We start from the raw sequence: 576,716 nt of genomic DNA on the forward strand, positions 1-576,716 counted from the left end.
GAGAGACCAGTGAACGACCCTCTGGACCGTAAGCCCGAGTGTTGGCTGAGAAAAAACGTGCTTTTCTGCCGGGTTTTCCAAAGAGCGAGTGCAGGACTCGTACTCTTCTGCAGTCGCGCGAGGACCCTCTCCACTCCTCAGCCCCAGGCTGAATGGCAGGCATCCGCCAGGCCCTGCTTCCCCAGCTCCGATGCGCGAGTACCGGGAGGAGGAGGGTCCCCAGAAGGCTGACTCTGGCCGGCCCGCAAGGGCTGCCCCCTCCCCAGTCACGTGGCCTAGTGGGTGGGGACCGATCTGAAGTTGGAGAAATCCAGAGCTATCCCAACTTCAGAGTGCGGCGCCCGTTCCTCCGGATCCCGGGCTCAATTTGAGCGCTGGGGCTCCAGGAGGAGCGCGGAGGTGGGAATTGGTGAAGCCGAGCAGCGGCGCAGACGGCGGGATTCCGGGCATGGCCCAGCTGTCTGTGATCCCGGGGTCGGCCACGTCGTGGACAGGTGAGCTGTACCCAGGTGGTGGCGGCGGCCGGCGTGGGCGAGGCTGCTCGGAAACTGCCCACCCCCCCAACGCCCCCCCGCCCCCCACCCCACACCTCATCTCGGTCCAGGGGATGCTGGGCACCTACAACGGGAGGGACCGGTTGGGTAAAGTGGCCGCAGTAGACTCTTGGCTCTCCGGGTCACTCCCGCTAGGGCCACTCCTCCTCGCCCCCACTGTCCCCGCAGCCGGCTGACGCGGCGGTGGGCAGCTGCGGGAAACGCTGGGGAGCCGCGCGCAGGCTGGGGGCGCTGTGCCGGCCCCGCCCCCCGGCGCGTACACAGACTGCTCCGCGTGACGTCACGCTCGGGTATAAAAACTGAGGCGCGCGGCTCTCGCTGCGCTGGAGGAGCTCGAGGCTGAGGGCGACCGTGGAGCGGGGAGAGACGGGGCCGCTGGGCCGCGGGCGCCTCAGCGATGTTTTACTCAGGGCTCCTCACCGAGGGCGGCCGCAAGGAGACAGACATGCGGGAGGCGGCGTCGCTGAGGCAGCAGCGCCGAATGAAGCAGGCCGTGCAGTTCATCCACAAGGACTCGGCCGACCTGCTGCCCTTGGACGGCCTCAAGAAGCTGGGTTCGTCCAAGGACACGGTGAGCCCCCGCGGCCGCACCCGCCTCGGGGACCCCGCGCGAGGTGGCCTGTCACCTTTGCGCTGTAAGGTCTCCTGGGGCCCGCCCTTCGCCGCTTTCACTGAGTCACCGGCCCGGCCCCCTCCGTCTCCAGCGCTGTCCGCTGTCTCTGGAGCTCTGTTGGGGTTTCCGCTCCATCCAGCATCCCCCTGCTTCAGTTTCTCTCAGGATTCCAGAGTAGCTTTTCCAGCTCGCTCTCCCTTCAGCGCACCCTCCTCCCTTCTTTCTCCTCTGGAGTAGAAGAGACCCTGCCTTCTTGCCCTCAGCTCCCCTTTCCTTTATTCGTAGTGCCCAGTTTGGTTGCCCGGGCCTTGAGCCTCGCGGCCAGGGTAGCTCCAGCTGCCTCCTAGGCTGCTTGGCCCGTCTTATGACTCCTAGTGGGTGTGAGGAGGAGAGAACGAAGTGGGAAGGGGGCTTCCTGGGCAGTCACCATATCCAGATCGCTTTTGTTGAATCCATTTCCCCTCTGTGCAAAATCTACTTCTCCGTTTGATTTTGGTCTCATCTACCCTTGACCTTCCAACGGGAGGGGGCGGGGAGAGAAAAGGGTGACCATGAAGGTTTCCTGAGCCCCAGACCTCTCTTCATCATTTTCCTCTCCTGCTGCTCCATCCCCAAAGACTGGATAGAGGGAGAAAGCCAGGCTGCTCCCTCTCTTCAACGGCTAATGTGTGGAGCTAGATCTGTGCTGGGGCTCCCGCAGTTCTTTCTTTCTTTTCCTAGCAAGGTTGTTCTTGGCATTAAGAAGGAGAAACTCCAGAACTGGAGTCTGAGTTCAAAGACCATACTGTCCTCTATCTATAGGGGGGATCTTATAGGGGGATAAAGGTTACTAGTTTAGAGAACTGTATCAAACTCCCCTCCTTAATTCACTGTAGTGGTGCTGCGCCAAATTGATGTTGAGTTTTGTACTTTCATCTGGAATTTTCTTGTAGTTTAACTTGTTTTCTTGAAGTTCATAATAACTTTATTCATCTAGGCAATAATTTATGAAGCATTACTTAAATGTCTTTTAAATGAAGTGGATGCTTTGTATAATTTTGCCAGTATTTTTGAGCTTTTGGAATGTTTAATTTGTCAGGGAAGAGGGTATCAGCCTGGACCACTGAAACTGCCATTTCCAGCCACATGTTGGGGATGGAGGGCAGAGCTGCTGAATCCATTTCTCTTTTTTAAAAATTTTATCAACTCTAATGAGACATAGATATCAAGATCAGATTTGCCCTCCCCCATTGTGATAGAGAATTATTTTTAGCTATTTATATGCAGGGGGTGTCTACTCAGTTATCCCGCTATGTTTTTTAAAGGATGTTTTACTTGAACAAGCCACAGGATAGGTAATCTGATTCATGCTAACTTAGAGTGGTGGATAAATGAAATGTATTCTTAGAAAAGAGATGACTGTTTTTCTTCCTTCCTTCCATTTTACAGCAGTCGAAATTCATTTAGCAAATCTGGTACAAATCTTCTTACTTTCAGGCCAAAATAATCCTAGTTCTTGGAAGCCTCAGGAGCCAATAAACAGTAATAGAAAAATAAGTCAAGTGTGGAATTTTCCCCCCTTCATGCTGAATTTAAGATGTTTCACATTTGGTTGTCCTGGGATGTCGAGGAGTTTCCTAGCCCTGAGGAACTGCCTCTCCATTCTTCTGCCAAGCATTCTTTATACTGCTTCATCCTTGTGTAGGAAGAATTCCATCTGCTTTTCTGACTCCAGTCTGTCTCAGTTGAGCCACACAGGAGCTGCTAATATGGAACAGGCAGTAGGCCGGAAGGAAGAAACATCCTCAAAGCAGGTTATTGCCATGGATGTGACACACTGCAGTTTACTGTGAGACCCTAACCCATGGTTCACAGTTTCTCTCCCCACTGCCCTCCACTGCCAGGGAGCTGATACTCTCTCACTGTTCTCACACCTGGAGTATGCAAGTGATTGCACAGAAGAGTTAGAACCAGTCACAGATGCTGAGGCAGACTGAGATAGGGCTAGGAGAGCTCTGAGTACTGGGGTGAAGTGGCATGCTTAAGCTTTCTTGGACCTTATGCTGCTGCCTCTGAATAATCTTAGAAATAATCTTAGAAGTACTGTGTCACTTGTCTTTATGGATATAGCTGGTAGTATAGACCAGTGTTGACTCAATGTTCTGTCACCGAAGTGAAATTTGGAGGATACCAAAATTGATTAGACAAGTCTATAGTACAAAACAGGCAGATTCTTTACCACCTGAGCCACTACTGAAGCCCAAAATTGATGATATAAGTCTATAGTACAAACTCAATAGAAGTGGGACAAGAAAAGGAAGGGGCGGCACCAGAGGAAGATAGGAGGGAAAGGATGAATTAGTTCTCACTGACTTTGGGGTTTGTGCTAGTGAGAAGATAGGTTGTTTTCTTCATACTGGTGACCTATATTAGAATTATATTGTTGAGTAGTCTGAATTATCTACCTTTTACCATGCTGTTTCTATAATATTCACTATTTGAATCCAGCCTGCCAACTTTTTGTTTTCTATTGGCAAAGAGCATCCATAGACAGTCAAACGTGGTCTTGTTCTCTTGGCCCCAGGGAAGTGCCTTTGCCCTATTCCTGTTTGTGTGTAGTTGGCTGCTACAAAGTCTACTGTGGAAATTAATCTTATTTCTTATGTTTGTGTGTGCGTGTATTAGATTAAGAACTAAAATCAGAGATATAAGTGAGTAATATTTTATTTCACTTATTATTATTATTCAAGTTGATGAAGCTAGAAAAAAATCACTCTTGGAACTTTGTGTATTCTAATTTCTTTTCTTTTAGCTACCAGATTAATAAATATTCTTCTCATTGAGGTGAAGACTTTTCAACTTTTAAAAATAGTCATGTCATGGTATAATATGCTGTCTTTCCTATATGATAATAGTACTGACCATCAGGGTATATCCTTACGTATTCAGGAATAAAAAGAGAGTTTGCTTTTTTATCTGTGATTGCTTCTGCGTATAGCCAAGTGCTTTAAGAAAACTCACTAGAATTAAAAGGCTGGGGAAGGAAATAAAGCAAAGCCAACCGACTGTGAAATAACCAGCCCTGTACTCTGAGTACGGATTTACCTGGTGGCTCAGTGGTAAAGAAACTGTCTGCTAATGCAGGAGATGCAGGTTTGATCATTGGTTGGGAAGATCCCCTGAAAAAGGAAATACTGCAGCCCACTCCAGTATTCTTGCCTGGGAAATCACATGGACAGAGGAGCCTGGTGGGGTGCAGTCCATGGGGTCAAAAAAGAGTCAGACACAGCAGCCACAAGGAATACACTGAGTATCTGATCCTCCTGATCAGAATCTCTGTCAATGAGGGCAGCCTTGGGTGTTACTCTATAGATTAATTTTTCATAATGCCACAAGACATCCATAATGCTGTAGATTTTGATCCAGAGGACTTTGGAGTTTTAGAAGAGGAGCATGAAATAGCAGTATAAATCAGTATCTAAGGCAAACTGAAGATTTCCAGAGCCATGATCAAATCCTAATTGTAGTAAACATTATTTGAACACTAGCTGTGTTCAGGACACAGTACTAGGAGCACACAGAAGAAAACAACAAAGTTTACCTATACAAGGAGTTTATAGATAGGGGGAAGGATAGGACCAATTGATTTATTTATTCCCCAAATATTTATTGAGCACTTTTTACATGTCAGGCATAATCTAGGTATTGAAGGTATAATAGTGAACCAAAACGGGTTTCCTGCCCTCACAGAACTTGCATTCTTGTGGGCGAGAAGGTAGAAAATAAATCAAGTAAATATATACTATATCGGGTTGTAATCAGCGCTATAGAGAAAATAAACCAGGATAAGGGAATAGAGAGTATAATGGCCAGGTAGAATGAAGTAGAGCCTTGCTGTTTTATCTAGGGTGATCAAGGAAGGCATCTCTGGTAAGATGTCACTATAGGAGATATTGAAGGAAATGAGAGAGCAAAATATCTTGGGGAAAAATGTTATAGGCAGAAGGAACAGCCAGTGCAGAGGCTCAAACATCATTGTGCTCGATGTGATTGAAGAATTATAAGAAGGCCATTGTGGCCAGAGCAAAATGAGCAAGAGGAAGTGATAGGAGACAACATCAGAGAGATAGTGGGAGTCCAAAGTACTTAGAGCCTTATAGGTCACTGTATAGATATTTAATCTGATAAGGGAAATGGGTGGAAAACTTTTTGCAAAAGGGTGAGATGATGTGACATTTCACAAACCAGACTATTGTGTGGATTAGGCTGTAGGCGGTAAGCGTGTAAGCAGGCAGACTAGTTAGGAAGCTGGTTAGTTAGCATTTAGATAGTAATCTAGGTAAAGATGATGGTACCTCAGAGTAGTGTGCTAGCAGTGAAGAGGACAAGAAAAGACCAGATTCTGGGTTCTTTTGAAGACAGAGCTGACAAGTTTAGTTGAGAGTTGGATTAAAGATCTGAAATAAGGAGTAGTCAAGAATGACGCTAATGTTTTTGATCTAGTCATTGGAAGAATAAAGTTTGTCATACACTGAAATGGCTAAGAAGTGCAAGTTAAGGATAGGAAATAAGAATCAGGAATTTGATTCTTGAACAAGTTAAGTTTGGGACATCTATTAGTTATTCAAGTGTAGATGTTGAATAGATAGTTCCATAAGAAGATGAATAATACCACCAAGAAGCTTATGCCATGTCAAGATATTACAGTCAATCAACACTAGAGATGTTCAGTGGAAGCAGTGACTACTCTGGCCTGGTATGACAATCGTGATGGAGAACAACATCTGATTAGAGTTTTATCATCCCCTGGAGAGTCAGCTGACTGTGATATATAGAGAGGAGGCTGCTTCCAGAGCATGCCCTAAAGAACCTCAGAATAAGAACTTTATAGGTTATCTGGTTGAATTCCCTGCCCCTGTATAAATCCTTTCCTACAATAATGCAGCCCACCAAGGGTAACTGAGAAACCACCGTCTCAGGAATAAGGCTGTTCTCTTTGAAAAAGCATGACTATTGGGTCATAAGGCAAAAGTAGAGACAGAACACAGAAGGCCTGGGGCAATGTGAGAGATTGCCTTAGGTGATCCCATGTGATTTTGAGCAGCTGTAATCCCAAGGATAATCTGTGTTTCTGTGGTGTAGAAAGGGTCACGTGTTGTATATTCAGCTTGTAAATAAAGAGAAAGCACAGAAATTAGTGCCCCTTTAGATTTCCAAGACCAGATAGAGACATGTATATTGGGCTTGAAGTGAGAGTCAGTCAGGAGTCCATGTCTGTCTACAAACTATACATGAGGATGAAAACGGAGTAAGCTGATTTCATGCCCTTTTAATAAAAAAAAAAAAGTGATCAGCTTCAATTTTAAGTTGAACATGAGGGTTTAAAATACATATATACACATACATATAATTATTAACATTTGCATGCTTACTCTATACCTGACACAACGTTAAATGCTTCATATGGACCATCTCATTTCATCCTCACAAGAGCTCTGCAGGGTACTTACTAACTTGAACCCAGCTTTGTCTGACTCCAAAGTGCATATATATTAAACAATATTCTAAGTCAAGAGTCGGCAAACTTTTTCTGTAAAGGACCAGATAGTAATTGTTTTTGGCTTTGCAGGCCAGTCTCTGTCTCAGCTACTCAACTGTGTTGTTATAATGCAGAAGCAGCCATAGACAGTAAACAAATGGGGTTGACTGTGTTCTAATAAAACTATTTACAAAAGTACACAACAGGCTGATTTGACTTGTGGGCCATATTTGCTGACCCCTATTTCTGAGTGTTCTATTGCTAAGCTAGAAATCTTGGGTTTCTCCTTTGAGAGTAAATACTACAAAGAAGGCAGACTTCTGTAATTTCTTCTATTTTCCAGTCTGGTCCATCCTATAAAGTGAAGTCACTCAGTTGTGTCCAACTGTTTGTGGCCCCATGGACTGTAGCCTACCAGGCTCGTTGGTCCATGGAATTTTCCAGGCAAGAGTACTAGAGTGGGTTGCCATTTCTTTCTCCAGGGGATCTTCCCGACCCAGGGATCGAACCCAGGTCTCCTGCATTGCAGGCAGACGCTTTACCTTCTGAGTCACCAGGGAAGCCCCATCCTATGGACCACAAAGATCTATTAGACTGATTCTGTGTGGATTCAGTGCAGCATAGGTAAGTGATTGAGAAGGTGACCTTAGAAGTTCTTGTTTAAATCATGATCCCATGGTATCCTGCAGTACAGCCTGCTTCCTCTCAACTCACTTTTCTTCCCACTCTACAGACTGGTTAGAAGAAATATTTAATATTTAACCTCAGCTGTGCTACCTAGAATACAAAGACCTCACATTTGAGCTTGCCTGCTTAGGATTTAGATGCCTAAATGCTGGTTAAGGTTTAGCAGCCACATTAGCGGAAACAGTAGAGAACCTGGGACTACTTAGGTTAGTAGTGGCCTTGTTGAACTAAAACATAAAGCAGGATCCACATCAGGAAGGTGACTTGATAGTTATGTCCAAAAGACCACCATAGTATCTGCAGCAGCTATCTGACTAGTGCGGTGCATCTTGAAGGATATCTGGAAAGTAGAAGATAGCCCTTGGAAAGCCAATATTTCAATAGACATAAAATAAACCACTTAAGCAAATTTACAAAGCAACACTCAAGGAGTGGGAATGCAAGTAGTACAAACTATGTAATGTATGAGTATTGAAGGGATTCTGAAAGAAAGAACTAGATGATGTTGATCAAGAAAACTTTCTGAAAAGTGAAGTGTAGAGATTTGTTCATTCAGTATTAATTCTGAAAGTAAGAACTAGATGATGTTGATCAAGAAAAGTTTTTTGAAAAAGTGAAGTATAGAGATTTGTCCATCCAGTATTATATCAAGACCTGGAGATATAGCTGTGATCAACACAATCAAGGCCCTTGCCCTTGTGAAGTTAATACTCTAGTGGGGGGAGTGAAATAAGAAACAACTAAATAAGCAAAATAATTCTGAACTTACAATTACTACAAAAGAAATAGTGGGATATGTTAGTAAGAGGTGGAGTACCTCTTTTAAATAGTATGGTCAGGGAAGATATTTTTGAGGAAGTAATGTTTGAACTGAGACTTGAATGATGAGAGCAAGCTAACTATTTGAAGTATTAGGGGGAGGACATTTCAGACAGAGGGAATGGCAGGTGCAAAGGCATTAGAATGGAAAAGGGATTTTGAGTGTGTATATAAAATGTATGAAAAGTTGGCAAGACTACAGAAAAGAACTGTGCAAAAAAAGCTCCTAATGACCCAGATAACCACATTAGTGTGGTCACTCACCTGGAGCCAGACATCCTGGAGTGTGAGGTCAAGTGGGCCTTAGGAAGCAGCACTATGAACAAAGCTAGTGGAGGTGATGGAATTCCAGCTGAGTTATTTCAAATCCTAAAAGATAATGCTATTAAAGTACACTCATTATGCCAGCAAATTTGAAAAACTCAGCAGTGGCCACAGAACTGGAAAAGGTCAGTTTTCATTCCAATCCCAAAGAAAGGCAATGCCAAAAAATGTTCAAATTACCACACAATTGCACTCATTTCACACGCTAGCAAGATTATGCTCAAAATTCTTCAAGATAGGCTTCAGCAGTATGTGAACTGAGGACGTCCAGAAGTACAAGCTGGATTTAGAAAAGGCAGAGGAACCAGAGATCAAATTGCCAACATATGCTGGATCATAGGAAAAGCAAGAGAATTAAAAAAAATCTACTTCTGCTTCATTGACTATGTTAAAGCCTTTGACTGTGTGGATCACAACAAACTGTGGAATATTCTTAATGAAATGGGAATACCAGACCACCTTACCTGTCTTTTGAGAAACCTGTATGCAGAACAAGAAACAACAGTTAGAACTGGACATGGAACTACAACCTGGTTCCAAATTGGGAAAGGAGTAAATCAAGGCTGTATACTTTCACCCTGCTTGTTTAATTTATATGCAGAGTAAATCATGCGAAATGTCCAGCTAGATGAATCACAAGCTGAAATCAAGATTGCCAGGAGAAGTATCAGCAACCTCAGATATGCAGATGATACCACTCTAATTGCAGAAAGTGAAGAGGAACTAAAGAGCCTCTTGATAAAGGGGAAAGAACAGAGTGAAGAAGTTGGCTTAAAACTCAGCATTCAGAAAACGAAGATCATGGCTTCCGGTCCTATCACTTCATGGCAAATAGATGGGGGAAATGTGGAAACTGTCAGATTTCAGGGAAAATACAGAAACTGTCAGATTTCATTTTCGTGGGCTCCAAAATCAATGCCTATGGTGACTGCAGCCGTGAAATTAAAAGTTGCTTGCTCCTTGGAAGAATAGCTATGACAAACCTAGACAGTGTATTAAAAAGCAGAGAGATCACTTTGCCAACAAAGTGTATTAAAAAGCAGAGACATCACTTTGCCAACAAAGGTCTGTCCAGTCAAAGCTATGGTTTTTCCAGTAGTCGTTTATGGATGTGAAAGTTGGACCATAAGAAGGCTGAGGACCTAAGAATTGATGCTTTTGAACTGGAGTACTGGAGAAGACTTTTGAGAGTCCCTTGGACAGCCAGGAAATCAAACCAGTCAATCCTAAAGGAAATCAACCCTGAATATTCATTGAAAGGACTGATGCTGAAGCTCCAATACTTTGGCCACCTGATGTGAAGAGCTGACTCATTGGAAAAGACCCTGATGCTGGGAAAGATTGAGGGCAAAAGGAGAAGGGAGCAACAGAGGACGAGATGTTGGATGGCATCACTGACTCAGTGGACATGAGTTTGAGCAAACTGTGGGAGATAGTGAAGGCCGGGGAAGCCTGGCATGCTGCAGTTCATGGGGTCACAAAGAGTTGGACACGACTTAGTGACTGAACAACAATAATGGTATGTATGTGGAGGTTGGAGAAATAGACAAGGACCAGATGATGCTGAGCCCTATAGACCATGGTAAGAAGTTTGAATTTTGTCTGAAGAACAATGGAAAGTCATTGAAGGTCTTTGAAGTAGGGGAATATATTATCTCACATATTTTTAAAAGCTTGCTCTGGTTGCTGTGTAGAGAATGATTTGGAGAAGAGTGAAGGAAGAGGTGGAAGACAAGCCAGGGGGGCTGTTATAGCACAGATAAGAGATGACAGTGGCTTGGATTAGATTGGAGGTAGTAAAGATGGGGAGAAGTAGATCGATGCCAAATAAATTTCAGAGGAAGCAGCAATACTACAGATCGTCCTCAACCTACGATGAGGTTACATCCTTATAAACACATCATAAGATGAAAATATTGTTAAGTCAAAAATTCATTTAATATACCTAGCCTATTGGACATCATATTTTAGCCTAGCCTTCCTTAAACGTGCTCAGAACACATTACCCTGAAATTGGGCAAAATCATCTAACACAAATCCTATTTTATAATAAAGTATCAGATATCTCATGTAATTTATTGACTATCACACAGAAAGTGAAAAAAGAGAATGGTTGTATGGGTCCAAAAGAGTTGTAAGTGTATCAGTTGTTTGCCCTTATGATCATGAGGCTAACTGGGAACTTCAGCTTACTGCCTCTGCCCAGTGTCATGAGAGAGTGTTGTGCTGTGTAGCAGTAGCCCGGAAAAGATCCGGATTCAAAGTATGTTTTTTACTGAATGTGTATTACTTTGGCACCATCACAAAGTTGAAAAATCAGAAGTTTAACCATTGTAAGTTGGGGACCAACTCGGGATATACTTCGGATGGAAAGTTAGGAAGTTTGATTCTCTTCTGAGAATCAAAAGAATCAAAATGGGTAGGTGGGTAATGGTGCCATTTTACCAGGTTAGTGGAAAGGAAGTAATCCAGAACATTAAAATGGAACAGGACTTTGAAGCTCATACCTCTTTTATTACTGATGAAGAATATGAGACTGATAAAAAAAAAGTAATACTTAGAGAGATTAGTGATTTACTCAAGGTAGTATGTGACAAGTGGTCATTTTGCTGAAATAGAAAACCTTCATGGAGGAAATAAAGGTAAGATTGGGAAGCAGGATGAGTTAGTGGAAGGTCTTAAATGCTAAATTGCATATTTTGTGTTTAATACAGCTGGCAAGAGAACCATTGCAGGAGAAGGAGACCATGATATAATGTCTTAGATTATTTGAACTTAGCTATAACAGCAGAAATGGGGAGAAATCTGTGAGGTGTTAAAACAGCAGAATTTCACTCACCAAGATGAAGATTATGGGAGAAAGCACAAGTTTTGTGGGAAAGATCAGTGGGACAAGTTAAGTTTGAAAGTGCCTGTGAGGTGTCTAAGTGGAGAAGTTCAAAGAGACAATTGGTTCTATGGATCTGAAACTCAGAAACAAAGGCTGGGCATGAGACAGAGTCATCATCATAAAGGCAGTTATTTACACAATGAAAGTAGGTAAGATTGCCCTTAAAGGTTTTGTCAAGTGAGAAGGGGACCCAAGGAGAGCAATGAGGAACACTAACATTTAGGAAATGAGCAGAGGCAAAAGAACCAATAAATGATATAGATGTAGAATAGATAGAAAAGTGGTTTCAGAAGCCAGTGGAGGAGAGTTTCAAGAAAAATGGAAAGTTGTTTATTAAAGCATTGTTTCTAATGGCAGATATGTAGAAACAATCTAAATGTCCATTAGTAGTTATGTAAATTGAGGTGTGTTTGTACCACAGACTCATATGTTTACAGATGATGTACTGTTTTAAAATGCAGAAAGTAGGGCATATGTAAAAAAAAAAATAGGTGCTAAGGTTTTTGGATAATCTGACATTACATCTGCATTGGACTGCAAGGAGATCAAACTAGTCAATCCTAAAGGAAATCAGTCCTGAATGTTCATTGGAAGGACTGATGCTGAAGCTGAAGCTCCAATACTTTGGCCACTTGATGTGAATAACTGACTCATTAGAGAAAACCCTGATGCTGTGAAAGACTGAAGGCAGGAGGAGAAGGGGACGACAGAGGATAAGATGGTTGGATGGTTGGATGGTGTCACCGACTTGATGGACATGAGTTTGAGTAAGCTCTGGGAGTTGGTGATGGACAGGGCAGCCTGGCATGCTGCGGCCTACAGGGTCACAAAGAATTGCACACAAATGAGCGACTGGATTGAAGTGAACTGAAGTTACATTATTGGGGTGTGTGTGGGGGTATCAGCATGCATATATGTGTGTGCATATGTACACATGTACATGCACTTCAGTTTTTGCACAATTTGGCAGACAGAGTTAGTTGGCTAAATTAGAAGTGGCCATGTGAATTCTGACCAAGAAGATACAGGCAGAAAACTGCTGAGGGAACTTCTGGGAAAGCTTTTGCTTTCCTGATAAAAAGGATAGATGACAGAGAGTCCCCTCTTCCTTCCTCCTTTTTTGGATGTGGATGAAATGCCTGGAGCTGGGGCACCCATTATAAGACCATGAGGGAATATCCATGAAAATTACAGAAACAATAGCCCTGAAATTGTTAATCAGCTGAATTAATGCCTGCAGCTACCTACCTCCATCTTCTTGTTATATGAGAAGAAAATATACCTCCATTCAAGCCCCATAAAGTTGGTTTTTCTTGTGGCTATATGCTTTCTTAATGTATAGGGTATATTTTTAAAATTTATATTTTATCAAAAATATACATGTATATAATTTAAAACTTCAAAAAATTTTTGAACTGTTCCTTAATTCTCTTATTACTCTCCATCATGTCCCCTCTCCTACTATGCTAATATTGTAATATGTTCAGTTCAGTTCAGTTGCTCAGTCGTATCTGACTCTTTGCGACTGCATGAACCGCAGCACACCAGGCCTCCCTGTCCATCACCAACTCCCAGAGTTTACCCAAACTCATGTCCATTGAGTCGGTGATGCCATCCAACCATCTCATTCTCTGTTGTCCCCTTCTCCTCCTGCCTTCAATCTTTCCCTACATCAGGGTCTTTTCAACATCAGGGTCTTTTCAGCTCTTCTCATCAGGTGGCCAAAATATTGGAGTTTCAGCTTCAACATCAGTTCTTCCAATGAACACCCAGAACTCATCTCCTTTAGGAGGGAGTGGTTGGATCTCCTTGCAGTCCAAGGGACTCTCAAGAGTCTTCTCCAACACCACAGTTCAAAAGCATCAATTCTTCAGCACTCAGCTTTCTTTATAGTCCAACTCTCACATCCATACATGACCACTGGAGAAAAACATAGCCTTGACTAGATGGACCATTGTTGGCAAAGTAATGTCTCTGCTTTTTAATACGCTATCTAGGTCAGTCATAACTTTCCTTCCAAGGAGTAAGCATCTTTTAATTTCATGGCTGCAATCACCATCTGCAGTGATTTTGGAGCCCAAAAAAACAGTCTGTCACTGTTTCCCCATCTATTTGCCATGAAGTGATGGGACCAGATGCCATGATCTTAGTTTTCTGAATGTTGAGCTTTAAGCAAACTTTTTCACTCTCCTCTTTCACTTTCTTCAAGAGACTCTAGTTCTTCACTTTCTGCCATAAGGGTGGTGTCATCTGCATATCTGAGGTTATTGATATTTCTCCCGGCAATCTTGATTCCAACTTGTGCTTCTTCCAGCCCAGCGTTTCTCATGATGTACTCTGCATAGAAGTTAAATAAGTAGGGTGACAATATACAACCTTGACGTACTCCTTTTCCTATTTGGAACCAGTCTGTTGTTCCATGTCCAGTTCTAACTGTTGCTTCCTGACCTGCATATAGGTTTCTCAAGAGGCAGGTCAGGTGGTCTGGTATTCCCATCTCCTTCAGGATTTTCCACAGTTTATTGTGGCCCACACAGTCAAAGGCTTTGGCATAGTCAATACAGCCGAAATAGATGTTTTTCTGGAACTCTCTTGCTTTTTCCATGATCCAGCGGACGTTGGCAATTTGATCTCTGGTTCCTCTGCTTTTTCTAAAACCAGCTTGAACATCTGGAAGTTCACGGTTCACGTGTTGCTGAAGCCTGGTTTGGAGAATTTTGAGCATTACTTTACTGGTGTGTGAGATGAGTACAATTGTGCGGTAGTTTCAGCATTCTTTGGCATTTCCTTTGTTAGGGATTGGAATGAAAACTGACCTTTTCCAGTCCTGTGGCCACTGCTGAGTTTTCCAAATTTGCTGGCATATTGAGTGCAGCACTTTCACAGCATCATCTTTCAGGATTTGAAATAGCCCAAATGGAATTCCATCACCTCCACTAGCTTTGTTCATAGTGATGCTTTCTAAGACCCACTTGACTTCACATTCCAGGATGTCTGGCTCTAGGTGAGTGATCACACCATTGTGATTATCTGGGTCTTTTTTGTACAGTTCTTCTGTGTATTCTTGCCACCTCTTCTTAATATCTTCTGCTTCTGTTAGGTCCCTACCATTTCTGTCCTTTATTGTGCCCATCTTTGCATGAAATATTCCCTTGATATCTCTAATTTTCTTGAAGAGATCTTTAGTCTTTCCCATTCTATTGTTTTATTTCTTTGCACTGATTGCTGAGGAAGGCTTTCTTATCTCTCCTTGCTATTCTTTGGAACTCTACATTCAAATGGGTATATCGTTCCTTTTTCCTTTGCTTTTTGCTTCTCTTCTTTTCACAGCTATTTGTAAGGCCTCCTCAGACAGCCATTTTGCTTTTTTGCATTTCTTTTTCTTGGGGATGGTCTTGATCCCTGTCTCTTTTACAATGTCACAAACCTCCCTCCATAGTTCATCAGGCACTCTGTCTATCAGATCTAGTCCCTTAAATCTATTTGTCACTTCCACTGTATAATCATAAGGGATTTGATTTAGGTCATACCTGAATGTTCTAATGGTTTTCCCTACTTTCTTCAATTTCAGTCTGAATTTGGCAATAAGGAGTTCATGATCTGAGCCCCAGTCAGCGCCTGGGGCGCTGTTTTTGTTGGCTGTATAGAGCCTCTCCATCTTTGGCTGCAAAGAATATAATCAATCTGATTTTGGTATTGACCATCTGGTGATGTCCATGTGTAGAGTCTTCTCTTGTGTTGTTGGAAGAGGGTGTTTACTATGAACAGTGCATTCTGTTGGCAGAACTCTATTAGCCTTTGCCCTGCTTCATTCTGTACTCCAAGGCCAATTTTGCCTGTTACTCCAGGTGTTTGTTGACTTCCTACTTTTGCCTTCCAGGCCCCTATAATGAAAAGGACATTTTTTTGGGGTGTCAATTCTAGAAGGTCTTGTAGGTCTTCATAGAACTGTTCAACTTCAGCTTCTTCAGCATTACTGGTTGGGGCATAGACTTGGATTACCGAGATATTGAATGGTTTGCTTTGGAAATGAACAGAGATCATTCTGTTGTTTTTGAGACTGCATCCAAGTACTGCATTTTAGACTCTTTTGTTGACTATGATGGCTACTCCATTTCTTCTAAGGGATTCTTGCCCACAGTATTAGATATAATGATCATCTGAGTTAAATTCACCCATTCCAGTCCATTTTAGTTCGCTGATTCCTAAAGTTCAACGTTTACTCTTGCCATCTCCTGTTTGATCACTTCCAATTTGCCTTGATTCATGGACCTAACATTCCAGGTTCCTATGCAATATTTCTCTTTACAGCATTGGACCTTGCTTCCATCACTGTCTTTAAGCTTCCATTATTACCATTGAGTAGTTGTATGTAATTCTGATTCCTAATCCTTTGTGTTTGAATCTTCTTTTTCTCTCTAAAAACTTTTGGAATCTTTGTCATCCATGATATTCCAAAAATTCTTAATTGTGTGAAATCTTGGTGTGGATCTTTTATCTTTCATTATGCAAGGCTCCATGTGAACTCTTTCAATCTGTAAGCTCATATCCTTCAGTTCTGGTGTAGTAGGGTGCTCCACCCTCATCCTCAGCTGTTGTAGGAATCTGTTCTAAGCCTAGCCAAACTATCAACCAACCAAAATCTTTTGATTTACTCTTACAAAAAAGAATAAAGTATTGGCATTCTTCCCAGTTGTCTGAGTCAAGTAGGAGTCCCATGCAGGCTTTATATTAATCTCTTTCCAGCTCTAATTGTACCCTCCAACTGTAGTTTCTAATATCTCTAAGATTCATCAGCTTTCCCAGGGTTTTTAAGTAGGAAAACTGCTTTTACAGCTAGACCCCCAAGTATCAGTTCAGTTCAGTTGCTCAGTCATATCTGACTCTTTGCAACCCCATGGACTGCAGCACGCCAGGCTTCCCTGTCCATCACCAACTCCTGGAGCTTACTCACACTGATGTCTATCGAGTCGGTGATGCCATTCAACCATCTCATCCTCTGTCATCCCTTTCTCCTCCTGCCTTCAATCTTTCCCAGCATCAGGGTCTTTCCAATGAGTCAGTTCTTCGCATCAGGTAGCCAAAGTATTGGAGTTTCAGCATCAGTCCTTCCAATGAATATTCAGGACTGATTTCCTTTAGGATTTACTGATTTATCTCCTTGCAGTCCAAGGGACTCTCAAGAGTGTTCCCCAACACCACAGTTCAAAAGCATCAATTCTTTGGTGCTTGGCTTTCTTTATAGTCCAACTCTCAAATCCATACATGACTACTGGAAAAATCCTAGCTTTGACTAGGCAGACCTTTGTTGGCAAAGTAATGTCTCTGCTTTTTAATATGCGTATATATGCTTTATACCCCCAAGTATAAAATAGTTCAAATATAATAATTTATTGTTTTAAAAGTAACAGTTCTAGTGGAAAGGTCAACAAGATAGCCCTCTTCCATGTAGTCATTTGGGGAACTCAGGCTGATGGTGGCTTTTTATCTTAAACATGTTACCTCCAGGAAGGTTACCCTAGGGGTCATCTCCATTTCAGCCAGTCAGAATAGGAGAAGAGTATGGAGGAGTTGTGCACAGGAGAGTTTTATGAGCCAAGCCTAGAAGAGGTGTGTGTCACTTTTCCTCACATTCTGCTTGCCAGACTCAGTCATATGGCCTTATCTAACAACAGGAAAGACTGGGAAACATAATCTACATATCTGTCCAGAAAGAAGAGGAAATCATGGATAGCTGGTGGCCTCTACTACTCTAGTGTTCCATGAAGTAGAATGGTGTGAAGAATTTAGCTTTCTCTAGTCTAGTCATTTACCAGTTTTTGGTCTGTTTTTTAGATTCCAAGATTTTGTCAATGTCTCTTTTGTTGTTGTTGTTGTTGTTTACTATTCTTTTTGTGAAAGGTTTAGGCCTTTCTAACTCCTTGACTATCATTTTAGTGAAATTTTGGTTGGGAGCAGAGGTAAATGTGCTGTTACATTGTCATTTAAAACATGAGGCCATAATTAATTGACTACAGAGAAGCATCTCTGAGATTCATATGAGTTTATTGGCTGTGAATTTTCAACTCCTGAACTGTACTGTGAATACTTTTAGTTATAAAAATAAATGAAAATAATTATATGTACTGACATGGAAAAATGCCTTTCATATATTAAAAATTTTTTTTTTAATTTAGAAGAGTATTATGATGTGATCCTATTTTTATTTATGTTTGTAAATGCATTAAAATTTGGGGGGACTTCCCTGGTGGTGGTTGAAATTGTGCATTCTCAATTCAAGGGGCACAGTTCAATCTCTGGTTTGGGAACTAAGATCTCACATGGAACTAAGCAAAAAAAAGGAAGGGTATTCTTCTAAATTTGATGGTTGTCATTTGTAGGGAGTGAAACTAAGAAGGGTGAGGTGCTGAGGAAGCTTTCCCTTTTAATTGTATGTGCTTTAGTGATATTTGAATATTTTACATTGAACATGTGTTATGCTTAAACCTTTTTTGGTTACTAGACAAAGGAATAGTCACCAGGGCCAAATGCCCTAGAGAATGAAGGCTGAAAAATGTCTATCAGATTTGGAAATTAGGAGATCATTATTGGTATTGTGGGATCATAAGTGATTTCAGTGAAAAAATATAGAATGTCAGGAAATAGAATAGTGATTTCAACCTTTATTAAAGGCCAATTAAGACAAGGGTGTGATTAGATTGGGCTTCCCAGGTGGTGCTAGTGGTAAAAACCTGACTGCCAATGCAGGTTCAATCCCTGGGTTGGGAAGACCCCCTGGAGGAGGGCATGACAGCTCACTCCAGTATTCTTGACTAGAGAATCCCATGGACAGAGGAGACTGGCGGGATACAGTCTATAGGGTCGCAAAGAGTTGGACAGGACTGAATGACTTAGCACATGATTAAGTTAGGATGTGGCATTGAAGAGACAGGGTCTGGAGTTCTGTGGAGTTTTCTCCCCAGTATATGAGAACTTGGAGTGTGTATTAATATATAGGCTGTGGAGAAGGGGTCTAGGAGGAATAATCAGAAGAGAGATAACTCAAGGGAAATGATTTCAGAACCTTCCTCATTTGCCTCATCTGTCCGATGATTAGACTCCTCTCAAGATTTAGAGTATCCAGGTAAAGTGGTATTCAGCAAGACCACTGTAGAAGGAAAGCCACAAACTTTAGGTTAGGAGGGCCTAGGTTAGACAGCCTTTGAAGTCCCTTCCAGTCTTCAGTTCTACAAATCCAGCTTATCTGAGTTGGTTCTGCTAAGCATAAATCTGACAGAAACAAACACCTGCTTTCATATAAATCTAGGCTTATGAGTGAAAGAGATAAGAATGAAAAATTTCTGTTTCTTTTGCAGAGCAAAGCATTCTCCCAGGGTCAAATTGGGAAATCTGACAAAGTTAGCACTTCCTGTAGCTCCTTATCAAGTTAAGAATCCCTCATTTTCATTTAATTGCACCCCCCTCCTTTTCCCAAGGATGCTAATTTAGAATCTGCCTTGCCAAGAATCAGTGTATTTTGGGAATCTATTTCTTCACCTCACCAGGGTTACAGTGAGTCACGGCTCTGACTCCTTTCTTCCTCAGAAATTTGTGAGATGGTGGATAATGAAGACTTCTCCAATTCTCCCCCCTTGCTGGGGAATGTTCTAGGCTCTGGGCTTCTAGGAGTGACTCTCTTCCCTTTAGAATTGAAATGCCGTCTAGAATGTGTCACGGAGATACTTGGGATAAGGCTTTATCCTCTGAGGGATTTTAAGTATTATTGTAAACTGGAAATAATGTGCTCCTGTAGAGATTTTGCAGGTCAAATGACTTCAAGAAGTGGCTTACACTTTCTGGAGGCCACTTGGAGTAGAAAGAGTAGAACGTAGTTCTATCTACCCTAGTAACTCCTAAACGCTATCAAAGAGCACACTTGAATTCACATTCCTTATTCTGCTTCCTAACATTATGTATCCTGGCATGGATATAAGGTCTAATTAAGCCCCCTGCTTCTTGGTCAGTTTCTGCCCCCTTTATACTCCACTTAAGAGTGGCCCATTAAGAGAGAGAATGGATAACAAGCATATAGCAGGAGGAGCCTAATGCTTCTTGAAGTCCAGGAGGTAATGGTAAGGATGATTCTCATGGCTTCTGCCAGGTTCTAATGTGTATCTCCTAAGAGGGTTATTCAGCAGGTATAACTTGTCTTCCCACCTCATCCACCCCATTGGATGACTCAACCAACAGGAGAGAGCCAAGTCACTAAGGCATATGCATTTGAGTCCAAAAGATAAAGACTGTGAGGAAGTGAGACTTGAAATAGAAGTATACAGAACTCCTGAAAACCAGTGCTAAGAAGGTTTCTTTGGCCTGTGAGAATTAGCTGCCCTTACTTATAAGTTCTCTGGAAAGATACATTTATCCCACATAGACTAAAGCCACTTTTCTCCTGAAATGTCCTTGTAAGGGAAGGGAAGGCAGCAAGCCCAGGTAGTACAAATCACAAGAGTCTCTTACTTTTCTTTAGCCATGGAATACTGGCCGTGTTCACATTTCCCAGAATCCCATAATGCTTTTTCATTTGAGGAACTACTGTTCTGATAGTTCCTGCTCTGATAATACTCATGAAATCCGTACTTGAGGGAAGAATAAATAAGAGGCAAAGGTGGAGCTCAGTTATGTGAGGCTCCTTCATTATTTCCATGGCACCTGGGAGACAATAGGGGAGGGGGAACATGGCCTGTCACTAAGAAGCCTCTGCTTTCTGTTCCCCAAGCAACCTCATAACATTCTGCAGAGGCGCCTCATGGAAACCAACCTATCTAAGCTCCGAAGCAGTCGTGTCCCTTGGGCCTCCAAGACCAACAAATTCAATCAGGCCAAGTCTGAGGGGCTGAAGAAGTCTGAGGATGATGACATGATTTTGGTTTCTTGCCAGGTAAAGTTCTGATAATAACTTTTCCAGGTTTTCTGCAGAGTAGGATTCAGGTCTAATAAGATCCCAATAATGGGGCCCTTTCCTCCAAATTGTATAGAATGTGGATGTTATCATGGAATTCTTAAATGAGTTTTAAGGGGGCACTCTGTGCATCACTGGAAGTGTATGCAGTATTTTGTATGCATGTTCCTCCTTTATGAGGAAAAGGACTAAATGTTTCATCAGATTTGCAAAGGGATATGTGATACACACACACACAGTTAAAAGCCACTTTGTGTATACAAGGAAACATCCCAAAGTCCTTTGGGATCCTCTGTCAGCTCTACAATCAGCAGGAAAAAGAACCCCTCAAAGGAGACACCACAATGGATACAGATGGGACACTATCCTCCATAAATGTGAAGATGCTCTCCAACCCTGCCTTTCATGTGACATCTGCTGCTTGCTCTTTGGATTTCTCTTCCTTTTTGCATCTCTGGCTTCCGTTGAACAGTATATTTTCTCTCCACAGTGTGCTGGAAAGGATGTGAAAGCCTTGGTTGACACAGGCTGTCAATATAATCTCATCTCTTCAGCCTGTGTGGACAGACTGGGGTAAGTAGCCACTTGTACTAGAAGTCAGATGCTATATGCTCTTTGCTTGAATTTATTTTGAAGTTCAGGCTTTCCATTAAAACAAACTGTTACTCACTCAGTCATGTCTGACTCTTAGCAACCCCATGAACTGTAGCCAACCAGGCTCCTCTGTTCATGGGATTCTCCAGGCAAGAATATTGGAGTGGTTTGCCATGCCCCCCTCCAGGGGACCTTCCCTACCTACCCAGCGATCGAACCCGGGTCTTCCACATTGCAGGCAGATTCTTTACCATCTGAGCCACCAGGGAAGCATTATCTCCCATCAATTAAGTTTTGAACAAAGACCTTTGGGCTCTGGAATGAGAAAATATGAGATCCTTGACTCATTGCATGCCATGCCCTGATCCTGATTTGTGCCCTTCCCAGACAGCAAATTAAAAAGAGCTGCCCTGTAGGTATAGCCCAGAGAAGTAAAATCAGGGATGTGGTTGACCTTGGCTTACTTGGAGTTCTGGAGGTCACCCTGGCTGTCCCAAGAAGCATCAGTGAGACCGTGGAATAGAGCTATTGGGCCTGAACCATCACAGGTGTGATTAGTGTCTTTCCTTTCTGCAAATAACATGTAAAATCAGATCTTACTGATGTCCCTGCTGTGGACTGGATGTGAGGCAGACACCTCATATATTGAATATATTAAGTTCTCTAAAAGCTGGAATTGGGTTCTCCCTCTTTTTTAGTCAGAGAAAGGCATTTTGTATCTTCCCTCCTTTTCACTCAATCCGTCCTTTCATTCTCTTTCTTCTTCCTTTTCTTCTCTCCAGAATACCAGGTGGGCCCTGAGGTCTAGCCCAGAATTGGGAGGATCAATCCAATATCTTTTTCCACTTCTCTAGCTCTAAGTACAACAAAGCATCCCCCAGCCCAGATCTCTGTATTGAAATAATGACTAGAGTAGATGTAATGGCCCATTTTAAGCTACTTTAAAAAATATTCTTGTTCTTAGGCAGGACTTGCACAAATCTTGATTTGTAGATCAGTGACTTCTGCCCACAGGACCTGTTCCTTCTTGTTTCTACCTTCTCACCCCTCACCACTGACTCTTTGCAGCTGGCTCTATGGGTTTTGTGCATTGCTATTTAGGGTGGTGGGGGAGTCCAAAGACACAAGTGCTCCTGTGGGAAGAATCCTGAGCCTTTTTATGCAGTGAAGAGATGACCTATAGTGCAACATGATGTTTCCAGAAAGACTAATAATGTCCTGGTGCATAATTAGGCAGTAGACTGCCATGATTCCAGAGGAGTTAATAACCATCTATAAAACTGCAATTATTTTCCTTTTGCATAGGCTGTAACACCAAAAGAGAGAAAATGGAGTAAAGCAGAAGTATCGGCACAGAGAGTCCATAATTAAGTATTTATCCACCAACTCATAGTAGCTCGGATGCTGGCTCTTCCAACCAGCTTACATAACTGTGTGAAACCTTGGTGCTGTTCTTTCCTTTCTCTTCTAGACAGACAAGTTAAATTAACTAGGAATTAACCAATATCAATGCACTCAGCAAGTAAGTACCTACCTCTACCAACCTTATAGCCTAAGACTAAGTGAAGAAGATAGACTAAAACAAAGACAAAATTAGACATTGAACAAAACATCTTCTAAAATTAGGACTAATCTGCCCAGTCTGAGATCTTTACCCACAGATGTGTAAAAGGCTCTGCTAAGTCACTACAGTCGTGTCCGACTCTGTGTGACCCCATAGACGGCAGCCCACCAGGCTCCCCCGTCCCTGGGATTCTCCAGGCAAGAACACTGGAGTGGGTTGCCATTTCCTTCTCCAATGCATGAAAGTGAAAAGTGAAAGGGAAGTCACTCAGTCCTGTCCGACTCTTCGCGACCCCATGGACTGCAGCCTACCAGGCTCCTCCGTCCATGGGATTTTCCAGGCAAGAGTACTGGAGTGGGGTACCGTTGCCTTCTCCGTGTAAAAGGCTATGTTAACTAAACTGCCTTGCACATAGGTGGGGATGTTGGAATGCAGAAAAGGATTCTCTGAGTGTGTCCCACGAGTTCAGATAGTGACATAGCTTTCTAGAACAGGAGCTAAATCTTTATATATTTTTTTATATACCCCCTGGCATGTTTAGGATAAAGTGCTCAAACAAGAAATGTAGGCTAACATTTTCTTTTGATAAATTAACCCAGGAAATCCCTGGAATATTCCAGCTGTGTGTCAGAAGGTAGGCATTGCCAGATTCCATCAGAAACCTCTGCCAAGGGGATTCTGGTATTTGCTCTCTGGTGCAGACTCAAGGAGCATGTCAGATCTCACAAGCATGAAGGAGAGAGGCTTTCTCTACCCCGGCATCTGAAAGTTGTGGGCCAGATTGAGCACCTGGTGATCACACTGGGCTCCCTCCGCCTGGACTGCCCAGCAGCTGTGGTTGGTGAGTTGAATTGGGGACTGGGCCTGTGGACCCCTAAGGTAAACCCTCTCCCTCCTTCCACCAAACCCTCATGGGATCTCAGGCCTGTAAGTACTGACTTCTTTAAAACCCCAGGTTTCTACTTTTTTGTACTATAAACCTTTTCCCAGTTTTTGCCTTCCAAAGTACTAGATGGGCCTTGAGCTACATTCAAGACATGTTGAAAATCACTCAGAGAATAAAAAATTTCAAGGGGTAAGAAAACAAAAATTTCTGTGTGCCAGTAAAAGTGGCTCCTGAGAACTTTCCATGGGCTAGTTAGAGGTAGAGGGCAAGATCCTCTTACTCCTTTGCCATAAATCCCATCATAACTTCTCACCAATTCCTATACTTTCTCTCATGTACTCTATTTCCCACTACTCTAAGTTCCTGGTTTTTGTCCAAAGGCCTTGCTCTGTCCTTTAAAGTAAAAAGACCTGGGTTTGAATCTTGATTCTACCACCTTTTGTCATTCAATCGTGTCCAACTCTTTGAGACCCTATGGACTGTAGCCCACCAGACTCCTCTGTCGGATTTTCCAGGCAAGAATACTGGAGTAGGTCGCCATTTCCTTCTCCAGGATATCTTCTCAGCCCAAGGATTGGACCTGGGTCTCCTGCATTGCAGGTGGATTCTTTACCACCTGATCCACCAGGGAAGCTCAAACTATAATGATCTGGGGCAAATTACTTAATATAAGAAACTCAAGTCTGCGGACTTCTCCAGCAGGCGAGAGGCAGTCCACGCAGACCTGTGGCAGGAAGCAGGTTGCTTGGCCTGCAGAGGGGCACCTCGACGGTACTTGGACCCTGGTGGCTCCAAGTGCGGTGGGCAGGGTAATAGCAGCTTCTCATAGGATTCAGAAGCAAGCCATGTATTTTGATGCGGCTTGTTGCTGCTTTGAAGGGTTTCTGAACAATTTATGAGCAAAAATGGTGTTTTAAAGTTTGCCATTTTAGTGAATTATGGGATGTAAGATGGAAATACTTGTGATGAGGCAAGGGGAGTGACAAAAATGTGGCCATGAGTAGGAAGTGAGTGGCGTTCATGGATGCAGCAGCGGCTTATGGTAGGAGACTAAGACTGTGCTTTCAGGAATCATCTTTATAGTTCATTGCTAGAGAATTTTTCTTGAGTGGGTATTGTACTCTTATTGTACCCAAAAGCCACGAGGGAGAGGTACAGTGTTCCTTACTGAGTGTGAAGCCAATTCTTGGTAGTGTGTTTTTTCTTTGTAACTGCCATTGGTTATTGATGATCTATTTTCTAATTATCTGGGAGAGTAAAAAAGGTCATGTGAGTGGCTTTGTATGAAAAAAAAAAAAAAAGAGAGAAATGCTTGCTGCTAAGTCGCTTCAGTCATGTCCGACTGTGCGACCACACTGACGGCAGCCCACCAGGCTCCCCCGCCCCTGGGATTCTCCAGGCAAGAACACTGGAGTGGGTTGCCATTTCCTTCTCCAGTGCATGAAAGTGAAAAGTGAAAGTGAAGTCGCTCAGTCATGTCCGACTCTTCGAGACCCCTTGGACTGCAGCCTACCAGGCTCCTCTGTCCGTGGGATTTTGCAGGCAAAAGTACTGGAGTGGGGTGCCATTGCCTTCTCCTAGAGGAATGCTTAGTAGATGTTTATTAGATGGATGGGAGAGAGGGAAGTTGTATAGAACCTAAAGGTGATTAGGCTGATTTCTAAACAACATGGGAATGGTTAAATCCTAGGTGTTTTTTTTTTTTTTTTCTTATTAGAGGATAATGAGAAGAATTTGTCTCTTGGTCTGCAGACTCTCCGATCCTTGAAGGTATGATTGTTTCTACTAACCCATTGGTACCTTTTGCCTGAGGTAAGTGTTCTCTTACACAGTGAAATCATTGACAGTAACCAGTGATCCTGTTTTGTTTTCAGTGCATCATAAACTTGGATAAGCACCGGCTGATCATGGGAAAGACAGACAAGGAAGAAATCCCTTTTGTGGAGACAATTTCCTTGAATGAAGATAAGTGAGTGCCAGAATGGGTCAGGTCAAGTCAAATCCATTTGTCATTAACTGGAGGGGTTCTCACACAGGATATTGGATTGTATCCTGCTTTTGACTTTCAATCACATAACAATGACACCCCTCCTCACCCCCAGAGTTCACAATCCCACACAATTCTGTAGCCTGTGTTTCATAATGAGTAGTGATTGATACTGCATAGTGTGGTGGAGGAAGTGAGTAGCTTTTAAACTAATATTGTACGTGCCTTCAGCCTAATTTCTTTGAATTTGGTATCATTTCTTCCATTTCTTTCTCATTTCAGCACTTCAGAAGCCTAACTGCAGCCTACAGCATGTCTACACGTGTGCACACACACCAGGTTGACAGACTGAAAAAACTGGGTTTGAACCAAATGCAGCAGCAACTTGCTGTGGACCAAGTCCTACCCTCTAGTAGAAGCTCCAGGGGCTCATTCCCTCCCAGACCTCTCTAGACTTTAGTCTGTGCTTAGAGATCTTGTCTGGTTATAGCCATTGTTTTTTACTCCTTTGACCACTTAATTTATAGATCTTTTTGACACTGCCAGGTCTCACTTATGGCCTATTTCTCTGCTTCTTAAAGGAATTTGCTTTTATTAGTCAAATATAGGGGCTGCCGGGTTCTATTTCTCCTCAGATAACTTGCTGCTTCTCCTAGAGTTAACATATGTAATAAACAGGAACCTGACCTTTACTTCTTATGCAGAATACCTATGGCTCTGAATTAGAATCTCTTCTAATTCATTTGTTGATTTCTCAAGTACAAATTGAACTGAAAGAACTCAGAGAGATGGGCTAGTCCAACCCTTTCATTTAAAGGACCAGAAAGGCAAGTGAATTGTCTAAGCTCATATACTGTCAGTGGCAGAGGGCACCTAGAACTCAGACCAGACAAGCCAAAGCCAGGGCCATGTTCATTTTCATTTGTGGCTTCAAGCCTTGAGAGGAGGATGAAGAGGTAAGGGTTTGTGAAAAGGCAGGGTAGGGGAAGGATGTGCTTTGGGGATGGATGCCAGAGGACCTGGATAGCCCTCCCTCCTGAGTGCTACGCCCACTAAAAGTTCCCTGACCCGAGCTGTCACATTGAGGTGCTTATCTTTGTGCCCAAAAGCCACAGGTATAAAGGTGAATGAGGCAGCTCCTCACCTTGAACTTCTTGGAGGGGAGAAGGAGGAAGGAATCACAGACAGAAGCACATTAACCACTCTCAGAGATGGAATTGAAGGCTTCAATAAATAACCTGGGCATTGTTGTCGGATGTTGATACCCCCAAGATCCAGTCAGTATTTCTGTCTAGCCTGTTATTTGTCTGCCTTGGACTCAAGTAGCTGGGAGCAGGAGTAGGGGAAGAAGAGGAGAAGACCTTGAGCAGGTCCAAAACAGAAGGATAGAGTCAGTTGGTGGGAATGCCTACCCAAGGAAACGTTTCTGGGATGGCGGTCTGGGAATGAAACCTGCTGGTAGCGAATTGAGGGTTGGGGAGTTCTTCACTTCTGTCCTGGTGTAAGGAAAGAGGCATGGTAGGAGCTGGTAGTGTTAAGGACAACTGTTTCTGACTCCTCAGTACTTCCTGACCCCTTTCAAAGAGGTCACAGCCTTCCGTTGGGTGTCAGTTGGATGTATAGATACCTGTAATGGAATCTCCCTTTTCAGTTTGGTCAGAGATGTGCTCAGAGAAGTCAGAAAAATAGCCAGCTGTGGGTATCCCTATAGGAGATTCCCAAGTCTACCCTTGGTTCATAGCAGTAGTTCCTCAAGTATTCACTGATCGTTCTTCAGACTTTGCCACATCCCCGCCAACTATTTCATCCAGTGTTCAGCTACTGTTTCTACCAGACTGCTCTTTGGAACTCTGAATGTTGTTAGCTTTTCAGGAGATCCCTAAAGACTATGAGCTTGGTGACATGACCCCCATTTGAACAGGTAGGCAGCCATACTGCAGCCAGTTGTCACTGGGTCACCCCCCGGCCCCATTCTTATCAGCCTCTACAGAGAAAGCAAGATGGAAAACTAAGCACAGCCACAGCAGGGGAGGCCACATCTGATGCTCCACAGGGGTGACCCCATATTACCAGTCTTCAGTGCCCGCTCAATTCACCCTTGTTTTCTTAACACAGGGAGCATCTGTACTTTTCCACTGAGGCCTCTGCACTCTCCTCCCTCACCTTTCATGGTACCACTTTGGCCTACTTCTTACCCTAGGACTGAGTTGAAATACTTTCACCTCTTCCTTCCCAAGTTGGAAGTCCCAGTCTGAGCCTCGACTCTTGGCCACAAGAGAGGCATGTTAGAAGTTCCTTGGCTTGGTTTATCCTGAATTCCCTGTGGACCAAGTAAGGCCAGGAATTCTCAGATACTAGAAAGATGCCGCTGAATCTGACCCTTTGAGTTCAGGATTATATGGCATCAGGGGGATGATCAGATGGCCCTTAATGATCTTTCTGGCCTCTGAGAATCAGTCCGTGATTTTCCAATTTTGGAATAGAAACAGTTGGGGTGATCTGAGCTTAGGGTATCATAATCCCAGTCCATGCAGTCAGATCATTTGAATTCATTAACCAAGTAATTGTGCTTTAAACCTTAGGTTTGATAGTGGTACCTAAAGATGTCTAAAGATAACTGTAGAAAGTCTTGAGCTTCATTAATCTTCTTTAAATGCTGCCAGGTTGATTAATCTGATAGCACCTGTCTTACCTTGATTTTCCTGAGGAAACACTGAATCCACATTTCTTGGGCTGGCTAGGTAAGCAGGTAAGGTTGGTTCTTCCCAGAATTCTAGAAAATTCTCACTAGTACCTCTGATTGAAGGTGTGGGAAGAGAGTGACTACCTGGGTCACAGCGCAGAAGACAGGCAGTAGCAAGAAGAAACCATGTACAACTGTAACCCTCTCATTCCTTATTAGATGTCCAAATAAAATACAGGGAGCTTGAAAACAGTATTGTTTTTGTCGTTTGGTATTTCTATGCCTGGCTTATTTGAGGAACAAATGTTTTCTGACTTTTCTATTTCCTTGCCCTGCACAGACCCCACCTGGTAAGAGTTTCTGTTCCTTAGCTCTAAGTGTCTATTGATGGATTGCTTAGTATGTCAGCTTCCCTTACTCTCGTATAGTAGAAATATCTTTCCAGGCTGGGCATGTGGAGGAGATGAACTGGATTCCTCCCTCCTCCTGTTGGCAGACCTTTCTGCATTGGCATTTTATCTGCTCAGTGTTTCTGGCTGTGTTGGGTTTATTTGTGAGATTAATGTAACAATAAAGTGAAATTTTGCCCTCCATGTATTTGTCTGACAAAGTCTCTTGTGTCAGGGCCCCTGGAAGGTGGGGGAGTGTAGGTAAAGCCCAGTTGCATCAGTGTTTCACTTATAGGATCTTCTGAACACAAGGCTTTGTGTCCTCATTTCCTCCATTGCTACTAGTCCTTCAGCTTTCTCTTACCAGCTATATGTTCTTGGGCAAATTAGTGAACCTCTGTGAGCTTGGCTTTGTAATCTATAAAACAGAAGTGATAATAGTACTTACTTCACAGCATCAAATGAGATAACCCATGTAAAGTGGTTGGCATATGAGTCCCTCAAAGATTTCACTGTATGTGAGAACAGTCTTTTATGGTGGATTCTCAGTGTGAAAGAACATTTGCTTCTAGAAATTTTATTTAGAAATTTACTTTTTATAAATTATTTAGAAAGGAAATATTTATTTAGTTCAAGCAAATAGGTTTGTGGAGGGGAAGTGTTGGATGAACCTTAATATATAGTAAAATGTCTAAATGATATTCCAAATAGCTGCATTTTACAGATGATAGATACTTACCTTGTATTAATATTTCAGTACTTAAACAGTTTAGTTATGCGGAGAAGATAATGGCAACCCACTCCAGTACTCTTGCCTGGAAAATCCAATGGATGGAGGAGCCTGGTGGGCTGCAGTCCATGGGGTTGCTAAGAGTCGGACACAACTGAGAGACTTCACTTTCCTGCATTGGAGAAGGAAATGGCAACCCACTCCAGTGTTCTTGCCTGGAGAATCCCAGGGACGGGGAGCCTGGTAGGCTCCCATCTATGGGGTCACACAGTGTTGGACACGACTGAAGCTTCTTAGCAGCAGCAGCAGCAGTGTAGTTATGAAATAGTCAACAAGAAACATTCTATACCTTTGACAGTGGTTATCACAATCTAGAATTATGTTTCTACCACTCCTCAGAAAATACTACCATTCCACCTCAAAAGGTTTTCTGCTTTACTTTTGTCCATTTATTCTAAATATAAATGTAAAAAGACTTAACCAATCTGACTCTTAAACAATGAGCCACAGAATCAAGATTCATAATCACCTTAATAGAATGAAACCAACAAAATTAAGTATAGAATTTAAAAAATACATCCTGACTTTCACTTTTAAATTTACACAGTCGGGGGAGAACTTTGATAACAAATTCATGTGAAGATGATATTGTTGTTTAGTTGACTGCACATTCTATATGTAGAAGGATCAAGGACTCTGTGTGTAGGAGATGTCACTTGTATTAATAAGACAGGGATGTGTATATAATTTGTGGAGCATTTAGAAAAGGGCACGGGTAACCTTCAGAGCTGTCATGTGGAAAGTGTTCTTCCTGGCGCCAGAGGACAAACATTTCCAGTAGGTGGAGGTTGTAGAGAGGCATTTCCTGATACAGTTGCAGGGAAGCATCTACTTTAAACCAGAGACTACCAACTCCTGCAAGGAAACTAGTATTGTTCACAGTTTTGCAGAAGGAAAAGCTTAGCTGTACAGAGACATAACTGTTTAGCACAATTAAATGAACTGCCTGTAAATTCTTTTTCACTGGAAGTGAAAGGTGGGGTGATCATTTCCTAGCAATATTAGAAAGAGACTTATGTTAAATTAGGAGACTTCCAAAGTCATTTCTAATGGCTAATGGCAGAATTTTCTTTGATTCTAGGACATCTTTGTTAAATGGCATTGTGAATCAAATGTAGCTTCTTTTTGACTCATTGCCATCACTACAAACGTAGACTCATTAATTTGGACTGAAATTATTAGCTTTTTAGCCAGTTTTGAAGAGTTGCAGGCTACTACTGTTCTCAAGAAATCAGAAAACAGAGCCATACTACTCTGTGTGTTATACTAGTCTGGTCTGTGTGCTATTAGCTTGGACTCCTCTGTTAGCTTCTACTTCTTTCCATTATCACTGTATCCTGAGCTAAGCTAGTGTCTTATTTTATCCTTACTTGTCTGGTCAGTGACCTACTGGCAGCTATTTTTAAAATGGTGTCAAGCACGTGGGCATTGTGACAACTGTTTTCTCAGAGACCTTTTTACTCAAGGGTTGTGGTATGTTTCAGAAGACTGGGGCTGCCAGATGCCTGACCAGAATGGAGAAAAATCTGGGTCTTTACCTGCTTTTAGGTAGACTTGTCTAAAGGTTCTAGTAGCCTGGTAACTGTTCTTTCTTTCCAGCAAATACTAGCCACCAAAATCAGAGAGGGGAATTCAATCCTAGCATTGTTTTTGCTAGAGGCAAAGTAGCCTCCCAATTTGTGGTTAATATGAAAACATAACTTTTCAGGAAACCTACATACTCCAGTGCTGAAATACTCAACCCCTCCAGTTGCCCTGAACAGGAGAAATAGGTTGGGAAGAGGGAGTATGGCTGGTCTAGTAGACCTGTTTCCTGGAGGAGAGACTTTGAGGACAAAGGGAATGGAGATATAAAATCTTCTGCACTGTGAGCCTGGATGACAGGAATTTAACTTTGCTTTCATCATTTGGCAAACTAATATGGGATATATTGGGATTCTGTTATGAAATGCTGAACTCCTTGGATACATTGGATGACCTTGTACTTGGTGGGGATGCTACAGTGGTTTTCGTCTTATTTTGAAAATGGGTAAAGACATGAGAATGTCATGGTTTCTGGGGCTGACTGTATGAAGAATCAATTATTCTGTTTTGAAAGTTCTACAGAAACTATCCCACAAGTGTCTGAGTTCATAATAGTTTCTCTGTAATACACAGAAACCAGTTGGGGAATAGAAAGTACAGTAAAGTGAACAGGTTTCACAAAGATCAATTCAGTCACAGGGGTGTGTGAAGAGGGCCTGTTCTGAGGAAGGGCAGCCAGGAGGAAGATCCAGCTTGGTATGCCCCACGGAGGGTAGAATTTCATAAATAGAGGCTCAGTATCAGCAGGTAAGGCCTAAGAGGAAGGCCAGGAATTGAAAAGAGTAATAATTAAAGGAAAGGGAAAATGGGTGGGAATCCCAGCATCAGTTAATAAGGGACACCAATACTGAAGTATACCTATATGCACCATGTACCTAAATTAACAAGGTATACTATATAACTAATATCTGATGTATAACATCTCATAAAATTTTTAATTTGCTCTCTTTTATAGTGGTAAAATATCTATCACCAAAGATTGCATGAGCCACTAAAAAACAAGATGATTACTTAAAAGACTATAAAGTTAGACCTGAGACCCTCACCCCTTAGTCATTCCATTCATTTGTTTATTCTCTGGAGAAACTGAACTAGTTGGAGCCACCAAGAACAACTGGTTTAGTTCAGTTCAGTTCAGTCGCTCAGTCATGTCCGACTCTTTTCGACCCCATGAATCGCAGCACGCCAGGCCTCCCTGTGTATCACCAACTCCCGGAATTCACTCAAACTCACATCCATCGAGTCAGTGATGCCATCCAGCCATCTCATCCTCTGTCGTCCCCTTCTCCTCCTGCCCCCAATCCCTCCCAGTATCAGAGTCTTTTCCAATGAGTCAACTCTTCGCATGCGGTGGCCAAAGTATTGGAGTTTCAGCTTTAGCATCATTCCTTCCAAAGAAATCCCAGGGCGGATCTCCTTCAGAATGGACTGGGTGGATCTCCTTGCAGTCCAAGGGACTCTCAAGAGTCTTCTCCAACACCACAGTTCAAAAGCATCAATTCTTTGGCGCTCAGCTTTCTTCACAGTCTAACTCTCACATCCATACATGACTACTGGAAAAACCATAGCCTTGACTAGATGGACCTTTGTTGGCCAAGTAATGTCTCTGCTTTTCAATATGCTATCTAGGTTGATCATAACTTTCCTTCCAAGGAGTAAGTGTCTTTTAATTTCATGGCTGCAATCACCATCTGCAGTGATTTTGAAACTCCCAAAAATAAAGTCCGACACTGTTTACACTGTTTCCCCATCTATTTCTCATGAAGTGATGGGACCAGATGCCATGATCTTTGTTTTCTGAATGTTGAGCTTTAAGCCAACTTTTCCACTCCTCTCTCACTTTCATCAAGAGGCTTTTTAGTTCCTCTTCACTTTCTGCCATAAGGGTGGTATCATCTGCATATCTGAGGTTATTGATATTTCTCCTGGCAATCTTGATTCCAGCTTGTGCTTCTTCCGGCCCAGCGTTTCTCATGATGTACTCTGCATATAAGTTAAATAAGCAGGACTGGTATTCTACACCAAAAAAGAAAAAAGAACAACTGGTAGCTGATAGGAGAGGCATCCTACTGAAAATGGAGGTTTAAGGTTCAGCGTTGTGGAGCATCAGATTCCCCTTTCCTTTACTTGGGTCCCCAAACCCTGAAATGTGGTTGTTCTCTTAGGCCAGTGCTTTTGCTGCAGCCCTCTCAAGGTAGTTTTTTCTCCCACAGTTCTATTAGTGGCCATAAAAATGGGGTAGATGGTCTCTTTGTACCCTATTCTTGCAAACACTTCTTCCTATGCTTTCCCTTAAAACTCCCCAGCTTTGAGTCTCATGCCATCAAATTATATCACTTAGGTCCCTTCATTGTTGTTAATCATCCACAAAGTCTACAAGCCCCTGGGTCATTGCCCCTCCTTTTTCAGTAAGTTCAGCTCTTGGTTCATTTCACTCCCCCCAACACTACTCCAGATTTAATTCTTGGTGATTTAATTACATATATGGATGATTTTTTCAACACTCTGATATACTGGTTCCTTGAATAAAGTCTTCCACTGATTTATCCTCCACTATTCCTTGCCATTCATTTTCATGGTCATACCTAGATCTTGTTTATTATCCCAGACTGTAACCCCTCTGTGATCTTAGGCTCATGTATCCGACTCTCTGACCACTAACTCTATCTTCCAGACTTCTTCTAGCAGCTTGATTGCAATACTCCCTTGATTATCACCTTTCATTGTCCCTAACTTCCCTGAGTTTCTCTCCTCTGTTCATAAGCAACTTAAATCCCTGAGTCACTGGTTACGATTCATTTAAATATGCCTTTTTTTTTTTTTTAAGGAACTGACTATTCTTGATTAAAAGAGAGGCATTCTCTATTTTTAAATTAATTTGGTTGGTTTGGAGGTGATTTCTTTGTGATAATATGAGAAAAATATTACAGACTTTGTAGACCAGGCTAAAAATGTGACCTAATCAGAAAACAAAGACCAATGAGAATTTTGCAAAACCTTTGTTTAAATATTTGCTATTGAATAAGAAAATTCTTATCTGACATTAACTCAAAACTGTTTGTCGTGTTTTAACCATACAGAATGTTTAATATTGTACAATGTTTGGGGATTAAACATACATTTTTTTAGAACAAGTATTAAAAGCATGATCAATTATATTCAGTTTTTAAGTATATCCATTTTGCATTGCATAGATGAAAAGATAATTTTTATGATTTCTCTACTAGTTAACAGTAAGAGGAAGAATGGTGTTCAGTTTGAAAGCCACTGTTTTGAGAAGTAGAATTTGAATATAATGACATATGTGGCTGTATCGGATGCACTACTGGACCTATAACTAGCCTCTTTATGAAATTCCTTTTTTTCCCCCCACTTGCAAATACTTTAAACTCGGTTTACCCTCTTTTTGTTACACTTACTTCGCAAAACTACAATTTTAGTCAGAGCCAGCTCTTTGCCTAGTTTTATGCAGCAGCCATGCTGACTGGCCTCATTTTGAATTCATGTCCATAACTCTCAGGCCCTTAACACTGCCCAACAATCGTATTTTGCTAGTCATTCTTTCTTATGCTAGATGCAACCTTTTTCCGCAAGAGGCCAGATAAGTATTTTAGGCTTTTCGAGTCATACAATCTCTTTTACAACTACTCTACTTTGCCGTTGTAACAAGAAAGTAGCCAAAGGCAATATGTAAGTAAATGAAATCTGAATTTTATGTAATTTTTACATGTCACAATTTAGTATTCATCTTTAGTTTTTTTTCCCCCAGCCATTTAAAGTATAAAAATTATTCTTAGCTAGGAGACTGTACAAAAACAGGATTTGGCCATGGGCTCTAGTTTGATGGGTTGGGAAGATTCCCTGGAGAAGGAAATGGCAACCCCCTCCAGAATTCTTGCCTGGAGAATCCCATGGACGGAGGAGCCTGGTGGGCTACAGTCCACGGGGGTCGCAAAGAGTCGGACACGACTGGGCAACTTCACTCTAGTTTGATGGGCTATGTTCCTGAGTTATTTCACACCTTCTCCTTTCTTCTCGTCTCTAACATTGCCTTCTCAGACGATGGCCTTGCTTTCATACTTCATTCACGACATAATCAGAACATTCACCACTCCTACCACATCTAGCCTCTTTCAGTTTCCCCTTGTTACTGTCTTTTCATAGCATGACACCTAAATACTGTATAACTTAACTGTTTTTATTGTTTGTTCCCCTGACTAGAATGTTAGTTTCCAGGAGGGCAGAAAGTTTTATGTTTTACACATCGTTATATACCAAGCACCTAGAAGAGCATTTAGCAGATAGAAAGTGCTCAACAAATACTTGATTGAACATTGGCTACCAGACCAGCAGCCAGGAGTTTAGAGAATTTTTCTCCAGAGAAACTTACCTCTTTCCAAGTAAAAGAATGCATCTTAGCAGCTGGAGATCTCCTTGACCAGCTTAAGTGGTATTTTTTCCAACTTCTTTGAAAAAACACCCACAATAAGAAATTCCCATTCTATGGAATTGACTCAGTACATTATATGTGTATATGATGTATATATGTGTATGTGTTTGAAACCAAAGTTTCACAAAACAATTTTTTTCCTATGATGTATTCTGATATAGTATTTTCTACTCTAATCTGTCATTTGGGGAAAAAAATTTGGTTGCAAGTGATTAAGTGGATTTTACAAACCATTAATGGGTTTGCAACCAGAAGTCTGAGAAATACTGTAGTGTGTTCTACTAATTACAAGCCTTGTCTGTGTACACAGAGCTTCCAACCCGTTTTCTAATGTCTCACTCTTCATAGGAATGGATAGACAAAGTTCTCCAAACATTTAAGAAAAGCTTCTGGAAGTTCCCCGGCAGTCCAGTGGTTAGGACTCTGCTTTCACTGCCAGGGACCTGGGTTCAATCCTTGGTCAGGGAACTAAAAGCCTGCAAGCTGCACACCGTGGCCAAAGAAAAAAGCTTCTAACAGGAAAAAACAAACCAGAAACAAAGACTGACAAACTCAAAACATTAGAAATATCCTCAGAGAAGTAAGGTATATTCCCAGATGGAACAGATTGCTATTTAGAAGGGGAATGGGTGGTCAAGAAAGTAGTAAATTTAAAACACAGTAACAGAAATGTGAAAATTCCAAGGAAGAGTTGGAAGATAGAAATCTTTCAGAAGAATAAAAAGGGGTAGAAATTGAGAAGAAATGATTAAATTATTCTAGAGCAAAACATGGGTGGTAGGCTTAAAGAATAACTAGTCCAGTATGAAAAAGGATGATGGACCCCTGGATGGTTGTCTTCAATTAAAAAAATATAAACTGATAGGCAATATGATGTGTTTGAAAGTGTTGAGAGTTTGGGATAAATTGGGAAAAGAGGCAATGGCTAACTTCAATCAAAAAAAGTAAATGAAATTATGTTATGCTAATTGGATCAACTATGAATAAATATGTACACAGTCATAATAATATAAGGAATTGTTATTTTACCTAAGTAAGATAACATAGATATTGAGGCATGATGGAGGATGAAGAAATAATACATGTGTTTATGAGAGGGAATTGGAGTGTAAATACATAGCTTATTTCCTATATCAAGAAGCAAAATAATAGTCCAAACTGAAGAATTGAGAACTAGTAGTATAGGGATGCTATTAAGAAATGGAGATAAATCCCAAAAGAGCATTATAAAAGATAAGGTTACCTCTGGGGAGTAGAAATTCAGCGTGCAGAGGGCTGGGGTAGGGTCAGCTGTGAAGTACCATTTGGTTTTTTAAAATGTACTATACTGGGAACTTCCCTGGATGACCAGTGGTTAGGACTTTGTGCTTCCACTGCAGGGGGCATAGGATGGATCCCTGGTCAAAGTTCTGCATGGCCAAAAAAATTAATGTATTGGTAAAAATAAAAATGAATACAATAGTGTTTCATTTATTTGAAAATACTAGTAGTCAGAAAGGAGGAACTATTTTCCTCAGGTATTGTTAAGATGTAAGATACTGGGAGGAGAAGGCAATAGCACCCCACTCCAGTACTCTTGCCTGGAAAATCCCATGGATGGAGGAGCCTGGTGGGCTGCAGTCCATGGGGTCGCTAAGAGTCAGACACGACTGAGCGACTTCACTTTCACTTTTCACTTTCATGCATTGGAGAAGGAAATGGCAACCCACTCCAGTGTTCTTGCCTGGAGAATCCCAGGGTCGGGGGAGCCTGGTGGGCTGCCATCAGTGTGGTCGCACAGTCGGACATGACTGAAGCGACTTAGCAGCAGCAGCAGCAGCAAGATACTGAGAAACCAGGAATACTGATTTAGCACCCTTCTCAAAGAAACTTTAAAAATTCTCCTTACTTTGGTACTAAACCTTCTGTTGCTGTGTTATTATTTCAGACCCAAGTAACTTGTCAACTGTTGCTGATAACAGCATCTCTGCTGAGTCACTTCAGTCGTGTCCGACTCTGTGTGACCCCATAGATGGCAGCCCACCAGGCTCCCCCGTCCCTGGGATTCTCCAGGCAAGAACACTGGAGTGGGTTGCCATTTCCCTCTCCAATGCATGAAAGTGAAAAGTGAAAGTGAAGTCGCTCAGTCGTGTCTGACCCTTAGCAACCCCATGGACTGCAGCCTACCAGGCTCCTCCGTCCATGGGATTTTCCAGGCAAGAGTACTGGAGTGGGGTGCCATCGCCTTAGGAACAGACATAATCCTGGCCTCATATATTGTTGTTACAGTGGTGGGAGCCAGCAAATGACAGCATGGTACACTTATGTGGCTTTACACATGGCAGGCAGCAGACAATCTCACTAAAGGGGGCTTAAGTGGGAGGCAGCACCCTGGTGATGCACATGGTAAAGGAGAGGGCTCATATAAGACATTCCTAAGGTACGTTCAGAACTTCTGGGGGTGTGTGTGTGTCCTGCTATAACCACTGGAGACAGTCCATGGAAACCATCATATTGACTCTGCATGACTCCATTTGTTCTGTGCTGCACAGCCTGGGAGAGTGCTGAGTAGATCAGAAAGGATGATGTGGAGAAATAAGACTGGGGTGGCCAGAGAGCTGTTGAGCACTGGAGGGGAAAGGGGGTGAGGGGACTGCAGACAGAGCTAGCAAAACCTTAGTCCCAGATCCATCTGTCCCAGATCCATAAATTGTCATGTCTGCTTCCTAACCTTCTGACTTCCACACTTAAAATTTAGAGAAGACTCTTCTTACTCTTCTGACTATCCCCCACCAGGGCATTTTTTAGGTTTTACAAAGTGAGAGGGCCCATGCCTGGTAGGAAGGTGAACTTGGACTTTTCACTCCTTAAATGGATTAGAGTAAGAAAGTGAAAGTGGAGAGTGAAAAAGTTGGCTTAAAGCTCAACATTCAGAAAACAAAGATCATGGCATCCGGTCCCATCACTTCGTGGGAAATAGATGGGGAAACAGTGTAAACAGTATCAGACTTTATTTTTTGGGGCTCCAAAATCACTGCAGATGGTGACTGCAGCCATGAAATTAAAAGATGCTTACTCCTTGGAAGAAAAGTTATGACCAACCTAGATAGCATATTGAAAAGCAGAGACATTACTTTGCCAATAAAGGTCTGTCTAGTCAAGGCTATGGTTTTTCCAGTGGTCATGTATGGATGTGAGAGTTGGACTGTGAAGAAAGCTGAGCACCAAAGAATTGATGCTTTTGAACTGCGGTATTGGAGAAGACTCTTGAGATTCCCTTGGACTGCAAGATCCAACCAGTCCATTCTAAAGGAGATCAGCCCTGGGATTTCTTTGGAAGGACTGATGCTGAAGCTGAAACTCCAGTACTTTGGCACCGCATGTGAAGAGTTGACTCATTGGAAAAAGACTCTGATGCTGGGAGGGATTGGGGGCAGGAGGAGAAGGGGATGACAGAGGATGAGATGGCTGGATGGCATCACTGACTCGATGGACGTGAGTCTGCGTGAACTCCGGGAGTTGGTGATGGACAGGGACGCCTGGCGTGCTGCGATACATGGGGTCGCAAAAAGTCGGACATGACTGAGCGACTGAACTGAAGGAAACCTAGTCACACGGAAGCAGGAAAAAGAGTGCGTACTCACTGAGGCCAGTCTTGTCTGTAAACAGAACAACCCTGATGTGACTTGAAGGTCTAGGAAGATCCTAGGTCAGAAATCTTCCCTCTCCTACCTCCCATGGGTTGCAAAGAGTCGGGCACGAATGAGCGACAGAACTGACTGACTGACCTACTATGGTGCCCAGATCCCACATGCACTTCTTAGGGCATCTCAGCATCACCCTCTCATGGTCACAAAGGAAGTAGGGATTCAAGTACTGTAGGCACCTAGTTCTTGGAGACTGACCAGAGGAGCCTCTTCTATTCCTTTTTCCCTTTTCCAGGTCCCCACAAACATTTATTGGTTTTTACTCTATCCCAGTCTCCAGGTAGGCTGCAGTCCATGGGGTCACTAAGAGTCAGACACGACTGAGTGACTTCACTTTACTTTTCACTTTCATGCATTGGAGAAGGAAATGGCAACCCACTCCAGTGTTCTTGCCTGGAGAATCCCAGGGACAGGGGAGCCTGGTGGGCTGCCGTCTATGGGGTTGCACAGAGTCGGACACAACTGAAGCGACTTAGCAACAGCAGCAGCAGTCTCCAGGTACAAAGATAATGAAAAGCCTTGCCCTCAAAGACTGCCAAGTTTGGGTGGAGGTTGGGAGTTCAGAGGTAGATATGAAAACAGATTCATAACAGATTAGGTTAGGAAACAAATCTGCACAAATACAGATGGAAATGCATGTAAGTTAGGGAAGGCTTTCTAGTTGAGAAGACCTCTGACCTAAGGGGAAAGCAGGAGTTATCTAGGTATGAGCAGGGCAGAATAAGAACCAACTCCTTCACTTCCACTGGATCACTGGAATCCTATGTTTCGTGCCATATACGCCCCCACCCCCACCCCACCCCGGCCAGTCCTGGGCTCTCGCTGTGCCAGTTCAGCTGTCGCCCTTCTCCTTACCCAGGTCTGAGCCTTCCTTCAGACTCTAGCCAGGCAACCAATCATTGTACAGTCACTCTACTCTGGGCAGCCACATCTTACATTCTAGAACAGGTATGTCTAATATAAACATTAAATTTCCTAGTAGCTACATTTAAGAAGTAAAAATAAAAAGTGAAATTGTTTTAATGTTTTATTTAACCTAATGCATCTAAAATATTTCAACCTAAATATAAAAACATTGGCTTTATGGTTAACATGAGATATTTTAATATGGTTTTTATGTTAAATCTTTGAAATTCAGTACATTTTTACACTTATAGTGTATCCCAATTCCAGTCAGTCACACTTCAGGTGCTCAGTCGCCACCTGGGGCTAGTGGCTACAATGTCAGTCACTGTAACTCTAAAATTCTGCCCAGACTGAGTGTACTTGCTGAGGCAGTACTATATATTCCTCTAGATCTCTGTGCCCCTAGTCAGGGCCCTGAGAACAAATTTGAAGAAGGGAAGGCCTCTGAGGTTTCAGAAAAGAGTAAAAGCACTCCTTCAGATCCAGACCTAGACAGCTAACCCTAAACTGATCCCAAACTTGCTGATGAGATTGCTTTTAGCAATCACGAATCCACAAGTGCATTACAGTCAGACACATTTGACACTGGCCAGTAGGCTACCCACTAAGAAAATCTGACAACGAAACTGACAGGGCAGCCTGGAGGGGCCTTGGTGAAAGGTCATCTAGTCCTGCCATTTGGGACTGAAAGGGTCTAAAAATACTTGGCATAATATCAGACACCTTCTTGTGTTAGTCTAGCAGCAACAAGAATCACATGTGAGAAAAAATACTGAGAAAATTCAATCTATTAAAGCATTTCCACAAACTAGGAAAAGACCACTTTTAAGTTTTGCTTAGAGAAAGAAACACGGGTATTCCATGAAAGCAAAATTTGAAATCAACATATAAGAGTTCAATCCCCTCATACTAAGCCCAGAAAAAGGAAGTGTTTGGCCCAAGATCTTTACTATGCCCTTTCCACTACTAACTGAAAAATATTTTAATTGGAGAGACTGTACCATCTCCAGGGTTCTCCCAAATAATCCTTCAGGATGACCCGCTCTGGGAAAGATCATCAGCGGTCCCCCGATTGTAGTACCGTGATCCCCTATCTTCTGAAATCTTGGGCGGAGGCGGCTACTAGGGTAATTCTTTCGCCAACTCCACACCTTCCGGAGCCTGGCCTGGCCCGGCCCAGCCCCTCTACTGTTGCCCAGTTCCTGGCGGCAGGCCGGGCCTAAGCGGTCAACCCCCAGCGGAAGGGCAGCGAGGAGCCCCCAACGGAGGCCACACCCACGAAGGCAGCTCACAGATTGTTAGCAGCCCCCGGGAGGCGAGTGGGCCACAGGTCAGTACCAAAGTGCAGGAGAGGACCCCTCGACCCTCTAACTGCGGGTGGGCTTCTGGGGAAGGGATGGCTCGGTCGGTATCATACCTGTTCTCAAGCTTAGCACCCACCCCGCCTGCGCCGGCCGGGACGGGCCGCCTCTCAGCAATTTCTGAGGCTGGGGCTCACTCCGTCCTCCTAAGGCTGGCAACGAACGGCTCCGGCCTCGCAGGGGTCACTCCGGTGAACCCCGGGCTTGCTAGGGGATCTGACAGCCCGGGCTTTCTGCGGGGGGTGGGCGCGAGAGGGGGGGTCTCCCTGGATGGGAGGACCTCCCAGCTCACTGGTGGTCCGCGGCCCGGCTGCCTCTGTGCCGGGGAAAGACATCCTAGCGCCTCGAAGCTCCGCCGAGCGCAGGTTGTGCCCGCGACAGGCCGCCTAAGCTTCTAGGGCACGCTGCAGCCTCCCGGCCTCCGCACCAGGAACCGTTTCCGGGTCGAATGCTTTTTGTAGCTGACCCGGCGCGGCCCGTGACGCGAGGGCCTAGACGGAAGTGCGGGCGGAGGAGCCCGAGCCGGAGCCCGGCCGGGAGCTGGTCTCGGGGGCTCCGGCTGTGGCGACTGCTGGGCCTGGCCGCGATGGCGACTCTGTGGGCCGGCCTCCTTCGTCTCGCCTCCATGCTCAGCTTGTCCTGCCTGGCGCTCTCGGTGCTGCTGCTGGTGCAGTTGTCAGACGCCGCCAAGGTGAGTCCCTCCCAGCCTTTGCTTCAGACTGGCGCTCCTCCGCTGCCTCCGGCCTTGTCCACCTGAGCCCCACCCCAGTCCTCCGCCAGCCCTGCCAGCCCGATCCCTGGCGTCACAGCCCTGGCAGACCCCCGCCCGAAACACTCCGGACAGCCGGATGGCATTCCCGCCCTCCAGCCCTGACAGCCGGACAGCCCCCGCCCCCACCCCCTCCCACCTCCGGCGCTGACACCCGACCCCGCCCCATTGGTCCAGACGGGGCCCGGACAGCATGTCCGGCTCCTTAAATTTCCCTTCCCAGCCCCGACAGGACCCACCTCCAACTTTACAGCCTTTCCAACTCTGAGAGCTTTTAACTTGAGCTTTACACTTAAGCTCTGACAGTCTACTGTCCCCCTTCACCAGCCTCACGGACCACCCTCCGAAATTCCCCAAGCCCGTATAGGAAGCCCCCAGCTCACAGGTGTCTTACCTCTTAGGAACTAACTCCTCTCAACTCATCCCTGAACAGATTCCCTTCCCACTGTAGGAACTTGCCTCTCCTGGCAGCCTTCTTTCTCAAAAGGAAGGACCTACAGAGTCTCTCACCGGCCTCATATCCTCACCTCACTCCCTCCAGGATCTCCTAGCCCCTTTTTTGCCTTCTCTTTTCTTGATAATTTAGTGGGTAAGGGAGGATCCAAACTATAGGAGAGGTGAAGTTGTGGCCTTCTTCTCTGCTCCATTTCTTGGCCCTTCTCATCCCCTTGGTTTCTGACGCTCATAGCAGTAAGCGGCAGCAGCAGTGGCTGGAAGCCAGATCTTAGTTTCACAGATGGGGAGTCCTAACCACTGGACCACAGGAGCCAACAGTTAGGGCTAGGGTCCCTAGTCATACCTGTCTAGTCAAGAACGAAAGCAGGCAAGGAGGCAGAAGGTAAAGAGTAAAGTAAAAAGTTTATTGAAAAGAAAAGTACATGCGGAAAGGCTCAGTGGCAAGCTCAGAGAGTCGAGCTTTTGGGAAATTTAAATCCTTTGTAAAGGGGCAGTTTTCCGGGTCTTCTTCCCTCGGCCAGCCACCTTGCTTTGTTGGCCCACCCCCACCCCCGGTTAATTTGTCTCAGGACCCTCCCTGGGGGTGTGCACGCATACCATAGCCAAGATGGATCTGAAAGTGACGGCTTCTGGGAGGAGCAAGACTGATTATGGCCTGAAATTATCCTCTGACTTTTGATTCCAAGGAGCCTTTTTGTGCATGTGTATTATCTCCCTTATCAGACAGGATTTTTTCCTTACTTTGTCCTTGCCATGATTAGTCCCTTCAGGTAAGAGACAAAGACTGGCTATTTACCCTGTTTTTGTTGGCTGTAAATTCCTCAACTGGAGCCCACCTGTATCTTATCTCAAAAAATGCAAAGAGGACGGTTGTTGTTGAGTCGCTCAGTCATGTCTGACTCTGCCACCTCATGGACTACAGCACACCAGGCTTCCTTGTCCTTCACCATCTCCCGGAGCTTACTCAAACTCTTATCCATTGATGCCATCCAACCATCTCATCCTCTGTCCTCCCCTTCATTTCCTGCCTTCAATCTTTCCCAGCATCAGGGTCTTTTCTAATGAGTCAGTTCTTTGCATCAGGTGGCCAAAGTATTAGAGCTTCAGCTTCAGCATCAGTCTTTCCAATGAATATTCAGGATTTATTTCCTTTAGGATTAACTAGTTTGATCTCCTTACAGTCCAAAGGACTCTCAAGAGTCTTCTCCAACACCACAGTTCAGAAGCATCAATTCTTCAGCATTCAGCCTTCTCTATGGTCCAACTCTCACATCCATACATGACTACTGGAAAAACCATAGCCTTGACTAGACAGACCTTTGTTGGCAAAGTTATGTCTCTGCTTTTTAATACGCTATTTAGGTTTGTCATAGCTTTTCTTCCAAGGAGCAAGTGTCTTTTAGTTTCATGGCTGCAGTCACCATCTGAGGAGGTGACTAATAGTAAATTTCCAACCTGGAACCCATCTATCTCTTACTTTACCCTCATGCTGCTCTCTAGTCCCCTTCATGCCCATACCCTCCAGACCTGCCCTGTGCTTCCTCCTTGATGAGATGGCTCATTACTGGAGGAAACAGAAGGCATTCACATTAATATGATGGGAAAAGAGAATGATATTTGCATTTTTTAAATTGGAGCTTTACTCTATAATACCTTTAAATACAGGGGCTAGGAAAGATGAGTGACAGGCATACAGATGGGGAGGTTTGGTCAGGGATTCTGTTTTTTTATTGAAATATTTATAATGCTGTGTTAGTTTCAAGTGTACAGAAAATAACTCAGGTTCGTTTTCATTATAGGTTATTATAGCAGATTCTTGTTCTTTATGTCAAGGTTTCTTTTTGAAATCTTCCCCAGTTCCCTTCAGAAAAAGGGACAGCATCAAGTCTCCTGATTTTCAAAACACTGATGGCACCTTCTGCATATCTGCAGTCATCGCTTTAAGTGGTATATTACTGTAACCATGTATTTGTCAGTCTTCTTTACTTGGGTGTGTCCTAATTGTGGGCAGGAACCATGTCTTAGACTTACCTGAATCCACCTCATTTCGCTCAAGTTCTGGCATAGGACAAATGCTAAGTAGCTGCTGAATGAGTAAATGACTTAACAACTCTGCCAGACATACCACTATATATAGGAGTTCTGGGCTGGGGCCTCTGGAGACTAATGAGCCACTGCCTTCCTTCTGAGATTAGTTCCCCTTTGCTGAGAAAGCATCTCCTACTCCTTCTATTCATAAATGTAGTCACCTCTTCTTCACTTCTTCAAACTTGCTTTTTCAGTAGTTGTCCTCTGTCTCCCAGGGATTAGAAGCAAAGTTTCCTGGGAAGAGTATACCAAACTGGTCTCAGCTACATTCAAGCTACTTCCTTTATGTACTTCCTTTTTTGTTGTAGCTGAGTGCCTCTAAAACTTCATCCCTTCTTTAGAAGTCTGGCCCAACTCACTTTATGCATATCAGTGCCTTTATACCAAAGGGTGGAAGGATGATGGGTAGAATTGTGACTTGTTCTGCAATTTTTAGTTTGATATTTCCTAATTCTTCGGTAATCAACATTCTTATTTGCAGGCACAGCTGTCCATCTACTGTGTCTTCCTACTGGCAGATAGATGATGATAATGTTAGCACAATTTTGTCACGTGACTGAAAAATGTGATTAAACCACAGATACTAGGTATTATTTCAAAATAATTTTATGTATTATATAATTATTCATGAGCATTGCCAATGGTTTTTAAAAAATTTGTATCTCTTAAAGTTATTGAAAAATTTAAATGAATAGTTTTAGAATACTTGACAGGGGATGCTTAACAAAATGTGTAAGTTGCAGTTTCTAAAAATATTGATGATAAACTGTCAACAAGCTATACTAAGTTTCTATTTTGTTACAGAATTCTGAGGATGTCCGATGTAAATGTATCTGTCCTCCCTATAAAGATAATTCTGGGCATATTTATAATAAGAATATATCCCAAAAAGACTGGTAAGTATTCTGTGTTACTGAATTACCTGTTGCATTTCTTTCTTTGGTTGTCACTGTTAGCACTGGATATTCATCCAATGTATTGTTTTCTTTTTAAGTATTTATTTTTAAGCAAAAGTGTTGAATTCCATTTCCATTTGAAAAAATGAGAGTAAGACCCTGAGTGTATCAAGTAAGTCTAAACGAATGTAGCCAAAAGCCCCAGGCAGGGAGGGTTTTACATTGGGTGGGGCTGAGTTTGTGGCACCTGAACTCCCCATAGCTATCCTTCTTCTGTGTGCCCTTAAATTTAGGCCCTTCTTGCTTCTCAGTTGAATGTAAGCAAGCCTCATTTATCTGGGTTATAATACAGATATATACAAGATATAATATAATATAATATAAGTTTTTATAACTTGTAGGTTTTGATGCTATATTGTCAGATATAGGAGACTATGTTTAAAAGTGTCAGAAGGCTCAGGAAGGAGTGGGAATGAGCCATAGATACCAGAGTTTACCAATTGGTGGGCCAATAGGTTATAGACATGCCAAGTCATTGATCCCTTCAACCCTTGGTATATAATCTGGCAAGGACTGGGATCCTGACTGGTTTGTCACCAGCAGTCTTCTCTGTTTATCCCAGTGAACCTTACAAATGATAGCTTTTTCTACACGTGCTGTAAAATGATTGGGAAGCAATCATTTAAGGATAGGTGGGCTCCTTACCCTGGACTGGGACATTTTATGGTTTGCAATGGAAGACTGCCAGGATAGGCATAGAAGAAAAATAGCTCCAGATGTTACAATACTGGTAACATGTACCTGATTTCACAGTGAAATAGACCAAAAAGTTTGAAAGCAGAATTAAATTCATTCGGTTACAATATTCCAAGCTGACTTTGAATAAGAAAATGCAGACTTTGAACATGTTTAGCTTTTTTGATACCGTTGTCTATTTTTCCCATGAAATTCAGTCCGTAAGTTCCCATTTAAGTTTAATCTGACATTTGGTAAGTGTGTTCTTGAGAACTTCTGTGTTCCACTTTAAACTGTCTTGTATTACAAAGTGATGATGGCTGTTCTTTTAAGTTTTATATCCGCAAGTTATTTTATATGAAAAGAAAACTCACATAAGTTATTCCTGTAAATTTCCCAAATGTATTGAGCACTTACAATCAGTTTACTCTGTTATCAGTAATAGAGTATGACACTTGTTACTTGAGCGGCAAATGAACTCACTGTTCAAGTGTTTAGCTCTAATCTTTTCACGGACTTTTTGTTACTCCAGGTTTACAGAGAGTAAAGCGTCTGCCTGCGATGCGGGAGAACCGGGTTCGATCCCCGGGTCGGGAAGATTCCCCTGGAGAAGGAAATGGCAACCCACTCCAGTACTCTTGCCTAGAAAATTCCATGGATGGAGAAGCCTAGTGGGCTACAGTCCATGGGGTCGCAAAGAGTTGGACACGACTGAGTGACTTCACTCACTCACTCTCACATGTCATTTATCCCTGGTTACTGGTGAAAACCAGTTCCCTGGTGGCTCAGAGGTTAAAGTGTCTGCCTGGAATGCAGGAGACCCGGGTTCGATCCCTGGATCAGGAAGATCCCCTGGGGAAGGAAATGGCAACCCACTCCAATACTCTTGCCTGGAGAATCCCATGGAGGGAGGAGCCTGGTAGGCTGCAGTCCATGGGGTCTCAAAGAGTCGGACATGACTGAGCGACTTCACTTCACTGGTGAAAATAGGGAGCTTTGAAAATAAACAGCTAAAAACAAGGCTTGCTTTGGAATTTTTCTTCCTTCTCACTCTTGTTTCCTGTCTGCAGCTTAGCCTTTTACTCTGATTGGGTTCACAGATGTCACTGAAAGTTTTTAACTGGCTTTAGAAGGGTACACAAGTTATGATTAATCAAGATGTTATAGTCTTCCGAGGCTTCCAGTATTTTATGTGACTTTATATGTATGTATGTGTGTGTATGTATGTGTATGTGTGTGTATATATATGTGTATGTATATATATATATATATATGGGCATCTTATCTGACACTATATATATATATACACACACACACACACACACATATATATATATAGGTGAAAGTGTTAATAGCTCAGTCATGCCTGACTCTTTGTGACCCCATGGACTGTAGCCTGCCAGGCTCCTCTGTCCATGGAATTCTCCAGGCAAGAATACTGGAGTGCCTTGCCATTCCCTTCTTCAGGGTATCTTCCCAACCCAGGGATCGAACCCAGGTCTCCTGCATTGCAAGCAGTTAGGTTTACCACTGAGCCACCAGGAAATACCAGTATTTCCCTCCTGGTAAATGTAATGTATTTACTTCCTGGTAAATATACCTATATATATTTACCTCCTGGCCTCCATTTTGTCCAGTTGTCAGCTTTAATTTTTCATTGACCTATGCTGCTGCTGCTGCTAAGTCGCTTCAGTCGTGTCTGACTTTGTGCGACCCTATAGACGGCAGCCCACCAGGCTCCGCCATCCCTGGGATTCTCCAGGCAAGAACACTGGAGTGGGTTGCCATTTCCTTCTCCAATGCATGAAAGTGAAGTTGATCAGTCGTGTCCGACTGTTAGCGACCCCATGGACTGCAGCCTACCAGCCTCCCCCACCCATGGGATTTTCCAGGCAAGAGTACTGGAGTGGGTTGACATTGCCTTCTCCATCACTGACCTACACTGTCTAGCTTAAGAAAAGTTTGAGATCCCTGGTTTATGTTGGGGTGTGATTCGAAGCTGATAATGTCCTCCTTTTGGCACTAGGGGGAGGTGTTGCCTAGTTCCTAAAGTGGCTGTAGTTAAGAGTAATAAGAGTTATGTATTTGGGTTCTGTGTTTACAATGACTGGCTAGACAGAACCAAACTTCCTGTTTCCTTTCCCATCCTCCACAGCACTCAGAATCTCTTTGTTATTAACTGTATTTGTACTTCCAAAGAAATACTCAATACTTAGATTCCCAAGTAATTCTTAAGTATTGTGACTAAGGCTTCTGAAGCTGATCTAGGAAACTAAATAGGAGATAAATCTCATTTTCCTGAGGTTCAAAGAAATATGGGTGGGGTGAGGTGGGGGGAACTGTTAGGTGTAATTAGCTATTCATATACCACACTGTGGCAGTTTATTATTGTTGGTTAATTCATAAAAGAATTAATCTCGTATGCAAGAATACTGGAGTGGGCTGCCATTTCCTTCTCCAGGGGATCTTCCCAACCCAGGGATCGAACCCAGGTGTCCTGCATTGCAGACAGATGCTTTACCATCTGAGCCACCAGGGAAGCCTGAATAATAGTCCAGGTCACCTTAAATCATTTAAAGCAAGACAGAAATATAGCTGTCCTAGGAGGCAGGAGCCTTTTATTCCAGTCCTTTTAGCTGTTCATGTAGTCTGACCTCATGCAGGTGAGCCCTCTGAGAGTTCTGGGCTACGTGCCCTCCGTGGTTCTGAGCTAGATACCCCTGCAGTGGGATTTAGCTTCCTCTGTCTGTTTTATGCCTGCATCCAGCTGGATGCATTTCTGGTCTTCAGTACGTTTGGAACAGATACGACACACCTGTATGGTATAAGTTTGGGACCTTACTCTTGTTTGAAATTCTGCCAGTTGAGACTTACTTTTTCATTACTACCTTTGTTAAAATTAAATTACCTGTTAAGGAAAACTGACGGAACTTTTATCAGTTATGCCGTTTTGAGTTTTCTTTCTTCTACCACAGTTCACAGGGAACAGAACACAAAAAAGTATGTTCTGATAGGGCAAAAGGAAAGAATCAGCCTGGAGCATTGGGTGCTGCCAAGAAGGTGGGTAGAGTGAGACAGACAGGAAGCCTGAATGAGACAGGATGCTGTAGTGGTTCTTAAGGCAGCCAAAATTGCCTAAGGGACAGATGACGAGAGGGGCCGGCAGGAGGACGGGAGAGCTTTGCCTACCTTTGCTGAAGGGGATCAGAGTAGTGGGCTCTTAATAGCTGTGAAGAGTAAGAATTTAATTATTTCCTAGAATTGACAGACTTCTAGAAAATAAGATTTTCTGAGTAGAATTGCTTTTTCATAAGCCATAAAGGCAAATGGGGAGAAGATAAACAACATCCAACAACAAAAACACTCAGCCTTTTATGATTATTTATGTACTGTTGCCAGGTAATGTTTTCATTTTTAAATATTTTTGTTGTCCTAAACCTACTTCTTCATGCTTTTTAAATAGACTCCTTAAGAAAAGTAATTGTTTCTTACTCTAGTGTTCAGTTTTCAGAGTTTCATAATTTACCATCTGTTAGGTGTGATTAGCCATTCATATACCATATGTGGCAGTTCAAATAATGTTAGTTAATTCGTAAAAGAGGTAATCGTGTTTGAATAATGCTCCAGATCACCTTAAATCAGTTTAGCAGTTTTACTTGCTAAATGAACAAGTCTAAATATGACTTTATCTGCTAAGTAGCTTTCAGTCCCATTTGGGATTTTTAAGTGCATTTTTTTAACTGTGAATAGCACTTTTGAAAAATAGCTGCTACATATGTGTCTTTATGGTTGATGGCACGCAACTCCAGTACTCTTGCCTGGAAAATCCCATGGACGGAGGAGCCTGGTAGGCTGCAGTCCTTGGGGTTGCTGAGCGTCAGACACGACTGAGCGACTTCACTTTCACTTTTCACTTTCATGCATTGGAGAAGGAAATGGCAACCCACTCCAGTGTTCTTGCCTGGAGAATCCCAGGGACAGGGGAGCCTGGTGGGCTGCTGTCTATGGGGTCGCACAGAATCAGACACAACTGAAGTGACTTAGCATAGCATAGCATGGTTGGATCATTGAAAAAGCAAGAGAGTTCCAGAAAAACATCTACTTCTGCTTTATTGACTATGTCAAAGCCTCTGACTGTGTGATCACAACAAACTGTGGAAAAATTCTTCAAGAGATGGGAATACCAGAAGACCTGACCTGCCTCCTGAGAAATATGTGTGCAGATCAGGAAGCAACAGTTAGAACTGGACATGGAACAACAGTTCCAAATTGGTAAAGGAGTACGTCAAGGCTGTATATTGTCACCCTGCTTATTTAACTTCTGTGCAGAGTACATCGTGCAAAATGGCGGGCTGGATGAAGCACAAGCCGGAATCAAGATTGCCAGGAGAAATATCAATAACCTCAGATATGCAGATGACACCACCCTTATGGCAGAAAGCAAAGAAGAGCCTCTCTGCTTTGCTAAAGAGCCTCTTGATGAAAGTGAAAGAGGAGAGTGAAATAGTTGGCTTAAAACTCACATTCAGAAAACTTAAATTCAAGGCATCTGGTACCATCACTTCATGGCAAATAAATGGGGAGACAATGGAAACAGTGACAGACTTTGTTTTGGGGGGGCTCCAAAATCACTACAGATGGTGACTGCAGCCATGAAATTAAAAGATGCTTGCTCCTTGGAAGAAAAGCTATGACCAATCTAAAAAGCATAGTAAAAAACAGAGACGTTACTTTGCCAACAAAGATCCATCTAGTCAAAGCTTTGGTTTTTCAGTAGTCAGTATGGACGTGAGAGTTGGACCATAAAGCTGAGCACCAAAGGATTGATGCTTTTGAACTGTGGTGTTGGAGAAGACTCTTGAGAGTCCCTTGGACTGTAAGGAGATCCAACCAGTTCATCCTAAAGGAAATCAGTCCTGAATATTCATTGGAAGGACTGATGTTGAAGCTGAAACTCTTAATACTTTGGTCACCTGTTGTGAAGAACTGACTCATTGGAAAAGACCCTGATGCTGGGAAAGATTGAAGGTGGGAGGAGAAGGGGATGACAGAGGATGAGATGGTTGGATGGCACCACCGACTCAATGGACATGAGTTTGAGTAAGCTCCAGGAATTGGTGATGGACAGGGAGGCCTGCAGTGCTGCAGTCCATGGGGTCACAAAGAGTCAGACACGACTGAGCAACTGAACCGAACGGTTTATTCGACTGTTGTGTGCTCAGTCATGTCTGACTCTTTGTGACCCCATAGACCAGAGCCTGCCGGGCTTCTCTGTCCATGGGATTCTCCAGGCAAGAATACTAGAGTGGATTGCCATTTCCTTCTCCATCTTGGACTGTTAGATCTTACCAAATTGCTAATATTGAGAGGAAATTATTTCACTTCCCTTACCGATTATGTGTTCCTTATTTATTTCATTGGGTAAGCTCAGTGATTATCCTGGATTTCAGGAAAGTTTTGATCAGTGTGAGTAGAAAATCCAGTTAGATTTAGACCGTATTTTATCTTTCTTTTTTTTCAGTGATTGCCTTCATGTTGTGGATCCCATGCCTGTGCGGGGTCCTGACGTAGAAGCATACTGTCTACGCTGTGAATGCAAATATGAAGAAAGAAGTTCTGTTACGATCAAGGTAAGAAAAGAAAAAAATCCATCTTTTCTGCTTCTGAAACAGTTTTTGATGGTATCTAAACAGGAAAGAAAATGCTGGACATTGGAATTCTATTTAGTTATCTAAACTATTGCTCTTCCATCCTCTTCTCCAATACCCTCTTACCTACTTCTTCCTTATCCCCAGCCCCCACTTTGAAAGGAGTAATAAGCCTACTCTCTACCTGTCTCATTGAGATGCTTTGTAGATTAATTAAGACACCTTAGATGGTTGTGATAATGTGAAATGGCACAAAGAAGCCCTGTGTGTAATTAGCATTTCCCAAAAAGACATTCCAGCTTCTCCTTGGTCCACGAATGCCAAAGATTAGTGAGAAAGCAGCATAATTAGACCTTCTTCCTGCCCTCTCAACTCTTAGAAAAAGTTACATATTTTAATGACTACACTATCCTAGAAACATCATGGCTGGATTTTAAGATTTTCTTTCTCTGTCTTTTATAGGAAATGGAATGTAGATCACTTTTACCTCAATTTGGACCTCTAATGAGTTCAATTACTCTATTATGGTAGCTAGTAGTTCTTTTCCCCAGTTTTAATATGGGGTCCCCATTTCTGTTCCACAAAAAAGGCTTCAGGGGAGTCTGGAGTGGCCAGCTGTGCCAGTTACAGAATTCCTGTTGTGGTTGACCATGCCATATGGTGCCAGTAGACCATCCAGCTTCTACTCCAGCAGGATGCCTCCCTGTAGAGAAATCATCATAAACTTTTTTATTTTTTAACAAAATTTTAATGTATAATTTGCATCCTCAAATGTCACTCATATTAAGTGTACAGTTTTATAAATTTTAGGAAATTTAAATCCATTTTTTAAAATCCAGTTTTAGAACATTCCCATTACCCCCAAAAGATCCCTGATGCCCATTTATCATTGATCCCATGCCTACCTCCAGCCCTGAAATTGAAGTGAAAGTGTTAGTCCCTCAGTTGTGTCTGACTCTGCGTCTCTGTGGACTGTAGCCCGCCAGGCTCCTCAGTCCACGTGATTCTCTAGGCAGGAATACTGGAGCGGGTTCCCTTCTCCAGGAGATCTTCCCGACCTAAGGATTCAACCTGGGTCTCTTGCATTGCCGGTTGATTCTTTACCGTCTGAGCCACCAGAGAAGCCCACCCTCAGCCCTGGATAATTACTGTTCTGCTTTGTATGTCTAGATCTGGACATTTCATATAAATAGAATCAGAAAATGTGTGCTTTTCTACGACTGGTTTCTTTCACACGGCATAATGTTTTTGAGGTTTATTCATGCTATAGCATGTATCAGTACTTAATTACTTCTTATTACTGAATAGCATTCTGCTACATGAATATACCACATTTTCTTTTTCTTTTTCCATTCATCAGTTGATGGACATTTAGATTATTTCCAGGTTTTTATTCTTAGGAATAATGCTGTTATGAATATCAGTGTATATGCTTTGGATATATGTTTTCCTTTCCCTCAGGTAGATTCCTAAAAGAGGTAAGTTTATATTTAACTTTTTAAGAGTCTGCCAGATTGTATTCTAAAATAGCTGTACCATTTTACATTCTTAACCAGCGATGTATGAGGGTTCAGTTTCTGTACATCCTCACTAACATTTGGTATTGTCTGTCTTTAACTGTAGCCGTTCTAGTGGGAGGTGTCACACTCTGCTGCTTGACACCCCACAAATTAAGATCGCAAGAAAATCTTGTGCCTAAAATGTACTTTTGTATGTCTGAATTGATCTAAAACAGTATGCTGGTATGCTGTTGAAATTCATCCAAGTTGCATTTTCTGTTAGGGTTCCTAATGCAATGGTCTGTACTGCAGTGCTGTTGGATCTAGGACACTGTATTCAGGTGAAAAAGGAAAACTGCTTTGCTGGCGGTGGTAGCAGTGATTAGTAGTAGGTGAAGATGGAGAGGCCTCAAAGACAAAAAAATGCTTTTTCCCTCTTTTTCTATAAAGAATACTTTGGTGAAGAGTTGAGTTTGTTTCTTATGTTGGAATCTGGTCTGTATAGAAATCCTGTGTGCTTAACAGATGGGTCAGTCTTGACTATGGCTTTAGTAGTATTATACAAAATTCTGATTTCTTGGCTTGAATAGAGATGCAACTTATTTTGAATTTCCTTTAGGTTACCATTATAATTTATCTCTCCATTTTGGGCCTTCTACTTCTGTACATGGTATATCTTACTCTGGTTGAGCCCATACTGAAGAGACGCCTGTTTGGACACTCACAGTTGATACAGAGCGATGATGATGTTGGGGTAAGTTCTTAGCGTGCCCTCACTGTTAAGTCTCTGTCATCTGTTAAGTCTCATGCCAGGCTCTGTCATCACCTGATGTAAAGTGCAGGTGAAGAGTAGTTCCGTATAAACGTCCATGTGCTGGAGCACATCCTCAACCAGAGAAACCAAAGGTGGGTCTAATATGAATGTGTCTCTACGAGGAAATTGTTCTGTAAAGCCGTAAATATGGTGGCTTGGACAGATGATGCTTGGTGAGTGCACTGTACAAGGCTTTGTTTTCTGTATCAGGGGCACAGTTTTCATCACCTTTTCCTGTTTATGTTGAGGAAAGCATCTGAGATAGTTTTCTCCCCAGGCTCCAACCTAAACTACCACCTTTCCTGTCAACATCACCAAATATTTTGAAAGGCAAAGAAGCTTTAGTTTAGGGAAGCATGAAAACCATGATGTTCTTTACTTAATGAAGAGCAGCTTGATAACTTGCTGATGTTTTGTATTTCCTATTTTACTCGTTCTTTAAATAATCTGTGGTCTTGAACTCTAGAGAAAAATAAAACCATCACTCCTGATTCTCTTCCTATCTTTAAAGCACATTCAGATTTGTATATATAATTAATATTATATCACTCAAAACTACTGAGAAATTGACATAGTCCATAATTTGTTATTTAGTATGTCTTTATCATTATTTGGGTTTGTTTCCAAATTTTCCACTATTCCATCATTATATTTATATATGTAATATTTTTTAGAAAATTATGTTGTATTTTGGATTACTTTATTAAACTATGTTTCTTAAAGTGGATAAAATTTAGTAGAGTTTCAGGAATCAATTTCAAAAGCCAAAGCCAGAGTGAACCCTTGCCAACCACAGTCAAAAGTCCTTTTACTCTGAAACAGCTTGTGGGCCCATTGGTAAAAGATGAGAAAGGAGATCCCAACTGAATGGCTCAAGTTATAACTACAAACAGAGCCTGCTTGTTTCATGAATATCAATCATGAATACTCAATTTATTTGAGCAAGATTTCATTTTTGTTTTGTGAAGAGCTTTCATAGAAACACCTCTGTTTGCCTCTTTTCCCCCTTGCATCCTTTATTAATTCAGCCAATACATAATGAGTAACTTTTCCGTATCAGGAAGCATTAGAGTCTCAAATACTGTTCTCATATAATTTTCATTCACATATGATGTTTCCCATTGACATTTTGGGTCAGATGAATGTTGTATTCACTGTATGATATCTAATGGCATCGCTGACCTCTACCCACTAGAAACAAGTATCACCCCTTATCCCAATCCTGACAATCAAAAATGTTCACAGACAGTGCCAGATGTTCCTGGGGGTCAAAATCACCCTCAGTTGAGAACTAACATATAAAAATGTTATGTCCAAGACCACACAAACCACTTCATTATAGGTGCATAGATAAAAGCTCTGACTTATATACATTGCTTATAGCATTAAATATCAGGTTCCTGATTTTAGGAATAGACAATATTAGGGCTTCCTTGGTGGCTTAGATGGTAAAGAGTCTGTCTGCAATGCAGGAGACCTAGGTTTGATCCCTGGGTCGGGAAGATCCCCTGGAGAAGGGAATGGCAACCCACTCCAGTATTCTTGCCTGGAGAATTCCATGGACAGAGGAGTCTGGCAAGGTATATAGTTCATGGAGTTGCAAAGAGCTGGACATGACTGAGTGACTAACACTGTCACTGTCAATATTAATTTAATACACAGAACATAAAATAAATGGACACACAAATGTGTAGATGAAAACATGTAGGAAAGGCATTTGATTGATGGGGCCTTATGCTTAGTAACCATTTTGTTCACCGGGGATTGATCCTACGTACATGTCAACCATATAAGAACATTGTCTTTAGAGGCCTGGCTGACTTTTGGATATCTGTTAAATTGATTCTGCATAGAGAGAGGTTTTCTAAACAGAGCAATGAATGTATGATAACAACTCTGTACAATAAGAAGTTGAATTTAAATTCCTACAATTGTTGCTAATCCAAGATGAGAGTTCTTCACTCTTGCTGTGCCTTTAAACATGCTTTTGTTAAATCCTCAGTTAAATTCTGTTTTATTTTTTTCCATGTTTGTTGGGTGTAGAGCACTTTGAATCAGAGAGCACAAATAGTTAAGACGTTCACTGCAAGTCGTCACAATATTTACTGTATCATATATCCATGACACACCATTACTGTTATCAAAGCATTACGTTAAAACATGTTTTGAATTTATTGTAATTTTATCCGGTGTAAAAAGAGCAAATATATATAAAGGGTAAACCTCTGTGTGTGTTCTCCCGGCATACATGAGCACGAGCAGCTAGTTCAATCTTGTTCTGATGGAGAATAGACCAAAAGGATTAACTGGTTTGTTTAGTCCTTTAATTTGTTTCTTAAGAAGATGTTTCTCCCCTTACCTTGAAGAGTAGATAAAAAGACTATGAAATTGAGAAGTACTCTGCTGGTAAAGCACATCCCTCTTCCCAGTCCTGTTTATGCCAAAACAAACCAACAGTAACGGTAATAATGTTTTATATACAAGTTCATTAAAGCACTGTGTTCATATAGTATAGTGCCATTTTAATCTCCCTGAACAAACTCTGTATGTTGACAAGATATGACACCAGGTCAAGGTTAAGGGAGCTAAGACTTGTGTTTGTGCTTATTTATTAGATGACCTTGGATTGGTTTACTTTTTCATGGGAAATACAATAATCCAACAACAGAATAAAGTAATCCGTCTTCCTTTTTCCTAACCTCTTTTCTTACATCTTTGAAACAGTTGAACTTTATGGAATTGTTTTTGTTATTTTCATTTGTAAGGTTAAAAAAAAGAATGGGGTTTGTACAAGATATTACTTAAATGAAGCGATAAGTTGAAGCAATTTTGGTAAAGAAGGCAGGGGTAGATTCTTTATAGAAAGCTCTTTGCTGTCTTTGAAATGTTGACATTATATAAATATCTTGCTATAGAAAGAAGACCAAGTGTTAAAACACTGTTTATATATAGTTATATATGTAGTTCTATATATAGTTTTATATATAGTGTTATATATATGTATAGTTATCCAGTTATCTATAGCTTTCCATAGACATGCTGTCTCCTGCCCTGGGTATATAATAGAGCTTTGGCAAACATGCACAAGCAAAACAATATTCTTTTCGAGAGGCCAAGTTTAACAGCACTGACTTGTGACTTATCTCCTGTGTTGGAACATTTAGAAGCTTTGCTTATTCAAGTTCAGGAAAAAGAGATCAAGGAAAAGACAAACAAAAGCAATAAATTAGTACTGAATGCCTTTTGTCATTTGGGCAGCTGTGTTTATATCTTATTCATAGATAGATTAGCATGGTGGTTTCCTGTGTAATGACGACAAACATCAGTGGTATTGGCTCATTTTGACCAGGATAGGTTGGTTTTCTACCCGATACCTGGGTGACCCTGCAGTAGTCTCTCTTCTCAGGCAGCAGCCAACATGGAAGCTACTACGTGTTCAGCAATGAAAGATTCAAGACTTTATCAAACAGAAATGCTGAAGTAATAATCCTTTACTGTCCTTAGCAATCGAGGGTAATTGTAGCACTTGACTTGAGCTATCTCTCTGTCCATTACAGATTGGGGAAGGGGATGGGGAGAATGAAAAAGTTTTAAGTGTATGTGTTGAGAGCATAAGAAGAAATTAAAACCACCCCAGTTGGGACTTCCTGGTGGTCCAGTGGCTAAGACTGCACTCCCAATGCAGGGTATCTGAGTTCAATCCCTGATCAAGGAATTAGATCCCACAGGCTGCAACTAAAGATCTTGCATGCTGCAAATAAGACCTGGGACAGACAAATAATAAAACAAAGTAAGTAAATATATATATAAAAAAAAAAACCAACCAAGATAGGATCCAGTCAACTCATCTCCCGGGATGAATGTGGTCCCAAGCTGGCAAGTAACAATTCTAATATATATGAGAGTCAGGATAGGATATTAAAAAGACAGGTCTTTCCTCAGTCACAGATTAGCTGGATGGTATTGAATAAAGCAAGGCAAAGCCCTACTCTGTCTATCTGTAACTTGTGGATATTAACATGCAAATAGATTTTCTTTCCATAGCTCATCAAGAAAGGCTTCTCTAACATAAATGACCACTGTCTTTATATTGGTTCCTCTTTCTTAAGGGAAATGTCTTTGGAAATGGTGACTCATGGGAACATTGCACAGATACCTCCTCATTGCTTGTTTTATTTGAATCACCTATTTCTGTAGTTGAGTTCATCTTGCTTCTGGTATTGAGTGCCTAAGAAGGCTTGGCTAAATTAGATGGTCTGTGTAACAGTCCAGCTGCTCCAGTCTCTGTGGCTGATAACTGCAATTGTACGTGTGTGTTTTACATGGATCATGCCGTCTGATGTTCTCCATTCCTGCACTTTCAGGATCACCAGCCTTTTGCAAATGCCCATGATGTGCTGGCCCGCTCCCGCAGTCGAGCCAACGTACTAAATAAGGTCGAATATGCCCAGCAGCGTTGGAAGCTTCAAGTTCAAGAGCAGCGAAAATCCGTCTTTGACCGTCATGTTGTCCTCAGCTAATTGGGAATTGAATTCACGGTGACTAGAAAGAAATGAGGCAGACAATGGGAAAAAGATTGACTGAGTTTTCCTGGGTTTTGTTTTAATACCCTGTTGATTTTGCCAACTCTTGCTAGAAAATTCAAAACTGGAAACAAAAACACGCTTGTTGTTTTCTTTTCTCATTTATGTATTAATCAAGGCATTTTTTTTTTAAGCACACACCTCAGACAGTGTCAGCCAATAAATCTTTTCCTATTTGTGACTTTTACTAATAAAAATATGTCTGCCTGTAAATTATCTTGAAGTCCTTTACCTGGAAAAAGCACTCTCTTTTTTTACCACACATTTTTTGACTTGGTTTTCAAGATAATTTTCAGGTAGGGTTTTTGTGTGGTATTTTTTGTTTTTGGCAGAGGAGGGGAGGGATGTGTGGGAAGTGCTTAACAAAACTTTTCTCAAGTCACCTTACTAAACAAACTTTTGGAGATAGACTTTGCTTTTTATTTTCAAGATTCATTTATATTTTGCAGTATGCCAGCCTCATCCGGGAGTTGGTGATAGATAGGGAGGCCTGGCGTGCTGCAGTCCATGGGGTCGCAAAGAGTCGGACACGACTGAGCGACTGAACTGAACTGAGCCTCATCAAAGCGCTAACTTACCTATTTGAATTTTTGCACTGACTGTATTATCTAGACATCTGGTTGGCCTGTGGCTGCACTTTATGGTAAATTAGATCTGAAAATGCACAGTGGCCCTTCACAAAAAACAGATTTTCTTTATGTACTGTGATGTCTGATGCAATGCATCCTAGAACAGACTGGCTGCTCGCTAGTCTAATGACTAAACATGGTCTTGGCGTGTGATCTTTCTCATCTTCTAGTATCTTTAAGGATAAACCCTAAGGACTTGGACACTTGGATGAAGAAAGTTTCTTTTAAACCCAAGCCTCCCTGGATTGATGACATACACATATTTGTCGGCACCTCCAGTCAGGTTGAGAGGCAGCTGTTTGGGCTCTGGTGTGTGCGGCTTTGAACTAGGACTGGAGTTCCGGTTGCCTCCCTCTGAAAGGTGTAGCAGTTATTGGATAACTGGCTCTTTTCTTCCTATATCCTCTTTGAAATGTAACAATAAAAATAATTTTTGAAACATCTACCAGTGTATCTATCCCAACTTTTCTCTCCTCCCTCTTTTGCTGTATGATGAACTTGAAGATATAAAGACAAATTATACCCTGTTGAAAGACTTGTTTTATACAGTCTAATCATAAAACAGTGGTACTAAATTATCTCTATGTGCGTGTGTCTGTGGGGAGAGAGAGAACATATGGGTACTTAGATGGGTCTCTGAAAGTACACATATTATTTGGATAAATTGAGGGATTTAAGATGCATGAAGGAGTGCTTGTTTTAAGAAATTCTTGGCAAAGATTAGTATTTACTATTAGAACATTAATTTCATAAGGGTGAGATTTTAGGAGCTATATATGGGGTTTTTGGTTAGTGAAAAACTTTTTAAACTCCAAAATTGAACCTAAAATTATTGATTTTATTGTTAATATTAAAAGATGTAAGTTTAACTACAACCAAATGAAATTTATTCCAGTTTTGCAAGACTTTGAACATTTGAAAATTAATGAAATCCACCACATCAACAGACTAAAGAAGAAAAATGACATGTCTTATCAATAGATTCAGAAATAGCATTTGACAAAATCCAACACCCATTCATGACAAAAACTCTCAGTAAACTAGAAATAGAGGAGAACAAGATAAGGATGTTCTTTCTTACTACTCATTTTCAACATCATACTGTAAACCCTAGCTAATGCAGTAAGACAAAAGATACATAGGGAAAGAAGATGAAGGACTACCATTGTTTAGAGATGACATGATTGTAAACATGTAGGAGATCCAAAAGAATTTGTTAAAAAGCAAAAAAACACTTCTGATACTAATAACTGATTTGATTTATAGCAAGGTTTTGGGATAGAAGGTTAATTTACAAAAGTCAATTGCTATCCTTCGGTTCAGTTCACTTCAGTTGCTCAGTCGTGTCTGACTTTGCGACCCCGTGGACTGCAGCACGCCAGGTCTCCCTGTCCATCATCAACTCCCGGAGTTTACTCAGACCCATGTCCATTGAGTTGGTGATGCCATCCAACCATCTCATCCTCTGTCATCCCCTTCTCCTCCCACCTTCAGTCTTTCCTAGTATCAGGGTCTTTTCAAATGTGTCAGTTCTTCACATCAGGTGGCCAAAGTATTGGAATTTCAGCTTCAGCATCAGTCCTTCCAATGAATATTCAGGAGTGATTTCCTTTATGATGGACTGGATAGATCTCCTTGCTGTCCAAGGAACTCTTAAGAGTCTTCTTCAACACCACAGTTCAAAAGCATCAATTCTTCGGCACTCAGCTTTCTTTATGGTCCAACTCTCACATCCATACATGACTACTGGAAAAACCATAGCTTTGACTAGGTGGACCTTTGTTGGCTTTGTTGGCAAAGTAATGTCTCTGCTTTTTTTTAATAAGCTGTCTAGGTTGGTCATAACTTTCCTTCCAAGGAGTAAGCATCTTTTTATTTCATGGCTGCAGTCACCATCTGCAGTGATTTTGGAGCACCAAAAAGTATAGTCTGCCACTGTTTCCACTGTTTACCCATCTATTTGCCATTAAGTGATGGGATCAGATGCCATGATCTTAGTTTTCTGAATGTTGAGTTTTAAGCCAACTTTATCACTCGCCTCTTTCGCTTTCATCAAGATGCTCTTTAGTTCTTCATTGCTTTCTGCCATAAGGGTGATGTCATCTGCATATCTGAGGTTATTGATATTTTTCCCGGCAATCTTGATTCCAGCTTGTGCTTCATCCAGTCCAGAATTTATCATAATGTACTCTGCATATAAGTTAAATAAGCAGGGTGACAATATACAGCCTTGACGTACTCCTTTCCCGATTTGGAATCAGTCTATTGTTCCATGTCCAGTTCTAAATGTTGCTTCTACTAATAATGAACAAATGACATTAAAAGCACAATTACCATTTACATTGGTATCCCTCCAAATGAAATATGTATAAATCTTAACAAAATACGGATAAAATGTATATGAGGACAACTACAAAACTGATTAAAGAAATCAAAGAACTAGAACTAAATAGGAGAGATATTCCATGTTCATGGATTAGAAGACAATATTATCAAGATGTCAGTCTTTTCAACTTGATTCAATACAATCCCAAAGTCCCAGCAAATTATAAGCAAAAGTCCCAGAAAGTAAGCACAATGCTAATTAAGAAGAACAAAGTGGAAAGACTGACACAACCTATTTTCAAGACTTACTGTACAGCTACAGTAATAAAGTCAGTATCAGTGTGGATTGGCAAAAGAATAGACAAACAGATCAATAGAACAGAATAGAGAGCCCAGAAACAGACTCAATAAATATAGTTAACTGACCTTTGACAAAGCAACAATAGGAACACCGTGAAGCCAAGTCTTTTCAAAGAATGGTTTTAGAGCAACTGGACAGTCGCATGCAAAAAAAGTTAAGCTAGACACAAGCCTTACAACCTTCAAAAAATTAATTAAAAATGGATCATAGACCTAAATGTAAAACAAAAACCTACACTACTCGAAGACAACATAGGAGGAAATCTAGTTTACTTTTGGTTGGTAATGACTTACTAGATACAATATCAAAAGCACAAATTAAGAAAGAAATCACCGAGACGCTGGACTTTATTAAAATGAAAAACTTCTGGTGAAAGACTCTGTCGAGAAAAAGAATACAAGCCACCAACTGGGAGAAAATATTTGTAAAAGACATACCTGACAAAGTACTATCTTCCAAAGCATATAAAGAATTCTTAAAACTCAACAATAAGACAAAAAATTCGATTTTAAAATGGGCCAAAGACCTGAACAGACACCTCATCAAAGAAGATATACAGATGGCAGATAAGTAGTCAAAAAAATGCTCCATAACACATGTCCACCAGTGAAGTTGCTCAGTCATGTCCGACTTTTGCAATCCCATGGACTATAGCCTACCAGGCTCCTCCATCCATGGAATTTTCCAGGCAAGAGTACTGGAGTAGGTTGCCATTTCCTTCTCCAGGGGATCTTCCCGACCCAGGGATCAAACCCAGGTCTCCCACACTGCAGGCAGATGCTTTACCGTCTGAGCCACCAGGGAAGCCTGCCCCTAGCCTGTCCACAGGGAAATGCAAAGTAAAACGATGAGATAGGGGAGAGCGGCGGGCCAAGAGCATGAGTCGCTCACCCGTCCCGCTGCCCTCCGAGTGCAGCCATGTCCGAGGAGAAGCCCAAGGAGGGAGTGAAGACAGAGAATGACCACATCAACCTGAAGGTGGCCGGGCAGGACGGCTCCGTGGTCCAGTTCAAGATCAAGAGACATACACCGCTCAGCAAGCTGATGAAGGCCTACTGCGAGCGCCAGGGCTTGTCAATGAGACAGATTCGATTCAGGTTTGATGGACAACCAATTAATGAAACAGACACCCCAGCCCAGCTGGAGATGGAAAACGAGGACACCATCGACATGTTTCAGCAGCAGACGGGGGGCTCCAGGGTGGCCAGCTGCCTCTTGGGGAGCGGCCTCTAGAGCCCCCATCCCCTCGTGGCACCGTGCTGTGTTTGCTATTGAACAGTGGACGTGTGGCCAAACCCATCAGCAGGGAGGCTTGGACACCGAGGACATTCCCCAGAAGGACTTTGCTCTGGTGCACTTGAGTGCCACCTCCTGAGGCCCATCACCTGGTACCTGTGTTTGGGTAAAATGCGTGGTGAGGGACTTGGGCTTTGTTTTTACTTTTTCATTTTTTTCTCCCTCCTATGACATTTCTCCAAGCTTGTGGCCTGAATGCCTGCTTTCTGTCTAGACTGGGATCTCACTCCAGGTGTTGACCCCCCTCATTCCAATCATGGAGAGAAATGTCACTACTCTGGGGGTGCTTCTGTGGGGCGAGTTTTGGGGTCATGGTTGGTATGAGAGATACACTTTCACTTACTGTTTCTTGCAGGCACAGGTTTTTTAATGCTAAATATTAGAAATGTAAGCTTTGCCAGAACATAGTAAAGTTGAAGGGAAAATACTGGAATGTTTCTTAAAACGTAAGAAATTCTTCAGTAACACAGCCCTGGGCAGGGTCTTGGGCCCTGGACCCATTGCCACCAACTGCAGGTGATGCTGCTCTGACACAACAGAAATGGGCTTTTTCCCTTTTCTTAACAGAGAAGAAAGTAAGTCCCACACGTCTGCTGTGGTCACAGTGCCAGGGCCTCAGATTTCCTCCAGTATTTGCTTCTGATGACTAACAATGGTCTGTATGTAAACAAGGAAGATAGAATATTGCTGATTTTGCTGGTTTGTTTTTGTGTAAAAGAGCTGCTTCAGAGTGTGGCTACAAGTGAGAGATGCCCCCAGGTTCTCCCCGAGGACCGTGCTCTGCTCCCCAAGTTGGTATGGAGCTTACACGTTATGTGTGATTTCAGTTCTGTGCATTTTGGGGTCTGTTTTGGTTAACCTCCAATGGTTGTCCTGTTGCCATTCCGTGTGGACTCACTCTTGTCTGATGGCCCCTAGCTGCCTGCTTTGGTCACCTGGGCAGGATAACCACCATCATCTCCTGCTCGCCTGAGACCTTGCTGGAGAAGTCTGCACTTCCTTTGTACCTTGCTGTTCGGGCACAGGTGGGAGGTCTGTGGCTCTGCTGTGTTTATTCCCCAATTTGTACATTATTTGTTGTCCTTTACTACTGTCAACAGTAAATATAGTTTGGTATTCTGTCAAAAAAAAAAAAAATAAAACGATGAGATACCACTACACACCTATTAGAATGGCCAAAATTCAGCGCACTGACACCAAATCTTGGTGTGGATGTGCAGCAACAGGAACGCTCATTCATTGCTGATGAGGACATAAAAACGGTATGGCCACTTTAGAAAACAGTTTGATAGTTACCTATAAAACTAAACATACACTTACTATGTGACCCAGCAGTTATACTTCAGTATTTAATATCTGCAACCCCATGGACTATAGCCTGCCAGGCTCCTCTGTCCATGGAATTCTCTAGGCAAGAATACTGGAGTGGGTAGCCTTTCCCTTCTCCAAGGGATCTTCCCAACCCAGGGACTGAACCAAGGTCTTCTGCACTGAGGGTGGATTCTTTACAGTCTGAGCCACCAGGGAAGCCCATTTAATATGTAAGTTAGTTAAAATATTATATGCATATGAAAACTTTGATTGTGGGTTTTTATAGCAGCTTTAGTCTTAATTGCCAAAACTTGGAAGCAATCAAGAAGTCCTCTAGTAGGTGAATAGACAGTAAACTGTGGTGCATTCAATGGAATATTTTTAAAATTTATTTTATTGAAATATAGTTGATTTACAATGTTGTGTTAATTTCTACTGTATAACAAAGTGATTCAGATATGTGTGTGTCTATATTAATATATACTTTTTCACATTCTCTTCTATTATGGCTTATCACAGGATATTGAATATAGTTCCCGCTGCTGTACAGTAGGACCTTGTTGTTTATCTATTCTAAATATATTAGTTTGCATCTGCTAATCCTCAAATCCCAATCCATTCTTCCCCCACCCTCCTCTCCCTTGGCAACAGTAAGTCTGTTCTCTATGTCTGTGTGTCTGTGTCTGTTTCATGGATAAGTTCCTTTGTGTCATAATTTAGATTCTACATATGCTGCTGCTAAGTCGCTTCAGTTGTTTCCGACTCTGTGCGACCCCATAGACGGCAGCCCACCAGGCTCCCCCATCCCTGGGATTCTCCAGGCAAGAACACTGGAGTGGGTTGCCATTTCCTTCTCCAATGCATGAAAGTGAAAAGTGAAAGTGAAGTTGCTCAGTCGTGTCCGACTCTTCGCGACCCCATGGACTGCAGCCTACCAGGCTCCTCCACCCATGGGGTTTTCCAGGCAAGAGTACTGGAGTGGGTTGCCATTGCCTTCTCCATATAAATGATATATGTTATTCAGACAATGGAATATTGTTCAATGCTAAAAAGAAAGGAGCTATCAAGTCAAAAATATGTGGAGGAGACTTAAATGAATATTACTAATTGAAAGAAGCCAATTTGGAAAAGCTGTATACTATATGAGTCCAAGTATACAACATTCTGGAAAAGGAAAAACTATGGAGTAAAACAAAAAATCAGGTATTGTCAGGTTCTGGGGGGAGGGAGGAATGAATAGGTGTACCAGACACTTTAGAGCAGTGAAACTATTCCATATGACGCTATCATGGTAGATATGTATCTTTATACATTTGTAAAGTTGCATAGGATGTACAACGCAAGAGTGAACCCTGGGGACTTCCCTGGTGGTCCAGTGCCTAAGACTCTGCCCATGCTCCCAATGCAGGGGGCTCAGGTTCGATCCCTGGACAGGGAACTAGATCCTACATACAGAAACTAAAAAAAAGTGAGAAATGATTTAAGGGACTAGATCTGATAGACACAGTGCCTGATGAACTATGGACGGAGGTTCGTGACATTGTACAGGAGACAGGGATCAAGCCCATCCCCATGGAAAAGAAATGCAAAAAAGAAAAATGGCTGTCTGGGGAGGCCTTACAAATAGCTGTGAAAAGAAGAAAAGCAAAAAGCAAAGGAGAAAATGAAAGATATAAGCATCTGAATGCAGAGTTCCAAAGAATAGCAAGGAGAGATAAGAAAGCCTTCCTCAGCAATCAATGCAAAGAAATAGAGGAAAACAACAGAATGGGAAAGACTAGAGATCTCTTCAAGAAAATTAGAGATACCAAGAGAATATTTCATGCAAAGATGGGCTCGATAAAGGACAGAAATGGTATGGACCTAACAGAAGCAGAAGATATTAAGAAGAGGTGGCAAGAATACACAGCAGAACTGTACAAAAAAGACCTTCACAACCAAGATAATCATGATGGTATGATCATTCACCTAGAGCCAGACATCCTGGAATGTGAAGTCAAGTGGGTCTTAGAAAGCATCACTATGAATGAAGCTAGTGGAGGTGATGGAATTCCAGCTGAGCTATTTCAAATCCTGAAAGATGATGCCGTGAAAGTGCTGCACTCAATATGCCAGCAAATTTGGAAAACTCAGCAGTGGCCACAGGACTGGAAAAGGTCAGTTTTCATTCCAATCCCAAAGAAAGGCAATGCCAAAGAATGCTCAAACTACCACACAATTGCACTCATCTCACATGCTAGTAAAGTAATGCTCAAAATTCTCCAAGCCAGGCTTCAGCAACACGTGAACCACGAACTTACAGATGTTCAGGCTGGTTTTAGAAAAGGCAGAGGAACCAGAGATCAAATTGCCAACATCCACTGGATCATCGAAAAAGCAAGAGAGTTCCGGAAAAACATCTATTTCTGCTTTATTGACTATGCCAAAGCCTTTGTGTGGATTACAATAAACTGTGGAAAATTCTGAAAGAGATGGGAATACCAGACCACCTGACCTGCCTCTTGAGAAACCTATATGCAGGTCAGGAAGCAACAGTTATAACTGGACATGGAACAACAGACTGGTTCCAAATAGGAAAAGGAGTACGTCAAGGCTGTATATTGTCACCCTGCTTATTTAACTTCTATGCAGAGTACATCATGAGAAACGCTGGGCTGGAAGAAGCACAAGCTGGAATCAAGATTGCTGGGAGAAATATCAATAACCTCAGATATGCAGATGACACCAATCTTATGGCAGAAAGTGAACAGGAACTAAAAAGCCTCTTGATGAAAGTGAAAGAGGAGACTGAAAAAGTTGGCTTAAAACTCAACATTCAGAAAACGAAGATCATGGCATCTGGTCCCATCACTTCATGGCAAATAGATGGGGAAACAGTGGAAACAGTGACAGACTTTATTTTTGGGGGCTCCAAAATCACTGCAATGGTGATTGCAGCCATGAAATTAAAAGATGCTTACTCCTTGGAAGGAAAGTTATGACCAACCTAGATAGCATATTCAAAAGCAGAGACATTACTTTGCCAACAAAGGTCCGTCTAGTCAAGGCTATGGTTTTTCCAGTGGTCATGTATGGATGTGAGAGTTGGACTGTGAAGAAAGCTGAGTGCTGAAGAATTGATGCTTTTGAACTGTGGTGTTGGAGACGACTCTTGAGAGTCCCTTGGACTGCAAGGAGATCCAACCAGTCCATCCCAAAGGAAATCAGTCCTGGGTGTTCATTGGAAGGACTGATGCTAAAGCTGAAATTCCAATACTTTGGCCACCTCATGCGAAGAGTTGACTTATTGGAAAAGACCCTGATGCTGGGAGGGATTGGGGGCAGGAGGAGAAGGGGATGACAGAGGATGAGATGGCTGGATGGCATCACCAACTCTATGGACATGAGTTTGAGTGAACTCCGGGAGTTGGTGATGGACAAGGAGGCCTGGCGTGCTGTGATTCATGGGGTTGCAAAGAGCCAGACACGACTGAGCGACTGAACTGAACTGAACTGAACTGAAGGTTCATATTGACCTTCGTGGTTAGCATCTTAATCTCTATTTTAAAAATATTGACAATATTTTCACATTATAAGATTATTACGTAAAGATATTTTCCATAAGCAATTTTGATATAAAATTATATAAGCCAGGTGAGTGGAGGAAACATTCTTCTTGAAAAGAATTTGTTACAAGAGTCCAGTTTTGTAAGCAAACTTTCTATTTAGTATTGTTGCATGTTATCTTAACTACATATTAGGTAGAGAAAATCGCTAAACCAGCCTGAGCAGTTCTGTTTAACTGTAAGCTATTTTGCATGTTGTTACTAAATGATCACATATAAATCAGGTTAAGTCTAACTCAGCCCCAAATACAGAATCTTGGCAACAAAATTCAGGTAAGAGACTCTTCTCCAGAGTGGCCCATGGGAGAGAATAAGAACATGGTTTTTAAGAAAATCCCTAGGCACAGTTGAAAAATGATGATTATTTTCAGCTGATTATTCCATTATCTTAAGCTAACAATATGCTTCTGTGTTGAAAGATTCAGTTTTGCTGTTGATTAAATCATCTGGAGGAGTGGAAAGGATTTAGGGGTTTGAAAATCAGGAGACCTAGGTTCTGACCTCTGACCTCATAACTGCAACAATTTATGAGGGATTGGATAAGAGGCTTTCCTAAGGTTTCTCCATCCCTAACATTCCATATGTTATGAATATAACATAATTCATAATTCCATAATTCATAATGTACAGTAGTAGCTTTTTGTTTTCTACATGCTAGATATTTATAACGTATCAGAAAGTTGAAACTTTAATGCTAAGCAGAGCAATCCAGAATTTCTTAGGATTTTATCAAGACCTTACCCTTTATTTCCCAGAATAGCTCTAAGTCAGAAACCTGAGACTTTCACTAAAAGATAGGTGCATTTGTTTTTAGCTATGTGTATATTTGGCTTCAGAGTCCCAGCACTTACAGTTTGTGTTGTTCCCTCTTTCTCTCTCTCCTTTCTAAGACTTTTTTTTTAATATGGACTATTTGCAAAGTCATTATTGAATTTGTTACAATATTGCTTCTGTTTTTTGGCCATGAGGCACGTGGGATATTACCTCCACGACCAGGGATCAAACCCCCAGGGCCCTACATCTGAAGGCAAAGTCTTAACCACTGGACCACCAGGGAAGTCCCTGTGTTCCTCTCTTTTAAAAACTTTACTCAGTTTCTACAAATGTGTCCGTTTTCCATGAGCCTTCTTATCTTGATCCTCACTGCTGCATTTTTCATTCTGTTGGTGTTGTGGTTAATTTTTTTTTTTTCTTTGAATAAAAGATAATGCTACTACATTAATTGGTTAACCTTTTGGAAATGCTCAATAGAAAAAGCTCCCCCCTCAGTGTGTCTCTAAAGATACCAGGCTCATTTCCCAAGAATTATGCAAGGTTTTGTTAAAATCTAGAAAGTGTATGTCTCTGGATATATTCCAGGGTCTCCTGGTTTATAGTCTATGGGAACTTGAATAGAATTGTGTCCTGCTGTGGTGTGAAATCTTAATTATGTTGAACAGATTCATAGTGCTTTTAAGGTCTAAGATATCCTTCTACTTTTCTGTCCATTCATTCTACTAATATTTGAGAGTTTGATATTAAAACTCCAACTAAAAATCTTAATTCATCTACTTAAAAAATAATTGTGACATATAATGGAACTATATGTAAGTTTGTTCTGTATCTTCTGTCTCCTGTAAATGCATTATCATACTTTCATAACTTAAAAAATAAAAAAAGAAAGGAAAAAACCTAGAGACTTTTAACTACTTGTATACAAACTACTCAGATTTCATCTGGATCAAGGCTTAAGATATTATGAAAATTATCAGTCAAGATGACTATACCCAAAGAATTCTTGTGAATTAGCTTTGATGACAGTTGTTCTACTTTTTGGTACCCTATTGGAGCAGTTCTGGCTTGTTAGCTACAGGTAGAAAGAAGGTTCTGATGCTCTCAGGAATGTAGAAATGGGGGCTCCACACTCACTGTGCCATAATTTCATAGTTTCTACCATGCACATTTTTTACCTCTTACCCTCTAGAATTCCTAGCTCAGGAATTTCCTAACTCTTTTTCTTTCAGCAAATTTTTCTTTTTGACAGGATCCTGGCTAGTTTGTAATCCAGAAATTTTTATTGTATGTTAGTTATTTTAGGCCATTGGATCAGTAATTTGGCATCTTTCATTTTCTGTTCCTCTGTTTTGCTTTTTAATTGAACCTAAGGCACTTATCTGGAGAAGGCAATGGCAACCCACTCCAGTACTCTTGGCCTGGAAAATGCCATGGATGGAGGAGCCTGGTAGGCTGTAGTCTATGGGGTCGTGAAGGGTCGGACACGACTTCACTTTCACTTTTCACTTTCATGCATTGGAGAAGGAAATGGCAACCCACTCCAGTGTTCTTGCCTGGAGAATCCCAGGGATGGGGGAGCCTGGTGGGCTGCCGTCTATGGGGTCGCACAGAGTCGGACACGACTGAAGCGACTTAGCAGCAGCAGCAGCATGGCACTTATCTCATTCCTTCATCCCCATCCCTCTATTAGGAAGAGCTCTTCCTGACATTCCTTTTCCAGCCTGTTTCACCATGACTTATTAAACTCTCCCCACCACTCACACTCCCCACCTCTCATCCCCCAATCCCCATCCCTTCTTGCCCTTTCTGGTTCGAGAGTCATTTGTCTTTTCAGTAGCCATACATGATAGGATAGGTTTTCTTCACAAGAGTTGTAATATCCTGTATTGCACGTGAATTCTGGTGCTTAGAGGTTGCTCCTGCCATTACATAGTGCAGCCTGCAGTTTCATTATACTCAGGTAGAGAAACAAGTGCCAGTGTTACCTACTCTTGCCCATAAACATTAGGGCTGGTTTTTTTAGGAGAAAGAAAGCCAGATTTCCTTCTCTTCTGAAAGCCACAGTTAAATTTCACGTGGCTTTTCATTTTCCACTTTGGGTACATTCTCCATCTCTCAACAAATGTGCTTCAGACAAACTTGCCAAAGGACACACAGCTAAGAAGATGCAAAGCCAAGATTGAACTTGAGAAAGTTAATGACTGAAAGAAAAATGTTCTTTTTCAGCACTTCCCTGATTTCCCATCAACTAAAGTGTAATGTCTATGTGAAATCTGTTATGACCACATTACTACAGTTAAGGGTGAAAAGTAATGGTAGTGTAATAAATGAGCTGGATACAGATCTATTCAGAAAGGGGGAATATGTTGATATGGGACCTTTTGGAATATAATACTTCAAGTTTCATGAAAAAAAATCTTAAATAGAGTTGCACTTTACTCAATATGTTTGAAGTTCTAAGTAAATATGTAAACTGACTATGTTATAAATGAGTTAGGGGAGTTTCTCATTTAGGCCATCTTACAGTGAATTTTTAAGAGCAAATCATCCCTTCTTATTTTGATTTCAGTTTTGCCTCTGGCATACCAGTTATCATTTAAGAAGGCTATGCCTGTGAGGTTGCATGATCATTAACTAGTTTGTAATTTCTCCAACATATATTTGAATATTGGGGTGTTTCATTGTTTCCCAAATGTTAGTATTTGCATACACTTTCACAATCTTCATTACATTACTGCTCTACAGCACCTGTATTGCTGTTTACTTACTCTTTTTCTGTGAATTGGTTCATATTTTTAACTCAAGTAGATTTATTTTTAAAAGAGACTTTGTATCACTACTGTAAATGTGAAATCAGCATAATTCACAATAAATAGAAATTAGTAGTAAAATACCATTAGATTCTAGCCAGATACCATTCCTGTTGCAGGCTTCCACCGGAGGAGGATTAGAAAGCATTTTGATAGTGTGGAAGACATGTTCTCACCAGACTAAAGATATAACCTTGTAATCATAAGGACTGACAGAGAATTGAAATGACTTTCTCACAAGGCAAGTCAATGTTATTTCAGGCTGTTTCTGTGTACCATCAAAAATCCTCTTACTACCCACAAAATATTGTAATCCCATCAAGTTTTCAGAATGAGCTCAAAAACTATTCATGAAAGCAGCAAAGTCTCTGATCTCTGAGAAAGTCGGTATCTGCTCTCTTTTGATCTGGCCAAATTCATAAACTTGGTTCTGTTTCCAGGCTAAAGAGGAAATGATGGACGGTAGAAGCTACTCTAACATGCCAGACCAACTGCCTGTCTTCACTGATTCCTCCCACTTGCCACTGACCAGGTCCTTCTATCTGGACCCCATGGTCACGTTCCACCTCTACCCAGAGGGCCCAGTGCCATCCCCTTACTCGGAAAACTTGCCATTGCTGCCTTTTTCCAGTGACTCCCTGATTATGGAAAATTATGGTGAACCCTGCGCCTTCTCCTTCCCAATGCCTTATCCAAATTACAGAAGGTGCGAATATTCCTACGGGCCAGCCTTTATCCGGAAAAGGAATGAGCGGGAAAGGCAGCGGGTGAAATGTGTCAATGAAGGCTATGCCCAGCTCCGACATCATCTGCCAGAGGAGTACTTGGAGAAACGCCTCAGCAAAGTGGAAACCCTCAGAGCCGCCATCAAGTACATTAATTATCTCCAGTCCCTGCTGTATCCTGATGAGGCTGAGACCAAGAACAGCCCCAGCAAAGTTTCCTCCATAATGGCAACCACCACCCACCACTCTGACTCCATTTTTAGAATCATTTGATTCCATGTTTCCAAATAGAAACAGTTTCACAAAATGTGGTCCCCTACATCATTCAGTAGTTTTCCTAATGTCATTTTTGTGTGGGCAGATAATAGTTTAAATGCTAACAGATGCTGGATATGTCTTACTTGGATTTCAGATGTATGCTGCGATTCATGGGGTCGCAAAGAGTCGGACACGACAGAGCGCCTGACCTGAACTGAATTGAAACATTATATTATATAGATTGAGAAAATGCTTCTTAAGCTTTGGTGATTTATTTCAAGAACATTAGGGAATCGGAAGTCCTAAAAATTCTCTATGCCTCTCAACTTGCCCTTCTCCCACACTTGGCCAGAGTCTCAGGTGTGAGAAACTCACAAAAGTAATGTAAAGCATAATTAATGCCTAGTCAATACCTCTACTGCACTTTGCAGATGTTTCATGCTAAGCAGCACAATGAGCCTTCCTTGATTTGTCAAAATTTGATGGGTTTTATTATTTGGGGTTAGCAAGAAATTTACACCTTACCCTTAACATGATGGGGAAGTATATGGGGGCTAAAGCAAAAGTAATTAACAAAACCTTGTTGTCATTTGAAATTAATTCAGAGTCATCTTTGTCCTGCATGAGGCAGACATCCTCTGGTAGCTTAGTGTAGGGCCTAAGCGGGCAGGCTCTGCAGTCATATTGCTCCGTTTACATTCTGACTTTGCTGCCTCTCCCTGTGTCTTTTCAGTTCTTCATCCACAGAATAAGAATAAGAGTAATAGCAACCACCCCATATGTTTATTACGAGGATCACCAGCACCTGACACATAATGTTTTAATAATCATTATTTTTAAAAATTATTATTATCCTTTTTTTGTCCATAGCATCATCATGCTTCAGGTTCTCTAGGCCAGATAATGTGGGAAGGACAGTGATCCCACCTGTTTTGGAGTCTTCCTTCAAAATGTCTATTTCTCTTCCCATGATGAGCTTCAACTCTTCGGTCTTCCTTAACCCCCAGGTCCCGTCTCACCAAGCCCAGGCAGGGCTTCCAACACACTGTCACATTCATTTCTACTGTCAACTCTTTTATGAAGTCTTTCCATCGCAGCCATTACTTGTTCCTTTATTTTGCACACATATTTCCTTGCCATTCCCATCCTGCTATTTTGACTCTGCTTGCACACTTGTCTCTGTCTTCAGTAGACTGTGAGCTCCTTGAAGATAAGGACAAGTCTTAGTCAATCCTGTATGTCCAGCACCCAGAGAAGAGCTCACATCAGGTAGGTGTCAAGAAATATTTGGTGATATTATTTTCCTATTTCTATTCTGTCACTTTGTGTCTGGATCACTGTTAACTCCCTGGCCTCTCAGGCTCTGTCCTCAACTGGTTCTATTTTCACTTTAATACTCTTTCTTAAAGTATTGTGTTGGCCAAAAAGTTTGTCTGACTTTTCTCATACGATGCTACAGAAAAAAACAAACGAATTTTTTTGCCAAACTAATATGTCATGTCACTTCACTGCTCAAACCTCATGACAACTTCCTTTTGACTGTGACCTTGTTGGACATTCATCTGCTTGATTTTCAAAGCTCCCACCAGTTTGGCCCCTTCCCATTGATTTTCCTATGACACTCCATTCCCCCACTCCAAAAAGAAAATCAGGTGTTGCAAATGCATCCTTCTCTCTTAGCTCTTGCTTCCTACCAAGAGGGAATGGAATAATCTCCTTTTTCCTTTCACCATTGAAATCCCACCTATCTTCAGAAATCCTTTTCTCATAGCCAGAGATCTAACTAGTCTTTCTTAGACTCTAGCTTTGTGCACCAAATCACTCAGCCTTTTGGGCAACAGTCATTCTCCTGGCTGCAGTTAAGCTCTGTGAGGGTAGACATCAGTTAGGATGCTTTTGGCTGTGAGCAATACAAAAATCTAACAAAAATTGGTATAATCAAAAAAGGGAGGATTTCCCTGGTGGTCCAGAAGTTAAGACTTTGCACTTACTCCCACTGCAAGGGGTACAGGTTCAGGCAGGGCTCAACACTGTCACCAAAAATCTGTGTTCTTTAGATCTATCCTCTCTGGGAACAGCTTCAGTGTCCCAGAAAGACTGTCGGGAGCTCCCAGAATTATAAGCTTTCTTATTTCTGTATAGGAGGAAATATAAATTCTATAACCAAGATTTCTAACAAAAGTCTTGAGATTCACGCTGACTGGAGAGGCACGGGACATGCCGATGCCTTAGAGGACAGGGGATGGAATGTGCTGATGGACACACAGCAACCAGGGGTACAGCCAGCCTCTCCCTGCCACTCAGATTCACAACAGAAACAGGAACTGGTGGAAGGGGGGAGTAGATGTGGTAGAGACACTCACAGATCTGCAAAATGGCTGTCAGATGCCTCGAATACCATCCTCTGGATGTTCAAATGAGAGCGAACTCTGGACTTCTGTTCCTTTGGTCCCACTGTCCACTCCCACCACCCAAAGTTATCACCACACACCTGTTTCTCAGCAGTCCTGTCTCCTTCAGACAAACGTGCTCACAGTTTTGGTTATTTCATTTTAAACTACAAATTCTATCTTAGAGTCCTTAAGCCAACCGGTGGGTTCCCTCCACTCCAGCCTCCTGCCCACAGTGGAGAAAGGCAGATCAACAGCCTTGAGACTCTGTGGGGTCAGACCCCTCCTTCCCAAGACTCTCCTAGATCCAGGAGGGTGTCCCACCGCCACTGACTCTTTCAGCAGTGGAGAAGCATAGCTTTTGGGAACTGATGCTACACTGGCCCTTCTCCTCAACACCACCTGTCAACACCACTCCCCAGAAAGGCAGTGAATAACCAACTCCCTACCCTCTCTTCCCGCCCATGCTGCCCAGGGCCCCAGTCACCCCTCCGCACATGCTCAGTACACTCCCTCTGGCCCAGCTGGCTGTATCCATGGCAACATGCTTGGCAACCAGGAGTCGGTTGGGCTGAGGCCGTGAACTCCTAACCGTCTGAAGGGACAGAGGCTGAGGTGGAGGAGTCTGGCTGGGGCTGTGGTGAGTACTCTTGGGGTCAGAAGCATGGGCTTGGGCAGGAGCACACCCAACAGGGCCAAGCTGGGCTGGGCCAGCCGAGTGTGATCTCGGGCCCTGGGTAGCAGCTGTCGCCTCTGAGCACATCTTCGGAGGCCACCGCCCTGGGCTCTCAGCTCGGTCGAGTTAGTCCCCCAGGTGACCAGGTTAGGAGGAGGGAAGTCTGTGGCTTGGGTTAGGGGTCAGTTTGTCATCAAGGGCTGGGATTTGTAAAAGGAAGTATGTAAACCCCCGAAGTCCCAACAACTGGGGTGGAGGTGGGGGGTGGGTAAACAAAACTAACGTATATTGATTGAGCTACTTAAAGATGCCAGGTGCTTTCCACAGATAATCTCCAGGGCGTTAACTGACGCACCCAGGTGAAGTGAGCACGCAGCCAGCAGGCGGTGAAGGACTTCCAGCTGGGTTTCTCTGAAGTCACAGCTCTTGCTCTTTCAACCCTCCCCTATTTCCTGGGCGGAGTCTCCCCGGGCAGGTGATGATTCTGGGGACACCCTGCGCGTGGTGGGAGCGGTGGGGCCGCGGAGAGGCGGCCGCGAGCCAGGCGGCCTCTGCTGGGCTGTGGGCTGCAATTCAGGTAATAGAGCCGCTGGTTCTCAGGTGTTTTCGCGAGGTCTATGGACTCCTCCGCGCGGCCTGGGACGCCTTTGCCCAAATACTGCAGCGTGGCCACGACCCTGAAGGCCCCTGCCTGGGCCGGCACTGCTCCTCCCTGGGACCTCTCCTTCACCTGCCCCCTCGCCTGCAGAGCACCCTGGCTGACCCGGCACAGCCTCCTCACCAGGTACCCATCTGTGCTTCCTTTTTCCTCTCTGTTCTTGGCTCAAAATGGTGGGAGACACGATGGCCCAGGATGGAGAGGACTTGCTTCCTGGGAAGGCCGAAAGACTTCCTTACTGGTGTGGGCTGAGTTCCTTGGGTTATTATAATCCCCCCAACTCTACTCACAATAAATAAATAAGTAAATACATAGAGACTTGCCTGGAGGTCCAGTGTTTAGGACTCCAGGATTCTACTGCAGGGAACACAGGTTCGATCCGTGGTTGGGGAACTAAGATCCTGCATGCCTCCATGTGCAGCCAAAATATAAATAAACTCTAACCCCAGTGACAAGGGCTGACCTGGCTTTTGTCCTGCCTTGTAGTGGAGGGGCTGATGTCAGAGTTGATATGTGTGGGAGAAGGCAGGCATCACCAGTTATAAAAGTGCTGGCTCATTTTATCATCTTCTCTGCAACTTGCCCTGGCACTATATGAGGGAATTAGGTGAGGTCGCCCGATCCCTCCTCAGGTTCCCTCAGTTGTCCTAGCTTTTTGTGAATGGTACCCAAAGTTAGCTATCTACAGTGTGAATACTAGAGGGGAAGGGAACCTCAGCCGATAAGCACATACAAATCGTGTATAAGTCCCATGCTATTCAAGTCAGTCTGCCCAGGTCTGAGCCCTATAGCCCCCTTTCTTGTTTCACCCATGTGGACCATTTCCCTTCAAAGCCAGAGTTTGAACAGTCCTGTATCCTGGCTTGCCCACAAAATAAATATGTTTTTGTTTTTTTTTTTCGGAAAACCAAAACCTGACTCAACAATTCCCTATGGCTTGGTTTTGTCTACCAGAGTTCCCAGAACCAGCTTCTCCTTTTTTCTGTCCCTCAGCCTCTTACTCAGCCCCTGTGCTTCCCCCGCTCAGACACTTCCTCCTCTCTTCCGACTCCATGGTGCTCAGCCTCTTTGCAGTTTTGCTCCTTTGTCATCACCATCCAAGCCTCCACACCTTATCCTGGAATCCCGCACACCACCTCAGGATCTCCCTTCCTGGAAGAACACTTTCCTGGCCTGCTATCTAGTCTCAGAACCAGTTAATCTGGCCGTCCCGTTATATATCAAGGCTGATCCCATTCTGATTACCTTGAAACAATTCCCAGGCCTTAAACAGTGATTCCCTTCACTCTCCTCTCCTTCCTCTTCCAGCAATTTACCTTATCGGAAGTCACAGATTGCCACTCTTAACACGGGCTTCTGTTCCATATTGCCTTAACTGTCAAGTTCACCCCATGGTTCTGCTCAGACCTAACTTTGAAATGTGTTTCTTGATGGTTTTAGGGCTTGCTTTTCTCTGCTTCCCTAATTCCATTTGTTTTCCCCCAGATATGCATCTTACTACCCTTGTCTCCACATTGCTGACCCAGCATGGCAGGGGCCTGGCTGGCTGGGAAGAGTTGGAGAGGCTGCTGACACATGGGTCCTGGCAAGAAGGGAACCAGATGGCTTTTATTACAGGGCTCAGATAAAGGCTGCTCCAGAGGCAAGTCCCTCAGTCCCCATGTATCCCCATATGCTCCTCTGGGTGGCCCTGTCATACCTGATATGCCTCAGCTGTTCAGTGTCTTAAATAAGCACAGATCTTCCATGGCCAGGATGTGGAGGTGAAAATGTCATGTCAGTGAGTGCATCAGTTTGCTGCTGCTGCTGAATCACTTCAGTCGTGTCCGACTCTGTGCGACCCCATAGACGGCAGCCCACCAGACTCCCCCATCCCTGGGATTCTCCAGGCAAGAACACTGGAGTGGGTTGCCATTTCCTTCTCCAGTGCATGAAAGTGGAAAGTGAAAGTGAAGTTGCTCAGTCGTGTCTGATCCTCTGCGACCCCATGGACTGCAGCCTTCCAGGCTCCTCCATCCATGGGATTTTCCAGGCAAGAGTACTGGAGTGGGGTGCCATTGCCTTCTCCAATCAGTTTGCTAGGGCTACATAACAAAGTGGCACAAACTGAGTGGCTTTAACAATAGAAATTGATTCTTTCAGTTCTGGAGAGAACCAGGTGTGGGCAGGGGTGGTGATTCTGAGGGCTCTGGGGGAGGATCTGTTCCGTGCACCTCTCCCAGCTTCTGGTGGTTTGCTGGCAATCTTTGAAGTCCCTTGGCTTGTAGAAGCATCCCCCCGCACTTGGTCTTCATCTTCACTTGCTGTTCTCCCTGGGCTCATGTCTGTGTTCAAATTTCCCCTTTTTATAAGGACACCAGTCATTGGGTTAGGGGCCCACTCTACTCAGTCATCCTCAGTGTGACTTTGTCTTAAGTCATTTAGACTAAAGTATGACACATTTTGAGGTCCTAGGGGCTAGGACATCAACATGAATTTTGGGGGGACATAATTCAACCCGTAACCGTGAAGAAAATGTACAGTAAAAGCACTTTGTTCAGGAAGATTCGGTGTGTGGAGTTATGAGCACCAGCCTAAGGGAAAGAGGAACCAACCCTGTATACCTCATGTGCGCCTGTGTCCTTCCACATGGGAGCACAGTCCCTGTGTGCTGGGGCCAGGCCTGGGCTTTACTTTGCTGACTGCTTGCTTCATTGGGATTTTCCTCTTTCTTTTCAGAGTCAGACTTTGCGGGTCCATAGAGGGAAAACTGTTGTGATTTATAAAAAAAAGTGTTATAGAATTTCCAATCAAAAGTCATTTTGTCATTTTCCAGTAACTAATATGTGAGTTCAAATGAAATATCAGCAGGAGTTTGCTCAAATATAGATTCTATCTGCTGCTGCTGCTGCTGCTGCTAAGTTGCTTCAGTCGTGTCCGACTCTGTGCGACCCCATAGACGGCAGCCCACCAGGCTCCCCCGTCCCTGGGATTCTCCAGGCAAGAACACTGGAGTCTAGTGACTAGATAAAAGTTAATTTGTAACCACACTTTATCGCTCTTCAAAAATCATACTGAGTTCTCCAAACAGCTTGTTCTTTTAATTAGCTCAGTATTCCTCCTGCCCTCCCTGTCAGGCCGCTGGTTCCTTCCTCGGCCCCGGCCCCGCCTCCCCTCATGGACATGCAGGCAGTGCACAGGGCTGCCTTTGCCTGGCAGGGCCTGTGATTGATACCCTACCCGCGGCTGGTCCAGGACACGGGGACAACGCTTCCTGGGAGGGCTGGGAGAACTCTTCCTGGGGTGCTTTGGGAAAGATGGAGAGGACCCAGTTTACTCCTGTGAATTGCAGACCAAAAATAAAGATAGGAGAAAAGAAAAACAGGAAAAGAAAGAGCACGGGAAGGGAAAGGCAGGAAGTGATAAACAAGAGTTGCCACAGCAAGAAGCAGAGGGAGAGCCTCTGCCTCATAGCCGGCCTGTCCCTGCGGTAATGGGCTCCAGCAGCACCTGGCCTGGCCCCTTCCCTAGCTGGCCCCTGCTGTGTGGGAGGGAGCCCCTCAGCCTGGCTTTGGGCATTGTAGGGAACCATGAAGCTCCCTGTAGTACTTCCTAAGGCCAGGTATTATTCTGAATATTTTCCTTCCCACAGCTGGAGAGGCAAGGGGTCCTGCTGGTGGAATTTGAGGCTCCCCTTGCGACAGGCCCAGAGCTGCCAGCCCAGCGGCAGAGCGTGGTCTTAGAGGAAGATGTCATTCAGTTCTCGCCAACCATGGAATTCTCACTGCGACCTGGGGACAAGGTGCTGGCACCCTGGGGCCCTGACCAACAACGCTATGGCCCTGGCACTGTTCTGTTGGGCTTGGAGGCGGGAGACCTCCAGAGAGGTAAGGGAGCTGCTCTGGGGCTCCCCGGGAGCCAGGCTGGTGATCAGGCTGAGGAAAGAGCAAAGCGGCTGTCTCTACAGCTTAGGGGTCTTAGGGGCTTGAGGAAATCCTTACCCTTTCACTTGCAGCTTCATCCTGAGGGTGGCCACAGATAGACAAATCATATTTTTCCAATTATAAAATATTTGTTATCAGGGCAAAATCACCCAAGGCTACTATGTCTATGTTGGTTACCTGACCTATGGTGTGGTGAGGTTGTCCAGAGGTCACACCTGTACTCGGTCCCCCACCATGTCATCCAGGCACGGATACAGTGTCCCCTTGTGTGGGGCCCGCCAGGCAGCATCATTGTAATTCAAACCACAAAGGAGGCTTCTCCTCCCCTCCCCCTACCTGAGGAGGCATTGGGTTTTGATGAGAAAACTGAGACATGGAGGCACAGGACGGGGAGGTAAACATGGGGCAGGTGAGGGACGTCCCTGGCAGGCTTTGCAGGGAGAGGTGTATGTGAGACAGCAGGCAAAGCTGAGGGGCTGTGCTGAGGCTTTGCTTCTGGGGAGAGGAGAACCTTTACCCTTGATGTAGAAGAGGCGGTTGTAACAAAATGTTGCCCTTCTCTGTTACATAGCATCCCGGAAAGAAGAAGAAATTACTGTTCATTTCTGGAATGGCAGGACAGCTCCAGTGCCTCTCAGAGGGGTCCAGTGGGTGCCCCCAGCTGTCTGGAAGAAGGCTGTGGACGGGCTGCATAAGCCTTTCGCCAGGCAGCACCCCAGGCCCCTCCTCTGGGCCCCTTGCTGCTCTCTGGTGGGGCCGGTCACTGGATTTGTCACCAGCGGGCTTCCTTTGAGCCCTCCATTCCTGTGTGCTCCCTGCTACCCACATGCCGGCTGCCGGCTGCCGGTCCAGGGCTGCCTCTGCTGCTGCCCCCTGGCTGGACCCACATGGTGGCCTCCAATCAGGACCTCGGGGGTTGCAGCCAGAGAACCTCCAGAAGCGGAGCTGAAGCCCACAGCCCAGCTTTTGCCCCTGGAGAATCCTGAGGAGGAAGAAGTGGCAGTGCAGGCTCCCGCGGCTGTTTCCTCCTCCTCCACCTCCTCCTCTTCTGAAGACGAGGATTTGGAGAATGAGCTGGAGATGGGCCCCCCTCAGAGGCTGCTGGTGGACAGCACAGTCAACACGGACCCCATCCTTCTCGAGAAGTCTCCGAGGAAGCAGGGTGGCCTCTGCCAGCCCGAGTGGAGGTACTGGAGGAGAAATGGGCCTGAGCCGTACCCAGGGAAGCCAGGTAGGCCTTTTCCTAGGGTGGGGCTGAGGCCCCTGCTCCCTTCCCCTCTGCAACCCCCTCCTTGGGTGGGGGTGGTCTCTCAGGAATCCGATACACTTGTCTGCTGTGATGGAACTGGAAGTAACACTGGGGGGTGTGGTCATGTTGAAGGGGGGCTGTGATAAGAGGGAAGTAGTGGGCTTTATTGATTAAATGGAAACCTAACAAGAAAGGATGAGCCGATCTTGGTGCTAAGCTTTGCATCCCTATTTGACAACTGTCCTTTCTTTCTTCACTAGTCTACTGGGAGGACACTGCCATTGTCCGTTTCTACCCTCCCCTCCTTCACTTTCCTTGGAGGCTGTGATTTTTCTCTACACGTGCAGTCAGAATGCCTCCACGTATTGATTAGAGTCTTCAAGACCCTGAGAACTCAGAAACGTCTTTAAACATTGGTCATCAGACCCTACTCTTCATATGAGCCCCTGAGGAAGTCAGAGTGGGAAGAACCGGGCGCAGCCTTAATCATCTCACTCTGCCATGGAAAGGGGAGGCAGGGTCACTGTTGGCAATCTGCAGCCACTCCCGAACTTCTTTACCCCAGCAAAGACCTGTGTGACATGCCCTCGTAGGCTTAGGGTAGCGTGTCACTGATAATGCCTCGTGCCATGTGATCTAAATTCCCAATGTGGCCCAGAAAGAGCAGATACCTAAGGCAGCTGGCAGAGCTTTATGAAGGAGATGGCTTGCCCTAGCCAGCCCTCGGAGAAGGCAATGGCACCCCACTCCAGTACTCTTGCCTGGAAAATCCTATGGACAGAGGAGCCTGATGGGCTGCAGTCCATGGGGTTGCTAAGAGTTGGATACAACTGAGCCACTTCACTTTTACTTTTCACTTTCATGCACTGGAGAAGGAAATGGCAACCCACTCCAGTGTTCTTTTCTGGAGAATCCCAGGGACAGAGGAGCCTGGTGGGCTGCCATCTATGGGGTCACACAGAGTCAGACACGACTGAAGCGACTTAGCAGCAGCAGCAGCCAGCCCTAGACTAGTCTAACCCTAATTCAACCTTCAGTGAACTAAATGAACATTGAACCTGGGGCAGGGATACTGAAGGTTAAAGAATACCACTGCTAAGGGTATAAGGATCTGTAGACACTGCCCACTCGGGGACTCACTGAGTCCCCATTTGAAGCCATTGCCAGGATATCTGCTTAGTCAGGACCTCTCAACCCACAGGGATTTCAGTCTTGCTCCAGGCATAAGGACTTTATTAGTCTTTCATTCCAGGAAGCTGAGAAATTGTTTCCACAGTGAGAAACTTTCTTGGTGACTCCTCTGGGTCCCTGGCCTTTGGAGTGGGCAGGGATAGACATATTAGTTGCTGATTTGTTTCTGTTTGGCTGTGTTGGGTCTTAGTTGTGGCACCCAGGGTCTTCATCGTGTCATGTAGGATCTTTCCTGGTGCAGCACATGGACTCTCTAGTTGTGGTACATGGGCACCCTGCAGCATGTGGGATCTTAGTTCCCCAACCAGGGATTGAACTCAGATCCCCTGCATTGCAAGATGGATTCTTAACCACTGGACCACCAGAGAAGTCCCAACTGCTGTTGTATTTTATATGATGGTTTCTTCCTTAGATTTCAAGGTGTGGGACCTTTCCCCCATGTCTGAGAGGGAATAACTAGAGGGACAGGAATCTAGCTATGACCAGTGGAGCTTTTCCTCCACTCTCTAAGAGGACACTTTGTATAGAAAATGTCAAGATAGGGCGGGGAGAGCTTCCTGGATGTCTTTCCTCGCAGTGAAAGGCCTTGGCAGAAGTGCTTGGAAACAGGTTTCTACAGGTGTGTCCTCTAACAAGTAATAATATAAACAAAATAGTGCCCAAATCTAGAGTTTTCAAGTTAAATTCTCCATGGCTTCCACTGCCTCCTGCTTCAGCACAGACTAGGGAAAGAAAAGCTTTATCTAGCCAGAGGGAGTAGCCTGTGGGGAGCGACTGAGATAGGATTAGGCCCTGCCTCATGGAGAGGCAGGCCAGTGGGGTAACCAGAGGGCCATGGTGCGCAGACCTGCCCTGGCTCCAGGCCTGCATTCCCATGGCCTGCTCCATGGCATTCTATCCAGACTGTTCCAAACCCAACTGAGTCCAGACCAATCTTTCCTGGCCCCAAGGTACACTGCTTTTATCTTCCACCCAACCGGCTACACCTACGTTCAGCCTCTCTCCCCATTACCATATTTAAACAGATCCTCTCTAAAGTACTCTGCGTCCCCAAATAAAGTCTAATGATTGGCCATAAAGAGAGTATCTTCAGGTACTTGGCCTGGCTTTCCTCTAGGTTATTGGACCATTTGTTATGCTCCAGGCAAAGGTTAATTCTTGGAGTGGAACCATGATAATCAGTGAGCCTGCCCTCTGCCAAGTCCCACACCTGCACTCAAAGCTATGGAGAATAAGCCTGGATGGGGTGTGGAGAAAGGGCCCGTCACCAGCCCTTGTCCCAGACAGACGCTGTGCCTCACTAACCAGTGAGATGAAGCGTGTAAAAGGACACGTGTGCCGGGCTGGAAACCATGGCAAACACCAGAGGTTTTCTTTTCTCCCTTCCAGATCTTGTTCCCTTCTAAGAAAATGTGCTGCTTTGCTTCTCCTAATTGTGCTTGAGTGCCACCAAGAACTGATGCTTGCCAGTCTGGTCTGAGGCTCTGCCCACTAAGGATCCTCTTGTATGGGTCCCCGCCTGCCACACTTTTCGCTCCTTTTAGTTACAGGCTGAGAGGTTACTGTCTGATCCTAACAAACCTGGGGGCAGGATTCCTGCCAGCAGACATGCTGCTCTCCACCCTTGCTTACAACTGAAACAGGGTTCAGAGTTAAGGGATTCTGTGATCCATGATTTAATCCTACCCAAGTCGTCAAGACTAACCCCATCAAAATGGTAGCATATTCAACTAACTGAATTTTGGGTTCAGGAATAAGACTTTGCAGCACCCAGAAAGATGAGAAGAGCAACAGACAACAGAGAGAGAAACCTGCTGCAGCGGGGAGTCCTAGAGAGCTGGCCCTGAACGTCACTGGCATGAAGCCGCTGCAGATCCTGCCCAAAGAAGCCGGACACAGAAAACTGAGTCAGGGTACTGCTGCACATCAGCGGGGCCAGAACTCCGAGACTAAAAGCCCCAAGGATCAAGGTAGAGCAGAATGGCTGCAAAGGGGCTTCTGAAGGGCTCTCTCCAGGGTTCTTTGATCTTTTGGAGTCACACCCACAATCTTGCATATGATTTCAGAAGGTTTGCAGAACCCACAGATTTCCTCACTGGCTTCTTGGGTGTGTAAGGATCCCTGTTTAAGTGACCCTCTACCTGGTGATGGTGGGTATGGGTCTGCTTTACTAGGCCTCTGTCCATGAGTCTGCTCTTCACTAGGAATGCTAAGACAGCTCTACTTAAAACTTTGTTTTCATCATATGAAATACTGGCCTTTTTTCTGAGGCAAAACTTACATTCAAAACGAGGTGAAGTCCTAGGCAGTTAAACTGAAATGCAACGATACTGTTGGCGTGCGAGCTTAAAGACACTTAGGACACAGCAGTGACTTCATAATTTTAAGGATCAAAAGTCACTGATTTTTAAAGTCAGCATAAGACTCTCAGTGTTGGTTTTTTTTTCGTCTTATAGGAAGCTAAAGAGTAGAGGTGGTAACCTGAGGAGGAGCTACAGAGTGGCTGACAAGGCACTCTTCAACGGAAATGGCACAGTGAGCCCACAGATCACAGTCCAGTAAGCAGCAGCATCTTCACCTGTCCTGAGGAGCACAGGAGTGAGGAGCCCAGGGCTCCCTGCCAGGGGCCGGGTAAGACCTGCTTAAGGATGCCTCTTCCACAGAAGCTACAGAACATGGTTGGCCTGCTTTGGGCAAACGTGTCCACAGCCTCTCTGTTATCTTTTCATAAAGCCTCAACTGTACAAGAGCGACGTTTTGTTTCCCTTCTTAATGCCAATAAAAAGGAATTTTCTTCATTTTCAAATCTCTCCCTTTATTGTCATAATTAACCTTTGCTTGGAAAGCAAGCTGTAAAAACTATTCAGACAGTATCATTACATTATTACTTTCAGGCAGAAGAGGGTGAAGGGACTTTCAAGTTAAAATAGGCACTGAAACAGACACAGTCCAGTTCCTAGGAAGGCTGACCCTCACAGTCAGCACTAAAGGCAGGATTAATGTGTACATATTAAGAATATACAGTAGCTTTATTCTTCTTGATACTCAGAAAAAGGTGATGTGATGCCTGTGACGGTCCACTTCATATGGGGAAGACCAAGTCCACACTTTGTCCGGAATCAACTGCTACGATGTGAGTCTTTTTGGTCAAGTCATCTGCACCCACAGTGACGGAATAGGTCCCTGGATAGACTTCTATGTAGAGGTCCTTAGAGATGTTCTCAGCCTGGAAGGAAAAGCAGATGTACCAGTTTAGAGGTTTTATGTCCTGCTGCTGTCAGAGCACCCTGTGTGTGATGCAGTGAGAGGCGCTAAGGTGGGAGACGGAGGTTCTGCTTTCTACACCTGACTTGGCCACATAACAGGACTGCCCTTCAGGCCAGTCTCACCCACTCTTTATGCTTTTATTTCTAAAATTAGCTCACAAGAATGTATGTGAAAATGCTGAGTTGTTGCAGGAACATGAAGAATCATAAAAGGACACACTGGCTAGAGTGTAAAGTTAAGAATCAGGTGGAGGGAAAGGCTAATGACCATTGCTTTGGGGCTCAAAAGTAGGCAGTGGCACCTGTTAGCACAGACCAGCAGCAATGGCGAGGCACTGCAGGATGATGCAAAGCATTCTTTTTAGGTGTGCTTTGCTAAATTCATTATTAGGATGAAACATTTCTCCTAAAGCTGAGACTATGAATAGATTCCATTTTGTCATGCAGCAAGTCAGCTGGCTGGCTAATGTCCTCCCTTGGAGGGCTGGTTCTCCCATACAGATGGTCCTTGACTTACAACAATCTGACTCATTCTTTTTTTTTTTTTTTTACCATAATGTGAATGTGATATGCATTCAGCAGAAACCGTACTTCCAATTTTGATCTTTTTGCAGGCTAGTGTGATGCTGTGCCAGCAGTGAGAGATCTCCCAGTCAGCTGTGCAATCCGAGAGTAAACAACTGATACACTTATAACCATTCTGTACCCATACAACCAGTCTCCTTTTCACTTTCAGTGCAGCATTTGATAAATTACATGAATTATTCAAAACTTAACTATAAAGTAGGTTTTGTGTTAGATGATTTTGCCCAACTGAGGGTATATAAGTTGGGTATATAAGTGTATATAAATGTATATACACTTATATACCAAGGGTATATAAGTGTTCTGTGCATGTTTAAGGAAGGCAAGGCGAAACTATGACTTTCAGCAGCTTAGGGATATTAAGTACACTTTCGATTATGGTATTTTCAACTTATGGATTTATCAAAACCAGCCAGTGTTGGAGGCATCTAAGCCTAACAACTTGTACTAGAAGCAGAATAGTCTTAGTTGCTACTAAGTCTAGTATATTCTGAATCCAGGCTAGGAGTACACTGTAGACCAACAAAAATTAAACTATTACTACAACATACAGGGGTTCCACTCCTCAGAATTCAGCCCTTCCAAGTTCCAGAAGATTCCCTGGGTTCATGAACAAATGAGTATTTTACCCTGAAAAACTCATCACTGTATGTTTTCACATAGAAACATTTGTGGAAAATAGGCACAAACTCCTTTAAATGTTTTGGAACCCGATCTAGCTGAATGTATATGTTTCAGAATTTCAGCCATGGTTTTCACTTCATAAGCAGGGGGCCAGGCCCCTCCCGCTGCTTAAACAGATGGTGACATTCCAGCAGGGCCCAGCTGAGCTGTAGGAATGGAGTTATGAATGCTCTGCATTCTTTCCAACCACAACTATGAGTTGAGGCACAAACGCTATCTCTGAAATTTCAAGGGAAGGAAGGATACCAAGAAAATATAATTTTACAGTGAACTAAAATGCTGCACACTTTCCCCTAAGATAAAAATATCCCAACTTAAAAATAATATGGATCTAACACAAAGAACCCTGTTGTAACCCAGTCAGCTGATTCATGGACGGCAGTGGTGGGGAAGCCGGTGCCCTGGAAGTTCGGTACTCACAGACTGGGGTGCCTTCAGCACACACTCTGACGCCCGATGCATGCCTCCAACACTAAGGCCTGCGTCTTTTCTCTGAAGAGAGAGGTAGAAACACTGATGAGGGCCCGAACTTCGACTTCTGGATGGTAGAAATTTTTTCCAGCTTAATGAGGAACTAACAATTGTGCTGTCACTGTTTTCCAAGTTGTCACTAAGATCTTAAGGCTTTTAGTGATTTCTGTCATGTACTTCTAGTCAGATGTTTACCATCATTACCTTTTATCCTTACATGGGCTTTGGAGAAAGACAGACCTGAGTTTGAATCCTATGCTGCTGCTGCTAAGTCGCTTCAGTCGTGTCCGACTCTGTGCGACCCCGTGCGACCCCATAGACGGCAGCCCACCAGGCTCCCCCGTCCCTGGGATTCTCCAGGCAAGAACACTGGAGTGGGTTGCCATTTCCTTCTCCAAGGCATGAAAGTGAAAAGTGAAAGTGAAGTCACTCAGTCGTGTCCGACTCTTATCGACCCCATGGACTGCAGCCTTCCAGGCTCCTCTGTCCATGGGATTTTCCAGGCGAGAGTACTGGAGTGGGTTGCCATTGCCTTCTCCTATACCTGCCATTTATTGAGAGGGACAGATTAATATCTCTTAAGTCTTGATTTCCAGCCTATAACCTGGGGACACTAGACTGTAGGAAGATTTAAAGTGCAAAAGTGATTGACGTTTAACAGGCTTTCAGAAAACAGAATTCTCTTCTGTGCTTCTCCCAGCAGTGGCAGTATTAGAGAGGAAGAGACTGAACTGAGAAAGTCAATTTCTCTTAGAGTCATCAACTTACATTTTATAGGAAGGGGAGGCTGCTGCTGCTGCTAAGTCGCTTCAGTCGTGTCTGATTCTGTGCGACCCCATAGACGGCAGCCCACCAGGCTCCCCCGTCCCTGGGATTCTCCAGGCAAGAACACTGGAGTGGGTTGCCATTTCCCTCTCCAATGCATGAAAGTGAAAAGTGAAAATGAAGTGGCTCAGTCGTGTCCGACTCTTAGCGACCCCATGGATTGTAGCCTACCAGGCGCCACCATCCATGGGGTTTTCCAGGCAAGAGTACTGGAGTGGGGTGCCATTTCCTGCTCCAGATAGGAAGGGAGGGGAGGGATACAAATGACTCTTGCCCATGTGTAAGCTCTTACAGGGGCCTGGGTGGGGCCAGAAATGGGAGCCCTGGATCCAGGCCTTGGTGCTGCCACTCGCACCCCAGGCCAGGGAAACGGGAGGGACTTCTGGCACGCAGCCAGTCCTTGCTCATATCCCTGTGGCCACTCTCTTGTCCCTTCTCAAAACAAGGGAGTCAGGAATCCAACCTGTGGATTAGACTCTGGACTTAAGTTTGCTACCTTTGAGTATAACTAGGGGAGCTGAAAAACAAAAACAAGAAAAACCTGCTCTTCTCAGAAACAATAACAAAGGACTTCTGTTGAATTAGTTCAACAAGTAGTCTTTTAGACTTCCCAGAGTGACATGTGGTAAGACAGAGAATTCATAGTGAGAAGCCTGTAACTGTTATCTTTAGGAAAAGGATGTTGTTAAGAGACCCCCTCCTCGCACTTCCTTTTTTATAATTACCAAAGACGTGATACTTATCACTACTTTAGAGTAAAATACATGATGATTAAAAGTCTCTTTCATATCCCTAGATGTAAAAGGATATTTGAAGTGCTTTTTGTTAAGCCTGCTCAAGAATCCCTTGGCCCAGGATTGTCACTGAAGATCCTACAGTGGCATCCATCTTGTATTTTGGACAAAAACTCCTATTTCATGTTCATTGCTGTAAGTTCTCTGAGGAGAAACATTTCCACAAAGTGCTGTAGAGTCACCCAGCCACTCAATAACATGATCCAGCAGAAGCCCCAGGATGTGGGGCCTCCCAGTTTGGGAGGCTGAGGGCACAGCACAGCTGAGGGTACATACCTGACCACTCCCCGCATCAGAGCACAGGTGCAGCTCCGATGTCCCTCTGTGATAGCGGTAGACGTGGGTTGCCCCTCCTTCCTCTGGTGCAGATGAGTAATATTTCTAAAGAAGTAACGTGGAAGACATTGGGTAACCCAAGAGTCTGGTCAGATTTTCAAAAAGCACCCTGTTACTTGGGAAAATTATGGTTAAGAAGAGAGGCAAGAGAGCAAAGGTAAATTAGCTGCCCTCTCAAGAAGCCTCTAAAGTCATGTAACAAATCTTAGCCCGTGTAAAGTGGTTGCAGAGAAGGAAACTGCAGTTGGCATTACTTTGCTGCCATCTGCTGCCTCTGCAGGGCAAGAACTCTGGCAACTCAAGCTAGGTAGGCCCATGCTCTCTGCCAGGTTAAATAGTTTTCACAACATCCTCACTCTGATTTAGGCAAAATCATCCAAAGGATCAGAAAGCAGTTTTTTCCTTGTCTACTTCCTTCCTCCCGCTCCAGGTTAACCTTAGACTTGCCCTTGATAGTTACTAATGTCGAGGACATCATAAGCTTGCCTGTTTGGAACAAAGGGTAGGTACAATGTTTAAGTCAAGAGACCAAAAGAATGAGAAGCTGGGAAAAGCACATCAGGACATGAAGCTAATGATGTAACTTAGGGGCTGCTTCAAAGTTCTGAAAATGAACTCAGAACACTGTTCTTGATTCTATCTCTAGAGAGCCAAGGAGTTCTGAGGCTCCATTCTTTAATGGAGACTTGAACTGAAGCATGAACTGAAAACCAAAGTGAAGAATACCAATTTGCTAAACCTCAAACCAAAGGCAAATATTATTCCTTTTACTGAACCATGAACCAAAGTGTTTAACTTCATCACTTTATTGTAGAGCCAAAGTTAGGGAGTTTTGTAAAACCATTTCACAGAATAAGAACATAAAAATACTCTCTGAACCGTATCTTGTTGGTTGGAATCCTATTCTTGGAGTCATAAGGATTTTATAAAAGATGTAGAAACAGAGGGTTTTTTTTAAATTTTAATATTCATTATGAAATTGAAAAGCAGGACAGAAATAAGGCATTTTCTTCCTTCTGCCATAGAGACCAGCACCCTTACACCCACATAAGAATCATAAAATGTTAGGCTGGACAAGACCACAGAGTCTGTTTTAAGTCCTAGAAGACACAGAGTACCTTCCACGCAGGTGATTTTCTTCAATGTTGGCTGGTCCACCTTCAACTTTCCCTTAAAGTACTTAGAGATGACCTTAGTGTATGCTTTTGAGAAGAGTATCTTTAAAACCTTTGTTCACCCATTTTAATGAATGGGACCGAAAAATCTCATGTAGGTCCTCTATGCTACAGTTTATAGCAATTTCCTGGTGTTCATCTCTCAGTGGAAACTGAAGAAACAGACTAAAAGGGCTGGAAAGGACTTGAACATTGTCAATTTACCATGGGGAAGGTAAGGCTGAGAGAAACTAACTGGCCTAAGGCATTAGAGCCAGGAAGTGGCAGAATACAGGTTGGATTCCTGGGAGGCCACCCCTGCCATTAAGCCACATTACCTCTGATGAGGGCACTGCGTCTGTGCCACAAAAATCGGCTTTGTGGCCAACAAGTGATATGGACCCAAAGGGACGTACTTAAAAACTACATTATCAGGGACTTGGAAAAGAGATTAAAATCTAATGGAGGGATTTTGCTTCAATTTTTGCTTTGAAAACAGACTAAGTTCCAATTTAGAGTGATTCTACAGATTAAAAAATTTTTAGTTTAGTTCAAAGTTTTAAAAACTCCTTATGTTTGGTCTTACTTTGGAATTCAGCAAATAAGCACCGACCTCCCCATCTAAAAATAGTGAGGGCAGAACTTTTCTGCCTTGTTCATTGCTGTAATCTCCTAACAGCTAAAGCTGCTGCTGCTGCGTCACTTCAGTCGTGTCCGACTCTGTGCGACCCCATAGACGGCAGCCCACCAGGCTCCCCCGTCCCTGGGATTCTCCAGGCAAGAACACTGGAGTGAGTTGCCATTTCCTTCTCCAATGCATGAAAGTGAAAAGTAAAAGTTTAGTCGCTCAGTCGTGTCTGACTCTTAGCGACCCCATGGACTGCAGCCTACCAGGATCCTCCATCCATGGGATTTTCCAGGCAAGAGTACTGGAGTGGGGTGCCATTGCCTTCTCCGACAGCTAAAGCTAGGCGGTCTGTATTTGTTGAATGAACTGTAACCTGGATTTATCACCTGTTGTAAACCCTTGGCTAATTACAACCTGCCCACGAAGGCAGGACCGGGTGAGCAGATAGTGTGCAGATTCTTCCTAAATTCCACAAAAATCCACTTTGTGATCCATCAGCAGGCAGATCAGGAGCATGCTTTGGCTTACACCAACTTACCCCACACTGACTTGAAGTATAGTTCATGTATTCAGCCATTGTTCTGAAGGAAGCACTGAGGGTCGGGTGTCTGTCTTCTCTCTATTTGAATAAACGGCAAATCACAGGTGAGATCTGTATTCCCTACTGGAGAAGGAAGTCATTTTGGAAATACCTTCCTTTTTACTTTTTGAAAGGCCTCTGCAAGTTTAAATTAGTAAAATGATCTTATTGAGAAAGAATTCCATCTCTAAAAGGAATACACAGACATGCAATTTTTCCAGGACAAACGTTTGTTGGCTTTCCTCGAGTATCAGATGATAGCCTCTAAGAATTGCGTTAAAAAGTAACCAATCAGGGCCGAGCACGAGCGGTACCTAGCGGTGTCCTAAAGCTACCCAGTAAGAATCTGTCAAATGTCAAGTTTTCAAGACTTTCCGGTTCACTGTCCGGATACACAGCAGCTTCCGCCAAGCACAGGATCCCTCGGGTCCCGGTGTGTGGCGTGCCCTGGTTCTCAGCAAGCCGCTGCTGAGGGAATGAATGGGCTGGTCCACAGCAGAGGCCCTCCTCACCTTTCCTGGCAGAAGGCGCTGGGGGCTGGCTGCCGGCCCTCTTTCTCCATAGTGCCGCACCCGGGAAACGATCCCCACGCTGCCTTTGGGAAGCTCCACCGAAGGCCAGTCCACCGCCCTCCTCTTGGCCCGCTCCAGCACTTCCTGACCCAGCCTAGCCGAACGCTGCAGGGAACGTCGGTCCACCCCGTTCAGCGCCGCGGCCACCAAACAGTTCTCCATGTCTCCCTGAGAGGGAACATACACACAAACACGGGCGAGTCAGCGGAGCGCCGGACCCCGCTCCATTTCGGTCGGACCCAGAGCCTCAACCTCCCTGCCGACCACTGCCCCCGGCTAGCCCAACGCGCTCTCCAGCCGGCGCCCAGTCAGGGCCTAAGGCGTGCGCTCTCAGCCCCTCCATTTCCGTGGCCCCCTCCCCTCGCTAGAGAGCCCTCACCCAGTCGGCCTCTCAAGGCGCATGCGCTCAGTCCGCGGGCGGACTGGTTCTGAAACACCCTGCGCCGGCGCAGCAGGCCATTGGCCGGGTGGTGGTGAGGGGCGTGGCCGGTGCGAAGGAGTGTGTAGCCTGCGACCCACATGCCTTCTTGCGACTGACTTGCAGCCTCTGCGAGCCGGTTGTCCGGTTAACTGCCTGAATGCAGGGGGAGGGGTCTGGCGGCGGGCGAGTCGAGGGGACCGGTGGCGGAAGCTGTCTGTCCACCTTGTTGCAGGAACCTCTGGGTCAGGGCCTGGCCCTTAGAAACTGTCTCCACCGATTAACGCGGGGAAAGTGTTAGTAGCTCTGTCGTGTCCCACTCTTTGCGACCCCATGGGCTGTAGCCCGCCATGCTCCTCCTTTCATGGGATTTTCCAGGCAAGAATATTGGAGTGGGTGCCATTTCCTTCTCCAGGGGATCTTCCTGACCCAGGGATCGAACCCAAGTCTCCTGCATTGCAGGCAGACTTTTTATCGTCTGAGCCAAATACGTTCTAGCGGGGAACCTGATGTAAAGCCAGGTGGTCCCTTGTTGGGCTAATAAATTGTGGGGAATAAGATGCGTGCTTCCAGGCACCGTGTCTATATTTTGGGATATCGCTACTCTGAAACCTCGTTTGGTTGAGGAGATGACCAGGATAGGCCAAACATTGCTGGTGCCACAGTGGCATTTGGAGAAGGGAATCCAGCAGGCTGTGGGCTCTGGGATGGACGGCCCACAGGGCCAGGGGCACCTGCATTGTGTGTTGTTGTTCAGTCGCCAAGTTGTGTCCAAGTCTTTGTGACCCATGGACTCCAGCACGCCATGCATTGTGTTTAGGGTATCGTGACGGGGGAGCCTGGTGGGCTGCCGTCTATGGGGTCGCACAGAGTCGGACACGACTGAAGTGACTTAGCAGCAGCAGCAATCCTCTCGTGGTAGCTTCCTCACTCCTCCGGTGAAAAGTACACACTCACACCATTTTCTTAAAATTTATTTATTTATTTTTGGCTTCGCTGGGTCTTTGTGGTTATGCACGAGCTTTTCTCTAGTTGTGGCCAGCGGGGGCTACTCTTCGTTGCCTATGGGGGCTTCTTATTGTGGTGGCTTCTCTTTGTTGCAGAGCTTGGGCTCTATGGCACGTGGGCTTAGTAGTGGTGGCTGGCTCCCAGGCTTAGCTGCCCCCAACTCACACGTTTTTGAAGGCCGTTTCTAGGCATGGGAATTCACCTTTCAAGAATATCCACCAGCCCCACCTCCTCCACCCCCACCTCCGCCCCGCCCGCCACGTTTAAGTAAGGAGCTATTCATCCTTACCTTCCACTCCACGCTGCCAGTTATCTGGTAGGAGATACAAGGTCTCATTGCTAATTAATGACTTGGCTACACCACCCTGGCACGCAGCAAATCGCTGCCTCTGAGGAGGGACCAATTTAAGAGACAGGACATTCTCAGTGCTGAGCAAAGCAGTGCTGAGCATCCTCAGCAGATGGCTAGTTTAGCAGTTCTGAGTTACCAGGTGTGTATGAGGCTTTTACTACAACCCCCATCCGCCCTTTTGTTCATTTCCTGGTTTCCTCTTCCAGAACAAAATTGAATGAAAATCTGCATTATCCATGGGATAGGTTTCATTGTGGGAGTTTTCTGAAACTTTATCTCAGTAAGTGTTTATCAGGTACCTCTTTTAGGACATAGTGGTTATATGCACAGAGTCTTTACTATCCAGTCTATAGAGCTGAGTTTGAATTCAGACTCTGCCACTTTTTTGTTGTGTGATTTGGGGCAAACAAATTATTGATAACTTCTTTGAGCTTCACTTTTCCTCATCTCTATACTAGAGAACAGCAACAGTACCAATTGCCATAGACTGTGAGCTTGAGGACAGGGAACGTATCTGTCTTGTTTACTAAGTTTATAGTGAATCTAGTATTTCTCCCTCACAGAAGAGGCTGAAAATAAGACTGAATGCATGAATAGGGCTGCTGTAAGGATTTTGTGAGAAAATTCCTATATAATGCTAAGCACAATGCCTTGTCAAGAATAAGTACTCCATCGATGTAGCATTATGTGCCAGGTGCCATCCTAGGAGTGGCTGAGAATACAAAATACAAAGGAGAATTAAAAAGAGATGCACATAAAATCTGTAAGGCTAGAAACAAAATATTAAGATTTTGTTCATAAGCTGTTTGCCAAAAGATTGATCCAGATAAAGTGAACGAATAAATATTGTTCAGCTGGAGGATCAAGAAAGGGTTCATAGGAAGGAAGCATTTGAGCTGAGCCTTGAAGGATGACCTAGGAATTAATGGGAAGGGGTAGTTAAGATACCTGTTATCTGTTCTCATAATGACTGTAGTTAGGGATGAGATACAATTCCCAGAAACAACCTATATTTTCATGATTTAAAAAAAAATATTGCGGTACTTAGTCCAATCTAAATTATATATCAGTTCAGTTCAGTCGCTCAGTTGTGTTTGACTCTTTGCAACCCCATGAACCATAGCACGCCCGGCCTCCCTGTCCATCACCAACTCCCGGAGTCCACACAAACCCATGTCTATCGAGTCGGTGATGCCATCCAACCATTTCATCTTCTGTCGTCCCCTTCTCCTCCTGCCCTCAGTCTTTCCCAGCATCAGGGTCTTTTCCAGTGAGTCAGCTCCTCACATCAGGTGGCCAAAGTATTGGAGTTTCAGCTTCAACATCAGTCCTTCCAATGAACACCCAGCACTGATCTTTAGGATGGACTGGTTGGATCTCCTTGCAGTCCAAGGGACTCTCAAGAGTCTTCTCCAACACCACAGTTCAAAAGCATCAATTCTTCTGTGCTCAGCTTTCTTTATAGTCCAACTCTCATGAATATATAAACATATATAGATATATTCTTCTTCCCTGGTGGCTCAGCAATAAAGAATCTGCCTTCCAGTGCAGGAGATGCAGGTTCAATCCTTGGGTCAGGAAGATCCCCTGGAGAAGGGAATGGCTACCCATTCTTGCCTGGGAAATCCCATGGACAGAGGAGCCTGGCATGCTACAGTCTGTGAGGTTGCAAAAGAGTTGGACATGACTTAGCAACTAAACAACACAATTATATATATATACTGTAGGCCACAGATTAAGAGAATCATTCTTCTCTTTTTTGAGATTGGATGGAAAAAAATTGTGGACCATGGCCTGCCTTCAGGACCCTTGTTGATCAAACACAGTCCAAGCCAGGTACTCCTGAAAGCCGCTGGTGGAGACGTGGAAATGGAACTAATCGGGGGAGCGTATATATGGTCATTGATGAAGAAAGAAACAGTTGGTATAAGTCATGATGTCTCCCTTCATAAAATAAATTCACTGCAGATAACACATAGAAGTTATTTGTCTAGGTTATATTTGGGGGAATAGACGAGTTGGAGGAAGCCTTTATTCCTGAGATCTGAGGAAAGAGATTGATGTTGTACTTGGGACCTTTTGAGAAAAAACAAATCTAGTGAAGAACAGTGTAAATTCTTTGTGTAAATTCCTTTTCTCTATGGGGAGGGGACAAAAAAGGGTTAAAAACAGGATGCAAAAGTGGGTAGCATGCCAGTTAGACAATGAGTTATACTGCACATACCAAAGAATGTATAAATCATTTTGTCTGACAGGTGGTATTTTTAATCCTTCAGCCGACTTAGAGAGCTTTAGAATCATTATAGCTTTGTAAAGTAGTATTAGTCATTAGATCATGACTGAGTGAGTCATTAGATCATTCATTTTGCCTGATTACATCAACTCATTGGGTTATTGGGGAATAAAAGAAACTCATTATCAAAATTGTCATCTTGATTATATAGATTAAAGAAAATGAATCCAACTTCTGAGAATTACCTTTCACAAAATGTTAAAAATTGACTGGAAGTTAAAAAACTTGGTTGCAGAGCAGGAATGACTAGTGAAAAGTTTTGTCATTTAAAAACTATCAGAGATTAAAGGAATAGTAATTTGGAAGATATAAATAGTTGGAATCCAGTTACAGTTTTTTAAAAACTACTTTGAGGCATAATTTACATGTTATAGAATTCACTTTATTGAACTATACAATGTAATACATTTTAGTTAACTTATGGAATTATGCTTCCCAGGTGGCTCAGTGGTAAATAATCTGCCTGCAATGTGGAAGATGTGGCAAGGAGAACTGGGTTCAATCCCTGGGTAGGGAAGATCCTCCTGGAGAAGGAAATGTCATCCCAGTCCACTACTCTTGCCTGGAGAATCCCATGGACAGAGGAGCCTGGTGGGCTATAATGCACGGAGTCACAGAAAATCAGACATGACTGAGCCACTAAACAACAACAACAACATGGAATTATGTAATCATCACCACAATCCAGTTTTGGAACATTTTTATGACCTGAAAAAGATCCCTAGTGCCCACCATAGGCAGGCAGTCTTAGCTCCCACCCCTAGACCCAGGCAAACACTATTCTGCTTGCCATTTCTATAAATTTGCCTTTTCAATCCAGTTCATATAAACCAATTACACAATATGTGACCTTTTTGTCTGGCTTTTTTCGTTTAGCATGATGTTTTTGAGGTTGATCCATATTGTAACATGTATTAGTATTTCATTCCTTTTTATGACTGAATATTTCACCACTATATTAATGTACTACATTTTATCCATTCTCCAGTTGTTTTCCAGTTTGGGGCTATTATGAATAATAGTGCTATGAAAGATTGGGTATAAGACTTTGTATGGGTACAGGTTTTCATTTCTGTTGGGGAGATACTTAGGAGTTAAATTGCTATAGAATATTAAAAAGAAGAGACATTACTTTGCCAACAAAGGTCCGTCTAATCAAAGCTATGGTTTTTCCAGCAGTCTTGTATGGATGTGATAGTTGGAGTATAAAGAAAGCTGAGCACCAAAGAATTGATGCTTTTGCACTGTGGTGTTGGAGAAGAGTCTTGAGAGTCCCTTGGACTGCAAGGAGATCAAACCAGTCAATCCTAAAGGAAATCAGTCCTGAATATTTACTGGAAAGACTGATGCTGAAACTCCAATACTTTGGCTACCTGATGCGAAGAACTGACTCATTGGAAATACCCTGATGCTGGGAAAGACTGAAGGCAGGAGGAGAAGGCGACAACAGGATGAGATGGTTGGATGGTATCGCCAACTGGATGGATATGAGTTTGAGCAGGCTCTGGAGCTGGTGATAGACAGAGAAGCTTGCCGTGCTTTGAGACGTCCATGGGATCTCAAAGAGTTAGACACGACTGAGCAACTGAACTTATGGTAAATTTCTGTTTTAACATTTTAAGGGATTGGAGAAGAAAATGGCAACCCACTCCAGTATTCTTGCCTGGAGAATCTCATGGAGTGTAGCCTGTCAGGCTCCTCTGTCCATAGGGTCGCAAGAGTTGGACACGACTTAGCGACTAAACCACCACCACCATCAATTGTTTTCCAGAGTGGCTGTACCATTTTACATTTCTACATATCATGTTTTAAGGTTCCAGTTTTTCTACATCTTCCTCAGTCTCATTATTGTCTTTTTGATTAGAGTCATTCTAATGTATGTGAAGTAGTATCTCACTGTGATTTTTACTTTGCATTTCCTTAATGGCTAATGATGTTGAACATATTTTCCTGTGGTTATTAGCCGTTCCTATTTCTTCTTTCATGAAATGTCTATTCAAAGTTCTCCATTAGAAAAAAATTTTTTTAAATCAAGTTATAAGGGTTCTTATTCTTAACAAGAATTCTTTATCAATTATTTGATTTATAAGTATTTTCTCCCAGTCTATGTCATGGCTTTCATTTTCATCACAGTGTCTTTTGAAGCACAAACAATTTAAATTTTGATGAAGCCCAGCTTATTAATTTTTTTCTTTTATAGATTGTACTTTTGGTATCATATCTAAGTATATTTTTGCCTAACACAAGGTCATGAAAAAATTTTCCCTATGTTTTCTTCTAAAAGTTTTATATTTTAGTTTTTACTTTTAGGTTTGTGCCATTTTGCATTCATTTGTATGTGTTACAAGTTACAGTCTTGTCTGATTATCTTAGTACCATTTGCTGAAAAGATTATCCTTTTCTCGTTAAGTTGCTTTGGCACTTTTGTCAAATATCAATTGACTGTAAATAAAAGAATCAGCTTATGGATTTTTAAATCTGTATCACAGTGTTTTGATTATTATAGCTTTCTAGTAAGTTTGGAAATTGGGAACTATAAATCCATTAACTATGTTCTTAATTTTCAAAATTATTTTGGTGTTCTAGGTCATTTTGTATTTCTATAAAATTTATGTTCAGTTTATCACCTTATGGAAAATGATTATTAGGATTTTGATAGAGATTGTATTGAATCTATAGATCAATTTGAGAAGAATTGTAATCTTACAACATTGAGTTTTTGAATTCATGAAAATGAAACATCTTTCTATTTAGTTGTTTTTTTTTTTTTCAGTTTTTCTCAGGAGTGTTGTATAGTTACTAGTGTACTCTTACACTTTTAACAAATGTATTAAATATTCAGTTTTTTATGTCATTGATTATAGAATTGTTTTCCTGGTTTTACTCGTACATTATGTGCTGTTGCTGCTGCGTCACTTCAGTCGTGTCCGACTCTGTGCGACCCCAGAGACGGCAGCCCACCAGGCTCCCCCGCCCCTGGGATTCTCCAGGCAAGCACACTGGAGTGGGTTGTGTGCTAGTATATAGAAATATAGTTGATTTTTGCATATTGATATTGTGTCCTGTGGGTTTGCTGAACTCATTTGCTGGTATTGGTAGGCTTTTTGTGGATTCTTGTGTTCATTGTACCTGGGATTCATTGAATATGTAGATTGTTTTTCCTCAAATTTGGAAAGTTTGGGGCCTTTGTTTCTACCCCTTTCTCCCTCTTTCCTCCTTCTGGGGCTCCCCTTACAATATGGTAGTCTGTGTTATTTTCCTTCATCCTTTCCCTTTCTTTTTCTTAAAAGGGAATAATCTCTATTGATCTAATCTGTAAGGTCATTAATTCTTTTTTTGTGCAATCTCAAATCTGCTGGTGAGTCCCTTAGTGAATTTTCTTTTCAGTTATGATGCTTTTCAACTCTGGTATTTGTTTTTTTGTTTTGTTTTATAATCACTATCTTTTACTGATATTTACTATTGAGTGTCGTACTTTAAAAACTTGTTTATTTTTTTCAGTTCTTTGAGCATATTTGTAACAGCTGCCTTGAAGTCTTTGTTTGCTAAGTCTAATATTTAGGTCCCCTCAGAGCTAGTTTCTATTAAGTGTGTTCTCTTTCTGTATTTGGGCTTCCTTTGCCATTGTATTTGTATGTCTCATAATTTTTTGTTGAAAACTGAACATTTCAGATCAGGGGCCAACAAATTTTTTTTCTGTAAAGGGCCATACAGTAAATATTTTCAGCTTTGCAAGCTATGTGGTCTCTGTTGTAACTACTTAACTCTGCTGTTGTAGTGGGAAAGCAGACATAGGCAATATGTAAATGAATGAGGGTAAATGTCTTCCCCCAAACCCTTTATGTCAAACAGGCAATGGGCCATCACTGGGCCATGGGCTATAATTTGCTGACCTCTGTTTTAGATAACATAGCAACTCCTGATTTGGATCTGCTACTGTTTTTCTTATACTTCTTATTTTTCTTTTTAAGTCTGAATTCTAGGGATTTTCAGCTAATTGATTGGCAACAGGTTGTACTTAAATATCTTGAGCCTAGTGTGAGGTTCCCTGGTGGCTCAGTGGTAAAGGATCTGCCCTGTAGGGCAGAAGATGCAGGTTTGATTCCTGGGTTGGGAAGATCCCCTGGAGAAGGAAATGACAACCCACTCCAGTATTCTTGCCTGGAAAATTCCATGGGGCAAGGAGCCTGATGGGCTACAGTCCAAGGGGTGGCAAAGAACCAGACATGACTTGAGCACACACACACATTATGGCTTTACCTTTGGCTGAGTATCTGTATATGACTTGGGGAACACATTTTAAGTTCAGTCAAGTCTGCTATGACTTTTATTTTCTGTATATGCAAGGCTTCCCATTCAGCCAGTGCATAACCTTGGACTCACCTTTCAGACCTCCAGTTATATGTGAGAGTTTATCAACATACAACTGTTGCCTGGATCTCACTTAAGTTTCTGGCTGGTCTGTTGCTTGCCCCAAACAGTACTACTGCAGTCTGTCAGCTGTAATATAAATTTTCTGTGATCATTTACCACTTATTTTCTAAGATCACTTGTTTCCGACAGTACTCTGGACATCAAATCAAGCCATCATCATAGCTTATCCTGTCCTGATAGAACCACCATGCTGGAGTTGAGGGTAGGGAATGGAGACCGGCCTCTGATGCCCCAGATTCCTACTTTCCTTACGGAGTTTTGGTAGTTGTTGTTTTAATTAATGCTTTTCAATTTGTTGTGTACCTCTGGTTGATTTCTCCCCCCATATCTTGAGATAATTGTGCTGATAATTTTTCTGTGGCTTTTTGGATAGATGGTTTGTCAATCTTCTCACTCATTCTGAGAGTGTTCCCAGTGTGGAGATTTCATGTCCTAAAGACTGACACAGTGTATATCTTCATAGTCCCAGCTGCTTTTTAAATAATTATTGATCTTCCTGTTCCCTTCCAATTTTGTAAACCTCCTAACTTTTAAAAATATAACTCTTAACTCTCTCTTTTTTAAAAATTGAAGTATAGTTGATTTACAAGGATGAGTTAGTTTCAGGTATACAGCAAAGTGGTTCAGTCACATATACACATATATATCTATTTCTTTTCCCTTATAGGTTATTTTAAAATTACAGTATAGTTCCCTGTGCTATACAGTAGGTCCTTGGTTATCTACTTGATATGTAGTAGTGTGTTTATGTTAATCCTAAACCCTTAACTCTCAAGATTTACATATTCTTGAAGATGAAATTTATATATATATTTTCATCAATATCTCTTTATTCAGTAGTCATTTATGAAGACTGTGTTTTGTATTGATGTTTGGATTTATTTCCATTCCCGGAATCTCTAAGAAGTGGAGTAGGAAACCAAATTTCTAGGGTTAGAAGTATACCAGTCCTGGAGAAAACTTGATTTATATTTCCTGGTCTGTACTAAGTTTACCTAATTATGATTATAGGTATACCCTATTTTAAGAAGTAGAAATAAATTAAAATTTTAAAGAAATAATAGGTGATTATATCATTTAAAATATACTATTTACACTCAAATATTTATATCTTTCAGTTTTGTAACTCTTTTTTTCCAGTCATATACCATCTCCTTCTTTTTTGTGGAGAGACCATAAAGTAGTCTACACACAAAGTTTTGCTTTTCTTTTTTTCCCCGTGAGATCCAATAGCAATTAAGGCAAAGATGTTTTGTTTGGGAAGGAAGGAGCAGACTGGGTGGATATTGGAAGTAACGGCTGGTGGCTGTGGAATATGGAGAGGACCCATCGTTGCAGTGGCTCAGACTGCTATCTGAAGTGCCATGAATAGAGGATGAGGCAGGCAGGTAGAGAAATATGCCGCATTTCATACTGCTTTGTTCCTTGGGCCAGGGAAACTTTGCTTTGCATTTTAAGATTGGGCATAAGATGAGTGGGGCAGAGGATGCTTTCAGTATGAGAAAAAGGGACGAGAAGATGGGTGATGAGATTATAGCAAAATAGAACAGGTAGGCTGGTGGAGAGAGGAGGTACACAAAAGTTGACTAGGCTGTACACAAGGTAGGAGTTTTCTCCAGCTGATATTAGGTGTTCTGAGTCAACACCTAGATCCTCATCATCCTTTTTTCCGTTTAAGAAAGTGAGGTGAGGTCGAAGGATTATTTTAGTAGATGTGATAGTAGGATTTTTGGATCAATTATCTGATACATAATGGGGACACAAGGAATTGTACTAGAAAATATTTCAGACAAATAGGTTTTAGGTCTGACTAACTTAATCTTTAATTTTTGTACTGACATCTCATGAGACTTTAGTTAGATGCTAAATGGTAGCTTAGCATCAATGCTAGCACATATAAAATGAAATGTTAAAACAAAAATTAAGATAATGGATGTAAAATATTATGAAAAATTGCTATGTAAATGCAAGAAAATAATATTGTATAATGCTAAAATATTAAGAGCCGTTGCTAAATGAAAATTTCTTATAAAACTTCACCAAAATCATGATGAAAATTAATGGAAAAAAAGAAAATTAATGAAAAGGTAAGATTTAATTTACCACAAAATTTCAACAACCACGTGTTGAGCATATGCTTGTTGAGCAATGAGGTTCACGTGTGTTAAAAGTGAAAGTCGGGGACGTCCCTCATTGTCCAGTAGTTCTGTCTCTGAGCTCCCAGTGCAGGGAGGGTCCAGGGTCCGATCCTGGGTCTGACAACTAGATCCTGTATGCCACAACTGAAGATCCTGCCCCCTGCAATGAGCGCTGCAACTAAGACCTGGCACCGCTAAATAAATGAATAAAAATAAATATTTTTTAAAAAGTTAATGACAAATCACTTGTTGGAGATCCTAAAGGTGTCATCATTTAAAAATCCTCTACGCCCTTTTCTGCTTATTGTATTCGTGATTCTAGACTCAGTACATTTGCTTTGTAAAAAGTCAAAGGAGAAGATTTTTCCAAAAAAAGATGATAGTCTGTTTATCTAGGCCCTCCAAAAGCATTTCCTGCCAGGCAGTTGACATGTAGCCTTGGCACAATTTCAGGAAACTATTCGCTTCTGTTTACCCTTTCCAGATACAGCATCTCCCAGGAATTGATATGAGGAATCTCCTTTAACTCTTTAACATTTTAGAAGCATACTTTTTAATGACACTTTAGAATCTACCCTTTATAAAACTAGCACAATGAGAATTCTTGTGCCTTAAAAAAAAAAAAAATGCATCTGTTTTAGTAATTCCCTAGTAGAAAAGTCAAAGTCTTAAACTGAATTAGCCCAATAAAATGTACTTAGAATGTTCCTTTCCTATAAGATCCTTAAGATAAATCTCTGTCAGAAAACTCAATGAAATTATGTCTGAATTCGTAAAGCTTATTAAATTATGGAAAAATTGTTAACATTTTCAAAATCTTTCTTCACTAAGAAAAACCCACCATTGAGTTTCTTCTGAAGAGTATGCTCTACTTAATTCATTTATAATATTTTTTTTTACATAACAGTTCAGAAATATTTTGTAAAGCTGGGTGTACTATATTTAAAATAAATTACCCGGCATTTTTTTCCTTTTAGGGAGCCAATTTGTTTCAGAATGTTTTAAATGCTCATTATACAGTTAGGAATGCAGGAGCGTATTATATACAGCTTTATTGTAACCCCAGAATGCATGTTATTTTAATTAAGTATAAATATATCTTTGAGGGAATGTGGTGGTAAATGTATTAATTTAAAGATGAGAAACTTGAGCTACAGAAAGGTATAATAACTTGATGTACATACTACAGTTAAATGTGAGCAAATTTAGGTCCGCTCTGTATACTGTTGTTAAACAAACTAACCATTACTTACTTCCTTTGTCCTGGCAGAAGGAGTTAGAAAGGATTCTAAAATTCTAGCCCCAAACTATAGGCAACAATGAATGAGGAAGTAGCACAAAAAGTGTAGTGAGACTGAAATAAACGGCACGAGCACAGGTGACCAGAAAATAGTTTGTGATTAGGCCTGGGCCAGGGGTCCATAGCAAGATATGCGTTTGAGACTGCAGCATATCCATGATCCAAGATCAGAACAAGGCCATGGGTCAGAATCAGATGGCTCAGGGCAGGCAACAGATCAGACTATAAGAGATTGACATACAAACACAATGGTATGGGGGCATGAGCACACGTCCAGGATCTGGAGTCTCAAACGTGAGGTCTGCCATTAGAATCTGACCCCTTAAAACTCCGCACAACATAGGTTTCTCACTTCCCACTCTCCCTTTCTCTCTGTCATTTACAAGGTTCTTTAGTTGGAAGTCATGACCCTGCTTTCGCACCCTGATACTGAAGGCTTAGGGGCTGAGATAAATGGCTTCCTGCTTTAAGGAAATCAGAAATCAACATTGCTTGCTGAGGTCCACACAGTTCTGCCTTAGAGGCTGAGGCTGTAAGGGCAAAAAGATTGAGCAAACCTAGAGTTACCACTGGTACCACGAACAAAGAGTTATCTTGGTCTTGTGAATTAGTGACCTTGGTCCCTTGCATGATTTCTTATCTCTGTCTTGAAATGATGTTGATTCCTGGACTGTGTGGCCCTATCTGATCACCAAGTGACTGACAACCCAATTCTGAGAATTTATACCACCTTAATTTTTAGGACTTGAAGCGATATACTCCATAGGAAATGAAGAGGAAATCCAAAATCAGGATGAAAGAGGCAAAATGACTGAGACATCCTTTCTATTAGTCAGGAAACTAGCATCGATATCCTCTTGTGGACTGAACTCATCCCCACCCTTACTGCATTGCCTGTCATGGAGTAAGTGTTTAATAAATAGCGGTTGAATATTGAATTATGGGGTCTGCGAGTGATGGAAGTAACTGAATCGAGAAGGGTGAGGGTGTAACTCCTGACACAGGCACAGAACCCAAAAGCAGCTTTCAGATGTGAGAAAGATGGAAATGTATTTCTATATACGAATGTCCTAGAAATAGCTAAATCACAAAGAAACTACTGACCTGCTCAAGGCTATAGAAGCACTCAGGGAAGAGCTGGAAAATAACAGTGTCTTCATTCCTAGATTTATGCTGTGCACACTAAACAAATGGGTTGTAAAGATTTAAAACAGTGCTTAGGAGAGCAAAAAAATTTTTAAAAATTAATATAAAGTTTGAGTAAGTGAAATTTTGAAGATGATGGAATCTAATTGATAACTTCCTTACTCTTTAACCTGTAAATAATCTCCTTTTCAAAGTGTTCATTACGCATAGTAGTGATTATGCAGAAAAAAAAAAAACCTGTGATGAAAATGTGGTATAAAATTGTGTTCTTTGTTCAGCAAGTTAAAACAAGCTGGTCTGTAAGCAATTATTATCTTCATCAAAATTCCTAGCTCTAATGTTTTGGCTTCTTTGGCCCAGCACGTATGCCTTCTCAAACAATTGGATGGATTTAAAACACTTATGAGATGTTTGTGCCTATATCTTAATGTAACATCAGTTCAACAGGAAAAAGAAAAAAAATGTAAGATTTGGCTTTATGGCATAGTTTTAAAAATAAAAATCAAGCCAAAGCTAAAGTAAACAAAAAGCCCTCAAATCTTAAGTCCCTGCATACTGAATGAACATTCTTTATTCAGCTCCTAGTAGCAGTATACAAATGTTAATGTGAGTAACCTTTTAATAATTTAGTATTTTAACAGAAATTCCCTGAACATTTATCATTCCATTTGTCAAGAAAAGTTATTTTATTATACTGTTTATTTGAATTCACTAAACATGTAAATATGGTCATCTCAGAGCTAAACACCTCATCCTTGATTCTTAATCTGTAGTCTCTAGTCTAGAATTTCTCATATAATATTTTTCAATTATAAGTGCTTAGACCTTACCTCTAGGGATTCTGGGTTTAGAATATCTAGAGATATCCTGGACCAAAGAATCGCATTTTGAAAAGCTCCTCAGATGATTTTTTTCCTCTAGAGGACAAATATTTTATTCTTTACAGACGTATAAAGAAATTAGGAAATGACTACAGTTCTCTCAGCTGATTTCTGATGTGCGCCAGAATGTGGGTCTGCTTTTGTTTCTGGAGTATTCAGCACATTGCATCCAGAGTTATTTTCCTCAAATGCTTCCCTCATAGCTCATTGGTAGAGAATCCGCCTGCGATGCAGGAGACCCCAGTTTAATTCCTGGGTCAGGAAGATCCACTGGAGAAGGAATAGGCTACACATTCCAGTATTCTTGGGCTTCCCTGGTGGCTCAGCTGGTAAAGAATCCTCCTGCAATGTGGGAGACCTGGGTTTGATCTCTGGGTTGGGAAGATCCACTGGAGAAGGGAACAGCTACCCACTCCAGTATTGTGGCCTGGAGACTCTCATGGACTGTACAGTCGGACATGACTGAGTGATTTTCACTATCTGCAGGTGATTTCTGATGTGTGCCAGAGACCGGGACTGCTTTTCTTTCTGGATTACTCAGCACATTGCATCTAGAATTATTTTCCCCAAATGCACTCTTGTCCTTGAAAATATTATCTCTCTACACCCTTCAGAATAAGCTTCAAATTTCTTAATATTGTTCTCATGGCCTTCCTGGATCTGACCCTATGTTAGTCAGAGTAGGATTAGCTTATGCTTCAGTACTTGCGCTTAGTCGCTCAGTTGTGTCCGACTCTTTGCGACCCCATGGACTATAGCCCACCAGGCTCCTCTGTCCATGGGGATTCTCCAGGTCAGAATACTGGAATGGGTTGCCATGCCCAAACCGTCCAGAGAATCTTCCCAACCCAGGGATCGAACCCAGGTCTCCTGTATTGCAGGCCCTAAAATTTCAGTGACTTAAGATAACAATGGCACCCCACTCCAGTACTCTTGCCTGGAAGCTTCTATGGACGGAGGAGCCTGGTAGGCTGCAGTCCTTGGGGTCACTAAGAGTCGGACACAACTGAGTGACTTCACTTTCACTTTTCACTTTCATGCATTGGAGAAGGAAATGGCAACCCACTCCAGTGTTCTTGCCTGGAGAATCCCAGGGACGGGGGAGCCTGGTGGGCTGCTATCTACGGGGTCACACAGAGTCGGACACAACTGAAGCGACTTAGCAGCAGCAAGATAGCAAAACCGTATTTCTTACTAAGACGACATGTCCAACATGGGTCAGTAGGGCTGGAATTCTCCAGGCAAGTTTACTCAGGGCACAGTCTTCTCCATTGTCTTACATGGTTTTTGGGTCCATGTGGCAGAGAAGGGAAGCATGGCATCTTTTGCCCATTCTTCAATACTTTGGCCAGGAAGTGACATGTACTGCTTCTGCTCACAGCCTGTTTACTGAAACAGTAATATGGCTCTGCCAAACTTCAGGGTGAGTGGATGTTATAAACTTCTGGGGACAGGGAGCTGTATTAGTAATCACTGGAGTATGTACCACGGACACTTAACCTACCTTTTAAAAAAATTGAGGTGAAATTCATGCAACATAAAATTTAATCATTTTAAAATGTGCAATTCAGTTCAGTTCAGTTGCTCAGTTGTGTCCAACTCTTTGTGACCCCATGAATTGCAGAACGCCAGGCTTTCCTGTCCATCACCAACTCCTGGAGCTTGCTCAAACTCATGTCCGTCGAGTTGGTGATGCCAAAAAACCATCTCATCGTCTGTTGTCCCCTTCTCTTCCTGCCTTCAATCCTTCCCAGCATCAGAGTCTTTTCCAAGGAGTCAGTTCAAAGTATTTCAGTGGCATTAATTATATAGATTGACAGTGTCGTAAGACCATCACTTCTATCTAGTTCCAAAACATTTTCAGCACCCCTAAAGGAGTCCTTTTGCTCATTTCTCCCTCACTCTGGCCTCTGGCGACATCTAGTCTTCTTTCTGTCTTTATAGATTTACCTATTTTGGATAGTTCATATAAATGGAATCACACACTATGGTGACCTTGGTGTCCGGCTTCTTTCACTTAAGCCAGGTTTTGAATGTTCACCCATATTGTAGCATGCATCAGAACCCATTCCTCTCTGTGGCCAAATAGTATTCCATTCTATAAGTAAACTACATTTTGTTTGTCCATTCTTCTGTTGATGGACACTTGGGCTATTTCTACCTTTTGATTACTGTGAATAGTGCTGCTGAGAACATTAGTGTACAAGTATTAAACATCTGTTTTCAATCTTTGGGGTGGAATTGCTGGGTCATATGGTAATTTTGTGTTTAACATTTTAAAACAATTAATTAATTAATTAATTTTAATTGGAGGCTAATTACTTTACACTATTGTAGCGGTTTTTGCCAATACATTGACATGAATCAGCCATGGGTTGTGTTTAAGTTTTTGAGGAACTGCCAAACTGTTTTCCACCAAGTCTACGTTTTCAGCCTGTGTGACTCTAGACAGAGGATGAGATGGCTGGATGGCATCACCGACTGGATGGACATGAGTCTGAGTGAACTCTGGGAGTTGGTGATGGACAGGGAGGCCTGGCGTGCTGCGATTCATGGGGTCGCAAAGAGTCAGACACGACTGAGCGACTGAACTGAACTGAACTGACTCTAGTCCAATGAGGACCAGTCATTGTTCCTAAAGCTACTATTTCACATCCACAGCTCAGGCAATTTCTTCGGTTTTGAATTATTTCCCCTTCTTTTCTCTTTATTGAAATAGAAATCCTAACAAACATTTAAGTTCCAGCCCTGTCTCCCTCAACTGTCAATAAGAATCTCAACTACTTCTGCAAATTCCTATATTTCCTCTTCTTTGTCTCTTTTATATCACTTATTTTATTCTAACTAGTTGTTTATATATATCTTCCTCACTAGATTATAAACTTGCTTGTACAGTTGTTTCTCTTTTATTCCCCATGATAAAAATCAGTTTATTATAGATATTTAATAAATGCTTGTTGAGTGAATAAATGAATAAATAGCTATATTTATATAATCATTTTTTCTCATTTACTATAGCTTTATTTTTTGCAAGTAATATGGACTAGAAGATATTATATTCTTACATTTCTTATTTCAGGGGTGCTTGTTGGGCAAAATTCAGTGAACTTAGTGAAAAGGGCAAATCATTCTTTAATCTAGAGGTATTTGCTTAGATCTGAGGCTGATACCATTGGAAGAAAGACTGATAACTAGCGTTTCAAATCACTAAGTTCTTAGACTTTGGTGGTAGTTTAGTCACTAATTCGTATCCAAATCTTGTGACCCCTGGACTGTAGCCCACCAGGCTTCTCTGTCCATGGGATTTTCCAGGCAAGAATACTGGAGTGGGTTGCCATTTCCTTCTCCAGGGGATCTTCCTGATCCAGGGATTGAACCCCATCTCCTGCACTGCAGGTGGATTCTTTACTGATTAAGCTACCAGGAAAGCCCCCTTAGACTTTAATATCTCCCAATCAAAAATTACCTTCAAGAACCCGAGAAAAGGAAAAAGAACCACTCAGTAAAGCAGACGAGTGTGGAGACCTTCTGGCTTAGTGAGCCTTTCTGAGCCTGCTCTTGTCTTTCATCCATCTAACGAGCACATGGCATCTCATCTTATTCTCTCTTAGCTCGAGCCCACCCAGCATCATCAGTCAAGCTGTCCTAATACTTTCTTTAAATAAATACTAAATAGCCTGGTATTTGGAATAAAACCCCAAACAACATTACAAAACAAGTAAAGACATGAACCGAGGTCTGAGTGCACCTATTTGTAAGCTGATTATAGAAAAAGAACCTTGCTTTTATGTACTATATCTTTCATGTACTATGGGAAGTGAGAGTGACAAGCATTATTCAGGCCAGGGAAATAGATTCTAGTATGAAAAAGGGGCTAAGTGAAGTGATAAGTGGAGTAGGTCAGTTCCATTATCCCTTAAATACTTTAACAAACTAGTAACTTGTAATTTTATGTTAAAATCCTAGTTAAAAAAAGAAAGTCATAATCACTGAAATCCAAATAAGCTTTACTATCTTGACAAAATTAATTTATATCTTAAAGGATAGGTTCTTAAGATCTTTATTAATAAATCAAAACATAACGTATGTTAATTATGAGTACTAAGTTAATTTTCCCCCTTAAATTCTATGTAGATTTAAATAAAACCTTTATTTTATCCCAGTTGAAAACTTTCAGGTTGTTAGAGAAAAATATCTATTGTCTTTGTGTATGTATCCCAGAAATTTCCTACAGATTTTCATTGTCAGTCATTCAACAGAAGAAACTATTTATTGGAGGGGTTGTTTGAAAAAAACATAAACATCAGGAGGTTATTTACAAACAGATGTGGTATTTTTAAACCACATCTGTATGTTAACCAACATTGCTTGCTGAAGCTGTTTTGTACTCTGGAATTGTGCATAGTAATAGTCACAAACAGACTGAAAGTTGAATTCTGCTAATCTTACCAACAGATTAGGATAGAGCTTAAACCCTTAGCCTTGTTGTAGAATGGTGATTTTTACCTTTTTTGAGATTATGAACCTCTTTGAAAATCTTAATACAGGATATCAAAATATTTTTGATACCTCTCCTATCAAAAATGTATTATGCACACATAAATAATTTTGCATTCCTTTTGAACATTTCTGAAAAAATATATAAGAAATTACAGTGATTGTCTGAAGAGAGAGTAACTAGAAGACAAGAGTGGGAAGGAAGACTTTTTTATATATTACTTTATACTGCTTTGAAGTTTTTAACTCTGGTATCTATCTTACCTATATATATATATATATTTTTTTTTTAATGTGCATTTTAAAGTCACAATGTTAAAAATTTTTGTACACAATTTTGGGATCTGTGATTCTTCTCCCCTACAATTTAAAAAATTAAAGCTTTTAATAGAATATGTATTTAGTCAGTTATTATTGTAGAATATTTTACTCTATTACAAAAAATTAGAAATGTAAATAAATAGTTTCAGTGGCCTAGTGGTGTTATAATGTTTCTATAATAAAACATTGTGAGTTTCTCAATTTTAAAATCTTCTTAAACTTTTAAAAACACTATATGGTAATAATAATTATTTAAAGCATTCAGTTTAAGGATTTTTTTTTTCTTTCAAAGGTAGGCAATAAAGGTAGTTCTGCCCAAGTAAGTTGTTTACTGTGAAGGAAAGAATTATATTCTATTTCAGTTCATACAATATTTTGCTTTATTCCTTTCTAAAAGTCTGTATGAATGTGTGGTGACAGAGGGGCTTTTCCTAAGAAAAATTGCCCTTAGAAGAAGTGATGAAGATAACTAGTTTAGCCTAGTGTCTCCTAACTTTGGAGGTTCTAATTCAGTAGATCTGGTACTGGAGCCAGAATCTCTATTTTGGACAAGCTTCTTCTATGATTCTGAGTGTTAGGAGATGTAGGAATTAGTGATCCTGGGACACACTATTATGCTTTACTGATTGCCGAGACTAGTCATGAGGATTTGTACTGCTGACTTAGTTACTTAGTGTGTGAATGTAAGTCCCGTTTGCCTTTTGAGGGCTTGGAAAAGAGGAAAGTAAAAAGCCAAAGGGAGTTACAAGCTCATCCCTTTGCATTCCCAATAGCTATTTCTGAGGTGTGCTGGGTCCCTGGAGATTACAAATCAGAGGTTGTTTTATGTCCAAATTGACCCAAAGTCTTAAAGCTTATGGAAAAACTTCCAGGGTGGATATGGGGTGCTTTATTTTTTAAAAAACTTTTTATTTTACATTGGATTACAGCCAATTAACCACGTAGTGGTAGACAGCAAAGGGACCTAGCCATACGTAGACATGTATCTGTTCTCCCCCAAACTGAATATGGGTTGCTTTAGAAATGAGGCTCTACTTAAATTTAGGGAGAATGGAAAGCAGGATGGGATTAAGTAGTATGTGTTGAGGTTATGGATTAGTGATTACTAATTATTTTCTTTAAAAATGTTTTAGGATGATTTCAATTTTTACCTTTTAAGTTTAGCTGTTTCAACAAAATGTACTATTTTTATTAAAAAAAAAAAAAATTGAAAAAGGAAGTGATATGTGGAAAAGCATGACCTAGAAAACTTAAAGGTCATCTGGGCCAACCATCTTTCCCAGTTGCCTGCCTTAGAGAAACCTGGTTATTTGGATCATGTGGCATGAATAAGCCCCCCTTGCCCTTTTAACGGCCACATAGAATATTATAGGCAGAATACCTAGGAAGAAATAACTGCTTCCTGAGCAGTAGACCTGTCTGTACACCTGAAAGACTTCCTTGAAAATCTTATCCATTTTGTTCCTCAAAAGAAAAACAAACAAACAAAAAAAAAACAAAAAACCACGCCAAGGCAAAATCCATGAACCAGAAAACCCAAATTATTCACCAGGCTCAAGTGGAGGATTTAAAATAGCAAAAGGAAGTAAAGCCCATCTCTGTGATGTCAAGCGCTATTTTGGTAGATAGCAAAAGAGTTGAATTATAAGTCCCTCAAAGTTAAAATATTAACCAGACCCTTAGCTATAAGATGTGTTGCCAGGCATCTGTATGGAATATAACTGTGTAATCAGACTGTATTGTACTTCTCCACACAAAGAGAACCAAAGCTACTGCTTCTAAAGATTAGGAAACTTTCAGTAGACTGACAGAAGACAGTACAGAGGAAATGGCTTGGGGGTGGAGGAGATGTATGAGAGAGGATGAAAGGAACAGCACTCATACTATCCAAATTAGAGCCAGGATGTTTATGCTCAAATCTTGTCTTGGCTCTGTGTCGAGGGGACTGAATAATGGGGACATGGGAAAGTGTATCTCTGAGATCCCTAAATGAGGCATGAAATACACCAAATTCCTCTTATAAATGCCTCTTATTTGCAGCATTCTCTGCACATTTTTGAATATTGTGATTAGAATCCAAAGCCAGCTAATGCTAATTATCCGTACCTTTTTGTTGTTGCTGGTATCCCTTCTGAAGCTGTTCTTTCATTCTGTTCTTTAGAAGTCACACGCCTCCACAAGACTGTAATCTTAGGAGGAGTGTTTTTACTTATCTTTCATTTGTTCAAACAGCATATATTTATTGTGCAGCTCTTTCATGCTGGGCACTGTGCTAGGCACGGAGGGTATAGTTTTTCACGAGATAGACAGTCCCTGTCCTCATAGAGCTTTTACCTCCCTTAGCATCTTATACACAGTTGGCCTTGTTTGTCAAGTGATGTGGACATTAGATTAACAGAAATCACTAAATTAACACCATTTAAGATAGCATTAAAACATTTCAGGTTCCAGTGTCTCTAATAAATATTTGGCTATTATTAGGACAGACTGAGTAACACTGACATCAGTGGAGTTTAGACTCAAGACTATATTTAGAAAAGTTAAAAGATGTTACTTTTCTTTCTGAAAGAGAATATCTGATTATGGTTTTTCTTTAGTAATTAAAAAAGTTTGATGCATAATTTGCAAAGTACTGGCAAAGGAAAAGAACAACTATTTGTATCTCATTATTGCTGTCTTTAGAACATGTAAGAGGCAGCAGCTGCAACTGCCACAGGTGAAAACAATTACTGTCCTGGGCCTGAATAGAGAAAATCTTGTTGCTTTCCATTGAGTTGGCTTTCTTTACAGGTGTCATACACAAGAAGAATAACACTTTAATAGGAGTTTTAATAGTTTGGGAATTAGGAAACTTAAGAACCTCTGTATAGAGCTTGGGAGCTACGGGTGGAATTTGCCTGGAGCATTGTTAAATTTTGTGACTTGTGTTCTCTGAGGATTCTTTTGCCCGATTTCTCTTGTTTGTGGAGAGCAGAACCACTCTAATTTGAAATTGGAGAAGCTTGGAGAAGGCTCTGTCCGCCCAGATAGCCTCAGTCTCCTGAAGAGTTCACGCATGGCAGTGAACTAGAGTGGAAACTCACTGTAAGATTTTGAATTTGGAGTTTTGATTTGCCTGATTTCATGTTGTAACCTGTGCTTTCCAGTAGAAAAATGAAAATCTTGGGTTTTCCTAATGTAGAACCAATTCATTTTACCAAAGACTGACACAATTTTCACACATGGACAACTGAGTCACACTGTATGTAAGGCTTTCTGCTGGAAAGACCAAACATACTCTGGCATCAATTTTATTGAGATAAAGTATAAATACTATTAGTTCATGTTAATATGTTTTCTAAGCAAAGGAACAACAGACTATCAGTTGGGTGCTTCTATTTTTTTCTATTCCATCAAGAACAAATTATTTCCAATTTGCATCTTAAACTCCCCATTATTTTTTATGCTTGCTCTACAGCTGAATAAAGACTTTTTTTGGGATTTGTGACAATTCTCTTGGCTTGAACTTTGAAGCATGTCTTGCCCTTAGAGACTGTTTATGGTCATTCATACACGTTTGTTCCTTCAAAATGTAACTAGGCTTGTGAGAGTCAATTTTGTGCATTTCAACATTAAGTTCTATTTATTGTGATTTATGGGATGAGAAATTGGGTTACATGGCATCCCAACATCCCGCTAAGTATGTATGGCTTTTGATTTTAAGTGATTTACATTATTCTTTCCCAAGTGGAACTGTCATACTGCATTAACAATTTCTTTCAGAATTCCACTAATAAATCACAGATTTTCACTGCTAGTATTCCATTGCTTATTCCTTAATGACACCCCTTTCTAGTTGGTTTTGCAAGCTCATGGAGTATTTAAAAACAAATTCTCAGAATGCCCTCAGAACATTCGGTTCAGACCAGATGCCTTGGAACTACAGCGCTTTCAGAGTTCTTCCGCCACTCCCGCAATACCAAATGTAGCTTCCTTTAGTGTCTTTTAGGGTTTTCCAGGGCTCCCCTGGCCTCGGGCTGGGAGAGCGGAAAGAGCTCATCGGTTAGTTTGAAGGCAGGCAGGCTGTACAGGCAGCTTTTCCCAGACTCTCCCAGCTCCGGTTTTTCATGCATACCAGCAGAGCCGCTTTTTTCCTCCAGTGATTGAAACCATCTGGACTGCAGGGGCGTCACGTGTGTGTGAGAAAATGACATAAAGTTTCAGACCCTCTTGTGTTTTGCTCCAGACCCAGACAATTCTTGGTCGGATGGTCCGAGGTGAGGGCCGGTCCAGTTTGAGGACCAACTCCTCATCCTGTTCTCCACCCCCATCTTCCCATCCGCAGCGCCCTCCCTCCCCCGCTTTGCGCGCACTCAGCGCGGTTTTCTTGTTCCCTCCAGAGCCTCCGAGCATACCCCTCCGCCGGGCTCCAGCAGCCCACCCTCCCAGTCTCGGGTGGAGGCACACCTCTTCCACGCCCCTCTCCACTCAAATCTGTGCTCCCTCCCTTCTCTCTCGCTTCAGCCCGGCCGCAGCCCCGGGCGCGGATGCCCGCCCGACGACCGCCCTCTCTCCCGGAGCGGCTCCTCCTCCGGGCTGCGCGGCTGCAGACAAGCCCCCATCCTTGCGAGCACCCAGCCCGGCTGGGGGGCTCAGAGGTAAGTGCGTCCCGGCCGCCGCCCAGGCTTTCCCTGCCCGTCTTCCCTCCAGGAGGTTGCTTGCTGGCCTCAGTGCTCTTGCTCCACAGGCCGGGTGGCGGGCAAAAGGGGCGCCGGTTCCGGCTCCGCCGCGCCCTGCCCTGCGGCTGCAGTCTGAGCCCTTTCCCCGCTAGTCACCACTCTGACCGGGAGGTGTTCCAGTTCGGTGAGTATTAGCGATCCCAGGCCTCGGAAAGCGCAGAGGAGTAGGGTTGGTGGGGGCTGCCCTCCGGGCGGTCCTGGCAAGCCTTGCTTCCCGGCTCCGCTGGGGCGCGCAGTTGGGGGTGGGGAACATGGAGCCGAGGGTCTGGGGAAGCGAAGAGCTGGTTGGTGTGCGAGGAGGAGCCCGAGGTCTGGGCGGTCCTGGTAGTGGGCTCTCTGTGAGCCCCTGGATGCGCCCTAGCTGCTCGGCAGCTCTTACCTGCAGCTGTGGTAGTTTGTGTGCACTTCTTCCAGAACACACACACACACACACACACACACACACGCACGCACACACACGGAACTCAAACAAAGGAAAATTAATTTTGCTCTCTATCACTTTATGATTACCTTTACTTTTTTTTTTTTGCTGTTCTTTTGAAGTGCACTAAGTATTGAAAGTGCATTTTTAAGTGACCCAAGACCAAAGGAACACACTTTAGCCAACGTTTCTGCTCCCTGATTAAAGAATTTAGTAGTTTGTAGAATTCAAGAGACTGAACGTTTTCAAGTGTTTATAAAGAGAGATTATTGCATTTTCCTGTGGTCTTTATGAGAATGTGGTTTACAATTGAACCTGTGTGAAACAGCTTCACTAAGAGAATTTCGCGAAATGCTGCCTCAGTCCACCTCTTGCCTTATCCTGATGCGGTTGTTTCTTCTGTTTGGACGGCAGGGTCTTGGGAATGGTGAAGGGGTCATTATTCCTTCTGCAGGGCTGTTTTGAGCTAGGGCTTATGTTCAAGTTCCTCAGTTGGCCATCTTAGGATAGGGTCACCAAGTTAAAACCCCAGTAACTGTATTACTGTTTGTTTGTTTGTTTTTCCTCCCAGGTAATATTTTCAGAAGGTGAATCCCTTCGTTGATGAGGTTTTTCAGAAATAGGGGTTTCTAAGGGATCAGAAATAGTCTAATTTCAGAAAGCTAATCAAAGATAGAGACCAGATTGCTCAGTCTGTCTCCCATGGTGAATTAGGGACAGCACAAAGCAAAAGCTAAAAAGAACCTATTGAATGCATGGAGTGAATTAAAGCTTCTTGGACTCTGCCGGCTTGGCTGAGGGTTCCCTTGTGACTACATAGATTAAGGCTTCATTTTCATTTACCCAATAAATATTACCCTTGGAAAAACTCCCCAAGATATGTGGGAGATTTTCTCAAGCGTATATGGAAAGTGGTATTATCCCCTCATTGGGCCAGAAAGGCTCCCATCATTGGTAGACAACCCCAAGGCAACTGTTTCTTCAAAGTATTTTTTATTGACCACTTAAATTGTTATTGGCTTGATGATTGATTAAAAACTTTGCTTTTGGGTTTGTGGACGTGTCCGGGAAAGAGGAGCAACACATAGAGAAGAACAAAAAGTTTAGATCCATTGGCCTAAAATGTAAGAAGCTCAGAGGAGAAAATGATCATGAGCCAGGGTAACTTTATAGAAAAGATTTCAGTTAGGCATTGAAGCAAAGCATGGTTCTGAAATCAGTGGAAAGTTGCTGGGGAGAATTTTCAAGAGGGAAGAGAGTAGACCTTTTGGATTGGAGCTAGGGAGAGAAGTGGTGCTTACTGAGCATCATCGCCTCTGTGCCGTATGCCATGTTCTGTCTTCCATCCTCTAGGGCTATGGCATAGGTATTGCTCTTCTTGTTTTAAAGAGAAGTGACCACACAGATAAGTAACCTGTTCAGGATCGCACAAGTGGTAAGTGGTGGAGCTGGAATTCCTGCTCCCTGTGATCTGACTCTGAAGGTTGTCCTTCCCCAGGGACAGTGGCAGGTTCAGCTGAAGCAGACGGGTCAGCTTGAATTCTGGCTTAGGAGTTGGAACTTCATCCTATTACTCTGTCTGGTTTTTAAAGATTTTTGAGAAAGGAAATGATGGGTAAAGCAGAGTTTTTAGAAGATTATTATGACATCTGTGTATAGGAATGTAACATGCTTATCTTAGGTAACCTGCAAGATGTAGTTCTTAATTGGCAGCCTAAAGAGAGTGAGTGTGGTCAGGATATCTCGGTGTGTAACTTCCTGCCCCGTTCCCCCTACCCTTTGATGGCTTCGTTCACTGGGTGAGAACCAGTTGATTGCACAGACCACAGGGCTGCCAGGGATCAGGGAAGCGCTGGATCTGAGCAGGTGAGCGTTGGCATGGAATGTGTATGTGGAGCTCCACGACTGCTGGTTTGTCCTTTATGTTCCCACGTGGTTCACAGTGCTCCGGTGAAAAGGTTTTCCTTTCCTGGCTACCCTGGGGTATAGATCAATGTTGTAATTTGTTTAAGAGCTTAGGTTGCAAAGTTGAACCCCCAAACTAGGGCCTCTGCCCTAAAATGTTGTTTAAGTTGAGATGCCCTTTCCTTTCAACATTCCCTTGCTTCTTAAAAATGCCAAAATTTAAAACTTGGCACCAGCAAGGTGAAAATGAATTGAAATTACCTTTCTTATTAATAAGACCAGTTAAGAAAAAATGTAGATTTATTTCACTTTTTTGTTATGGAGGAGCAATAGGTTGCATTTGGGTAGTTACTGTGTAGGAATTTAGAAGGGATTGGAAAGCCAGGATTTTGAGATGTGCAAAGCTCTTTCTACCCTGCCACATTTCCTACCAGTTAATTGTGTTGTTCACTTGTTCAGCTTGGGAGCTTGCAGGGCCATCCACTACCCAAGTTTATAACCAGGCCCTTTGATTCTCTGCAGATAATGGGCACAGGAAGGGCAGCAGTGGGTGGAGCCATTTTGCTAGAATTGTCTCCCACTTTGAATGCAATCTCGATTTCTTACTCTTCCTTGTCAACCTCTAGGCCTTTCCTCTGAATGTGTCAGGGCTCTGAAGACTTGGTTCTTAGGCCAAGGGAGATCAGGTAACAGGCGATGAGACAGAAAAGGGCAACTAACAGAAAAATCGCTTGTCAACTGGAGAAGTTTTGTTTTATTAATAAACTCATGTTAGAGTCAACCACGTTTTTTGGTAAAATAAAAAGATGCAAAATGGGCTTCCCTGGTGGCTCAGGGGTGAAGAATCTACCTGCAAATATAGGAGACATGGGTTCGATCCTCCATCTGGGAAGATCCCACTTGCCACAGAGCAACTAAGCCTGTGCATCACAACTGCTGAGCCTGTGCTCTAGAGCCCGGGAGTCACAACTACTGAGCCCACTCGCCGCAACTGCTAAAGGCCACACTCACTAGAGCCTGTGCTCCACAAGAGAGGCCACCGCAATGAGAGGCCCGTGTATTCCAAGTAGAGAGTAGTCCCTGCTCATTGCAACTAGAGAAAAGCCTTCGCAGCAACGAAGACCCAGTACAGCAAAAATTTTTTTAAAAAGTTGCAAAGCTAAAATTTCATCTCAGTTCTCCAAATTCATTTTTACCTTTAAGAGCCTCTAACTGGAGAGCTTGCCCTATTGAATGAGGCTTTGGTTTGTGAAATTCTCACCAGCAGCTCTAAATGTGTCAGGATATGACTCAGTTTGGGTTCGGACCTCCGAGGAATGTGCCCTCTTGAAGTAGGGAATTTAGAGTCCAAAGATATGGGTGAGGTTCCAGCTTTGCCATTTGTTCAGAAGTGTCTGGAATTCGATGTTTCTTAGCTCAGTTTATCTAGTTCTTCTAGATCAGAGTAATCTCCCAGGATGAACCCATAGTTCATGCCCTGAACTATGGGTCCTTGGCTCCTTCTCGCATTTTGTATCTTGTATCACTTGAAAGCCATTTTGTTTTATCTGTGGCCTGTGGTTATAGACGAGAAAGGAAAACTAGGATTTTTCTCCAGAATATGGCAGATCTTTTGGTATGGATTTCTGTGAGAATGCTCTTGAGGTTAGTTTTGACAGTTGGGGGTCTCAAAAAGAGACTTTGGCAGTGCTCTTGTTTAAATGTCAGAGATGTTTTGGTTGCATTTTTGGCTCATTGCTTACACAGTTGTTAGTGTTTTTATATTTGGTAAGCATCTATCATTTTTATAATTTATTAAAGGAATGATTTACATTTTCCAAGATAGCTAAAAGCTTAGAAAAAGAGGACTAGAATATCCTTTGGATAGTCAGATGTAATCTCCTAGAATAGTAGAACCATTTGACTGTTTTAACCCACTCCAACTCCACCTCCAATTATCCTTAAATCTCCACCTCCAAATATTCTTAAGTCTTTCTCAAGAGATTTGCTCTTTCTCAAGAGACTTCACAATCTCTCCAGGAAATGTTTCCTGAGCTTTCCAGACTGATGATCACAGATTATCTCTTTGTAGTTAGCCTGAGCTTTTTTTTTTTCTCTTAGTGTTTCTTGCTTTTACCCTTTTCTCATGCCTCTTAATGCACAATTGTTCACAGAGTGGGCATATTGTCTTTCTTGGACCCTAATGTCAGCTACCAGAAATGTAGATTGCTCCTTCTGTACCCATCTTTTCCTTCCCTTTCTCTGGCTAAACAAGCTGAGTTGCTTTTTAGACCTGTGCTTATATGTGTTGTTTTGTGTGTTGTTTTATGTAGTAAGTCAGTATCCAATATGTTGGCAATTAGAGCTTTCAAATTGAAGGATGCTTTTTGGAAATAAAATGTGCTTTTTTCCTCCCTTATCAGCATGAGTGGTTGTGGAACATATGTAAACACTGGAGAGGATCTTTAAAAAAAAAAAATTATCACCAAAAGAATTTTACCCAAGTCTTTTAAGGACTTAAAAAGAATCCAGCCTTTGTAAGATTGTAGTAAAAGTAACAGACTAACCCAATTAAGGCCTTTCTAGAAGTGTGGGAATCATTTGTTCAAACCAGAATCTAGGACCCCTGAGTAAATATGATAGAAAGAATCTGCTTAACCCTTTATAACAGCATAAGAAAGAAAACCTCTTCTCACGGGCCTCTTGTGATAGAGGGCCTTAGCGAGCGCACGCTGAGAGTCCTGGTTGTCAGTGTTGTGAAAACGGCTTTGAGTGGGCCAGTGTCACTGTTGGTGACTTTCTGTCTTCCTTTGATGTGAATTTTGAATCTTGGGTGTTAATTTGAATATAGTTTGAAGTTTGAATATAGAATATTTGTGAATTTTTTTATCCCCTCTCCCTATTCTTTCCTTTCTTGAAGGCTAGATTGGAGTAGATACAGCTTTTAATGAAGGAGTCAATGTCTGAGGATATTTTGTCAGACGCTAGTCTTCAGGACACCCCACTCCAGTACTCTTGCCTGGAAAATCCCATGGGCGGAGGAGCCTGGTAGGCAGCAGTCCATGGGGTCGCGAAGAGTCCGACGTGACTGAGCGATTTGACTTTCACTTTTCACTTTCATGCATTGGAGAAGGAAATGGCAACCCACTCCAGCGTTCTTGCCTGGAGAATCCCAGGGACGGGGGAGCCTGGTTGGCTGCCATCTATGGGGTCGCACAGAGTCGGACACGACTGAAGTGACTTAGCAGCAGCAGCAGCAGCAGCAGCATCTTCAGGAAGCATTATTCATCCACTCTGGTGTTCAACATTACTGAATATCTGCTATGGACATAGCACATTGGCTAGTGCTTTCAAGCATCTCTTTGTTCTCTTATTGCTTTTCTTCAGTAAACACGCTTGATACAAGGAGTTTGAATTGAGGACTGGGTAGAGTAAAGAAGTTAGATGGGAAGTAATTTTTGGATAACCCTGGTTGGAGTATTGCTATGGGGATCTGATCTAGATGCTGAGATTACTCCTGATAGAGTTTCAACACGTGAGCATATATTTTCTAGTAAGTGAACAGGGTTCAGTCAGTTATTTTTGCTGCTAGTCATGTTTGGTTACGTTTACAGTTGCTGGGAGCTCCACTTAAATGCAGTAGCTCCTGTATTAGGAGGTACCCAATGGGTTAGTAGCAAGGATTGCCTGGAGAAGTTTTTCCTAAAAGTCTGGTCTTGGCACTTGAGCCAGGGATGGATGCTAGGTGCTTAGACCCAAGGGGCTTGTACGCAACCAGAATGATCCTAACACTGGGATCCAAAGGGAATAGAAGCTCCCCTGAAACTTTGTACCACTATAGGAGGGGGATCAAAGCTTTTTGCTTCTCAGTAGATGTTAGAATCTATACACACTGATCTCGGGATGAAGAAAACCAACTTACAAATGACTATATAGACGGGGATTCTGGGAGGTGGGAAAAAAAAACAAAAAAACAAATGACTATATAGTGCTATATAGGCTTAGGAAGAGGATGGAAAAACAGGATTTAAGGTCAAAGTGTTCATTTGAGTCTTTAATGTCCAATTTATCAGAAATAAACCACTGTGAGGGTTTTGTTTTGCTGTTTTTTTTTTTTTTTTTTCCCCCTCTACATCTGTGTTTTGACAGATCACGGCCTTGAATTAGAATAGGATTTAGGACCAAAGTGTTTATACAGAAAGTGATAGCAGTCTTGGGAGATGGACAGAGGCCACTTTGTGTCTTATTTCAGGTGGACCATTTTTCAAACCCCCATAAGCAGCTCAGCAGTCCGCATTAGTTAGCAGTAGCTTTGCTGAAAGGTATTGGTAAAATAACATCTAGCAGCCTTTTGTCTGTTCCCGGTTTAGATATGAGTGAGAAAGCCAGTTTGGGAGCAATTTCATGTGCTCCGCTCTGCCCACATTCAAGTCGCCTACGTGGTTCCCATATCCTTGTCTCTGGTACTGGTCCCTGGGGGGCCAGGGGCAGATCTCAGGATCTGAGGCTCAGACGTGGTTGAAGCCACATCAACAGCTGGTCCTGGTGGGTCAGCCTTATTTTCTGTGGTTATCATCAGGGCTGAGGGTGTGGGGAGGAAGGTGGGTGGGACAGGGAGGACAAACAGAAGGGCATGTAGTTCCTTGGAAACTAAGCAAAGCAATAACCTCTTAGGACTTCTTTTCCCCCTCATTGACTTGTACTTTTGTTCTGTTGGAAACTCTTGTCACTTGAGGTCATTCTGTAAATACTCGTAGTCACTAGCCGAAAGCTCTGTGACGCCTACACAGTGTGGGAGGAGCCCTCCTAGATGGTTCTCTGGATGTGTGTTTGGTCCATTTTCTTTCCCTCTTTTTCACCTAAGTTTTGATGCTTCTGTTTTTGATTTGTTTTGTTTTTAAGGAATAAAATTTGGCTTCAATATCCAGGTTTTTGTTTTTTGTTTTTTTGGCTTATGGAGACTAGGGGCTGGGGGCCAGAGTGTGACATGTTGCCAGACAGGAGAGGCTTTTACACCTAGACAAATCTCCAGGAAAGAAGAGACAGAAAAGTTTCCACATAGAGCACAAGGATTGGAAGTCAGAAGGGAAAATGGCCTGGCAGGTGCTTTGGGTCATTGTGACTATCTCAGCTAAGGTGGGCCTGATGGTTGGATGATGGGATAGTGCTAAAGATATCGTGTGATCCACATCATTCCTTGAAGATTTTTTTTTTTCCTTAAGAGAAAGTACAGTTCATTGACTTTAAAATTTTTAGTTTATGTGATGTGTCCACAAATAAGTTTCCAACACCCTGGTCTGTGTCTGACTCTATGCCAGGCATGGTAGTGGGTATACAAGTATATGAAAAAAAAAAGAAACCAAACCAGTCCTGAACTTAGAACGTATAACTGTTGCCCAAAGATCTCTATAAAGTATTAAATTATCAAGCTTTAAATCGTGAGTCACAAACAGGGGGTTTGTGGCCCTGGATGAGGCTTAGGATATGCAGGTTTATGGAAAAGCCTTGGGTTGAATGGAGGACTTTGGAGATGTTGGAGAGCCCCAAGGGTCACTCCAGCCCCCTTTTCTTCTTTATCTGCCCTTTCCCCAGGTGATCCCATGGCTTTAAAGCACTGGCGTTCATAGAATGTTTACTTTGTGCCAGACTCTGTTCCAAGGGCTTTACACGCATTAGTGTAATCTTCAGATAGCTTTGTGATGTAGGTACTGTCATCCTCACTTAAAGGTGTGGAAACTGAGGTCAGAGAGATGAACTTCCTTGAGATCACACAGTTCATAAACCGAAGAGTCAAGATGTGAGCTTAGTTGGAGACTGGATGCCAAGCCCTTAACTGGTTCTGTTTAACCTTCTAATTGGTCGTGAACCCCTCTATCCCATCCCTTCTCCACATAGCAACCAAGCTGTTATGTTTGTCCCCTACTTTAGCCTTCATAAGGAATCCTGCCCGTTACACTCAGAATTCACGCTTGCAACCAAGTCCTTATGTGCTCTAGTCCCTGCCCTCCCACCTACTCTCTGCCTTCCTCTCTGCGTCTTCTGTCTCAGAGCCTTTGCCCTGCAGCTGACATGCTCTTCTTGAATACTGCCAGTTTGTACTCTCACTTCATTCAGGTGTTGGCTCAAACGTGCCACCTCTAGGAGACTTGACCTGATCATCCAAAGAAAGCTAATCTTAGTCAGTCTTGAATCTGTGCTTTGTTTTTATTCCTAAAATTGCATTACGTGTTTGTGTGTTTTTCCTGTCTGCTTTTACAAAAATAAACAGATGCCATGAGGTTAGGGAGTTGGTCCATCTGTTTACTGGTATCTTTACTTTTCAAAACAGGACATGGAAAGTTTTCTATAAATATTTGTTAAATGAATAAATGGTGTCATATGCATTTGATGTGCACGTTTAACATAACTTTACTTGGATAAAAAGTGAAGCAGAAAGGGGTGTACAGGTGATATACACAGGTCTGGGTCTTACTTGGGAAACCTGGCGTGCTGCAGTCCATAGGGTTACAAAGGGTTGGACACGACTGAGTGACTGAACTGACTGGGTCTTACTTGGCTTTATATTTATTGCCAAAGATTTGCCATAATATCTGGCCAAAAAAATGCTCAGAAAATCTTAGCTGAATGAATGCACTGTTTGATTTGTTTTGAATTCCAGACATAGGAGTTCATGAAGGGAGAGAGTAGTGTGGTCTGGAGTGCTTAGAAAGAATCCATGGAGGACTTACAGACTTTTGAGGAAGAGATGGATTTGGTTGGTCATATAGGAATCATAGAGTAATTTTTCTTAAACTAGGAGGATTGTTAAGATGATCTGGTTCAATCTTTCTGCTCATGGATAGGGAAACCGAGCCTACAGAAGCAAAGGACGTGTCCAAAGGTACACAGCTAATGTATGCCAAAAATGTATGGAATCCAGATATTTTGATTATTAGGTCAATTCTCTTTCCTCTACACAGTGATTTTGGCTTGTGTGGGATAGACATTAGGATGGAAATTAGGCCTAATTGAAGCAACAGGTTTGTACAAGAGATCCATGGGAGATATGATGAGCTGAATAAGGTGAAGACCAGGTCCTGGAGGATCTTGAACGTTATCTTGGAAGACTTTAAATTCAGAATGACAGGGAGGCATACAAAATGCTTTAAGTCTTGTTCTGTCTTTTCGCTCTAGTGAAGGTGATGTAGATATGTAGGTATGGAGAATAGATTGGAGTTGAGGAAGGAAGTGGAACCTTGAGGAGTTTGGAGGCCTTGTAACAGTCAGCTGTTAGTGCAGTTAGGGGCCTAGTTGCATTTCAGTTTGCTTTTAGAAATTTGTAGGGGGTTTTGAAGATGACACTCAATTCTTTGGTAAGATGAGTGTACCCAGAATTCTTAGAGCATGGGAGTAAAAAGCCTGGAGAACTGGCCTTTTCCCTTAATTCTGTATATGGTTGTAAATGACATTTTAGGATCTAAGTGATGATTCCTCTTCAGGCAGCCGAGCCTGGAACGTAGAGGTAGAAGATAACACTATACTAGTGTGAAATAGTGATGGAGGGAGGGGGAAGGGCAGAAGGAGCAGATGGACAGTGAATGGGATCAGCTTCCAAGGAGGGCCTGGACATCTGTGTCGGAGGAGCTATGTTGTGGCTGGGAGTCAGGCCTCCAGGGACCGCAGCCTCACACTGTCGTTTGAGGACTCAAGAGGCCAATGGAAGTAAGATCTGCCTGCTGGACCCACAAATGCTTTGGGTGAATGGGTTGTGCTAAACCCCGGGCCCATGCATGTATCCACATAGATTTTCAGCCAGGGCTGATGAGAATAGATTGATACAGTCCTTACCAGGCCAGTGAATTGGCACAGGGTATGATACTTTAAAAGTTTTTTCCATCCTCAGGAATCTTTTTCCATCTTTAAGGAAAAACTTTAAAAGTCAGCAAGAAAGTGAGAACACAGACCTTCAGATAATATCTCATACTGGATCTGAGAGTTTGGGTTGCAGAAAAAGATCTGGTCCTAGAGTATTCAACAAATACTTACTGAGCAGGACCTGTTAAGTACCAGATGCTATGCTAAGTGTTGGAGCTTTAATCTTTTGATCATATTGCATCAAATGTTGTTGATACAGAATATTAACATTTAGTTCTATTTTACATTAAGTTCTTTAAGCCCCATGGGGACTCTCCAGGCAAGAATACTGGAGTGGGTTGCCATGCCCACTTCCAGGGGATCTTCCCAGCCCAGGGATCAAACCCAGTTCTCCTGCATTGCGGGTGGATTCTTTGCCGTCTAAACTACCAGGGAAGCCCCAGAAGTTATAGAGCTCGGTCCATAAGCCCTCAGTTAGTTCAGACTACTCACTTAAGCTTGCATTCACTTGTTAAATGTGTACTGTGTAATAGGCAATATACTGAATACTGAGGCAGTTTTGAAGAAAACTAAGAATTGGTAAGGGTCCTGAACTGGTTGACTGGAATTTGTTGGGTAGATCTGGCACCTTCCAGTTTGCTGGGATTGCTGGCCAGGAGGAGAGTGCTCTCAGCAGCAGTGTACCCCTTCACTTGTTCTGCCCCCACTGGGCCCTCCCCTCTCTCCCTGCCCTCTGTCCCTGGCCTGACTTTAAATTTAAGAGCAATGAAAATTAGCTTCTTGCATGAAGTGTGGGAAGTTCCATTGGAGCAGCACTTCCTGATGAAACCCTCTAAGTTTGAAGTCTTTCCAGAAGAATTTCTCCTGCTTGTGTAAGCCCAGAGAAGAGCGTTCTCCACGGGGGCTTTGTCCCTTCCTCTGAAAGTTCCTTTGCCTGCAGTGTGGACACAGGGCACACGGCATGTGTTGTTTTTCAGGCTCTTTACTTCTGCCTGCTTCCATGGCTCTTTGGGGATGCTGAGAAGGGCATGGTGTGTTGTTTTCTGAGAACGAATGACAAAAATGAGAGGGAGGCAATCATGCTAATTTTTCCCATCGTTTGGAAAAAAGCAGCTGCTCAGAACAAAAGAAGACAGATGTAGAAGAGGAGTGTTTTTTGTTTTTTAAGAGGGGTGTTTTATTGAGCCCTTGGATTGCTCTCCAGAGTGAAGTTGTTTTCCCCTCTTTTTCTTGGCATCTGGAGCCAGCTTGTATACTGTATGAGGTTTGCTCTGCTTTCTTCATGTCTGTGGACTTCTTTAATAGAAAACTACAAAATATGAAATTACCTTCAACTTTAAATTGGTTCTTTAAAAAATGCAATGTGTGCATTGTAGTCACTGTAAAAAATTAAGTTTCACTTTCCCGACACCCAGAGATCACCACTATTAATATCTTTGTGCACCCTCTTCTAGATCCTTCTCTATGTATATCTATGTACATGTTTGTATTCTTTGCTTTTTACCAAAGCAAGATCATACTAGACATACTATAATTCATTGTTTTATGTTTTTAATATCTCTACTTTTCATGTTCTGTGGATTTGTATTTTAACTAACACCCCGTCCATGTTTCAGATCCCCCTGTTGACCCCCAAGTATCCTATCATTTTTTCCATACTGACATTGAACCTGTAACCTCACACTGTATCTGGTTGTTATATCCTTTAAGGTTCTTTTAATCTAACCCAGTCAGTCTTGTTGAAGAATTGTCCTTAATAGGTTCCTGACTCTGTGACTTGCGTATCGCCAAGAGGCTTGCAAATATCTTGTTTAATTCTTGTGACAACACTAAGAAGCATGTTTTGTTATTGCTTGTTTTTGCATACTCTCTTCCTGTGAGATCTCAGCTATTCCCCAGGGATTCGACTATTTCCTTTACGTCAGAGACTGTATCACCTATATCTCAGTGGTCACCTTAAGAGCCTGAACTCTTGAGCCAAATGGTCTGGGTTCATATCCTTTTTCTACTGCTTATTATATCTGGTCCTGGACAAGTCATTTAACTTCTTCATGCCTCAGTTTCCTCATCTGTAAAATGGGCTACTAATAGTGCCTACCTCATAAGGTTTTTGTGAAGTTAGATGCGTTAATATATGTAAAGTATTCAGAACTACCTGACATATAGTTAGTGTATATAATTATTGCTTTTGGACAGCTGGGTGACCCACAAGCACCTCAGACTTCATGTTTTGAGAAATGGAGTATTTCCTGCCATATCAGTAAACAAGGATGTCACAGTCATCAGAGATTGCAGCCCTCCAAAATGATCTGGTAAGCCCTAAGGGCACTCAGGAAGGAGAAGAATACCACAGATTTAGCCGCCATCCCCTATGGTGAGCCCTAGGTGAAAAACACCGGATTCTGGCCCAGGGTAGCTGAAATGCATACGAAAGGAATGATTTCAGTGAGTCCAGACTCGTGCGTCCTCCCATACAAAGAAAAGTGCTGAATTCCTTAATTTGGGATTTCTGGTTTTCTTTAATTAACAATAATCTTTTGATGTTCAGACTATCTTCACTGTGTTGCAAAACTTCTGTCTAACCTAGCTCCCCCCTCACCTCCTCAGAAGAGTTCTGTCAGGCTTACTTGAAATGCTGTCTCCCCGTCTCGAAAGTCCTAAAATTCCCACCAAATAAAACTCTTACTCTCAACTTTAAGGTTGTGACTGTTTTTTAAGCTGACATTTCAATACATATCTCCGGAAAGCTGCGCTTTGTTCTCCTGTTTTCACCAGCGCCTTCACAGAGTTGTCTCTTGATTTCTCCTCTCTCAGTAATCACACTCATAAAGTCTTGTCAGTCCATTTCCCAAAAGTCTTCCTTGCTCTCTTGCTGCCTCCAATCCATTTAAAGTCTTGACCATCTTTTTCCTGGAATGCAGTTTTAATGTCTCAGAATGCCTGCCCCTGGATGTTCTTCAGTCAATCTCCCAAGCTGCTCCCAGAGTGAGCTTTCTGAAATACAGGTCAATTACCATATTTCCTTGCTAAAAACTCTTCGTTTTTCATAAGAAATAACATACTGTAAAGTGCACAACGAATTTTAAGCCAGCTTTTTCACTCTCCTTTCTCACCGTCATCAAGAGGCTCTTTAGTTCCTCTTCACTTTCTGCCGTTAGGGTGGTATCCTCTGCATATCTGAGGTTGTTGATATTTCTCCTGGCAGTCTTGATTCCAGCTTGTGATTCATCCAGCCCAGCATTTCACATGATGTACTCTGCATAAATGTTAAATTAACAGGGTGACATGGCTTGCTCCTTGGAAGTAAAGCTATGACAAACCTAGATAGCGTTTTAAAAAGTGGGGACATCACTTTAACAACAGAGGTCTTTATAGTCAAGTTATGGTTTTTCCAGTCTTGTACAGATTGGACCATAAAGAAGGCTGAGAGCTGAAGAATTGATGCTTTCAAATTGTGGTGCTGGAGAAGACTCTTGAGAATCGTTGGACAGCAAGGAGATCAAGCCAGTCAATCCTAAAGGAAATCATTTGGAAGGAATATTCATTGGAAGGACTTACACTGAAGCTGAAGCTGCATTAATTTGGCCACCTGAAATTAAAAGACGCTTACTCCTTGGAAGGAAAGTTATGACCAACCTAGATAGCGTATTCAAAAGCAGAGACGTTACTTTGCCAACAAAGTTTCATCTAGTCAAGGCTATGGTTTTTCCAGTGGTCATGTATGGATGTGAGAGTTGGACTGTGAAGAAGGCTGAGTGCCGAAGAATTGATGCTTTGGAACTGTGGTGTTGGAGAAGAAACTCTTGAGAGTCCCTTGGACTGCAAGGAAATCCAACCAGTCCATTCTGAAGGAGATTAGCCCTGGGATTTCTTTGGAAGGAATGATGCTAAAGCTGAACCTCCAGTACTTTGGCCACCTCATGTGAAGAGTTGACTCATTGGAAAAGACTGTGATGCTGGGAGGGATTGGGGGCAGGAGGAGAAGGGGACGACAGAGGATGAGATGGCTGGATGGCATCACTGACTCGATGGACGTGAGTCTGGGTGAACTCCGGGAGTTGGTGATGGACAGGGAGGCCTGGTGTGCTGCGATTCATGGGGTCGAAAAGAGTCGGACATGACTGAGCGACTGAACTGAACTGAACTGATGTGAAGAGCAGACTCACTGGAAAGGCCTTGATACTGGGAAAGATTGAAGGCAAAAGGAGAAGAGTGTGGCAGAGATGAGATGGTTAGGTAGCATTACTGACTCAATGGATGTGAATTTGAGCAAACTCGAGGAGATAGTCAAGGACAGGTGTTCTGTAGTCCATGGGGTCGCAAAGAGTCAGACACAACTTAGTGAGCCAACAACAACAAAAAGTGCACAAATAAGAAGTGTGTAGCTTAATGATCTTTAACATTTGTGTTTGCTCAAGTAACTACTACTCAGATCAAGAACATTTTCAGGGAAGGTTGCTTTTTGTGTCTTCCCAGGGAATATCTGCATCCTTAGCCCTAACCATTCTTCTGTGACCATTTAAAAAAAATCTTTTCTTAATCTTCATGTAAGTGCATCACAAATGTTCTTTATTGAATCTTCTTTGACAGGATAATTCCAAACTCATTTAATGTGACATTAAAAAATCTTTGTCATCTGGCTTTTACTTCACGTCCTCCACACATGGCTTCCCCTTCCTGCCGCGCTGAAATGGCCTGTGGTTTGCCAACACAGGCTCTTGTTGCCCTTCATTTTTGCACTAGATATTCTTTTGGTCTTCTGGCTTCATTCCCTGGCAAATTCAGTTCTTACAAGTGTAGATATCCTTATTTACATTTTCCTAGGGTAGTAAAATGAGGCCCACCCAGGGTCTATTCCTCATACAAGTTTTGTACCTTAGTAGGAGAAGGAACGGAGAAGGCAATGGCACCCCACTCCAGTACTCTTGCCTGGAAAGTCCCATGGATGGAGGAGCCTGGTGGGCTGCAGTCCATGGGGTCGCTAAGAGTCAGACACGACTGAGTGACTTCACTTTCACTTTTCACTTTCATGAATTGGAGAAGGAAATGGCAACCCACTCCAGTGTTCTTGCCTGGAGAATCCCAGGGACAGGGGAGCCTGGTGGGCTGGCGTCTATGGGGTCCCACAGAGTCGGACACGACTGAAGCGACTTAGCAGCAGCAGCAGCAGCAGCAGCAGCAGCAATGGGCAGACTGAGATTAGTGCTGGGGTCCAAAGGTTCTTTTCCCCTCTTGAGAGGAAGTTCATTCACCTCCTTGGTTGAAGCCTTCAGCTTGTGACTTGAAAGGGTGACTCCAGTTTTGGAATTAAAATTTGAGATCCTTGGGCCAATAAACAATTTTTTTTTCTGGTTTGTGATTTGTTTATATGAAAAGCTTTTACAGGTTTTTGCAAATTATGTCAAACAACACATTTACACAATGACCCTTGTTATAAAGAATTCAACTGTGTAAAATTCTATGGTCCTGGAAAAAGTAGCATGTAAGGTCACTCTTCTGGCGCATCTGGTGCTGGGAATTCTTTTGCTTTCATGATGACAGGGCTTCTATTAATAGGGATCAAAATAGTACTATGAAATGAAACTGTATGTGGTCTTAAAAAAGTTGATTACAGTTTTTTGTTGCTTGTTTGGAGCATTTGTTCAGCAAAGTGCTATACTAGAGACCTGATTCAGCTTTTGCTTAGAGCAGATTGAACAAACTCCAAAAGGGTTGATTCGACCCTGTACAGAAACACGAGGCTGTGAGATGAGCGGTTTTTCCACATTTTAATATTTTCCAGGATGACACTGAATGCCTTGCCCTTAGAGAACCCTGAGCCAGTTAATAATTCTTCTAGGCTCTTGAGAAGGAGAAGTGGGAGATTTATACTATTAAATAGGTGCCCAGACCTTTCCAAAAGAGCCTGGAAAGGAATTGTGGAAGAGATGGAATGTAACTAGCAAGGGAAGATAGGGAAAGCCTCATGACTTTTGAGTTCTTGTGGGAAAAGATTGGACTTGTCTTCATTATTTCCAATTCAGAGTTTTCAAAAAACTCTCTGAAAAGCCTTGCTCTCGGGGGATATTAAGAGGGAATGTGTCAAGGAAGAACTGAGTCAGTGCGAAGACCTACTCTGTGCCAGTCACTACTGGATACTTTCATAAATTCTGCTAATTGTCACAAAGACAAGGAAATGATGATGCAGAGAAATTAAGGAACTTTCCCGGGGTCCCGAATTTGAACCCAGGTTCATTAGATTCCAAAGCCCTTTCCACTACATTGTGATGCTTCTTTGTGCTCAAATCATGGAAAATGAGCGATCTTCTGGACTGAATTGGGGAACTCATGGTATCCAGCTAACTGTTCTGAAAAACTCTGAGTGTGTTTTATTTAGAGGTGTTTGGGGAGAGGAGTAGTGCTGGTGAGGAGAGATGTATTGAAGGGGAAGATGCTAGGAGCTCTTCAGACTGTCTCTGTTTCATGTGATGGGATCTTGTGCTGTGCTGTGTGGCATCTCGTCCTTGGTGGTTGGAAAGAAATGGCTGCTAGATTCATTTGCAACCAGTTGTCTTTGTGGAGGAAAATGGGAAAAGACTAGCATACTATAGCTTATTGAACTTCATAAAACATGTTTTTGTTTTGTTTTCATGAGGCCAACATAGAATTCCTAGATTTTAAGATTTTTTTCCCAGGAAAGGAGGCCAAAAATAAACAAAGTCCCCAAGTCTGTCATCATCACGTCATATAAGAAGGGACATGTGAAATCTGGAATAATAAATAAATTTAAAAAAACAATAAAATAGGATAATAGAACAGCTCTTTGTAAGAAAGCACCTTATAATAGTTTGTTAGATTTAAACTATTTTGAGGGCTTTCCAGGTGGCGCTGGTGGTAAAGAACCCACCTGCCACTGCCGGAGACTTAAGAGACTTGATTCAATCCCTGGGTCAGGAAGATCGTCTGGAGAAGAGCATGGCAGCCCACTCCAGTATTCTTGCCTGGAGAATCCCGTGCACAGAGGAGCCTGGCAGGCTACAGTCCATAGGGTCGCACAGAATCAGACACAACTGAAGCAACTTAGCACTTACACAAACGATTTTGAATCAAGAAAAAATGACAACATAAACTTTATTGATATGTTTGTCAGTTTGGAAAGTTTTATTTGATAGCAACCTCAAGCTTGACAGTCCAGCTTGTTTCACACTTTATCACAGCTACAGTTGATAGTGCATTTCAGCAGGCTTGTTGATGAAAACAGCATCAGCTATCAATGGAATATTGAATATGGAATATTCTGGTGAATGGAGAGAAGGGGGTAAGTCGTTAGGCGTTTAATCCTGTGGCCAGGCCAAGGAGAAGCAGAAGTCATAGCTCTGGTGTCTGACTGGTGAGGGCTCCCGGAAGAGCGCTGCCAGCACCTGTCTGCCATGGCTCACGTACCAGGTACGGGACACGGTTGCACAGGAGCCTTGCTGCCCACTGTGGTTCAGGTATGAATTTGAGAGGGTTGCTGAACATGATAAAGACTTGCATCATGGCCTGGGCCAGTATTTAAGAGAACCACTCCTCTAAAGGAATAATCCTGTTTGGTTCTCCAAAATAATCTAAAGGCAGAGACACAGACAAAGGCCCATTGTTTTCTCCTGGGCAGCTGTTTATTGCATTGGTGCTAAGGAAGAGATGGGGAGCCCGCCGGCCTGCGGCCTAGGTGCTCAGACTTGGAAGTGGTTCTGCTGTTCCCTCTGGTTATTTTCTCCTTACTCTCTCCTGTGGGAACTTTGGGCAGGCTGCATTTTTCCTCCAAGCAGTTAAGTGTTAGCTTTACCTTCTGCTTGGTCCCTGTGCCCTAGGGGTTGGGGGGGTGGGGTGGGTGGTTTGTGAACTCTCTGAGTGCCTGGGAACTCAGAGGAAAAAAGCCTGAGTGCAGCCTGGGAATTCCCCAGTGCCCCTAGGCTGCCTCTCTCGTCCAAGGGAATACCTACCTTCTGCATTTCCAGGGCCATGCTGGGGAAGTGTGTGTTTTGGCCTCTCTGGAGAAGGGCACGTTAGCTTCCCTTGGCCTGTTTACATTAGTTTGGTCCTTTCTGCCTTTGATTTCACATGAAGCCTTGGGTGGGGGATTTCCCTGCTTCCGTGGAGCTCACTCCTTCCTTTTGTCTGCCTTGTCAATTTTTCCACATGGGGAAGAGCTGCCCTTGACTTAACTCCTTGTTTCATAGACTTTGCCTAATGAGTGAATCAGTTCATAATCAGGAAGCAATTCCTCTGACTCCTAAAATTCTCTTTTGCTGTATTCTGTGACAATCAGACTTTTTCTCATTTGCCCATCACTGCCTTAGTTGTCAGTACTGTCCTCTAAGAAAGGGAGTAATGGTCTTTCATACCCAGAGGCTCGGCTGCTTATTGGAGCTTGCTGAGCTAAAATGTTGATGCAGTATTTCTTAGTTCTTTGGAATGTGTGTCTTGGCTGCTCAAATAGAATGTAAACCTGTTAAGGTTAGGAGCTCTAGGTTCTTTCTCTTTCTTCCAGCAGGGAGGGTAACCACCAGTGACTAAATTTGCTGGTGAGATTACTTCATCCTTGCTCCGATGTCATCCTGCCTACTGAGCATGCCGGCACAGCCACAGCGTCTCTGAGGTGGACCTCACTCTGTGCTAAGATGACGGCTCACAGGACTTCCCTGGCGGTCCAGTGGTGAAGACTCATGCAGCCGCTTCAGGGGGCATAGGTTCAATCCCTGGTCCCCTGGCTGGAGAAGTTCCACATGCCTCACAGTGTGACCAAAATAGTAATAATAATAAAAAATAGGATAATAGCTCATAGAAAGAGTCCAACACTGTTAGTCAGTCGTGTTTGACTCTTTGTGACCCCATGGACTGTAGCCCGCCAGGTTTCTGTCTTTGAAATTCTCCAGGCAAGAATACTGGAGTGGGTTGCCATTCCCTTCTCCAGGGGATCTTCACAACCCAGAGATTGAAAGCAGGCCTCCTGCATTGCAGGTGGATTCTTTACTGACTGAGCCACCTGGGAAGCGCATGGCTCACAGAAGTGCTAGAGAAAACCTTTTTGCCCCAGGGGCAGTGGTAGAAAGCCTGAGTCAGCCCTCTTTATTCTTTTATGGAAGCTTCCCTTTTCTTTGTGTTCATTTGACACTGTCGAGTGATCCTGTCTGCCCTTTAAAGCCTTTTCTTTGTTAGAGGTTCCGGAAAGCTCACGTGACGTTTCCTTGGGTAAAAATGTTCCCATTCCACAGCTTTCACACTCTTTGGAGAATTTCTCTTTTGGATAATCAGGTAGATTTCTTTTCTTTCTTTTTATTTTAAACCAGTGGACCTAGTTCTGTATAGCAACTTCTTCAGTTCCTCCAGCCTTCCTTCAGCTGCTTGATCTTGGAAGAACCTTGCCTAGGTGCCTTGACCTCCCTTCCATGATAGGAGCATCACCTACCTGTCTGTCCTCCCCTTGAGTTTTGAGGTGCCCCCATGTCATTCCCCCAGATTCCTGTGTATCACAATATCCTTAGTTCTTAGATGACAGTCTATTTACATTCACATTTAGAACCCTACTTTTAAACCTCAACATTAAAGAAAAATAATCCGATTCCTTTGCTCCTAGCTTGTCCTCCGCTTAAGACTGCATTTTCCCTCCTTTGTCACCCATCTGCTGGCCTTTGCAGTGGTTTTCTCTTCAGCTTCCCTGTGTTCTGTGCCTACCTCACTCCCACAGTCTTCCCCTCCGGCACAGATCACAGAGGAAATATTTAGTTAGTCTCTGCCAAACATTCTGGCTGTGTTGTTTTGCTTAAGAAGACATGCAGATAAACTGTTTTGATTCTTGGTCTTGGTGCTCGGGGGCAGATGTTCCTCCTATAACGGAGGTATTGTGGTCAGTTGGAAAGAGTGCTGGACCAGAGTTTGGAGAATTGGATTCTAATCTCTGCTCTGCTACTAATTTGCGGTACAGACTTGCGCAAGCCACATTTCTATGTCTCAATTTCCTTTGTCAAAAGGGACTTGATGATGAAGAAGACACAGAAATCTATGGCGATCGGGACCCAGAGAGTCATCCCAGGGGAGCTAGTAAAGTAGACAGGCTAGAGGCAGAGAACCATGACCGTAACTGTCGTTAGTGGAACCAAGAGGAAACTCACGTCCAAACACAGATAAAATTAATATGTCTGGTTACTTTGAAAAAGTATAAACTGTGCTAAAGAAGTGGTGGAAATTCTGTGACAAGGATGACTTCAGGAGAGGCCTGTCTTGTCCACTGCTGGGCCTGCTGTAGGTGCATACCTGCTTGCTGTCACCCTTGGGACGTGGGAGGCTTGGCCTTTTGCGAGTTCCATTCCAGAATTCTGCCTCCCACCTTCCACCTCCTTCATAAACCCAGACATATTTGAAACTCAGCCCAGATCTTCACCTGGCTTTGATTTCCCCATCATGTGGAGAATGGGCCTTGGAAGTTGTAGTTTCCAGAAACCTGAAATGTTTGCTAACATGTCCAACTTCTGCATTTGTTGATCACTCCTTCTGTGCATGGCTGCGTTCCAGGTCTTGTGCCCTGAAGGTTTGGTTCCAGCAAGGAAAGCGGGGGATATTTGGGGGATCCTATCACCAGGAACTGGGAAATAAAAGTAGACTAAAGAACTCAGAGATACACCCTGCTGTCGTGAGAGACAACTCTTTGAAGAACAAAGTGGTTTAACATCTGCCTGTGTAAAGCATAGCCCTCACACACATACTCAAATAGGCAGAACTACATTTCTTCCTGATCTCTCCCTTCTGAAATGATTCTGGGGGTTTACTCAGGTCTTGCTTCGTTTATACTTTTTCTTTCTAGTTAAAGATTTGCATTGGTTTCCTCCAATGTGGATTTGGAAGGCAGTCTCCAAAGTCTTTTGCTGCCCTGTGGTCCTTTGTCAGGCATAGTCAGCAGAAAAGAAACTTTGGTAAAAGAGTGCAGAGGGATACCTGTCCCTGCAGGGTTAGTGATGAGGACCTGTACTCACTGTCACCACACCCAACTTCTGGAGGCTCTCCTGCTGCTGAAAATTGCTAGAGAAAGTAATGGAACCGAGACTAGTTCTGGGGAGAAGAGTTTCATAATTGACTCTGCATACTTTCAACTGGGCCTTCTTTATTATTCTGCAATCCTTTAGTTTATCTTAAGTCTCTGTGAAATACACCACAGTGCTTTTCTTCCTTCCTCCTTCCCTTCCTTCTTTCTCTCTCTCTCTTATTTTGTACTCTATAAGCTCTGACTCCGTTCTCACCCTATATCAGCAGTGAGCATGCCTTCTACTTTACTGGGACTCTTAGAGCTAGGTGACATGATACTCTGAGATAGTTCCTTTTCTTTCAAGAGCTGCTGCTGCTGCTAAGTTGCTTCAGTCGTGTCTGACTCTGTGCAACCCCACAGATGGCAGCCCACCAGGCTCCCCCATCCCTGGGATTCTCCAGGCAAGAACACTGGAGTGGGTTGCCATTTCCTTCTCCAATGCAGGAAAGTGAAAACTGAAAGTGAAGTCGCTCAGTTGTGTCTGACTCTAGCAACCCCATGGACTACAGCCTACCAGGCTCCTCCGTCTGTGGGATTTTCCAGGCAAGAGTACTGGAGTGGGGTTCGATTGCCTTCTCCATTCAAGAGTTAGGTACTGCTCCAAGAAAACTGCTCCAATTCATCCTGCTCCAAGAAGACAGGCATAAGCATTTCCTGTCGGTGCTATGAATGTGTTTCTTGTGGATGCCAGCATCAGCTGGGTGAAAGGATGGTTTGATTACGGACTCAGTAAGAGTTGTGAGCCCATGTCTGGCTATTTGGTACTTTCCCCCATCCCACTTGTTCTATTTATTTTTTTTTAAGTAAGTAAATGTTTATTTTAAAAAAGGTAAATGTCAAATGTTTATTGATTTCTTTTTTTTTAATTATGAAAGCATAACACATTTACAGGAGACTTGGAAAATATGGGTCAAAGTTACATGTAGTTCCACTATGTATTACAATTATTTTTGTAAGTAGATCAATTAAGATTTTTAGCACTGTGAACCAATTCAACGTAATTAAGATTTATACAATTTTCACACAACAGCAGGATACAAATTCTATTCAAGTTCCCATAGACTATAAATCCCTAGACACTGGAACATATCCAAGGACATAAAACAAGGTGCAAAAATTTCATGGTTTAGGGCTTCCCAGGTGGCTCAGTGGTAAAAGAATCTACCTGCCAGCACAAGAGACTCAGGTTTAATCCCTGGGTTGAGAAAATCCCTGGAGTAGGAAATGGCAACCCACTCCAGTATTCTTGCCTGGAAAATTCCATGGTAAGAGGAGCCTGGTGGGCTCCAGTCCATGGGGTCACAAAGAGTTGGACATGCCTGAGCATGCACACACAAAGGCATTGAAGTCATACAGAGTTTGTTCTCCTGTCACTGCCATCCCACTTGTTCTTAAACCAAGTTGTTCAGGAAGATGACCCAACTGGGAGCAGTCACGTAATGCCTGTCGTGTTCTCCCTCACACTCCAGCCCTGGATAGTAGCGAATGAGCTACCTTCTGTGTCTCTCGTGAGTTCTCCCGCAGGTAGGTGTCTATCAAATCCTACTCACATCCTCTTTAACCTTCTTTCTCTGTTATCATTCTCTTCTACCCACTTTTCTTACATGTCTCAAGAAATACCCACCCTGTCCCCATCCCTCTTTTGATTGTGGTGTGAAAGCTAGCGCCTGGCATAGCTGATGAGCGTGACACTATGAATACTTCACTCATTTGGGAGTGAAATGAGGTGATGTGACGAATCACTGCTATCTGTCTTTTCCTTGTTGAGTACCTTTTGAAATCCTTAAAAATACCTATCTTTGAACCAAGGACCACATTTTGGAATATGTAAAAATTATTTAATTTTACTTGTCTTATGTTTTGTTTTATTGCAAGTATTTGTTTACCCTGGTAATTTTTTCGGTGTCTTTATAGAAACACCAAATTTTAGCCATGTTGTTCAGTAATGAGCCCATTCGAACATACAGCTACCATATCTAGTATTGTTTCTTCAGGAAAACATCTTCAGCTTATAAAGGTGACTGACTGACAGAGGAGTGTTCAGTGCAAAAACAGTCTCGCCTTGCGGCCCGCAGTGGTGATGTTGCTGTAGAAGGCCTGACTTCATTCCTGTCATATGGCGAGGAAGAGGAGTGCTTCCCAGGGATGACTGGAGCTCAGTCGGGAAAGCTGGGTCCTTCCTTTTGTCTGAGTCTCTGAGTGGAGATGCTGGAGTGTGCCATGCCTGATTAAGCTTCTCTCCCTCCCTCTCCCTCTCCCCTCCCCCGCACCCCCATCCCGCTCTGTGTAACTTCAGGAAATACTTTAGCTTAAAGCCTGAAGACATCCTCCACTTGGAAACTCGTGATCCGATTATGACAGGACCTCATTCTTTAAGCATGTTGTGTAGTGGAGTTAATTGAATTATCTCCTAGTTTTGAGTAGGAAATAATACATTCTTGTTGTGATGCTGTGTCAGGTCTTAAATGGAAAGCTGCTAGTTTGAAGCCATGTCTGTTTCCAGTGGGAGCAGTCTGCTGCCAATTTACAAAAACTGATGCGATCTCTGTGCTGTGTGTGTAAACTGTAGCATCTTTTTGTGGAATGAACGATTCAGGAAAAATGGAACAATTTTTTTGAATAAAATTCCACTCTGTACTAGGTTCCAAGTGCCTGAGAATTTCCTGTTAGAGTAGGAAAGTTTATCCATATGTTTTTGCCTGGGGATAGTATGTGTCATGTAGTTTTGAAGAAGTACGTCCGTAGTGGATTATCTCTTTCTTTGTCTTTTCTTTCCATGGTGCCCAGAGATGGTTTGAGCTCATCTTTGGTCTCGTCTCTTTGCAAAAAAAGTAGCGTGTATTTTGATCAAGCTATGAGAGTAAATCCTATGGCCACAGGGCAGGGTGAAACTAATGGTTTGTGTAAGTGGCATACCTTTCACCTTTGTCTCTCTGGTACCAAGCTGTAAGTCACTGAACTAACTAGCTCCAGACGCTTATTGTGCAATTTTGAGGTGAGGATGGGCAAGATCCCAGAGGCCAGGAGGCAGACATGCGGCTACCAGAGTGGTGACGTCAGCTGGTTTACTGGTGCTGAGGAGGAAGGGGGGATTCCAGGTACTCAGCCTCCTTCCTACATGTGGGGATATCTGCAGCCACCCCCAGTCCTCCTGGCAGCCAGGATCTTCCCTTGGGAACAGCCATTGTCTAACTCTTGCCTCCTGCTGTCCCATGGGGACCTGAAATTGGAAAGGCTTTCGTAACCTTGGCTCTGGGAACAAAGCTTTGAGGAATGGGCAGGCATGTGTGTCTCTGTATATCTGTGTGTATTCTGTGTTAATGCTGAAAACTGATGAGGGTTTCCAAACTGGGGGTTTTATATGAGAGGAGAAGGGGGAGCGTTGTCTAGGTTTTGGGGAATCTGGATTAGGAATTGCCTTGGAATTTTCTTGGAAGGGAAAGCAGTTTATGATTTAACCCATTTTAAAAAAATCATTTGATTCTTTTCTTTTGATATATTTAATGTGGATGCTTAGTGTACAAAAGGAAATTATGGATAATTTCCTTTCTGTGTTCTGCTGCTTCCTCCATGCTTGTCCTAGAGCTGCTAGGTCGTTTCCGTCGTGTCCGACTCTGTGTGACCCCATAGACGGCAGCCCACCAGGCTCCCCCGTCCCTGGGGTTCTCCAGGTAAGAACACTAAAGTGGGTTGCCATTTCCTTCTCCAATGCATGAAAGTGAAAAGTGAAAGCGAAGTAGCTCAGTCGTGTCTGACAGTCATGTCTGACTCTTTGCGACCCCATGGACTGCAGCCTACCAGGCTCCTCCGTCCATGGGATTTGCCAGGCAAGAGTACTGGAGTGGGGTGCCATTGCCTTCTCCGATGAGAAGAGCAGAGCCTAGAGCAGAGCCTCCTAGAGCAGAGCCTCACAAAGCCGTAATATGTGACACATTGGAGACAGAGCCGTAATGTGTGACAGTTGGAGAAAGCACTTGTGTATGGAACAGCTTCATTTTTGCTCAGCTTTGCCTTTGTATGGGCTTCTGGGAACTGTGGTGGGGCTCCTTGGGAAGCCCACACCTCACAGTAGGAATGGAAAAAACTTTGTATCCTCCGTAGCATGACAAAGAGAACCAGAGCTGGGAGGCATTGGAGCCCACAGAGCCCATCTGCTTACAAGCTTTGTTTTCAGATGTTGGGGACCTGCTCTGGTTCACCCTCCTTCCCCAAGATGTGGAAAAAAATGAAGCCTCTGCATGGAAGGCAGGTGGTAAGGCCACCAGCAAAAGCTTATACTAAGTGGTTCAGACATTCCCCATCTTAGGCCTGCCTTGGGTTTCTTTGAGGCTATCAGTAGCTTCGGGTTTCTCTAAGACTCTTGCTCACATTCAGCAGAGCCACTGCTTACTGGAAGCCATCTGGGGCCTGCCCAGGCTTGTTCTGTCCAGGCGTCTTCCCACCATGGTGCTTTTCTCTCCTTTTGGGCTCTCAGATGCGAGGACCATCAGGCTCTCTGAGCTGCTGAGAGCCTCGTTCCTCCCCTCTGGACCCAGGAAACTGTGGGAAGCTCTGGGTTTCCTCCTCTGCTGGGCACTTCTGGGAAGCTGTCTGCATTCCTTTCTGCCCAGCTCTCTGCCTCTGGGGCTCTGTGGGGTGCGGTTGCATCGTGCCTCTGTAGTACAGAATGCTAGGGCAGTTCCATGGATACCAGCCCTTGGAGATAACCAGGAGCTTGAATGTGGAGTTGCCCTTTCTTGCAATCCTGGGACCAGGAGTTAGCTTTCCATGGGATGTGGTGTGTATTGATTCTTCTCAAAACCTTCTCTGACTCGCTTCCCTGTCTCCTTGCCACTCTGGAAGGAAGCGGGTGAGGAGGGAGATCAGGGCTCAGTTTCTTGTGATCTCTCTTTGGCTCTGGGGATGGATGCAGCCATTTGTGAAGAAGGAACTTAGAGGAGATCACCTGTCCTCTGGGTGTCTTTCTAGTCTGGCTGTGTTGACACTCTGGGTGGTGACAACGCATGTTAGCATCCCCTGGCAGGGATGGCCAGTCAGAGCTCCCACCTCCAGTTTGCTGGCTCCCTGAGGATGTTTGCAGTCCTCAGTGGCGTGGCCTGTAGAGGTGTCTCTGCCCGGCCAGGTTTCAGAGCCTTCCCATGATTGTCCTGCCTCTTGGGGGCTTGAGAACAGATGGGTCTTAGTTAGAAGCAGACCTCCCTCAAGGGCCCAAATCTGAAACGTATATTACAAAAATCACTGCTAGTTTTGGCTCTTCTTCCTCCTGCATTTCTTTCTTGCCTTTACATTCCCGCTGTCAGGGATTGTAAGCAGCTGCTGCTATCATACAGGCTAATCAAGATGGATCAGGGTTAAGGATGGAGCTAAATATAACTAAATATTACAGAACATACTGCTCTGATGTGTTCAGACTTGTCCTCAGGGAAGGAGGTTGATTTGAACCTGTGATAGAGAGAGCCTTTCCACCCCAAGCAGAATAGGTGAAAGTTGGGAGGAAAAGGTGGGAAGGTACTTTTGAAGTTGGGGGAGTATTGGTTCCACCTTTTCCCGTCTTCCCTTCCCCCACCATTTCCTGTGAATGGTCAAGAGCAAAAGATATTGCTTTTCAGCCATCAGTCAGTCCATAGTACTAGCTAACATTTTCAGTTTAACCAACATTGCGATTCAAATATTATGTAAAGCTTTTTTTTTCCCTCAGTGAGGGAATTTGATAATGGGAGACACAAATTTTGTTAAGCAAATAGAAAATGTGGAGAACTTAGCTGTGTTTGGTTACTAACTGTGAATGTGTTTAGAGTTCAGAAATAGAAGATTGTGTCTTAAAACTAGAGGAAAACTTTCTTGGGAGAGGCAGGATCTTTTCTGATCTCTGAAAGTTGGATGGACTTCATATAAGCACAGGAGAGGTGGGGAGTGTTCTGGTTGTGAGAACAGTAGGAACATAGAGAGAGTGTGAGTTTCCAGGGTCCCTGTGATGATTGGCCTCAGGAGTGGTGGGTCTGGATTCTGCAAGTTCTGCCTTGGTGCTCAGGAGATGAGAAATGAAGCAGTGAAAGTAGAATTTTGTGAAAAGAACTCTTAGAGAAGAGAGTAGGCTAAGTTTGAAAAGGACAGAGATGGGCAGTAAGGAAACCCACCAAAGAGATATGGGTCGTCTGTGACTGGAATAGAGAGGAAGGGGGTGAATCCTAGAGAAGATGCAAAAGTAGAATAAGCAGGACCTGGACATAGAATACTAAGAGTAAAGTTGAGGGGTACGACAGAGGATGCCGCATTTCTGCCCTGTGAGAGCTGACCATTACGATGCTTTGTGTTCATGAAGTGCTTTTCAAAGCACTTTTTCCCCCCATTCAGTAAGTATCTCAGAGTTGTCTGGGCTCTTAGAGTTCGTCTAAAGACTGGTTTAATTTTCCAGATGGGGAGATGAGGATCAAAAAAGGAGTGGGTACTATTCCCAGCTCACACAACTGTTTAATGTCGAGCAGGACCTCCCATCTTGGCCTTCTATCTCCAAGGGGAATTTTGAGACAAGAGAACCATGGAAGAAGGAGTGTGGGGTCAGAGAAAAGTCCTGTCTTGTTGGGTGACTTTAGGTGATTACCAGTCTCTCTCAGCAAAATGAGGCTTCAGTCAAGAAGATTCAGACTAGATCAGTGGTCCTACTACTAGAATTCTTTTAGAGAATCACTAGGCAAGGAAGATGGGTTTCTTTGGTTCTCCTAGTCTGAGATTCTTAAGAGTATACAAAAGTAATAGAGTTGAAAAGTATTGGGTTTCCTCAGAGACAGTGGCTGGTTTCCAGTGTGGTGCCTCTCTAAGGGAATTTCTAGAGTAATTTGATTCCACGTGATTTTCACCTTAAGTGCTGACCCCAGAGCCTAACCACCGAGGAGGACACACTCTGCCGTTAGTAGGCTGTGGCCAGTATTTGAACTCAGTATTTGCAGAGTCGTTACACTCAAGGCTGTTTGTGTCTTCCATGTTGTCTCCTCACCTCGTCTTAAAATACACACACTCACACATGCACGGACTTCTTCTTCCATACCCCTTCTTCTTTCTCCGACCTTTCATTTTTTATTGTCTCCTTCACTGTTTTTCTTGTCTCATTCACCTTCCTCCATCTCTGTTCTCTCCACTCTTGTCTGCCTTGTTGTCTAAATAGCTCCCTATGTTGGAGCAGCTTCCTTTCAGTTAAACTGAGACGTGACTGCAGCAAAGCACCTTGGGATATTCATTTTATCTGTATTCCCTGATGTGGTGGCAGGCGCTCAGGGGTCGAGCCAGAATCTGGGAGTCACTCTGGCCTGTCCTTCACTTCCACAGTCAAGTCACCCCTCAAGTTTTTACTTTCTATTCAAAGAGCTCTTGCTCTCCCTTCCAGTGTTCATTCTCACTGCCCCACACAGCAGGAGACAGAGCACAGAGAGAGAGAGAGATCATGGTTGAAAAAAGAAAAACAGAATTGAGGGTCACCTTCATTGTCCTCAAAAAGATTTTGTAAACCCTTAAAGCCCAATGTAGAGTCTCCGTCTCACAGCGCTCACAGCTGTCTCTGGGTCTCTGACCCTCGGTGATTAGCTGGTGACTCTGTTTCTGCTGGCTTGTTTGGAGAAATCCTTCTGCTGGCTTGTTTGGAGAAATCCCAAGTCTGAAGCGGAACACTGACTTAATAAGCAGTGGTTGCTCTCTTGGAAAGGGCTTCCCTGATAGCTCAGTTGGTAAAGAATCCGCCTGCAACGCAGGAGACCCCAGTTCGATTCCTGGGTCAGGAAGATCCGCTGGAGAAGGGATAGGCTACCCACTCCAGTATTCTTGGGCTTCCCTTGTGGCTCAGCTGGTAAAGAATCCACCTGCCATGCGGGAGACCTGGGTTTGATCCCTGGGTTGAGGAGAATTCCAAGGACTGTATAGTCCATGGGGTCGTAAAGAGTCAGACGCGACTGAGCGACTTTCACTTCGCTTTCACTCTCTTGGAAGCACACGGACGCAGCCATGCCTCATTTTCTTGGCGGATCTTCCCTAAGTAGACTTCCCCTCCTCACTCCTGTGGGCCTCTTCCTTGGAGGAGGTGTGTCCATGCGTTACTGACTGCAGATGTTATCTGCATCTATGAGAAGTGGTGCAGTCTGTCACCTTGAGGACGCTCACATGGTTGACTCCCAGTTATAGCTTGGGGAGTCCCACAGCTTGTGAGAAAGTCTCTTGCTGGTATCTGCTATTCTGGGAACAGTAATCCCTGACCTTTTGTGTGTTTTTGGGTTTCACTCTGCCTTCCTCTCCCTAACAATGCTGTCATTAGCAGTGTTAGCTAACCCTTTATCCAAGGGGTATAGGCAATCAGATTCACCCATGTAAGGAAAATAGGTTTTCTGAATTTTTTTCTTTCCTTCACAGGCTAAGTGATACTCAGATGTGTTCTTTGACATCCCAGCGAGTAATACTCAGGAATTCCCCAAAGATTTGCTATTCTCATACTTCCAAACAAGCTTCCTCCTGTTTCTGTCCTTTAGGATCTTAAACTGCACTCTCCTTTCCCTCCACATTCCTGTTTTTCCTCTCATCATCTCACCCGTCTTCCCTTTCTTGAAACCTGGGTCTGATTTTTTTCCCTATTGAGTAGGTTTCTCTATGTTGATCTCTAAGTCAATGAATGTTTATAAGCACCTCTTTTTATACAAAAGGCAAGCTAGCTCTGTCTGTTTTACATAAAAAATGGGATATACCTAGTGCATGCATCATTAAGGAAAGAGCTAATCATTGTATAAATTAGAAAACTTCTAGGTTCCTGTCCTTGGGGCAGAAGAGAAGGAAGGGTCCTTCTACTATAGGACACTGAAGTTTATTTAGTATGATACTCACCCATGGACCAGGGCCGCCATCCATGCATGTTTCTAGGATAAGAACTGAATTTTGCTCGTCTCTCCTCCTCATTCTTCTTCAGTCCTTAGAAGCATCGTAGTTTCTCGTTATGGGAGGTAACGCTGTTATGTATATACCCAGCAGTGCCTGATGGAGCTGAGCTGCTACAGTCCTCCTGTCTAATGTTTCAGTTACAACAATTAGAACCGAGTCCTTGCTCAACAACAGCTCACTATGGCAGGTTAAAGATTCACAAGAATTCACACTGATAGTTAAAAATATCACTTTGTAATTTTGATCATGGTGAACCTTGATTTGGGGAAATGACAGGTAAAAATTGGATTCCTGAGTTTCTCTGTGTCCTCACTAGAGCCTGGATGGTCAGAGACCCAGATGAGAGGCTCTGATACGAGTCGCGGAAGGGCCATAGGGCAGATGAGATAGACCTCAGCTATCTTTTCTTTCTGTGAGTTTTTTAAATCTCATCTCACCACTAGTTCCCAGAGATGACTCCATGACGATAAGTCATGGCATAGTTTTGTATCTTCCTGTAGGAGGACTTAACAGCTTCATAAACCAGACATGTTATCTTATTTTTCTATTTAAGAGGCTCCACAGACTTGATTTTCTTTGTTCCCTTCAGCATAATTAATTGCCTGTGATATTACTGCTGCTGCTGCTGCTGCTGCTGCATCGCTTCAGTCGTGTCTGACTCTGTGCGACCCCATAGACGGCAGCCCACCAGGCTGTGCTGTCCCTGGGATTTTCCAGGCAAGAAAACTGGAGTAGGTTGCCATTTCCTTCTCCAATGCATCAAAGTGAAAAGTGAAAGTGAAGTCGGTCAGTTGTGTCCGACTCTTAGCGACCCCATGGACTGCAGCCTACAGGGCTCCTCCATCCATGGGATTTTCCAGGCAAGAGTACTGACTCCATTTACCCATGGGCCTGCAAATATAGGGCTTCCCAGGTGACTCAGAGGTAAAGAATCTGCCTGCTAATGTAGGAGCCGCAGGATCCCCGAGTCAGGAAGATCCCCTGAAGAAGGGAATGGCAACCCACTCCAGTATTCTTACCTATAACATCCCATGGACAGAGGATTATAGTCCTCTGGCGGGCTATAGTCCATGAGGTTGCAAAGAGTCAGACACGACTGAGCAAGTGAGCACGAAGGTGCGCACTGCAAATACGTGTGTGTCCCCTAGATACACTACTTTTCTAACCAGAATGAAGCAAACGAAGACTTGGACCTTGTTTGACCTGAGGCTCTGTATTCCCGTCAGTAAACTCAAAATCACATTGACTCATTAGTTGACTCATACTGAACCATTCCTTAAGTATCTTTCACTTATACCATTTTCATCCTGTTGTCATGCAGGTGTTTTTTTATAAACTTGTGTAAACTTATATCTTTTGTCCTTTTAAAATTTCATCTTGTCATACTTAACCTATAGTTCTAAGTTTGTGGAGGCCTTTAAAAAATAATTAACCTCTAAATATTAATTTTCTCTCCCAATTAACTTGTTACATGCATTTTTTATTATTGTGCCTCGTCTGAGTCTTTTATAAAAAAAAAAGAGTGACCAAGAGAGCGTCTAGAACAGATGGGAATGTCCAGACTTCTAGAAGTTCCAGAACACTCCTTCTTCGTTGATACTGATCCATCTTGCACATCCATTTGGACCCAGCTCTCCTGAGTTACCAGATTGAGCTGCTGCCAGTGCCTATCTGTTTTATCCATCACATCAAGAGGGATTTTTCTGAAGTCCAAATAAATTGTGTCCCAGCATTCTTCCATATGTGTGCGGATTTGTATATGTTTATTTATGTGATACATAATATATATACCATATACAAATATTTATCATGTAAGTATGTGTGCATATTATTTTTTAAACTCCTAGCCTATTTTTATAGAGCACTTGCTTTCTATTGCTGAGAGTTTTACATACATTATCTCCATTATTCTCTATTATAAAGTGAAGTGAAAGTCGCTCAGTTCTGTCTGACTCTTTTCGACCCCATGAACTGTCGCCTGCCAGGCTCCTCTGTCCATGGAATTCTGCAGGCCAGAATACTGGAGTGGGTAGCCATTCTTTTCTCCAGGGGATCTTCCCAACCCATGGATTGAACCCAGGTCTCCCTCATTGCAGGCATATTCTTTACTGTTTGAGCCACCAGGGAAGCCCAAGAATACTGGAGTGGGTAGCCTATCCCTTCTCTAGTGGATCTTCCTGACCCATGGATGAAACCCGGGTCTCCTGCATTGCAGGTGGATTCTTTGCCATCTGAGCCGCCAGGCTCATAATTCTATGTTAACTCCACTTAGATAAAAAATACTTTTTTTTAGCATGACCTTATGTAATTCCCAGTGATCAGTGCTTCCATCTCTGTGTCCTTGCTACTTTTCATGTTTCGTATACTCTGTTCTGGAGTTTTGCATGTGATATTGCCTATTTATTAAATACTTATTAAGCATTTGCTGTGTGCAAAGAAAACACTGTATTACAGCCTGTTGGAAATTCAAAGATGAATAAGAAATGGCCCCTGGGCTCAGAAGAGCTTATATGTGATTAAAAATATGAAAGAATAAACAATGGCTTAGTGGGGGGGAAAGGGAAAGCAAAGAACATACCAAAAAAGAGTCCTGAGTGTGAATGGAACACTGAAACCAGCCCACCTACAAAGTTCTAAATGGAAATCTTTAGAAGCCAGGTTCTAACATGTTACAACTTGTTTACAAAAATCGAAGGTATCCATTTTAAATCCTAGCCCAACACTTTGAGGAATGTCTTCTTGAATTTGAGGGTGAGGAGAGGCAGACCTATAGAGAGGGTCCACTTTTGCAATCATTTATTTAAAAAATGCTATTAAAAATATAGAGTATATGATTTTTATGTGTACACTTTAAATGTGAATATTCATGTATCTACCACTCAGCTTAATAAAGAAAACAGTACCGTTAGCTTTGAAATCTCCTACGTGACCTTTCCAGTAGTTGCATTAATTTTAGAAAGTAAATTTTTGCCTTAAATTGTAGAATAGCAACAGTGTGGAGTATTTAGAACTTTGCTGTTGTTGTTTAGTCACTAAATCGTGTCTGACTCTTTTGCTACCCCATAGACTGTAGCCCATCAGGCTTCTCTGTCCATGGGATTTCCCAGGGCAAGAACACTGGAGTGGGTTGCCATTTCCTTCTCCAGGGGATCTTCCCGACCCAGGGATCAAACCTGCATCTCCTTCATTTGCAGGCTATTCTTTGCTAGTGAGCCACAAGGGAAGCCCACATTTAGAACTTTGTAAGGAGGAAAAAATTGCTAATATGTGATTATTGTTTTGGCATAATTTCCTTTTTTACTTGTATGTGTTTTTACATTTTAATGTGGTTATAGCTTTCTCATGCATAATTTGGAGAAGGCAATGGCACCCCACCCCAGTACTATTGCCTGGAAAATCCCATGGATGGAGGAGCCTGGTAGGCTGCAGTCCATGAGGTCGCTACGACTGAGCGACTTCACTTTCACTTTTCACTTTCATGCATTGTAGAAGGAAATGGCAACCCACTCCGGTGTTCTTGCCTGGAGAATCCCAGGGATAGGGGAGGCTGGTGGCCTGCCGTCTATGGGGTTGCACAGAGTCGGACACGACCGAAGTGACTTAGCAGCAGCAGCAGCATGCATAATTAGCATTATCTGATACTGTTAAAGTCTTCACAGTCTTTAAATAAGTAATACATGTATGTATTGCAAATTCAAAAGGTACAAAAAGGTATACAGTGAAAAGCAAATCTTCCTCCTACCTTCTTTTCTCTTTTCTTTCCCTTGACCTGCTTGTTTTTTATAGGTTTGTGGATTATAGTCTTTCTTTTAATGGCTGCACAACTGTCCATTTAGTGCAATGTTTTTCTGACTTCAGGTCATAATTGGTGAAATGCACAATTAATTTAGTGGGGCTCCACAAGCCTTGCTTGTTTTTTTAATGAAATAAATTAGGATAGAAAACAACAGAGAGCCTCACACATAGTAAAGATAAATATTGTTTGAAGAAACTTGGTTTGGTTTTGTATACATACACATGTGCGCCCACACTCTCATACATGCACATGCTGTTTTACCACGTAAAATGTAATTTTTTTTTTACTGTGGGTCATGGTCAAAAATGAAGCACGGCCACCTGATGTGGAGAGCCAACTCACTGGAGAAGACTGTGATGCTGGAAAAAATTGAGGGCAGGAGACGCCGGCAGCAGACACCAGCAGCAGAGAATGAGATGGTTAGATGGCTTCATTGAATCAACAGACATGTGTTTGAGCAAACTCCAGGAGATAGTGAAGAACAGGGAAGCCTGGTGTGCTGCAGTCCGTGGGATCACAGAGTTGGATACAACTTAGCCACTGAACAACAAATTGTCAAAAAACACTTGAAATTTACCAATCTAGTAATGGCTGAAGTGGAATTTGTTTCTCATTTTCATTATTATATATAATTTGGGAACATGCGTTTTTTTTCCCTCATACTTTGAAATTTTTTTAAGACAGCTTGGCAGAAGTGAGGCCACTGAGTCAAAGGATATGAAGATTTAATTGATCTAGCCAAGATGCTTTCCAAAAACCATATCCCATTTACTATTTAATAAATGCCTTCTTTACTTGGTTCAGGATAAGATATTTTTATTTCAGTACAGACATTTTTTTCCTGTGCAGCACATATGTGATATATGTATGTATTTTTTATAACAAAAATGGGATGATTACTTTTAATCTAATATAAACTGAACGCTTCCCAGTTTTACTAAATATTCTTCTGCAGCCCTGATTTTTATTCTGGGGCAGCCTTCCTTGGATGTAGGTGTAAAGAGTGACCACTCTTGCTTCTCAGACTTGAGTCATTCTTAACCATCTTTATGATTTGTACCATATAAACTTTTACTTATTTATCTTTAAATTGACTTTTAAAAAACTTTTAATTTAAAAATAATTTTAGATTTGCAGAAAAGCTGCAAAGATAATACAAGTTCCCTAACTTAACATAGTTCTGGTACAATTACCACCTAAGAAATTAACATTGGTATAATGTAAACTATAGACTTAATTTGGATTTCATTCGTCTTTCCCATTAAGGTCTATTTCTGTTCCGCGGTGGAACGTAGGATACCACGTTACATTTAGATGTTGTGTCTTAGTCTCCTCCAGTCTACGGCAGTCCTTCAGTTTGTCCTTATCTTTTATGACCTTGAAATTTTTGAGGAGTACTGGGCAGGTGTTTTGTAGACTGTCCCTCCAGATGGTTTGTTTAGTGTTTTCTCAGAATCAGATTAAGCTTATGGATTTGAGGGAAGAACACCACAGAGGTGCAATGCCCTTCTTAGTGCTTCATGTCAAGGATACGTGATGCTGATGTGTTTAATTACTAGTAATGTTAACTTTGATCACTTGGTTAGATATGTCTGCCAGGTTTCTCCATTGACAAGTTCTTTGTAATTGGTACATATTTCTGAGAGAGATACTTTGAAATTGTGCAAGTATCCCTTTCTCTTTTAAGTTGTTACCCACTAATTTTAGCAAGACAAAACTAAAAGCAAACAAAAAAACTATACTTTCATAAGCATTGGCCTAGTCAATGAGATCAGTGAAAAGGAGGTTAATAGCTGGCTATCTTTTTTTTTTTTTTAATACACATTATGATAAATATAAAAGCATTAAAATTTTTTAAAAAATACCACTTATACCACTTATAATCATCTTATAGACACAGCATAAAAACCTTGGACCGCTCTAAGGTGCTAATGAGTACGTGGTTTAGGTTCTATGGTGATATTGTTGATCCCTTATTAGGATCATGTAGTTATAGCATCGTCATTGGTTACTTTAGTTGGTTGGTTTCTTTAGTTCATATGTTAACAATTTATTAATTGTACAATGTACAGAACCCTAAACTAGGCTTAGGTTAAGACATAGGCTAGTAGGAGAAACGAGCTGAATGAACCTTGGTGCACTAAAATACAAGGCAGTGAACACAGCAGGCACTGGAGCTGTAGACTGTTCTAAGGAGTACAGTGGGTGGAGTAGAGAATCCAGTCGAATCTGGGAAAATCAGGGGAGACAGCCTGGAGGAGGTGATATGGTCTGGACCCACGTTTCCCACTGCTTTGCCCAGATCTTATTCTGAGGGATACTCCTTTCTGAGACTCAAAGGTTTTCCTTGGCTACATCGTGGAAAAGCCATTTGAGTCCACATTCTTCTTATTCCTCTATCTCTTTTTTCCTAACTTTGTACCCTGCCTCTCCCATCCTGACATTTCAGTCATGACAGATAAGATCTTGGTTGAGCTTGGAGTTCTGAGCCAAGTAAACACGGGAAGCCCATTCTGGAAGGGTAAATGTTTCTTCCAGAGTGGGTGAAGGATATTGCCTCCTTGGTCGTTCTTGGCCCCAAGACTGTGTTTATGTGGCCCAGTGTTAAAGTGCTGGGACTTAAGGGGCAGTGTTCAGGGGCCTGTGAATTTGAGAGATTCCAGAAATTAGCCCATGTATAGGCTCTCCAAGAGACTAAGAGATATTCCAAAAGACTGGATCAACGCACTTGAGTCCTTTGTGTCCTGGGGATCTGAACCTTGAGCTTCATGTTGAGGATTGTGAGCTGAGTGGAGATGGACGAGGGCTGGAAAGCTGGCGCGTGGACCTCAATCCAGCATGAAGAGGTCCAGTAGCCACTTCACCACAGGGTAGTGGAATCTAGGGTCACTATAGACTGCACCCACACTTTCCTAGTTCAGAGCCTTGGGGTTAGAGGGGTGTGGGTAGGCAATGGGTCAGAGGCTGGTGGGATTAGAGCAGGAATAAGGACCCTTATGGCAGAAAGTGAAGAGGAACTAAAAAGCCTCTTGATGAAAGTGAAAGAGGAGAGTGAAAAAGTTGGCTTAAAGCTCAACATTCAGAAAACTAAGATCATGGCATCTGGTCCCATCACTTCATGGGAAATAGATGGGGAAACAGTGGAAACAGTGTCAGACTTTATTTTTGGGGCTCCAAAATCACTGCAGATGGTGACTGCAGCCATGAAATTAAAAGATGCTTACTCCTTGGAAGGAAAGTTATGACCAACCTAGATAACATATTCAAAAGCAGAAGTATTACTTTGCCAACAAAGGTCCGTCTAGTCAAGGCTATGGTTTTTCCAGGGGTCACATATGGATGTGAGAATTGGACTGTGAAGAAAGCTGAGCACCAAAGAATTGATGCTTTTGAACTGTGGTGTTGGAGAAGACTCTTGAGAGTCCCTTGGACTGCAAGGAGATCCAACCAGTCCATCCTAAAGGAGATCAATCCTGGGTGTTCATTGGAAGGACTGATGTTGAAGCTGAAACTCCAGTATTTTGGCCACCTCATGCGAAGAGTTGAGTCATTGGAAAAGACTGTGATGCTGGGAGGGATTGGGGGCAGGAGGAGAAGGGGATGACAGAGGATGAGATGGCATCACCGACTCGATGGACATGAGTTTGAGTAAACTCTGGGAGTGCTGTGATTCATGGGGTTGCAAAGGGTCAGATATGACTGAGCGACTGAACTGAACTGAACTGAAGGACCTGGAAGAATTTCTTTACATAAAATGCAGGACTTGAGCAAAGAATGGATATTTCTGTTTCCCCAGGAAGGCTGTGAAGCAAAGTATGTGCAGCAGTGGCTTGCACACGAAACATCCTGCCAGCTATGGTTCTTAAGCAGAGGAGGGCTGGGGTTGCCGTCTGGAGGGAGACATTTGTTTTGTCAATTCAAAGCCCTGGTAGAGCTCATGAACAGACTGCTCGATTGGCAGTAAGCAGATTGCCTTCCAAGAGAAATTAGATATTGCCAGTTCTTCTGCTTTGTAAAGGCTGCTTTGTCTCAGACTGGTGGCTAGGAGTGAGTCCCTGGCAGAGCTACAGTTTTCCTCAAAGCATTTCCCAGGCCCTTTCCTAATTTCCCCATCGGATGTTTGGTGTCTTTCTTCTCTCTCCAGCTCTTCTTAGGGAGGAAGCCTGAATATCCCATCTTTCCCTCCAGGAAAGGTCGCCTTTTTTTGTTGGTGGTCTTCTGTCTGATCCCAGGCAGATGACTCTGCTAAAAGGATTAGATGAAGACTTTGTAGCCCCTGAAACAAGAAGTCTTTCTGCTGCTTTGGACTCATTCAGGAAGCGAGGGGACTGGGTGACTAGGATAGAACAACAGGTCTGGGTGACTGCCAAAGAACAATACGGTAGAACATTGACACTAGAAGGGCCCACTGGAGAAGCGCTAGTTCCAACAGCCCGACAGCCGTCTCACTATATGCAGGAAAAGGCAGAGGTCCTGTGGGGCACAAGGACTTGCTCACGGTCTCACCGCCCTGTAACCAGGACCTGATGACTCTCTCTGCTCCTGGATTTTTAGTTTTTCCCTTCTTAATCACATTGCCACTCAGAGTTAGAAAAGGATAATTGTAAAGGCTTGTGGAAACCTGCCTACTCACGTGGCAGCCACAGCCCAATGTCGGAGAATGGGTAGGACACGTGGGTAGAACGGGGTGTCCTCTGTGGACATGCTGCTGGAGCTGTCTGGTGGGCATTGGGAGCTAGGCTCCCTAGAGGCATCTGAAGTTATACTGCATCTCTTAGGCATTCTAGGATCCAACTAGTAATGTTGAGATTGTTGTTGTTTAGTTGCTAAGTCGTGTCTGACTCTTTTGTGACCCTGTGGATTATAGCCCGCCAGGCTCCTCTGTCCATGGGACTTCCTAGACAAGAATAACGGAGTGGGTTGCCATTCCCTTCTCCAGGGGATCTTCCCAACACAGTGATCGAACCCATGTCTCCTGCATTGGCAGGCAAGATTCTTTACTGTTGAGCCACCAAGGAAGACCAATATTGAGATAACAGCAGCTTTCTTTTCTTAAATTCCAATGCTCCCAAAGTAAAGACTGACTTTAAAAGATTTATTCTGCTCCTGTGTTTTCACATTTGGCGTTTCAGTTTATAAAGGGACAAGAATAGAATATCATCTCTTATAGTGACCAAATCTAGAATCTAATGCTCATATACATATATATATATATACTTTTTTTTTCTCCTCTCGAATTCTTCTCTCAAATTCTTTCATCTTATCGAGGGGACAGCTGTTTCTTCTTTTTGTTTCCCCAGGAGTCTTTTTAAATTATTTATTTGACACTTTAATTCATTGCCTACTCTGAATGAAATATGAAAGTGGGTAGATTTCAAGGGGCTCACGACTGTGGGGGAGACAGGAGTGCAAGTAACAGTGATAAAATTATATAAATACCATGATAAAGGCATCTTCAGACTGCGGTGGGCTTCCAGAGTAGACAAACAGATCCCGCCAGGAGATCAAGAACTGTTTCACAGAGGAGGTAGTAACTGAGTTGGGCCTTGAAGGTAGTTGGGCAATGAGAGGCACTCAGAAAAAAGGTAACAGTGTGAGCAGTCGGGGGAGGAAGAGAAAAAAAATACAGTTTTCAGAGCAGCAGGCAGTGTGCTGTGCTTACGCCTGTATTGGAGTGGTAGTGGTAGGGGAGTATGGCAGATGAAGCCAAAGGGATTTCAAGTTTTGGTGGTGACGTCTGTCATGGGAGGGGTTTGGACTTAGTCACACCGCTGTTGCCGTTAGTTAGGTCTTAATTATTTTTCCCCCAGAGAGTAGTTTTCAGTTTCTTTTTAGTAATGGAAAAACATTTTTTTTTTTCAAAACAGTATTTATACCCATCTCCAAATGATATAAAACATAGGATGGCTTTTTAAAGCAAATGTGTATTTTCAGTAAGCATAGTGAGCTGCACAGTGGAGGTGAGAGAAAGCATTTTTGGGCTTGAATGGAGCTGACCCGAGAGAACCTTCTCCTCTGTGGGCGCTGGGCCGTTCCCGAATCCTGCACGGTCTGGCAGTGACTGCGGTGGTGGAGTGCCTGTGAGTGGGCTCTCTGGGAATGGGAAAGACTGTAAAACCCTGGAGTGCGTCCCCAGAAGACTGACCTTACAAGAGAAGTTCTGGGAAACAAACCGCAGGGAGACTTTACAGGAATTTTTGGTTGAGCCCACAAGCAAGGCACATGAGGAAAAGAGATGTAATTATAGTTTGTAAGTCTATGAAAAGATGCAATGAGTGACATGAAATAGCCGTTCTAAGTTTCTTCTTCCTGTTGGACAGGGAGGAATGGGGTTTTATGCATTCATTCAGCAGATTTTTACTGCGCGCCAGCTGTAAGCTGGGCCCTATACTAAATGCAGAGAATAGGTGGCTAGCAAAACAGTCAAGGTTCCTGCTCCTAAGGAACCTGGGGGGAAGCACATGATGGCACAAGGGAGCAATTACAGATTATGGTGAGTGCCATGGAGGGTAAGTCCTCATTCAGACTGGAGGGTCGCAGACTTCTCTTAGGAAGTGAGAGGCAAGTTGAGCCAGGCAAAGACTATGGCGTAGGGGGGCATCCAAGGCAAAGGGGAACAGCCTGGAGAAACTCTGACACTTTGGGGAACTAAAAAGAGGCCCACGGAGCTGGCACCCAGAGGGGGAGGGCAGGAGAGGAGGCTGGAGAAGAGTCATACAGGGCCTTATAGGGACATGGGAAGATTTTAGATTTTACCCTGAATGTTGGGGAGCCATTGAAGTGTGTTAAGCAGGAAATGACATGATCTAGTGTAAAAGGGTGATTCAGACACCTCCGTGGAGAATGGAGCTGTGAGGGCAAGAGTGAAAGCTGGGGTGGTCAGGAGGTTTTCGTCACAGTTAAGGGGAGAGATTAGGGTGGCGATGAGGTGCAGAAAAATGAACAGATGAAAGATATATCTAGGAAGTAGCATTGTCTGGAGTCGGTAAGTGGATTGGCTGCGGGCCAGAAAGAGGTAGGGATGCACAAAGGTATCTCCTTGTCAGTACAAGCCTGCACGGGGACTCCCAGCAGACCACACAGGTTACAGGTTCCTGTCTTTCGGGAAAGGTCAGGTAGGATTGATCTGAATCCAGCCTTGCAGAGGCATCAGGATTCAGCTGACCTCTTGCTCTGCCCAGTTCAAGGAACTTACACACAATAGCAGCACCCAGCAGAGATTCCAGTTCTCCCAGGAGTAGGGCACTTACTGTGTCCCTATCTGGGCCCCTCCCCCGACTCAGGGCAAGGCTCTAAGGAACCAGTATAACCCCAGTGTGCCACTAGGGGGCGCATGGCCTGCATTCTGTGTCAGGTCTGGTCTGGAGGGCTTTTTGAAGTTTGCATTAGAGAGAGACTGAATTGTATCAGCTTTAGTAATCCACCTCCCCTGACCCTTCATGCTCCTTAGAAGAATGCCTGGTATATGGTATTTGTTGTTTAGTCGCTAAGTTGCGTCTGACTCTTTGCCACCTCATGGACTGTAGCCCGCCAGGCTCCTCTGTCCATAGGATTTCCCAGGCAAGAATACTGGAGTGGGTTGCCATTTCCTTCTCCACGGGATCTTCCTGACCCAGAGATCAAACCCAAGTCTGCTGCATTGCAGGTGGATTCTTTACTGCTGAGCCACCAAGGAAGCCCACTCAATAAACATGAGTTGGTATTATAACTGTGATTAGTGTCTTATTGTAGAAATGAATGGGTATTGCCTCTTGTTTCTCAGTATGGAGACTGGGCAGGTGGAATGTGCAATTTAGGGATCAGGAGAAGAACAGAAAACTGCCTGTTGGGAACGGGACAAGAGGGAAGGTGAGTGATTTGATGGTGTTGCCCTTGCTCTTTCATCCTGTCCTCCACGGACGGGGAACACTAGGGACACTAGGAATTCCTTTGAGGAATTCCTGAGTTGGTACTTGGGTCGGGGTGTTGGATTGGGTATTTTTAGTGGCTGGTTGAGTGTGCCCTCTTTGACACTCCGGTTGCTCCACTGAAGCAGCAGTGTCCCCCCCGTAGGGTTGGTGCCACCCTGTTATTTCCTGCTGGATTTTGTGATGCTCCTCCTACCTTATCTCCTGCATATATATACCTTTTAAACTAGAGTGAATTAAAATCTTGTTTTAAGAAATTTGCTATAATACTGAAGGTTAGTCAAAAACACAAAGATTCTGCATGGGGTCTCTGCATTAAAGATTCCATCAGGATCTCTCTAGCACTGCTTGAGGAAACAACATTGAAAAATACGGGGCTTCCTTGGTGGTTTAGATGGTGAAGAATTTCCTGCAAGACAGGAGACCCAGGTTCGATCTCTGGGTTGGGAAGATCCCCTGGAGAAGGAAATGGCAACCCACTCTAGTATTCTTGCCTGGAGAATTCCATGGACAGAGGAGACTGGCAAGTTACAGCCCATGGGGTCACAAAGAGTCGGACATGACTGAGCAGCTAACACATATTGAAAACTTTCTTACTTGAGGCTCTGTGTCCTTTTCTGGTGGGCATACCTACTGCCCCAGGTTTTTGTCTGTGATGAAGAGCAGCTGAGATGAATGACATTCTTAGCTCAGTGCCTGATTTAAGGAGAATGCCTTCACACACATCTTTTCATGCTTATCCCAGACCTGTCACTTGCTCAGGGGAGGGGTTTTATGGGTAAAAGCTGGAAGGCTTGGTGACTTCCCAAGGGCATATGGCTGCCACGGAGCCCAGCACTGCCTGGTCTTCTGACCCTGGCTTTGTCTGGTGCCCTTGGAACTGCTCTACTTAGTACACAAAGAGAGCTGAGAGGCTTGGGTATTATTTCTAGATCAGATATCTTCTGGTTCTGTGACCTGGGGCAAGTTATTTAACCTCTCTTTTAGATTAAAAAAAAAATCTGTTAAATTAGTATGATTACAGGAATCCTAACTCCAGGTCTTTTGGGTTTGAGAGATGAGCCAAGATTTGTGAGAGTTTTTTTTGAAAATTGTAAGGTAATCTGTGCACCAGTATGTTTCACATCTCATAGAGGTTATCTCCGAGTCTTCAAGGCTGAAAGGATGATAATTGAGCCTATCTTATCATGACTCAGAAGGAGTCTTTATCTTCCCCAGGGAATCCAGCCTTGTATCTCATGACTGGCTGTCAAAAAAGTTGTTTGTAAGATCAGATGGCAGTGTACTTTAGAGGAAAGTACCAGGCTAGGGGGCAGCAGATTGATCTCTACTGTTAGTACTTCGACTGCCAAACTAACTTTGTTACTGTGGTCTAAACATTTGATCCCCTCGAGCCTCAGTTTTCCCATCTATGAAATGGTGATAATAATGGTGGTTCAGATGATAAAGAATCTGCCCACAATGCGGGAGACCTGGCTTCAATCCTTGGATAGGGAAGATGCCTGGAGAATGGAATGGAACCCACTCTGGTATTCTTGCCTGGAGAATTCTGTGGACAGAGGAGCCTGGTGGGCTACAGTCCACAGGATCTCAAAAGAGTTGGACACGACTGAGCGACTAACACAATATGACAATATGTTTCAAAAGGTTTTGAGGATCAAACAAGATAGATCCTGTAAAAGAATATTACACAATAGAAATATGTACCAGGGAATTAAACTTTGAGGACTTGTGGTTCCAGGCACTGTGCTAGCTCTTGGTCAGGACCGATACCATTTCTGACTTTGACAGCAGCTTGCAGAAAGCCCGGGCTTTCTGGATCTGTGTCGCATCTGCTGCTCTCTGGATTGCCCAGGATGCTTCCTGGTGCTGACTGAGCCTTTCCTCTCCATCGCAGGGAGATGAGAGGCTGCTTTGGCACCGGCGCTAGCAGCATGTGTCCCTGCACTGGTTGAAGTCGTCGCCCCAACCTGGGCAGGCAGCAAGGTAAGCAGAGGGGCCCGTCCAGGCGAGCTCCTGAGACGTGAGTGCATTTCCGCCTCAGCCCGCTGCCCGGAAAACCCCAAGTGCACAAACAAGTCAAGGCAGGGCATCTGGGTCCTCCCTACCCTCGCTCCAGGACCCAGAGGAAGGGCTGGCTTCCCCTCCAAGCGTTCAAGCTGACTCCCTCCCCTCCTCACCCCCCTCCCCAGCCTGGACTCTTCCAAGTTATAAAAAATGAGACACTGGAGGGGAACAAAACAAGTCCACTCACTGTCTTCTCCCTTCTCCCTTCTGAGCTGCTGAAGCCAGTTCCCAGGAGCAGCCCAGAGCCCTTGTCTGGCTGGAAGGGAGGTAGGAGGAGTGGAATGCGTGCGGAGCCCGAGCTGATCAAAAGACAGTGCTGTTCCGTGAAAGCCTCCCAGAACTGAGGGAGAGAGGGGGAGACCGCGGGGTTGGGGTGGGGGGGGGGGTGGGGGGAGGAGAGGGAGGGAGGGAGAGAGGGAGGGAGGGAGGGAGGCAGAGAGGGAGGGAGGGAGGGAGGGAGATCGGAGCAAGCGCCGGCGAGAACAGGGTCTCCATGACGACTGGCCTGGCCGGCCAGCAGTGCTCCGCTTATTTGGCTGGAAGGAGCGCCACGAAAGGTCAGAGGAAGGAGCTGTGGGAAGCTCGCAGCAGGTATCGGAGCCGGAGCGAGTGGATTTGGGGGCCCTGGGCTCCCTAATAGACTGTGGTGTGAGCCAGACTCTGCCGAGAATGGAGTGGGCAGGAAAGCACCGGGACTTTCAGGTAAGTCAGCTCCCGGCTGGGATTGTTTTTCCTCCTTTCCTGGCCGTAGTCTCGGGCTGTTTTCTGGGAGGCCGGCGAGTGTCTGTATGCTCTGCTCTGCTCAGGGTTTGGGGCTCAGGAATGATGTCATGCTCCAACAGTTGGATTCTATTAGCTTACGGAGGAGGGAAGCAGCCGGTTTTCTTGACTTTGCAAATCTAGCTGATCTCACTCTTGCTGAACCTGAGGTGTTCAGACTTCACTACAGGAATCATCATCTTACTTTTATTTAGCACAAAGGCTCAGGAAATTTTACGGGAAGAGTCTTTCATGTAGGGGAAAAAAAAAAGAATTATCATCACTCCTGCAATGTGTTTGTAGTTCTTACATGGAAACTCCAGTGTCTTTTGAGTGGCTGGGTTTGTTCTAGGGAACACTGTTGTCTTTTGGTGCTGCTATGTCTGACCTAATGAAAAAAATAAAAGCTAATTAACTCAGCTGGGAGCTGCAGTGAGCTCCAAGTCTCTCTGGGGTAGTTATTAGGAGAGAGGGGCTGTCCTACGGATGTCTGAACCAGGGTCAGTCTCTCTTCTCTCTCTGTCCCCCAGGTAGCCTGGTAAGAAGCAAGCTGTCCTCCTTTATTATTAATAAAATCCATCGCAGGTTTTCCTAAACAAATGTATGGGGTGGAGGCAGGGGGCGTCTGGAGAAGGGTGGGACCTGTCAAGGTTCCTTATCCCGGTATCTCTGAGTAGATTGCTGCTAAGAGCTGGCTTACCTGAGGAGACCTGAAGTACTGTGGTTTGCTGAATGGATTCCCTGGTTAACGTTTGAATCAAGTCTCAGGGCATGCGGTGTCTATGCCATGTACTCCTACACTGTAGTCCTGTGTTTCGGTAAAACTTATCCTGACCTAGAGGACCGGTGTGTGGTGAACTCAGTATGGCCTTGGAGAGGAGATCATTCCAGAAAGGCACTTGTATAGGTGTTGAGATCGCTAAGGTTGTCAGTGATCTCAGCAGGAGGTTTCATGCGGTGGACACTCCCTGCAGTGGAGACCCCTCAGGAGATGTGCTTCCGCTTCAGCCATGTTATGTCTTAAACTTACTCCTGGGCCTCAGGAGGCTCGGTGGCTGCTTTTGGTTTCCCTGTGGGATGAGGGAACAGCTGCGGTCCTAGCTCTTTGGTTTTTCTTCTTGAACTTTCTGAACAGAATGTCTTTTGTACTCTGGCACACAATGAGGGGGCCTTCTGATTAACTTCGGGTCAGCTTGCCAATGAAAGCACTGGCCGTGTCTCGAATTGGGCTCCCTGAACGTGTACATGAGTGCATCAGTGTTGTGGCCTGAGGCTCCACAAGGGTGAACTCAATGGCCCCGGACCTTGGATGGGCCACTTATAAAGTAGTGTTTCCTTTTATTCCATTCTAGGGCTCTTCTGCTTGGTTGACACCTTGATTAACTGGGGGGATGTGGCTTGGTGCTGTTGGCTGGGACTCAAGTCAGGGGATATGAAGAGGAGTCAGTGGGCCCTTCTGTGGGCAACACAAATCCAGGATCTCAGTTCTCCTCTATTTGTGTGGATGTAGTTGGGCAGCTCCTTCAATTTTACGTCCCTTGCTCATGTGAAGCAGAGAAGGCACTGGCGACCCACTCCAGTACTCTTGCCTGGAAAATCCCATGGACGGAGGAGCCTGGTAGGCTGCCGTCTATGGGGTTGCTAAGAGTCGGACACGACTGATGTGGCTTAGCAGCAGCAGCAGCTCATGTGAAGAGGGTCAGCAGATGCTCTTTCTTCTGGTATAGCAGAATGATAATAGCTTGGGGTTTAGGAGACTTGAATTGTGGCTAGGTCATGCTACTCACCATTCAGGTAGCCATTGGCAAGACTCTCAACTTCTACAACCTTCAGATTTATTGGCTGGTGAGATGGAAGTAATGATAATAGTTCCTCCACAGTAGTGTTGGGAGGAGCAAATGAAACAACTTCCACAGAAGAAATTTAAACCAGTCAAGATCTATATAATGTAAGATGTTATGAGTTGACCCTTGAAGAATGGTCTCTCTCTGTTCTGGAAAGTCACTTTGCTCTCTGTTCTGGTTATCCCATTTATAAAGGCCCCTCTTCTTTTTTGCATTTATAAATAAAAATGAGAAAAACCTTTGAAAACTTCAAGATGTTAAAGGAAGCATACAGGCAAGTTTAGTAAGAGTGATGTTCACTGTAGGCTTGGAGCCTCGTAAATGATCCTTGAGAGATGAAGCTTTCCTGGTGTCCCCTGATTGACGTGTTTTCGTTCAGAGGAGAGGGATTTCAAGAGACCCCTTGGCTTTTCCAGTGTCCCACAGCTAGCTGCCTGGCATTTACAGAGTCAGGTTTTAGGAGCTGGAAGGGAAGCTACTGGTTGCTAGGGCCCATTCCTCATCCTGTTAGGTTGTGCTGGGAAAACTGTTTCGAGGGAGCCCAGAGGCCTTCCTCCTCTGTCCTGGGTTTTAAAGGCAGGGTTCTAACTGGCAGGAAGAGTTATTGCTCTGAAAAGTCCTTGGGGGCTGGGCAGCTCTCTTAGGAACCTGTGGCTACAGCTTAGAGGGAAACCAGAAAGAAAGAAAGAAATGAGGAAGTGGGAATTCCAAGGGCAGAGATACTCGATATGCCCTGGGACTGTGCCAGGGAGCAGAATCGCAGGGGAGCGGGAAGCCTCTGGGCGAGGGCGTGCCAGCTCTGTCCTCGGGGACACCGGGAGGCTCCTGGGTACCAGGCAGGAACACAGAGGGGGCGCTGGTACCCCACCTGCAGCCGCAGCTCTTGTTGTAGGGCAGGGGCACCCCTGGCAGCCAGGCCCTGGAGTGGTGCCTAGGAAGAAGCCCCTGAACAGATTAAAAAAATAACAACAAACAAACAAAAACAACAGAGCCTTTTTTTCCAGGTGAGTCTTGTCACAGCAGCCTCTCTAGCCTGGGGGAAGCTGTCCACAGCTTAGCGCGGGTCTGCAGCTGTTTCCCGCTCCTTCAGTCCAGCTTCCCAGAGCTGAGTCACAAATTGGACCCCTCCATGTTCCTTAAGGATTAAAAAGGAACATTTCTGTTCTCGCTCTCTCTCTCCCACTTCTTCTACTACTCTTCCTGCGCTCTCCGGCCCTGGGCTCCTTCTGTCTACAAAATTAGAATTATCAGTAACTCGGGGAAGTTGAAACTTTGAAATACCCTGGAAGACCGACCAAGGCCATCCTCAGTTCTGCTGGCTCTGCCCTGTCCCTGGAATGAAGGGCTTGGGGGTACCGTTTGGAGTGGTGCCCTGACTCCAGATATCATGGCCATTCTGCTGGCCAGGAACTAGGAGGGGTGTGCCCCACTCCCCACCTCATGGGATTCAATGAACTATTTCCGGGAGACCCACTGGTCACCGGAGTGAGGTGGAGGGTCTGAGTCCTGGGCCTTCCAAAGCGCCTCCCTGTGGGCTCGTGGGACTGAGAGGCTGAGAGCATGTGGTCTGTTGCTTCTCTTAGCTGTTACCTGTCAGTGCCCTGGAGGCTCCTGATGTTTTGTGTGGGGCCCAGGAGGGTTTGCTGAGACAGCCAAGCAGAGGGAAAGCGTGTGGAGCCTGGAGGAGGCGTGTGGAGCCTGGAGGAGGCAGAGGGCAGGCAGCAGCCCCCAGGGCTTTGGCTTGTCTGCCTTCTGTGCCTCCACCTTCACTGGGGAGAACGGGCTGCGGGTGGTGGGAGGGCACATCTGCTGACAGATGAGTGAGTTCTTTGATTTAGAGGAACCATGGAAAGTGGAGAAGGGGCCAGGAGGGCATGAGAGAAGGGGAAAAAAATGACCATCTGGCATGGTCTGCAGAGATCGCTCTCTCTGTGGGAAAATATGCTTTAGTGAGTGGCTTCTTCTAGGGGTGGGGAGGGAGACCCTGTGCTCTGCTGGGGCGGAGGTGCTCTGTGCACCTGTCCCGGTAGGTGTTGGGGGTGAAATGCTGGGTAAGTCTGTCTAGGGAAAACATGCCAAGTGATATTGTCTGATAGAAAATATCGAGGTTGGGATGGAGGTCCAAGAGGAAGGGGGTATATGCATACATATAGCTGATTCACTCCACTGTACAGCAGAAACTAACACAACATTGTAAAGCGACTCTATTCCCAAAAAAAAAAAAAATCCAAGGTCTCTGTTTTTAGCCATAGGCCCTAGAAAGACTGGCCTGGGTGTGTGTTGAGCAGAGAGGAGGATGCCAAATGAGTCGAGACTACCTTATTGAAGGATTTCTCCAAAGATCCATTGTCTTATTTTTTTTGACCCTGGTAAACTGGTATACTGTTGTTGAGGGGGTGTGGAAATGATCACAGTACTCTTCTCATCTGAAAGCTGCACTGTCTATATCAAGGGTGAATTATATGCAATCAGGATATGAAGCCTTCTTAACCAAAGCTGACTTGTCCCTGAGAGTTTGTCATGAAACTACTTGTTTCTCAAAGATCCAGACTATATTTCTGTGTGACTTGTCGTCACTGAAGGGGATTTGTGTGTGAGTTGGCGGTTGGCTAATAGGAAACATCACAGTGAATGAAGGACTGTTTGACCTGGGTAAAATGAGATGGACATAGGGTTATGGAGACAAGCTCTGAAGCAGTAGGAAGACTACTGGAAGGAAACAGGAGAGAGGCCCTGTGAAGCGGACTGGGGAAAAGGTAGTTCTCAGGTGGTAGAGGGGGGACCTGGACTAACCTAGAAGGCCCTCACGACTTAGCAGAAGGCTGGTTTGCCCCCGGGGGGTCAAGGAGACAGCTTTGTGTAGGTCCTAACAGGCACTGGGAGGGCAGGAGTGGGTGGGGGTGGCTGGCACTGGGGTCGACACCCCTGTTCATTTGCTCTTGGACTCGGAGACATCCCTGGTCTCCACATGTTCTCTTGGTCTGTTCACTCATTTAGTCAGTGAGTCTAGAGGGTCTGGGCCAAGACCTGGGAAAGATATAAAAAAAAAAATCAAGTGTGAGATTTATCATACACACACACACACACACACACACACACACTGTGTTACATGATTTATTATGCTTATTTCCTCCCCAGTGTGAGCCTCTGTCCATGTGACTGAGAAGGAACACTGACCTACTAAAGTTTTAGGTTTTGATGGTAGGATTAATGACTAGCTCATGCTTTAGACTGGGCAAAAGGAAGAGGGTCCAACTCTTAGACTCTGATTTGAAGCACTATTTGAGTGATGGAAGAGAGCCAACTAAGGACTGGAAATAGGAGGAGGGTGAGGGTTCTAGGCCTGGGTGGCACTCTGGGAGTGTCGGACGACGGGGTATGTGTGCAGGGGGTGGGGAATGGGAAGAGGGAAATGGGAAAATTGGAAAGAAAACTACAAAGTCAGCTAGTTTCTAGAACTCTTTAGCTTTGTGTGCTCATTTGTGTCTTGGAACAGAGGCTCCCTTATTGAGTTCTAACAACTGAGTTTTATAGATTGCTTTTAAGTGAGTCAACCTGTACTGTGTATGTTCAACTCTCAGTGACTATTACGCGCCCAGTGAGGGTATGGTGCTGCCTTTGAGCAGCTCTGATGGAGCTATTTACATATAATACGAGAGTATCTTATAGGCAGTCTGGTGAAGTGACTAAGGGTTGGAACCCAGGGATCGTAAATAAATCTAGATTTAGAACTTGATATTACTATTTGTTATCTGTGTGACCTTGGGTAATTTATCTAATCTCTCTGAGCCTCAGTTTTCTGTGAGGCATCTGTAAAATGGATATACAGTAAGTCCCCTGTATATGAATGAATTCCATTCTGAGAGTGCATTTGTAAGCCCGATTTGTTCAAAGTCCAACAAAGTTAGCCTAGGTACTCAACTAACATAATTGGCTGCATAGTACCGCATGCTGCTGCTGCTGCTAAGTCACTTCAGTCGTGTCCGACTCTGGGCAACCCCGTAGACGGCAGCCCACCAGGCTCCCCCGTCCCCGGGATTCTCCAGGCAAGAACACTGAAGTGAGTTGCCATTTCCTTCTCCAATGGATGAAAGTGAAAGTGAAGCTGCTCAGTCGTGTCCAACCCTCAGCAACCCCCTTGACTGCAGCCCACCAGGCTCCTCTGTCCATGGGATTTTCCAGGCAAGAGTACTGGAGTGGGGTGCCATTGCCTTCTCTGATAGTACCGCATAGGTTTATATATATATATAAACCTATATTTATATAGGTTTATAGTACTTTTCACACAAATAATACATGAAAGACAAACAGAAAGTAAACATTTTTAATCTTACTGTATAGTACCTTGAAAAGTACAGTACAGTAGCTGGAATCCAGGGGCTGGCCTACAATTCCATCAGGTCTTCACAAGGACTTCAGTGAAGTCATCCTCTTGTAGATCTAGCTTGAAATAAATATACTGTACTAAGATATAAGCATCTGAATGCAGAGTTCCAAAGAATAGCAAGAAGAGATAAGAAAGCCTTCTTCAGTGATCAATGCAAAGAAATAGAGGAAAACAACAGAATGGGAAAGACTAGAGATCTTTTCAAGAAAATTAGAGATACCAAGGGAACATTTCATGCAAAGATGGGCTCAATAAGGGACAGAAATGATATGGACCTAACAGAAGCAGAAGATATTAAGAAGAGGTGGCAAGAATACACAGAAGAACTGTACAAAAAAGATCTTCACGACCCAGATAATCACGATGGTGTGATCACTCACCTAGAGCCAGACATCCTGGAATGTGATGTCAAGTGGGTCTTAGAAAGCATCACTACGAACAAAGCTAGTGGAGGTGATGGAATTCCAGTTGAGCTCTTTCAAATTCTGAAAGATGATGCCGTGAAAGTGCTGCACTCAATATGCCAGCAAATTTGGAAAACTCAGCAGTGGCCTCAGGACTGGAAAAGCTCAGTTTTCATTCCAATCCCAAAGAAAGGCAATGCCAAAGAACGCTCAAACTACTACACAATTGCACTCATCTCACATGCTAGTAAAGTAATGCTCAAAATTCTCCAAGCCAGGCTTCAGCAATACGTGAACCATGAACTTCCTAATGTTCAAGCTGGTTTTCGAAAAGGCAGAGGAACCAGAGATCAAATTGCCAACATCCGCTGGATCATAGAAAAAGCAAGAGAGTTCCAGAAAAACATCTATTTCTGCTTTATTGACTATGCCGAAGCCTTTGACTGTGTGGATCACAATAAACTGTGGAAAATTCTGAAAGAGATGGGAATACCAGACCATCTGACTTGCCTCTTGAGAAATCTGTATGCAGGTCAGGAAGCAACAGTTAGAACTGGACATGGAACAACAGACTGGTTCCAAATAGGAAAAGGAGTATATTGTCACCCTGCTTATTTAACTTATATGCAGAGTACATCGTGAGAAACGCTGGACTGGAAGAAGCACAAGCTGGAATCAAGATTGCCAGGAGAAATATCAATAACCTCAGATATGCAAATGACACCACCCTTATGGCAGAAAGTGAGGAGGAACTAAAAAGCCTCTTGATGAAAGTGAAAGTGGAGAGTGAAAAAGTTGGCTTAAAGTTCAACATTCAGAAAACGAAGATCATGGCATCTGGTCCCATCACTTCATGGCAAATAGATGGGGAAACAGTGGAAACAGTGTCAGACTTTATTTTTCTGGGCTCCAAAATCACTGCAGATGGTGACTGCGGCCATGAAATTAAAAGACGCTTACTCCTTGGAAGGAAAGTTATGACCAACCTAGATGGCATATTCAAAAGCAGAGACATTACTTTGCCAACAAAGGTCCGTCTAGTCAAGGCTGTGGTTTTTCCTGTAGTCATGTATGGATGTGAGAGTTGGACTGTGAAGAAGGCTGAGCGCTGAAGAATTGATGCTTTTGAACTGTGGTGTTGGAGAAGAAACTCTTGAGAGTCCCTTGGACTGCAAGGAAATCCAACCAGTCCATTGTGAAGGAGATCAGCCCTGGGATTTCTTTGGAAGGACTGATGCTAAAGCTGAAACTCCAATACTTTGGCCACCTCATGTGAAGAGTTGACTCATTGGAAAAGACTCTGATGCTGGGAGGGATTGGGGGCAGGAGGTGAAGGGGATGACAGAAGATGAGATGGCTGGATGGCATCGCTGACTCGATGGACGTGAGTCTCAGTGAACTCCGGGAGTTGGTGATGGACAGGGAGGCCTGGCATGCTGCGATTCATGGGGTCGCAAAGAGTTGGACAAGACTCAGCGACTGAACTGAACTGTACTCTACACAGTACTGTAAAGTATACAGAAGTATAACCACTTGTAAAGGATGCACACATGTGACAGTGAACACCAGACACGTGAACAAACTTATATGACTGGACATGTGAACGCACATTCCCATCTTCGAAAGTTTGCACCTTGAAGGTTTGTACATAGGGGACTTCCTGTAATGATAGTTCTTAGCTGGTTAGCGTTGTGGTGAGGATTGAATGAAATGATGCATGTAAAGCTCTCAGCCCAGTGCCTGGCCCACAGTAAATGTTCAACGCTTTCCATTATTATCATCAGTTTAGAGCAGCACTTTGAAGAGACTGTGGCTGGCATCTCTTAATCAGGTTGGGGTTACTGTGTTAGGAAAGTCAAATCAGATCCTTTTTTTTTTAGAAGGAGTGTAGACTTTGCATTTTCTTCCTCTTTCTGTCAAGACCTCAGGAGAGTTGCTGAAGTGATCCTCTTGACCCAGCTTCACAGGCTCAGCTTTATCCTTCTGAAGGAGGCTTACCTTCACAGCCAGAGGAGTCTAGAACTGCTTTTTTGCCCGCCCCTCTCCTATAGGCCAGCCCAGGTGGGACCTTGAGGTCCTCTTTAACCCAGCCCTGGAGGCCCTGTCCTATCTGCTGCCTCCAGTGCTCTGGACACTGGCTACCCTGGCACTGCTCACCTCTCTTCCGTGAATTCTCTGTGTCCTTCAAAACTCAGCTTAGAACACGGGCTTTGAGGCTGCCTCTGGAGGTTCACAGTCTGGCACTTCCTCTTCCTACCTGTGGACCCCTGCAGTTAACCTCTATAAAACCTTAGTGTCTTCATCCGTGAATTGGGAGTAATATTACCCATCCCAACGATCTGTTGCAGGAGTTAATTTGTATAAAGCACTTAGTTTCTGGCACACACATGCTCTCAGTAAGTGCTAACTGCTGCTGTTATTGGAGATCTCTCCCTCCTAGGAGCGTCTCTGGCTGCATGCAGCAGAAGAAAGAGCCCTGGCCTCGTAGTAAGCAGATCTGAGTGTTAGTCCTAGGCTTCGAAACTTCTTCTAGCAAGGGGGGATTGGGATTGGGTGTTTTCGTTGACATTCTTGACACATTCATGACTTGACACTTGAAATGCATCTTATCTTTCCAACTGGAGATTCCCTAAAGTCTTATGAAACTGAGTATAGTAGTTGATATATTTTATTTCCTCAAATTGACCTACATATGTAGTTTATGCTTTAAAACATATTTGAGTTAACTTTTTAAAAAAACCCCATCAGCTGGATTCTGGGAAACATTCCGAGTTGGTTCTTTTAACTTGGAGACTGGGAACGTGTTCTCAGCTGCACAGGGCTTGGTTGCAACAACTTGCGAAGAGGCTCTAGCTGTCAGTCAGCTAGAAGGTCTCCCAGGTCAGTAAGAAATAGAGGTGGTGGTTTCACTTAGTGCCTCTGGAACAATTTTGGTCATTAGATGTTTGGGGTACTCCTGTGCTGCAAAGACTTAGACCAGCTCTGTGAATAAATTCTGTCCACGCTGTTTCCCTCTGTCAGTGGAGAAAACTGGCAAGTGTTTTCTGATGGATCCTCTCTCCTGTAGATCCTGGAGTGAGCCGCTTGTGCTCAGAGACAAACCTGAGTGTTAGGGGAAGAGCCCTCCAATGAAAGAGTGATGTCCAGAGCCAGGTCAGGCTGTTGTGGTTCACATTCAGGCTCTGCTGCATCCCAGCTCGGTCACCGTGGGTAAGGCACTCAGCCTCCTAGGACCCAGTCCCTTGTCTGTAGAATGGATGTGGTAATAGTACTATTTTCATAGGGTCATGGTGAGGTCTAAATGTCAAGGGCTGAGAATAGCACCTCGTATCTAGCACTTCATGCAGTGTGAGCAATGACTGTTATATTTATTATTCTCTCGTAAGTCAAGCAGAGTTTGATTCTGAGTGCCTAGTCTCTCTGGTTTGTTCTGCTGAGAAATGTGAGGTGCTACCCACTTCCTCTATGTCTTGGACAGATATCTAGTATCAGCAGGGCAGTGACACGTGTCCCCTATCAGTGCATGGACTTCCCAGGTGGCGGTAGTGGTAAAGAACCCGCCTGCCAATGCAGGAGGCTTAAGAGACGTGGGTTTGATCCCTGGGTCAGGAAGATCCCCAGAAGGAGGGCATGGCGACCCACTCCAGTATTCTTGCCTGGAGAATCCTATGGACAAAGTAGTCCATAGGGCTGCAAAGAATCAGACACGATGGAGGTGACTTAGCACATGCGCTCATATCAGTGCATGGGTCATAGCTCCTTTACCTTGCTTTTGTAAAGAAATATGTAAGCTAGAGGGGGAATCTGGCTAAACAAAGGAGCATCTAGGTTGAAAGGGCCCTCTCTGACGAGTCATGCGTGTTCTGTAGCAGAGCCCTGGGTGAAAGAGTAAGATGGGAAGTGGGCTGAGGGAGAATGTAAATTCAGGGGCAGAGAGAGCTTGTGAGTGGTGAATATCCCCAGGCAGGTGGTTGCGGTTGAGACACTGAGTTGTAGGAGAGGCTCTTGGCACTTTGTCTTCCAGGAGACAGGTTGCCTCCCCAGCCCCAAGGTGACACTTGTCCCCGCACTGGACTCTGAGACCAGTCTCAGAGGAGCGGTGGGTTGGGTCCAGGAGGTTCTAACCTGTTCCTCACAAGAATGAGTAGTTCCAGTAGCTTGGTGCATCTTATCTACAAGTGTAATTATAAAGAGATTGCCTTTTTCAACGGCAAGAAATGGGAACTTTTGCTGCCAAATTTAGCAGCATGTTTTAAGTCCCTCAAATCTCCTTTGAGTGCTACCAAAGCTCTCAGCTTTGTTGTTATCTCTTGTTGAAACAGTCTGGGAAGGTCACATCAACAGTGCCAATTTATGGGCCTGCTGAACCCAGGCTGGCCTGGGGCAGAATGGGGAGTTCCTGGGAGTAGGTGCTTCACAAATTTTCCCTTTGAGTGAGGCTGTTTATAATTTAAGGTTCCTTTTGCTTCAGAAGACCAAACTGCGGATTAGGGTCAAACATCTTATTTCTTCCGCAGTCTTACTTCTGTAGGCTCCCAGAGGCAGGAACTCAAACTCTGCAGTAGCTCCCTATATACACTCAGGGGAAGCTCAGTCTTGATAGTATTTTCAGCTGCCTACACTATGCCCGACTCTCCTTACCGGAGGTAAGTTTTCTTGGTGCAGATTTTGTGCCAGACTTCCCTACCTCTTTTAGTTTATTGGCAATTTTTGACCTCCCGTGTGTTATGAAGGAGTGATTAAAAGAAGTGAAGACCAGAGGGCGTAGAAACCACACGTGAGGTTTCATACTCATTTGTAGAGATCTGAGAATAAGAAAGTCAGATGCATGTGTGCCTAGACTTTGTCTCTTGGCAAATGGATGCAAATAGGGAAAGGAAGTGAAAGAACCTGACTGACCCTGGCAACTCTCAAGAAGTGTGGTGTTTGAATGCGAAAGGAAAATACCTGGGATAGCTGAGTTGAACTTGGCAATGGCAGTGGCCTTGGTTTGCAGTCTGTGACTTGACTCACTCAGAGAAATGAGACTTTGGAATCCAGAAAGAGAGCCCTGGAGTTTATTTTCTTTGTTCCTCTCTCACCTCCAGATTTATTCACCACTTTGGCTTCAGACATAAATGGAAATGCCAGATAAATTGCTGTTTTTGAGATGGCTTGAGCAGCACTGTCCTCTCTGGGTCCGGGCTCTTTGGGTGGATCATCACTGCTACTCAGGGTAGGGTCACTGCTCAGATGTGCTGGGAGAGCCGGCTGTGAGGGTGCTAGTGGTAAGAAGGACTGTGGGTTCTCTTAACGCTGAATAAGTGCCCAAAGGGAAGTGGCAGGGGCCAAGTTAAAAAGAAAACAGTGAGGCACAGCTAGAAAATTGTGTTGTATTTAGACCTCATTAAATACAAATAGACAAGTTTCTTCTTGAAACCCACATCTGTTTGGTAAACCCAGGTGGGTTTTATATGCAATGCTACCCAGACTCCTTTTCACCTGAAAAATACCCAAGGTCAGATGTCTACATAGCTCTGCTAGAAAAAGTTGAGCCCTGGGAAGCTGTAGAAACTAAAGGATAAGACCGTGGAGTTGTGTGCATTCTACCATGATAAGAAAAGTTAGTGGAGGGAGAAGGCAAGCTGTGAAGATTGCAATACCTGTGACATAGTCCTGGCCAGCCATAGCAGTTAATGTCAGTGGGGGAGCTGGGATGGCTTTATCTGTTTGTGTTCCCTTAGAGTTTATTTCTCCTCAGCCTTTTCTCTTTTTAATTTGCAGTCTTTCCCTGAGATCCCATGGAGGGCAGGAAGGGTGTCCAAATGTGCCTCTCTTGTTTAGAAATGTTATTTATTCATTCATTCATTCAATATGTCTTTATTAAGTGTCCATCCTGTTCTTCGTTTCTTGGGCTTCCCTGATAGCTCAGTTGGTAAAGAATCCGCCTGCATTGCAGGAGACCCCAGTTCGATTCCTGGGTTGGGAAGATCCGCTGGAGAAGGGATAGGCTACCCACTCCAGTATTCTTGGGCTTCCCTTGTGGCTCAGCTGGTAAAGAATTCTCCTGCAATGTCAGAGACCTGAGCTTGATACCTGGGTTGGAAAATAGGGAAATGCCAGATAAATTGCTGTTTTTGAGATGGCTTGAGCAGCACCCGGCTCCTGGAGATTTCCATGGACTATTCCATGGGATCGCAAAGAGTCAGAGGCCACTGAGTGACTTTCACTTTCACTTTTATCCCGTTCTAGGCACCATTCTCTATGCTGCAGAAAGTGAAAAGTGAAAGTGAAGTTGCTCAGTCGTGTTAGACTCTTTGCGACCCCGTGGACTGTAGTCTACCAGGCTCCTCCGTTCATGGGATTCTCCAGGCAAGAACACTGGAGTGGGTTGCCATTTCCTTCTCCAGGGGATCTTCCCAACCTAGGTATCAAACCCAGGGATCGAACCTGGGTCTCCCGCATTGCAGGCAGATGCTTTAACCTCTGAGCCACCAGGGAAGCCCCTGTCTATGCTGCAAACGTAGAGATAACTACTGACACATCAAAGTCCTTGTGTGGTGGAGCTTTAAGTAGAGCAGGGGTAGGGGCAGGCAGTAAATAAGCAAACAAATCACAAATAAGATAAAGATAGTGATATGAGCTATGAAGGAAATAATGGTGATGTAAAAGAGAGGCACAGGAACTTGAGAACTATTTTCAAAAAAGAAGTTCGAGAAGGCCTCTCGGAGAAGATGACATTGAAGCTTCAAGGACAAGAAAAAGCTGTGAATGTGCAGATTTGGGGAAGGTACCTTCCTGGACATCCCTGGTGGCTCAGAGGTTAAAGTGTTTGCCTGCAATTTGGGAGACCCGGGTTCCACCCCTGGGTCGGAAAGATCGCCTGGAGAAGGAAATGGCAACCCACTCCAGTATTCTTGCCTGGAGAATCCCGTAGACGGAGGAGCCTGGTGGGCTACAACGACTGAGCGACTTCACTTTCTTTCACCTTCCTGGAAGAGAGAACAGTAGAGCAAAGTCTTTGGGGGTAGAAAAGAGGTCGGCTTGTTGAAAGAACAGAAGGAAAGTCGTCATTGTTAGAATTCAGGGGGCAAGTAGATTGGAAGTAGATGGTGGAGGCTAGTTCAAGTGCAGCCTTTTGGCCATGGTAAGGAGCTTGGAAAACTAGTATGAGGTGTCCATATTCTAGGTCTGTGGCGCAACTAGGGCTAAGTTGTCAAAATTTGAGAGGGATGATTGGCTGAGAGGAAGATTGAATTTGAAAAGAATCAAGAAAAAAAAAAAAACAAGGGGAAAGAGAAGGGCTCTGGAGTGGGGGTTGGCACATAGCTAATTAACTAAAGGAAGTTGAATAAATGCAACTCAATTCTGCATAGTTCTTGGGATCAAGCAATATGTTTTAAAGATCCCTGTAGATTTTAGATTTGTGGTGCATCATTAGCAGAATGCATGCTTACTTTCTTCTACGTATTGTGTTTTACTAGGCATTTTCACTTGCATCATTTTAGCAAATTCTCACGACGACTGTGAGTGAATTTGTTGATGCTCTGGTGTCTCCAGTTGAGGAACGTAGACTGGCGAACTTGCTTAAAATCCAGATCTAAGTCTGTACCATTCCAAAGGATGTGCTCTTTCTATGCCCTCTTATCTAAAACAGTTAATGAGCATTTTCCCCCTGAATTGTTCTGTGTTGTTTCCCATCCTGTTCTCCTTTCTATCCACTGGAAATTAGGATAAGATTTTGGATATTTGTGGGTTTCATCTTTTTCTGAAAGGTGTATCTGGTTGAATGTTGAGAATACCAGTCCATATCAAAAATTGGGCAGGGTAAGGGTGTGTGGCAAGACTTGGAAACAGATAGTCTGAATCACCTCTCTTTATCTGGTTAGGAGGAGTGATCATCTTTCTCATTAAACTCATTAACTACTTGTGGAGACAAGTAGTTAATTAAATGTTATATTATGATTCCCTCTCATTTTACAGTAAGAAGATAGAATTTGTTTTTGGAAGATTTAAGTAATATGTCAGTAAATTAGCATTTGTAAGTAAATTCTGATTTTTTAGTCCACAGGTCTCTTTTGGAGTCTTCAAGTTTGTTGGCAATGTTTGAGGAAAGAAATTTATTAGGCCATAACTTTCACTCGCTGGAAATGGAACATTGGCTAGTTTCTGTTGATAGATACTTCTTTTTTGTGGGACTGATCCTGTTTGGATTCTGTAAGTCAGGGGTTAGGGTTCTGAAATGAAAATGTACAGGGTGTATCAACTTCCAGTCCTTGGTGTTCATGAGATCTGTGTTCAGCCTTGGTCCGCCGGCTAGATGGAATGGTCTGTGAAAGGCAGAGAAGGTGAGATTGAATTTCAGGTTTAACATAGATTCCTGACACACAGAGGAATTTCTTTGGTAAGTAATGGGACTCTACTTTTCTGCTTGCCCTACCACTGTCTGTTTTAGACTATTTGGCTTCTGAAGGAAAAGCTCTGTGATTAGGAAAGACTCCTTGAGAGGGTGCTTTCATCTCCAGGACCTCTTCACTGAGTTTGCACTAGATGGTCACCACCATGAGCTGGGACACACAGATGATCTAGTGGATAACAGGAAAGAGCTTGGTTGAGGTCAGAACTTGAAGTGCTTGAACCCTCTGGAAATTGTTCTTCTGAAAGCAGGAAAGGAACATACCTGGAATTAGTTGGTAAAAAAGAATAAAGTGGTAAAGAACCCGGCTGCTAATACAGGAGATGTAAGAGATGTGGGTTTGATCCCTGGGTTGGGAAGATCCCCTGGAGGAGGGCATGGCAACCCACTCCAGTATTCTTGCGTGGAGAATCTCATGGATAGAGGAGACCAGTGGGCTACAGTCCATAGGGTCGCAAAGAGTTGGACGTGACTGAAGTGACTTAGCATGCATGGATGCACACAGGCATGCAAAGAAACCTATGAGACCACATGGAAGATAGAATTAGAGGGGGAAGAAACATGTCTGTCTTATTGGGTGTAACTGGAGAGCCTGATGGGCTGCAGTCCATGGGCTGCAAAGAGTCAGACATGACTGAGCACAGCACAGAGAGGTAATATTTTGGTCCCTCAAAATTCATTTAAAGGAGACTATAAGGGAAGTCTGGGTGGTAGGGAGGGAGGGTCTGACCTCCAGATGACAGAGTTCTCTAGGGCCTTTAGCAGTGGTTTTCAGACTTGAGCTGCTCCCAAACTCACCAAGGAAGCTTGTTTCCAGTTCAGTAGGTCTGAAGTGGGGCCTGAGAATTTGCATTTTTAACAGGTTTCTAAATTGCTGCTGCCACCACTGCCTGGGAGGCATTGCTTCCCAGGTTCAGCAGCTGAGAGTCTGATGTCGGTGAGAGGGCCAGATCTAAATAGGTGTGCCTTCCTTTCTAAACTTGGGCTTCCCTGGTGGCTCAGACGACCTGGGTTCGAGGCTTGGATCAGGAAGATGCCCTGAAGAAATAAATTGGCTACCCATTCCAATATAAGTGCCTGGAGAATACCATGGACAGAGGAGCCTAGTGGGCTGCAGTCCATGGGGGTCGCAAAGAGTCAGACATGACTAAACGGCTAACACTTCCACACTTCCACTTCCTTCATTTACTTGGAATTTCATGTCTATACTTTACAGTCTCCTGGGTCGCTAACCCCATAACATCAGCAAAGCCTGGTCAAGGTTCCTGTCCCCAGTCTCTAGAATTCTTCTTGCAATATCCCTGTCACCTCCACATGAGGTTTCCAGCTGTGTGCTCGTCTGTAAACAACTGTTGACTGATTTTTGGAGAATGCCCTTCTCGGGCACTCTTTTTGGGCAGGTGACCTTTATGCCAGGGTAAAGTCTCCCCTGCCCTTCAGCACGGCCTGCTGGCTGGCAGGACTGTTTTCAGGGACTGCAGGCAGGCTCTACACTGCCTGTGTTCTGTTGATTAGCCAAGTTTACACAGGACATGCCTGGGAGATTATCTCTTTAGCCCAGGAGTTGAATTTCAAGGGCAAAGTCCACAGTTGGCACCTGATAGGCTGAGAACACCTGGACAGGAGGATTTTACGTGGCTTTCACTCAGCCAGCCCTCTGTGCCTCTTCTTACAGAGGTCAGGTTTTCTGCTTGTTTGCTGCCCAGGCAGGTGACTTCAGAATGCTTCTCCCAGAGCCTCATGGTTTCAGGCATTGCCCCTTGCTATCTCTTCAAGGGCCTGCAGCTCTAGGTGAGACACTCGACTTAGTAAATAAACACGAGCTGCCTTCTCTTCTGTGGAGTTCTGTTCCCCTGGATTCCTTGTCTGTGCTTGCCTCTCCCCTGGAGGGAGGATCTTCATCTCTCTTGCATGGTCAGTGACTCTTCGATTTTCCCAGGACTTTTCTTTGTTTAGCTTGCCTCGTTATTCCAGGATTCTGTTTCGGTGTGGGAAGGGATGTTTAAAGGTTACCTGATTTTCCTCTGCCCAACCTTTGTCATATCGCTATAGACATGGAAGATGATGAATTTTGTAAGACGCTTTGGGATAGAGGAAGAAGGCTGCTGGTAGCCCTGAGCCCTGGTGCTGCCCTGAGGGTTGAAGAGGTCTGCTGAGCTGTAACCCATCCTTGGCATACTGATCGGGAACTCTGATCCAGTCCCAGGTGCAATAGGGTAGAAGTGGGAAAACTGAGCGCCCGAGGTGGCCGAGCTAGGACTGGACTCAGATCTCCACTGCTGCTGATTCAGGGCATTGCTGTCTATACAAGACAAGAACTGTGAAGTGTTAACATTTCAGATTAGCAAGCATGCACGAAAGTCTCTCTCAGCCTAATTTTTGTGTAAGATTTGTTTCCCCCTCCTTTTTTTGGTAGCAAAAGTAATATATTTATTCTAAAAACTTTTACAAAACAGAAAAATATATAAATCTGAATAGGAACCCATCCTTTAAACCCATGCACCAAAAAATATAATCATTGTTAACAGTTGAGTAACAATGGATTTTTTTCTACATTTGCATATACACTTATTTCATCTTTCAAAAAACGATGATACTGTAATAAAAATAAAAAGCATTGATGACAGTGTGGAGAAAGTTAGAACCCTTATATATTACTGGTGAGAATGTAAATGGTGTAGTTGTCAAGGGACTGAATTCTTTTGGTTCCTCAAAAAGCAAAAACTTGCCTAATGACCTAGCAATTCCTCCCAGGTATAAACCCAACAGAAATGAAAACAGAAACTCAGGTACTTTATGCCAGTGTTTGTATCAGCATTATTCACTGCCTCAAAGGTAGAAACAACCATGTTCATCCACACATTAATGAATGAACAAAATGTGGTATATCCATACAGTGGAATATTAATCAGCCATGAGAGGCGTGGAATTCTGATACATGCTACAACATGGATGAACCTGTAAAACACTGTGCTGCTGCTGCTGCTGCCAAGTCACATCAGTGGTGTCCAACTCTGTGCGACCCCATAGACGGCAGCCCACCAGGCTCCTCTGTCCCTGGGATTCTCCAGGCAAGAACACTGGAGTGAGTTGCCATTTCCTTCTCCAATGCATGAAAGTGAAAGTGAAGTCGCTCAGTCGTGTCCCACTCTTAGCGACCCCATGGACTGCAGCCTACCAGGCTCCTCCGTCCATGGGATTTCCCAGGCAAGAGTACTGGAATGGGGTGCCATTGCCTTCTCTGAAACACCGTGCTAGGTGAAATAAATCAAGATATAATAGGACAGATATTGTATGAGTCTGTATATATAAAATACCTATAATAGGCAAATTAATAGAGACCAAAAGCAGATTGGAGGTGGAGAATTGGGAGGTGTTGCTTAGTGGTTACAGCGTTTCTGTTTGAGAGAGTTTTGAAAGAGTTTTGGAAATGGTGGTGATGGTTGCACAATGCTGTGGTTTAATTAATACCACTGAATTTTAAACTTCAAAAATGCTTAAAATGGCAAATGTTACATATATTTTAACCCAATAAAAATGGTTGAAATTTCCTCTCTTGATAATTTACCTAGGCTATTTTTTTCCATGTCTGTACATTAATTTTAATAGCAGTGCTGTGTTTCTTCAGGTGGATGTATCATAATTTATTTAACCAAACCTCTGTTGATGGACATTTGAGTTATTTCCAGTTTTTCCTATTATAAACAGTGCTGCAATAAACAGCTGAATATAGCTGACTTTGCCCCGGTGGGCTAGTATTTGTATTACCCTAAGCAAAATTCCTGGAAGGGAAGATTCACTGATCAAAGGTTATGCTCGTTTATACTGTTAATAAGTATTGCCAAACTGCTTTCCAGACAAGTTGTGTCAGTTTAGTTCTCATCAAAAGTATATCATGAAAAAAAAAAAAAGTATATCATGATGCCTGTTTCCACCATGCCTTTGCCAAGTGGGTGTTGTAGAGTATTTCAATCTTTGCCAATTTGATAGGTGAAAAAAGATTTCTTATTGTTGCTTTATTTAGGGTTTCTTTAATTTTTAGTGAAATTGAACACCTTTTATGCTCACTGGCAGTGGTACTTATTCTTATGTAAATTTTCTTTTCAAATACTTGGTTCACTTTTGTGTTTGGTCATTATTTTTTCCTTATAGATTTGTAAGAACTTTTACATACATATTACATTAGAACTACTTGCCGTATGTATTGCTGATATTTTTCACTCTCGGTTTGTTTTATTTTAATTTTTGACTTTGTGCTAATTTGTCTTTCACATGTTTTAAATTTTTGTGTAGGTCAATGTATGATCTTTTCCTTCATGATTTTTTTCCCCCCTTCATGGCTTTTGAGTTGAATTTTGTGTCATGCTTTGAAAATTTTTCTTCACTCATTAAAATTATAAACATAATTTATTAATTTTTTTCCTAGTGTTTTTATGGTTCCAGCTTTTACATTTAGATTGTAATTAAGTTTGTAGTATAATAAAAAACCTAAAATAAAATTTTTCCTATTATTTTTGTAGACTTCTGTTCACTTTAGTGTGTTTAGTGAGTGGGGCTACCTATATTCAAATCTTGTATTTCTTATTTATTATGTACCATAGCCATTGAAAACGTTTTTCTGCACCATTTATAGAGGAACGTTTCTGATTCAGTTTACCAAAAGAAAAGCCTTTAGTGGGAGACTCAGATCAATAACTTGTACCCAGGTCTTCTGATTCCCTGGTGACTCAGATGGTAAAGAATCCACCTGCAGTGCGGGAGACATGGGTTCGATCCCTGGGTTGGGAAGATCCCCTGGAGGAGGGTATGTCAACCCACGCCAGTATTCTTGCCTGGAGAATCCCCATGGACTAGAGGAGCCTGGTGGGCTATAGTCCATAAGGTCACAAAGAGTCTGATATGACTAAGCAATGAAGCACTTCTGATTCTCAATCCTGTCTGTTTGTTTTCTATTATCCTTATATAAAATATCCAGATTCCTTTTCATTATGTTTTGAAATAATTGCCTCACCCCACTTCTGAAAACTTGACAGTGAATCTTACATGCAATTGAATTTGACATGATAGACCAGGGTGGTATGGCGTGAAAGCCTCTCTCTTAAATTATAGCTGGTGTGATGAGCTTAGCCTGGCTCAGGTGGGGGCCGGGAGGCAATTGCCTGTTAAAGAAGTGCAGGTTGGCGCTGAGGAGATTCAGGGCCAAAGTCAGAAGGGATGTTGAGACCCAGGAACCATGCGACTGCTGGAGGGAAGCGATAAGAAGTAGTGTGAAGAAACTTGACTGCTTAGAAGACAGATTAAGGAAGAGTTTTGAAGTGAAAGAAGGAAGAGGAATAATGTTTATTCCTCAGTAAACTTATGTCCCAGATATTCAACTAGTAGTTCCCCCCAATTGTGTTTTAAAAGTCAGCTTTTAGCAGTTTAGGCTTGCTGCTCCTCAGGGTCGTGAACCCAGGAAAGAAAGCCTTATTCAAAGGAAAATCCTGGGAAGGGAAGTTAGAGTGCAAGACAGCGAGAGCAGCATTGAGCCGGCATCACCTCTGCTCTTGTCAGCCAGAAGCTTAGATGGAAATGTTTTTAGTGAAGTAGACTAATAAGGAAGCAGAAGGATAAACTACTTCAGACCAGCAAACACTCCTTAGCCCTGCAGGACCAGCTGCACACAGACATACACTCCCTACCCCTAAGAAACTTAATAGTTTACCACGTAAGACATATACAAGGTCCGAATACTACAGTGAGATTTACGCCACCAGCCAAGTGGCTCTGGGAAGAAAGGATTAATTCAGTCACTGGTGGGAAGACAGTGAGGAATATACAGGTAAAGTTTCACAAAGCTTCACATTTTGAAGTATGAATATACTTTTTTTTTTAAAGTTTGTTGCTTTTTGACACTATGAATAGTTATTATTTAACTGGCCAAGTCAAGGAGGGGCATTCCAGGTAAAGGGTTAGCATGTGCAAAGACAGAAGAGTGAAGCAGTATATGCAGAGTCTATGTGCCAAAGCTACTAATTGGTCATTTTTCTGTACACAGTAGGGAGAGTGAGCAGCGTTAAGATGAGGCTATAGGGCCAAAGAATGGATAAGTGAGCTAGAAGATAGAATGGTGGAAATAACTGCTGAAGAGCAGAATAAAGGGAAAAGAATTAAGGATAGTCTTAGAGACCTCTGGGACAATATTAAACACACCAACATTTGAATTTTAGGGGTCCCAGAAGAAGAAGAGAAAAAGGAATGGAGAAAAATTTTGAGGTGATTATAGTCGAAAACTTCCCCAACATGGGAAGGGAAATAGTCAATCAAGTCCAAGAAGTGCAGAGAGTCCCATACAGGATAAACCTAAGGAGAAACATGCCAAGACACATACTACTCAGACTAGCAAAGACTGAACACAAAGAATATTAAAAGCAGCAAGAGAAAAGCAACAAGTAATATACAAAGGAAACCCCATATGATCAACAGCTGATCTTTCCGCAGAAACTCTGCAGGCCAGAAGGGAATGGCTGGATATAGTTAATGTACTGAAAGGAGAAGATGAAACTATAGAGACATAAAGTACTGAAAGGAAAAGATGAGACTATGGAGATAGGCCTCGGGGAATAGCTCTTGGAAGGCTAGACCTACCTCTGTGCACCAGATCACCCCAAAACACTGTGAATGTTTAAGCAATAATTTTATTATTCTCTTTCATGTTTTTAAGGGTCTTGCTTGGGGTCTTCTCATGTAATTTTTTTTCAGAAGGTGGTTGGGCTGGACTTATTCAGAAGACTCAGTCACTCCTATGTGTGGTGTCTGAGAGGGGAAAACTAACAGCTGGGGCCACTCAGCTCTCTGGCTCCTACCACCCCATTTCCATTCCTGCTCTCTGTGGTCCCTCCAGCATGGTGGCTCAGGACTGGGAAGCCAGTGTCTTGAGAGACTGGTAGGGGTCACTGGCCCCATCCAAGCTAGCCTTGGAAGATCAGTACCTTCACATGGGCCCATTCTGTTCCTTGAGGTAGTTATTGAGGCCCTTCTGGTTCAAGGAGAGAAATAGCAAACAACTGGTTAGCTTCTTCTGAAGTCACCACAATCATACAGATTAATTTGAATTTTATGCTGTAGGGCAGTTTTCCCCAGATTTAATTCATTGCTTACCATCTTCACAGTATTATCATGACCTCTCCAAACTATTATTTACATATTTAAGTCAGCTAACTTTCAAACTTAAATTTAAGAGGAAAAGTTATCTCACTTTTGTAAAGTGGAAAATCAATATAACTTGCCATGCACAGCAGATAAGTTTTAAAGTAAATATACGGAAGCAAAAAACAACGTTGAAAAAATTTTGCCAGATACTGCTGGCTGTGAATGTCTCCTCTCCCTCCCCCCACCCCCCAACCCTGCTTGCTGTTAAAGAAGCAAGTGGAGACTTGCTTCTTAATCTAGTGAGCTCTGAAAGACTTACAGAGTGAACGACTCGATCACCTTGTGATTTCATGCCATTTACTTCTGCGTAATATGATGTTGAGTTCCTGCCATGTAGTTCCTTACCACATTTTGGGAAGCATTGCTGTGAACAGTGGAGCTGCTAAAAGAATTTGAGCACTGGAGCAATATAGCTGCTAAATTTGCATTTTAGCAAGGTCACTTTGGCTGAATCATAGAGAGGAGATTTGAAGAAAGTAAAGTTGGGAGCAGGGAGATGGTTTTTGGAAAATTATTGCAGTAAGTCAAACAATCAGTAGTAAAATCTGAGTCAGAGAATGGTGGGGGAATAGAGGAGGTGAATATAAGACATTAAGGAGATGGAATCTGGAGGACTTGGTGATAGATTGAACTAGAGTAAGAAGGAGAATGTAAAGTCAAGGATGACGTGTAGAAATGGGTGGCATTGTGGAAAAAAGTACAGGAGGGGGAAGTGTTTTTATTAGAGGTAGAGTGGGAAATGAGTCCAGTTTTAGGTATTCCTTTTTCTTAAGTATTTTTAACATGAATTTTCTTGCCACTTTATGGATTTGTTCCTCTTTCCCCTGTATTTTCTGTAAACTGTAAATTAGATATAGAGGTTTGGTTAGATTTAGGGTAAGCGTTTTTGGGGAAAAAACTATAAATGATGAAGCAAATCAGAGGCATATAACTTCTGGTTTCCTCACTATTATTGATTCTAAATTTGGTCACCGCTTAAGGTAGGGGCAGCCAAATTTCTCCATTGTAAAATTATAGCTTTTATTTTATAACTAGCGGATAGTCTGTGGGTGACCTTTGGCACTACTCCCCATCAATCTTCAACTTAAGTGGTTTTATTTTTGGAACTTTTATTATAGAAAATGTCAAACATACCAAAAGTGGAGAAAACAGAAGACAAACACCCATGTATCCATCATCCATCTTCAACTGTTATCAGCACTTGGGCTAACTTGTTTTTCCTCTGTCCTTGTCCACTACCCTTCTTTTTTCGCCTGTGGATTTTTGCAAGTGAATTCCAAGGATTATACCGTTTCATCCATAAACACTTCAGAACATACCTGTCTCAAGAGACCTTTCAGACATGTTTAGCTGTATTGATTTCTGGCCAGCAGTTTTTAGTTGCCTTCACAAAAGATCAAGGAATACCGATGATTGAATTGATCCAGAATTAGGCTTTAAACTCGGTCCTTTGTATTCATGGGTTCTGCATCCATGGATTCATTCAACCACAGATGGAAAATATTAGGAGAAAAATTCTAGAAAGTTTCAAAAAGCAAAACTTGAATTTGCCACACACAGGCAATTGTTTACATAGCATTCACATTGTATTTACAATTATTTACACATCATTAACATAGTACTGGGGTATTGTAAGTAATCTAGAGATGATTTAAAGTACATGGGAGGGTATGTATAGGTTATATGTAAGTACTACATCGGCCACATGAGAGACTTGAGCATCTGTGGATTTTGTATCTGTGGTGGGTCCCTCTCTCACTGGGGCCAGAGTTTGAGGGTGTGATGGATCATGGATTCTTGCCTGGAAGGACAGAAGGTAAATTCGGAAACAGGAGAAGGGCTCAAGGGAAGAAAGACCTGACCAAGGTCAAAGAGCAGTTGCTGAATAGTAGGAAGACTCAGAGATAGGCAGGAAGGGGAACTGTGGTCAGGGAGTAGGATTTTGGAGGACAAGATTGAGATGCGTTGTCTCAGACGATGCCAAGGTCTGAGGTTTGTCCCTAGGGATGGGTAACGAAAGTAAAATCAAAGTCAGGGGGTTGGTCATGAGACAGGGGTTTTGAGTGGCTCCATCCACATCAGTATTGATGTTGCCAGGGTGAAGAAAGTGCTGTTAGGGAGAGCCTGGTCTTTGTTAGGGCAGGAGATGGTGCATAGATCTATGAAGAGTTGGAGGTTATGGGATAGTTGTTAGCTGAACAGCAGTCTATAGAGCAGATTGGAGGCACAGTTAGCAGAAGGCAAAACCTCATTTTAAACAGTGTTTAAGTTTGTGTGATCTAGTACAGGGGTCCCCAGTCCTCAGGGCTGTGGACTGGTACCAGTCCACAGCCTGTTAGGAACCGGGCTGTACTGCTGGTGGTGAGTGGCTGGCCAGCGAGCAAAGCTTCATCTGCTGTTCCCCATCGCTCGCATTACTGCCTGAACTATCCTCCATCCCTCTTGACAAAGAGCCTGGGGCCTGCTGCTCTAGTAGACATTGCTGTCCACTGGTTGAGGTGGAAGGAAACCAATGGGGTGGGGAATTAATAACGAACAGGAAAAGAATTATGATATGTGGGTGGCGGTTGAAGCAGGAGCCCTCCAGAGGAGACACTCTTGATCACCAAAGCAGTGCTGATATTAGGGCAGTTGTCCACTGAGTCCCTGCTCTGGTTTATCCCTAACAGATCCCTTTGTGAAGTAGCCCTTGGTGCCTTTTGATTGAGTCTTACTTAGCTAGTCTTTGTGAAGATTTGTGTTGCATGCTTTCAGTTCAGTGCACTTGCTCAGTCGTGTCTGACTCTTTGCGACCCCATGGACTGCAGCACGCCAGACTTCCCTGTCCATCACCAACTCCCAGAGCTTGCTCAAACTCATGTCCAGTGTGTCAGTGATGCCGTCTGTTACATTTTGCTTGTAGAATTTGGGTGGGAGCAGGTAGAGGGGATGTGTTTTCTTGCTGCTGGTGACCACCAGTTTCTTAAACTTCTAGAAAGCCATTCATGCCTGAGGACTAGAGGTGGAGGGTCCTTTTTTCTGTCCTTGGCTATTCTGAACTTTGTCTCTGATATACCAGGGAGAGCACATTTATCTCCCCTAGGTCATGGCCATCAAGGTTATAGGAAAGAACCAAATTGTGAGTTTCAAGAGTTTTGAAGAACTTTGAGCTAAAGTCATGGACTTGTGGGGACCTCCCTGGCAGTACAGTGGTTAATATTTCGCCTTCCTTGCAGGGGTGTGGGTTTGGTCCCTGGTTGGGGAGCCTTGTGGCCAAAAATCCAAAACATAAAAAAGAAGCAGTATTGTAACAAATTCAATAAAGGCTTAAAAATAAAAAAGAGTCATGGATTTGCGGAGGAGTCAGAAATGAAAACTCAACACCATGATTCCTCCTGGCAAAGATAATGTATCTTGAAATTGTGCTTTTAGGAAGGTCATCACAGGAGAGAAGTTTGGGAGGAAATGGAAGAAAAGAAGGCCTGCTGCTGCTGCTGCTAAGTCACTTCAGTCGTGTCCGACTCTGTGTGACCCCAGAGACGGCAGCCCACCAGGCTCCCCCGTCCCTGGGATTCTCCAGGCAAGAACACTGGAGTGGGTTGCCATTTCCTTCTCTGAAAGAAGGCCTAGCTGACTTAATACCAGCATCTCCTTAATTCCAAAACAAGCCGAGTGTGTCCCCAGGGGAGGCTAAAAGTGGGATGACTTCTCACTATCTTGCCAAACACCTATGTTTAAGGGAGTAATTGGACCACATGCTTCCTTGGCTTAATGAGTTTTAATGTTGAAAGAAAAGTTTTCCTGTTGGAGTGTTCTTGGAGTTCACTTCCTGCTGACTACTGGTGTGCGTGTGTGTGCGTGTGTGCGCACATATCAGCAGAGATGTCAGCCTGGCTTTCTACATCTCCTGGAGGATAAGGATAGTTATTTACATTTAAATAATAACTTACAGCATATAAAATATTTTTATGTACTCTCTTTCATTGGTTTTATATTCTGTCTTTCACAAGAGGAATTGAGGTGGCTAGCTACAGAAGACATAATAAAAACAGCACTTGACTGTACTTTTCATGAGATAGTGGGAGAAACAGGAACTTTAGTTAGACCTAGTTTGAATTCTGGGTTTTCCTTTGACTAGCCGTATGACCCTGGGCTGTAGTTTTCTTGTTGGTAAAACAGAATTGATAACATTTACCTCCTAGGGTTGTTTTTGCACCTTAAATTAATGAACATAGTTAACACTTGGGGATGGTGCTTGGCACACAGTGGATGATGGATGAAGGGAGGTTTCTGTAACGTGGAAACAGATCATCAACATCAAAGAAAAGAAGAGCATCCTAATCTTGAAGGTCCTAATCTTGTTAATTAAGATCGTTGCTATGAATGGCCTTGCAGTTTGACTCCTCGTTCTTTGGCAGTCTGGGAAACTGACCTTTTGACATCTTACCATAAAGTAAGAGGCAGACAAAGTCTTACATTTTAGTGAAATGTTTTTTTTAATTTATAGAGAAATTTTGTATGTGGATGTATTTGTTGGAGATGCTGAATGATACAAAAGATAATGATCCTTACCATTTTTAAATTGAGAGGTATGTTTTTATTTTTTTTCCTTGTTTTTACAACCATAGGCAATTTTTTTTTTTTTACTGTTTGTATAACAAATACTTATGTGATTTCAGTTTCCAATAATTCTCATATAGTGACTGCTGATAAAATACAAATGGGTTACATGAGATTGCAGCTCAGTGAAAACCACCCTGTAAGGAGCTGAGCTAATTGTGTATGTATATAGCTTTCCAATGATTTGATAGAAACATGGAGCTTAAAATACCCAGGGGTGTGGCTATTCATCACACCTCCTTAGATGGTCTTTAAATATCACTTTTTAAGAGTTTCTAAGAGTTGGACAGGAATCAGTTCAAGCCCCTGACTTCTATATTCTTGACTTACTTCCAAATGGAAGCAGATGTGTGGTGTTTGGAAAACAGATGCAAGAGTTGACTTCCTATAAGACAGAGCCATACAACTTACACTTTTGCCTGTATTAAGATATTATTTCGTTTGACTTTTATAATAGCCCTGGGAGGGAATGGGACTGACCAAATGTTTAATTCCCTCTGAAGTACCAGGTCTTGGGCTTTTCCTCTATTTACAAATGAGAGGCTGACTCAAAGTCTTGAGAGATCAGGTGAACAAGCCCATTGTCTTTTTCCCTTCTCTTCCTCATCTCCTGAGTCATAAATGCTAGATAGGGGATTGTCCTTTGCTTTATCTCTGTGACTATTGCTGACCTGGAAATGACTGTCATCATTTTTAGATAGTACTGGGAAATTGCGGAATGAAGCTCACATCACAACAAATCATGGGGTTATCATGACCAGGGAGAGATTCTAGCTGGGAGTGGGTGACTTTTGCAGAAGCTGAAAAACACCACCAGGGCAGACAGGTGACTGCCTTCCGCATGCAGGAAGTACCCCTTACTCTGTGTCATCCTTGTTGGTTAGAGGTAGAAAGAGGGGAAATTGAACCACAGAAGATTTTGCGTGTGTGTTCTTTTATCCTTGTGTATCTTTTCCTCTTTGCAGCGGTGATCCTAGAAACCAGGAAAAACAGCTGTGATCACCATCAATTATTTATTTATATATTTATTTTTATTGAAGTGCAATTGATTTACAATGTTGTGTTAGTTTCTGGGGTACAGAAAAGTGAGTATATACCTACTGAAAAGTGGTTCAGAGTGATTGAGACTTCATATATTATGTCGTCTTTTTTGTGTTCTCTTCCTTATGGTTTATTATAGGATGTTGAATGTAGTTCCCTGTGCTGCACAGTAGAACCTTGTTGTTTATCCCTCCTGTGTATAGTAGTTTGCCTCTGCTGGTCCCAACGCGTGTCCTTCCCTCCCCAGCCTCTCATGCTCCTTGGCAAACACAAGCCTGTTCTCTGTATATCTGTGAGTTTGTTTTGTAGGTGTGTTGGTTTGTGCTGTATTTTAGATTCCACATGTCAGTGATACCATATGGTATTTGTCTTTCTCTGTCTGACTTACTTCACCTAGCATGATCATCTCTAGATCCATCCATATTGCAACAAATGGCATTATTTCATTGTTTTTTATGACTGAGTAATATTCCATTATATATACATGTATATGCCACATCTTCTTTATCCATTTGTCTGTTGATGGACCCTTAGGTTGTTTCTGTGTCTTCAGTTCAGTTCAGTCGCTCAGTTGTGTCCAATTCTTTGCGACCCCATGGATTGCAGCACATCAGGCCTCCCTGTCCATCACCAACTCCTGGAGTTCACTCAAACTCATGTCCATTGAGTCAGTGATGTCATCCAACCGTCTTATCCTCTGTCGTCCCCTTCTCCTCTCGCCTTCAATCTTTCCCTGCATCAGGGTCTTTTCAAATGAGTCAGCTCTTCGCATCAGGTGGCCAGAGCATTGGAGCTTCAGCCTCAGCGTCAGTCCTTCTTACCTATTGTGTATAGTGCTGCTGTGAACATTGGGATGCGTGTATCTTTTTGAATTATAGTTTTCTCTGAATATATGCCCAGGAGTGGGATTGCTGGATCATATGGCAACTCTATTTTTAGTTTTTTAAGGAACCTCTATACTGTTCTCCATAGTGGCTGCACTAATTTACATTCTCACCAATTGTATAGGAGGATTTCCTTTCCTCCACATCCTTTCCAGCATTTTAATTTGTAGACTTTTAAATGATAGCCATTCTGATCGGTGTGAGTTGGTACCTCATTGTAGTTGTATACAGTCAGTTCTTAATGGAAAGACATGCTGATGATGGTTTTTCATTGGCATAGCCCAAATTCAGGATTTGGGGACTGGGTGGAAAGCTTGACTGCTGTGGAAATGCAGGCAGCTGACTCCTTGAATGAAACCCACAGCGTGTGCCAGCGCAAAGAGTGGCTTTGTTTCACCATATACTCCTGGAGTCTCAGAGGTTGTACCTTGCCATGCCATGCTTTCTTAACAGTGACTTGACCCTCTGGGGGCTTATGTGACAGAGGTACTGCACCCAGAAGGAAGATACACATAGCAAGAGAACGTCTGTGTTGGTTTGTAGGTGCTCTGTGGCCAGTCCCTTTTTGGTTGGTTTAGGGTGTAGATGGTTCACGTTTACCTATATGCAAGCCTGGCTTGTGATTACCCACCTTGCCCACCAGCCCGCTTTTCTCATTCTGTTCCTTGAGGCTTCCTTGCCTTTCTCACTAATTTTAGAGAAATAGAATTCCTGGTTGTGCAGACAAGACCAAGGTCAGGCCACTGTGAGGCCATTGCTTTTGTTGCCTCAGTCAGCCTCCTCATCACAGATAATTCAGTCATGACTGGGTATGTCCTTAAAGCTGAGGGGGTATGAGGGGTGGGAGTGTGGGTGAGTTGAATAAAGGAAAGATAGTTTGGGCTGAAAACTCCACTCTTCAGGGATCTGTTCTTTTTTTTTTTTTAATTATTTATTTAGCTGTGCTGTGTCTTGGTTGTTGTATGTGGGATCTAGTTCTCTGACCAGGAATTGAACCCAGGCCCCCTGCATTCGGAGTGCAGAGTCTTAGCCACTGGATCATCAGGCAAGTCCCTGGGGATCTGTTCTTATGATGGACTTTATACACAGGAAGCTTAACCAAGAATCTTCTTTCCATTAATCGAGCTACACCAAAAGAAGCTAGTCTCCATACCAGATTCAGAAACTGTGAAATAGAGAATGAATAATTATCAACATTTTGTGTAGAATTTGGGAACTGTTAGTTTTCTGTGACACATACTCTCTGCCCTTTGGTTACAAAGAGCTATCCCCAGCTGCCCACCTCCCTCTTACCTTCTTCCTCTTCTTACTAAAGATTCTTACCCTGGATGAAAACATCTGAGGCCTGCTCTCTCAACACGTTCACTTTTGTAGAGCTTTTGTTACACTTCTGTCTTCAATATCTCCTTCTTTTTCTCCTAGCCTCTTGAATTATTCCAGGTAAAATCCCCCTTCTATTGACAGACCCAACTCCTTCCTCCTTTTTCTATTCTTTTGTGCAAAATTAATTAACTTTATTGATTTTTTAAAATAATAAAAGAAATGCATGTTCATTGCAGAATATTTTACATAACAAAAAATATTAGGAAGAAAGTAAAAATCACATATCATCCCTTTACCAGAGATAGCATAATTTAATTTTTTGGTATATATCCTTTTGGATCTTTTTTCTTACATGTTCTAGATACACTTTTTCAAAATATAAACATAGCATTGTTATTTGCTTCCTTCTTTGACTAATAATTGGAGAAGGAAATGGCATGCCACTCCAGTATTCTTGCCTGGAGAATCTCATGGACAGAGGAGCCTGGCAGGGGATCGCAAAGAGTCGGACACAACTGAGCAACTGACACTCGACTAATAATATCACGTGGGTATCTTCCAGGGACATAGATAGAGCTAGTTTGTAGTGTTTAATGCTCCATAGAGAATTCCATTGTATGGATGAATCAGTATTTATTTAATCTCCTGACAGTGGACTTTGGGGTTATTTCTTTTATTTTGCTGTTCAAAGCTACGCTGGGGCTTCCCCTGGGGCTCAGTGGTAAAGAATTTGCAGGAGGCATGGGTCAGTCCCTGGTTCGGGATGATCCCACACGTCTTGGAGCAACTGAGACTGTGCGCCCCAACTCCTGAGCCTGTGCTCTAGAGCCTGGGAACTGCAACTATTTGAGCCCACGTGCCGCAGCTACCGAAGCCTGAGCGCCCTACAGCCTGTGCTCTACAACAGCAGAAGCCACCACAATGAGGAGCCCATGTACTGCAACTAGAGAAGAGCCCGCGTAGCAGTGAAGACCCAGCACAGCCAAAAATAAGACATAAAGAAGTAGAATTATTTTTTAAAAAGCTATGTGGTAGTAAATGTCTAAATATCTATCCCTGTTTGTATAATTTCAGGATAAATTTCTAGAAATGGAATTGCTATATCAAATAGTATATAATGTACATGAACTATTTAATAACATCTTTAAAATTTTAAGTATATTTTAAGCAAAAGAAAAAAGTTGATATAATAAAAACCTGTGTGCACCCATCATCCAAATTTAATAGATTTAACATTTTATCATATTTGCTTCAGGTCTCTTATTTAAAAAATTTTAATATGACAGATACGATTAAGCTTTCCCCAGTCCTTTTCTCTCAGAAATTGATATGCCTCATTCCCATGTGCATCTTATCCTTTATATGTATATATATGTTCATAATTAATGTATAGTATGGCATGTTTTAACATTTTATACACATGACACCATTCCAGCATGCAGCCTTTGGCAGCCTGGTTTATTTCATTTACTATTGTTTTTGAAAAGTATGCATGTATAAAATGATTGTTTAATTGGTATATGATGTGCCATTGCATGATAGTGAGAGATGAGTAAAGTCTTTCCATTTTTTGTGTGTTACAAACAAGGCTGTGATGAGCAGCCTTATACAAAGAATGCACAAGAGTTTATGTATAGCAGCCACCTGTAGTGGGTATGTGATTCTTCAGCGTTGTTAGGTTGTACCAGATTGCTGTCGATAGTGATTGTATGCATTTCCAGCAATGTATACAGATTTTCATTTCCCTAAATTTTTGCTAACACTTGGAGATTCTGTACTTCTCAGTATTTTCCAGTTTAATTAATATGAAATAATATCACATTGCTTTAATATGCATTTTCCTGACTTCAGAGAGATTGAGCATTGTTCCATATTTTATTGGTTATTTAGGTTTCCTTTCCTTTGAATTGTCTATTCATATCTTTAATACCTGTTTTTCAGTTGGGTTATTTACCTTTTTCCTATTGATTTTCGAAGTTAATGTGTTCTCATTTTTAGTCTTTTGTATGCTTTTCAGTAATTTCTTCCTGGCTATGGCTTGTCTTTTAACTTTATGTAGGGTATCATTGTGAGCGTATATTTATCAGAGTTTATGTGATCCTAAATTGTCCTCCAGAAAGGTTGTGCTGGTTTCAGTACCTCCACCAGGTTCTGAGAGTGCTCCCGTTCGCCACCCTCTGCCTGACTCTGGGATTACTTTTATCATTTGATTGCCTGATCTGATAGGCAAAAAGTGGTATTGCCTCTTGTTTTCTACCTTTTCTTTGAGCCTTCCCACTTGAAACCTGGCTTTTCCCTGAAGATGTCACTTCCTTTGTGACCCTCTCTAATGAAGCAGCTTCCTCTCCTCCACTGACTTTCACTGTCTACTCCCTGACCTTGCTTCCAGCCCTGCCTGGCAACCTTTTCCACTGGAAGTCAGTCTCTCCCTTCACACATATCTCCTGTCCTCCTCCTTGGCGCTGACTGCCTCTTGCCTTCCACGTTAGTTGCTTACAACCTTCTTCACAGGTCTCCTGTCTGCTATAATAGGACTTGGGACTTCATGCTGAGAATCCTTCAGTGCTCTGGCCTCAGAGTCCCTCAGTCTTTTCAACTCTAAAGACTGTATTTTCATTCCTCTTAAGGTGCTCATAGCCCTGGCCTCATCACTTGGAGCTATTCCACTTTCAGGATCCTAAACTCTGAAATTCCTGTTCCTCCCCAAGCCCCTGAATACTTACAGCTCTTTCGGGGCTCCCTCTGGCCCTTGCCCCACCCTTAGGACTGCCCGCTTATTGTTCTGTCAGCCTGAACCTCAAAGACAAGAATTCCAGGCATGTAATTGATTACCTGAGCCTCCTCCCTCTTATCCTCACTACAGCCTTCAGTCCTGGTGGACTACAAAAACAGACTTCCTCTTGATTTCTTTCTTTTTTTTTTAACGTTTTATTTTATATTGGAGTATAATGGATTAGCAATATTGTGATAGTTTCAGGTTTATAGCAAAGTGATTAGTTGTACATTTTCCCATTCAGTTTGTTACATAACATTGAGCAGAGCTTCTTATGCTATTCAGTAGGTCCTTCTTGGTTATCCGTTTTAAATACACTGAGCCACAGGGGAAACCCCAACACAGCTCTGAACAGCAAAATTAAAGAAATAACTCAAAACTCTAGATCCATCCATGTTGCAGCAGATGCATAGCCCCTAGATTTCCGCATGTGGCTTCATCATTCAGAAGCAGTTCCTGACCCATTATTCCTTTCTCAGAATAGTTCCTTGATTTCCCAGAGAAAATACCCTTAATTTGGTTCTCAAAGGCCTCTAAGATCTGGGATTTCCCTCTTTCCAGCTCTCCTCCCTGGTATACTTGCCGGTAAGTTCCCATCAGACTGAACATCTTATTGTCCTTTGTATGTCTTCTACTTTGCTGCCTCTAAGACTTTGCTTATATAGTCCCATCTGCCCAGGGTCGCCCCTCTATCCTTTTGCTGTTTGATCTTCCAGGACCAGTGCAAGGGCAGCCTTCTCTATGAACCCTTTCGGCTTCTTTCACTGGAAACGAGCCCCCTTTACATTTCCGCAGCCTTTATGTCTCCACTGGCACTTAAAGTGGTCTTCCTGGCATTTGTTGGATTTATGTGTCTTTTGTATCCACCTTACTGGAATGTCAGCTCTATGTGGATGGCCCCATGCTTGATGGATTTTGGTGTCCCAGCCAGCACTAAGTACATTAGTTAACACGTGGTTAGTCTTCAGTATATATTAGTTGAATGTAGGAATGATTGTAAGTGTGAATGGAGAGAGGAGAGACTGTTGTCATGGCAAACCAGAGATTGTATTTAAAATTTCATCCCCCTTCTCCTGCTCTCGAGTGAAGAATCAGACTTAGCTTGACCTGGCCCAGAAGAACAGTAGACCCAGCTCCTGACCCATTGAAGTTTGTCCTGTTGTGGAGGCAGGATCCTTGAGTACCAAGAATTCCACCTAGGTGTTTTCAGTTTTAGGGAGTTGGGCTGGCTGTGTTCTGTGCACTCTAGGCAAGAGGATTTCAGAGGAGTGTAGAAAAAGGAAGCACCGAGCGTGCTCTTGGCAGAGGCAGGAGCAGAGGGACAACAGGGTATGACGACCCTGAGGGGAGCGTTTTATTTTTGTTGTCAGGCTATTCTCTTTCCTCCTTACCTCCCAGGGCTGCCATTCTTCCTGCCTTGGGACCTTGAGTCATAGTCTGACTCTAAATCTCAAACAACCTTTTGTCTCATTCTGTCCAACTACTCTTTGTCCTTTAAAATTTGTCTCTTTTTTCGTCTCCCACAGAAATCCTTTCATGAGCCCCTCCACTCCCACCCGCTGTGCTTTTGAGCACTTTTAGTCTGGAACTCACATTTGAATTATTTCCTATTATGTCTTGCTTCCCTGAGTTAGACTGTGAGCTCCTTGAGTTCAGGAATCACATCTCATGTTTATTTGCTCTCTGCTAAAAACAAAGCAGTGATCAGTGACCAGTGACTACTGTTGATTTTATTGAGGAGGTTGATACTAGAACTTGGAAGTTTATCAGTAGCAGAAAAACTGAAGATGGTAAAGGATATGAAGGTAAAACTTAGCCTTGGGTCACTTCTCTAGAGTCTGGATCAGGGGAGTCAATGCCTGTGCATCTTTACAGTCTCCTGGTGTACAAGGAAGGAGGGTGGGCTTCCTGAATTCTGGCTTTTGAAGGTCTGCCTGCCAGCAGTAGTCAGCATAGAGGCAGGTCAGGTGTTCAGGGTATGGCTTCCAGGGGAGAAGAGGGAGGGTGGGTGGTTGGGGCCCCACACTGCTGTGATTGACTTGGGGGTGAACAAGCTCCATGCCAGCCCCCCTGGTACGAGGGAGCTGTCAGCCCACATGGTCGATTGGAGCTCGAAGGATCCCTTACAGCCTCTTCCCTGAGCTGGAAGCAGGATGGGGAGCAGCAGGCCAGTTGGCTGGCTTGCCTTTTCTGCCTTAAAGTACTTTGTTTCTGTTGCTAACAACAGACATGGGTAGTGTAAATAAAGTGCAGACACATAGACACATATGTGGAGACTGAAAATTGGAGTTGTCAAGGACAGGGGAGGGGCTGAGTGAAGGGGGACTGGAAATGTGTAGCTAAGTCTCTAAAGATGTGTAGTGTGCCCTGGACCCTCCTCCCTTCAGCCTTTAGCAATGGACTGCCCTTAGAGGGCAGGCTGGGAGGTCAAGAACTATATAAGCAAAGTCTTAGAGGCAAGAAAGTAGAAGACATAATTCTGGATGCCACAGGTTTCAGAGACTTGCTTGTTTCAGTTGAATATAGCTTTGCTCAGGCACACACGCCTTTGAGCTAGGTGCTAGTGATCCTCGAGGGCTGACGACGGCAGCTTCTTCCTTCCGTCCTGCCTTTTCTGAAAGGCTTTGCTCGTTAATCCCTTGTTGCACCCACAAGTGGTGTACATGGATCAGCAGCAGCCATGGCCTTTCTGGCAGCCCTGACCTGTCAGAGCCCCCTGAGGTTTGCACACCCAAACACATGACTGGTGTTTTGAGTGAGCTTCCTTAGAATGGTTCCTGATGCCAGTTCAGCCTGGCTAGGAAGAGTGATCTTACTAGCTGGAGCCTGAATCGTTAGCTGTTACAAGAAGTAAAAGTTGAGTCTCATGTGAGAGGAGCTTCTTTGGAGACATGAGGTGTAGATGGACTGTGATGAGGATGGTTGAGGAGGAAGACTGTGAGTTTCTCCTGCTGGAACTGTAAATTGGGGCAGTTCGGTGTTCTCTCTTCCTTCCTCCTTGAGTCTAAGAGCATGTCTGGAGAGCCTCTCCTGTTTCTGATTCAGGTGGAAAGAGCTGCTGCGTTGATATGATATGTCATGTGGCGTTACTCCATTTGTTACTGCAGAAGTTAAAGGACCAGGGTACATGTGAATAAGTTACCTATTTTTATAATTGAGAAGGAATGTGGGATTATTCCTATAATGATAGCAATCTCACTCCCATTCAGTAACCTTTCTAGAACAGGAGAGAGAGGAGTGAAGTTATTATTAGGGTCTGAGAATCGCACACCACCCTGGAGTGCCTAAGGGGTTGCCCCCCACTGGCCCCCAGTAGCTATGCAGTCACAGTGATGCAAAGTCTGGGAACTCCCAAGGAAAGGGTTGGTTGCTTTCTTTCTTTTCCCTGACTTACGGTAGGGCTATGAAGCTGAGTATCTGGTCCTTGGGAGGAGTAGTTGACTAAGGTTTTTAACTGAATGAGATTGGACTCTGCTGGCCTCTGAAGCTGATAAAACTCCAAAGCAGGGCAGGAGACAGTGCTCCCCAAGGTGGGCAGAAAGAATGATGGTTCTTGTGCTAGCGTATGTTCTAAACACCATGCCCGGTGGAGGGGTAGGGGGAGCTCCTTAGAAAGGCTGAAGGAGAGGTAAGTCCACCTCACCCACCTGGAATTCTTTTCCCACCCCCACCTTTGCCCCTGCAAATGTTGCAACAAGCCGCCTCTGAGGTCTGGTTCTTGACTCCCCTACCTGCACAGTTCAGGTGAAAAGGGAGGTTCGTGGTGAGGCCCCTCCCACCAGTTAGGAGCATGGAGGGTTGTGTTGTTTTCTTTCCCCTGCCCTTAGTGAGTGGCCTAGTGCCTAACACATGGTTGCTCGTTGTTTGTGGATCTGATGGTCTCCCAAACTGAAGTTTGGGAGGGACCTTATACTGGGCTATGGAGCATGGGTAGGATCTGGATAACAGGGAGGAAGGAGAGAACTCCAGGCTGGAAATGGTTTGAGCATAAAAACACAGCTGCAGATGCAGAAATGGACATGTATGGAGCAGGGAGGTGTCCTACCTGGAGATAGAAGTGCATTTGTGTGTGTGTATGTGGAGGGGGTGTATGCAAGTCTGTGTGTCTTTGCATGGAGGGGAATGGAGGATGGTAGGGGAGTGGTGGTGGTAGGGAAAGAGGGTAGTTGAAAGAGCAACAGGGAAGGAAGAAGAGGGAAGCGAGATTGGTTGGTAGCATTTCACAAGGTTCTGGAGGACCCAGAGGAGTCTGGATTTGGTGTGATTGGCATTTGTGTGTGTGTGTGTGTGTGTGTGTGTGTGTGTGTGTGTGTCACTCAGTCATGTCCAACTCTTTGAGACTCCATAGACTGTAGCTCACCAGGCTGTTTGATCCGTGGAATTCTCCAGGTCAGAATACTGGAGTGTGTTGTGATTCCCTTCTCCAGGGCATCTTCCTGACCCAGGGATCGAACCTGGGTCTCCTGCATTGCAGGCAGATTCTTTACCATCTGAGCCAGCAGAGAAGCTTGTGATTGGCAGTTCAGTTCAGTTCAGTTCAGTCGCTCAGTCATGTCCGACTCTGTGATCCCATGAATCGCAGTACGCCAGGCCTCCCTGTCCATCACCAACTCCTGGAGTTCACTCAAACTCACGTCCATCGAGTCGGTGATGCCATCCAGCCATCTCATCCTCTGTCGTCCCCTTTTCCTCCTGACCCCAATCCCTCCCAGCATCAGAGTCTTTTCCAATGAGTCAACTCTTTGCATGAGGTGGCCAAAGTACTGGAGTTTCAGCTTTAGCATCAGTCCTTCCAGAGAATACCCAGGGCAGTTAAGGAGCCCCAAAGAGCAACATGATGATGATACTGAGATTCTAGAATTCTTAGTTGTTTATGAGCAGGAGGAGATGGAAGAAGAATGGGAACTAGTAATGATACTGGTAACACTTCACATTTATATATTGCATCCATGGCTGGCACTCGGTAAAGTGCTCTTTAGGTAATCAGAGACCATTGTAGTAAGCTTGGTATGAGGTGATTAGCTGGAGATAAATTGCACAGCAGATGACATAGTTAGCTCCTTCATATTTGGCTATATTTGGCTCTTATTTGGTTAAATAAGAAATAGCTCCAAGGACATCTTCTTCCTGAACTCTGCTTCCCAAAGTGTGTCCTTGAAGCCTCTGGAGCTGGGGCTGTTGTCTGGCTCAGCTGGGCTGCTCAGCGCTTGCACACTCGCTGCCAGGAACTAATGTCCTTGGGCCTCAGCTGGGGCGTGTCCCCAGTACAGCCATCTGGAAGGTCAGAGAAATTAGCCACTAGAATGTACCCATTAGTGTTTCAAGAGGTTACAACCTGTCAGTGGAATCCCAAGCCTGGGAACTGCTTCTCTCACAGGGCTTTTCAAAGTTGGAACAAGCTAACAGTTCTCTAGCACTGACTGCTCCCTTATTTGGACACTAAATTTTCAGGGTGAGATTAGACTTCTCCTTTGTTTTAGGAGAGTTTTTAAGGACCTGATATCCCTGTGAGTGATTTTCAGAGAGAGAATGTGACATCAGAGCCATACCTTTCCTCCCTTTTTTCTTTCCCTGGCCTCCAGCCCACCCATTTAGGAGAGTGGGAAGGGGCCCCTGTCCACTCACCTCAGTCTTGGAGGAGGAAAATGGACAGCACATCCTGGAACCAAGAGTCATGGAGTGGCCTGGCTGCAGGGCTGGGGGGCAACTTCAAGCCCCGCCTGAGGGCTTGTCTCTTGGCTTTGGGGAACTTACTATGGCCACTGACTTGGCAGAAATGTAGTTTATCAGTCCAGCTTCATGTGAGGGGCTGGGGATGGTGGTGCTGCTGAGGGGTGAAGAGTCTTCTGCGGCAACTTTGAGAGCATACTTCTTCCCCTGCCAGCCTCCTAACATGGACGGCTGATTGTACTGCAAGCCCAGCTCTGCCAACTTCTGCCTTTCCTTCTGGTTGACCCCCGTGAACCTCATAGAAGTAATTCAGCTCCTGGCAGTGACATTGGATCCTATTGGAGGAAGGGAAAGCAGGAAGGAGAACAACATGTTTCTGTCAACAAAGGTGTGCTCTCGCTAGTTGGAACGCGCTGTGAGGTGGCTTTCAGCCCTTGGGTGATTACTGTGGGCTTAAATTGTGATGCCGTGTGTGGAAAAGGCTGTAAATCATAGAGACTGTAGGGCTGTGGAGTGAAGGTAGGGCCTCCAACTGCAGTCGCCAAGAACCCAAGGTGAAAGCTGGCCAGAAGGCTGGCCAGACTGGAGAACTGCTACTGCCCAGAAAGAAAGCACTTTGGGCAGTTGTAAGTGCTTTGCTTGCAGTATCTTATTTAATCTGCCCAAGAATACTTCGTGCTTGGAGCTGTCATCCCCACCTCAGAGTTAAGGAAGCTCAAGCCTCGAAAGCTTATTCACAGCTTGGTAGCTAGTAGAAATAGAGTTGGAATTCATACCCCAGACTACTCTTTTCCCATTATTCCTTACAGAGGAAACAATGACTAACCACTAATTTTAATAAACATTCTATATCAGAAGAGTTACAGATTTGCAGAAAAGTTGCAAAGATAATATATAGAGTTTCTGTCGGCCCTGCAAGCCATTCATTTTTTTCTTCCTCTTCTGGTCCATTTTATGAGGATTCATGGGGGTGAAGTACAGATTTGGAATAAGGACATTTTTTCCCAAAGATTCCAGCTTAGTGATTTTTCAGCTAAAATTTTCGAAAGTCCATTCTAACATATTATTTCTTCTCCAGTTCTACTCTGTCTCAGTCCTGCTGGAAGGGACTAGCCCTGGCTTTGCCATCTGGTTTCAGAGTCAAACACCCTACTCTCTTGACTGTCTCAATAGAGGTGGATAGCAGCTGAGCTTCTCAGAGGTAGGGAAGGCAGGTGGGTGTGGGGAGCATTCGCACCAGCTTGGCTTCTGGACCTTCTGCCTGACAGGGTTGTGACGTGGGTGTTAGGAGTTTCAGCTGACGTTTCCTGGCCTGCAGCCAGAGCCCTCCCAAGGGACATGGGGAGAGTCTAGGCAGTGAGGCCTGTTTGCTTGGATGCTCTCCTGAAAATCTGTCCTTGTACGGTGCAGAATGGTTTGTGGTGGTCGCTGCTCTAGGCCCAGGCCTCAGGGTGCAGGCAGGAAGGCTGACTGTGGGCAGGGTAATACCCGTGGGCAGCTGGTGTGCTTTGCTGGGTCCCAGGCATGTTGTCCATTTAAGGGAAAGGGGTCTGCGATCTCCTTGGCTCTGGGTGTGAATGGGCTGGCCTGAAATTTGCTCATGGCCTTTGCTGGATGTGCTTTTTCAATGAGATCATTCCAGAGTTACATTCCTATGAAATTATATTTTGCTCAGGACGTGAAGCTGGATTTGTGTAAAAGCATTGGCACTAAAACTCCGGGCTCAGAGTGGGGCAGAAATGAGAATTGAGATAAACAGACCTTTAGAAGGAAGGGAAGACAGAAGGAAAGAGAAAACAGTTGTTAAAGGATTTTGCATTTAAAATTGGTGCACCGTAAGCATACCAAGGAGTCGGGATTGCCACTCAGACCATGGAAAGGCGGAGGTGACGTGTATTGTCCCAGCTGCCTGCTGCCCCCAGGCAGTGTGGGCTCAGCCTCCGACGTCTCATTTTTCGCTCTTTGCTTTTTCTCTTTTTCTTTGTCTCTGTCTGTCTCTCTTGCGCACACATATACAAATGTATACACATACAGCCCCTTCATGCTGGCAGCGTGAAATGACCGTATTCTGTATAATTTAGCCTTGAAATCCTGTCTAAATGCTGTTCTCTTGGCTCTGAATGTCCTTCTCTCCCTTTGCCCAGGTACGTCTAGTCACTCTCATTTGGACGTTGCTTTTCTAAAATCCATTGTGCTGCTCTCAGACAGTTATTTTCTGGTACCTCTGTGCTCTCACTCCCCTTGTGTGTCCCACTCTTCCCGTACTTCTCATTTGGTATTGGAGGGCAAGGAATATTACCCTCCCCGGTGCCTGCCAAAGAATCAGATACTCATTAACTGATTGTAGAAGAGAGGAACCAAATGAGTGAAAAGTTGGCAACTGCAGGGAAGGCAAGCCACAGAATGTTGGCTAACATAGCATACGTGACCTTGGAGGCTGAGAGACTAGAGAGTTAGACTTGCAAAAAGAGTAGTTATATGTGTGCATGCAAGTGTGCACAAAAGCACGGGGAAGTTTGTGGAATGGTAAGATGGAAAGCCCGGTAAGTTCCAGATTCCACAGGCAAACTGCGTGGTTTAGACTCACTCAGGTTAGATGAAGCTGCCCCCTGAGTAATCCTTGTGAAGTTGCACAAGGACAGAGAAGAAGGAGCTTTAGGTTTGAAATGGGAGGGTTCTGGGTGGTGATGGTAATAATATTCTTAATAATAACAACAACAGCACCAGTAATAACATAGTCCTCACACTGGACCAGACGTTATTCCAAGTACTTTTCGTATTTTAGCCCTTTGATCCTTACAGTAAGCCAGATGAGGTAGTTAATTATTAACATACGAAGAACTGCATAGTAGTTTTAGACCTGGTTCTGTACCTACGAGTTGAGTGACCTAGGGGGCAAGACAGCCTCCCTGAACTAGTCTCCTTTGTTAAATGGAGAAAATACCTTTTGCATTTAACCACTGGGGTTTGTTTGGCAGACTCAAATGAGCTAGCAATGAATGTTGTTTTGATAAGTCTAAAACTTTTTAGACTCTGAAGGACTTGGAACTAGAGTTGGGGAAGAAGGGTAACTTGCATAGTAATTGTGGTTGAGATATTGGGCTCATACGTAAAGTGCGTGCTGCTCTGAGTGCGGGCCATAGTTGTACTTCACGGCTGCTCTGTGCTGGCCAGTGGCGGCATCATTGATTATATTTAGAATCAAGACTTGAGCTTCCATTAAAGAATCAAGAAACTAGTTCTCAATGGAACTAAATATAAATGTGAAATATCATTAGGGGACAGATCTTAAGGGCTAACCAGGCCTTCCCTCCCAGCCAGGGAGGCAGAGAGGAAGCATGGTGGTGGGTGTTTGCAAGGGGGAGAATTATTCTGTTGAGCCCTTGGGAGCAGCGAGGCCTCTGCAACTAGTGGCAGAGAGGCTGGCTCAGAGAGGTGGCCCATGTCGGCTCCCACAGCCCAGCCCCACAGCAGTGGACTGCAAGGTTCTGTGGGCTGGTGGATGTGACCCATTTTTCCTCAGGCGAGAGATCTGTAGGGAGTTTGAGAAGTTGTTTAAATCACTACAGCCTTGGTAATGGAGAGTATGTCCAGCAAAGTGGTCCATATTTGCGGATACTGGGTCCACAGAGATGCCAACCCTTGGGCTTGCGATTGCACTGTGCTGAGCTGGGCAGTGGATGAGGAAGATTGGTGAAGGGAACAGAGGGGATAGCGTCTGCATGTGCAGCCCAGGAAAAGCAGTGTGGACCCCGGAGGCCTGTCACTAACTATAGAGCCGAGCAACCTCCTCCGTGAGGTCTGAGCTCAGAGTGCCTCTAGCCTGACAGTTGCCTGGATGGGCTGTGATGCCTGTGTGAATAATTATAGGTCACAAAACAGAACCATAGTCAGCTACATCCCTCAGAAATGCCTAATTGTAGGCTACAAATGTGAAAATATACAAGAGCTTAGACACATGTCATACCTCATTACAGAGAGCTCTGGCATGAGTCAGATGTGACTTGGGTGGCTCTTTGTGTGTCAAGAACTGCTTGGTGGGCATGCTGGCTGGCCCAGAAGAAGGGAGGAGGCATCTTCCCCATGCATCCCTTAGGGAGACTGGGAACTTAGGGAAGGGGGAGAAATATGTGCTGTGCCCACAGCTTGCTCTTCATTTGTGCACTTACATGGCTAAAAAGCTGCGGTTACTCAAGGTAGGTTTGATTCCTCTTTAGGAATTGTCTTCAGCACCAGTTCACAAACCACTTTAGAAAATGTCACATTTGAGTCTTGGGATCTTTGGCATTTGTGTCTGATGTTTTTGCATTCAACTATTCCTTTTTTTAAAAAAATTGGAGTGTAACTGCTTTACAGTGTTGTATTACTTTCTGCTGTACAAATCATGAATCAGCCATAAGTATACATGCATCCCCTGCCCTTGAGCCTCCCTCCCACCCCCCCACCACATTCCACCCCTCTAGGTCATCGCAGAGCACTGAGCCGAGCTCCCTGTGCTGTACAGCAGCTTCTGCTAGCCCTCTGTTTCACACAGGCTAGTGTATTTATGTCAGCGGCGCTCCCCAATCTGTCCCGCCCTCTCCTTCCTCCACTGTGACCTCAAGTCTCTTCTCTATGTCTGTGTTTCTATTCCTATTCCTGCAAATAGGTTTATCGGTGCCATTTTTCTAGATTCCATATATGGCAGGATATGACTGTTCTTTACTCCTGAAGGCCTGTGATGCATAGCAGTTTGTAAATTGCTGGCATCCAGGTTTGAAGCAGTTGTGCAAGGACTCAGGGAAGCAGGGCACCTTGTTGGCACACTCTCAGTGCCCAGTGTTGGCACACCTGCTGAGTTCTATAGGCCTGCATTCACAATTACCTGTGCACTTGCGGGGCAGGTAAAGTGGGTTAGCACAAAGATTCTTAGAGTGGGTGTGTGAGGAACTTTGGGCACTTGTGAACCTCCTAAACTGGCAGACAGAAGTTTCTGTTCTTAGAAATTTTCTTTGGAGGTTCTTGGTGTTTATTAGATACTTGGAGGGGTCTGGGACCTCAAACAGTTGTATTCTTAAAAAGTGGAGATTTCGGGAATTCCTTGGCTGTCCAGTGTCTAGGGAACGTCCATGCTTTCACTGCTGAGGGTGCGGGTTCAGTCCCTGGTCGGGGAATCTAAGATCCCACAAGCCATGTGGCATGGCCAAAAAAATTAATTAACCTAAATTAAATTATATTAAAAAATAGGAGTTTGGGGCAGTCTCAGTATGCACCCCTTTTGATATCAAGGCTCCACAGGTTACTTGACAGTTACTGCTGCTTCTGACCCGAGGTACTTTTCTCTGGTTTGCACCCTTTTTGTCCTATGGCTCTGAATGAGTTAGCATCCTTAATGGATGCAGATTTTCCTTCAGAGGAAATTCAGATAATGTTCCAAAGTTTCTGAGGGCAATTGCCAAATAGGAATTTTAGGAATGTTTTGAGAATGTATTGGAATAAACATTCAGACCTCGAAGGACTACCCTGGAGAGGAGAATGTCTGTGTATATTGTGTATCTGGTATATTGCATATCATAGTTGTTAAATCATGTTTTGTTACCTTTAGTTTCACTACCTTCAGTTCATACCCTCAGAAGTTGGAACCGAGTCTGTGTCCCCAGTACAACCTGGAAGATCTTGGGAATTCTTTCCTTGCAAGATAATAGTCTGAGGCTGATGGGGACATTTTAAGTTCCTTAGAGAAGTGAGGGTATCTGAAATACCCCAGGTTACCTAACTGGACTGTACTGACTTATTGCTGGGCTGAGGGAGCCCTGGTTTACATAGGAGCCTACTTTGTCTTGTCTGGGGTGCTTGGGGGTCTTTGATAAAATGCCCAGCTGGGTTGGGCTAGTCTGGTCCAGCACCGGGCTATTTCTGCATGGGGGCTCTCCCTGGCTGAAGGTAGCCTTAGCTTGGTCCAGATTTCCAGGCTTGTGAACAGTAGCAGTAGTGGTGGGTGGGGTTTATCTGTTAGGGTCCTGTTTCCTCTCAGTTTAAAATATCTTAGTCATCTCTGAAAATGAAGGAGTCTCAAGAGTGGAAGGGACCTTACATGGTATCTGTGCTAATCTACAAAGCAGGGGGAGGGGAAGACTAACCTTATCTACTTCTCTCACCCTTGTATCCCCAGCATCTTAACTGAGTGAGTGGCATGTGGTAGGGATTCAAAAATACTAATCGAGTGAATGAGTAAGCACCAACTTTGAGCAGACCATTGTCCTTGCTTCATTTGTTCATTTATTTCACAAATATTAATAAGCTCTTAGTATGTGCCACTTTAAATTCTGGGGTAAACCATAGTGACTCAGACCGTCTTTGTCCTCAGGAGCCTAGTCTGTAATTTAGAAGTGAGGAGTTAAACAGAACTTATTGTCTGTAATTGAAATTTAAGAATAAAATGTTCTCATTTTGGCCATTTTGGATCTTCTCCTTGTCTAAGGTCTCTTTGGGGGATCACAGATAACATATCTAATCCCTTTTTCACATGAGGGCCTTTCAGAATTCTCAAGGCAATTTTCAGCTTCGCCCATCCTCAGTCTTCTCTTCTCCAGGGTAAACATTCTCCGTTCTTTAGTCGTTTCTCCTGTGACATGCCTGTGAATGCCCTGTCCATCCTGGTCCTCAGGATGCGTCCAAACTGAGTTTGTCCCTCGGACAGTGTGGAGTCCAGAACCCAAGGCTTTTTCACAAACGTTAATTTCCAAGGAACGTTCCAGCCTGGAGCATTTCCTGCATTTCAGCTTTGCTCTGCTCACCCTGGGCTCAGACAACGGATAATGGAAAGAGAAAGTTCTAAACTTGGCCAGACTGAGAAGATCTTCATATTTGGCTAATCCTGGAATTAAAAACTTTTGTCTCTGTTCTGTCCTAGCCCCACTACCCCACCCCACTCCCCTTGGTGTAGATGAATCTGCACACAGCCTTGCTGCCAGTGGCTTGCTTGCCTTTCATTTTCTGAGCCAGTGCCCTTCATTACCAGGGAAATTAGCATGAAAAAGCAGATTCCAGTTCTATGACTTTATGCAGTACAAGCCCTTTATCACATTCTCTAACCCCACTCCCTACTGAAAATGATAAAAGTTGGAGTCTTGTGACATCACAACAGTTGGCTGTTGTATCAACAGCTGTGATGTCACCAACGGAGGATTATGACTTCAAGGAAGAATAGAGGGAGGGAATGTATCAGACCAGAGACCCCCAGGGTGGTGGTAGGGCTGGGGGAGACTAGCAGGACACAAAGACATAATTTTCATGTAAATCTTCACCCAAAAGCCCAGTTGGCCTTTCAGCGGCTGGGCTGCCCGTGGAATCCCTCTTCCAGATTCCCATCACTCCCTCCCTCTGTGGATTAATGGTTTGGTTTGTGGGCATTGCTCAAGTCTGAGCGTGTGTGGAAGTCCCCTGCTGGCCTGCTGGCTTCTGGGCTGGCTTGGGGTTTTATTCATGAGGTTCCTGTTGAATATAACTTTTCAAGGAGGGAGTTCAGAGGGGAGCCCGGGAGCCTGGGGTAAAGCTGATGCAGATGTAGGCAGCCTCTGAGCTGAGAGGTGTGCAGCCTCATCTCTCCAGGCAGAGGGGCAGCTGCTCTGTCAGCTGTGGGGGAAGCCTGAGCGTGCCGTCCACAGGCCTGAGTGCTAGCTGCCCACATGCTGCTGGGGCAGGTTGGGTCTGCCCTGAGCTCCTCCATGGCTCCTTGATGCAGAGACTTAAAAACACCTGCTACAGAGGTTCCCAAACTCCCTCAGTTTGTGGGAATTTTGAGCATTTTTCACAATGCTCAGAGGCGGAATATTTTTATGAAATATTTAAGTGTAAACAATGTAGTAAGTGCTTATACATCCTAATAACTGAGTAGCCATTTGAAAAACATTATAAATTGAAAGGAAAAATATTTTTAGAGGAGGGTTGGTGGGATTGGTGAAATAGGTGCAGGGGATTAAGAGGTGCAAATCTCCAGTTACCTGGTAAGTAAGTCATGAGGATGTAATATACAGGATAAGGCATATTGTCAATAATATTGTAATAACTTGTATAGGACTGGATTTATCATGGTGATCATAACATATACAAATATCGAATCACTACCTAGTACACCTGAACCTAGCATAATATTGTACTTCCATTTCAATTACAAATATTTGTATTTCATTCTCAAGTAGCCATAGGCACTAGCTAATGGGATGTACTGGCACTGCACCACATCTCACGTGTTGGAATTGCATTGGATATTGCCATCCCCATTTCCTGTTCCACATTGCTTTTCACACGGTTATTGCTTTTTAATCACAGCAGCTGCTGAAAACCCGGCTTCACAAAGAAATGACATCATCGAAAAGAATGTAGTGCGATCTCATGTTAAAACTCACGGCATGTCCAACAAATGTTGAATATTGCCCTTGTTTCCCTCAAAAATTTAAAATATCTTGCAGCACCCCCTTTGAGTTCCCTGTGGTACTCTCGGGCACCTCTGCACACAGTTTGAGAACCACAGAAGCCAAGTAGCACTTACTTCATTTAAAGGAGGAAAAAGGCCAGTTCTGTCCCCATCATAACCTTTAAAGCCGTTGGGTAGATGGATGGACAAATGCCCCTTATCTTCAGTCTCAGCTCCTGTTAGACTGTATAGGGGAAGGCTTTTCTTTTACCAGGGTCTGTGTTTGTGAGTGCCTCTGTCCCCTGGGTGGGGAAGAATGATAAGGAGAAAAGACTTGAAGAACAGCAAAAGAGGAGCATCTCTTTCATGTATTTACCATTGCCATGACACACAGCATGTGGGATTTTATTAGTTCCCTGACCAGGGGTCAAACCCACAGCCCTACATTGGGAGCGTGAAGTCTTAACCACTGGACCACCAGGAAAGTCCTTTTTATGTTTATGTTTTGTTGATTCAGGGCCCTCTGAACTAAATGGCTTAAAGAAAAATGGGATTTTAACACCAAGAATTTGGGGGCCGGGCATGAGACTACTGCCATTTCTAACTCTATCCAGATAGAGCTGGGCTGCAGGAGTGTACTCGGGATGGAGGATGGCTTCCTGCCACAAGATATGACAGAGACCAAGGGACTCACTGCTCTGGTTTCTGTTACAGAGCTCAGTGCCAACCTCTTCCGGACTCTGGGATCTACACTTACTCTAAAACCCTTGGCAAATTACTTAGCCTGAGCCTCGGTTTCTTCCTCCATAAAATAGAGATAATGACAGCTAGATTAAATGAGATAAATGCGTACTAAGAACAGCCGAGCCTGGCTGTGTACATACACTTTCTTCTACTCCCTTCTAAGACCGGGACTTTTATCCAAAGGGAGATTCAGCCCCAATGATCTGGCCAAGATCTGCAGTTTGAGAGTGACTTAACTTCTCCTAGATAACTTTGCTTTGTGTAACTAATGTTCCCACTCTGCCAAGTTCTATAATCTGTGTACCCATTCTGAAGGTTCCTTTTTCACTCTCTAAATGGCATTTTTTAATGAACAGATTTCTTATTTAGTGTAATCTGATTAATCAAGGTTTTCCATTATGGTAATCTGATCGATCAAGGTTTTCCATTATGGTTATTGCTTTTTGTCCTGTTCTTGCTCCAAGGTCTCCTTGGCTTTTGCTCATGGTTTTCCTTCTGCTAGCAGCAACATTCTTCCTCTGTTTTCTTTGTCTTCCACAAGTCCTACAAGACTCAGCCCAGCGTCACTTCCTGTCTCCTCCAGAACCTTCCCCTGCATCTGTCCTGTCCACCTGGTTAGGTGTCTTTCTTCTTGCTTTCAGAGCTCTGTGTCCATACCTCTGTCAGAGCTCTCGTTACATTGTACCAGCATCTTTCCTTTACTCGACAGTCTCAGGCAGGATGGAGGGCTGCTCAAGGGCAAGGACCAGGATATAGCACAGTGGCAAGGGGGGCCTGGCCAGAGAGATGCCTTGGAAGGGTTCGAGTGAGTAAACACACGAAAGTCTCAGATGCCACACCTGTCTCTCCTTCTACTTCTCTTATGATATTTCCCCAGCCTTTCATGACCTGTGCCCTCTTTTGATGAGCATGGAGATCTTCCAGGCAGATGGTAAAATGCTACCCCCAGAGAGCGTACTCCAGATTGAAGTTAACTACATGACAGTGCTTCAGAGAGGGCTGGTCAGTGTCCCAAGCAGCAGACATCAGGATAGGAAAGTCCTGTCATTCACTAAGCCCCAGAGTAAGGATCTTTGTGTTTTATAACAGGAAAATCATTGTAATCTTTGCAGAGAGCAACTTCAGTTCTGGGGCTGAAGCCATTCCTGGTCTGAATCTGTTCAGAGGTGTTCCGAGGACATGACCCCCTTCTGAATGTTTTGCGTGGACATGCTTGCTGCGGGTGGGTCAGGCTCTGAACTGGGAAGGCTGGTGGTGTTGGAAGATGGGCCTGGACAGATGGGCCTTCTTTCTAGAAGAAGGAAAACAGTGAGCAAAAGCCAAGGAGACCTTGGAGCAAGAACAGGGCAAAAAGCAATAACCATAATGGAAAACCTTGACCAAGCTGCTCACTCTGTCTGGTACAGCCACTCTGAGCTGGTGGCAAATATTTTTTGGTTAAGAATCTGCCTGCCATTGCAGGGTAGATGGGTTCAGTCCCTGGTCCACGAAGATTCCACATGCCACGAAGCAGCTAAGTCCATGTGCCACTGCTGAGGCCCTAGAGCCTGTGCTCTGCAACAAGAGAGGTCAGCACAATGAGAAACCTGTGCATGGCAACTGAAGAGTAGCCCCTGCGTGCTGCGCTAGAGAAAGCCTGCATGCAGCAATGAAGACCCAGCATAGCCATAAACAAATAATTTAAAAAGTATTTATTGAGGGCCTACTGTGTGCCAGGGTCTGTCCTAGGCACTAAGGGTACAGCTATAAACAAAACCCCCAAATCCCTAGCCTCATGGAGCTTATACAGACATAATAAATAAATGGAAAAGAAGAGTAGTTGTGTTGGATGGTGATGAATGTTATAGAGAAGGGTAAAACAGGAGAAGGGAGAATAGGAGGACTGAGGGGATAGTAGGGTGGAGGAAGGTTTTTTAATATAGTAATTTCTTAATACTAAATTTTATAGTGTGATCCAGAGGAATCTTCACTAAGAAGGTGATGTCCAAAGACCTGGGAGGTGAGGGAGGAACCTCTTTTGGGGGAGAATGTTGTAGTTACAGGGGACAGTGGGTGTGGAGGCCTGGAGTTGGAATGTGCCTGGTGTGTTTGAGGAAATAATAAGGAAGATATGGCTGGTGGGGAAAGAGTAGTTGAAATGAGATTGGAAGTATCATAGAGACCTAGATGATGAAGACCTTGTAGATCATTGTGAACATTTTGGCTCTTTCTTTGAGTGATTGGGATCCATGTTAGGGTTTTGCCAGAGAAGTGGCAAGATCTGCCCTGTTGCTGGTGATGGGTGCATCTGATGATGGTAGCTTATTGAGGGTCTGTTCTGATTGTTTCTGTTTTCTTGATGAAATGGGAAACAGAGTAAGAGCGAAGAGAGTGAGGACAAGGGAAGAGGCCTTGAGGCTGAGAGTTGGGGGAATGCCAGAGACTTCAAGTATGTTACCTCTTGGTTCTGAGTATTCTTTGTATTTTATATATGGCTTCTTGCTGGTTTTGATGTTCTCATGATAGAGGTAGAGTATTCTCCCTATACTACAGATAGGAAAATGAAGGTATTGAGACTTCCCCAGCCCCTTTAGCCCTTACCACTTCCTAGTCTCTTTCTGAGAAAGTTGACTTGTGGGTTTTGTGTTTTTCTGGAGCAGGGCAGGCATCTTGCCATCGGTCAGGTTGAGTTCAGTTAGGCTGGAGAGCATGGGAAGGGTGAGAATGAGGTCAAGATTTAGGATCAGGAAAGGCTTCAGAAAGAAGTTGACATTTGAACTGAATATTTAAGAAAGAATGGGGGTGGAGGACTTCACGATGGAAGGAATTGGTTGAATAAAAGCTTAGAGGCATAAACATTCCTGGCATGTGCAGGAAATGGCATTTAGTCTGCTATGACTGGCAGAGGGAAGGCTCTGGTATGAGCTAGCTCTGTGGCCTTGGAATCCCCAACATGTTTACAGGACCCACAAGGTTCTTTTTGCCAGGGAGGAAGAGGGAGGCCTTTGTGGGGCAGGCCTCCATTCTCTGGACGGAGCAGGCTCCATCGTCCTGGCAGAGCTGGGTTAAGGTCCTTGCTAAGAAGCTGAGTTTCCAGACTGGCAGAAATAGCTATGTCGAGGTTTATAAAACTGTCTTGGAAGCAACCAGATTTCCTTTGGCCTGGAATTGCCTAACAAGCCCTCAGCCCATTTTAGGCTTTCAGGAAACATTTAAACCCAGCTTCAAACCTCCACGAAATCAGTACTGAAGTGGAGAAGGACCATCTGGCAGGAAAAGAGACTGAAAATGGTTGAGGTTGAAAACCCCAACTTAAAAGCCTCTTTGAGGAGGAGAGTTGGGAAAGAGGATGTGGGAGTGATAAGTGGACAGTGAGGAGATGGATAGAGAGCTTGATTTTTTTTTTTTTTTTGGTTATTATTCAACAACAAAAATAATCTTTTTTGTGACTGGTTGAGGAGGATTTCAGCCTCACAGGGACCTGTAAAAACACTCGGCAATTCTTCTGATCTCCCAGCAAAACAAATCTTGGTCCCTCTCCACTTGACCAGGCTCATAATCCCCTTGACAATTTTGCTCGAAGGGCTTTCTGGACCTAGAACCCCAGAACCTGGGGCTGGAATGGAAAAGATCCAAGGTACCAGGTATGTAGAGGTACTGATGGAGAAAAAGGGTCTGGCGTTTCGGAGGGAATTAGGGGATCGGCTTGAGAAAAACCTCGCTGGCTCCCTTGTGATAGCTTTTGATGCCCAGCACCCAATCTCTGAGCCCACTGTCTCCCCTTTCCCTTGTAGCTGCTTGGTTTTAGGTACAACAGAGCCGAAAACAAGATTGTGGGCAGATAACCAGTCAGAAATGAGTCAGGAAAGAAAGGGAGGAAAAGAGGGGTGGAGGAGGAGAAAGACAGCGTGAGTGAGATGAAGGCAGGTTTCCCAGGAACAGTCTCTCTTCCTGGGTGTGTTGAATGAACTGTTACCGCAGGAACATCCCGGAAGGTACCAGGGGCACTTGTGAGGAGACTGAAACTCCTGCGGGAGAGGGGACTGGCTGAAGGGTGGAGGGGGAAGGCCTGTTGGTGACAGCCCAACTGGGTGACAGCTACAGTTGGAAAACTCCCTTTCACTGGTTGTACAGCCACCAGGACTGTGGGGAGTGAAGGAGTGTACCCTACAGGATAATGGTCAGTGCTCGAATTTCTCGTGCCCTTTGTCTTCCTGGCCTTTGACTCCTTGGGGGCCCACTTTTGCCATCAGTTAGCAAATCAGTTAACATTTGCGGGCCTTTTAGGTGAAGAACTCTCTGCTCGGTACTGAGGATTGTTCAAAACATGAGGAAGAACTCCCTAAGCACCACCACACCGCTTTCTCAACTGTGTGGGGTCATAGGCAGCCAGGGTGTCAGGAGACCTGGGGGATGCCTGTGAATGTCCTAGGAGGGCCAGGGAACAAAGGCTGTGGAGGTGAGCTGTTGCAACAAGGCCTGAGCTGTCAATCCGGGCAGAATAAACAAAGCGCTTCCCACCTTAGCCTACTCCAGGGACACCTACAAAACCTCACGCTGTAGAGAGGTCTGGCTTGAGTAGTTAAAAGGAACTCTTTCTAATGATGACCCTTCCTGAAGCTTAAGTGCCAATGTTGGTTGCTGAGACTCTTGGAGGAAGAAATTAAAGATGTAGGCCCTTCTCTGGGGGAGCTGCCAGTCTGATCCTTATCTTTCGGTCTAGAATGAAGAAGGACTTCAGGGGGGAGTCAGTAAGAAGGTGAGGGTGGTCTGGTGGGTGTTCCCTGGGCAGGGTGAGTAGTGGGTTGACCCCAGGGCAGTCAGACCACAACTGTCCAGAGCTGGATTGGGCTAAACCCAGGTTCTCAGGACACACAGTGATTTCCTTGCCTGCCTTCTCCTTCCCTGTGGGCTGCTTCCTAAGCTATTACTTCCACACGAGAGTTTGCATAAGAGATTAGTGGAATGTCAACTCAGCAGAAATTCCCTCATGTGGTTTAGAGGTTTCCTTTGTGGAGGCTCTGGACTTCTTACCTGGACCAGCAGAGCAGAGTGCTGGTGGGTGTTTGTGTTTCCTCTCAATGGCAACTTGAACCCAGCAGGTTGGGAGGCCTCCCTCCACACATGTGCATCTGTTCCTCAGCGCTCTTGGGGTTCAGACGTCTCCTTCTCAGGGACGAGGCACATGGTCATGTCCAAAACTAGGCCTGCAGAAAAGTACCACACAGACATTTAGAAATGTCACCTAACCAGGGTGATCGGAAGGTTCATTCTTAGAGGCTGGTCACCCCTCAGAAGGAGCCCCCTTCAGAGACTGACCTCTAAGGGATTCCTCTCGGGCCGTGGGGAGAGCACCTGTGGGCCGGGTGGTGAGACTGGATTGTAGGGAGAGAGAGCCCTAAGGGAGCAGGACAGAGAACTGCAGGATGCAGGCTGGCCTGAGCCGCAGCAGGGAGCCCCGAGGCTCTCTCCTCCAGTGGAGTTCGGGGGATAGATAGATGGAGGGCTTCTGGAGGCCAGAATCAGCTCCTTCCTGCCCTGCACGAGCCCCGCCCTCCGGGAGGCTTTGCATGGCTGCTCGCAGGGCAGTGCCCCCAAGCCTTCCCTGCTGGGATGGGGGACACAGCACTCACCTGCGGACTGGGAGAGTCAGGTCACAGAGCCGAGCAAAGCTGGCCACCTGTCACCATTGGGTGGGGAGGAACAGCGGTAAATTGGGGAGGGCTTGCTACATCTAAATGGACTGCCAGCTGTTGCCATATAGAAATACAGAAATGATAGCAGATTTTTCAAGAGAATCCAGAATCTGAATTTTTATTTGCATTTTGTTTATATTCACCCAATTCAACTTAAAAAAAAAATAAAGGGAAGGCCAAATGAGACATACTTTTGTTGTTGCAAACCACCAGTTTATAAACCATCAGTTATAAACTCTTGTTCCCAGGAGTTTGAAAGGGAGGGGAAGTGAGGAAAACCGTTGTTAGCTACCAGGGGCGAGTGGCAGGAAGAGCTGCTTTGAGATACAGGAACTCAGAGCACACTGAAGACTGAGGACCCTGTTTAGGGCAGATGTTGATGATGCTTTTACTGGATCCCATAATGTGCCTGCTTCTCTGTTGAGGGTCAGTGGTTCTTTGCAGGTGGAAGAAGCTGGGGGTGGGAGGAGGAAAGGGTACCTAGTAACAGCTGGGCAGACTCTTGGGAAGATGGTCAGTAGTGACCCTTCAAACCTTTACAAGCTCTTAGCATGTGGTAGGACACAGGTTTTTCACACAGGTCCATAAGACCAGCCTGAAATGCTTGCTGAACATCCAGATTCCTAGGCCCCATTCAAGAGGGAGAGATGGGGCCTGAGACTCTGCATTTTTTTTTTTTAACAATCACCCCTGTCAATATTAAGGAAAGTAAGTAAATGGTGGACTCAGAGCTGAGTCAACGTTCCTGCCCTGTTCCTTCACCAGGTGAGTGATCTTGGGCCAATCTTTTAATCTCTCTGAACCTGCATTTCCTGATTGGAAAGTTATCACTGTTTCCAGAATGGTGAGAGCTAAACTAGAAGATGGGTGGAGGTCATGCGTAGACCTGCCTCAGAGCCGTGACGCTGGTGTGGGTCGCCTGGGCTCCAACTCCTGCCTTGCCACTTTCTAGCTGTGTGACGTGGGACGAGCGATTTCACTGCTGTGTGCCTTGGTTTCCTTGGTGGTGGTGGTGGTTTAGTCACTAAGTTTTGTCCGACTCTTGTGACCCGATGGACTATAGCCTGCCAGGCTCCTCTGTCCATGGGATTCTCCGGGCAAGAACATTGGAGTGGGTTGCCATTTCCTTCTCCATTGGTTTCCTTGGTAACATGTAAATAATAATAGCACCCACTTTGTAGAGTTGCCACAGGGATTAAATTATTTAATCCTTTAAAATGCTTTTAAATTTAGCTATTCTATAAAGAATCTAGCAGCACCTTTCATAATAAATGCATCTTTTTTTTTTAGGTCACAAATAGGTTAAGGCTTACTTTCAAATGTCACCTCTCTATAGGGCCTTCCTGGAGTCCACTTTTTCCTTCCCTTTTCTCCCTTTACAGTTAGCTCCTCCAGGGTAAGGTTGTATCTGTTCGTTTTTATTTATTTATTAAAATTTTAGTATTTCCTAATTTGGCTGTGCTGGGTCTTAGTTGCGGCGTGCAAACTCTCAGTTGTGGCATGTGGGGTCTAGTTCCCTGCCAGGGATTGAACCAGGCGCCCTGCTTGGGAACATGGAGTCTTAGCCACTGAACCACCAGGGAGACCCCCATTTTTATATCCTAGTACCTTGCACAGTGCCTGGCGTAGAGTCACTGGAATGAATGGCAGTATCGGGGAGTCTGAAAAATGATGAATCTAGCTTGGGAATGGAGAAAGCGACTTCCAAGTACCCAGAGAAGCATGATCTGGAAGAAAAAGTGATTTATCAAGCTTCAGTGTGTCTGAATTACAATTATATGAGTAGGTCATGTTATTATTATTGCTCTTATGGTGAGAAAGTTGAGTCTTCAAAACTCAGGTGTGCAATGACCCTTGACTAGCATTAGCTAGACTCCAAGTCAGGTGTTCTTCCCACTACACCTTGAGATCCCAGAACTGTGATTTCTGTCTCAGGGCAGAGATTGTAGAAAGGTTCTAGTGGTGCCTTGTTGTATTCCTGTCTTTGGGTTGTAACTCTTCAGATAGTTGTCTATAACTTGTCAGAGCTGGGTTTTTGAGCAATTCGTGATTGGTGGTTGATCCTACCTGAACAATTTCATTTTCCAAACGTAGTTTTTGGCTGAATTTTAGTGAAACAGCCTCTCATCCCCCTGGCTTCTCTGCTCTTATTCCCAGTGGGTGTTTCGTTTGCTTGGGAGTGTCTCCTCTCCTTGCAGCCAGACCAGCCAAAAGAGTCAGGCAGAGAGCGTCGATGGGAGTCTGGGGTGGCTCTCAGGGCCTTGGGAGAAGGCCCCAGGAAGCCAGCCACGCAGACTGTTCAAGTCTATGTTTCACATGTAAAGGTTTAGCCTGGTCCTCAGCTTCTCAAGCCGCTGGATTATTCCCTGAGTCTGAGAGACTTGGCTGGAGAGAGCAGGTGGCGGGAGCACCGTGAGCAGGCACCTCTGACTGAGTGGGCTCTCCGGGTTTTCTCTCAGCGGTACCTGCCCACAATGCCTCACCTCCTGGGCCACTGCTGGGAATAGCAGCTGTGCTTCTGCAGGTATGTGACCAAGGGGCACTGCCACGGGCCTGGTGGCAGTTGTGATCCACTCCTTTCTTGGTTGCATCTTCATAGAATTTTTCTTTTTGGCTCCAGCAAATACCACAGTTATCTACATTTTACCTTTTTTCTAGTTGGCTCTTGGTTCTCCTGTTATAGCTTTTCAGAGCAGTGGGTCCACCCTTCTTAGATCAGAAATTCAGGGAAGGAAAGAATATATTTTTAATCATGTTCTTTTAATGTATTGTAGTTTCTGTTCTTCCCACAGACCTTCTGTCCTCCCCCTGAGGGCCTGCCCTGAAGCTGGTAGAGCACGTCCAGTGCTGTTATGATGGGTTCTGATGATTATTGTGACCGTCATTACCATGGGCACAGTTGAAAGCTTATGCTTAGTGAGTTGATTCCTTTTTGCACTGAGTTCCCTGAGGACCCCGAGAACTGGCCTGGGAAAGCTTCCAGGGCTGCCTCTCCTTTCCCTTCTTTCTGTTTAACACACAGAGCCATCCACCATGCTCTTCACTTGGCCCTGGGCTGGGGCAGGTAAAGGACATCTCTTGAGTGCGTGTGTGCAGGTGCTCTGGTGGCAGGACTAACTCACCGTCTAACCCCCTCCTCCTCCTCATCACAAATATGCTGTACACTTAAGTTTATAAAAATTTTTCTCCCTGTAGGTTGGGAAGGCTTTTCATGAAGGATAAAAGTGAGGCCCAGGGTTTTCCTTTTTCTGAAAGCTTCTGTAGTTTTCACTGTAGGAGGGATGTTTCACTGCTGTCACCATCGCTTGCTGTCACCTACAGCTGCTTCCTCCCTTTCTAATTCCCACTCCACTCACTACCATCATCACCAGAACAACAGCCATGAGAGCTTATGTGAAGGTAGTGCATTTCATGTTGAAACTAGGAAAGAATTATAAATGATATCAAGAATGTGGGTTTGGCTTGTTTTTATCATTGACACCAATCACTTATTTGCACCAAGGTAATAAATAAGATACTCTCCAGGATTAAGGTCATTCAGTTCAGTTCAGTTCAGTTCAGTCGCTCAGTCGTGTCCGACTCTTTGCAACCCCATGAATCGCAGCACGCCAGGCCTCCCTGTCCGTCACCAACTCCCGGAGTTCACTCAAACTCACGTCCATTGATCGAGTCGGTGATGCCATCCAGCCATCTCATCCTCTGTCATCCCCTTCTCCTCCTGCCCCCAATCCCTCCCAGCATCACAGTCTTTTCCAATGACTCAACTCTTCGCATGAGGTGGCCAAAGTACTGGAGTTTCAGCTTTAGCATCATTCCTTCCAAAGAACACCCAGGACTGATTTCCTTTAGAATGGACTGGTTGGATCTCCTTGCAGTCCAAGGGACTCTCAAGAGTCTTCTCCAACACCACAGTTCAAAAGCATCAATTCTTCGGCGCTCAGTTTTCTTCACAGTCCAACTCTCACATCCATACATGACCACAGGAAAAACCATAGCCTTGACTAGATGGACCTTTGTTGGCCAAGTAATGTCTCTGCTTTTGAATATGCTATCTAGGTTGGACATAACTTTCCTTCCAAGGAGTAAGCGTCTTTTAATTTCATGGCTGCAATCACCATCTGCAGTGATTTTGGAGCCCATAAAAATAAAGTCTGACACTGTTTCCACTGTTTCCCCATCTATTTCCCATGAAGTGATGGGACCAGATGCCATAGTCTTCGTTTTCTGAATGTTGAGCTTTAAGCCAACTTTTTCACTCTCCTCTTTCACTTTCATCAAGATGCTTTTTAGTTCCTCTTCACTTTCTGCCATAAGGGTGGTGTCATCTGCATATCTGAGGTTATTGATATTTCTCCCAGCAATCTTGATTCCAGCTTGTGCTTCTTCCAGCCCAGCGTTTCTCATGATGTACTCTGCATATAAGTTAAATAAGCAGGGTGACAATATACAGCCTTGACGTACTCCTTTTCCTATTTGGAACCAGTCTGTTGTTCCATGTCCAGTTCTAACTGTTGCTTCCTGACCTGCATATAGGTTTCTCAAGAGGCAGATCAGGTGGTCTGGTATTCCCATCTCTTTGAGAATTTCCCACAGTTTATTGTGATCCACACAGTCAAAGGCTTTGGCATAGTCAATAAAGCAGAAATAGATGTTTTTCTGGAACTCTCTTGCTTTTTCCATGATCCAGCGGATGTTGGCAATTTGATGTCTGGTTCCTCTGCCTTTTCTAAAACCAGCTTGAATATCTGGAAATTCATGGTTCACGTATTGCTGAAGCCTGAATGTTTAACTTTCATATCCAAAGATGCTTCCTTTTTGTCAATGTGATGAGAATGCTGATCAGAGTGAGAGAACTGTTGTTTCTGTTTACTTTTAACTTTTCCCTGAAGGTGATGTTAGCCCAGAACAGAGTGCACATTCATATTGAAAATATATTTGGTACATCAATTATTGCTGTGTCACATCCACTCTCCAAGGCACTTAAAAATTTTTAATTTTTTTTTTAACACCTACATTGAGATATAATTCACATGCTATAAAATTCACCCCTGTAAAGTGTACAATTCATTTGTTTTTTATGTATTTGTAGAGTTATATAACCATCACCACTATCTAATTCCAGAACTTTTTTTCATACCCCAAAAGAAACACTGTATTCATAGGAGTCACTCCCCATTCTGCCACCCTAAACCCAATCCTGAGCCACCACTAATTTTATATCTCTGTAGACTTGTCTATTCTGGACATTTCATAAAACTGGCATCAGGGTTCATCCATGAAGAATGTATCTTTTTATGTCTGAATAATATTCCATTTTATGGATATACCACATTAAAAAAAATCTTTTGGCCACTCCATGTGGCATGTAGGATCTTATTTCCCCCACCAGGGATGGAACCCATGCCCCCTGCATTGGTAGCTTGGAGTCTTAACTCCTGGACCATAGGAAAGCCCCACATTTGCCAATGCAGCCATCCATTGATGGACATTTGGGTTTCCACTTTTTGGCTGTTATGAACATTAGTACAAGTATTTGTGTGGACGTGATTTCCTTTCTCATGGCTGTATATCCAGGAGTGGGTCATGCTGGGTCATGTGGTAACTATATATCACTTTTTGAGGAACTGCCAACTGCTTTCCAAAGTGGCAGCACAATTTTACATTTCCCACCACCAGTGAATGAAGGTTCTCATTTCTCCACCATCTCACAGTCTAACTAATGCTTGTTTTTATCTGTCTTTTTTATTGTAGTCATCCTGGTGGTGTGAAGTAATACTGGGTTAACCAAAAGGTTCATTTGGGGTTTCCCGTAAGATGTTACAAAAAACCTGAATGAACTTTTCGGCCAACCCAGTACCTTATTGTGGTTTTACTTTGTATTTCCCTAATGACTAGTGATGTTGAGCATTGCTTCATGTGCTTATTAGCCAATTTTATATCTTTGGAGAAATGTCTGTTTAAATCCTTTGCATATTTTTAAATTGGATTATGTGTCTTTTTTATTATTGAGCTGTAAGAGTTCTTTATATATTCTAGGTACAAGTAGCTTAGCCAATATATATCATTTGCAGATAATTCTCCCATTCTGTGGGTGTCTTTCTACTCTTATATTTTTTATAGCATGAAATTTTTTATTTAATATGATATAGTTTATATCTTTTTTCTTTTTTTTGCTTGTGCTTTTTGGTGTCATACCTAAGAAACCATTGCCTAATCCAGTGTTACGAAGATTTACCTCTATGTTTTCTTCCAGGTTTTTCTTCTGTAATTTTAATTCTTAAATTTAGTTCTTGATACATTTTTACTTTTTTTTTTGGTATAGTGTCAGGGCAAGTGTCCTACTTTATTCTCTATATACAAATACACAGTTGTCTGAGCATCGTTTGTTAAAAAGACTCTTCTTTCCCTCTTCAATTATCTTATTATCATCCTTGTTGAAATCAGCTGACCATTAATATATGAGTTTATTTCTCAATTCTATTCTGTTGATTTCTGTTTCTATTCTTATATCTGTGTACACTGTCTTGATTATTATGGCTTTGTGGTATTTTGAAATTGGGAAATCCGAGTCTTTTAAGTTTATTCTTCATTTCCATGATTCTTTTGACTGCTCTAGGTCACTGGCACTGCCATAAAATTTTAGGATCAGTGTCAATTTCTGCAGTTGATGGATATTCGATTCAACCTATAGATCAATTTGGGAAATACTGCCATCTTAACAACTTTGAGTTTTCTGATTGCGAACATGGGATGTCTTTCTGTTTATGTCTTCTTTACTTTCTGTCAATGATGTTTTGCAGTTTGCAGTGTATAAGTCTTGCACTTCTTTTGTTACATCTCTTCCTAAGTATTTTATTCCTTTTGCTGCTATTATTGTGCAGCATACTAAGTTGCTTCAGTTGTGTCTGACTCTTTGTGATGCCATGGACTGTAGCCTGCCAGGTTTCTCTGTCTGTGGGATTCTCCAGGCAAGAATACTGGAATGAGTTGCCATGCCCTCCTTCAGGGGATCTTTCTGACCCAGAGATTTAACTCATGTCTCTTATGTCTACTTGCATTGGTAAAGTGAAAAGTGAAAGTGAAGTCACTCAGCCATGTCCAACTCTTTGTGACCCCGTGGACTGTAGCCTTCCAGGCTCTTCCCTCCATGGGATTCTCCAGGCAAGAATACTGGAGTGGGTAGCCATTTCCTTCTCCAGGGGATCTTCCTAACCCAGGGATTGAACCCTGGTCTCCAGCATTGCAGGCAGACGCTTTAACCTCTGAGCCACTAGGGAAGCCTTGAATTGGTAGGTGGGTTCTTTATCACTAGCGCCACCTGGGAAGCTGCCATTATTAATGGAATTGTTTTTCTTGATTTTGTTTTTAGATTGTTCATTGCTAGTGTGTAGAAAGAAATTGATTCTTTAAGTATTACCTTATATCCTGCAAGCATGCTTGACATTATATATTATTTTAACGGTGTTTTAGTGGAAATGTTATGACTTTCTACAAGCATGATTGTATCATCTGCAATATGAGATAATTTTACTTTTTCTTTTCCAGTCTGGATGTACCCTTAAGTTTTAACCTTTTCCTTCATTATTTTAGCATAAAACAACTTTATATGATATTAGCTAATCGTATATGGTACATATACAACATTTTTCACTTTGTAGTGCTTAGATACTTTAAAGCATATTAATTTTATTTTAATGGGTGTTAAAAATATGATAGCTCATAATTTTATGGTGTTGACTTAGGTATCACTTTATTAGGGTGTTCTTCCCTGAACATCCTATTTAAAATGGCACATCTTTCCTTTTCCTCTACCTTGCTTCATTTTTCCTTCCCACCACTTACCACTATACATATTATACACAAGCATACACTTACATGTCACACACGTGAGATGTGCCTGCGTATTGTCTGTTTCCTTCTGCTAGGATGTAAGCTCCCTGAGAGCAGAGGCTTGGGTTTATTCTTTGCTGATGGCAGTGTCCAGGAAATGGGTACTCAGCAAATATTTGTCAGTGGCTAATTGTTTAGAATGGAGTTAAGACCAGTACGTCAGTTTCAAGTTGATTCAAGAAAAATACTGAATAAATAATTGTTCAGGAAGTATACAAATATGGCAAAATTCATAAGGGCTATATGGCTTGCCAGAAAGTTGGGAAACTCTAACTTCAGTAACGAGAAGAAGCTGGATGGGAATGGAATTTTTAAAATCGTTTTCTGTGAAGTGAGAAGTTATTTGTTAGCTCACAGACTTTTCCCCAACCCAGATCAGGGAAGCCTTGAGGCCCACAAGCTGTAACAGATGAAATTAAATATATGTGGGAAAGTGGTTTCCACTTCCACCACAGAAACCCTGCTGGCAGTTCTGGAGGTCATCTGGGAATGTTTGAGGTGCTTTGGGCTACCCATGGAAACTTGGCTGATTGGTCTTGTCTTCTTTGCAGGGCTCTGTGTTTGCAGAGAGCAGAAATGACCATGACTGCCAACAAGAATTCCAGCATCACCCACGGAGCTGGAGGCACTAAGGCCCCTCGAGGGACTCTGAGCAGGTGAGTCGGGGAACATTGCCTGGGGGAGTGAAGCTCAGTGGAGGGTAGACTCAAAGGACACCTAACGCCCTATGTCCTGGATAGGACTGCTGCCAAGTGTGTGTGGTTATCTTCATGATTCTGACAGTCATCCAGGTGAATCATCTGGGCCAAACTTCAACCACTGACCAAACAGTGAGATCTCAGGGCATTTTCTTATGCCCTCTAAAATTTTGCTTCCTCATCTGTGACATAATAATAGTACCTGTCTCTCAGAGTTTCCTTGAGGATTAAATGAGATGATAATGTCAGTGCTTAGCATAGTGCCTAGCAAAAAAAACACGTATTAAATATTAGCTCCATCTCTGCAATGGGATAGAAGCTTCCAGAGCTGGCAGTTAAAGGTACAACTGTCACCAGGGCTTCTCAGGTCTTGGCCTAGGCTAGATGCTGATTTCCTTGAAGAACCTCTTTTACTAAAGCCACATACGTTTCATAGCCCCTTCATCTGAATCTCAGCTGGATGGGTTTGGCTTTGGAACCTCAGCTGCTGGAACGGGTAGCTATGAGAAGGATGCTCATCTTAGATGGGGATTGGGCTCATGGCCTCCTGGAGGGCAGGACTGTGCAGCGCAGAAGGATGCTCATCTTAGATGGGGATTGGGCTCATGGCCTCCTGGAGGGCAGGACTGTGCAGCGCCAGACTGAGTCTGGTGGAGTGGCGCACACTCAGGTCTGCCCAAAGGTTGTGGTAGATGTTTGGTTCGTTCAAGAGCTGGAATCCAGGTATGGTTGGTAGAGAGGGGCACAGGCTGTAGTCCCTGGGGAGTGGCTGGAGTTGAAGGAGGCAAGAGGAATTCTGTACACCATACGTGCAGAGTTTGGTCCCTGTGGAAATGGTCTGGATGGACTGTACCAACTAAATGAAAACTGGTAGGTTCTGACATGTTAAATACATAAGAGTTTGGGGCTTAGACAGACAAATTAACTATCTGCTGTGTAGCAACAAGAGCAGTAAGGACACCCTCTGCCCACCCACTCTCTCTAACCTGGACTACAGTTGCTGGCATACTTGCTTCCCTGAACAGGGTGAGGCTGAGGATGGCAGAGACCAGCAACCTAATGGGTAAAGTGGATAGAAAAACTGAACTCTCCCAGGGCATGTTGATGGCTGAGGCAGAAACAGGTCTGGGTCTTAGACTTTTTGTCCCGCGTAATCTGCTTCTTGGGAACAACTTGGTGGGCTCTGGCCAGTCAGGGGACATTTCTTCCTCTGCAGTGTGAATGTGAATTGGCAGATGGAGACTGGCAGTGAAGGTCCCCATCTTTTTTATATGAGACTGTAGGGGTGAAATAGGCATTATTTGTGATTTTACTGTTTTATTCTTAAGTTAAAAGAAATAGTATACTTTGAACCTGAATTAGAAATTACCGTACCCAGCAGCCCTCAGCTCCTTTAAGTATTTGTTTCTTCTTCTAATTTCCGCTTCGTGGGTGGGTGGGATGAGAGATGCATTGTTTACATAAAGTCACAACGCAGAATCAGAACTGCTGACAGGCACCCTAGTTTCTATTTGGAGTACAGCCCTACATGTTTTACACATTTTTAGAAATCCCTCTTCCTTTAGCTTCTCAGCATGCTTGCCGTTGTAACATGATGGATGGTACTTGTAAATATCTGAGTCTCTGATGTGCCTAAAAAAAGCATTTCTCCCTTCTCAGTCTTCACTTCCCTCCCTTCCTGCCACATTTCCGCTTCCCTCCCTACTTTCCTCGGGTTTTGGCATGGAGTCACAGGCCTTGTCTCAGAGGCTACTGCTGGGCTGTAGTTGTTACATCACAGTCGTCTGGCGGTGTCGTCTGGTGGCTGCCTCCACCCGCAGCCGCATCTGGGGCTGTTCTTTGGGCTGAGTAGGGCAGTAAGTCACCCGTTCATTTAGGAAGTTGTCAGGCAACCCCGAGGGCTCTCCTTCTAGGTGCCAGGCTCTGTGGTGGACAGTGAGGGGCACAAAGGAAGGATCCATTTTCTTTTTTTCAAGGCATTTACAGTTTGGATCGATGACGTTGGCACCCAGATTTCTTAGTCGGACCTTCTAATAGACATTTGCCTGGGACCTGGGGCCCTTTAATCATTGCCCATTCAGGAGTGCCAGTGAGAAAAAGACTCCCAGGTGTGACTGGTTGGTGAGTACAGGGGTGCTGGGGCCTTGGAAAGCTGGGCCTTGGAGCCCTGGCGGCTTTAGGGATCTCTGTCCACATCATCCACATGGAGGCAAAGGAAGCTGATGACACGGAGAAGACTTTGTATCTAACTTTGGGGGCAGGGGTACTTTGGGGCATGGAAAACTGGCGGGGAAGGGCAGATGGTACCCTAAGGAAGTGCCGAGATATGTATTTTCAAGGTTCTATCCTTAATTTGAATAAGATCTCACCTGGTGCCACCACTGAGCTAGTTTGGGTTAAGGATCCTAGATTCCATTGCATTATTAGCTTTTTATGGATGTTTTGCTAATTTATTATCTTCCTTTTCCTTTATAGCCCATTCTTGATCTGGTAAGATATGTAGGAGGAGGAAATCAACCTTTCATTTGACCACCAGAGTTCTGTTCTTTACTATGTTTGGGTCTCCTGGAGCAAGCTTCCCTTTCTGTTTGTTAGTGAGGCCAGAGGGGCGTGATGCTTCACTCTTAGCTGCTTTCCCTCCCCACAGGCAGCTCCAGCTTGCTTAGATTTGGCCGCATCCATTTTTGGGGGTGGGAGGTGAGATTCTCAAAGCTTCTCTGAGTTCTAGAGGTCAGGCTTTATGATGTTGGTACTGATGACCTGGGTGAGACTAGAAGCAGCTCAGTGACTTGCAAACAAAAAGGTGTTGTATTGAGAGCTAGTTCAGCCATCTCGATGGGGTAAACTTTGCCACTTGGTGCTCTCAGGAGATTTCACTTGTGCTATAAGACTTGGCGGGCAGCAGGGGCTATTCTCAGAAGACTTGTCACGCCTGCTGATTTCCTCAACAGCTTCTTTACTGTGAAACTCCAGCGTGCAGGTCATTGTGACTTAAAAATACAAGCTATTGGTATTGTTTTTTAGGAACCTTGCCTCTGGATGTATGTGTGGGAAACTTGGGTGACTATAGAAGTATAGGTTTCTTGGGGTCAAGGACTTTGACTTCTTTCTGTCTCCTCCAAGCCTGGAACGATACCCGGTATCCAGAAGACTGTTGACCAGTTGTCTAGATGGCTGTGAGATCAGTCTCATAGAGCATAGGCTACATGCTATTTGAGTTCTTATAGTTCTTTCATAATAGGTCTTATTAACTTAGTTTTTTTTTTAATTAATTTATTTTTAATTGTTTTACATCATTGTGTTGATTTCTGCCTATATCAACATAAATCAGCCATAGGTATACATATGTCCCCCAACTTCTTGAAATTCCCTCCCACACCCCACCCTATTCCACCCCCTAGGTCATCACAGAGCACTGGATTTGAGCTCCCTGCGTCATACAGCAAGTTGCCACTGCTTATCTAATTTTACATGTGGTGATGTGTATGTTTCAATGCTACTCTCTCAATTCATCCCACCCTCTCCTTCCCCTCTGTGTCCACAAGTCTGTTCTCTGTGTCTGCATCTCCACTGCTGCCCTGCAAATAAGTTCACCCAGACCATCTTTATAGATTCCATATATATGTGTTAATATACGATATTTGTTTTTCTCTTTCTGACTTAATGTCACTCTGTAGAGCAGGCTCTAGGTTCATCTACCTTATTAGAATTGAATCAAATGCATTCCTTTTTATGGCCGAGTAATAGGGCTTCCCACTCCCCAGGTTGGTAGGTGCCCAGTATCCTACTGGAGACCAGTGGAGAAATAACTCCAGGAAGAATGAAGAGATGGAGCCAAAGCAAAACAACACACAGTTGTGGATGTGACTGGTGATGAAAGAAAACTCTGATGCTGTAAAGAGCAATATTGCGTAGGAACCTGGAATGTTAGGTCCATGAATCAAGGCAAATTGGAAATAGTCAAACAAGAGATGGCAAGAGTGAACATCGACATTTTAGGAATCAGGGAACTAAAATGGACTGGAATGGGTCAATTTAACTCAGATGATCATTAATTATATCTACTATTTGGGCAAGAATCCCTTAGAAGAAATGGAGTAGCCATCATAGTCAACAAAAGAGTCTGAAATGCAGTACTTGGATGCAGTCTCAAAAACAACAGAATGATCTCTGTTTCCAAGGCAAGCCATCCAGTATCACAGTAATCCAAGTTTATGCCCTAATTAGTAACACTAAAGAAGTTGAAGTTGAACGATTCTATAAAGACCTACAAGACCTTCTAGAACTAATACCCAAAAAAGATGTCCTTTCATTATAGGGGACTGGAATGCAAAAGTAGGAAGTCAACAAACACCTGGAGTAATAGGCAAATTTGGCCTTGGAATACAGAATGAAGCAGGGCAAAGGCTAATAGAGTTTTGCCAAGAGAACACACTGGTCATAGCAAACACCCTCTTCCAACAACACAAGAGAAGACTCTACACATGGACATCACCAGATGGTCAACACCGAAATCAGATTGATTATATTCTTTGCAGGCAAAGGTGGAGAAGCTCTATACAGTCAGCAAAAACAAGACTTGGAGCTGACTGTGGCCTCAGATCATGAATTCCTTATTGCCAAATTCAGACTTAAATTGAAGAAAGTGGGGAAAACCACTAGACCATTCAGGTATGACCTAAATCAAATTCCTTATGATTATACAGTGGAAGTGACAAATAGATTCAAGGGATCAGATCTGATAGACAGAGTGCCTGATGAACTATGGATGAAGGTTCATGACACTGTTAAAGAAGCAGTGATCAAGACCATTCCCAAGAAAAAGAAATGCAAAAAGGCAAAATGGCTGTCTGAGGATGCCTTACAAATAGCTGTGAAAAGAAGAGAAGTGAAAGGCAAAGGAGAAAAGGAAAGATATACCTATTTGAATGCAGAGTTCCAAAGAATAGCAAGGAGAGATAAGAAAGCCTTCCTCAGTGATCAATGCAAAGAAATAGAGGAAAACAATAGAATGGGAAAGACTAGAGATCTCTTTAAGAAAATTAGAGATACCAAGGGAACATTTCATGCAAAGATGGGTACAATAAAGGACAGAAATGGTATGGACAGAAGCAGAAGATTTAAGAAGTGGTAAGAATACACAGAAGAACTATACAAAAAAGATCTTTATGACCCAGATAACCACAATGGTGTGATCACTCACCTAGAGCCAGATATCCTGGAGTGTGAAGTCAAGTGGGCCTTAGGAAGCATCACTACAAAGCTAGTGGAGGTGATGGAATTCCAGTTGAGCTATTTCAAATCCTAAATGATGATGCTGTGAAAGTGCTGCACTCAATATGCCAGCAAATTTGGAAAACTCAGCAGTGGCCACAGGACTGGAAAAGGTCAGTTTTCATTCCAATCCCAAAGAAAGGCAATGCCAAAGAATGTTCAAACTACCACACAATTGCACTCATCTCACACGCTGGCAAAGTAATGCTCAAAATTCTCCAAGCCAGGCTTCAACAGTGTGTGAACCATGAACCTTCAGATGTTTAAGCTGGATTTAGAAAAGGCAGAGAAACCAGAGCTCAAACTGCCAAAATCTGTTGGATCATTGAAAAAGCAAGAGAGTTCCAGAAAAACATCTACTTCTGCTTCATTGACTATGCCAAAGCCTTTGACTGTGTGGATCACAACAAACTGTGGAAAATTCTAAAAGAGATGGGAATACCAGACCACCTGACCTGCCTCCTGAGAAATCTATATGCAGGTCAAGAAGCAACAGTTAGAACTGAACATGGAACAACAGACTGGTTCCAAATCAGGAAAGGAGTATGTCAAGGCTGTATATTGTCACCCTGCTTATTTAACTTATATGCGGAGTACATGTGAAATGCCGGGCTGGATGAAGCACAAGCTGGAATCAAGATTGCCAGGAGAAATATCAATAACCTCAGATATGCAGATGACACCACCCTTCTGGCAGAAAGCAAAGAAGAACTAAAGAGCCTCTTGATGAAGGTGAAAGAGGAGAGTGAAAAAGTTAGCTTAAAACTCAACATTCAAAAAACGAAGATCATGGCATCTGGTCCCATCACTTCATGAAAAATAGATGGGGAAACAATGGAAACAGTGAGAGACTTTATTTTTTGGGGGGCTCCAAAATCACTGCAGATGGTGACTGCAGCCATGAAATTAAAATAAACTTGCTCCTTGGAAGAAAAGTTATGATCAGCTTAGCATGTTAGAAAGCAAAGACATCACTTTGCCAACAAAGGTCTGTCTAGTCAAAGCTTTGGTTTTTCCATTAGTCATGTGTGGATATGAGAGTTGGACTATAAAGAAATCTAAGCAATGAAGAATTGATGCTTTTGAATTGTGATATTGGAGAAGACTTTTGAGAGTCCCTTGAACTGCAAGGAAATCCAACCAGTCCATCCTAAAAGAAATCAGTCCTGAATATTCATTGGAAGGACTGATGCTGAAGCTGAAACTTCAACATTTTAGCTACCTGATGGGAAGAACTGACTTATTTGAAAAGACCCTGATGCTTTGAAAGATTGAAGGCAGGAGGAGAAGGGGACAACAGAGGATGAGATGGTTGGATGGCATTACTGACTCAATGGACATGAGTTTGAGTCAGCTTCAGGAGCTGGTGATGGACATGGAGGCCTGGCGTGCTGCAGTCCATGGGGTTGCAAAGAGTCGGACACAACTGAGTGACTGAACTGAACTGAATAGGGCTTCCCTGGTCTTGCTAGTGATAAAGAACCTGCCTACAAATGCAGGAGGCATGAGAGACTTGAGTTCAATCCCTGGGTCAGGAAGATCCCCTGGAGGAGGGCATGGCAACCCACTCCAGTATTCTTACCTGGAGAATCCCATGGACAGAGGAACCTGGCAACCTGCGGTCCATAGGGTCACAAAGAGTCGGATCTGACTGAAACAACTTAGCACGCACACACCCACAATAGGAGTGGGAGAGTGAAGTGTGCGTTCTTGCCCCTATTAGTTTTGTATCCTTGGGGAGTACCTCCTCTTCTCTGTGTCTGTTGCCCGAACTATCAAACAAGTGGGTGACCAGTACAGGTCTTGTTAACTTTGGATTCCCTTTCCATTTAGTCCACTGACTCTGAGAAAGAGAAGAAAAGGAACCTGAGAGCTCATTTGGTCTCAACCACTTGTTTGATAGTTTGGGCAACAAACCCAGAGAAGAGGAGGTAGTCCCCAAGGATACAAAGCTAATGGGAAGAATGCATGCCTAGCTCTCTTGCTCCTTCCATTATTTTATTTTACCACCACATTCATCTCCCTGTAAACACAACTGGGCTCTCCCTGCTCAGAAACCACTGTCATCTGTGACACCATCAAACTCGACCTGGTTGGAAAGGCTTTCCTAGAAGCCCTGATGTTTGTTTCTGCTTTTATCCTTCACTGCGCTCCTGCATGAACCTGACAGTTCTGCCAGTCTGGATACAGATGTTACTTCCTGCAGGGCTTTTCCTGACCACTCGCTCGGAAGGATTTCCCTCCCCATCTTGGTTCAGAGCCTCCGAGTGGCACTTTTAGTACCTCCTAAGGTGAGTAAGTGGATTTTTCCCAGTGGGATTGCTATGGAACAATTGTTTCTTAAGAGTCTTAGAAGCTTTATTATTTAGAGAATCTGCATGGCTCGCCCTTAAGATCCTTAGAAGGCCTTTTGTCTGTAAGCGTCAATGAGGCTAGGATTTCCTGGGCAGTCCAGTGGTTAAAACTTCACCTTCCAGTACAGGAAGTATGGGTTTAGTCCCTGATCAGGGAGCTAAGACCCCACATGGCTCACCACCAAAAAGCCAAAACATTAAAAACAAACAAACAAAAAACAGTATTTTAACAAATTCAATAAAGAAGTTAAAAATGATCCACAGGAAAAAAACAAAAAGATTCAATGAGGCAGCACTTTAAATATTTTTTAGGTCTTGATAAAGGATCTTGCAGTCCCACTCTAGATTTTTTTCTGAAGATTTATTGAGGGATAATTAAAGTATTATAAACTATCCAATTTAAAGTTTTCAGTTTGATGAGTTTACAGACACGCACACAGAGTATAACTGTCACCGCAGTCTGGAAGCCATTTCCTAATTTGAGAATTTTTTATTGCCTAGAGAAGGAAATGGCAACCCACTCCAGTACTCTTGCCTGGAGAATCCCATCGAGGGAGGAGCCTGGTAGGCTACAGTCCATGGGGTCGCAAAGAGTCGGACATGACTGAGCGACTTCACTGTCACTTTCAGAGAGATAGAGACTGGAACAAGTTTTATTTTCTAACTCTGAAAACCCTTTGTCATTAATGTTTCCTTTAAATTTTGCTGGAAAACTGAACAGTTCCTGTTTAGCTCATCTCTTTTCTTATTCACTAGTGACAGTTCAGTTCATTTCAGTTCAGTCGCTCAGTCGTGTCCGGCTCTTTGCAACCCCCCGAACTGCAGCACGCCAGGCCTCCCTGTCCATCACCAACTCCCAGAGTTCACTCAAATTCACGTCCATCGAGTCGGTGATGTCATCCAACCATCTCATCCTCTGTTGTCCCCTTCTCCTCCTGTCCCCAATCCCTCCCAGCATCAGAGTCTTTTCCAATGAGCCAACTCTTTGCATGAGGTGGCCAAAGTATTGGAGTTTCAGCTTTAGCATCAGTCCTTCCAAAGAACACCCAGGACTGATTTCCTTTAGAATGGACTGGTTGGATCTCCTTGCAGTCCAAGGGACTCTCAAGAGTCTTCTCCAACACCACAGTTCAAAAGCATCAATTCTTCAGTGCTCAGGTTTCTTCACAGTCCAACTTTCACATCCATACATGACTACTGGAAAAACCATAGCCTTGACTAGATGGACCTTTGTTGGCAAAGTAATGTCTCTGCTTTTGAATATGCCATCTAGGTTGGTCATAACCTTCCTTCCAAGGAGTAAGCGTCTTTTCATTTCATGGCTGCAATCACCATCTGCAGTGATTTTGGAGCCCCAAAAAATAAAGTCTGACACTGTTTCCACTGTTTCCCCATCTATTTGCCATGAAGTGATGGGACCAGATGCCATGATCTTAGTTTTCTGAATGTTGAACTTTAAGCCAACTTTTTCACTCTCCTCTTTCACTTTCATCAAGATGCTCTTTAGTTCTTCATTGCTTTCTGCCATAAGGGTGGTGTCATCTGCATATCTGAGGTTATTGATATTTCTCTCAGCAATCTTGATTCCAGCTTGTGCTTCTTCCAGCCCAGCGTTTCTCATGATGTACTCTGCATAGAAGTTAAATAAGCAGGGTGACAATATACAGCCTTGATGTACTCCTTTTACTATTTGGAACCAGTATGTTGTTCTATGTCCAGTTCTAACTGTTGCTTCCTGACCTCCATATAGGTTTCTCAAGAGGCAGGTCAGGTGGTCTGGTATTCCCATCTCTTTCAGAATTTTCCACAGTTTATTGTGATCCACATAGTCACAGGCTTTGGCATAGTCAATACAGCAGAAATAGATGTTTTTCTGGAACTCTCTTGCTTTTTCCATGATCCAGCGGTTGTTGGCAATTTGATGTCTGGTTCCTCTGCCTTTTCGAAAACCAGCTTGAACATCTGGAGGTTCACGGTTCACGTATTGCTGAAGCTTGGCTTGGAGAATTTTGAGTATTACTTTACTATCATGTGAGATGAGTGCAATTGTGCGGTAGTTTGAGCATTCTTTGGCATTGCCTTTCTTTGGGATTGGAATGAAAACTGAGCTTTTCCAGTCCTGTGGCCACTGCTGAGTTTTCCAAATTTGCTGGCATATTGAGTGCAATGACAGTTAGAAGGAGTCAAATGGCATCTTCAGCACTCTGCCTGGAAATGTCTTTAGCTAGATCATCTCATTTATTTTCCATGTTACCACAGGTGACAGAATTACCAAACTTTTCAATATTATGAGGGTCCCCTTATCTCTAGCTTCTAACATTTGCTTTATTTTATTTTAACCACCACCCCCAGTAGCCATGCCTCAGTCCCACAGTCAGTGTTTTAGGTTTTTGTTTCAACAGCGTGCCACTTCTCGGTACCAAAATTTGTGCCTGTTGTCTATTGCCACATAACCACCGCAGATTTCATAGTGTCAAACAGCCATTTTATTATGCCCACAGACTCCGTAGATTAGCTGGTTACAGACAGAGACTACATGCATGTCTGCTGCTGCTCATGTCTGGAACCTCAGCTGGAAAGATTTCAAGACTTAGGGCGACTCAGTGGCTAGGGGCTGGTGTCTCCTGGAATCGTCTGATCTCACATGTCTCGGGGGTTGATGCTGCTTGTTGCTGGGACCTCAGCTGGGATTGTCAGTCAGAATACCCTCTCCACATGACCTGGGCTTCCTCATAGCCTGGGAGACTGGAAGCAGAAGCTGTTGGTTTCCTGGGGCCTGGGCCTGAAAAGTGGCACAGATTCATTTCTACCATATTCTACTGGTCAAGCAATCTCAGAGCCCAAATTCAAGATTAGGGGTCATTTTGATAGCAGGCATGTCATTTGGGTACTGTGTTTTAAAACCATCACAAATATCTTTAGCAGGTTTTCCTGGAACTGCATTTTCCTCCCTCTTGGCTTTGAATGGTGCCTGGTTCTGCTTTATATGGCAGTTCCATTTTTGCTGGACTAGGGCATTGAGGACGTTCCCATAAGGCATCATTTTTCACCTGTCTCAGAGATGGCTTATACCTGGTAAATACTCTCTATTCAGTGCTGCTACTTCACAGAGGACTAGGGATTGATTCCCTCCCTGAGAAGAGCTCACCATTCCTCTTTGTACTCCTGCAGAAATGAGCCCAGTAACAGGCAGATAGATGTGCTTCCTGGAGATGGAAAGGTGACTCAGTTTGTGCTCAGCTACTGGATTCCCTGGTGGCTCATATGGCAAAGCATCTGCCCGCAATGCAGGAGACCCAAGTTTGATCCCTGGGTTGGGAAGATCCCCTGAAGAAGGAAGTGGCAACCCACTCCAGTACTCTGGCCTAGAAAATTCCATGGATGGAGGAGCCTGGTGGGCTACAGTCTATGGGGTCGCAAAGAGTCGGACACGACTGAGCGACTTCACTTCACTGTTCTGCTTACCCCGACAAACCAAGGCTGACATAGGAGTCTCTGTGCGTGGTGGTCCAGGTATAGCCCCACTTGGAGGATGAGGCTGTCCTGGACCCTCTGGAGGTCTTCCAGCCATTTGAGATGAAGCTGCTTTGCGAGCAGGATGGTCAAGATGTGAGTGTCAGCCTCTTTCTAACTTCTGTCCCAGAATGGGATGTCAGTTACTGAGCTGAGCCCCTGCTCTGGCCTGGGGAACAAACTTCTGGACTTGGAGAAAGGACTCTGGCAGGCCTCCTCCCTATTCTCCTTCTGGGTACCCCAGAATATGTCCTGGGAGAGTGCAGTGAGCATGCCATCTCCAGAGCTGGGTGGTCACATAGTGATGGGAGCATGCCATTGCCCGCTGAGCCAACAGGCCCACTTTAGTTGAGCAGGCCTGGGATGGTGGTTGACCAACTCCAAGGCAGTTTCATTTGGGAGCAGGTTAGACACCTGCTTAGTAGAGACTAGGCATAGTGGAAGTTGGGCCCTGAGTAACCTTCACCTGCAGACAGGCTCACGTCATGGTTCAGTATAGTCGCTCAGTCGTGTCCGACTCTTTGCGACCCCATGGACTGCAGCACGCCAGGACTCCCTGTTCATTACCAACTCCCGGAGGTTACTCAGACTCATGTCCATTGAGTCGGTGATGCCATCCAACCATCTCATCCTCTGTCGTCCCCTTCTCCTTGCAACTTCAATCTTTCCCAACATCAGGGGAGTCATTTCTTCACATCAGGTGGCCAAAGTATTGGAGTTTCAACTTCAACATCAGTCCTTCCAATGAACACTCAGGACTGATAGTTGGGCTGGTTGGATCTCCTTGCAGTCCAAGGGACTCTCAAGAGTCTTCTCCAACACCACAGTTCAAAAGCATCAATTCTGCGGTGTTCAGCTTTCTTTATAGTCCAACTCTCACATCCATACATGACTACTGGAAAAACCATAGCCTTGAGTAGGCAGACCTTTGTTGGCAAAGTAATGTCTCTGCTTTTGAATATGCTGTCTAGGTTGGTCATAACTTTCCTTCCAAGGAGTAAGTGTCTTTTAATTTCATGGCTGTAAGTCACCATCTGCAGTGATTTTGGAGCCCAGAAAAATAAAGTCTGACACTGTTTCCACTGTTTCCCCATCTATTTGCCATGAAGTGATGGGACCAGATACCATGATCTTAGTTTTGTGAATGTTGAGCTTTAGGCCAGATTTTCCACTCTCCTCCTTCACTTTCATCAACAGGCTCTTTACCACGTCCTCGTACCCACAGCCCGTCTCAGTGCCTCTGAGGCTATTTCCTGGACTCCAGGAACCTTCTCCAACTGGCCCCAAGTTGGTCCTCTTCCTGATACTAATACTTCAGGAGCTCTGTGGCCAGAGCATGCTGAATTGAGAACAGTCTTATCGTCAAGGGCTAAAGACAGCCTTCCCTCCCAAAAAGTCCCTGGGTGACCTTGACAATATATACTGTGTCCCTTATCATGAATGCTTCCTGCTGTGTTACTGGAGAATGGCCCAGGTCACTAGCCCAAGGGCTGGGTCATATTCTTGTGAAACAGCGCCAGAGGGAAGGGCATGTATTTTGCACTTTTTAACTCTCACTTTCTGTCTGTGCATGTGTGTCCGTGTACACACATACACACTGCTTTCTCTTTAAGTTTGTTTCTTATTCTCTACCTTAGTTGATGCCCTTTCTCTCCTACTCACTGGTCTTAACACAATTGCGTGTGTGTGCACATGCTTATGTTCCTCTGTTAAATTTCCTTTGCATCTCCCCCTTTCTTCTCTTTCCTTGTATCTGTTTATCTTCCTCCCTCTCCCGTCATGTTGGTTGTGGCCAGTCATGTGCCACAGTGTGGTGGACACGTCTGTGGTGAGCAGCAGAGCTGGCCGCCTGCGGGTGAGGCTGGGCACCAGGGCCCAGTTTCACCGTGTCTGCTTTCCTGGGAACGGGCTCCAAGATGTTAGCATAAAGAGCAAGCGGTGATAAGATCAGAGTCTTAAGTGTCCTTTAGCTGTTTTGTATTTACTTCTCTTTTATATTTCTTCTGTCTTCATGGAACTGTTATTGGTGTTCAAACACTTAAAGTTTACATCATCTTAGTCACACAACTAGTATGTGAGGATACTCAGAGCAAGTGTTTCCCACTGTTTTATAGACGAAGAGCCCGAGGCTCAGAGAATTTAGGTGACTTTGTCATGAGCACATCCAGAAAGTGAGGGAACCAGGACAAGAGCAAATCTCTGGTCTCTAGACTCTTGGCCTAGGGTACGATTTTTGCCTTGCGGGAGAAGGCTTTGGGGACTGACAGCTGTGCTGGGCTGCACTAAGTGCTTTCTGTACGTTTCTATGTTGTTCTTCAGGTCATGTGGCTCAAAGAGGGAGGCGAGGAAATTTGTGAACAATACCCTGGGGAGTCATAAGGAGACCTAGGTTTTAATCATTTTTTTTCATTCGTTCATTTAGTCATTCTGCTGCTGCTGCTGCTGCTGCTGCTAAGTCGCTTCAGTCATGTCCGACTCTGTGTGACCCCATAGACGGCAGCCCACCAGGCTCCCCTGTCCCTGGGATTCTCCAGGCAAGAACATTGGAGTGGGTTGCCATTTCCTTCTCCAATGCATGAAAGTGAAAAGTGAAAGTGAAGTCGCTCAGTCCTGTCTGACTCTTAGCGACCCCATGGACTGCCGCCTATCAGGCTCCTCTGTCCATGGGATTCTCCAGGCAAGAGTACTAGAGTGGGGTGCCATTGCCTTCTCCAAAATTACTTACTAGTACCTAGTATATACAAGCTCAATAAATAAAAACAATTATTAGACAAACAAGGCTATCTGACACATAGTATAACAAGAGTTTCTAAGCACACTGAAATCAAAAACAGGAGAAAACACAAACAACTTTGGTTTTTAAATGAATTGAGCTTTCCTGGTAGCTCAGCTGGTAAAGAATCCTACTGCAATGCAGAAGACCCTGGTTCAATTCCTGGGTTGGGAAGATCTGCTGGAGAAGGGATAGGCTATCCACTTCAGTATGCCTGGGCTTCCCTGATGGTTCAGCTGGAAAGAATCCACCTGCAATGCAGGAGACCTTGGTTCAACCCCTGGGTTGGGAACAGATGTATTAATTCCTACTAAATTCTAGATGCCATACAAAGAGCTAGGGATATTGGGGTTAACAAGACACTGTCACCACCTTCAAGTAGGTTCACTGGTACATAGTTTAGTGAGGGAGGCAGGTGATGAAACCGTACAGTCCAATAAAATGTTACAAAGTTCCAAGACAGACTTTTTCCAGGCACAGTGGAGGCATCAAATCTCACATCGCCCCCTGGGTGAGGGGGGTAGTGTCAAGAGAGATACCACGGAGGAGCCACAGAGATGTGTAAGTGGACAAGCCAGCACCGCAGCAAAGGAGACAGAATGTGTGAAGGCCTAGAGTTGTGAAAAGCAAGGAGTTTGATGTGGCTAAGTGTGAGATGCAGATTTGTTTGGAGGAAAAGACAGTATGAGATGATAGAACACATGAGGACCGGATCACGAGGTCCCTGTGATCCATGCCCATGAATTTGCTTTTCATTCCTTAGATAGTGGGGAGTTAGAAGCATGATGAATTTTGTAGTTTAGAAAGATGTCAGGAGGCAAGAAGATGGCCTTGGAACTGGGTTAAGACCAAAGGCAGAGAGGGAAGTGGAGAGCTTATTTTAACAGTCTCAGTGAAAGGTAAGATCTGAATCAAGGTGCCAGCAGGTAGCAGTGGGGATGGCATGGGGAGGGAAGATCTGAGGTCTTAGGTATTGAGTACATCGTTGTGTCTGGGGAGGGAGCTGGATCAGATGCTTCAGGGAGAGGGGAGAAAGAACAGATCTGACTTTGTCTTCCCTCTGAGGAATGAATTGGGAATATATACCGGAGTCAGCTATATATACAGGAGTTTCAACTGATGAACTATGGAATGAGGTTCGTGACATAGTACAGGAGACAGGGATCAAGACCATCCCCATGGAAAAGAAATGCAAAAAAGCAAAATGGCTGTCTGGGGAGGCCTTACAAATAGCTGTGAAAAGAAGAGAAGTGAAAAGCAAAGGAGAAAAGGAAAGATATAAGCATCTGAATGCAGAGTTCCAAAGAATAGCAAGAAGAGATAAGAAAGCCTTCCTCAGCGATCAATGTAAAGAAATAGAGGAAAACAACACAATGGGAAAGACTAGAGATCTCTTCAAGAAAATTAGAGATCCCAAGGGAACATTTCATGCAAAGATGGGCTCGATAAAGGACAGAAATGGTATGAACCTAACAGAAGCAGAAGATATTAAGAAGAGATGGCAAGAATACACAGAAGAACTGTACAAAAAAGATCTTCATGACCCAGATAATCACAAAGGTGTGATCACTGACCTAGAGCCAGACATCCTGGAATGTTAAGTCAAGTGGGCCTTAGAAAGCATCACTATGAACAAAGCTAGTGGAGGTGATGGAATTCCAGTTGAGCTCTTTCAAATCCTGAAAGATGATGCTGTGAAAGTGCTGCACTCAATATGCCAGCAAATTTGGAAAACTCAGCAGTAGCCTCAGGACTGGAAAAGCTCAGTTTTCATTCCAATCCCAAAGAAAGGCAATGCCAAAGAATGCTCAAACTACCGCACAATTGCACTCATCTCACATGCTAGTAAAGTAATGCTCAAAATTCTCCAAGCCAGGCTTCAGCAATAAGTGAACCATGAACTTCCTAATGTTCAAGCTGGTTTTCCAAAAGGCAGAGGAACCAGAGATCAAGTTGCCAACATCCGCTGGATCATGGAAAAAGCAAGAGAGTTCCAGAAAAACATCTATTTCTGCTTTATTGACTATGCCAAAGCCTTTGACTGTGTGGATCACAATAAACTGTGGGAAATTCTCAAAGAGATGGGAGTACCAGACCACCTGACCTGCCTCTTGAGAAATCTGTATGCAGGTCAGGAAGCAACAGTTAGAACTGGACATGGAACAACAGACTGGTTTCAGATAGGAAAAGGAGTACGTCAAGGCTGTATATTGTCACCCTGCTTATTTAACTTCTATGCAGAATACATCATGAGAAACGCTGGGCTGGAAGAAACACAAGCTGGAATCAAGATTGCCAGGAGAAATATCAATAACCTCAGATATGCAGATGACACCACTCTTATGGCAGAAAGTGAAGAGGAACTAAAGAGCATCTTGATGAAAGTGAAAGTAGAGAGTGAAAAAGTTGGCTTAAAGCTCAACATTCAGAAAACTAAGATCATGGCATCTGGTCCCATCACTTCATGGGAAATAGATGGGGAAACAGTGGAAACAGTGTCAGACTTTATTTTTTTGGGCTCCAAAACCACTGCAGACGGTGACTGCAGCCATGAAATTAAAAGACGCTTACTCCTTGGAAGGAAAGTTATGACCAACCTAGATAGCATATTCAAAAGCAGAGACATTACTTTGCCAACAAAGGTCCGTCTAGTCAAGGCTATGGTTTTTCCTGTGGTCATGTATGGATGTGAGAGTTGGACTGTGAAGAAGGCTGAGCGCCGAAGAATTGATGCTTTTGAACTGTGGTGTTGGAGAAGAAACTCTTGAGAGTCCCTTGGACTGCAAGGAGATCCAACCAGTCCATTCTGAAGGAGATCAGCCCTGGGATTTCTTTGGAAGGACTGATGCTAAAGCTGAAACTCCAGTACTTTGGCCACCTCATGCGAAGAGCTGAGTCATTGGAAAAGACTCTGATGCTGGGAGGGATTGGAGGCAGGAGGAGAAGGGGACGACAGAGGATGAGATGGCTGGATGGCATCACCAACTTGATGGACGTGAGTCTGAGTGAACTCCGGGAGCTGGTGATGGTCAGGGAGGCCTGGTGTGCTGCGATTCATGGGGTCGCTAAGAGTCGGACATGACTGAGCGACTGAACTGAACTGAACTGAACTGACAGGAGTCAAAGCCAGGGTGAAGGAAGCAGAAAGCAGCCTAGGAATGAGATTGTGTGAGAAGACACTCACGTCTGGGTGCCTGGGAATGAGACCAAGTGGGGTTCTTCAGTGTAAGCCCCCACCCCGTAGACAGGCGTGAGATCCCTAGCCCTTCACGCCCGCTCACTGCTCACTGTCTCACTGCCTGCACTTGTCCTACTTGAACAGCATTTCACTCTCCACTGGATTATTCTGGTTGTCATACAAACATGCACTCTGTACCCAACATTCCCCTCCAATTACCACCTCGTTTCCTGTTCCTCCTTTAGGGAAACCTTTGAAAGAGTTGTCTGAGCTCCTTGTCTCCATTCCCTCTCTTTAATTTCTTGAATTCCTTCCAGTCAGGCTTCCCTTCCTACAACTCCACGGGAATCTCTCTTCTCAAGGTTACAGTAACTACCTAAATCTAGGGGTCACTCTGCAGTCTTTTCCTTGCTTAGTTGTTAGCAGATTTGGCTCAACTGATCACTCCTTGTTTCTCAAAGGTCTCAGGATATCACTTCTCATGGTTTCCTTCCTTCCTCACTACGTGCTCTTCCCAGTTTTGCTTTGCTAGTTGTTCCTCCTCTACCTGAGCTGGAAATGCTGGAATGCCCCAGGGTTCAACCCTTGGACTTCCCTAGGTACACTGACTCCCTAGATGGTTCATCTAGTCATGTCAGTCAGTTCAGTTGCTTAGTTTAGTTCAGTCGCTCAGTTCAGTTCAGTCCATCAGTTGTATTCGACTCTGTGACCCCAAGGGTGGCAGCACACCAGGCCTCCCTGTCCATCACCAACTCCCGGAGCTTACTCAAACTCATGTCCATTGAGTTGGTGATGCCATTCAACCATCTCACTCTCTGTCCTCCCCTTCTCCTCCCGCCTTCAATCTTTCCCAGCGTCAGGGTCTTTTCCAATGAGTCGGTTCTTCGCATCAGGTGGTCAAAGTATTGGAGCTTCAGCTTCAGCATCAGTCCTTCTAGTGTATATTCAGTACTGATTTCCTTTAGGATTGACTGGTTGGATCTCCTCTCTGTCCAAGGGACTCTCAAGAGTTTTCTCCAACACCACAGTTCAAAAACATCAATTCTTCAGCACTCAGCTTTCTTTATAGTCCAACTCTCACATCCATACCTGACTACTGGAAAAACCATAGCTTTGACTAGCAGACTTTTGTCAGCAAAGTAATGTCTCTGCTTTTTAATATGCTGTCTAGGTTTGTCATAGCTTTTCTTCCAAAGAGAAAGTTTCTTTTAATTTCATGGCTGCAGTCACCATCTGCAGTGATTTTGGAGCCCAAGAAAATAGTCTGTCATTGTTTCCATTGTTTCCCCATCTATTTGCCATGAGGTGATGGGACCAGATGCCATGATCTTATTTTTCTGAATGTTGAGTTTTAAGCCAGCTTTTTCACTCTCCTCTTTCACCTTCATCAAGAGGCTCTTTAGTTCCTCTTCTTATCTATCCATGAGGTTTTAAAATGATATCTGTATACCACTGACAAATCCCAAATGGAAATTTATAACCCCAACTGCTTTCTAACAGGTGCTCAGGCCCAGAACTGTGATTCATCCTTGACTTTCCTTTGTCTCTCTTACCTCTTATCCACTCTGTCAGCAAATCTGATTGTCCTAGCCCTGGAGAAAAATCCATCTGTTGTGCCGTTGTTCCAGTTCAGGCCACAGTAACTTCTTGTGTGGATTGTTCCAGTGGCCTTTACATGATCTCACTGTGGCCACCTTGCCTCCCTACACTTCATTTTCTGATACGATCAGAGCATGTCATTCTTCAGCTCACACTCCTTCGAGAGCTTCCTTTCTTAGAGTAAAGCCCCAGCCTTCCTATTGGTCTGTGGGCTTCTCTGGTGCCTCTGACTGATCTCCAGCCCACTCCTCTTCTTCCCACTCAACTCTGGCCACGCTGGCCCCTTGGTTGCCCCCAGAATACAGTAAGTATGCAGTTGCCCCAAGCCTCTGCCCTCCTGCTCCTCTTGCCTGGACCATTCCTCCCCTGGATAAACACATTGCTTACTTCCTTAAGGTTCTGTTCTCGTGGTCCCTGGCAGAGGGGCCTCCCCTGATCTCCTCCACTGTTAAGCTCTGCCCCTTCACCCTGCCTTATTCTCCTCCACTGGCCCCACAACCCTCTCACAGCATGGGTTTGTTTATTGTCTATTCACTCAAGACAAATAAAGCCATACTGTCTCCCTCTACCAGACTATAACCTGTAGAGAGAGACTGTCTAGTTTTAGTCTCTACTGATCCTTGATGCCTAAAACAGTACCCGGTGTGTAGTGGGTGCTCCGTACATGCTGGTTGAATGGATGAAGAGCTGAGGCATGTCTCAAGCCTGATACGGTTTGCACACTGTGATCTGGCAACTAGGTGGCTTCCTTTGTCCGCTTGCTCAGGGTTCAGGGAAGGTTGGCCATGAGCTGCCCTGGGAGCCCTGGAGACATGAAGCTGGAACCTGTCAATGGCAGAACGAGAGACCAGACCCCAGAAGAGGCTTTTCTCAGGTGCTTGGCTTCCTAAGGCAGCCTGGGTCCTGGGACTGTCATTCTCTTGACCGTAGTCTTTCCTTGTGCAACAAGGGGAGAGTGGCTTTCACTTCCAACCTCAGTGTGAGGAATTGGGAAACAACTGGAGCATGAAACTGAGGACCAGAGTGAGCACACTCTCCCATCTGTGCCTCGGAGCTGCCACCTGTTGTGTGCACTCATTGTCACAAGGACACACACATCCGTCCTGTGCTCTAGGTGAAGATTCTCCCAAGCCTCCTCAACTGGGGAGCAAACACTGATGGAAGCTGATTCTTGGGACTGCAGAGCTAGCTTCATTTCCAGGAAATGCTTGGGGGAGACCCCCAGAAGAGTGCCAGAGCCTTGAGCAGTGAGAGAAAGGGAGAGAGAGGTGCAGTCTGAACACGCAGCCCTTGGCAGCTGGTCTCTAGGGAAGTGCAGGAGAGAGGCATGGGGATGGGAGGCCCAGGACGGTGGTCCTGCACTGGGGTGGGGATGGGGGGCCACCTACACACAAGCCCAGCCTTTCCCACCACATCACTTTGCTATTTTGTTGTAGCAAATCACCCTAAGACTTAGGGGCCTAGAACAATCAATGATTTCTCACATTTCTTGTGCATTCACTGAGTAGTTCCTCTACTGGCTTCCCCCAGGCTTGCTCATGTAGCTGGTTCATTGGCTCCAAGATGACCTCACCGTGTGTCAGGCCCATGTGGTGGTTGGGGGGCCACAGTGACACTGTGCATAGCCTCCTCTGAAACACCAGACTGGTTTTTCTTATGTGACAGTCTCAGGGCAGAACCCCAAGTGTGTGAAGTTGGAAACATCAAGGCTTCTTGAGGCCTCAAATTTGAAACTGAGACCGTTTATTTTCTACCATATTCTGTTCATCAAAGCAAATCACAGGGTCAGCCTAGAATCAAGGGGCAGAAGAATAGACTCTACCTTTTGATAGCGTGAGCTGCAAAGAATTTATGACTGTATTTAATTTACTCCTTTCCCTTCCCAGGCTTCCCTGATGTGTGTGTGTGTGTGTGTGTGTGTGTGTGTGTGTGTGTGTGTGTGTGTCACTAAGTCATGTCTGACTCTTGGCTCAGACAGTAAAGAATGTGCCTGCAGTGCAGGAGACCCGGGTTTGATCCCTAGGTTGGGAAGATCCCCTGGAGAAGGGCATGGCAACCTACTCCAGAATTCTTGCCTGGAGAATCCCATGAGCAGAGGAGCCTGGTGGGCTACAGTAAGTTTATCAAGTGATTATTCTGAATAGGCAGCTCCTTGTTGATGTTAGTTATTATTAAGCTAAGATTGAGTGCTGTGTGTTAGCAACTGAGCTCGACCCTTGACACGTATTGTCTCTATTCCTTACAGCAGTCCGCTGAGATGTGTGTTCTTTTAACCTCCATTTTATTTATTTATTTATTTTGTGTGATCCGCTTCTGGTCATTTTCCTTTCTAAAAAGAAATATTAATTTTTTAATTGAAGGATAATTGCTTTACAGAATTTTGTTGTTTTCTGCCAGAGATATGGAAACTGAGGCTTAGAGAAAGTTATCTGTGGCAGTCATGTAAGTTGTTAGTGGCTGTGCTGGAACTTAAATGCTACTACTGTGATGTTCTTACCCTCTACTGAGAACAACCAGCCTAGATAACCTGCTGAAAAGCTTACTAATAATAAACTGTCATAATGAGTTACAATGTTCAGCATAATTTCATATCCATAGTCACATGTGCCCATTACAACAAGTCTGATGTAGTTAGAACGACATTTTGAGGAATTGATACTGGCAGCTTATAGAGCCTGTGTGGCTTTGTCCATGGTCACATTCCTGATACAAGGTAGAATCGGAAACGTGCAGAGAAATGCAGTGAGTTCTACCCTCTGGTGAGCATTGGAGCCCATGAGGGGCGGGGCCTTATCGATGACGTGGTATGAGTGAACGCTGCTGCTCTGTGATGAACCTGGAGGTGCCTGGACTCCAGGTCAACGGAGTCAGGCCTCCTTTTGACCCCGAGTTGCCAGAGCACATTGGCTTGGCCTGTGTGTGGGTCTGGGTGAGGAGCACTTGTGGCTCTGGGCCCCAGATGAGCCAAGATCCGAAGCCCAGGACCTTTAAAGGAAGGGCCTGTCTCTTCTCTGTTTTATCCTTCACTAGGAGAGAAAAACTAAGCCTCAGTTAAAACTAGGCACTGAGAGAATTTCTTAACTTGTGGGATTGCCTTCATGTTCGAACTACTGAGGGAACTTACAGAGTCATCCTTTCTGAAAGCATCAGAAGCAGGCTGGGATCTTAACAGACCAGAGGTTCTCGCTGTTTTTCTGCCCCCCTGTGGGAGCCATGGCCCCTATTCCCCAGTGGCTTCATGGACTGGTGAATTCTCACCTTGAAGGTTGAGGAGTTACTTCGTAGGGGAGCATTTATCAAAATATCTAGAGAGATGAGGTATATATAATTTGAAAGGGCTTCCTGAAAGATTCTGAGTCTCAAATACTGGCCACCACTGACTAGGATTCAAACTTCATGAGGACATGAATTTTTGTCTCTTGTTTATTCTGATAGCTAGTGCCTAGAGCAGGGCCTGGCATGAAGTAGGTGCTCACTAATTATTACTGAATGAATACACACATGACAAAGTCATCTTCTGTTAAAGGCATCTTCTCTCGCCTCCAGTGGAGAGTAACTGAGACATTGAGTCCTTTGTGTAGCCCAGACGCTTGTTGCCTTACAGGGCTGGACTTTGACCTTTTGGATCTGTGGTTCTGTGAAAGAAGTGAGGGACCTGGGCCTTTCTTGATTGTGAGTAGGTCGGGCTCTCCCCAGGCTCCAGCTTGGCATGTTGCCCTAGCCCTGCCCGCCCTGGGGAGTACTCGTTTCACACCTCCTTGCTGAGCAGTCTCTTTGGTCATCAGCTTGGCTGGGCACCGGATTTCTCTCATCTGTGCCCATGTACACGTGGGATGGCTGTTGTTTGACTTGCCCTTTTAAAAACAACTTAAGCATGTTGAAGTTTCCTGTTGACTGGGGGCAGCCAAAGGCTATGACCCAACAGGGAATTGTTGGCCAATCCTTGACTCACCCGAGCTGCAGTTTTCTGTGTGTGATCGAGCAGCGACAGCAGCCTGGCTCAGGGGCAGCTGGCTGCATTCCCCAGATGGCATGGTGCTCTGGAGCCTGTGAGTCTGGACCACCCCACTCTGAAGGCCTGGGGATTAGAGTCAGGTGGGCCTTGGGAGCATGCAGTGTTGGCGAAGCCCTGCTGTCTTTGAACTAAAGCAGTCTGGGAACATTTCTGAAAGTTGACAGTGATTGCCCTAGTAGACAACTAGAAAAGAATGCCAATGAGGAAGTATGCCCATGGTTCTTTTCAGTCAGCTCACCTGTACCTTTTCTTGTCTTTATTTGTTCATTGTTCATGGTGCACCTAGATACCGAGTAGATGTCCCTCCACCTGGAAGAAATCATGGTCTCATAAGGAAGACCAAGAGGTCCCCTGATACTTACAAACACTACACTGGAGACAGGACTGTGCTCAGAGCTGTAGGGGTCTCTGCTGATCTATGTCTAGGGACCCGGGCAGTTCATAAGGATGGTGGAGGCCACTGCCTCGTCTTTAGAGCAGCAACATAGTGTAGTCATGGCTTCACGTACCAGCTGAGACCTTGAATGAGATGTTTAACCTTTGTATGCCTCAGTGTTTTTCATTTGCAAAATGAAGAAAATAATAATGTATAATAATATGACAGAGTTTTGTGAAGATTGAATGAATAAATATATGTTAAGACCTATCCTAAAGAAAGTCAACCCTGAATATTCTTTGGAAGCACTGATGCTGAAACTGAAGTTCCAATACTTTGGCCACCTGATGTGAAGAGCTGAGTCATTGGAAAAGACCTTGATGCTGGGAAAGATTGAGGGCAGGAGGAGAAGGGGGCGACAGAGAATGAGATGGTTGGATGACATCACCTATTCAATGGACATGAGTTTGAGCAAGCTCTGGGAGATAGTGAAAGACAGCAAAGTCTGGTGTGCTGCATTCCATGGGGTCGCAAAGAGTTGGACACGTCTTGGTGACTGAACAACAACAATGTAAAAACACTTATTAGAACTGTTGCCAATATTTGCTAAGATCTGTGTGTTGATCTGGAGCTAGGAGGTGGCTTGTTTGATGTGATACCACTGCTGGGGGCTAGAGCTGTGAAGGAGCTGGTCTTCTTTCCCCATTAGCCTCCTTTGAGACAGTGGAAAGGATTCTTTCTTGAAGGGCCCTTCTGATCCTTTTGGGGGACTTCCCTGTAGCTCAAATGGTAAAGAATCTGCCTGCAATGCTGGAGACCAGGGTTCAATCCCTGGGTTGGGAAGATCCCCTGGAGAAGGAAATGGCAATCCACTCAAGTATTCTTGCCTGGAGAATTCCAAGGACAGAGAAGCCTGGTGGGCTATAGTCCATGGGGTTGCAAAGAGTCCGACATGACTAAGTGACTAACACATGCACACCTCTGATCCTTTTGAGACCTTCAGGGATCTGAGTTCTGATCAAGACCCAAGCTGAGGTGGAGTGTCTTGTGTCTGGTAGCAGAAGCCTGAGGGGAGATGGGGCTTGTCAAGGAAATAGATCAGAGGGGTCAAGTGCATATTTGGGACCACTTTAGGAAGTGGGTGCTGGAGATGCTTTGTAGCAGCTCATGAGAGTTGATCATGAGTGTTTCTTCCCAACTCCACATCTAGTGAGGTCACATGGGTCGTCTGAACTCAGCCATAGTAGGAATATTTATATTGTGGAAGTTGGCAGGTGTGACAAATCTATGCTTTCTCCCTGCAAGGAGCTGATTATTAAACATTTAGCAGCACACTTCTGGTCTTACTGTTCTCTGATTGGCCGAGGTGGACTTTGGGGATGCTCTGGCCTGTCATAGACCTGGCTTCTATGGCAGACGGTACCCAGGGCCTCTGGGTATGAACTGGGCAGAGAGACCCATTGACTGTAGCCCACTCTGGATAAGATGTTTCTTCCTGAGGACAGCTTTGGAAGGTACATTATTGCATATAGTACTTTGAGCTTGAGAGTCCCATAGGAAAGGGGTGAGCTGAGCTCTTTAAGAATAAAACAGTGTTCTCAGTCCACACACTGCCATTTCTCTTTTTCTTTTTTTCTCCTAGGTCTCAGTCAGTCTCTCCACCTCCGGTTCTCTCCCCACCGAGGAGTCCCATCTACCCGCTCAGTGACAGTGAGACGTCAGCCTGCAGGTACCCAAGCCGCTCCGGTTCCCGGCTGCTCCTCAAGGACTGGCATCACCGTGAGCCTTCACCCCAGCATCCTCAAGCCCCCTCCCCCAACACCTCACCACCCGTCTGTCCCCTCAAGGCCACCAGCTTTGGTTATCTGGACAGAAGCCCTGTCGTGTGCAAGAGAGAGGACCAGAAGGAGAACATCCGGGGGGCAGCCCAAAATGTAGAGGGCATTGTTGCTTCCCCGCCGCTCGCCCAGAGCACTCCGTCCCTGGGGTCAGCAGTGGGCCCCCGGAGTGTCTTTCTGAACCGCACTGGCCCCCGTGCCCACAGCCTGGGCATTCGGGAGAAGATTTCAGCATGGGAGGGTCGCCGAGAGGCTTCGCCCAGGATGAGCGTGTGTGGAGAGAAGCGGGAGGGCTCTGGGGGTGAGTGGGCGGCCAGTGAGGGCTGCCCCAGCGTGGGCTGCCCCAGCGTGGTGCCGTCCCCCTGCAGCTCGGACAAGACCTTCGACTTCAGGGGCCTCCGGAGGATGAGCAGGACCTTCTCTGAGTGTTCCTACCCTGAGACCGAGGAGGAGGGAGAGGTGCTCCCTGTGCGGGACTCTTTCCACCGGCTGGAGAAACGGCCAGGCCGGAGCGAGCCCAGTGCCTTACTCAGGGGGCACAGCAGCAGGAAGGAGAGCTCAGCGGTGCTGAGTCGGATCCAGAAAATTGAACAGGCCCTGAAGGAGCAGCCAGGCCGGGGGCTCCCCCAGCTCCCCAGCAGCTGCTACAGCGTAGACCGAGGGAGATGGAAGACTGGGACCTTGGGCCCCTTGGAGGAACCCACAGGGAACGCGAGTGTGAGCACTGACAGCCGGGCAGGAGGAGCGGCTGGAGTTGGGGGGGAGGCGGGCCCACCCCCGGAGAGGGAAGGCAGTGGCCCCGCTAAGCCAGGGACCCCTGGAAATAGCCCGACCTCCCAGCTGCTGCCGCCGAAGAGCTCCCCTGATCCCGCTGTGAACCCTGTCCCCAAACCCAAGCGCACCTTTGAATATGAGGCTGACAAGAACCCCAAGAGTAAGCCAAGCAATGGTCTACCTCCTCCACCCACACCTGCTGCTCCACCCCCCCTGCCCTCCACCCCAGCCCCACCCGTCACCCGGAGACCCAAGAAGGACACACGAGGTCACCGCAAGTCCCAGAACAGGTAACGAATGCCCCTCCAGTGATGCAGAGCTGGGCACAGCGGCTTTGTTTTCGATGGAGGATGCAGGAGCAGACTATGGTTGCGGGTCACAGTTAGTACTCTGTAAATTCTGGAGCAGCAGATGATGTTAGGTGAAACATGAGCTAGGCGAAAAAGGTTGATGGTTCTTCTGCTCTTGCAGGGGATCTTCCTAACCCAGGGATCGAATGCATGTCTCTTAGGTCTCCTGTATTGGCAGGCAGGTTCTTTACCACTAGTGCCACCTGGGAGGCCCTGCTTAAAAGTGAGTGGAAGGGTGACATGACATTCCAAATGTTGCATCCTGAAGATGTTGGCTAGTTTGGCCTTTGGAGTGGAGCCCTACTGGAACTTCTTCTATGGCAAAGGTGAAAGTGAGAGTTGCTCAGTCGTGTCCAAATCTTTGTGACCCCATGGACTGTATGGACTATACAATCCATGGAATTCTCCAGGCCAGAATACTGGAGTGGGTAGCCTCCTCCAGGAGATTTTCCCAACCCAGGGATCAAACCCAGGTTTTGAGTGTTGCAGGCGGATTCTTTACCAGCTGAGCCAAATGGGAATGGTAGGGCCATCTTACTTTTAGATCGATGGGGCAGTCCCTTGAGGACTAGTACGATCTTAGCCTCCTAACTACCTGAAATGCCAGCTAGAGATTTATTTCCTTGGCTGAAACATTATCTAAATACTGCATGTTACCATTAATGCAGTAGGGTGGATGCATTTAACATGATTTGCTCTTTCCTGAGGGCTGCCTGGGTGTATAGGAACCCTGGGCTTATATGAAGAGGGGATCTCTGGATCCTAAAAGGGGAGACTGATGGGAAACAGAGAGAACATTTCACCTACTTCCTGGCCATGTCCAGAAGGACCTGTTCTCACATTGACTTCCTGGTCCATCTCAGCATTCCTGACACTGGACTGCCCAGATCATCTCCACAATTGTAGTGACTTGGGAACCGGAGCAGCTCGAGTTGGTGCAGGTTGATAGGCATCTTGTTTTCTGAATAGGAGTAGGCTGGGAACCAGCTTCCTGTGCACGGCCTGTTGTCCTGCCCCTCACTGCCTTTCTCTTCTAACCTAATGTCTGGTGGGCGTTCAGGTTTCTTTGACTTCTGGGGGTTCTTCAACCTGACACCATACTTCAGGCTTCCACCCAGCATATCCCAACTCATATAGAAACTTTCCCGCCATATGCAGAGAGGAAAACATCACAAAGGCTCAAACTCATGAGCTAGAAGAGACCTTGGCTAAATGTAATTCCATGTTCTGGCCCACCTCAGCATGCTCACTGACTCTTTAAGTCTGTAACACCCTGCTGAAATGTTTGCTTTGTCTTTGTGTGTGTGTGTGTGTGTGTGTGTTAGTCACTCAGTCGTGTCCAACTCTTTGTGACCCCATGGACTGTAGCCCACCAGGCTTCTCTGTCCTTGGAATTCTCCAGGCAAGAATACTGGAGTGGATTGCCATTCCCTTCTCCAGAGGAACTTCCCAACTTTGTCTTTAGTCATCTATTTCTAGAAAAATCTGTCTAGAGCCTGCTGTGCACCAAGCCTTTGTGCTGGTCAGGGGGACACAAGAGTGCATAAGATGTGGCTGTTGCATTCAGGGAGTTGGTAACCTGGTACAGGAGATAGATGCACAAATAAATTATAGATGCTGTGCTCCCTACTTGGATCCATGGGCAGGCAGAGTGCTGCTGAAACCCAGAGGAAGAGACATCTTAACTGGGGAGTGAGGGAACCCTCCTCAGAGAGGGAGCTGCTGAGCTAAATTTAGGAGAGCAGGAAGTACATAGCCAAGTGGAAAAAGGGGATAAGAGGAGAGTACTTCAGCCTGAAGGTTTTACATATACACACCCACATATTACATTCATAATATATACATACATCCATATATGGTGGAGTCACTTCAAATGAGAATTAACAGCAAAGTTAAATCTCTGTTCTTAAGGGAAAAAAAAGAATCTGTTTGAAAAGCACAGGCTGAGGATGAGATAGTAAGTTTAAATCTGTTGTGCCTGGTACAATTCTTGTATTTAATATACCTTTTTATTTTAAAAAATATACAAGCCATATATTTATATTATTCAACCAAAGAAAAATCTTTTTAAAAGTCTGGAGGAGAAACTGACTGTATCCATCATCATGAAAGACCCTGTGCTGGTCCTCGATATGGTACCTTCCAGAGGGATTTTCAAGGGTTATTTGGCTGAACATGGCTTGTGTCATTTGCTGACCTGAGAACTGCCTGCATGAGATGTTGACTCCACTGTATACGTTGCTGAAGGCTTGCTGTCACACCAGCAGTGGCTTGCAGGCCAGCTTTCAGAAACCTCTATGCTCAGCCATTGGGTATTTAGCTGGTTGAGAAGTCTGGGCCAGAGACAGAGATCGGGGAGTTACCATGGTAGCAATGGTAGATACGGTGATGGTTGTCAGTATGGGGCTCCCAGAAAGTGCAGGGCGAGAAAGAGAGCCCTGAAGACAGAACTCTCAGACTGTGGCATTGGAAAGGCAAGTGGAAAAGGGGACCCCTCACAGGAGCTTGAGAAGCAGTTGAAAACTAGGAGGCCTGTGTCATGGAGGGCAGGGAGGACAGGGCCAGTGTGAAGTGTTCAGCTGTGATGAAGGCTGCATAGTAACCACGCAGCTGAGGACACTTTTAGTCCTAGACTTGTACCCCAGGGCCCTCGGGGTGTTGTTTATTAAACATGAGAGAAAGGACTGCATCAGCTGAAAGATCAAGGGTACCCAAAGATGAGGAAGGTGTTAGTGGGTGAGAGGGAGGGATTCAGTCAATGCCTGTACTTTTCTCCCTCCCGGAGAGGGACCAGCCTTGGAGAGCAAGAGCATGCAGCTGGGCCAGGCCTCCCTGTGAAGATGAGGAGTAGAGGGTAGCATGGGCTCAGCATGTCCGAGAAGCTAACTAGCTGTGGTTTGGGAACCATGCAGGAGAGGGGAAGGTTATTTGGGGGATGGAAAGGTGCAGGTCACTAACCGAAGGTAAGGTAGGTCTTGGAAATAGCTTCTGGCGGCAAATTGCCTTACCAGGTCCTCTCAGAAGTGGTGTGATTTGTCTTGAGGGCTCAGGCCCTTCTCATTTCAACGAACCACCTACCACCAGCTGCTTCTGTGACCCCTGAACAGCCCTGAGCATCACCCGTCCAGTGTTGAGCCCTTCCTGCCTGCTCGGTGCCTGAGGCCTTGGCTCAGATGCAGACATGGTGTGAGACTCTAGACCAGACGAGGCACTCAGTTCCTGTGGTCATGGCAGTTGCTTCTCAAAAATTATATTCTCCAGGGCTTGGAGGCCCAGGTCAAAACCTCAGACCCTGCTGTCTGACAGCCTGTGCGAGTCTTACCTCTGTCACTTTATCTCCTTGAGCCTCAGGCTGCTGCTGAGTCACTTCAGTCGTGTCTGACTCTGTGCGACCCCATAGACGGCAGCCCACCAGGATGCCCCATCCCTGGGATTCTCCAGGCAAGAACACTGGAGTCAGTTGCCATTTCCTTCTCCAGTGCATGAAAGTGAAAAGTGAAAGTGAAATCGCTCAGTCATGTCCGACCCTCAGCGACCCCATGGACTGCAGCCTTCCAGGCTCCTCCATGGGCTAGTCCATCTTAAAGTGGCACGATACCTAGCAGCAGCAAGCTGAAGACGAATGGGCGAACATGTGTAGAGCATCAGACACAGCGTCTGACACATGACTTCCTACTGGTATTAGTTGCAGGCACCCAGGCTGGGGCCTTTTGGACCATTTATCTCTTCATTTGGATGGTAAGTTTGGATCCATCTTGATGCTTTGCTCAGTGGCTGGTTTAGCGAGGAGGACCTCCAGTCTTGGCTGTTGCCCTTGGCCATTCCCTTCCAGGGCAGCAAGGGTGTGGTTCAGCCAGAATGACTCATACTCTTTGTCATCCACAGAAAATCCTTTGAGTTTGAGGATGCATCCAGTCTCCAGTCCCTGTACCCCTCTTCTCCCACTGAGAACGGTACTGAGAGCCAACCCAAGTTTGGATCCAAAAGCACTTTAGAAGAGAATGCCTATGAAGACATCGTGGGTGAGCAGGGGCCGAGCGGTGGGCTGGCTCATCTGTGGTGCTGCAGGACCGGCGCTCCACTTCATTCTCTCTGGGCAGTTGTGGCCCGACTTCTGGAACTTCTCAAGGAAAGGGCATCAGAGAAAGAGGCTTACCAAAGACTGGGCAGCTGAGAGATTAAAGCCTGGCTTTGAATGAATTGGAACCCAAAGGGCTCCTGGGACCACAAAAAGGGGGAACCACACTGTCCCTTTATTTTTGAAAGTCTCTGGAGTCCAATAGGTGCCCTTTCGTAGCTGTGTATCCTCAGGCAAATCACTTTTAACTTTTTTGCGACCTTTTCTCTTATGAAATGATGATTTAAAAAATTTTTAATACCTATTAAGTTTATATTTAAAAAAGAAGAGTCACTAACTAGCAAATGATGGAAACATACAATTGACACTGGCCGAAATACTTGGGGAGGGGGGAGGGAGGTCACGAGGGAGGGGACATAGGTATGCCTATGGCTGATTCATGTTGATGTTTGACAGAAATGGTGATGATAGTTTTATGGTAACAACAATAATAGTAGTAATATGCAAGATTACTGTTAGGATTAAATGAGATAAAATATATATCAAAGTATCTAGCGTGATACCTGGTCCTTAATATGTATCTCTCCTACTCTTCCCTTAAAGTAAGTGTGAAGTGTCTGAGATTTCACTCTGTTTGCAAGTTAGCACTAGCCTGCTCAGGTCCACAGATACTGGCAGAAGACAGAGGAGCTTGGATCACAGAGGACTTTACTACTCATGCACAACGGGCCACATGAGCTTGCTGTTCACACAGGTTCCCCTTGCTCCGCAGCCCCATGGGGCAGTGTGGAGGAGGTCCAGGTAGAGGCTCTACACATCGTGGGTCTATTATGTCCAGCCGAGGAACCTCAAGCTTAGGAAACCCCAAGCTTTTCAAGGGGCTGCTGGCAAACCTGTTCAACCTTTGCCCCGTAAGCAGACATAATCCTTATTATTCTGGTCAGGAAACAGATCTGCCTGTGTCCTAGAGGGAGACTCTATCCCCCAAGGCTGTTTGCTCTATAAACATCTTTGAAAAGAATGATTAATTTCTCTTGCTCAGGTTGGAAATGTAGAATACCATGGAGAATTGTCCTCCAGGTACTGGGAGGATATTGTGTTGGCAAACTTGCATCTGAGCGTCAACAAAAAGCAATAATTATAATAGTTGAGGCTCAGTCAGTTCAGTTCAGTTGCTCAGTTGTGTCCGATCTCTGCAACCCCATGGACTGCAGCACGCCAGGTCTCCTTGTCCATCACCAGCTCCCAGAGCTTACTCAAACTTAGGTACGTTGAGTCGGTGATGCCGTCCAACCATCTCATCTTCTGTCGTCCCCTTCTCCTCCCACCTTCAGTCTTTCCCAGCATCAGGGTCTTTTCCAATGCGTCATTTCTTCGCATCAAGTGGTCAAAGTATTGGAGTTTCAGCTTCAGCGTCAGTCTTTCCAATGAATATTCAGGACTGATTTCCTTTAGGATTAACTGATTGGATCTTCTTGCTGTCCAAGGGACTCAAGAGTCTTCTCCAACACCACAGTTCAAAAGCATCAGTTCTTCAGTGCTCAGATTTCTTTACAGTCCAACTCTCACATCTGTACATGACTACCAGAAAAACCATAGCTTTGACTAGATGGACCTTTGTCAGCAAAGTAACGTCTCTGGTTTTTAATAGGCTGTTTAGGTTTGTCATACCTTTCCTTCCAAGGAGCAAGCGTCTTTTAATTTCATGGCTGCAATCGCCATCTGCAGTGATTTTGGAGCCCAAGAAAATAAAGTCTCTCACTGTTTGCATTGTTTCCCCATCTATTTGCCATGAAGTGATAGGACTAGATGCCATGATCTTAGTTTTCTGAGTATTGGGTTTTAAGGCAACTTTTTCACTCTCTTCTTTCACTTTCATCAAGAGGCTCTTTAGTTCTTCTTCACTTTCTCCGTAAGGGTGGTGTCATCTGCGTATCTGAGGTTATTGATATTTCTCCCAGCATTGATTCCAGCTTGTGCTTCATCCAGCCCAGCATTTCTTATAATGTACTCTGCATATAAGTTAAATAAGCACAGTGATGATTTACAGCCTTCATGTACTCCCTTCCAGATTTGGAACCAGTCTGTTTTTCCATGTACAGTTCTAACTGTTGCTTCTTGATGCTTCTAACTGCTGCATATAGATTTCTCAGGAGGCAGGTCAGGTGGTCTTGTATTCCCGTCTCCTTAAGAATCTTCCACAGTTTGTTGTGATCCACGCAGTCAGAGGCTTTGGCATAGTCAATAAAGCAGAAGTAGATGTTTTTCTGAAACTCTTTCACTTTTTCAATGATCCAATGGATGTTGGCAATTTGATCTCTGGTTCCTCTGCCTTTTCTAAATCCAGCTTGAACGTCTGGAAGTTCACATACTGTTGAAGCCTGGTTTGGAGAATTTTTAGCATTATTTTGCTAGCGTGTGAGATGAATGTAATTGTGCAGTAGTTTGAGCATTCTTTAGCATTGCCTTTCTCTGGGATTGGAATGAAAACTGACCTTTTCCAGTCCTGTGGCCACTGCTGAGTTTTCCAAATTTGCTGGCGTATTGAGTGCAGCACTTTCACAGCATCATCTTTTAGGATTTGAAATAACTCAACTGAAATTCCATCACCACCACTAACTTTGTTTGTAGTGATGCTTCTTCCTAAGTCCCACTTGAGTTTGCACTCCAGGATGTCTGGCTCTAGGTAAGTGATCACACCATTGTGGTTATCTGGGTCATAAACATCTTTTTTGTATAGTTCTTCTGTGTATTCTTACCACTTCTTAATATCTTCTGCTTCTGTCCATACCATTTCTGTCCTTTATTGTGTTCATCTCTGCATGAAATGTTCCCTTGGTATCTCTAATTTTCTTGAAGAGATCTCTAGTCTTTCTCATTCTGTTGTTTTTCTCTATTTCTTTGCATTAATCAGTGAGGAAGGCTTTCTTATCTCTCCTTGCTATTCTTTGGAACTCTGCATTCAAATGGGTGTATCTTTCCTCTCCTCCTTTGCTTTTAGTTTCTCTTCTTTTCACAGCTAGTTGTAAGGCCTCCTCAGACAACCATTTTGCCTTTTTACATTTCTTTTTCTTGGGGATGGTCTTCATCACTGCTTCTTTTACAATGTCATGAACCTCCATCCATAGTTCTTCAGGCACTCTGTCTATTAGATTAAATCCCTTGAATCTATTTGTCACTTCCACTGTATAATCGTAAGGGATTTGATTTAGGTCATACATGAATAGTCCAGTGGTTTTCTCTGCTTTCTTCAATTTAAGTCTGAATTTGGCAATAAGGAGTTCATGATCTGAGGCCACAGTCAGCTTCCAGTCTTGTTTTTGCTGACTGTATAGAACTGCTCCATCGTTGGCTGCAAAGAATATAATCAATTTGATTTTGGTATTGACCATCTGGTGATGTCCATGTGTAGAGTCTTCTCTTGTGTTATTGGAAGAGGGTGTTTGCTATGACCAGTGCATTCTCTTGGCAAAACTCTGTTAGCTTTGACCTGCTTCATTTTGTACTCCAAGGCCAAATTTGCCTATTACTCCAGGTGTTTCTTAACTTCCTCCTTTTGCATTCCAGTCCCCTATAATGAAAAAGACATGTTTTTTTTTTTTTTTTGGTGTTAGTTCTAGAAGTTCTTATAGGTCTTCATAGAACCATTCAACTTCAGCTTCTTCAGCATTACTGGTCAAGGCATAGACTTGGATTACTGTGATATTGAATGGTTTGCCTTGGAACGAACAGAGATCATTCTGTCGTTTTTGAGATTGTATCCAAGTACTGCATTTCAGACTCTTTTGTTGACTATGATGGCTATTCCATTTCTTCTAAAGGATTCTTGCCCACAGTAGTAGATATAATGGTCATCTGAGTTAAGTTCACCCATTCCAATCCATTTTAGTTCCCTGATTCCTAAAATGTTGATGTTCACTCTGCCATCTCCTGTGTGATCACTTCCAATTTGCCTTGATTCATGGACCTCACATTCCAGGTTTCTATGCAAGATTGCCCTAGTCAAGGCTAGGTTGAGTTTATTTTTGGGTTTTATCTTAATTCTGGCCAAATTCTCTTCAGCGAGGGTTTCCGTTTTGTTCAAGTGAAGTGTGTGTCTCAGCACAGGTCCCTGAGGAGAAGTCTGCATCCATGCACTTGACCTCTCCTGCCCTCCTCTCTGTCTTTTCTCTGCCTTGGGCCTTGGGGCTGAAGACCATAGTCCTAAGGAGTGTATTCATGCATTCGTCCTGTCATGTCTGACTCTTTTTGACCCCATGGACTCTAGCCCATCAGGCTCCTCTGTCCACAGGATTCTCCAGGCAAGAATACTGGAGTGGGCAGACATTCCCTTCTCCTGGGATCAAACCCGGGTCTTCTGCATTGCAGGTGTATTCTTTACCTTCTGAGCCACGTATATAGTTTCCCCAATTACTTTTGATAATTTGTACCACTTCTGCCAGAGTGGTACAGTTGTTTACAATTGATGAACCAAAATATCATTATCATCCAAAGTTCATAGTTTATGTTAGGTTTCACTCTTGGTGTTACACACTATATGTGTGCGCTAAGTCACTTCAGTCATGTCCAGCTCTTTGCAGCCCTATATACTACAGCTCTCCAGGCTCCTCTGTCCATGGGATTCTCTAGGCAAGAATACTGGAGTCGGTTGCATGCCCTCCTCCGGGGATCTTCCCCACCCGGGGATTGAACCCACGTCTCTTAGGTCTCCTGCATTGGCAGGCTAGTTCTTTACCACTAGTGCCACCTCGGAAGCCCAATGAGTGTGTTACAGAGAGGAATGACCCTAGTGGAGAGCCCGCCAGGTAAGACTGTGGGATCCTAGGAAGAGAGAGTCATCTAATCCCCTGTTTGATCTGAGTCGTCAGGTTCCTACTTTTCTCCTTACAGCCTGACTGCTCCAGCGTTTCTGGGGAGCCAGCAGCAGTGCTCGGACCCACACAGGCATTGCTTTCCCAGGGTTGGGGTGTATCGGATGTGGCTGCCTGAAGCTCAATCCTATCTGAAAGTCTGTGGGAGTGAGATTCCCCAGAACAGCAAAAGGGCCTGGGGAAAGAGGCCCCTTCGGTTACCACCTGGGAGAAACTTTGTATGCATGGCCACCCAGAGCTGAGCTCAGTCAGGAGCTGTGGGGGACAGAGGCACAGCCCCATCTTCCTCCCCACCCCAGAGTAGGGTGCACTCCTGTTTGCTCTGTTCTGAGAGAAATCCTCACATGTCACTGCTGCCTGGGGCCCTGGAAGCAGCCGGGGTGGCTGCTGCGGTGGGCAGGGCAGGCTCCAGCTTTCAGCTGTCCCCCTCAGGACCCAGGTGCTGCCGGCACTGGGGCCTGAGCACTCTCTTCTGTGAGAATGCTCTGCAGCCCTTCTGTGCTGCCCAGGGACCTCACCTGGGAATGCTTTTGCATCAGCTGAACTGGAATAAAAGAAAGGGATGCTCCAACCGTTTCTCCCTGTCCAGAGCTCCACAATCACAGGGTTCTGTTTGAGGTTATTTGGGGGCTGTGCATGTAGTGTTGGGGGGTGGGCTGTGGCGGGAGGTGAGAATTTTGGAGGCACTGTTCTGGGCAACAGAACTGTTCTCAGGCCCTCCTTAGGTTAGAAGTTAGAAGAGGTAGAGGGAGGCAAGTGTGTCTGGGCCTTGGCCTCCTCACTCAGTGGAGGGGACTTGCTGCCACTTTGAGGTGTTGCGTGAGAAGGCCAGAAAATAGCAGAGCAGCTTGGATGCCTCTTAGATGGACGAGCTAGAAGCCTGAGTAAGGGCTGGGCTGAGGTGAGGCTGGAGCGGGGACATGTTCCCTAGCTGCTGAGCTCGCTTCCGGATCTTTGGAGCGCTGTGTAGAGGGGATGGCAGGGAGGGCCCCTGGGGGTTCTGGCTGCCCTGGTGTGGTGGGGGTCGGGTGAGTTTCCAAATCTCTGGCTGTTCGGTGCCCTGGGTGTGTTTTCCTCCTTTCTGTCATCACAGTAGCCCTTGAACTTCTAGACCTGCCCAGGGAGGCCAGAGGGAAATTCAAGGGAGGATGTCTCTTTCTCTCAGATTCTGGTTGACTTACCCTTTCTCCTTCCCTGGAGACAGTCCAAGAATTTGGACCCCTCTGAGGCTTCCGAAGGGGGCCCTTGTTGCTGAACTTTGAGTGTCACTTTCACTTTTGCCTCGGACTGAGCAGAGCCTGACTTCCCGGGAGCCTTCTCTCTCCTTGGCCCAGCCTGTGCTCGGTGAGGCTGAGGGTGCTCTGGTTTGGATTATCCAGTTTTTGCCGCCTCCCTTGCCTGGGGGCAGACAGAGCTTTGTTTAGGGTGTGTGATAATGGGGCTGTGGCAGGAGGCGGGAGGTGGGCAGAGAGCACCCACGCTGAGTCTTTATCTTGGGGGCCAGCCCATCGGTCTGGAGTTCCTGGTCTATAAGAGGCTAAGTGCGAGTTGGCCCAGAGACTAATGCGTCTTCTCCATGAGCCCTGGACTTGAACACAGGGCCCTGGGGAGTGCGCTAGCCTCCCACCTAGACCCAGCCTGATGCCTTGGGAACCAGGGTGGGATACTCCAAACCAGGCTGACTTTTACCCTGCTGATTTGCAACAGAGTGGTCCCGAAATAAAGTTAGACTGCTGTGTCGCTTCTAGGGGCTGTTCCTTCTCGCCTGTCCAATTTGACATCTGCCTCTGGAAGATGCTGCTGTCCCACAAAGCCTTATAATCGTTGGCATTCTGAGCCTGACACTCAAAAATGTGGCCAAGGAAGCAGCTTGTTAGAGAGTTATGTGGAGTGGCCTCGGCGCCTGACCAGGGAGCCCAGGCTGCATTCCTGCAGAGATTCCCACTCCCATCAGCTCGCTGGGGCTGAGGGAGCGTTTCCAGGAACTTGAGTGGGGTGGGAGCTGGGGACAGAGCCAGTCAGCCTTACTGTAAAGCTTTTCGAGCGTCTGCTCTTTCTGTCTTCTTCTGTCTTGCGTCGCAAGGCTGGGGGACAGTGAGGATTAGAGGCACCTAGTAGCATGGAGGCTGCTGCCCAGAGGTGTCATCCAAGGAACAGTGCCCGGGCAGTTGGGAAATGGTGTCCAGCTTTGGAGGGTGGGGAATGGCTGGCCCCTGAGAGCTCCTCATCTGTGCTGTGCATTGCCGGGGCGCTGGGCCCTTCATCTGGCCCTGTCTCCTCAGTGCAAGGGAGGGGAAGAGGCCGAGAACCAGAGAAACAGCTGGCTGGACATGAGAGAGGGTTGGGGAGGGAAGCTGCAGACCCAGGGCCCTCACCATGGGTGTGGTCTGGGAAGCTTAAGATTTGGAGAAATTCTCAGTTGTTGACACAGACACGCATCCCTTCTCTAACTGGTTCTTCCACTTGTGTGTGTGTTGGGGGCTGGGGTGTTTGGCATCCGTGGTTAATGGCCACAGGAGACGTGGGGAGGCATGGGGGGGGCAGGGCTCAGTGGGACTGGGTTCTTCCTTCAAGAGGATCCCCGTGATAGGTTTGGGCTCTGACCAAGCCCCATATAAAAAAAAGTGCAAAGCAGAAATTCTTGGCGATGCCCCTGTCCTTTGTGTCATCAGCAAAGCTGGGAAAGGGTGAGACCTCTGGCTTCTGCAGCTGGGCTTGATGAGATGGGGTTGCTCCGGGCCAGGCCTTGGGGATGGAGGCCCCACCTCTTCTCTGTCTCCCAGGGCAGCCTGGAGCACCCTTGAGGGAGCTGTGTGGGCAAGAGAGTGGGTGAAGGTCTTCAGATCTGCCAGGTTTCCTACCTCCCATCCAGGCCCTGCAGAGTCTTCTCCAGATTTCTCCACTCAGCTCCAGCTTCTTCAGCCTCACTGTGGCTCTCTCCCGGAGGAGGGAGGAGGTTCTAAGCTGGATTCCCTAGCCCTCCTGGTCTCCCAGCTCTGAGCCATCGCTTTGGGACCGACTGGCTCTAGGCCTTGGGCACTGCTTGGTCTCTGCACATCCCCATGCCCTTGTCACCCTTACTATCTGGACAGGTGGCTGCGTGGGTTTCTGTGTGGCAGCTCCAGGAGGGTCGTCAGAACAATCCAGAAAGTGGGGTGTCAGAAGTGAATGAGGCTGTGAAGGGCTCAAGCTATGGCTGGGGAGGTGGGGCTTGGGCCAGGGCCAACCTTCATTTCCTGGAGAAATGATTAGTGGCCTGGTTATATCTGAGAGGCTGTTGAATGTTGCTGGAGAAGAAAGAGGCTGTTTCTTTCTGTTAGGCTGGGCAGGCAGGAGGAGCAGGCATTTGAAGCTTTCCTGAAGTTTAGTTTCCAGAGGCCATACCGGGCTTGAGACCCTGGTGTTCCCAACTGTTTTCAGTTCCCAGATGATCACTGATATGCATCTGTGACTGTCCCAGGCCTCCGTCTCCTACTTCTATTTCTTGGAGCTTTGGCTTTTGCATTGATGTTCAAAGGGAAAAGAAGGAAGGGAGAGAAGAGGAGTGAAGGAGGGAGGAAAAGAGTTTGCCTTAGCGCTCAGAAGCCATTAGGGAGTTTAGGAACATCTGTCTAAAATAGTGGTTCTTAATGGGGCAAGCATGGGTTGGGGTATAGTTCCATCCATCCATCCGTATCTACCCATCCATCCATCCACTTTTCCTTTGTTCCTCCTTTTCTCCTTCCTTCCTTCTTTTCTTCTATCCATCATCCATCTGTCCGACTCATCATCCGTTTATCCGTCTATCTGCCCAGGGGACATTTGACAGTGTCTGGAGACATTTTCAGTTGTTTGGTTGAGGGGATACTACTGTCCTCTGTGTAGTGAATGGAGGCCAGGGTTGTTACTGAACATCCTACAAATGCACAGTCCAGTCCACCACAACAAGAATTATCCAGCCCCAACTGGAGCAACTCTGATCTAAAGCAGTTGAGACAGGGTCGTCCTGTAGGCTGGGGGAAGACGATAAGGACTCTGGCTGGTCATCCAGCCCAAAGCAGTTTAGATTTGATGAGCCTGGAATACATGTTCTCCCTGCCCCCATCTGCTCTGTCCTGTGTCACAGGATAAGGAAGATTGTATCCTGACTCAACAATCTTTGGTCCCCTAGCCTCACCGCTACAGGACCTATGTTGGCGAGGGACCAGGAAATACAGAGTCTATCCTGATTCCTCCCTGAGTGCCCGCGATGGGGTGGGCTATAGAAAACATGCAAGGGATGTCAGGTTTCATATTTGGCTTCTTGAGGCAGGGCTTCTGGGTCAGCTCTGCTTAGTCAGGGCTCTGGAATGGAGAAAAGTCATTTTCATGGCATGACTGTGTTACAGGAAAGTCTGTGCAGTTGCTGGGGACTCTGCCTGGTGTTGAGAATCACTTAATCCAGTCCCAAATCCTTCCTTGCCCCGTCTTTGACTCATTCGTTTACAGAGATCTGTACGGCTCCCATGGCAGTCTAATTAGCCGTGACTGAAATCCCCCTTCACAGCCCCTGTGCCCCCACACCTCGGCAAAGACATTTCCTAAATTCATGGTGGTTTCTCATGATAGTGATAAAAATGAGATCTGGTAGAGATCTTGGTTTTGGCAATTGAAAACTCTGACGGCATAGAGGATTTGGTAGCTCTCCTGTGTCCACTCTCAGGGGCCTTGTGTTGAGTCTGTTGCTTTTTCTGTCTGCTCCCTGAGAAGTGGCAGCTGAACTCCTCTATGGTGGGAGGCACAGGCAGGTGTCTGTGGGGCCCCAGTGGTCCCCCAGGCTCATCCTGCTGCTTGGACAGAGAAGGTGGGGCGAGCCCTGCTCTTGCGGTGTGCACCTCCAGCAAAACAGTATTCTGGCCCCTAGCACCTGCGTCCCAAGTAGTGGTATTGGTATAGAGTGGAGGTGGGGAAAGACAAGACAAGGGGGAGTGGAAGGCTGTATTCACTCACAGTCCCTGTGACCCTTGTCACCACTGTGGTTCTGCCACATAACTGAGCCAGGACTCACCTTGCTTGCTTTTTAGGAGTCCAGGTGTATGTTGGCAGGAGGATAGGGCTTGTAGGAAGGGGTTGCTCTTCAAGGGCGGGAATGGACGGTGCTTTTTGGATTTTCTGTGATTTCCTGGTAGTGCCAATGCAGTGCTCTGGACGTCAGAAATGAATCCTGAGAAGAGAAGCAAGAATTCCCCCCAACCCCACCCCTCCAGTCCAAACTCCCTTCAGGCTTTTCACATCTCTCGTGTGTCCCAGCAGAAGAGTTTATCACAAAAGGGGATTGATGACCATTGTCCTTTTGCTGAGGTCCGTGGTGGAGGAAGTGGAGTGACGCTAGTCAGAGCAATTCATTGAACAAGTAATACTGAGCGCTCACTACTTGCTAATCACTGCTCTGGTGCAGAGTTACCTCAGTGGACCAGGTGAAAGCCATATCCTGAGAGAGCTGTTGCACAGCGTGCCGGTGAGATGCAGGTCTGGTGCAGCCTGGTGCCACCCGGCTCCCTGGAGTTCACAGAGTCCTCCACACCCACGCCCAGAGGTGGTCCTCAGGGAGCAGGGGGTGAAGAGACAGCTGCGTGACCTCTGAAGGCCTTTCCTGCCTTAAACTGTATATCTCCGGGGCTTTCGCAGAGGACGGACTGGAGCCAAGAAAAGACGCCTGCTGTTGGCTTTGTCCTCTGGCTGGGCACAGGCACGGGTGGCTGAGCCAGTCTTGTGCAATCTTTGAATTTATAAAGCAGAGGCCAGACAAGGCTGAGCTGAATTGGGGAGGGGGGACGGTTCGGCTTCTGGACTCGGAACCAGGCTCTGTTTGTAGCCTTCCCACTGCAGACGGGCAGCTGTGTGACTCATAAGCTGAAGGGCCAGGCAGAAGCCACTGTCTTTGGCTCACAGGAATTCTGCTTGTTTATTTGTGTGTGTGTGTGTGTGTGTGTGTGTGTGTGTATCTCTTTCTTTCCTTCTCTAACTTTTCCTCCTCTGCAGGAGATCTGCCCAAGGAGAATCCGTATGAGGATGTGGACTTAAAGAGCCGAAGAGCAGGACGAAAACCCCAGCAGCTGTCTGAGAACTCCTTGGACTCTTTGCACAGGATGTGGAGTCCTCAGGACAGGAAGTACAACAACCCACCCACTCAGGTAATGGCAGCCCTGAAGCACGCCTGTAGGGTCAGCTTGAGGCCAGGGCCAGCTTCTGCTCAGGCTTTTTCCCTCACTAGTGCTTGGCAGAGGTGACGTCAGGGAGGAGCTCTGTGTTCAGGGACCTCTGCCATGTCGACATCCTTTGTGGACAGTCGAGACGTGCTCTTAGGGGCCACCCAGTCCCACCTTCTTCCCTTTACTGCTGGAGCTCTAAGCTGTGAAACTAAGGTAGGAGCTCCTGTAGTCTCCTGTCTAATCAAGATTTCTCCTCCCCTTCCTGGAAGCAGGAAGACAGGGCCTGGGTTGGTGTCTTAAAATTCTGCAGAACTGATCTTAGCCCTGGCATTTAGGGGCCAGGGATAGGCCCAGTAACTGGATTTGGAGAGCCACATAGGTATCTCCAGGACCTGGAAGTGCTCCCATTGGATAAATGGCTGAGTGGATGAATCTCTGAGCAATGGACTGATGGAGGCAGAATGGGGAGAAAGGTGAAGAGGCAAAGGAGCTCTGAGGCTGTAGCTTGTTCTGGCTTTGTCCACGATGGACAGGAGGCTGGAGGATGGAGATCCTATCTTGAACCTACCAAAGCAATGCTGATTCTCCTAGAGATTTTAGAACACTGGCCAGAGAATATAAAAATTATTTCTTCTGGCCTTGGAGTGACTTGATTGTTTTTATAAAAGGTTTACCTTTCTAATGTGCTCTGTTCAAATAAACGTCCACTGAATGTGTGTTTTCCGACCGATTGGGTAGGAAGAGGAAGTTGGGGGAGGGAAAGAAAGGAGGACTTGCTGAAGAGTGATGAGCGGCGATGCCAGATGCAGGTGGCAGGTGGGAGGCATGCCAGGTGTGCAGAGCTGCTCCCTTTTTAGCAAGCAGTGATTCCACTGAGTAAGGTGCCCTGTGGCGAAGGATGTCAGTCTAGATGGAGCGAGGCAGAACACAGATCCGAGCCACACCCAGTAATGAGCAGAGTCAGCCTTGTCCCAGAGCTCAGACAGCGCCCACAGCATTCTCACTTGGCCTTCTTTTCCCACTCAGATGACAGCCCAGTTTTCTTTGTCTCTGCTTTCTTTTTTTCTGGCAGAAGTCAAGCTTCCTTTGTGGAAGCAAGTATCTAATCTTGCCCTGACCTGCTGATTAGCAGCTGAGGTCTTAGAAGAGGAAACCCTGGTCAATGGAAATTCCAGGTGGGGTTCGGGGGAAGTCAGGGAGGACAGCCTGTGGCTCCTGTGTCCAGCTCCCAGCAGACAGGTGCTGGCCACGGCATCCATGCTGAGGCCCTCTCCCCTGTCCCCCGCCCCACGCCAGCTCTCCCTGAAACCCGGAAGCCAGTCCCTGCGCAGCGGGAACTGGTCGGAAAGGAAGAGCCACCGGCTGCCACGGTTACCCAAGAGGCACAGCCATGACGACATGCTACTGCTGGCTCAGCTGAGCCTGCCGTCTTCGCCCTCCAGCCTTAATGAGGACAGCCTCAGCACCACCAGTGAGCTGCTGTCCAGCCGCCGGGCCCGTCGCATCCCCAAGGTAGCTTCTGCAGGTGGAGCCGCCTAGGACTGGGCGGGTGGGTGGGCAGGCCGGCCGTGGCTCTTTTCTCCCTCCCTCCCTCCTTTCCCTAATCTGCGCCTGCTTCCTTAATTCTCCTTAAATTAATTTTGGGTCCAGGCACTAGCCTTTTCTTTTTTCATCTGGCTAATTCTCTTTTCTTATCAATAAAGATGCACTGAGTGATTAATATTGCACAGATATTAGGGGAAAACAGGCCAGCTGGCCCCCAAGGAGTGCTCCACGCCACTGGCTGGATGGAGGCAGTCCTTAGGAGGCTCCTCATTAGTGTGCGCGTGGGGTGTGCAAAGTCTCTGTGTACACAGAAACATCTGCAGGCTGTGAGAGGCTAGAACTCAAAGGTGGGTCTTCTTTCTGTACCTCTCTGAGTTGAGAGTTTTCAGCAGTAATTTGCACACCCACACCAGCCAGGCCCAGATCCCCAGCTCAGAGCAGCAGGATTTAGCCCAGTGGTATTTTTAGCCTGCAAACAATGCTCGGGTATATTGGGAATTTAGCTCCTTCCTGCCAGGCCCCCAGGTGGTAGCCCGGAGGGGAAAGGCTCAGTCCTTGTTCCTGTTATTGCCTCTGAGCAGCTCTTTGTCTCAGCTGGTTCACTGACTCCTGAGACCCAGGAGCTCCCATCCTGTCTGGTTTGATCACAGTTCCTTCCTCTGGGGAGCTAAGTGAAGACCCTTGTCTTGGGGGCAGGAGACCACTAAGTGGACAAATAGGTAGAGAGCTACGGCTTGCCCTTGGGACCAGTGCAGCAGAGAGACAGCGCTGGGCCCCACGCGGGGAAGGGTGGGAGGCTTCTACCAGCAGGGGAACAGATGGCCTCTGTAAATCAGCAGCCTTCTTAGGAGCAGGGGCAGATGGCGTTAGGGTTACCTCACCCTCCCTGCTTTTCTCACCCAGCTTGTCCAAAGAATTAACTCCATCTACAATGCCAAGAGGGGAAAGAAGAGGTTAAAAAAGCTGTCTATGTCCAGCATTGAGACATCATCACTGAGAGGTAGGCCTGGACACCCGAGCTGGCTCATGTTCCTGGGGCCCTTGGGCATTAGAAGTGGGAAGATGCAAGGACTAGCCTCAGTTTACCCTTCCATGGGCCAACTTGCCTTCTAGGAGGGTAGAGCCCTGCCAAAAAGTGGCCACACAGGAGGGGAGGGCCAAAAAGAGAAGAAAGCCCTGGGAACAGTTAGTTGAGACTCTGGGCTGTGAGGCCTGAATGGGGGGAGGTGGGAGTGGGAATCTGTGTCCGGCCAAAGGAAAGGCCAGACTTACTGAGCACTGTGGTCTGTTTCCCATTTTGAATCTTGGCCTCCTGGAGGCAGGACCCTTGTGTTCCAGGCCCACAGGCCTCTCTGCTGGCTCAGCCTCCAGCTTCAGCCCTCAGCTTCCCCCAGATCAGGACTGGATGAATAGGAGTTTGTGTATAGATTAACACCTGCAGGTTGAGCTCTGAGGGACACTGGCCCTGGGCCACGCAGTTCCTGGCCGGGGGCCCTTTGGAGCCCAGATGAGGTCCATCCCTCATGAGCTGGGCCCGAGGTGAAGAGGGGGAGTGGGGAGGGGGTCGGTGGGGGGTGCACAGAAGACATTTACCATGGGGCAGCAGCTCAGCCAGCCTGCACTCTGCTCTGACTTTTCCAGATGAAAATAGCGAGAGCGAGAGCGACTCTGATGACAGGTTCAAAGGTGAGACGTGGCTCCTAGAGAGCAGGGACCACTTCCCAGCCCTGGTGGAAGGGTATCTATCAGCCTTTGCTGTCCCAGCGTCCCAAAGTGGCCCAGTTGGGAAGGGTATCAGCAGGCAGGATACGAGGCCAAAAGAGCAAGGAGCTCTAGGGGAGTCCATTCCTTCTATCATGGAGCTCAGCCCTGTGAGCTTAAATTCAGACATCTCCCCTTTTCCAAATTTAAGGCTGGTGACCCTGCCCTACTTTCTTAAGCCATTCATTGTCCATCTAGGTTTGCCTGGTAAGTGTTGTGGGTCTGGAGGGTCAGAGATGTGTTCAAGGTTCCTCTTCTGGTTGTGAGAAATGTGCTGAAGTCTGAGGAACCTGGTGCTTGGGAGGCCCTAAGGCCACTCATCTTTCCCCTCCCTAAAGAGGAGAGCTGCCACCTCCCTGGAAGGTTTCTGGGACCTTCACATTCCAGGGGCCTTGGACAAATCTCTCTTCTTTCTCTACCGAGAACCCCTGTTTAGACCTTCCTAGATGAATAAAGTTTCGATATTGGGAGCTCCCTCCTTCCCTCCTTCTCTCATCCCCAGGCATGTGGGCAGGTGGACTTTGGGCCTGGGGACAGGGGGAAGGGTCCAAGGCCAAGGTTGCTAGGGCCCCAGGATGAAGGCTTCGTGGATGTTTGTATCTTCTCGCCCTGTTGGCCCGGGGTGTGTAGGTGCCGTGACGCCTCCCTGGGTTTGCCTGGCTCAGGCAGTCTTATTGGCCCCAGCCCAGCCTCCAGAGGCTCCGGGAGGCCCAGACCAGTAGCTCCCTGTGTCAGATCAGACAGACAGACACCTTGCTCCTGCCAAGTCTCGCCCAGAGCTCGGGGGGTCAGGCTGTCAGGCTAGGCTCCTGCACTTAGAGGTGACCCACTGGGATGGAGCCCTGAGTGTGAGGTGGGGCGGGAGCTGATGCGGGGTCTTGTCCTGATGTGTGGCCCGCCCCCAGCCCACACACAGCGCCTGGTCCACATCCAGTCCATGCTGAAGCGCGCGCCCAGCTACCGGACCCTGGAGCTAGAGCTGCTGGAGTGGCAGGAGCGGGAGCTGTTTGAGTACTTCGTGGTCGTGTCCCTCAAGAAGAAGCCCTCCCGGAACACCTACCTCCCCGAGGTCTCCTACCAGTTCCCCAAGGTGCGACCCCTCCCTCCTTCCTGGCCTCTGCCTTTCCGCCTGGCCCATCCTGTTCCTGCCATAGCGACCCACCTCACTGCCCCAGCCCTGAGTGTGGCTCCCTGGAGCCAGGAGAAGTGGTGGGTTTGGGCCAGTGAGTATTCAGAGGATGAAGGCGGAGAGAGCAGCCCCCAGTGTGGCTAAAATCAGATCCACGTTGTGTACAGGACTTCGAGGGTCCTGAGGAAGGGCCCCCAGCTACTACTTCTATCTTTCTTCTCTTTTTGAACCACTTTATTGAGATACAATTTAATCTATTAAATTAAAGAGATACTATTTAATTCACCTGTTTAAAGCATACCATTCAATAACTTTTCATATATTCACAGTTATCTGACCAATTTTAGAACATTTACTCCCCAAAGAAACCCTGTACCCATCAGCATTCTCTCCCCTTTCCCCCACCTCCCTGAGCTCTTACCACTCCTTCCCTGCTTATCCCCAGCCAGCCCAGCTGCCTGGCCTCCTTTCACTTCCTGTAACACTCAAGCCCTTTGTCTCTGTCATTGCCCAGAATCTTCTTTTTTCCAGCTCTTCATTTGGCTACTGGCTCTTTCTCATTCTCTGCTCAAACAGTACCTCCTCCAGATCTTTCTAGATACTCTAAAGTAGCCCCCTCCGCCCAGTTCTCTCTGTTGTATCACCCTGTTTATTTCCTCTGTGGCCCCTCTGAGACTGTGTTGTTGATTACTTCACTCTGTTGGCCAGCACGCGCATAGGACAGGGACACCATCTGCTTTGTGGTCTCTTTCTTGGTAGTCCAGCAATGGCACAGTGCCAGGCGCCACATATAAAGTGCTGCTTTGGCATATATTGAATGAATGAATGAATGATGACTCATCCCACACCCAGACCTCTCTGTGAGAATTGTGAGTGGGGTCAAGGCTGCTGAGAAGCACGCCAGTTGGTAGAACGCCACCTAGGACTCACGAGGCTGGGGATGGGGTATTTCTCAGCTACCCCCACGACCCCCAGCTTTCATGTCTTCTCTGATCTGTTTCTCCTCATATCCCTCTTCCTTGCAGCTGGACCGACCCACCAAGCAGATGCGGGAGGCAGAGGAGAGGCTCAAGGCCATTCCCCAGTTTTGCTTCCCTGATGCCAAGGACTGGCTCCCTGTGTCAGAGTACAGCAGGTGAGGCCCAGTCTGGCAGAATCTCCTCCACCCTGTCATAGCGGGCGGCTGGCTGGGCCCACTCTAGTCCCAGCCTCTTCTCCTGTAGCAGCCTGGTCCTTCACCCCCTCCCTGGGATGGCAGCCCCTTCTTCTTGGGGGCTGTTTCCTGGTCCTGTGTACTTCCCTGATGCCAGACTTCTCCCTGTTCCAGCGAGACGTTCTCCTTCATGTTGACTGGGGAAGATGGCAGCAGACGCTTTGGCTACTGCAGGCGCTTACTGGTAAGTAGGCCATTCGGTCCTCAGGGACTAGGACCGAATGGTCCTAGTCCAGAGTGCTAGGGTGGGCTAGGTGCTTTAGTAGAGGAGGTAGGGTTTTCAATGTAGAAGGCTGGGCCACAGAGTTTGTATGTGTGTGCTCTTCTTTAACTTGAGCTTGTAGAAACTCTTGTGTTCGGCTGCCTTGTATGTTCCCTGAGGCCACTGTCACACACACACACACACACACACACACACACACACACACAGCGCTCCTGGGATGGCAGGACTTAAAGTGGCCACTCTGATTGGGCCCCAGGATCTGAGATAATCTATAATAAGGGAAGAGATTAGATCACTTTCTACTGGGATGTCATGTTTTTAGCTCTTCTATACTTTTTCTTTTCGTTCATTTTCTTTGGGCTTTTGAGCTCAGATCGTTGATCCTGGGTTGCAGGATCACATCAGTGTGTGTGTGTGCATCAGACTGGGATGGAGGACAATATTCCTCACCCCGACCCCTGGCCAGCCTGATGTGTGTCCTGCACTTGATCTGGTAGGACTGGAGGCTGAACAGGGACAGAGCGGTAACTTTCTGTGGGATTCTGGGAGAGATGCCTTGAGCTCAAGGGGAAAGGAAGGGTTTTAAAAACATAAGACATGTTGTAGAGAAGCACTACCCCATCCCTCTTCCCATTAGTCCTGGGAAATAGATTGGGGTAAAGAAAGTCCTGTCACACGCTCCCCTGGGGCTCACTGGGGATGTTGTTGGCTTGGGCTGTTGACAGTGTTTCAAGGTTCCTGGGCCTTAGTGGGAGAAGGGGCAGATGATGGGGATCTTAGGCAAAGGTGGTGTATAGCAGGGACCCCAAATGAAGGATTCGGGCTCATTCATTCGTTCATTCAAAAACATGTACCACACACCTACTGAGGGTTAGGCAACGTGCTGAAGGTGCATAAAAATGAGTTAGACCTGGATCCTATGTTCAAGGAACTTCAGGTGCTGTAGGACTTCCCTGGTGGCTCAGACAGTAAAGAATCTGCCTGCAATGCAGGAAGACTGGGTTTGATCCCTGAGTCGGGAAGATCCCCTGGAGAAGGAAATGGCAACCCACTTCAGTATCCTGCCTGGAGAATTCCATGGACAGAGAAGCCTGGTGGGCTATAGTCCATGGGGTTGCAAATAGTCGGACATGACTGAGCCACTGAGAGTGCTAGGGTGGGCTAGGTGCTTTAGTAGAGGAGGTGGGATTTTCAATGTAGAAGGCTGGACAAGGGGAATGAACTATTACTTGGGATCCATTTTATGTTCCAGGCATGTCATTTTCTTTATTCCTCATAGTAGTCCATGAGGCATTGTTATATCTGTTCTGTAGATTAGGAAACTGAGACTCAGATGTGGAATGACTTGCCCAGGGTCATACAGCCAGTGAGCGCTAGAGCCAGGTTGACTCCAAGCTCTAAAACCCCAAGTCTGGAACTCCCAGATGACACCACAGGGTAGTCCAGGGGGAGGAATACTTGGCTATAGAATGCCTGTGAGTCGGGCCAAGGGAATGTGGAGCAGTAGAGACCAGGCGGGGAGCCAGGCAGGTTCACCTGGAACTGGAGGGGCCTGTTGCGAAGGCTGCTTTAGCAGGGGCAGAGATGGAGTAGAGCTGCTCCTTTGCAGTGGGCCTGCCGCCCCCAGGGAAGAGCGTGTTTGTCCTGGCGTGCTCAGAGAGGGCCTGGGCTGGGCCCCTGCCAAGGGGGCTGGCACTCGCTCGGCATTCCTACAGATTGGACACAACGATTCTAACCCAAATCCCACATACTTGATTTAATCACTTGGGGTTTTAGGGGAGGCGGGGGAGAGGGAAAAAGAGAGGAGTGAGTTTCAGGCCTAATATGGACAAAAACAGATTCTGCCTTCTCTTTAGATCTGTGACGTGTGGCCAGCAGGTTTGGAGACTGAAATAGCCCCATCTGCATTTGCTTAGCGGCCTGCATGAGGGGCCAGCACCTGCTGCTCTGCTCCCTCCCCACCCGGCCTGGCCAGGCCCTCCAGGCCTCCAAGCCAGAAACAGCCACAGAGCCCTGCCAGCCACTGGCTGGAGAAGCCGGCTCCTGTGGACTCCCTCCAGCCTGCACTGGGGGCTCCAGGCCTGGGGAGCTCTTGGCCCACCTCTCCTCGAGCTACCTACCTTTCAGATCCCCCTACGACTCCTCTACTCTGTACAGGCCTCTCTCCCGTATCTTCATGTTTCTTTTCTCTCCTTTCTGTCAGAAGGCAACTTACTTCAGAGGTACCACAGCAAAGAGGTTACACACACACAGGCAGAAACAGACTCCTGGTTCCATGACTTCTAAATATCTGACCTTGGGTGATGGCTTACTAATTTTGAACCCAGTTTCCTCATCCATAAAATGGGAATAATAATGCCTAGCTAACAAGTTTTTGGAAAGTTCCAAGCCCAGGACTCAGAAACGGTAAACATTCAATAAATAGTAGTTTACTTACCTTATATAGTGTCAGTTTGCTTTTCTAGAATGGGGACGATCCAGAAAGGGAGAGAAGTGCAACTGAGAAAAGGAATGTGTTGCAGAATGTCTCTGGTGGGGGCAGAAGACCACCCGGCTCATTCCTAAGAATGTACACAAGCCCCTGTCCTTGCCAGCAGGCTCCCGGGGACTTGGGGATGTAAATCCACAGATCACCCTACAGCCTCTGCCACACCGCTTCATCTTTGCCAGCCCCCACCAGGGTCCTCTGGGAGGAAGGGCAGAGCCTGTGTAGCACTTGGCAGGAGCCTGGCACCTTGGGCTGGAAGGCCAGAAGAGGCTGAAGCTGACCCCCAAAGAGTGGCCGCTTTTCCTTTGAGGGCCTGGTTGAGTAGGTGTTCAGAAGAGGCCTGGAATCTTCTTTCACTAGAAGAGAGGTTTTCACTAGAAGAGAGGTGCTTAGTCCTCAGATCCTAAGAAAAAGGAGCCAGGTGTAGTAACCACATGTTCTCTGTGTCTGTCTCTCTCCTTGTCCCCGCCCAGCCAAGCGGGAAAGGGCCTCGGTTGCCAGAGGTGTACTGTGTCATCAGCCGCCTTGGCTGCTTCGGCCTGTTTTCCAAGGTAAGAGGGCTCTGGCTTACTTCCTGCCCCCTTCCGCCATCTGAAAGCTCCCACAGGAGTATCTACAGGCGGTTTAGATGAGAAAACCACATGTGTGTGTGAGAGAGAGGGTGAGAGAAGGCGAGAATGCAAGGGCAAGTGCAGCCAGGCTGTCTGACTCCCTCCCTGTCCACCAGCTCCTACACGGCAGCGTCTGCTCGTGTCACATCCCACCCTGGGCCGTGGGCAAGCTGAGTCCTTGGGCACAGAGACCCTGGGGAAGCCAAGTGCCCAGGAACTCCACTCTCAAGAGGTGTTTCCTTTGCCCAGCTATTCACTCTTGGGGTCTGAAGCAAGAAATAGTTAGGGAACACAGCCCTCACAGTGGCCAGGGACTTGGGAAGGGTGGGGTGTGAAGCTCTTGGCTCCCAGCTTTTGGCCCAGACCAGTCAGATGCCAGAGTGCCCTCTTCTCTACCCAGGAGGTAGGGGAAGGGCAGGGCCCTGACCGCCTTCCTCTTTGGGCTGCTGCCGGTGGGCACAGGTCCTCGATGAGGTGGAGCGCCGGCGTGGGATCTCCGCTGCTCTGGTCTATCCCTTCATGAGAAGTCTCATGGAATCACCCTTCCCCGCCCCAGGGAAGACCATCAAAGTGAAGACCTTCCTGCCAGGGGCTGGCAATGAGGTAGGGATTTCTGCTGCCTCCTCTCTCGGGTCATGGACTGAGGCTGGGGTGGGACCTGCGAGCCCACGGCTCAGTCTCCAGAGTGCGGAACACGGCCCCTTCCTAGCTCAGTGCGTTTGTACACCTAACCGACAGGTACTGAGAAATGAGTGACAGAACTGTGATCGTCGCTCACCTCTCTGCAGCTCCCAGGGCCTTCCCTGACCTGTTCGGACTAAACTGCAGGCCGTCTCTTCTTCATTGATTAGATGTTTATGGAATATGTGCTGTCTCACGGTCAGGTTCCTGTGGACCTCGGGGCAGAGTTGTACAGTTAAAGAGGGGCACAGCTGAGCATTTGTGGAGTTCACGGACAAGTGGAAGAGACCAGTGTTAAATAAATACTTGCCCATAGAAACAGATAACTCCCCAGAGTGTCAGGTGCCAAGTGACAGCACAGGAGGGAGAGTGTGTGACAGGGCGTCTCCTTCAGACTAAGGGCCAGGGGAGGCCTCCTCTGAGGAAGATGACCTTTTCTTAGGGACCCAGGGTGAGTGGAGTCAAGTGGATGAAGTGAGGCGAGGGAGACTGAAAGAGAAGGATGTGTGTGGGAAAGGATTATGCCAGGTAGAGGGACAGCATCTGAAGGCAAAGGGTGGGAAAGTGTGTATGCTTGTCAAGGAACTGAAGGCCAAGATGGTTGAGAAAGGGAGTGAGCAGGGTGGAGAGACCACAGGGCCCGGTCACAGTGTGCTGTAGGCCAAATTCAGGGTTTTGGAGTGTATCTCAAGCTGGATTCTAGGATCTGAGATAATGATTTTAAAAGCCCAGTCTGGCTGCTATGTTGATAGTGGACTGGTGTGAAAACAGGGAGACCGGCTTGGGTATTGTTGCAGTCGTATAGGCAAGAGATGAGTGGAGCTTGGATTAAGGTGTGGATGGAAAGATGGAGGAAGATGGATTTGAAATGTACTTTAGAACCAGGATCAATAGCACTTTGCAGTGGCTGGAAATGGGGAATAGTGTTAGGGAAACTTTAAGGCTGATTCCCAGCTTTCTGGCTTGAGCAGCAGGGTAGTCAGTGGAGCACCTCAGGGAGGAGCAGGTCTGTGAGGAGGAAGAGTTGATTTTGTGCACATTAGCAAAGAGTGTAGATGGGGAGGAGGAGAAAGTCCTGAGGGCTTCCGGCAGTAGAGGAGCAGCAACAGGAGCCAAGGAAGGGGCCTCTCAGGAAGGAAGGAGAGATGAGGTGAGGTCAGGACCAGGTGTGGCGGGCTGCCTTGACAAGACAGAATTCCAGAAACTCGGGTGGTCAGCGGGCCGAGAAGCCTGAGTGGACAGAGTTGAGAAGTGGATGGGGTTGAGAAGGGGACATGGCCTGCAGAGATAGCTTTCCAGAGGCTTGGCTGTGGAAAGGAATGGGCAGTGGTTGAACGGTAACGTAGAGCCAGTTTGTTGAAGGTGGTCGTCTGGGTACTGGTGGGAATGGCCCAGAAAGGGAGAGAGAGGTTAAGACAGCAGCAGAGGGAGGGGACAGTGAGACTGGGGGTGGGCAGTGGGCTCCGTGGGGAGACAGGAGAGGGGGTCCTCTCTGGTGTGATGGCAGGGAAGGGCCATGGCTTATAGATCCTGGATTCTCATCTGATGGCTTCAGTTTTCTCCAAATGGGAAAGAAGGTTGTCCTCTGAGAGTGAGAGGTGGGTGCTGGGTTTGAGGAGAGGGAGAAATAAATGTATTCATTGTTGCAGGCAGCGGAGAGGGTCTGACTAGAGAAGCACTGGGTTTGCTGGGAGTGGCGAGTACTAGTCAGGGCCTTTCTTGTGGCATCTTTTCTCCCACCCTGTCTTGGATGGACTTTCTGCTTCATGCATGTGGCCTAGGGGCAGGACCTCTGACCCTGCCCTGAGGGTCCAACAGCAGTACCTGGGAGTCAGTCCTTCAGGACAGGGCCCGGCCCACTCACCAGCCTCCTCTCACATCCATAAACTCTGCTTCCTTTTGCCTTCTTACCCCCTTGGGCAACCAAGTTAAGCATCCTGTGCTCTGAGCCACTGCCCCCGCCCCACCCCAGATGGGATGGGTACCCTTCTTCCCAGCCCTCTCAGCTCCTGTATATATGCAAGTTACACCTTTCCCCTGGCCTAACACCAAGCTCATGGGCTGATCGTTCAGGCTCCTTTAGCCCCAGCAGACTATGATCTCCTTGAGGGGCGGGTGAGTGAAAGGAAGCCCAGGTCCTCCAAGCTGCCTGTGTGAACGCTCACTCCCTGGAGAGTCCAGACTCTCGGGTTCCAGGCATGGAGCGCCAACTGCATGCAGGCTCTCAGGAGGGAGGCTTAGGGGAGCCTCGCTGTGACTTCCTCCGGGGCAGGGGTAGGAGTAGGAGGTGTGCCGAGGCCTCTGACCCCAGAGTGATGGCGGTGTGGGATTCCTTCAGCCTACGTCACTGACATTTCTGGTGTCCCCTGTATCCTGCTAATGCCGAACCTCTGGGACGTGAGCATCGGGTGGGAGAGACAGCATGGAAACAGACCTCTGAAAAGAGACACATCCTCGGGGCAATCTGTGCCCCTTGTGCTGTTTCCCCAGGGCCAGAGGGATGACCGCTGAGCTCGGAGTTAGGAGGAACAAATGGGATGATGTTAAAGCCCGTGGGGGAGAGCTCTGACTCCACAGGGCTGAGAGAGGGAGTTCGTTTTCCCTCCTGGTTCTCTGGAGGCCTACGTGTCCATGCTGCCCACCTCGCTGAGGAACCAGGGGAGGACCAGGCGGCCCTGGTGAGAGCCATTTTGGCTTGGCCCGAGCGCCATCAGCTCCCCCTGCTCGCATTGCCAGGGTCATTGCCACCCTCCAGCCTCATGCCTGCCCCCAGGAAAGTGCTGTCTGTGCCATATCGCCGACCTTGGGAGCGGTCTTACCGCCCCACTGGAGGGAAGACGGCTAGGTCTGGTCCTGATCAAGAAAGGCCTCTTCTGGCCAAGCTGTGGAATAGCCAGCCATTTCCCAGTGTTTTCCTTGTTCCTGTCACAGGGATGAGACACGCTGAGAGAGGCCAGGACAGAGCCTCTGGAAGGAAACAGTTCCTTGCAGGAAAGGGAGGGGGCATGGCAACAGGGACACTAACATTGTCCTTCTGGAGATGGGTGAGGGGTGAGCAGAGCCGCCTGGGGGGCCGTGATCCGTTGTGGGGGTCCATCCATGTGGGGGCTGAGACAGGCAAAAGGTCAGGGAGAACCGTGCGGGGAGACTCCCTCACTCTCCTGGTTTGAAAGAGCGGTCAGCGGTCCTCCTCCCTCCCCCAGAGCCTGGCCACCCCCTTCTGGAGCCTCTGCCTTGTTTGCAGTGAGCCCTCCTGCCCACAGGCTGGGGTCTGAGGACTGTGGAGGAGGAGACTGGGTCTTATTGCATAGCCGGCGGTAGAGTGGAAGCCTCGGGAGAGAGACTGGGGAGGGAAGCGAGCTTCAGGTCGCTTTGTGCAGGACCTGGGAGTGGCACCCACCTGATCTGCCTGGACCCCCTTCCCCCGCCGCTCTCCTGCAGGTATTAGAGCTGCGCCGGCCCACGGACTCCCGGCTGGAGCACGTGGACTTCGAGTGCCTTTTTACCTGCCTCAGTGTGCGTCAGCTCATCCGAATCTTCGCCTCGCTGCTATTGGAGCGTCGGGTCATTTTTGTGGCAGATAAGCTCAGGTAGGGCCCAGCAGGTGAGGTGAAGAAGTGGGGAAGACATATCCGCTAATTAATGCAGCGTGTGTATGGGTCCTAGTATATGCCAGCCACTGCGTTAGTATGTGGAGAGTGTGTGTGTGTGGTGGGGGAGTGCGACTGCGTGTGTGGTGAGAGAAGGATCAAATGGAGAGCACAGGTTAGCAAACATGGTCAGCGAGGATGACTGAGGGAGCAGGGCTTGTGCGCACACAGGGTGGCAGAGATGAGGGCCTGATGGAGGACTTGGCTGGAGGGAAAAAGACAGACGCTGCTTCTTTTGTAGCAGCCAAGATTGTATAGGTGCAAACCTATTTATATAGAGAGAGGTAAGAAAGGAAGGAGACTCCTAGCAGACAGCCACATTTCCCCTGGAGGGGGACTCAAGGCCATCTCTGTGGGGTGCTGCTTTTTAAGAGAGTGATGAGCTCTGGGGAGAGCCATCATGAGAAGGGGTGAGGGCACTGACTAGGGATAGTATGAGGGGTACTGAGCTGTCCAGCGAGTGTCACCTGGAAAAGGCAGTTAAATGGAGTGACCCAGGCGGGCACATGGCGATTTGCTGAGAAGGATGAAGTGAGGGTCTTGAGGGTGCTGGGGAGGACGGTGCTTGTAGGGAGGCTGGCCAGACTAGGAAAGGGCAAAAGAAGTCGAGGGACCGGACCTGCCACTGAGGCAGGGGAGCTGGTTGAAGAAGAATCAGAAAAGAGCTGAATAAATCACATGTGTTGGCATTTATGGTTTTGGAGGGAGAGGAATTCCAGATGCCAAGATCTGGTTGTGGTCAGGGACGGGATGGAGGAAATGTCACTGGACATGAGGTGTTCTGGTAGAAGCTGAGTCCTTCTGGGCAGCCAAGGTGGGTTTTTTTTTTTTTTTTTTTTTTCTTTAAAGATCATCTCAGTCCATTTGGGCTGCTGTAAACAAAATACCACAGGCTAGGTCGCTTATAAACTATGGAAATTTACTTCTCACGTTTCTTGAGGCTGAAAGTCCAGGAGCCAGGTGCCGGCGTGGCCACACTGTGGTCAGGGCTCTCTCCCTCAGTCATAGCCGCTGGCTTCATATTATGTCCTCACATGGCAGAAGGCAGGGGGCGAGGGATCTCTGAGGGGTCTTTTTTGTAAGAGCACTGATCCCATTCATGAGGGCTCCACTCTCATGACCTAAGAACCTCAGATATCACTGGGTGTTTGAGGGGACACAAACATTCAGACCATAGCAAAGAGTATATATAGTGGGTGGGACAGGCAGGGAGAGGATGAGATCTCAGCAACATATTGTGTGTTTTTTTGTCATTACAGAGGGGCAGTAGTTTCTTTAGAGTGGTGGATTAATTTAGTTTTTTAGAGCATTTATTAAGCTATCTGCTATGTGCCATAACATACGCTAGGTGCTGATATGAGGGGCAGAAAACTCTTCCTCCTGGTTTTTCCCCCAAAAAACTTTGTTTTGTGTGTGTGAGGAGGTCATTTAGAAAGTAGGAGAAATGGACTCCCGAATACTGTCACAGGGTGTTGGGGCAGGAACTTGGGCCCACCCTCAGCCCAGAAGTGAGGAAGAAGAAAAACCAGAGCTTCTGGCTTTTTCAGAGAGAGCCAGGTTTAGAAATGAAGACTACTTCCCCCCACCCTGAACCCCGCTTCCCGCCACAGCTCTGTGTTTCAGTATACCACAGTTATATGTATGTCCGTTAGGCCTTGTGAGGGGACCGAGCCAGCTGCTGGAACTAGCCAGCTATGGAAGCTCCCTGGGGCCCCATCTCTGCCTCTCTGCCATCCGTGCTCACTGTCTGCCAGCAAAGCCCCGGCTGCCCATCTCTGACTGAGGCTCTGGCCTGGTCAGACCTTGATGCCCCTAGCAGAGCAGGCCCGAGGCTTCTTTCCCTGAAGGTTTCACTCCTTCACCAAGGACAGAGCCTCCTCTTTGCGACCCCCCCACCCCACCCCCAGCCTGGCTCCAGCAGGGCTGTGAATACAGTGATTGTTTCCTGTGGCTGCAGCTGCCTCTGAACACATTCCTGGACCGTTCCTGGAGGAAAATACCCCAGGGTCCTGTTCTGGCCTGGCTTGGTGTTCAAGTCCTGCCAATCCTGGGCCTAGAAAAGATGCCCTCCCTGCTCAGGGGCTGCCTCTGCCTGGAGAGGGCAGAGTAGGCAGCCTGGTGAGGCCGCACAGGGCTGGAGTCCAGCCAGCTCTTGTTCCGTTGCTCACATTTTAAGTTGTCCACAAGTCCTTGGTCCCTCTGGCCTAGTTCTGATGTCTGTGCCAGTGGGAGGGTGTGCACACACGCACACACACAAGCTTGCAGTGATCAACCCTAAGGGTTGTACAAGCCTGACTGCCAAGCCCCGGGCCCCATTGGAAGGCGTTGTGGAGATCAGTGTTTCCTTTGACCCTGAGATGGCCCTTTTTTAGATCTTTTTCAGGTGGCTCCCCTTGGGGTTTGGGGAGTGCTGTCCCCAGGGAAAGGGCTCTCAGGGCCAGAATACCTGTGTCTCTGCCTCAGGACCCAGCAGTATTTTAGTTGTCCCTGGGGTTGCCAAAAAACTTGTGAACATCCAGAGGTCCTTCTAGAAAAGAGGGTTTGTTTCTGTCATGGACTGGAACCATGTTCTCTGACTGGTGGTCATTAGTCATGAAAGGATGACAGTCCCTGTTGGAGCCAATCAGGTAGAGCCCAGGGCCTTCATAGCTAGTAGGTGGGACCGATAGATGCAGAGAGACAGGGTGGGAAAGGCAGGCTTGAGAATGACTCTGGGCCACTGTCTCATTTGTGATATGGCCCTGAGGGGCGTGTCCTTGACTCCTCTCCTGACAGGTAGATGGTTCAGGCCAGGTATGTCTCCTGTGGTGACTGGTGACCCATACTAGCCCTCAGCACTCACTTCTATGCCTTCTGGCTAGCCCTGGGGAGATTCTCCTTCTGGCCTCCCATTGGTCGTTCTCCTTGGACAGCCAGCCCTGTGATATGGTGCTGGAGTCCCCTCTAGGCCAAGAGAAGGCTGACCCACTGAGAAGTCTGGCCTTTTTTTGGAGCCTGAGAGGAAAGACAGAAGTGGATGAGAATGGCGCCAGCCTCACTCAGTCAGCCCGCTTTCTCCAGTTAGGGGAGTAGGGAACGGTAGACGTGACTGAACTGGGAGACAGGAAAACTGGCCATGTCCCACGTCTGCCACTTCTGACCGGACTGACCCTGGGTTATCAGTGAGCCCAGCTGTAAAATGTGGACTTGGTAAGATGACCTCTGTAGGACCTTCCAGCTCTCACACACTATGAATTTGTGATCACTCTTGCTCAGCTTACCTTTGTATTCCCTGGCCTGAGCTGATCCTCCCCAACTAGGTCAGGCCAAGCTGTGCATTTGGGTGGCCCTTGTGGGGGGTGTGTATGTGTGTGTTCAGGTGTTGCTGTGTACCTTCACGGCTGTTCTAGGTATAGCCACCAAGGAGGGCACCGCTGCTGGCCCTGTGGCCCTGAGCAGGGGGGATGTGGGGGCTTCATCAGTCTGCAAGGTCAGACCCAGGCTGAACCTCCTTAGCGTCTTTGTTGCCCTGGGATTAACATGAAAGGAGGTCATGAGCCTAGCCCAGCAGGCACTAACTCCCCTTCCCTGAAGGTGTTGGGCCTGGGCTCAGTGTTTGTCTGTCTGTCTGTCTACCAGTACCCTGTCCAGCTGCTCCCATGCGGTGGTGGCTTTGCTCTACCCCTTCTCCTGGCAGCACACCTTCATTCCTGTCCTCCCGGCCTCCATGATCGACATCGTCTGCTGTCCCACCCCTTTCCTGGTTGGCCTGCTCTCCAGCTCCCTCCCCAAACTGAAGGAGCTGCCTGTGGAAGAGGTGGGCCATTTGGGGAACCAGCTGGGGGGAGGATGGGACAGAAGGAACAGAAGCCCCCAGGAGAGAAGGGCAGAAGGGGAAGGGATTGGGGGAGGCTGCTGGGATCTTCTTGTTTTTGTCTCCAGCTCTTCTCCTTGCTCCCTGGGAGGCCTTTCCCTGGCTGGAGTTCTTCCTGTTATCTGACCCTGGGAATCCAGGATATCTGCGCAGGGCATTGCAGGGATTCATATCCTGAAGCACTGCCCTTCATGACTCTTTTTCCCAGGCACTGATGGTGAATCTGGGGTCTGACCGATTCATCCGACAGGTAAGAGTGGGACATTGCATGGCCTGCCCCAGGGTGGGCCCTTGTTTGATACAGAGCACCTAGCACTGTTGCACACACATACTCCACCCTCGTAGCTGACTGCTGAGCTCTGGGTTCCACGTTCACAGAGCAGACAGTTGAAAAGTGGCTGGAGGACTATCCATGATGCAAAGAATGTGGAGGAATGTAAAGGTTTGTGATTGTTGTCAACTTCAAAGAGTCTCTGTGAGTGGTAGAAATTCTGCTGGGCACATAAAGGAACATAATCTTAATGCCGTAGACTTTGGGAATGTAGTCTGTTACACGCACCACTGACAGAGCTCTATCTCCTGGGCACCAAGCATCAAGATATGGACACTGAATCAGAATATAGAGACAGGCCCGGCAGCCTAACCTTGCGCCTGAGACGTGGGATTTCCCCGTCCCCCCCCCCCCCCCGCCCCCCGCCAACCGTGCTTCCCACCTGGTGCCAGAGATGGAGGAACTGGGGAGACTTCATTGTGGTGCTGGGGTGGGAACCCCTACTGGTCCTGAGCAGTGAATGCCACCTGCTCCACACTTTTTATCTTTGTGACTCTGGGCAAGTTTCTTAACCTCTTTCTATGCCTTAGTTTCTCTTCTTAAAATGAAGTTGATAGGGACTTTTCCTCTTGCTCCAGTGTTAAGACCTCACCTTCCAAGGCAGGGGGTGTGGGTTGGATGCCTGGTGGTGAAGCTAAGATCTCACCTGCCTTGTGGCCAAGAAGCCAAACATAAAATAGAAGCGATATTGTAACATGACTTTCCAGGGGGTGCTTGTGGTAAAGAACCCACCTGCCAGTGCAGGAGACGTAAGAGATGCAGGTTCAGTCCTGGGTCGGAAAGATCCCCTGGAGGAGGGCACGGCGATCAGTATTCTTGCCTGGGGAATCCCATGGACAGAGCAGCCATGGTGGGCTGTAGTCCATAAGGTCACATAGAGTCGGACAAGACTGAAGTGAGGGCTTCCCTCATCGTCCAGTGGTTAAGAATCTGCCTGCTAATGCAGGGGACATGGGTTTGATCTCTGGGTCGGGAAGATCCCACATGCTTTGAGGCAGCTATGCCTGTCTGCCACAACTACTGAGCCCTTGCTCTAGCGTGTGAGAGATGCAACTCTTGAGCCTATGTGCCACAACTGTGGAAGCTCAAGGGCCCTAGAGTCTGTGCTCTGCAACCAGAGAAGCGCCACCACACAAGAAACCCACAAGCCGCAAGTAGAGAGTGGCCCCTACCCTCAACGAGACAGAGCCCTCCACAGCCCCAAAGACCCAGCACAGCCAATAATAAATAAAATTTAAAAATAAAAGACTAAAGCAACTGAGCTCGCACACAGTATTGTAGCAGATTCAATGAAGACTTTACAAATGGTCCACATAAAAAAAAAAAAATCTTTAAAAAAATGAGGTTGGTAAAATTATCAGGGTTATTGGGAGGATGAAATGAGATTATATTATATAATCGAGCTTATATATTCAAGCTCTTCAGACAGCACGGGCACAAAGGAAGTGCTCACCGTGTGGTCCCCTTCTCCCGCAGATGGATGATGAGGACACGTTGTTACCTAGGAAGTTACAGGCGGCTCTGGAGCAGGCTCTGGAGAGGAAGAACGAACTGATCTCCCAGGACTCAGACAGCGACTCCGATGATGGTGAGTGAGGCCTGCCCCACGCAGGGGTTGGGGGGAGTGGTGCTCTGGTCTTTGATTTCCATTTTCATTTATCCAGCAGGTATCTTCTAGCTTCCATGTTGAGAGCACAATTTCCAACCTCCTGGTTCATGAGCTGGTCCTAGACTTGCTCTACGCTGGGCCTGGGCCTCATCGGGCCTGGACCCTGCTTCTGTGCGCCAGACCCACCTGGCTGATGAAACTCAGATATAGGACCTTGGTCTCACTTTAGCCTAGAATTTTCTAGCCCTACTCCTTTGCTGACAAAAGTCCATATAGTCCAAGCTATGGTTCTTGCAGCAGTCGTGTGGGGATGTATGAGAGTTAGACCATAAAGAAGGCTGAGCACCAAACAATTGATGCTTTCAAACTGTTGTGTTGGAGAAGACTCTTGAGAGTCCCTTGGACAGCAAGGAGATCCAACCAGTCAATCCTAAGGGAAATCAACCCTGAATACTCATTGGAAAGACTGATGCTGACGCTGAAGCTTCAGTACTTTGGCCACCCAATGAGAAGAGCTGAGTCATTGGAAAAGACCCTGATGCTGGGAAAGATTGAGGGCAGGAGGAGAAGGGGGTGACAGAGAATGAGATGGTTGGATGGTATCACCAAATTGATGGACATAAGTTTGAGCAAACTCTGGGAGATAGTGAAAAACAGGGAAGCCTGGTGTGCTACAGTTCATGGGGTTGCAAAGAGTCAGATACAACTTAGCAACTGAACAACAGCTCCCAGTGTGGTTCCGGGAGTTATGGCTTGATTGGGTCTGAGGGGAGAGGAATAGTATAGTATTTTATCAGAAGGAGTTCAGAAACTTAGATAACATCAGAGCTGCTTCTAGGGGTGGCCCAGGCTACAAAGCTCCCCTCTTGCCTCTAATTTTTCTCTTCCTCAGGAAGTTTGGGAAGAAAAACCCAAAGACAGCTGGCAACCACAAAGACCCTTCTTGCTGTTAGGATGCTAGTTATTCCTCTGTCTCAGGCCTTGCCTTGAGCCACTGCAGGAGGTGGAGGCAACTTCCTCTTCCTGTGAAGCCAGGGAAACCACCAGAGGGCAAGGGGTGTAGGGGGGAGTGGGGCTCTGGTCTCTGATTTCCGTTCTCACTCATTCAGCAAGTATCTGCCAGCTTCCATGTTCAGAGCACAGTTTCCAACCTCCTGGCTCATGAGCTAGTTACAAGCCTGGGAGCACAAGAGCTAAAGTTCCAAGAACAGATAAGTGATTTTGGCTACAGTTTAGTTGAGGAGATGGAGACAAGATCCCCTGGAGGCTACGGTTGCAGGCTCTAGACCTGAACCTCAAAGGTTTTCTTTTCTTTTCCAGAATGTAATACCCTCAATGGGCTGGTGTCGGAGGTGTTTATCCGGTTCTTTGTGGAGACTGTTGGGCATTACTCCCTCTTCCTGACACAGAGTGAGAAGGGGGAGAGGGCCTTTCAGCGGGAGGCCTTCCGCAAGTCTGTGGCCTCCAAAAGCATCCGCCGTTTTCTTGAAGTTTTTATGGAGTCTCAGATGTTTGCTGGCTTCATCCAAGACAGGGAGCTGAGAAAGTGTCGGGCAAAGGGTAAGGCCAGAAGAGCCTGGGTTGGGGGGTTCTGAGGGGTATCAGGTCTCCTCCTCCGGCTTTTCTGCTAACCAGCAGGCTGAGTAGCCAGGCACAGTGAGCCTCCATCAGTATCAGCCAGGGCAGGCCTCCTAATATCCCTTTTCTTCTAAGAGGGACTGCCAAGGGCACTTTATCCTCTGCCCCAGAAAGTGCCTTCACTAGGCTGGGCACAGGCTGGAGCCCTGTGGCAAAAGAGTGGGGCTTATTTCCACTTTGCCCCTCTTCATAGGTCCTTATTTAGAGAAAAAGGCCAGATTGTGCCATTTAGGGAGTCCTGAGAATCCAGGGTTGAAGAGAACTGAGCCAGTTCTCTGTCTTAAGTTGGTGGCAGTCTGCACTCAAAGCACAAAGGTTATCTCTGTTATTTCATCAGCTCTGCTCACTGTAGAGCTTTTTCTTCTCATCAAGACCTTTCTAACCTCAGGACTGTTGCGTCTTCTGTCCACCGGTACTGTCCCTTTAGTGTAACCTTTTCAAACAACATGATAGAGTGTCTGAAAGGAGCTGGAGAAGATGCCCACTTAGGGGCAGCTCTGATACCACGTTGCATCCTCACCACAATGCAGCTCAGGCCATCAGCAGCGAACACCAGTGAGGTGTCATTACTAATAGTTTTGATGAGCCGGTCTGGATTCTGACAGGATGCTCCTATAAGTTACAATCCCAGGTCTGTGGTTCCCCCCTTTTTGGGATCTGTTCCCTTTGGTCCTCTCAACTGGAGCCTTCCCTTCCCTTCCCTTCCTCCAAGGACTGTTCTCTTCCCTGTTCTTCCTCTTCTGCAGGCCTCTTTGAGCAGCGAGTGGAACAATATTTAGAGGAACTCCCAGACACTGAGCAGAGTGGAATGAACAAGTTTCTCCGTGGTTTGGGTAAGCAGCCTTGTCACTGATGAGACAAGTTCAGCAAGGAGGGGGTGGGGTGGTTGGCGGATCTGTACCCCAAACTACTCTAAATAAACCAGCGACAATGGGAATTTATATTAGGGCTGTAGACAGAACAGGAAATCTGACAGATATTCACTTCAATTGGGTCTTTTGGGGTGCACTTCTTCCTGAGTGAACATGAGAGTCGTTAGAACCAGTGAGTGTTCCTCATGTCTATAAGGGGAGGTCTACTAAGAAGTAGCAGAGTGTCCCTCTCTGAAAAAGCTCCCCTCCCTTCAAAGAGCTCAGCCAGCTGAACCATAGAATCAAAGCTTGTCTCACTTTAAAGGAAAATTGAGACCAAAGAAGTTAAATGGCTTGCCCAAGGCTGTTCATGATTAATACCAGAGCCTAATTAGAGCTCTAGAGTGTTTTCACTATCAGGGTCTAGCTGCAATCCAGTCTCTCGAATCCTTCTCTCTCACTGAGAGTTAGGACTGTTGGAAGCGATGATACTGAAACATTCTCACTCTCACCCTCTCTGGCCCACAGGCAACAAAATGAAGTTCCTCCACAAGAAGAATTAAGCCCCTTCCCCAGACAGAGTCCAGTGCCTTGCAGAGCCTGGGGAGGGGACCCAGCCTTGGACCCTTTGGGCTGCTGTGGCCGCTCTGCCTCCACAGACCCCACCCTCCAAGCCAGCCCACCTCTGCCTTCACGACATCCCAGGATACTGTTTGTAAATAATCTGCTGTAAGCTTTCTTATGTTTTTGTAACAAGCAAAGAGAATCTGGTAAATATTTGTATATTCCCAAGGGGCTGGGTGCTTTCCTGCCCTGCCTGAGCATGGATGAAGTTTTGCTGGGTGCTGGTGACTGGCCAATTATGTGCAGCTGACTGTCTCAGCCGAACCACTGATCTTCCCCTGGAGGCTCCTGGCCTGCCTGCCTGCCTGCCTGCGGCCCCTGCTGCCAGTCTCGGGCCCTGGAGAGCACATGCTGTCTTGTCATGTATGAGACTTTTTTAAAAAAATCTTAGAGTTTCTATTTTTTTCTAGTAGTCCCCCTCCCCTAAGCGTCTGTTTTGAAAGGCAAAGGCCAATCAGTCCCCATTTGCAGCATGGTACCAGGCTCTCGGGCCTGGCCTTCTCTTCTTTCTCCCACCTTTGTGATGGTCAGTGAGGCATGGGAAGCCCACCCTCCAGCTCTGCTAGTGTCCTCCAGGCCCAGCTCCCAGTCAGTGGCGGCCATGATGCGGTACAGGGCATCCCTCCTTCCCACCATCTACGGGTGTTCTCAATAAACAGTGTATAGTTGTTTGGGCCCAGAGCCCCATGTGTTTCTTGGCTTCATTATCTAGAGTTCTCTCTCCAGGGGAATGGGCTGAGGCAGGATGAAACACCTCCATGCAGGGAACTGAGTACTCGATTAAGAGTTTAGCTTTCGTGTGGGTCACTGACCTCCCCTGAAATTGAGTTCTCTGGCCTGAGCTGTGCGGCTGGTCTTGTGTGTGCACGGTCACTCACTTGTGTCCGACTCTTCGCGGCCTCATGGACTGTGGTCCTCCAGGCTCCTCTGTTCATGGCATTTTCCAGGCAAGAATACTAGAGCGGGTTGCCATTTCCTCCTCCAGGGGATCTTCCTGACCCAGGGATCAAACTCCTCTCTTGCGTCTCCTGCACTGGTAGACCACTGGTGACTTCACCACTAGCGCCACCTGGGAAGCCCCATATGACTGGTCTTCAGTTCAGTTCAGTCACTCAGTCGTGTTTGACTCTTTGCAGCCCCGTGGACTGCAGCACGCCAGGCTTCCCCATCCTTCACCAACTCCCGGAGCTTCCTCAAACTCATGTCCATCGAGTCGGTGATGACTGGTCTTAGAAGATGCCTAATTACTGTTCTAGCTTAGCTTCCCTCTCCAATAGCCAAGTGTTCAGATTCTGTGTGTTTCCACTGATGGAAAGAATGCTTATTGCCTCTTGGCTTCCCTATTAGGTTAATCTTACAATTTTCCTATTCAGTATGAAGCCCTTATGACATCACTGGGTACCCTAACATCGGTAGAGTCAAGCCCAGCTAAAGACAACCCAGGGCTTGCTTATAGCTTGGGCCCATTGTTTATGGCTCTTCAGTGTCACGCTGTGAAGTTTTTTCCATTGGAACCCTTAGAGGTGTGCACGCAGAAAACTTTGCTATATTCTTTGGAAAAGCAAGGAGGGAAGTCAGGTGGGGAATATGGGTGGCTTAGGGTTTCTATCCATCCAAGGCCTTCACAGAGACAAGACCTTGAAAATTTCCAGGGTGGGGCAATAAGCTGGAACTTTCTTCCTTGGTATTGGCTTCGGGTCTGGCAGGATTTGAATCATAGTTTTCCTGTCCTTCTACTCTATCCTACTTGTTAAAACAGGAGACCATATCTTCTGCAGTCCCCTTTCCTCCTCCTCCCCATCTCCAGTGACTCCTGCACAGGTCCCAGTCTGTGTGTGGTTGGGCGTTGCTGTCTGCCTTATAAAGCGGAGGTTTTATCTTTTAGGAAGACAGATTGGTCTCTGAAAAAGCCTCTTACATAGTTGGCTTTGGCATCTTCCAAGAATAGGAGGGCACACTAACTAGGCCTCATGAGGCCGGTTTTACAGGTGAGGTAAAAAGGGAAGATAGCAGCTATAACCAGAAAGTCCAGAGTAGGGTGTTGTTACCTCCAGAACTTGTCACTTTAACTTGGTTTCATGAATCACAGAAGTGGAGTCCTTAATAAAATAATAGTTTCCAAAGGTCCTATTTCTTCCCCCTTTCCTCTCCCTCTCTTTTTTAATATGTCTCCAAAGAATCCCCAGATATGCGATTAGATCACAAGATTCAGTTCAGTTCAGTCGCTCAGTCGCGTCCGACTCTGCGACCCCATGAATTGCAGCACGCCAGGCCTCCCTGTCCATCACCAACTCCCGAAGTTCACTCAAACTCACGTCCATCAAGTTGGTGATGTCATCCAGCCACCTCATCCTCTGTCATCCCCTTCTCCTCCTGCCCCCAATCCCTCCCAGCATCAGAGTCTTTTCCAATGACTCAACTCTTCGCACGAGGTGGCCAAAGTACTGGAGTTTCAGCTTTGGCATCAGTCCTTCCAAAGAACACCCAGGACTGACCTCCTTTAGAATGGACTGGTTGGATCTCCTTGCAGTCCAAGGGACTCTCAAGAGTCTTCTCCAACACCACAGTTCAAAAGCATCAATTCTTCGGTGCTCAGCTTTCTTCACAGTCCAACTCTCACATCCATACATGACCACTGGAAAAGCCATAGCCTTGACTAGACGGACCTTTGTTGGCAAAGTAATGTCTCTGCTTTTGAATATGCCATCTAGGTTGGTCATAACTTTCCTTCCAAGGAGTAAGCGTCTTTTCATTTCATGGCTGCAGTCACCATCTGCAGTGATTTTGGAGCCCAGAAAAATAAAGTCTGACACTGTTTCCACTGTTTGCCCAAAGATACATAGGTATAAATGACTATTTCTTAAAACCTGTATCTTTTATGTAGCTTTAAAATACAGTGTTATTTTAACCTTAGGGGTCCCCCCCTGCCACCTCCTCCTGTGGCCACAGCTCTCATCCCAATCTGGAAAACTGATACCGGCACACAATGGCTTGGAATGGGTTGCAAGGGCCTATACAGTGACTGCAACCGGCAAGGCACAGAGGTCTCATCTGAAAGGCAGAGGAAGGTGTGTCTGGGGGTCCTGGTCTGGGGGTGACAAAAAGTGTTTTGGGTTTCTTTCCAAATTCTGTTTTCACATGATCTCTGGACCTCTAAACTGATGGTTCTCAATCCTAACAGATCAATACTCCTTTTCTATAGCAAATACTGTAACTCCCCCCATTACTATCCTGAAATGAATCCATAGATAATATAACCTACCTAAACATATTAACTGTGATATAGTCTTAACTGTAACATAAAAGGGGAGAAATAAAAGGAAAATTATTTTGTCATAAAATAACATGTATTTACATATGCAAATGCTTGGGGACAACCATATTAGAAGGTATAATGAAGTCAGATACTTACACCTGTACATAGAATTGCTGTGAAAGCAACAGCTACCCATGCAAAAAGTGTTGAATTAGCAACTCAGATACTAGTAAGTAGGTGTTAACTACTGGTAAGAGTTTGCTGAAATGAACAGTTTTGGGCATTATTCTAAACCGAACACACTATGAGTGTCCTGGATTTAAACAATAGTTGGAATCCCAAAAAACTGCTAAGCATATGAAAACTACAAAAAACAAAAACAAACATCTTTTTGATTGTGTGAAATGAAATTAGGTGGGTTCTAAACTAGATTTTGTGTTTTGAATCAACCTATACATTGAATACCAAGGGAACATTTCATGCAAAGATGGGCTTGATAAAGGACAGAAATGGTATGGACCTAACAGAAGCAGAAGATACTAAGAAGAGGTGGCAAGAATACATAGAAGAACAGTACAAAAAAGATCTTCATGACCAAGATAATCATGATGGTGTGATCACTCACCTAGAGCCAGACATCCTGGAATGTGAAGTCAAGTGGGCCTTAGGAAGCATCACTACAAACAAAGCTAGTGGGGGTGATGGAATTCCAGTTGAGCTATTTCAAATCCTGGAAGATGATGCTGTGAAAGTGCTGCACTCAACATGCCAGCACATTTGGAAAACTCCACAGTGGCCACAGGACTGGAAAAGGTCAGTTTTCATTCCAATCCCAAAGAAAGGCAATGCCAAAGAATGCTCAAACTACCGCACAATTGCACTCATCTCACATGATAGTAAAGTAATGCTCAAAATTCTCCAAGCCAGGCTTCAGCAATATGTGAACTGTGAACTTCCAGATGTTCAAGCTGGTTTTGGAAAAGGCAGAGGAACCAGAGATCAAATTGCCAACATCTGCTGGATCATTGAAAAAGCAAGAGAGTTCCAGAAAAACATCTATTTCTGCTTTATTGACTACGCCAAACCCTTGACTGTGTGGATCACAATAAACTGTGGGAAATTCTCAAAGAGATGGGAATACCAGACCACCTGACCTGCCTCTTGAGAAACCTATATGCAGGTCAGGAAGCAACAGTTAGAACTGGACATGGAACAACAGACTGGTTCCAAATAGGAAAAGGAGGACGTCAAGGCTGTATATTGTCACCCTGCTTATTTAACTAATATGCAGAGTACATCATGAGAAACGCTGGGCTGGAAGAAGCACAAGCTGGAATCAAGATTGCCAGGAGCAGTATCAATAACCTCAGATATGCAGATGACACCACCCTTATGGCAGAAAGTGAAGAGGAAATAAAAAGCCTCTTGATGAAAGTGAAAGAGCTGGCTTAAAGCTCAACATTCAGAAAATGAAGATCATGGCATCTGGTCCCATCACTTCATGGGAAATAGATGGGGAAACAGTGGAAACAGTGTTAGACTTTATTTTGGGGGGCTCCAAAATCACTGCAGATGGTGATTGCAGCCATGAAATGAAAAGACGCTTACTCCTTGGAAGGAAAGTTATGACCAACGTAGATGGCATATTCAAAAGCAGAGACATTACTTTGTCAACAAAGGTCCATCTAGTCAAGGCTATGGTTTTTCCAGTGGTCATGTATGGATGTGAGAGTTGGACTGTGAAGAAGGCTGAGCACCGAAGAATTGATGCTTTTGAACTGTGGTGTTGGAGAAGACTCTTGAGAGTCCCTTGGACTGCAAGGAGACCCAATGAGTCCATTCTAAAGGAGATCAGTCCTGGGTGTTCTTTGGAAGGACTGATGCTGAAGCTGAAACTCCAATACTTTGGCCACCTCATGCGAAGAGCTGACTCATTGGAAAAGACTCTGATGCTGGGAGGGATTGGGGGCAGGAGGAGAAGGGGACGACAGAGGATGAGATGGCTGGATGGCATCACTGACTCGATGGACGTAAGTTTGGGTGAACTCCGGGAGTTGGCGATGGACAGGGAGGCTTGGCGTGCTGCAATTCATAGGGTCACAAAGAGTCGGACACAACTGATCACTGAGCTGAACTGGACCTATAATTGTATGACATCAAGCATCTCTGATTGCTTCCTTTCCATGATTGTGACCACAAATGCTCCCATACATTTACAAAATGCCCCTGTAGAGGATGGTATCAGCACTACTGAAAACAAGTGTCCTTAGTGCCTTTCTGGGAGATTGCTCAGGGACAGGGCAATGCTGCCTCCTCTACCATCTGGTAGAAGTTCACCTTCTACCAGAAGTTGAAGCCCACCTCCATTCTGGAGTTAAGAAAGGCCCCCTGGGTTTTCTCCTGTAATCAGGTAACTTTGAGAGCAGAGCAGGTTACGCTATTACATCTTTCTAAATGCTTTTTTCAGTAAAAATTACCATACATGCTTTGGTGAACAGTGTTGAAATGAGAAGGCTGGGCTTCTTTTTAAAGGCAGTATTTGGAATGCCCTTGGAAAGTAACTGTAGTTCACACTGGTTTGTGGAATTAGGACGCCAAGAAAACTAATTACATCACAACTCAAGTTTAAATTTTGTTAAAAATAGCATCCTTTATTTTGCAAATAGCCTTGTAATTCACCTTGTTCCCCAAATGACTGATTTATAGATTAGGTAAATAGTGTATTTTTTTAAAGCCAACTTTAAGTGGAAATCAAACAAAAACTGGGCTGCAAAATAGAACCAGAATGAAACATACACTTGAAGCTCCCAGAACTCATGGGGCAATCTCTATATTCTTCCTCCAGAACTTTCCTGTGTGCATATAACCACTTTTTTTTTTGCCGAATAAACCTCGAATACTCATCTTTTAATGGCAAATTCTAAAAAATCTGGAATTCTCATCTTGAAGGCGCACAGAAAGCCCAGTTCCCATTTTGCACGGTCAAAGCGGAACCGGAGTGCAGCGAGGGTGTTGGAGAACTCAGGTTTAAGCCCACGCCTCACGTCGTGCTGGGTCGAATTAAACCTCCCGCCTAGCCCGGCGCCACAGGCCGGCCCCGCCCACTACCGGAAATGGTGGAACCGACTCTGGACGTACTTCCGGCCACGGCGTGGGAGGTCAAAGTGACGCCGGAACCAGAACCTCCCACACTGCGGAAGCGGCTCGGATCCCCGCGGCTAGAGCGCCAAACTCTGCCTGGCTGCAGTTGCCAGAACCGCGGTATTCCCCGGCCCCCCGTGATGCACGCCTTTGGTTGGTTTTCATCCCACGGGCTGGCTGCTACTGGGCTAGTAGCAATGTTTACCTGAATTGACAATTTAAATCCTAAGGTTTTGACGAGGACTTTTGTAAATTATGGTGTATTTAGCTCTTAATGTAACATTTCCCACAATTATTTTAAAGGGCAAAAGGTTGAGGACCACCGAGTTCGGGGGCTATCTGATTAGAAAGCTCTGCTCCCTGTGCACTTCATCAACGTGCACCTTGTGGCCACTGGAGGTAGTGGTAGTATGGGCCTGTGCCTATGGGACAGGCTAATGCAAGTTTGGCAGGCTTGTCCAGGAACTTTTCCTATGCATTGGCTATATTTTGTATCTGTTTTGGCAACTTTCCCTTTAAAATCAAAACATACGGTTTGCCTTTGGTGCTATGCAACAAGCTAAGTGCTCGTTCTAGGTGTGAGAGTGCTCAGTCATGTCGGAGTCTGTGACCCCATGAAATGCAGCATGCCAAGCTTCCCTGGAGTTGGACACATCACCAACTCGCGGAGCCTACTCAAACTCATATCCATCGAGATGGTGATGCCATTCAACCATCTCATCCTCTGTCATGCCCTTCTGCTTTCAGTCTTTCCCAGCATCAAGGTCTTTTCCAATTGGTTCTTCGCATCAGGTGGCCAAAGTACTGGAGTTTCAGCTTCAGCATCAGTCCTTCCAATGAATATTCAGGACTGATTTACTTTAGGATCGACCGGTTGGATCTCCTTGCAGAGAGCACTAGGTCACTCTTCATTATCCTGGGGCATGTTTGTTTTTTCACCAGCCACACTACTTCCTTTGGCAGTATTACTAGTAATCAAAGGGCCTGCTTGGTTACTTTAACTATAGACAATGGTGAGCAAGATACACACAGCAACTCACACTCATCAGTAGCTGTATTCTCCAGGCCTGGAGATGGGATGGCATGGCATTTGAGGAATCCTATTTAGAATGGCTGTTCTACTGATTCTTATATTTAGCATACCCAACAGGAGCAGCACCTCCATACAGGACTGGGATGAGCATGATCCCACCTAGTTTCAGGACAGTTATGCTGCAAGATGCTAGCAATGAAACTGGGAAAGAAGCTAGCCATAAGATTATTGACAAATCTGTCCTCCCCAAACAGATTTTGCTGCCAGCCCCACCCCTATCAGTCACAAGTCTTATCTCCTTATGTCTTCTGAATCCGACTTGTCTTCCATCCTCATGGTCCTGCCTCCTACCTTCCACTGTACCCCTCAACTAAGTCACAGCCTGGCCAGAGTACCTGTTCGCTCCAGGCTCATCTCCCAACTTGTCTAACCTTCCCAGATTGGGTTTCCTGAATGCACATTTGCTCTTCCCTGTGTTTAGATCACTTTCCCAATGACTGAATCACACCAAGGTTAACTACTTGTCACTTGGGTGACAGTAATAGTTCATTTATATGTTCCTTACCAAGAGCTGAGCACAGAAGTTCAGTAAATACTTTCCATTTTACTTAGTCCACACAGTACCCAAAGTAGGTGCATGTGTGCTCAGTACCCTTTAAGACGTCACATAGGTATTAGGTTTAGATCCAAATTTCAAATCCGGCCTGAATCTTTATTTACACTTTTCTCTACCTTCAGTGTCTAGTAGAAATCAAAGTTTCCATATTTTAAGGACTCCAAAAGACATTAAAACCCACTTTTACCTTTCCCCATCAGTACCAACATGTTATGTCAGTAAGTTACTAGCTTGTCCAACCAAGTGCCTTCCTGACCATTAACTCTCCATTATATAAATCAATCACATTTCCTCCACTGTGCTTCTTTACACTTGATCATGCCCAATATCCTGTAAAGGCTGTCACAACACACTAGTCCCACAGAAAGTCATGGTTCCCAGCCCATTTATGACCCCACAGAGCAATACAGAAACAACCCTGTACCAGACTAAACCTGTAAGTACAGTTTTAGTAAGCTTAAGTGCCATCCTAACTATTCTTTTGGTCACGTTTCTACCCCACAAGTTTTATGATGGGTCAAAAACACCTTCAAAATCTTGTGATAAACTATAGCAAATTATAATGTACGATAATATTAAGAGGGTCCTGTCAGCACACAAGCATTGGTCATCTTGGTTTTGCAGGAGATACAAACTCTAGAAAACCTGATTCTGGTTTCTGGTCTTAAGTGTTAGTTGCTGAGGCGTGTCTGACTCTTTGTGACCCTATGGCTGTAGCCCGCCAGGCTCCTCTGTTCGTGGGATTCTCCAGAGAAGATACTGGAGTGAAGTGCCATTTCCTCCAACAGGGGATCTTCCCAACCCAGGGATCAAACCTGGTCTCCTGTATTGCAGTCAGATTGTCTGAGCCACCAGGGAAGCCCTTTAGCATCCCCCTAATTTATCTATAAGATACACTTCAAACTACAAGGAAAATCATTAGCATTTCATGATGTATCTCTTTAAACATTCAGATTCCTATGCACAAGGATCCTTGAGTTCTGACAACTGATTTCTAGAATCCAAACCATGGATGGGGTTCCCAGGTGGTACAGTGGTAAAGAATCCACCTGCCAATGCAAGAGACATGAGTAACTTCCCTGGGTTGTAAAGATCTCCTGGAATAGAACTGGCAACCCACTCCAGTATTCTTGCCTGGAAAATTCCATGGACAGAGGAGGGCCACAGTCCATGGGATCACTAAATGTGGGACACGACTGAGCACACACACAAACCACTCTATTACTGTCCCATGTTTCCAATGTGACCCAGAGATCTTGTATGTAAAGGTTCCACATCAAAACTGAGTTTCTGCTTCCTGAGCTCCAAGGAACAGTTAAGGGCACATTCTCCCACTCACTGTAAATTCAGAACATACAATTCTAAGAGACCTTTCAACAATCAGATAAAGTTTCCTCATCAACAGGTATCCTCACTGAGTGAGAAGGCTCAAATTATGTAACCAGCCAAGGCCTATAAGTGCTGGTGTTACCTCTTTGTACTTTGAGGGGAGTTGGCAGAGGAACCCAGGGTCTAATACCCTTATTCTAGAATCCATTAGGTGGGTTTCTGTACAGGTAGGGAGGTAGAAATGCCAAAGAACCTACACTCAAACCAGAAGAGAAAAGCACTTAACATTTAATGAATTTCCCAGCATGTGGCTTCAAGCCACCAGGACACAAGCCCCACCTACACCCTTAATCTTCTCCTCAGCTCTTCTGCTGAAGAATTTGGCCTTCACGATGACAGGCTGCTTTGGGAGCTTTCCTTTCCCCAGAACTTTGTAGTAACCCTAGAAGAACAGAGAAAAGAGTTTATAATGCACCACAGCAGTCACCAAGAGTATAAAGAAAGATTCTTGTCAATCCACTCCATCTAGGACCCAGGGAAGGCATGTTTCTGATCTGGGCACTCACGGAGGCACCAACTGCCCTCGCCAGTGAATCAAGACCAGCAGGTTCTATCCGAGTACTCTAGCACACCAGGACAAAAGCTGTCGGGATGTGACTCTAGTCTCAGGCAGAGCTCAAACCCCCTTTTCCTATTCAATTACCACTTGATAAGCAAAAAAGGAAAAAAATCACATTTCCAATCATGTTCCAAGAAACCAGGGTCATCAGAACTGCTCAAACAACAGGCTGAGAAAGGGAATTTTAACTTTCCTGAAAGTCTCCTCTGGGTTCTACCTCCATATCCATGGAGGTTAAGGAACACAAGGACCAGACTCCTAATAATATACAAAAATGCCTTTTAGGGGTGCAGGGAGGGATCTCTTCAGATAATGTTCAGCCTTAAATATCGACTGAACATACTAGGATTGTATTTTATTAGAACATAAAGGGTGAAGGGCTGTGCCTCACTGTAGTCTTGTGTAAAACAGACCAGAGCCAGCTAAAGTAAATCACTACTTAAGTTCAGATGAGAAAGCAGGGTATTGACAGTAGGAATGAGATATCTGATCAGTTAAAAATTCAAGTGAAAAATGAAGTAAATGAATGGGAGTAAAGTATCACTCTTCAAAGGTTTTACATGATCACAACTGAACAAGAGTTCAGTTCTGTTCAGTGACCTACCCGTGGAAGTTCTACTGAATGAACTGTCTAGTAGGTAGCCAGGCGTGTATTATCCATTATTTTGAAAGGCACATAAAAGGCAAAAGTAGTCACTTACTGATCGCACCACATCAATGATAGGAGCAGCTCCTGTCTTGTTCTTGGCAGCATTTACTCGTGTCTGCTCACTAACCAAGGTCCACAATTTATCAAGGTTGACAGTCGGGCAGAAACTCTGGTTCCTCTTTAAGTGGTAATGCCTCATACCAACTTTCCCAAAGTATCCTGGGTGACTGGGAAAACAAGGCAACCATTTTCATTACCTCACTCCAACTGAGCTATGCTTACCATCTTCACAGTCCCTCGCCCTCCATGACAGTGTACACTGTTCACCTGTGCAGAAGAGCAACCTAGGAGGAACTCCACTTGTCGAGTAAAACAAATCTTAAGACTAGAATTCAGGTCACTTGAGAGCTTCTACGCCCTCCTATCACACCGGACTCCTAAACAAGTAGTTTTAATACCACCCCGCTAAGTTGTCCGCATAAATAGATCTAAAGGTTGTGTAAGTCAATCTGATGCATGTCACTAACCTGGTGACTGACTATGCCATAAGGGCCACAGCCAGTGAATAAGGTCAGCAGTTACTCTTCGAGGACTCTAGCACACTAAGGCAACAGTGGATACCCAAGCGTGACTCTAGCCTCGACAAGTGATGACAAGTTCAGTTCACATCAAACATAAACTAGAGAAAAACCAGCAACAGACAAGGTTCGTGAGTAGTGAGACTTGCTTCCCGCTGAAGACGTTCTTAACTACCCTCTACCCCTAAATCCCAAGCTAGTATTGTCAGTAAAAGGACAGTGAGAAAACCACTCACTATTTGTCGAAGTTGATCCTGTGATGATGCATGCCACCAGCATTACCTCGGCCTCCCGGGTGTTTCCGGTGTTTGCCTGCAGGAACACATAGCTACATGGCTAAAATAGCCTTCTCCAGCCCGTCAATACTATTGTAGCAAAAGCATTTCCCCATACTTCTGGGCCTTGGCTTTATATCTCTTCCAGCAATGTTGCTCCTTCAAGACTCTTGGGATAAATATCACTTTGCAGAGTTCCACGTAACACTAACACAGTACTTCATGCCTTCAACCGATTCCATACTGGGTCTCGTTCCATTTCCAACCCCCCAACTCATGTGAAATTCTCTACAACCGAAGCACAGACGATTCTCAAATAAAAAGCCAACATCTAATGATCCAGTTCAATCCAACTCGACCGCATGAGCTCTGACAAACCCACTTCACTTAGCTAGCTACTGACAACCAAGCAGCCGGCAGGTATAGTCCAAGGCCGACCAGAATGGGGAAACAGCACTTACCGATGCGGCCGTGGCCGTGGCTCACGTGGCCCCTAAGTTTCCGGGTCTTCCTTAGTCTGGATGGCTGTATGGGAGAAGGTACTTAGTGAGAAAGCCAAAGGGAAGCGGGGCAGGGGGCAAAGCTTGCCAGTCTTTGAGGGACCCACAAGCAAAGGGGTTTGCTCTGTGGCGCCGTCAGCAAAACTGAGGTTACAGCCACGCCTGAAGCCGTGCGGCCTCATCAGGGAAGATCCCGGGCGCCCCGGCCCGCGTGTCTCGAGAATCTAAGCTCCTGGATGAACACGCGGCCCTAGTTTCTCCGCCCTGCTCCGGGCCCATGCCGGCCACTCCGCCCCGCGGCTGGCCATACGCAGCCTTGGAAGACCAGGGCAAGCTCGGGAGTAGGTGGCTGGGGTGCTTGGTGAGTAAAGCTCGCGGGTTGAGACTACAACTACGCGGACCATCCTCAGGAACCACCTACCATGTCGGCGGCCTAGACGAAAGAGGAATGCCTCTGCGAAGTCTCGCGATCTACCGAGCACGGGGGCGGGGTTATCGCCTCACTTCCTGTCTGGGAGGCAGGGTCGCGGGCGGGGCCTCTTTGGCGTCGCGGGTCTCGCGCGACTTCGGGTCTTGGCGTTTTCCTTTTCCTGTGGGCTCCCTGTTAATTACAGGGCTGTTCCGGAGGCTGCAGTGGGCGGGGTATCGTTTCTGTGATGTCCCGCGGGAGCTCGCGCTCAGAGGCTATCTGTCTCGGAAGGCGGGGTTTGGCGCCCTAAGGTGCATTCGGTTGTGGCTCTGTTGGGCCTGGCTTTTTTCCCAGCGCCAAGGCCCCGGAATCCGCCGGGACCACCGTGTTTCTCAGCTCTTCACCAACAGCCCCATACCTCAGCGACCCCGCGCTTCTCGCTGTGTAAGAACACAGCGAGGTCGTCTTGGCCCGGGCGGTAGCGGTTGCTTGCGTGTCCCTTGGCTGCATTGAGGGACTGTTTGACCCTCAGTGTGCCCACCCGGTCTCTCTGTCTGCACCCTTTCAAGTCTTCGTAGATGTCTCTACCACCCTCTGGGAGTTGCTCGGCCCACACTCTTGAGTGGGCTCAAGGTGTTCTTTTCTCCTTGTGCCATTGTCCTGGGCATTTCACTTTAAACAAACTCCTTTTAGGGACCTCTACACCAGGTTGCTTTGGGGTCCTTTGTTCTCCAGACTGTAAATCTACTCGTCCATTTTAATTTTCCCTGGAACCTGCTTGGCATGCTCATGACCTCGTCTTCTGGACCAGAGAACCGCTCCTCGATCTGGACTGTGGAAGAGTCTTCTCTTGTAGAACTTCTCTGACTCATTCAGTTATTGTTGCTTACTTCTCCCCACTGTGCTACCTTAAAATCTACCACAAAACTCTTCTACTTGTTAGTCCATATTTATCTTTCCTACCATACCAAATTCCTTAAAGGCTGGAGGATTGTTTTCTTTTACCCATGCACTCCTAGCTCCCGGCAGGAAGTACACGTTCAACAAATGGTCCTTAACTGAATGAATGCACCTGCCCTCACCTCCCTTTGTAGATTAAAGTGGAAGAGGCGACTTCCCGTTTTAAGTCTTAACCTGTGTTCAGGATCACCTTCCTCAGTTAACTCTAGTGTGGGCTGTGTGTGCGAATTTTCTGTTCCTTGTTCCCTTCAGCTAAAATATAGTTTAGCTAAAGTATCCTAAATTCTCCCTGTTTCTGTTTATTACCTCTCCTCTTTCCTTTTCAGGCAGGCTCCCCAAAAGAATAGTCAACAAATCCTGTTAATGCTAGCTTCCCATTCATTGTTCAGTCCACTGCCATCTGGCTCTCAGCCCCATTATTTCAATGAAATTGCTCTTACCAATGTCATCAATTCACCAAACACCAAACTGAATGGCCCCTTCCTCATATCACTTGTTTTTCCGTTTTACTTTACCCATTTGACTTCTTTTTCTAGCTCATCTCTTGCCTTCCTCCGTCTTCCCTTCAGGTTCTTCTAACTTTGTCCACCATTTAAATATTGGTGTTCTTCAGCCTTCTGCCTGTCCCCCTGTTTTCATAGTACACAGTCTTCTTGGGTGAACTCGTCTTGAGTGGCTTCAATTCACATCTCTGTTGCTGAGCTCCATAATCATTCACTTATGGTTAATTTCTGGTTAGTGTCTCAGCCATTCTAAGATAAACTAGATAGACAAATCCAAAGACTTGACTCTTTTCCAGCTCACTGGTGCCTTCCTTATTCTATATCTTGGTGCGCAGCCTTGGCAACCTATATAGTGATGTCAGGGAGACTTGAAAATTGTCCCCAAACATTCTTTTCCTCTAATACATTGTCATCATGTCGTTTTTTCTATACCTAGCCTCCTTTTTTAGCCTTTGTGCTAAAAAGCACAGCTTTCATTAACACCCTTATCATATCTCTTATCTGGAGTTCAGCACCCTCTTGTGATCACCCTGTCTGCATTCTAAACCTCCTCCAATCCCTCCGTCCTTCACACCTCTGTCAGGTTAATCTTTCCAAAATGACTCATCCCTTCGCTTCATAAAAAAGTTTGGAACAGAACGACCTATTAGCTACAGAACACCGCCCACTTGCCTTTCCAGACTAACCTGAGCTTTTTCCCTACACAAGCTTTCGCTGCAGCCAAACTTCCCCTTCTACCTTTTTTCCTGTGCTAGTGTCATTTCTCATGCCTGGAGTACTTATCTTTTTCCTAACCAGATGCCCTGAAGTTTCTTCAACCTTGAAGTCCTACTTTACATTCTGCTTCTTCAAGAATATTCCAGTCCACAGTAAGAATAGCCAAATACACCTTGCAGTTTACAAAATATGTCTGTCTGCCTGCGTGGGCAGCTCTATTAGCCCCCTTGTATGAATGAGAGAGTTGAGACACAGAAGATTTACTGATTTGTCAGAGGCTACAGAGCAGCTGCCAATCAGAGCCTAGACCTAGCCTTAGGTTTTTTTCTTCGGATCTCCTGCTTTTACCTCAGTAATCACTCCCTCTGATCTCACGACATTATGGTCTTCATCACTCCTTCAATCCTTATTCACACACTGTCTGTACCAGCAGAAAGAGCCTTGAGAGTTGGGGGCAAGGCATAAGAGACATCATCCTCTATTTGACATCAAAAGTGGCCTGTAAGTGCACAAGTACCTGGAAACGACCCTTGGTAAGATGGTCTGTGAATGGAGGTAAGCTGGGCAGAGTTTGGGGAATGAAAGGTTACCTTCAAGTATCTAGTAAATAGGAACTGGAGCAAGGACCAAGATAGCCCAGGGCGTGGAGGGAGAGTGGTTGGTGGGACACTGCTTCTGGACAGTTGTGTCAGGTTTCTTGGTTACAAACGGGCTACATCTTATCCCTCAGGCCACCCATCTGAATGGAAGGCCTTCTTGAGCGGTCCAGCACTGAAGTTGGGTTCTGTGTTCACCTGACATTCTTCCTGTTGATAGTTTGATCTCCAGGGTAGGGAGAGTGCCCTGGACAGTTGTCTGCTTTTGGTTTTCTAGCCAGCTCCCTCTTCTTCCCAAGGAAATCATGTAACTTTAACATAAGGCTCCCGTGGGGTTTGTCAGCGTGGGTCAGTTTCCCTGAGTCAGCCAGCTCTGAGAGAGCTATCCTATGCTATGCTAAGTCGCTTCAGTCATGTCTGACTCTGTGTGACCCCATAGACGGCAGCCCACCAGGCTCCCCCGTCCCTGGGATTCTCCAGGCAAGAACACTGGAGTGGGTTGCCATTTCCTTCTCCAATGCATGAAAGTGAAAAGTGAAAGTGAAGTCGCTCAGTCGTGTCTGACTCTTAGCGACCCCATGGATTGCAGCCTAACAGGCTCCTCCGTCCATGGGATTTTACAAGCAAGAGTACTGGAGTGGGGTGCCATTGCCTTCTCCGCTGAGAGAGCTAACAAAGCTAAATTCTGTATATGCAAAGTTAAGTAGATGCTAGACAGGAGGTACTGGGTGACCTCATGTCACCAGGCACAGGGGGCATGATCGTGGACATGACCCCTGAGAGGCCTCTTTCTCTGTGACATCTCTTCTGAAGTAGAGCATGGCCTGTGACATCTCAGACATGTGGACTCTCCTCAGAGAGTCAGGGCCTCAGAAAATGCCTGCGAAATGAGCAGAAGGGAGACAGTGCTGGGCAGCAGCCTGGTGAGGCAGGTATTTGCAGTGCTGACCTTCTTACTCCTCCCTTAGCCCTCTCTCCAGGTGGCCTTGTGAACACACTGCCACCTGAAGAAGGCCCTGGTGGTCCCTTTCTCTTCCTTTCCTCTCTGGGTTCCTGATTTCATCAGCGATTCTTCAGACGGCAACAACAGCCTGGGTGCATTCAGCCTTGCTTTCTTGCTCTCCATCTTCAGAGTCGTACATTTGGAAACATGTTGCTCTCCTTTTTCAAGTGGGGCTTCACTGGTGGCTCAGGTGATAAAGAGTCTGCCTGCAGTGCAGGAGACCCAGGTTCGATTCCTGGGTTGGGAAGATCCCCTGGAGAAGGAAATGGCAATCCACTCCAATATCCTTGCCTGGAAAATTCCATGGGCAGAGGAGCCTGACAGACTACATACAGTTCATGGGGTTGCAAAGAGTCGGACACCACTGAGCGACTTCACTTTCATTTCTTTCTCCTTTTTCAAGTAGAGGATTGTTAATTTAAGATGGGACGAGTCAGGGTGTCTTTTCTAAGTGAGAATTTGAGAAAAACTCAGATCCGAATTTACTTCAGAAAGAATTTTAAAACTTACATGTCATAGAAAAGACAATACATGAAAGAAAAATTTGAAAAAATATAAGTACAAACATCTCAAATTATAATACCTTACAATACTGTTTTCATGTCTGATTATTACCTTTCAGTTGTTATTCACATGGAGACATAGCTGTCTGCAAAGCTGATGATCATGGTACACAAATCTTTTTGTATTCTGTTTTTGGTTTAATACTATTACATTTTTTCTGTATCACTACCCAGTATTCATGATTATTATTTTTAACAGCTAGTAGTTTATCTTCAGCACATACTATAATTTACTAAGCCATTTTCTCGTGTGTTTTTTTTTTTTTTCCTTTCTTATTGTTCTCATTGTGTTCTTTGCTATTGAAGAAAATGATGCAATGAACACTGGTGTATGTGTGGCTTTTTTCTTCTTCTGTTGAATAACTTGTCTAGGATAAATTCCCAGGAGTGAGATTACTGTATTATAGGGTATGAACATTTTTATGATTCATTTTATGTTGCTATATGTATGTATATTTTTTCCAAATGGATTGTACCAATTTATGCACCATCAGCACGTGTGGTTTCCAGTTTAAACTACACCAGGTTCAGAGTTTTTGCTTGTTTTATTTTGTTTTTGCTTTTATCAGTAGTTTTTGATACACCCACAATATGGCATTTAGGGGAAAATTCATAGGACCACACAAGGTTTTCTTTATTACAAAGTAAAAATAAATATAATTCAAGGACTAAGAGTCCTTCCTTTCTGTGTTGGATAGATTTTTAAAAAAAATCTCATTGTTCTGTGTGGCAAATGCATTCCTAACAGCTTTGTTGGAAGCTAGGATGGAAAACCCTGCTGCCATTAAACTCAGAATAGCAAAATGTGAAGGGAAGAATGCCAGGATCTTCGAGGGCAGTTCATCCAATAGCACAACGAATTCAATTGCTCTTGAGTTTTATTTTAGATGATAAAATTCATGGAAAGAACACAAAAGTTTTGGTTCATTTCCTACCCCTGATTTCACTAGCTGAATGATTTTGAACAAGTAGCATTTTCTCTTTCAATCTTAGATTACTTGTCTGTATAATGAAAAACTACCGTGATTCATTCATTCATTTTAGAAATACTTATTGGGCACATGCTGTGTATTCAGACACTATGTATGGGTGCCAGGCAGTGAGGGGAAGGCGCCATGGTGAACACAAAAGACAAAGTCCTGCCCTAGGACTGTGCCTAAAACAGGCAGTGAGCAAGCACACAGATAAATAATGTATCACATTCAACACAGTCTAGCATAGAGTAGGCACTCTCTCTTTACTTGGTGTTTCTCCCTCCCATTTCCCCCCCTAAAATGTATGCTATTTTGATGATAATTTGTTCTGTACTACCCATGCAAACAATCTTTGAAATTCTAACTCCCAGTATGGTACAGAGTGACTTGCTCTGTTATTCCTTGGCCAGGTTACAGAAACCCGGTTAATCTCTCCCTTCTCTCACCTCTGGGAGTGGGATCTTAAGGGAGATGGTTTGTAAGCAAGGTAACATACGTGAGGTTTCCCTTCTGTCTTGCCATCTTTCACTTTAATTTAGTTCAAGTCGCTTCATGACTTAAAGTGGAGGTCATAAGCTGATGGCTGGTATACTTTGTTTGACTCATGCTGTTATGATTTTTTTTTAATTTAGTTGGTTGCCAACATTTAAAATTTTTTTTTTAAATTTGGATTTCTGGTGTTTTGAAAAAACTAAGACTTGGCAACACTGGACCCACATTCTTTTAGGTGAGGCTCTTTACTGTTTATATGACTAACCCCTGGAGGCATTTGAATTGGCTACCCCTGGCTTAAGTACGTTCTGCCAAGCAAGCCCCTTAACTTTCCCAGGTCAGGGAATATAGAGGGGAGAGAGAAGAGCTAAATAATTGTGAAAAGGAAGAAGGGGATAGAAATGGGATCATTTGGCCTTCCCTTGCTTATCTTCAAATCAGAGACTTATTGCATGTGCATGCTCAGTCATGTCTGACTCTTTGCAGTCCCATAAACTGTAGCCCGCCAGGCTCCTCTCTCCATGGAATTTTCCAGGCAAGAATACTGCAAGCACAAATACCATTTTGTACTTCAGGGGATCTTCACGATCCAGGGGTAGAACTCATGTCTACTGTGTCTCCCGCATTGGCAGGTGGATTCTTTACTATTGTGCCACCTGGGAAACCAGAGACTCATTGCTGTGCCTTTAATTTAACCTTACCCTCACAGAGTTAATTCAATTGCTCTTCTAAGACAGAAATCAAATACTTACTACTTTATATTCTTACCCCGAGTTGTGCCCACTGGTTTGGAAAGCCATGCCACTTCCTCAGATACCCAGAATGGTCATTCAGAGTCTATTGCAACTGTTCTCAAAGTGTAGTCTAAAGGCCCATGGAGGGGGTCCCTGAGACCCTTTCAGGGGTTCCACAAGGTCGAAACAATTTTCATAGTAATACTAAGATGTTATTTGGCCTTTTTACTGGGTTGACATTTGCACTGATGGTGCCAAAGCCAAAGTCAAAGATGGTGTGTAAAACTGCTGGTATGTGTATTCTTCACAGCCAGGCATTTGCTTGTAAAAGAAAAGATGATAAAAAGAGAAGAGCCAGTTTCGCTGAAGAATGTCCATGTTTATTAACATTCAATCCTTGAATACAAGTTTCTTTAATATTCTGTGTGAAGAAATAAGTATGCATAAAGCACTTCTGCTGTTTATCAAAGTGAGGAACTGTAGTTGTATCCCTATTTGACTTGCACGCTGCACTAGCTTTATTATTATTTTGTAGAATACTAGTTTTATTTGAACAACTGACAGACAAACTGATTATTCAGGCTTGGGAATTTGGCAGATATTTTCTTTAAAAATGAAGAGAGCCTATCACTTCAAGAAAGAAAACACTTTATTTGTTGCCAACGATAAAATTTGGGCTTGCAAGCAAAAATTAGAATTCTGGTAAAGTTATAGCTGCCTCTGTGAATTTGACAACTTCATAACATTTACAGAATTTTCTGATGCAATTAGAGGTGATATTAAAGAGTGACTTTTTTTCTGTAATGAAATATGTCAATATTTGGAATATTTGCATTAATCATTGAATCGGTATTTTCCAAGTCAGTGCTTGGTGTTATAAAAATTATGCCTGGGTTAAAGAGTATTTCAAAGTGTTAAAGCAGACCGGTGGATGGCAATATAACAGAATAAGAAAAGTTCACTGATGGAGTATCAGCTTCCACCAACCTTGAAGAAACTACTGCTCTTGGATAGCCTCTGCCTACAGTAGCTTGAAGAAGGACTTCCATTCCTGGCCAGATATTGAAGTCAGGCTACGTCAGTGAGATCACTGAATCCTACCATTAGACCACCAGGGACCAGTGGTCAGTGATAAGGTTCTAGCCAGTCAGTTGTGTAGAAATGAATTTCCATATAGAGATGGAAAGTAGTGAAGCAAGTAAAGTGTTTGTTGCTGCTGCTAAGTCGCTTCAGTCATGTCTGACTCTGTGCGACCCCATAGACGGCAGCCCACCAGGCTCCGCTGTCCCTGGGATTCTCCAGGCAAGAACACTGGAGTGGCTTGCCATTTCCTTCTCCAATGCATTAAAGTGAAAAATGAAAAGTGAAGTTGCTCAGTCGTGTCCAACTCTTAGTGACCCCATGGACTTCAGCCTATGAGGCTCCTCCGTGCATGGGAATTTCCAGGCAAGAGTACTGGAGTGAGTTGCCATTGCCTTCTCCGAGTAAAGTGTTTATTAGGAGGCAAAAGGGTACGTGTGGATAGACACATGAGTGGGCTCAGAGAGAGAGCTTGCCCTCATGGTAGTTTAAATCACTTTTATGAGGCATTTCTTCTGGATTTCCTTTGGCCAGTCATCGCTGCCTTATTCTGAGTCCATATTTAGCTTATCTCAGTGTCCTCTGATGTGTGTACATGCATGTCTTAGCCAAGATGGATTCCAGTGAAGAGGCCTATGGGGTAGCTTGACATCGCTTCCTATGAATTGATGCCCTCCCTTTTGACCTCCAGGGAGCTTTCCTGTGTATGTATAGTCAGAAAGGTCTCCTTGACTTCAAGAATGAGGAATAGGTGGTCTTTTATGTCTTATTGGGCAGGGCTTAGCTTCTCCCTCCTGCTCTTTTTGAGTATCTGTGCACAGCAGACGAACTCCGTCTGCCCAGCCTGGGGCCCATCTATCTCCTGACTCACTACCACTTGTTAAATTTTGGTGTACTATCAAAGAAGATTATCTACAATTATCTAATAAGGCTATTAAAATACTTCTATCTTTTCCAACTGTATAGCTGTTTGAGGCTGGATTTTCTTCATATACTGTAAACAAAACAACATGTAATAGATTGACTGAAGAAGCTGGTGTGGGAAAAGCCAGCTTCTATTAAGTCTTCTGCTGAGCCAGACATTAGGAGGTTTGCAAAAAGGCAAAAACAATGTCACTCTTCTCACTAAATTTATTATTTGAAAGTATTTTTTCCTGAAAAGTATGTTATTCATGTTGACTTGTAATAGGTTTATTGTGTTTTAATGAATTAATATTTTAAAATTATCTCACTTTTAACTTATAATATGGTAAATGGCAGTAGATATAACCACATAAGTAAAATTTCTTTGGGGTCCTCAACACTTAAAGTAAGTAAAGTGGTTCTAAGACTAAAAGGTTTGATATTCTCAAAAGTCTAGTGAAATAAACTTATCCACATTTAAATCTTTTAAGAGACATTGTCCTCACCTCCATCAGGGTTGCTACTGTGGCTGTGCTCTGGAAAGTAACTGCTCTTAGAGCCTCAGAATGAATTCAAGATAAAAGCCCGTCCGTTACTTTATTTAGTGGCATCTTGCTGGGCTCCCAAGAAGCCTGGCCCCTCCTGCCTCCTCTGTCCTTAATGCGCTTGGCTCCCAAAGACTGGAATTGAAGTGACAGTTCTCTTAAATTTGCATAATTACAGAGCTCTGAATTTGAATTAAATGAATTTTGGTTTTGTTTCTTTACAAGTAAGTACAAATATAAAACTAGGTGCACTCTTTATGCTTTTATATAATTACAAAACCTAAAACAGCTGATAAATGATAAAAAAACCAAAACAAACTAACAATATTAATATCATTTGCACATGATGTGTTGCTAAGCAAAATTGTCACCTCAGCTTAAGTGAGGTGCACCCTGTTGTGGCTAAGTTTAGCAAACTTGTGCCACATGATGGTGGTCCAGTTTCCCCACTACTGTCTGTATTCTAGGTTCTGTGGAACATTCATCATCATGCGCTGTGATTTCATTTGGGCTTCCTGTGGCGAGAATCCGTCATTTACATATTATCTGCTCCTTTTTCTTCTCATTATCCTGAGACAAAGTAATACTGGTATGAACTAGATCCTAACTTTTTAACACTGCCTCTAAAATCCCATCATGGTGGATATATAGATGACCCAGAGTATTTATACTTTAAAAAGCTCATCAGAATGAAACACTAATTTACAAAAGTTGATAGAGAGAACTCATGAGGAGCCAAATTCTCTGAACCTCATTTTCCTCAGCCTGTCTCTGATGATTTTATTTCATTTTTTAAAATACAGTCCCTATTTCCAAGGGTAATTGGGAGGATGGAGATAAAGTATATAAAGCACCTGGCATAAAGTTGGCATTTAGTAAATTTCCTTCTCTTTTCCAAAATGAAATGTTGAATCAAGCTTGTCCATTGATAAGAGAAGCACAGAAGTATCTGGGACATTTTTGAAGGCAAACCAACCCTGTAGGACACACACAACCTAGCAGACCCCTCCATGCTTTGTCTTCCCAGCAGAAATCCGGGACTGTCTTTTGGGCCCAAGTGAGAGTTCGGACTGTTCCCGTTGCGGGACGTGAGCCTCCAGTTCTAGGGACAGACATAGCCTGGACTTCTGAGGCCTTGGTTTTTGTGTCCTTTCCAGCCCTTTTCCCAAAGAAGTAAATCACTCTGCTTTGTGCTACACTTATAGGGAGTAGAGCTTGGTTTGCTTTATACGCTACTTCACACTTGAGAATATTAATGGAAAAGCCCCAGTTCCAGGCACATGTGTGGGCACAGATACAGGCATGAGCTTTATGGGGCAGTCACTAATGCACCAGAAAAACAGAAGCAGACAGATGGAGGCGACACTGATCTGCTCGTTGTGCCAACAGGACCTGCACAGTGTTGGTGCCTGGCTTCTACCCTGTTAGCATTTGCTCTGTAAGAATTGCTTCCAGTGCTTGATCCAGGAGCTAGAGCACGTTGCTGGGGTTCAATGGGACTGTCCCAGATGGTAAGTACAAAGGCACCAGAGGTTCACCTCCATCTCTGAAACAGCTCTTTTCCCATTTCATAGGAATTGAATTTCAGGTGTAGAAAGAATCAGAATTTAAAAGCCCATGGGATACTCATTGCTGAAAGCAACTCTTTAGGGAATCTGTGAGACAAAGCAAATCCTCTTGCTGCTTAATAGATCTGTTTTGTAGGCTAGGATTTTTCATGTTGGGATTTCCTTAAATTGGTGGCAGACTAAGAAACCTGGAGAGTTTGATTCAGGGTTTGGCTGCCTCCCCAGAAGGAGAGGATATGTCCTGACCCACTAAACTTCTGAAGCAGGGGAAGAATAGGTGGGCCCCTCAGGTCAGTCAGGAAAAGATTTTGAACAGACTTGCACTGACTAATGAACCATTCACCATCTATGGTGAACCCCCCTCCTACTGCAGGGAGGAGCTTGTGCCTTTCTTCTGAACGTCAGGTTTCCTAGGAGACAATCTCATTGAGAACTGTGAAGTCCTTGGAGACAGCAGCCAGGTCCCTTCATTTCATTATTCTAGAACAAGGCATGTTGCATTGGTGCATTGAGTGTCTGCTGAATGAACTTGTGCGATGAAAAAGCCAAATCAGTTCACAGCATTTAAAAACATCATCATTTTTGTTTGTTTTGTTGTCTGCAGTATTTTAAAAGTGATTTGTAGCACAGGTCTAGGTTATCTGAGGCATTAGACCATTGCAGGTACTTTGAGATCTGAATTTTGAGATTTTTAAACCTTGGACAAGCTACCTAACCTCTGTTAGTTCTCTGTTGAGAGTTTGGAGTACAGAAAAGATATGGTCTACTTAGATTTTTTAAATTAATATGTGATTTTTAAACTTAACCACTTAAACTTAGTTCTCCCCTAAGCTTTTAATTTTAACTTACAAATCTTATTCTATTTATTAATATAGAAAATTTAACAGTCACTTTAAAAGGACCTTTCATTAATATTTGAACATATTTACAGCTAATATTTGCTTTTATAAATTAATTTTTTTAAAAATAATTCAATTGTCTAGCAAATAAACATTCTAAAGAACTTAACTCTTGGAAATACAGTAAGTTAAATTTATAAAAATGGAGAATCAAATATGTCTTAAAAGTTCCAGCACTGTTGCATTATTATCCAGAATATGTAAAGAGCTCGTACAACTCACCAATGTAAAAATGGGCAAAGAACTTGAATAGACATTCTCCAAATATCACTAATATTTAGAGAAATACAAGTCAAAACCATGATGAGATACGACCTTACATTTTTTAGCATGGCTGCTATTAAAATAAAGAACAGAAATAACAAGTGTTTGTGAGGATGTGGAGAAATTGCAATCCTGTGCACTGTTGGTGGGAATATAAGATGGTGCAGATTCCTTGGAAAACAGTATTGTGGTTCCTCAAAAAATTTTAAAATAGAATTACCAGCAATTCCACTTCTGGAGTTAAAAACAGGGACTAGAAGAGATATTTTTGTGCCCGTGTTCATAGCAGCATTCTTTGCAACAACCAAATGTGGAAGGAACCTACGTGTCCCTAGACAGATGAATGGATAAACAAATGTGGTATCTACATGAAATGAAATATTCAGCCTTAATAAGGAAGGAAATTCTGACAAATGCTACAACATGAATGACCTTTAAGAACATTATATTAAATAAGCCAGTCACAAAAAGACAAATATTCTATGATTCTGCTTACATGACGTACGTAAAGTAGAAAAATTTACAAAGATAGTATGGGGATTGCCAAGGGTGCAGGGAGGAGGGGATGGAGAATAGTTTAATGATATAGAGTTTCAGTTTTGTGTTTTTTAAAAAATTTAATTATTTTATTGGAGCATAGCTGATTTACAATGTTGTTAGTTTCAAGTTTTGCCCATTTTTAAATCAGTATTTTGTTGAGTTGTATGACAGCTTTATATATTCTGGACACTAGACCCTTATCAGATAAATGACTTGCAAATATCTTCTCCCTTTCCACGGGTTGCCTTTTTGTTTTGTTGACAGTGTGCTATCAACACATTGAAAGTTTAAAATTTTAAAGTCCCATGTAGCTGTCTTTTGTCGTCTGCGCTTTTGGTGTCATACCCAGGAAATTATTGTCATAAAACTTCCCTCCTGTGTTTTCTTCCAAGAGCTTTATAGTTTTAACTCTCATGTTTAGGTCTTTGGTCTCACTTAAGATTTCTACCATGAACTAATTATACATATCTCAAGACTGTTTGACTCTAAAATCAGAAACATTCAAAAACTAAGATCATGGCATCTGGCCCCATCAGTTCATGGCAAAGAGATGGGGAAACAGTGGAAACAAGTGACCGACTTCATTTTCTTGGGCTCCAAAATCACTGCAGATGGTGACTGCAGCCATGAAATTAAAAGACGCTTGCTCCTTGGAAGAAAAGCTATGACAAACCTAGACAACTTATTAAAAAGCAGAGATATTACTTTGCTGACAAAGGTCTGTATAGTCAAAGCTATGGTTTTTCTAGTAGTCATGTATGGATGTAAGAGCTGGATTGTAAAGAAGGCTGAGTGCCGAAGAATTGATGCTTTTGAACTGTGGTGTTGAAGAAGACTCTTAAGTCCCTGGACAGCAAGGAGATCAAACCAGTCAATCCTAAAGGAAATCAGCCTTGAATATTCATTGAAAGGACTGATGCTGAAACTGAATGCTCTAATACTTTGGCCACCTGATGAGAAGTGCTGATTCATTAGAAAAAACCCTGATGCTAGGAAAGATTGAAGACAGGAGGAGAAGGGGATGACAGAAGATGAGATAGATAGATCACATCACCAACTCAATGGACATGAGTTTGAGCAAGCTTCAGGAGATGGTGAAGGACAGGGAAGCCTGGCATGCAGTCCATGGGGTTTCAAAGAGTTGGACATGACCGAGCAACTGAACAGCAATAACAAAAGTTACAAAACTAAATTCATACTAATGACAATTATTAGAATCATGGTGTTTGTTGCCAAGTTATTCTAAGTACAAGGAAGAATGAAAATATAAGCTTTGGTGTCAGTATATCTGGGCATCTTAGTGTGAGTTCTAGTCTGCGTGTGTGTTCAGTTGCTCCATCGTGTCCCACTTTTTGCGACCCCATGGGTTGCAACCTGACAGGCTTCTCTGTCCATGGAATTTTCCAGGCAAGAGTACTGGAGTGAGTTGTCATTTCTTTCTCCAGAGGATCTTCGAACCCACATCTCTTGTGTCTCCTACATTGGCAGGTGGATTCTTTACCATTGAGTCACCTGGGAAGACCCAAGTCCTAATCTACCTGCCACTTAATAGTTGCATAGTTTGGTAAGTTTTCCTGCCTGTAAAATGGAGATGCTAATTGTAATTAATTTATAGGGTTGTTATGAAGAGTAAGTGAGAACAGAAAAGAAAACATTCTGTACTATATGCCTTGGATATAGTAAGAGACCAAGAAATGTGAAAAAAATGCTATTATTTAGAACTTGTGAAACTGAAGTGGAAAAATCTGTTAGATGTGAATATGCTTGATTTGGAGTCAGGCCATTTCTTGAATATGCTGCATCTTCATTATTTAGTATGTCCTATGGTCTGGCCAGGCTGTTGTTACCTTCCATATTTGCATTTGTGGGTCAGAGTGGAATAAGCTTCCTCTGCTACTTGGAGGTTTTAGGATTCTCTGCTGTGGGCTATTTGTTGGTTCATATGGTAGTTACTGACTTTCATGTACCAGGCCTTATGGTATTTAGGGCACTGAGATGAAAAGACCAGGCCCTTGCCTTCAAGGAACTCATATTCTATTGAAGGGCAGATAATAATACAGTGTTGTAGGAATGTGAAGGAAAGACTCTTTAGTTTAGGCAAAGGAGCAATAACTTTGGGAGGTTCTCAGTGCACAAGGACTGGTGGATATCAGTTGCTCAGTAAATGTTTTCTGAAGGACTAAACAAATGGCACCCAAATGAGCTGACTGATGAAAAGCAGAGATGTCACCTAGTTCGGGCAAGTCCAGTGAGATACCCAATACCTGAACTTAGATTTCTGATCCTTAATTTGAGAAGCCAGGCTTTGGGAGTCTCATTCTTTGGAAAGAGCTTTTAGCACCTCCACTTTATCCAGCAGAGTAGGATTACAGACTTGCTAAAAGGTTTATCCTACTTCTGCCAATCTGTGATTTTCAAATGTCACATATGGGAATAGGTAGAGGGTTAGCAGGGGAGATGGACAGAGGCTGAAGAATTAAATAGGCCCTTAGCTTCAACGCCTCCAGACACACGGGGCCACATGGCATGGGGATGAGTCCATTTCCATAAATCTATTCCTCCTGGTTGTTGGGCACAGCCAAGCAGTTCCCGTGTTGAATGGAAGCAGGACTATGCCTGAGCTCAGGGTCTTACCAGCTGATTTTCAACTCTAATCCCTCAGTGGAGCCTCCCCAGGCCTGCATGTTTGTAGTGGGGCTCAGCACAGGGGGAGGGCATGAAGTGGGCATCTTCTCATTCAGCTGAACTGTGCCTTGCATCTCTGCAATGCCACGTCCAACACAGAACCTGACACCGGTTGAGGGCTTAAGTGAATACTTATTTAACAGATGATAAGCAATGGGTCCACAAAAATATCCATGGCTCTTGTCTGAAAGGAAAACTTTTTCCAGTTGTGACACTGCCCCTTCCTATTCCTCAAGTTGTGAGGTGCAGATCATGTTTATCAAGCATCTTCTGGTTGGCAGAGGCTATATGGAGTATTTATGCCTGTATTATCTTTTCTAGAAAACTTCACAGCAACCCTCTAACATAGGTATTATCCCCATTTTACAGATGAAAAACCTGGGAATTGTGATTATGTAAGGATGGGCTGGAAGAAGCATAAGCTGGAATCAAGATTGCCAGGAGAAATATCAATAACCTCAGATATGCAGATGATAACCACCCTTATGGCAGAAAGTGAAGAGGAACTAAAAAGCCTCTTGATGAAAGTGAAAGAGGAGAGTGAAAAAGTTGGCTTAAAGCTCAACATTCAGAAAACAAAGATCATGGCATCTGGTCCCATCACTTCATGGGAAATAGATGGGGAAACAGTGTCAGACTTTTATTTTTTGGGGCTCCAAAACCACTGTAGATGGTGACTGCAGCCATGAAATTAAAAGATGCTTACTCCTTGGAAGAAAAGTTATGACCAACCTAGATAGCATATTGAAAAGCAGAGACATTACTTTGCCAACAAAGGTCCATCTAGTCAAGGCTATGGTTTTTCCTGTGGTCATGTATGGATGTGAGAGTTGGACTGTGAAGAAAGCTGAGCACCGAAGAATTGATGCTTTTGAACTGTGGTGTTGGAGAAGACTCTTGAGAGTCCATTGGGCTGCAAGGAGATCCAACCAGTCCATTCTAAAGAAGATCAGCCCTGGGTGTTCTTTGGAAGGAATGATGCTAAAGCTGAAACTCCAGTACTTTGGCCACCTCATGTGAAGAGTTGACTCATTGGAAAAGATCTTGATGCTGGGAGGGATTAGGGGCAGGAGGAGAAGGGGACGACAGAGGATGAGATGGCTGGATGGCATCACCAACTCGATGGACGTGAGTTTGAGTGAACTCCAGGAGATGGTGATGGACAGGGAGGCCTGGCGTGCTGTGATTCATGGGGTCTCCAAGAGTCGGACACGACTGAACGACTGAACTGAACTGAACTGAATAACTACTAAGTGTCAGGTCAGGTCGAGTCAAACTCAGGTTCATCCACCTTTGGAGCTTGTGATCTGCACTGTGGCGCTTTGCTCAGGGGGAGATTCCTCACCCACTGGAATTATTGCGCTAATGGAGAGACTCAAGGGAGAATCTGAGGAAAGACCCAATCCTGCAGCCTGAGATACTGGGTACAGATCTTCCATCAATGCAGTCACAGCCTAGTTGAAATTCTCCCCAGCAACTCCATCACACTAGGAAGTGGATCTACATCAGGTCTTAGGCCCTGAGGAAACCAGCGGGACCAGGTCTTTGAAAGCTAGTGATGGGGACCAAAGCAAAGGCAGTAGTATGCTGAACACACACTGTCTCAGCTGTGCTGTGAGATGGCTGGCGTGGCGGGTTCTGGGAAGGCTGGATATTGGAAATGGGTCTACTCAGCCAATGAGACTATCTACTTGGGACTGTTTGCTTTTAAATCTGTTTGAAAATGGTCCCAGATCAAATTCTACCTGGAAAGTTGGCCATTGAGTCCCCAAGTGATACTTTAAATAAATGTAGCAAGCTCTGAAGGAAGCTGGCATGCCTGAAACTCTTTACTATATGCTGGGTCTGTTTTCAAAATTTTCAGGGCTCCTATGGTTCTGGGACTCCTTGGTGGCTCAGATGGTAAAGAATAGACCTGCAATGCAGGAGACCTGGGTTCAATCCCTAAGTCAGGAAGATCCCCTGGAGGATGGCAATCCACTTCAGGATTCTTGCCTGGAGAATCCCCATGGACAGAGGAGGCTGGTGGGCTACAGTCTATGGGGCCACAAAGAGTCAGATACAACTGAGTGACTAACGTGTGTGTGCACCCCCCCCCCCCCACACACACACACTTATGATTATATTTGTTATTTTAGGAGAGGAAGGCTATTAAGTGTATATTTCCTTCCCAGTGTAAGTAAAAGGAACATTAATCTTTCTCTTCAAATCTAATAAAAGACAAATTCTAGATGTGAGACCTTGATTCTGAGGTCTAGATTCCAGTCTCTCCTTGTTTGGTATCTTACTTTTCCCAGTATCAATGTGGTAGATGCAGTCTAGGTAGGGACAGAGACCCTGGTCTGGAAGTCATGGGCCCTGTAGCTTGGTCTAGACACTTATTGACTGGGTGATCCTGGGTATTCTCTGGGACTAGACTTGAAGAGCTCTAGGAACACCAAATAATCACCACAGCCTCCTGCTTCCTGAAGCTAGTGACAGGTAACAGCATACCCCCTGAAAACTGCAAATGCTGAAAGGGGGAGCAAGCTCTGTCCCTTCATGGGCAGGCCTTGGGGCTTTGGGAAGATGCAAAGAGAGGGACCTGATGCAAGATGCTACAACCTCAGAGTCAGAGAGGGAAATGGTACTTATCTTAATGAGCTGGAGGGGCTCTAATGGCCTGGGGTGAGAGTGGGAGGTGGGAGTCAGGGGAGGGGTGAGGTCTCAGCAACAGAAGCTTGGCAGGTGAGATGACTGCTGCTTGCTCACTCCAGGTGATGAACAGTGTGTGCAACCGTTGTGGGGTCTCGTGTGGGCAGTGACCCAAGCTTCCCAGGTGGAAGGCAGGCTGCTGAGCCGCGTGTGCAGCAGGTGCAGAACCCGGAGTGCTGGAGCCCTATCAGCAGGATAGTTTTTTTTAGTTCATGAACAGTTTTCCTCACATTAATTGGCTCTCTAGGGCCCTGGGAGTAGCACTGGTACCTCAGAACAGTACCGTTACTGGGAGAGCGATTCCCCTGGTGACAGGAAGGAGGCAGGCTGTGTTTTGGGGGATGTATTTCTGCTGCCAGGACTACTTGGAAGGCTATAGCTAGAGAGGGAGTTCAAGGTAGATGTGATTGATGGACAGGGTCTTGGAGAGGCCTCTTGTCTGCTGGAACTCTCTCATTTAAGAGAGACCAGTCATTGTTGACTGCTGTGATGGCTGGAGAGCAGGAAAGACCTATAAGAGTGTATCTCTAACCCCTCATTGAGTACATGGGACACCAGAATTCCAGAAAGTTCTAGAATTCTGCTGTCACATAATCGGTCACTTACAGAGCAAAGAAAAAAAATTCAGGTAGCTCCCTTGACTGTCAATCTAGGGCTTGTCTGGGCTTGAGGGACAGTAGGAACCACAGACCTAGAGTAGGGTGCTGCCCTTGGTTCCCCCACCATTCCTCAGTCCAGGCCCAGTTGGAAATTGGGACAGTGGCCTTGCATAGAGTGTGTTCGTGCATCAGTTCCTGGATTGACTCTTGAGATAGGGAGTGAAAAGAGATAGAGGTGCCACTCGGTGAGATGAGCTCAGTTTCATCATACCCGTACTTTCTGCATTCTGCTACGGGTATTTTCTTGACACAAAAACCTTATTTCACAGTCAGGCAGTTCCTAGGAGCGTGTGCTCATCCATCTCCAGCCTGTATCTGTCACCTAGCTCTTACACGCAGGTTCCGACTCTTGGCTCAGATCTGCTACCTAGCTCTGATTCACAGTCCCTGGATCCCCCTGCCTGACCTTATTTCACATAGTGCCTCCGTGGGTTATGCTCCCAAATCCTCTGGCTTCGACTCTGACCACTCTCTCCTATCCTGGGCCTGAGTTTCTAGTACCTATTTCTAGTACCTACAGGGCTCTTAACTGCTTGTAGTCCAGAACAGAAGCTTAGCCATGGCCTTTAAGGCTCTTCCCTATCTGACCCCGCACTAATTTTATTCAAAAAGCCTCATCTGTCATTCTTCTGCATGGGCTTTGCATTCATTCCCCACAGGGCCTCACACTTTATCATCTGTTATCCTCTGTTTATAGTGCCCCCTCTTCTGAAATGCCCTTTCCTTGTTAAGTTACATCCTCCCAAAGTGAAAGTGCTAGCTTAGTCATCTCCATCTATCTGCGGCCCCAGAAGACTGTAGCCCGCCAGGCTCCTCTGTCCATGGATTCTCCAGGCAAGAATACTGGAGTGGGTAGCCATTTCCTTCTCCAGGGGATCTTCCTGACCCAGGGATTGAACCCCAGTGTCCTGCATTGCAGGCAGATTCTTTACCATCTGAGCCAACACAGAAGCCCCCAAACTGAAGATCTAGCTGAAATGTGACCCAGCAGAACTAGAGCACACAGGGATGGCAGTTGGCTTTGGAATAAGTAGGTTCCCCATTATGGGAATTGAACCCCAAAGGGTGAGACTGAAACATGATAGCTGTTGCTTTAGGTCAGGGATCAGCAAACCTTTTCTGTATAGACAGGACGTAATTTGGGGCTTTGCACATCATAGAGGCTCTGTTACAACTACTCAACTCTGTCACTGCAGCACAAAAGCAGTCATAGACAATATAAAAATAAATGGGCATGACTGTGTTCTAATAAAAGTTTATTTACAAAAACAGATGAATTAGTTTTCTGACCCTTGTTTTAGGCTCTGCTTGGGGAAATTGGGTGAATTTGAACCTGTGGGTGGCATCAAATAGAAATAGCTGCATAGGAGCTGGAGAAAGCAATGGCACCCCACTCCAGTACTCTTGCCTGAAAAATCCCATGGACAGAGGAGCCTGGTAGGCTGCAGTCCATGGGGTCACTAAGAGTCGGACACGACTGAGCGACTTCACTTTCACTTTTCACTTTCATACCTTGGAGAAGGAAATGGCCACCCACTCCAGTGTTCTTGCCTGGAGAATCCCAGGGACGGGGGAGCCTGGTGGGCTGCCATCTATGGGGTCGCACAGAGTCGGGCATGAGTGAAGCGACTTAGCAGCAGCAGCAGCAGCATAGGAGCCAGACAGGGCCAAAAGATATGGAAGGGAATCACAGGCAACATGCTAACACTATGTTAGGATGAGGTGCAGGGAGGGGAGAGCAGGAGGAGCAGAAGGGAGTTTGGCACATATATAGGATTACTTGAAGGAGAGAAGTAGGAACTCTGTTTGGAAAGGAAATTTAGGGCCAAATTTCCTTTCCAAACAAAAGGATCTTAACCAATTTAGGCTATTCGGTAGACAGTACGGAGACATTGAAGATTTGGGGTCAGTGGAATATAATCAAATCTGTATTTTTGAAAAATCATTCAGGCTTACTGAGAAGAATGATTAGAGGAAACAAGGCTGGATATAGAAAGACCTGCTAGGAGGCTACTGTAGTTGTCCAGGCAACGGGTTCAGCATTTCTGGTCCCCTGAACCAGTGCTGGTCTGGATGTGTGTGCTAAGTTGCTTCAGTTATGTCGGACTCTTTGTGGCCCTTTGGACTATAGGCTACCAAGCTCTTCTGTCCATGGGATTCTCCAGGTAAGAATACTGAAGTCGGTTGCCATGCCCTTCTCCAAGGGATCTTCCCGACCCAGGGATCTTCCCGACCCAGGGATCAAACCCTCGTCATCCCTTATGTCTTCTGCATTGGCAGACAGGTCCTTTACCACTAGCGCCACCTGGGAGATATAGATACAGATATCTATCTATCTATCTATCTATCTATCTATCTATCTATATGTATCTGATCTGGATGCCTAAGAATTATTTTGGAAACTTGCTAAAAATATAGATTCCTGGTCCCGTACCCACACCCAGGAGATTTGGGTTTGGTCGATAGGGTGTTTCTAATAAACCCTCCAGATTTGTAAATCATTGGTCCAGTGAGGCAGAATGAGGCCTGATCTTTTTAAGAGGCTATGGATGCCAGAGGAAGTAAAATACAGGTCCTTCTTCCTCCTGCTGCTGCCTTTGTCTGTTCATGGCTGCCTGTCCATGTTTTCTGTCACACACACCACCATTCTGCTCATCATCCCACTTTGGTCTTGTGCTATTGGTTCTCTTCAAAACAACTCTTCTGTCCCTTTCCTTCCATTTCTGTCCTCATTTAGGCTCCCATTAAACCTCTTCCCTACTCCCCACTCCCCTCTCCAGTCCATCAGTGTTAGTTACTCAGTCATGTCTGACTCTTTGCAACCCCATGGACTGTGACCCACCAGCCTCCTCTGTTCATGGGATTCTCCAGGAAAAATACTGGAGTGGGTAGCCATTACCTTCTCCAGGGGATCTTCCCCATCCAGGAAACGAACCCGGGTCTCCCACATTGCAGGCAGAGCCATCAGGGAAGCCCTAGTCCATCAAGGCAGTCATAAGCCCAGTCTGTCAGTCTTCAGAACCTTTTTGGGTGGCCTCTGCTTTTAGGATAAAGGCTCCTTGGCTCGGCAGGCAGGACTCTTCAGGAGCATACTCTCCTGCCAGTCTTTCCAAGCTCATTCCTGTCACTTTCCCTCTGTGCTCTTGAAAATTTTCCTGTACTCTGGGATTTTGCAATTATCCCGGACTTGTAGTCTTGACCCATCCTCATATCTTCCCTCTAACTTGACCCTGTTTTTCCTCTCTGTTTCTCTCCCAGCTTGTGTGTGACTGTATCTCCCTGGGGGGAGGGGGAGGGTTGGCTGCCAGGGACACCTCTCAGGACCTTTGTGCGCTGCAAATGTGTGTCTTCTCCATCTGAAGTCCTAATCCTCTGCTGTGACGGACATTTGGTCACTATGGCAACTGACTGTGACGTCACAGGATAAGGACTTCAGGTGAAGTGGCAGGAGCAGGTGAGTGTGTAGGAGACAGATTTTAATGTCTGTCGAAGCCCCCTCACCCCCACCCTCCTTCTGTGCCGGGGGCATGGAGGGCTATCTTGGGCTCCTGCTGATTTTTAGAACGCCGCGGTGAGAGTGTGTGCCTGGCATCTGCGTGCTGCAGTAGTGTGGGGCTGACAGAGTGTGTCAACTTGAGCTCTGGCTGTGCCGGCACCGCTGCTGCGTGAGCCTGTTATTCCATTCTGGATTGCTATTTTGATACCCAGATTGCATCATTCTTCCTACGTATAAACAGGGGGTCCCCAGGGCCCTGCAGCTACTCACTTCTCCACCAACACTGTTGTTGTGATGAGCTCTATTTAAATGAGCTGCCGGATCGGGGCAGGTTCCAGCCACACATGAGCACTGTCATTTTGGGGAACATGGAGGGCTGAAGGATTTTTGGATCGAGTCCTAAAAGGCTGGGAGTGATGGCCTCCTGAGCTATGCAGAGGGCGACAGAGCTAGTTCCTGAAAGTTGAAAATCTCGTTTTCTTCCTTCTGAGCTTCTGTTCCAAGGCACCCAGAGGATTAGGAAGGAGATGCAGCTAGGAAGAGAGTCGCCTCTCTGAGGTCTCCCTCTCGCTGTTCAGTTTGGGAAAAATACTGCAGAGCCTTCGAGATAAACAGGAACAGGAGGAGTCAACCAAGCCCTTTCTTGCAGAAGCGTCTCAGGTGAGCTGGAGAAACGCAGCCCTGGCTGAGGATGCATCAGGGAAAGGAGGAAAGGACTCAGGCTGCTCCCTTTTCCCCACCCAGTACCCAGCTCCCCGAGGCTTAGGCCCTGTAGCCCAGCTGGCTGCAGCGTGCAGGGTGGGTGTTCCTGGGCACTTGGTAAGCACCATCCTTTGGGACCTGTGGTGGGCTCACCTGTCGCTCTTCTGACTTCTCCCCCAGGTGTTGCTGTAGTCACAGGGCAGCAGGCGCCACAGGTAAGCCTGCTGGCAGCCAGGGGCAGGAGAAGAATCACCTTAGGATCGAAATCTGTCTTTCTAGCAGGGAGGGGGCATCTGGGGAGTGGGTGCAACATGTTTCTTAAAGGTGATGCTGCTGTTCTGAGCTTTGGGCTAGAGGAAGGCTTTGGGGGGCTCATGTGGTGGGGGCCTTAGCTGATGCCCAGTACCCTGGGGCTGCCTTGGTTGGGAGAGCAGGAATGGTTAGTGAGGAGGGCCAGCCTGCCAGAGGATACAACTGGAGAGTTTTTTCTTCCTTGTATAACATGTGGTAGAGGTATAGAGAGGTAGAATGTCTTACTTGTGGCTGCAGATGTAATCAGGGACCGCTCAATGGTTCAGGGTACCGTCTATGGTTTACAGGGACCTGTGGTGTTTTTTAGCTATGTCCCTCCCTCTCTCTGGGCCTCTGTGTCACCATCTTTATGGTGAGGGAATTGATTAGGTGAACAGTGGAAAAAGCTAGGTCTGGAAGCTAGGTTTGTGCAACTTTGGTTCTACAGGTGAGAGCTGGCAGTAGAGCATCAGTCTTCTCCAGACGATGCCACTGCTCTGTTGGAGTCAGAGCGTGGGTCCCAGCTGCAAAGTTTCAGGGAGCCCTGGCCAAGAGCTTTAGAATGATGGGCTTTTTTAACCCTCAGAGTGTTGCTTAGCACTGAGCTCAGGCTTGTGTGCACGTGCCTGTTGGGCCGGGCTGACCCAGTGCTAGTTTTCTGAGACCTCTTTGGGAATTCTCTCCCATCCCGGCCCCATGCCCAGGTTGCCTTGGCACTGCCCTTCATATCTGAGGTAGACTACCCACTCTTGGCCCACCTTCCTTGCTACCTCGCTAAGTTCTGGGCTTGTCGTGCTCTCTAGGCAGCAGCAGTGGTTGTAGTGCCAGATCTCAGGCTTCACCCTAAGTCTGCTGTTGGGTCTTTCTGTGAAGCTGGGATTTAGGGGAGGCAAGTTGTGTCCTCCAGGGACCCGGGGTCAGGATACCCTTCTGTCTGTTGGGCATCTGCCCTTTTCTCTTCTCTGCCAGAGGGGAAATACATAACAACTGCACTCAGAATCTTTCTTAACTTGTTGGAGCCTCTTTAAGACTGGTGAGCCTGTCTTTCTCAGCTGCTGAGATATAGGGGCCGATCTATCAGGCTCAGCCACAGTGGGAAGGGATACTCACTCTATGGCAGTGGTCCTCAAATTTGTACACTGTAATGTTGTACATTGTAATCAACCTGTAAAGTTCCTGGAGAATTTAAAAAAATACTGCTGCCTGGCTCCCATCTCCTGAAACTGATTTAATTGACATGGGCTGTGGACTGACATCAGGATGTTTAAAAGTGCCTCATATGATTCAAATACGTAACAGAGCTTGAGAACCACTCATCTACAGAATGAAACTGCCCCTAGATTTATTTTTCTAGGCAGAAAAACTCTGTTTCATTTGCCTTTTCTCAAATATCATATTTATTAAAACTATAAGCATCGCTGGGGCTGTCTCCCAGCTCTTCCTGGATTTCAAATTCAAAGCTGCGTCCAGATCATCTTTAGAGTTTGATCATTATTATGGAATATTTTACTTATAATCAAATTTTTTGGTTAATTTAAAAAATTAAAATTCCCTTGTTTACACTTGAGTTGACAGTGAAAAGTGAAAGTGTAGTCACTTTCTGTCCATGGAATTCTATCCATGGCATTCTCTAGGCAAGAATACTGGGTTGGATTGCCATTTCCTTCTCCAAACACTTGAATTAGAGAGGAGTATAGCGACATGGGCAGGGGTGAGTTTTAGAGGTGGACAGACTTGGGTTCCAGTTGTAGTTCTGCCCCTACTTTCTGTGATCTTCTGTAGGTGACAACTTCTTGAAGCCTCAGTCTATCCAACTCTGAAATGGGGATAATGCCTACCTCTGTATGGTGGATTGACAGTTAAATAAACCTGTAAAGTGCCTAATATAGGGAGTGGTGGTAAAAGAATAATATGCTTTACCCTCCCAGAGCCCAGAAGTGCTCACGCTTGTGACAGAGGGACTGAACAGCCTCAGTTTTCAGAAGACCTCTGGTACCTGTGAGTTCTTCACTCACTCTGGAAGCAGAAGCGTCACCTCCTTTGGGGATGGTTGTGTGGCTTTTGGGCCCTGGTCCTCCATTTCTCAGAACGGATGTTCCTCTGTATGAAATAGAAGCTCAATGCTGTCGCTTGAAAAATTCAAGTAGAAAAATGAAAGCAATATATCTAAATATTTTATGTAATTTGTGATTTAAATAACTAAATTAAATATTATAAACTGTATTAAAACTAAATGTTAAATATTATAAGTTGATATTTGGTCATTTTATATATATGCACAGCTCTAGGAGTTCATGTATTCCGGTTGTCAAAAAAAGAACTTTGTTTTGGTATTCTCATTGAAAAATGGGGAATCTTCTTTAAAAAACAAAAAGCTCAAGGTTGACACAGCTTGATGGGGCTTAGGAAGGTTACGGACCTCCTCAGGGACGATAAGAATTTCTGGGCAAAAGTTATGACACAAAGAGAGCCCATGTCCTCCATGTCTACTCTGGGCCCTACAGCTATCCTGGAACCTGGGTGCTGCTGCCGCTGCAGTTCTCCAGCTCTGCTATCAGCTGCAGCAGCCCGTCTTCAGACGGGAGCAGCTCTTCGGTCCAGGCCTCCCTCAGCCACAAGCCTGTCCCTGATTTGCTGGCAAGGGTGGTCTGTCTCTTTCCATCTTGCCCAGGGGAATTTATTTCTGAAGCGTAGTTGCAGAGGAGGAGGGTTGAGAAATCTGTGTGTGTGTGTGTGTGTGTTAGTCACACTCAGTTGTGTCTGACTCTTTGTGCTTCTATGGATTGTAGCCCATCAGGCTACTCTGTCTATGAGATTCTCCAGGCAAGAATACTGGAGTGGGTTGCCATTCTCTTCTCCAGAGGGATCGTCCCGATCCAGGGATCGAACCCAGGTCTCCTGCATTGAAGGCAGATTCTTTACTGTCTGATCTACCAGGGAAACCTGGTAATCCATACTTCCCTGCTAGTCCCATATCTCTCACTTAAGGATGTAGAAAGTGTGATTCAGAGAAAAGGGGTCACTGATTTCAGGTTGCACAGTTAGTGACAGTCTTGAACCTGGAACCTACATCTCCCAATTCACAGCCTTTCCTAGGGCCGACACCTCTGCTCTGAATCAGACCTGATTCCTTTATTTTCCTGGGCTGGTTTTTTCCACCACCCAGAAAACTTCCAGATGGCTTTTTTCTACTTTCATTGGCTGCGAGTGCAAGGAATACACATGGAATACTCAAACTGGAAAGAAACATAATTGTTGAATATGCTAAAAATCATGCAATATTTTTTAGTGTCAATTGTGGATTATTTTTGTATGTAGACATATGAACAGATAGTTAAAATGCAATGTGATATATGTTATATTAGAAGGATGTTCAGGGTACTGTGGGAACCCTGAAGAGGGAATAATTAATTCTTCCTAAGGGAAATCAACCTTGCTTCTCAAAGCTAGAACATTCAAACCAGTTTGGAAGGATGAATAGGAAGGAGTTTATCTGAAAAAGAGTGGGGTAGCAAGGAAGAGTATTTTAGGGAGAGGAAACAAACACTTTCACAAACACAAGAGTTATGCAAAGATTTGGTGCATTTAGGGGATAGCAGAGGTATTTGGCATGGCAAGGATGTAGGATGTGTGGCAGGTGAAGCTAGAGATGAGACTAGAAAGAGTTGAAGCCAGTGTGGAAAGGGCCTTGAGCCACAAGCTAAGGATTTTGGCCTTTGGGGCCATGGGAGGTACAGGATGTGATGAGGCCTTGTCTGATCTATTCAGTTATTTCTCTTTTTCTCATCATGCTAATGAGACTGTGTTACTATGACTAATGTTTGAGCATCTGCTACCAGGGAGTTGGAAGCCTTATGGAAATTATTTTCAACAATTAGAACAGCATTTCTGACCTGGGGGGAAATGAGGAGGGTCTTCCCTGACCAGCCAAGTGGAAGGGAGGGACAGTTGCATGATGCCCCTGGATGATGCTCCCTGTGCAAAACATCCTTTTCACGTCTGTTGACGGGCAGAAAAGTATCCAGGAGATTGCAGATCCAGCTCTGTCATTAAGTCCGTGGCTCTGCGGAGGCTAGGGGAAGGATTTTTTTTTTTTTTTTTTTGGCAGGGAGGAGTGGTAGGTGAGGAGAAGAGCAGTAGTAAACTATTGCTTTGCATGATTTTGTAGATTTGATTTTTCCGGGATATATCAGTTACCTTTTGCTGCATCGAAAGCCACTCCAAATCTTAGTGGTTAAAACAATAACCAAGCTTTATTTATGATTCTGCAGGCTGAGAGTTTGGGCTGGCATACTCTGGGTGGTTCTGCTGGGCTGCGCTGGGCCTGCTAATCTCTGCTGTGCACAGTTGGTGGGTGTGTTGGGGCTCCCTGGCTTGTTTTGGCTTCAGGTGGCTTACCTGAGACAACTAAGGCCTCGCTGCCCATAGTTTCTTATCTCCCAGCTATCTAACCTGTTGTTGTTCGTGTGGCAGTATTCGCGTTCTGAGACGGAGAGCAGAATCATATAAAGCCACTTGAGGTCTAGGCTTCGAACTTATTCAGTATCCTTTTTGCTGCATTCTGATGGCCAAAACAGGTCATGAGGGCAGCCTAGCTTCAAAAGAGAGAGAATAGACTACAGTTTTTTTTGAAGACTCCACTTTTAATGGATAGGATTGCAAGGGCATGGACACAAGGAGGGGAAGAATTTGTGGCCACTTTTTCAGTCTCTCAGACTATCTGACTTTCATCACGTGGGAGAGTTGATAATTAAGGTTATTGTCTTACCATAAATGGGATATGAGAAATCTTTTGAATTCAAAGTCAGCATTCATGGAGGATTATGTGAATTCTCAAGTATTGTTTAGTTCAGTCCTCCCAGCAACTCTTGTTTTCCCTTTCTATTTTGCATATGAAGGAAACTGGTGTACTGAGGAGCTAAGTGAGATTAAGTGACTTGCCCAACCAAGGTCATTGGGTGGTAAACCTGGTGTTTGGACTTGTTTGTCTGCCTGCAACTCTAGAGCAACTGCCATTGTGTCATTTTGGTGATATGAAACAGAGAAGACCGTGGTGTTATTGCTACATCACTGGCAGAGCCAGCCCCTACATCACAACCAAGCCAGCCAGGTTGTCCTCATCCCTGGGCACAGGCACCTGGCCCTCAGGAGCTCGTCTCCTTGTCCTCAGTGGGCCAAGTACTTACGGAGTGGACCTGAAGTACTGCAGTCTTCAGGGTGGCAGTGTCACACTGCTTATATAGTTCAGGAACGCTGACGAATGTGTTGGAGACTGCTGCATTTCTCTGGAGAGAGGGAGGTAGGACAAGATGTTCATGTTCAGGGGTGAAAGTACACCCAGCATGGACTGTGTGGAGAAGGCGCAGCAAAACCTCTTTGAGCCCCAGGGGCAGACCAGTTAGTCTTGGTTGTTACAAGAGAAGAGTATCTCCTAGTTGAGCAGGCAGGCAGTCCTTGCCTTTCTCTGGCTAGAACTTTCTGAAAGCTCTAGCTTTGAAATCTCTAAAGAAATTCTCCTACACAGTAGTATAAATGGCTGGAGCTTTGCCCTGGGCTAAACTGACCCCTTTGAACTTAGCCAGTAGTGGGAACTGGGCTCTCAGGGCTGTGAAATGAAGGGTGGGAGCAGCGGGAAGGCACCTGATTATCACAACGGGAGCAGGGTTGGGCCTCTGTTTTGTAGGAAGGAAAGAGATGTAGGATCAGGCAAAGTTGAGGATGTGGGGAGGTCTGTAGGGCAGGCCTCTAATAGGTTGCTCATGTCCAGAGTACCCTGATGGTAAGTGCAGGCTATGGCATCAAACATACTTCATTTGGGCACAGATGGTTTTGGTACATACCTGGGTGTTGTGTATTAGAAAGCCTTGTGTCTAGGTCTTATGTATAACCTGCTATGTTGCCCTGACTGTGCTGTCTTTGCCCTCTTCTCCCAGAGCTCATCTCCTGTCCTAGGTGTGAGTGAGTATACATTACCAGGGATGTAACTGAACATTTTCTGCTGCAGTGCTTTTCTTCTGGGCAATCCAAGATGGTGAGGGTAAGTCAGGACAAGCAAAGAAGCAGCTAATCCTTTTCAGAAATCTGTGTGACCCTGTCCATAAGTCTGTCTGTCCACCCATCACTCTATCTTACTTGTTACCCTTCCACCAGTTTACCTAATCATCCATCCATCCATCCATCCTTCTATCCAGAAGAGAATCAAAATGTTTCAGTTGGGGAAGCCAAATGAGTGTGTTTTTTTCTCTCTTATAGCTTTTACTGGAAATTATGACCACTAGGCTTTTATTCCCTCCACCCTCCCAATACTCAAGCTAAAACTCATTCACCAGCCTGGGTTAGATAGGTTCATCAGTTTTGCTTGTGCTGCTGCTGCTGCTAAGTCGCTTCAGTCGTGTCCGACTCTGTGCGACCCCATAGACGGCAGCCCACCAGGCTCCCCCATCCCTGGGATTCTCCAGGCAAGAACACCAGAATGGGTTGCCATTTCCTTTTCCAATGCATGAAAGTGAGAAGTGAAAGTGAAGTCGCTCAGTCAGGTCTGACTCTAGCAACCCCATGGACTGCAGCCTACCAGGCTCCTCCGTCCATGGGAGTTTCCAGGCAAGAGTACTGGAGTGGGGTGCCATTGCCTTCTCCGAGTTTTGCTTGTATTTAACAACTAATACCTTTTCCCTGAGTTTCTGAAATTTCACACCACTTACTGACTAGTATCCTTTCTCATTCTTTCTCCACTGGGGTATCCTTGCCACTGCATTTTATTCATTTGCCATCTTACTTACTTGCTCCTGTATTACATTCTTACTGAATGTCTGACATATATGCCAGGGCCTGTTCTGAGTACTAGGGAGACAGAGACCCATGTATCTACCCTCAAGGAATTAATAGTTTAGTTAGTAAAACCTACATTTCTTCTCTTTTCTTTTTCTTTCTGTGGGTTTGTCAGATCCCAGGGTGAGGACAAAGCTGTCAGAATCCACATCAGTTTGGTGGCCTGTATTATTCAGTGCAGACAGGCTAATTTTTCAGAAATCTTCTTTTCATCTCTCATATCAGCCCTCCATGATATTTTCTGACCAAATGAATGAACATTTGTACCAGGAGAAGGCCAGAGATTCTTGGTCCTGGCAAACCCCAGTAGTGGAAACACAGCTCTGAGAGTTGGTCTGTCGTACTCTTTCCTGGCTATTTATGATCATCCTTTTGTGCACTCATACAGCTACAGTTTCTTCTTCTCTGCAGCATGTTGAAATTTTTGCTTTTGCCTGTGCTTTACGTTTTCCTCCCTTGTCTGCCTGGTGAACTTCTACTTATCATTCAGTATCCAATTCAAATGTCACCTCTTTATGGAGGGCCTTTCCTAGCCTCTCCTAGATGGAACTCCTGGAAACCTCGCTTTGCTTCCTTAGCACTTGGTACATCCTTTCATCACAGCATAACCCACTGAGTGTTCGCCACACTGTCCAGGCTGTGTACCTTGAGAGCCGAACCTTGCCTTATTTATCTGCATATCCTCAGCTGCAACACAGGATTTGTGTGAATAGGCCTTGAGGCCACTGCTCTTAGTCACATGCTTTCCCTCATGCACCCCCACGTGTCCCTCCCAGGCAGCTCTCCAGAATGGACTACACTCCAAAATAGTGGAGGAACAGCTCTGTGGCTCCCCAGTCCCTAGCGTGTTTACCACTCATAAAAGCAGGTCCAAATGATGAAGATGCTGTCAGTAACTCCAGAACTGTCTACTCCTAGAACTGCTCAGAGTGCAAAGAGAAGAGGGCAGCTCACATCCTCTGTACCTACTGCAACCGCTGGCTTTGCAGCTCCTGCACGGAGGAGCACCGGCATGGCCCGGCCCCTGGGGGCCCGCTCTTTTCCCGGACCCAGAAGGGATCTCCAGGTATCACTCCCTCCCCTCCACTAGCTCACACACCCTGCCCCCTACACCCTGCCCCGTAAGTAGTACCAAACCACAAAATCTCTGGAGAAGAGCTCTCTGCCCTTGTTTCCCTGCTGGGGGTGAGAGTAGGGGTGGTCTCTGAGCCTTTCCGAAAGAAAAGCTGTTTCCTCCAGAGTCACAGCACAGTGTGCCTTCACTCCAGGCTCTCCCTGTTGCCAGGCCGGGGCAGGTGGCGAGTGGGGAGTAGGTGACTGTGAGTGAGATGGTGCGGGGAGGAAAAGTCTTGAATTACTGTGGCAGCTAATTGAGTTCACTGTCTTTCACCTCTGTTTAGAAAAATCAGACCCCGCTTCTGTTTAGTTACTTGATTAATTCAACATCCAGGATCAGGGTTTGTCCATTTATCTGTCCAGCACCATCTGTTTTAAGTGACAATCTTCTTCAAAGTCTTTTCTCAAGGCCCTTGAACTGTGGGAAAGGTTTTACCTTCGTCAGACAGGAACCAAAGTTTATGATCCATGTGATCTGATCTAGGTAGCTGGTTTCAGCCTCAGTCTGGATTGGGCAGCTGTTTCAGCCCCACTGTAACAGAATCATGGCCAATGAGGAGGTGTAGGTTAAGTTCTGAAGGACTCACTATTCTGCAGGAGATCCATGTGCAGCAAGTAGCAGGCACCTTCCTCAGGCTCAGCAGATGGTGAGACGCCTGGGGCTTGACGGTGTGTTATTTCTGGACAACTGTGTAAATCTGGCCATTGTAAGCCCACCTTCCTCATTGTGTTCCTGGAACCTCACTGGCCCAGAGAGAGGGTCACTTTTGCACCACCTTCCCTCTAGCTCTGGATCTTCCCTGTGTCCATAGAAGGCTGAGGGTGCTCAGTGGAGCTAACTTAAGAGGTCTTCCTGAGCAAGACATGCCCACTTTCTCCATCTTCTTTGGCAGGAGTGAATGGTGGTTCTGGAGACTTCGCCTTGTACTGTCCTCTACACACGCAGGAAGTTCTCAAGCTGTTTTGCGAGACCTGTGATGTGCTTACATGCCATAGCTGCCTCATGGTGGAACACAAAGAACACAGGTGGGGCAGGGTGGCTGCCCAAGGGGACTTGGGAGGGCTCTGGACTCTCTACCTGTGAGAGTGCTGGGTTCCCAGTGCATGGAAATCCTCTCCCTGCTTAAGCCAGCCTTCAGTCCCCAGGCCTGGCTGAAGGTTTTCTCTCTTCTGTTGTGTGGGGCTTCTCTGGAGAAGCCCTGAAGGGCTAAGAGTCTCTGACTCCCTAGATGTAACCCCAGCCTCCCTGGGCCTGACTGAGGCAATGCATTGTGGGGATTCTTGCTTAGCTGGCATGCTCAGAATAAGACTTGGTCTTCCTCATTTTTTTCTCTGCCTCCTCCTCTAGGTGCAGACATCTTGAAGAAGTTTTGCAAAACCAGAGGATGCTTCTGGAAAGTGTGACTACACAGGTGGCACATAAGAAATCCAGTCTACAGACATCTGCAAAGCAAATTGAGGACAGGTAGCATCGGCTAGCCCCTTGCCTACACTGGAGATGCTCTGCCTCCTCTCACCCTGGGTCCCAGGACCAGGGTGGAGTGGACATGCAGACACTGGCATATGTCCCAGAAGGCGTATGTCCTGGTCTTAGAGGTCTCAGGGCCAGGGAGGGGGTTTCGGGTCATCTCTTGGTGAATGGAGCCAAGCTAGGTGAGGATGATCACAGTGAACCTGGGGTAAAGTGCCTGCCTTCTGAACATGACCATGAACTGACCAAAGATAGGTGCTTAAGAACAAGGGCACAGAGTGGATACTGGAGAAGAGAGGGCTGCTTATTATGTGAGTACAAGTCAGTGGCAGTCTATCCTTTATCACTCCTTTCCTGATGTTTTCCTTATACATCTATACATGATATGAAATCATCAGTATTTTGTGTAGAAAGAGAAATAAGCAGGTACTGAGAGAGGATCACATGGCAGGCATTGGATTGGGCATCATGCATGCATCATTTTGAGCAGTTCTTACAATTCTTTGAGTCAGGGGTTATCTCCATTCTACTGATGAGGAGGGTAAGGTTCAGAGAGATTAGGTGACTTATCTGAGATCACACAGCTAGTCAGAGACTGAGCTGGGTTTAGAAGCTAAGTCTGCGTGGCTTCAAAGCCTCTTTTTTTTTTTTTTTTTTTAATGGTTTTACTGAGATATAATTTATATACCATAAAATTGCCCTTTTAAAACGTACAGTTCAGTGGGGTTTTTTTTTTAGCATATTCATAGAGTTGTACAACCATTATTATGATGTGAAAGTCACTCAGTCATGTCCACCTCTTTGTGACCCCATGGACTATAGTCCTCCAGGCTTCTCTGTCCATGGGATTCTCCAGGCAAGAATACCGGAGTGGGTTGCTATCCCCTTCTCCAGGGGATCTTCCCAATCCAAGGATCGAACCTGAGTCCCCTGCATTGCAGGTGGATATTTTACCAACTGAGCCATCAGGGAAGCCCTATTGAATTGTACATTTTAAAAGGGAAATTTTATATTTTTTATATAATTTTTATATATAGATATAAAAAATATGATTTTTATACCATAAAATTTCCTTTATAAAATGTACAGTTCAGTGAGTTTTTAGTATATTCATAGAGTCATACAACAATTATAACTGTCTACTTTTAAAATATCATTTTTATCACCCTAGAAAGAAACCCATACACATTGGCAGTCACTCCCTATTCACCTTGCAGCATCCCCAGCCCTTGACAACCATTAGTCTACTTTCTGTCTCTACCTAGGCTCTTTTCACTGCATGACGCTGTTTAGTAGAGTATTCCCCCTTCTAATAAAATAAGAAATTACATGAAGTCATACCTGTGTTCACTCTCTCTGTCCTGCCTCTAGTGCTGTGTGAACTGATGAGCTATTGACTTGACCTGGGGATGGACCTGTAGTTTGTTGAGAGAAAAATGAGTTGAACTTCGGGCCATTGGCCCACTTACATCAAGTGCGCTGGGTTGTACAAAGGGCAGGATGGATGGTGGAGGAAGGTTCTTATTTCTTTACATTTGGTGCCTGCTGGTCCCTGATTTCAGTAGAAAGCGTCCACATTGCAGGCTCTTACGTTTGCTGTCTGTAGGCTGTTGTAGGCCTGGAGGGAAGGGCTCACCATGCTGTGTTTCCTCCTGTTGTTTGCAGGATTTTTGAGGTGAAGCACCAGCACAGGAAGGTGGAAAACCAGATCAAAATGGCCAAGATGGTTCTGATGAATGAACTGAACAAACAGGCCAATGGGCTCATAGAGGAGTTGGAGGTATATGTGAACAGAGGGTTAGGTTCTGTACTCTCCTTGGGGCAGAAACCAGGCACATATCAAATATGTCTCATGGCTCAGAGATGCCTGAGCTAGAATTCAGATGTGCAATTTCCACAGCTCTCTGCTACTCCCTGTATCTTAAAATGTCCTGTCTAATTTTGGGAAGTTGGCTCATTAAGGGCTTAGAAAATCAGATCAAACTCCCATTAATGCTGTGGCAGTAAGGCAATTGCCTTATTGGACTTTGTAGGTTTATGGCCTTGAACGAGTCATGAAACGAGCTATGCCCAAGAAATCTAGACATTCATTTCCTCAGTCATTTATCACTTATTCCTATTTGCACTGTAAAATCTACCTACCCTTTCTCTCTCCCTCCCTCCATCCCTCAGCAGCCATGTCCTCTTCTCAGGGCTGCAGTTTCATCTGATTCCATTTGTGTTTACACTAATGCACACAGGCCACTAGACTTCTCAAGCATGTGGTTTGCAGTCCAAGAATAGGACCAGGGACTCTGTCTTCTCTCTCTGTACCCAGGGCATCACTAATGAGAGGAAGCGGAAGCTGGAGCAGCAGTTACAGAGCATCATGGTTCTCAACCGCCAGTTTGAGCACGTGCAGAATTTCATTAACTGGGCTGTCTGCAGCAAAACCAGCATCCCTTTCCTTTTCAGCAAAGAGCTGGTAAGAAGAACTCCAACTCCTCAATCACTGACTTTGGGTTAGTAAGTGAAAACCATCTTTTACCAAACCTCACAGTGCAAAGGACCCCGGTGCTGGAATAGACCTGCCTTCCTCCAGGCAACTCAGCTAGGAAATTCTGTAGTTCTGCCTCAGGTCATGGATCCAGACATTAATACTAGAAGTGTGCTGGACATTCCCTAGGAAGTTGGATTTAAATAGGGCCTAAGAGGAAAGGAGGAGTGGAGGATGACATTGAAGTGTTGGGCTTAAGAGATTGGTGATGCCCAGGAAAAGGAGCAGAACTTTTGAGAGAGTTGATGAGGTTTGTATTTGGATATTGCGAATCTAAGGGGCCTGTAGGGCATCTAAAGGGAGCTGTCCCAAATCTGTTTTGATAGATGGGTCTGGAAGTCAGAAGAAAAGTCAGGGTTAGAGAGAGAGAGAGAAAGATGTGTGAGTCCCTGGTATTTGGGTGGTATTGGAAAAGTATGTGAAGAAAGAAGAAAATAACAGATCTGGAACCCAGGGAAATGCCCTCATTTTCAGCACAGAGGAAGGAGATGAGTGAAGGAGATGAGAAGCAACCATCAGAAGTCAGCAGAGAAATAAGAGAATGTGGTGCACAAAACTTAACAGAGAGCTTCAAATTTTTAAGTGACCAATGTTAGCATTGCTACATAGGTGATAGAGGATGAGTAGTGAAGAGAAACCTTGAGATCTCAGAATCAGGAGGCCCCTGGTATAAACTTTGAAAGACACTCCAGCAGCTTTTCTCTCCAGCAAAGTAGAAAGGTCAAAAGCTAGATGAGGGATTGAGGATGGGAGGTGAGGAAGTAGAGGAATTAGTGAAAAGCAGAGAAATAAGGTAGCTTGAGAAGGAGACAGTGTTGGGGATACTTTTTTAAAATAAGGAAAACATTTGCACATGTTTATTTGGGAGAAGAAGTTGAAGATAGAAGAGATGTGTGGTAGAGGGAGCATACTGGGAAAGCAGATGGAAGTGGGATCTAGAGTGAAATGGTTGACTTTAAACAAGAGGTGCTTCTTTTCTCTGAGATTGAAGGATGGGAAGATGTCAGTATAATGTAGTTAAGTCTGGAGATAGGAGGGATACAAGTTTGAGGGAATTTGCCTTCACCCTCTATGAAGTAAGCAGTGATAATCAGAGGGTTAGACATTGGGTAAATGACATTCAGGAGAGAAGTAAAGATTTTAAATAGTCATTAAGGACTTCCCTGTTGGCTCAGACAGTAAAGCGTCTGCCTACAATGTGGGAGACCCAGGTTCAATCCCTGGGTCGGGAAGATCTCCTGGAGAAGGCAATGGTAACCCACTCCAGTATTCTTGCCTGGAAAATCCCATGGACGGTGGAACCTGGTAGGCTACCGTCCATGGGGTTACAAAGAGTCGGACATGACTGAACGACTTCACTTTCACTTTCAAGGACCACGGAAGAGGAAACTGACAAGAAAGGAAATGACCAGAGGAAGGACTGAGGAGGGGCCCTGAGCATAATGATCAGTGAGGCGACCCCACGTAACATAGCTTTGGAGTGGCTGGGTTGATGCAAGGGCAGGCACTGATGGGAAGGGAATTAGGGCACTAGTGATGTGGTTACTTAAAGCGATGGAAAACTAGGATGGCCAGCTGGGCCAAGGGAGCAGGGCTTGATCAATGAGGTGGAAGAGTATGCTCAGGAAGAGCAAGAGCTATTGTCATCAGGGAGTAGGTTGTTGGAGTTTAAGGTCTCATGGGTAGAATGGTTCAAGATGGTGAAAGTGGTCTAGGTCTGGTGACTGAACTGAAAAGAGAAGTGAAGGTAGTTTGCATTAAAGAGCTCAAGGAAGTAAGAGGCTAAAATGTTGATTAGGACATTGGTTAATTAAATGTTAGCAGGGTAGTTGGATACTTGCCAAAGTCCTAGATAAATAGGAGAGTTTTAGTAATAAGAGATAGATGAAAAGGATGAGGGAAGCAGAGGGCAGTTGACTAGGATGGAAGGGAGTTTTACAAGTGGGTGGAAGGACAGCTCTGGGGAACTCAGAGAGTGTCTGCCCCCATGGACTTTTCAGTTGAGATTATGGTAGAATGAAGGGAGCACTCTTGAGAGGGTGCTGTCAGATGATATCCTGAGGAAGAATTAAAATCATCTGAGGCCTGGAAGAGATAAGAATGTAGGCTTTCCAAAAGCCTCAATAAGAGGAAGGGGATCAGTAGGGGCAGAGGGAGGGGGAGGAATGTGAAGCTACTAAGGTGCAAGGAAATGCGGGAGCACACTGGGGAGGAGCACAGGCTAAATAGCCATGACTCTGGGCCCTTCAGCCTGTCCACTGAGTGAGGGTGAGGGAGTTCTCACTCTGGCACAAGATGCCCAAAGAAATGACCTTTGATCATTGCTGTTGTCAGATTGTGTTTCAGATGCAGCGATTGCTGGAGACAAATTGCAACACAGACCCTGGCTCCCCTTGGAGTATCAGATTCACTTGGGAGCCTAACTTCTGGACCAAGCAGCTGGCTTCCCTAGGTGAGCCCAGGGCCTACTCTATGGGCCTTTGCATGATTGCTAAGAACACATTTAGACCATCTGCTTAACTCACTGGGTAGATCAGCATATGCCCATGAGAAAGCACTCCCTGAGACTGCCAGCGGTCATGGAGTCATTCAGCAAACCTTTTCCTAGAGATGATGATGGTAGGGTTGGGGCGGGGGTGGGGAGAGCTGACAGCTTAAACAGCAATGGCAATATAGGACTTTTGTAAGAGGACCAGGTGAAATCTGAGTTTCCTATTTTACATGAACGTCCCTGTTCTGTTGGTTTCATTGCTAGAGGAGGAGACAAGACCGTGGTCCTCCTCTCCAGAATGCTGTATGGCAGTGCAGGCGGACCTGTGTCTCCGAGTACAAGGGTATACATGTGTGTGGGCACAAACAGAGATATTTCAGCGACACAGAGAGAGGAGACACACAGGCAACGTCACATACATCTTTTGGAGTTGAGATGTAAGAAGATAATTCATGACCTTGCACATTTTTCTTCCCTGCTGCAATAACTTGCTGGAGTTCAATATTTAGGCAGAATGTAGACAATTTGAGGTTGTGCCTGTGTTGACAACCTAATGGTAGGTTTGTTAAACTAATGGCCAACTGCTGCCTTTATCTGGACTGATAATCTCATTGAAAGTGTTTTGAACTTGACAGAATAATAAATGATATTTAGGTTTATTTTCTGCTTCCCTTTCCCTTTTGATACAATTTTATCACAGAAAAATTTTGTGCTTTGGTGAGCACCTGCTCTGAGTCAGGCCCCACATTGGCCACTAAGCGACCAAAGGTGACCACCTGCCCTCAGGACACTTGGTTTTACCCTACATAAGCCTCAGAGGAGCTGAAGAAGCCATTAGACTAAAACAGCAATAGCATCATCTTCTTATGCATGAGGGCCTTAGGGTCCTCAGACATCAGCACTGACTCTTGGCACTGACCTGGGGATGGAGCTTCCCCACTCTCCTCCACCCTGCTTGCCCAACATCTAGTTCTCCAGAACTGTATTTGGGGACTTTCCCATTTGTCCTGGGGATGAATCTCCTTTGCTACTTTTTAGTACACTCCCTCTTCTCCCCTCAGTGTTGATAGTTTTGGTCTGAGTCTTTCTTGGGCTATTCTGTTAAAAAAGAAGTAGGTACTCTGTGAGGGAGCCCAGGTTTCCCTAGTGGGATACAAACAGAGTCAGGACTGAGCCTCTGGTAAAAGCTGAGCTGATTCCTCAAATGTTCCAGGCCCCCAGCACAGGTCTGTATAGTTTCTATTGCTGATATCATTCTAGACTGAGTCTTGGGGGTTAGGGATTGAATTTCTTAATCTCTGCCTCTGGTACAAGGTTGTTGAATGATATCCTTTGGCCCTGGAAGAGGGAGGTAGAAGGAGTAGGGGGAACAACTGCAGATCACCTTTGGAAACACTCTCTATTCTGAATTTTTAGGCTGTATAACTACTGAGGGTGGACAGCTGTCCCGGGCAGATACTCCTGCTTATGGAGGCTTACAGGGACCATCATCTTTTTACCAAAGCCACCAGTCCCCAGTGGCTCAGCAAGAGACTCTCAGCCATCCCTCGCACAAGTTCCAGTCTCCAGCAATCTGTTCCTCCTCCGTGTGCTGCTCCCACTGCTCCCCAGTCTCACCCTCCCTCAAAGGCCAGGTCCCCCCACCCAGCATACACCCGGTGCACAGCTTTAGGCAGCCCTCTGAGATGGTACCCCAACAGCTGGGCTCCCTGCAGTGCTCCACGCTGCTGCCCAGGGAGAAGGAACTGCCCTGCAATCCTCACCCGCCAAAGCTGCTTCAGCCCTGGCTGGAAACCCAGCCCCCTGTGGAGCCGGAGAGCACACCCCAGCGGCTGGGGCAGCAGCTGACTTCACAGCCCGTGTGCATCGTTCCCCCACAGGATGTTCAGCAAGGAGCCCATGCCCCGCCCACCCTGCAGACACCCTCCATCCAGGTGCAGTTTGGCCACCACCAGAAGCTGAAGCTCAGCCACTTTCAGCCACCGCCACAGCAGCAGCTGCCACTTCCACCCCCTCCACCCCCTCCACCCCAACAGCAGCCACCCCCGCCTCTCCCACCATCTCAGCATCTGGCCTCTAGTCAGCACGAGAGCCCCCCGGGGCCTGCCTGTTCCCAGAACATGGACATAATGCACCATAAGTTTGAGCTGGAGGAAATGCAGAAGGACCTGGAGCTTCTCCTTCAGGCTCAACAGCCCAGCCTGCAGCTGAGTCAGACCAAATCGCCTCAGCATCTACAGCAAACCATCGTGGGGCAGATCAATTACATTGTGAGGCAGCCGGCACCCGTCCAGTCCCAGAGCCAAGAGGACACTGTGCAGGTGAGGTCAGGGTGGTACCACCTCCCTAGATTCTCCCTAGGAGAGCGTCAGGGACACAGCCTACCCCTCACAGTGTGGCACAGGAACAGTTTCTTCTTCTTAAGGTGGCCTTGAACTCAGCTCTCCCAATTCAAGACTGTCCTGGACTCCGCCTTCCATCTCAGGAAGGCTCCACTCCAGAGAGCACAGTACTTAGCCCCAACACAGATCCAGGCTCAATCCTGTCCCGAGTGGCCTGGCTTAGTCCTGTCCTCCTGGGTGACACTAGGGACCATGTCTGTTAATGGCACCTCCTGAGCTGTCAGGACTCCAGTCAGTGCAGGGCAGAAGGGAGGCTGTCTCTTACCTTTGTAACCTCACTTCCTTTACTGTAACTTATGCATCCCAGCTGGGGGAAGGGGAGAGCTTAAGCATATCATTTGCCTAGAGATCATACAACATTGGGGGCTTCCCAGGTGGCACTAGTGGTACAGAGCCCTCCTGCCAATGCCACAGGTTCGATCCCTGAGTTGGGAAGATTCCCTGGAGGAGGGCATGACAAATCACTCCAGTGTTCTTGCCTGGAGAATCACATGGACAGAGGAGCCTGGCAGTCTGTGGTTCATAGAGTCACAAAGAGTTGGACATGACCGAAGGGTACATGTATGCTCATAAAACATCGAGTGGGAGCCTGGTGGGCTGCCGTCTATGGGGTCACACAGAGTCGGACATGACTGAAGTGACAGCAGGGAGTGCCAAGACTTGGGTCCACGCCAGCTGACTCTGAATTGCCACGGAGGAGGCCTTGTTCTCTCCCTAGGAGGATGACTAAGGCTGCTCTTCTCTTTTCTCAGCTAAAAGCCAATTGGAGAGGTGCAGTTCGTACCTCTGGGATCTTTGCAGCACTCCACATCTTCATTCTTAATTCTTGCTTTTCTTGGTTTCCAACAGCTTCCTGTTCCAGACCCTTCCTCCTCTCCTTTCACTTTTTTCATAGTGAAATATATGTAACCACATTTATACCTTCAAAGCGGCTCTATAGACTTTTACTTTATTACAAAATATAAGGCTTAACATTTATGCTTCTGCACTGACAACTTCAATTTTATATTTATTTATTTGGCTGTGCTGCATAGCATGTAGGATCTTAGTTCCCCAACCAGGAATGGAACCCATGTCTCTTGCAATGGAAGGGCAGTTTCTTAACCGCTGGACCACCAGGGAAGTCCCTAAGCACTGACTTCAGATCATGCTTTAAATGTCTGCCTCTGAGGCTCAGTTCCTTATATAGAATAACTCTTACGATGGCAGAGAAGGGTCTAGGGTTTATAGAGGACCACAGCTCTATAAATGTTAAGTCAAAACTGTTGTGATTGCTTAGGTAACTATGACAAAGTTAGCTCATGATTCTTGGTTTGAGTTCTATTCTAAGATGTCATATTAGGAACAGCTTAGATAAGAGTATCTTCCTGAAAAGATTTCAGGCCATCCACAGCGTGTAGGTGGTGATGGCAGTAGTGGGCAGCGCAGGTGGGCCTCAGCCTTTACCACCGAGGCTACTCTTTGCGGGAAATGAAAGTCACTCAGTTGTGTCCGACTCTTGTGACCCTGTGGACCGTAGCCCGCCAGGCTCCTCTGTGCATGGAATTTTCCAGGCAAGAAAACTGGAGTGGGTTGCCATTTCAGGACCCACCCAAGTTCTTAATTTTTCCTCCAGGCTGCAGATGAGCCCCCAGCACCTGAAGGCCCAAAGCCGACTCTCCCTCTTGACAAGAATACTGCTGCTAACTTGCCCCAGGCATCTGGGGAGGAAACCCCTCACAGTGTCCCCCCACTGGACAGCGCCATCCAGCACTCCTCTCCGAATGTGGTGAGAAAGGTACAATTGGAGCCTGCTTTCCCTGATCATATGGGACCCACTGCCAGTCAAGACCCTGGGGACCTGGCTGAGGATGTCTGGGCGGGGGGAGGAGTGTCCCTGTCCCGTCCCTGGATGTTACACAGCCCTGACTCATGCCTTCTGTCCTAGTGAGTGAGCAAGGTCCTCCTCCACCCCACTGGCACTCCCCTGCACTTAAATTGGGAGCAGCTGGGCTTCATTTCCAGAGGAAGGGGAAAGGGAAGGAAAGCCAGTTTGTTGAACACTGACTGTGTACCTAGAACTGTGCTTGGTGCTCCACAGGGTGACTTCACTTAACCATCCCAATAGTTCTGTGAGGTGGGCATCCCCATTTTATAGCTAAGGAAACTCAGATCCAGGGGCCTACAGCTAATAGATAAAAGGGGCTAAGGTTTTATGTAAAATGAGACTCACAGCCTGAGCTTTTTCCTCTCTGCAATGAATGACAGTGGGGAAAGTGTTTTATGTGGTCCCACAATCCAGAGTTGGCTGGCTTTAGAATTCGAATTAATGGAATTCTGTGGGTGAGTGGTCTGCAGGGCTGACCTGCAGAGGTGGCTGAGTGTCGGAGGACACTGGGATGTTTTGAAGATAAGCTAACGAAGCTCTTCCTGTCTGTCCCCCTGTCTGCTTGGTGGACGGTTCATGGCAATAACCCAGAATCCTACAGCTCCTGGTTGACCTACTCTTACTCCTGTCTTTCATCTCTACCCCGGTCATCCTCCTAGCTGGAACCTCAGTGCTGTGCCTTCCCACCAGCCCTCCATGTGTCCCTTGGCCTGTTCCCCGTATCCTGTCCCTTCTCTGGTCTCATCCCCTCCAGCCTCCCGGTACTTCCTCTCAGCCTGTACCGGGAGCTCTGCCAGCTGTCCTGCACCCTCTGGCCTGCACTCTCAGCCCTGCAGCATCCCTTGGGTCTACAGTCCCAGTTTCACTAGTGGTTCTTTGTACCCACTACCCTCATCACGTTTCTCCCAGCAGCACCATTGCCATAGATCAGTCTACCTCAGTGATCCCTGAGAAGAGAATTTTGAAAAGTAAGAGATGGCAAAATTGCAGTGTTACCTTAGAAATCCCTTGAAGTCTGGTGCTAAAGGCCTTTTAGTTTGTGCCTAGCCTGCCCTATCCTTTTGAAAATGGCTTAGAGGCCCAAAAGATGTTATAAATTGGACCTGTGCGGCTCTTAGCAGTTTACATTCTTACACCTGAGGTAGATACCTATCTGTTCAACCATCCATCTATCCACCCATTTATTTATTCACTCAGTGATCAAAAAAATATGTTAACCTCCTACTGTGTGCCTCCTATTTTTATAGGTGTCAGGAACACAGTGATGAATAAGTAGTCTCACTTTGTACTGTATAGTCTAGTGGGAGAGAGTTAAACAAGCAGCAACCATGAAGTATGATAAAGTGCTGTGATAGTCAGTGGGGTGTATTTAAGGGCATTGAACTCTTGGAGATGACTTCCTAGAGTAATGGTTTTAAGTTGAGATTTGTTTGAAAAATTAGGCTGGTGAAGGAGAGATGGAGGGGGAAGGCCAGAATAAATAGAGGGAATGGCTAGTAGGAAGGTCCAGAAGTGAGAGAAAGCCTGGGCTACTTAGGGGGTTTCAGATAATTTGACTTGGTAGGAACATGAGATGAACTAGATAATGGGAGTGCTTGAAACCAGAGTAGTTCGAAAGTTTTGTGAATTATGGTCTGAATTTGGGATTCAGTTTTGGGGGTTGCGAGGTGTGAATGAAGGATTACTAGCAAGGAGGATTACTAACATGGCTTGAATTAAAGTATAGAGAGATCACTTTAGTTACAGTAAGGGAGACCAAACTAGTACAGAGGAGAAATAGGAGAAGATGAATGAAATCAGGTAATGATGGGAAAGAAGAGGCAGCAAGGACCTCAAGAGATCAGATCCTAGGAAATTTTTGGACTTGGAGTCTGATTGGCAGTGGGAAGTGGGGGAAAGGACATCCAGGGTGTGTCTTGGTCCACTGAGTTGCCATTCATCTGAGATGGGAGCATGGGAAGAAAAGTACATTTGAGGGGAGGAAAAAGTCAAGTTTTGAATTGGTGGTGGTCTCCTCTGGAGGCTACGTTATAAGATGACTGGAAGACAGCTAACACTAGAGGGCAGTAGGGAGCATGGGGATTACCAGTGCCCAAATGGTAGTGGGAGCCACACTGAATATACTTCTGCTTATTTGATGGGTCTCAGTTCTGCTCCTCCACCCAGTAGAGAGGAAAGGAGGCAAGCCACATGCAAGCATAGCCTGTGCTACCTGGGTGGGTGGCCTGCAGGGTGCTCGGAGCCGCAAAGGGAGGGGCTGCTTTGCTCCTGCATGGCTGCAGGGTGGCAGTGGGGTTAATGAAGATCCTAGGATATCTAACTTTTCATCTGGAGCTGCCTCTGGCTGTTACCATGGACTTATGCAGAGGTGTGGAGGGGCCACGTGACCTGACTTTTTTCAGACATTTCATAGGCTTCTTTAAGGCTTGTACTCCCAGAAAAAGGATCCTCAAGGTTGCCATCCAGGGGAACCTGGTCCAGAGGAACCTTTGGGTCTACTTGACTGAGCGAGGTACTGGTTATACACAAAGCTCCTGAAATAAGGAAAGGGGCTTTCTTTTTGAGGGAATTCATTGTCTTGAATCTGGGACTGGGCACGGTGTGGGATATGAAGGTCAAGTTTACCCAACAACATTCTAAGCATCTTATCATTGATTTATAATACTTTGTATAGCATTTTATACTTTTTTTTCCATAGATTTTTATATGTATTTTTCTATTTTATCTCTTTGTTTATCCTAGCAATACTATGAGGAAGCCACTTTCTTATTCCCCTTTGAAAGATGTGGAAACTGAGACACAGAGAGATTAAGTGACCGCCTAAAAGTTAAACAGCTAACTATTGGCAGGGTTAGGCCCAGAGCACTTCCTGCCTCAGCCCTGGGTTCAATGACTAGGTTAAATTGCCTCTCTGTGCACTGCAGTGGGAGTAGTACTCGCTGCTGGATTTTCCTATCTTCATACTCCCTGAAGTAGCCTGAGGCCTTGCTGGGGAGAAGTCTTAGGACCCATCCTAGTTGGGTCTTGACTAATCTTTATTTGGTAATGGCACTTAGCCCCCAGCCCACTTCTCAGTCTGTACTGGCTGGCAAGCGCCAGGGGAAGTCAGAAGTCCTTCTGAGTGCACAGACGAGAGGAAACGGTGGCAGCGGGCACAGCTCTGTGTGTTCCACAGAGACCCACTCCTGCTCGGAGCCGCTTCGTGTCACTACAAGGAGGACTTTTGTTACAGCCGAGCAGCTGTGCACACGTACCTGGGAGATGGTCCTAAATGAGCTGATGGTGAAAACAGATTGCTGCTGCACATGAGATGTGAAAGTTCTAGAATGGGTTCTGCAGTCTCTGGAGCATTTTATCCCACCACCTTCCGTGCCGCCAGCAGAATGTTTTTGTGTGAACTTGGACATTTGTCTGTCAGCTGCTGTTGTCTAAGATTTCTAATCTTGGTTCAGCCACTTTGAAAAAAGGTGATGAAGAAAGACAACTTTATAACAGAACCCTTTAAATACCAAGGGAAACTGGAAGACATTTCAGTGGCTTCATTTCATACTTCTGAACTAGTCGACTGCTGAAAAAGACACACACTCCTTTTGTCAGCCCTCATGGAATCAAGGCTGTAGGTATCACAGAGAGCTCTAGCTGAACCCCAGTTCACCTGCAAGAGGGGCCTCTGTTCTGCTCATAGTGGGGCCCCAGATCTTCAGAGGACTTTGAGGCCACCAAGTTACAGCTTACGGCTTCATTGGAGTCTGGGATATATTGTCAGCAAATGATGCAGAAGTATTTGACATTCCTGTGGTCGGGATTAAGAGTGGTGCAGAAGAGTGGAGGATCATCAACCTGATGAATAGCATTGACGCCTTTATCGAAGCATTTTGATGCCTGGGCTCTTGACTTGATTCTTAAAACTCAGTGAGATTTACCTTCACCTGTAGAGGAGGAAGTTCAAGCCCAGAGATGGAAAATAATTTGCTTAAATGCATATTCTAAACCTTGACATAAGTGAGGAAAAAGTAGGCACCCTGCCTTCACAGTCTCCAAATACATGGCTATAGACCAGGTCATGGGTTCTCATCCATGTCTTTTCCAAAAGCAACTGTCTTTTCCTTGCAGCCTGGCACTGACAGCTTTTGCTCAGAATGCTTCCAGGGCCTGATAAGGCTTTCTTATGGCCCAGGCTGTGACCCGTTAACAGGGCAGAACTGTATAGAGATGTGCACGCTGTTCCACATAGGAATCAAGCCAAACACTCCCCAGGTCTGGCTCCGTGAATTTTATACTCTTTAGGAAGCCTATCTCCTTCCTTCTGTCCTGATTTCATTCACAGACCAAACCTAAGATCTTTGTCTAGGTCTCCTGGTTCACGAGAAAATAGGCTCTTGCTCCTAGACCTTTAAATTTCCTTAACCCAGCCCAAGAAAAATACCTCTGGCCTAGTTCTTCCACATGTCCAAAATTTGGGTTTTAAAGGTTCCACTCATTCTAGCCTTCACTTCTGATTCACTGGACTCCGCTTTTTCCTTTGCTCTTCCTTCAGCCTCAGACCCTGATCCTCTTTGTTTTGTTTGTTTGTTTTTTTCCATCTTCTTGGATCATCAGGGCACTGGGTACTCTTCAGTTCTTCTCTCTTCACCATCCATAATTGTTTTCCCATTTGACTCCCATTGGTTAGCGGATATCAACATAGTTACATCTGTAGCAACAACCTTACTTCATAAAAGAATTTTTCATTGAGCTGGCAGGACACTTACTATCAGCAAGAGCAACTTTCCTATTAAAAATCAACTTGTGAAACCACTGGCAGGAAAAGTTAGTTCCCCACTCAGCTATCTGATTCAGTTGTGTCAAGATCTACCGCTGTTAAAGCAGTCTACTTAATCTGAAGCTGTTGAAACACTCAAATATTCCAAAGATTTAGTTCACAAATCTATTTACATGCATCCTTGTCTCCTTACCTATTTCCTTCAGCCAAGGTGAAGGCCTTCAATGTGTTTCCAAAAGACAACTCACAAGTCGTTGGTCTCTTCTCCTACTGTACCTGTACGTGGTGGTCAGTCTTTGACAAATTTAACTCCTAGGATCAAAACCTGAAACCAGAAGTAAGCAAGCAAAGCTTCAAAACAGCAGCAAGAATAGTTGTCACAAACCTCACACATTATACTCTGTATGAGACTATAAGCCCAATTTAGTCAACTTGATCTAGCAAGCTTAGTTATATGGTTTTCTTTGGAAATTTTTAGTTTTTCTATATATAGCAGTAAGCAGAGTAGAAGCAGGGAATTAGGACTTCTATAATGGCAGCTAACAACAGGAGAGAAGACAAGAAACCACCTGGAAAAGTGCCATGATGTGATGTCATTCACGGAAAGGACTAGCTAAACCCTACTACATTCTTAGAAGTTCCCTAAAGCACCGATGAACTACAGAATACCCCAGCAATAGAGGTTCATCAGAATTCTTTTACATCACTAAGAAATGGTCTCATTTGGCCTCAGGTACTCTGTTTAGTAAGACAGGGTAGTGTGCAAAGCATTTTAGAAGTACTATCCTTCAAAATAATATTTTAAAGTCAATTGCATTTTGTTATTGAAAGAGGTATGTTTCAGATATCTGGAAAATTGATTTCTGTGAAACACTACTCTATCTGTGCTACTTTATCCCCAGCAATATTATCTTGCTGTACAAACTTGAAATTTATATTAAACTCAGGGTATGTGCACCAGGTGTCTGCTTATTGACTTCTCAATCACGTCGTACTAGAGCACTAGCTTTCTACCTAGTGGCACAAAATCAAGACCAGCCAGCAGGTTTCTGAGGCTAGGCCCAGTCTTGGATTCTTTACTGAGCTTGGAAAATTTGGGTACTCACTCTGTGTCTCAATTTCCCTTCCTGTTAAAATGAAAGAACAATGTCTTCCCTGAATTTTGACAGCACCTTGTGGCAATCATTAGAATGGCAATGTAGGCACTCCAGGTCTTCAGAAAAAGAAATTGAATTCAGCAAAAAAAAAAAAAAAAAAGAAAGAAAGAAAGAAAAAAAATTGAACTCCAGAAAAAGATCTGGGTGGTGAGAAAGGGGAGAGGAAAGGCAGCAGGTGACAGAGCACAGATGAACAGGATTAGACGGGTGAAGGACTGCAAAGGTGACCGGGAGCAGAGGTTGAAATTTCAGACAACTTAGATAGGCCACAGGTCAGGCAGGTGGCAAGCAGAGATAAAGAGATTAAGAGACAAGGAAAGCAAAGGGAAGGGGACATATAATTTGGGAGGAGACCAAATTAGGGGCAAGTAAGGAGATACTAGGTCATGGAGGTAAGAGAGAGCGCCCTTCATATGTCAGAGGTGACCTGAGCTGATTCCCAGAGGCTTCTTGTTTTTTTTTTGCATTTTTGACTTTTCTCCTTGAACTAGAAAATAGCTTATTTTTACTTGCAAACCTCAAAATACATATGCTCACTGATGAAGCCTGAGGTTTTATATGTGAAGATGAATTCAAGGTGTCAGTTAATCTGGGAGGTGTCAGTGATTGCCCTGCACAGACGTTCCAGCTGGCCATACACTTTCACCTTCTCTCATTTGACCTCTGAACAATCCCAGGTGCTAGAGAAGGCAGATAGCACCTTCTCCCCTGACATATAAGCTTCTCCTGTGTGTGAGACACCAAATGTCGGACCACTTGGCCATACTCACAAGCCCTTCTCCATTTGTAGCACGTTCCTGAGAAGACCTTTCCTTCCTTCCTTGCAGGCCCCGGCGACTCAGCCTGCTTTCCTGGCCCTGAAAGTTGGCCCTCCCCTTGTCCCTACTCACCTTGTAGCAGAGTGGGATAGAGGATCTCAACTCCTCTCTTTCTTTCCGTACATGACATAAGGACCTTCTGTGTTAATATTTTGTAGTTATTCACTCCAGAGAGCCAAATGAAGTATCAAAAATAAGCAACATACAAGGTAATAGGTTCCAGAACTGCCACTGTATTTGCATAGCCTATAGAACAGGATTGAGGCCAACTTCCACAGAGCACTTTTTCTGAGTCTCTTCTTAGAATTTCCCCATGTACGTTCCCCAGGTCCTTGTTACTGTTACCAGAGCTTCACTCCACTCCTGATAGCCTTGGCCTTCTTGAGATTGGTTATAGATATGAACAGGAAAGAGATCAGTGTAGTTTTCAGTATCAGGACAAGTTACTAACCTCATGCTGTCTGCTAGGTGTTGTGGGAGCAAGTCCAGCAGGCCCAGCTCAAAATAAACCACAACAGAGTTTCCACAATTCTTCCATGGCTCAAGCTGCATGCTCTCTCTCCTTTATCATTATATTAACTCACATTTCGTGATATGTAATAAGGGGAACTGAATCCTACAAATGTGATCTCTACTAATCTGGAAGGTTTTGTCTTTGGGAATTTAATCTCGTGTATATCTTAAGGGCATACAGCCCCTGACCATCTGGGACCTGGAATGGTTCCAGATGGATTTTGGTGCTCTTGAGGCTTGGCCCCAAGGATTTCACTAAGTTATCTGTGTCATTGGTAGATGAGATGACTGCATTAAATATACATGTCAAATAGGGAGACAGTCAAAGTATCCAGCTCAAAGGATTAGACAATCGTGTATAAAAGGAAATACAATGATCATTGGATATTCTTATCCAAAGATAAGAAAATACAGAATATCAGAGAGCTGTATGAGTGCATAACCAGGACAACAAGGGGACACAAGGGATGCAGGCCCGGGTATGTTTGAGATAGCCCTTGGCCTCTGGCCTCAGTCCCTTACGCTGGGCTCTATGCCTAGTTTATCCCATTTCATTTGAGCATTCCCCCCATCCCTCCTCCTCCTCACCTTTCTGATCTTGGGACTTAGACTGTACAGCAAATTGAAGCCTTTTTATTGAAGACCATTGAACTATGAAGAAACATATTAAAAGTAAACTTTTCTGTAGAGAAACGAAAGGTATTTAGCTCATCTGCTTTTAAAACTGAAAGTTAAGAATAGGAATTATAAGCTTTACTAAAGCAGTTAAACAAGTAATAAGGAAAAAGGTTGAAGGAGAAGAAAAGAGAAAAGAAAATCAAGAGAGACAAAGGGCAGGTGATGGAAAGATGAAGAGATGGAAGAACAGAGTGTGGGAGAGATCAGGGAAGAGGGTGAGCAGAGAGAAGGGCAGAGGCAGGCAGGCCAGAAAGGAGCCTGGCTTCAGTGCCAGAGAGCTGGATTCTAAAGCCATAAGAATCCTATGACAAATATCATACTGGTGAATAGTGAAAGGATCCCCCTGAGATTAGGAATGTAAGATGGCTACTGTCACTACTTCTATTCAGCTGCATACTGGAGGTCTTAACTAGTGGAGTAAGGCAAGAGAAACAAGTGTAAGCAAAAGGAGAAAATAAAACTCACTAGTCATAGGCAACATGATTTGTATGCACAGAAGATCTCAATGTGACTTTAGTAAGATCGCTGGGTACAAGTTCAATATATAAACAGCAATTGTATTTCTATATGTGAACACAAATAGAAATTGAGATTTATAAAATTATGTTTTCAATTACATAAAAAACCTCAGATGCCTCTCTGAGCTTCATTTTTCTCAATTATAAAACTAGGGCCACAACAATAATAACATTAACAGTAATAGCAACAGCAGCAGCTAGGGTTTGTTGAGTACCCACTGCCAGACATTGCTCTAAATGTTTACATGGATTATTTCTTTTAAATTTCACAACCCTTTAACGTTTGCTGTGAGAATTAAATGAGGAAATATATGTAAAACACTTAGCAAATTGCAGTGTATATAATAAATTCTCAATAAATTTTAGCTACATAAAAATGGGCATTGTTTCAGAGAAAGTCATAGACTTAGTTGTTAGTAGAACTAAGCTTCTATTCATTGGGCATGCAATTTGTAGAATAAACAGTCATGCATTATTGTTTTAAAAAAATTGTGAATAGCTCATTAATTCATTTGTTCAGCCAGGCACTGCTCTTGGGTCTAGGAAAACACTGCACAAGCAAATCAGAAAAAAATCCATACTCTAATGGGGTGGGGCTTCCCAGGTGGTGTAGTTGGTAAAGAATCCACCTGCCTGCCAATGCAGGAGACACAAGAGTTGAGGGTTCCATCCCTGGGTCAGGAAGATTCCCTGGAGGAGGAAATGGCAACCCACTCCAGTATTCTTGCCTGGAGAATCCCATGGTCAGAGGAGCCTGGAGGGCTACAGTCCATGGGGTCACAGAGTCAGACACAACTGAGTGACTGCACACACACATACTCTAATGGAGTTTACAGTTTGGTAGGGGACATATGTATTAACCAAACGGTATCACAGATTGTGCTATGAGACTGAAGTACAGGAGTTATGAGAATGTAAAAGAGGGGAGTGAAAATTCACAGGTGAGCTGAATTCAGAAGGCAAGTGGAACAGGGGCAGGGCTAGGAGAATGTTCCAGAGGAAGCAGTCTGTCTGAAGTGGGTAAGGGAAAGGATGTCATGATTCTGGACCTAAAAAAATTGTCTGAGCGACTGGAGCTCAAAGACTGAGGAGAGGGCCACTATATGAACTCTGGCTGCAGAGACGGACAGAGACCAGAGCATCAAGGCCTTGGGAGCTTTGTTAGGGATTTTCACAGTGGGGAGCAGTATGGTTTTATGCAGAGCGCTGATGTGGTCAGATATGTGCTGTCAAAGTATTTCTCCACTGCAGAGGCTACTATTGTAGTCTGGGAAAATACGAAGTGCAACCCGGGCTCAGGCACCAGCAGCAGAGAGAGGAAGAGTGGGAAGAGCTGAGAGGTGTTCAAGTGGTGGAGTTGAGGTTTGGTGTTAGCTTGGGTGAGGGCGGAGGGGTGCCCACTGATGCCTCCCTCCTAGGAGCCGACTCAAAGAACTGGGTGACCAGGGTGACATTCACTGAGGTGAGGACAGTCTTTGTCGATTAGCTTTACTAATATAATATGGAGACTTGAGAGGGTATTTGAAGTATTCCTTTTCCTATGGAAATCTGAATGTCTGACTTAGGGGGAAAAGAATGATAGGTTTAAGATACTGACTTGGAAGCTTTGAGATATTTGCTCCTTGTTTCCCCTTTTATTTTCAAAAGGTGTCAAATGGTTATGTCTTTTGTCTTAAAAAAGACTTGGGTATTAAATAGAAATTACTGAAGGTTGCACTTTTTACTAGTCTTCCCACCACTTGCCCTCTGTCTGTTTCTCCAACCTGAAAAACTGCAATGGGTTCAGTATAGTAATCTGTATGTCTTTCTTCTGCCTAGGTCACCAAGTGGTTAGAACTGAGCAAAGAATTATGGGGGTTGGGATATTATTGCTGCATCCATTAATTGTCCAAGTTGTCCATATTAAGATTTAGCTGCTCTGATGTTCTCTGCCTCTGGTTTAGAATGGCTTTGGCAGGTGTAGTAGGGCTAGAAAAGACCTTCACATCTCTTGGTCAGAGTCTTCAGTCTAATGCTGGTGGTGCTGGAGTTGATCTGAACAAGCCTGTGAGAAGGCTGTGGGGTTGACGTTCCCCAGGACTGACAGGGGCTCCCCAAGCCTTGGCATTATCTCAGAGAATGTCTGCAGCAGATCAGGGTTGAGCCTTCTGAAGTTCCTCCCATTCTTATGTAGCAGAAAGTATCCTGTAGGACTCCCAGAAGGGAGGGGAGGCCACTGGTGGCTTAGTCAGGGGGACATGTAATGTGGGAAGGTATTCCTACAGTCTGACTCTTTGCTTAGGTACTAGAGGGGGGTGAGGGATGTGGTTGATAGTGTGTGTGTGTGTGAGTTTGTACCACCCTCAGGTCAAGTGGTAGACTGTCTCTCTCCCTCTCTCTGTCAGTCTGTGTCTCTCTCTCACACACACACACACGCATGCACAATAGTGTCTTCAGCTGTGCCCACCTCTCTGGCTCATAGCCCAGGAACCTCCATGGTGTAGGGGAATGGGAACAGGACTTCATGGTCTGTCTTGAGTTCCCTGAAGCTACTAGACTCTGAGGCAGAGTGAAATCTGAGCATGGGACTCTTACGGGCTGCCTCCCTCCTTTCCCTGCCACCATTCCTAGCTAACAGCCGGACTCTCCCCTGTCTTTGCTCCTGTAGCACTCCACTTCTCTGAGCATCATGGGCTTTTCCAACACATTGGAGATGGAGCTGTCATCTACCAGGCTGGCGAGGACCCTTGAACCACAGATGCAGAGCACAAGCAGCCTGACAGCTGCCCCACCCCAAGTGATGCCCCAAGTGGTACCAAGCCTGCTGAGTGGCCCCCCACCAACCATGTCCAGCCTAGCGAGTGGTCAAAACCAGGCTGTGCCCAGCCTGACAGCCAGTCACCTGCCGGCCATGCCCAGCCTCGTGCATGGCCCACCCCAGTCCATGCCCAGCCTAATGAGTGATCCCTCCCCAGCCATCGCAAGCCTGGCAAGTGATCACTCTCAGGCTGGACCCAACCTGATGTCTGGTCCCACCCACACTGTGCCAAGCCTGGCAACCTGTCCTCTGCAAAGTGTGCTTCCAGCTTCTGACGTGCAGCCGGAGACCGGGTCCGGCTGCAGTCCTGGTTCTGGCCGAACTGCAGGGGGCCTGTGCCCTGGGGATGGAACTGACCCCTCCCTGGGGAATGCCTTGTGTAAGGTAGGTCTTGGGGAAATGCCATTTAATGTCCTCTGCTTAACTCTGTGCAAAAGGGTGGCCCCTGAGGCCTCATTCTGGCCTTAGCTTAACAGCTCTGTGACCACCGACACGGAAAATGTCTGATTTCTTTGATTCTTGTTGGCCTTTCACTTTTGAAAGATGGAAAGTGAGGATTCTACCCGCTTCACTGACTCTCTGGGACAAGGCCCTACAGCCGCTGCTCTGGATGCTTCCAAGGACTTATCTATCCCCTCAGACCTGGAGGAGCCAATTAACCTCTCTGTGAAAAAACCCGCACTGGTGCCAGTGGTCAACACATCTGTGGCCCTGCAGCAGTACCGGAGCCCAAAAGGTGAGACTCAGCAGCCTGCCCTTCATGCTGACCACACGCTTGAGCAGGTGGACTCAGCACCGCAGATGAAACGGAGATCAGCAGAGCCATCAGACTGAGGGAAGAGTGTGTTTCTCTCAGGCTAACCTCACTTCTCTGTCCAGAACTGACCTTTTGATGCCTGTTCTGTTTCCCTCTCTGTGGCCAGGAATTAACCTCCTTGTAAAATTCCCCAGGCAGAAGTTTGGGGATCTGGGTTATAGGAAGGGGGACACAGGAAGAGCACCACCCCAGAAGGGCTGGGCTTGGCAAAACATCTTAGGGACAAGAACACATCTGACTCTGGGTTAGCTGACCCGCTCTCTCTTTATGTTTGAATGTGTGCAAGATACCTAACATTTCTGACTTATTTTTTTCCCCTGTAAATGGAGCTAATCATAGCTACTTTATAGGCTTCTGGGAAAAATACCTACAGTGAAATCATTTGATGACTTATTCTGCAGTAACAAGAATTTGCCTTGCACCTGGCCTTGATGTGGGTTTTTGTCTCATAGAAAAGGGAATTTGGACTGGTTGGACTTGACTCTGATTGTCTTCTCAGCTCCCCACACGCATTCTCAAATGGGGCTAGGCCAAGGCACCTTCCTTCCAGGGAAGGTGAGGGCTGGCTGGAAAGTTAGATAGCAACTGCCTAGTGAGTGCTGGGGGCCTTCTTAGTTCAGTGTATGAGGCATGGGTAGTTTGTAACGATCAATGTTACCTACAAATTTAATAGATGAAGAAATTTTTCTCCTTGTCCCCTCACATTGGCTCTTCCTAACTGCACAATAATGCAACCCTGAATTTTAAGCAATTAAATATTTTGAACCCTGCTTGTCCATGGAAGGCGCCTCGGTCAGCGCCTGGGGCTGAGTGGGCGCCCAGTACATGCTAGAGTCCTCCTCTCTCCCCACTGCCCCCTGCCCATCTGCGCCGACTGCGCTTCTCTGGGGAGGGCTCCTGGGAGCCTCTTGCCCCTGGAAGGTGAGCTGGATTCTCAGGCTGTGCTGAAATCCCAGCACTTGGCTGATAAGGAAGGGGCTGCACAGAATGACTCCTAAGAGCAGGCTACACCAGTATATACATGGGGAACGAGTGACTTCTGAGCTCATTTTGAAGGTGAGATGCTGGCTCCTCAGCACCTAACCCAACACTCACTCCTGGGTAGCCTCTGAGTGTTACCTGTGTTATCTTTGAAAAAGAAAGTAGCCTTCTTCCCCTCTCAGGAAGGGAGCTGGGTAGGATTGTCACCATGATGAGTGATTACAGTGTGAGTAACGACGGTATGACAGGCGTGTGACCGCAGTATGAGTAGCAGATAAGAGTAGAAGGTGTGGGTGACAGGGTGTGTTATCATAAATGTATTATGAATTTGTCTTTTGTCTTAGAGTATGAGAATTTTGAACAAGGAGCCCTCGGGCTGAACACAAAAGGGAACCAGAGTATCAGGTAACAGACCCTTGGCCCAACATCCCTCTCCCACCATCCAACTTCATGTCCTGGGAGACTGGCACAGGAAGTGAGCCTCCTTGATGACTTAATCTGGAGCTTGTCTGCCTCTGTCTTCTTCAGCCCTCAGACCCTGGAGTGGGTGTGTGGTTGTGTGTCTGGGATGGTTGTGGGAGGATGTCTTGACTCCAGTGCTGTTAGGCAGGCACTCTGGGTGCAGTTCCCCCTCTACAGGGGTCCCCCTTTGATCAGAGGACTCCCAGGGGCCAATGGGACCTGACCAGGCAGAGCTGGTGGTGGGCTGGAACAGGGGCCTGTGGAGGGTTGGACTGAGGAGCTCCTGAGAAGTTCAGTTGTGGGATTGTGGATGAGCTTGACTTAGCAGTCGGGCCAGAGGAATGTGGCCCATCCGAGACCCAGGGATGTGGTTCTTGCTCTAGACCCTTCAGTAATGAGCCCAAGATTCCCTATGTGCGCCTGGAGCGGCTCAAGATCTGTGCTGCCTCCTCGGGCGAGATGCCAGTGTTCAAGCTGAAGCCACAGAAGAATGATCAGGATGGGAGCTTCCTGCTGATCATCGAATGTGGTGCTGAGTCCTCCAGCATGTCCATTAAGGTACCGCTTTTCTCTGCTTTCTCCTTGAAACTTGCCCCAGTCCAGGAGCCTCTCTTTCCTCTCTGCTCCTGGCAGAATCCTAGCTCCAGCCTTGTTCCAAGTCTCAGAGTGGGGCTGCTGCTCAGCCACACCTTGTCCCATGCTGCCTGGGGTCTGTGAGGGGCACCCTAGGACTGAGCTGTCCTGGTGTTCCTAGGGCTGGCTGGTTTGGGGTCCTGAAATAAGTTGGTGCCAAGGGCTTGTTATCTTTCTTCTCCCTCCCTCAACAACGTGGTACCTCGCTCTAACCACTCAGACTCACTTCTTCCCCAAGGTCAGCCAGGACCACCTGCCTGATGCCATCCAGGCCCCAAATCTGGGGGGAAGAAAGGTCACTGTCACATCTCTGGCTGGGCAGCAGCCCCCAGAGGTGGAGAGTGCCTCTCCTGAAGAACACAGGCTCATTCCTCGAACCCCTGGAGCCAAGAAGGGGCCCCCAGTGCCCATAGAGAATGAGGATTTCTGTGCTGTCTGCCTCAATGGGGGGGAGCTGCTGTGCTGTGACCGCTGCCCCAAAGTGTACCACCTTTCCTGCCACTTGCCAGCCCTGCTCAGCTTCCCAGGGTGAGTCATGCAACCCAGGCCCTGACCTGGATGGCACAGTGATCTTCCAAGGGAGGTTATTCCAGGCCAGCCCACAGGGCTCTCTCTGGGGGACTTCCTCCCGTCTCTGGCCTGCATAAACTGCAGGCCTGTGACTCAATGGCTCTCTCTGTGCTCCTTCTGCACACAGACAGGCAGATGCTTCCCTTCCTCCTCTGTTCCCAGCTTCCTCCTCTGTTCCCAGCTTCCTCTTGTGCAGATATATCCCTTGACGTCTCTCCCAGACCCTTGCTAACTCCTGTTTTTCTGGATTCACTAATCCTGAGTTAACTGAGTTTCTTTCAAGCCCATTGCTAAGAAGCCATTCTCTGTAGGGCTGGGGACTTAGTTTCTCATGCCACCCCCACTCCAATCCTGTTTCGGGGTAGAGGGACAAGGGAGGGGGCTGTGGACACGTGCTGAGGCCTCACGTGGCCTCACTTGCCTCTGCAGGGGAGACTGGGTGTGTACTTTGTGCCGCAGCCTGACCCAGCCCGAGATGGAGTACGATTGTGAGAATGCCCGCTTCAGCCAGCCTGGAGTGCGGGCCCCTCCTGGCCTGAGCATATATGACCAGAAGGTAGGGAGGGGTCTCTGGGAACAAGGTTCCCACCTGGGGTAGCCTGCCTGTGCCTATGGGGGCTGAGACTTTTCTGAGGGGATGAGAAGCCTCTCTGGTACCTCTCTTTTGGGCTATGCCTGGACATTGGCCCCTGGGGTTTCGCTATTATTTTTCTTCTGCCAGCTGTCTTCCTTTGGCCTGGGAGTCTGAACTGTGCCCTGGTATGGCTGGCGGCTCGTACCCTGTGGGCCAAAGCCATCGGGATCACCATGGTTAATTCCTACTGAGGTGGGGCCAGAGCAGACTGACACGGCTGCCCATTTTGGTTTCTGCAGAAGTGTGAGAAGCTGGTGCTGTCCTTGTGCTGCAACAGCCTCAGCCTGCCCTTCCATGAACCTGTCAGCCCGCTGGTAAGGAAGCCCTCGCTGGTTCTGCAGAAGGCCTGGGCCTCGAGCGGATTGCGGTGGGGCCCGGGGTGGGCTCGGAGCGTGGCCGCTGGAAGTTGGGGTAATTGTGCATGATCTTGGGACCTGGGGGCCTGGCCACCACAGCGCTGCACAGCTGCTGTTGCGTCAGACCTTCATGACATGGAAACCACTCCTCGTTTCCCTTTCTCTCTTCCCTCCACCTGTTGCTTCCTGCTGCCTTTCTCTTCCTTGTGTTCTTTTACTTCTACTCCAACTCATTCTCTATCTCTTCTTCCTTCTTATCCTTCACTTTTCTCCTCCACTTCTCTCTTCCTATTTGCTTCCCCTCCTCTCCTCCCCCAAGGCCCGACATTACTACCAGATTATTAAGAGGCCCATGGACCTGTCGATCATCCGGAGGAAGCTGCAAAAGAAGGACCCAGCTCACTACACCACCCCGGAGGAGGTGGTATCAGACGTCCGCCTCATGTTCTGGAACTGTGCTAAGTTCAATTACGTACGTCTTCCCTGTTTTCCCTCTCCTCTATTTCCAGTGACCCCCAGGACTATCATGGCTGGATAGGGGTGTCTGGTTTGGGCCTGGGCTGCCATGAGGTCCTGGGAGCAGACCTTCAGGGGCCTACTGTAGAGACTGTGTATAAACTCTCTCCCACATTTGGGCCTCAGCATGAACTCAGGAGGAAGATGGGGGTTGTTAGTGACTCGCTATCTGTGGGTAACTGTCAGGGTCACTTCTACTTGGAGAGCTGATGATGCTAAACGGATTATCCTGGGTCCTGAGAAAATGTAGAGTTTGAGCCATCCAGGAGACCCAGCCAGGCTTTGTGCTCTTTGTACAGCTCTTGAGCGGCCTGGAAGGGATGGGCTGGTGGATCAGGGCCAGATAATCACTGCTCTCCTCCCCCTTCAGCCCGACTCTGAAGTTGCAGAGGCAGGCCGCTGCCTGGAAGTGTTCTTTGAGGGCTGGTTGAAGGAGATCTACCCTGAGAAACGGTTCGCTCAGCCACAGCAGGAGGACTCAGACTCTGAGGAGGTGTCTAATGAGAGTGGGTATTCCACTCCCCAGGGCTTTCCGTGGCCCCACTACATGCAGGAGGGCATCCAACCCAAGAGGCGGCGGCGACATATGGTAAGAAGCTGCTGCCAGCTGGCAGGCGGGTGGGTGAGTGGGTGATTAGGCAGGTGGAGGGCACCCATGCAGCAGGTACAGGGTAACCTGAAGTGAGGCTTTTCAGCTCAGGTGGCACAAGAGAGTAGGGACAAGGAGCCCTCACTTCCCACCCCTCAGCCTAAGTGGAAGGCAAGGCAGTGTGGGGCTCTTCAACTCCAGCGACCCCTGAGGCTCGGAACTCAGAGAGGTGGATGTATCTGCCTGGGTCACCCCGAAAATTTGCAACAGGACCAGGTCTCCTGACTCCTGCGGGTGATTCCACACTGTGATGCCCTGATCTCAATCCTGATCTCCACTTGGGTTGGGAGAAAGGGAGAGTCTTCTTAGCCCCTTGATGTAGAGAAGGAAGGAGAGGTGTTGCTTGCGGGAAAGAGATCTCCTCTGACCTTCTGTCTGGTCTCACTCGTGCAGACCTGACCTGAAACATCAGCTCCATGCTGTTTCATCCCACTGACATGTACTGCCTGCCCTCTGTGTGCCAGGGTCCCACTAGCCACCCCCATCACCTGTGACACTTGGCACACAGTGCTTGGTGGCTTCACTGAGTTTTGAAGTTGCATCCCTGGGGTGGAATAAAACACTTTGGCCCTGGGGAATCCCATTCTGGACTTTTCACACTAATGAACCCTACATTTGGGCATTCTGATTCTAATTTTTTTTTTTTTTCTTTCAGGAGAATGAAAGAGCGAAACGAGTGTCGTTCCGCCTGGCCAACAGCATCTCCCAGGTGTGAGGGCTGGAAGGAGACCGAGCACTCCGGCAGCTGGTGCCTCCTCCCGTTGACCCCTCCTCCCCACCTTTCAGCTCATTCTCCTTGGATCGTGGACGTGAGACGCTTCTTGTCGAGCCTGTACTGCCCTTCTTTGCCGTTTGCATCTTACAGCATTTATTTGGGAGCCATAGTGCATCCACTACAGAGAAGATTTCAGTAATAAACAGCAAAGATGGGGTGTTCCCTGTGAGCAGAACGGTCAGATGTGTAGGGTCCACTTGACAAGACCAAGCCTGGTCGGGCTCAGGAGGACCATCCTTCCTTGGTGAATTCTTCCTGCTGACGAAGGCAGACATTTCTCACCTTTCAGTGTGCAGGGCTCAGGAGCAGCGTATGTATCTGAATTCCTCTTGGGCCCAGAAGAGGGTAAAAGAAGGGAGAGAGGTTCTGATGTTTCTACCGCAGGCCTGTGATCCTTGGCCTAGCACAGCCAAAGACTGTCACTGTTTGCCTTTGTTTGGCCTGCTCGGACAGAGGCACCTGCGCTGGGTGTGGTAATGAGGCTTCTAGAGGCCACAGGTCTCAACTGGTGCCTATTCAGGTTCTCACGGTTTTCAGGGTATTTGTTCTTCACGTCCCCTCTCCTGATGCTGATGCAGGTGGCCACTGTGGAGCTCTGGATAGTGTAGCATTCTTGATGGGGCTGGGGAGCTGTGCAGAGACCACTTAGGTCTTCAGGCTCAGATCTTACTTATAGGCTTAAGAAGATTTTAACTTCAGAGTGTGCCCTCTGTGCCACTTACTTGGATTGCGAGCTCTTCTTTGGTGTCAGAACTGGCTTCTTAGAAGTGATTATTGGTGGCCACCCCTTCATTATGCCCATTCAGAGGTCCAGACCCTGAATTCTGCTTGGGAGAACCGTGAGGAAGCTGCTGTCTGCTTCACATACAGAGGTTCTGGGCCAAGGAGAATGACCCACAACCAGCTCCCTCTGCTGGGTCTCTCCTCCAGCTTAGAGATCCTAGCTCTCAACTCCTCCACTTCATAGAGCCAAAGATCAGAGTGAGTCCTCTGACTCGCCTGCCCTCAGGCTGTCCATAGCCAAGAAAAAGTCAAGACTCTGCTGACAGCCCCCCACCCCCTTGTGTTTGTTGGAGGTTGGAGAAGGTCAAAGGGAGTGGCAGAAGCCAGGCCTCAGCATTCATGGAAGTTCTGTCAGGGATGTAAAACTTATAGAAGTCTCTTCAGTGTCCTTTGGTGACCCTGAAGCAACTTCAGAACGTTATTTCTCCAGGAATTCAGAGAGAAGTGTTCTGGGGGTCATGGGCACAGGAGCAGAGCTCCAGGCTACATCTCAGATAGATGGTCATGGTCCATGCAAGGAGTTTGGGAGGAAAAGGCATGCACAGATGCTGGGGGTCAGGCCACCTCATTGGCAAGGGCTTGGTTGAGAAGGAACCTGTTGCTGATGTTGGCTTGGCCTGGAGGCAGCTCTCCCTGGTCCTGTCCTGGCTTAGCTAATTTCAAGGGAGCTGCAGGTCATGGCTTTATTTTTGCCAAGAGGTGAAGTTTAAGGAAATTCTTGTCTGTGGGGCCCTTGTTAATGGGGACATTTTGATCAGAGAAACATTTCTTCTCTCCTTGTGAGTGGATGGAACTGCTCATTTCCTTTCCACCCAGGCTGAAAGAGCATCTTCACTTCAAAGCAGACTATGCCCACTGACTTACCATTCTCTCACCAGCACATGCCAAGCTCTCCTAAGCAGATGGGCTTCCATAATCATGTTTTCTAGTTTGGGGTAACTAAGTCTTGAATACTCCAGTAGCCAGGCAATCTTTGGGTGTAACCCTCTGCTCTTTGGAGCTCATATGACTTTATGGTTTGGGCTCTGGCCATTTCCCTTTCAATTTTTGAATCTTTTTCTCTATTTAGTTGGCTTGGCAAGGTTCTCTTTGTAATTACCTCATTAATTCCTCCTCTCGGTCATTTTTCCTTTGTGTGGGTCACCTTCCCACCTTCTCTGGATCACCTTCACGGTGCTTTGTGTTGGGCAGCTGGGTGAGGGCTGTGACAGTCTCAAACCTGATTGACATCTTTCCCCAAGACCAGTGGGAAACCACAAATACAAAGCAGAAATATAGTTTAGTGCTTGGCTTCCCTTGTATCAGTGTTGTTCCCACTTGTAGCCTGCTGGGCCAGGGGATCTTAGTGATGTGGTAGAGAGTCACATGCTCCCTTCCCACTGCTGAGAACCCTGCATGCCTTTAGGCACCTGAGCAGGGAGGGTGGGAGGGAGGGTATCCTTTCCTCCAAGAGTGTGTGGCCCCCTCATTCCTCCACTGGTTATCTCACAGCACTGCCCTCTCCTGGCTTTTCCTGTGTACTTAACACCAGTGTTTTAAGTCATAGTTTTGTTTTGTTTTTGCATGCAGAAAACAACATGGTGTTTTAGAAATTAAACACTGGTTGCGTGACTGACTTTAATGGCTCTTTGTTAACGTTTGAGCTAATCCCATTTTTTACTTATTCCTATAATGGTCCCATTTTGGAATCAGTTAAGTCCTTGGGTCGTTGACAAAGTCATGAAGTGAGAATGCAATGAGTTCTGGTAAGGTACAGAATGCAGTCCTAGAAGAGAAATTGGCTTTCTTGGATATGCTGAGAAACAGAAGAATGGGCTAGCTTCAGCTGATGCAAAGGAGACTGTAGTGCACTCTTCTAGAACCTAGGTAGGTTGACTCTGCCTAACTTCCAGCAGTTGCCAACTATACATCTTGCCTGTCTGTGCAAGTGGCAGCCACCACACCCTCTGTAGGCTCTGTAGGTCTTCACAGAGAACCCTGCCATCAACCCTGGTGCACTCTGGCCCTCTGTGCCCAATTCTGGCAACAGGTCTTTGCCTTGCTCCTAAGACCTAGACCCCTCCCTACATGTTCCTGGGCTCTTCTCTGCTTTCTCTTTCACTCCATGGAGTCACCTACAGTCTTCTCTTCTGAACTCCTTAACTGAGACTCTGCCCTTTCTGGATTAACATCCCCTGTGCTTCCTCCTCTCCCACTCTTCCACTGCTATTAATTAAACTGCCTGCTCCTTCAACCCGTTTCCAAGACCTTAGCTCTCTGTTCTCCCAACCTTTCAGTATTCTCCTGGACTTCCTCCTCTCCTGAGCCTAAACCCATGTCCCATGACACACTGATGCTTTTTTCAGCGTCCTGAACTTCCTCACCTTTCCAACTTTTGCTGGAACTATCAACCCTCCTCCACTTTCTGCATCAACCTGTGTTTAGCTCCCTCTTTCTGGGCTCCTAAGCATGACAGATTCAGAGTTGAGAGCCTCAGCTGGGCTCTCAGTATTGATTGGTGTTCTTTGACTTGTTATTACTCTGCTTTCCATGCGTGCCCTTTATCTTTTCTCTCAGCAAATGACTGGCCTCATTGCCTGCTTCACAGAAGAGAGACCCTAAAACAAGACTTTTGCTGTTCACGTGCTCCTCTTGCCTCCCATGCCTCTGTGTGGCCATCCTTAGCTCCCTGCCAGTTATTCCTGCTTGGTGCTCTACTTTTCTAATCCTGCTCTGCATCTTCCAAGACTGTGCTCCACCGCTTATCTCACTGCTTCCATTTTCCAGGGTCTTCAGCCACACTCTCCACTGGTTACCTCCACATAGATAACAAACAAAGGTCTCCCCAAGATTAAAATAAAATTTCTTAGAGTCTGTTACACTTACATTTTCCCCTTGTCAGCCAAATTTCTCTCAACAAAATATTTTTTATTGATTCTTCCTAGTCACTCTTTCATCCTCTATATAGTTTTTCATAAATGTCACCAGTGACTGCCCGGTTGCCAAATCAAGTGAATACCTTTCAGTCCTCAACAGTTGTGAACTCCCTACAGCATTTCACATCATCTACCACTTCCTCTTTGAAAAACCCTCTTTACTTGGCTTTGGTGACACCGCAGCTGTCTGGATTATCCTCTTTCCCTCTCAGCCACACAGGCTGAGCCTTCCTGGACATACAGACAGGGAACGCCATCGGTAGCATCCTGTGGTCTCCCCTCTTCAGGAGCCCATGGGCAGGAGGAAGCATGGCTGCTCCTTCCCCTACCCTTCGTGTCTGCCTGTTTCCTTTGACTTCATTTCTTCTCCTGGACTCAGATCTCCTCATGCCAAGCATGTGTATGAGCTCTGCTGGGAGGACAGTATCTGTGATTCTTTCTGTCTCTCCCAGCACAGACACAGATAGATTTTAGCCAGATTTTAGTGTGCTAAGAGGCCCTGTATAAATCAGCCCAGGAATGTGGATTAGGTCTTACCAAGAAGAAATTTGATAAACTGGATTCCCCAGCTGGTGGGCAGCTCATCACCAGGATCCTCACACCAATTAGAGCCTGCCTTAGCCAGGAAGAAGCATGGGATCATGGTAAGCATGCTTCCATGCATGGATCAGTGCGCTAGCCAGGAGGAAGATCCCATCTGGGGTGGGTATCTGCCACTGATAACATTCTGTTGGAGGGAAATCAGGAAGTTCTGTGATTCATCACTTGCTTGGGGTTCAACTAGGGTCAGCCTGGCCCCTTGAGCCAGGTCGTCCCCTTCTGTACCCACCACCACCTGCTTGCTCCAGTTGTTCCTTGAGCTGGAGGCAGATGCTGATTGTTTTCTTGGAGGCAAGAAGGTATGACAGAAAGATGTATTATTTGAGATGCTAGATACCTAAGTTTTGACTCTGCCAGTTATGAACTGTGTGACCTGGGGTACAGTTTCCCCATCTATAGAGTCCTGGGGAGGAAGTGGGGAGGGAGATGTGAAAACAGTGATCTCTCAGAGGCTCTCCAGCTCTAAAGATGGTAATGGTGATTCTAATTCTAATGGTGATTCTAATTCTAATGCTCAGGCCACACAGGGAACAAGGGAACACCGCAGTGGGACATGGCTAGGGAGTCTTGACCAAGCCAGGGCAAAGGGCCTCACAGGCCAGACTGAGCTGCCTTGAGGAAAGTCTTCAGTAGCTGGTGCTGCTTCTGGAGCCATGTGCTCATTCCTCAAGCTGCACCCCTCTGTTGGCTGTGTAGGGTAAGTTCCTGCTAGGCCTCTTCTAGAAGTGGCCATTGGATCCAAGGTGGTTGGGGGCATGAGGGAGGACCATTATAAGGGGAAGTGTCACTGATCTTAATAGAACCTACACATTCAAGAACAAATTAAAAAAAGAGCACTTTTCTTTACCAGTAATTGTGTCCTGGAGTGTTTTTTCAGTGGAGATGGTTGAACCGACTTCATGGTCTTCTCACCCCCAGACTCCACCATCCTTAAGACACAAGGTGGGGAAGAGCAGACTGGGGAGCTTCCTCACTAGGAAAGAACTCCACTCTCTGCTTCTTACTGTGTGAACACAGCCTGTTCTTTGAAATAGAGGCAGCAAGTCTGAGGCGAGATCTGGGGGAAAAGTGCCCACCACTTCTAGACCCTGGCCACTTCAGGAATATCCTTTATATAGCAACATTCCCCAGTCACTTAACCTGAGCGTTCCTCTCTGCCCAGTGGCTTCCAGTCATCGTGCGGGGCAAGGACACTGTAGTGAATATTTGTCATTCGTTCTGACTGAATGGAACCTGAACCTCTTTCCTATTTTTGGGGAATTCCCCACTCCAGGAGTCTTGGGAGGCAGAGCTCACTTCTCACTGTTGAGTCTGAATACATTAAAACTTGATTTCCCAGCATCCCTTGCAGCCTGGGTACTGGCCCAGTGGTAGTTACTTTTTAAAAAGAGAGAGAAAGAAAAGAAAGGCAGAGCAAAGCAGGGACTACAGAGACCCCTCTGGTGACAGCACTGGCTGCAGCGAGGTAGTAGCAGCAGCACAAGCTGAAGGACCTGGTGTTTGATGGCAGCGCTAGTTTCTCCAGCACTCCAATTAGCTCTTAGCTCAGTTCCCTGGCCTTCCCAATAATTCTCCAAAATGCTTTAAAAATCTTTTAATAAACTCATTTTCTGCTTAAATTAGCCAAAATCGATCCTTTTACCTGCAACTAAGCATCCTAACAGATGCAGAAATCTTGAGGAATCTGATAAAGTTATGGGCCCACTCTTAGAGCTCCAGACCCACAAACCTTGTGGTCTGTGGACACTTTCACTTGGGTGTCTCAGCATCACCTGACACATAGGTCATCCATCCCTCGGTGCCCTTAACATTCTTCCTCGAAGCAGCCAGGGACATGGAAAGAAAACTGGGTAATGTGGTGTCAGGGGAGCTAAGGAAGTTTGTGTTTCAAGAAAGGCTGACCATCACTTTTAATGCTTACAATGAGACCTGGAAATTTTGTCTAACCCACCTTCCCCCACCCCTCCTCAGACTGGCCCAAGTACCTGAAAGCTTTCCCCACACCTGCTCTGAGCTTTCTGCTGTGCTTTTTCCTTCCTAATTTTATTAGTACCAGCCTTCTCTAGGTCCCAGGGGGGCCTCTCTGCTTCCCATTCTTCAGGTTCTGTGGCACCTGCTAGAGCACACCCTGCCCTGGCAGGTAGGTCTGCAGCACATTTTCTGCACAGGTGGCCTGTGGACGGCTTTATCCACTAGAAAGTAGAGCCAGAGTATCCAGGTCCTGAGAGCTTTTCAGGGATCTACAAAAATATGACAGAAACACATTAGAATTAAAAATGGCAAAACCTAAATAAATAAATATCTAGTTAAATGTCTATAAATTATACCATTATGTTAAACTCCTTAATTGTTAATTTTATAACAATTTCATTAAAATTTTATTACACTTAAAAACAATTTGCTGGTTAGAGTTCTTCACTTCACAAGAAATTCTATTTACTGAATGATTGCTGTGTTCTTAACAATCATGTGTGTTATCTTCGTTAGCAAGATGATTGCTAAGAAAGCCAAGCCAATTGTAAATTAAATGAATTACTCTTAGCCAAATAATTCAAAAAGAAAAACTGTGAAAACAATTTCAAGATTTTGCAGTAAAAACTCTCTTTACTGTAGGCTGTGAATGCATTTTAACAGTTGATGTAGGGCCTCCTAGAATAAGAATGCCTGGGCTCTGGGAAGGGCTCTCAGATATCAGCTCCTGGAGGCTTTGCCCACAATATGGTTTGAGGACTGAGAGGCTGTCATCAATCCCTAGAGGCTACTATTGAACTGTGGCAGAGACTGCTAATTGTTGCCAGTGTCCATATTCTCCTTAATTTTAGTAATAATCCACTTCCCCACCTTCCCTGGCTTCCTCTGCAGCTGGATGCTGTCTTATGAATAAGTTCTTGACAATCAATTATGAAAGGCAATAATGTATAAAACTTCCAAGACAGGTTTTAAATGAAATTGCTTGGCCTCCACTTCCTCTGTCTTTACCCTTCCTCCACACAGGAACACAGGTAAGCCTACTGGTTATCCACTTTAATCTTGCTGATGGATATGACATCCTAGAGAATGGTGAAACAGGAAGTACAAAGAACCTGGGTGATTTGACAAGCTCATGGAGCACAGTCTCCACCTACCTTGATCTACCTGCTTACCTCATTGGACTGTTGCTTTCTTTGAGGAAGAAATACATTTCACTTTTAAAGCCCCTTTATTTTTTTGTTGTTATAGCAGCTGAGCCTATACTCTAACATGCCAAAACCAGAGCTTTCTTTGCTCCTTGGGCTGAGAGGATATCCCTCAACTTCCTGGAAGCTGCTGTAACCCTGGCCTCCAGAGGTATAAAACCTATTGAGGCCAAGCTCAGCATTTCATGGAGAAAACAAGGATCTCTCCGTGCTTGGAAACAACCACCACAGCCTCAACCCTGCCCCAGCCTAAGGACGAAGGCCTGGTACTGCTGAAAGCAGCTGTGTTATCTAGGACTCTGCTCCCCACTTGTTCTGGTGAGTCCCAGGTATGATGGGGCCCACTGCCAATGTCACTTTATGGCAAAGCCTGTGCCAGGCAGTGCCTCTGTGACTTTTTAATAAGTGTAATGAAGAATTCTTCTCTTTCCTATATGAAGTGCTTCTGTGGGCAACCAAATAGTTGATGGGAGTGTCAACTTAAGGAAAAATGCACAACATAAGAGTTGCGCATTTAAGTAATTTTTTCAGGGACTTCACTGAGGACTGCAGCTCAGGGGACAGCCTCTGCACCAAAGGGGCAGAGGAGAAATCAGCTTATATATGATTTTGGCTAGAGAATATGCACAGTCAAATACACATCTTGGTGAAAGGTTAGTTAGTGCTAGTCACAGAGAACAGATATCTCAATGATTTTAGTGCTTTTCTGTGTGTGGGGAGAGTCAAGAATCTGGGTTAAAATTCTTCTTGAGATAAACATCTAACTCTCTAGGCCCTGTTTTCCCAAACACAGAGCGCCTCGTCCTGGTTTTCATACGACACTCCTCTCAGGTGCGTGTCGGTCAGCGCCTGCTGTGGCGGACAATCCTGTCCCGCTGGGTGGTGAGCAGTGCTCCTTGTTCTTTGTTTGCAAGGGGAAGTGTCTCTTTCAGAAGTTTTCTGGCTAATAATGGAAGAGTTGATAAATTGGGATATCACCACTGTTTCAACCTTCAGTGAATTAATGGATCTAGGCAGTGACCATCCATGGTTACCCATATCACGCAGAGAGACATCCAGACATTACATGTCTCCTGATACACAACATCATCTACGAAGTGTTTCCAAACCAACAGACTCCGAATCTAATCAAGTCTCTAGATTTAACTGCAAACTTACATATGTATCTCCCAATTGAGAGGAAATACAACAGAACAGAGGAACATCTAAAATGACATCACAAGGACACAATCAGTCAGATCTGGTCTGGGGCAGCAATAGAACATAGAACCTGGTTTCTTCAACAAGTATATTGCAAGGAAAAAAAAAAAAGATGGAGGGGGAACCTAGAGATGAAAGAGACTTAAAAAAGAGTATAAACCAATTGCAAAATATGGAACTTATTTCCATCCTGGTTTAAAGAAACTAAAAATATTATGAAGCAATTGAGAAAAGATAAAGACAGGATATTTGATAATATTTAAGGATTTATTATTTTTAATGTTACTTTTACTTTAATTCTTACGTTATTTTTTAGGTGTGATCAGGATAGTAGAAACGCAGAATATTGGAATATTTATAATAGAATATTGGAAACAAAACTATAGGAGATGGTTGAATAATTTTATGATATACTTTAAAATGATATTTCAAGAATCTATACAGCATACTTTAAGTGAGACAAAGATTCTCAAAGTCTTTGTATTAGGAATCCAGCCAAGTCATAAGTTGCATAAAGGAAGAAGGAAATTCCAAACTTCTGGCTTGGGAAACCTCTCAAGTATTTCAGAAATCAGAGGTATCAGTTAAAATAATGATCAAAAGAAGAATCAGGTTTTAAGATAACAAATTTGCAGATTAGATTACATTTTATAGAACATAACAACCCCTCAGAAGCTCCGTCCTCAAAAAATGCTTTTGGGTGAATAACATTGTCAAGGCCCATTGAAAAATCTTGTTTTGTTTTCTGTTGTAAATTTTCATGCAGTCTCCACACTGGACAGGAGGGTGAGGTGATCTCATTTTTAGTGATAGTTAGACTGGGCTGATATTCACTAGCAGTTAGAACGGCCTACATTTTCAAGACTGAGCACTGAACTTGTCAGTGTACTTTAAGATAAAATTTCCTGTTTACGAAGCTCTAAGTGTATAATATAGGAAAGAACAACTAAATAAAAGATCTGGTTCTTGACTGGATACTAGATCAAAAAACCAAACAAACCCAGTTGAAAAGATATTTCTGAGACAGGTGGGGAACATTTAATATGAGCTGATAGCTTGTCTTAATATTACGCTTCCCAAGAGTGATACTTTGAACCGTGGTTACAGAGAAAAAAGGCCTTGTTTTTAGGTGGTCCATGCTCAAGTGTTCAGGGATGGAGGATCATTATGTCTGTAACTAACTCTCAGGGGTTCAGAAAAAACTATGTATTACGTTATTAGAAGTACAGTAGTGTGGCAAAAAGTTAACAATTGGTAAATCTAGATGAAGAGGACATGAGAGTTTATTGCACTGTTCTTGGGAGAGGAAAAGGGCAAATAATTTAAAAAAATGAAACATGAGGCAGGCAATGTTTGTACCTAGAATAGCAGCATGGAAAATGGTTAGGTGATGATGCTAAATTAAAAAAAGCAAAACAGAATTATATGTAAAATAAAAGAAAAAAGATACAAATATATTAAATTGTTATTATACCAGACTATATTAGGGTGGTAGCATTATGCATAATTTTTGTCTTTTTTACAAACTTTGGTATTAAAATGTTATACTACTTTTGTACTTATACAAATACTTATATGTATTTTTAAACTTTCATCATAGTATATTTCAAATATAATCCTTTATGTCTTAGCCAAAACCCCTCTTCAGAGAGCTTTTTCTAACTATCCAGTCAAAAGTGAATCCCAGGCATTTGCTCTCACAATCTTTATCGTCACCTTAGCACTTCCTACTATTGTATTTGTCCTTTTCCTTAATTTATCTTCTGGTTCATTATCTGTGTCACCCCTCATACAGTGTAAGCTCCCTGAGAGCAGAAATCTTGGCCAGACCTTAGAACAGTGCCTGTAGTTACTCAACAAGTGTTTGTTGAATGAATAAATGAAATCACCTCCCATTTTACTGGGAACTCTGAAGTCTTGAGAAGGGGAAGAACTTGTCCCGGTTTTCTCATCAGTTGGTGGCAATGTCAGAGTTAGAACTCAGGCCTTGTCACTGAAGCCTCAAAGTATTTTCTTTTAAAAATTTTGGCCACCTCATGCGAAGAGTTGACTCATTGGAAAAGACTCTGATGCTGGGAAGGATTGGGGGCAGGAGGAAAAGGGGACGACAGAGGATGAGATGGCTGGATGGTATCACGGACTCGATGGACGTGAGTTTGAGTGAACTCCGGGAGTTGGTGATGGACAGGGAGGCCTGGCGTGCTGCGATTCATGGGGTCGCAAAGAGTGGGACACGACTGAGCGACTGAATTGAACTGAACTGAAGGCTTAAACAGCTCCTGGGCACCAGACAAGTGGCAGGAATGAGGGAGGATCCAAAGCGCATTCCCCTTGTTGCAGTGTTGCCAGCAGCCCCATAGGTGGCGCCAGCGACGCTCCTTTAGCTCAGGAGAAAAATCAGGAAAGGGAGACATTTTGAAGAATGGAATATTTGCAGTCTTAAATTGTCTGTCTACTGACCGCTCATTAGTTGTGAGGGAGAAAACATACACAGTAATTCTGCAGTGGAGAAATCAGACAACTCCTTGACTGTGTGATCAAAATAACATCACCAATGAGAGACAGATAGATGTGTTGTGCATCCGGAAGTGATATCCTGAGAAGGACACGTCTCCTATGCAATATTGCAGCCTAGAATGTATGCTCAGAATATAATTATGGAGAAGCATCAGAGAAGCCCAAAATGGGAAATGCTATATTAAAGTCAGGGAGTAGGGGACAGGATTTTTTAAAAATGGCCATGTCACTAATGACAAAGAAAAGCTATGAAAATGTTGCATATTAAAAAGGCTAAAGCGACACGGCAACTAAATACAATATCCAGGGCTAGACTGGTTCCTTTAATGAAAAGGGGGAAATACTTTAAAGGACATCATTGGGTCAATCAATAAAATTGGAATATGGACAGTAGATTACAGTATCATATCAATGTTAAATATCAATGTTGATAACTGTGCTGTGGTTATATAAGAAATTATCCTTATTTTTAGGGAATATGCAGTGAAGTATTTAAAAGGCTATAGTGTATATGACTGACCTTCAAATGGTGCAAAGATATTTTTATAATTTAAATATGTAAAATATATTTTAATATAATTACTATATACTTATTGTATATTGCAATATATATTTATATATTTAATCGGAAAAGTATTTAAATAGAAAAAATTAGAAAAAATATATACAAGATACAAATAAAGCAAATGGGGTAAACTGTTAATAGGAGAATCTGGGTAAAGAGGGTGTGTGGGTGGGTATTCCTTCTACTATTTTTATTTTTGCAACTTTTCTGTAAGTTTGAGATTATTACCAAGTGGAAATTTAAGAAGGAAAAAAAATGAATGAAAGGATGGTGGTTCCAGGCACATCCTCTGCCCAGCTATCCCTCTTCCCACTGTGCAGCAGTTCAGAGCTGGTGCCTTGCCTTTTGTGTGTGTGTCTTCTGCTGTCACTGTTGCTTCAGTTTTTTCTCTTCTGAAAGGACTGTATTTGGCTTCTGGATTCTGAGGCTGAGGCCTAAGCTGGAAGAGGTGGAATTACCATTGTTCATGGCCGGAAAATGCTACTGAAGCCTCTGTAAGAGGGTGTGGAGAGGCAGTGGAGGGCTTTGAGTCTGGTCTCCTCCCTCACTCTGGTCTCCAGGAATGAGGGTATCTGTGGGGTCAGGTTTTTGAAAGCAATCTGGTTCAGGTGAAGCTTCCCTAGAGAAGCATTTGGTATCCAGGGGGCTCAGGGAGGCTGGCTGTGGCAACAGCCTTGGCAGAATGGAGACAGAGAGGGCTTAGTTATCCTTTTCTTCTACCTGCAGTTTCTTGGAAGCAGTACAATGCATCTTCTCTCCTGAACCTGGCATGCTATACATGAATCCTTGAATCTTCAGGAGTCCTTTCAATCTTCCAATGATTTACTTTGCATTAAATCAGCACAATTCAATGTCAGGTAATAGAGTTCAGTTCAGTTCAGTCACTCAGTCATGTCCTCCGACTCTTTGCGACCCCATGGACTGCAGCACGCCAGGCTTCCCTGTCTATCACCAACTCCTGGAGTTTATTCAAACTCATGTCCATTGAGTTGGTGATGCCATCCAGCCATCTCATCCTCTGTCATCCCCTTCTCCTCCCACCTTCAATCTTTCCCAGCATCAGGGTCTTTTCAAATGAGTCAGTTCTTTGCATCAGGTGGCCAAAGTACTTGAGTTTCAGCTTCAGCATCAGTCTTTCCAATGAATATTCAGGACTGATTTCCTTTAGGAGGGACTAGTTGGATTTCCTTGCAGTCTAAGGGACTCTCAAGAGTCCTCTTCAACACCACAGTTCAAAAGCATCAATTCTTTGGCGCTCAGCTTTATTTATAGTCCGACTCTCACATCCATACATGACTACTGGAAAAACCATAGTTTTGACTAGATTACTTTGACTAGATTACTTTCTTTATAGTTCAACTCTCACATCCATACATGACTACTGGAAAAACCATAGCTTTGACTAGATTACTTTGTTGGCAAAGTAATGTCTCTGCTTTTTAATATGCTGTCTAGGTTGGTCATAACTTTCCTTCCAAGGAGTAAGCGTCTTTTAATTTCATGGCTGCAGTGACCATCTGCAGTGGTTTTGGAGCCTCCCAAAATAAAGTTTGTCACTGTTTCCACTGTTTCCCCATCTATTATGGGGAAACATATAGATAGTAGAGATAACAGGTATCATAATAGATAATAACAGGCAATAGGGAGGTGGAATATTTTGCCTCAGGTTAGCTCCTGCATTTCTTCCTGAGATGGCTTCTGGTGGGTTTCCTCTGGCTCCATACCCTTCATGTATGAGTAAAAGAGACTTCAACCCTCTCTCCCCATGCTGGGACTTACCTGATCTGTCCCTCACCCAGCCAGACCGACAGAAGAAGGAGGTCAATCTCTGCAGTCAGCTGGGGTAAATCAGGAGGGTCTAGACTAAAATGCCAGCACCCTTTACTCACCTTGTAAATCAAGCAAGAAGAGATTACTACCTCTTATCTGAGCTAGGTAAACAAAGTTCTAGACTATGAGCTCCCTTGATGTTCAGTCGCCAAGTCATGTTCAACTGTTCACGACCCCGTGGACTGCAGGATGCCAGGCCTCCCTGTCTCCTACCATCTCCCGGAGTTTGCTCAAGTTCATGTCCATTGCATTGGCGATGCCATCCAACAATCTCATCCTCTGATGCCCTCTTCTCCTTCTGCCTTCAATCTAAGCTCCCTCAGATGTGGCCAAAAAAACATCTGAATGAACTAGTCAAACTTCCAAATGAATTGTGTTTTTTTAAAATCACTAAACCATTGCAAGACTCATTATTAGCTTTCATTACTCTTTTGGCCAACTTGGGTTAGGAAACCTTGAAGACCATTGGCGGTAGTGGCTGTCTTGCACTCACAGGTAAGTGAGCGGTGAAGCCTAATGGTTAGGAGCACAAACTCTGGACCAGAACATCCTGGATCAACACACATGTACCAGCTGTGTGATCTTGGGCAAGTCACTCCAGCACACTGTACTTCTGTTTCTTTTTCTGTAAAACATGGATAATAACAGTACTTATCTCACAGAGCTGTTGTGAGGATTAAGTTAAAGTAGAGAAAGCATTGGGAACAGTACCAGGATCAGAGCTGATGCTATTAGGTGAATTGGTGTCACCTGTGTTTTATGAAAACTAAGACACAAAGATGCTGGGACTTTCTTGGTCCTTCAGGAAGACTTCTACTTATGTCAGGACTGCTATCTGGCTGAGAGCAATAGCAATATGTCATCAGTTATAACATGCAACCCAATTTCAAAGAAGTTTAAAAAGTGAAAAAAAAGTGAGTTTTAGAATTCATGAAATGTGAAGTATTGTTTTAACTTTGCTTGTTTTAACTTTACTCTTTAAATTGAGACAATTCATATACCTAATATTCACTTTTTTAAAGTGTACAATTAAATGGTTTTTAGTACATTCACCAGGCTTTCAGCCATTACCATTGTCTAATTTTAGAACATTTTTATCACCCCAAAAAGAAATTTTATGCCTGCTAACAGTCTCTCTCCATTCTCTCTTCCCAGTTCCTGGTAACCACCAATATAATTTTTCTCTCTATAGATTTGCCTATTTGGGACATTTCATATAAATGGAATCATACAAGATATTGCTTTTTGTATCTGGCTCCTTTCACTTAGCATGTTTTCAAGGTTTATCCATGTTGTAGCATGTATCAGTACTTCATTCTTGTTTATATACAAATAGAGTTCCATTGTATGGATATGCCATCTTTTATCTATTCATCATTTAATAGCCATTTGGATTGTTTCTGGTTTTGGCTACTATGAATAATATGTCTATGAACATTTGTGTATAAGTTTTTTCTGTGGACATGTAATTTCAGTTTTCTTCGGTGTATATCTAGTAGGGTCAAATGATAACTCTATGCCTGATTGTTTGATAAAGTGCCAGACTATGTTCCAAAGCAGCTATACCATTTTATATGCCCACCAGGAATATATTAAGGTTCTAATTCTTCCATAACATCATTAGCATATATTATTGTCTGTCTGTCTTTATTATAGCCATCCTGGTGGGTATGACGGAGAAGGCAATGGCACCCCACTCCAGTACTCTTGCCTGGAAAATCCCATGGACGGAGGAGCCTGGCAGGCTCCAGTCCATGGGGTCACTGAGAGTCGGGCATGACTGACCAACTTCACTTTCACTTTTCACTTTCATGCATTGGAGAAGGAAATGACAACCCACTCCAGTGTTCTTGCCTGGAGAATCCCAGGGACGGGGGAGCCTGGTGGGCTGCCGTCTCTGGGGTTGCACAGAGTCGGACACGACTGAAGTGACTTAGCAGCAGCAGCAGCAGTGGGTATGAAGTGGTGTCTCATTGTTTTGATTTACATTTCTCCATTAAGCACCTTTTCATGTGGATATTTGGTACATGTTTATCTTCTGTGGAAAAATGTCTATTCAAATTCTTTGCCAAATTTTACATTGAGTTATTTGGTTTTTTTTTTACTGTTGAGTTGTAGGAGTTTTAAAAATATTTAGATACTAGACTTTTATCACTTATAAGACTTGCACATATTTTCTCTCCCATTTTGTGAATATCTTTTATTTTTCTTGATAGTGTCTTTTGAAGCACAAGTTTTAATTCGATGAAATCCAATTTAATCCATTTTCTCTTTGATTTCTTTTGTTTTAGATATCACATCTCAGAAACCATTGCCTAATCCAAGGTCTTGAAGATTTATAACTATGTGTTTCAAAGAGTTTTATTGTTTTAGCTTCTATGTTTAGCTCTTTAATTCATTTTGAGTTAACTTTTACATATGGTATGAGGTATAGGTTCAGATTCACTCTCTTGCAAGTGGATATCCAGTTTTCCCAGCATCATTTGTTGAAGATTTTTCTTTCACCCACTGATTGCCTTGGTACCCTTGTCGATTGTTCAATGATGCATGGATTTATTTCTGGACCCTCAGTTCTATTCCATGGAATTTTTAAATCTGTCTATCCTTATGCCAGTCTTGATTACTGAAGTTTTATAGTAAGTTTTGAAATCGGGAAGTGTAAGTCCTCCAACTTTGTTCTTTTTTAGATTGCTTTGCCTCCTCTGAGTTTCTTGCATTTGCATATGAATTTTAGGATCAGATGGTGAACTTCTATGCAAAAAAAGGCAGCTGGAATTTAGATAATGATTGTAAGGAATTTATAGATCAATTTGGGGAGAATTTCCATCTAAACAATATCAAATCTTCTAATCTGTGAACTCTTAATTTAGTTTTGGTGTTCACTAACCTGAAATCTAATTAGTTTTATCTGACAAGGAGCCTGGGTCAGACATCCACAGTTGATCAAAAAATTGAGTTAATTGCTAAATGTTTATTTCGAGTTGTGGGGCTAAGGTACAGTTTTACTTTTGTCAAGGTGGGAGAAAAGTGGAAAGACTGTGTGTAAATTGGTAGAGCCTACCAATAATCAAAGAGATATCATTAAGATAAAGTTACCTTTTATATTACACACTTTTAAAAGGCATGTTCCCCATTTAAGCAATCTTACTATAATACATATAGAGTAGGAAATGGCAACCCATTCCAGTATTCTTGCCTGGATAGTTCCACGGATGGAGGAGCCTGGGGGGCTACAGTTCATGTTGCTGCAGAAAGTTGGACACGACTGAGCACAATATAACACATAATGATTTAAACATCTCTTAATTTATATTATAGAATAGAAAAATTATGGGATGATCTTTTTTGTGATATAGAGTCTTTTTAAAGTCTTCTGAATAATAGAGATAAATTGAAATTTGTGTGTAAATCAACTGCTTCTTGATTTAAGAAAACTGGTCTATCTCTTCCCTCCAAGATTTTGATATTTTTACTAACAGGGTCAACAAACCCTGGAACAAACTGTACTAATTGCTTCTATGTTTTGTTATATTGACAAACTTCAATTCTGATCTCCCTTAAATGTTAAGTAATTTGATATTGCATTGTAACAGTGACGTTACCATAGAGTATTTAAGTAAACTGTATATAATACTTGTTGCCAGTGGTGACATTAATAATTACAGGAATAGGGTGAGAGCAAATTGTTGTGTCGTAATGACCCCTGGCACAGACTGAGTTCCCTTGGCAGTATCAAGAGTTTGTCATGTTAGTGGCCATGGTGTTACAATCCATTACCTCACTACAAACTGATGACTTCCGTATGGTAACTAACCATAATATTTAATGTAGCTGCCTTGAGCCACTTGAAAACTCAAAAAAAATTCTTTTTTTTGTCTAAGGAATTTACATCAAGGGTTCCTCAAGAAAGCCCAGTCCCTCTATGTATATATTTCAGAAAGGTATGTGTTACTTCTCTGTGTGGTTTCTCTGATTCTTCCCTATAATTATTAGGGACATTTGCACACAAGAAATTAATATTTGTCTATTTGTCAGTCTATCTACCTATTTATCTATCCATCTATAATGTTACCATATTCTACAAAGCCTCTGCCTTACTTCTTCCTACTCTTTCTTCCTTTATTCCTTCGTTTACTAACTCCTTCGTTTACTAACTCCTTCGTTTACTAACACCATGCTTTTTATTAAAGAGCTACTAATTGCCAGCCATTGTCTCAGGTACTGGGAGCAAGCAGTAAACAGAGGCTGGGTTCCTCCTGTCTTAGAGCTTAACGTCCCCTGAGGAAAGAAAGAAGGTAAATTAGATGGTCTTAGATGGTGTTCAGGGCTCTTTGACAACAAAGTAAAGCGATGTGATAGACTGGGTGGGACTGTGTTAGACAGGGGTATCAGGGAAGGAAGGCTTCTCTGAGGAGATGGCATGTGAGTTGAGATATAAATGATGAAAAGGAACCAGCCTTATGGGGGTAAGGGGGCAGAGACTTAAAGGCAGAGGAAATAGCAAGTCAAAATATCTGAAGCAGCTTAAAATCACATCATCAATACAATGAAAAAAAGGTTTCATTGAAATTTCATTTCATAGAAATGAGAGAAAACAGAAGAGAGAGGACAGAAGAAAATTGTAACACTGATATGCAAGTTGTAGAGCTTGACAAAATTTATTAAGGTTGAGTTGTAAATTTGGTTCTTGTCTTCCTGGAAGCTAAGGTGAAAAGGGAAAAGTGATCAATTTCATGGTTAATTTTCTTTATAAGGAAATGAGGTATCAGTTTTTCAAGGAGAAAACTATTTTTTCCCCTGGCACTCAGGGTTGAAATACATTGAGTTTCCTATAAGGGGCATAGAGTGATTGTATGTTAGTGTGGATCCACCCTTCCTGTCCCCTAGATGGCCATGTCCTCATCTCTGGAAGCTGTGAATGTTACTTCATGTGTACAAAGCACTTTGCAGAGGTGATTACGTTAAGGACCTTGGAATGGGGAGATTATTCTGGATTTTCTGGGTGGACCCCATCTAATCATTTGGGTCCTTAAAAGCTAAGAACCTCTCCTAGCTAGAGTCAGAGGGAGATGTGATCTCAGCAGCATGGTCAGAAAGATGCAGCATTGCTGCCTTTGAAGATGGAGGAAGATGGCCATGAAACCAAGGAATGAGGTAACCCCTAGAAACTGGAAAAGGCAAGGGAACAGATTCTCCCCTAGAGCCTCCAGAAAAGAACAAATGCCTGCTAACCCTGATTTCATTCCATTGAGTGCAGTGTCAGACTTCTGACTTATGGAACTGCAAGATAATACACTTATGTTGTTTAAATCACCAAGTTTGTGGTAATTTGTTACAAAAATCATATAAAACCAATATAATTAGATTCACCTTGGTTACAATAACAGAAACCCAGCCACCTGAACTAGCTTAAGCAAAAGAGTGCACCTTATTATAAAGATTTGGAATGTTACTTGGAATTCAAAGGCAGCAAAGCAGCTCACTTCAGGAAATACAATGATCAGGGATGGAGAGTTGTCAGAATTCTTTTGGTCTCTTCTCTTTGTGAATCTCTTTCATCCTTCCTGTTCTTTTCATATTTTTCCTACAACCTGGTTTTCTGCATTTCTCCAGGCCACATAGTAGGGAAGCATGTCCATAAATAGCTTCTGACTTTCTATATTACAGCATTTTATGTTTCTGTTAGCTACCTAGAGAAAAACTAAAATCTCTCAGTACTAATTTTAAATTCCTGGGAGAGGGATATGATTGGGTTGCCTCTGGTACTGCCAGTGGACAGTGGACAGGTGGCCTAGTTTGTCTGAGGATCAGGGCTAGCTTCCAGAAAAAGATATCTGGCTATACTGTTGTTTTTAAAATGCAACTTACAACTCATCTAGGGGTCAAGAAATCGTTTAATGGGTAGAAACCAACATTAAAAAGCAATAAAATGCATGTGATATGGGTAACATTTCATAAAACTTGTTTCAGTTATTAAATATGTAGGTACATGTGTACTGGGTGATAATGTAAAACATATTTCTTTTGGTGGATTATGGTCAAAAAAATTAGAAAAACCCCATGCTGGGCAATATGGTAGGATTCTGCTGTGCCATGCTTAGTCACTCAGTCATGTCTAACTCTTTGGGACCCAATGGACTGTAGCCCACCAGGCTCCTCTGTCCATGGGGATTCTCCAGGCAAGAATACTGGAGTGCGTTGCTATGGCCTCCTCCAGGGGATCTTCCCAACCCAGGGGTCGAACCCAGGTCTCCTGCGTAGGCAGATTGTTTACCATCTGAGCAACGGGGGAAACCCAAGAATAGTCGAGTGGGTAGCCTATCCCTTCTCAAGGGGAACTTCCTGACCCAGGAATTGGACCGGAGTCTCCTGCATTGCAGGCAGATTCTTTACCAGCTGAGCCACCTGGAAAGCCCAGGATTCTGCTGCTGCTGCTGCTGCGTCGCTTCAGTCGTGTCCGACTCTGTGCGACCCATAGATGGCAGCCCACCAGGCTCCCCCGTCCCTGGGATTCTCCAGGCAAAAACACTGGAGTGGGTTGCCATTTCCTTCTCCAATGCATGAAAGTGAAAAGTGAAAGTGAAGTCGCTCAGTCGTGTCCGACTCTTAGCGACCCCATGGACTGCAGCCTACCAGGCTCCTCCGTCCATGGGATTTTCCAGGCAAGAGTACTGGAGTGGGGTGCAATTGCCTTCTCCGAGGATTCTGCTACTGGGGTGTAATAAACATCATTCTTAAAATATAATCCTTCCAGTAAATTCAGAGGTATCATGCATATTTTTTTAAACCTTATCTGTTAACATAAGCAGATGGCATAAGGGTAAAGCACGACTTAGTAGAGACTATTTTGTAAGGGTGAAGAAAAAGCGGTACAAACAGCTTTTTTGATGGTCTGGCTTAATTCAGAATAAAACATAGCCTAGTGGTTTCCCAACCTAGCCTTGTAGTTTTGCATCAAGCTCACATGGAAGATCTTTTAAAAATGGTTTCATGAGATTTACTTAATCAGAATTCCTGGAAATATGTCCTATGAATATGTATTTAAATACAAATCAAAACAAATAGAACTCCCCAGATGTCTCTGATTTATAGCAGGTTTGGGACTTACTTGACCTAGAGACTATGCACTGATAGAGGAGGAGGTTATCTGCATACCTGTCAATTCTCTAACTGCTATTTCTCACCACCACAGGCATGAGAAAGTGGACAGTTTAAAGTTATTTCTTGGTAAGGCTGAGGAGTGTAAGACTGCACAGCTGCTGATTAAAGGCAGATTCATACACTTTACAGCTCAGTGAAGCAGATGGTACAGTTTATCTTCGTTTGTTGGACATTGTGGCACCAACACTCATGCTTGGATAAAGGCAGGGTTGGGGGAGACAGGCAGAGAGAAAATCCTTGCAGGCCATTCCAGACCCTTGTTAGACAACAGTTCTGTACTTCCTCAGAACAAAGTATAGCCAGTACCCCAAAGTTCTAGGGTATAGGACATGGTAGGGATTATTGAAAAATTTGTAATACTGACGTTACCAGTTGCTCACTAGCAGCCATTATGAGTTGTCAGGTGAAACTGACAGGAGGAACCCATTGCCAAAGGTGGACTTCTACCTCTAAGAAGTAAAATGAATCGACCTCTGTACCAAGTTCTTGGCTATTAATCAAATAAACTGTAGAGGACATCTGCCTGAATAATTAGGCTAGTGTCAGGAGAGTTGAATTTCTTTCCCCCCAGCTGCTAAAGAGCAGGACCGTGTCCACAGAAGCCATTCCTAGATCAGGTCAGAAATACATTAGCATACAGCTGGAGTCCGTGTTTCTAGCCTTTATTGCAGGCGGCATGCATTCAAATGGTCCACAGAGCTTTGCAGCTAACACATATTCCTGGGAAATGCCTTTTGATCTGTCAAGAGCCTTCTCAGCCCCTCTGTGGGGACAAACACCATGCACTTCGGGGGCCTTCCCCCAGCACCGATATTCATTTTCCTGACTTTTAGGCCAGCTCTGACCCCCACTGCGGCGCGAGGCTTACAGCACCAGCTCCACCTGGCTGCCCCAGAAAGGCTCGGGCCCTGAGCGAGAACTATGGCCTGGATATCCTCTCAGTTCTGTGATATCATTGCTATAAAGGTTTAATTTCCTGTAATACGTGTCTGCTCCTCTGTCCCTGAGATAGGGTTCTCAGGTCCCTCTCTAGGAGGAGCTGCTCGCGGGGACGCCCCTGAGCGCACCTGGGGGTCTCCCTCCTTGACAGCTCAGCTGCGGGGAGAAGGGCTTCGCGCCGGCCGACGCACTTTGTCCCCAGGCGGCCCCCGTCCACCTCCGTGCGGTTGCCCCGCCGGCCGAAAAGTTTCTCCAGGTGCGGAATTCCGGGCTCGGCGACCACCGGGACGGAGTGTGCGCGCCAGTCGGAAGCCAGCCCTCCCGCGGGCCCGGGTGAGTGGCCCCTGGCGTCGCGGCGCAGGGCGGGCCGCGCGGGATGGGCGGGCCCCGCGGAATGGGCGGGAGGGCCCCAGGCCGAAGCTGGCCCGGCCGTTGCTATGGCAACGCGCCGGCAAACCGGCCGCTGGGCCTCCGCTGCCCGGTCGGCTGGCGGCTCCCGCAGTCCTCTCGTAGTGTGTGCTGAGGCCCAGCCGTTGGGACCCCATTTCCCCTGGGTCGGCGTTTGGGTTGGTCCCTGGTTCATCTTCACCTTTTCACCTTGACCCCCACCTTGGGACGTGAACCTTTTTGAAATTTAAAGCGAACATACATACTCTAGGGTAAGTATAGCACATCCTTAAAAGTTCTGAATTTGTGGCTTCCCTTCCGCTATCCGTCTTCTCTCATTTTTTTAGTCTCCTAGAGCCTGGCACCTAGGAGGACCTCATTGTATGATATAGCTCTTTCTTACAGCACTTAGGGTAGTTCCTTGCACACAGTGGATGTACAAGGAGATAGTATGCCGTTAAGAGCAGCCTCTGTGTGGACAGGTAATTCAAGCGCTCTACCTCAGTTTCTTCATCTGTACATGTAGTGTATAATTTCTACGAAGTGTGGTGGGTTTGAAGGAGCCTGTATGTGAAACCGCTTTGTGAACCGTAAATGTCCAGCCAGACTGTGATTTAGTTTGAAGGGATCTTTACATGCTGCGCGCTGTTTGATTCTCCAGGTCCCACACTACCAGCCAAGGAGGGAACCTTCTCTTTTGTCTGACCACTGAACTGCTCCAGTATCCAACCGGAAAATATGGTCATGCATCAGAAGAGGGCTCTGCCAATGGAAAGAAACATCGTTTCAAACTTAAACATTCTTTGTTTTAGGCACTCTTTCAGATTCCCCCACTTCACATTTCAACTGCCATGCAGATGCCTCACACATTTAACGATCTAGCTCATGTAAATCTCTCATATTCCTATCTCAGTGAATCATACCAACATCCATCTAGTTTGCAAGCCAAAAGTCATGGACTGTCTTTCCATGTCCAGATCATCAAGTTCTCTGTTCATTTTATGTTCAAACCAGACTGAATTCCATCCACTTCTTTTAGTCTCTATCATTGTCACCCTAGACCAGGCTGTCATGGTCTCTTGCCTGATCTCCTATAGTGGCCTCCAAACTAGTCTGAAGGTATTCACCTATCCTTTCAATATTCTCATCAATTCTTACCCTGCAGTAGGAGTAATCTTTTGAAAACTAAGATTTCATTTTGATACCCTTCTCCTCTCCCTTGCTTAAAGTCTGTCAGGATTTCTTACTACTTTTAGGATAAAGGTACCACTCTTTAATGTGCTCTATAAATTGGGTGACCATATATTTTATTACATGGACCAAGATACCTTTGAGAGTAAAAGAGAATACTAATTACACTGGGAATGTCGCTCAGGCAAATAGGGGCAAATGTTATTCCACTTTAAGGTCCTGTAGCATCTACCTCCTCTATAGTGTGAAAATCTCTCAGTCATGTCTGACTATTTTTGGCCCCAAGTGACAGATTTTATTTTTGGGGGCTCCAAAATCACTGCAGATGGTCACTGCAGCCATGAAATTAAAAGATGCTTGCTCCTTGGAAGTAAAGTTATGACCAACCTAGACAGCATATTAAAAAGCAGAGACATTATTTTTTCAACAAAGGTCCATCTAGTCAAAGCTATGGTTTTTCCAGGAGTCATGTATGGATGTGAGAGTTGGACTATAAAGAAAGCTGAGCCCTGAAGAATTGATGCTTTTGAACTGTGGTGTTGGAGAAGACTCTTGAGAGTCCTTTGGACAGCAAGGAGATCCAACCAGTCCATCCTAAAGGAAATCAGTCCTGAATATTCTTTGGAAGGACTGATGCTGAAGCTGAAACTCTAATACTTTGGCCACTTGATGCGAAGAACTGACTCATTTGAAAAGACCCTGATGCTGGGAAAGATTGAAGGTGGGAAGAGAAGGGGATGACAGAGAATGAGATGGTTGAATGGCATCGCCAACTCAGTGGATATGAGTTTGAGTAAACTCCAGGAGTTGGTGATGGATAGGGAGGCCTGGCGTGCTGCAGTCCATGGAGTCACAAAGAGTTGGACACAACTGAGCGACTGAACTGAACTGAACTGGACTGCAGCCTGCCAGGCTCCTCTGTCCATGGAATTCTCCAAGCCAGAATATTGGCGTGGGTAGCCGTTCTCTTCTCCAGGGGATCTTACCAACCCAGGGACTGAACTCAGGTCTCCTGCACTGCAGGTGGATTCTTTACCATCTGAGCCACCAGGGAAGCTCCTTATCTTACACCAGGCTCCCCTTGTTCTCTGTGTTCCAGTTACACTGAGTCCTTTGTCTCCCATTTTCCCTCCTACTACAGGGCCTTTGCACATGCTCTTCTCCTTCCAGGTATTCTCTTCCCTCATCTTGTTAACTCTTGCTCATCCTTCACTTCTCAGATCAGATGATTCCCAGAAAAGCTGCCACTGACCACTCTGTCTAGAACAACGCCCCTCGGGGTATAAACTTTTCTGATACCAATTATATCTCCTTAGTAGCATCATCACAATTTTAATTTTCTCCATGTGTCTGATACATAGTATGTAGTTAATAAAATACCTATATGTTTTAATTATAAAGATTTTCCTATTCCATTAAATGATCTCAAAATAACCATCATGGTTAAGAGCACACTCCAGAGCCAGGCAGATGGAGAGATTTGAATTTCAGTTCTGCCACACTTCCTTATCTGAAACCCATGGGGCTAGTTGTGCTTTAAGATTCAGAATTTTTTAGATTATAGAAGGACAACATGGTTTATAAACTGCATCCCTTCTAGTGGGGTCTTGGACAGCACTCTGTAATCAAACACATTAATTTTTCTTTAGAAAGAAAACTTCACTCTAAGTGAGATAAGTAAAGACTATACATACTTTTACATGAGTTTAGGTCAGGTTTTGCCAAGAAATGGATTTGCCACAAATTTATGAGAGCATGTGGTATTCAGAGCTTTTGGATTTTAGGATTTCAGATAAGGGCATATGAATCTGTGCCAGTGTAACTTTAAACCACCTACTTAACTTCTTTGTGCCTCAGATTCCTCAACTGTGAAAAGGAGATGATACTAGTATCTACTTACCTTACAAGTTCTGTTTATGTTGTTGGAGGAGTAATTGAGTTAATACATGTTAACTGCTTTGGACAGTGAATGTTACTTAGTCAGGGCTATAGAAGAATCAGCTCTTACTATATCATTTTTATTTGCCCCATAATGACACTATGGATGAACCATAATTTGTTATTTACTTATTGTTTGATAGTTATATTTCAAATACAGAAATGTAGAGATGAATTTCTTTATAGTTAAATCTTTCGAGTAGATTTTTGATTACTGAAGATCAGTTCCTGAAAATGAAATTACAGAGTCAAAGGAAGATGAATACTCTTCAAACATACTGCTACCTTTGGAAAGATTATACCAGTTAACCATCTTGCTATCACTTTTATGACATCTGTGTTAGCATTATTATTTTTAAAAATCTTCAAATTTCACAGATTAAAAATACTATCTCATTTTAACTCATATCTTCCATTGGAATGTGAAGTCAAGTGGGCCTTAGAAAGCATCCTACGAACAAAGCTAGTGGAGGTGATGGAATTCCAGTGGAGCTCTTTCAAATCCTGAAAGATGATGCTGTGAAAGTGCTGCACTCAATATGCCAGCAAATTTGGAAAACTCCGCAGTGGCCACAGGACTGGAAAAGGTCAGTTTTCATTCCAATCCCAAAGGAAGGCAATGCCAAAGAATGCTCAAACTACGGCACAATTGCACTCATCTCACACGCTAGTAAAGTAATGCTCAAAATTCTCCAAGCCAGGCTTCAGCAATACATGAACCGTGAACTTCCAGATGTTCAAGCTGGTTTTAGAAAAGGCAGAGGAACCAGAGATAAAATTGCCAACATCTGCTGGGTCATGGAAAAAGCAAGAGAGTTCCAGAAAAACATCTATTTCTGCTTTATTGACTATTCCAAAGCCTTTGACTGTGTGGATCACAATAAACTGTGGAAAATTCTGAAAGAGATGGGAATACCAGACCACCTGACCTGCCTCTTGAGAAATTTGTATGCAGGTCAGGAAGCAACAGTTAGAACTGGACATGGAACAACAGACTGGTTCCAAATAGGAAAAGGAGGACGTCAAGGCTGTATATTGTCACCCTGCTTATTTAACTTCTATGCAGAGTACATCATGAGAAACGCTGGGCTGGAAGAAGCACAAGCTGGAATCAAGATTGCCGCGAGAAATATCAATAACCTCACATACACAGATGACACCACCCTTATGACAGAAAGTGATGAGGGACTAAAAAGCCTCTTGATGAAAGTGAAAGAGAAGAGTGAAAAAGTTGGCTTAAAGCTCAACATTCAGAAAACGAAGATCATGGCATCCGGTCCCATCACTTCATGGGAAATAGGTGGGTAAACAGTGGAAACAGTGTCAGACTTTATTTTTTGGGGCTCCAAAATCACTGCAGATGGTGACTACAGCCATGAAATTAAAAGATGCTTACTCCTTGGCAGGAAAGTTATGACCAACCTAGATAGCATATTCAAAAGCAGAGACATTACTTTGCCAGCAAAGGTCCATTTAGTCAAGGCTATGGTTTTTACTGTGGTCATGTATGGATGTGAGAGTTGGACTGTGAAGAAGGCTGAGCACCAAAGAATTGATGCTTTTGAACTGTGGTGTTGGAAAAGACTCTTGAGAGTCCCTTGGACTGCAAGGAGATCCAACCAGTCCATTCTGAAGGAGATCGGCCCTGGGATTTCTTTGGAAGGAATGATACTAAAGCTGAAACTCCAGTACTTTGGCCACCTCATGCGAAGAGCTGACTCATTGGAAAAGACTGATGCTGGGAGGGATTGGGGGCAGGAAGAGAAGGGGACGACAGAGGATGAGATGGCTGGATGGCATCACTGACTCGATGGACGTGAGTCTGAGTGAACTCTGGGAGTGGTGATGGACAGTGAGGCCTGGCGTGCTGCGATTCATGGGGTTGCAAAGAGTCAGACACGACTGAGTGACTGATCTGATCTGATCTGATGGTTTTTCTAGCGGTCATGTATGGATGTGAGAGTTGGACTGTGAAGAAAGCTGAGTGCCGAAGAATTGATGCTTTTGAACTGTGGTGTTGGAGAAGACTCTTGAGAGTCCCTTTGACTGCAAGAAGATCCAACCAGTCCATTCTAAAGGAGATCAGCCCTGGGTGTTCTTTGGAAGGACTGATGCTAAAGCTGAGACTCCAGTACTTTGGCCACCTTATGTGAAGAGTTGACTCATTGGAAAAGACTCTGATGCTGGGAGGGATTGGGGGCAGGAGGAGAAGGGGACGACAGAGGATGAGATGGCTGGATGGCATTACTGACTCAATGGACATGAGTGTGAGGGAACTCCAGGAGTTGGTGATGGACAGGGAGGCCTGGCGTGCTGTAATTCATGGGGTCATAAGGAGCAACTGAACTGACCTGAAGCCTTAAAAAATCTTGTTACTAGCTATTAGCTATTTCTTTTCTGTGAATTGCCTGCACAAGTTCTTTGATTGTTTTACATGGAGTCTCAGCTTTTCCCTGGTGGCTCAGGTAGTAAAGCGTCTGTCTAAAATAACTGAGACCTGGGTTCGATCCCTGGGTTGGGAAGATTCCCCTGGAGAAGGTAATGGCAATCCACTCCAGTACTATTGCCTGGAAAATCCCATGGACAGAGGAGCCTGGTAGGCTACACATGGGGTCGCAAAGAGTCAGACACGACTGAGCGACTTCACTTTCACTTTCCTTTCAGCTTTTTTTAATTGTTTAGTTTGATTTCACCTTTTTGGCCCAGGCAGGAGGAGCCAGTATGCTGGACTTTGGCTGGAATTAGTTGGAATAGTTGAATTAGTTGGTATCCCTGGAGCCTGGGGCTAGTTGTTACTTGCCTGCAGATAGCAGAGCAATGTAGAAAGCTGTGTTGCAGAGGCTGGATCTTGGGGAAAATCTGAAGTCAAAATCAGGTTGTTTATGGAGTCTCCTGGCTAACAGGCCTTAGGAGAAGGAGAGCATCCAGATAGGAGGCAAGGAACTAAGGCAGAAGAAAGAGGCAGAGTGATCCTGAAACTCTGAGAAACTATAACATTTTTTAAAAAGGGAGCTAGCAATTTCTTGTATGGATGAGGAGGGGAATGTGGAGGTTGGGGTGGGGGTGGCACTCTCTAGGCCAGACACTGATTTGTGTAAACTCTTTATAGAGTAAGGATATTAACCCTTGCTTGTCATGTTGGGGCGTTTCTCCTATAGTTGCCTTTTTTTTTTTTAATCTTTTTATAATTGCCTTTTCATTTAACTTATGGTGGTTTTTGATTTATAGAAATTAAAACAATTTTATATGGTCTACTCATTAACCTTTTCCTTTTTGATTCATTGCTTTTTATGCTTAGGAAGTCTTTTTCATACAGAGACCAGTTAACAAATTACACTTTCTTTAAAAATGTTATTTTGTGATGTCAGCAAATCAAGGAAGAGTTCATGAAAGGGAAAGTGAATTGAGTAGTGTGATTTCCAATAAAAAACCTAAAGGATGATAATATAAAGGTTGATATTCATGTCATCATATGTCTCCTTGAAGACAGAAGAAAAGAGCTTACGCTGCTGTAAAAGACTGATGAAGACTTTTTCTGCCAGTGTCTATCGTACATTGTGAATTTGTAGAACTGTATCCTTAGAGACTTTTAGAAGTGTTCTGAAAGAGAAGATGTGATCTCTGAAGATATTTTCTACTTCTTTTATCGACCTCACGATTCTATATAGTATTTCAAGCACCCACAGTTGTTAGATACTGAGAAATGATTTCCCTGTTCTTGTCAGAGGATATAAAAAGGGAAAATGCGATGTAGAATTAATTGCTGACCTACCAGGCATTGGTAAATTGGTATGCTTTAAGATGTGCTTCAGGAAGAATTTCCCTCCCTGTGGAGCTCCAGTAGGGATCAGAGGTGAATTGTGTTTTGCTTGGATCTGTCTTAGGGTTCAGAATGTGACGAGTTAACAACTGTATCAATATATCTTTTCTTAGTTTGTTAACTAAAATAAATTGTGAGGTGAATGACTAATCACCTCACAAATTCCTGCAGTTTTATTGACCCAAAGTTGTTTCATTTCAGGATGTTTTGTAAGATGAGGGGCAGTAATTATTAGAATTAAGTCAGACTGTCCTTTCTATTAATACTTATAATAGACTAAATATCTTTGTTAATAACCGTAGACTTTTCAGTTGGACTATCAGTGAGGATGTGGTATAACATCAGGAATAAAGCAAGTAAAAAACACCTTATTGATGAAGACAGGTTGATTTAGAAATTCTGTTTGCCTTATTATTTGATCTAAATTATTTAGTAGATAGTAAAGAGCCCACCTGCAATGCAGGAGACTGCCAGCAATGCAGGAGACCCAGGTTTGATCCCTGGGTCAGGAATATCCCCTGGAGAAGGAAATGGCAACCCACTCCAGTATTCTTGCCTGGGAAATCCATGGACAGAGGAGACTGGCAGGCTACAATCCATGGGGTCACAAAGAGTTGGACACGACTTAGTGATTGAATCACAACTTTAACTATATAAGCTTCATTCAGCAAGTATTTAGTGGGTGCTACAATGTTCCAGGTACAGTTAATAGAATACTGTCTTATAGTTTTGCTTTTACATTGTATGTGTGCAGAGTTTGTTTGTAATTCAATGTTCTTAACATGAGCTGTGTTCACCTGGAAAAACTGGTCGTTTGGACTCATACATATTCATTCAGAGAATCAAAGAAAAAGCCCTATAGAAGATGTTCATCCAGTCTCTAAGGTTGAGATGCTGGTAATTGAAAAGTTCTACTCTGTTACTTTGTCGTTATCATGGTGGAATGCTTGTCTGCAGCAACAGAGCTTGCTAGGAGAGAATCCATTTACCATTTACCAAAGGTAGCTCATCTGAGGCTCAGTTTCTTATACTTGAATTCTTTCAAGTCTGTTTGCTGTCAGCAAATCTAACATAGAGGCTCTTATATCTGCTCCAGGGAGTTCAGCTTCCAACCAGCCGAGATACTGGGAAGAAAGCAAATAAATATCCTTGGACGTTTTTTCATGGAAATCAAATTAATTTTTCCTCTCAATCTTCTTTATGTTGGTGTGCAACTTATGACAATAAAATGTAATACTTTTCATATTTGTTATTATGAAAGTAAACACCAAAGTCCAGCAGTGATTTTCAAGTTAACTTAATTGCTTTTCTGTCATATCTCTTTGATAGTACATATGTTATAATGTGTACACCTAGCTCCTTTTTATACTTGCAGCTCACTTTTAAAAAACTGAGATGTAATTAACATACCATATAATTTGTTTTTAAAGTGTAAAATTAAGTTTTTCTTACATCACAAGGTTTTGCAATCATCACCATTATCTAATTCTAGAATGTTTCATAACCCCCTAAAGAAACCTCACATCTGTTGGCAGTCACTTCCCATTCTCCCTTCCCATAGCCCCTGGCAAGCACTAATCTACTTTCTCTATGGATTTGCCTGTTATCATGGACATTTTGTATAAATGGAGTCATACAATATGGACCCTTTTGCATTTGGCTTCTTTCACTTAGCATGATGTTTTAAAGAATCATTTCTGTTGTAGTATGTATTTGCCCTTCATTCTTTTCTATAAGCAAGTAAAATCCCACTATATGGATATACCACATTGTTTTTATCCATTTATCAGTAGATGGCGATTTTGGTTGTTTCTTTTTCTTTTTTTGCTATTATGAATAATGCTACTGTGAATATTTATGTGTAAGTTTTTGTGTGAACGCATCTTTTCATTTCTCTTGAGTATATATCTAGGATATCCAGGAGTAGAATTGCTAGTCATTTCTATGTCTGACTTTTTGAAGACTGCCAAACTGTTCTCCAAAGTATTTAATAGTTGCACCATTTTGCGTTTCCACCAGTAATGTGTGAGGAATCTCATTTTCCACACCATCACCAATCCATCTTTTTGATTATAGCCATCTCTGTAGGTGTGAGGTGATACCTCATTATACTTTGGGTTTGCATTTCCCTTATGACTAATGATGTTGGACATCATTGGCTATTTGTATATCTTCTTTGGAGAAGTAGCTATTTAACTCCTTTGTTTATTTTTAAAATTTGAATTTTTTTTTTTTATTCTTGAGTTGTAATAGTTCTTTATATATTCTGAATATTAGGCCCTTATCAGATGTATGATTTACAGACTTTTCCTCCCATTCTGTATGTTGTCTTTTTCTTGTTGCCTGGTAGTGTCTTTTGAGGAACAAAAGGTTTTAATTTTATGAAATTCAATATATATGTTTTTACTTTGATTGCTTGGCTTTAGTGGAGAAGGGAATGGCAACTCACTCCAGTATTCTTGCCTGGAGAATCCCATGGACAGAGGAGCCTGGTGGGCTACAGTCCATGGATCACAAAGAGTCGGACACAACTGAGTGACTAACACTTGCTTGGCTTTAGATGTCATGTGTAAAAAATTGTTGCCTGATTCATGGTCGTGACGATTTACTTGTATTTTTTTTTCCTAAGAGTTTTGTGGTTTTAGCTCTTGTATTTAGGCCTTTGATCCATTTTGAGTTAGTTTTTATATATGTGTAGAGTAAGTGTCCAGATTCATCCTTTTGCATGAGGATAGCCTGTTGTCCCAAGACCATCTGTTGTAGGCCTCACATTATTTGTTTAAGTCAACTTGTAAGTCCTGTTGTTTTGATGAAACATTTGGCTGATACCTTGTCACTTCAATTAGATGCCACCATCCTACACAGAAGACATTCCAGACAAAGGAACATCTGTATTGCTAATTAGTACTTTGGTTACCATCTCTATGTAGGCTTACAACCTGGTGAGTAGGTTTGCAGGGGATGCAAGAAGCTTCTGGGCTGCTTCCCCTTCTAATTTAAGGCCTTTCATGTGACCCGTGGTGTTGCCTCCTTGCCGTCTTTCCTCTGAATTATAACTTGATTGCCCCTTGACCTAGAGAACAGGAAAAGTAAAAGAGGCATTGCTTTTCTCTAAGCTGGAGAGACCCTAAAATCATCCTTCCAGACTCATGGGAGGAACGTGGGAAGAGTTGTGAACCTTTCAACAAAGAAAAGGGGATGTTTTCAAGGGAAGGCAGAGCTCTTTCGTTTCTTCATGCTTCCCATTGAAAGCTCCACCTTCTGGAATCATAACCCAGATGAGCCTTGGCTTGTTTCAGAACTCTTTTTCCTTGGAGTGGAGTGATAGGGAAGGGAGACTTGTGTTCCTCCCAGGGATTCAGGTGTGCAGTGGGGGAAAAGCTTAGGACTGGGGTCAGGCTCATCTGAGTTCAAATTTTGTCTCTGCGTGTCTATCATTGGTTTCTTTATCTATCAAATGAGGATTATAATCCCAACTTCCCAGAATTATTATGAAAAACAAATCAAATGTCATATATAAAGTGCCTAACAAAATTGTAGCCCCTCAATAAAGACTTGTTTCCCTTCTCTTTTCCCCAAATCTTCTGGGAAATTTGTGTACATACAGCTTTTTAAAATTCCACAGAATCTTGACACCGAAAGGGAGCTTCATACTCATGACCATATCACTTGCTGAACCTGTCAAAGCTCTTTTCATGTATATTTACTTGATTTATTCAGTCAATTGATTTTATTGATCACTTAGTGTGCTTCAGGCACTGTTTTCTGTATGTCTATCATTAGTCAGTCGAGAAGAGATGAAAGACATATGACCTGGCATGTGGTTGATACTTCACTTATCCTAGTTCCCTCATTTGATTCATTCATTTACTAACTTGTGAGCCAGACGCTATGCTGGACTCTTGGAATACAAAGATACCGCTTTTGAGAGCTCACAGTGTGTTTTGGAGGGAAGCACACCAAGAAACAATCATATCCCATAGGAGCTGTCACAGCAACATGAGGCTTGGTGCCATGGGAACTGGAGGGGAGGTCTCCTGAGTCTGCTGGGGCAATCAGGGGAGGCTCAGCAGAAGGGGGAAGGGATCTGAGGCAGGATGAAGGCCTGGTGTGGGAAAGAGTGTAGGCCTTTAAGGAAGTTGATATCCAGGGGAACAGTCAGAGACACTGACTGACAGGCTAATGGTGTCCAGCTTACAGCCTATTATGCTGGGCCAAGATTTGAGGTCAGTTTGGGCAGAGACAGAAGCATTAATTGTAGTTTAGAATCTGTTAACATCTGTCTTGGTTTTATTCTTCTTATTGTAAGCCTAGTTTAAAAAATCCTTTGGTCTTTAGCATTTCCCCCAAGCATCTAATCTAATATTTTAGGCTCTTGCCTCCTGCTTCTCTTTTGATAGCATTCTGCCGCATGAATATTGTCCTAGGTTACTTGCCCATCTACTTTGGTATTATGACCTTACAGCTCATGGAGAGCTACCTCTGGCTATGCGCTTTCTCTGGAGGAATCTCTGTCCTCCTTGCCCCACGGCTTAGTCAGAAATAGAAAAGACCCATCAGGGTGGCTGAGCCCTAGTAGAGAGGGCTATTGAAGAATGGCTGGGTACAAGGGAGGCCCCTGACCTGGAGCTGCTATCCACTGGAGATTGTGATGTTGGCACAGTCACAGCCTCCCTTCTGAGCTTCTCCCACATTCACTCACTCATTGGCTCTGCTCCTGGGCTGTGTCCCTCAGGTCCCTCTTGCTTTGCCTGAAGCAGAGGAACAGAGGGTTGAAGAGTGGCTCGAGAGTCTTCGTCTTGTTGGGGACAGCCTCCTCCCGAAAGCTACTCACGTATCCCCTCAAGACAGCCTAAGCTGGCCCTTCAGACGTGAAAGAACATGTCTGAATTTCCAGAAGTCACTTAATGTAGGACTTTGTTCTGAGATCCGCCCTATATTATAAGTCATTTGAAGGAACTGGCTTTGGAAAGACGATTGGTGGGAAGGGGGGATATGAGAGCTGTTTTCAAATATTTGAAAGGTTGTTCAAGCACAGTAGACAAGGTGCCAGATTTTGGTCTTTAATTCTAATGCTCCTTCTTATGGTGTTTTTTTTTTTTTTCATCTAAATTCCTTTCAGCCTAAAACAATTCTGTGAGTCAATAAATGAAGCAGGCAGTGACTATACTGATTAGATCTAGATTCTTGAGGCAGATTGAATGGCAGTGATTTAGCTTTCTGAGCTCAGCCACTAGTGAATTGAAATGGTAATAGCTGTATTTATTATACTCAGAATTGAATGTGTAATTAATAAGCCATTCCTTAACCCTATATTATCTCTGTTTTACAGACTAATTTTTTTCAATAGGATTTCCTTAATTGTATCAAATGTTTCTAGAATGCTTAACATGTCTGATTTGTATAATCTCCAGGGAAACTAAACAGTCTTAATTACATCCAGTATTTTGATTTCATTTGATTCTTTGGATGAGATTAAAAGTAATTTATTTTAAAGGCTACGATTGCTTTATATATGCCTATGCTTATTGCAAATTTAGCAAGTTTTGGTCATATTACTTTCTCATTACCAGTATCTCAGGTAATTTAGATTGTGGACTAGCATGTAGCGTGGTTAACTTCTTTCAGAATGAATAGCTAGATGACACTATATTTTAAGCTACCTCCCCCTCCAGTTTTCTCATCACTGTCTTTGATTAAAACTGACTTATATTTTCTATTTATCTGGCTATTTCCATAGTACATGTCAAGACTTGTTCCCTAGGAAGCACAGGGTTCTTTGGTTTGACTATTTCCTAGTGAATGCTGCTGCTGCTGCTGCTAAGTCACTTCAGTCGTGTCCAACTCTGTGCGACCCCATAGATGGCAGCCCACCAGGCTCCTCTGTCCCTGGGATTCTCCAGGCAAGAATACTGAAGTGGGCTGCCATTTCCTTCTCCAATGCATGAAAGTGAAAAGTGAAATATTCCTAGTGAATAAATGTTGGTAATAACTTGTGGAGTATGACTGTTAGTTCTAGATGCCATTTTTTAGTTAAGATATTGGCAAGTTGAATTATGCCTAGAGGAGATTGAAGGGCCTGGAATGGTGCAAGGTCTTTAAATGATATGAAGGACAGCTAAGGTATTGGGATGTAGAAACGATGGCTATCCTCTAGGAAATGTGACTGGGGGACACATATTCATTTCCTTTATATCTAGAAGACTGAGACCTGTTAAAGATGGATTAGGCAATTCTGTAAGGACAGACGAGTTACATCCTGAAAGGAGGGTTTATAGGGTGATGATTTTGGCTTGATATGAGGAAAAATATTCTATTGTTGGCGTCTGATGAAAACGAGCTTCTTGAGGAAAGTAAAGACTGGGATCCCTGTGGCTGGAAAACTTTTAACAGTGTCCATGTCAACATCTCTCAGTTCTGTGAAGGAAATTCCATGCTGTATCAGATGTCCTATGAAATCCTTTCCAATTCTAGGATTCTGTGATTGCCTTTCCACTCCTGATACTATGACATGACCACTTCTCCATTCTAGGTTTCACTTTAGTGATTTAAATGATCGATTTTATATTCATGATCATACTGTAGCCAAGAGGGCTGTGATATGGTAGATAAAAGCTGCCTGACATTAAATTATTTTCGTAGAAAATTAACAAAGTGTATATATACCACATGCACATGTATATTTATACACATATCCATACATCTATTTTGTATAATTGAGTTACTATACTTTCATAGTTTTGTCCTTTGTTCCTATTGTTCTAAAATGTATCAAGCTATAACCTATATAGACTTCTGAGTCTCATAAGACCATTTTTTAACATTTATTTATCACACTGATTTAAAAAAATACAGTTAAGTGTTCAAAATAAAGCCGATAAAAGAGCTTTTGTGGAAGTAGGAATTAAAAACTGGTAATTTTATTTTGAGAATATTTGAGAAAGATCTATAAATAAACTAGTAAGGACATTCAATTAATGTCTTAGATATTTAAGAATAGGAAGTATGAGCACTATAGTCATTTTGGAAAATTGTGTTTTCAGACTCCCTTACTAATTGGACTTTTGAGTACAGTATTAGTGGTTTCAAATGGAATCACAATTCATTGCAGTTCTGACCTGGGGTAATAGATATAGAGGTAAAATGAAATCCATCTTCCTGAAGAAATACTGGTTTTATGAAATGATTAAACTGATTTTAAAATAAAGCATTAAGTGCAAACCACTAAGAGTTCAAAAAATACTTACAGGCCCTGTGAAAGTAGATTTAGTGCATTTAGCTTTCAAACAGTTTGCTCATTGTGGATGAAATGCCTTTACATTGATGTGAATTATCACGCCAATAAATTAATAAAAAGGGGGAAGTTAGCATGTCTTCTCTTTGGAATGGGCTAAACCTCCAGGGACAGATGGTTCTCTTTTGGAATAGACTTTCTTCTGAGGTGATAAGGCTCCATCTAAGTGTTGGGTTTTTTTTTCCAAAGCCTTTAGAGAACTTTAGAGCAGTCTGTTTTCTGGGATGTACCTGAGCACAGTGTGGGTTCTGTTAAAGCTTTGATTTGATTTGGTATTATGAAAAAGAAAGTCATTGTGCAAGGAGAATTTCCCTGGTGAGAAAGATACAAGTTTTATAGGACTCTTAGAATTCCTTAATACTTTTCACTGTGTATGTGATGATAGCAGATTACATCTCTCTTCCATGAACTTTACACAGCCCAGGCTATTGGTATTAGAGTATTTTATGGGGAATGTCCTTAAGTTTACTGGGGAGGGAGGTAAATCCTTGGCAATCTTGGAGAACGAACATATTGTATGACTCTGCTAAAAATGAATCTTCCATAGGATAGTCTTTTCTTCTAACTCTAGTCTGAACGCTGTGTAATGTAAATAGTGATATATAATGTTGAAATAATCATTTTTCAAATATTTGGGTATCTGTTACAAATACTGAACAAATGAATTTATCACTTCATGTTTGACCATTTTAGAGTCATGTTGCTAAGTGGAAATATGACAATGAATTTCTGTTGAGAGTATCTCACATTTCCCCCTCTAGTAGTAAAATATCCTCATACATCTTTCTCAAAATATTAATAATATTGGCCATGGGCAACCATTTTTGAAGTGTTTGAATCATTTACACACCACCAGGGTATGGAACAATTTTTTTCTTTTTCTCTTCCCACTTTTGCTGTCCCTGCTCTTCTCCCTCCTTTTTTTTTGGGAGGGGGATGCTCTGTCCTTCTACATAGGCTATATAAAGACATCAACATGGAGCTCCTTACTTGTAAGCTTTTGTATAGAGTGCCATTGGTTGAGACTGAGTAGTCCTTATTTCTCTTATTAATTAATATTAAAGTTCACTGGATTATCTACATGTTAACTTTTAGCAATTTAACTTCTTTCAAGCTTTTCTCCCCTTATTTCTGTGGGAATTCTCTACCACTTCAACTACTTCCTTGGGACTTACTTGTATAAACAGATTGCTCTTTCTCTTCCTTCCTTTTTTCTCACATCCACAAACACCAAACACCTACTATATGCAGTGGTAGCCCTGTAGATATAATGATGAATTAATGACACCGTCTCTGTCTTAATGAGAATCTGGTGACAGAGAGGTACTTAAGTAATATGATAGAGTGTGATGAAAGTAATGCCAGAGCTGTGTATAAATTGCTATCAAGTATAGAGGGTAAAGAAGGCTTCTCTGGTAGCTCAGCTGGTAAAGAATCTGCCTGCAATGCAGGAGACTCCAGTTCAATTTCTGGGTTGGGAAGATCCCCTGGAGAAGGGCATGGCAGCCCACTCCAGTATTCTTGCCTGGATAATCCTCATGGACAGAGGAGCCTGGCAGGCTACATGGGGTCGCACAGAATTGGATATGACTGAGCGACCAAGCACAGCTTGGCAGCATAGAAAGTGGAGAAGCTTATTTTGTGTATGGGAATGGGGAAAATAAGAGAACTGAAAATTGACTGTTAAGGTAGAGGTAAGATCGAATATTTATTAAATTTGTTACTTGTCAATGTGTTAATCTGCATGGATTTTAGGCAGTGATTTTTCAGTTCAGTGTGGTGGAACTTACAACTGGTTAGGAGATTCCCTATGATAGGTTTTCGTTTTTCTTGTTTTCCAGAAGCTCTTAGCAGGAGCATTATTGTTGCTCATGATTTCTTGCTTCTGTAAGAAACTCATTTTCTGTTGGAAACTATTTCTACCTATTCTTCAGAGAGGCCTTTTTTTTTTTTTTTTTAACCATTTCCCAAAGATTCTGACTTTGTCACTGGAGAGTCACAATGATTAGATTCTGTGTCATATTGAAAGTCTTTTTAAAACTTTCAACTTCTGTATTTATTAGTATTTTATTTACTTGACTTACTTTAGTTAAAATAATCCTTACACTTAATGTTGTTTGAAAAATATTCATAAATCTTATGAAGCTCTATTTGTGATATTAAGTAATTCATTCAACAGATATTTAATAAAAGCATGTGACAGACATTGTGGTGAGCGTTGGGATAAAAGAAATATGTGGTCTCTACCTTCATATAACTGGTAGTTAGATAGAGGACTACAGACAAGCAAATAGGCAGTAGAGAAAAGGGCTCTGATAGGGAGAGTATATGGTACTGCTTGACCCGTAGGAAGGGCACCTGGTCCAGATCTGGGGGCTAGGAGATGTGTGTTTTTGATGAAGCAGCATCTAAATTAAGACTGAAGCGTAGGTAGAAATTATCCAGGTAAGAGGTAGAGTGGTGGGGCATGGTGTTTCAAGCAGAGGACATAACGTATTTAAAGGTATGGACCTGAGAGATGTGAGACTGGACAGAATTTTATGCATGGAAAGAATGATGGCAGGAGCCTGCATTTTAGAAAAACCATTTTGGCTGCAGTTTGGAGAACATGCTGGAGAGGGCTAGAGATAAAGAAATCAATTAATTGGAGGCTGGTATAGTAATCTAGGTCAGAGATATTGGAGTTGTACAGTAGGGAGACAGCCATGGGCACAACATGACTAAAACTTTAAGTGGGATGGAGGCCTGCATTGGACTATGTTTTGATTGTCTGTCTTGATGAAAAACTTGGATTTTATACCACTGTAGAACAAATGTCTTATGACGTTAACAAATACCATGTTTCTGTTAAAAATAGTAGTGAATACTATGAAGTGTACCAGACATTATGCTAAGCCCTTTACATTATATTAATTCTTTTGTACTTTACAATAATCCTATGAGATAGCTATGAGCACTTTCTCAATTGGACCGATGAGAAAAATGAGACATAGGTTCAGTAACATGCCCAAGGTCAGATGCTGGTAAGTGCCCAAGCTGGGATTTGAACCTTGCTAATTTGGTGCCAGGGTCAGTCCCCTCGGTCAACTGCTCTCCAGTCCTGGAAGTTCTGGGCTAGGCGTGGGCCCTCGTCTCCAGCTTTGTCTCTTTTCCTATTCTTTATCCATTCTGGAGAGGAGTAGATTCATTCTATAGATATTTAGAGGTAGAAGCAGGATTGGTGGATTTAGGGCGAGGGAGGAGAGTTATGAGGGTGATGGGGGGACTCTTTGGGGGTGACAGGGGGACCATTCACTGAAGTAGGGGTCTCAGCAGGTGAAGGTGGAAGAGCAAGTCCAGGCAAGGGTTGAGGATGGAGGATGAGGCGAGATAGTTATTACCGGTGTGAACATGTTGAATTTGAGTTGCTTGTAGGTCATGCTTGTTGATATAATAAGCGTGGGCCTAAGAGGGAACTCAGAAACCTAGGGCTACCAGATTCAAGGTAGCTTCTGCGGACAAAGTCTTGGTTGGCATAGTTCTGGGTAAGGGAAGAAGAGTGTGCTTGATGACAGCCTGGTAAGAATAAACACTTCCTGGCAAGACTGTAGATGAAATGAGCATTGAAATGAGAAGATCTGAATTCTAGGCATTTTTTCCCCTGTAAAGCATGTGGCGTATGGCATGTCACTCCTCTTCTTTGGCTTTCATTTAATTAATTTATTATTTAAATTATTTAAATTCATATGTATATTCATATGTAAAAATCATGTGAATTCATATTTAATAGATTGCTCTTCAACCAAAAATGTTCATCCACAAAAGAGGAATAAAGATGTCTGCTCTGAGTGTTTCATAGTTGTTGAAAATTTAGAATGTCCTTTAATGGACTTTCTATTTCCGAGATTCAGTTCCAGGAATTGAACTAAAGTGCTTGAAAATACTTTATAAACAGTAAAATGGGAATACACTTTATAAATTGGTGGCATTTGTTATTTATTAGAGATTTTATATTAATAGATATGTCTGTATGTAATGGCAGATGTATAATGGCTCCTAATTGACTTGCTTATGAAATTCAAAGTCTTTAGCTAATACTCCAGGGTCTGGGCCAATCTCTAGTGGTTATACAGTGGCTATAAATGGTTGGATACTGTATCTTTTTAAAAGAGGAACTAACAAAATTTGCTCACTGAGAATAAGAAAGGGAAAAAATGATTGATAATGATGGCAACTTGTGACTTCCAAGCCTACAGTAACATTTATATAGAATATTGAATAATCATAGTTTCCAGGATCTAAGTGATTTATATACTTGGTTCACTCTGATTTTCATAGTCACTATCATCCCCATTTTACAGATTTAGGAAACTGGGGCTTGGAGAACTTGCCTAAGGTCACATACTGGTAAATGACAGAGCTGGGACTTAGTTCAGATCTTTTTATCTACAGAGCCTCTGTGTGTAACTACCACACTATATTTTCTTTTAAGTTTATTTTTTTGAATAGATAATAGTTATATTTGGTACATAATTTAAAAATAGAATGGTATACAGTGAAAAAGTCTTCCTTTTGTCCTTGACTTCTTGACACTTATTTTTCTACAATGAGTATCCTTTCAGAGATCTGTGTGTATAAATATATAAAATATACATATAATAACATTTAGTACATTATATACAAATATAATTCCACCCTTCTTTTATGTAAATGGTAGTATGCTGTATGTCTTCACCTTGATTTTTTTGCCTGATAGTATCTAGGAGATTGTTTTAGTTTTAAAAAAGTCTTCATTCTCAATTGCTGCATAATATTCCATTGTATAAATGTACCACTAATCCTTTATCAAAGGGCATTTGAATGTTTCCCAATATTTTGCTATCATGAGCAATGCTATAATATTAATAAATAACTTTGAATTTAGGTTGTTTAGTACATCTGTGAGTCCACTGTGGATGGTAAACAAGATCCAAGGAGATTGCTCTGAATATGGTGAAATTCACTGCGGGAATAGCTCTATTTTATTACTAACATGGAAGGTTTTTTTATCCCAAGTACAGATATGTGATAAATCAACAAATATGTGAGCGCTTTTCTGTCAGGAGGGCTCTGCATCAAGCAATGCAGTCACATATATGTAAAGGTTTGTGGATTTCAAAAAAATGAGAAAAGAGAGGGTTATAGCATAGTTGACTAATGAGAAATGAGCAGTCATTTCCTCAACAAAGTTAAACTTTGATTTCTGAAGAAAAATGGCTCATTACTGCATAGCAAGACTTCCCCAGAGAAGCACTGATACATTTGACCTTTAGTAGGTTTATGGTATGATTCTTGTTCAAGAAATTTGCCGTTTGAAAATGGCTATAATGGCTCTGTTGCCATTGAATATATCCAGAAAATGGCAAAAGGAAATTTTTAAGATCTGTATGTGAAATGAAGAAAACTAAAGAAAGACCTGCAGAGCTGGTCAAATGGCGAAGAGTGAGAGTGGAATATATACTCATGTCTTCTTAGCTCCAGTGCACGTAGAATATAAAATGACTGAAGATAAACCTCTATATTGCACAGTACTTTTTTAATCTGTTACTGAGTAGACAATTACTATTTTTCAGGAGTGGTACTAGATATTTTAAAATAAGCATGAAGATATAGAAATGTATTTATATGCCCAGATAAACAGACTTAAGGAGGGTGACATGGCAGAATCAGGAAACATATATAAGATCATTCTGCTTACAGCACATTGCATTAATAGTAAATAATAAATGAAGTTTGTGAAAAGTCATATTCAGTTTAGTCACTCAGTCGTGTCTGACTGTTTGCGAGCCCATGGACAAGAGCACACCAGGCTTCCCTGTCCATCATCAACTCCTGGAGTTTATCCAAACTCATGTCCACTGAGTTGGTGATGCCATCCAACCATCTCATCCTCTGTCATCGCCTTCTCCTGCCCTCAATCTTTCCTAGCATCAGGGTCTTTTCAAATGAGTCGGCTCTTCGCATCAGGTGGCCAAAGGATTGGAGTTTCAGCTTCAACATCAGTCCTTCCAACGAACACCCAGGACTGATCTCCTTTAGGATGGACTGGTTGGATCTCCTTGTAGTCCAAGGGACTCTCAAAAGTCTTCTCCAACACCACAGTTCAAAAGCATCAATTCTTCGGCGCTCAGCTTTCTTTACAGTCCAACTCTCACATCCATACATGACTACTGCAAAAACCATAGCCTTGATTAGATGAACCTTTGTTGGCAAAGTAATGTCTCTGCTTTTGAATATGCTATCTAGGTTGGTCATAACTTTCCTTCCAAGGACTAAGCATCTTTTAATTTCATGACTGCAGATGGCTGCAGTCACCATCTGCAATGATTTTGGAAATCTGACAAAATGTGGTCCACTGGAGAAGGGAATGGCAAACCACTTCAGTATTCTTGCCTTGAGAACCCCATGAACAGTATGAAAAGGCAAAATGATAGGATACTGAAAAAGGAACTCCCCAGGTCAGTAGGTGCCCAATATGCTACTGCAGATCAGTGGAGAAATAACTCCAGAAAGAATGAAGGGATGGAGCCAAAGCAAAAAGAATACCCAGCTGTGGATGTGACTGGTGATAGAAGCAAGGTCCAATGCTGTAAAGAGCAATATTGCATAGGAACCTGGAATGTTAGGTCCATGAATCAAGGCAAATTGGAAGTGGTCAAACAGGAGATGGCAAGAGGGAACGTTGACATTCTAGGAATCAGCAAACTAAAATGGACTCGAATGGGTGAATTTAACTCAGATGACCATTATATCTACTACTGTGGGCAGGAATCCCTTAGAAGAAATGGAGTAGCCATCATAGTCAACAAAAGAGTCTGAAATGCAGTACTTGGATGTAATCTCAAAAATGACCGAATGATCTCTGTTCGTTTCCAAGGCAAACCATTCAATATCACAGTAATCCAAGTCTATGCTCTGACCAGTAACACTGAAGAAGCTGAAGTTGAACGGTTCTATGAAGACCTATAAGACCTTTTAGAACTAACACCCAAAAAAGATGTCCTTTTCATTAAAGGGGACTGGAATGCAAAAGTAGGAAGTCAAGAAACACCTGGAGTAACAGGCAAATTTGGCCTTGGAATACGGAATGAAGCAGGGCAAAGACTAATAGAGTTCTGCCCAGAGAATGCTCTGGTCATAGCAAACACTCTCTTCCAACAACACAAGAGAAGACTCTGCACATGGACATTACCAGATGGTCAACACCAAAATCAGATTGATTATATTCTTTGCAGTTAAAGATGGAGAAGCTCTATACAGTCAGCAAAAACAAGACCAGGAGCTGACTGTGGCTCAGATCATGAACTCCTTATTGCCAATTCAGACTTAAATTGAAGAAAGTAGGGAAAACCACTAGACCATTCAGGTATGACCTAAATCAAATCCCTTATGATTATACAGTGGAAAAGTCATATAGGCTTTTGAAATTAGAGTCAAGACTGAGTTTGATTTGCTCCATAATATCCTAATTTATTAATTATGCATTGGAATATCTTTGTTGATTTTCCTTTCTGGCTATTTTCTGTTTCTTAGTTATTAGCTCTAGAATCTATAGTTAATGAACATTTTTTCTGTATTAAGCATTATTTTATTTATTTACTATTTATTTGTGGCTGTGCTGATTCTTTGTTGCTGCATGCAGGCTTTCTCTAGTTGTGTCGAGTGGGAGCTACTCCCTCGTTGCGGTGCACAGGCTTCTCATTGTGGTGGTTTCTGTTATTGCAGAGCCAAGGCTCCAGGCATGTGGGCTCTGGTGGTTGCAGCATGCAGACTCTGACAGTTGCAGCTCGCGGGCTTTAGAGTCTGAGCTTAGTAGTTGTGACACAAGGGCCCAGCTGCTCCGCAGCATGTGGGATCCTTCTATCTCAGGGATCGAACCCATGTCTGCCGCACTGACAGGTGGATTCCCAACCACTGGACCACCAGGGAAATCCATTAACAAACTTTTGAATGCAGACTAAAGTCATTTTAATTGTTGAAAAAATTAAAATCTCTCATCCAAAAATATAACTTCTTATTTGTATTGTATTTGGTAGGTAATTACTGCATGTAGCAGAGTGATTACTATCGTATTTTGGTAGTTGTATCATATAAGCTATTATAGTACTCTCTGTTAACTCTCTGCTAGATTTTTTGGGCTTCTGTCCTCCTGCATTTTCTAAATGAATCTTCCTGTCCCTCTGTTTTGACACATCGGGGTTCTTGCTGTAGCTAACTGTCTTCACTCAACGTGTGATTAGACCAGAGTTGGCTAATTGATACTTAGGTTTTCTGCACTTAATGACCTGGGTTCCTTGGTATATAAAGGTGAAATGATCAGATATTCTCATTTGTATAACACTTGACTGTCAGTATCTAAGGACTTCTTATTTCCCACAATTTTTCAAGGTCTGTCAATATTGGCTCTGAGGTTGCACCTGCAGCTTTTCTTTAGCAGATAGTTCAGGGGCGCCTCGAGTGGTTATGCCCTTTTTTTGTCTCACATTACCTGTCTGTATCTTCTATTCTCACTTTGTGTGTGCCGTACATTACATTCTCTTTGCTAGAGAAGGAAGAAACAAAATAGGAATCAACACATTTTACGATGTGATCATACATATATCTTATTACTGTTTCATTCTTTAATGAGTTGTGACACTTCTGAGGAATGCTTACATTTATATTTAGTCTGATATAACAAGTTAATCCATTTATAAAATAACTATTAAATCAACTATTGTTATAAAGTTACTATGTCTTTGAGTCAGGCATTAGTTTTTAAATGTTCTAGTGATAATATTCAACTTCTCATGACATTCATTCAGGCATTTGGAGATAAAATAGAAAGCAGTAAGAGTTTGGGGTTCACTCTGGCACTTTTGGAAGTATTGCTTTGAACAAGAACTGCTGGAACCTATTGGGTTGTGGTAGCTTAGGTGCAGCATCTTACTTTCAGCTTTAGCATCCCTGTGTGTGAACTGGCAGCTATGATGATTCTCATTTTACAGCTCAGAAGATTGAGATGCAAAGGTTAAATAGCTTGCTCAAGAATACTGAATGTTCTATAGCACAGTAGGAGTTGGATCTGAGTATTATTCTACCAATGGGATCATATATCTCTGAGTCTCTCTGAGTAAGTAGTTGCAGGTGAAGCTGCTTCTGCTGCTGCTAAGTCGCTGCAGTCATGTCCGACTCTGTGCGACCCTAGAGACGGCAGCCCACCAGGCTCCCCTGTCCCTGGGATTCTCCAGGCAAGAACACTGGAGTGAGTTGCCATTTCCTTCTCCAATGCATGAAAGTGAAAGTGAAGTCACTCAGTCGTGTCTGACTCCTAGTGACGCCATGGACTGCAGCCTACCAGGCTCCTCTGTCCATGGGATTTTCTAGGCAAGAGTACTGGAGTGGGGTGCCATTGCCTTCTCTGGAAGCTACTGCAGTCTGTTCTTTTGGTCTTGGTTATTTATTGTTAATCAAGGAGTGGCAATGGATCATAGTGATTTGTTTAAAAATAGTTGCCTGGTTATTTAACGTTATCCTGCATGGTGCATTCTGCTTTGATTGTTTCTCATAAATTTGTCAAAATGCTTTAGTAGGATTCTTTTTTTTCAAAAAGGCTTATTTAATTTCTGTTTATTTTCCCAATAGTTTTTTATACTTAAGAATCTAGAGTAATACCTTTTAGGTTCTGAAATTTGGGAAACATTTTCACTTTAAAATTAAATTAGCCTCTTTAATTTCTGGTTTCAAAAATGTATTTCCCCCAAAATGTATTATTAGCATTGCTTAATTATAGAATATTATAGGAAAGTTGAAATTCTTGTTGCCTATATCAGCTTAGTGCATTTGACTTTCTTTCTTTTAGGAGTATAAGTTTATTTTCTGAGTCCTGGTTTGAAAATGATTGAAGTTAAAGTATATTTACAGTTAGGTCACAGTTTGAGATTACAGATACCTCTTATATGAACAATGCATATTTTCTAAATTTTTGGTCTATAAATCTCTAAGTCTATTTTACTCTTTTTAATGAGAACTAGTTCTTAAATTAGACCAGTGAATTAGTGCATGAAATTTGTTGAAAACTGTTTCTTTGCAATATTTTGATGCTTCCTAAATACGTATCTGACATTCATCTTATACTAAAAAATTTTTTTTAATTTATTTTGAGAGACTTGTAGAGTCATATGCAACTGTAAGAAATAATACAGAGATTTTGTTGGAATTGTCACCCAGTTTCTCACAATGGTAACATCTTATATAATCATAGTACAGTGTCACAATGGGGAAATTGACATAAATATGATCTGTGTACCTTGTTCAGATTTAACCAGTTCACATGCCTCTGTCCAGTGCTCTTGCCTGGAAAATCCCATGGACAGAGGAGCCTGGTGGGCTGTAGTCCATGGGGTCGCTAAGAGTCGGACAGGACTGAGCGACTTCACTTTCACTTTTCACTTTCATGCATTGGAGAAAGAAATGGCAACCCACTCCAGTGTTCTTGCCTGGAGAATCCCAGGGACGGGGGAGCCTGGTGGGCTGCCGTCTATGGGGTCGCACAGAGTTGGACACGACTGAAGCGACGCAGCTGCAGCAGGAGCAGTGTGTGTGTGTGTGTGTGTGTGTGTGTCTCCACCCAACCCCTGGCAACCACTAATCTAGTTTCTGTGGTGTTCTCATTTCAATAATGTTATATTCAAGTCCCTTATTATTTTTTCCCCTTCATATGCATGGTGTCTGAAAATAAGAACACTTACAAGAAAAAGGGCTAACAATTCTTAATATTTGCTTCTATATTATTGGCTAGTCTAAGGTTCTCTTTGTTAGGAGGGTAAGGTTATCACCTTAATGTTTTCTAGGTAAATTACTTTCCCTGGGCATAACTCATAGTTTTCATATACTAAAATGCTGAGTTACTAAATCTGTGTAGTTGACACACTAAAAATGCTTTTAATTCAACTTTCCATTTAAATATCACCTTTTTAGAGAGACTTTTGATTACTCAAACTAAAGTAGCCTCCAAGTTATTCTTGATCTCATTGTCCTATTATTTTATTTTTATTGTTTATTGGTCTGTCTCTCCCTCTTTACCCTGTTAAAACAAACTCCATGAGAATAGGGACTTAACTTGTGTTTTCCACTTCATATTTCCAGTGCCCAGAGTGTAACTATATGTACAATGCTGTTACTGAGTGAAAAGTATTTTATGAGCCTAAAAACATACATTCTAAGCCAATTTTTAAATTTTGATGATAAATTTTAATTTTTTATGATACCCTGACAATGCCTGAGTTTGGTATATATTGCTGAAATGTTTGAATCATTTTATTATAATTTGGTCCACCAGTGATGTATTTGGAACATTAAATCTCAGGGAGGTAAAGCAGTTCTTTCATATCCTAATCAGGGTTCTTTAAAGTCACCCAGCAGTCTTTTGTGAATTCTAGAACATCTAGCACTGGGTTAATTTTATAGTATTACTCTTAACAGTTCAGTCTGGCAGCCGATTTCCTGGGATTGAAGCCTGGGATTGAATAAATGATAGGCATTTATTATTAGCTGTGTGGCCTTTTGCAAATTACCTAGTTACCTCTCTGTACCTTGATTTCAAAATCTGTAAAATGGGGATAACATTAGAACTTATTTTATAGGATTCTTATAAGAATTAAGTGAGACTGCGTTCCAGAAGCATTTAGACAAATTCCTGCCACACAGGGCTTCCCAGATGGCACTAGTGGTAAAGAACCCGCCTGCCAGTTCAGGAGACACAAGAGACGCAGGTTCGATCCCTGGGTTGGGAAGATCCCCTTGAGGAGGGCATGGCAACCCACTCCAGTATTCTTACCTGGAGAGTCCCTTGGACAGAGGTGCCTGGTGGGCTACAGGCCATAAGGTTACAAAGAATCAGATGTGACTGAAGCAAATTAGCACGCATGCGTGCGCCTGCCACATAAAAGATGTTTAATAAATGTAAGCTGTTATTATTGGGTATGAGAAAGTTATCTGTTTTATTCACATATCAAGCACTTGAAATAACACCAATTTGTGATATACATTTAATCATATAGTGATGTATCATAAGTGTTTTATCTGTAATTGGAAAATGGATTCTAGGTTTTTTTATTTCCTCTTCAAATAATTTGGAAGGTACTAAAAAATCCCAAAGCTTGAATGCCTAGGAACATACTTTCTTGTTTGTTTCTTGTAATTCTTGCTTTGAATGAGAGTGATCAGTTCAGAGTATAGACTGTTCTTTTGTTGTCCATGTAGATTATGATCACTACTGTGAGTTTCCCAGGCATTGGTTAAATGCTGAGAGTGAGAGAATGAGAAGGATTAGGAATCTACTGCTGTTTGTTTTTAGCTCTCTTCAGTCCTCTTAGAGCTCTCTCTTCATTCTTTCATCTCAGATGCCTGGTTTCTGCTTGCTGCCCTCTGGCATACCATCCTCCAGACATTTTCTACACTATCTGCAAATGTTGATTTGCTAACTCTGGCTAGCTCGTTAGATTAAGTTAGTTTCTGTAATGTCTGCTGCTGCTGCTAAGTCACTTCAGTCGTGTCCGACTCTGTGCAACCCTAAGGACAGCAGCCCACCAGACTCCTCTGTCTACGGGATTCTCCAGGCAAGAATACTGGAGTGGGTTGCCATTTCCTTCTCCATCTGTAATGTCTCCCTCCCGTATAATAGATTTATAGGAAGTTGCATAGAAATGTTCAGGGAATTCTATGGGCTTCCCAGGTGGCGCTAGTGGTAAAGGACCCACCTACCAATGCAGGGTCAGGAAGATCCCGTAGAGGAGGGTCCACTTCAGTATTCATGCCTGGAGAATCCTGTGGACAGAGGAGCCTGTGTACTATGGTTCATAGGGCTATAAAGAGCTGGATACAACTGAAGCGACTTAACAGCAGCAGCATGCACTTGTTACCCATCCTCCTCCAATACTAACATCTTACATAACTATAAAGTAGTATCAGTACCAGGAAATTTCTATATGATTTTTGGGGTTGTGTGTCTGTGTGTTTGTATGTTTATGATTTTGTGGAACATTTTGTCACATGCGTAACTTTGTATAACTATCACTATGTCAGATACTGTGCTCTACCATCACCGTAAGGCTCCCTTATGTTCCTCTTATGCCCACCTCTCCTGCTGTCTGTTAACCCCTTGACAACCAGTAATTTGTTCTATAGTTTTGTTATTTCATCAGTGTTATAAAAATAGAATCATAAAGTATGTCACGTTTGGAGATTGATTCATAAAGTATGTTACATTTTGGGAGTGGCATTTTTTACTCAGCATACTTCCCTTGAGGTTCCTTTCCTTAGTATTGCTGAGTAGTATTCCTTGGTGTGGATGTACCACAGTATGTTTAGTGGTTCACCCATTGAAGATCTTTTGGGTGGTTTCCAGTTTTTGGCTGGTACTCATAAAGCTTCTAGGAACATTTATGTACAAGTTTTCTGTGTGAACATAAGTTATCATTTCTTTGAGATAAATGCCCAAGAATACAATTGCTTGGTATGGTAAGTCCATTTTAGTTTTTTAAAAAACTGCCAATCTATGTTTTAGAGCAGCTGTGTCATTTTACATTTCTGCCAGTACTGAGTGGTCTGATTTTCCAGATTCTAACCAATATTTCGTATTGTCCCTATTTTTTATTTTGGCTGTTTTGATGGGTGATATCTCATGACTGTAACTTGTATTTCCCTAATGACTGATACCGTTGATCGTCGTTTCATGTGCTTATTTGCCACTTGTGTGTCTTCTTTGGTAAAATGTCTACTCGTGTTTTTTTTTTTCTATTTTCTAATTGGAGTTTTTTTAATGTTGAGAGTTCTTTTTGTATTCGAGATACAAGTCCTTTTCAGACATGTGATTTGCAAATAGTTTCTCCTAGTCTGTAATTTGCTCTTTTAATCTTTAACAGGGTCTTTCACAGAGCAAAATTTAAGAAATTTCGATGAAGTTAACTTATCAGTTTTTTCTTTTCTTTTGAAAAAACTGATATTCAGTTTAGAGTTTGTTGAACTTCTTACATCTGTGGGTTTATAGTTTTCATCATGTTTGGAAAAATTTCAGCCATTATTTCTTTATTTTTTCCCCCTCTTTTCCCTCCTTTTGATTTTCCTTTTATATGTATACTAGATGTTTGGTATTGTCCCACGGATCACTGAAGCTCTGTTTATTTTTTTCTGTGGCATTTTTTTCCTCTCTGTGGTTTTGTTTTGGATAGTTCCTTTTGCTATGTCTTCAAATTCACTGATTTTTCCTTCAGAAGTACCCAATCTGCTGTTACTCTTACCCACTCTGTATTTTTTCAGGTATTGTATTTTTTATCTGTAGAGATTCCATTTGGATCATTTAAACAATATCTTCCATTTCTCTCTTAATCCTGCTTATGCATTTCTCTTTTAAACATGTATAGCATATTTATAATAGTAATTTTGACATCCTTGTCTGCTAGTTCTATCGTCTCTGGCAACTTGGGGCCATATTTTCCTGAATCTTTGCATGTTAGCCAGTTTTTAATTGGATACCAGACATTATGACTTTCTTTTTTTTAATTTTTTAACTTTACAATATTGTATTGGTTTTGCCATATATCAACATGAATCTGCATATGACTTTCATGTTGTTGGTTGATGAAGTTAGTTGACTTTCTTTACGCAGTGTTGGATTTTGCTCTGGTATGCGGTTAAGTTACTCAGAGTCATGTAGCTGAAGCCTTTTGAGACTTGCTTTTTAAACTTAGCAGCCTTTGTTGTTGTTTAGTCACTAAGTCGTGTCCCACTCTTTTGCAACCCCATGGGCTGTAGCCCACCAGGCTCCTCTATCCGTGAGATTTTCCAGGCAAGAATACTAGAGTGGGTTGCCCTTTCCTTCTGCAGGGGATCTTCCCGACACAGGGATCAAACCCGAGTCTCCTGCATTGGGGGAGGGTCCTTTACTACTGAGCCACCAGGAAGCCTAGAGTAGCCTTTAGTGTAAGGCCAATTGATCTCTTTATTATTAAGATGAGCCCCTTCTAAGAATCATGTCTGTTGCTCTATGTGTTTTGAGGTCTCTGCTTTCTGGCTGGTGTGGAAGGAACTGCTACCAGCCTTGTATGAGCTCTGGGAGTTGTTCTGCTTTTTCTTCTCAAATTTGTCTTTCCTCTCCTCTGTGCCCCCTGCCCCTCACCAAGTCTTGGGTCGAGTTTAAAAAAATTAATTTTTTATTGGGATAAAATACATGTAACATAACATTTGCCATTTAAACCATTTTTGGACATACAATTAAATGGCATTAATTATACTTGCAATGTCATGCAGCTATTACCACCATATAGTCCCAGAACTTTATTATCACTCCAAAAGAAACTCTGTAACCATTAAGCAGTGACTTTCCATGATCTCCTCCTCCAGCCCCTGGTAACCTCTAATCTACTTTCTCTCTGAATTTGCCTGTTCTGGGTGTTTCATATAAGTGGAATCCTACAGTGTTGTGGCTTTGTACCTGGTTTCTTTCACATAGCATAATGTCTTCCAGCTTTATCTGTGTTGGATCACTTTGGTCTCACACATGTGCATATCAGGTCTTAGCCAGAGACTCATGTATACTTTTCTATAACTCTCTGGAACTCTCTTTGTGAGTTTCCTCCTGCAACTAATTTGGACTGCAGGGCTTTTTTGGGGGGGAGGATCCTGCTCCCTGTGCTGCATTCTGGAAACTACTCCTAGGCCGCAAGCTGGTACAAGTGTAGAACCCACTGTGTCCGTTTTGCTTCTCCCAGCTAACACAATCCTGTGTTGTCTCTTTGTGTGAATCCTGAAAACTGTTGTATCACATATTTTGTCCAGTTTAAGGCAGAAGGGTAAATATGCCACTTGTTATTCCATCTTGACTGGAAGTAGAAATCTCCAGTGTGGGTATATGTATGTGTGTGTTTTTAACAGTTGTATTGGTTTATAACTGACATGCAATAAACTATACATGCTTATAGTTTGATTTATTTTGGTATGTGTATACTTGTGAAACCATCATCACAATCAAGATGATAAACATATCCCCCACCCTCAAAAGTTCCCTCATGCACCTTTTAATTACTTCTTCCTGCCTTTCGATACCAATTCCCCATCCCTTGGCAACCCGTGATCATTTTTTGGTCACTATGATTAATTTGCATTTTCTAGAGCTTTTTGTAATTGGAATCATGCAGTTCTCTTTTTTTTTTTGTCTGCCTTCTTTTGCTCAGTGTATTTGCTTTGATATTTATCCATGTCGTGGTGTGTGTCAGTAATTTATTCTTACTGCTGGGCAGCGTTCCGTTGTAGGGATATACCACAGTCTATTTACCTTTTCACCTGTTGGTGGACATTTGGATGTTAGCAGTTTTTGGCCATTACAAATAAAGCCGCCATGAATATATTTGTATAAGGCTTTTTGTGAATGTTTTTGTTTTCCTTTGGCATATACCTAGGATGTACCAAATTGGATTTTCTTATTCATAGGATAGGTATATGTTTATAAAATTATTTCCTAAAGTGATTATACCATTTTATAGTCTCAGCAACCACATGAGATGGTTCCTATTGTTCCACATCATCTCCAATATTTGTTGTTAGTCTTTGTAATTATAACTTTTCTCAAGGTGTTTAGGAGTATCTCATTGTGGTTTTGACTTGCATCTATCTAATGACTAATGATTTTGTGAATTTTTTCTATGCTCATTGTCCATTCATTTGTCCTTTATAAGGTTGCCCATTTTTGTGATGGGTTATATATGTTTTTTATTATTGAATTGTAGGAGTTCTTTATGATTCTATTAAATATATGTATTATATATGTATTTTTTCCAGTCTGTGGCTTGCATTTTCATTTTCTTATTGTTGCTTTTTTTTCTTATTTTCTTTTTGAAGAGCAGAAGTAATTTTGATGAACTAAAATTTATCAGTTTTCTTTTGTTATTGATATTTTCTATGTTCTTTCTAAGAAGTCTTTAACTTATTTTAAAGTCATGAAAGTATTCTATATTTTCTTCTAAAAACTTTTTAGTTGCAAATTCTCCTTTTATCCATTTCCTATATCATCCATTTCAAGTTAATGTTTTTATGTTGTGGAAGATAGGATTTGAAGTTAAAATTTTTTTCCATATGAGTATACAGTTGTTTCAGCACCATTTGTGGAAAAGACTTTTCTAATTCATTGAGTTACTTTGCCACCCTGTTGAAAATTAGTTGCCCTCTGTTCTGTTCCATCAATTTCTCTAATCTTATTCCTTTTAATGGGCTTCGCTGGTGGCTCAGATGGTAAAGAATCCATCTGCAATATAGGAAACATGGGCTTGATCCTTGGGTTGGGAAGATCCCCTGGAGAAGGGAATGGCAACCCACTCCAGTATTTTGGCCTGGAGAATTCCATGGACAGAGGAGCCTGGTGGGCTACAGTCCATGGGGTCACAAAGAGTTGGACACATCTGAGTGACTAACACACACACACAAGTCCCTTTTAGTAGCATTAAAGTATCTTGATTACTGTAGTTTCATACCAATTCTTGAAGCCAACTTTTCTCTTTTTCGAGATTATTTTGATTTTTCTGGGACGTATGTATTTACAAATACATTCTGGAATCAGTTAGCCAATTTCTATAAAATGTGTAGCAAGGTTGAGAATCACAGAACAGACGTTGGCAAATCCATGCCTTGTGATGTTGATTAGAAGTCATCTTGGGATCTTTTCTAGAAAACACTGCCTAGGAGAACTGGGCTTTATTTTGTTTGAACTTTCATATCTTTTAATTCCTAAAAAGGAGACTTATGCTAATAATCTTTAGGGCTTTGCCTGAGTATATAATTGCCTTGTCTGTTTTGGCATCTTTGGCAGAATTGAATTGTTACTGTTTCTGTCTTAAGAAATCCAAGTGTTGATTTAGTACAAGAAAAACAAGAAGATAACAGAGCAGGCACATCGCTGATTAAGTATGTCTACAAAAGATGTGTAAGAGAATGAGGTTTTTTCCTCTAGTATCAGAATTAATCTTCTACTACCTTACATATTCTAGACAGGTATTAGGGACATACTCAGAAACACAGTTTTTATGGCACTGTGCTTAGCTTTATTGCTTTTATATTTCCAAATAAACTTGAATTTTCAAAAAACTTTAAACAGCCTATTTTTTGGCCGTTTATCCTCAAACACTATATGTTTTAATAGTGTTACATTTTTTAGTGACTTTAAATTACAGACAGAATTATATTACAGTATGTATGATGCCTTCTAGAATTTACCTAACCATACTGTAGTATTCATCTTTACAGTTATTTCTGAGTTGTGGTTTTTACATATATAGAGCATTATCCACAATTTATGATTCCAATTACATAAATTGGTCCTTTTTACTCTCTTGTATTAATACATGGAAATGTTATGAATAAGATCTTAGAGGAACTTTTACGTCATTTTAATGGGTTCATATTTGTATTGAATAAATGAATTGCAACTTTTAATTTCAATTTGGAGTGTTCACAGAATAAAAAATTTGAGTTAGCTGAAATAAACTAGGGCACCTAAGGACAGTGATGGAAATAACCAAGAACCGTGTTCATTTTATTAGAGAGATCATATTGTTTTATGGGGAAAACAAGCCATTTTGCCCCAGATTACAATTATTTGTTGTAATGAAGTACCTGGGAATTATAGATCATTTTTCAACTTTATGGGCATTTCTTTCACCTGAAAATAATTATTGACTTGAGCTTTCTTTGGGAAAAGAGGTGGAAATTTTATTATTAACTTTGTAGAAAATAATCTTTAATATGGAATGAAGCAGGGCAAAGACTAATAGAGTTTTGCCAAGAAAATGCACTGGTCATAACAAACACCCTCTTCCAACAACACAAGAGAAGACTCTACACATGGACATCACCAGATGGTCAACACCGAAATCAGATTGATTATATTCTTTGCAGCCAAAGATGGAGAAGCTCTATACAGTCAGCAAAAGCAAGACCAGGAGCTGACTGTGGCTCAGACCATGAACTTCTTATTGCCAAATTCAGACTTAAATTGAAGAAAGTAGGGAAAACCACTAGACCATTCAGGTATAACCTAAATCAAATCCCTTATCATTCTACAGTGGAAGTGAGAAATAGATTTAAGGGCCTAGATCTGATAGATAGAGTGCCTGATGAGCTATGGAATGAGGTTTGTGACATTGTACAGGAGACAGGGATCAAGACCATCCCCATGGAAAAGAAATGCAAAAAAGCAAAATGGCTGTCTGGGGAGGCCTTACAAATAACTGTGAAAAGAAGAGAAGTGAAAAGCAAAGGAGAAAAGGAAAAATATAAACATCTGAATGCAGAGTTCCAAAGAATAGCAAGAAGAGATAGGAAAGCCTTCTTCAGTGATCAATGCAAAGAAATAGAGGAAAACAACAGAATGGGAAAGACTAGAGATCTCTTCAAGAAAATCAGAGATACCAAAGAAACATTTCATGCAAAGATGGGCTCGATAAAGGACAGAAATGGTATGGACCTAACAGAAGCAGAAGATATTAAGAAGAGATGGCAAGAATACACAGAAGAACTGTACAAAAAAGATCTTCACGACCAAGATAACCACGATGGTGTGATCACTGACCTAGAGCCAGACATCCTGGAATGTGAAGTCAAGTGGGCCTTAGAAAGCATCACTACGAACAAAGCTAGTGGAGGTGATGGAATTCCAGTTGAGCTCTTCCAGGTCCTGAAAGATGATGCTGTGAAAGTGCTGCACTCAATATGCCAGCAGATTTGGAAAACTCCACAGTGGCCACAGGACTGGAAAAGGTCAGTTTTCATTCCAATCCCAAAGGAAGGCAATGCCAAAGAATGCTCAAACTACCGCACAATTGCACTCATCTCACACACTAGTAAGGTGATGGTTAAAATTCTCCAAGCCAGGCTTCAGCAATATGTGAACTGTGAATTTCCTGATGTTCAAGCTCGTTTTAGAAAAGGCAGAGGAACCAGAGATCAAATTGCCAACATCCGCTGGATCATCAAAAAAGCAAGAGAGTTCCAGAAAAACATCTATTTCTGCTTTATTGATTATGCCAAAGCCTTTGACTGTGTGGATCACAGTAAACTGTGGAAAATTCTGAAAGAGATGGGAATACCAGACCACCTGATCTGCCTCTTGAGAAATTTGTATGCAGGTCAGGAAGCAACAGTTAGAACTGGACATGGAACAACAGACTGGTTCCAAATAGGAAAAGGAGGACGTCAAGGCTGTATATTGTCACCCTGTTTATTTAACTTATATGCAGACTATATAATGAGAAACGCTGGGCTGGAAGAAACACAAGCCGGAATCAAGATTGCCGGGAGAAATATCAATAACCTCAGATATGCAGATGACACCACCCTTATGGCAGAAAGTGAAGAGGAACTAAAAAACCTCTTGATGAAGGTGAAAGTGGAGAGTGAAAAAGTTGGCTTAAAGCTCAACATTCAGAAAACGAAGATCATGGCATCCGGTCCCATCACTTCATGGCAAATAGATGGGGAAACAATGGAAAGTGTCAGACTTTATTTTTTTGGGCTCCAAAATCACTGCAGATGGTGACTACAGCCATGAAATTAAAAGACGCTTACTCCTTGGAAGGAAAGTTATGACCAACCTAGATAGCATATTCAAAAGCAGAGACATTACTTTGCCAACAAAGGTTCGTCTAGTCAAGGCTATGGTTTTTCCAGTGGTCATGTATGGATGTGAGAGCTGGACTGTGAAGAAGGCTGAACACCGAAGAATTGATGCTTTTGAACTGTGGTGTTGGAAAAGACTCTTGAGAGTCCCTTGGACTGCAAGGAGATCCAACCAGTCCATTCTAAAGGAGATCAGCCCTGGGATTTCTTTGGAGGGAATGATGCTAAAGCTGAAACTCCAGTACTTTGGCCACCTCATGCGAAGAGTTGACTCATTGGAAAAGACTCTGATGCTGGGAGGGATTGGGGACAAGAGGAGAAGGGGATGACAGAGGATGAGATGGCTGGATGGCATCACTGACTCGATGGACATGAATCTGAGTGAACTCCGGTAGTTGATGATGGACAGTGAGGCCTGGGGTGCTGCAATTCATGGGGTCACAAAGAGTCGGACACGACTGAGTGACTGATCTGATCTGATTCATTAATTAGATGTATTCTAGATGTGATGAGATATTATTTTAAAAAGTTAGAATTCTGTAAGGTAAGCCCAGTCAATGGATAAGTTGATTGTAGAAAAATGCTACATGTATGATTCAGAGAATCTGAGACTGATGACTTAGTGTGCATATGCTATAGACGTTAAGTACACAAGGAGTCCAAAGCCTGATAGATCCAGGTGATCTGGAGCTGCAGGTGTTTTTGGTTTAAAAGAGTATGTGATGTTTTTCATCATGCTTGTATTGGGACAGCAAAAATAGTTCCCAGTATTTCCCACAGAATATTACCCACACACAGTTCACTTGCTTCTGAGTGCACCCTGTGTTCTATTAAATACAGGCATAGCTCATGTACTTCTGCAAATGGGAGGACAACCTGAGCTGTTGCTGTGCTAGTATATTATTGCCTAATCCCTGAAGAGATGTGTTCCTTCAGGACTCTTTCACTTTTCTCCATATCCTCTGAAATTATTAGTTGCCTCCAGCCATAATACCTTCTTATGGTTCAGATGGTAAAGAATCTGCCTGCAATGCAGGAGACCTGGGTTCAGTTCCTAGGTCAGGAAGATCCCCCAGAGAAAGGAAAAGCTATCCATTCCAGTATTCTTGCCTGAGAAATTCCATGGACAGAGAAGCCTGACGGGCTACAGTCCATGGGGGTCACAGAGTTGGACACAGCTGAGCGACTCACACACACACATAGATATAGCTATAGATAATAATGACCAATAGTTTTATATCACTGAATTGTATATCACAATGTTCTGTATACTTTTTGTATATTGACACATTTACTCCTCATGTCAGCCCAATGGGGTAGGTAATATTTTTCCCATTTTACAGGTAAGGAAACTGAGACAAACATTACACAGCTAGAAAGTAACAGAGGTGAGCTATGAAAGAGAGTCTTTGCTTTTACCCTATTATGTTCTGCCTATCTTAAATTAAGTAAATCCCAATTTACTTACACTGAATAAATAAATTTTATGGAATGTTTTAAACATCCTTTTAACAGTGTTGTAAGTTAGACAGCTCTAACTCTGCACATATTAGAGATCTCTTCAAAAAGCTTGTGTAGTAATTTCTTTACTTTCCACTAGAGGTCAGTCTATCACCTAGAAATGTTTATGTTTAGTATCTACTGTCTATTCTTGGAAGTGCAAAATTTAAAGCATACTAAGTTAAAGAAGTATGCTTTGAAAGAGACTTGGGCAATAGAGTAACTTTTGAATTATAAATATAATCAAAGTCATCTTTATAGTAAAAGCATATATGACTATTATGAGACCCAGTAATTTGCTCAATAAGTTGTATTTACAGAATTTAATCAAGATGTCCCGTGAGATGGTATCCAGCATAGAAAAAGCTAATGACCTTGACCTTTCTATATTGCCTCTAAACTACCCACACATTAAGCATTAAACCAATCTTGGCTTACTAGTACTCCAGATTCTTTCTTGATTCATTTAATTCAGTCAAGGAATTATAATATACTGTGAGAGTAATGGAATAGTGAAATTATTTGAAGTCCCCTAATAGACACTCTCTGGTAATTTTAAGGCAATATAGGTCTAAGGATTTTTTAAGTAGCCTAGAGACTTCTGCTTATCAGCTTTCTACTTTTCGAAATAACAATGTATTGAGTTAAGATGCAGAAACCAATAGTCTTCATTTAGAAGTGACATTTTGAGGCAACTTTTGTGGTTATAAAAGGGTCCTGAGCACAGAGTGATTTATCAGTTGACCAGTAATGTTAGTTATATGTAAGTTAATGGTTCTGGCTATCTGTAGGCTAAATAAAGCCTTTTAGGCAACCTTCAAAGTAATGGAAACAATCTGACTTGACTTCAGATTTGTCACAGTGAAGATGAAAGGTAGGGTACAGAAGAGGAGGCAGGGAGGGAAGTTACAAAGCAGCAGTGAGTCAGCAGAGTTTAGAGGTCTGGATGGGTAATAAGTTGGGCTTCCCTGGTGGCTCAGCAGTAATGAATCTGCCTGCCAACGCAGGAGATGCAAGTTCTCTCCCTAGATCGGAAAGATCCCCTGCAGAAGGCAATGGCAATCGTCTCCAGGATTCTTGCCTGTGAAATCCCTTGGACAGAGAAGCCTGGCAGGCTACAGTCCTTGGGGTCACATAGAGTTGAACATGGCTGAATGACTAAATGACAACAACAGCGTAATAAGTTAAACCCAGGGATTGTTGATAGAGTGAGGGATGATAGAGTGAGTCCTGTGAAAGTGAAAGTTGCTCAGTTGTGTCCAACTCTTTGCAACCCCATGGACTGTAGCCCGGCAGGCTCCTCTGTCTATGGAATTCTCTAGGCAAGAACATTGGAGTGGGTAGCCAGCCGTTCCCTTCTCTAGGGGATCTTCCCAACCTAGGGATTGAACCCGGATCCAGCTGAGCCACCAGGGAAGCCTAAGAATACTGGAATAGGTAGCCTATCCCTTCTCCAGGAGATCTTCCCAACCCAGGAATCAAACCGGGGTCTCTTGCATAGCAGGCAGATTCTTTACCAGCTGAGCTACCAAGGAAGCATTGTAGATAGAGATAAATAGGTAGAAGCAGAGAGAATATTGGGGTTCCAGGTAGATAAGTTACATCTAAGACCAGAGACTTCTTCAAAGGCAACAGAGAACAAGAGTATTAATGTAAGAATTTATGATTTCTAATTCCAGCAATACATATCCCCTATCATGTACTCGCTTTGTGTCGGGTACTGTGCTAAGACACTTTACATATGTTATCTCATTTTCTCTTTATAATTGTCTTTTATACAAACAAGGTGACTGAGTCTCAGAGAGTTTCAGTAACCTGCCTGGAGTCTTATAGCTTGTAAATAGTAGAACTGGGATTTGAACCCAGGGGTTTGGGACTCCAACCATGAAACTCTGCTTCCTGATGCAGAAGGTGTGTTTTGTTTTTTTTTTTTCCTGCTCCAGTTTTATGTTGCCTGCAGTGTAGGGATACTCATAGGCTTACATCCAATGGGAAATTAACCCCACAGGTAAACCCCACTTACAACAAAAGTAGAGGGTTATCACTTCCAGGGAGATGGGGATGGGGATATTTTTGTTCAAAATGTGAAGTTTTTTAACCTTTGCCTGTAAATCACAGTAAAGACCTATATTCTTCACGCGGCAGTGATTAGATGGTGGTGAATCTTTCCCTTGTACTTCTCACCACTTTGTTGTTTTTTTCCCCTCTCCTAAAATCCACTAATTATCTTACTAGGTGTCCTCTCTGTGGCTTTGGTTTTTCATAAATGACACTCCTGGAGGTGCCCTGTCAAGGACTTTCTTGAGTCTTAATAGGAAGAGCAGTGGGCCAACCTAAAAGGAAGTTTAGGGATCACTAATTTGGTCTGTCAGTGTGCTTCTGTCACTTTATTTTTATACCTGCAGGCAGCAGTGCTTCTGAGACCTTTTAGTCCTTTAAAGATAGCTTTGATCCTAGATCTCTTTCTGCTTGGGATATGTTTTTGAAGGGATGAGGACAGAATGTCAGCTTTCTTCTCCCAAAGGCACCCGTTGCTGAATTTCCCCTATAATCTAGGGCTTTCATCATTTCCTCCATGTTGATGGTGGCACCAGACCTGGGGAATAGCATTTATCTTTTGTTTTTTGACCTAAGTGACTGGTAAACGGTGAAAAGGCCATCAGCTGAGAATGCTTTTAATAAGGCCCTCTTTTCTTGTGGTCTAGCCAGGGTCTACCTGTGGTCAACTGCAAAAGTATTTCCCAAGTTCTCTCACTTTTTTTATCTGAAGTTGCTTGAAGGTGATACTCAGGAAGAGAACATTCACATGCCATACAAGGGCAAGCAAATGGAAAGTTCTTTTCTTTATATAGCTTTTAATCTCTTGGGTAAAACTTTGATTTATTTTGACAAAATAATACAGAATTCTTAACCCAGCAGTATAATGTAACACTGAATCCACAAGTGCCAGAATTCCCTTCTAAGCCTTTACTAGAATTCTGTAAGGCCAAAGTGTCCACTTTCTTCCAAGAGGCTTTTGGGATTGACTTTACTCATCCTTTGAAACCCATGAATGTCCCCAAGTCAATCCTATCTTCTACCTGCTCTGCCATAGATGAGGAAGACAGCTGATGGAAATTCCCTACAACCAAATCTATAAGCCCACTTGCACCTGCACCCCCTGCTCTTCCTCAGATAACTTCCCAGCTGGCTTTCCTACTTGTTTCCACTCTTGTTCTCGTACACCCTACAAATAGAGTCATATTTTACAAATACAGATACGATCATGTCATGCTTGAGGCTTAATTATTACCTTGCATTGCTCTTGGGATAAAGCCTCAAATATTTAATGTAGATTACAAAGCCCAATAGGAGATGGTCCCTTGCCTACCTTACCATCTTTGACTGTCAGCAGCATAGCCCTTTTTTTTCGTAATCCATGCATACTGACTCTCTTTAATTTCCTCCAATCTGCCAAATTTCCTCCTGGATCCTCCTTTTGGAATACACCCGTTACAACAAGATAACTGCTTTGTTGTTCTTCAGATCTCTGCTGAAATGTCACCTTTTCAGAGAAATCCCAATATAGTCATATCTCTTTATCAAGTTAATTTGCATTATTTTCCACATGCTTTTATTGCCAGAAAGTTCATATCTTCCTTTTGAGGACTCTTCCTTCACTGTGTGTTATCTCAGAACCTGGAGGTTCATGCATCAGGTTGGGGGTGGACTGGAATCTGGTAAGTATAATATAGCTGTTGCCAAAAAAGACTGTTGATGTTGAAAATGGCCCTGCACATCCCAGAGTGAAACTGAAAGTGAAAGTCACTCAGTTGTGTCCAACTCTTTGCAACCTCATGGACTATCCATGAACTATTCCATGGACAGTCCATGGAATTCTTTAGGCCAGAATACTGGAGTGAGTAGCCTTTCCCTTCTCCAGGGGATCTTCCCAACCCAGGGATTGAACCCAGGTCTCCCACATTACAGGCAAATTCTTTACCAGCTGAGCCACAAGGGATGCCTAAGAATACTGGAGTGGGTAGCCTACCCATTCTCCAGTGGATCTTCCTGACCCAGGAATCGAACTGGGGTCTCCTGCATTGCCGGTGGATTCTTTACCAACTGAGCTATCACAGAAGCCCTGATCCCAAAGGGGCAGATTGTCTTTTGCATTGTGATGACCTACTCAGGCTGAATTATGTATCATTAGTTTATACTCACATACCCATTATTCCTCAAAGCATAACCATGTATCATGGTGGTTCTAGGCTGGGCTAAAGTCACTTTTCCTCCATAAACCTTTGGGCCTGCATGAGTTTAGATCACCAACTCAGACAGCTCCTGCGTATCCAGTATCTTTTTGGTAACAAGCATTTGTTTTGCTAAAAAATTTGCACCAGGGCTTTCTTGGTGGCTCAGATGATAAAGAATCTGCCTGCAATGCAGGAGACCTCGGTTTGATCCCTGGGTCAGGAAGATCCCTGGAGAAGGAAATGGCAGCCCACTAAAGTATTATTGCCTGGAGAATCCCATGTACAGAGTTCATAGGATTGCAAAGAGTTGGACATGACTGAGCAACCAACACTTGCTTGCATCCCTTCTTGCCAGAGACTTTGGTAAGTGCCATGTCAACAGGTTTCCTTAACTTTGAATCCCAAGAAATATCTCAGAAGGCCAATAAGCTTTGCATTCACCAAGAAAAAATGGTAGTTATTTTTAGGCTGGACCATCAAGAAAGGTCCTACTAATACCCAGATAGGGGTATGTCCTTATCTTGCATTCTGTGTCTGAGGGAGGCAACTTAGGTGATGTCACAAAATAAATAAATAAGCTTCAAGGAGACGTTTGACTCTCCTCATACTGAAAGGGACTAGCTAGATAGCTTAATCTATACCTCTTGGGTACTCTATGTAATTTTTCCTCTGACACAACTACCTTTTTACTCATTTATTGATCTGTTATCCTTGTGATTATTTGTTTAGATGTTTGTCTTCGTCATTGTAATATAAGCTCCAAGAGAGTTGGAACTATTTCTGCTTTCTTCATTGAGTATCTTTAGTGCCTCTCAAAGTGCCTTGCATATAGTTAACATTCTATGCATGTTTGTTGAGTGAATGGACTGTAAGATTTTCAAAGTAGAATTTTAATAGTAACTATTATTTCTAAAAATTCAGAAGATTTTAGAAAAGAAAAGGCATGTTGCTATTGCTGCTGCTGCTAAGTCGCTTCAGTCATGTCTGACTCTGTGTGACCCCATAGATGGCAGCCCACCAGGCTCCTTTGTCCCTGGGATTCTCCAGCCAAGAACACTGGAGTGGGTTGCCATTTCCTTCTCCAATGCGTGAAAGTGAAGTCGCTCAGTCATGTCCGACTCTTCGCGACCCCATGAACTACAGACTACCAGGCTCCTCCATCCATGGGATTTTCCAGGCAAAGGTACTGGAGTGGGGTGCCATTGCCTTCTCTGAAAGGCATGTTAACCAGTCTTTATCATTAAACTAATTAAAACTCAATAATTAGAATGAAAAGCAAAGACAAAAAGTCAATGAAACCAGGAAAGGACTCAGTTCTAAGTTATGGACTGGTATCTAAGAAGTTTAGTGAAATATGAACAAAATCAAGGGAAGATGCTAAGACTTGATACACACCTCTCTAGATTGTAAACAGCACAAATTTCACTCAAAGTGGAAGACCCTGAGTGCCTCATCCTTTGAGGTTTACACACTGGGGCAGGCCATGTGAAAAATTGCAAAATCCCCAAGGGAGCCGGTTCCATATCTTAGAACAGAGGGAGAAATAAGGCTATGGGAACAGAATCATTTTATACTGGACTTCTAACCTATAATGAAGTGGAGAGGAAGAAATGACAATGAGTTTTGTAGAATGTTGACCAAAACAAATGAACAGAAATGAGTAGGTAATGAATTAGCAAACCAAAGTTGGCTAAACTTCTTTGCTCTAAGCATACATTTCAGATTCAGGATTATTTTGGGAAACAGAAATTCTAGAAAAATACATATGTATTAATTTGAAGGGAACGTAGGATTTTTAACAATTGGAATTAAGGAAAGCAAGGCAGTCACTCACTAGCAGTGAGAATCATGGGATGTGAGACTTCGGCTGCTGGCTGCTGTGTTTCCTGCCTTGGGAAGGAAGCTGGTCTCCCTGTGGTGGGAAGAACCAAGACAACACATAGAAGAAAAAATAAAAGACGAGGGAAACATTGCTGGTTGAGATCAAGTCCTGGCAGTGGTGGTGTTCATGTCTGTGGTTCCAGTTATCCCTGAGGGCCAGCTGCTCTTTGTGCATTTCCTGGACTTATGTGAGGTATTCTAGAGTCTTTTCAATACATTCCTTTTGTCCAGGCTAGTTCAAGTTTACCTTCTGCTGTAGATGTACAACTAAAAGTTCTATCTAATATACTATAGACAATAAAGACAGGCAGAGAGGATCCAACATAGGCATTATTGGTGTGCCTAATAAAGAGAGCAGGACAAATGGATAGAAACTATTTAGGTATATAATGGAAAAGGCCTTCAGAGATGAAGGAAATTTGTAATCTATAGATCAAAAGGGAAAAACTGAGACAGGACAGTCAATACCAAGTAAGCAGATAATAGCAAAGTTAGTATACTTCAAGACTGAGAAAAGGCTCTTACAGGCTTCCAGGCAGAAAAAAAAAGTTACCTAAAAGGGGGAGAATCAGACTGGCCTCAGGTATCAGGGTGGTGGTGGTTGGTGGTTTAGTCATTGAGTCTTGTCAGACTGTACAACCCCATGGACTGAAGCTCACTAGGCTCCTCTGTAGCCCACTAGGCTCTGTGGCTGTCTATGGGATTTCCCAGGCAAGAAGACTGGAGTGGGTTGCCATTTCCTTCTTGAGGGGATCTTCCCAACCCAGGGATCAAACCGGGTTCTCCTGCGTTGTAGTCAGTCTCCTGCATTACAGGTGGATTCTTTACTGACTGCCCCACCAGGGAAGCTCAGGTACTGTGGTAACACTCAAAGCCAGGAGGCAGTGGAGCAGTGTCTCTGTATGTGGGCAGACCTGATGCCTAGTCAAGCAGTGATTTACGTATAAAGGTAGCAAATGATATTCGCAAACATTCAAGGATCTAGTTCCCCCCAAACTGGCTCACGAATAAAATTAGTCTGCTCAGTGATAAATAAAGATAAAGAATTTGGGAGTGGAGAAACAGATCTATTAAAGGACTCCCAGGGTATGTGGAATCCATTTACGTATGGAACTAAAATATGAGTAACTGCAACAGAAGAAATGTAAAGACTGTACAATTAATAATGAAAAAGGAATTATGTAATAAATATAAGATAGGGAAGAAACAAGAGGTAAAGGTATGTGTAAGTATGTGAACTGCTTGTTTTTCTTAGTGGAGTCACTAAGAGTCAGAGAAAATGAGTAGTTAAAGCTTAAAGTTGATAAATTTCCTGGTCTGAGTTGAAATCTTGGCACTGCTACATACCAGCTGTGTAACCTCAGATAAGTTTAAACCTTATCCATCGTCACAGAAGCTTCATCTGTATCATGGCGATAATAACATTACCCACCTACTAAGCTTGTTGTGAGGATTAAGTGCAATAATATATACAAAGTGCTTAGAATAGTGCTTGGCTCTGAGTAAGCATTCAGGAAAAATTACTTGTTATTATTTTAAGGAGAAAACTTGGGCAAGCAGTTTTATAATCTTAGGGCAGAGAAGGTCTTCCTAAGTATAACTCTAAACCCAGAGACTATTGAGGTAAAGATTAATAATTTGACTTCATAAAAAACAAGGGCCTTTGCATAGCAAAATCACCATGATAAGAATCAATGAACAAACACTCAAGTGGGGAAGAAGAATTGTAAAATATTTGACAGAAGAAGGATTGATGTTGGTAATATTCAGGGATCACTGATAAGTCAACAAGAAAATATGAGCAACCCAGTATAAAAATGGACAATCATATGACTTTATAGAAAAATACAAATATTAAAAATTTGAAAAGTTACTTAGTTTCACTTATAATTAAAGAGGTAAAATGAGATTGGGATGCCATTTTTCATTTATCAATTTGACAAAGATGAAAAACTTGGAAATTTCTAATGGTGAAAAGGATGTAATGAAATAGGCATTCTCATATCCTTTCTTGAAGACTATTTGGCATTTGTCAAAATTATAAATATTCATATATTTTACCTCTGCAGTGCTACTTCTAAGAATACATTCTACAAATATATTTATTCTAAGGTACAAAGATATATGTAATAGGATGTTTTTTATTGCACTGCTTATAATAGAAACAATTTGAGAGCAATTTTCTTAACTATTGATATCAGTTTATTAAATATTTTAAGGTGCTTATATACCTTGGAATATTACATAGTCACTAAAACAAAGGCTGTATGAATATATTATTGACAATGAAAAATGACTGCATTATAAATTTAGGGAAAAAAGTAACTTAGAATACATGTGTGTGTGTGCTAAGTCCCTTCCGTTGTATCCACCTCTTTGCGACCCTATGGACAGTAGCCCTCCAGGCTCCTCTGTCCGTGGGATTCTGCAGGTAAGAATACTGGAATGGGTTGCCATTCCCTCCTCCAGGGGATTTTCTCAACCCAGGGATTGAAGCTGCGTCTCTTGCGTCTCCGGCACTGGCAGGAGGGTTCTTTATCACTGGCACCACCCGGGAAGCCAGTATGAGGATATAGTATGATCTTATTTACTAAAGATAATGCGTAATATATTCTTACATATATGTGTAGAAAACTTCTAGAATACTACATGAGAGCCATTAAAATTAGTTCTCTCTTGAGGTGAGGGATCGAGGTGCTGTTAGGATCCTATCAAGACCTAGTACCCTCAAGACTCAAGTCTTCCAAACTTTTTTACAGCGGTCGTCTTCTAATTTCATAGTCATTAAAAACAATTAAAAATAATCTTTGACTAGTGGTGACTGCTGACTGTGTTGCTTTTGAAAATGGAATTTAGTATTTTGGTACTGAAATTATTTTGGATAAATAGCAAAACGAATCAAGTTAAGTTCAACTAACATTCATTCAATGAAAATAAAGAAGCCCCTATTTTTTATAAAGCACCGACCTGAGTGCTCTTGATGCCTACAAGCCTGTGGAATAAATAATGCTCGATAAATACTGTAAATAGAGGCTCAGACATTTCTCCTGGAGGTTGAATTTTCCTAAATAAAAACAGGTGAAATGGGATCTGTTAACAGACGCTCTTTTCACTATGTGACCATTGTTATGATGCCAGCCTAGCGCCAAGGACAAGAGCAGTGCTATTGGAAAGATGTACGAGTTCAGGTATGCCAGTGTGTTGGCTTCGTTGCCTTGGTTATCATAGTAGTGACTGCTGAGGGTGAAGAGAAAATGTGAGAAGGTGTGCTAATGATGATAGTGAAGATGACAGGACAGTTCAGTTCAGTTCAATCCCTCAGTCGCGTCCGACTCTTTGTGACCCCATGAATAGCCAGGCCTCCCTGTCCATCACCAACTTCTGGAGTTAACTGAGACTCACGTCCATTGAGTCGGTGATGCCATCCAGCCATCTCATCCTCTGTTGTCCCCTTCTCCTCCTGCCGCCAATCCCTCCCAGCATCAGAGTCTTTTCCAATGAGTCAATTCTTCGCGTGAGGTGGCCAAAGTACTGGAGTTTCAGCTTTAGCATCATTCCTTCCAAAGAAATCCCAGGGCTGATCTCCTTCAGAATGGACTGGTGGGATCTCCTTGCAGTCCAAGGGACTCTGACAGGACAAGATGATCCTAATTTCTACGTAAAAACTAGATTTGATCAAATGTTATGTTTACCAGTAATATTTAGATTTTATGTCACTATATACTTATTGCTTTAAAGGCAATGGTTTTATGAAGAAGACTGTACTTTCGTGGAGCCTAGCAGGCTCCAATATTTCCAGAGTTTGGCCATGTGACTTACACAAATCTATTTAGGAATTGTGACTTTTTTCCTATTAGAGAGTCTGTGATTCGTCAAAGTCTTGTGAACTCAAGACATTTGAGCAATGAGAAATGATTGCAGTATCCAGTTGGCACTGGTTGTTTGATTCTAAATACCCATACAGTCAGTTCTGCTATTAAAACTTGAGAATTTATTTCAGCATGTTTATTATATATTAGGAAGCAATTTGGGCTTCCCTGGTGGCTCAGACAGTAAAGAATCTGCTTGCAATGCAAGATACCTAGGAAGATCCCCTGGAGAAGGGAATGGTACCCACTCCAGTATTCTTGCCTGGAGAATTCCATGGACAGAGGAACCTGGTGGGCATGGGGTCGCAAAGAGTTGGACACTGCAGTTTCAGATAACCTTATTTCTGTCACTTAACAATTAATTCACAAGCTACAACCTTTCAAGCACTCACATCCATAAACAAGCTTCAGGTCTTTTTCAAGATAAAGTACAATATTTATGTATTTTCCTAACCATTTAATATGCGTGAAACTGTGCTACCAGTTGTATTGGATTCCTATATTTTGTGTGTGTGTCTTTGACAAAAAATTTTTTTTTATAATGATGCTTTTTAAATTATTTTTTATTTTTTTATTATTATTACTTTTTTTACTTTACAATATTGTATTGGTTTTGCCATACATCAACAAGCATCCACCACGGGTGTACATGTGTTCCCCAGAATTTTTGAACGTTGTGTCCCTAACTGCATTTTTTCATAAAGCATATGTGTTCTATTGTGCTATTTTTACAGTGTACTGGTTTTTTGAGAATGCAGATATCTCTTTATAGCAAAACGAACTACCTCCTTGCACAAATCTATGTTGATCTTTTCATTTTCAGTTTCTGTAGTGCATCTGGTTTGCAGAATTTAGTTGCACTGCTGCTGCTGCTGCTGCTGCTGCTAAGTCACTTCAGTCGTGTCCGACTCTGTGCGACCCCATAGACGGCAGCCCACCAGGCTCCCCCGTCCCTGGGATTCTCCAGGCAAGAACACTGGAGTGGGCTGCACAAGGACCTCCAAATGAATGATGAAAATCGTGTTTTCCCTTTGTTCTAGGTACTCTGGTCTACCAAGTTAGCTCAGCATTTCGAGTTCAGCCAACTTCTTTAGTTCCTTACTGGTGGTTAGGCCTTCTTAGTACAGGTATACTGGTGAATTAGGTGATTTTTCTAAATTTTTATGAGGGCTGCATCTGGTCATAAGGTCCTAAATGCCACATGTTGAACTCCTTTGGACTTTTCAAAGTTCATTACGTTGCTAATCTTTTTTTTTCTTTTAAACTTTTTATTTTATGTTGAAGTGTAGCCAGTTAACCGTGTTGTGATAGTTTCAGGTGGACAGCAGAGGGATCCAGCCATATATATACCATTCTCCCCCAACTCCCCTTCCATCCAGTTTGCCACATGACATTAAACAGAGTTCTCTGTGCTATACAGTCCTTATTGGTTATCCGTTGTAAACAGTGTGTACATGTCCATCCCAAACTTCCCATCCCTTAACCTCCATTCTTCCCCACTGAGAACCATAAGTTCATACTCTAAATCTGTGAGCCTATTTCTGTTTTATAAATAAGTTCATTTGTATAATTTCTTTTTTAGATTCTACATATAAGGGATGCCATATGATATTTCTCCTTCTCTGTCTGACTTATTTCACTCAGCGTGACAATCTCTAAATCCATCAGTACGTGTGTGCTAAGTCACTTCAGTTGTGTCCGACTCTTGCGACCTATGGACTGTAGCCCTGCAGGCTCCTCTGTCCATGAGACTCTCCAGGCAAGAATCCTGGCGTGTGTTGCCATGTCCTCCTCCAGAGGATCTTCTCAACCCAAGGATTGAGCCTGTGTCTCCTGCACGGCAGGTGGATTCTTTGCCACTGAGCCACCAGGGAAGCTCCTAGGTCCCACCCATGTTGCTGCAAATGACATTATTTTGTTGTTTTTAATGACTGAGTAAGATCCTTGCTAATCTCCTATGAATGTATTATTATATGAATGAAACATTGTACCATGTTTGTGGCCTGGAGGTCAAAAGTATAAATAGGATGTGATTTAAAGCCCTGTATTTATTATGTGGAAATGAATTGTTTGTGAAGAAATTTAGTCATCTTTCTTTGAGGGTTTTGTCTACTCCAATGATGATTTAGGTTAACATAAAACATTTCCTGTTGAATGCTGAAGTTCTTTTTGAGGCTCTAACATGGCATGCATAGATCAAGGAGGTACTACAAGTATATAATCACCTATTTACAACTGACTCATAATGTTTACTCTGTACTCAGATTCCATTCCTTATTCTAGTTATTTAGTAGTTGCTTTATGAATTTTCTCATAAAAATATGAGGAATAGAAATGTGTATTCTGGCTGGAATATTTGATTTAAGATTTTCTGTGTAAGAAGTATAGACTTTTATTATGATTCCAGAAGACATTTTATTCTGATTTTAGAAGAGAGGAATTTGGCCTTGTTCTAAGTTGAAATTTAAGATTTCTTTAAATTTTCCCTTTGGAAGAAAGTATTTTTTACCAATAGCACATTTAGCAGAGAGGGGCATTATAGTGGTGGCCTAAAAACCTGTTCTTCTCTTCATTCATTCATTCTTCACAGACCACATGTTTATCAGGCACCTACCCTGTGTTGTCCCTGATAGCTCAGTTGGTAAAGAATCCACCTGCAATGCAGGAGACCCTGGTTCAATTCCTGGGTCAGGAAGGTCCACTGGAAAAGGGATAGGCTACCCCTTCTAGTATTCTTGGGCTTCCCTTGTGGCTCAGCTGGTAAAGAATCTGCCTGCAATGAGGGAGACCTGGGTTTGATCCCTGGGTTGGGAAAATTCCCTGGAGAAGGGAAAGGCTACCTACTCCAATATTTTGGTCTGGAGAATTCCATGGACTGTATGGTCCATGAGGTTGCAAAGGGTTAGACACAACTGAGTGACTTTCACTTTACTTACCCTGTATTGTACTGTTTTAGGCTCTGGAGAATGTGATGATGAACAAAAATAGTAATGACCTTCCTCTCACAATCTAGTGGGAGAGAGAGATTTTAATCAAATTATTGACCAAAATATATAATTATAAATTGTGATAAATGCTGTGAAGAAAAAGTATATATTCTTTTGAAAGGAAAAAAAACAGGTAGACCTAATTTGGATAAGTGATTAAAAAAGGCCTTTCTGAGGAAGTGACATTTAAACTTAGACCTACAGGATAAGGAGTTTACCGGAAGGGAAAGGGGGTGGAAGGATTTCCAGGCAGAGGCAAGAGGTTTTGTGATATCATTTTATAGTACTTATGACCTTTTTAGATGCTTATATAATTAGGTACTAGTCTATGAGCAAGACAGTTTATAGAGCTGTGTTACTGAAAAGATGCATATAAATTACATTTTTATAAATGAATTCCTGAATTCCTGCAGGCTTACATTATATTCACTGTGCTATATCATCTGCCTTTGATTGATGTTCAGTTACTTCAATTACAGCTAGATTGATTTTTCTAAAGCACAATTTTGATGATGCTTTTTCCTGCTCAGAAACCTTTACCAGCTCCCCAGTTACCCAACAAAGTCCACACTTTTCAGCCCTTCCACACTGGTCCTGGTCTTAGTGTCCTACTTCATCTTTAATTACTTCTCTTTCTTCAGTACTCTCTGTTAGCCAGTAGAATTTCTGGATGAGCCATGGATGCTTTCTCATAGGTCCACCTTCACTTGTATTGTTTCTATTCCCTTATGTTTACCTCCTGAGATTGTCCAAATCACATATGTATTTCCAGGCCCATCACAGATATCCCCACTTAATCTCAATGTTCTTCTCTGATCAGCCCAGCTGAAAGTCACTTTTTAAAAAGACAAAAAACACGTTTTATTTATTCATTTATTTTAATGACTATATTTCATTCATTAATTCTTATGATATAAAATATTCATTTATTTTACTTATTTTGGCTGCGCCCTCCAGTATGTGGGATCTTAGTTCCACAACCAGGGACTGAACCCACACCCCCTGCACTGGAAAGTGGAGTCTTTACTGGACCGTGGGTGAAATCCTCTTCTGACTTCTTGCATGCACGCGTGCTAAGTTGCTTCAGTCGTGTCTGACTCTATGTGACCCGTTGGACTGTAGCCTCCCAGGCTCCTCTGTCCATGAGATTCTCCAGGCAAGAATACTGGAGTGGGTTGCCATGCCCTCCCTGAGGGGATCTTCCTGACCCCAGGGATCAAACTCGCATCTCTTCTATCTCCTCCATTGGCAAGTGGGTTCTTTACCACTAGTGCCACCTGGGAAGCCCTCTGACTTCTTATGATACGTTATTTTTACTGCTCTTTAAGCTCTTTACTCTTCTTATTTTGTTTTGAAGTTATTTCTAGTCATGTCTTCCCCACTAGACCTGTAAGCTTCTTGAGGCCAGAGTTTGTGAAGGATGAGTCTTTGCTTTTCTCACTGTGCCTAACATAATCTCTTGCATATGGTAGGGTCTAAACAAAAAAATTTTGGAAGGGATTTAAAAGTTAATTGTTGGTTGCTAGATTGCTTATAGAAAGTTGTTAGTGGCCTCTAACAAAATGCATCAAGGGATTAATATACAAAAATATCTTTTGTAATGTTGCTCATCCTAAATTCTCATTTTCTTACAGAGCTACTACTCACTTGGGATGTTTGTATGTCTTTTTGCCCATTTCACTGACACTGATTCACAGAGATTATTTTAGATTCATAAATGGTTCTGTCATTTCCATTTTTACCTCTCTTTTGAAGGTTTGCATGCTCGTTTAGCTGTAAAAAAGACGAAAAGAACAAATCAGCCCTCTCCGGTTGTTGATACCCAGCGGGGAGAAATAGATTTGAAAGCATGTCTAGATAATGTACTTATTTTGATTGTTTTGGGTTTTCCAAGTACATGTGACTTCAAATGAGTTTGGAACAATCCCACACAGAATTTCCTTATTCATTGGTGCATCTGGACCTATACCTCTGGTGGACAACTTTATAAGTTTTTATTAAAACCCATTTCTCTTTGAGAAGCGGTGCCCTTTATTTCTGCCTGAATAAACATTTGAACAGCTTTTAGATTACTCTTCAATCTATGACTATTGGACCATGCCATGGCTTTAGCTGACGTAATTCTTAGTTTATTTTTTATATTGAAAGAACATTATCTAAGGCAATATTTAAATATGCAAGATTTCTGATAGAAACATTTCTCTCCAAGGACAAGTAAAACAAAGTATAGTTGCAGAATAATGTGTAAGTATCTATGATTTATTTAGTATTTGTAATTCATTTAACATTACTGTTTTGGCTAGAAGCATCTCTTTGTCAGTCTTTTTCAGTTTTATTCACGTTCCCCTTTATATTAACAGCAGATTCTTTAAAAACAAATGATTTAGAAATTTCATATCTTTATGATTAATGCTATTGTTCTTAAAATTTAACCCTTGAATAATATATGATTCTCTGTAAATTGATGAGTTTATCAGAGGTTCTTTCTCTTTGACTATGTGATTTACTTTTCTTATAAAATTACTGTATAAATATTAATAGTAAAACAAATAAAACCTTTTAAGTTATAAGTAAAAAATAAAATATTTGTAATTCCTTTCAGGGGCAATCATGATTCTAGTTATTTGTTAATTTAAGAAATCTCTAAATAGATAGTGATTAAGGAGACATAAATCTGGATTTAAAAAGTAGAAAAATCTAATTTCCTCTCTGGATGCAGTTTTCATATTAAATTAGGGACCCTAGAGTTTAAAAATGATTTTCTTTCTTTTTAAAAAAATATTTTTTCCTTAATTTGGCTGCATCAGGTCTTAGTTGTGGCCTGTGGAACCTTGTTGAGTTGCACGGCTTCTCTCTCATTGTGGGGTGGGCTCAGTAGATGTGGTGCATGGGCTCAGTTGCTGCACAGTACTTGGGACCTTAGTTCCCTGACCAGAGATTGAACCTGTGTCCCCTGTGTTGGAAGGCAGATTCTTAACCACTGAACCACCAAGGAAGTCCCCCCAAATTTCTTGAAGATTGTTTTGACCTGGAAATTGTGCATTACTATTTAAGAAGATCATGCGGGCCTTTTAACCTTTCCTTGTTACATTGTTCACATGATGTATTTGCTAAAGACTATTTATTTTAATTATTTAGTCTTAACACTGATTTATCAACAAATATGGCCAAATAAAGTAATAGTGTTTTAACTCCCATAGTTAAAAACTATATATTCTTGAGCTCTTAATAACTGAAGGCATTTGAAGGTATTTTCATTTGCTAATTTGAATGACAATTAAATGGTCAATATAGTGTTCCTCTTTTGGATTCCCTTGGAACCATATCATAGGGCGAGATCCTTGACAGACACATGGTTTCATTTGGTCATACTTGATACCATAGGGGAATAAGATGAATGAGTAGCTAAAGATCTTGAGGATAGAAATAGAGCCTGTATTAGGCACAATCAGGTTGATAGAGATAACAAGAAGCTATAAAAAGTGCAGATGAAGTGATTTTACTTATTAAGGTTCATTCTTTCATTCAACAAGTATTTCTTCATTGTTCAAGCACATCTGATTGTGTGCTTGGTGTTGCTTTAGATCAAGGTTTCTCAGCCTTAGCACTACTGTGGTTTTGGGTTGGATAAGTCTTTGTAGTGGGCCTCTCTTGCATTGTGGATGTTCAGCAGCATCCTTGGCTTTTAACCTTTAGATGCCAGTAGCACTCCCTTGGTTGTGACATTTGAAAATGTCCCCATACATTGCTAAGTGTTCTCTGGAAGATGAAATTACCAGTGATTGAGAACCACTATTTTAAATGAACATTTTAAAAGCAAATTTTTTGAACTTTATTTTGTGTTGTTTCCCCATTTCAAAAGTTGTACATGTTCCATGTGATTTGGTCTTTCAGTATATCCTGGGTAGTGCCCTATCGGGAAAAATGACTTAGGTTTTATAATGGGATATGAAACTAGGCATATTAGCTATAGAACTAACAGAAATACCTTATATTTTAATATTAACTGTTGATTTAATCATAATTTGATAGCATTTATGACATCTGGGATAAAATAATCTATTTCTTGATCTTTTAAAAAACACTTTGTACCTAAGAGCAAATTCTTACAAAGAAACCTAAATGCTTGTTATTTTTTCCTCCTTTTAAGAATGATCCTATTCATCTTTTGTTTTAAAGGCTCTGTAACTTATTGGTGCTGCATAAAAATTCCATTATTGTAGAAACTGTTCTCTTTGCTTCTCTGCAGCATCCTTTTCTGAAGTTATGAGAGATATGAAACATATTCTGAAAATTCATTCAAAGCTTTAAAACTTATTATATCCAGGAGAGACAGATTTAAGATTGCTGAGGTTTCTGGTTGAAGTACTTCAAGCAGAAATCCATACTCCATTAGACTCTCTAACATTGTGACCTTAATTTTCCAGATATTTTGCCCTTTAAATTGAAAGCAGTATTTTAATACTGTTTAAGTCTTCTGGAGGGGCTTGTAATATCACAGACTTAAGTTGTGAAACATTTGAAACAATTGAAAAGTAAAATAGCAACTGACTTAGGACTGTGTATCATTATATATATATTTTTATTTCAGAATATACAATGATAGAAGGATATGCATGAACATATCTAACACATTGAAATTTGTGAAAAAAGCTATTTAGTAAGTTGTTCACACTGTACTTGAGCAGAATTTTACATGGGGCTGATTCCTGGCATTGCCTAAAGAGTTTCTCATTGGGAATAGTTGTTACGTTCTCTGAAGTTAGGAAATTTACTTTGTATAAAACTATGCTCTGGGTGAAATGAAAATCTAGCTACTGAGTTATCTTGCTTCAGCAGATAAAGCAGGAAATGTAAAATTGTGTTACACTACCAAGTCAAGAAACTGAGAACTATTTACCAAAAAAACCCTATATGGAAAAGGCTAAATGAAAAGCCTCTGTTCTTTCATTAGCAAATTGTCAGTTTTTAAATATATGCTCATTGAAAAATGTACACATTTTCTCAAGTAATTGATATATTGGGTTGGCCAAAAAGCTCATTTGGGTTTTTTCTTAACATGTTATAGAAAAACCCAATGAACTTTTTCACTAACCCAATAATTTAATCCAATTCCTAACTTAAAGGTATTAAACTGAATTGAATTCCTTAGGGACTCTTAATTGCTTTGTCTATTTTCCACTGTAAAATGTTGTTTAGAACCTAAATTGATCATATAATCTTTAGTTTATGGCTCCACTGAAGGATGATTTATCAAATATTCTTTATTAATTTATAGCTTAAATTTTATATTAGCCTCTGTGTATTACCTAAATTATGAGTTAGCTATTAAAGGGATATGGTACCCTCTCCAAGTTCTTTTACACATATTCATGTTAGTTAAATGCCAGATAAATCACCTGACTATATTAATGCCAGGTAATTATTGCATGAGTTGCTAGGGAACATTCTTTAGCATAAAAAAGCAATTGCAGGTAGTTTCTTTAAATCTTTTGCTGTCCTGTTGTAATCCAAAACGAGGGTAGTTTGCCCTTATTAGTATTGATGTTTTATGAGTTCTCCATTGCTTAGGCTAAAAGTGAAAATATCCTTGCCTTTTGGCAGAATGTAACCTGTTTTTGGAGAAGGAAATGGCAACCCACTCCGGTATTCTTGCCTGGAGAATCCCCATGGACAAAGGAGCCTGCCAGGCCACAGTCCATGGGGTCACAGAGTCGGATGCGACTGAGCGACTAAGCACACAACCTATTTTTGCTGAGAGTTTGGTTTGGTGAGTCTCCAGGTGAGTTTTTAATTTCTACTTTGTTGGTCAGCAGTCTTAGTCCACCTGTTCACTGATGCACTGTCTCCCAAAAGATTATTCATATCCTCATCAGATCAGGACAGAGAGATCCATTGCCTCCACTGAAAGAACAACTTGTGAGATGCAGCACAGTGTCCAGAGATTGTCATCAAGCCCCTGGAGGATTGAGCTTGATATACAGTATAAGAATGCCTTTTCTGTGAACTCGCCATATCATTCAGGAGTGAAATCCTCTGGCTAGACCTGACACTTGTTGGATATGGCTGAACATCAAAGGGAGAACAGATTCTGGACAACTCAAACTTAATCATACCAGTTTATATCAGCGGTATGTTTGGAAACATTCATCTTAGCTTTTATATACTTTTACTCTTGTGAGAACGGTTAATTGGCCAGACAGTAGTGGTTCATTGTTCTACATTTATCTCCTGAAGCAGTTCCTGACCCTGACTTTTAGGGGCTATTCTGTTAGGAAAGTAAAGCTTTAGATTTCTCCCCTCTTTAGGACCTTAAAAGGAGTAGGCACTCTGCTTCTCTTTCAGCCTCTGTAGAGACGTGCATACATGTGTGTCCATCCATTCATTCATTAAGCATTTGCTGAGCACCAGACATTAGTGCAGGACACATCTTGTTAGTTTGGGTTACTCTGCAAAATTAATGGGAAATTGCCTATATTCCCGAACTATTTTGGTTTTCCAGAAAAATTCTTGCAATTGGCATTTTTTCTTTAGTTAGTAACAACAAAGTAATATATAAAAATATACCTTATGAGTGCTAAAATAACAAAGTCCACCCTAAATATTTCCCTTGACAGAACATCTCAGCATGGAAATAGAAGATATAAAGAGTAATAACCAAGTGAAATTTTAGTATTCAAATGAAATTTTAGTACTCAAAAATATAATTTAAATAAAAAGCTCTCTGGTAGTTAGATTTGTTTGACTAAGTTCTAGTTCAACTATTAAAAATAATACTTCATAAGTGGTGGTGTGTATTTCCTATTATTTCACGTCATAAGCTTCACATTACAGCATCAGACACATGGTGTCTGGTGGTCCCACTTTTAGTGGGATTAATGTTCATTGGTCCCCCTGTTCATGGTGAAGGTACCTTACCGATCTTTCTTCTCTTTATTCTCGATGTTCAGAAATTTCATGATGGTCAACGTGGATCATTTTTCATTAATTTTGCTGTGAAATCTGTGGGCTCTTTCAATTTGGAAATTCTTTGCTCCTATGAAAGTTTATTTGTATTATTTCTTCGATAATTGCTTCTCTTTTATTTTCTATATTTTTTGCTTGAACTCTCGTTATTCACATGTTGGATCTCCTGGGCTGATCCTTAATTTTTCCATCTATTCACTGTCATTTCCACTTTTTTGTCTTTTTGGTCTGTTTTCTAAGATATTTCCCAAATTTATCTTCTAACTCCTTTATTTAATTTTTTAAAAAACTTTTTTAGATTTTTCAGGACTCCATCTGTTTTCCGAATATTCTTTTATTGTGGCTTCTTATTTTATGGATATGATATCTTTTAACTCTCAGAGGCTATTTTTATATATGTGGTATAATTTTGCTCCTGGCCTTCTCTCTTTTTTCTCTGAGATCCTTTCCCCCCACTTGTTTGTTCTCTTTCACACTTGAAACTTTCATAAAATGTCTAACTATGTTTTCCTGTTTAAGAGTGAGGTATTAAAATTATGTCACAAGCTCTGTGTCATCTAGTAACGGTGACCTGGTGACAATCTAAGCTCTTTTACTACGGGATGCAATGATTGTGGTGGCTCAGTGGTAAAGAAGCCACCTGCGAATGCAGGAGATGCGGGTTTGATCCCTGGGTCGGGAAGATTCCCTGGCAAAGGAAATGGCAACCCACTCCAGTATCCTTGCCTGGGAAATCCCATGGGCAGAGGAGCCTGATGGTCGATGGTCCATGTGATTGCAAAAGAGTTGGAAAAGATTTAGTGACCAAACAACAGCAACCAGGGATTAGGGGAAGAACCCCATTAGGTCAGTACCTATGCACCTGTTAGCGTATCAGGCAGTTTCTCCAGTGAGGAAGTTTTGGTCTCCAGCCAGGGTGATGTAAGCCTGGTTCCATGCATTATAGGGGGTAAGCAGGGCAAGAGGGATGGAGTATCTCAGTATGGTACTTCACTTTTGGTTTCAGGTATGCTTGAACCCCAAGCCAGAACCTGTCTGAGGGATAACTTCTAGTCTTTTGCAGATTGAGGAAGGTAGTGGTCTGGCTGTGCAAAATCTAGGATACTTTTGAAAATTTTGCATTGATTGGGACAACTCAAATCTATAAATTGCTTTAGTAATAATATTTTAGACCATAAACAAAGTAATCCAATGCCTGGGCCATTTTTGTTTCTTGTCTTGAGGCTTAGAAGAGAATAGTGGACAGTACCAGATACTGGTAACTGGGACTAAAGTGACACCCCTACACCCAAGTGGTCTTGGCAAATTTACTGTATCTTTTGTGTAAAAGAAGTAATAATTTTTCTAAAACTCATTGCTGTGCCAGGTTTAAGGATGGATTTACATACTCTCCCCTTCCCTGATATCCTTCTGAGATGCTGAGAAGATTCTGTCTAAGGGAAAAGTGCGCGCTTTTCTTTTTTTTTTTAATATTTAATAAAAATAAAATACATGTGTTCCGCATCCTGAACCCTCCTCCCTCCTCCCTCCCCATACCATCCCTCTGGGTCGTCCCAGTGCACCAGCCCCAAGCATCCAGCATCGTGCATTGAACCTGGACTGGCATCTCGTTTCATACATGACATTTCACATGTTTCAATGCCATTCTCCCAAATCTTCCCACCCTCTCCCTCTCGCACAGAGTCCATAAGCCTGTTCTATACATCAGTGTCTCTTTTGCTGTCTCGTATACAGGGTTATCGTTACCATCTTTCTAAATTCCATATATATGCGTTAGTATACTGTATTGGTGTTTTTCCTTCTGGCTTACTTCACTCTGTATAATAGGCTCCAGTTTCATCCACCTCATTAGAACTGATTCAAATGTATTCTTTTTAATGGCTGAGTAATACTCCATTGTGTATATGTACCACAGCTTTCTTATCCATTCATCTGCTGATGGACATCTAGGTTGCTTCCATGTCCTGGCTATTATAAACTGGCTATATTATTATAAAATGGATTAAAGATCTCAACGTAAGACCAGAAACTATAAAACTCCTAGAGGAGAACATAGGCAAAACACTCTTTGACATACATCACAGCAGGATCCTCTATGACCCACCTCCCAGAATATTGGAAATAAAAGCAAAAATAAACAAATGGGACCTAATTAAACTTAAAAGCTTCTGCACATCAAAGGAAACTATTAGCAAGGTGAAAAGACAGCCTTCAGAATGGGAGAAAATAATAGCAAATGAAGCAACCGACAAACAACTAATCTCAAAAATATACAAGCAACTCCTACAGCTCAACTCCAGAAAAATAAATGACCCAATCAAAAAATGGGCCAAAGATCTAAATAGACATTTCTCCAAAGATGACATACAGATGGCTAACAAACACATGAAAAGATGCTCAACATCACTCATTATCAGAGAAATGCAAATCAAAACCACTATGAGATACCATTTCACACCAGTCAGAATGGCTGCGATCAAAAAGTCTACAAATAATAAATGCTGGAGAGGGTGTGGAGAAAAGGGAACCCTCTTACACCGTTGGTGGGAATGCAAACTAGTACAGCCACTATGGAGAACAGTGTGGAGATTCCTTAAAAAACTGGAAATAGAACTGCCTTATGATCCAGCAATCCCACTGCTGGGCATACACACTGAGGAAACCAGAAGGGAAAGAGACACGTGTACCCCAATGTTCAGCGCGCTTTTCTCATTCCTAAACACTTAATTCAGTGTTTCACATTTTCGCCGAGACAGCCAGTGTGCAGGGTCCTTTCAAAGGCAACCTCTTTATAGTCCTTGGTCTCCTTAAGATCAATAGGACCTTCTAAGATATATGTTCATTTCTGAGTATTGAAGATTGCAGTTATCTAATAATAGCAGTTTTATTTTGGTGGATCATGTGTCACTCAAAACAGCAGAATACCCGCTGGACCCACAGCTCACCTAATTGTTTTCAATGGATGGTGATTTAATATGTTACAAAGTTGTGTATAGCCATTTCTTATGCCTTAGAGCAGAGGCTCTCAAACATTTTGACCCAGACCTCAGTATGAAAAAATTTACCTTGCTACACGCATACACACACACAAGTACCTGAACCTAGTTTGGAGAAATAATACCTTTATGACAAGTGTTATACTCTCGTATCTTCTTTTATATTTAAATTTAGAGTGTTGTGTCCCACAGATGATCTAGTTTGTGAATCATGGTGGCTGTGGCTCTTACGGTTGGGGAAAGGGGGTATGGTAGATTGTAGACCTTTTGGGAAAGGGGGTATGGTAGATTGTAGACCTTTTGGGAAAGGGGGTATGGTAGATGGTAGACCTTTTGGGAAAGGGGGTATGGTAGATGGTAGACCTTTTGGGAAAGGGGGTATGGTAGATGGTAGACCTTTTGGGAAAGGGGGTATGGTAGATTGTAGACCTTTTGGCACTCTGATAAAAGTATTGGACTCCCTTCTCAGAAGAATGCCCACACACTCTCAGACACAAATTTTTGTATATGTTTTCAGGAGATGTACAGTCTTTAGTTACAAACATGGACTTCCCAGTTCTAAAAACTTCACATAAAATTTGGAGTTATCTAGCTTTTCAGTGCATTTCACCCAGCATACCGAATATCATCAACATCACAGTCCCATCTGCCCTTCCTCCTTTTCTGTTGCTAGGTGTTAATACAGGGTTTTAGGCCAGAGAGACCACATAATAAATAAAAAGTCTCAGAGGATCCATATTCTTTCTGGGCATGTAGTTGTCTTTGTGGTATTTAGAGATAGTGCACAGGAACTAGAGAGACTTGCTTCGAATATGTCAGGAGCTGTTGTGTCCTTTGCAGAGCTGCTCCTTGTCTCTGCATATCAGACCCTTAGCAACTGTAGGCTGATTACCTGCCCACCTTCACTTTTAGTTGAGAAACTTATTTATTACCAGTTACCTTCCCCAAATAGGTGACAAATAGATGGGGAAGCAATGGAAACAGTGACAGACTTTATTTTTGGGGGCTCCAAAATTACTGCAGATTGTCGCTGCAGCCATGGAATTAAAAGACACTTGCTCCTTGGAAGAAAAGTTATGACAAACCTAGATAGCATATTAAAAAGCAGAGACATTACTTTGCCAACAAAGGTCCGTCTAGTCAAGGCTATGATTTTTCCAGTGGTCATGTATGGATGTGAGAGTTGGACTATAAAGTAAGCTGAGCACCAAAGAATTAATGCTTTTGAATTGTGGTGTTGGAGAAGACTCTTAAGAGTCCTTTTGACTGCAAGGGAATCCAACCAGTCCATCCTAAAGGAAATCAGTCCTGAATATTCATTGGAAGGACTGATGCTGAAGCTGAAACTCTAATACTTTGGCTACCTGATGTGAAGAACTGACTCATTTGAAAAGACCCTGATGCTGGGAAAGACTGAATGCGGGAAGAGAAGGGGATGACAGAGGATGAAATGGTTGGATGGCATCACTGACTCAATGGACACAAGTTTGAGTAAACTCCAGGAGTTGGTGATGAACAGGGAGTCCTGGTGTGCTGCAGTCCATCGGGTCACAAAGAGTCAGACACAACTGAGCAACTGAACTGAACTGAACCTTCCCCAAGTGTTCTTTGTAATCACCACCTGATACTTCAGATGGAGCCACAGCTTTGTTGTATGTACTTCTGCTCCCCCCGCCCCCGCCGCTTTCACTTTTCATGCTTTCTACCCTGACTGCAGCCATGAAATTAAAAGACGCTTACTCCTTGGAAGGAAAGTTATGACCAACCTAGATAGCATATTCAAAAGCAGAAACATTACTTTGCCAACAAAGGTCCGTCTAGTCAAGGCTATGGTTTTTCCTGTGGTCATGTATGGATGTGAGAGTTGGACTGTGAAGAAGGCTGAGCGCCGAAGAATTGATGCTTTTGAACTGTGGTGTTGGAGAAGACTCTTGAGAGTCCCTTGGACTGCAAGGAGATCCAACCAGTCCATTCTGAAGGAGATCAGCCCTGGGATTTCTTTGGAAGGACTGATGCTAAAGCTGAAACTCCAATACTTCAGCCACCTCATGCGAAGAGCTGACTCATTGGAAAAGACTCTAATGCTGGGAGGGATTGGGGGCAGGAGGAGAAGGGGACGCCAGAGGATGAGATGGCTGGATGGCATCACTGACTCGATGGATGTGAGTCTGAGTGAACTTCGGAGTTGGTGATGGACAGGGAGGCCTGGCATGCTGCGATTCATGGGGTCGCAAAGAGTTGGACACGACTGAGCAACTGAACTGAACTGAACTGACCCTTCCTTCCACAGATGTTTATTGAGTTTTTCCTACATTCCAGACTTTGTGAATGCAAGGAGTAATACAGTGGTAGGAAAAAATCCTGTCTGTGTATGCCTGGCCACCCTTGCCTTGTTCCTCTAGGACTTCTGCTATGTGGTCAGTTTTCCCAGGCCACCATCCTTGGGCTTCATGGCAGCCCTGCTGCTGACTTCCTGATTAATTGGGGTTTAGTATTTAACTGTTTCTTGCCCACACTGGAAATTTTCATCTGCAATTTTTTTTCTGCCTGGAACTACAAGCACACACATATATTTTCTTGTGCACTTTTTGTTTTGCCTAGCACCAAAAAAATGCATACTTTCCTTTTAAATAATAATGTAAATATGCAAATTTTAAAATGTCATTTCTGCTGTTGGTATGTTCTGAGTCACTATTTTAGAACTAACATCATGGGAAAATGGTGTTAATGTGCAAAACTCATCCCTAATATTAAGAGGATCTTTGAAAGATGTCTTAATAATGGGGACATTTTCAACTGATAAAATATAGGCTCACAGCATTTGAAACATTATTAGTATTCTTTCATGAGCAGACATCAATCTCAGAAATCTTGTGTACAAACATGATAAATCTGGTCTGTATTACACTCTGATAAAATATCAAAAGAATTCTATTTACTTCACTTTGTTATGAATGTGAAATATTTATATATTTTTGCAATAACTTCCACAGCAGTTGGAACAAAATCTAATACATTGTTAATGGTGTAGTTAAAAATGTGTGCATTATATCCCTATTTGGTTGCAGTTATCCAGCAGTTTTTTTTTGGGGGGGGAGGGGGGGAAGATTCTTAAAACTTGTGTATTTTGCAGTCAGGTTCCACAAGTAAATGCCCATGGTGAACATCTCTAATCAATCATAACATTCTTCCTCACTGAACCTGGACAGTTTCACATCCTCTTCAACATGGTGATACAGGTGGTGAACTGAGTGCCTGTGAGATGAAAGCTATTTGTCATATTTGTTTTGCACTTTAACCATTAGTATCAACAGGAGTTACCAAAAGTTCTGAAGTTTGGAAAAGGGAAACTATAATGAAGTAGAATAATATAGTGGTGTAGTCAAGGGTTGGCAGACTGGGTTGGCAGACTTTGTTGGCAGAGGGCCAGATTTTAGGTATTTTAGGTTTTTTTAGGCTTTATGGATCACAGAACTAGACATAGGCACCATGTAAATGAGCGAGTGTGGCTATATTCGAATAAAACTTTATAAAAAGCGGCGGCAGGCCAGACTTGGCCAGCAAACCAGTTGCTGTTTTAAATCACTGCTATTCAAAGTCCATCTATGGACAAGTGATGTGAACACCACCTGTATGCTTCTTGGGAATGAAGTTTCTTGTTCCACACTCTAAGACTTACTGAATCAGAATCTCTGGAGATGGTACCCAGGAATCTGCATGTTTACTAGTTGGTAAGGTGATTCTGGTGCTCATTAAAGTTTGAGATCCTCTAGTTTAAATATATGGCACTTCTTTCAAAGTTACATAGGGATCAAGTGTGAAACTACCCGATGCATTTAATTAATGGCTGATCTTTAATCACTTTTCCTATCTTTCTATGGTGTTTGATCTACTCAAGCTTTATACTTCTTTTTGGTCATGACTGGGAATTCATGTTCTGCTAGAAAATTACTGATTTCCTCTAGGGTTCAGATTTTTTGCTGTGGTGGCTCTAAAACATTTCTGCAATTTTTAAAACAGTTCTATTAAGGCTTGGATTTATGTTCACTCCCTTGGATCTAGGTAGGATTATGAGAAGGCAATGGCACCCCACTCCAGTACTCTTGCCTGGAAAATCCCATGGACGGAGGAGCCTGGTAGGCTGCAGTCCATGGGGCCGCTAAGAGTCGGACAGGACTGAGCGACTTCACTTTCACTTTTCACTTTCACGCATTGGAGAAGGAAATGGCAACCTACTGCAGTGTTCTTGCCTGGAGAATTCCAGGGACGGAGGAGCCTGGTGAGGTGCCCTCTATGGGGTTGCATAGAGTCGGACACGACTGAAGCGACTTAGCAGCAGCAGCAGCAGCAGCATGGTTACTTCAGCCAACAGAATAGGATGGAAGTGATACTGTGTAACTTCCAAGGCTGGTTCAGAAAAGGTCATGCACCTTTTATCCAGTTCTCAGTGGGTCTGTCTCTGGGAGAAGTCTGCTGCCAAATAAGAAGTCTGATTGCTCTGAGCCCACTGTTCGGGAGAGGCCATGTGTAAACTCCTAGCTATCAACCAGCATCTATTGCCCTCCAGTTGAGTAAGCCATGCTGGACACACAGTCTAGTTGAACTTTCAGATGATGACAACTCAGCTGGCATATCAAGGCAGTCACATGAAAGACTCTAGCCTAGATGAGCCTTCCCTGACTGATAAAATTTGTGAGCATAATAAAATAATTATTGCTTTAAGCCACTGATTTTGGGGTACTTTGTTATGCAATAATTGTGACTAAGAAAATTACTGTAGAATTGGAAGTATTATTGTTTTATAATTATTTTAATGGCTTTCTCATCTGTGCTTATGATTTCTTTTATACTCTGAATCTTTTATATATATATTTTCCCTCTGTTTCTTTTCCATTACAGTTTATTACTAGATATTAAATATAGTTCCTTGTGCTATACAGTAGGTCCTTGCTGTTTATCTATTTTACATAGGGTGGCATGCATCTGTTAACCTCATACTCCCAATATATCCCTCCCCACCTTCCCCTTAGCCATAATTTTTTTCCTATGCCTGTGAGTCTGTTTATTTTGTAAATAAGTTCATTTGTATCACTTTTTTAGATTCCACATATAAGTGATTCATATAATATTTGTCTTTGTCTGACTTACGTCACTTAGTATAATAATCTCTATATCCATTCAAGTTGCTGCAAATGCAACTTTATTCTTTTTTATGGCTGAGCAATATTCCATTGTGATATATGTACCACATCTTCTTTATCTGTTCATCTGTTGGTGGACACTTAGATGCGTCCATGTCTTGACTGTTGTAAATAATTCCACTTTGAACATTGGTATGTATGTATCTTTTTGAATTAGAACTTTGATGTTTTCCAGATATATGCCCAGGAGTGGGATTGCGGGATCATATGGCAACTCTATTTTTAGCTTTTCAAGGCACCTCCATACTGTTTTCCATAGTGACTGTACCAGTGTAAGAAGGTTGTCTTTTCTCTATATTCTCTCCAGCATTTGTTATTTGTAGACTTTTTGATGATGGCCATTTGGACTGGAGTGAGGTGATAACTTGCTGTAGTTTTGATTTGCGTTTCTCTAATAATTAGCAACAAAGGTCCGTCTAGTCAAGGCTATGGTTTTTCCAGTGGTCATGTATGGATGTGAGAGTTGGACTGTGAAGAAAGCTGAGCAACGAAGAATTGATGCTTTTGAACTGTGGTTCTGGAGAAGAGCACCACAGTGCTCTTGCGAGTCCCTTGGACTGCAAGGAGATCCAACCAGTCCATTCTAAAGGAGACCAGTCTGGGTGTTCATTGGAAGGACTGATGCTGAGGCTGAAACTCCAGTACTTTGGCCACCTCATGTGAAGAGTTGACTCACTGGAAAAGACCCTGATGCTGGGAAAGATTGGGGGCAGGAGGAGAAGGGGACGACAGAGGATGAAATGGCTGAATGGCATCACTGATTTGATGGACATGAGTCTGAGTGAACTCCGGGAGTTGGTGATAGACAAGGAGGCCTGGCGTGCTGCAATTCATGGGGTTGAAAAGAGTCGGACACGACTGAGCAACTGAACTGAACTGAATGATTAGTGATGTTGGGCATCTTTTCATGTGCCTTTTGATCATCTGTATGTCTTCTTTGGAGAAATATCTAGTTAGGTCTTCTGCCCATTTTTTTTTATTGTTATTGAGCTGTATGAGCTATTTGTATATTTTAAAAATTAAGCCCTTGTTGGTCATATCATTTGCAAAATATTTTCTCCCAGTCCATAGGTTATCTTTTCATTTTGTTTATGATTTCCTTTGGTGTACAGAAACTTATAAGTTTGATTAGATCTCATTAAAAATTTTTTTTGCTTTTATTTCTATTACCTTGGGGTGCTGACCTAAGAAAACATCACTATGATTTATGTTGGAAAATGTTTTACCTATGTTCTTTTCTAGGAGTTTTACGGTTTCATGGCTTATATTTACGTCTTTAAGCTAATTTTAGCTTACTTTTGTGTATGGTGTGAGGCATGAGATGGTTGGACAGTATCACTGACTTGATGGACATGAGTTTGAGCAAGCTCCAGATGTTGGTGATGGACAGGGAGGCTTGGCATGCTGCAGTCCGTGGGGCTGCTAAGAGCTGGACACAACTAAGCAACTGAAATGAACTGAACTGATGATGTGAGGGAGTGATCTAACTTCATTGATTTACATGTGGCTATCCAACTTTCCCAACACCACTGTCTTATCTCTTTTGTATATTATGGCATCCTTTGTTGAGTATTAATTGACCAGAGGTGTGTGTGTTTATTCCTGGGCTCTCTAGTCTGTTCCATCGATCTATGTATCTGTTTTTGTGACAGTGCTGTGCTGTTTTGACTACCGTAGCATTGTAGTACTATCTGAAGTCTGGAAACATTATGCCTCCAGCTTTGTTTTTTCATTAGAAAAAACATTTCATCAGAATTGCCAAAGCAATTCTAGTCTTTTGTCATTCTGTATACACCTTAGGATTACTTGTTCTGGTTCTGTGACAAATATCATTTGATAGGGATCACGTTAAATCTGTGTATTGCTTTGGGTAGTGTGGCCATTTTAACTAAATTATTCCAATCCAAGAACAAGAGATATCTTTCTGCTTCCTTGAATCATCTTTGATGTCCTTTATCAATGTTTAGTTCTCTGTGTATAAGTCTTTCACCTCCTTGGTTAGGTTTATTCTGAGGTATTTGTGTGATTTTAAATGGGGTTGTTTTTATACTTTCTGATATTTCATTGTTAGTATAAAGAAATGCAACAGATTTCTGTATATTAATCTCATATCCTGATACCTTGCTGAATTCATTTATCAGTTCTAATAGTTTTTGATAGAGTATCATGTCATCTTCATATAAGGATAATTTTACCTCTTCTCTTCCAATTTGGATACCTTTTATTTCTTGTCTAATTGCTGTGGCTAGGACTTCCAGTACAATGTTGAATAGAAATGGTAAGAATGGGCATCCTTTTCTTGTTACAGAATTTAGTGGGAAGGCTTTCAGCTTTTCACTATTGAGTGTTATGTTGGCTGTGGGTTTGTCAGAAATGGCTCCTATTATTTTGAGATACGTTCCCTCTATACCTACTTTTGCTAGAGTATTAATATTTATCATGAATGGATGGCTAATTTTATCAGGTGCTTTTTCTTTGTCTATTGAGATGAACAAACAAAACCTAAAGTTAGCAGAAGGAAGGCAATAAGAAAGATCAGAGAGTAAATAAATAAAATAAAGATTAAAAAGATAGAAAAAAAATCAATAAAACCAAGAGCTGTTTTTTTGAAAGGAAAAGTGAAATAGACAAACCTCTGGCCAGGCTCACCAAGAAGAGTGGACCCAAATAAAATAAGAAATGAAAGAGGAGAAATTACAGCCAATATAACAGAAATAAAAAAATACTGTAAGAAAATATTATGAACAGTTATATGCCAACAAAGTGGACAATGTAGAAGAAATGTTTCTGGAAGCATATGGTCTGCTAAAACTGAATCTAGAAGAAACAGATAATTTGAACAGACCAATGACTAGAAGTGAAATATAATTTGTGAAAAACAAAACAAAACAAAACTCCCTGCAAACAGGAGTCCAGGACTATATGTTTTCACAGGGGAATTCTACCAAATATAGAAAGAAGAACATATACCTTTCTCAAACTCTTCCAGAAGATTGAAGAGGAGGGGACATACCCAAAGTCATTCTATGAAGCCATCATTACCTTGATACTAAAGCAGACAAAGATACTATTAAAAAAGGAAATTACAGGTCAATATTTTTGAAGACTATAGATGCAAAAATCCTTAGCACAATATTAGCAGATTGAATCCAACAACACATAAAAAAGATCATACACCATGATCAAGTTGAATCATATACATATCTTGCTTTTCTTTATTTCTTTATCTTATTAATCATGTTAAAGAATCAGTTTTTAGATTTATTCATTTTCTATTTGAGATATTTGTTTCATTAATTGAAGCTTTACTCTTTTCATCTTTTCTTTCTACTTTCTATTTATTTGTTCTTTTCCTAGTTGCTAAATGTGAACACTAATTTTCTTTTTCATTTTTCTTCTTTTATAAGAAAAGCATTTGAAGCCATATAATTTCTTCTGAATATAACTTTCCCTGTTCCCCATAATTTGGTAGGAAACATTTTGCTCTTCATAGTTTCCTTGAGAGTCTGTAATTTCAGTTTTGTTTTTCCTTTTATCAAAGCATTTTGGAAAATATTTCTAAATTTCCAAATAGTTTTTTTCCTTAGCTAAGGGAGGAAAGGGTCTTTCATTTATCCAGCATATATAGTACATATTTCTCTACTACAAGAAAATAATATTCTGTTTTCCACACCAAGACCCTCTCTTCTTCTTTACCAGTAAGTTTGTCTTTTCCTTTAGGATGCTTGTACTTCTTGATTCCCCACATGAGAAGTTTAAATACTTTTCCTTCTACTGTCTCCACAGGCCTGACCTTCTCAAACTTGAGTTGCATTAACAAAAAATAGTTTAGTAATTTGTTTCAGCTCATGATTAGTATTTTATTCTTTGTTTAGTGTTTCACGGTACCTTGATGCTCCCCATGTTCTTGTCTCCTTGGATGCAAAGGCTTTCTTCCATCCTAGGGAGCAGGAGGGACATAGCACACTTCTCTAGTCCCCACTTTCACTAGCCTCAGGACCTAGTGGAAAATACTTAATAAATAAATAATGTACTTATTTTAATTCTGTCCCAATATTGTGTATATTTTATGGTTCAAATGTTCTGTTTAGACTGTTGATTTCATTGACAATTTTGGAATGAAATATTCCTGTAAATATAAAGAAAGGAAATCAACTGCAGCTAACAAGAGAATTTCAGAAAAAAAAATCTGCTTCCTTGACTACGCTAAAGTCTTTGACTATATGGATCACAACAAACTGTAGAAAATTCTTAAAGTGATGGGAATACCAAACCACCTTAACTGCCTCCTGAGAAACCTGTATACAGGTCAAGAAACAACAGTTAGAACTGGACATGGAACAATGGACTGGTTCAAAATTGGGAAAGGAGTATGGCAAGGCTGAATATTGTCACCCTGATTATTTAACTTCTGTGCAGAGTACATCATGCAAAATGCTGGACTGCATGAAGCACAAGCTGGAATCAAGATTGCAGGGAGAAATATCAACAACCTCAGATATGCAGATGACACCACTCTGATGGCAGAAAGTGAAGAGTAACTGAAAAGCCTCTTGATGAAGGTGAAAGAGGAGAGTAAAAAAGCTGGCTTAAAATTCAACATTCAAAAAATGAGGATCATGGCATTCGGTCCTATCACTTCACATTAAATAGATGGGGAAACAATGGAAACAGTGACAGACTTTATTTACTTGGGCTCCAAAATCACTGCAGATGGTGACTGCAGCCATGAAATTAAAGGATGCTTGCTCCTTGGAAGAAAAACTGTGACAAACCCAGACAGTGTATTAAAAAGCAGAGTTTTGTTTTCTTGTTTCAAAGGTGTACCAACTAATTGTTATTTGTTAAGCGTGATCTAAACTGTAGTAAACCATAGTTTGGGTTTGATAAATTAGTTTTTGATTACCTAAGTTGAAAGAGCCATCTTGTATTTTATATCTTTCCGTCTTGTATTTTATACCTTTGTTTTCTATCTTGCATGGAAACTATTTGTACATATGCCATATTATTTCTTTTAAGATTGAAAGGATCTAGGACTTTACTATTTTGTTTCTTTTATAAGGCTCATAATTCCTCACAGGTAGTAGCACTTGATCAATATTATTAAATAAATGATTGAATAAATGGATATAATTGCCATTGTGATAATATTAATAGTAAAGTGATTATAGTTGTGATCATAAATTTACCATGATATCTTTTTTATTATTATATGGACTATATATTTTTGGATATATTGAAATATAGTATATAGTACATACAAAGCTGAATTCTGAGAAGCCTATTCATCTGTGAATCTCATATTTAGATACTGGATAGCTCCTTCAGCATCTGGATATGGTAAAATCAATGACTTAAGCAGTAATTTACCCATTCAATGCAGATTAAACATGTTTTTGTGATAAATTACTACTTCTCCTTTTGCCTTTCCAAAGCATATAGAACAGATTTGGGCCAAGTTTTGAAACTGTTTTGCATGCGTGTGCTAAGTCGCTTCAGTCGTGTCCAACTCTTTGCGACCTTATGGAGTAGCCTACCAGGCTCCTCTGTGCATGGGATTCTCCAGGCAAGGATACTGGAATGGGTTGCCATGCTTTCCCCCAGGGGACCCTCCTGACCCAGGGAGCAAGCCTGTGGCTCCTGTAGCTCCTGCATTGCAGGCAGATTGTTTTATTGCTGAGCCACTCGGGAAGCCCATGAAGCTGCTCACCAATGCCATATAGTGGTGGGGTCATGGGGAAACTGTGTGGCAGACTTGAGGTAAAACTGGGGCCTGGAGAAAACCCGAGGACCTTGGAAATGTGGGTAGAGGTAAGGCAGGTGCTCTGAACAGTGAGTGGACTAGTGACAGGGCATTGAGAACTCTATGGTGTTTGGCGCTTATCCTAGAAGAAGAGAGAAAAGGGACAAGAGAAACAACAACATTGTCTAATTAACAAATCAGATAACACCTGTCAAGTTTATGTCTAAGCTTTGCCATTAGTTAGTGTACTGAATATTTTAGCAGCTTGTCTTCCACCCACATTGGGAAAATAGTAGTATAAAGGAGACTCAGTTCAGTTGAGTTCAGTTGCTCAGTCGTGTCCGATTCTTTGCAACCCCATTAATTACAGCACGCCAGGCCTCCCTGTCCATCACCCACTCCTGGAGTTCACTCAGACTCACGTCCGTCGAGTTGGTGATGCCATCCAGCCATCTCATCCTCTGTCGTCCCCTTCTCCTCCTGCCCCCAATCCCTCCCAGCATCAGAGTCTTCTCCAATGAGTCAACTCTTCGCATGAGGTGGCCAAAGTACTGGAGTTTCAGCTTTATCATCATTCCTTCCAAAGAAATCCCAAGGCTGATCTCCTTCAGAATGGACTGGTTGGATCTCCTTGCAGTCCAAGGGACTCTCAAGAGTCTTCTCCAACACCACAGTTCAAAAGCATCAATTCTTCAGAGCTCAGCTTTCTTCACAGTCCAACTCCCACATCCATACATGACCACTGGAAAAACCATAGCCTTGACTAGACAGACCTCTGTTGGCAAAGTAATGTCTCTGCTTTTGAATATACTATCTAAGTTGGTCATAACTTTCCTTCCAAGGAGTAAGTGTCTTTTCATTTCATGGCAAAAGTCACCATCTGCAGTGATTTTGGAGCCCCCAAAATAAAGTCTGACACTGTTTACACTGTTTCCCCATCTATTTCCCATGAAGTGATGGGACCAGATGCCATTATCTCAGTTTTCTGAATGTTGAGCTTTAAGCCAACATTTTCAGTCTCCTCTTTCACTTTCATCAAGAGGCTTTTTAGTTCCTCTTCACTTTCTGCCATAAGGGTGGTATCATCTGCATATCTGAGGTTATTGGTATTTCTCCCAGCAATCTTGATTCTGGCTTGTGTTTCTTCCAGTCCAGCGTTTCTCATGATGTACTCTGCATAGAAGTTAAATAAGCAGGGTGACAATATACAGCCTTGACGTGCTCCTTTTCCTATTTGGAACCAGTCTGTTGTTCCATGTCCAGTTCTAACTGTTGCTTCCTGACCTGCATATAGGTTTCTCAAGAGGCAAGTCAGGAGACTAACTATGACCAATTCTTAATTCCTAGTGTTTGAATTTCCATTCAAGTCCATGGTTGTATGCAGTGGATCCTAGGTGACCCAGTCAAATTATTAAATTTTTTTGTGTTTCCACAATACCAACCTTTATTGAGCCCTTAATTTATTGTTCTTTGTATTAAAATTCAGTTCAATTCAGTTCAGTCGCTCAGTCGTGTCTGACTCTTTGAGACCCCATGAATTACAGCACGCCAGGCCTCCCTGTCCATCACCAACTCCTGGAGTTCACTCAAACTCATGCCCATTGAGTCAGTGATGCCATCCAACCATTTCATCCTCTGTCATCCCCTTCTCCTCCCACCTTCAATCTTTCCCAGCATCAGGGTCTTTTCGAATGACTCAACTCTTCACATTAGGTGGCCAAAGTATTGGAAAGTGTTAAAATTAGATGGTCACATGTCAAGATTCATATTTTTCAATGCCAATTTGGTCAAACTTTGGACCATGACCATTACTGGATGGGAAAATCAATTTAGTAGAGTGATAATAGGGTGATGTGACAAGAGTTTTTAAAAATTGGGAATAGGATAGACAAGAATAACAAATAGAGTATATTATAAATATTAAGGGCATTTTCAATTAATAATTAATTTCATTGTATGTATACATGTGTGTGTGTATTAGTTCCTAATGTAAAAACATTATTTGCTACTGTGGGTTTGACATGGATATGCATTATTTTTCCTCCTTCACTGTTACCTTTACCTTTCTCTTTACCACAGAACTTACCAATGAATAGATAGAACTTATCAAAGAATCTTTTCTGGGGCATAATGTGAGGCATTTGGTCATGATTTAGACTCATGCCCTGTTCCATTACCCTACAATGTGTGTTGAGGGCTTATAATTCATTAGGCACTAGTATAAGCATTTAATCCTCATAATAACCTATGAAATGTGCTCTATTATCCCAAGTTACTGATGAGGAAACTAAAGTACAACACAGGTATACCTGTGGCGGATTCATTTCGATATTTGGCAAAACTAATACAATATTGTAAAGTTTAAAAATAAAATAAAATAAAAAAAAAGTAGATTAAGTAGATTAAAAACACAAATTTAGTAAGTGCCCAAGACTTGAACCTAGGCAGTCCATGATGTAATGAAAGAATACAGCGTTGTTCATGGGCAGAGACCTAAGCTAGAGGGCTAGTTGGCCTAGGGTTTTGCTAAGGCTCTTTCTTGGGGTAAGGCTGCTAGAGAAAAGACTGCACATAGTCTTTTTCTGTATGACTGGGCCCTGAAATTAGACAAACCTATAAGATAGGCTGAATTCCTGCTTTTCAATTAGTATTTTGATGCCTTGTGACAGAGCTTGAGATAAGTGGCCAAATGCCTTGCCTTTTAAGAATTCATATTTAGTCTGACCCCATCAATTTACTTAATTTAATCTAGGCAACTTTTCAGGGACAACTTAATATTTGAAAAATTTACCAGTTTAAAGTGTTTTACTCCATGGTTGTACAACCATCACTACCTTATAATTTGAGAATGTCTTCTCCCCCCAAAGAACCTCATACCAATTAGTAATCACATCACATTGCTACCTTTTCCCCTTTCCCTGGGTCCTGACATACACTATTCTATTTTCTATCTGTATGGATTTGCCTCTTCTGGACACTTCTTATCAATAGAGTCATTTAATATATGGTCTTTGAATCTGGCTTCTTTTATTTATCATTTTATTTTCAAGGTTAATCCACATTGTACACGTATCAGTGGCTGAATTTTATATATCTATGTCACATACCACATTTTGTTTATTCATCAGTTGATGGACATTCATATTGTTTCTGACTTTTCTGGCACTGTGAGTAGTGCTGCTTTGTTACATTATGTATAAGTTTTTGTGTAATGTGTTTTCAGTTCTCCTGGATCTATACCTAGGAGTTGCTGGGTGATATGCTGACTCTTCCCTGAAGAGATCTCTGGTCTTTCCCCTTTTGTTGTTTTCTTCTAATATGAAGCTGTATTCACTGAAGAAGGCCTTCTTGTCTCTTCTAGCTATTTTTTGGAATTCTGTATTTAATTGGATATACCTTTCCCTCTTTCCTTCGCTTTTTGCTTCTCTCCGTTCTGCTATTTGTAAAGCCTCCTCAGATAATCACTTTTCCTTCTTGCTTTTCTTTTTCTTTGGGATGGTTTTGTTCGCTGCCTCCTGTATAATATCATGAACTTCTGTTGTAGTTCTTCAGGCACACTGTTAAGTAGATCTAGTCCCTTGGATTTGTTTGTTACCTCTACTGTGCATTCATATGGGATTTGATTTAAGTCATACCTGGCTGGCCTCTTGTTTTTCCCAGTTTTCTTTAGTGTAAGCCTGAATTTTGTTCTGAGAAGCTGATGATCTGAGCCACAGTCAGCTGCAGGTCCTGTTTTTGCTGACTGTATACAGCTTCTCCATCTTTGGCTACAAAAAAAATTGGAAACATCAAGGGAGCATTCCACCCAAAGATGGGCACAATAAAGGATAAAAATGGTAGTGATCTAGTAGACACTGAAGAGATCAAGAAGAGATGGAAAGAAGACATGGAAGAATTGTATAAAAAGATCTTAATGAACCGGATTACTGTGATGGTGTGGTTAGTCACCCAGAGCCAGACATTCTGGAGTGTGAAGTCAAGTGGGCCTTAACTAGCATGGCTGTTAATAAAGCTAGTGGATGTGACGAAATTCTAGCAGAACTATTCAGATCCCTAAAGAATGATGCCATCAAAGTTTTGTATTCATTATGTCAGCAAATCTGGAAGACCCAGCAGTGGCCACAGGACTGAAAAAGGTCAGTCCTCATCCCAATTCCCAAGAAGGGCAGTACCAAAGAATGTGCTAATCATTGGACAGTTGCACTCATCTCCCATGCTAATAAGGTCATGCTTAAAATTTTGCATGCTAGGCTTCAGTAGTATGTGAACCAAGAAATTCAAGATGGCCAAAATGGGTTTAGAAAAGGAAGAGAAACCAGAGATCAGATTGCCAACATTCGCTGGATTATAGAGAAAGCAAGAGAATTTCAGAAAAATATCTATTTCTGTTTCATCGACTATGCTAGAGCCTTTGTGTGAATTGTGACAAACTGGAAAGCTCTTAGAGAGATGGGAATACCCAGACCATCTTACCTGTCCACTGAGAAACCTGTATGCAGGTCAAGAAGCAACAGTTAGGACCCTGTATGAAACAACTGATTGGCTCAAGATTGAGAAAGGAGTATGACAGGGCTGTCTGCTGTTACTGTTTAATCTGTATGCTTAGCACATCATGAGAAATGTCAGGCTGGATGAGTTACAAGCTGGAATCAAGATAGGCAGGAGAGACATAAAATAAAATAAAATTAATTAAAAAAAAAAAACAAAACCTCAGATATGTGGATGTTACCACTCTCTAATGGCAAAAATCAAAGAGGAACTAAAGAGCCTCTTGATAAGGGTGAAGGAGGAGAGTGAAAGAGCCAGCTTAAGACTAAACATTGAAAAAACCAAGATCATGGCTTTTGATCCCATTACTGCATGGCAAATAGAAGGGGAAAAGATGGAAACAGTGACAGGTTTCCTCTTCTTGGGCTGAAAAATCACTGCAGATGGTGACTGCAGCCATGAAATCACAAGACGATTGCTTCTTGGCAGGAAAGTGATGACAAACCTAGACAGTGTGTTGAAAAGCAAAGACATTACTGTGCCGACAAAGGTCCGTATAGTCAAGGCTATGGCCTCCCCAGTGGTCATGCATGGTTGTGAGAGCTGGACGGTAAAGAAGGCAGAACGCCAAAGAATGATACCTTCGAACTGTGGTGCTGAAGAAGACTCCTGAAAGTCCCTTGAACAGCAAGGAGATCAAACCAGTCAATCTTAAGGGAAATCAACCCTGAATATTCACTGGAAGGACTGATGCTGATGCTGAAGCTCCAGTATTTTGGTCATCTGATGCAGACAAACAACTCATTGGAAAAGTCCCTGATTCTGGGAAAGATTGAGGGCAGAAGGAGAAAAGGGCATCAGAGGATGAGATGGCTGGCTGGCATCACCAACTCAGTGGATATGAGTTGAGCAAGCTCCAGGAGATGGTGAGGGACAGGGAAGCCTGGGATGCTGCAGTCCATGGGGTCACAAAGAGTCAGACATGACTAGGTGACTGGACAACAATAACATGGTAACTCTTTAATTCTGGAGAAACGACTAAATTGTTTTCCATGGCTATACCATTTTGTTGATACATGCCCACCAGCTATGCCATTTTGCATTTCAGTTATTTCATATTCTCTCCAACATTTATTGTCTGGTTTTGTTTGTTTAACTGTAGCCCTCCTGGTGAGTATGAGGTGATACTGTGGTTTCATTTCTCAAAACTGTGGTTTTCATTTGCATTATAATAATGACTAAAGAAATTGAGTGTCTATTCATGTCCTTACTGGTATTTGTATATCTTCTTTGATAAATTAGAGTTTTTGATTACCCAAGTTGGAAAAGCTTGCTCTTTCCATCTTGTGCTTTATACTTTTGTTTTCTGCCTTGTACTGAAATTATTTGTATATATTCCATTTGTTTCCTTTTATATTGAAAGGATCTTTTTTCCCAAGATTATTTTGGCTATTCTGTATCCCTTGCATTTCCATATGAATTTTAGGATTGTCAATTTCTGCAGAAAAGAAAAAGACACTTGGAAAAGGATAGTGATTGCACTGAATTGGCAGATCAGTTTTGTGGAATATTGCCATGTTAACAATATTAGGTTTTTCCAGCCATGAAGACAGTGTCCTTTCTTTTATTTATTTATTTATTTTTATTATTTATTTTTTTTACTTTACAATATTGTATTGGTTTTGCCATATATCAACATGCATCCGCCACGGGTGTACACATGTTCCCCATCTTTAAAAAACTGGAAATAGAATTGCCATACGACCCAGCAATCCCACTGCTGGGCATACACACCGAGGAAACCAGAATTGAAAGAGACACGTGTACCCCAGTGTTCATCACAGCACTGTCTACAATAGACAGTGTCCTTTGTTTCTTTAATTTCTTTTGACAGAGTTTTTTTGTTTGTTTGTTTTCATATACAGATCTTGTACTTATTTTGTTATTTACTTGTGTTTTTTAATATTATTGCATTGAATTACCTTCTTAATTTTATTTTCTGATTTTTCACTTTTGGTGTATAGAAATACAACTGATTTACGTATATTGATCTTAAATCCTGAAGCCTTGCTACCCTCATTTATTAGTGAGTATGTGTATGTGTATTCCTTAGAATGTTCTATATACATGATCATGTTATTTGCGAATAGAGATAATTTTTTACTTTTCCCATTCTAATCTGGATACTTTTTATTTTATTTTCATGTTTAGTACTCTTAAGGCTAGAACTTCCCGGAGAAGGCAATGGCACCCCACTCCAGTACTCTTGCCTGGAAAATCCCATGGACGGAGGAGCCTGGTGGGCTACAGTCCATGGGGTCGTGAAGAATCAGACATGACTGAGCGACTTTACTTTCACTTTTCACTTTCATGCATTGGAGAAGGAAATGGCAACCCACTCCAGTGTTCTTGCCTGGAGAATCCCAGGGACAGGGGAGCCTGGTGGGCTGCCGTCTATGGGGTCACACAGAGTCGGACACGACTGACGTGACCTAGCGGCAGTAGCAGCAGGCTAGAACTTCCAGTACAGTATTAAATAGGGGTGGTGAGGGTAGACATCCTTGACTTGTTCCTGATTTGGGGAGACAAGTTTTCAGTCTTTCACCATTAACTATGATGTTAGCTATGGGTATTTTGGATTCCCTTTGTCAGTTTGAAAAAATTCCCTTCTGTTCCTCATTTGTTGAATTTTTTATCTTGAGAGAATATTGGAATTTGTTAATTTTTTTTCCTGCAGGTATTGAGATGATCATATGTTTATTTTCCCTGGATTGTATTAATATAGTGTATTACATTGATTTTTATATGTCAAACCAACCTTGTATTCCTAGGACAACTCTCCTCTCATTGTATTGTGTAATCCTTTTCATATGTTGTTTGATTTAGTATTTTGGTGGTATATGCTGCTGGTCCTTTGTTGAAGATTTTTGCACTTATCATCAATCATAAGGAATATTGATCTCTAGTTGTGTGTGTGTGCATGCATGTGCAAGTATGTGATGTCTTTGATTGTTTTGTTATTAATGTAATACTGGCCTTTGGCTACTCATTTCACTTTTGAAGGGTAGTTTTTGCTGGATTTAGAATTCTTGATTTATAGATTTTTTTCCCCAAGAACCTTAAATGTGTCATTCCATTTTCTTTTTTTTTTTTTACACTGATTGTATTCAAAAATAGAAAAACTACTTATTAACACTTGTTCATTAATTTCTTTTTTATTTTTTTTTTTATTTTTTAAATTTTATTTTATTTTTAAACTTTACAATATTGTATTAGTTTTGCCAAATATCGAAATGAATCCGCCACAGGTATTCCATTTTCTTCATTCTGTTTCTGATAAGAATACAGCTGTTAGTCTTATTGAACATTTCTTGAATGTGATAAGTCACTTCTCTCTTTCTGAATTCTGTTTGTCTCTTGACAGTTTGGCTAACATATGTCAAGATGTGGATCTTTTTGAGTTTGTTATATTTGGAGTATTTTGAGCCTCTAGATGTGGACGTTAATGTTTTTAATCAAGTTTGGAAGTTTTTGACCATTATTTCCTCACATATTCTTTCTTCCCATTTCTGTTTCTCCTTTTCTTCTGAGACTCCTGTTATGCATATATTGACACAGTTGATGGTATCTCCCCATGTTTATGAGGCTATGTTTATTTTTCCTTATTCTTTTAACTTTTGTTCCTCAAACTAGATCAACTTCATTGACATATCTTCAGCTGAGTTTATTGTTTCTTTTTCCTGCCTGCTCAAATCTGCTATTGAGTGTCTCTAATGAAATATTCATTTCAATTATTGTACTTTTCAAATCCAGAATTTGTTTGAGTTTTTAAAAAGTAACTCATATATCTCATTGATAATCTCTATTTGGCCAGATAACCTCATACTTTCTTTTAGTTCTTTAGACATAGTTTCCTTCAGCTCTTTGAACATATTTAAATTAACTCACTTAAAGTATTTGTTTAATAACAAATGGCCTCCTCAGGACCAGTTTATATTGAGTGCTTTTGTTCTTCTGCATGGCCATACTTTCTAGAGTTTTTTTTTGCATGGCTCATAATTTTTTGTTGAAAACTCAACATTTTAAAAACGTAGCAACTGTAGAAATCAGACACTCTCCCATTCCCAGGGTGTTTTTGCTGCCTTGGTTGTTGTTGTAGTAGTTTGTTTAGTGATTTTTCAGAACTAATTATGTGAAGTCTATGTTATTTGTTTTGTGTGGCCACTGATGTCTCTACTTGTTTAGCTTAGTGGTGACCCAGTGATTGGAAGAGTTTTCCATAAATGTCTGTGACAAACAAATCACCAGTCTTTGCTGAGAGCTCTATGTTTATATTGGGGTGTACCTTCAACACAGCAAGGTGTGGGACAGCTGTTACCCTTCATTTCCTGCTTATGCAGGACCTCAAGGTCAGCCAGAGACGAGAGCTTAGGGCCTCCTGAAGTCTTTATTTTGTTTGGGTACAGCCTTATACATGGCTCTTTGTGGTCTCCTAGATTCCCAAGACTATGTTGGAGCTTTTCAAAACTTATATGGATTAACATTTCCTAGCTGTTCCTTTCAAGCTTTTTTGGTTAGTCTATTGTTGCACCATATAGTAACCAATTCCTCAGGCAGCTGTGAAGTTAAAACACTTGCTTGTAATTGTTCTCAACAATTGCCCTTTGGGAGAAGGTTTTCTGTATGAGGTGAGTTTTGAGTCAGGCCAAATACAGACTAACTTATAAGTGGGGTCTTCCAGGGAACCAACAGGAAGGTCAAATAATGACAGCTTATTGGGAATGAGGATTTAAAAGGGCTCCAGTTCCCTTCTTCTCCACTCAGTGACTACGAGGATGTACCAGGAATGTGGGCTGTTATTTTTCAAGACTATTGCAGAGATGAGAATGGAGGATAGAACTAAGAGAAGTTAAAATGTCACAAAATGTGCGATTCTTACTGACATACACTATTTATTGATTTAAAGATAAACACTTCCTGTATTGCTGGAAGGCTTTTCCAGAGCTCTGAAAAAGTTTATTCTAAAAATTTTTTCAGCTTTTTCATTGCTTTTATGGATGAACAAAATTTTGGATTTTGTTCCCTAATCTGCCATTTTTGCCAACAGTACCCCATAGCTTAATTTTTAAATACGATTTTCCAGCCCTCATCTTTCTTAAAAGTTTTGAGCCATTTGGCTTTTGACAGTCTTTCCTTCATAAAATACTTTTTTTTTTTCGCCTCTATGGTTATTCTTTTCCATTGTTCAGGGGATGCTCTTCCTCTGATTATCCTTTAGATATTGATGTTTTTGAAAGTTCTGTCCTTGACTCTCTTATGTTTTCATTCCACACATCCTTTCTGGGTGATCTCACCTATACGTGATTTCAGTTGCCTCTTGCACAACATAATTCTTAAATACAAGTTTTAAATCTAGATGTCTCTTTATCTTTGGACTTATGTAGCCACTGCATCTTAGACATCTCCACCTCAGTGTCCTCTCTAACTTTTCTCTTTCTCTCACCATGGTCATAGGAGAGCAGTTATAAAGTTCTATCACTCTACTTCCTAAATATCTGTAGAATCTATTTTCCCCATCACTGATGCTGCTTTCCTAATTAAGACTTCATTTCTGTCCTGCTTAAACTGTTATAATACCTTCTTGTCTTTCCATCCCCAATATTGTTCTGCCTTTCATACATTTTCTATACTGCAGGTAGAATACACCTTATAAAAAGCATATTTCTTTTTGTCACTTCTTCACTGGGTAGACAATAGCTAACAATATAGACACCAGCCCTGCTTTCAGGGAACTTTGGATATAGTGAAGGACACAGACAAGTAAGTGACCATGTGGAATTCAGAGTATGATGGAGCAAGTACAGTGCACAAAAGAGAGGCAGGCACTCAGCTGGGATTCAGGATATCAAGAAAATTTCAAAGGAGATGATGCCTAAGCTAAGATCTTCAAGAAGAGGAGAAATTATAACAATGAAGGGGAGAATGGGAAAGAATATTTCCAGGCTGAGAGTACATGTAGAAAGGCCTAGAGAAAGCATAACATCACAAGAAAGAAGTTCTATATGTTAGAAAACTTTACATTGAGGAAGTAGTATGAGTTAAGCCTGAAGAGGTAAACTGAGGCCATATCATACTGAAGCAATTTTTATTAGGAAGAAACATGGTAAGATTTACATATTAGAAAGAACAGTTTGGCTAGAGTATGGCAAATGCTTTGGATGAGAGGATTGATTTGAAATCAAGGTGACCAGTTAGGAAGCTCTTGCATAGTAACCCAGGCAATGGATAATACTGATGTAGGCATTTGGAATAGAGAAAATTGAATGGATTTGAGAACTGTTTTAGAAATAGAATTGTTGAATGTGGAGGAGAGAAGGAGAAACTAAGGAAAATTGTATTATTTCGTTAATAAAGCTGTCTATTCCAATAGCTATCTGTTTAGAACATAGAACTGTTTTTAAAAATTGAAGTAGAGTTGATTCACAATATTGTATTAGTTTTAGGAGTACAGCAAAGTGATTCAGATATCTTTATCTATTTATCTATGAGGATTCTTTTCTATAGTAAATTATATTGAATATAGTTCCCTATATATTTACTGTTTGTTTAAATATCCCCTATTTACTATATAGTTATAGTAAATCTTTGTGTTTTTTTTTTTTTAAAACCAATTCCTTTTGTAGTATTGTGTGTCTGTTAATCCCATACTCCTAATTTATTTCTCCCTATCCCCCTTTCTCCTTTGGTAACCATAAGTTTGTTTTCTATGTCTGTGAATCTGTTTCCATTTTGTAAATAAATTCATTTGTATTATTTTTTAGATTCCATGTTTAAGTGGTATAATATTTGTATTTGACTTAATTCACTCAGTTTGATATTCTCTGGATCCATCCATGTTGCTGCAAATGGCAATGTTTCATTCTTTTTATGGCTGAGTAATATTCCATTGTATATATGTAGCCACATATCCTTTATACTTTCATCTCTTGATGGATATTTAGGTTTCTTCTATGTTTTGGATATTATAGATAATGCTACTATGAATATTAGGGTATATGCAGCTTTTTGAATTCATTTTCATGAATATTTCTTTTCTGGATACATGCCCCAGAGTGAACTATCTGTATCATATAATAGCTCTATTTTTATTTTTTTTTAAGGAACCTCCAATACTGTTTTCAGTAGTGGCTGCACCAATTTACCTTCCCACCAGCAGTGTACAAGGGTTGCTCCATACCCTCTCAACGTTTGTTATTTGTGGGCTTTCTGATGATGACCATTTGGAGCTGAGTGAGGCGATACCTTAATGTATCAATAGTTTTGATTTGCATTTCCTTGATGATTAGTGATGTTGAACATCTTTTCATGTACTTTAGAACATAAAGCTTTTATTTATGTATGTAGGTAAGTAAGTATGTACATTAGTGATAAGAAAGTATATGGTGCTTTATAGATTTTCTTTTAAAAATTATCTACATTTGATATGTCTAAAAATCTAAGCTCCCCTGGAAATTTAATGTTTTCTTGGTAAAAGCTAGAATGGGCCTAATACCTGGTAAGTTTATTTATTTCTGTGAACCTAGCCTTGTATTTCCTATCAGGATTCATGATTAAAATCCTCTCAATATTTCTAGTCAACTTTTTTTTATCATAAGGATAAAACTACATAGTTGATATCATCAGTTTTCCCATGCTACAGAAGAATGTTTCTGTTTTGGAATTTTCTCTACAAATCAACCAAAAACTTCTGCAATTTTCTGTTTGTAGTATAGTAGAAGATCTGACCAGGGTAAAAGTACTTTTTATCTAGTGAATGTATGTCTATATGACTACCTTTTGCTATCTGATTAAAAAGCATGCTTTGAAATGTAGCATTCTCTGAATTTGAAGGCCTGTTTTAAAGTTTATCATTTCATCACCAAGATAGAAAAGAGAATCATTGATTGTTTTTGTAGAAGAGGTTTCCAAGTTCATATATTTGGACTTTCATATACTTCTGTATGGACTTTGAAGAAATAATAACCCCATAACCACTATTTCCTGAACTATTCTAGTATTTGTTAAGTGGATGGGTGGTTGGATATGATACTGTTAAACAAAAGTAGCTCTCAGTTTAGCTTTAATCAGGATCATTAATCTGAATTTATTTTAGGAAACAAAGGAAAAGTTTAGTATTAATATTATCTTTAAAATGTTATAGAGGACATTTTAAGTCTTCATCATAAAAAAAAGAGAGAAATGATGGTTTCCTTTTAATTGAAGACAAAAATCCCATGGCTCCAAAAAAGAAATCCTCTTTATTCTCAGTTGCTTTTAAAAATCTTGAACCTGTCAGTGAAATTGTGTAATCTAGTAATAACATGCCTAAGGCTTATTGCCTTTTCTTGGGCAACAGTATCAGCAAATGATGTGCTCTATCGATTTTAATCACATTGTTTTTACAGCTCCATTGCAATGTTTGGAAAACTCACCAAGTAAATAAATCTGTGGATGCAGACACCTCTTTTTTCTCTGAAAACCTAACCAATTACATATTATTCCTTCTTGATCAGTCATTAAGGAATAACAGAGCAGTAATACTTTGAGAGACTGTGGTCGTGGCTAGGCTAAAATGTTCTTGATGTCCAACATTATAATATTAAAAAAATTCTTATAAATGCAATATTTGAGTGCCTGTAGCATTCAGAATTTAACATTTAACAAGCTGCTTGTGGGCTAGTTCAGCAAGCCATTTCCTCTACAATAAAGCTGAACACATCTAGAGCAAACTCCCATAAGGTTATATTCTAAACTAGCTATGAGCTAATTAGATGACCATTTGTATATTGGAAACTGTGTAGAACAATATTTGGAGCATTAGATTGAGAAATTATGACTGATAAAATAATTTTCTGATGCTACCATCTATTGAGTTTTGGCAGAATTTCATAATAATAAAAACTTCAACTTATTAAAAGCTTACAATATGTCAGGACTTTACATACATTAATCCTATTCTTGTAACAATTCTGCCATGTAGGTATATAGACACCATCTATATATTTTGCATATAAGGAAGTTGAGACCACATAGGTTAAGTCACTGGTGAGGAATTTGAACCTTGGTCTAACAGTAAAGCTCAGGTTCTTTCTGATTACCAAGGGCAAACAAATTTCATTTGAAATATTCTGTACATGTGAAATTGAACCATTATCTGAGAAAACTTCTGAGATTTTGTTGTTGTTCAGTAGATCAGTCATGTCCAATTCTTTGCAAATCCATGGACTGCAGCACACTAAGCTTCCCTGTTCTTCACCATCTCCTGGAGCTTGTTCAAACTTATATCCATTGAGTCAGTGATGCCATCCAACCATCTCATCCTCTGTCGTCCCCTTCTCCTCATGCCCTTCTTCCCATGTCTCCTCAAGACCCTCCTCAGGGTCTTTCCCAGTGAGTCAGCTCTTCCCATCAGGAGGCCAAAGTATTGGAGCTTCAGCTTCAACATTAGTCCTTCCAGTGAATATTCAGGATTGATTTCCTTCAGGATTGACTGGTTTGATCTGCTTGCAGTCTAGGAGACTCAAGCATCAGTTCAAAAGCATCAGTTCTTCAGAGCTCAGCCTTCTTTATGGTCCAACTCTTACATCCATACATGACTACTGGAAAAATCATAGCTTTGACTAGATGGATCTTTGTCAGCAAAGTAATGTCTTTGCTTTTTAATATGCTGTCTAGGTTTGTCATAGCTTTTCTTTTAAGGAGCAAACATCTTTTAATGTCATGGCTGCAGTCACCATCTGCAGTGATTTTGGAGCCCAAGTAAATAAAGTCTGTCACTGTTCCCATTGTTTCCTGATAATGCTCATAAATAGTTCAGAAGTTTGGGGTCTTTAGACCCCAGATGGTAGAATGCTGCTGTTCTATTTTCTGGGACTGATGTAGCTTTGTTTGCAATAGTGCTGAATTTGGAGTAGGGATGTATATATATGTCTGTAAAATAAATAACTTAATATTCTATTGTGGAAGTCATACTGGGAAGTTTCCCTTGATATTTTTTGTTACTTTGGAGTTAATTAGAAATAAACCATATATTCTATCACATTGAAACATTGACTCTAGTGAATTTGTCACTAGCTTCTTATTTGTTCATATGGCAGTAAATTTGGGTTAATTGTACTATCTAGGACTTATTCTGCGTACTTTAGAACTTTATAGCATACATTGAAGTCCTCTGTCTCATCCATGACTGTGCTTAAAATGTTGCTGGAGAAATTAGTGTTGGCAGTCACTAATTAGTGTCACTAGCTGGTGTGGCTAATTTGTGTCAAGGTGGGAAGTGCTCACTTAAAGCTGTTTGCAGCAGTCCTTTCTTTCTGGCAGCTCTCTCAGAGTGAGGACCTCATGTTCCGCTCTACCTCGTCTGTCTTTTGTGCCTAGTGGAGCCCCTATTCTTCAGTGAGGATACTCGTGTTAAACCTGGTATTTCCTGAAAGTGCTTCTTCTCTCTTTTTATCTTAGCACAGGCCTGACTTTCTGTCTCCCATTGTTCTTGTCTTCAAATGGAAAACACTTTCTTCTACTCCTCTTGAACCATAGGTTTTGGGCCCTTGCGTGTGCAGGTGTCACTGTCTAGAAAGCCTTTCCTTGACTTGTTCACCAAGTGAACTCCAACTCATTGCAATTCTCCAGTTCATCCTAAGTCTTTAAGACTTAGTTTAATAGATGCAAAAAACTTTTGACAAAATTCAACATTTATTTGTGATTAAAAACTCTCCAGAAAGTGGGTGTAGAGGGAACGTACTTCAAGATAATAAAGGCCAAAATTAATTAAACTTACCATCATACTGAATGGTGAATACCTGAGAGAATTTCCTGTAAGGTCAGGAAGACAAATATGCCTACTGTCGCCACTTTTATTCAACATAGCATTGGAAGTGCTAGTCATAGCAGTCAGACAAGAACAAGAAATAAAAGGAATCCAAATTGGAAAGAAAGAAGAAAACAGTCACTGTTTGCAGATAACATGATATTACACAGAAAACCCTAAAGATGCCACAAAAAAACTACTAGAGGTCATCAATGAATTTGGTAAAGTTGCAGGACCCAAAATTAATATATAGAAATCTGTTGAGTTTCTATATATTAACAACAAACTATCAGAGGATTTAGGGAAGAAGTGTAATTTGCCATCATATTAAAAATAATAAAATGCCTAGGAATCAGCCTATCTAAAGAGGTAAAAGACCTGTACTTGGGAAACTGTGAGACACTTTGATGAAAAAAATTGAAGATGACGCAGTGAAAGAAATACTCAAAGACTGGAAGAATTAATATTGTTAAGATGCTCGTAGACTGGAAGAATTAATATTGATAAGATGAGCATACTACCCAAGGCAATCTAGAAGTCCAGTGCGATCTCTATTAAAATACATTTTTCACAGAACTACACAAATAATTAAAAAATTTGTATGGAAGGACAGAAGACCCCAAGTAGCCAAAATAATCTTGAGAAAGAGGAATAGAGGTGGAGCCATCATGTTCCCCGAGGTCGGACTCTACTGTTAATACAAAGCTATACATCCCTTTTCATGTTGTTTGTTGTCGCTCAGTTGCTAAGTCACGTCTGACTCTTTGAGACCCCATGGACTATAGCACACCAGGCTTCTCTGTACTTCAGTATCTCCCGAGTTTGCTCAAACTCGTGTTCATTGAGTCAGTGATGCTATCTAACCATCTCATCCTCTGTGGTCCACTTCTTTTGCCACCAATCTTCCCCAGCATCAGGGTCTTTTCCAGTGAGTTGGCTCTTTGTATTTGGTGGCCAAAGCATTGGAGCTTCAGCTTCAGTCCTTCCAATGAATATTCAGGGTTGATTTCCTTTAGGGTTGAATGCTTTGATCTCCTTACAGTCCAGGGGACTCTTACGAATCTTCCCTAGGACCACAATTTGAAAGTATCAATTCTTTGGCACTCAGCCTTCTTTATGGTCCAACTCGCATCTGTACATGACTACTGGAAAAATCATAGCTTTGACTAGATGGATCTTTGTTGGCAAAGTGATGTCTTTGCTTATTAATAATGCTTCTAGGTTTGTCCATAGCTCTTCTTCCAAGGAGCAAGCATCTTTTAATTTCATGGCTGCAGTGATTTTGAAGCCCAAGAAAATAAGATCTGTCACTGCTTCCACTTTTATCCCCTTCTATTTGCCATGTGATGGGACCAGATGCAATGATCTTAGATTTTTTAATGTTTAATAGGCACTGTACAAATGTTATTTAGTTAGTTGTCACGATAATCATGTAAGAGAGTTACTACTATTAGCTCCTCTTTACATATCCCCATATGTACAGAGCTAGTAAGTAGTAGAGGTGAAATTTGAATCCTGATCTCTATCATTCTAAATTTTGTTTCCCACTTGATTACATTACTTCCCTGGTAACTCCCTCTTTTATATTACTTTTGTACTTTTTATATACTGATGATTGTATGTGTGTATGCTCAGCTGCTCAATCATGTCCGACTCTTTGCAACCACATGAACTGTAGCCTGCCAGTCTCCTCTGTCCATGGAATTTTCCAGGCAAGAATACTGGGGTGGGTTCTTACTCCAGGGGATCTTCCTGACCTGGGGATTGAACCTGCATTTCTTGTGGCTCCTGTGTTAGCAGGCTGATTCTTTGCCACTGTGCCACCTGGGAAGCCTATACTGATCATTATCTTTATCATAATCATTATCACTAAGGCCCATGCTGTGATAATCTCTTTATTCCCTGTGCCCAGAACAATCCTTGGTATATAACAGGTATTCAGAAAATGTTCGCTGGATACATGCATACGTGGTTAGGTGACTGGCTTCTATGTTGTTCTGTTCTCCTGCTTTGACCTCTCTTGCTCACTGCTTAACTCATTACTGCTCCCTGAAGACTCTTCTTGGCTAGGCTTACAGAACCCTTAACAGTAAGTGCCTTTTAGGTCTTATTTCCCCTGTCTTTGCTATTTTGTTGAAATTAACAGCCGTGCCACATTGATGACCAAGATATAACATTCTAAATGCTTTTGTTCTGGCTAAGTCTGGGGTTTGTGTGCTGCAGATAAATGACTCATCATTAGAAGTGAAGAGAACAGTCTCTTCTCGAAAATAAGTATCCTTACTTGAGGTGATTTGGCTAGGGAGCCTGAGAAAGTCAACATATATATCACATGAATTTTTTTGGTTTCATCTATGACAGTAGCCATCATGGTCAACAAAAGAGTCCAAAATGCAGTACTTGGATGCAACCTCAAAAATGACAGAATGATCTCTGTTCGTTTCCAAGGCAAACCATTCAATATCACAGTAATCCAAGCCTATGCCCCAACCAGTAATGCTGAAGAAGCTAAAGTTGAACGGTTCTATGAAGACCTACAAGACCTTTTAGAACTAACACCCAAAAAAGATGTCCTTTTCATTAAAGGGGACTGGAATGCAAAAGTAGGAAGTCAAGAAACACCTGGAGTAACAGGCAAATTTGGCCTTGGAATACGGAATGAAGCAGAGCAGAGGCTGATAGAGTTTTGCCAAGAGAATGCACTGGTCATAGCAAACATCCTCTTTCAACAACACAAGAGAAGATTCTACACATGGACATCACCCGATGGTCAACATCAAAATCAGATTGATTATATTCTTTGCAGCCAAAGATGGAGAAGCTCTATACAGTCAGCAAAAACAAGACCAGGAGCTGACTATGGCTCAGATCATGAACTCCTTATTGCCAAATTCAGACTTAAATTGAAGAAAGTAGGGAAAACCACTAGACCATTCAGGTGTATGACCTAAATAAAATCCCTTATGATTATACAGTGGAAGTGAGAAATAGATTTAAGGGGCTAGATCTGATAGATAGAGTGCCTGATGAACTATGGATAGAGGTTCATGACATTGTACAGTAGACAGGGATCAACACCATCCGCATGGAAAAGAAATGCAAAAAAGCAAAATGGCTGTCTGAGGAGGCCTTACAAATAACTGTGAAAAGAAGAGAAGTGAAAACAAAGGAGAAAAGGAAAGATATAAGCATCTGAATGCAGAGTTCCAAATAATAGCAAGGGAAGATAAGAAAGCCTTCCTCGGCAATCAGTGCAAAGAAATAGAGGAAAACAACAGAATGGGAAAGACTAGAGATCTCTTCAAGAAAATTAGAAATACCAAGGGTACATTTCATGCAAAGATGGGCTTGATAAAGGACAGAAATGGTATGGACCTAACAGAAGCAGAAGATATTAAGAAGAGGTGTCAGGAATACACAGAAGAACTGTACAGAAAAGATCTTCACGACCAAGATAATCATGATAGTATGATCACTCACCTAGAGTCAGACATCCTAGAATGTGAAGTCAAGTGGGCCTTAGAAAGCATCACTACGAACAAAGATAGTGGAGGTGATGGAATTCCAGTTGAGCTATTTCAAATCCTGAAAGATTATGCTGTGAAAGTACTGCACTCAATATGCCAGCAAATTTGGAAAACTCCGCAGTGGCCACAGCACTGGAAAAGGTCAGTTTTGATACCAGTCCCAAAGAAAGGCAATGCCAAAGAATGCTCAAACTACCGCACAATTGCACTCATCTCACATGCTAGTAAAGTAATGCTCAAAATTCTCCAAGCCAGGCTTCAGCAGTATGTGTGCCATGAATTTCCAGATGTTCAAGCTGGTTTTAGAAAAGGCAGAGGAACCAGAGATCAAATTGCCAACATCCGCTGGATCATGGAAAAAGCAAGAGAGTTCCAGAAAAACATCTATTTCTGCTTTATTGACTATGCCAAAGCCTTTGACTGTGTGGATCACAATAAACTGTGGAAAATGCTGAAAGAGATGGGAATATCAGACCACCTGGCCTGCCTCTTGAGAAATCTATATGCAGGTCAGGAAGCAACAGTTAGAACTGGACATGGAACAACAGACTGGTTCCAAATAGGAAAAGGAGCACGTGAAGGCTGTATATTGTCACCCTGCTTATTTAACTTCTATGCAGAGTACATCATGAGTAATGCTGGGCTGGAAGAAGCAGAAGCTGGAATCAAGATTGCCGGGAGAAATATCAATAACCTCAGATATGCAAATGACACCACCCTTATGGCAGAAAGTGAAGAGGAACTAAAATGGCTCTTGATGAAAGTGAAAGAGGAGAGTGAAAAAGTTGGCTTAAAACTCAAAATTCAGAAAACGAAGATCATGGCATCTGGTCCCACCACTTTATGGGAAATAGATGGGGAAACAGTGGAAACAGTGTCAGACTTTATTTTGGGGGGCCCCAAAATCACTGCAGATGGTGATTGCAGCCATGAAATTAAAAGACGCTTACTCCTTGGAAGGAAAGTTATGACCAACCTAGATAGTATATTCAAAAGCAGAGACATTACTTTGCCAACAAAGGTCTGTCTAGTCAAGGCTATGGTTTTTCCAGTGGTCATGTGTGGATGTGAGAGTTGTACTGTGAAGAAAGCTGAGCAATGAAGAATTGATGCTTTTGAACTGTGGTGTTGGAGAAGACACTTGAGAGTCCCTTGGACTGCAAGGAGATCCAACCAGTCCATTCTAATGGAGATCAGTCCTGGGTGTTCTTTGGAAGGAATGATGCTAAAGCTGAAAATCCATTACTTTGGCCACCTCATGCAAAGAGTTGACTCACTGGAAAAGACTGTAATGCTGGGCGGGATTGCGGGCAGGAGGAGAAGGGGACAACAGAGGATGAAATGGCTGGATGGCATCACCGACTCATTGGACATGAGTTTGAGGGAACTCCGGGAGTTGGTGATGGACAGGGAGGCCTGGCGTGCTGCGATCCATGGGGTTGCAAAGAGTCAGACACGACTGAGCGACTGCACTGAACTGAACTGAACTGATGGCATGGCAGATAGATGGGGAAACAATAGAAATAGTAACAGACTTTATTTTTCAGGGCTTCAAGATCACTCTGGATGGTGACTGCAGCCATGAAATCAAAAGACACTTGCTCCTTGGAAGAAAAGTTATGACCAACCTAGATAGCATACTAAAAAGCCAGAGAAATTAATTTGCTAACAAAGGTCCATCTAGTCAAAACTGTGGTTTTTCTGGTAGTCATGTATGGATGTGAGAGTTGGACTATAAAGAAAGCTGAGCACCAAAGAATTGATGCTTTTGAACTGTGGTGTTGAAGAAGACTCTTGAGAGTCCCTTGAACTACAAGGAGATTGAACCAGTCCATCCTAAAGGAAATCAGTCTGAATGTTCATTGGAAGGACTGATGTTGAAGCTGAAACTCCAATACTTTGGCCACCTCATGTGAAGAGTTGAGTCATTTGAAAAGATCCTGATGCTGGGAGGGGTTGGGGGCAGGAGGAGAAGGGGACGACAGAGGATGAGATGGTTGGATGGCATCACTGACTCAATGGACATGAGTTTGAGCAAGCTCTGGGAGTTGATGATGGACAGGGAAGCCTGGTGTGCTGCAGTCCATGGGGTTGCAAAGAGTCGGACATGACTGAGTGACTGAACTGAACTGATGACGTGCATGTTTTATATGAAAGAAGCACAAGCCAGTTATTGCTAGTTAAACAATCGGTCAAAAAGTAGTGATTTTTAAAAATTGAATATGAGGATCTGAGTAATAATAGGGTTTATTCAGTTCAGTCCAGTCACTGAGTTGTGTCCAACTCTTTGCGACCCCACGAATCACAGCACACCAGGCCTCCCTGCCCATCACCAACTCCTGGGGTTCACCCAAACTCAAGTGCATCGAGTTGGTGATTCCATCCAGCCATCTCATCCTCTGTTGTCCCCTTCTCCTCCTGCCCCTAGTCCCTCCCAGCATCAAGGTCTTTTCCAGTGAGTCAATTCTTCACATGAGGTGGCCAAAGTATTGGAGTTTCAGCCTCAGCATCAGTCGTTCCAATGAACACTGAGGACTGGTCTCCTTTCAGATGGACTGGTTGGATCTCCTTGCAGTCCAAGGGACTCTCAAGAGTCTTCTCCAACACCACAGTTCAAAAGCATTTGAATCAGTTCTAATGAGGTGGATGAAACTGGAGCCTATTATACAGAGTGAAGTAAGCCAGAAGGAAAAACACCAATACAGTATACTAACGCATATATATGGAATTTAGAAAGATGGTAACGATAACCCTGTATACGAGGCAGCAAAAGAGACACTGATGTATAGAACAGGCTTATGGACTCTGTGGGAGAGGGAGAGGGTGGGAAGATTTGGGAGAATGGCATTGAAACATGTGAAATGTCATGTATGAAATGAGATGCCAGTCCAGGTTCAATGTATGATGCTGGATGCTTGGGGCTGGTGCACTGGGATGACCCAGAGGTATGGTATGGGGAGGGAGGAGGGAGGAGGGTTCAGGATGGGGAACACATGAGAAATAAAGGAATTAAAAAAAAAAAAAAAAGCATCACTTCTTCGGTGCTCAACTTTCTTTATAGTCCAACTCTCACATCCATACACGACTACTGGAAAAACCATAGCCTTGACTAGACGGACCTTTGTTGGCAAAGTAATGTGTCTGCTTTTGAATATGCTATCTAGGTTGGTCATAACTTTCCTTCCAAGGAGTAAGCGTCTTTTCATTTCATGGCTGCAGTCACCATCTGCAGTGATTTTGGAGCCCAAAAAAATAAAGTCTGACACTGTTTCCCCATCTATTTCCCATGAAGTGATGGGACCAGATGCCATGATCTTAGTTTTTTGAATGTTGAGCTTTAAGCCAACTTTGTCACTCTCTATAACAAAGCTTTATAGTTGTTGAAGACTGGACTTAGTCAGCTGAAACCCTTAGAGTTTTACAATATGGTATATCATTGAAGTAAATACTTGTGTCTGTGTATCCTTAAGATTCATAAATTTGGGAGTGTAGTTGTAACATCTTGTCTGATAGGAAAACTGTCAGAAGTAGATGGCAATTTAGAGTATAGGATTGGGATCAGGCTTGGTATTGGGGTTTTGGTGTTTTGCTCTAGAATGAGAGCTTCAAGGTAGAGTGAGGGTTGGCAGTTAGTTTTTTGGCCAGGAGGTGTCTTCAGGTATATTATTTTTTTACATGATAAGCACTGGCTCTCTTACTCGAGGCACCTACATTGCATATTATATTTGTGAGTTCAGAAACACTGTTTCTATCGATCACTGAATAGTTTTCAATCAATAATCCTTATTTAATAATGGAGATCTTTACTGAATATAAGATGACAAGGTGAATAGAATATAGTTCCTGCCCTGGATGTTTTCACAGTCAAGAGAAGTATTTTTGTTGTTGCTTTGTTTTATTAAATTAACATTACTTATAAAAAATCTTAAAAACAGAGATCATGGAATTGTTGGTATTTTGTTATAGACTGGAGTTTTCTTGCCTTCAAACATCTGGCTACAAGAAGTAGGTTGCCTGTTTGTTCAGTTACTGAGTCGTGTCCAACTCTGCAACCCTGTGGACTACAGCACGCCAGGCTACCCTGTCCTTCACTATCTCTTGGAGTTTGCTCAAACTCAAGTCCATTGAGTCGGTGATGCCATCCAACCATCTCATCCTCTGCTGCCCCCTTCTCCTTTTGCCTTAAATCTTTCCCAGCATCAGGGTCTTTTCCAATGAGTCTGCTCTTTGCATCAGATGGCCAAAGTGTTGGAACTTCAGCTTTAGCATCACTCCTTCCAATGAATATTCAGGGTTGATTTCCTTTAGGATTGACTGGTTTGATCTACTTGCTGTCCAAGGGACTGTCAGTAGTCTTCTCCAGCACTACAGTTCAAAAGCATCAATTCTTTGGCACTCAGCTTCTTTATGGTCCAACTGTCACATCTGTACATGACTACCGGAAAAACCGTAGCTTTGACTATACACACCTTTGTTGGCAAAGTGATGTCTCTGCTTTTTAATATGCTGTCTAGGTTTGTCATAGCTTTTCTTCCAAAGAGCAAGCGTCTTTTAATTTCATGACCTCAGTCACCATCTGCAGTGATTTTGGAGCCCAAGAAAATAAAAGCTGTCACTGTCTCCACTTTTCCCCCTTCTATTTGCCATGAAGTGATGGGACTGGATGCCACGATCTTTGTTTTTTGAATGTTGAGTTTTAAGCTAGCTTTTTCACTCTCCTCTTTCACCCTCATCAAAAGGCTCTTTAGTTCCTCTTCACTTTCTGTCATTAGAGTGGTATTGTCTGCATATCTGAGGTTGTTGATATTTCTCCTGGAAGTCTTGATTCCAGCTTGTGTGTCATCCAGCCCAGCATTTTGCGTGGTGTACTCTGCATGGTATACCTAGCACACTCAGTACACATAAACAAGCAGGGGGAAAATATACAGCCTGGATGTACTCCTTTCCCAGTTTTGAACGAGTCTGTTGTTCCATGTCTAGTTCTAACTATTGCTCCTTGACTTGCATTCAGGTTTCTCAGGAGACAGGTAAGGTGGTCTGGTATTCCCATCACTGTAAGAATGTTCAAGTTTGTTGTGATCCACACAGTCAAAGGCTTTTGTTTAGTCAATGAAATGGAAGTAGATATTTTTCTGGAATTCCCTTGCTTTTTCTATGACATCCTAGTTTATGTTTAAATATCATCTATGATTACTTACAGGTGACCTTCCAACCTCTACTTGGACACTTGTAGTGACAGAGGTAGTCTTTCCTGTTAACTTAGACAGTTCTGAATGTTAGGAAGCCCTTTGTATCAGGTTGATATTGGCTTGCACTGTTTTGAGTCACAGAGAACTCTAATTCCCTCTGCAGACCTATGAAGAGAGCTCTGACATTCCCTCCTCCACACGACCCCCTCATTTCTTGATGACTTTTCTATACACCTGCTTATTTTCTGCCTAAGTGATTTGTGATTATGGCTCTTCCCCCACAAAATGAACACTCACAGATTTTCATTGAGTGTCCATTATTTACAGGATCAGCTGTGCTGGCATAAAAGTCCCTGACTTCAGATTAGGTTTAATGTACATGGAGAAAAGACACTGGATAACAACAAGAAAAACATCAGGAAAGAATTGGCAGGGATGGGGGAATCTCTCCAGTTTCTCTAAACCATACTTTCTTTGTAAAATCTCTGTTCTTAAACTGTCAACATGGGGACCACATTTAAGACTGTCCCTCCGGATTATAGTTTAATCAATGAGGATTATTATGCAAATTAAAATTTTAAAATCTGATAGCATACGTTAGGTGTTAAATGTCAGAATTTTTAAATGTCTGAAATAAAATAAAATCTAAACATACCATAAATCCTTTTATAAGACAACATAGACCAATTTCCCTAATTCTGACCTTAATGGAGATAGTAAACAAGTGCAGGTCTCATTTAACAACACTATGACCTAGAAAGCTCATTTGGGCCTCTTTAGGTTCTGTAAGCATGTTATGAAAACAAGTAGTTGAAAAGTGAATATACAAGTCATTCCGCTTGGTCTGCATAATGTCAGACAATCCATAAGGTTTTTTTCTTCACTTGAATAGGACACATTTTTTACTGAATTGTCTTGACTGTTAGGTTCCTTGTAGACATAGTCTTAGCAAAGAAAGCCAAAAATTGCTTTTGGGGAAGAAAATTGTAGCTAGTTATATCTCATAAAACCATTCTTGTGTTCATTTTCGAGGAAATTACTGTAAGTGTATCTTCTAGGGCCAGTGTGTTAAGAGACCTTTTTATGCTGAAATAAAAACTCAGAGAGTTTCCATATCAGAGTTGTTCCATTGACTTGTTTTACTCTTGAAAATAAAATGAGAATCTTTAGCCAAAGGAAAGCTCACGTTTGTTAAACACTGACATTATTTGACCTTATTGTATTTATTTACATTATGTTTAATACCCATGCACGTCCAGTCTTTGGAGACACAAAGAAACTATTATGTTAGAAGTTTCTTTGGTTTCCTAATATGTTTTTCTAGCCAAAGTCCTGTTTACATGTAATTCCATGGTTCTACGTAAGAAGAGCTATTCATCTTTGTATTTACATAAAGATACGCTAGGTTTGCAATACCTGATTCATTTTATGCCCCTAAAATATGAATGACATCATTTGGCCCACTGGACAGTAGATTTATTTTACTAACAAATCTTTCAGATCAATTCATAAGTGAGAAAGAAATAAACGTGAGTAAATGTTTGTTCTATTTTGGTTTTTAAGTTAAAATAATTAGAATTCAGCCAGCCAAAAAGAAATTAAATTCAAAATCCAATCCTTCTCAAGAAATTTTGCATACAGCTATTCCACCTATTGTTTCAGCGTTTGCTGGGGTAAGAAAGTAGAACATTACTTTGGCAAATGTAATAGTTGGTAAGCTGGGAAGCAGAAACGGAGCTTGTCAGTGAATTCCAGGAATTCTTATATTTTCTGAATATAGCTACCAAATACTTCTAGGGCAATGGATATGTCAGAAGTGGAGCGAGAAAGTACCTGGAAGTCTATGTCAGTGTCAGTGATACTATGATAACTTGACATTGAGAGACTGAGGGAGAAACGAAAGGAAATGCTTTCTGAACTGAGCTAAGAAAAATACAACTATTTTTCAATCCACAAAATAAACTGTCTTAGAAATGGGAAATTTAATATTTAAAGATTCTCTTGAAAGTTTGTGGATATATATAGTAAAACTTGAGGGATTTAGTAAGAATGCTTTTAGGAGTACTGTTTATAATGAAGGAACTTAGCTACATTTTAAATAAACCTTTACATTATGAACACTTCTTTCAGTTTCTTATAACAAGTACTATAAAATCAGTATTCTTAATGCATGCATAAAATGATGCCTTACATATCTGATATGGGACTTTTCTACACCTGCAGAGAGAAAGCATTATTTTTTTTCTAAACAGAAAGGCTGTTATTTGCAGATCTACTCTGCTGCTCTGAGTCATTGATGGTTACAGGCTTATATATTTAACCTGAAATGCAAAGCATTTTCTTCCAAGGCCTAAAGTTAAATCATTTTTCAGTGTGCATAAAGGTACATCCTGAGTTTTGTTTGTCTTGCTACATATACTTGGAAAACAAGGTCAAGCATTTGTTAAAATGTGTGTGTGTGTTGGCATCAGTTGCATTCTTTTTTCCCTCTGCCTGTCTGAAGGATACCCTTGATGTATCTTTTCCAGTGCTCACCACTATGGGTTTTCATCACATCGGTAGGATTTTTTGTACTGCTTTGATGAAAGGTCATACTTATTGGGCTGACCTGTCTGTTTATTTCTATCTAGTAATCTTAGAATATGCTGTAAACTAGGATAAAGATAAATACAGGCACACCATTTAGGATTTTTGCATCTCTTCACAGAAAAGATTGGCGTATAAGAGCTCCTCCCTTTTTGAGATCACTGCCATGATCTGATTTTGGTTATTCTAACTGAATGAAATGAATTGGATGGCTTTCATTGCTATGAAACAATTTGTGTACTTAGTCCCTTAGTTGTGTCCTACCCTTTGTGACTCATTGGACTGTAGCCTGCCAGCCTCCTCTGTCCATGGGAATTTTTAGGCAAGAATACTGAAGTAGGTTGCCATTTCTTTCTCCGGGGATCTTCCAGACCCAGGAATCTAACCATGTGTCTCCTGCACCGCAGGCAGATTCTTTACCCTCTGAGCCTTCGAGGAAGCCTCATGAAACAATTTACATATATGGAAATCATCTGTTCCCTAAAAGTAGGAAGGAACTCTGATATAGAACTTCCGAAGTGAAATGATAAATGCTGTGAACAAAAATAAAGCAAAGTAAGGGGACAGAATGAATGGCCTGCTGTTTCAGATGAGATGGTTAGAAGAGGTCTCTCAGATGAGCAGAAATCACCATGAAGTGAGGGAGCAAGCCTTGCAAATGTCTGAGGAAGGCGCATCCTAGCCTAGGAAACAAGGGCCAAAGCCACGAGAAGGCACTGTGCTTGGCATACGCAAGGAACAGCAAGGAGACCAGTGTGTTTAGAGCAAGGGAGAGAATGGAGAGAGAAATCTGAGAGGGAGTGAAGGTTCAGTTTATTTGGAGCCTTATAGGCAAAATTCAACAGAACCTACATTTCTTTTTCATTTCTGTTCATCTTAAATTTTGTTTCTTAATCATGTTTTTCTCTTTCTTTGATTTGACTGCTCATGTAGTATACTTTTTGTCCTTTCTTTTTCTGTTTTTAATAAAGTTTTCAGAATAAAAGTTTTTCCTTAAGTACAACTTTGCTTGCATTCTGTAAGGTTCATGGCCATAAGTCAACTGCAAGGGATATGCAGAAATGGAGGATTTTAATTAGGATATTGCTATCCCAGACAGAATCAGGGTTTTGTTAATAAGGAAGAGTGGGGGAATAAATATTGGATAAACTACTAGCAATATCTTTCACAAAATCCTTTGGGCCTGGAAGATTTTCCTATAGATTCCCATGCTATACAGACTATTACAAAGCATCGTGAGATGGAAAGATAGCCAATTTATTTTATAAAACTGCCAGAATCTTGTATCAAAACCTGATAAAGATGAGTGAAAAGGAAAATTAGAGACCAGTTTAGCTTATGAATATAACTGTGAAAAGTCAGAATACAAACATTTCAATTTTTCAGCACATTGAAAGAATCATCCATCATGATCATGTAGGGTTCATACCCAAAATACAAGAGTGCTTTAATATTAAGAAAGCTTTTAATACCATAAAACATACCAAAAAATCAAATAAGAAAAATATGGTAATCACGATAGGTAAAGATTTGATCAAAGTCAACCCTTATTTCTGATTAGAAAACCAGTCTTAGATAACTGAAGCTAGAAATGTATTTCTTTAATGAAATAAAGATATCTAGCTCCTATTATGGTCAAGTTTATTCCAGTTCAAAGAACAAAGGTATATTCTATATATCCCCAGCCTTATCAATCTATGATTTCAAAATATACTTTCAAGTAATATCTGAAGTAGGATGGCAGAGAACCATGATGATGTACTCCCAGTTACTTCTGGAAGTTTCTCAGTTTCTTTTTCATGTGCTGCAGAACACATCCTCTCTCATTCCTAAACCCACATATTTCCAACTTGCCACTATACATATAGCTGCAGGAACTGGTTAGGTAGAATGATGGGCATACCCGTTCACTCAGGGAAAAGTACCACACACTAGTTCCTATTTTTCTATTTGAGAGTAAAAATAAGGATACTTCTGATATTGCCTTTGAACTTTTAGCACTAGATAGCTTTATAGAATCAAATTATCTACTCCTTTGTGAAGTGTATAGTATGGATTTGGGGCATTCCAGGTGACTCAGTGGTAAAGAATCTGCCTATCAATGAAGAAGACACAGGTTCTCAATCCCTGGGTTGAGAAGATCCCCTGGAAGAGGAAATGGCAACCCACTCCAGTATTCTTGCCTGGGAAATCCCATGGACAGAGAAGCCTGTGGGCTGTGTAGTACATGGGGTGTAAAGAGTCAGACATGACTTAGCGACTGAGCACACAACAGCATGGATTTACTCTGATAATATGTAGACAGAGGCTCATTACTTTTGAAACCACAGTAATGTATGTTTTATACAAGTATTTTAAAGCCTTTTTTATTTACCACAACCTACCTTATGAAATGCATTTTATATTGTGACCAAGTGTACACACATACACATGTTCTATACATTCATAACTATGTAATTTTTTTTAAAGTTTCACAAACCTTACCAAGGAGCTATGCAAAATGCTCTCATATATTTATCTATTTTATTCTACTTTATTTTAAAAAATTTGTATCAACCCACCAAATTTCCTTAGACCACACTTTTTAGCAGTTCAGAGGGTGATTCTTTGGGCTGTTAAATAAATGTCTGGAGTTCAAGGAGTCAATTCTGGAAGATGAGAATGTATTGGTTTGTAGAAATGTATTCTAATTTTGTTGTAAATATTAACTTTTCACGTATAGGCAGGATGCTTTTGGTGCCAGTTGCTAGTTTGTCTTTGATTTCTAGGAGAGTGATAGGATAAGAAAGAATTTTCTAAATGGAGATTTCTTTTCTTCCTGCAGCTCTCATGTGTGACTGGAAGTCGAGTGCATCATTAACCTAAGGACCTCACCACTTGGAAGTTAGAGTTTTCACCATCAGCCTACCTTTTCCTTTTTGGTCTGGTTCTTTTCCTCAAACAGTGGAAACATCTTTCTTTTAATAAAGTTGCTTTTGTTGCACAGTTAAGCAAATGGCTGATAGCAGCTGTGGTAAAAAATCCACAAAGTGCCCCCACTGCTCATCTGCTTCTCAGAAAAATGCACTCTGTATATGTTCTTGTAAAACAAAGCTTTCTCCAATGTCAGTGGTGGAAATGTCACAGACATCAAGCACAGGTAGCTCAGAATTTATAGTCTCACCAGAAAAAAGAAAAGAAAAAGGAGCCAGCAAAGATGTTACCTCTGGAAAAGATTCGGTAAATATTAAAGATTCTACATCCCAACACAAGTTGATGTCCCATTCCCTAATCCCATCCCTACATTCATCCTTATTCATGGACCCTTGTCAGCTAATTCATTACCTTCTTTACTATTAAGGTAAATTTCTTTCTTACAGAAGAGGTAAGAAAAATCGGTTGATAATTTCTTTCATTCTGTTAACCAACCACTGCCCCAAATTAATAATTTCCCAGGATTATAAATAATTTGGAATGTTATTCAAGCTTTTATTTAAAAAGTGGTTTATATGGAAATTGATTGGTTTTCAAATTGAATTAAACCTGAATTTGGGGGCATTTTCTTCAACTGATGCAGAATGAGATTTATGATGGTTAAATACAGGGTGGACAGTTCCTGGTTATCTAGATGGACTATCAGATATACCTTACAGAACTGATTTGCCTTAGTTACAATCTGTGAATACCCAGTTGGACTGGTTTGGGTATGTTTGTCTTTATAGAGAAGAGGCACTCTGGAAGATTGTCATTGATAGAGCATAAATTTAGAGACAGAGAGCAGTAAGTTTAAGAAAAGTTAGGTTGTCAGTCCTCAAATTTATACCTTTTCGAAGTTTTCATTCTAAACTGTTATTTCTGAATTGTATTATGGTATAGTTACTGCCATATAGATGTCTCTGAGTGAATTGTTTCTATGTTATTTTCATTCAAAGCATATTTTGTGAATGTCTGGTCAGTAATTTCTTGTGTATAACCTATTTGAGATGATTGTTATGTCTTGAAACAAGAGTGATTGAGAAAACTGTGAAGTTGCCTTCTCTTGTGATTTTAAAGATTTTAAGTCCTGATTTATCTTCTGTGCAGATCATCATGTAGAATTGCCTGGATTCAGGAGATTAGATTGAATAACTTCTTAAGGCTTGTTTTAGCCGAATGAGTGAATGAATTATATAGGGCTTTGAATTTGAAAAAGGTCATAAACTATCTTGTATACAATAAATATCTTGACACATATTAAAATTTTTCAGATTATCTAAATTAGCATTCTTACTTTGTCAACAAGTATATTATATCTTAATGTTAATATTAAAATTTCTTTTTGGTTCAAGCCCTCAAAATCTTCAAATATAGAGAGAAAACCATCTCAACAACAGTGGGGTCGGGGCAACTTCACAGAAGGAAAAGTTCCTCACATAAGGATGGACAATGGAGCTGCTATTCAGGTATATAGAGGGCAAACTGAAGCTACTAGAAATTTTTCAGATTTCTTTTAAGTCAATGTTCATGACAAAGGTGATTTAAAAAGTAAGTCTCGAAGGAAAGAAAAGAAAAGAAGAAACTTAACCATTTTTAAGATTGTTGAAGTCTTTACTAAAGAAAATGTGAACTAATTATTTTTTCTGTTCATAGAGATGTAACTTGACTTGCATAATTAAGTGGAGGACATTTATTAGATAAAATGAGAGCATTTGGTCTCCAAGTCTTGCCGGTTGCTGAGGGCAGTTGTGAAATCTTTATATAGACCTATTTGAGAGAAAGAGAGAGACCAGATAACTTAGATGGTTTGGCTGTTCACTTCTTTGATGACCAGTAGGGAGGCCAAAATTTCCCTTGTGGACTTGCCCATTTTTCTTCAGCTTGTGATTGAGTGAATACCAATGTTATTCTTCCCAGGATTCTAGTTCTTATATGCAAATATGACTTAAATTTAATACCATCTTAGAAATTAAAATGTGTTCCTTTAATGCTAGATTGAAGGAACTACAATAGGAACAACTACAAGAGGAAAATTCCATTGATATTAAATTACTTTGAACAATTGTTTTAAAAAATATTTAGCAATTTACTTGAAGTGATCAGAAAAACTTGCTAAGAAATTCTGACCTGAAAGCTTAAATCTTCCCCTGTTAAAGATTTTGTTAAGTCTTACAAAATCTTACAAAAGACCTGCATTAAAAAAAAAAATCCACAAATTTACTGTTTTAAATTTAGTCATAAGAGATTTTGTAAAAGAAAAATGTATTCATTTATCAGCTCACTCATTCATTCCTTTATTGGATTATGGAAAAAATTCTCAATTTTCCTTCTTTTCTTTGCCTTTGTTCTCCCACATGCTTCTCAGGAGCCATCTTTTTCATGCCATTTTCCCTTATGTTCCCAGAATTTTAGCTCTGGTCTCTGGCCCCAATGTCATTTTGTATTTTTTCTTTTAACTTAAGACTGTATGACTTAAGTAAAAATTGTATCTCTTGAGTTACAAATGATGTTGCTGTTGTGCAGTCACTAAGTCCTGTCTGATTCTGCTGGACTGCAGCATGCCAGTCTCTGTCTTCCACTATCTTCCAGAGTTTGTTCAAATTCATGTCCATTGAGCCAGGCATGAGACAAATGATAAGAAAACAGGAATTATGTTTTATTCATCTTTGTAGCCCCCAAAGTATGTATCACAAGAAGATAGCTAAGAAAAATCTGCATGTTGAAGCTGAACGTTTTTCTTTTCTTCTTTTTTCTTTCCCTTTCTGTGTCTTCCCTTCTCGCCCTGTGTCTTTTTCCACTCCTTGCTTCCTCTCTTCTTCTCTCTCCTCCCTTTCGTTTCTTCCTTCTCCTTTTTCCTCATGCACTAAGCATGAATATTTTGCCTGCAAGGTTTCAGGCAGGCTTTTTAAAGGATAAAAAAGAAATACCTTTATAAGGTGTTTCTAGACCATCTTGGAAGGAAAAAAATGAGTCCAAATATTTGTAAGCAAGAGAGTAACAATAGAGTTTGAGGACCAATGCATACATGTTGAAAAAAGTCAAAAGAACAATCACCATGGTGCAGAGTTAGGCAGAAAAGCCCTTTGTGAAGTAGGTAAGTAATTAGTTGGATACTCCATCTTCATTTACAAAAGTCAGAAAGGAATGTAAGCAGGAGAAAATATGAAGTCCAGCAGTAGTTTATCTGTTGCAGGGTGCAGATGAGAGTGGTCACACAGGGGAACCTGGCATCTCTAAGGCAGGCTCTAAGAAGTCTCCAAGAGAGACTTCCCCCAGTGACATTAGCTCAGGGGTTCTCTCCTGTTCTAATCTCTGGGCATGATGGGTCTAGAAACTCTTGTTAGTGACCTGCAGTTGATTTAGATCAGGGAGACTGACTCTCTCCAACCAAATTCACAAGAACTGAAAGTGTAAATGAGTTACCTGCTTGTTATTTTACAATGTGAAATGGAATGCTGGTATTGTCAAGACCAGTGCATTCTGTCTTTGTAAGCAGGAGTGAAGTAATAAACAGAAGGATCCTTGGTTTGGATAATGTTACTATGGATGGTTTTAATTTTTTTCTAAATGCTTATTTATATTAAAAACTTTAAATATGAAAAAAGATTTATATAATCCCTTTCCTAAAACAAAAAGAAATAAAACAACAAAAATGATTATTTAGTAGAAACAATGAAGAGAAAGGTTACCTGGTGAACAGGAAAGCAGTTGTCTAATGGTTAATATGTGTTGATTTTATAGTATAGTTCTCAGAGTTTGGCAATAATTTTTTGGACAACTTATTTTATACAAATATACAGTATATATCAATATATTTGTATACATGTATTAATACTCCATTCTTTTTCTTGTGAAGACATTTCTTTAATATAGTTTATGAGAGTTTCATTTTTTATATATTTGAAGTTTTTCACATTTCCTCATTAGGATTTTTATGGTTTTTCTCCAAAGGATATTTAATAAGACTCATCAAAACTTATTTTCGCTTAATTAAGATGTGTTTATTAATACTGAAGTAAATATGTGGTGTCAGTGCCTTCTATTTGATTTTACCCTGGAGCAGAGTCACTCTTCCCTTGGGTGGATGCCTGTCAGTATTATATGTTCATTTGTCATACCTGATGAATGGCAGAGAAAGACAAAAGAACTCTTATTTTTTAATCTAGGAAATCTATACCTTTGGAAGAATATTGGGACAAGGGAGCTTTGGAATGGTCATTGAAGCCATAGACAAGGAAAGAGAAACTAAGTGGGCAATTAAAAAAGTGAACAAAGAAAAGGTAAGGCTTCTTAGCATCATACTGAGGGTGCAGTTCTACTGCAAGGTCGGGTAGGTAGTACAATTTTTCACACGAATACATCTGACCCTTAGGGACAGACCCTGGGCTGTTGCCCTGGAGAAATGTGGGTATTTCTCTAGCCTTCTGGGCTTCCCTCATAGCTCAGTTGGTAAAGAATCCACCTGCAATGCAGGAGACCCCCGTTCAATTCCTGGGTTGGGAAGATCTTCTGGAGAAGGGATAGGCCACTCATTCCAATATTCCTGGGCTTCCCTGTGGCTCAGCTTGTAAAGAATCTGCCTGCAATGCGGGAGACCAGGGTTCGATTGGGGAGATCCCTTGTAGAAGGGAAAGGCTTCAGTTCAGTTCAGTCACTCAGTCATATCCGACTCTTTGCGACCACATGGGCTGCTTGCAGCATGCCATACCTCCCTGTCCGTCACCAACTCCTGGAGTATACTCAAACTCATGTCCATTGAGTAGGTGATACCATCCAACCATCTCATCCTCTGTTGTCCCTTTCTCCCGCCTTCAATCTTTCCCAGCATCAGGGTATTTTCAAATGAGTCAGCTCTTGGTATCAGGTAGCCAAAGTATTGGAGTTTCAGCTTCAGCATCAGTCCTTCCAATGAATATTCAGGACTGATTTCCTTTAGGATGGACTGGTTGGATATGCCATACAGTCCAAGGGACTCTCAAGAGTCTCCTCCAACACCACAGTTCAAAAGCATCAATTCTTCGGCACTCAGCTTTCTCTATACTCCAACTCTCACATGCATACATGACTACTGGAAAAACCATAGCTTTGACTAGATGGACCTTTGTTGGCAAAGTAATGTGTCTGCTTTTTAATATGCTGTCTAGGTTGGTCATAACTTTCCTTCCAAGGAGCAAGAGTCTTTTAATTTCATGGTTTCAGTCACCATCTGCTGTGATTTTGGAGCCCTGAAAAATAAAGTCTGTCACTGTTTCCATTGTTTCCCCACCTATGTGCCATGAAGTGATGGGACCAGATGCCATGATCATAGTTTCTGAGTGTTGAATTTTAAGCCAACGTTTTCACTCTTCTCTTTCACTTTCATCAAGAGGCTCTTTAGTTCTTCACTTTCTGCCATAAGGGTGGCTTCATCTGCATATCTGAGGTTATTGATATTTCTCCTGGCAATCTTGATTCTAGCATGTGCTTTACCCAGCCCGGCATTTTGCATGATGTACTCTGCCTATAAGTTAAATAAGCAGGTGACAATACTCAGCCTCGATGTACTCCTTTCCCTATTTGGAACCAGTCTGTTGTTCCATGTCTAGTTCTAACTGTTGCTTCCTGGCCTGTGTAAAGATTTCTCAAGAGGCAGGTCAGGTGGTCTGGTATTCCCATCTCTTTCAGAATTTTCCACAGTTTGTTGTGATCCACACAGTCAAAGGCTTTGGCATAGTCAATAAAGCAGAAATAGATGATTTCCTGGAACTCTCTTGCCTTTTCGATGATCCAATAGATGTTGGCAATTTGATCTGTGGTTCCTCTGTCTTTTCTAAATCCAGCTTGAACATCTGGAAGTTCACAGTTCACGTACTGCTGAAGCCTTGCATGGAGAATTTTGAGCATTAGTTTGCTAGCCTGTGAGATGAGTGTAATTGTGTGGTAGTTTGAATGTTCTTTGGCATTGCCTTTCTTTGGGATTGGAATGAAAACTGACATTTTCCAGTCTTGTGGCCACTGCTGCATTTTCCATATTTGCTGGCATATTGAGTGCAGCATTTTCACAGCATCATCTTTTTGGATTTGAAGTAGCTCAGCTGGAATTCCATTACCTCCACTAGCTTTGTTCATAGTGATGCTTCCTAAGACCCACTTGACTTCACATTCCAGGATGTCTGGCTCTAGGTCAGTGATCACACCATCGTGATTATCTGGGTCATGAAGATCTTTTTTGTGTAGTTCTTCTGTGTGTTCTTGCCACCTCTTCCTAATATCTTCTGGTTCTGTTAGGTCCATACCATTTCTGTCCTTTATTGAGCCCATCTTTGCATGAAATGTTCCCTTGGTATCTCTGATTTTCTTGAAGAGATCTCTAGTCTTTCCCATTCTGTTGTTTTCTTCTCATTTCTTTGCACTGATCACTGAGGAAAGCTTTCTTATCTCTCCTTGCTATTCTTTGGAACTCTGCATTCAGATGCTTATATCTTTCCTTTTCTCCGTTGCTTTTCACTTCTCTTCTTTTCACAGCCATTTGTAAGGCCTACTCAGACAGCCATTTTGCTTTTTTGCATTTCTTTTCCATGCGGATGGTCTTCATCCCTGCCTCCTGTACAATGTCATGAACCTCTGTCCATAGTTCTTCAGGCACTATCAGTTCTAATCCTTGAGTCTATTTCTCACTTCCACTGTATAATTGTAAGGGATTTGATTTAGGTCATACCTGAATGGTCTAGTGGTTTTCCCTACTTGCTTGAATTGAAGTCTGAATTTGGCAATAAGGAGTTCATGATCTGAGCCCCAGTCAGCTCCCAGTCTTGTTTTTGCTGACTGTAGAGAGCTTCTCCATCTTTGGCTGCAAAGACTATAATCAATCTGATTTCGGTATTGACCATCTGGTGATGTCCAGGTGTAGAGTCTTCTCTTGTGTTGTTGGAAGAGGGTGTTTGCTATGACTAGTGTGTTCTCTTGGCAAAACTCTATTAACCTTTGCTCTGCTTCATTCTGTACTCCAAGGCCAAATTTGCCTGTTACTACAGGTGTTTCTTGATTTCCTGCTTTTGCATTCCAGTCCCCTATAAGGAAAGGGACATCTTTTTTGGGTGTTAGTTCTAAAAAGGTCTTCATAGAATCATTCAACTTCAGCGTTACTGGTCAGGGCATAGACTTGGATTACCGTGATATTGAATGGTTTGCCTTGGAAACGAACAGAGATCATTCTGTCATTTTTGAGATTGCATCCAAGTACTGCATTTTGGACTCTTTTGTTGACTATGATGGCTACTCCATTTCTTCTAAGGCATTCTTGCCCACAGAAGTAGATATAATGGTCACCTGAGTTGAATTCATCCATTCCAGTCCATTTTAGTTCACTGATTCTTAAAATGTCACTGTTTACTCTTGCCATCTCCTGTTTGACCACTTCCAATTTGCCTTGATTCATGGATCTAACATTCTAGATTCTTATGCAATATTGCTCTTTACAGCATCAGACTTTACTTCCATCACCAGTCACATCCACAACTGGATGTTGTTTTTGCTTTGGCTCCATCTCTTCATTCTGTCTGGAGTTATTTCTCTGCTGACCTCCAGTAGCATATTGGGCATCTACCGACCTGGGGAGTTCATCTTTCAGTGTCCTATCTTTTTGCCTTTTCATACTGTTCATGGGGTTCTCAAGGCAAGAATACTGAAGTGGTTTGCCATTCCCTTCTCCAGTGGACCACATTTTGTTAGAACTCTCCACAATGACCAATCCATCTTGGATGACCCTACATGGCATGGCTCATAGTTTCACTGAGTTAGACAAGGTTGTGGTCCATGTGATCAGATTGGTTAGTTTTCTGTGATTGTGGTTTTCAGTCTGTCTGCCCTCTGATGGAGAAGGTTAAGAGGCTTATGGAAGCTTCCTGATGGGAGGGACTGACTGAGGGGGAAACTGGGTTTTGTTCTGATGGGTGAGGCCATGCTCAGTAAATCTTTAATCCAATTTTCTATTGATGGGTGAAGCTGTGTTCCCTCCCTGTTATTTCAGTTCATTTCAGTTTAGTTCAGTTGCTCAGTTGTGTCCAACTCTTTGCAACCCCATGAATCGCAGCATGCCAGGCCTCCCTGTCCATCACCAACTCCCGGAGTTCACCCGAACTCATGTCCGTAGAGTCGGTGATGGCATCCAGCCATCTCATCCTCTGTCGTCCCCTTCTCCTCCTGCCCCCAATCCCTCCCAGCATCAGAGTCTTTTCCAATGAGTCAACTCTTCACATGAGGTGGCCAAAGTACTGGAGTTTCAGCTTTAGCATCATTCCTTCCAAAGAAATCCCAGGGCTGATCTCCTTCAGAATGGACTGGTTGGATCTCCTTGCAGTCCAAGGGACTCTCAAGAGTCTTCTCCAACACCACAGTTCAAAAGCATCAATTCTTTGGCACTCAGCTTTCTTCACAGTCCAACTTCACTTCCCTGTTATTTACCTGGCACCAAACCATGGTGGAGGTAATGAAGATAATGGCAACTTCCTTCAAAAGGTCCTGTGCATGTACTGCTACACTCAGTGCCCCCAACCCTGCAGCAGGCCACCACTAACCCACGCCTCTGCCGGAGAGTCCTGGACATCCTGGACAAGTCTGGATCAGTCTCTTGTGGGGTCACTGCCCCTTTTTCCTTGGTCCTGGTGTGCACAAGGTTCTCTTTGTGCCCTCCAAGAGTCTATTTCTACAGTCCTGTGTAAGTTCTGGCAGCTCTTTGGTGGGGTTAATGGCCACCTCCTCCAAGAGGGCTTATGCAATACCCAAGTCTGCTGCACCCAGCCATACCCAAGGGATATGCTACCCACTCCAGGGAAAGGCTACTCACTCCAGTCTTCTGGCCTAGAGAATTCCATGGACTGTATAGTCCATGGGGTTGCAAAGAGTGGGGCATGACTGAGTGACTTTCACTTTCTTTCTTTTACCAGAGTCAGTTGAAGATGAGGGCTGATTATCAGTATATGTAGATGTAGGGTTGTGGGCTAGCATTGTCTTCTTAGTGAGTAGTAGGTCCTGATAGTCTCTCCTGATGTGGTTCTGATATACTTTGCCCTGTCCAACCAGTCCATCCTAAAGGAGATCAGTCCTGGGTGTTCATTGGAAGGACTGATGCTGAAGCTGAAACTCCAATACTTTGGCCACCTCATGTGAAGAGTTGACTCATTGGAAAAGACCCTGATGCTGGGAGGGATTGGGGGCCGGAGGAGAAGGGGACGACAGAGGATGAGATGGCTGGATGGCATCACCGGCTCTATGGACATGAGTTCGGGTGAACTCCGGGAATTGGTGATGGACAGAGAGGCCTGGCGTGCTGCGATTCATGGGGTCGCAAAGAATCGGACACGACTGAGCTACTGAACTGAACTGATCCTCTCCTTTCCTTTCATTCATTATTTCCTCATTGATAGCCAGCTCTGTTTATTCATCCTACCAGCTCTTTCCATTTGAATCACTTTCTCTCCAGCTCTCTTCTGTACTGTTTACCTTGTATCCACTGTATTTCTCACTTTAGATTGCACTGGAGTGAAGAATGGAGTGGGCTTCTCTTTAAGGGAGAATCTAAGTCCTCAAACTTTATAACTGATCATTTCATCAACTTGAAAACAATTTCTGTGCTTGAGGAAAAATAAAAGGCAACATTACCATGGTGTTTTTTTCTTGGGTCTGTGGTATTATATTTACAAAATGAAATAGTAGGTTATATGTATTCTTTATTTTTCTATAGGAAATTACACATCATTTCCCCCTAAAGTTTAATAAAGTAACATTAAATCTTAATAAGGGGAGATCCAGAGTCCTTCCAGAAATCCCTAGGATTAACTAAATGGGAATTCCTTTGTTTCTTTGGTGTCAGATAGGGTTAGGCTTAGGTTTCAGGGTTATATAGTCAGTTGCTTGCAACTCTAGGAATTCATAATCTTGCACATAGATATTGATGCTGAGACTTTTCAGGACAACAAGATAGTAAAATAAAATTATATAGTCAGTATATGAATTGGACAATATATTACTGCATTAAATATAGATAAACCATTTGTGGTGGGAAGTAGGAATAGGCTTGAGATGAATTATTAGGAGAAATTGTGACATCTGTCCATGTCTAGTCTCGACAGGAATTTATTCCTCGAAGTCACTATTTCTCTTGATAACTATAAAGTTATTTCTCCTCTACGATTCATCCTCTATGGGTGGAGCACAGTAGTGGGCAGTTTCCTATCACTCTTGAGATGGTAATGTTTAAAGGGTAAAGATACTTAGAAGCAGGGATGACAGTAGGTAAAATTTTAACTAGGTAAAATTTGCCTTACGATCAATCTCTTTCCAAGTCCTTCAGGAACTATTGTGTCTCTTCTAACTTTGGGGGAGGGGGTGGGTTAGAAGGAAGGAGGGAGGAGTAAGAGCTTTGTTATTCCTTTCAGGGATATTTTTATGTGAATGAGGACAGTGTTTATTCTTGAATGATTACGGTAATTTAGATATCAAAAGGGATGATGATTGGGGTGGTGGTAGTGCTGGCAAAGGTGGAGAAAGCGCTTCCGGAGTATCCTAGATGATGGTGTAGACAATCAGTTACTTGTACCCACACCTGACGGTCTGCTCAGGTATGGTTAAGGATTTCACCTAAGGAGGTAATTTGGAGTTAGGTTGGTCTGAAGGCAAAAATCTCCATCTCCATCTCCATCTTCATTGTGCATTCTCTCTCTTTCTCTCGCTATCAAATTTTTGAGGCTGGGGGACTAGGAAGTGATATAATGCAGGACTAAGTATAAAATCTCAGTTGCCTATTGTTTCCTTTTGATATGTATATAAATGTAATGGAGACAAAGCAAGATAAAAGCATTTTATCAATAACTGACATTTAATGAGACAGATGCCTTATATCCATTTTCTAATTGACATCCCTAGAAAGTAGATTTTGTTTTTATTATGCTACCATCAAAAGATCAACATAATTTTGAAGGAAATACCAAAAAGCATATTAAGAGCTGCAATAATTTTGTGATATGACAGAGACCATGTTTTTAGCTAATTTATAGAAACCGTCCAAGAAACAGATATGATTTGAGGCTGAATTATCTCTTAAAATTGGGCAAAGGAAAGAAAGGGTATACATTAATCTTATCATGCAGATAGGTTGCATATTATCTTTTGGAAAAGGAACTTTCTGAAAAAATATAGGAAAAAATATAAATATTTTTATATTTATAAATAAAATATATTTATAAAAATATAAAATAACTCTAACTTTTGCGGTAATGAAATTCTTACATGAAATCTGTATTTCCTCATCATCTAAGGCTGGAAGCTCTGCTGTGAAGTTACTTGAACGGGAAGTGGACATCCTAAAAAGTGTGAAACATGAACACATCATACATTTGGAACAAGTGTTTGAGACACCTAAGGTAAAGCTGGGCTTCCTTGGTGGCTCAGAGGGTAAAGAATCTGTCTGGAATGTGGGAGACCCGGGTTCAATCCCTGGGTTGGGAAGATCTCCTGGAGAAGCAAATGGCAACCCATTGCAATATTCTTACCTGGAGAATTCCATGAACAGAGGAGCCTGGCAGACTATAGTTAAAGGCAAAGCTTTATCAGGTGCTGCATTCTGAAAGTTGTTATTTTTACAAAATTAATATCGTCTCCTTGAGAAGTAGTCTCTTTGGGACACAGTGGCTCATGTCTTTGGCATGACTCTGTTACACCACTCTGCTAGTGGAGATTGATGAAAAGCATTCTGGAGGACGTTTTATTGTTGATTGTATAGTTAGGTGTCTGATGATTAGATTGACATCTTCAGTGATATTTCTGGTGGCATGTTGGGGAAAAAATGAAACAACTTCAGATATAACCCAGAGTGATCAGAGCTTCCTTAGAAGTGGCTTTCCTTTTTGCTATGGCCCTTGGCTCTGTATTAGAGTCCCTTGGAATAGTGTCATAATTCGGCAAGGTTAAGTTCATAGTAGAGTTGGTATGGTTGTTTGCCATTCTGCAAAAGTTGTTTATTGCCCATGAGCTTGGGTGTTTCTCTGCTAGGAGGTGGTATGATATAGCGGTTAGGTGTGTTAGGTCAGAGTGCCTGTACAATTTAATCCTGGATCTACCACTTTTTAGTTGTGAGACCATGGACAAATTACTCAACCTCTCTAATTGAGTTTCCTCATCTGTAAGATAGGTTTAACGATAGTTGTTTTTCAGTTAAGTCATGTCCAACTCTTTGAAACCCCATGGACTGCAGCATGCCAGGCTTGCCTCTCCTTCACTATTTCCTGGAGTTTGCTCAAAGTCACGTCCATTGAGTTGGTGGTGCCATTCAACTGTCTCATCCTGTGTTGCCCCCTTCTCCTCCTGCCTTCAGTCTTTCCCAGGATCAGGGCCTTTTTCAGTGAGTTGGCTCTTCACATAAGGTGGCCAAAGTAATGGAGCTTCAGCTTCAGCATCAGTCCTTCCAATGAATATTCAGGGTTAATAGTATCAACCACATTTAGTTGTGGAGGGATTAAGTGGGAAAATGAGTATAAAGCATATGTCTCATTGAATGTTAGCTATTGTTCTTTGTTTCCTTTGCCAGTTTCTAAGGCAGCAGTAGTCAATTTGGGTTATGCATTGTGCTTGATTCATTAGGAGTGCTTGATAACTATTAGAGATGACAGTTACCTTTACAGGAGGTCATAAATGGCAATGATGCCAAAAGCCTTCTCTGGTTTTTTAGTCTTAGAGTTGTGACTTATTTTATCCTCACATCTTCTTAGAATAGTTTTGCCCTTTATCACTGGTTTTAACTAGTTTGATTGTGTTGTGCCTTAGTGTAGCTGTGTTCATGTTTCTTGGCTTGGGGTTCATGGAGCTTCTTGGATCTGTGAGTTTATGGTTTTCATAAAATTTAGGAACATTTTGGCCATTATTTTTTTTTTGCCTTGAAGGGCTTTCAAGTACACATGAGATTGTTTGATATTTTCCAAAGCTTACTGATTCTCTATTCATTTTTTTTCAATCTTTGTTCTCTCCTTATTGAATTTAGTAGAGTTTCTATTGTGATATTGTCAGATTCTATAACCTTTTTTTCTGTAACATCATATATGCTGTTTATACTTTCTAGTGGAAATTTGATTTGGGTCATTTTTGTATCTTCCATGTTTCTACATAATGTGCTCACTATTTCCTCCTTCTTCTTTAAATATAGTTATAATAACTTTTACTGCCCTTTTCTATTAATTATATCATGTGTGCCATTTTTAGGTCCATTTTAAGTGATTGATTTCCCCCATTTCATTATGAGTTGTATTTTCCTGCTTCTTTTTATGCCTGTTCATTTTTGATTGGATGCTGGCTAATCTTTTATATTCTTACAGCTATTCTTGAGCTTTATTCAAGACAGAGTTATTTAGAAATAGTTTGATACTTTTGAAGCTTAATTTAAACTGTTTGGTGGCACCACAGAGCCTTTGGTCTGGGCTAATTTTTCCCTAAGTAATGAGGTAAGACCCTTCTAAGTACTCTGCCCAGTGTCCCATGAATTATGAGATTTTCCACACTGGCTAGTGGAAATAGGAACTCTTCCTGGCCTTGTGGAGGCTTCAGTCGTTGTTCCCTCTGATATTTTTGCATGGTACTTTCCCCAGCTTTGGGTAGATTCTTTTTTTTTTTAATTAACTTTTTATTGAAGGATACTTGCTTTACAGAGTTTTTGTTGCTTTTTGTCAAACCTCAGCATGAATCAGCCATGAAAGTGAAAGTGAAAGTGAAGTCACTCAGTTGTGTCTGACTCTTTGTGACCCTGTGGACTGTACCCCACCAGGCTCCTCCATCCATGGGATTCTCCAGGCAAGAATACTGGAGTGGGTTGCCATTTCCTTCTCCAGGGAAATATCCCCTCCCTTTGGAACCTCCCTCCCATCTCCCCATCCCACCCCTCTAGGTTGATACAGAGCCCCTGTTTGAATTTCCTGAGCCATACAGCAAATTCCCATTGGCTATCTATTTTACATATGCTGATGTAAGTTTCCATGATACTCTTTCCATGCATCTCATCCCTCTCCTCCCCGCTCCCCATGTCCATAAGTCTATTGGCTGTTTCTCCATTGCTGCCCTGTAAATAAATTCTTCAGTACCATTTTTCTAGATTCCGTATATGTGCATTAGAATATGATATTTACCTTTCTCTTTCTGACTCACTTCACTCTGTGTAATAGGTTCTAGGTTCATCCACCTTATCAAAACTGACTCAGATGTGTTCCTTTTTATGGTTGAGTAATATTCCATGTGTATATGTACCACAACTTCTTTATCCATTCATCTGTTGATGAACATCTAGGTTGTCTGCATGTCCTAGCTATTGTAAATAGTGCTGCAAAGAACAAGGGGATACATATGTCTTTTTCGGTTTTGGTTTCCTCAGGGTATATGCCCAGGAGTGGGATTGCTGGGTCATATGGTGGTTTTATTTCTAGTTTTTTAACGAATCTCCATACCGTTTTCCATAGTGGATGTATCAATTTACATTCCCACCAACAGTATAGGAGCATTCCCTTTTCTCCACACCCTCTCCAGCATTTATTGTTTGTAGACTTTTTGATGATGGCCATTCTGACCAGTGTGAGGTGATCTCTCATTGTAGTTTTGATTTGTATTTCTCTAATAATGAGTGATGTTGAGCATCTTTTCATGTGTTTGTTAGCCATTTGTGTGTCTTCTTTGGAGAAATGTCTATTTAGGTCTTTTTCCCACTTTTTGTTGTTTGTTTTTCTGGCATTGAGTTGTATGTTCTGCTTGTATATTTTGGAAATTAATCCTTTGTCACTTGTTTCGTTTGCTATTATTTTCTCCCATTCTGAGGGTTGTCTTTTTACCTTGCTTATAGTTTCCTTTGCTGTGCAAAAGCTTTTAAGTTTAATCAAGCCTGCTTATTTACTTTTGTTTTTATTTCTGTTACTCTAGGAGGTCGGTCGTAGAGGATCTTGCTTTGATTTATGTCATTGAGTGTTCTACCTATGTTTTCCTCTAAGAGTTTCATAGTTTCTGGTCTTATGTTTATGTCTTTAATCCATTTTGAGCTTATCTTTGTGTATGGTATTAGGAAGTGTTCTAATTTCATTCTTTTACATGTAGCTGTCCAGTTTTCCCAGCACCATTTATTGAAGAGGCTGTCTTTGCCCCATTGTATATTCTTGCCTCTTTTGTCAAAAATAAGGTACCCAGAGGTGCATGGGTTTATTTCTGGGCTTTCTATCTTGTTCCATTGGTCTATATTTCTGTTTTTGTGCCGGTACCATACTGTCTTGATGATTGTAGCTGAAGTCAGGAAGGTTGATTCCTCCAATTCCATTCTTTCTCAAGACTGCTTTCACTATTTGGGGTCTTTTGTGTTTCCATATGAATTATGAAATTTTTTGTTCTAGTTCTATGAAAAATACCATTGGTAATTTGATAGGGATCACATTGAATCTGTAGGTTGCATTTGATAGTATAGCCGTTTTCACAATATTGATTCTTCCTAGCCAGGAACATGGAATATCTCTCCATCTGTTTATGTCATCTTTTATTTCTTTCATCAGTGTCTTATAATCTTCTGTGTTCAGTTCTTTTGTCTCCGTAGGTAAGTTTATTCCTAGATGTTTAATTCTTTTTGTTGCAGTGGTACATGAGATTGATTCCTTAATTTCTCTTTCTGATTTTTCATTGTTAGTTTATAGAAATGCAAGTGATTTCTATGTATTGATTTTGTATCCTGTAAGTTTTGCTAAATTAACTGATTAGCTCCAGTAATTTTCTGATACTATCTTTAGGGTTTTCCATGTACAGTATCTTGTCATCTGCAAACAGTGAGAGCTTTACTTCTTCTTTTCTGGTTGGATTCCTTTTATTTCTTTTTCCTCTCTGGTTGCTGTAGCTAGGGCTTCCAGAACTATGTTGAATAACAGTGGCAAAAGTGGACACCCTGTCTTGTTCCTGCTCTTAGGGGGATGCTTTCAGCTTTTCACCACTGAGAATAATGTTTGCTGTAGGCTTATCATATATGGCCTTTACTATGTTGAGGTAGGTTCCTTCTATACCCATTTTTTGAAGAGTTTTAAACATAATGGGTGCTGAATTTTGTCCAAGGCTTTTTCTTCATCTATTGAGATTATCCTATGGTTTTTATCTTTTAATTTGTTAATATGGTGTATCATACTGATTGATTTGCGTATATTGAAGAACCCTTGTATCCCTGGAATAAACCCAACTTGATCATGGTGTATGAGCTTTTAGATGTGTTGCTGAATTCTGTTTGCTAAAATTTTGTTGAGGATTTTTGCACCTGTGTTCATCAGTGATATTGGCCAGTAGTTTTCTTTTTTTGTGTTGTCTTTGTCTGGTTTTGGTATCAGGGTAATGGTGGCCTCGTAGAATGAGTTTGGAAGTGTTCCTTCCTCTGCAACTTTTTCAAAGAGTTTTAGAAGGATAGGCGTTAGCTCCTCTCTAAATGTTTGATAGAATTCTCATGTGAAGCCATCTGGTTCTGGGCTTTTGTTTTTTGGGGGAGATTTTGATCACAGCTTCAGTTTCAGTGCTTGTAATTGGGTTGTTCATAATTTCTATTTCTTCCTGGTTCAGTCTTAGAGGGTTGAACTTTTCTAAGAATCTGTCCATTTCTTCCAGGTTATCCATTTTATTGCCATATAGTTGTTCATAATAGTCTCTTATAATCCTTTGTATTTCTGCATTGTCTGTTGTAACCTCTCCTTTTTCACTTCTAATTTTGTTGATTTGATTCTTCTTTTTTTCTTGATGAGTCTGGCTAAAGGTTTGTCAATTTTGTTTATCTTCACAAAGAACCAGCTTTTAGTTTCATTAATCTTTACCATTGTTTCTTTCATTTCTTTTTCATTTATTTCTGCTTGGATTTTTATGATTTCTTTCTTTCTACTAATTTAGGAGTTTTTTTTTTGTTTACTTTTTTCCACTTGTTTTAGATATAAAGTTAGGTTGTCTATTGATGTTTTTCTTGTTTCTTGAGGTAGGACTGTATTGCTATAACCTTCCCTCTTAGGACTGCTTTTGCTGCATCCCGTAGATTTTGAGTTGTTGTGTTTTCATTGTCATTTGTTTCTAGAAATTTTTTGATTTTCCTTTTGATTTCTTCAGTAATCTGTTGGTTATTTAGAAATATGTTGTTTAATCTCCATGTGTTTGTGTTTCTTACAGTTTTTTTCTTGTAGTTGATATCTAGTCTCATAGTGTTGTGGTTGGAGAAGATGCTTGATATGATTTCAATTTTCTTAAATTTACTGAGGCTTGATTTGTGACCCAGGATGCGGTCTATCCTGGAGAATGTTCCATGTGCACCTGAGAAGAACGTGTATTCTTCTGCATTTGGATGGAATGTCCTGAAGGTATCAATGAGATCCATCTCATCTAATGTATCATCTAAGACTTGTGTTTCCTGGGAAAACTGGTCAACCACTTGTAAAAGAATGAAACTATAACACTTTCTAACACCATACACAAAAATAAACTCAAAATGGATTAAAGATCTAAACATAAGACCAGAAACTATAAAACTCCTCTAGGAAAACATAGGCAAAACACTGTCCGACATAAATCACAGTAGGATCCTCTATGACCCACCTCCCAGAGTAATGGAAATAAAAGCAAAAATACATAAATGGGACCTAATTAAACTTAAAAGCTTTTGCATAATGAAGGAAACTATAAGCCTTCAGAATGGGAGAAAATAATAGCAAACGAAGCAACTGACAAAGAATTAATCTCAAAAATACACAAGCAACTCCTGTAGCTCAATTCCAGAAAAATAAATGACCCAATCAAAAGTTGGGCCAAAGAATTAAACAGACATTTCTCCAAAGAAGACATACAGATGGCTAACAAACACATGAAAAGATGCTCAACATCACTCATTATCAGAGAAATGCAAATCAACACCACAATGAAGTACCATCTCATGCCGGTCAGAATGGCTGCGATCCAAAAATCTACAAAGAATAAATGCTGGAGAGGGTGTGGAGAAAAGGGAACCCTCTTACACTGTTGGTGGGAATGCAAACTAGTACAGCCACTATGGAGAACAGTGTGGAGATTTCTTAAAAAGCTTGAAATAGAACTGCCAAATGACCCAGCAATCCCACTGCTGGGCATACACACTGAGGAAACCAGAATTGAAAGAGACACGTGTACCCCAATGTTCATCGCAGCACTGTTTATAATAGCCAGGACATGGAAGCAACCTAGATGTCTATCACAGACAAATGGATAAGAAAAGTGTGGTACATATACACAATGGAATATTGCTCAGCCATTAAAAAGAACACATTTGAATCAGTTCTAATGAGGTGGATGAAACTGGAAGTAAGAGTGAAGTAAGTCAGAAAGAAAAACACCAATACAGTATTCAGTTCAGTTCAGTTCAGTTGCTCAGTCGTGTCCGACTCTGCGACCCCATGAATTGGAGCACACCAGGCCTCCCTGTCCATCACCAACTCCCAGAGTTCACTCAGACTCATGTCCATCGAGTCAGTGATGCCATCCAGCCATCTCATCCTCTGTCGTCCCCTTCTCCTCCTGCCCCCCATCCCTCCCAGCATCAGAGTCTTTTCCAATGAGTCAACTCTTTGCATGAGGTGGCCAAAGGACTGGAGTTTCAGCTTTAGCATCATTCCTTCCAAAGAACACCCAGGACTGATCTTTATAATGGACTGGTTGGATCTCCTTGCAGTCCAAGGGACTCTCTAGAGTCCTCTCCAACACCACAGTTCAAAAGCATCAATTCTTCAGCACTCAGCTTTCTTCACAGTCCAACTCTCACATCCATATACGACTACTGGAAAAACCATAGCCTTGACTAGACGGACCTTTGTTGGCAAAGTAATGTCTCTGTTTTTTGAATATGCTATCTAGGTTGGTCATAACTTTCCTTCCAAGGAGTAAGCGTCTTTTAATTTCATGGCTGCAATCACTATCTGCAGTGATTTTGGAGCCCCCCAAAATAAAGTCTGACACTGTTTCCACTGTTTCCCCATCTATTTCCCATGAAGTGATGGGACCAGATGCCATACTAATGCATATATATGGAATTTAGAAAAATGGTTATCGATAACCCTATATGCAAGACAGCAAAAGAGACACAGATGTATAGAACAGTTTTTTTTGACTCTGTGGGAGAAGGCAAGGGTGGGATGATCTGAGAGAATAGCATTGAAATGTGTATATGATCATATGTGAAACAGATCGCCAGTCCAGGTTCGATGCACGAGACGGGGTGCTCAGGGCTGGTGCACTGGGATGACCTAAGGGATGGGATGGGGAGGGAGGTGGGAGGGGGGTTCAGGATGGGGAACACATGTAAACCCATGGCTGATTCATGTCAATGTATGGAAAAAAAAACTACAAAATTGTAATGTAATTAGCCTCCAATTAAAATTAAAAAAAAAAAAAAAGACTTGTGTTTCCTTATTAATTTTCTGTTTTGATGATCTGTCCATTGGTGTAAGTGGGGTGTTAAAGTCTCCTACTGTTATTGTGTTACTGTCAATTTCTCCTTTTATGTGTTTGTCTTATGTATTGAGGTGCTCCTATGTTGGATGCATAGATATTTACAATTGTTATGTCTTCCTCTTGGATTGATCCCTTGATCATTATGTAGTGTTCTTCCTTATCTCTTGTAATCTTCTTTATTTTAAGGTCTATTTTGTCTGATATGAGGATTGCTACTCCAGCTTTCTTTTGCTTCCTATTTGCATGAAATATATTTTTCCATCCTCACATTTTCAGTCCTTATGTGTCTTGAGGGCTAAAGTGGGTTTCTTGTAGACAGCATATATATGGTTCTTGTTTTTGTATTCATTCAGCCAGTCTGTGTCTTTTGGTTGGAGCATTTAATCTATTTACATTTAAAGTAATTATTGATATATATGTTCGTATTGCATTTTCTTAATTGTTTGGGGGTGATTTTGTAGATCTTTTTTCTTCTTTTGTATTTCTTGACTATATAAGTCCATTTAATGTTTTTTATAAAGCTGGTTTGGTGGTACTGAGTTCTCTTAACTTTTGCTTGTCTGAAAAGCTTTTTATTTCTCCATCAATTTTGAATGAGATCCTTGCGGGGTACAGTAACCTTGGATGTAGATTTTTCCCTTTCAGTATTTTAAATATATCCTGCCATTCCCTTCTGGCCTGCAGAGTTTCTGCTGAAAAGATCAGCTATTAAGCATATGGGGTTTCCTTTGTATGTTACTTTTTGCTTTTCCCTTGCTGCTTTTAATATTCCTTCTTTGTGTTTAGTCTTTGTTAATTTGATTAGTATGTGTCTTGGCATGTTTCTCCTTGGGTTTATCCTGTATGGGACTCTTTGTGCTTCTTGGACTTGATTGGCTATTTCCTTTTCCATGTTGGGGAGATTTTCAATTATAATCTCTTCAATAATTTTCTCATACCCTTTATTTTTCTCTGCTTCTTCTGCTGCTGCAAAGTCACTTCAGTCGTATCCGACTCTGTGCGACCCTATAGACAGCAGCCCACCAGGCTCCCCTGTCCCTGGGATTCTCCAGGCAGGAACACTGGAGTGGGTTGCCATTTCCTTCTCCATGCATGAAAGTGAAAAGTGAAAGCAAAGTCGCTCCGTCGTGTCCGACTCTTAGCGACCCCATGGACTGCAGCCCACCAGGCTCCTCCGTCCATGGGATTTTCCAGGCAAGAGTACTAGAGTGGGGTGCCATTGCCTTCTCTGTTCTTCTTCTGGGACCCCTATAATTTGAATATTGCTGTATTTGATATTGTCCCAAAGGTCTCTGAGACTATCCTCAGTTCTTTTCATTCTTGTCATTTTATTCTGCTCCTCAGAAGTTATTTCCACCATTTTATCTTCCAGCTCACTGATTCGTTCTTCTGCTTCAGATTCTGCTATTGATTCCTTCTCAGTTCAGTTCAGTTGTTCAGTTGTGTCTGACTCTTTCTGACCCTATGAATCTCAGCATGCCAGACCTCCCTGTCCATCACCAACTCCTGGAGTTCACTCAAACTCATGTCCATTGAGTCAGTGATGCCATCCAGCCATCTCATCCTCTGTCGTCCCCTTCTCCTCCTGCCCCCAGTCCCTCCCAACATCAGGGTCTTTTCCAATGAGTCAATTATTTGCATGAGGTGGCCAAAGTATTGGAGTTTCAGCTTCAGCATCAGTCCTTCCAATAAACATCCAGGACTGATCTCCTTTAGGATGGACTGGTTGGATCTCCTTGCAGTCCAAGGGACTCTCAAGAGTCTTCTCCAACACCACAGGTCAAAAGCATCAATTCTTTGGTGCTCAGCTTTCTTCACAGTCCAACTCTCACATCCATACATGACCACCAGAAAAACCATAACCTTGACTAGACAGACCTTTGTTGGCAAAGTAATATCTCTGCTTTTCAATATGCTATCGAGGTTGGTCATAACTTTCCTTCCAAGGAGTAAGCGTCTTTTCATTTCATGGCTGCAATCACCATCTGCAGTGATTTTGGAGCCCAAAAAAATAAAGTCTGACACTGTTTCCACTGTTTCCCCATCTATTTCCCATGAAGTGATAGGACCAGATACCATGATCTTAGTTTTCTGAATGTTGAGCTTTAAGCCAACTTTTTCACTCTCCACTTTCACTTTCATCAAGAGACTTTTTAGTTCCTCTTCACTTTCTGCCATAAGGGTGGTGTCATCTGCATATCTGAGGTTATTGGTATTTCTCCCAGCAATCTTGATTCCAGCTTGTGCTTCTTCCAGCCCAGTGTTTCTCATGATGTACTCTGCATATAAGTTAAATAAGCAGGGTGACAATATACAGCCTTCACATGCTCCTTTTCCTATTTGGAACCAGTCTGTTGTTCCATGTCCAGTTCTAACTGTTGCTTCCTGACCTGCATATAGGTTTCTCAAGAGGCAGGTCAGGTGGTCTGGTATTCCCATCTCTTTCAGCATTTTCCACAGTTTATTGTGATCCACACAGTCAAAGGCTTTGGCATAGTCAATAAAGCAGAAATAGATGTTTTTCTGGAACTCTCTTGCTTTTTAGATGATCCAGCAGATGTTGGCAATTTGATCTCTGGTTCCTTTGTCTTTCCTAACGCCAGCTTGAACATCTGGAAGTTCACAGTTCACATATTGCTGAAGCCTGGCTTGGAGAATTTTGAGCATTACTTTACTAGCATGTGAGATGAGTGCAATTGTGCGATAGTTTGAGCATTCTTTGGCATTGTCTTTCTTTGGGATTGGAATGAAAACTGACCTTTTCCAGTTCTATGGCCACTGCTGAGTTTTCCAAATTTGCTGGCATATTGAGTGTAGCACTTTCACAGCATCATCTTCCAGGATTTGAAATAGCTCAACTGGAATTCCATCATCTCCATTAGCTTTGTTCATAGTGATGCTTTCTAAGGCCCACTTGACTTCACATTCCAGGATGTCTGGCTCTAGGTGAGTGATCATACTATCGTGATTATCTTGGTCATGAAGATCTTTTTTTATACAGTTCTTCTGTGTATTCTTGCCACCTCTTCTTAATATCTTCTGCTTCTGTTAGGTCCATACCATTTCTGTCCTTTATCGAGCCCATCTTTGCATGAAATGTTCCCTTGGCATCTCTAATTTTCTTAAAGAGATCTAGTCTTTCCCATTCTATTGTTTTCCTCTATTTCTTTGCATTGATCACTGAGGAGGGCTTTCTTATCTCTCCTTGCTATTCTTTGGAACTCTGTATTCAGATGTTTATATCTTTCCTTTTCTCCTTTGCTTTTCGCTTCTCTTATTTTCACTGTTATTTGTAAGGCCTCCTCAGACAGCCAGATTGCTTTTTTGCATTTTTTTCCTTGGGGATGGGTTTGATCCCTGTCTCCTGTACAATGTCACGAACCTCTGTCCATAGTTCTTCAGGCACTCTGTCTATCAGATCTTATCCCTTAAATCTATTTCTCACTTCCACTGTATAATCATAAGGGATTTGATTTAGGTCATACCTGAATGGTCTAGTGGTTTTCCCTACTTTCTTCAATTTAAGTCTGGATTTGGCCATAAGGAGTTATGATCTGAGCCACAGTCAGCTCCCAGTCTTATTTTTGCTGACTGTATAGAGCTTCTCCATCTTTGGCTGCAAAGAATATAATCAATCTGATTTCAGTGTTGACCACTGGGTGATGTCCATGTGTAGACTCTTCTCTTATGTTGTTGGAAGAGAGTGTTTGCTATGACCAGTGTGTTCTCTTAGCAAAACTCTACTAGCCTTTGCCCTGCTTCATTCTGTGCTCCAAGGCCAAGTTTTCCTGTTAGTCCCATAGAGTATTGTTAATTTCAGTAATTGGTTGTTTGTCTCTGTATGTTTATTCTTTAATTCTTCTAGGTCTTTGTTAATTAATTCTTGCATTGTCTCCATTTTATTTTCAACGTTTTTGATCATATTTACTATCATTATTCTGAATTCTTTTTCAGGTAGGTTGCTTCTTTCCTCTTCATTTATTTGGACTTCTGTGTTTCTAGTTTGTTCCTTCATTTGGGTAGTATTTCTCTGTGTGTGTGTGTTAGTCACTCAGTCGTGTCTGACTCTTTGCAACCCCATGAACTGTAGCCCGCAAGGCAGGATCTTCCTGACCCAGGAATCGAACCTTGTTCTCCTGCATTGCAGGCAGATTCTTTACCGTTTGAGCTACAGGGAAGTCCTTAGTATTTCCTTTTCATCATTATTATTATTTTTTAACTTTTGTGTTTGAGTTCTCTTTTTCCCAGGCTTCAAGATTGAATTCTTTCTTCCTTTTGGTTTCTGCCCTTTTAAGGGGCTTCTCTTGTAGTTCAGTCGGTAAAGAATCTCCCTGCAGTGCAGGAAATCCAGGTTCGATCCCTGGGTTGGGAAGATCCCCTGGAGAAGGAAATGACAACCCACTCCACTATCCTTGCCTGGAAAATCTCATGGACAGAGGAGCCTGGTGGGCTGTAGTCCATGGGGTCGCAAAGAGTCGGGCATGACTGAGCGACTAACACGAACACTTAAGGTTGGTCCAGTGGTTTGTGTAAGCTTCCTATAGGATCAGATTTGTGCTAAGTTTTTGCTTGTTTGTTTTTCCTCTAATGGGCAAGGCTGAGTGAGGTGGTAATCCTGTCTGCTGATTTATGGGTTTGTATTTTTGTTTTGTTTGTTGTTTACATGAGGTATCCTGCACAGGGTGCTACTGGTGGTTCGGTGATGCTGGGTCTTGTATTCCAGTGGTTTCCTTTGTGTGAGTTCTCACTATTTGATACCCGCTAGTAGGGTTAGTTCTCTGGTAGTCTAGGGTCTTGGAGTCAGTGCTCCCACTGCAGAGGCTCAGGTCTTGATCTCTGGTCAGGAGCGAAGGTTTCACAAGTGGTTTGTTATGGCATCAAGTGAGATTGAAACAAATATCCAAAAAATGAGAAACCAAAGATGAGCCTCAGACAAATGGCAGTTACAAATTCAGGCAAATAATAATTAAAATAATGAAATATACACATATACATATATACCCATGAACAAAGTGAAAACAGTCCACAAAAATAAAATACAATAGATTGACCCGGTGAACAAAAGAAACCAAAAATTATATTTACCAGTTAAGAACAAAACTAACTAAAGCACAAACTGGAAAACAAAACTAAAGCAAGGTGCCAAGTGGGGAATAAAGCAATGAAAACAAAACTAATAAATATATTGAGAGGAAAGGAAAGAAAGAAAAGAAAGAAAGAATAGATATACAAAGTTAAATAGAGGTAGATGAAGAAGATTTATATACATTAAAGATTAACTGCAAGGGGAAAAGAACAGTAGGAAAGGCAAACAAAGGAATAAATGTAGAAAAAATATAATGGGTTTAAAAAAATTAAAAGTTAAAATTATAAAAAAGAGAGGAAAAAAAAAAAAAAAAACAGAAGAAAAAAAAAAAGGAAAACCCCACAGAACTGCAAAAGCCCGACAGAGATGCAGAGGTTTATAACAACAATAAAAAGTGTGACTGAATATACACAAATACATATACACCCATAAGCAAAATCAAAACAGTCCAACAAAAGTAAAGTATAATAGATTGACCTGGCGAACAAAGGGAACCAAAAATTATGTCTACCTGAACAAAACTAACTAAAGTACAAAGTGGAAAACAAAACTAAAGCAAGGTGCCAACTGGGAAATAAAGTAATGAAAATAAAACTAACAAATATGTTGAGAGGAAAGGAAAGAACGAAAAGAAAGAATAGATATGCAAAGTTAAATACAGGTAGATATAGAAGATTTATATATATTAAAGATTAACTGCAGGGGGAAAAGAACAGGAAAAGCAAACAAAGGAATAAATGTAGAAAAAATAATAATAGGTTTTTTAAAATTTTTTATCTATTTTTTTAATAATAGGTTTAAAAAATTAAAAGAAGAGAAAAGAAAAGAAAAAAAAAGAAGAAAACTCCCCAGAACTGCAAAAGCCCAACGTAGAGGCAGAGGTTTATAACAAGAAAAAATGTGACTGAGAAAAAAAAAAAAGAATAAAAAGAAAAAGCGCAAAAGCTTAATTAGATTTCATAGTGCCAATAAAATCGACAACTACAACAGAGGAGGGGGGGAAAAAGGAAAAAAACCCCAGAAGAATCTACAGAACAAGTCAAAACATAAGAATAATAAATGTTTTTCTTGAGTCACTGCTGTCAGATTCCTTTCCCTCGCTGGGAGTCACAGTCTACCTCACCTCCCTAGGATGCCCTCTAACACTGCTGATCTCTGGACCTGCTGTGGGGGCAGCTCAGATTCTAATTGGGTTCTCCTCCTCTGTTCTTGCCTCCAATGTCCACAGCTATCAGAACTGGTGTGTTTTCTTTTGTGGGAGCTCTCAATGACCTTTTATATATTCCATAGAGACAGTCTGTCTAGTTGATCATGTGGATTTAATCTGTAGCTTGTACAGCTGGTGGGAAAGCTTTGGGTCTTCTTTCTTAGTTTCAATTGTGGTTTTATTTCCACCTCTGCATATGGGCCATCCACTGGGGTTTGCTCCTGAGGCTGCCCTGGAGGACTTGGGTTTGCCCCTGTGAGGGCCACATGTGGAGATGGTGCAGCTCCCTGCAGCATCGCAAGGATTCTGGCAGCACCAGGTACTCAGGGGAGTTGGTGGCTAGGGCAGCAGGAAATATAGTGCTCTAGAAGGTTATGGCAACCAGTATTGGCCAATAGCTCCAGTATTCTTGCCTGGAGAACCCACCTTCCTGACAGAGAAGCCTGGTAAGCCACAGTCTACAGGGTTGCAAAAAGTCGGACATTACTGAAGCGACCCTGCATGCATAGGCGCGAGACATTTTTTGCCTGTGGCAGCTCTGCCCCAGTGAGAGCTGAGCGTGAAGGTGACACAACTGCTTGGCTTGGGGGGACCCTGGAGGCACCGAGTGTGCAGGGACACGGACTGCTTCCTCTGCAGCAGTTACAGCCCTATCAGAATCTTTTTTTGTGCCTCTTGTGGGTGGCAATCAGAAGGCCTCTTCCGGTTCAGGCACTTAGAGGGCTTCCTTGCCTGGGGTCCTTCTCTGTTGTTCACGCATCAGGCACATAGAGGGGCCCTCGTGGTTGGGGTCCTACTCTGTAGATCACCACGTCGGGAACTTAAAGGGGCATCCTGAGTGGGGCCCTACTCTGTAGTTCAGTGCCTCAGGCATTTGCTGGGCCAGCCCCTCTGTTGTTCAGCTGCCAGTGCTGGCCTGTAGGGGAAGAGAGGCTATGGTGATGGCTCCACCCCCTATGCATGACTCAGCAGTATCGCCTTGCTTCCATGGCTGCCCAGCTTTACTCTGCAGGCATTTTCCAGCACAGTCTCCTCCCTCACATCCCCTGATCTGTCTCTCCACAGTCAACAGCTGCCCTCACCCAGGGATTGCTCCACAATTCCTAAACTCCATCTCCCAGCCAGTGCACCTTCCAGGGGGTCTGCATCCCTGTCCAGGGCAGGTATGGTTGCAGCAAGAACTGTCTGATTCTCATTCCATTTAGGCTGCCACAGATCAGATGTTTCACTCAGCCTTAAATGTTTCTCCTCTGACTCAGACAATTGCCCCAATGTGGGGATCGGACCCCTGCTTCAATTCCTCCACCCGCCAAAGGCAGGTCCGGTCCTACTAACACTCCTGTTTTTCCCCTTGGTTCCTTCATTCTACCGAGTTTTACATGGGTCGCTGGTCAGGTACTCCTGTCCAATCTCAGCTGGTGTTCTGCATGCACTTCTGTGTCTGAAGGTGTATTCCTGATGTATCTGTGGAGAGAAATGTACTCCACGTCCACCTACTCCTCCACCATCTTGTTTTCCTCTGGTTAGATTCTTGATACGTATGTGCTAGTTAGTACTTTGCTGAAGAGTTGAGGGTGGGATCGGCAGCCACCTGCAAATCTATAGTGCTTTCTCTGTGTACAGCCTTCCCCTCTTTGGCAATCTCGCCTGTGGAGTTTAGTTGTCTTGGCCTTCCTGGACTCTCAGCACCATCTCCTCAATTCATGTAGACTGTTGAGCTCTGCTTGGGTTTTCTTTCCCTTCTCTGTAGCTTGGAAACTCTGTCTAGACAGTAAGCTAGGATAATCGTGGGGCTTGTCTCATAGGTTTCCCCTCTGTCAGGGATCACTGCCTTGTGCTGCCTGATGACTAATGTCTGAAAATTGTTATTTCATTTATTTTATCCATTTTTTAGGTTGTTTCAGGAGGGAGGACAAGTCTGGTCTGTTCCTTCATTTTGGAACATAAGTGGGAGTCCAAATGTAGAATAATTCGAAGGCACAGGAAACCATCATCTGTGATTTTATTTTTTACCTACTGTTTGCCTTTGATTCACAAAAGTCAGATCTGTCTCCCCATCTTCCCAGCTCACACAAATGCCTAGACTTCCAGTTGAAGCTATCTTAAAGATTAAAGGAAATTGTTAACTGACTGGTTAGGCTAAGGTAGTAATACTGATCATCCGTTAACTATGTAGCGTTTCTTGTGAGTCCACATATTCTCCAGGCCTACACAATTATTTTTTAATAGTTACAGAAAGACTTCTGAAAAACCTTTATTGATAATAACTTTTATCAGCTTACCTGTTTTAAATTGATCAATTTGTATTGTAAGCACTGCTAATGTAACTTTGCCTTCCAAATAATTCACTTACCGTTTCATTTCATGATCTCTGCCACGCTGTCAGTGGAAAAACTATGGCCTAGTTCAAAAGCTTATTTTTGCGTTAGACTTTACAGAATTCTGTAGTTACTTTTGAAATTCTAAAGCATCCTAAGGTTTAGTGAGTCAGAATTTTGACTATAGGAAGAAAGGTTGTTAGCCTTTTCCTCTTGCTTTCCTGCTTGCTGACTGAACTGAAGTTGCATCAGGAGTGGTAATAGAATAGGATCAGGTCCCAGAATCTTACAAACAACAATGAAAATGTAGTGGCACAGGACGAAATGGAGACATGGAGGCTGGTCTGTGTCTGAATAGCAGCTGCCCACAGGTATGAAAAAGGCATGCATTTTAGTTGACTGGGAATCTTTCTGACTCAATAGATGACCTGACTATTGGAATACTTAAAGTGAGTATAAGAAACATCCACAGATACAGCAAATATGGAAGAGGCATTTCATTTGTGGCTTTTGCCATTTATACCCCATTAGTCACTAAGTTCCACTATTTCTCCCTCTGCGTATTTTCACATTGTTTTCTTCTTTTCTTCTTTCTGCTCCTCACATCTACCCTTTTATGAACAGAGGTCAGTATACACAGCATGTGAGCCAGTCTGGAGTGCAGCCTGTTTTTTTTTTATAGCCTGTAAGTTAGGTTTTTTACATTTTTTAATGGTTGGAAAGAAAGGTTAAAATAGTAGTATTTCATGACATGTGAAAATTATATGAAACTAAATTTCAAAGTCCATAAATAAAGTTTTGTTGTATTGTTTATGGGTGCTTTTATGCTGTGACAGCAGAGCTGAGTGGCTACGGAAGAGGTTGTATGGCCTGTGAAGCCAAAAATACTTACTATCTGTATCTGGCTTTCACAGAAAAGAAGTTTGTTGAGTTCTTCTCTGCATTGCTGCTGGAGTGGAGTGTTCATTTAGAAATGCAGAATTGATAATAGCACATACACTTCCTCCACTCCAAACATAAGCTTCAAAATCTTCAATGGTGGGACTTCCCTGGTTGTCCAGTGGTTAAGACACTGAGATCCCACTGTAGGGGGTACAGGTTCGATCCCTGGTTGGAGATCACAGAGTGGGTAAAAATTAAAAAAAAAAAAATCTTCAGTGGCTACTTATTGCATATGGGGGAAAAAATCCAAGCTCCTTTGTGTGACATCCAGGACTCTTTACAGCCTGGCACCAACCTGTTCTTTCTGGCCTCACCCCTCACCACTCCAGTCTTCTCTGACTTACCAAAATGCTATTAACACTGAGATATGTGTTATTCTTTAACTGCCAGTGTTTTTTCCAGCTTTGGAGTCTGCAAATGCTGTGTGCTATGCCTGTTCTTGCCCATATTTTCTACCCATAAATCCCTGTTCAATCATCCAGACCTGCCTGAAATGGTGCCTCTTCACAGTGAGCATTCTTTAGGCTCGCTCCCTCCTCTGTAACCTCATCACATTTTGGACAGTCCTCTTCTGTTAGCACTTATCACATGACATTGTGATTAGAACCATACTCTGAGCTCCTTGGAGATAAAGAGTATGTTTTATGCTTGCTTTTTCCTCTAGTAGAGCTTCCCTGGTGGCTTCTGCAATGTAGGAGACCCGGGTTTGATTGTTGGGTCAAGAAGATCCCCTGGAGAAGGGAATGGCTACCCACTTCAGTATTCTTGCCTGGAGAATTTCATGGACAGAGTAGCCTGACGAGCTACAGTCCATGGGGTTGGAAAGAGTCAGACATGACTGAGTGACTAATACTTCCACTTTTGTCCCCTCTAGTATCTTACAGAGTACCTTGTACATGACAGATAGCAACTATGTTAAATGAATAGAGTGATTAAGATTATAATGATATTTCTACTCTCTGTTTACAGTATATAACATTTAAACATACCCAACTAAATAATTTGTGATCTCTCTCTTTATATTTATGTCAGAAAATGTATCTTGTGATGGAGCTTTGTGAGGATGGAGAACTCAAAGAAATTCTGGAAAGGAAAGGTCATTTCTCAGAGAATGAGACAAGGTGGATCATTCAAAGTCTCGCCTCAGCTATAGCCTATCTTCACAACAAGGGTAAGAAGAGGATCACCCAGCTCGTTGACTCCATGCAGGCAGATAGCACTTTTGTTTAAGGGTGATTGTATCCAGGATTCATAGTCACAGAAGTAATGCCTACTGATACAGAAAATTTGATTTTAAAAATTAAATTTTTTCCCTTGTAACTTTATTGATATAATTTAATTAGAAACAAGACAGGTATGCAATTACATTGTCCATGGATAAGAAGGAAATTATGAACATTTCTATTCAACAACTTGAAAAGAAGCTAATATTATTAAATCCAAAATAGAAAATCAATAGAAGTGAAATTTCTTAAAACTCATATATTAATAATAATGTTAAAAACCTGCATATACTAGGCATTTAACAAATTTTTAGACTTAATTATTAGAGCAGTTTTAGGTTCACAGCAAAATTGAGAAGTTACAGAGATTCCCAAATACCTCTGTCCATGCATGCAGATCCTTCCCCATTATTAGCATCCCCTATCAGAGGGGTTACACTTGTTACAGTTGATAAACTTGCACTGACACATCGTTATCACCCAAAGTCCGTAGTTTACATTGGTGTTCGCTCTTGGTATTGTACATTCTATGGGTTTTGACAAATGTATGATCCACCAGTAGAGTACCACAGGGGAGTTGTTTCACTACTTTAATATCCACATTTAAATATCATTCTAATTCTTCTAATTGCTTTACTATTCTTTGGTATTATTGCTACTGTTTTTCCTCATGCTCCTGCTTTTTTTTTTTTTTTTTCCCCTTCAGTGTTAGTTTGGCTTACATGTGACTTTAGAAGCTTCTCATTTTATCAGTTCGGTTCAGTTCAATTGCTCAGTCATGTCTGATTCTTTGCAACCCCATGGACTGCAGCACACCAGGCTTCCCTGTCCATCACCAACTCCAGGAGCTTACTCAAACTCGCGTCCATTGCATTGGTGATGCCATCCAACCATCTCATCCTCTGTCATCCCCTTCTCCTCCTGCCCTCAATCTTTCCCAGCATCAGAGTCTTTTCCAAAGAGTAGATTCATCGCATCAGGTGGCCAAAGTATTGGAGTTTCAGCTTCAGCATCAGTCCTTACAATGAACACCCAAGACTGATTTCCTTTAGGATTGACTGGTTAGATCTCTTTGCAGCCCAAGGGACTCTCAAGAGTCTTCTCCAACACCACAGTTCAAAAGAGATAAAAAAAACTTTGTTCCAGAGAGGTCAGGGGACATGGTTGGGTGTGCAGAGCTAGTGCTGGAACCTAGGGGCTCATTCAACAGATGTTCCTTAAGCACCTACAGCATTGAGGTTGGTCCTAGAGTTTACAGAGGTTCAAACACAAGGCACCTGCTGGAGTACAGAAAAGAAATTGATGATTTGTTTTCAAATGGAGTACAGAAAACAATATGATGATTTCTGAGAGCCATATAGAGAGCATGGAGCACAGGTGTACTAAGTGCCTCATTTGATTCGGAAAGTCAAGCAAGAATTCACAGAGGAAGCAAAACTTGAGCTGAGGAATACAAACTCAGGTGGAAAAGGGAGGGCTTTCCGCAGAGAGCGAGGATTTTTGCAAGAGCAGAAAACCAAAGACTTGATATTTTGCTAATTTCAGTTCTAATATATAAAGTCAGTATATTTCAAACTAAATCTTAACAGGATTTATCATGGAACTTGATAAAATTATTTTGAGAGTGATGAGAATAGTAAAAAAAACAATTAAAAAGAACAGTGGAGGCAGCAGAGAGACTTGCCCTGCCAAGTGTCAAACCACATTATGAAGATATATTAGTTAAAGTTTTGTGGTGTTTATGTAAGAAGAGATAAGGAGAACAATAGAAATTCCAAACACAGGTTGGGTGTGGAAGAGAACTGTAAACAACTAGGAGTAGTAGACAGTCCAGGGCTCATCCAGCCACGTTTCCCCGGAAATTATACCTATAGCTTTTTAAGTTTAGGGGAATGATTACAATGGATATGGACTGGATCAGTTATTTGCAAAGGAAATATTTGGTACATGAGAGTATTTGCATGTACATAAAAGTCCTGCCTGAGCCCTGACATGTTCAACTGGAGATTTTGTGTCTCACGGGTTTTTATTTTTAACTTTAATGTATAAAGAGTAGAAAAGTGGGACTGATGGTGCAGAAAATATATTGAAAAAAATATAGTTTGTATACACGTAGCCAAGTTGCAGTATGTTAAATGTTTATGCTGACAATAACATATGAATAGAAGTAAAGAGGTAATCCTCTCTTTGAAGAGTCAAGGACATGGGAAAGCTTCCTCCTACAGGAAATAGCTAACCTTGGACATGATCCTCTTTCACACTCACCAGGCCATTCATGAAGAGTGGCCAGCTGGAGCAGCAGGGGGTTGGGGAAGAGGTCAGGGAGTCAAAGAAAGTGGCTCCTTAAGGTTAGAAACGTGGAGAAAAGGGATCAATCTTTCCCAGCATCAGGGTCTTTTCAAATGAGTCAGCTCTCCGCATCAGATGGCCAAAGGATTGGAGTTTCAGCTTCAACATCAGTCCCTCCAATGAACACCCAGGACTGATCTCCTTTTTCAACAGTAGATGTTAACTGGTCAAGTTCTATTTGTGTCCACTCTAATTATTTTTTCATTATCCATTTCATTTGATTTGTTGTTTATTTTCTTGGTAGATATAGTACATAGAGATCTGAAACTGGAGAACATAATGGTTAAAAGCAGCTTTATTGATGCTAACAATGAAATGAACTTAAACATAAAGGTAAGATATTAGAAATTGTGGTAAATGTTTGCCTATAAATAGTTTGATATCAAAGTGGCAACGTACATCCTCTTTTTTAGATACATTTCAGAAGCTTTTTAACAGCCAAAAATAAGCAGCCTGTGCTAAAAAAATTAAAATTTCACAAAAGAGGTTGTGACTGACAAGAATAATTTTACAAGTTAAGTAGTGCTACTGAATTTTTTAAAGTAGATATTCATTTGGATAGTTCTGAATCATTAGTTAATAGCAAACAAACAGATGCTCTGAATTCTAATTAATTTCAAAACTATGCCTGGTAATTTGATGTAAATGTGTTACAAATTTAGAGAAAAAGTACACCTTGGCTGTGCCTTTGATACTAAATTAATGCTGAAGTCTGTGTTTCTCATTTAAAATTTTCTTGGGTATTAATATTTATGTTCTAAGCACAGTTAGTATGCCAAGTATTTATTCTTGAAGACTTTATTCAAATTAAGTGTTCTTTAATGTCAAATAAATGATCGAATACATTATTTATTAGCATTTTAAAAGTGGTTGCTTTCAAAATATATGAATGTATTAATTTGGGAATAAAATGTTGTCTTTGAATAACTTGCTCTGTTGCATTTATAACATAAATAGGATTAACAGTATTGTTGTTATACTCAAATAAATATTCTTAGATGTTTCTATTATAAGCTCTATGAGTGCAGGAATTCTGTGTGTGTCTTATTCACTGTTGGTACCAGGAATAATGCCTAAAATATAATATGTGCTCAATTAATATTTGGTGCATGAAGGAATAAATGCCCTCCAAAGAACTGAATTGGGTCATGAGAACTTTTATATATTTGATACCTGTATACATTTTCTGTGGAGAAAGATAATGTAGCATGATGCTCCAAGTAGGGTCATTGTGAACACTCCTGGAGAAATTTATTAGTCTCTTTAGAGAAATAGTGATATCACATTGTTGATAGGAACATTTTCTTACTCCGTAAGGTACTGAAAACTTTCCATTCAGTGTCTGTGGACCACAATCTCATCTTTGGTTGTGTGGTCAGTAAATGTGCCTGTTTTTTCTGCTTTCAGCCCAAGGCTGTTCCAACGTGGGAGACAATACCAAGGGCACACACTGAATATTTAATAAGCAAATGTTTAATGACAAGACTTAGACTTGAGCAGAAAGCCTGCAGTTGCAGCAGTAGGCCTCCCGTGTATTCGTAGTTATCGTGTGTATTTTTTTTTCCTGTTAATTTGCTTCTCGTAGTTTTTAATAGTGTAATAATTTTTAAATTAGTATACTCTAGAAACACAGAGGAAATAACAGTAAAGAAAAGATAGCATTGACTAGAGAAAATATTTTATAAATAATTATAAAAAGGAGGAGTTTCTGTGAGTGCTGACAAGAATAATGATTTGCATTTATAACAGTGCTTTAAACTGAAACATAGCTTGAGCATCAGAAAAATAGATAATAAACTTACCAAGGCCAGAATGTGTTTTACAATGAAATAACTTTATAAAGATAAATTTCATTTTAAAAAATGTTAAATGCCTTCTTGGAAGAGTAACTCCCTATGTTGAACTGTTGAATTTAAATTAGAAGGAGTGAATAATCAACATTATGGGTGTTTTTTCAAAATTTGAAAAACCAAGTTTCTCTTGACTAGGTTTCTTTTTCACAAGGAGGGGTGGGTGGGAAGGGGAAGCAAGGTCCTTATTAGTAATGCAAGGAAAGCCCCTCTGTCCTCAAGAATTCCTGAATTAAATGCAATACAGTGTAGTGAAAATCCTGTTGGCAGAATGTGTGAACTTTGGGTCTGGAAAACTGGTGACTCTGTGAATTTCTTCTTGAAGGTGACCGATTTTGGCCTAGCAGTGAAGAAGCATGGAAGGAGTGAGGTCATGCTGCAAACCACATGTGGGACACCCATCTATATGGGTAAGTTAGGAGGCTTTAAATGATTTTTTTTCCTATAGAGAAAAGTAGAACAACTTGTGTGGATTAAAATTTGAGCAGTTTGATTCTGCATCATAACTAATGGCCCTGATCAAGCTACCTTTTCTTTTCTTGAAAGTGAAAGTATTTTAGTTGTTGTCACAAATTTTTCATAGTTCTTATCTTTGGAGATTATAGTGTTCATCATTTCTCTGGGCTCTTCTTATAACTGTTTATGTCTCTTAGGTAATCATACACCCAAACCTAATTATCATTTTGTTAATTCATGCTAAAATAATGCATGTGTTTTGCTTCTTTCCATTTTTTATCCAATTTCATTGCCATCCAGTAGTTTTTCATAGAGTCCTGATTAAATATATTTCATAAACCAACAGTTTCTCATTTTTGTAAATGTAATTTTTAACAGCATTCTTGAAGTATAATTTAGATACCCAAAAAAATGTGCCATTGGGTGATTTTTCATACATTCACAGAGTTTTACAGCACCTCCACAGTCCAATTTAAGCAGTTCTACCTCTAGCAGTTGCCTCATGCCCATTTGCTCTCAATCTCATTCCCATCCCAATCCCAGGTAACCACTGATCTTTGTCTCTCTAGGTTTTCTGTTTCTGGATATTTCATATAAATGGAATCATACAACATCTAGGCTTATACACCTGGTTTTTTTCACTTAGCATGATGTTTTTGAGGTACATCCCTATTGCAGCACATATGTGTAGTCTGTTCCGTTAGTAAACAGTTGTCCATTGTATAGATATGCAATGCTTTGTTTATCTGTTTATTAGTTGATGCACATGTAGATTGTTTCCAGTTTGGAGCTATTATGAATAATCCTGCTTATGGACATTTGTGTTCAAGTTTTTATGTGGGCATATATTTCTTTGGAAGGAATGATGCTCAAGCTGAAACTCCAGTACTTTGGCCACCTCATGCGAAGAGTTGACTCATTGGAAAAGACTCTGATGCTGGGAGGGATTGGGGGCAGGAGGAGAGGGGGACCACAGAGGATGAGATGGCTGGATGGCATCACTGACTCGATGGACGTGAGTCTGAGTGAACTCCAGGAGTTGGTGATGGACAGGGAGGCCTGGCATGCTGCGATTCGTGGGGTCGCAAAGAGTCAGACACGACTGAGTGACTGAACTGAACTGATGGTTTCATTTTCCCTGGGTAGCTACAAAGAAGTGAAATTGATGAATCATATATTATTTATGTTTATACTTTTTAAGAAATTACCAAACAATTTTCCAAAGTACTATAAGATTTTACCTTCCCACTAGCAATGTGTAAGAGTTCCAGTTTCTTCACATCCTTTCTAACTGTATTACTTATCTTTGTAATTATAGCCATTCTGATGGGTAGGAAGTAGCATCTCATTGTGATTTTTAATTTTCATTACCTTAACGACCAATGATGTTGAACATCTTTTCATGTACTTATTAGTCATTCATATATCTTACAATAGACATAGATGAAATGCCTATTCAAATTTGTATCTATTGAGATGATCATATACTTTTTAAATTTATTAAAGAAATAATTGCATTAATAGAAATGTTGAACCATCCTTGTACCTTTGGATTAAACCTCACTTGGTTTGATATACTGCTATATTCAGTTTGATCATAACAGTATGGATCACAACAAACTGTGGAAAATTCTTAAAGAGATGGGAATACCAGACCGCCTTACCTGCCTCCTGAGAAATCTGTATGCAGGTCAAGAAGCAATAGTTAGAACTGGACATGAAACAACAGACTGGTTCAAAATCAGGAAAGGAGTACATCAACACTGTATATTGTCATCTTGCGTATTTAACTTAAATGCGGAGTGCATCATGTGAAACGCCAGGCTGGATGAAGCTCAAGCTGGAATTAAGATTGCTGGGAGAAATATCAATAACCTCAGATATTCAGATGCACCACCCTTATGGCAGAAGGTGAAGAGGAACTAAAAAGTCTCTTAATGAAGGTGAAAGAGGAGAGTGAAAGAGTTGGTTTAAAACTCAACATTCAGAAAATGAAGATCGTGGCATCTGGTCCCATCACTCCATGGGAAATAGATGGGGAAACAGTAGAAACAGTGTCAGACTTTATTTTTGGGGGCTCCAAAATCACTGCAGATGGTGACTACAGCCATGAAATTAAAAGACGCTTACTCCTTGCAAGGAAAGTTATGACCAACCTAGATAGCATATTCAAAAGCAGAGACATTACTTTGCCAACAAAGGTCTGTCTAGTCAAGGCTATGGTTTTTCCAGTAGTCATGTAAGGATGTGAGAGCTGGACCATAAAGAAAGCTGAGTGCCAAAGAATTGATGCTTTAGAACTGTGGTGTTGGAGAAGACTCTTGAGATTCCCTTGGACTTCAAGGAAATCCAACCAGTCTATCCTAAAGGAAATCAATCCTGAATTTTCACTGGAAGGAGTCATGCTGAAGCTGAAGCTCCATACTTTGGCCACCTGATGGGAAGAGGCAACTCATTGGCAAAGATCCTGATGCTGGGAAAGATTGAGGGCAGAAGAGGAATGAAGTGACAGAGGATGAGATGGTTGGGTGGTGTCATCAACTCAGTGGACATGAGTTTGAACAAATTCTGGGAGATAGTGAAGGACAGGGAAGCCTGGTGTGCTGCAGTCCTTGGGGTGGCAAAGAGTTGGACAGGACTAAGTAACTGAACGACAACAAATAATTCAGTTTGTTACCACTTTAGTTCAGAACTTTGAGTGTAGCTTTCTTTCCTGCTGCCCTTATGTTTTTTGATGTTAGGATTATACTATCCTCATTTTAAAAATAAAATATTTTCATTTTTTGTATGTTCATGAACCATTTAAATAATAGAAATTACCTACTCATTAATTATTTGATGAGATTTCCCCTTAAAATTTTTGGTCATGGTACCCTGTGGGGATAAAATTTCTATTATTTTCTTTTTTTAAGTTTTTGTTTATTTATTTATTTTGGCTGTTCTGGTTCTTTGTTGCTGCACGCAAACTTTCTCTAGTTGCAGCGAGCAGGAGTTACTCTTTGTTGCAGTGTATGGGCTTCTCTTATTGCAGAACATGGGCTGCAGGCACTCAGCTTGTGAGCCAAGTTGCTCCACAGCATGTGGGACCTTCCCAGACCAAGAATCAAACTTGCGCCACTGCATTGGCAGGTGACTTTCTAACCGCTAGACCACCAGGGAAATCCCTATTATTTTTAATTTATATTAGATTATTTAAGTTTTTCACATTTTGAATCATTTTGATAATTTATATTTTTCAGAAAATTGTTCATTGTGATTTTAAATTTTATTGGTATAAAGATGCATATTACATTCACTTGTAATTCTTAGATCTGTGGTTTTGGCTCCATATTAATTCTTAATATTTATTAAGAAGGCAATATAATTTAATATTAGCAGTATGGCCTCTGACATCACTGGCTAACTTGGGACTCTAACTCTGCCACTTGCTTTCTGGTTAGCCCTGTACAAACAACTTTGTCATGGTTTCTACTTTTGTATAATAGGGATTATGCCACCCTTCTATAAAAAAAAAATGAAGGATCTATTTTGTGTCAGACACTGTTCTAGGGGTTGGAAATATAATAGTGAACAAAACAAGAAAATGTGTGTTGGTGCAAACATTAATAAAAAAGATTAAAAAAATATCTGGTATGTTAGCGAGAAGTGCTAAGGAAGAAAAATAAAACAGAAAAGGGTAGAAGATGTACTTTAGGATGGTAATAATAATATCTTTTTATTAGATTGGCATAGAATTAAATGTAAAGTGCTTAGCACAGTACATGGCACTTATGCTCAATTTTAGTTCTTGTAATAATACTAACCATTTTTTCTTGATCAAATTTATTAGTGGCAGGACTATTTATTGAGCTTTCAAAACTCCAGCTTAAGTCTAGTGGTATTTGATTTTCATTGATTTCTGCTTTTATTTTTCTTAATTCCTTCTTTCCACTTACTTTTGGTTTATTTTTAAACTTCCTAAGTTAAATGTTTATTTTCAGTCTTATTTTCTAATAAATGCATTTAAGGCTGTATATTTTCCTCTGAGTACTCCTTTAACTGTTTCTTTTATTATACAGTGTTCTAATTGTTATTAATTTCTTAATAGTCTATGATTTTAGTCTTCTTCTTTAATCCAAAAATTACTTTGAAGTGCTTTTAGAATTTTCTGTGGAATGTGTTTGATACTTATATGATTGTGTTAATTTATCTAACCTTTTGGTTTTCTATCTGATTTTCTTCATTTTATTAGGTAATTGTGAGTTAAAAGATTTCAACTTCAAGGAATTTTCTCTGTGGTTGAACACAAGGTTCATTTTTGCAAACATTAGTTTGGATATTTTGAAAGCATGTACCCTCAGCCCTCTTTATCTGTGGGTTCTACACCTGCAGATTCAACTAACCAATGATCCGAAGTATTTGAGGAAAAAATTTCCAGAAAGCTCTAAAAAGCAAAACTTGAATTTATTACACAGTGGCAACTATTTACATAGCATTTATATTGTGTTAGGTATTATATGTTAATCTAGAGATGATTTAAAGTATATGGGACTATATGGGTAGGTTACATTCAAATATTAAGCCAATTTTTATAAGGGACTTATGCATCCATGAATTTTGGTATCTGACAGCCTGGGTGCTAAAGGGTTAGGGGCTGAATCCTGAAACCAGTCCACTACAGAAGCCGAGGGACGACTATATACTCCTGGTTTGTCAAGCATAAAAGTGTTTGTATGTGTGTATTTATAAAACCAAACATGAGACTTTTGTGATTCAAACTTTTTATTTTATTAATTTTATTGAAATATAGTTGATATGTATGGTCATTTAAATAATTTTAATTCTTCAAGCCCATTAGCAAAATTTATCTTTCCATTTGTTTGTGTTGTCTTCAGTTTTTTCCTCCCAGTCTGTAGGTTATCTTTTCATTTTGTTTGCTGTACGGGAACTTTTAAGTTTGAGTAGATCTCATATGGGAGAAGGCGATGGCACCCCACTCCAGTACTTTTGCCTGGAAAATCCCATGGACGGAGGAGCCTGGTAGGCTGCAGTCCATGGGGTCGTGAAGAGTCAGACACGACTGAGCGACTTCCCTTTCACTTTTCACTTTCATGCATTGGAGGAGGAAATGGCAACCCACTCCAGTGTTCTTGCCTGGAGAATCCCAGGGACGGGGGAGCCTGGTGGGCTGCCATCTATAGGATCGCACAGAGTCGGACATGACTGAAGTGACTTAGCAGCAGCAGCAGCAGCAGCAGATCTCATATGTTTATTTTTCCTTTTATTTCTATTGCCTTGGGAAATTGACCTAAGAACACATTGGTATGATTTATGTTAGAGAATGTTTTGCTTATGTTCTCTTCTAGGAATTTTATGGTGTTGTGTCTTATATTTCAGACTTTAAGCCATTTTGAGTTTATTTATTTTTTTTTTGTATGGTGTGAAGATGTGTTATAAATTCATTGATTTGCATGTGGCTGTCCAACTTTCCCAGCACCACTGTTGAAGAGATTGTCTTTTTTCTATTGTGTGTTCTTGCCCACTTTGTTGACAGTTAATTGACCATAGGTATGTAGGTTTATTTCTGGGCTCCCTGTTCTGTTGCATTGATCCATATGTGGGATTGTTTTCTTAATTTTTTTCTGGAAATTTGTTGTTAGTATATAGAATAAATATCTACATATTCTATATCTTGCTATTTTACTGTATTCATTTATTCTAATAGTTCTCTGTTGGCATCTTTAGGATTTTTTGTATATAATATCATGTCATCTGCGAACAGTGACAGTTTTACTTCTTCCTTTCCAATTTGGATTCTTTTTACTTTTTCTTATCTAATTGCTATGGCTAGGACTTCCACTACTTTGTTGAATAAAAGTGAAAAGAGTAGATATCCTTATCTTGTTCCTGTTCACAGAGGATAAGAATTTTTACCATGTAGAAGGAACAGATAAATGCTTTTGGTTCTTTACCATTGAGTATGATGTTCACTGTGGGTTTGTCATTATGGCCTTTATTATGTTGAGGTATGTTCCCTCTATACCAACTTTCTGGAGAGTTTTTGTCATAAATGGATGTCAAATTTTGTCAAAAGCTTTTTCTGCATCTATAGGGATGATCATACGATTGTTACCCTTCATTTGTTAATGTAGTGTATCACATTCATTGATTTGAAGATATTGAACCATCCTTGAGTTACTGGACTAAATTCTACTTAATCATGGTGTGTGGTTCTTTTAGTTTGCTAAGATTTTTTTGAAGTTTTTTGCATCTGTGTTCATCAGTGATATTGGCTTATAATTTTCTTTTTTTGTGGTATCTTTATCTAGTTTTGATAACAGGCTGATGCTGGCCTTGTAAAATGAGTTTGGAAGTATTCCTTCCTTTTTAACTTTTTGGAATAGTTTGATAAGGATAGGTGTTAACTTTTCTTAAATGCTTTTTAGAATTTACCTGTGGAGCTATCTGGTATTGGACTTTTATTTTTTGGGAATTTTTAAGTTACTGATCCAGTTTTATCACTGGTAATTGATCTGTTTCTGTTTTTTCCTGATTCAGTCTTAGGAGATTGTGTATTTCAAGAAATTTATCTCTTCCCTCTAAATTGTCCATTTCATTGGTATATAATTGGTCATAGTAATCTCTTATGATCCTTTGTATTTCTGTGGTATTGGTTGTAATTTCTATTTCATTCTGATTTTGTGTCTTTTTTCTTAATGAGTCTTGCTAAAGGTTTATCAATTTTGCTTATCTTTTTAAAGAACTAGCTCTTAGCTCTAAGTCTGTCTCTTTCAGTGATCTTTTCAATATCTTTTTAGTCTCTGTCTCTTTTATTTCTGATCTGATCTTTTTTTTTCTCTTTCCTTCTATTAATTTCAGGTTTTCTTTGTTCTTCTTTTTCTAGTTCCTTTAGATATAATGTTAGATTGTTTATTTGAAGTTTTTCTTGTTTGCTGAGGTAAGGCTTGTATCTCTATAAACTTCTCTATTAGAACTACTTTTGCTGTGTCCCATAAATTATAGATCATTGTGTTTCCATTTTTATTTCTCTTTAGGTATTTTTGATTTCCTCTTTCATTTCTTCAGTGGCCCATTGGTTGTTTAGTAGTATGTTATTTATACTTCATGTCTTTGTGCTTTTTCAGTTTCTTTTCTTTTCGTTTTGCCCAATTCTTTGTGTCTAATTTCTATGTGTTAGGTATGTTGGTTGTATCTTCTGATCTTGGAGAAATGGTGCCTTATATAGGCGATGTCCTGTGGGGACCACCAGGGGCTCCCCTCTGATCACTGGAGTTGTATGTTCTAGGGGTGTCCCCTTTGTGGGCTGCATGCACCCTTTTTTGGTGGGGCTGACTACTGTGGACACACTGGTAGATGGGACTGGCCCCCAACCTGCTTGGCTTTGAGGCTGTGCCACATAGTGACTCTGGGCTTGCTAGAAGGTGAGGTAGGCTTACTGCGGGGTTAACTGCATGGCCTGTGTAGGCCATACTTGCACCCGCTATTGGCCTGCTGGTGTACAAGGCTTGGTGCCTATATGGCTGCATGGTAAAGGGCAGTGCTAGTTTGCTGGTGGGTGGGCCAGGTCTTGGCAACTGTCTACTAGGGGGCGTAGGGCTGGTTTGTGCCTGCTGGTGGGTGGGGCAGGTCCTGGCACTAATAAGCTAGAGGGAGGAAACCAAAATGATGCTTACCAGCACCAGTGTCCATGTGATAGAATGAACTCCCCACAATGGCTGCTGCCAGTCCCCTGGGGGAGTCCTAGCTGCTTCCTCCCTTCCTGGGAGGTTTTCCAAGATCAGCAACTGGGTCTGACCTGTTTTTCAAACTACTGCCTCTGAGCTGGGTTTCGGAGTGTGAGATATTGTGTGCACTCTTGAAGAGCAAAGTCTGTTGTTTCCTCTAGCACTCCAGCTCTCCTGGATATAAGCCTTGCTGGTTGTCAAAGCCAGGTGTTCTGGGGGCTTATATTCCTGGTGCAGAACCCCTAGACTGGGGAGCCTGATGTGGGGCTAAGAGTCCTCACTCCTTGTGGAGGAATTCTGAGATTGTGACATTCCTCCTGTTAGTGTTTCAGTGACCTGGAAATGTAGGTTCTAACTGTAGGATGTCTCCTCCTCTCCTTCCCATATTCTTGTACTTCCTACTTTATGTCTTAATTGTGGAAAATTCTTTTCTGCTAGTTTTCAGGTCATCCCTATAGATAGTTGCTCTGTAAGTAGTAATTTTGGTATGTTCGTGGGAGGTGATGAGCTCATAGTCTTCAGTTCTGTCATCTCAGCCACTAGTCCATATTATTAATTTTGCTTGCTTCCTCTGTTGATTTCTAAGAGAGTTATTAAAGTCACTCACTAATGTAGGGCTTTAGTAGATTTTTTTTGTACTTTTAGTAGATTTCATAAAAATATTCTTTATGGAAACATAATTTGTATATAATAAAATACACAGATTTTAAGTGTAAAGTTTAATGAGTTTTGACAAATATATATACTTGTACAATTACCATCTCAGTGAAGATATAGAATATTTCCATCACCCCAGAAATTTCCTTTGTGTCCCTCTCAGTCAATCCCCCACCCAAACCTTAGCAACCACTGAGGATTTCCATTGCCTTAGATTAGTTTTGCTTGTCTAGAATTTATAAAAATTGAATCATAAGTATATATTCTTTTGTGTCTATCTTCTTCTGTTCCATGTAATGATTTTGAGACTTAGCCATGTTGTTATATCAGTAGTTTATTCATTTTTATTCCTGAGGAGTATGCCTGGTTCATTGTTTGTCTATTTGATGCATAAAGTTTCTAAGTTGTTTTATCTTATTTGGGAGGAGGCTACTTTAGATTCTGTTCATATCCTCCTGTTGGCAAAAGACATCTGGTCTGTAGTTACATGGGGAAAATATATCCAAGCGTCCTGAGTTTTATGCCTGCTTATTAGTTGTCTACACTGATAACAAGTGAGAGAACAAGAGAGAAGACAGATGGTTTGTGGGGCTTTGCTGACTTCCTAAGTGGCTCTTTGGCACAGTTGCTCTGGCCTCTGCCTCCCTGTGAGAGCTGTGATGACAGTGCCCGTAGAAAAGCCCCTGGTAATTAAGGGGACTCTGGAACGATGAGGGCTCTGAATTCCAGGCCCCCACTGAGTGGTAGAGCTATGTGGAAATCTGTCAGGGAATTAGATCATGGAATCGGCCCTTGTCATAGACACATGGCCATAGAGCAACTTGAATGTTTATGATTCAGTATTTTAAAAGTTTAAGGAGGCTTAAAGAATACAAGTAATTGCTTAAAGGAAAATGTTAATTAGTTAATTTTAAGTGATTTGAAGACAAATTACTTAGTTTGTTAATTATCTATAGTTGAGTCTTTTCTCATTCTTCTGTTTACCTTTCAGCTCCTTTTTTTGTTGTTGTTGCTTTTTAGTTCCTTTAAAATAGTTAGAGGAAATGAAATTTCATTTGCTTTTATTGGTTACAGACACATTGTGTGTGTGTGTGTGTTGGGAGGGGTGATTGAAACTGTTTTCTAAAGTGAAAACACCTTTTGCATGGGAGATGCTCTGTAACTGTGTTACTTTAGGTGAGTCACTTAATATGTGTATCTGGACCTTAATTTCCTCACTGGCAAAGTGAGTCAAATGCCTGATACCCATCTCACATGATTCTTAACATAATTTATACGAATAGCATCATTGATGCAAAAGTACTTTGTAAATTTTAAATTTCTATTCAAATACACACAGTTGACCCTTAAACAATGTGGGAGTGAAGCTACATATTAACTTACTGTTGGCCCTCCGGGGTGCTCCCTAACTGTAGAGGTGTAATAGACATATTCCTGGAATAACAAGCATATTCAACTTTTTAAAAACCCAGCCATTATTTAAAAATCTAATCATTAAAAGACCATCACGACCCAGATAATCACGATGCTGTAATCACTCACCTAGAGCCAGACATCCTGGAATGTGAAGTCAAGTGGGCCTTAGGAAGCATCACTACGAACAAAGCTAGTGGAGGTGATGGAATTCCAGTTGAGCTATTTCAAATCCTGAAAGATGATGCTGTGAAAGTGCTGCACTCAATATGCCAGCAAATTTGGAAAACTCAGCAGTGGCTACAGGACTGGAAAAGGTCAGTTTTCATTCCAATCCCAAAGAAAGGCAATGCCAATGAATGCTCACTACTGCAACAATTGCACTCATCTCACACGCTAGTAAAGTGATGCTGAAAATTCTCCAAGTCAGGCTTCAGCAATACGTGAACCATGAACTTCCTAATGTTCAAGCTGGTTTTAGAAAAGGCAGAGGAACCAGAGATCAAATTGCCAACATCCACTGGATCATCGAAAAAGCAAGAGAGTTCCAGAAAAACATCTATTTCTGCTTTATTGACTATGCCAAAGCCTTTGACTGTGTGGATCACAATAAACTGGAAAATTCTGCAAGAGATGGGAATACCAGACCACCTGACCTGCCTCTTGAGAAACCTATATGCAGGTCAGGAAGCAACAGTTAGAACTGGACATGGAACAACAGACTGGTTCCAAATAGGAAAAGGAGTACGTCAAGGCTGTATATTGTCACCCTGCTTATTTAACTTATATGCAGAGTACATAATGAGAAACGCTGGGCTGGAAGAAACACAAGCTGGAATCAAGATTTACGGGAGAAATATCAATAACCTCAGATATGCAGATGACACCAGCCTTATGGCAAAAAGTGAAGAAGTAAAGAGCCTCTTGATGAAAGTGAAAGAGGAGAGTGAAAAAGTTGGCTTAAAGCTCAGCATTCAGAAAACTAAGATCATGGCATCTGGTCCCATCACTTCATGGGAAATAGATGGGAAAACAGTGGAAACAGTGGCTGACTTTATTTTTTTGGCTCAAAAATCACTGCAGATGGTGACTGCAGCCATGAAATTAAAAGACACTTACTCCTTGGAAGGAAAGTTATGACCAACCTAGACAGCATATTAAAAAAGCAGACACATTACTTTGCCAACAAAGGTCCATCTAGTCAAGGCTATGGTTTTTCGAGTAGTCATGTATGGATGTGAGAGTTGGACTATAAAGAAAGCTAAGCGCCGAAGAATTGATGCTTTTGACCTGTGGTGTTGGAGAAGACTCTTGAGAGTCCCTTGGACTGCAAGGAGATCCAACCAATCCATCCTAAAGGAGATCAGTCCTGGGTGTTCATTGGAAGGACTGATATTGAAGCTGAAACTCCAATACTTTGGCCATCTCATGCAAAGAGTTGACTCATTTGAAAAGACCCTGATGCTGGGAAAGATTGAGGGAAGGAGGAGAAGGGGACTACAGAGGATAAGATGGTTGGATGGCATCACCGACTCAATGGACATAGGTTTGGTGGACTCCGGGAGTTGGTGATGGACAGGGAGGCCTGGCGTGCTGCACTTCATGGGGTCACAAAGAGTCAGACATGACTGAGCGACTGAACTGAACTGAATCATTAAAAGATGTGCTACCTCAAAATAAAATAAAGTTCTACTTTGCGAAGATTGTTTAAAGGGACCCTATCATCTCAATAGATGCGGAAAAAGTGTTTGACAACATGCAACATCCTTTCATAGGGCTTCCCAGGTGGTTTAGAAATAAAGAAACCACGTGTAATACAGGAGACTTGAGTTCCATCCCTGGGTCAGGAAAATCCCCTGGAGAAGGAAATGGCAACCCATTCCAGTATTCTGCCTGGGAAATCCCATGGTCAGAGAAGCCTGGTGGGCTACAGTCCATGGGGTCACAAAAGAGACAGACATCACTGAGCAACTGAACAACAGTAACGGCAATCATGGGCACATTGTAAGTAAGAAGCTCAGGGTTGAGGAGGCAGAAATACCTGGACCCTAGGCCTCCCCTGTGACCAATTGGCTCTTTGATTGAGTTATATTATAGGCGTGCTCTCTTTGTCTTAGTTTTCTCATTTAGAAAATGCGGAAGATAACTCATACTGTCATAGGAGTGCTATGAAGTTACTATCACTACTGTTATCTTGCTGAAGTGATTTATAGCTGTTTATCTTAGTTTCTCTGTAAACCCAGATTTCCACATTTTGGGCTTGCTTTAAATTGTATCTACTTCAGGCATGTTTTCAAAGCTATTTTTGGCAAAGACTAAGATATTGTTGCCTTCTACTATAACTCCATGATCTTTGCAAGATCATTTCTTAACAATTTGAAAGAGATAAAAAGTTGTACGTGTCGCTGTGCAGTGTGTGCCGTCATTCCATTAGAAGCTAAATGACAGGAGGGAGGCTACAGCGACATCAATTGTTAAGGCCTGTACATTATTCATTCAACATCTGCTGTTGGTTCTCTTTTTCCCTATGGGGGAATAAATTACATCACATCAGCACATTTTTCATGCTTTGTGTTTAAGCATTTAAAAGTCATTTATTGTATTATTAATATTATTTTATTTCTGCTTCTTTGGCAGCCCCTGAAGTTATCAATGCCCACGACTATAGCCAGCAGTGTGACATTTGGAGCATAGGTGTCATAATGTACATTTTGTAAGTAGCCTGCTAAATGTACAATTTTAAATGAATGGATGTCCCCTAACAATGGAATTACATAGATTTTAATTTACAGTGAAACAGTATGATGTCAAGAAAGCAACGGAAGAAACAACTGGGAAGTTATTATAAAAGCTGTCTTATCCATTGCCAGGTCCATCTATTAGGTATTTTTTTAATACAATCAACTTGTAAGTTTCAACTTTGCTTTTCATTGATCTATAAATGCTGCAATGCACTGAGCAAAGTGAAAAACTTGCCTCAACACCTCTCTGATCCTTTGCTACAAACCAAAAGCTTGTTCGTCTTTTCTTGAGATTCACTTATAGAGTATCAGGTAGATTAACATAGAGCATCAGGTAGAGGGAAGGTCGTGGACTTGGCACTCGGGCTCCCCTGTGGACAGGGCATGTTCAGGCAGCAGGCAGTAACCAGATAAAGGTTCAGTCCAGGGTCTAGGGAGTATTCTGTGATTCCTACTTCTCTTCATGCTACTGAAAACATTGGTCTTTCTTGTTCTCTCTTTTGTCTCTCTCCCAAGATTCAGTCAGACCCCATGGCCTGTATTTTTCCTTTGAGGCGTCCTCACATATTATTCAATTTCTCTTCACTTGTATAATTTCTCCTTATGACCCCTTTCTAGAAGATTATAGTGTCTTTTTGTCTGTTCTCCTTCTTGTGGTTCATCCTTCATACAGTTGTCAGGGTTGTCTTTCTAAATCACAAATCTGGTTATACTGCTTTCCTGACTAACAGCCTCCGTTGATTCTCCCTTGCTATAGGAAACTGTCAGCGCATCCCCACATGGCGTGATGCAAAGCTTTCACAGCCTGGCTCCAGCGTGCCTTTCCAACCTTGGTCTGCATGTGTGTCCCCAAGCACTTACCCTCTTCTGGTATCCACTCGAGGCTGCTCCTTATGACTCAGGTGCCCTGCGTTTCATGCCTCTGGGTCTTTGCTCATGTAATCCATTCTGCCTCAGTGTTCATTTTTCTTCTGTACTAACCTCTTTCCTGGGTGTGTCCAGCTCATACATTAGCAACTTCTATTTCCCTGAGTCCTACTCTGCCCCAGCAGAGTTAGTATGTTCATTATGTATATACTTCCCCTTACTCCATGAGATTTAAGGCAACATATTAATACAAAGGTGCATGCAAAACAGTAACATTGAAAGAAAAACAAGACAATAATATTTAATCAGGCAAGTTTGCACATGTATAAGTTTGATAGAATTAATTTTTCACTTTTCTGTGTTCTCATTATACTTCTAAAATCTATATTATAATGTAATACAATTATTGTATTATATGTATTGTCTCTGTTTTTCTTGCTCTAAATTCCATGAAGGACAGAGATCTGATTCATCTTTGCATCCCTGGTATCTGGCACCATAGTAGACATGTAGTCAGTGCTCAATATACGTTTTTTATATTGAATTAAAGTGAATTGTCTGAGAGTGTTCTGAAAAGTTAGTGGTCATTGTTCTGCTTCTTGGTGAGTATGAACATTTTTATGTTGATGCAACATTAGTTTTATGGTCACATTGAAGATTTCACTGTGCACTACCTCTTCCAGATCGTTTCTAAATATTGACATCACAGTAGTTACATTTTCACAGTCCTGTGAAATGAAATACACAGGCAGTAGAAATTGGATGTTGTGATTGTAGCTGTAACTCAGATACTCAACACATCACTGCTTAGACTGCATAAAGTATAAATGTATTCACAAAATTTTTGATCATTGTTTTGTGCTGCTTAGGATTATATTAAAACTCTGAGCCTTAGTTTTAAATTAAAATATAGCTATTTAAAATTAGTATTTTATTCTCTCATGACTTCTAGACAACACAAGTCAAATATAACATATATATGTAATCTATTATTATACCAATCGTGGGTTTTGCTGCCTTCTTGATTTGAACTTGGTGTATTACATGTCTTAAATTTTTTCCTCCTACTTAAAGATGTAATTTTAATTTTTCTGCTTCTGAGCATGACTGCATATCATAATAAAGACATCTTTTTTTCCTTTACAGTAGATTCTTACTTCAGAGAAGGCAGTGGCACCCCACACCAGTACTCTTGTCTGGAAAATCCCATGGAGGGAGGAGCCTGGTGGGCTGCAGTCCATGGGGTCGCTAAGAGTCCGACACGACTGAGCAACTTCACTTTCACTTTTCACTTTCATGCATTGGAGAAGGAAATGGCAACCCACTCCAGTGTTCTTGCCTGGAGAATCCCAGGGACGGCGGAGCCTGGTGGGCTGCCGTTTATGGGGTCGCACAGAGTCAGACACGAATGAAGCAACTTAGCAGCAGCAGCAGCAGCAGCAGACTCTTACTTAATCTGTGCCTGTTCATTAATCTACCTGAGCCCAATGGTCTTATAGATCATTTCCTTCACCAAGGGCACAAACATATTACCTTCTCTGGGGGCGGGGAGGGGTTTCTTGTTTATCAGTTACCCCTGATTCATTGCTACTTAATTGGACAATGATAGCATACTTTCTCAAGGTGAAATTAATATAAATGCTCTTTATGGGCACCATCTTTTGCTGTTTTGATTCCTGTGAAACAGAAAATAATCGGAAGGCCTTAAGAGGCATTTTTCATGTCTTGGATTCTCTTTTCTGGATGTGCAGAAAATTGCTGTCATAAAATTTCATGTGCTGCTGATTGACCAACCATTAGATACATTTTGTGTAAGTAAAATTGTAAAGGACAGAAAAAAAGTGAAAATTTTAAAACATAGCCCTTGAGCTATAGTTGCATGTTAGGCAGTGTAGGAGCAGCTAAGAAATCGGTGAATGTACATACCACTGGTTGTTAACAGACTCAATGAGCTGGGCTTTTGTTGGCCTGTACTTGTTATAATAGATAGTAATTGCCCATAAGACCATTTTTCTGACTTTTTTTGAATGGCATTTAAAAACTAAATAATAGTAAAGCAAATTGAATCACAGAGAAAAGGGTTAGAATGAGCTGGAGAAAGAGAAAGTATTAAAATGAGAGTTTGCAGAACAATTTAATATTTATCGCTTAACAAGAACCTATTGGTAAATGAAAAGCTCTGTTGTCCAGCCTAGTTTGATAAGCTACATGAAAATGACTCACCCTCCACACTGGAAAAATCCTTATTATCATAATCATTATCATGTAGAATATTTATTAAATTTAGACTTATTTGACTTCCCTGATGGCTCAGAAGGTAAAGCCTCTGTCTACAATGTGAGAGACCTGGGTTTGATCCCTGGGTTGGGAAGATTCCCCGGAGAAGGAAATGGCAACCCACTCCAGTACTCTTGCCTTGAAAATCCCGTGGATGGAGGAGCTTGGTGCAGGCTACTGTCCATGGGGTTGCAAAGAGTCGGGCATGACTGAGCGACTTCACTTTCAGACTTATTTGAAAAATATTAATGGGAAAGATTTTTAAAGAAACTTAAGAAAAATGTAACTAAAAAATCAGTAAAAATCTGTTAAGAGACCTAGAAATCATTATACTTATGTACATAAAAGACCAGCATTTGGAAAGTGTAATGGAATTATACCATTTTATTCTTTCAGTAATAAAGTGGAAAAATATAATCCTGAGAGCTAAAGAATAGACATAGAGAGTTAGAATTGCCTCTGTGATGAGTCCAGGTCCAACTTCTGTCTGGTTGTCATTGGGAGAATCTGGTTGTTGTCTACAGGATGTCCCTCAGATGTTGGGATTGACAATAAAGATGATGGCTAACATTTGCAACTTTTAAGCACATAGTTTTGGACTGGATCACCTATTGACGCATAGGCTTGCCATGCTCTTTGTAAAGTATAGCATGTGACTGTGAAGTTGCTCAGTTGTGTCCGACTTTGCGATCCCATGGACTGTAGCCTACCAGGTTCCTCCATCCATGGTATTTTCCAGGCAAGAATACTGGAGTGGGTTGCCATTTCCTTCTCCAAAAGTATAGCATAGTACTTCCTTTAAAAGGTTCTAAAGACTCATAGTCCTGTACTATGAAATTTACAATAAGTCCATGTTTATGCACGCTACTCATGGGTCAAATTCATCATCTGGTTTTCCTCCTTCAGATTTTCTTCATTTTGTATATAATTTTTGAAGAGTTGTGGCTATTTTAATGGATTTTTTAATTTTGACTCAGAGCCAGTAGGCCTCAGGATCATTCTTACCGTCATCACCAGTCTTTGTGTAACATTTTACCATGGATAAAAGTCTTCCACTGTCACTAGAAGAAGTAATCTCATTAGACTGTGATGACTCAGTGTATCTTCCTGTTAAGTCCAGTGTACCTTAAGGCATAGCCTTACCCTTCCTCACATTGAAGTGTCTCTCCTCTGTTCTCCACCACTATTACTGTGCACCTAAACTCACACACCTTTTTGTATTTTAACCCCATTTAAGCTTAGTGTTTTCCCACCTGAAAGAGCTTTGCACATGTGGAAGTTCCAATGGATAGAAGAGCCTAGCACTAATCTCCCAAAACCCCTTTTTTTCCATTTCTACATCCAGAGAAGTTCCCACCTCTTCCTCTCCTTTACTTAAATATGAAGCACCACTGCTTTCAAGTTCTATGGAAACTTAATTTTTAATAGCCTTATTTTGATTGTTTAAAAGAATCTAAACAGAATGATTGCCTTTGCTGTAGATTATGTGGAAAAGCACCCTTTATGGCAAGCTCAGAAGAGAAGCTTTTTGAATTGATAAAAAAGGGAGAACTACATTTTAAAAATTCAATCTGGAATTCCATAAGTGATTGTGGTAAGTATAGATGTGCTATTATTTATTAAAGCAAATATGCATAATATAAGAAAGCCAGCCAGTAATTTAGATACTTTAAATCTCTGAGTAGCCATTAAATTTACTTGTAGAAATAAAAACCATTTACTTGTGGAAATAGTGCTATCTTCACTGTGACTTTTATAGTTGAAACTTAAAAACAGAAAATGTATACTAAACACTGAAGAGGAAATTTTCTGATCAAATAGCTAATTTTTACTGAAGACTATAAACCAGGTTATCCAGGCAATAAAACCTCACTTTCAGCCTTAAACTTTGTTTAGTATTAGCCATATGTACTGATGATATTTATTCTATAACTGATATGTTTCCTTCGTGTCATACAGACTTAATCCTAAAATTGGAAAATATGTGATATTAATTATAGTTAAGATATATAAGATAGGATTTTTTCCTTTATTTGCAGCTAAAAGTGTTTTGAAACAACTTATGAAAGTAGACCCTGCTCACAGAATCACAGCTAAGGAACTACTAGATAACCAGTGGTTAACAGTAAGTTTCAATACTACTGCCTTTTTTAAAAAATGTTGGCACGCTACCATTGCTTATTTCTTTTCATCTGGCCTTATAGTCTATATATAGTCTTAAAACAGTCATTTAGTTTCATCTTCTGACAAGTTAAAAAAGTTATTGAGTGCTGACACATTTCTGAAATGGGTATTTTCAAACTGTTAAAATTACTACCACAGTTGTTTATATGTGTTTATAGAGGTTTAAATGAACTTTTCTATTGTATCAAGTCCAGTAGAATAGAGCTGAGAAATTTCCTTTGTTAAAGATGTGGACTGTTGACGCAGTCTGTATAGTTTAGTGATGTAAAGCCCTGGAACTGTCTACTTCTCTTTCAGCTCTTTGGATGCAGAGAATCTACAGGGACTCAGAAAAGCCAAGGTCTTCTAACAGTGGCTGTTGCCTGGCTTGAAATCTTGAGTCATTATTCATTTGCATATTGCTTTCCCCCATTACACTAATGCCTCGAGCAGTAACCCTGTCTTAAGTGATCTTCGTATCCCTGTTACCCAGAACATTACCTGGTCACAACAGGAACTTTGGAAGAGGATGCTATTACCTCTCAATAATTATTCTCTCTTTCTTCTGTGGTCATGAGGATCCTGACTTTTCACTGGTAACATTCTTATCTAGTCTTCTTTACTAGTTATCCCCTATCTTTGCTAGTTACAGTGCTGGTCAATGAGATCTAAGTGCAGGTAAGAGTAATCTCTGGGAAGTGCCCTTAAATGGAGGGAGTATGGCATTCCTCACATCCATCTTCTTTTCTAGTGACTGCAGTGCAGCTGCGATGGATGGAGTTTGAGTAGCCATATTAGATAATAAAGTGGAATATAAACAAGATACGAGAGCAACATGATTCTAGGAACCAGGGCTCTTAGCGTATAGAGCTGCCACACCAGCCCTTGACTGCCTACCTCCAGACATTTTTAGATGAACAGGAAACAAATGACTGTCATATTTGAGATACTGTGAAATGTGCAGTTAAGCCTAATGCCAATTAGTACAGTACTCAGTAAATAATGGCTGAATGAGTAGATGATTCAGTGAATGAATAAGTCTGTAGGTATGTCAGAAAATGCCTGAAAATGGAAACTGGGATTCCAGAGACATAGGAATATTTTACATCTTTTACTTATTAGACACTGTGTTAGGTATTGGAGATAATACATGATATGCTTATATTACAGTAGTATTGTTGAGAAATGATGGTGGCTTAGACAAGGTGGTAGCAATAGAATTGAAGAGAAATAAATGTGATATATTTTTAGATATATTTGTTAATATTTGGTGATGGATTAGATAAGGGATGAGGATAAGGGAGGAATCAAGGATGAATTTTAGATTTTGCTTTAACAGCTGGTTGGATGGTAGTGCCATTTACCGAGATGTGGAAGACTGCAGGAGAAACATTTTTTTCCTGGGGGAAGAGTGGTGAGTCAAGAGTTCCACATTGGCCATGATAAATTTGAGATGCGATTTCCAATAGATCATGGAAAGTATGAGCCTGGAACTGGAGAAGAATGAACTGGAGATATAAATCTGTGAATCCTGAGTATACAGATGCCATATAAAGCCATTGTGTTGAAGAGATGAATTAGGAAGAAAATGCGGTTAGAAAGGACAAGAGGCCTCAGCAGTCTGCTTTTAGACACTGCAACATTTAGAAGAGTAGAAGCTAGCAATGGAGGCTGAAAAGGAATAGCTAATGAGGAAAGAGGAAAGTTAGGAGGGTACTGCCAAGAAAGTTGAGTAAGAAAAGTGTTTGAGAAAGCAAGAACAGTCAGCCCCCAGATAAATGCTGCCTAGAGGTAAAGATGAGAATGAGTTTTCATTAGAATAGCCAACAGAGGGATTGATGGTGACCCTGGAGTCCTTGATAGATTTTAGATACCATAAATTTATAGTGATACCACTGTGATTTTCCTTTGGGAATTTCTAATCATTTATTGGAATAATTTGTTGTCTTTAAGGGCTAAAAATTTGCCTTCACTCAAAAATGGTTTATAACTGCCCTCTTCTATGAATGTGTTGAACTCTCAAATGATTCTGTGCAATAAGTATTTCTGGCCTAAAGTAATTGTGCAAATGAGTTAGCAGCTAGATCATTGCAAAACAGCTGAGTAGATTTGTAGTAGAGCAAAATAAAAAACTGTAAAAACAGATGGTGTGCTTTAGAAATCTATCTCTTTTCAGCATCACACAACATTCGGGTTTGGCCATTTAATTATTTGTTTTCTAATTAGTGAAACTTTATTTCTGGCTTTGGTCATTTTTCCAGAAGTCTCCATTTTTGAGCCTCTGTAACAATTTGTCTCTATGTAGTCTTTGCCAAATGGATAGAGAAGTGACAGATAGCGTGTACTATATCGGACTATCCTGAGGAGTTCAGTATATGAAGTTTAGAATACTGGCATTTTGTAAACTTCTGAAAGGCAAAACTCTTTTCTTCTTAACCACTTGAAGTCTTGCTTCCTATAATTCGTGTCCTCTGTTTGAAATAATCTAAAGAGGACATGTTAGTTCTCTCAGTGCCTTACCACTGTATAACCAGAGCTTGTCTTCCAATACCGGACAAACAGTGACATTCTTTTCAAAGAGCTTTATTGGATAAAAAGTTTCCATGGTTTACTCTATATATTGTGCGTTTTGAAATACGGTACACATCTGAAAAGTATTCTGAGAAAAATAATCATTGCTTCCCTATGTACATTTAAGTCAGTGGGTCTTAAACAGATATTGTCATCCTGATTTCAAAAGTCCAAGGTCAGATGCAAGGAAAAACAGCCAATAAATGACTTTCCTACAAAGGGAGAGTTTGATGATGACCCCATTGCCAGGAGTATGCCTGCTATCCTCTTTATCTTTTTCTACCTTTTTGCCCTCTTTATTCTCAACAGTAGTTCAGGAGTTCATTCCTTGTTAGATAGTTACAGTTGCCCCTTGGTATTCAATCCCCTGATAACGACTAACACCAAGAATTTGCACATTTAACGTTTCCCTGGTACTTTCAATGCCTGCTTATATTTAAGAACCTTGCTATAAATTAATGAAACATTTTTCTTCTATGGCTTGTCAAAAAGCGGTTTCCAGATTGACCTCTGTTGGTATTATTCAATGATTCCTTCAACAGATTTTTTTTTTTTTTTTTTTGGTGCCTGCCATGTACCATGCCTTGTGCTAGGTAATAAAATTCAGTTAAAGACATATAGGACCCAGTCTCTGACATGAGGAATTTACAATATAATAAGGGAAACAAGCTATGTATAAGATATAATGCAAGGAAGAAAATGATAAATGGCATAAGAGATTGCCAAATGACCAGAGAGGTACAGAGGCAAGCGAGTGTGAAATCAGGAAGTTTAATTTGACTGGCAGATAAGACGCCTACAGGAAACAAGTGGGAAATGAGACTTTTAGAAAAGGAAGGAAAATTGTGAGGGCCCTTGAATCCCAGACTAAAGAGTTTTAACTTCCTGCCATAGATACTAGAGAACAATTGCATGCTCTTTGAAAGAAGGAAATTATCATTATAGTGTATCAGTCTTGCAGAGTGGCTCATTTTAAATGGGACAACAGTCATTTATATTTTTTTATATAAACCTTTTATTTTAGAATAGTTTTAGGTTTATGAAAAAGCTGCGAAGATAATACAAAGACTTCCAATATACCACTCACCTTGTTTCCCCTAATGTTGAGATCTTGTATTACTATAGTACGTTTATCATAACTAGTGAGCCAATATTGACACATGGATGTTAACCTTAGTCCATTCTTTTTTTTTTTCCTTCAGTTTTTTAAGTTTGAGGGGCATAGCATAGTGACTTGCCTTACATGTGTCATGAAATGGTCATCACAATAAATTTAATGAAGCCACATAGGTACAAAATGAAAGAAATTGGAAAAAAATGTATTTCCTGGTGATTAGAACCCAGGATTTACTCTATCAACTTTCATATATAACATAGAGCTGTATTAATTATATTTATCATGCTGTATATTACATTCCTAGTACTTATGTATCTTAAAACTGGGAATTTTACTTGCCTAGTACTTATTTACCTTATAACAGGGAATTTGTGTCTTTGACTGTAGCTATCCAATTCCTACTTCCGTATTCCTGGCCTCGTGTAACCACAAGTTTAATCTCTCTCTTTCTATGAATTTGTTTTTGAAGTATAATTGACCTACGATGCTATGTTAGTTCCTGTTACACAACATACTGATTGGATATTTCCTCACATTTCAAAATGATAAGTTAGTTACGATACATCACCGTACAAAGATATTACATAGTTACTGACTATATTCCCCACACTGTGCCTTCCTTACCCATTTCGTACTCATTTATTTTGCAACTATATGAATACCATTTATTTATTTATTCTTTTTGGCGGTGCTGGGTCTCTGCTGCTCCACGAGGGATTCGTCTAGCTGTGGAGGGCAGGGGGTACTCTGTTGTGGTGTGGTGCTTCTCATATGCTGGCTTCTCTTGTGGAGCACTTTTTCTAGGGCGTCATTTAAATGTCTATGTTGATTTTAACAAGTGCTTTTTTATTTTAATTCATAAGGTACTATAAGGGTACAAAGATGATTAAAACAGTCTCTCCCTTGAGTAATTCACCACGAATTACAGTGTGCTTTGCTTTATAGTCAGACTTTACAAAGCTCTTATAATGAAGTGTAGGGTCTAATTTCAGAACACTCTTTCCTATGTATGAACAGGTCTTCGTTCACTAATTTACAAACTGTTATTCAGGTTTTAGTCATTAGTTTTTGACCTTTAGCCTACACTTTATGGAAAAGAATTGAAATTTTCTGATACCTAATTATTGGGTATTTTTTTTGCTACCATATATTTTCATCCTAAATATATTAAGGCTCTAAACTTTATATTATATATTTAGTTACTCTTAAATTATGAATTATCTTATGTATATGAATATGATTTTGAAGCCCTCTTTAATGAAGTTTTTTTAAAAAAAAATTATGTTAAAAAGAAGCTCATGAACCAGGAACCTTGGGCATTTACTCAATATTCAATGATTGGTACATACTTAATAATTCAAACAAATATTTATTGAATAACTACTATGTACTGTGGAGGACACAAGAATGAGTCTGACGTAGTCCTTTCCTATAGGTTACCCACACTCTAGTGGAGGGATTGAAGAAAAAACACAGGCAGAGAATGCGTATTTGATATGTGTGTGTGCAAAAGTCCGCCTGCAATACAGGAGACCTGGGTTCAATCCCTGGGTCATGAAGATCCCCTGGAGAAGGAAATGGCAACCCACTCCAGTATTCTTGCCTGGGAAACCTCATGGATAGAGAAGCCTGGTGGGCTACAGTCTATGGGGGTCACAAAGAGTTGGACATGACTAAGAAAGTTTCACTTCACTTAATATATATATATTTAAAATAAGCATATAAAAATGTACTCTCTATATGATATGTGGTATGTAATAAATTATATACTATAAAATATATAAATGTTCTCTAAATATTATTATATACTTTTATTTATATTATATGTATATTATATACTATATTTAATATATAAAACATGTATTTATATAAAGTAAGTAGTGTAGTAGTAGTACTATTAGGTTTTTAAGAAGAGAGCTATTATTCCTTTTAGTGGATTATAAAAACTGCTTAAGTGAGAAACTTGTATGTAGGACAAGGAGCAACAGTTAGAAATGGATGTGGAACAATAGACTGGTTCAAAATTGGGAAAGGAGTACATTAAGGCCGTAAATTGTCACCCAGATTATTTAACTTCTGTGCAGAGTACATCATGTGAAATGCCAGGCTGGATGAATCACAAACTGGAATCAAGATTGCTGGGGGAAATAGTAACAGTCTTAGAAATGTACATGATACCACTTTAACACTTTAATGGCAGAAAGTGAAGAGGAACTAAAGAGCCTCTTGATGAAGGTGAAAGAGGAGAGTGTAAAAGCTGGCTTAAAACTCAGCATTCAGAAAACTAAGATCATGGCATCCAGTCCCATCAGTTCATGGAAAACAGATGGGAAAACAGTGAAAACATTGACAGACTTTATTTTCTTGGGCTCCAAAATCACTGCAGATGGTGGTGACTGCAACCATGAAATTAAAAGACACTTGCTCCTTGGAAGAAAAGCTGTGACAAACCTAGACAGCGTATTCAAAAGCAGAGACGTTACTTTGCTGACAAAGATCTATCTAGTCAAAGCTATGGTTTTTCCAGTAGTCATGTATGGATGTGAGAGTTGGACTATAAAGAAAGCTGAGTGCCAAAGAATTGATGCTTTTGAACTGTGTTGTTAGAGAAGACTCTTGAGAGTCCCTTGGACTGCAAGGAAATCAAACCAGTCAATCCTAAAGGAAATCAGTGCTGAATATTCATTGGAAGGATTGGTGCTGAAGCTGAAGCTCCAATCCTTTGGCCTTCTGATGCGAAGAACTAACTCATTTGAAAAGACCCTGATCCTGGGAAAGATTGAAGGCAAGAGGAGAAGGGGACAACAGAGGACAAGATGGTTGGATGGCATCACCAACTCAATGGACATGAGTTTGAGCAAGCTCCAGGAGATGGTGAAGGACAGGGAAGCTTGGCATGCTGCAGTCCATGGGGTTGCAAAGAGTTGGACACAGCTGAGCGACTGAACAACTGCATCTTTTCTGAGGATTAAACCTAGAGTAACTTTAGAGAGAAACCTCATGGTAACAGGATTCAGAGAATAGGGATACCCCTAGGAAGATAAAGGGCTATTTTGAGATGGCATGTATGGTGGGTGAGACTACAACCAGGACAGGAAGTAAAAATAGGAAGACAAAGACAACCCAAGTTCCCCCTTTGCCTCGCTCTTTGCCTTGGGACACTGGTGCCTGTTCTCTCACAGGGATCAGAAGTAATAAAATCAGAGCAGTGCTGATGCCCTGCTTGAGTGAGAAGCTAAGGAAAATGGGTGGGAATTACTGGGTCTAAACCAATGACTTACCTGTTGGCCTCCACCCCCTAGGATAGGTAGATTATAGTTTTAGAAGTGCCTCCTCCTAAGGTGACTTCTCCTTGGAAGAGAAGGTTGATTATGAAATCCTAAATTGAGTTGCTTGGTGGGGGCAGATTTTTAGTCCCTAGAATTTTGAGCTCCTGGGGCTGAAGATCTGGTTCTGGTCTGTTTTCCTGAGGAGCTAGTACACCCCAAGGAGTGTGAGCTCACAGGCCATATTTCACACACCATTAGGAGAGTTTAGAATAGGCAGACCCAGACTTTAGAAGTCAACAAAGTGCACATGCCAAAAGAGATAAGTGAAGATGTTAATAATATGAAGCAAGAAATGAAATGGTAAAACAGAACCATTTAGGTGTAATAGTTGACAGACATACAGTTATGTAGGATAAGTAGTGAAGTGGGTGCAAATGAAGAGTGAATTTAAAAAACTAGATGATCAGATTATGTAACTTTAATGGAACTTTATAGACGGGAACAGATGAAGATAAACATACTGAAAACTTTAGCAAAAATGAAGCTATGTGGAGTTGAAAGTAAAAGTTACAAGATTCATATAATAGTAATCTCAGGCAAAAAAGTGAAAATGGGGAGAAGGAAATCTTTTAGAAATAATAGAGATAATTCATCAGAATTAAAGAAAAAAAGACTTCAGCTTTAAATAATGATAGACCACCAGATAGGAGAGAGAAGGAAAAACTGACAAAAATAGATGTAATAAGATCTAAGAACATCAAAAACAGAAAATTCTCAATGTTCCCAGAGAGGAAGAGCAATATCATAAAAAGAACAAGAATAACCTTGACACCTTACTTTTTAGCAGCATTATTGGATGCACGTGTAAATGGAGTAATAATTCTAAATGTATTAAAGGAAAAACATTTAAACTTAGAATTTTATATCCTTTGACATTGTCATTCAAGTGAAAGGCAATGATAAAAAATATTGTTAAGTATACAAAGCCTCAGGTTTGCCACATAAGTCATAGATTTAAAACACTTGTAGAAATAGTTAAAAAGGTCAAAGAAACTCAGTAGACACTGTAAGAGCTGTGTGTACCAAGAGTCTTTAAATACCTTGGTAAAGTCTGTTGGTGTCAAAGAAAAAAAAGAGAGAAAGACCAAAGAAGAGGACACAGTATATTCATAATAACCCAGATTTAAAATGTGAGATCATATACACATGATAAGCATTGAGAAAGGAGAGAGAACATTGGTACGTGAGAGGGGGCTAAACTGGAAGATGTAGATAACAGATTTTCAAAGCCGTAAAGGATTAAAGAAAAATGTATAGAGTGGGACAAGTTGTAATAAACTTGAATAGTAGAAACAACTTCAAATAAGTTAATGGGTTAGAAGTACCTGTTAAAAGACATAATGTCAGGTTGAAGTTTTAAATTTCTAGCTAAGTGCTATTTACAGGAAGCACATTTGAAGCATAAGGGCACAGAAATATTGAAAGAAAAAGAGTGGAAAAGAACACACTAGGCAAACACTAACCAAAAAAAGCCTGAGTAACTGAATTAATATCAATTAAATCTACCTTGCAACAAACAAATCATCATCATTAGAGATAATGAAGATTACTGTATAATGATAACAGTTCAATCCAAACAAAATGTAGAAGTTTAAACACATGCAACTAATAAGGTAACCTCAAAAATATATATCAAAAATTGACAAAATTCAATGGAGAAATTGGCAAATTCACCACCATAGTGGGAGATTTTAATGCACTTCTCTCAATTACTAATATGTGAAGCATATGAAAACAGAAGTAAGGATATTTAACAATACAATTAACAAGCTTATTTTGGTGGACACATACAATTCTGCATCTAACAATTAGGGAATATACATTTTTCTTAACCACACATGGAAGGAACATTTACCAAGATTAATCTAACCAGGAAGGAAGCAAGCCTTCATAAATTTCATAGATTATGTTCTCTAACAATATACAATTAAGTTGAAAGTTAATCAAAATGAGATTAAATACTGCATATATTTGGAAATTAAATCACATGCTTCTAGATAAGTCATGGGTTAAAAAAATAGATCCTAATGAGAAAAAGTTTTTAATTTCTAGAACTGAATGGTAATGAAAACACAGCATATCAAAACCTGTGGATACAGTAAAAAAGTTTCAGCAGAAATTTATTAATATCACCTAATGTATGTATATTGGGAAGAAGAAAGGCTAAAAGGGAACTACATATCCAACTTAAAATTTTGGGAAAATATCCCAACAGAATATATACAAATAAATAGTAGGAAAAATAAACCTAAGGTTGAAAATAAATAGAAAGCAAAGGTAGAAAAGAGAAGATCACTAAGACCAACATTTGATTCTTTGAAATAGAATAAGTTTGTAATAAACTTTGAAGTTTATTACAACTTGTCCCACTCTATACATTTTTTTTTAATCCTTTACGGCTTTGAAAATCTGTTGTCTGCATCTTCCAGTTTAGCCCCCTCTCATGTACCAGTGTTCTCTCTCCTTTCTCAATGCTTATCATGTGTATATGATCTCACATTTTAAATCTGGGTTATTATGAATATACTGTGTCCTCTTCTTTGGTCTTTCTCTCTTTTTTTTCTTTGACACCAATAGAATCAACAAATAGATAAACCTTTGGCAAAAAAAAGAAAGAAAGAAATCAGAAATAATATTTCACAGGAAAAAAGGAATACAGCTGCAGATAAGGCAAAAATTTAAAGGATAAAGATTAAAAAGATACAAGAATAGCACCACCAACTGTTTATTAATAAATCTAAAAACTTAGGCAGCGTATTAATTCTGTATATTCTAGTATAACAAAATTAGACCAGTGAAAAGCAAGCCTATGAAAAAGATCCATTTTGTTTATTTATATAGATCTAAAACCTTAAAATATTAGGAAATTGGATTCAACTGTGCTTATAAATAGGTCGTAATCATGTTGGATTTTCCCTAAAATACAATGATGGTTTAATTTCAGAAAAAAAAATCTATAAATATAAATTCCTACATTAATATATTAAAGGAGAAAAGATATCATCATTTCAAAGAAAGCACTTGTCTTGTAGTAAGACCCAACATACATTCATAATTAGGAATGAAAGAAAATGTCCTTAACCTGATAAAAGATTACAGCAAATATTTTAAATGGGAAATGTGAGAAGCATTTTCTTTAAATAAAGAGCTAAGTCAAGGAAGTCAGCTTCTAGTAGTTTTTTGAATATTGTTGATCTTTGTCTAAGACAAGGAAAATAAAGTCATGAGAATTGGAAAGCAGAGATAAAACTTTTATTATTTGCAGTAATATACAAATGACTAGACAAACTCTTATAATAATAAGAGAGCTGAGAAAGATAGCTGGATTTAAGGGTGGTCAGATCAGATCAGATCAGATCAGTCGCTCAGTCGTGTCCGACTCCTTGCGACCCCATGAATCGCAGCACGCCAGGCCTCCCTGTCCATCACCAACTCCCGGAGTTCACTGAGACCCACGTCCATCGAGTCAGTGATGCCATCCAGCCATCCCATCTTCTGTTGTCCCCTTCTCTTGCCCCCAATCCCTCCCAGCATCAGTCTTTTCCAATGAGTCAACTCTTCGCATGAGGTGGCCAAAGTACTGGAGTTTCAGCTTTAGCATCATTCCTTCCAAAGAAATCCCAGGGCTGATCTCCTTCAGAATGGACTGGTTGGATCTCCTTGCAGTCCAAGGGACTCTCAAGAGTCTTCTCCAACACCACAGTTCAAAAGCATCAATTCTTTGGTGCTCAGCTTTCTTCACAGTCCAACTCACACATCCATATGTGACCACAGGAAAAACCATAGCCTTGACTAAATGGACCTTTGCTGGCAAAGTAATGTCTCTGCTTTTGAATATGCCATCTAGGTTGGTCATAACTTTCCTTCCAAGGAGTAAGCGTCTTTTAATTTCATGGCTGCAGTCACCATCTGCAGTGATTTTGGAGCCCCAAAAAATAAAGTCAGCCACTGTTTCCATTGTTTCCCCATCTATTTCCCATGAAGTGATGGGACTGGATGCCATGATCTTCGTTTTCTGAATGTTGAGCTTTAAGCCAACTTTTTCACTCTCCACATTCACTTTCATCAAGAGGCTTTTTAGTTCCTCTTCACTTTCTGCCATAAGGGTGGTGTCATTTGCATATCTGAGGTTATTGATATTTCTCCCAGCAATCTTGATTCCAGCTTGTGTTTCTTCAAGTCCAGCGTTTCTCATGATGTACTCTGCATAGAAGTTAAATAAGCAGGGTGACAATATACAGCCTTGAAATACTCCTTTTCCTATTTGGAACCAGTCTGTTGTTCCATGTCCAGTTCTAACTGTTGCTTCCTGACCTGCATACAAATTTCTCAAGAGGCGGATCAGGTGGTCTGGTATTCCCATCTCTTTCAGAATTTTCCACAGTTTACTGTGATCCACACAGTCAAAGGCGTTGGCATAGTCAATAAAGCAGAAATAGCTGCTTTTATGGAACTCTCTTGCTTTTTCCATGATCCAGTGGATGTTGGCAATTTGATCTCTGGTACCTCTGCCTTTTCTAAAACCAGCTTGAACATCAGGAAGTTCACGGTTCACATATTGCTGAAGCCTGGCTTGGAGAATTTTGAGCATTACTTTACTAGTGTGTGAGATGAGTGCAATTGTGCGGTAGTTTGAGCATTCTTTGGCATTGCCTTTCTTTGGGATTGGAATGAAAACTGACCTTTTCCAGTCCTGTGGCCACTGCTGAGTTTTCCAAATTTGCTGGCATATGGAGTGCAGCACTTTCACAGCATCATCTTTCAGGATTTGGAATAGCTCTACTGGAATTCCATCACCTCCACTAGCTTTGTTCGTAGTGATGCTTCCTAAGGCCCACTTGACTTCACATTCCAGGATGTCTGGCTCTAGGTCAGTGATCACACCATCGTGATTATCTGGGTCGTGAAGATCTTTTTTGTACAGTTTTTCTGTGTATTCTTGCCATCTCTTCTTAATATCTTCTGCTTCTGTTAGGTCCATACCATTTCTGTCCTTTATCGAGCCCATCTTTGCAGGAAATGTTCCTTTGGTATCTCTGATTTTCTTGAAGAGATCCCTAGTCTTTCCCATTCTGTTGTTTTTCCTCTATTTCTTTACATTGATCACTGAAGAAGGCTTTCTTAATCTCTTCTTGCTATTCTTTGGAACTCTGCATTCAGATGTTTATATCTTTCCTTTTCTCCTTTGCTTTTCTCTTCTCTTCTTTTCACAGCTATTTGTAAGGCCTCCCCAGACAGCCATTTTGCTTTTTTGCATTTCTTTTCCGTGGGGATGGGTTTGATCCCTGTCTCCTGTGCAATGTCACGAACCTCATTCCATAGTTCATCAGGCACTCTATCTATCAGATCTAGGCCCTTAAATCTATTTCTCACTTCCACTGTATAATCATAAGGGATTTGATTTAGGTTATACCTGAATGGTCTAGTGGTTTTCCCTACTTTCTTCTTTAAGTCTGATATACATCAGTAAATAGGAGTGTCAAATCAATACACTGTACACCTTAAACGTACACAGTGTTGTATACCAGCTGTGTGTGTGTACTCATTCAGTCATGTCCAACTCTTTGTGACCCATGGGCGGTGGCCCACCAGGCTCCTTTGTCCATGGAATCCTGCAGGCAAGAATACTGGAGCAGGTTGCCATTTCCTACTCCAGGGAATCATCCTGACCCAGGGATCAAACCCACATCTCTTGCGCTTCCTGCATTGGCATGAGGATTCTTTACCAGTGTGCCACCTGGAAGCTCTATATACTAATCATACCTCAGTAAAACTGGGGAAAATGAGATTGATATACAAAGTCAACTGCACTTATTTTCACTAGCAACCAACAATATAAAATGCAAAAAAAATGAAGACATGTAAAACTGTATTCACAAATTTATAATTTCTAGAAATGCAGCATTAGATTTGTAAGACTTCTTTGAGGAAAGTTATGAAATTTTATGGGAAAACATTGAAGAAAAATTCAAGTGTAAATATATACCATTATTTACATCAGGAGACTAAATATCATAAAAATTTATTTCCTCATATTGATGTACATATACAAAGCAAATCCAATCAAAATTCCTCTTTTTGCAACCCTAAAATTTATAGTGAAGTATAAAGGGTCAAAAATAGCCAAGGCTTTTTTGAGTATTTTGCTGTAACAGAAATTAAGACTATTTAGTTAGCACAGTGTGATAATGATATAGTAGTAAACAAATTGACCAGTAGAATAAAATAGAAAGTGTGGAAACATATCCATACACGTCTGGAACATTTATGACAGTGGTAGTATGATGCATCAGTGGAAAAAAGGAGAGATTATTCAACAACTGGAGTTCAGATAAATGGCTGTCCATATGAAGAAAAAGAAATTGGGTTCCTATCTCACATGGTAGACAAAAGTCAACTTCTAATCAGTCAAGGACTTAAATAATACAAATTTATATTTAACTTTTAGTGTAAATATAGGTGAAACCCTTTTGGAACTTGGAGTGTGTAGAAAAGGATTTTATAAACAAGATACCAAAGTCATTAACATAAAAGGAATGAGGAATAAACTTGACTTATATTAATCTTTAGAACTTCTATTCATAAAACAGCCTTTTAGGGAAAACTGATAGATTATAGACGAGGAGAAGGCTTTTGTAACCCAAATAACCAAGAAAAAATCAATGTCATGAAATCTCAGTGTTTCTTACAAATCAATACAAAGTAGACCAACCGCCTAGTAGGAAATGGACAAGCAACTGGACAGGACCAGACATCTTTACAAACAAGGACCTGCATTTGGCTGATGAACGAGCAACAAGATGCTCAGTTACATTTGTGATCAGGGAAATACAAATCAGGACTTCAGTGAGATAAAACTAAAAATTAAAAAGTCTGACAGTAATAGGGTTTGGAAGAGATGCAGGTAAAGAGTCTCTCTAAATCATTGCTGGTGAGAGTACACTGGTACAACTACTTAGGAAAACGGTTTGAAAATGTTTTGAAAAACATTATCTATTAAAGTTAACCATTCACATACTCTATACCAATAAATTTAATTTCTAAGAATATACCCAAGGAGTTCTTCTACATATATACCCTTGGAGACATACACGGTAATGTTTGTAGAAGTGTTTATAGGAGCAAAACCCCAGAGTCACCCCAAATTCCCTCTTCCTAGAAAATGAATAAATTGTGGTATAGTCTGACAATGGAATATTTTACAACTGTGAAATGGTTGAGCCACATGTAATAATATCTATGAAGCTATGAAATTTACTTTTAAAATAATCATAGTTTTGTTAAGATATAATTTACTTACTATAGAATAGACAGATTTTAAGAGTTTAGCTGATGAATTTTTTTATATGTATACTTTTGTGTAACCACTGCCCAGAACAAAATACAGAACATTTCTACCCCCACCAGAAAGTTCTTTTGTTCCTTTTTCCTAAGTTCACTTTGTGCCACTCACCAGCAATAGTGTGAGAGTTCTAGTGTTGCTCCCCATCGTCTCCAGTGCTTGGTATTGTTAGTATTTTTAATTTAGATACTTTGGTAGATATATAATGGTATCTCATTGTAGTTTTAATCTGTTTTTCCCAAATGACAAATGAAATTGGTCATGTTTCATGTTTATGCTAATTTATTTATGCTAATTTTCCTTTTGAATATCTTTTTTTTTTTTTTTTTTACAAAATGTCTATTCAAGTCTCTCTCCCATTTTCTATTTCTTTTTTAAATGTATTGATTTATAGAAGTTGGTTACATATTTTAGATGTAAGTCTTTGTCACATACACACACAAATAAATGTACGTATAGTAACAAGCATTATAAGAAGGTGACTTATGAAAAGAATTACTGCATATCCTTACTCAAGCAGGTGTCTTATGAAAAAAAAGAGATCATTAGAAATTGAGGGTCTTCCCAGTGCACCAGCCCCAGGCATCCAGTACAATATTGTAAAGTTAAAAAGTAAAATAAAATTAAAAAAAAGAAATTGAGGGTCTTGAAACTGATTCCCTGCAAACTATCCCTGCCCCCACAGGCCATATGAAGTCTTCTTACACACTACATACTCCAGTCTGAAGAATGTTGGTTTGGAATATGTTGAGTCTGTTTTCATTTTTCTAGCTTTATTGAGATATAATTGACATATAACATTATATAAATTTAAGATGTACAACAATGATTTTATATATATATTATGAAATGATTATCACAATAAGTTTAGTTAATACATCCATCACCTTGCATAAATTAATATTTTTATTGTGATAGAAACTTTAAAGATCTATCCTTTTAGCAGCTTTCAAGTATACATTACAGTATTAAAGGCTCAGCAGCACCTCTAGCTAGAAATTCTTGGCAGACAATTGGAAATGCACTTTTGGTATGGCAACCCACTCCAGTATTCTTGCCTGGAGAATCCCACGGACGGAGGAGCCTGGGGGGCTACAGTCCACGGGGTCGCAAAGAGTCGGACACGACTGAGCGACTTCACTCACTCACCCACTCACTCAATTTCTCAGGCTGTTTCCTCTTAAAGAGCAGGAGTATCAACACCAACCTTGTCTATTTTCATTATTTGTTCTACTTGTAAAAACAAAATCACTGAGGTGACTGTTAGGAAAACTTTTCAGTGGTGCACTTGCTGACTTTAATGATCCATTATTACCTTTCTCCACTGCTGCCTTGGACTTACTGAGACCCATTAGGGCATGTTCAGTGATTTGATTGGGTGCTGTGAGTCCTATGACTTACAGTATTTCTTTTCTTATATAATTTATATTAATTATTAGTCATATAATAGTTGCCATTACCCTTGGTAAATGATTTAAATGGTAAAGAAAGCAGGAAAAATAACTTCCTCCCTCTATTCCCTCATTCCCTCTTATTAAAGATAACCATTGTTAAATCTCTTATGTGTTCTTTTAAATACATTCTGTATATTTTTTTGTATCCACTTTTCACAAATGGATTTATATTACGCGAACTTTTCTTTTTCATTGAATGTATTTTGGGACGATTTCCTTATTTTTTAAAAGCAGCATTGTATCCAAAACCATGGATACACTATTATTTTTCTCTTCTGAATATGAAATATTTAAACTGTTTCAGGTCTTTTCTATTACAAACAACGGTGCAACAAATGTTCTTGTAAATATATGTTTGTATACTATGTCAGCATATAGGATAAATTCTTAAAACTTGAACTACTGATCTGTGAGAGTGTGCTTTACACATTTTGATGGTTTATTACTGACTAATCCTCCCATAAAAAGCAAGTAAATGAGAAACCTGTTTCCCCACACCCTCACCAAGAGAATCATCAAACTTAAATTTATGTCCATCTATTAGGTATAAATTGGTAACTCGTTGTTTTTATTTGGACTTTATTAATTTTGTAAAGTTGAGCATCCCTTTTATGTGCTTTTTTATAAAGTGACTATTCCATTTTCCTGGTGGTAAAGAATATGCCTGAAATGTGGGAGGACCTGGGCTCAATCCCTGGCTTGGAAAGGTCTCCTGGAGAAGGGAATGGCAGTCTGCTCCAGTATTCTTGCCTGGAGAATCACATGGACGGAGGAGCCTCGCAGTGTGCAGTGCACAGGAGTGCAAGGAGTCAGACACGACTGAGCAACTAAGCAGCGGCAGCAGCATTCCATTTTCCTCCTGAAAAGATTTTATCCCTCAGAACATTACGAAGTAAAGTGTTCTAGCTATTGATGAAAAGTAGAAAATAAAGACTATGAAGTCCCAGAATGTTTCCTTTTAGCTTAGCTTATTTTATGTTTTATACCATCTTAACCCAACTCATACATAATATTCATTCATTTAAAAATACATGTTAAATCTTTATTATTTACAAAATACTAATAGGCTCTATCCTTGAAAAGGCAGATTTTGTTAGATGAGGATGTATGCCTGGGTCTGTATCTGTAGGACCTGCCTCCTCAGGTATTAAGTCCAAATATTGGTATTTGACCAAACTTCTCCTCTATGAGTGTTCAGCTTTCTAGCTTTTCAAAATAAAATAATCTCAAGCTGTTAGCTAAACAAGTAGAAATTTGTTAACCAAAAGGTTGGTTTTCTACTAATGATAGCCTCAGATTATCAGCCTATTACTGCTGCGTTCCTGCCATTCGCTGTTTCATGGTTGATGAGTTCGGGGCGTGACTCCCGAACACAGCCAATAAAGGGAGTTCAGAAGTTACTGTTCTGATGGTGAGGTATCTCCACAATCTGCAGTGTCTAGCCTAAAATCATACCGATTTTTATTTGGTTGATTCATATATAGTTTCTCTTCAGCCTAGAAGGCTCATGACACGCAGCCCTGGGCCACTTATTCATCTGATCAGTGCAAATATTTGATGCAATTTTTCCTTCAACTGCTAGCAAGCAGGAAGCAGGCAGTCTAGTAAGTTATTGGATGGACTTTAGGCAAGAGGGAAAGTGTGGAGTCCAAACCACTGTTTGTGCCCTGTTTGCTATCACAAGCAAATATAGGAAGCAAATAGTTAAAATTTTATAAATAGTAGAGTGTTTATGAGGGGATAATGTTCCTATTCTGAATCTTTTGCTCTTCTCCCCAGTCTCTTTGAAATAAGAAATAGGATCATTTCTTTGAATACAAAGGTGCTCTACTTTAGACTTGTAGCGTGTCAGTCACCAAGCTCTTGGGGGGGCGGGGTGTGTGTGTGTGTGTATATATATGTAGACCAAGCATTTGAAAGATTGCTAGAAATGCAGGTTCAAGATAGTACAGGTAGTTCTTGCTTTGCACAGTAGTGCAGAACCATAAAAATAGTGTATATTGAAGCTGTGAAAAATGATTTTAATAATCGGAAAAATTATGATCCATACCCTTTAAATTTTTTGTTAAATATTAAAAAACTCCCTGTTAGTTATAAATAAATATAGGGAATGAGACAAAAGTAAAGCTATTATTTTGCACTGTAATTTAAAACATTAGAAATATTGAGAATTAAAGTATCTTATTTTTTAGTTAAAAACTTATCAAGATTAGTTTAAAGAATGCTTACCTTCTTATAATACAGAGGGAAATATCTTTTTTATGCCTTGGCAAATTGTCATAGTGTTTTACAAGCTTGGATTAGCTTGTAACATGGTATCCTTTGTCTTTCCAATGTCATGAAATATCTCTGAAAATTCTTTAAATTTGTTTTTTGTGGGCACCATATTCTCTGAAGTATCTTCATCCTTCCTCATTTATGCTGCTAAGTTTGCCTTACTAAGTTCCTTTGGTTGCACACTTGGATTCTTTCAGTGACAGTGTCAACATTCTCATGGTCAGCTATTTCTTCTATTACCCCATTTACATTTGATTCAGATTTTACTTCCAGTATTATCACTTTAGTTTCTTTGTTGCAATTTCATCTTTGTTGGCAAATTACCTGGGAGACAAGGAGGCAACACAAGTGCACAGATTGCTGTCTGTGTGTGAACAGATGGATGGTGTCCAGTCACCAATAGACATGACTGTACATATCTGTAATTTACATGGTGTAAATATCATGTAATTTACATGACTGTACATATCTGTAATTTACATGGTGATTGTGTATTGAAGAGCTCGCAGTGAAGTTTGAACTTTATGCAATGATAGTTATTATACCATAGTGACTAAAATGTGAACTGTGTTGCTGGGTGACTGACAGTATTTAATTAATGATGACTGAAATTCATGCATATCAGGGCTGTGCAAAGCCAATACTGCCTAAATAAATTGGCTATCACATGGTACTGATTGCATATGATTTCTGTAGTAATTACAGTTTTGTTGGGTATGCTGATTGTACAGTGAGCTCATTCTTTTGGGCTTTTTGGAGGTGACTCACAGAATGTAAATTTTAATCTTCTATCTACCTATATCAAGACAGGCTAGATTATGCTGTGGTAACAAATGACTCCCAAATCTCAGTGTTCTCGACGCCTTCCATGGCACATTGGCTTGGATGAGGGAAGCAAGTTCTGTTTCACTTTGTCTTCACCCAGGGACCCAGGCTGAGGGAACTCTCTCTGTGCTTCTATTGTTACTAATGCAGGTATTAAACCACAAGCTTTCAGAGTTTCTATCTAGAAGTGATATGCACTATTTCAAATCACGTTTTCACTGGTCAAAACAAGTCATATTGTCATGTCCCAAAAGAAGTAGAGAGGCAAGATTCTAATATGTGCCTTGAAGACAGGAATGTTGGGTAGGCACCATCAATAACTATTGTGGATCCAGAGAGTTAACTTGTGGAGAGTTTATCAGGGAAGGGCAGTTGAGGACTAGGATTACAGACCTAGATGTGTGAGATTATCTCTGTTTTCTAATGAGAGATTGACGTTCAAGGCAAAGTTGTGTGTACTGGTATTCTAGGAGCCTGGATACTGTGATTAGTGTTCAAGGTTGCAGTGAAGCCAGGAAGTTATAATAGAGGCCAGATGAATCATTGGGGTAAAGCAGGGCTGTTGACAGAACCCTGGAAATCAGAAATCATTCAGATGAGAGCTCTGAGACTATCTACTGTTCTAAACAATTTCAATTCCTTTTGGTCTGAGTCTTCATCTGTGCTTCATTTAAGTTGATGACACCTTTGGAAGTTCTGGGATATTAAGAGAACTTAAGCCTCGAAAGAAGTGTAGGCTAGGAGTTGGCAGAAGGCATGGTAAGGGTATTCTGGGAGTAAATGGGTAGAGGCTGCAGAAGTGCAACCAAAAGTAGGATGCCGTGAAAGTGGTAAGAATATAGATCTTCTTTAAAAAGGATAACGTTGAAGAACTACAGGGAGTGAATTGCATAATGATCCGCATTTAGTTACTACTATTCCATGCTTTGTATTTGTCTGTGTCTCTAACCCTGAATTTATTAAGCTCTGCAAATCCTCCACAGTGTACTCAGATGGCTGCCCTTAAAGTGCTTGGCTGTATACTACTCTGTATCCCTGTTGCTTAATGCTTCAGTCCATTCACATGTCAAATTAATTTAGAATCACGCCATAGTCGTGCTCACGCCTAAACTTCCTGTTTTTAATCTAAATGTGATCCAAACTTCTTGTCCAGACTTTCTCTACTAGTCTGCATTAGGAGCAAAAATATTTAAGGCATACCTAGTCCAGCAGGAGCCCTGTGAGACTACAGTCATGCATTTCCTGGCATTAGATGGAATATTTTATTTGAGAAAAATATAGCTAATACTAAATGGTTAATTTTGGTATGAGCTACTCACATCTGGAATTAAACAGTGCATAGACTACATTATAATCAAATGATCACATTATATCTAAATCTTCCAGTCAACTAAGAGCTTTCAAGTCAAACATCTTTATTCTTGGATACAATACCAGACTAATCAGCTGAACTTAGATTTTTTTACCTAGACATTTTGATGTTATATAGACTTACCCATAGGGCTTCCCTGGTAACTCAGAGGGTAAAGAATCTGCCTACAATGCAGGAGACCGAGGTTCAATCCCTGGGTAGGGAAGATCCCCTAGAGAAGGGAATGGCAACCCATTCCAGTATTCTGGCCTGGAGAGTTCCATGGTCAGAGGAGTCTGGTGGGCTACAGTCTATGGGGTCACAGAGTCGGACATGACTGAGCGACTAACATACACGTACACACAGGCTTATGCTTAGTGTTGGATCCCGTAGACTTTGGACAACTTCTTTCATTCTTTCAGTTTCTCTATTAATTTTCTAAGAACAGAACTGTAAGGGGGTCTTTGGATTCCAGGGACTTGCCCTATCTAGTGTTCTTTTGCACAAGCATGCTGTATTATTCTTTTAAAACTGAATATTCTCCCACCCCTAAATTTTGGTATATTGTAAAAAGTATTAATGAAGAGGTCTGAGACATGTCAGTTCAAGGAGCAGGGCATCAGAAGTTTTGCTATTTATTCAACATTATAATTTTTCTGTGTGACTTAGTGAATTTGTGAGATTTTATTACTAAAATATGTAAGAGTCTTCAATTTTTTAAACTGTTTATAACACCAAAACTTCATCATTTAATATTAGGGCAATACAGTTTCTTCAGCGAGACCAACCAATGTGTTAGAAATGATGAAAGAATGGAAAAATAACCCAGAAAGTGATGAGGAAAGCACAACAGACCAAAGAGACAGCAGGTCTGGACAAGAGGAGTCGAAAGTTTACCAACCCAGCCGAAATGTCCCTGATGTCAGTAACTCTTCAGATGAAGAGGAAGGAAAACAGGTAGGAAGAACCAACAAAACATGTAGGAAAAACAATTGTTTCATTTCTCCAAACTGTGAAATACCTTCACAACACTTGGAACATTTTTGCAACTCTTTTTTTGTTGTTGGATTGTAATGGTTTGTAACAAAAGAGACCTGCACGATAAAGAAAGTAAAGCTTGAAACTAGCATGATTTAGTGATGTGGCCTAGATGCTTATTTTAAGATCCGTGATTATATAGGGGAGGGGTCTGCAAACTTTTCCTATAACAAATAGTGAATATTTTAGGCTTTGTAGGCCATAATAGTCTCTGTCACAACTTCTCAACGCTGATGTTGTAGCATGAACACAGGCATAGACAACAAATGAGTGTTCCAGCGAAACTTTACAGAGACAGGTGGTGTGCCAGAGTTGGCTAATGGGTCACAATGAATTATGTATGTATTTTACCAGGCTATACAATTTGGAATGGGTTTATGTATTACTTCAAAAATTACTATTACATTAGTTAGTCATTTCCAATTTTATGATACCTAAAATTGTTTTATAGGCTTATTACTTTACTTTATTAGATATAGTTTTATTCTTTTTGGTGAATAAAATCTAGTAACATTTGGTTAATTCTAGATTGCATTCTACCAACTCAATATCCTGACAATTTACCCACATCCTCTTTTCTCTTGTTTCTGTGTTTGAGGAAAATTTTCTGTGTGTTTGTTCTCATTCTCATCTTGAAGTCTAATCAGCATGTTTGAGCTCTTCTTTAATGATGGAACATCTTGCCACCGGGGGCCAGATTTACGACCGGGCACCCCACTTCTTATGAGGAGTTGCTGCTTTTCAGTTCTCTGAGACCTAGAGACGGGCAGAGTGGAGAGAGGGCCTGGAGGGTAAATCCTGACCCACAGTCAGGAAGGTACAGCATGGCTGCCTGTACCTGTCCTGCCACGAATTCTGTCAGAAACTTGAGGAAAGAGGCCCAGTAGAGTGATCTGGTTGATTTTTATTTACTCATTGGGAATTTCTTCATCTAGTTGATAGCAAATGTCTAGATAATAGGCTTAACATTTAATTATTTAGACATTTTGAAATAGCCATATTTTTATGTAATGTAAACATAAGGTTACTGAATCCCTTTCACCCTCTCCCGTCTGTCAACAACTCCTGCAGTGCTTAGCAGCTGTGTGTATTTGGTATTCTTGTTAAAAATAATATCCTAAAAACCCATGTTTGCATTTCCTCATTGAACATAATTTGAAAAATTTCTTGTTAGCTGACTTGGAATTTTATACATACATACATGTGCACACACATACATAAACATACTCACACATATATACATACACACGTACACTCACACACTCTCATATGCATACATTACGTATTACACATGTGCATCAACAATATACTCACACATGGTAGTGATGTTTTAGTTGCTAAGTCATGTCTGACTCTTGTGACCCCATGGAACCACCAAGCTCCGTTGTCCATGGGATACCCCAACCAAGATTACTGGAGTGGGTTGCCTTTTCCTTCTCCAGAGGATCTTCCTGACCCAGGGATCAAACCCAGGTCTCTTGCAGACAGTCTCCTGTATTGCAGATGGATTCTTTACCAACTGAGCCACCAGGGAAGCTTGTATATGTGTATATATCTACATATATGCATGTATACAAGTGTGTGTATATATATATATATATATATGTATATACACACACACTCACATATATACAAACACAAATCCATACATACACATGCATACACACATTATCTTTTGTAGTCTTAGATTATATCAATGTTCACTGAATCTGAACATAAAATATCCTTGTAAACCAAATGTTTGGTTGTCTTCCATCTCCTTTTTCATTGCTCTGTCACGGCTCTGCCCTCCTCCTACGCTCTCTTTGAGTCAGAGTAGAGGGATAACACTTGCCGTAATGTTCTCAATGTGGTGTTCTCAGCTACTTCCAATTAGGCAACAGAAGGACTGGAATTTGAGGTGCTTATGGATGCTAGAACTAGACTCAGTGGATTGAAAATTTAAGAATATACATTTCTACTTATCATCAAGAACTTTTCCACAATCAGAGCTCACCTGCAGTAGCACAGGCGGGACTGTGGATAGTAAACCTCACCTTTCAGCCATTGAAAGCATTCATGCAGACTCTGGAAAACTACTTGTTATAAATGCTGTGGAGAAGGCAATGGCACCCCACTCCAGTACTCTTGCCTGGAAAATCCCATGGATGGAGGAGTCTGGTAGGCTCCAGTCCATGGGGTCGCTGAGTTGGGCACGACTGAGTGACTTCACTTTCACTTTTCACTTTCATGCGTTGGAGAAGGAAATGACAACCCACTCCAGTATTCTTGCCTGGAGAATCCCAGGGACAGAGGAGCCTAGTGGGCTGCCCTCTTGGGTCGCACAGAATCGGACACGACTGAGGCAACTTAGCAGCAGCAGCAGCATAAATGCTGTGCCAGGAATTTCTACATAAATGGGTAGGAGTCTGCCCCGGATGTTCTTTAAGGACTTTCCTGTACTTAGGTTTTGGCTGTGACATCTTGGGAGGAATACCTTACACCTTATTTGGGAATTTTTCTGAAGAGTGTTACCCCTTAAAAGAAAGTCTTCTCTTGTATATTAAGTTTTTTCATGGATTTTTATGAATAAATATGCACTTTGTTAATTACATTGAAGTTGAGTTTAAGAAATTACTTCTTTTCCCCCCCAAATCTTCATTAACAGCAAATAGTAGAGTATAAGATCTAAAGTGATAACTGAAAATAGCATTGGCCGTTTAGTATTGAGTCCATGCAGGATTCATATAGTAACTAATATCCTTAAGAGTGAAACTTTAATTTTATTAAAAAGCATTCTAATAATATTGAAATATTTCCCATGGGAAAAATTCATTTGTTAAAGTTAGATTATATGGATAATTTGATATGATAAATATTTATACTTACTATAAAGAGATGTATATGATTCTTTTTCCATTAAAATATTTGAAATTTGGCTCTACTGTAAATGCAGATTGCCACAGATCCTTCTTTCCATTGTATCACTGTTTTCTCTTCTGGAGAATCTGATAAATCCATTTAGAGCTCCTGATTTTGTAATTCTCACAAATGAGAGTAATCACACTTTTTAGATAAGTGGCAAAGTACTTGGAAAACTAGCAGAAAAAGTGAGGAATTATTTAAAAACAAAAACAAAAACACTTGAACTAAGCACCTTCCTCTTTCTCTGGGTAACTCTTCCTTAGTTCCAAATGCCCCGGGCATTATGGAAAAATACAGTGTGTGTCTCCTCATTGTTCATGTTTGGGTGAAGATATTATACTTTACCATCTCAAACTTATTTTCAAATAGTTGGCATTTGGCAATGTCCATTTTTTAATTTTCATTTTCAACCTTTAGTTTGTTTTTGGTAGGTGTATTTTTTTGAAGATAGAAATGTTCTCTCTTATATATCTTGTATTTTACAGTCTGAGTACATCTAGGAAGTGTTTTGTGTTATTGGGAACCCTCTAAATTCCCCACAATGGGTTCTTAATCTACTCTATCAGGCAGACCCAAGAGTCTTAACTCCTATAGCAGCATTGACTCATCTTCAAATGAGACACTTGGCAGACTATTGCTTATTGCAGGAACACGCCTTTTTGCATTCAGTCCTTAGTGATTTCTGATAAGCAGTACACTACTTTCATTGTTCATTAAGCTCAAAACACAATCGAAGAGAAATGAAGGTCTGTAATTAAAATGCACAGCCCCACAACCATAGAGGGAGTGACTAGCAACTCTGCATGTAACAAAAGTATATTTGCATTATAGAGTTCTCGCTTAATAAAGAAGAAACTTCTTAGCTGTTAATTGGTTTATTGAACACAGTCTTGAATATACTTATTTAGTGAAAACAGAAAATTTTTGTGATCATTTTTCTTGACTGAAAACATGGACTTTATAAAATCAAGGAAATGGTACATGTATCAGATTTTTTTTTAATCCAGTCTAGAAAATAGAAAGGCAAGGTATTTTAGCAACTTTGAAAGGTTATTTTGAGCAATGCAATGTGTTCATTAGCAGTTCTTCAAAGACAAAGAATATTTGAATTTAAACAGATTGAAATTAAACAGTTGAACTTTGTGTTATATTGACCTGTTGCTGTGAGGAAAAAGTCAAGTTTTCTTAGTATTTTAGTAGTGTAGGATAAAAATTTCTGTTCTTACAGATTAAATCTTAGTTCCCTGAACCCCTGTGAATCATGTACAAGTTTTGTGGTGCTTCCATGTTTGGGCACACTTTTGTACTCCATTGCTGAAGCACTGTAATCTGGCGTGTGTGCCAAAGCATCCCATTTACAGTGTCCTACTGGTTAAAGCACAGGCTCTAGATCTGGGCTGCCTGGATTCAAATCCTGGCTTCACCACTTACAAGCTTTAGGACCTTGGGCAAGTCTCTTGGCCTCTGTTTCCTCATATCTAACATGGGAATAATAATGACATCAACCAAGGGGTAAATGAAATCATGCATATAATACTCTTGACATATGGTAAGCGTGCATAAATGTTAGCTATTATTAATTTTATTATTATTTTGCTAAAGAGCGTGCATGGCTTCCATGTGGCTCAGATGGTAAAGAATCTGCCTGCAATGCAGGAGACCTAGGTTTGATCCTAGGTTGAGAAGATCCCCTGGAGAAGATAATGGCAACCCACTCCAGTATTCTTGTCTGGAGAATCCCATGGACTGACAGGCTGCAGTCCATGGGGTCTTAAAGAGCTGGACGTGACTGAGAGACTGACACTCTCACTTCACTTTAAAGAGCTTGCATAGAATATTGCTAAAATCGCCTGTTCTTTCTTGTTTGCTTTAAGGCTCCTTTGGGCAGAGGTGTGGGCCTAAACTAATGAACAAACTAAGAAATATCATTTTCAAAGGTGATCAGGTGATGCTTCCAGCCTCACTTGCCCTCTCAGTTTGGCAAGATCCCTAAGGTACTGTGGTAGATTGGATTGTTTTTCCCAATTATTTAAAACCTCTCTGTAAGGAATATGTACATTCCTACCCTTTTCTCCCTGTTAGAGTAGATGGGTATTTTCTCATCTCACTAATGTTGGTCTTGGCTATATTACTGACTTTAGCAAACAGAATGTTGAGTTGTGATATAAGCAGAGACCATAAAAGTGTTTGCATGATTTAGCTTGCTCTTATTTCAGCCACTGCCATGAGAAGAACATGACTACAGAAGCCACAGTTCTTGGAATTATGAAGGTCTGTGGAACAGACTTGGAACTCGGTACAAAACCTGAAGTCCAGCCTAGCACCACCAAGTGAAAATTAATGTTCATTGTTTTAACATACTGAGACTTTTCTAGTTCTTTGTTATGTAGTTGTATAGAAAAGAGTTAACATAGCAAGCCTAAGCTGCTAGCCTTGAAAAGGCCTGCTTTCAAGGTTGGCCCTTGGCTGGCTTTTGGGAACTTAGATTTTGGGACAGCTACTATTAACTGATAAGAATGATTAATTGTGCCTAAACCTTACAAACAATACAGTTAATGCTGATCACGTGCTTTCCCTCTGGAAGTCTGGGATTTTGGTAGGTGCTAGGCAGAGAATGCCCCCATGGCCAGCTCACAATAAAAACGCTGGGTGTTGAGTCTCTGAGCTTCCTTGGTTGGCAGCCTTTCACATGTGTTGTCACAACTTGTTGCTGGGGTAATTAAGTGCATCCTGTGTGACTCCTGGGAGAGGACTCTTAGAAGCTTGAACATAGTTTCCCCTGGACTTCTCCTCAAGGGTCTTTCACTTCCTAATGGTGCTCTGCATCCTTTCACTGTAATAATCATAGCAATGAGTAAGCTCTATGCTGGTTTTGGGGTCTTCATAGTGAAGCATAGGACCTAGAGACCTCCCAAACACAGTAGCATAGCTGTAGCAATAGCTGACTAATACAGGTACAAATAATTAATTGTGCTAACATGAATTTTGGCCTGTTGTTCTTTGATCTAATGCTGCCAGCAAAGCCACTTGCTAGTTTGGATTCATAGGCTTCCATAAACAACAAGGCTTTTGTCCCTACTTCTCTTCCCATTAGAATCTCCTATGTAAGGCTTGGGTTTCACCACGGATTTAGCCAGACATCCATGATTGAAGGGACATATTAGTGAATCTTTTCAAATCATTTCCCTGCTCTCCCAAACCTGGCTTTTGCTCAGCTCCTCTTAGAGATTATAACTGTTAGTATATGCTATGTATATTTTTCCCAATGGAGAACCAACCCATTGGGTTGGGTTGTAAAAACACTGCTTCAATTTCAAATGTATTCATTTGGATCCATTCATCTCTTATCCTACCTTTGTGCTATAATTGTCTCATGTATTACATACATGTAATTATCAACCCTACAAAACAGTGTTTTAACTTTTGCTTTGAATAGTCTTATTTCCAAGAAATTAAAAAGAAAATTGTCTTTTATATTTACCCACACACTTACCATTTCTGATGATCTTCTTTCCTTTAAGAAAAGCTGTGCTTCCATCTAATATTGTTTCTCTTCAACCTGATGAACTTCCTTTGCATTTCTTGTATTGAATGTCTGCTCTCAGTTTTCTTTTATCTAAAGATGTCTTTATTTTGTCTTAATTTTTGAAGGACATTTTCTCTGTTTACAGAGTTCTGGTTTGACAGGTAATTTTGGTCCACACTTTAAAGATGTTATTCTTCTGCCTTCTGGCGTCGGATTCTCTGATAAGAAGTCACTGGTAATTTGAAGTGTTCTTTTCCTGTATGTAATGTGTCGCTTTTCTCTGAATGTTTTCAGGATTCTCTCTTTATCTTTGGTTTTCAGCAGTTTGACAGTCATATTGCTTAGACATGTTCTTCACATTTATCTTGCTTGGGATTTGCTGAACTTCTTGGATCTGTATTTCTGTCTTTTGCTAAGTTTGGGAAATTTTGTAATCACTTTCTTTTTTCTGATACTCTTAATTGCTCATATGTTAGTTAGAGCATTTGATATTGTTCAGTAAGCCTCCAAGGCTGTGTTCATTTTTCTCAATCTGTTCTTTTTTTTTTTTTTTTAATAAATATATTGTCACGTTTTATTGGCAATTTTTATTTATTTATTTTTTATTTTTAAACTTTACAAAATTGTATTAGTTTTGCCAAATATCAAAATTGGATGCACTCTATTGATCTATCTTCAGGTTTTCTCTTTTCTCAGTTGTGTCCATTTTCCTGTTAAATCTGTCTGGTTTGATACTTAATTTCAGATACCATATTTTGTCCTAAAATTCTTATTTGGGTATTTTTTATTATTATTTCTGTTTTTCTATGGAGACCTATTTTATTTATCATATAATTTTTCACTTTACATCATTGATAATAGTAATGATAATCACTTGTTTGCTAATTCCAATATTTGGGTTCATCTCAGAATCTGTCTCTATTGATTATTGTTTCTGTTAAGTAATTTTGGATTGTATCCTGGACATTGGAAATGTTGTGTTGTATTAACTCTGAATTCAACTGTGTTCCTTCAAAAAGTGTTGACATTTCTGTTTTAGCAGGTAATTAGTTGATTGGATAAAAACTGAAAATTGTTTCTTAGCAGTTCAAATCTTAGGTTGGTTCATTTATCTTAGGTGAGTGGAATATAAGATTCTCTTTCTCTGGCTATCTGCTTTAGGAATTCCCTCACTACTCTTTGGCGTCTGTGGTTGCTTTGAATGCTGCCCATTAGTTCTTTAGATCAGAGAGAGAAAATTGTGAAAGCATCTGGAGTAGAGGGAGGAGGCACATTGCCATCAAAGGAGCAATTTTGACATATCAACAGAAACAATACAAGCGAGAAAATAATGGAACATTGTTAAACTGCTAAGTGGAAAATAATATAAAACAAGAAACCTGTCAACTTGGAATTCTATATCTGGTGATATTTTCCTTCAAAGATAAATGTAAAATTTTAAAAAGTTTTCAACTGTGTAAAAGATGAGAACATTTTTACCAGCGTATCTTACTATGAAAAGTGAAAGTGTTAGTTGCTCGGTTGTGTCTCACACTTTGCAATCCCACGAACTGCAACAGGCCAGGCTTCCCTGTCCTTCACTGTTTTCTGGAGTTTGCTCAAACTCATGTCCATTGAGTCGGTGATGCTATCCAACCATCTCGTCCTCTGTCATCCCTATCTCCTCCTGCCCTCAATCTTTCCTGGAATCAGGGTCTTTTCCTGTGAGTTGGTTCTTTGCATCAGGTGGCCAGAGTATTGGAGCTTTAGCTTCAGCATCAGTACTTCTAATGAATATTCAGGGTTGATTTCCTTTGGGATTGACTGGTTTGATCTCTTTGCTGTCCAAGGGACTCTTAAGAGTCTTCTCTAACACCACAATTCGAAAACATCAGTTCTTTGGCACTCAGCCTTCTTTATGGTCCAGCTCTCACATCCATACATGACTACTGAAAAAACCATGGCTTTGACTAGACGGACCTTTGTCAGCAAAATGATATCTCTACTTTTTAATAGGCTGTCTAGGTTGGTCATAGCTTTTCTTCCAAGGAGCAAGCATTTTTTAATTTCATGGTTGCAGCCACCATCTGCAGTGATTTTGGAGCCCAAGAAAATAGTCTGTCACTGTTTCCATTGTTTCCCCATCTATTTGCCATGAAGTGATGGGACTGGGTGCCATGATCTTAGTTTTTTGAATGCTGAGTTTTAAGCTAGCTTTTTCACTCTCCTCTTTCATGTTCATCAAGAGGCTCTTTAGTTCCTCTTTGCTTTCTACTATTAGTGTTATGTCATCTGCATATCTAGGTTATTGATATTTCTTCTGGAAGTCTCAATTCTAGCTTGTGCTTCATCTAGCCCAGCATTTTGCATGATGTACTCTGCATAGAAGTTAAAAAAGCAGGGTGACAATATACAGCCTTGACACACTTCTTTCCTAATTTTAAGCCAGGCTGTTGTTCCATGTCTGGTTCTAACTGTTGCTTCTTGATCTGCATACAAGTTTCTCAGGAAATAGGTAAGATAGTCTGGTATTCCCGTCTCTTTAAAAATTTTCCACAGTTTGTTGTGATCCACACAGTCAAAGGCTTTAGTGTAGTCAATGAAGAAGTAGATGTTTTTCTGGAATTCCTTTGCTTTTTCTATGATCCATCAGATGTTGGCAATTTGATCTCTGGTTCCTCTGTCTTTTCTAAATCCAGCTTGTACATCTGGAAATTCCTGGTTCACATACTACTGAGGCCTTGCTTGAAGGATTTTGAGCATTACCTTGCTAGCATGTGAAATGAGCTCAGTTGTACTGTAGTTTGAACATTCTTTAGCATTGCTCTTCTTTGGGATTGGAATGAAAACTCACCTTTTCCAGTCCTGTGGCCACTGCTGAGTTTTCACCTTTGCTGGCATACGGAGTAGAGCATTTAACAGCATCATCTTTTAGGATTTGACATAGCTCAGCTAGAATTCCATCACCTCCACTAGCTTTGCTATTTACGTGAGTAGCCTTATATAAGAAATATATTGACACACATTTGGAATTCAATTTCTCTTCTTCCCTTTGCTTTTCTTTCCCTTCCTTCTTCCTTTTGAAAAGCACAGGAATGTGAGAGATAGTAAAAGTATAGCTGAAAATGTATATCAAAATATTCTGTCACTTGGACCTTGAGCAGGCCTATAATTTGAATGTGTGACTCTAGAAATGGTTGCTATGGTGATAAACCACTTTACTTAAATAGCATGTATTTTACTCAAAATTCAGTGAAATGGTAACAGTTTCTAGTAATCGTGTACTGGTATTAACTTCAAGGATATGCCTAGAGCTTACAGGTTTTGCATGTATTATAACCAGATGAGTTTATCAGGTTAAAGTTATGCCAGTGAATAATGAAATACGTGCACTTAGCCCAGTTTTCTTGTTATGTATGTCACTTTGCACACATGGAGCCCCCTTTTCAAGTTTAATAATATGATCTGGAGAAATCGGGCCCTTGGTGCTGGATTACTGAAAAATGGAACTTGGGTGGGGGGAACCATATAAGGTTATCTTATCCATCATTCTACCTCGAGTAGGAATGACTGTTCTTCAGCAGTCCTGAACAGTGAGAGTTCACCAAAGATGAGGAACAATTGAAATGCTGCTTAGATGAGCTCCTGTTGTAACCATCCTGACTGTAGCACTCGAGACGCTGTCTAGCTCCACAGTGCTAGACAGCATATTTCCTCTTATTCATTACGAATTTAGATTGAATAACTCTTATAAAGAAACTTCCATCCATTATCACATCAATAGCCTGTATGTAAACCTTCTCTGATCCCTTTGTATCTATTCAGACTGGTTGCAGAATTTCAGGTGTGAATTCTTCATGATAACTAAGGATAGAAGAATTTTTTCTTTGATTTCTAAGATACTTTCTGATGATAGCCAGGTTCTTTTGGTCACTGTGCAGTGGTATGGCACACTAGTATCTTTAGAGCAGTTTGCAATGAATTTTAGATCCTCTCTTGGAGAACAATCTATAGTGCTTTTTAGATGTTCTTTTGGACTAATAATTATGACCAACAATCTAATAATGATCATTTAGATAGACTCTTTCCCCCTAGAAATGAATATGGAGATTCCTCTCTCATCTTTCTCCCCCTTTGTACAATCTTATGGGAGCTCATCACCTTCTATGCACCTTTCATGACCTGGAAGATCTTAGTAACTTCTGGCCTTGGCTATAGAAATTTCACTTTCCATTTCTCTGTTCTATTATTTACAAAACGTACAAAACTATAAAATTGCATCAGTTACAGCATAGATTCCTGAAGAATCCCATCAACTATGAGAGAAGAAAAAGAGAAACTTAAATTTTAGATAACCTATAACCTACAAAAGAAACCTTCAAAAAATTCTAGAGAAAAGCATGGAAGTTGGAATTTGCCCTGGTTATTTATATTCCAAGGAGATGAGAGGCTTGGCTTGTGGTGAAGAAATCTATAGCTTGGCCTGAAGAGCACCATGTGGACCAGCTTGCATCATGTTTTTGTTAGCATCAGAGAACAGTTTCAGTGAAGGGATGTTTAAGAAGGAAGGCTCAGTCTTTAGGAAAGCTCTAATGATTCTGATTCCTAAACAATGGCATCCTAAATTTAATGTAACTTCAGATTAGCAAAGAGAAATGGTAAAGTACATACACACATTACATTTTACAAGGTACACACAAACCACACAAAAGCTTTTAAGCATTTGCAATAAATATTTGCATAAAGGTAATAGATTTGCATTGATGTTACCAGGGAGTAAAGAATAAACAAACATTGTGATTTGTTTCCATGTAGCCAGTTTCAGGCTGATTTTGAAGCTCAGTTAAAATATGGTTGAATAAAAATATTTTCAAATAATGCTACCAACAAGGGATTAACTTCCAAAATATACAAACAGCTCATACAGCTTAATATCCAAAAATCAAAGAACCTAATCAAAAAGTAGACATTTCTCCAAAGAAGACATATAGATGACCAAAGTCACATGAAAAGATACTCAGTATCACTAATTGTTAGAGAAATGCAAATTAAAGCTACAAAAACACACTAGTCAGATGGCCATCATTTAAAAATCTACAAATAATAAATGCTGGAGACAATGTGGATAAAAAAGGAACCTTCCCAGTTTGTGGGACTGTAAATTGGTGTAGCCACTATGGAGGTTTCTTAAAAAACTAGAGTTACCATATGATCCTGCAATCCCACTCCTGGGCATATTTGCGGAGAAAACAGTAATTAAAAAAGATACATGCACCCTTTGTTCATAACAGCATGATTTAAAATAGCCAACACATGGAAGCAACCTAAACGTCCATCAGCAGATGAATGAATAAATAAGATGTGGCATATATATATATATGTATATAATGGAATATTACTCAGCTATAAAAAATGAAATAATACCATTTGTAGCAATATGGATGAACCTAGAGATTATCATATTAAATGAAGTAAATCAGAGAAAGACAAATATCATAATATAATATTTTTTTATATGTGGAATCTACAAAATGATACAGATGGACTTATTTACAAAACACAAATAAACTCACAGTCATAGAAAACAAACTTGGGGTTACCAAAGGGGATACCAGGAGCAGGGGAAGAGATAAATTAGGAGGTTTTGATTAATATATTCATACTAATAGGTAAGCAAAAAGTACCTATTGTATAGTACTGGAAACTGTTCTCAATATCTTATAGTAACCTATAAAGGAAAAGAATCTGAAAAAGAATATATATAGAACTGAATCACTTTGCTGTATATGTGAAACTAACCTAGCATTGTAAATTAACTATTGTTTAATTGCTAATTTGTGTCTGACTCTGTTTGTGACCCCATGGACTGCAGCCCACCAGGCTCCTCTGTCCATGGGATTTCCCAGGCAAGAATACTGGAGTGGCTTGCCAGTTCCTTCTCCAGAGGATCTTCCTGACCCAGGGATCGAACCCACATCTCCTCTATTGCAAGCAGTTCTTTACCACTGAGCCACCAGGGAAGCCCAAATTAACTACACTTCAATTAAAAAACCAAGCAAAACAAAAACATAAAAATAGGGTCATAATAACCCCAAATTATGGTTGACTGTATTAGTTTTCATCAGTTTTTGATACCAAATTGAAAAAGAAATAAGAAAGTAGGTACTCATAATGTTTCTGTAAGTGTATATGTTGGTACAACTACAACAGAAGGCAATATGATTATGTCTCTTAAAATTACAAATCCATACAACTTTTGACCCAGAAGTTCTACTTCTAAAATATATATCCTGTAGATATCCTTACATGTGCACAATGATGCAAGTGCCAGATTATTCAGAGAAGCATTCTTTTTACCAGTTAAGATTAGAAACAACCTGAATGTCCATTAGCAAGAAGCTGGCTAAATACACTATGGTGCATTCAAACATGAGGACACCGCATGTGCTGAAAGAAGAGTGAGCACTCTTTTATGTATTGACATGGAATGATGTTCAAGACTATTGTTAGTTTAAAAATATCGAGGTTTAAAGACTGTCTACAGTGGGCTACCCATTTGTTTTAAAGAGTGAGAAGAAAGTACATTGATATACAGATTAGATTAAACCATATAAAATCTCCTTTATTAAGCTGTTTTGACTGAAAAAATAATGACCAATTCCATTTGGTTCCACCTAATACTTGCTTGAAGTTCCATAAAATTTCTTTGGGAATGTGCACTGTAAATTGACAGTTATTCATTGTCTCCAGTGGGAGGCAGAGCTGAGTTAACTGGGGAGCAAGGAGGAGATTTTGAATGCTATGGATATTAAATCATGGGAATGTACCACCTTTTAAAAAAATAATTTACTAAAATTATATATAAGTAAAATAGATAAAGGTGGCTGAGTAATATCATTTTCTCATCTTGCTCTAAATGAAATTGAGACATACCATGTTCCTACCCTGAAGCAACCAAACATTTTGGTTTACTTTCCTTTTTCCTTCCACTTTGCCAGGAAATTCTGGGAATTATCTTAAGATATCTTATCCAAAGAAACCAGAACCTCTAGTGTTTCTGAAAAAAAAAAAAGAGAGAGACAATATTTATATCACTAATCCTGCCCATGGAGGCTGTTTCTGAGTATTTCTTCCTGATGACTTCAGCTTCTGAGTCTACTTTAATGACTCGAGTACATTAACAAATGGAAAATGAAGAAGGATGAAAATGTTAAACCAGATATGAGTATGAACACATTAAAGGGAAAATGACTGTCTCTATTTCTGTTCTGTAGATTATTAGTTGCAGTGGACACATTGAAAAGCATTTCTTCAACTACTTAGATGATAACTCAAGAGGTGGAAATGTCAAAAAGAGGTTAAACTCAGACTCGCCTTTTAAAAGGATTTGTATGTCCAAGTGACTTAAAATTTTATGAATTTAAATGCCCAAGCTAGGGACCAGTTCTGTATTTTTTAAACAAAGCAACTTTTCTTCAGCCTGTCCCTAGAACATCATGGGTGTTATACTCTTAGCCTGTTCCCAAGCGTAAGGAGTTTTCAAGGAGAAGACACAACCTGTATTACTGAACGCTGCTGCTGCTGCTAAGTCGCTTCAGTCGTGTCCGACTCTGTGCGACCCCATAGACGGCAGCCCACCAGGCTCCCCCATCCCTGGGATTCTCCAGGCAAGAACACTGGAGTGGGTTGCCATTTCCTTCTCCAAGGCATGAAAGTGGAAAGTGAAAGTGAAGTCGCTCAGTCGTGTCCGACTCTTAGCGACCCCATGGACTTCAGCCCACCAGGCTCCTCCGTCCATGGGATTTTCCAGGCAAGAGTACTGGAGTGGGTGCCATTGCCTTCTCTGTGAGAGATTACACAGAGAAGTAATCCAGAAATTTTCTTGAGAAAATGAATCTAAACAGAAAAGGACCTTTTTACATGTCCAAATTTATACAAATTACTTTTTCAATGTGCAAAAATTACCAACTTAAGGATTAACATGTACTATTATTAAAGTCATACATGAGTGATGGTCTGAAGAGGCACATATTTAAGGGCTGTCTGCAACAAGCAAACATCTGGTAAAGTTTCTCTTTCTTGAAATATAGGTACCAAAAATCTGTAAGCGACCTGAGGTTTTGCTGCAGCCCTGGGAGGTCACTTATTCACTGGACAAATATATATGAAGTGCCTACAACCATGTATAGAACATGGTCACTTGTGTCATAAGAGTGATTAAAAAAAACAAAATCTAACAACACATACACAGGAGGTTTATTTGTTTTGTGTTATGTGTAACCTTTTCACATTCTTTGAAAATTGTTAACCTGATTATTAACTCTTATGTATAATTTCAGTTAGCCAGAGTATTAAGGTTACAAGCCTTTTCCAGATCATTCTATGTACATAAGCGGTTGCTGCATCTGTACCCCTGTGTCTCGTCCCCCATTCTGCTTGTGTAGGTCTCCTGAGACATCTGCTCTAAGAACTCTATGCCCAACTTCTTTTAATGAGAAGTGATCACTTTTAAAATGCGTCGAAGGTGAAAATGGACTTTGCTTCCCTTACGACAGCAGGATTAGAGACCATTTCCTCTACTGTGGGGTGAAGTGACCTGAGAAAACACAATTGCCTATTAAAATTCTTTTACTTGTTTCGTGCTTTAAAGCTCACCAAGCACTTCCATGGCCACCACAGTAGTTCATTCTCATCATAAGCCCATGTGGTAAATGTGCAAATATCATTTTCCTCATTTAAGTGTGAGGTGTCAAGACTCCAAGAAGTCTTCATTCCTGCACAAGTGGTGTGACTGAGGTTAGAAGCCAGGCCCTGGAATCAAGGCAGAAGAGGGTGAACATGTGAGGCGTGGGCCACACGCAGCAACCTCATACCAAGTTAGGGTAGTCACGACGCGCCGGTCACGGAAGGCTCGTCTAGAAGTCTGTAAAGAGGAGTGACTTCCCTGTTTGAATGGTATCAGATGGACTTCCCTGTATGAATGGTACCAGGTATCTACTTCCATTTTGTAGGGCAGTAGATTTGAAGTTGTGCCCGTAGTTTGTTTTACCCCAAACACTAAAGAATTCAGTGTTCTTGAAGGAGCTACTGGAGCTGTCTTTGGCATTTAATGACAGTTTCACAATGTGATTAGGTTGTACCTCATATCTGAAGAGAGCTCAGCCTGTACATCCTGGGCAACTTTGTAGCCCCTGCTTCTTTGAACTGATGTATATTGCTTTGTGTCTGAACATTAATCCAGGCCTTTTCTTTTATTTCTAGCCCACTGCTTATGAAAAGACTCCTGTGCCCAGTAAGAAGGAAAATATAGACAACTTTGACACGAGTTTTACAAGTTCTGTAGGTAGCAGACTCCCTCCAGTTGAGCTCAAGGGAGAAGTAGAGAAACCACCTGTGATGTCAAGCCAAGGAACAGCAGCCAAAGGCACTGCTAAATCCATTGCCCTGCCTAGACCCAAAAAGAAGCCCTAACAATGCTGTAGTGCAGAAACAGAGCTGCTCTTTCTAGCACTAAGAATGAAGGGGCAGGAGGGGAAAGGACAGTACTGTGCTGAGCTTTTAGCCTTTTAGCTGCACTGAGCCCTGCCAAGTGTTTGTACCCGTTTAGAATTGAAGCTCCTCAACTCCAAAGCAGCGTGGTATTGAAGGACGGACACCAACAGACTTGATGGCAAGTGTGGCTGAAATCAACTCAAGGTGTTTTCAAGAGTTGTTTAGAGGAGGGGATCCCCTCAAAGCAAAGCTGTGGGCACACTTGCCCAGTTTTACTTAAGATTCGTACGTTTAGGCACAATTATTTTTAGGGGAAACTGAGAGTGAAATATGGTAGTAGAGGCTCCAAATGATTATGTGCACTTTGCACTAGGATATTTGTTAGGAAATTACTAATAAACTTGCCATAGGCAAAACAGCAGAAGTGCTTCAGCCATTCACGTGTGTCCTTGTGATTTTAGATTGCTGTAGATTGTTTAAGACAGCTTATTTTAAATGTAGAAAAATAGATTTTGTAACTATTTGCCATTAACTTGCTGCTAAATTCCCAGTGTATTGATTTAATCAATAAAAAACCAGATGTTACCGTGCACGTTAATTTTATATTAATAAGAGGTAACTATAATCAGGTCCTCTAGGCCCTGAAAAGCATATTTTGAGCTTGATCTGCTGCTGCAAAGGTAAGCACACATCTTTGAGGAAGGTCATGAGGCAGGACATGGGGGGAGGTACGTGATTTCTCTTAGTATTAAGGCCTCTCTGTGCGTGCTCTGTCGTTCAGTCATATCCAACTCTTTGCAACCCTACGGAGCATAGTCTGCCAGGCTCCTCTGTCCATGGGACTCTCCAGGCAAGAATACTGGAGTGGGTTGCCATGCCCTCCTCCAGGGGATCTTCCCAACCCAGGGATCAAACCCACGTCTCCTGTGTCTCCTTGCATTGCAGGCAGATCCTTTGCACCTGGACAAATAGTTTTGCTATTCTAGGTCACACTGGGTGAAGAGATGCTTCCGTTGGCCTCACAAACTCTCAGGAAGAAATTTGTATCTGCTTTTCCCGTTATAAAGTAGTAATCTACACGTCACTCCAGGCCCTCGTGAGATTGTCCTCTGGGCCTCCAAAATGCCCCACACCTAGCCAGCTAAGCAGGTACTAATTGCATAGAAATTCCCCCAGTGACTGAAGATAGTAGACGTGCTTCTTGCAATTAATTGGAAGACACAGCTGGGGCTCCAAATGGGTCAAAGATAACACTGATGTGTGTCACTCCTGGCTAAGGAGTTCAGCCAGTGTTTTCTCAGCGCTTTCAATATGCTTTCCCGGAGGGAATCTGCTAGCCAAAACATGGCTAGTGTACATGGTCTACACTTTATTTTAAAACTGGCATTGGAGACTTCCCTGGTGGTCCAGTAGTCAAGAATCTGCCTACTAAGGCAGGAGACAGGTTCCGTCCTGGTTCAGGAAGATCCCACATGCCACGGGGCAACAAAGCTTGAGTGTCAGGACTACTGACCCCATATGCTCTAGAGCCCAAGAGCCCGCTTGTGGGCCTATGCACCACAACTGCGGAACCCCCCAAGCCCTAGAGCCTGTGCTCCACAGCAAGAGAGGCCACTGCAATGAGAAGCCCACTCAGCACAACAGAGTAGCCCCCGCTCGCCACACCTGGAGAGAGCCTGCGCACAGCAACAAAGACCCAGCACAGCCAAAGATTAAATAAATAAATAATAACTTTTTAACAATTAAAAAACCTGAAGTTGAAGCTTCTACAAGGTTTCTCCTTCCTGATTATTACTTCCAGTCCTACCAGGAGCCTAAACCCTTTCTCTGGGATTAGTGAGCTATCTTTGAACAGCATGTCCTGTTCACCTGTGGAGAAACCAGCCTCAGCTATGTGGAGATCCCCCCTTCCCAGAGGAGCCCCCAGAGGCAGAGGTGAGGTGGCTGGTCTTCTGGCAGAAAAGTCAACCGGGACTTTTCCGAGGTGGCTGTCGTTCTGCCAACCTCCTGGGCTAAAAAATGGAACACTCTATGTTCCAAATGCTCTTATTTTCATGGCGACACCTTCTTCTGTGTCATGCATTGGAGAACTCTGTTGTTAGAATGAATAGCATCCAAATTTCTATCCATATTTCTCTTTAGTCTTAGTAATTCTGCTCAGTAAATTTGAGTAAAGGTCCAGAACCATGCACTAAGTAAAAGGTGAAATGATTTTATAACCTTCCAGTGTGTCCCTTGGAGAAGGCAAGGGCACCCCACTCCAGTACTCTTGCCTGGAAAATCCCATGGATGGAGGAGCCTGGTAGGCTGCAGTCCATGGGGTCGCTAGGAGTCGGACACAACTGTGCGACTTCACTTTCACTTTTAACTTTCATGCATTGGAGCAGGAAATGGCAACCCACTCCAGTGTTCTTGCCTGGAGAATCCCAGGGACGGGGGAGCCTGGTGGGCTGTCGTCTCTGGGGTCGCACGACTGAAGCGACTTAGCAGCAGCAGCAGCAGCAGTGTGTCCCTGGTAGCTCAGCTGGTAAAGAATCCACCTGCAATGCAGGAGACCCTGGTTCAATTCCTGGGTCAGGAAAATCCCTGGAGAAGGGTATGGCAACCCACTCCAGTATTCTTGCCTGGAGAATCCTCATGGACAGAGGAGCCTGGTGGGCTATAGTCCACTGGGTCACAAAGAGTCAGGCACAACTGAGCTACCGAGCAAAGTGCTTCTATACCTTTCCCCAGCCTAGCACCAGGCCAGACCAACTGTCCTTCTACATACGATGCATTCTATTAGTTCTCCTCTGCCCAGATCTTCATTTTGAAGGGAACTTAGCTCATTCCTCTTAAGGGGAATTTTCAAATTATTTTTGTCATTTATTTTTATGTAACACACTTGGGCCAGACCATGTCTGTGTTTTGTTTTCCAACTGCTTACCTCTTTAATATCTGGGGATCTGTGGCCTCGGTTTCTCCATCTGCTTTCATAGCTGTGAAAATAGTCACTCTTCTGTTTCGGAGGCATTTTCAGTGGTGATAGGCCTATTCCAAGACATTGATAATCACTCTGACACCTCCTGTGCACCACAGCATGGACGCGTGGGCTTCATTACAACCCACAGGGACATACTCTGCCCAGGACAGTGCAGAGCAGGTGTGATTTCCAAGGAATGCAAATGCCAATCAGCACTCTGACTTGAATGACAGACAAGTCAAGACATGAGAAATATGATAAAAAATAAATGCAGGCTGGGGGCCTGGGGAGGAGTTCGGCAGAGGAGAACAAGATGATGTCAGAGAGGGACTTAGAAAAGAAAGGAAAATGGGTTGGGATCAGGGGAGCAAAAAAGAGAACAAAGTGCAATTAATAAAGAATACTGACTAGATAACAACACGTGGATCTGCCAGACCCAGAAGCAGGAGTCAGAGGATGGAAGTGCTCGTAGGGTCGTTAACGTGGTCCTTGTTCTAGGCCGGTCTGCAGTAGGACCAGCCCCTCTCGTGGCCTGAACACCAGCACACTAAGATGAGGACACAGACTGAAGAAACAAAGACCTTGGGGAGACTGAAGCTGAGAGAGGCTCTGGTTGTAAGAGGTGGCCGCAGAATGGTCCTTACATTTTGAATAGGAGTGCTCTGTGGTGTTGGGGGGTGGGGAGGAGAAAAAATACAAAACATTTTGTGCTTATCACTGAAATGCTTTGTTTAAATAATTCTATTTGACTCCAAAATGTAAGTTCCAGGTTAGAAAGATCAAAAGCAGTCAGTCTTGAAAATGAAGCTTTTTAAATTCCAGTGCTGCTGTTGGAATAGAGAATAAAAGGCTTTGTTCAAACATGCATTCCCAGCAGTGAGCAGAGCTTTGAAATTGGTCAGGGAAGTTGTGTTCCGTAATGGCTGCGCTTGCCTGGAGACCAAAGAGCTGTGGACTCTGGGAAATGACTCTGGGCTGGATATTTTCCATCTGCCCCTTCAGAACCACTCTGCCCTCCGCACCCAAAAGAGGTGATCTTTCAGGATTGCATTAATAGGTTCTCTTGGCATCTGGGTTCATTGGGATTCTGTCAGTGGGGAATACCAGCAACCACCCAGGGTGGCAGAGCAACCCTGATTCTCCTGGTGCTGGGCTGCTGGGAAATCTCTGTGTTCTCCTTCTATAGACTTCAGCTGCTGCCAACGGTACCCCTTAGCTGCTCCCAAGGTCCTGCCCCTTCAAGCCAAGACCAGGGCTACTGTCCATGGGTCTGTGTCTTCTTTTATGGGTTTCCCTAAACTCAGTACCTTTGGCAAGTAGTCTCTTTGTTAGAGTCTCAACTACCCCATTTGAGTATGTACCATCTCTCTCTTCCTGGGACCCATGGTGATCCAGACCCTTGTCAGTTCTGCATGATTCTGACCTGGGGCAGCTTTGTCTGTGGTTGCCAAGTGAAGACTGGAAAGTGTAAATGTGTTCTTCCTGAAACTGATGCCCTTGGGTGGTCACTGGGGCTTGAGGGGGTTGGTGGCAGGAGAGAGGATCCTGGCATTGGAACCTGGACCCGGTGAGATAAATCTAACATTGCCCAGCTGGATCTGAGATTGTGTGGACCCAGAAGGTCCCACACCATGGCCTCTGGGAGTCAACAAGAAAGAAATGCTTGATTTGTAACAGTTGAGAGGACCCACAGCCTGGGATGGGAGCCACCCTCGCCATCTCCTGACTGTGGACTCAGGGCTCAGCAGAGTCTTGAAGCACAGGAAGCCTAAAAGACAAGAGGCTGTTTGTTTCATCTCTGCAAGCACTAAAATCACTTTACAAAGCATTTTAGAGTAAAATTTTCACTCTTCGGAGGTCTCACATAGTTCAGTTTTACTCTTCAGGGTCCGGTATTTTCTGAGTGAGCAGGCTTAGGACTGATGGTGATTTCTGCTCAGTACATGGCTCACTTAATTCTCATTGGTGAGCCAATTTGCTTTGCTTTTGTTCTTCAAAGGAAGGCCATATTCAGTGTCTGGCTCGCTTTTTTGGTGGCTGCCTCCCTCGGTTGCTGGTATAATAAGCTCTCCCTGTTCTCTCTCTCTCTGTTCCCTAAATTATCCAGAGCAGCCCTCAGCTGGAGCTGCAGGGATTCCCACCACTGCCCCGGTGGCCTCACTTCAAGCAGCAACACACGAGGGGCAGTGGAACATTGAGAAGATGATTAGGGCCACTGCAGTGTCACCACTGGCTATCTTAGAGCCTTCCCCACTTAGCTGCCCGGTTCCACCCCAGACATCCTCAAGGGATGCAGTGAACTCAGGGTAAAGACCTCAGAGGACCTTCTCTCCAAAAGGACAGACCTCCCAGAGGACAGGTCCATGGATGCAGTGTGTACTCTTCCCCCCAGTACGAACTTCTCCTAAGTGGACTCTGCAGAATCTCCAGACCAGACATAGCCTTGGCATGGACACAGAGGTGACATCAATCTCCCTGCACCTGGGGGACCTAGACAGTCTTTGACGCTCTCACCCATGGTAGGCTCTGCAGACAAGGTCCTGACATCACGCTGTTGTTTAGGAAAGACTCTTCTCATCAGCACAGAAAGATGCCTCCATCCTCAGGGCAACTGCACAGTCCCAGGAGTCAGCATTTCCAGTCTGACCCAGGGGCCTGCAGGTAGAGGATGAGCAGCTGACACCCTCACTGGCCCCTGAAGAGGAAGTTCTCGTGGAGAGGTGGCAGCCAGTATTTCCTGGGCTAGACATTGGTTCACGCTGGGTTTACTAGGGATCAGAGTCCTCTTGTTGGCTGGACTTTGAGCTGTATTAGTGGAAGGGATCTCTGTCTCTTAACTGAAGCTTCTCTTCAGGTTATGATGTAATAGCAGCAACATCTACAGAGCATTTGCCACATGCCAGACCATCCAGAGCCCTTTACAGGTATTCTTTTAATCCTTATGACAGCTCCTGAAGTTGGCTTTTTTTATCTCTAAAGAGAAATAAATTAAGGCACAGAGAGGTTAAGAAATGTTCGTGGTCACACAGCTATGAAGTAGCAGAACCAATATTTGAACCCAGGCAGTAGGTTCAGATGGTAAAGAATCCGCCTGCAATGTGGGAGACCTGGGTTCGATCCCTGGGTTGGGAAGATCCCCTGGAGAAGGGAACGGCAACCCACTCCAGTATTCTGGCCTGGGGAATCCCCAAGGACAGAGGCGCCTGGTGGACTACAGTCCATGGGGTCACAAAGAGTCAGACACGACTGAACAAGTAAGCACAGCACAGCACAGCAGGCTCACATGTATCTCGAGGCATTTTGCGTTCAGACCTGAGCCTCCTGGAAGCTTCCATCTGAGTTCCAAAAGGCCAAGTGACTCCTGAACTCTGTCTTCCGGCAAAAGTCGAGGTAATTTGGGTATGTTTGGGCCTTGAGGTCTCAGAACAGAAACAGATTATTTTGCAAGCTAATAAATTTGAGCAGGACCCACCTAGCCACACCCAGGGAGCACTGCATTCTGCAGGACTTTGCATAATATCTATAATGAGTTCTGAATGCTCTAACTGGTCATTGTCAGGAGCAGTCTTTAGAAGCCTTTGAATATATTTTTGACAGAAGAGAGAAGGGGGGCTCCATTGCCTCCAGAGGAATTCACAGAAGCCATCCAGTCTGTGCAAACGTGATAGATTGATGCTTACAGGAGCCAAGTGCTGTAATTCCCATCACAGGGCAGTGGGGGCTAAGAATCACTATTATGTTTCGATTTCCCATATTTCTTCATCAGGTAGTGTGTGTAGCTGTGCAGCTGAAAATACAGAGTTCAGAAGTCAGCTGCTGGACCATTTCTCCACCCTGCCTAGCTCCTGTATCTTTAGCATTTGCCATCACTTACCCCTTTAAGGTAATGTGAGGTGGAATAATGATTTTGCTTGTCATACCAACAGCTTCCTGGTTCAAGGAGCACAGGCTGTTTCTGAAGGCTCGGGCCCTTCTGTGGTATAGGATGGGGCAAATGTCTGCTCTGG

General features: G+C 42.8%; 9 protein-coding genes, 2 long non-coding RNA genes, 2 other non-coding genes and 2 pseudogenes across 32 annotated transcripts in view; 9 read left to right on the forward strand and 6 right to left on the reverse strand.

Moving 5' to 3' along the window:
- Positions 1-318: 318 nt before the first annotated feature.
- NRIP3 (nuclear receptor interacting protein 3) lies at positions 319-28,653 on the forward strand. 2 transcript variants are annotated; one of them, XM_019975832.2, is made up of 8 exons: positions 319-494; positions 965-1,125; positions 20,164-20,325; positions 20,837-20,919; positions 23,206-23,345; positions 25,108-25,160; positions 25,265-25,359; positions 25,660-28,653. In XM_019975832.2, the coding sequence occupies exons 1-8, from the start codon at positions 449-451 to the stop codon at positions 25,673-25,675; spliced, it is 756 nt and encodes a 251-aa protein (XP_019831391.1). In that variant the 5' UTR covers positions 319-448; the 3' UTR covers positions 25,676-28,653. The 2 variants fall into 2 exon arrangements, with proteins under 2 accessions (XP_019831391.1, XP_019831392.1); XM_019975833.2 differs by lacking the exon at positions 319-494 and having other exon boundaries at positions 854-1,125.
- LOC139176176 (small nucleolar RNA U3) lies at positions 24,443-24,668 on the forward strand (annotated as a pseudogene).
- Positions 28,654-31,728: 3,075 nt separating the features above from the next.
- LOC139187309 (uncharacterized) lies at positions 31,729-41,689 on the reverse strand. Its single transcript, XR_011570859.1, has 2 exons — positions 41,283-41,689; positions 31,729-32,839 (listed from the first exon to the last, which is right to left on the reverse strand). It is a non-coding gene; the product is annotated as an uncharacterized lncRNA (long non-coding RNA).
- A 14-nt stretch (positions 41,690-41,703) lies between these two features.
- TMEM9B (TMEM9 domain family member B) lies at positions 41,704-59,786 on the forward strand. Of its 2 annotated transcripts, XM_070803700.1 has the most exons (6): positions 41,779-41,917; positions 45,021-45,126; positions 45,344-45,435; positions 51,692-51,800; positions 53,937-54,071; positions 58,496-59,786. In XM_070803700.1, the coding sequence occupies exons 4-6, from the start codon at positions 51,717-51,719 to the stop codon at positions 58,649-58,651; spliced, it is 375 nt and encodes a 124-aa protein (XP_070659801.1). In that variant the 5' UTR covers positions 41,779-41,917; positions 45,021-45,126; positions 45,344-45,435; positions 51,692-51,716; the 3' UTR covers positions 58,652-59,786. The 2 variants fall into 2 exon arrangements, with proteins under 2 accessions (XP_019830838.2, XP_070659801.1); XM_019975279.2 differs by lacking the exon at positions 45,021-45,126 and having other exon boundaries at positions 41,704-41,917.
- A 3,120-nt stretch (positions 59,787-62,906) lies between these two features.
- On the forward strand, positions 62,907-63,416 carry LOC109569669 (small ubiquitin-related modifier 3 pseudogene; annotated as a pseudogene).
- An 8,852-nt stretch (positions 63,417-72,268) lies between these two features.
- ASCL3 (achaete-scute family bHLH transcription factor 3) lies at positions 72,269-72,999 on the forward strand. Its single transcript, XM_019974974.2, has one exon. The coding sequence runs from the start codon at positions 72,278-72,280 to the stop codon at positions 72,821-72,823; it is 546 nt and encodes a 181-aa protein (XP_019830533.1). The 5' UTR covers positions 72,269-72,277; the 3' UTR covers positions 72,824-72,999.
- A 2,731-nt stretch (positions 73,000-75,730) lies between these two features.
- C15H11orf16 (chromosome 15 C11orf16 homolog) lies at positions 75,731-85,701 on the forward strand. Of its 3 annotated transcripts, none has more exons than XM_019975693.2 (8): positions 75,731-75,838; positions 76,202-76,349; positions 76,475-76,658; positions 78,018-78,174; positions 80,164-80,398; positions 81,027-81,686; positions 84,647-84,865; positions 85,352-85,701. In XM_019975693.2, exons 3-8 carry the CDS (start codon positions 76,492-76,494, stop codon positions 85,357-85,359), a joined length of 1,446 nt encoding a protein of 481 aa, XP_019831252.2. In that variant the 5' UTR covers positions 75,731-75,838; positions 76,202-76,349; positions 76,475-76,491; the 3' UTR covers positions 85,360-85,701. The 3 variants fall into 3 exon arrangements, with proteins under 3 accessions (XP_019831252.2, XP_019831253.2, XP_070659802.1); XM_019975694.2 differs by having other exon boundaries at positions 75,778-75,838; positions 76,189-76,349; XM_070803701.1 differs by lacking the exon at positions 75,731-75,838 and adding an exon at positions 75,896-76,020.
- On the reverse strand, positions 85,685-93,247 carry AKIP1 (A-kinase interacting protein 1). Its single transcript, XM_070803702.1, has 6 exons — positions 93,170-93,247; positions 92,731-92,958; positions 92,177-92,257; positions 89,797-89,901; positions 87,851-87,922; positions 85,685-86,121 (listed from the first exon to the last, which is right to left on the reverse strand). Exons 2-6 carry the CDS (start codon positions 92,950-92,952, stop codon positions 85,978-85,980), a joined length of 624 nt encoding a protein of 207 aa, XP_070659803.1. The 5' UTR covers positions 92,953-92,958; positions 93,170-93,247; the 3' UTR covers positions 85,685-85,977.
- A 22,459-nt stretch (positions 93,248-115,706) lies between these two features.
- Positions 115,707-286,902, forward strand: DENND2B (DENN domain containing 2B). 5 transcript variants are annotated; one of them, XM_019975153.2, is made up of 22 exons: positions 115,707-115,834; positions 116,082-116,215; positions 160,010-160,098; positions 222,705-222,809; positions 247,576-248,835; positions 252,781-252,917; positions 263,845-263,996; positions 265,311-265,526; positions 266,463-266,559; positions 267,201-267,245; positions 268,226-268,410; positions 269,475-269,584; positions 269,777-269,846; positions 272,847-272,924; positions 273,447-273,587; positions 277,107-277,255; positions 280,934-281,111; positions 281,377-281,418; positions 282,976-283,087; positions 284,429-284,668; positions 285,493-285,579; positions 286,126-286,902. In XM_019975153.2, exons 4-22 carry the CDS (start codon positions 222,730-222,732, stop codon positions 286,158-286,160), a joined length of 3,414 nt encoding a protein of 1,137 aa, XP_019830712.2. In that variant the 5' UTR covers positions 115,707-115,834; positions 116,082-116,215; positions 160,010-160,098; positions 222,705-222,729; the 3' UTR covers positions 286,161-286,902. The 5 variants fall into 5 exon arrangements, with proteins under 5 accessions (XP_019830712.2, XP_070659810.1, XP_019830711.2 ...); XM_070803709.1 differs by lacking the exons at positions 115,707-115,834; positions 116,082-116,215; positions 160,010-160,098 and adding an exon at positions 160,146-160,446; XM_019975152.2 differs by lacking the exons at positions 115,707-115,834; positions 116,082-116,215; positions 160,010-160,098 and adding an exon at positions 160,640-160,881.
- On the reverse strand, positions 195,484-199,726 carry LOC139187310 (uncharacterized). The gene is made up of 2 exons (XR_011570860.1): positions 199,405-199,726; positions 195,484-199,053 (listed from the first exon to the last, which is right to left on the reverse strand). It is a non-coding gene; the product is annotated as an uncharacterized lncRNA (long non-coding RNA).
- Positions 286,903-295,860: 8,958 nt separating the features above from the next.
- Positions 295,861-298,333, reverse strand: RPL27A (ribosomal protein L27a). Of its 2 annotated transcripts, none has more exons than XM_019975502.2 (4): positions 298,179-298,333; positions 297,679-297,754; positions 296,917-297,091; positions 295,861-296,038 (listed from the first exon to the last, which is right to left on the reverse strand). In XM_019975502.2, the coding sequence occupies exons 2-4, from the start codon at positions 297,708-297,710 to the stop codon at positions 295,910-295,912; spliced, it is 336 nt and encodes a 111-aa protein (XP_019831061.2). In that variant the 5' UTR covers positions 297,711-297,754; positions 298,179-298,333; the 3' UTR covers positions 295,861-295,909. The 2 variants fall into 2 exon arrangements, with proteins under 2 accessions (XP_019831061.2, XP_070659812.1); XM_070803711.1 differs by having other exon boundaries at positions 297,679-297,770; positions 298,179-298,287.
- LOC139176215 (small nucleolar RNA SNORA3/SNORA45 family) lies at positions 296,138-296,266 on the reverse strand. The gene has a single exon (XR_011560668.1). It is a non-coding gene; the product is annotated as a small nucleolar RNA SNORA3/SNORA45 family (small nucleolar RNA).
- Positions 297,379-297,508, reverse strand: LOC139176214 (small nucleolar RNA SNORA3/SNORA45 family). The gene has a single exon (XR_011560667.1). It is a non-coding gene; the product is annotated as a small nucleolar RNA SNORA3/SNORA45 family (small nucleolar RNA).
- Positions 298,334-298,853: 520 nt separating the features above from the next.
- On the forward strand, positions 298,854-360,239 carry TRIM66 (tripartite motif containing 66). 5 transcript variants are annotated; one of them, XM_070803703.1, is made up of 23 exons: positions 298,854-301,361; positions 308,164-309,207; positions 312,456-312,531; positions 314,022-321,161; positions 327,428-327,531; positions 329,241-329,388; positions 330,332-330,464; positions 330,787-330,903; positions 332,575-332,689; positions 333,227-333,373; positions 335,780-335,897; positions 337,353-338,257; positions 339,954-340,115; positions 351,299-351,832; positions 351,992-352,184; positions 353,591-353,651; positions 354,092-354,266; positions 354,580-354,869; positions 355,341-355,467; positions 355,785-355,859; positions 356,221-356,373; positions 356,788-357,006; positions 357,722-360,239. In XM_070803703.1, the coding sequence occupies exons 5-23, from the start codon at positions 327,523-327,525 to the stop codon at positions 357,779-357,781; spliced, it is 3,741 nt and encodes a 1,246-aa protein (XP_070659804.1). In that variant the 5' UTR covers positions 298,854-301,361; positions 308,164-309,207; positions 312,456-312,531; positions 314,022-321,161; positions 327,428-327,522; the 3' UTR covers positions 357,782-360,239. The 5 variants fall into 5 exon arrangements, with proteins under 5 accessions (XP_070659804.1, XP_070659806.1, XP_070659808.1 ...); XM_070803705.1 differs by having other exon boundaries at positions 309,086-309,207; XM_070803706.1 differs by lacking the exon at positions 298,854-301,361 and adding an exon at positions 321,384-321,418 and having other exon boundaries at positions 301,371-309,207.
- A 14,995-nt stretch (positions 360,240-375,234) lies between these two features.
- STK33 (serine/threonine kinase 33) overlaps positions 375,235-576,716 on the forward strand; it is a 208,289-nt gene continuing 6,807 nt past the window's right edge. The window contains exons 1-14 of one of the 7 annotated variants that reach the window (XM_070803713.1): positions 379,962-380,186; positions 434,895-435,072; positions 479,657-480,051; positions 481,140-481,253; positions 483,954-484,067; positions 491,082-491,186; positions 509,855-509,993; positions 512,639-512,727; positions 514,570-514,654; positions 527,132-527,207; positions 531,861-531,973; positions 532,419-532,504; positions 553,568-553,765; positions 569,517-570,345. In XM_070803713.1, the coding sequence (XP_070659814.1) occupies positions 479,827-480,051; positions 481,140-481,253; positions 483,954-484,067; positions 491,082-491,186; positions 509,855-509,993; positions 512,639-512,727; positions 514,570-514,654; positions 527,132-527,207; positions 531,861-531,973; positions 532,419-532,504; positions 553,568-553,765; positions 569,517-569,726 (1,554 nt within the window). In that variant the 5' untranslated portion in view covers positions 379,962-380,186; positions 434,895-435,072; positions 479,657-479,826 and the 3' untranslated portion in view covers positions 569,727-570,345. Of the gene's footprint in view, positions 375,369-379,687; positions 379,861-379,960; positions 380,187-434,894; positions 435,073-479,656; positions 480,052-481,139; positions 481,254-483,953; positions 484,068-491,081; positions 491,187-509,854; positions 509,994-512,638; positions 512,728-514,569; positions 514,655-527,131; positions 527,208-531,860; positions 531,974-532,418; positions 532,505-553,567; positions 553,766-569,516; positions 570,346-576,716 lie in introns of those variants that run through there. The other 6 variants (XM_019975807.2, XM_019975806.2, XM_019975804.2 and 3 more) reach the window with 6 other exon arrangements.

Source organism: Bos indicus, chromosome 15 (genome assembly GCF_029378745.1).
Source record: "Bos indicus isolate NIAB-ARS_2022 breed Sahiwal x Tharparkar chromosome 15, NIAB-ARS_B.indTharparkar_mat_pri_1.0, whole genome shotgun sequence".
Classification (NCBI taxonomy): Eukaryota; Metazoa; Chordata; class Mammalia; order Artiodactyla; family Bovidae; genus Bos; species Bos indicus.

Excerpts from the sequence above, each read along its gene's own strand:
- NRIP3 (XM_019975832.2), top strand. The coding sequence starts at position 449 with ATGGCCCAGCTGTCTGTGATCCCGGGGTCGGCCACGTCGTGGACAG. Across the intron at positions 20,326-20,836 it reads TGATTTTGGTTTCTTGCCAG|TGTGCTGGAAAGGATGTGAA; the intron begins GTAAAGTTCTGA and ends TTCTCTCCACAG. Across the intron at positions 20,920-23,205 it reads GCCTGTGTGGACAGACTGGG|ACTCAAGGAGCATGTCAGAT; the intron begins GTAAGTAGCCAC and ends TCTCTGGTGCAG.
- TMEM9B (XM_019975279.2), top strand. The coding sequence starts at position 41,813 with ATGGCGACTCTGTGGGCCGGCCTCCTTCGTCTCGCCTCCATGCTCAGC. Across the intron at positions 41,918-45,343 it reads AGTTGTCAGACGCCGCCAAG|AATTCTGAGGATGTCCGATG; the intron begins GTGAGTCCCTCC and ends ATTTTGTTACAG. Across the intron at positions 51,801-53,936 it reads GAAGTTCTGTTACGATCAAG|GTTACCATTATAATTTATCT; the intron begins GTAAGAAAAGAA and ends AATTTCCTTTAG.
- ASCL3 (XM_019974974.2), top strand. The coding sequence starts at position 72,278 with ATGATGGACGGTAGAAGCTACTCTAACATGCCAGACCAACTGCCTGTC.
- C15H11orf16 (XM_019975693.2), top strand. The coding sequence starts at position 76,492 with ATGGACTCCTCCGCGCGGCCTGGGACGCCTTTGCCCAAATACTGCAGC. Across the intron at positions 78,175-80,163 it reads AGATAAAGGCTGCTCCAGAG|CTGGAGAGGCAAGGGGTCCT; the intron begins GCAAGTCCCTCA and ends TCCTTCCCACAG. Across the intron at positions 81,687-84,646 it reads GCCGTACCCAGGGAAGCCAG|GAATAAGACTTTGCAGCACC; the intron begins GTAGGCCTTTTC and ends TTTTGGGTTCAG.
- AKIP1 (XM_070803702.1), bottom strand. The coding sequence starts at position 92,952 with ATGGAGAACTGTTTGGTGGCCGCGGCGCTGAACGGGGTGGACCGACGT. Across the intron at positions 92,258-92,730 it reads AGCGCCTTCTGCCAGGAAAG|AGAGAAGACAGACACCCGAC; the intron begins GTGAGGAGGGCC and ends TTATTCAAATAG. Across the intron at positions 86,122-87,850 it reads TGCTGAAGGCACCCCAGTCT|GCTGAGAACATCTCTAAGGA; the intron begins GTGAGTACCGAA and ends TTTTCCTTCCAG.
- DENND2B (XM_070803708.1), top strand. The coding sequence starts at position 212,189 with ATGGAAAAGATCCAAGGTACCAG. Across the intron at positions 277,256-280,933 it reads TTTGTGGCAGATAAGCTCAG|TACCCTGTCCAGCTGCTCCC; the intron begins GTAGGGCCCAGC and ends TCTGTCTACCAG. Across the intron at positions 285,580-286,125 it reads CAAGTTTCTCCGTGGTTTGG|GCAACAAAATGAAGTTCCTC; the intron begins GTAAGCAGCCTT and ends TCTGGCCCACAG.
- RPL27A (XM_019975502.2), bottom strand. The coding sequence starts at position 297,710 with ATGCATCATCACAGGATCAACTTCGACAAATA. Across the intron at positions 297,092-297,678 it reads AGGATCAACTTCGACAAATA|TCACCCAGGATACTTTGGGA; the intron begins GTGAGTGGTTTT and ends TTGTTTTCCCAG. Across the intron at positions 296,039-296,916 it reads TCATTGATGTGGTGCGATCA|GGTTACTACAAAGTTCTGGG; the intron begins GTAAGTGACTAC and ends CTGTTCTTCTAG.
- TRIM66 (XM_070803703.1), top strand. Across the intron at positions 351,833-351,991 it reads TGGGGAATGCCTTGTGTAAG|ATGGAAAGTGAGGATTCTAC; the intron begins GTAGGTCTTGGG and ends CACTTTTGAAAG. Across the intron at positions 352,185-353,590 it reads GCAGTACCGGAGCCCAAAAG|AGTATGAGAATTTTGAACAA; the intron begins GTGAGACTCAGC and ends CTTTTGTCTTAG.